The 555,130-nt window shown below is 37.0% G+C and overlaps 19 protein-coding genes, 2 long non-coding RNA genes and 1 other non-coding gene across 29 annotated transcripts; 11 read left to right on the top strand and 11 right to left on the bottom strand.

Annotated features, from left to right (window-relative positions):
• The first annotated feature begins 221 nt into the window (after positions 1–221).
• On the top strand, positions 222–8,327 carry spdef (SAM pointed domain containing ets transcription factor). The gene is made up of 6 exons (XM_014987828.2): positions 222–513; positions 4,486–4,927; positions 5,530–5,727; positions 5,815–5,862; positions 6,138–6,272; positions 7,197–8,327. Exons 2-6 carry the CDS (start codon positions 4,486–4,488, stop codon positions 7,373–7,375), a joined length of 1,002 nt encoding a protein of 333 aa, XP_014843314.1. The 5' UTR covers positions 222–513; the 3' UTR covers positions 7,376–8,327.
• Positions 8,328–11,272: 2,945 nt separating this feature from the next.
• pacsin1b (protein kinase C and casein kinase substrate in neurons 1b) lies at positions 11,273–41,400 on the bottom strand. 2 transcript variants are annotated; one of them, XM_014987823.2, is made up of 10 exons: positions 41,281–41,400; positions 24,308–24,433; positions 20,963–21,119; positions 20,593–20,828; positions 19,926–20,078; positions 19,306–19,481; positions 19,111–19,231; positions 18,597–18,721; positions 18,198–18,391; positions 11,273–14,573 (listed from the first exon to the last, which is right to left on the bottom strand). In XM_014987823.2, the coding sequence occupies exons 2-10, from the start codon at positions 24,365–24,367 to the stop codon at positions 14,464–14,466; spliced, it is 1,332 nt and encodes a 443-aa protein (XP_014843309.2). In that variant the 5' UTR covers positions 24,368–24,433; positions 41,281–41,400; the 3' UTR covers positions 11,273–14,463. The 2 variants fall into 2 exon arrangements, with proteins under 2 accessions (XP_014843309.2, XP_014843313.2); XM_014987827.2 differs by lacking the exon at positions 11,273–14,573 and adding an exon at positions 15,794–16,640 and having other exon boundaries at positions 41,281–41,399.
• Positions 41,401–42,029: 629 nt separating this feature from the next.
• On the top strand, positions 42,030–45,232 carry rps10 (ribosomal protein S10). The gene is made up of 6 exons (XM_014987822.2): positions 42,030–42,142; positions 42,493–42,642; positions 43,513–43,687; positions 44,507–44,584; positions 44,989–45,044; positions 45,153–45,232. The coding sequence occupies exons 2-6, from the start codon at positions 42,493–42,495 to the stop codon at positions 45,192–45,194; spliced, it is 501 nt and encodes a 166-aa protein (XP_014843308.1). The 5' UTR covers positions 42,030–42,142; the 3' UTR covers positions 45,195–45,232.
• Positions 45,233–45,896: 664 nt separating this feature from the next.
• On the bottom strand, positions 45,897–53,719 carry nudt3b (nudix (nucleoside diphosphate linked moiety X)-type motif 3b). Its single transcript, XM_014987821.2, has 5 exons — positions 53,408–53,719; positions 52,200–52,310; positions 49,749–49,793; positions 49,541–49,625; positions 45,897–49,264 (listed from the first exon to the last, which is right to left on the bottom strand). The coding sequence occupies exons 1-5, from the start codon at positions 53,504–53,506 to the stop codon at positions 49,068–49,070; spliced, it is 537 nt and encodes a 178-aa protein (XP_014843307.1). The 5' UTR covers positions 53,507–53,719; the 3' UTR covers positions 45,897–49,067.
• A 52,142-nt stretch (positions 53,720–105,861) lies between these two features.
• Positions 105,862–247,773, top strand: grm4 (glutamate receptor, metabotropic 4). The gene is made up of 10 exons (XM_088005800.1): positions 105,862–106,608; positions 167,122–167,338; positions 196,690–196,825; positions 197,013–197,167; positions 199,561–199,701; positions 215,794–215,994; positions 225,261–225,397; positions 226,631–227,566; positions 242,374–242,620; positions 246,127–247,773. The coding sequence occupies exons 1-10, from the start codon at positions 106,069–106,071 to the stop codon at positions 246,174–246,176; spliced, it is 2,760 nt and encodes a 919-aa protein (XP_087861926.1). The 5' UTR covers positions 105,862–106,068; the 3' UTR covers positions 246,177–247,773.
• Positions 116,647–116,719, top strand: trnav-uac (transfer RNA valine (anticodon UAC)). Its single transcript has one exon. It is a non-coding gene; the product is annotated as a tRNA-Val (tRNA).
• LOC106903979 (uncharacterized) lies at positions 173,170–316,401 on the bottom strand. Its single transcript, XR_015762889.1, has 3 exons — positions 316,297–316,401; positions 176,805–176,949; positions 173,170–173,747 (listed from the first exon to the last, which is right to left on the bottom strand). It is a non-coding gene; the product is annotated as an uncharacterized LOC106903979 (long non-coding RNA).
• Positions 240,666–241,806, bottom strand: LOC148159725 (uncharacterized). The gene is made up of 2 exons (XR_015762888.1): positions 241,437–241,806; positions 240,666–241,199 (listed from the first exon to the last, which is right to left on the bottom strand). It is a non-coding gene; the product is annotated as an uncharacterized LOC148159725 (long non-coding RNA).
• On the top strand, positions 288,056–307,274 carry igfn1.1 (immunoglobulin like and fibronectin type III domain containing 1, tandem duplicate 1). The gene is made up of 23 exons (XM_088005950.1): positions 288,056–288,104; positions 292,677–292,796; positions 293,764–293,906; positions 294,038–294,137; positions 294,247–294,291; positions 294,797–294,830; positions 294,932–295,115; positions 295,245–295,358; positions 295,439–295,607; positions 296,265–296,537; positions 296,675–297,517; positions 300,509–300,633; positions 300,733–300,874; positions 300,964–301,257; positions 301,346–301,642; positions 302,233–302,412; positions 302,511–302,639; positions 302,739–303,047; positions 303,963–304,048; positions 304,127–304,319; positions 304,398–304,694; positions 304,974–305,300; positions 306,146–307,274. Exons 1-23 carry the CDS (start codon positions 288,056–288,058, stop codon positions 306,148–306,150), a joined length of 4,458 nt encoding a protein of 1,485 aa, XP_087862076.1. The 3' UTR covers positions 306,151–307,274.
• LOC106903794 (immunoglobulin-like and fibronectin type III domain-containing protein 1) lies at positions 309,110–318,308 on the top strand. Its single transcript, XM_088005799.1, has 22 exons — positions 309,110–309,293; positions 309,501–309,623; positions 309,702–309,838; positions 309,923–310,022; positions 310,088–310,129; positions 310,195–310,240; positions 310,647–310,830; positions 310,939–311,052; positions 311,165–311,327; positions 311,459–311,731; positions 312,694–313,176; positions 313,265–313,389; positions 313,473–313,614; positions 313,759–314,057; positions 314,148–314,439; positions 314,532–314,711; positions 314,805–314,933; positions 315,028–315,336; positions 315,415–315,500; positions 315,951–316,143; positions 316,307–316,603; positions 317,538–318,308. The coding sequence occupies exons 1-22, from the start codon at positions 309,242–309,244 to the stop codon at positions 317,954–317,956; spliced, it is 4,188 nt and encodes a 1,395-aa protein (XP_087861925.1). The 5' UTR covers positions 309,110–309,241; the 3' UTR covers positions 317,957–318,308.
• Positions 318,309–328,293: 9,985 nt separating this feature from the next.
• LOC106903795 (immunoglobulin-like and fibronectin type III domain-containing protein 1) lies at positions 328,294–343,409 on the top strand. Its single transcript, XM_014967788.2, has 23 exons — positions 328,294–328,333; positions 331,659–331,781; positions 331,880–332,019; positions 333,406–333,505; positions 333,599–333,622; positions 333,773–333,827; positions 333,912–334,107; positions 334,384–334,497; positions 334,590–334,752; positions 334,842–335,114; positions 335,267–335,641; positions 336,300–336,424; positions 336,538–336,679; positions 336,759–337,052; positions 337,130–337,426; positions 339,297–339,473; positions 339,589–339,717; positions 339,851–340,159; positions 340,820–340,905; positions 340,989–341,181; positions 342,242–342,538; positions 342,954–343,280; positions 343,405–343,409. Exons 1-23 carry the CDS (start codon positions 328,294–328,296, stop codon positions 343,407–343,409), a joined length of 3,984 nt encoding a protein of 1,327 aa, XP_014823274.2.
• A 2,500-nt stretch (positions 343,410–345,909) lies between these two features.
• LOC106911033 (protein phosphatase 1 regulatory subunit 12B-like) lies at positions 345,910–352,685 on the top strand. 2 transcript variants are annotated; one of them, XM_014977762.2, is made up of 7 exons: positions 345,910–346,559; positions 349,011–349,027; positions 349,132–349,270; positions 350,068–350,169; positions 350,268–350,318; positions 350,394–350,444; positions 352,080–352,685. In XM_014977762.2, exons 1-7 carry the CDS (start codon positions 346,260–346,262, stop codon positions 352,164–352,166), a joined length of 747 nt encoding a protein of 248 aa, XP_014833248.2. In that variant the 5' UTR covers positions 345,910–346,259; the 3' UTR covers positions 352,167–352,685. The 2 variants fall into 2 exon arrangements, with proteins under 2 accessions (XP_014833248.2, XP_087861927.1); XM_088005801.1 differs by lacking the exon at positions 352,080–352,685 and adding an exon at positions 351,644–352,072.
• Positions 352,686–356,122: 3,437 nt separating this feature from the next.
• Positions 356,123–363,239, bottom strand: syt2b (synaptotagmin IIb). The gene is made up of 8 exons (XM_014977763.2): positions 363,035–363,239; positions 362,795–362,955; positions 360,105–360,239; positions 359,707–359,874; positions 358,902–359,069; positions 357,868–357,985; positions 357,463–357,596; positions 356,123–356,401 (listed from the first exon to the last, which is right to left on the bottom strand). The coding sequence occupies exons 1-8, from the start codon at positions 363,237–363,239 to the stop codon at positions 356,186–356,188; spliced, it is 1,305 nt and encodes a 434-aa protein (XP_014833249.2). The 3' UTR covers positions 356,123–356,185.
• Positions 363,240–381,502: 18,263 nt separating this feature from the next.
• mybphb (myosin binding protein Hb) lies at positions 381,503–395,121 on the bottom strand. Of its 2 annotated transcripts, XR_015762890.1 has the most exons (13): positions 394,799–395,121; positions 393,108–393,173; positions 392,888–393,022; positions 391,440–391,607; positions 388,472–388,560; positions 388,193–388,388; positions 387,971–388,110; positions 387,091–387,250; positions 383,858–383,994; positions 382,690–382,876; positions 382,518–382,571; positions 381,935–381,964; positions 381,503–381,846 (listed from the first exon to the last, which is right to left on the bottom strand). XR_015762890.1 is itself a non-coding variant. In XM_014992420.2 (12 exons), the coding sequence occupies exons 1-11, from the start codon at positions 394,959–394,961 to the stop codon at positions 382,540–382,542; spliced, it is 1,473 nt and encodes a 490-aa protein (XP_014847906.2). In that variant the 5' UTR covers positions 394,962–395,120; the 3' UTR covers positions 381,503–381,846; positions 382,518–382,539. The 2 variants fall into 2 exon arrangements, 1 of the variants encoding a protein (XP_014847906.2); XM_014992420.2 differs by lacking the exon at positions 381,935–381,964 and having other exon boundaries at positions 394,799–395,120.
• Positions 395,122–395,387: 266 nt separating this feature from the next.
• LOC106921010 (neuron navigator 1-like) lies at positions 395,388–436,933 on the bottom strand. Its single transcript, XM_088005802.1, has 28 exons — positions 435,826–436,933; positions 428,902–429,004; positions 427,449–427,805; positions 414,881–415,025; positions 413,707–414,007; positions 411,158–411,905; positions 410,319–410,732; positions 409,563–409,604; positions 409,321–409,481; positions 408,909–409,082; positions 408,345–408,397; positions 407,464–407,541; positions 405,520–405,603; positions 404,905–405,016; positions 404,699–404,820; positions 403,239–403,408; positions 402,965–403,121; positions 402,609–402,807; positions 402,176–402,276; positions 401,992–402,087; positions 401,596–401,764; positions 400,754–400,989; positions 400,509–400,663; positions 400,353–400,424; positions 399,932–400,128; positions 399,713–399,831; positions 398,465–398,668; positions 395,388–398,379 (listed from the first exon to the last, which is right to left on the bottom strand). Exons 1-28 carry the CDS (start codon positions 436,514–436,516, stop codon positions 398,302–398,304), a joined length of 5,538 nt encoding a protein of 1,845 aa, XP_087861928.1. The 5' UTR covers positions 436,517–436,933; the 3' UTR covers positions 395,388–398,301.
• Positions 436,934–461,396: 24,463 nt separating this feature from the next.
• csrp1b (cysteine and glycine-rich protein 1b) lies at positions 461,397–465,128 on the top strand. Its single transcript, XM_014992404.2, has 7 exons — positions 461,397–461,491; positions 462,136–462,181; positions 462,871–462,980; positions 463,387–463,555; positions 463,774–463,903; positions 464,020–464,113; positions 464,767–465,128. Exons 3-7 carry the CDS (start codon positions 462,872–462,874, stop codon positions 464,841–464,843), a joined length of 579 nt encoding a protein of 192 aa, XP_014847890.2. The 5' UTR covers positions 461,397–461,491; positions 462,136–462,181; position 462,871; the 3' UTR covers positions 464,844–465,128.
• Positions 465,129–468,976: 3,848 nt separating this feature from the next.
• On the top strand, positions 468,977–470,431 carry LOC106921009 (troponin I, slow skeletal muscle-like). The gene is made up of 5 exons (XM_088005803.1): positions 468,977–469,027; positions 469,133–469,264; positions 469,344–469,433; positions 469,528–469,704; positions 470,164–470,431. Exons 1-5 carry the CDS (start codon positions 469,019–469,021, stop codon positions 470,266–470,268), a joined length of 513 nt encoding a protein of 170 aa, XP_087861929.1. The 5' UTR covers positions 468,977–469,018; the 3' UTR covers positions 470,269–470,431.
• Positions 470,432–476,441: 6,010 nt separating this feature from the next.
• On the top strand, positions 476,442–481,826 carry tnnt2b (troponin T type 2b (cardiac)). Its single transcript, XM_014992403.2, has 10 exons — positions 476,442–476,466; positions 476,551–476,572; positions 477,567–477,630; positions 477,718–477,834; positions 477,950–478,027; positions 478,168–478,269; positions 478,368–478,477; positions 478,568–478,658; positions 479,785–479,825; positions 481,541–481,826. Exons 4-10 carry the CDS (start codon positions 477,736–477,738, stop codon positions 481,578–481,580), a joined length of 561 nt encoding a protein of 186 aa, XP_014847889.2. The 5' UTR covers positions 476,442–476,466; positions 476,551–476,572; positions 477,567–477,630; positions 477,718–477,735; the 3' UTR covers positions 481,581–481,826.
• A 374-nt stretch (positions 481,827–482,200) lies between these two features.
• LOC106921005 (plakophilin-1-like) lies at positions 482,201–493,110 on the bottom strand. Its single transcript, XM_014992402.2, has 13 exons — positions 492,812–493,110; positions 491,652–491,749; positions 490,560–490,993; positions 490,287–490,428; positions 489,081–489,288; positions 488,663–488,819; positions 485,862–485,979; positions 485,536–485,712; positions 485,137–485,307; positions 483,888–484,041; positions 483,532–483,718; positions 483,327–483,411; positions 482,201–482,914 (listed from the first exon to the last, which is right to left on the bottom strand). Exons 1-13 carry the CDS (start codon positions 493,002–493,004, stop codon positions 482,840–482,842), a joined length of 2,199 nt encoding a protein of 732 aa, XP_014847888.2. The 5' UTR covers positions 493,005–493,110; the 3' UTR covers positions 482,201–482,839.
• A 2,587-nt stretch (positions 493,111–495,697) lies between these two features.
• On the bottom strand, positions 495,698–503,107 carry smpd2b (sphingomyelin phosphodiesterase 2b). The gene is made up of 11 exons (XM_014992401.2): positions 502,165–503,107; positions 500,450–500,585; positions 500,245–500,341; positions 499,999–500,075; positions 499,510–499,603; positions 498,616–498,705; positions 498,452–498,534; positions 498,098–498,230; positions 497,537–497,641; positions 497,244–497,412; positions 495,698–497,084 (listed from the first exon to the last, which is right to left on the bottom strand). The coding sequence occupies exons 2-11, from the start codon at positions 500,497–500,499 to the stop codon at positions 496,660–496,662; spliced, it is 1,323 nt and encodes a 440-aa protein (XP_014847887.2). The 5' UTR covers positions 500,500–500,585; positions 502,165–503,107; the 3' UTR covers positions 495,698–496,659.
• A 382-nt stretch (positions 503,108–503,489) lies between these two features.
• On the bottom strand, positions 503,490–537,871 carry LOC106921002 (transcriptional enhancer factor TEF-5). Of its 5 annotated transcripts, XM_014992394.2 has the most exons (15): positions 537,700–537,870; positions 537,234–537,359; positions 523,799–524,053; positions 513,245–513,309; positions 511,965–512,027; positions 509,162–509,173; positions 508,266–508,391; positions 508,122–508,162; positions 507,897–507,953; positions 507,392–507,456; positions 507,183–507,319; positions 506,648–506,821; positions 505,897–506,040; positions 505,657–505,809; positions 503,490–505,582 (listed from the first exon to the last, which is right to left on the bottom strand). In XM_014992394.2, the coding sequence occupies exons 3-15, from the start codon at positions 523,920–523,922 to the stop codon at positions 505,469–505,471; spliced, it is 1,275 nt and encodes a 424-aa protein (XP_014847880.1). In that variant the 5' UTR covers positions 523,923–524,053; positions 537,234–537,359; positions 537,700–537,870; the 3' UTR covers positions 503,490–505,468. The 5 variants fall into 5 exon arrangements, with proteins under 5 accessions (XP_014847880.1, XP_014847884.1, XP_014847883.1 ...); XM_014992398.2 differs by lacking the exons at positions 509,162–509,173; positions 511,965–512,027 and adding an exon at positions 511,760–511,822 and having other exon boundaries at positions 537,700–537,871; XM_014992397.2 differs by lacking the exon at positions 509,162–509,173.
• Positions 537,872–540,279: 2,408 nt separating this feature from the next.
• On the bottom strand, positions 540,280–550,091 carry tulp1b (TUB like protein 1b). The gene is made up of 13 exons (XM_088005995.1): positions 549,998–550,091; positions 549,012–549,167; positions 548,809–548,919; positions 548,270–548,398; positions 545,315–545,434; positions 544,868–545,002; positions 544,713–544,795; positions 544,412–544,576; positions 543,645–543,757; positions 543,453–543,561; positions 543,246–543,344; positions 542,154–542,325; positions 540,280–541,338 (listed from the first exon to the last, which is right to left on the bottom strand). The coding sequence occupies exons 1-13, from the start codon at positions 550,089–550,091 to the stop codon at positions 541,205–541,207; spliced, it is 1,620 nt and encodes a 539-aa protein (XP_087862121.1). The 3' UTR covers positions 540,280–541,204.
• Between the last annotated feature and the right edge of the window lie 5,039 nt (positions 550,092–555,130).

The following is a 555,130-nucleotide window of genomic DNA, read 5'->3' on the forward strand; positions in this document are numbered from 1 at the left end:
AGCATGACTACAATGAAGCATTTGTCTGTAACACTTAAAGTGGCACTTTCAATTTTCTCACTCAAGCTCTGAAGTCAACTATTAATTTGGAAGGAAACTCTGTGCTTGCCTGGATACACACGAACATGAAGACACACACGCACACACATGCTCTGGGTTGTGTGCGTAAGTAAACACAACGGCCTTATAAATATAAATTGCAGTCAATGGTGCTGGAATTCCTTTGCACTCAGTCACCCAGTCACTTGTCCTCTCTCCCTTTCACTTTGTACACACCCCCAGCAGGTGCTTTCACTTGAGGTTTAGTTTGCTGTTGTGCTTTAGGCTGTGTCTTTTAGGTTCAGTGAAATTGTGCCAGAAAAAAGCTTACGAGGGGGATCCCAGGCCTCAGCCTGGGGCTCAGCATCAGTCATCAAGGAAAAAACAGACTGTGGACTGCCTGCTTCTCCTTCGTTCACAGGCAGAGAACCGCATCTGCAGAGAAGCTTTCTCCATCAGAGCATCTTTGCAGAGGTAAGAAGACACCACTTAAACTTAGATCCTAAATATTTTATGTTTGTCTTTGTGATTCATCTCTTTAATATTGCAATTTAAAAGGGAACAACTGTGCAGCTCTTTGTCTGGAGTTAAAATGATATCATCATTTCATCTTTATTTAGAAACCAGAAGGAGATTGCTGCACAATTGAACAGGCATAGAAACGACAGTCAACCTTTAAATGTGAATTATATTAAACTCTTTCAACAGAAAGTATGTAATCCATGTCATTTTATACAATTATAACGGCATTTAATGATTTAAACTGTATTAGTACAGTTGCATCAATGCTTTACAAAATGAACTTGTTGATTCCTACATTGAAAATTTCACCTCATTCCAATAATTGCTGATAAGTTGCATATTCAATAAATCAGAATATGCATTTCAACAAGGCTCTTTTATCAGTTCAAACATACCTTTTGAAAAATAACCTTTAAGCAGATATTAAGCCTACTGTTCATTAGGCTCACATTTCTGTGTTAATTTTTTTTATTAGTCTGATGTAATCACCAGGTTGGGATTGCAGTGCCATCATCATCAGAAATAAAGATGGCTGGCTGCTCAAGAGCGATTTTGCAGCCAAACAGTTTCAATGTTACAACTATAAAAGTATAATTTAATTTTATCTTGATCAAATGTTTTAAATCTGAGAAGAGAAAACATTAGTTGTATTTTTATGGGGGAAATTTCCCCCATGTAATTTTTATTTGTTTTGAAGTTGCAGATTTTTGCTGTGGTTTGAGAAAGTTGTGTGTTATAAAAAAGACTGGGATGTCTGTGCACTGATAAATTATAAATAACTCATCATTTAAGGGAGTAACTATTATATCTGAAACCTAAAATCATCCACAATCTGCTCTCAGCAGTGCTATTCATTTCTAATAATATTTCTTTCTTGCTGGACAGTGGCAACCCAACTAAGACGCTATTTTTCTCTAAAGAGATTTTATTAAAGTGAAAATACTTCTAGGGGTTTTTTTCAGTTTAAATTCTTGTCCGACATTTGTCTTGATCTTTTCCTTTTAGAAGAACAAAATGGAAAAAGAACCACGACTGCAGGGATAATTTCATTTCACTTGCATGTGAATTTAGCGTAACAGCAAATGATTTACTTGGGGGGAAAAAAAAAACGCTTTGTATTAACCAGGAATGGGAAGTTGTGGCCAAAATCGAATCTACAACACCAGCAGGTATAAATAAGAGATCAGGCCACAGTTACACCACATAAAAAACAAAAGAACAGGTGACAGCATGTATAGCTCTTAAAATCCCATTCTGATGTAGATGCTGATAAAGATAAATATCCTCAGTAACCATGAAAATGAACCATTCGGATCAGGCTTCAGGGGCTTGGGTCATATAACTTCCGCTCCCTCATCCATCTTTCCAGGTGACAGTTTTTTTTTGCTCATCTGCCAATGTAGGTTTGAAGGCTTATCTCAGCCATTTAGAACAAATACAATTCTCTGACAGAATTAATTAGGACTAGCAGAAAAAAATGTCTTTGCAGAAGTTCAGTTTCCAAGGATATTGGCCCGATGCCTGTGCACCTGACTGCAGGAATGATTCATCCTGTGCACCATCATCCCCCAATGCCAGTTAAGACAACACACATAGGGGCTAGTAATGACAATCCTCCTGAAAAGAAAAGAAAAGGAGCTTTGTGATGGTCTGAACATGATATACAGAACAGGCTCTGCAGATAATGGAAAATGGGCTTCTACCTCTGATTCATAAAATAAGCAAATATCCATAAACAGACCCATGTTACGTCTGAATGTAATTTACAGTGTGAGCTGAGCACCTGCTTTTATTAGCATTGCCATAAAAAGGATCTAAATGAGCGAATCTAACCAACAGAGGTTCATCCAGTAAATAATCACATGAAGCCATATGCTGCTCCTTCCTTCAATCCTGTTCTTTGCTGAATAACTTCCTTAGTTAGCCCAAAGATCCCATGAGAAACAATAACAAGGAAAGGAAAACAAAAAAAAAAGAGAGATCTCCCTTTAACACTCACACTGCAAACAGTCACGCCTGGCTGTTCACACTCCTTTAGCTCCAGACTCAAATGACACCAGCAGAGCTCTCTGCAAACATGATTTTAACCATTAGATAAAGAATTTCAGATGACATTTGTGGCCTTTTTTGTTCTTACTCACCTCTGAGTATTAATTTTAAACAAAGCCCATACTTTTTGGGTTGTATAATGTCGACTTATTAACTTTAATTTGAACATTTTGCCACATTTTCTCACATCAGTCATGGGAGATTACTGGTTAATTTTAAGCTCAAATGGTTTCACAGGTCTGCAATTGCATTCAATTCAGGAGGAAGCAGAACTCAAGTATTTACTTCTTGGCCTCAAAAAATATTCCTTCTGGCAATTTTTTGTTTCATTCCAATGAAAACAGAGGGTATTTTTGCAATAAATATCATTCGAGATTGTAGAAAAGAAAATGAAACCAATCATGGTGAAAACACATCAGCTTCTCAGGAAGGAGTTCTTTTCTTTGCGGAGTAAATGGAGCAAGCTCTAAAGCTCCTGAAATGAATATCAGCGTCTTGACCAAACTCATTTAGAGATCAGTCAGAGTCTTAATCCCTCTCTCAACAGGGGGTGTGAGCTTGTATCTTTTTCCTGTGTCCTCTCTTCCTTTTGGAAGAAGGTAATATGGCTAAATTTGCTTCGCTAATGGGTTTAGCGCAAGCTGTTGCACAGCAGAGTTGACACGCAGCAGCAAGCTGGGATACCAGAGGCATTTAATCTCACTCCTGATGGAGAAAAGTGGAGGATGGGCTGGCGTTTACCAAAAGTTTGGAGATAAAAGGAAGAGCAAGGAGGAGGACCTTTTATTTGAGGGAGTAAGGGCTGATAGAGGAGTCTTCACAAAATATGAGAATGATAATATAATTCAACTTTGGAGAGGTTTGGAAAAGAAGATATAAACTTTTGATAGAAAAGAAATCAAATCTAAAATTTGGCTCATAACCTGAATAAATCCTATTGAATTTAGTCAGAGCTTAGCTTTAAAGTTGCATATGGCCTAAAAAGTACAATTTATTGTTATGCAAACTTTATGAGACTTTAATTGTTTACCCTCCACTGAATCAAGCCATTACTCCACTGAACATGTGCTCAGTGGAGACACACTTCCTTTACTGCCACCTCAGACACAATCACTGATAACCTGGTGTGTGGCGGTAGTGTGACTTCCCATATGCCAGATGTGGCAGGTAGAAATTATTGGTGCCATATGCGAGATTACACTTTTGTCGCAGGTTACGTAGGCAAATGTTCACTTTGGATGATGATCTCCTGTTCGGAAGAACCCCACACCCATCAATAAGGGTTTTCACTTGAAAACGATTTTTTTCTTTTTCTTTTTTTTTTGTGGACACATGGTTTTGGGCACATTTTGTTCATGTTCTTCTCTTTATTATCTTTTTGATTAAAATCTCCAGCTGACTCTGGAGACAGAGGGCCGCCAAGACGGTACCTTGAAAGCCTGAAAGTGGCAGCAGGGCTACCTCAGGTCTCAATACAAGTCATCCACCCCCAAGATGAGAACCATTCTGGGCCACTGACCCACAAATAAGAGACTCAGTCAAATCCATTTTGCCTCATGCCTGCCAGGGGTGGGTGTCCTTTTACTCTCCCTTGAGGTTTATCTCCTGAGAATCTCATTTTGACTTTGGGAAAGCTATAAAGGAAGAACTACCCAGTCTCAAATCAACTCCTTGTGTAACACAGGATGGTGTTTCTGGGAGGATAGTTGGTACTTTAGCACTTGGAGGAATAAGAATAAGACATAATTTGACAAGGTAAGCTCCCACAAGGTTCAGATGTTAGTGGTGTATTTACGTTGATCCTTTTCCTGGCATCTTCCAGGTCATTCAGATGCTTGCATGACTTTCAGGTCTTCTCTCTGTCTTTCTCCTCAGATGTCGAATCCAGCGAGCGGCTTACCAGAGAGCTCTGACTTCGTGTCCCGGATTGGGATGACAGAGGATTCACTCGTCTTCCACGAGCGAACCAGATGCTCTGAAGACCCCTGGGACACAGTTGACATCAAACCCAACATAGAAGCTCTGGAGCGTGGAGCGGGCCTCTACCTCTCCTGCTACGACATGCTCCTCACTGAAGATGCCGCCTGGGTGGTGAAAGTTTCGGAGGGGTCCACTGCACTAGCTGTACCCATGAGCCGCATGGATAGCCGAGAGGAGCCAGAGCAATGCCCTGTCATTGATAGCCAGGAGCATGGACTCTCTCCTGGGCTTGAGGGTCAGATGGAGGACCGTTCTCTGGAGCAGGTACAGAGCATGGTCGTAGGAGAGGTGCTGAAGGACATCGAAACAGCCTGCAAACTGCTCAACATCACCTCAGGTAGGCTGTTCACCAGCACCACACCTGTTGCTGCACTTCATCATTTTGAAGAACATTAATGCATCTAACTGGCAAAATGAAATGAGCATTGCTCACTCTTTGCAGATAAAAGAATTGCTAAGTCGGAGAACCAATCTTACTCCCAAAATCAACAAGTTTTTGTGTAAATAGCCCAGCTAAGATGACAGCTGTTCCCAATCATATCCTTACTGACGCAAACTTATGTTTGCCTGCTCCAGGATCTGTTTAATCCTGACCTTTTGAACAAGTTTCCCTGAATTGTGACAGTGATGATTCTCTCCTGGCAGCCGTGTACACAGTCTTAAGGGCGAGGTCTCGGCTGCTTGGAAAGCAAACAAAGAAAGCGTTTTTTTTGCATTGTATTGCTTCTGGCTGTTATATACCTACGTGATCCCCAGTCATCTGTTCACCTGATTAGGACTGCAGCGACATAAAAAAAGATAATAACTTGTATGTACTTTGAGTTATGCCTGACAACATTCAGAGAACATACACTTGAAAATGGCTTTGCGTAAGCCAGTTGTTGCACATGTTGTGATTATTCTGAACAGGTTGCTTGAATTTCTTCTGTTTCATTACAGACCCTACAGAGTGGAACACGGGGAATGTCCAAAAGTGGATGCTGTGGACTGAGCACCTGTACAGGTTGCCCCATGCAGGAAAGGCCTTCCAGGAGCTGACAGGGAAGGACCTGTGTGCCATGAGCGAAGAGGAGTTTCGGCAGCGTTCCCCACTGTGCGGAGACACGCTGTACGCTCACCTGGATATATGGAAGTCAGGTATATGACGTCTTCATTTATTTAACAAACCACAAAAAGAAATGAGCAAATTTCTTCTAACTGATTGTCTGTCACCTTTATCTCCAGCTGCGTGGATGAAAGAGAGGTGCTCAGCTGTAGATACCAAAGCTACAGGTGAGACTGATTTCCTCCTGCTTTTTCTTGTACTTAAGGACATTACCTAACCTTAACGAAAGCTGCATTAACACAAACAAAAGGAGGCTCAATAAATCTAAAGCGCACGTTTTCCCCCTCTCCTCTCTTCACATAACCAATCTACTTCACCATTTATAAGTTCACAATTTTAATTATTACATTATGCGTGCTTCAAATAATAAATGTCTTTGTGAGATTTTAGTTGGTTGATATGAACAGCCTAAAGGAGGACATGCCTGTGTTTTGTTATGCAGGCTGTCAGGAGCTTTGGTCCGAGGCAGATTCATCCTGTTCGGGTCAACCGATTCATCTGTGGCAGTTCCTCCGAGAGCTGCTGCTCAAACCTCACAACTATGGTCGCTGCATACGCTGGCTCAATAAAGAAAAAGGTGCAGCATCTCCTGCCATTTTACTAAATGTATTTTAAGGTAGTATGACAAATAGGAATGCAAAAAGTAGTGAGGTTTCAGGGCTGGCGGATCCACTTGTGGTTCATAAAAATACTGTAATTTAACTCAAAAGAAAGAAGTTTTTTATGAGTGGAACAAAAAGGTGTTTTGCAGAAGACATGTTATAGAGGAGAGAAATAAAATCAACTTGGTTAGAGAGGACTCTTCATCTGTTGTTCCTGCTTTAGTAAAACTAGTGTTAGCCTTGCAGCACAGTCAGCTGCTGCAGGAGGTGAGAAAAGTGACAGTATGACACAAAGTTTAAGATCCATTTACTGATATTTGTCATGTGGTTGCTTAGAACACTTAGAGAGATAGTTATTGTTGTGAATTTATTAATTATTTCCCAAACTCCATGAAACAAACAAACAAAAAAAAAACCTCTTTCAGCAGTGAGTTGCATTCTACCAGAATATGCAGGATAGACAAGTATAAATATTAAACATTTGCTAAGTTTGGCCAGCTAAATTCTCCAACTCTGCACATTTTGTTCATTTTGTTTCATTTTTATTTTATTTACTTCATTTTATTCATTGCAGTTTTTCTGGAACTGCAAATTCTGGATAAGAATTATTCTTTGCTTACATAAGTAAAATTAAATGTACGATTAGTTTCCAATTATATAACTTTTGTATTTTTTCTCCAATTTATTTTATTTAATTATTATTTATTTAATAAAAAAAAAAAGACCACAAACTACAGGTCAGCGGTTGGAAAAACTTGCAGTACTTTTCTTTCTAAGCTCATGTGTTTGACTTGTGACTGAAGTACAAAAATGTATTCACACTCTGTTTTGTACTTGTTGCAATGTGTGTTTTTTGTTTGCTTTGCTTTGTTTTTAAAGATTCCTGTTTCTCCCTGCAGGTATTTTTAAAATCGAAGACTCGGCTCATGTGGCACGACTGTGGGGACTCAGGAAGAACCGGCCTGCTATGAATTATGACAAGCTGAGCCGCTCCATTCGGCAGTACTACAAAAAGGGAATCATCCGCAAGCCTGACGTGTCTCAGAGACTGGTCTACCAGTTTGTTCACCCAGTATGAGGCTTCAGGAGACTGGGAAGATGAGAAGGAGTCTTATGACAATAAAACAGAACTATATCTAACAATGCACTTGAACAATTAAACCCAAGATGAAAAGCGACTTTGGACACATGCACTGATAAACGTGCCTTCCTCTGCAGAAGCAATGAGGATGAGAGAAAATATTGCGTCTGATGCTTTTTTTTTTTTTTTTCCTGCTGCAGAATCAAGCAAACACAGATTACAATAAACAAACTGCCTTGTTGTTTGCATGGTCTGCCTGGTGATGGTTCCATGATTAAATTCAGATATCACAGCGCCACACCTATGCTTTAACAAACAAGCTCCTTGCAGTCGCCCCTCTCCTACACCTACGCTTGTTATGACTTCTGTTTCAGTCATCCACACCACATCTTGTGATGCTGGACCTGTTAAGCCACAGCAGGCTTCTATATCTCCTCTGGGAAGTATAGGGAAGGACACTTCAGCAGTTTTGATGAATTTGGATGCACAAGTGCAATTCTTAAAACTTTATGTGGTGGAGATGATAAGGCCAATTTTGTTTTTGTCTTCCTCCGTGATAAGAGTGACATTTTCTCTAACGGCACTGCTGAGGCGCTTCATGGTTTATCTTGTCAGCTCTGGTTCATGTAGCTTTATATAGATTGCATTTTAGGTTGCTGATGTTTGAGGCACAACGTGCTGAAAACCAATTATTATCAATTCACTGTCTCATTGCTAACATGAAAACATCCTAATGCAACTATTACAAATGTTAAATGAAGTGGGTAGTAACCATGACGTCAAGTGGAGTGCCTTGCATCCTTGAAAATAAGATGTTCACATTTTCCTATATTATTGCCACAAATGTTTGTGTATTTTATAGGATGATTTTATATAACAGGACACAAAGTAAATGTGGAGTGAAAGGAAACATTTTCTAAAATGTTTACAAATAAAATTCTGAAAAGTGCGGTGTGTATTTGTATTCATCCCTGCTGAGTCCATACTTTGATGGATCACCTCTCTGTGCAGTCAGTTGCGATCCTTGGAGCGTACGCCTCTACCAGCTTTGAACATGGAAATCTTGCCCATTTCTTTCCAAAATATGCCAGGTACAGTCAGATTAAATGAAAAGCTTACATACATTTATTTGGATCTGGATCTTCATCAGGCCATTCTTTCATATGAACATGCCTTGATATAAACAATTTTCTTGTAGCCCTGATTGTATGTTTACACTTGTGGTTCATTAGATGGGCATAAAAATGGAAAAGAAAGAGGAAAACACAAAAGGAGATAGGTGGGAAAAATAGTTAAAATGGAAATGAGATATGAAGATAGGAGGGGAAAAGGATAAAGAAAATGCTGGTAGTTAAAACTCTACAACTGCAGAAAGGGAGAAAAAAAATCACAATACTTTTATTTTAAGCAATAACAGTCTTTTTATCACTTCTCTATAAAAGCCAAACTTGACGGTAGTATTGTTGACGGTTGTGACACAGTGAACATCCATGTCTTTTGTAGATTTGCGGAAGAGAGCCACATTGTTCAACCTCTTTTAAATTTCTCTACAGCTTTTCCTCTGACCTGTCTGGTGCATTCCTGTTTTTATTCAGTTATTTACTGAACTTCTAAATTTATATTCCAACATAAACACAGATAGCCTCTGGCTACTAATTAGATGACTCCTGAACATGTTTGGCTGCACTGGACTTTACGGTTATGAGATAACATCTGAATATTTACATATGTAATACTTTTCTAAATCTAATTTGCAAAAATTTTGAATTTATTTCACTTCAGTTATTCATGACTTTGCAATGGAGTAACACTATGGGAACTCCGACACAAAACTGAGATAAAATGAGGCATGTTCAGCATGCCTCGTGAAGTTATAGTTTGGCATCCGTTTTAAAAATAAGGTCATACTTAATATTTTAACACATCACAATCAAATTATTATCATGCGTGTGATTTTAAAACAGTTATGCAAATGTGTACTTCAAATGAACTAATGTCCCAATAATCTACTTCTTGAGTAAAGGCAAATTTCATGATTCAGACAGAACACAAACTAAGACAGAAACTAAATTTGAACTCCACCTGTGGGTAATTTGCACGAGTTTGTGGTACATGAAAAAACAACCACATATTGTTTGAAGAGCTGTTTTAATTTCGCAGTCCTTTCTTTTCTCATGAATGTCCTTACTGACATTTTCTTCTGTAACTGTCTTTCACACAATCCAACAGGTTTTTAAAAAATGTATCATATTTACCATTTTCCTCCAGTGGTGAGTGATTGCAGTGAAGATCTGCCAAGACAAGGTGGTTTTGAGTTAAATGAGGCAGGTAAAAAAAAAAATATTAAAAAAAACACCTCTTGCGCTGAGGTTAGAAAGTAAGAGGTGAACTTGTTTCCTCTTGTGTTGCTCAAGCTTCAAAGGAGCTAAGAGGAAATATGAGTAAAAAAAATAGTATGTGTAGTGTGAAGTCAGTCTTGATGTGATGTCTTGGATGATGGGAGCAGTTTACACCATTGTAAAATGCCAATGTGCTAACATGCATGCAGAGTGCATTCCCAGTTAAAATGTGCCTCTATGGTGAGGGGTAATTATTATCATTTCATACGACTGCTTACATTAAAATTCATTTAAGTGGCACGGGATCAAAGATTTTCTCATAGTGCACAAGATTATGCAGTGATAATTAGAGGGCAAAAATGACTGAGGGAAATAACAGTGTGTGTTTTACCAACCGTCAACAAGAAAAAAAAACAAAAACAGAAGCCAACCGCAAAATTTACTTAGAAAGGCAGATAGCAGTTGTTTTTCTTCTTTTTCCATTGAAGGATTTCTCTGTAATTCAAGTGACACCTTCAATGTAAACAAAGACGAAAAGTAAAAAAAAAATATATATAAAAACTTTGCAACTTTATATAATAGCTCCAGAACTTGAAAAATATTAGTTCACCTTACACAATGCTGCACGTTTGTAAAAAATTAAACTTTTAGCTTTGGAAGTTTGTGAATATAGTCGTATTAAACATATTAATATATCATAAGAAGAGGGAATATCTAAACTGTAATTAGTTTGGAGATAAGCTTATTATTTCGATAGCAAGAGAGTTACTTAAACTACACAAATATTTTTTCTAAAAATAAATCATAAAGTTGTTTGTAAGATATCTTGTGACATCTAGTGGCAACAATAGGTATTGATTTGTATTGAATTGAAAATGTTTTGTAAATCATGATTTAAAAATATTGATCCAGGAAAGGCAATTTTTCTCAGTTTAAATTCATACTTTAAATGTCTGGAAAATCCAGAAAATATTCTCTTCTAACTGTTGATGCATTTCCTGATAAAACTCAACTAACTAGATGAGATAGACAGATAGACAGATAGATAGATAGATAGATAGATAGATAGATAGATAGATAGATAGATAGATAGATAGATAGATAGATAGATAGATAGATAGATAGATAGATAGATAGATAGATAGATAGATAGATAGATAGATAGATAGATAGATAGATAGATAGATAGATAGATAGATAGATAGATAGATAGATAGATAGAGGAGTAACAGTATTTAAGTCCTTCATTATTCAGCAGGGCTGCCACTGTAACAGATGTCTTCATGTGGATGTTTTTTCTTTTCACTTTTCAATCACATTGACATGTTCTTTACTGTTTAAAATGGTTTGGTTTGGATAACTAAGTCTGACAAATTTATAAAGTTAATACTGAATGTTCAAAGTGCAATTTTAAAGTTTGAAGCTGTATTTTGGCTTCCTCCACATTACAAAAACATGTCTGTTACATTAACTGGTGACCCGTTAGTGTCTTAGGACTAGGTCTGTACTTAAATTAGTCTCAACTAATTTAAAGACTTCAATGTATGTCTCAAACTTCAGATGAAATATTTTTTTATTATTTATGCAGAACAGGCACTACAGTTTGGAAATTACAACACTATGCTAAAAGTACAGAGAAAGCCCTCTAGTCATCTAAAAGTTTCCTTTGAAGATTCAGAATAAAGCACAAGAGAAAAAGTTGTCATTTACTGGCTTTCAGGAGCTTCACATTTGACGTAAACAACCCCGTCCTGTTTCAAATACAGACAAAGACACAGGTATGACAGCTGAGATGCGGAAGCTTTTCCATCTACAGGTTCTTCAGTCAGTCCTTGTGTCGATGTAAACTGATCTAGATGAGCTGGAGTCAGATTCAGAAGAGGTAAGCTCTCTGTCACTGATGGCAGAGAGTCTCTGGAGAGGCCTTTCACCTCTCTGAATCTAGCGCTGACACCATACAGAGGCAGGCATGAAAAAGAAGCATACAGAGGCATTAACACAACAGATGTGTCACTTTCGGGGGTTTGTGTGAAAAAATAATTTTTGCTCTCAAAGCAGAAAAGTCTGGCGTCTCATCAATATTTCAGACGGATCCTCTTTCTGCGTCTAACTCTGCAGCTTTTCCTGTCTGCATGAGAAACAGCAGCCTGCCACCCAGACCAAACAGGAATCTGCAACGGCATGTGCAGCTATCAAACCAGCCTCTCATACAGCACTGCTACATATGCTGAATTTCCTGACTGAAGATAAAATATAAGAAAGAAACAAACATTAACACAACATGGGGCTTTAATTAACTTGAGCCTCAGCCAATAAGTAGATGGAAACTAATCAAAACCATGCGCTGGATCAGTTCAGTAAACAGCGTGTGGGCGCATCAACATGCACAAAATCACAGGGGGTAAGAGCTGCGAGTCACCGACGTTCGCTCAAAATAAACAATCCACACTGATTACAGGAACAAATAAATTATAAAACTGGTTAGTAAATGTGGCTAATCTCCATATAAAATAGCTACGAGTTGATGTTTACAAGGCAGCTTGTGATCATGGAGGCTGCATTATCAACACATCTGATTGGGGGAGAAAGAGAAGAGAGTAAATAAAAGGTGACAGAGAAGTTAGGCACATTGTCGCAGAGAATGGGAAAAGTGGAGCGTTGCATTAAAAAAAATGTCTTTGATAGAGAACTCCATTTCAAACGAGAAAATCTCTGTTGAGAGTAACTGTGAGTTTCTGTTATCTTTAATAGAGTAACGCAGCAGCACAAGTCTGCACTCTTCAGTGTTCTTGGTAGAGCACCTTCTCAATGAGGTTACACGGCGGATTATGTTCTTTTATACACTCCAGGTAGTAACTTATCCCAAGCTGATGGAAAGTTAGCATATTCTCACAATGGGCATGATGTCATATGTAATTCACTGAATAAAAAACAAGAACTGGGTGCACAAATTTGTTGAATTCATTTTCAATTATTCTAATGCACAGAAGGTCAGAATTACACATACAAGCTCCAAAACACACACACACACACACACACACACGTTTGTTTTGCTATCTTTGTGGGGACTTTCCATTGACTTCCATTCATTTCTACAGCCTAAACCTTACCTTTACCCTTTTCCTAACCCTAACCAAAACTCAATTCATACCTTAGCCCTAAATCTGACCCCTGACCCAAAAACAGGGTTTCCCCTTGTGGGGACCAGGCTCCGGTCCCCACAAGGGGCAATTGGTCCCCACAACGTAGTATATGTCAGGAAAATTGTCCCCACAAGGTATTACAAACAAACGCACACGCACACACACACACACACACGCACACACACACACACACACACACACACACACACACTACCCACTGATACTAATCTGAGCAAGGAAGGTGAACAGATTGGATGGAGCCCCACAGCATGAATCTGCCTCCACTTTTCTTTACAGTAGTTATAGTGCTCAGAGTTGAAAGCATGACTTTTACTACTCCAAAAATTCCTGCAATTAAGGTTACATTTCTTAATCTTAATCCCGTAATCTTTGGTCAGATTCAAATTTCATTCCATATCAATATTATTATTTGACTCTGAAAAATGGTCAAAATTTATAGACACAATTGGGAATTCAAACAGAATAAATGAAGCCGGCTGGCAGATTGTCATTTCAACCCCAGTAAAATTCTATGAGCTATCATATAAAGCTGGGTCTATAACAAAAAAACAAACAGTTTAAGCAAACTTCAATAATAAGAATAGTCAAACATCCAGTCAGATTACGCCACAAGCTTGTTGATATCTGTAAAGACCAACCTTTTATGGGATATTTAACCAAATGTTACTGGTTGTGTATACACTTGAGCTTATATGTATAATTTTGTCTCAATGCTGAATAAATTCAAACTTGTGCACCACATCCTTGTTCATGCCCATGGTGAGTGCATAAGAACTTTTCAACAGGACAGTTGATCCACGATTAAGTTGAGCTATTTTATGTGTTTCGTTTGTAAGCGTGATTATTCAAAATAACCAAGCAATAGTAACAGTTATTTGACATCGAAAAGGTCTGCTTACTTTATTTCAAGGGTCAAAGGTCAGTTCCACTTTCGACTGATTAAATCACGAGCTTAACACTGGTGCCTTCAGTTTGTATGCAGGACTTCACACATGATTCTGCGACAAACGAAAAAAATGAAGTGTTTAGACAGTTGTGGTATATTTGTCTTGTTCCTGGCCCTCTGCTCGCTGGGAGGCATTTTGTTACATTTGCGTGAGCCTGAATGCTAATTTTAAGCAAAGCTAACATTCTGCAGGCCATGCAGCTTTGAAAGTGGTTTTAAATTCTCCAGTTGAACTTTACAAGATGAAATGCGCATACACTTCCAAAAATGCTAAACGTAGTGTAAATACTAAGGAAGAAAACAGTGTATTTTATAAAGAAACAAACTATACAAGCATCCAGATGGTAAAAAAGAGATTAAAATACATAAATGCACAGCTCATTCTTGATACCCCGGCGCCTTATTCGATTTCTCATGAGAGAAGAGCATCACGGCTGACAGCAAACTCCGAGACAACAACGTGTCGCTTCAGTTGTTGTAACTGGAGGTGATGTGAGTTTGAGCAATCCTCTTTACGATGACGACAGCTTGCTGCTCCTTTTCGGGAAAAGAAAGATTTGCTTTGAAGTCTCTGGCAATATGCGGGCGTGAGTGGACAGTTCAGTCCGGATTTTGAGTGTCCTCGGCTGGGGACGTTTAGATCGGCTCCACATAATTGGCAGGGTAAAGACCGAGCTGGCCGTTATCCAGGCGACCTTTACACCAGCCCTGATCGTCCTCGTCTTCCAGCTTCGTCAGCAAATCACCTTGATTGATAAAAAGGGACAGAAAGTGGGAGGGGGATTTAATGAAACACCTCTTTCTTGTTTTTTGTAGCTGACCACAAGGACATGAAAGGAAGTTGCCACCAATTTTCCAAATCGGGAGGATTTGTAGCATCTTTCGAGTTTTATGTTTGCCTGGCGTATTTTCCTTTCATGTGGATATTTGTGTGAAAGTTATTTCGACTTCTCCAAATATGTTGATGGAATTTAAAGTAATGTTGAGCTCTGCAGACGCTATTGATATGCAAAAGGGACACAACACAACAAATAAATATCTTGTCAAAAAAATAGTTTTTAAAAAAAGAACTACATCTAAAATATGGAAGAGGGTTATGGCCACTGAAAATAAAAGAATTCTGACTTTTTTCTCGGTGTAGTGATTCTTTGTCAATTTATGTCAAAATCCAAAAATATAAAAGAAACATTATCAGGTGTATGTAAATTATGTTGCTGTTATAAAAAATAAGCACATAACGGCTTCTTTTTTGTTGCAGGATTTCTAAATCTTCACTTTATCCACATTAAGAGTGTCAAATTGGTTTGGAAGATCTGAGTTTTATGACTAGATTTGCCTGTTGCTGCATAAATAATTGAAATAATTCTGATTCTGAGAAAAAAAAAAATCTGAGAAAATGTCTTTTTTTTCCAATGGCTGCCATGAAATCATTATATAAAGCCTGAAATACTGATTTAGCAGTAGTACTATGTCACATTACTACATATAAAGTTATCACATATTTTTTAATGTATTGAATTATTGCACTTTCCCCTCAAGACTACAGATCATAAATATATGCTGTTGTGTATGTGTGCATCCAGTCTGGATATGCTTATTAACAATCCCTGCCATGGAAAATATGGTAAGACTGCATGTCTTTGTCACATTTTGTTCTGGAGTCTGAGTTGAGATAATTTGATCCTCTTATTGATAAAAGTCTGTGTGGTTCAGGCTCAAACTGGTTTCTCTGACTTCCAGCTTGTTTCTGTGTTATAACTGCTGTCTGGATGCATAAATATCACTCTATAAATTTATTTCTGGCCTCCTTACTCTAAGAGTTGGACCACTCTTACATGGGTTTCTTTCAAGTTATCCACTGTAACTTACAGCTTTCCAGCTAAACAACAGGGACTGACAGACAGCAGCAGGCATTTTTTACATAAACTGTTTGGTGAATTTAAAACATGAAGGATACATCGGGACAGCAGTGAAATATTATTTTTAATGAAACATGGCTGCAGGATCTGGATCACACAATTAAGCTTTGAGATAATTCAGACAAACAGGGATAAACCCGAGAATGGCACAGAACTAGGTTTGTTGGATCACAGCATCAAATTTAGCCACCGTTCACTACAGTCAAAGAACCATTTTGCAGCCCAGAAATGTTAACACAAGGTATCAACTGCTCCAAATTCACAGTGTTTCCTCATAATATTGCTGATTACATTTCTTTGACTTTTATCCAGGTGAATAAATATGAAGCTACCCACCCTAAACTATCCACCTCAGTGTGTTTTTGGATTTCTGTGCTTTTCTATTGTAAATGTATATTTTTTCTTGTTGCAATTATCATTATGTCGAGCTTTACAGCTCAGCTTTACAGTCCAATACAGTGATCTTCAAACATGGAAACAACCCAGTCATAGCGTGCATGCATCAAACCTAACCAATCAATGAAAATGCATCAAGTAGATAAATCTGGATTTGACTATATGTCACATTACAAAACAAGACTTTAAAATGCTTTTTTCCCCCTAAAATTCAAGAAATTTTAAAAACCGTAAAGATTGCATTTATTTCATTTTAAATGGTTTTGGTAAAATTTCTAACATTGCTAATATTTTGTTAGAGCCATTGCGTGGCATCAGCCACAATGATAAGAAATAAAGTGGAAATAAGCAGTTATGTCTGTGATTTATGGAAGAGAGGTTGATATAATGGATGAGTTTGAAGGTTGAGGCTCATCTGGGGAGTCTTGTTATTGCTGTCTAGGAGACTCAGGATGGGCCAAATGACCTGGTCAACTTAGGACATCCCCTAGATGGTACCTGGAAAAAACAAGGACAGCAAAAACAGAGAAGAATGGATAGAAGGGGGAGATGAGGTAAGCAATGAAGGGTGAAAGCAACAAGGGAGAACGATGGATTGGATTGATTAACATTGGTAGTCAACTGGACAGTTTGTGAGTTGATATGAACCTTCCTGTTGTCCTCGGGTCATTTTGACCTGAGGACAACAGGAGGGTGAATTACTTATGATTTAATTTTAGTTTTTTTTTTTTTTTGGTGCTCTGAAAAGTTGTGAAGTTGTGCTCTGTTAAAAAAAAAGTGAACTACAATTGGATTGAAAGAGTGTGATGACAAGAGTTAGAGTTTTAAATGAGGAGGTTAGGAAGGAACAAATGATCAGGATGCAAAGGGATGAGAACGATGAGTGTTGAGTCCACGCAGCATGACAGATGGTGCTGAAAAGGGAACTGTCTTTAGAGAAGACCTGACAGTTCATAAGAGATGTGACTGGAAAAGTAATTGTGCTACAAAACCTAAGCTGCCATGATATCTCACCTCAATTTATTTCAAACAGATGATTTTCTTTTTCTAATTTGTAATTTGGAGCAAAGCTAAAATCAGCCTCCTCCACAGTTACTGGCATCCATAAAGATGTGTTAAAAATCCTTAAAATAAATTCACCTTTTACTGCAGTAGAATAACTTCAGATTAAAATACAATAAAAAAAAATAAAAAGAATTATCAGCTGATCTTGAATGCATTTATACAGAGAAGAAAAATATCCCACATTTTGAAATATATTGAATAAATTGCATAAAGTAAGCAGGAGACACTTTGAATGACCCCCTTTTTGACTGCACACAGTCTTTTTTTCACAAGACTGTATTCACTTTCACCCAAAGTTCTGGGTTCTGTCATATGATATCGTCTTCTTTCCCACAACTTGTCAAGATGGAAGAAGATTTTTTTTTGGTTTATTGGTCAGTTCTCACACCTGAGCAGTGGAGCTCCTCCAGAGTTTGTCATGAGAGTTTTGGCTGCTTCTCTGATTAATAATGTTTTTTAGTTAGCTTAGGCGGATAACATGGTCCACACTCTTTCCATTTCCTTTGTCAGATGATGGAAAACCAGGCTCTGTTTGATGTTCAAAGCTTGGAATAATTTTTAATAACCTAAAGTGAACAAAACAAACTCCTGCAAAATAGCTTGAGATTTGTGCTTTTAGGGTGAAAACAACAAAAAGGTTAAAGGGGCATGAATACTTTTTCAACTCTGTGTATTCACTGAGTATTTTCTAGATCTTTAATATCTGTTTTTCTGAATAAAATCTTTAACCACAGTTTATGTGTATGTTAAGTTAGAATTGTGCATTTGTAAAAGAAAACAATAAAACAAAACGCCCCACAAAACTACAGCGTAAAAACCACAATAATTCTTTATCCATAGGATGCTAAAGGAAATAAAAATTTCCTTTAGCATCCTAGCATCTGCAGGCCAAATTGCAGATTTGGCCTGCAGATGCTGTGAAGAAAAACGTGCATTCAATCTGACAGAAGAAAATGCAGATACAATGTGTTTCCTGTTCAAAGCACTGACCTGCTTTGAAGCTAAGCTCGTCTTGCTCTTGGCCTTCATAGTCATACAGCGCTTTGACTCTGACGCCTTCGCCCGATTCTTCATAAAAAGGGTTTGACCCTCCGTTGGTGTCGCTGCCCGAGTTCAGGCCCTTCCCTTCATCATCTGACCACTCATTGGACGAGTACGCCTGGTTCTTCTCGTAGCTGCTCACGCTAAAAGGAAGGGGAAATACCTGGATGAGTCCTGGTATTGTTGACACTATATGTGTATTGTTTTCGATTGTGCTGTTATGCTGGGTAATGAATGACTATGTAATAACGAAGGAAAATGCTGACTATTATAGACGAGAACCGTAACTGGTGCCTGGAAGAGCTGAGCGAAATGAACTGGATGAGCTAAAAAGGATAAAGATCAGACCTTCCCCTGTCTTCTGCTTGAACGTTGCTTCCTGGAGTCTTGATATTAGTCAGCATGACTTCATCGTTATGCTTCTTTGACTTTTCTCTCTTAGAGATGGTGTGGATAAGATCTGGATTGTACTCCTGCAAAAAAGTCAATGAACAGAACAGTAAAAAAAAACCTGAATGAATGAAGGTGAAAAATTTATTACTTTTTAGTTGTCGATCTGCATTTAACAAGTGCACATAAATAAACACACTAAGCAAAACTAAACTGCAGTAAAGTAAAATAAAATACAAAATTCACATAGATTTTGTGCATACGTTTTTCATTTCCGATGTGTACTTCAACCTTTTAATGGTTTATGCAAATCATTTTAGTATGGTTGTAGCTACGCAAAGACATTAAAGTTAAATTTAAACAGCACTGAGCTCTGGTTAAAATCACAAAGTACTTCACATTAAACCCAAAAGGCATAAAAATAATTAGAAAAACAACATGTTCGAGAACAGGAAAAAATAAGCAACAGCACCTCAAACTTTGGCCAGTTCATGTGCATGCCAGGGCCGTGGATACTACCGAACCACTTGATATCTTCTTCAGGGCTGGCTGCAGTAATCACCCGCTCAAGATCTCTGTATATTGCGGCATAACTGTGAACAGAAAACGAGGATTTGGTGTGAGCACAGAGTGTGAGCCTTTCTCTTTCTGTCTCAGGCTGACTCACCTTTGGTTCTCCGTCAGGTTGAGGTGACGTTTGACATCCAGCAGCACCTCCCTCAGGAAGCTCAGCCTCTTCTCTTCAAACTCCTGGCACTGGTTAAACACCTGCTCCATGTTCTCAATGTACTGAGGGGTGCACTTATCCAGCTCATCCAGAGCCTTTTCATACTTTTCCCTCGTCTACATCAGACCAAAAAAGAACAAAGAAAACTGTATGATTAAAATTACTGCTATCTAGAACTCTTTCTTTTTTTTATCGTTTTAGTAAAGTCTTTACTAAAAATGATTGGGATTACTGGTGTTTTACTGACATCTTCTTCTTCTGTCTCTCCAATCACACATAAACCACATTAATCTAGAAATAGTTTTAGTTTTTTTTTTTTCTGAGACAGCAAATGAATCAGATGTTTGATGATTCAAGTAATAAAAAGTGACCAGAGTCCACTTCAAGAAAAGACAAGATTCAGAGAAGAGCAGGAGTGGCATTCAGTCACTCATTAACCAAGCCACTCTCAAACCCTGATACTTTGAAATAGCACGGCAGCTCATTTGCGTTTAGGGTTTTTATAGGACATAATATTTACATAATGATGAGCCCAGAGGCGTTGCAGCTGATGAACTCACCTTCTGTGAGTCTTGTTTGCACTTTTCCAGTTTGTCCTGCAGTTTCTTCTGCTCTGCCTGCGTCGTTCCGTCTCCCTTAGTGTTGGCCTCTCTGGTGGAGGCTAGCTTCTCCTCTTTGCAGGCCATGTGGTATGACTTCTTAGCAACCTCGACCTGACAACACAAGATAACATAAACAACCTGAGCAGAGAATCTGCGTTTAGAAGTAAGAAGTACTATTTAAGTGGATTATCGCATATCATAAACATACTTTCCCAACGTGAAACCAGATAAATGACATGCAGCAAATAATGACCTTGGTTTATGGTTGACATATGGTATATGGAAAAATGTAAGAGCAGATTACTGATAAATGGCTGAGTTTAATCAGGAAATCTTTAATAATCAGCTCAAATACTTAAACACTAAGATGATTAAGCGATCTATTAATTGAGTAGCTTTATAAATTATGCAGTAAATCTGTCAGACACTGATGCTGTAAAGTGCTGCTTGTTGAAAAAGTCCAACGTTTAGTCATTTAATCAAAGTCAGGTTTCAACTCAGTTTCACTCAGTACAAATGTCTTCAAAGGCAGACTCTGGTTAGAACAGAAACAAAAGCATAGCATTATGCTTTATGAACATTATGAACAAAACTGATGAATTTTGTTCATCAGTTTCACTCTCACCTCTTTCAGCTTCTTGGCCCAGGGTTTCTGGGCCTTCTTAAAGCCTTCATCTGCCTCTTTGGTCTCCTTGAATCCTCCCATCATCTGCTTGTGGTACGAGTCTTTCTGCCAGTTCTTCACCTTCTCAAAGTCTTCACTCATTAGGTGGTTCTTCATTTCTGTGTGGAGGTCGCTCACCTTTTCCGCCTCTGTCATCATTGCCATCCAGGCTTGCTCCACTGAGCCATACTGAGGACCTGGTGGAGGAATTAAGATCTGAAGTCATATTTTTTTAACATATACTCTAGTACAAATATGTCCGTTCTAAATTCATTTGGCAAAAAAACAAACTAATAGCTTAATAGAAAAACAACTGTTGTTGCTATTATACCTTTATCAATCAGCTGCCTCCATCTCTTGGACCAATCAGTGAGCTGCTGTGCGTAGCCTTTCTCGATTTTGGCACGCTCCTGGATGCAGTTCATTAGGTCATTGCAGAGTCGATTACCATCATCGATGCGCTTCACTGTGCGCTTGTAGTTCCCAACCTTAAATACAAAACAAAGCACCAGTGCAATATGTTTACTGAAGCTCCACAGGCTGTCTGCTGTCTTCAAAATAAAATGTTGCTAAAAGAATTCAGTATTTTACTGTATCATATTTAGGTTCAAATTTGGCTGTGTGGAATGTAAATATGAGTCTTTTCAATGGACTGTATTAGAATAATTTAAAATTAATATAAATGAATTTGTCTAACTGCATCTCTGGACTTTGTAACAGAACCACTGCTTGAAAAAAAAAACAACAACTCAATTATCACTTTAAAGGTCCAGTACGTAAAACTGAATGACATCCAGTTGCACAAATTCCAAACCGCATCCAACTAAAGGCGTTTACATTGTTACTTATTAGCTTGGTTTTAATATGGAGTATCAGAAATTTTGTAACCTCAGAAAATATGTTCTACCTATATGGAAATTGCAAAGCAAGTCTCATTCTTATCTTATTAGCCTTTTTTGAATGTGTTTGTAAATTACATACAAATGTTCATAACACAAATTGTTCCTGGTTTTGTAAATTACAGATTTTGGGTGGTTGCTTAAGAGGCATTTTGATTTCACTCTTCCAAAGTTCACTGTGTGAGATGTCACTTCTTTTCTCCTCGCAGCCTGTGGGAGATGAACTGAATCAGCAGGAGGAGCAGCAGGGAAGACACTGCTGCTGCTGCTCTGTGAGTAGTTACGCAATCAAAAGAAAGGGGTGGTTTAATGTCATATAATTTACAACCCTCCACAGCTACAGGAGCAGCCACCTCCCAGAGAGCTGATAGTTCTCCCCAGAGACACAAAGCTATTTCGATAAAGAGAGGTTGAAGCCTCTGTTTACAACCATTATTTTCCACCTTTATGACCGAGAAAAGTGGAAAACATTTAAACGCAGTGTTTGCTTGCAAGTCACCCTGTAAATGACTTTCAACAGTTAGTGTGGTCTAAAAGGAAGCAGCTGAGGCCGTATAATAGTATTCCACACCAGGCCTTTGCCTCAGCAGCAGCCAGCCGAGTCAGCAATCATCAGGCGGTACTGCAGCATCTTTGCTGTGATGCAGAGACTGTGATGAAGTGACTGAGTGCTGGAGGGAGACATTTTCCCCGCACCTGATGATTTCTGAAGGCACAGAGCAAAGTAACCCGAGGAGAAAATACAGTCTAAGATGAGATTTCATTTTAAGTCTAAAAATGTGAAATAAAGCATCTGCTGTGGATCTTTATTCTCTGTGAAATGTCTGAGAGTGAAGGAACTTGGCAGGCTGTGTTCTTGGAGGAGAGGTAGATCTATTCCAGCTTTGCACACTGTGATCAGTCACCAGCTCTCATGAATAATGGATGTGTTTCAGGGAACTTGTAGCTCAGATAACATGGGGCTCTTTGTGTTGGAGAAACATTGTTGCTGATGTAATGTTGTGAGAGAAACCAAAATTACCATGACACCAATGGCGCAACATAGTAACATTTTTATTTAACAATACTTTCCATGATATTCGAATCAGTTTATTCAGTAATTCTAAATATACCCAACAATTTTTACCTTTAAAAATTGCTTTCTAGACAACATTTCTAATGTTTGTAACTTAGTTTTGCATAATTGCTGAAGTAAAGGGTTATAGAACAATTAATACTTGTGCTATGATCTGTCGTATTATTCCAGATGGGGCAATGCAGGATACAGAACAGTCAGTCTCACCTATTAAACAGTCCTGGCTGTGATAAACTGACTGTAATTTCAACTCAAATGTTCCAAATCTCCTTTACTGACCTTTGTGTTTTAGTTGGAAATGTATATTCTGGTTCTCTGAATTCTTTTTTATTGCAGTTACATACATGTACCCGCTCCTCACTAGAAAAGGACCCCCCTGAAAGTCTGCACAAAATTGACTGGTCAAACATGTCTAGGACTTTTTTCCTTGATAGATATATTTTGCATTAAAACTGCAGCATGAAAATCTCAAAGTTTCATTCATTCTTCGAGCAACCAGCACATCTAAATGTATGTGCAATTTGGACATGTGTGCACTGGTTTCTTAGCTGTTCGATTTTGACTTGCAGTAAACCTATGTTTGGTGAGTTATCTACTGTATTGGTGTGAATAGCTTGTTGAGATCAATTTGGCTGAAGTCAGAATAGCAGCTGTGGTCCAAATAGCGTTACAGAACCTTACTTGGTGACTTGCCAGCTAATTTTGCAGGATTGATAAAGGTCCTATACCTTGTAAAGACCACCCACACTCTGGATAGTTTATGTCTACTGTTGTAAGATTCTTTATTAAGAATCTTTATTCCATATGAAGGGATCCTTAAATGAATCTGTTTTTTTCCACTTCCATCTGTTCTCTATTTTTATTGTTCAGCATTATGATAGTTTATTTCTTTAATCTTTTTTTTCTTTTCTTTGTTCACTGCTAGACAACATTGTGCATTTAGCCCTTATATTTCCTCCTTGCATCATTAATTCAGTTTTATTAACTCTCTGTTTTGCATCAGCTTTTGATGTTTTGTAATCTGCCTGAAAGACTTTATAGCGCATATAAAATCTTTCTTCTAAGAAGAGGAAACCTATCTGAAACTTTTCAGAGCTATAAGAGACTGACAGTTTGAAGCATCTACAACCGCAGACAACTACAAGGACCTTAATCCTTAGAAGTAGATAAAAGTCAGCACAGAGGCAAAGGAGCACACTGAAGTAGTTATAAACAGAGAGAAAATACCTGAAAACTATGACTTCAAAAGTACAAAGGTGCAATAATAATGAAGCTATAAAGGGAAAAATAAAACAAGACTAGCTAAGGCCAAAGATAGTGACACAGGATGAAAACCTCCTGATGTTGCAGTTGAATGAATGTATTTAGTTGCTTACTCATTTCCTTCTTAAATAATGGCCTCAGAATGCGACAGTTTGTCACTTTGTTGACAATCAGTGTGGCTGTACCAGCTCAGTAAGTGTGAGCAATCCTTAGATCCGTGCCGCAACACTCATGATAAATCTGATGCTATGTTTACTGTCGAGCACATGCCTGATTTATGTGCAGTTGTGAGTCTACGCAACGCTGATAAACGAGACAACGCATCGTATTTCTTCTCACCAACCCAGAGGAGGTTGGTCTGCCGGCAGTTCATCACAATGCAGTGTCACTCTGAGCTCAGGTTTAATCTGTCAAACGCTGCTGCCCTATTTTTCCTCACCTCCCAGAAACTGTCCGTGGCCTCCTCCTGGCTGGCGTACTCATCATAGCCTCCAGACATGATCCCAGATTTGGCAGGGCGGCTTCAGGATGTAGGGGTCTGCAGCAGAGTGGTATTCCTCATGCACTGTTGGGTAACATGAGAGAAATGTGAGCCCTAACCCTGGATGAGTGAGATGGAAAGAAAAAATGAGTTTCTTTATAACTTTTGAATCATATCGTAAGCTTTAGTTTCATTCTCATAATTTAACATGTTAAACATCAAATTTCTCTACATACAAAGTGAAATCCTGTCACATCATCTGTTTGTTGGTGTTTAGTAATGTTGAGGTGATATTTAAAAAGAGCTTTCATTTACACAGAATTAATGCAAATGAAATCAATGATAGTCACAGTGATTATATGGCTGATAAGCAAGTTATTTCACACATTATGCCAAAACCTAACCTGAACTAAAAGATTATAGAAAAATTGATACTTGTGTTATGATATGAAAGGGAGTTAATTGTGTTATGTTTTTTCAAACGAAACACAGTTATCATATTATGAATATTGCACCTGTTTGTCAATTTCACAAAAAATATGGAAGAGCTGAGCTAGAAGCTGATGACCACTGAGCTGTTGCAGATGAAACCATCAAAAATAAATGCAACACGCTGTCTATATTTTTTTAAATACTCGTGCATGAATCCCAGTCATTATGTAAGATAAGATGACAAAGGTGCAAATCATAATTACGCTACACAGACACATAATGACCTGCATAAGAGAGATCAGAATAAAATGCAAAGTGAAAATGCAAATGAACTGGATGGCAAATGTGAAACAGAACAACACGAAGACAAGCTTCTTTCATTGCATCTGCGCAGACGGCAGGTTACATGGAGCCTCTGCTGAATACTAAACACCAACAAACAGATGATGTGACAGGAAAAGCATTTCTTTGGAAATTGTGCTGATCGATGCCATTTCTGCTGCAGGCTTTTAACATGTCGAGGAAGGACCACCATGTCCGGAGATACATTGCATATGTTGCGTGATACATATAAAGTTTGGCATTTTGAGAAATGGGCTTATTTACTTTCTTGCTGAGAGCTAAATAAGAGGATCAATGCTGTATTTATGTCTGTGACTCCATGAGTTACTAAGAAGTGAAACAGCTAAGAAGTAGGAGGAATCTTTAAAAGAAAACCAATCTACTTATCAGGACACTATGTTCACTCTTAATAAATCTGAATAAACTTTTACTTTCAACATTTTGACAGTATAGTGAGACAGACATTAGGCGTCTAAGCTAAATAAATACATGAGGGCCTCTTCCTCCCTAAATATATGAATGATAAGTAGTGATTAAAAAAATGAGGCAGTTTATACTTTCAGGCCCAGATTATGAAAAATAGCTTTCATTTTGTGATTATCAAATAATTTCTGCACATTCTGCTTAATTCCTTACATGTCGATTGGTTCACAGATAGCCAACCTTTAGTATTAGTTTGGTATGCATACTCAACAGAACAGAAATACCAATGAACAGCATGAAGCATGGACATGAAAGCAACACTTAATTTCACATGATTAAAAAATTAGGTCTTAAGTTGTGAATATTTTAATACTTTATAACAAACAGATCAATCAGCATTGTCTAAGGTGTCCAGCTCAAAATAAACATCCCCTAAAATAAAATGAAGCAAATTTTTGTTGTTGTTTCTCAGACATTGTGACTTTAAGAGGCAGCCACACATTTATTCTTTAGGTTTCTTTGTCCAAGGAAATCTCCTCTCAGCAGCTTATTAGAAAACTGGTGGATTCCAACTCCTGTTTGTGTCTGATAATAAAAAGGTAGAATTAAAAATATCTGAAATTAAAAACTGCTACTGTAAAAACCAGTTTGATACAGAAGAGGCATATGTGAAACAATAGAAAAGGAAGCAGCGGTGATTTGTTTTGATCTGAGGTCAGGGGGAGGGGAGAGAACTGTGCGAGTATTTGGGTCAACCATGGACCAGAGGATGGAACAACACAGTTCACAATGAAACGCAGAGTTGAAACAAGGAAGTTGTTTCCCAAAACCATCAAATCTTCTTAAATTGGGAGAGGTGTCTCTTCTAAACCAACAGTTTCAGGGAAAGAATAAATGTTGTTTTTGTTTTTTCTGCAGCGAAGCTCTGCAGAGAGTGAGCTTAAGAAGTGGGTGTTTATTATGCTTGGTTGAGCCATTAGCTACATGCTGAGCGGGGGGCTTTTGTTCAGCAATCTGCCTTATTTTAAAGGCAGATTGCAGAATATGAAAATAATCACTGACTTGCTTCTCCAAACACAAAGGCAATAAACTGAATTTAAAAATATAATACAGAATTTAGTGAGAAACCCTAAACATGCAAAAAAACAAACAAAAAAAAAACAGGCAAAAACTCAAATCCAAGCAGCATCCTTTTACATTTGGCTACCATCACACCACTTCCACTTACTCATTCCTTTTCTTCTAAAAGTAGACAGCAGTTACTGCTCAGCATCCATGGCATTCACAAACAAGCAAGAGCATCCATGTAATGCAAGAGCTCAGATGATCCCCATCACTGCAAGCCAGCTGCATCAACACGTCTAAGTGAGGAAAACCTCAACACAAAAGCAGCAAAGACGCCCCGAGAACAGGGGCACACAGCCCCCCACAACAGCAACAAAAGCCTACCTCCAGTCCTCCATGAACAGCAGCTTAGGGTGCAGCGAGAGAGGGGGAAAAGAAGCACGTGGGCTCCTCTAGCAGGCAGTCCTGCTCTTCACTGCCACCCCTCCTGTCTGCTGATCTTAGCTCGGTGCTGCCAGTCGTTTCAGTGGTGCATCCAGAGCAGGGGAAATAGGTCTGTGTCTTCTCGTCTTTCAGCCTGGAGTTCTGTGTAAAGTTCACATGTGTCTGTGTTCCCACCGACTGAGCAAAAATAATCCTTGTGTTTTAATGGCTGAGACCAGAGCAGGGGCAAAGATAAGAGGGGGGTGGGGTAGGTGTGCGGCTGCTATGTGGTGGCACCGCAGAAGGTTTGGTGTGGGTGCACGAGGCGCTCAATCAACAGAGTGCACACGCAGCATTGCAGCTTCACTTTTATAGGAATAATTAACATTTAATATGATTTTTCACCAAAGCTAAAGCAGGTAATCCATCTTTAAAAGTGGGACACATATTATAATCCAGAGAAAAATAAAAGAAAATCAACTATCTTCTGCCAAAACTTTTAAAAAATATGTAGCAAAATGAAAGGCGACTGTGTCTGAACTGATTTACATCACAGGAGATATATGAGCATAACTGATTTAAAAATCTTAGAGCATTTTTTCTGTTCTGTGCCATTTTAAAAACTCCTCCAAAGAATAAAAACTTAAACTGTAGTTTTAAGTTTATATTTCATAACATGCTTTAAACCATTTTACCATTTGCCAATTAATTCTAAAACCGAAACACAAAAACAGAAACTTACAATCTGTTTACGATATCTTAGAATTTGGTAGTAAAATATTTCACAGGAAGCATCTGACAATTTGAACATCTTGAGACAAACTGTGGAACATCAAAGATAACATGATTGTTATTGATAAAGAGAACTGGGTTAACTCTATCAATAAAATGCAGCAACTATCAAACCCAAACAATATTACCACAATTTCAGAATAAATACATGCAATACCTAAGCTCTTTGGAATTTCCTCGTGACCAGTGAGCATGTCGGCGATGTTGACATAAACGCTATAAAATGATAAATAATTAACTTCTATTGCCATTCAGAGCAAAAACATACTATGCTCAAGGAGACTGATCCGCAGCTTTGGTAGCTTTTAAGGAGCGCTGTGCCTCTGTTGGCTGATCGTTCTGCCAACCAGGCTGACATGAATCACAGGCTGACAAGAGGAGCAGAGACGGCCTTCAGTCTCTGCTGACTGTCCAGTTCAGTGGGGGGGACAGGTGGAGCGGAAGATAGACAGGCTGCTTGATTTTCTACTGCATTCAAAGACTTCCTCCGTTGTTCTCCACCTACACAAAACCTCTGCACAGCCCTTTTTTTCTGCACTTTGTCGTAGGAAAGAGGTATAGTGTAAAAATAAAAAACAAAACGCACATGTATGTTTACATTTCTTAACTTATTTTGGCCACTACTTAGGATCATTTCACATCTAATATTCCAGCAGACTCAGTTTAATTGGGGACCAAGATTGCAACATTTGTTAGATTTTCAGCTGATGCGGTTCGCTTTCACACTGCAATCAAACCTGTTCACCCCCTCTCCTGTTTACTTATACCAAACTGAGACATAGGTTTTCAAGCGGACCAGAGTTTGCGGTTTTTGGTCTGCATCAGGGTTCAATTAAGCTTTCACACCTCCCCAAAACGAACTGGACTTTCTAGGCAAACAAACGAAAGTTCGATTAAAGCAGACTAACAGGACTCTGTAATGTCATGACTTAATCTTAATCCTTTGTGTCGTAGATTGAGATGGAATTCAGGACACAAATACAGTTTCCAGCTCTGGAGACAGAAAGAAAATATATGTTTAAAGCAAAAGTGAAGATATAACAAGTTCACAATATAAAAACTCCACCTACCAGGCCAGACCGAGACTCAAAATCTATGAGTTTTTTTTTTTTTTTTAACAACATTTTGCTCAACCGCTTTAAATTAAAGTGTCACAGTCCCTTTTTTGACCCTGTATTACATTTCCCCTGAACACCCATGACTCGGAGTCATCATAGAAGTTTCAATTTTATATTTTACAGTCCTACCAACTCACCCCTCAGGGCCTCAATAGAAATGCAAGCAACATGCAAAGCAACATACTTCTTGCTTTACATTCTGTTTGACCTGCCTGTTAATTGGCCAGAGATCAATCGGTGATTTATACCCCTTAAAACATTCTCTCTCTCACACACAGACACACACGCACACATGTATACACACAACCACCCTCCATAGGCCCCTGAACACACACTTCTTGGCTGTATTATTACAATCGAGCTTTTCCTTTCCCCTTAGGACAAACTTTGTGCTGCTGCCCTCATCGTATTTAAGGCCTATATTTAGAGCCACATTCATCAATAATTTGCAGTGCTGTGTAAACAGATAGACGTGATAGCAAACCGAACTCATGGGCTAAAACTCTTTAAGGTTTAATGCAGTCTAATGTCAAAGACAAGTCACAGAAACAAATGAACTGACCCAATAAAGTAGCACTAAGACAATTTCAATTTTGGTTAAAACCCAGAAGGAGAGATGTATACCTGAGTCATTTCATCTGACTAAACAGTTCTGCTGTTTTATGCAAACACATAGTGAGCGTGACAAACACATAGAGTTTGTCACGCTATTTGTTGGCATGTAAATGTGTAGGACTGTATGAATGGTAGTGACAATAGCAGTGGTGGGAAGTAACTGTACTTAAGTATATTTTTCGTGTATCTGTACTTTACTTAAGTAGATTTAATAATGGGTACTTTCTACTTTTACTCCACTACATTTTACAGTAAGTATCTGTACTTTCTGCTTCACTACATTTCTACAAAACTGTCGCGTTACTCGTTACATCCAAGTCGCATTTCGTTTTTGTCCGTTAAAATGTGAAGTTCAGGGTCTTAAGGTGGTGCCGTAAAATCGAAGCAATAACGTGACTTAGTGTTTGTTGTCACCCATCGCCTCCACCTTTACTCGCACGCGGAGCTCCAGACGGTTTCCTCTGAGCGGGAGAAGATGTCTGTCTAATCGTCAGTAATATAATAGCGCTGCAAAAATCATAGATATGGCGACATGTAAAACCAGCAGCGCTTCGCTTTCACAGACGGTGGGGACTTCGTCCAACTTTTAGCGTCACTTGGAAGGAAAGCTTAAAGAAAGATAAGATCTGTGGACGTGATGCTAGCAAAGCTAGCTTTACAGAGACACATGTTGCATCTGCGATTAAAAAAAGTTGTCACTCATGCCCTGAATTATTGTGTGGAGGTGTTGAGTGAGGTGTCGCATATATGGGACAACGCTGTGACCAAAGTGCAATATAGTGACATGACATTCAGGAACGATCCGATTCTTCTGGACGGATCTTTACTGATTAAATTTATCAGCTCTAAGTATTTAATATCTAGGTGTTTTATGGGAATGTGGATCTTTCAGATCAATTTGAGAAGCAATTTTGATAGGTAAAACTTAATTTCTTTTGTGTCATGTAGCGCGGGGTGCTGGTCTTGATTTGGTCTTGGGTAGGTGGTCTTGACTACAACTCTGCTACTGGCTCCTTGGTTGCATGTCCTCCCTCACCCACCTTCTTTCCATCCCCTTTCTGTTGGATTTCTTTCAAAATAAAAGCCACTAGTGGCAAAAAAAAAAAAATTGAAGTTCATGCGATGTTAGGACAGGAGACAAGATATTTCCATCCCTGAAATTATGATGCATAGAATCACATATCTAAGTACAAACTATGTTACAGAGAGTAAACATAATAAAAACATGCTTTATCTGTGGCATTGTTCAATAAAATGGCACATTACTGATGTATTAAAATTAAATACGATCAGTTCACTTAATGATATTGTATTAGGGATTAGATAATGCATTCAGCAAGTACTTTTACTTTTAATACTTAAGTATTTTTAAAAGCCAGTACTTTTTTACTTTTACTTGAGTACATTTTTATCTGTGTATTTGTACTTTTACTTAAGTAAATTTTTTGAGTACTTTCTCCACCACTGGACAATAGACAAAAAAGAGTTGAAAGACTTTCACATTATATTACAATTCAAACACACTGAAAAACAGCTAATCATAACAAGACAACCTTCCAACTGAACTCTTCGTCCTCTTTAATTCATGTCATCAATAATTGACACACATGATCATGTTTTCTCCTTCTACAGCCCTGAAATGACACATTCAATGTTTAGTCAATCAGCAAAACCAAAAATGTAGACCCCAATTATATATTAAAAATGTAATCTTTGTGCATTTGTGCCTCATCAGTAGATATTTTCCACATGTCTGCAACAAACTGTTGTTTCTGTACATCTGTCCTTGAGTCAAATAATTCAGAAAAAAATTGCTTGTGTGTTTAATTGGAATGTTTGACACAACGGAAAATGATCTAATAATTGTTTGATAAGAGTTTTATTTCTACAAATCAGTGGGCAAAGCTCACTTATCATTTTATCAATGTGCTAAATGATCTCACCATCTCGCATAAAGATACTAAAATTGATAGCAAGATCTGCTTCAATTACACACACAGCAACTTGGTGCGTGGGCTTTTGTATGCAGTCCAATCAGCTTTCAGGGTTTTCTATGAAGTCATGGCTTACAGCCTCATTACCGATGAGGTCTTCACTTAATGATGAATGTAGATTGGGTTACAAAAGTAGACTAGATTACAATTCACTGACGGCAAGCAAACATCCTTTATACATTCTAATAAGGTAGACATATTCTAGCAACAAATGTTTACAATAAAACAATTGATTAAACAAATACTACACAAGGTTTCCCAAAGTTTTTTCCCCCCCACTGAAGCTCTTTATTGTACCCAAAATATAGTTATGTTACTATTTTTTAGAAGGTACTGAAATCTGTGACAAGTATAGCGTCTGAAGTTTACATACCATGATCATGAGCTGAAACGTCAAATTAATTAGAGACTTTCAATGGTTTATTTGAGTCATTTGTTTTCCAGAATGAACTGATCATATAATCAATCAAAATTAAATTTAAAAAATCAAGAACTGCGGAAAAATGTTTGAATTTAGTGTAGCTTTTGTATAATCCCACGAATCTCATAAGTGTATGTACAGGTTGAAGCATACAAATAATTCTCTATATATGCTATATATTTGGCTCTCTCTTAGTCTCTTAATAGGCTGACACAGGCTGACCTGTATGGATATTTACATCAACTTACTGTGAGGAATTATGATCCTTTGGAGAACTCTAGGTAAGAGTTTAAAACCCGCCGCGTTAGCTCTTGTCGCGCAGCTCTATGTGAACCACAGGAATAAGTTGTAGCGTATTCAAAGGCGTATTGTGGAGTGGTGAGAATGATTTATCTTTGTGAACGAACAATTATATGGGGCGTTTACATCTCAACACGCTGCCCAGTGTGTGGCTCTGTGTTTGTCTTCCCTGTAAAGTTTATGTCTGTGGTCCCGGTTGGCCGGAGAGTTTGTGGATAACGAGCAGCGCTAACCTCATCATGCAGGTTCAGCCCAATGAGGAGCTTCGCGCTCTCCTTGGAGTCACGCATCACGCAGATTTTATATTATTTAAGTATTATTTTTCTGGTTACACGATGCATCAAACAATATCAAATGGGTAGTCTACTTAGAGTTAATGCGCACGGAGATCTGAGAAACTCGTCCCATAAACTCGACCAACCAGAATAGTTTCTGTGACGCTTATTAAAAACTCAACAGACACGAAATGGAAGAGCTACTAAAGCCACATTAGCAGCATTGAATTAAATCTCCCGTTTGTTGCACATTTCTGCGTAGTGCAGCAGATTTAACTCATCTTGCAGGGCCGGTCCAAGGCTCTATGAGGCCTTGAGCAGAATCTGACTTAGGGGCCCCTTTTGTTCCTAAAAATATCAGCACCTCTAACAGCTTCTGTGTTAGATTTAGTGAAATATGGGAGAAGGGTTTAATTGGCCAGCCTAAAAAGCAATAAGTTATAATCGCAGTTTACTAAATTGGATTTGTAAATTCAAAGATTAAACTCACAGCATCAGATTGTTGCTATGGTAACAAAGCAATCTAACTATGAATATTGTTCTTTGAAGTTTTACAAGGTAAACTTGCCAGCTCCTTAAAATCTTGTATTTAAATAATTTAATTTATGTATGCCTAAACAATTGAATCAAATTTAACAGCATTGATCATCTCAATAAACAAACGTTACATTTATGTATCTGTGGTCTGTTTTAAAATATTAGCATTTATGGGACCCCTGAAGCTCTTCGGGGCCTGATGGAGCTGCTGACTTAATTTGGATTAAACAGAAGTGCAAATTTGTTGTTTTAGACTAGTTGTGGGTTTAAATAGCATTTCACTCGAGATCTTTTCCCGTAACATATAATTACACAGTAATACTTTTACATTTCCTGTCAACTTAACATCTTTTAATACAAAACACGGTGGACTGCCGGTGGACCGCCTCGACGCCCAGGCCACCAGGCTTAGCAAGTTTTCTGGGGGAAACCCTGCAGCATGACTCTTTATATTTTCAGTGCAGCTTAGGGAAGGCGTTTCCAAAAGCCTAATGCTTTTCTGCTTTATGTATTCTGATCTAGCTTGAATGTGTGTTTGGGATCACTCTTGTGTTTGAACACTCAATGATATTCAACCATCTGACTCAAAATATTTTTCCAAAACAAAAGGACATGGCCTCCAACTTTTTAAATTCTGCATCTGTAGAGTAATTGTCTGCTAAGCCCCTTTATTGAGGTCTATAAAAACCGATTGTGTCTTCGAAGAATGACACCTGGTAATACACAAAGTGTTTACTTTACTCACAATAAGCTAATTCAGGTTTACAGAAAATAATTTTTGTATCTTTTTATCTTATTCTGTCGTCCTTTGTCATTTCAGGACGGACTGAAAACCTGTAAAACCTAAGCTTTTAATTTTCTTTATCACTGTTACAAAAGTGCAGAATTTATTCAAAGAGTGAAGAGCTGCACTATATTGAATTGCATAAGCAGAAATGAAGGTCTGTTAAAAATTATTGATTTTAACCTGAATCATTAAATGATTATTTAAAAATTCCTTGCCTATATTAATATATAAATATATCAAAACAGATCAGAGAAGTTACTGACCCTTGGATGTTGTTTCTGCAAAGTCCTTGATAATGTGACGCCCAAAGAAAACTGACAACTTCACGTCTTTGCTCATGTAGAAACCCGACACATCGAGCAGTCTCACCTGCCTTTTATATACTCCCACTAAGTAAAGAAAGAACTTTGACATTCCCTTTCGAGGGCACATCAGCCCGTCAATAATTAGCTTCCTGTGTAAAGGTGGAGACTTTGGACACATGCAGTCATTCTTAAAAAATAAACCTCAACATCACGCAGAGATGATTCAGAAAGTTGTGTTTATGACAGAGATTAAGATGTACAGGAAGGGCAGATAAAGGAGATATCCACATGGGTGGTCAGATAAAGCCCATTCTGTGGAATACACACAGAGTCAGCATCAGGGTATCAGTTAGACTTGCTTCTTTCAAAAGATCAATACGAATTTGTGATGTGGAAATTTGAAAGTTTGAGGTGAACCTTTCTTTTTTCATTATTTCTTTAGAAATTCATTAAAAATACATGTTTAAATATCTTTCTGCAAAATATTTAGGCAACAACTTAATTTAATAACAGCAAAATAAATTACATCAATTACAATGATGGCTGCACAAAAAGTCAATAACCACATGCTGAGTCATTGATCAAGATGGTTCCCTCAGCCACTTTATGTGATAACAAAACCCACAAAAAATTCTGTGTATACTCACAGACAGACAATCTCCTTCCCAGTATGAGCCATCTGTGTATCATCTAATCATGTTTCTCCCTACAGGGCTCACACCGTTTGACCCCACTGTTATATCCTATTACCTCAGGAAGTAATTTACAGCCAACGACCAACGCTCCAGGTCTCCCCTACTCTGAAAAGCAATCTCAAAATTCAGTTTGTTTTTCTTTCTGCTGTGATTTTCTTTTTATTATAAGATCCCTTTTGTTGTTTTGGTGAAGCAATTTAGTTGTATACAGACTAGAGCTGGTCAAAACATTGTTAAACCTAATTTAAGGAGAGAATTTAGATGTTGCCTGAATAACAGTAACTCCAAGGTGACTACATTGTGCTGGAACTTTGCAGTTGTTTTTCCAAGTGAGGTCGATCTTAGGTCTCATATCTGAATAATCAAATCTAACGTCATTATGTTGCACTAATGTTGGTAACTCACCAATCATAAAAACATAATGCCATAAAGTATAAATTCTGATTTGACGTTTAGTGAATCAAGCTACAAAGTTACATCACTGGTGTAACAAATAAAATAATAAGTAGAGTGAATTCTAAAAAAAAAGAAAAGAAAAAAGACTGTTGCACAAATTCTGTCAATTTCCAGCCTGATCAGAGCTGATCATTAACAAGCCGGTTGGAAATTCAAACATTTGTCATTTTTCCTATCAGTTTTGCACCAATGCGCTATAATACTCTTTGATGTGGACACAGTAACCGTGAGAGTTAAATTTCACTGCGTTCAATGTCAGTGAAGTGTTTTAAATTAAGTCAGTGGAACCACAATAACGTAAGTAGCTTTTCAAAAAGAAAACCTATTTTTCAAGACATTGAGGCTGAGAGTGAGAGTAAATAAAACCTTCAGTAGATTACAAGAATACAACAGCTAAGTTTCTCTCTCTCTCTCGGTTATGAAAAGTTTGCTAAGTTTAGAAATGCTGGACATAAGGTAAGGATGTACACTGTAGCGTATTTTAGCTGGTTTTAGCATGCTAGCCATGCTAAATGCCCTAATTAATAATATCTGCTGCTAAAGACAGTTTTTTTCATTCTTTTTAAAATATTACCAAAACCCTGTTTTACTCTCAGATACATTTGATTAAATCACCTCTACTCCTTATATAAGTAATTACTGATTGATCATAAAAGCAAGGCTAGCAAAAATATTTTGGATACACCTTTTATCTCTTCTTATTGTAACTTTGATTAATTTATACTGTCAATATTTTGCTTGCTTTTAATTTTTGCAGCTGTATTCTTATGCTTAACTACAAGTATTCTCTTTGTGAATTATTTTTTGGGACTTCAAGTATAGTTTAGGTAAGGGTTGTTATTATTAGTGAAACACCTTGTGGTTTTTGGTTCCCACCTCGCACTGTTTCAGGGGGAAGACTTCCGGCATGGGAGAGATTGTAAAGTGAGGATTACATAAGCTGTTTTTTCTGTAAATTCTGTCTGGCTGTTTGGGGGAAAAAGTTATCCAGTGTCTGACAGTCGATGTTTTACCAAAACCTATAATGAACAGAGAGAACCCAAAAATGTTTGATCAGATAAAAGTTTTAGAAGGGTTTTTTTTTTTCTTTTCTTCAGACTGGGACTAGGAAATTGAAATGATATTTGCATTACACTACTATGATATCAACTGGTATTGGATAGTAATTAAATGCACTTAAGGAATGCATTTAAAAAACCCACACTGTACATAAAATGTGGAAACTTGTGGTTGTGAATATAATTCAGTGAGTGCAGCAAAGCCTATTTCTTAAATTATAGTCGGAAGAATTGAATCAATACATACTCATGGCGCTGCTTTGCATCCATGTTTGTTTGTAATCAATGAGTGGTGGCAGAGTGGTGAGGGAATTTATTGAAGCCTGTTATTTAGCTGCTGGAGTCTAAGTGTGCGCACACTCTGGGCCCTGAATGAGCCCAGCATTAGCTGAGCACAACTCTGAGTGGGCCAAAATGGAAGTGACTCATCAGAGACAGTGCAGCTGCTAAAAGCCCTGAGAGGTAAACACTCCCACATTCACACACACACACACACACACACACACACACACATACACACACACACACACACACACACACACACACACACACACACACACACACACACACACACACACACATTAAAGCCTCTGTTGTTGTTCTCATGAATGAAAACTCTTCGGGCTAAAAGATCATCATAGAGAAAAGAGCATCGTGATGTAGTAAAGTGATTGCAAACTACACAGGTTGCTGGCAATCAGAAAAGTGACAAGAATGACTCATAATGTTCCCAAAAGGCTCTAAGCATCATTTCCATCCGTGTTTAATACTGATATACAAAAGCAAGATATACAAACACTTAGACGTCGGACAAAAAAAACATTTTATGCATATTTTTCACCTGACTGTCATCCAAACAGGCTCCTTGTGAAGCCATATTTCACACACATCAAACAGAGGAATAGAGGTGGCTTAGCAGCACATGGATGCGTGCTGCAGAAAAAAGTCATGATTATTAAATCCCATTAGTCTCTGCAGCGTCACTGGTTCAAATCATCGACAATATCCTGCCATACTTCTGTTCTGTAGCTAGATTTTGTTGGCAGATCATAGATGAAAAGTTGGTGAATCTATTTGAAATCCTTGGTATTTTCATATATAACACTGGTGTGCAATAAATAATGTCTAAAAGTGGTTAAGAGTAAAAAGTGTAAAAAGAGTCAGTGTCATTCATAGAATAGAAACCTTACTTCATTTAAGAAGACAACTTAATGCAAATGAATTTGAAAATTAATTTCTTGTTTTACAACATCACTGCAAAGCTTTGATTGTGGTTATTACTGGGATGAAACATTCATCTCAAAGTATTATTTGAAGCAAAAATATGACTAAGATTGTTTTTTTAAGGTCTACTGCAAGAACTAGTAAAGTATTAATACAGAGTGAAAATGTTTGCGACTGTAAACCCCACAAACACATACATTAAAAATTAAAGCCCACTATTTGGCAAACACAGTCACTATAACAACATGGGGTTCTCTTTGATCCAATGTTTGGCTGTGAGCTTTTTCACTGACCCTATAAAACTGATGTACAGGGTCCCCAGGAGAGCAAAGACAATCAGTGGCCAGTAACCTCTAAGAGCCTCTTCCTGTTCCTCTTTAACAGTGAGATGGTCTCTGTAATGTATCATCTCCAACAAACATACACCTGAGACCACTGCTGCTTCTCCTTATTGATGCACTTAGACTGTAGAACTACAGTTGTAATGTGTGAGCTGTATATATTTTTGAGTGACACGACTGGTGATCAATATCATTAATACAATTTATGTTTTCTTAGAGGAGTCCTATGCCAAAATACTGATTGTTGTTGTTTTTTTAAATATAAAAATCTGTTATAAATGCCAGCAATTCACCAACAATCATTATCTTTCTGCTTGACTGTATTCTTCTAGTAAGCATGGGAAAATTGCAGGAGTCTCCAACCAACTGAGCAGCAACAGGTGGGGAAGGGACAGCTGCTGAACTTAATGTTTTGTAGAGCTGTTGAAAACCCAAGCACTTTCTCTGACATCCCATTGAAAAGACTTTGAACAATAGAAACAGTACAATGGAGGACTTTGCCTGTTAAACGGATTTTTTTTTAATTTGGTACCAGTAACATTGATCTGCCACACAGAGTTAAAGAGAAACAAATACAAAGTAGCTGCTTGTGTTAATGGACATTATCATAGGTTGAATTATACAAATATTTTTCATTATAATTATTTATAATTAATTAACATTTCATAATTTATAATTAATTTGTAATTATAAAATAAAATAAACATTTATATTAGAGGTGGTGCTTCTTACTGACAATTTAAGCTAAAACATTAAGCTGAGTTTTAATATATGTTCAGCCTGTGCTGTGCTGGGCTTCTGGCACGGCTCAATATATGCATTGTCACAATACTAAAAATTACAGTCAGCTAAGCTGACAAAAACAACTTTAATATGGATTTGATAAAGAATGCAGACTTTCAAGAAAAAGCAGCCTCTCGGTTTCCCATCATGCCGATCTTATCTCGAGCTCCAATCACGTCACAATTTGAGGCAAAGTCAGGGCCCTGCACACCAAGCCCTAACCTCTCAGTGTGAGCTGCTGGAAAAGTTCAAATTTAAATGTAAATTATCTTGTTAGTCAATAAATAACACAAGGCAGGTTGTAAAACACATACCAAACCCGCTCATCTGTCCTACAGCATTATATGTTAATGTTATGGTGATTCTCAGAATCAGACAGAATGGAAATTATATTGATTCAAAGCCAGGCAGAGATGGAAAAACCTTTAATGTATGAATGTGTGAATAATATGGGTGAAAAAAAGAGTAAGCTATCTGAGCTGAATCCTTTCAGTCGTCTAACAATGGATGGAAACAAAAAGCACCAGATGTGATGTGCCAAGCTTGTAAATACGAATGAAACAGCTTGCAAACTGTTGTCTAAACCCAGTGGGACCAGCGTAGCCACAATTAGTTATACAGCGAGAAGGATGGAGCTGAAAGACAAGTTAAGATTTGTTCTAATGAATCCCATTAGCAGTGACACTTCATCTATCATCCAAAATAAGGAGTGGAACTGAAAGCTGCAAATCAGATGAGTGTCACTAATTTTTCAAGTGGATTAATCCACTTACCGGCACTCATGTAAAATCACTCACAAGTAAAGAGAAAATTAAACCCATTGAGGAATCCACCCTTGAATAAAACACATAAAACCCCAGATATTCCTCTAGAGGCACTCAATAAAAATAGCTCACTTTCTCATCAGTTTAATGAGTTTAGAAATGAGTTTAAACACTTTTTTCACAATAAAAGAACTCTAGAACAGATGGCAGCAAATCCAAATAGAGTAAATTATTTATAATATTTTTAGCATTGTTAGCGAGATTCAGTAAGTCCTTGGATAGACATCGTCACGAGAAAAACCTTCATCTCCAGAACAGATTCATAGTTAAGCTTGACAAATGTTTGAAGAATTATCAGTTATTTTATCATCTGTAACATTTTCTTTAAAGTCAGAACAACCAGTGATGATGAAACAGATTCAAACCCTCATATCTAAAAGCAGGAAGATAATACTGTATCAGTCAAAAAAACACTCAGCTTGACTCAGCACAATGACTCTAAAGGAGCCATTTTGGAATTACACCTGCTCCTCAGGCATGTTTAAGGTAAACAGTTTTTAATTCAATCAGCTCAGAGGGGAAATGTGGCCTGACTGAGCACTGAACCAGGATTATGAGCCAGTACCTTTCCGACCTTTGATCATGAGGTGCTGGAGCCCAACCCAGGTAGCATCATCATAACCGCCCTGTTGCATGTGTTACTATTTATAGAAGTATTTATTTTAACCACTCAGTCCAACCCACTGCTCAGTCCATTCCATGAAAGACAACGGCGCCTACACTTCCTATGTCAGAAGTCAGGAGGTTCTTTTGTGAATTACTTGTAGAATAATTATCCCTTTTTGCTTCATTTTATTTTATTTTTTTTATGAAATCTGTATATGCAAAGACATTTTTCATTAAATCTGTATGCAAAGAGTCACTTACAAAGCATAAACCATGATATTACCCTGAGATAAAACATTGTCACAAGACATAGATCCGGATTGACAAAAACAAAAGTCTGACAAGAAAAATAAAGACAAGCAGATCAAATTCAACTTAATTTTACATCACTTTTTTTTTAATTCAGACTACTTTATTTGCAGCTTTTTTTTTTCATTTTCTGTTTTTTGTTTTATATTTGGAGAAATTCAGCATCTCCTCTTCATTATTTTGCCTTTCTGAACCAGTATGCTTACTGATCAATCTAACAGAAAGAGGCCTGCATTGCTACAGCATCAAGCTGATGTTTGTACTTTCAGTTTGTTAACTGATTTGAGTTCAGAACCGTGGACAGAGCTCGCTTATCAGGGAGGGGAGTCTGCATTGAGACGGAGGTCAGCAGCTCTGACCTGATCCAGCACCAGCTGCTCTCTAGAATAAATCAGAAGAAACACAGCTCTCCCCTGAGACAAGCTTTTTCTTTTTACTTTAAAAGGCCCACTCTACTGCAGCCTGCACTGATAAATCCAGAACCCACTGCGAGTTCTGCACCAAAACTGCTATAAATGTGTGTAACCGATAGATTTTTTTTTTCACCCCCAGACAAACTGGATATGAGTTTTAATGCAACATTTATATAATGAGGCAAGGTGTAGACTGGCAGTGGTTCAGGTTACATTCACATATCACACTGAGTTTAGGGACTTCTGTCATAGAGTAAAGAGGGTATCATATCACCGGAGGCTCCTCTCAACAACAGTAGATGCAATGCAGCTATAAATGACACAAGCCGTAGCCGACTGTTCACACTTCAACCCTGCAAAAATATCCAAAAAATATATATGCATATTTCTTACCTGGATAAGTTTACAGTTTTTTAATATGTCACCATAGCGCTCTGCAGCAGCAGGGACTGCCTCCGTTTTGGAAATGTTCTGCTGATGAGAGAGCTGGAATAAAGCTAGACTAAATGATCAGCAACTACATCCGGGAAGCTCTTTCAAAATAAAGGTTCCACTGGCATATCATGCATATATTTCCACACACCACAATTTATACAGTTATAACTGACATAAATATGTCATCAAACATATATATTTTATACCATTAATTAACAAGTATGTAGAAATTACAAATGAACTTATCAGCTGAAATGTAGATTATTGTTGTCTTATGTTAAAATGTCTGATGATCTGAAACGTGACTTTTACACTGCGTATACGAGTGATTGTTTTATGCATGCATAGTATATCAAAGTAAACAATAACGTTTTTATCTTGTAAAAATCAGTTTTAGAAAAATACTCTGCATTATTTTCTCTTTTGTCTATTGAGAAAAAATGCGAAACAATACTAAACGTGTTTCAAATGTAGCATTTTATTGCTTACTTCAGTTGTAAAACAATTAAACTTGCAAATAATCCGATTTGCTGTTGTTCATTTCGTTTAGCAATAAAAAAACAATTGGCATCTTAAACTGGAACACCACAAACTGGAAACAGTGCTAATTAAACTGTTAAAAAAAATATTAACAGAGAAGATGTTCATATTTACGGACGTATAGTTTCCAATTGAAGGCACAGACTTTTACAATTTCTTGGTGGTACACCACCACACCAGCAGGGGGCAGCATATTCGAGCAGGTTCGCGCTGGGAGCATATACCTTCCTGATCAAGGACAGTCGTTCCTTCCGGCTCCGGTCCCTTCTCTAGTGGAAAGGTAAAGCCAGACATGGTGTCAAAATCTAAATAAATCTTTAACATCTCAGGTTCTAGAGGAAAATATTCTTTGGCGTTTGTTTTCTGTTATTGTTGTAATAAAAATGGCTGACATATTTTAGTCCTAAACACCCAATAATTGTATATATTTAGTATTGGAGTGAGGAAGTATTCCCGGCTTTGGTTATCACGGCCGGCTGCCATGTTTGCCCCTATACGCGGGCGTCTGTTTTAAACTGTAAAGTGTGTTATATATGTCCTGCTATTGATGTGAATATCTGAAGCAAACGATAGCTTATTGTGTTTTTTAAAACATGAGGAAAGTGAAACCTGTCTTCTCACTTTGCACAGATGCTTATGCCCAAGAAGAACCGCATTGCTATCTACGAGCTCCTCTTTAAAGAGGGAGTCATGGTGGCCAAGAAAGACGTCCACCTGGCCAAGCATCCCGAGCTTGCTGACAAGAATGTCCCCAACCTTCATGTTATGAAGGCAATGCAGGTGAGACGGCTGAACACAAGTTTTAACACTTCTCCGGAATACCTGGGTGTGTTTTCGATGCTAATCCATCTTTAGCTACCTCAGATCTCAAGGATGTTGCTTAAAAATCTGTAATAAGTTTGTATACCAGGAGAATACCTGTTTTTGTAGAAATTGATATCTTGTCTCATGGAAGCTGGCATTTCCTGTGTAGTTCAGTGGCTCCAAAAGTCTGGATTAAGAGATAGCAGCAAGTTCATGTCTTAGCTTATGAAATAATATTTAGAAACTATCAGAACAGTGTCCTTTTGTTATGATTATTACAGCATATGAGGAAAAAGCTGCCATGCAATGTTTGAGTATAACTGTTGGTTATAAACGAAAACCACAGCTTTTTCAGATATATTTTTTTGTCCATATAAGTTTTCCTAAATCAAAATTCACAGTAAAATTACAGAATGCAAACTTTATCAGCTGATATGACTTAAAAAGCTTTTACGTATAGTTTATATAAAAGATTTCAAAAAAGTTTCAACAATTACAAAAACCTGTGCAGATGCAATGGAGTCAACATCTGAAAGATTTATAGAAGCAAGAGAAATTAAATCAATGTGCAAAATGTGTTGTAAATGTCCACAGTATTCTACATTATTACAAGCCTGGATGAGTCTAAAATGAAGAGATTTGTAAGGCTGCTAGGTTCATATTAATTGATCCAAGAAGTTTGTTCTGGACGGGAAGAGTTTAGTTCAGTTCCTCTTTAGAACTGAACTCAGCAGCTTTGGTGATGGTGAATCCTGAGATCAGATGTAAAACTTCTTTGTAGTATAAAAGGCAATTTAATATTGCATCAAGTAGATTTAATCTTTTCACTTGTGTTTATTTTCTCAGTCGCTGAAATCCTGTGGCTACGTCAAGGAGCAATTTGCCTGGCGCCATTTTTACTGGTATCTCACCAATGAGGGAATCCAGTACCTGAGAGACTTCCTCCACCTTCCCCCTGAGATTGTCCCCGCCACCCTGCGCCGCCAGACCCGCCCTGAGACCGCCAGGCCCAGGCCCAAGGGTGAGATACTAAAGCCACTGCTAAGTGCAGGCTGGGAAACTGATGATTGAACTTTCACATGTTTTGGTGATGTATATAAAAAAACAAAATCCTTCACAAATTGATAAACCACTGATGAAGTACTGGACTCAAGGAAGAATTGAGTGACATCAGACAGTGATTTTGTTTGACTGTTAATGACGTAACTTTACTTTAAATTGTATTGGTGGTGCTTACCTGCAGAAATGTGAAACAATTGTGATAATATGATTTATGCTTATCAAAATGTTTGAGATTGCTTAACACACTGCAGTATAATGCAGGTGTGTCAAAGTTCAGATACTTAGATTTTGAGGTGATTAAGTATAATTGGGAGTACTTAACTTTTTTATAATTGTTGTAAACAGAAAACTGTCATAGTTTAACATTTGCTAAGCAGGGACTTATCTGTAGAAAGTAACTTCAGGCATCTACATTGTAAATCATGTTTACTAATATTTGATAGATTTTAAATCCAAAATTTGAGGAAATAGAAAATATTTCTTTTCCTCAACAACCATTTCCAACTCTGAACAACTATGTTGTTGGGATGGAACAAACAAACCATTTTCACACAAAAATCATTGATGTGATCTCATTATAAAACACTGTACTTTTTTTTTTTTTTTTTTTTTTTAGCTCTAAAACATCTCAGTAACATATTTAAAAATCTTCAGAAGTCAACTGTAAATGCCAAAGGCCAAATTGTGTCCATGCTGACTTATTAGTGATTGCATCCAAGTCTTTTAGTAGATTTGGATGTAAACATTCTTTTGTGTTTTTTTTTTTTCCTTTGTGCAGGTATGGAGGGAGAGAGACCCGCCCGCCTCAACCGTGGCGAGGCTGACAGAGACACATACAGGCGATCTGCTGCACCCCGTATGTATACCACTGGCTGAACATTTTAGTGTTGATAGCTGGGCGTGATGTGTTTGGTGTGAAATTTAGTCTTTTTAGCCAGTTATTCCGGATGGGATGTTTGTAATTCAACCATTATCTTTAAAAAAAATAAAAAAAATACAGCACTCAGACTTTGTTTTAAAATAAAAATATCCAACATTTATGTTTCAGTTCACTTCCAGTAACTGCAATGACTTGATTTCTGTTATCTATTCAATATATTCAATGGGAGTCATTTTCTCTAAGATTATGAAATAGTGTTGCAATGCACATTTCTCCAGTTTGTCAAATATGCGTTAAAGTAACAAAAGGACAAATGGAATGATGTTAGCTGTGGGAAGCTTTTGAATATATAGATTTAATTTCTACCTGTTTCTCCTCAGCTGGTGCTGACAAGAAGGCAGAGGCTGGCGCTGGAGCTGCTACAGAGTTCCAGTTTGTAAGTACTTTCAGGTTTTATTGTTCAGAACTTTTAACAGTCCCTGCTGAAACATTGTGGGTGCAGTAAATTGATTCTGTTTCGACTGACTGGACTTCTCTGTTACAGAGAGGTGGCTTTGGACGCGGCAGAGGACAGCAGCCTCAGTAAATTTTACTGTTTATTACAAATAAAGAATCAAAATCCAAGTTATGTCTGTTTTCATTAGTACATTATGACCAAGTAAAACTAATTTAATTTCCTGACCTAATGTCTGGTGACATCGCTCAAGCAGAATTGATAAATATTTAAATAAACTGATTAACTGTAACAGATTTTTCTTGATTCACTTACGTCCCAAGCCTCCAGATTGAATGGCACAAGTCAGAGTTTTCAAAATAGAATTACAGGCTTCGGTTAAAAAGTCCAGCAATATCTCAAAATGATCACTTATCCAGAATACAGAAGGCCCAGAGGAGCAAACTTGTTGAATTTATTATTCACCAAAAGTGCTTTTAAAGCCAATATTTTCCCTTTTCCACCAGAACCAGTCTGCCTTTTTAAATGTCAGTGCAGAAAAGTTTTAACTTTAAATCGGAAGATGGATACCTGCGTCTGTAGAAATGTTTATATTTTAGCTGTGTTCAATGACGTGCCTGTTAGACAAATACACAAAAGGGTTCAATAGGGTTGGAAAGTTTTTCACCTTAAACCTGATTTGCTTTTTTTCCTGTTTAAGATGAATATTTTTAACTATTCTACATACTATAAAAGTAGATTTTAATCTTTCAATGTGGGTTCTACAATATTATACTGTATGTTTAAACTGAAGTGTAAATATTTATTGCGATGAACAGAAACACTTCACAGAAGTTGAAATACTGGTGTTTATTTGTTGGCACATTTATATTACAATCTTCAGTCTTGCTCTGGTTTTATTCCACAGTCCCAAATGACAAAAGAGGAAAACAATATTCCAGTGACACAAAAACACAAAATGTTTACAAGTATGTAACTTCCAGGCCAAACTCTGTAGCTAGAAGTGAACACGTTTGTAATTCAGTTGCAAGTATTTTAGGGGTCTTTGTTTTTTGTTTTCCTAATTTAACTAGATAGAACATCTTTTGCAATCATTCAATTGATAAAGGAAACTGAATGCTTACAAGCCTCAGCTGTTGAGATGTGCTTCTAATACTTCTGCCATGGCCACAAGATGGAGCCATTTCACTGGCATAGCAAACAAGCTTCAAACTTTGAAAGGAAGTGATGTTACTTCAAGATTCAGTTGTGTAACAAACATGCTCTTATTTTGCTTCAGCATAAAATAGAGCCCATGAAAAGTTAGTGGAAAATTTATGCCATAATTGCCAATGTTCTGTATTTAAAGACTTAATTAGCTCTGATCAGAACAGTCTGAAATTTTCCAACTAAGGAACAGTAATTCTAATTAACCACAGCCAGAGTGCTTCCTCTGGTTTTAAGGTTGTTCTACCTATATACAAGGCATTAGCTCATCACAGACAACCGAGTTAGGTGATGGTTAGAAACAAGAGGTCATTAATAATTACATTGTTAGCTGTTACTTAGGGAAATCCTCCTCACATTCATTTTGACAGTACCCATCATTAAAACTGAACCAAACAAACAAATTCAATCCCAGCTAATTACTGACTTTTCTTTTAAGATAACAGCACATTTACATAAATGGTCAAATAGACAAATCTATTGCCAGGTACAGAATCATAAAGCAAGACTTTAGCCACCACACCCTGCAAATGCACAACAATAAAACCTGCTCAAAGTCTCAGGCAGGAGGAGCCCGTCGACCCAGTTCACCAAGTAGGAACACATTTCTACCATCAGCGCTGAACATGCTGCTCCATGTTCTGACATTTTTCATGAAGCTTCAGTTCTCAATGCAATTTTCTGTAAGGGGTTTCACATCAGATTTTACTCAATGCTATTATTTCTTAGCCATAATTATAGATGAGATGTAGACTTATCTGTGTCTTTAAGAGTTGAACTGTGGCATTAAACATAGTATTTGATAGAAAAGTAAACATGATTGAAATTAAACTACGCAAAATTACATCAAACGAGCTTAATGATGAGTTTACCACATATGTAAAAACACAAACATTGATTTGGCTCCAATTTGTAATTTTTTTGTTGCAACGAATGAAACCCTCTACAGAAAAATAGACTACAGACTTGCTAATTTTTTTAACCAAGTAGCAGTTTGGAAACTTAAATGGCAATGACTCCGTTTTACATTTGAACCAAAAAAAAAAAAAGAATGGGTAAACCCTAACAGCCAAGAATTGGAAGGGATTTTATATTTTTAAATGATGTTAAAGGCTCATATCTCACAACCACATTCGTTGTTCTTTAGTCTCAGATGTACTGTTTGCCACCTCAACACAGAAAAAAAATCTAAACAGCTCCAAAGCCAACAAAAGAAGTTTTCAATTTTCCAGCCACAGCTGAAATGACACAGCACTCACAGATGTGTAAGAGGTGTTTTGTCATTTGTACTCTTCACTTTTGATCTATACAGAAATAAACAATTTACAATAAAAACCTCTTGCATGCTATCTACTACAGCGCCTCCAGTTTCACAGTATTGAGCCTGCTGCCACACAACTCATCGAGGTCATGTGACACAGCTCGGCTAGAGAGAGTCGCCAGACGAGTTAGAGAAGAGAAACCAAAAGAGAGGGGGAAAAAAAGTATCCAAAAGCATTTTACAAGTAAAAACAAGTTCTCAAACTGTACAAGGCTTGTTTGTTCTGCACCTTTGCCAAAGACAACATTACAGATCCATTACTTTCAATGTCAATCAGGTGTTCTGAGTGTTTCTGTGGATGCAATTTAAATGCAAACAAAAATAAGGGTAACAAAAAAAAAAGCAAAAGAAAAAAAGCCATTTATGTAATGAAAGTGCCCACTAAAGTCATCTGTGCTATGGTACAAACGCAATGTAAACAATTGTTTTTCAACCAAACTGAATGTGAGGAGTAAGATATGGACATGGGTTATAATAACTTAAGTGATATGTGCTGAATTCTGAAAAAATTCTTTAAACCTACTTTCACCCTCTAAGTACGTGGAGGAAGACTTTGTCGTCACAAGAGAATTTTAGAATAGGGAAAAAAAAGTGATTAAAATGAGGTAAAGACATCAAGGAGAAGAAGGGATCCTTTTTACATTATAAGTTGACATTCTTCCACTCTGTACAGTTTACTGTATACGCTCAGCTTGAGGGTGAAACCTGTAGTGCTTGGCTAGCTTCCCAAATAAAAGAGAAACACAGTTGACACTTGAAAGTCTATCTAAACTGAAGAACTACTTAGGGGCTGTGCTAAAAAGCTGAGCTTAAATATATATATATATAAAAAATAATAAAAACCACAGTTAGGAGAACATGGAGAAAAGCCAAAGACCTTGCCACAAATCCGTTGCACAGTCAACATCAGGTCACTCACGCGAGCGAGGCGACATTAATGGTGCTCATGCAAGACGTTTCCCACAAATCTGTTTCAGGTACAGACACTATTTCCTATCCTTACAACGAGGGAGGGAGTACATTTATGGGCACATTCAGTCACAGAAAACAACCAAAATAATGGAGAAGACATTAAAAAGACCACCAGAAAGCCTTCAGCTTAAGCACTACGCATACACTTTTACATTACAACAGTAAAAAGTAGTTCTTGCATTCATTAAACACCACACTAAGGGTGCATAAGGACAGGGAATGAGGGGATACTTCATGCATTTTCTGTAAAAAGGAAAATAAAACAGGGATCAAAAATTACATTTAATTACATTTACAAAGTGTTTCAGTCTATTCACCCAACACTTGTCATCAAGTCTGTGCCACAATTCTGGCACAAAGGAGTTGGCAAGGCAAACCATGTTACTGAAAAAACAAAAGAAAAACAAAAAAAAAACAGTAGAGAGGACAGAAGAGAAAGAAGTGACACAAGTAAGAGCGCAAGTGGTGGCAAAAGCTCCAGGGGGAAATCAGAGTTGTGGTTCTAGTTATCTGATACCCGAGACGGAGCTCTGATTGATGCTGTAGGTTGGTGAGAGGTCCTCGCCTATAGTGGTCACCAGTGGCGTTCCATTACTGGTCAGGCAACTCTCCTGGAGAGCCTCGAAGTAGGTGGCCTGCACGGGCTTGTGACACTGCAACACTTGTATGGCATCGTCTATTTTAAACCATTCCCTTTTCCTCCCTGTAGGCAGGAAAAGAAACATGAGTGGTAGATACAGTTCACCCAGAAAGAACAATTGATACAGAAAACAAAATACAAAATAAATTGGACAAATGATCAGGACTACAGAGAGTTTGTATTTATAAAAAAAAAAATCCCAAGGGCTGGAATTAAACATCCTTGAAATGCAATATGACCGAGACTGAGTTCTAAGAGAAAAAATAACAACAACAAAGCCACAGAGAAGCATGTGACTGCGTGTGATTCTTGTTTTGACCACGGAACAAAATGCTTTACCAATGTTGACCGAGTCTTCCCAGTCCTCCAGTACTTCTGTTACAATTAGAACATACACGTAGGTTCTGTGTTTCCTCTCCTTGTTCTGAGGGAGAAAATTACAAATTTGGATCTTTATTTACAGTCACACACAAGCCACTTGGTTGAGATTTAAAAATGTGAGGAAAAAAAAAAACACACAGTCCATAGGAAACAGAAGGAAACTTGCCTCAAATACTCCGACTAAGCGACCCAAGGTTCCCTTCACACCGGCCTGCGAGATGAAGGAAAAGGTCAGAAAGTAATACCATGGTAATTAAACCACAAAAGAGGATTAAGGCTTGCTCTGATAAAATGAATACAATAAATAAACAAGACAATTCAAAGTAATGCAGCCTGACAAACCAAAAATAAACATTGCTGGATTTAGAGTGCTGATGTAATTTGTATGGTAATTTTGAAACTAGTTTGTGTTTGTGTTGCAGTGGATTATGTTACATAAGACTGTGTGTTTTCACACTGCAGATTCACTCCTTTATTGTGTGTGTTCAGTCCTCCGAATAACAAATGCAGAATAAAAACCATGTTCAGATTATTTATTATTTCTGCAATGCCTCAACGAAGCACACACCAGGTTGGAATGTCAAAATAGGAAATCAGCTGGAAGTTGGATGTCAAACTTAAAATAATGGTTTTGCACAAACTTCTGTAAAAATTTATGAAATGGAAATCGCAACCTTTTGCGGAACGGGTTGGCAGGTTATGTTGTAAAACTCAACAAAGTAGTATTCTGTCTTATTTAAAAAATGGAATGACATGATCTTTTAGTTTTAGTTTAACAAATCACGTAATACTGAATGACCCAACAGATACATTTCTACTGCCTCACAAATCAATTTAGTTCTTCGTTTAAAGAGAAGCAAAAACATAAAACAAGCCTGTTCAGTTGATGCGGTTATGTAAGCAGCTCCTCTGACAGAAATCTTTCTAGAGTAATACAAGACTGTATAAAAAGGTCAGAATATAGACATATTAAATTCTTTGTTGTTAGACATTTCTATTCCCCTCTCAATATTACAACTAAGCAAACCTCTTTTCACCAGACACAAAAACTTAAACATAATATTCAGGCTTACTATAAAATAAAAAATACGTAAAACATCTCAAGTCCCAGGTGAATAGTTAGAGAGGTTCAAATACAGAGCCGGGCCGCTTGCTGACATCTTTGAAGCTTCTTCAGCTTCCAGTTTCACTCTATAAATAAATGTTGGACTCCACAAACTGCGCCACGGCCTCTGTGTTACACTTCTCAAGTCTTCAACTGGTTTTGATGGAAAAGAACAGACCCATCAAAAGAAACTCATAAACCATGCCAGGGATTAAGTAATAGGCCAAAAGTCAGCCTGTGTGTTTTTTTATGAAGTGGAAAATGTCTCCCAGCTCAGGTATTTGTGTAACTGAAAACTACAGGGCATCATCTTGGAAGAGGATGGACAGTACTGAGGCTGCATTACGGTTATCCAATGTGTCCTAATGGTGCAGGATTGGGGCGTATCACTGACAACAGAATAAGGTCAGGCCAGGAGCGGGTAAATAGACAAATGAAGCCAGAGTAACATCTGGACTGCGATTGGGTCCTGAACAGTATCTGGCAACACTCCAGGTCAGAAAGCACAAGCAATCGCTCACTGGGTAATCACAATAAGATCATAAGGATTAGAATTACACCAGCATCCAAAATAAAGCTAAAAAATAGAGTATATGACTATATATTTCTGTGTGATTGTTTTAAGCGCTCAAATAACTCTTAGTGGTGGCTAGACACTTTGAGTCAATGAAAATGTGCTGGCAACAAGCAGTGTCCAGCAGCCACTATGAGAGCCAGGATAAGAGATTATATCAGCATCCATCAGTGTGATGGATCACACACAAAGAACAGGCTTTACATGTCAGGGGCCCGGCATGAGCTAAATGATGAGAGAACTTCTACGTCTTCAGTATCAGTGCTTGTATTCTAATCAAAATGTCCAGGAAAATGAATGGAAGACACACAATTTAAGTGTATAAATTGTATTAGCAGAATTTTAGTTTAGTTATTTCCACTAAATTCTGCAGAGAATTATAAAAACTGCAACATGTTATTTAAGAGGCAGAATTAAAAACTTCTCAAAAATTTTAATCAAATTTTCTTCAATTTTTTTTTTCTATTTTTGGGACAGTACAGTGCTAGTGCAGCTAGCATTTAATCTCAGTGTGACCCTTATGACACCACAACACTGCCTTGAAACATGATGCCATGATACTGCTTACATGTTGCCAGGCTCCCAGTCTCTCTGGTTGTGCAAACAGGATGACTGCATTAACAAAAAAGATTCTGAGAGCAAGGCCGTATTCCTAGTGTTAAATACAGGCATGATTGTAATACAACACTCTTCTGAGCCTACACTCGACTCAGACCAATTTGTCACACTGAAAATGGAAAGCTGTTCTCAGAATAACATTTTTATCTTTAGTTGACGTGAAGAAAGACAGGTTTTGTATTTGTTCATCAGAAAATGTAAGAAGAGACTTGTAACAAATATTCTACTTTTGGGTGACTTATAACACCTGTTAGAATACAAATATGAAAAGGTGAAGACTAAGGCTATAAAACGAGATAAAAACAAACATCTGAACTGACCTCTTCACACACTTCTCGAGCTGCAGCAACATTAGGCTCTTCTTCAGGCTCCATTCCCCCTCCAGGAACAATCCACTTATCAGGATGTCGACTGCTGCTCACTAAGAGCACCTGGAATGAATCCCACACAATTTCTTTTTTGTGTTCTTTTTACTTATCTTTGCAGTACAGAAGATATAGAACTTCCTAAAAACCCTCCAATCAAGATGCTAAATGTAAGCCTCTTATTACTTAGGTGACTCTGTGCCAGGTGCCACAGATGGACCTGTAAGTAGAGGAAATGCAAGGAGTGAAATTAATTATCTATATCTGCGAGCCAATCAGGTAAACTACTGTTCCTGGGAAAAGTTTGTGTGTGATAATGATGCATTTCCTGAAATCAATGAGGCATATGTTGTTCACAGTCTGGCCCTTCCTTTGACCAGGATGAGGAACTGATTTAGTCTTATTTTGTCTGCTCTCCTGGTAATGTTTTTCTTACAAAGACACCTCTGTTCTTGCGTCGAAGGCATACGAGTTTCTTAAATGGTTTAAATAACAGGGTAGCCATTGTTAACTTTCAACAGAATAAAACAATGCAAAAATTGTGGATTTGTGTCTTCTCGTTGTGCGATGCTTTAAACTCAAGGTCCTATAGTTTATCTCACAAAAGTACATAGACATGTGAAACAAATTGACCAACACAACAAGGCGATCCTATAGCTATTCCAACAACATACCATGGGTGGGAAAAACCACCCAAATTGATTTTGCCGTCACAATAATATACTTAACATGGCTTTTTAAATTACATCAATATTTTAGTCAGTCAATGAAATATACATATTTTTCTCGTCATGAGGCTCACAGTAATCAAGCAAATACTCCTTTGATGAGGCTGTGGCTGCTGGCTGACAGCTGGCTCCCCGGAGCAGCAGCAGCGCTAATTAGCATGCTAGAACTAGCATTAGCACTAAGCTAACTCCATGCAAAGGGGTTTCCATTTCCAAAGCTAAAGAGCCTTATATAACACTAGCATAAGTACTGGCTAGAAACTAACTTTTAACATACAGACAGGGTAAAAAGAGAATTTGGAATTAAACTGAGTAATCACTAAAATGGTGACCATGTTAATAAATGTATCGATTTAGAGATACGCAAGATACTGAAGACACCCCCTGCTGCTAGTGTTAGCATGGCCTTTCAAGCAGCAACATCCCCGAGCTCACCTCCTCCTCCGACTCACTCCTGAAGCACAGACAGGCTGCCCGCTTCTTGTAGCCATCCCCGTCGTACGTCCGGGTTTGGTTGGATTTGAGCTTCATCATTTCGGGAGCACAAAAGTATAAAAGTACAGCTTTGTTTACCACGTATGAAGATGACGGTTATCGACGCAAAGTCCTCCTCCGGGGAACCTCGGCGTTTTACTTAAAAGAAATAACTTCTTCTCCGCTTCATTTTCACAAACCTAGGCACATCTACGGCACGGTCGCCATTACAAGGAGCCTTTACGCCCACGACGTAATGTAACATTTAACAGCTCTGCGGGCGTAAGGATATTGCCTAGAGAGAGTTGAAGAATTTGAGTAGCAGTGACTGAAGCGGGGGAAATGCAACACCACGCTCTCTCTGACTGGAGTGAGCCGGTGAGGAAAACTAGTGGTTTGGCCTCAAAGTAACTCGACTAGACCACTTGTGTGAGCCCCATTTACGTTTCCCTCTCATGTTATTTTATTCTAAACATTTTAAAACAGAGTGTTATTAAAGTAAAACTCTGTCAAAAATTACATAATGGAATGATATGCGAAACTAACGGCTTCAGCACTGTAGGTAACGGACAGCGTCATAAGGTTGTTAAATCTGATATTGCATTTATTTTACATGTAAAAAAATTCTATATCTATAATTTCAACAACTTAATGACAATTTTAGGTTAACTCAATTACTTATAAAACACAAATTTGGAATAGATGTAACGACATTATACTTATAGATCAGCACTTCGTGTTTATTCCTCTAAATTATTTCCAGTCCAATGATAGATAGATAGATAGATAGATAGATAGATACCAGAAGTTTACAAATACTTAATAAAAAATACATATACACTAATGTAATTTATTGATTAATATCTTCAAAATCATAAGTTTACATACATTTTCTCAGCATTTAGTAGCATTCTCTTTTAACTGTATTGTGGGTCAACATTTTCGTTTCCCTTCACAATAACCTTCTTCCAATAGTTTGCTGGAATTCTGGCTCAATTCACCTGACAGAACTGCTATAACAAGTCAGGTTTATTGGCTGCTTTGCTCACACATGCCTTTTCAGATCTGCCCCCATAATTTAAGATCAAGGCTTTGTGATGGTCATACCAAAACATTGACTTTGGTGTCCTATAGCCTTTTTATAATCACTTAGTTGCACCTTAGATTCGCTCTATATTCGCTCTGTTACTTCTCTTTATGTGCATGCTTAGAAACAGATTGGGCAAACAAAAGGAAAGAAACGTTTATCTCCGATCTTCTTCCTATCAGTCATGACAGTACTATTTCCAGAGTTGAACCTGAGGTTTTTTCTGCACTTCATTGGACACACTCTAAAGTATGTTGCAGATCTGTACTGTAAGGTTACAAGAGCACAGTCTTCAGCATGCATGAGAGGAACAATCGCATAGTCTCCCACTTTACAAGCAGTCCAACAATCTCTTAGTTTAACAGACTGATAATCCATGTAGAAATTAAATAAATGAATGTTAGCATACCTCCCTACTGAATCTGATTGGTGATATGAAAAAAACTGCCACGATTGATTCAATTGAAGGCTTAAGTTACATATAGAAGGCTCATTATATATTAACATAAACTTGTTATGCTGTCTGTGGTAATTTACAACTTCCAGTGTGTGAATGCACAGATCTGTGCTCTCTTTAAACCCAAATATGCAATCCTGAACAAGATAACTTGTTTAAAGACTTTAGACGGTATATTGGCTAGAGCTTTTACAATCCACTGTCTGCTTTAAAGGCTTAAGATGTTCCTTTTTGATAAAGATTATAATTAGAGTGAGTTTATCGTGAGATATCTATATTTATGTTGCTATTGGCTTGGATTGGGCTCCGGGAGGAAAAATTGACCACTTCTCTCTGGCAATTCTGCAACATTCACATCTTTCTCTCCAGTTTTCAATATTTACTGTCATTTCAACTTTTAACTATGTTTTCTCTCAGTTTGTTTACTTGTTATAGAAGTTGTAAAAGAAACTTTGGTTTCTTTTTTTTCTTTCTGTTTCCACTCAAACCCCAGTCGATCCTGGCAAATGGTCATTCACACTGAGTCGGGTTCTGCTGGAGTTTTCTTCCTGTTAACGGGGAGTTTTCCTTTCCATCGGGGTTTGATTCAAAGTCAATGACACAATGCTAACAATTGTTCATTGTCACTCAATTCAGTCTGTAGGTTTTTTTAGATAAATTTTTTTAAATCAATTTAAATAACAAACTGAACTTGTCTTTATTGTTTAATAACAAGAATGAATTGTAATGTATGTTTCATTGAATTAAATGGACCTTTTTTTATAACGTGTACTGAGATGACATGTTGTGAATTGGCATTATATAAATAAACATAATTCAATTATGGCTTTCTGAACTATTAGTTTTACCACTTCTATCTTTAATAAGAAAGACAAATAGACGAAAGGGAGCATATTACAAGGTGTAAGCCATAGTGTCAATCAGAAATCCAGAAAATAACCAAAGTAGCAGTACTGAAGTCTAGTCTGGGCCACCAGAATTATTTACGATCAATCTCTAAGTGGCAGCGGACACTTCACTGGGAGGGCTAGACATATCTTCAAAAATAGTTCCTTCACATTTATCATTCTTTACACAGTTAAGACGATCAAAATTATGTTTTCTACGTAGTTCAACAATGTTCTTTAAATGTGTTAGCTGTTTGGTTTATTTTTCTTTTTTTCTTTTTATGTTACCTTTATTTCTAGTTTCTCATTCTCTCTTACTAAACCATATTGCCTTCGTTGCAGAAGCAATTTCCTGCCAGGGATCGATACTGTTTCATCTAATCTAATTATTTATATTCCATTCAAGTTTCTCCCCACAGGTGCTGACATTTGAAGTCGCTCCTTACTGCCTCACAGTTTTTTTTAAATGGCTTCCTGTTAAAAGAAATCTGCTTAAAAAAAAAAAAAAAAACCCCACTGAATCTAACCACAAAATAGTTGTGTTAAACTCTGTTTCCTATCACAAATAGAAAGAATGCTTGAGGAGCTCAATCCTTTCAAAGATTAACTGTTTTATATAACTGTCACACAACATGGTGACAGTTTTAACAAATATGTAGAAAAAAAATCTGTAAAAGTTACAAACTCCAACTCTATTTCCATTAACCAGTAAGCAACTTACAAACCTACAGTACTGCATGGGTGGCATTAATATACAGATATTGATAAAGAAAAGCAAGTACAGAAAGTATCTTTTGAAGACTAATACAAAATTCAGTAAATTACTTAACTTGATGTACATTTAAATTCAACAAAACAGCAGTTGAGTGTGAAAAGACAAGTCAAACAAACTGAGTTGTGGGAAGACATCAATAATTATATAAAAATGTATGTTTGTATATAACATGTTGAAAAGGCAAACTTGAAAGATCTTAGGGTTAGCAACAGTTTCACACTGAGGAAAATTAACTTACTTTTCTCTCTCCTTTCCCCCTCTCTTTCTTTCTCTCTGTCTTTCAGGCAAACAAGAGCATGCCTTAGACAATTAAACATAACAGTGCAGGGTCACACTAAAGGCTGCACTTTTACTCTCTGCTGTTTCCACGGCAACCTGTTCTCTTTGCAAATCTCTGGTGTACCATTCTAATGCAAGGATAGAGATTACAGTCCCTTTTCTGTCCAACAGATGGCGCTCTCCGCTATAAGTGAATACACCAAAGTAGGTTTTTATACATCTGACTGCATCATGAAGTATTTTGTCTAAAGAGTCTCAATAATTTTTTTTTACATTCAGGTTCTTAAACACACAAATGTCTTAGGTCATGTTTAATGATTTTAAATACTTGTTTTAGTTAGCTGTGAGCAGAAAATTATTGTATGGAATTTTTCTCATGTCCTACAGACATGACTTACATATTGTTCCTTTGCTGTAGATATTATATTAGGTTCTGATGCTTCTTTCTTCCAGAGTCTTTATTTTTATTTGACACACACTGTACAATATGCACTCATGGCCAGTGCTGGGACCAATCAGAAAATGAGTGAAAAAGCAGTCAAAGTCTTAAAAAAAATGATTAAGGACCCTACGGGAGTCTTAAGCACTGTTTTTTTAAGTCTGGTTCCTTGAACATGAAGTGGTTTAAAAATCTTTGCTCAGTGTTGTCAGAGATACTGTCAGCCAGACATTCTGAGCTGGGAGGAAATGCAGTGTTTACAGACTTGACAGAATCCCAGGGGGAAAAAAGCTCTTATTCTTAGAAACTATCTGAGGACATGATTTCGATTTCTGAGAAGTTGCTTTAACTTGTTGAATGAAATTGGCATTGATGCCAGTAAGACACACGATCAGATAAAACAGCACTGGCAAACAAACCAGCAGAGATTCGGAGAAAGACTGGGAAGTCTATAAGTGTAATCATTTAGATAGATTTTCCACTTAATGCATTGTTTCCCACCAAAGACTGAACCTTTAAGTGACTGTTTTTGAACTCGGAAAGGTAAAAATTCAAAGCTTGTCTAAAGAAATGTTCAGGTATGTTACATGTTGGTAGATTTACAGGATGGAGCAAAATAAAACTTCATCAGTGTTTCCAGATAATGTACTACACAAGAAACATGACACCCATAGACTGGGTTTCTCCTCAAGAGAACAAATGAACAAGAGGTCTGTTTTAGATTTAGTTGGTGCAGTCCCAACTGGACTCCTCCGGTCGGGGAGGTCAACCTTGTGATCTGGTCCTTAGAGAAGATGATGCCAGTACATCCTGAACTGTCCATCTGAAACCTTAGCTGAGGCAGAACAAACAAAAGTATGGGGGGAAAAAGAGTAAGCTGTTTTTCCATTTCATTTGAAAAGTAATTAGAAAATCTAACTATGCAGCTAACACAAGAGTGGGTGTCTTGAGGTCTTAGGTCCGTCTGGATCTCCCTCTTGCACAGCCTGGACACCCTCCAGCTTCTCAGCTTGGTTTAAACTTTCTGATTCTTGTAAATTAATGTGAATCTAATTTCATGCGTGGATGGATTTTAAGGATTTCTGCTACAGTTTTGCTTTCTTAATTGATTGAGTCATCCCGTTCTCTTGCCACTTCGGAATAACCACTCCCGCTTGCCCTTCAAGTTGTTTTTCTCCACACTCTGACCTTCTCCACCCCATAGCTCACCTGTTCTTTCTCTGCTAATGAGCCCTCTAGGTTTATAATCCCCCATCATCCCCTGGCTCATTTGTCAGATTGCCTCCATGTTACAAGCCTTTAGTTTCCATTATTATGTGTCTTAGCCTCTACCTTTCTCTTTCTTTTTCAAACCTCTTCTAATTATTTTGGATTTGGTTTGAATTTGTTGGAGGACTGCCTGCAGGGCTAGAGTGCAGCCTCAATTGTCCTTTTATGTAACTTAGGAAATAACTTTTAACATCTTACCTTCTCTACCATCACTTAACATCTTCAAACTGATCACAAGTATAGCTGACCAAATGACATAATTAAAGTCTTCAGTAGGGAACACATTTTGCTTCAGTGAAGCTATGAAATTACATTAGACTTTTGCACAAAGTAGTTTTACAAAAGCAGGCAATACACTCCATTATTTCACATATAGGAGTGAGTTTATTTAGGTAGTGAAAATGTGTATTAGACTTAGAGTGTCTTATCCTATACTCAAATAAGAAAGTGTGATGTAAAACAGACAGCATATTGCTGGCAGTCATATAAAAGATAAGCAGAACTGTCGCAACTGGAGTGTGGCGAAAAGTAAATGAGCCAGGAAATTCGGCTTTAGTGCTGTATCTCATAATAGGGCAATCCCTAAAGATAAAACGACACCAAGGGCTACGCAGCAGCTGAGGTTTGTTTAACAGACGAGTGTGAGGATATTGGAAACATTAACCTTTAAGCTCCTTTTTTCTCTCCAGGTAAATATGCACATTAATGACTAAATAAGCAGGAGACAGTGCAGTCCTGCCCAAGGCCAGAACAGACTGTGCTTGGCTTCAAAGATAAGAGAAGTTACCATGTTTAATTTGTTCTTTCTTTTTTCGACCTTATGTGGGATTGCTTCCTGTGCACACAGTCTTCATTTGAATCTTTATTATTCAAGATCTTGTGTAAACCTGCCTTTTCTAAATGTTCTGAAAAAAAGAAAGTTAAATCCATTGTTACAATCACTGTCTACAACAAACTGTGTCAAAAGTTAAATTTACTTAGTAAATATGTGTATATAATGCTTCTGCATTATATAAACATAAATATTGTGTCTCATATATAGTGTTTTACAAAAAGTACTTCTTTTCAATAACTCAAACTTGGACAGACTGGATGGAGAGTGAAGAGTGAACATCAGTAGTAATGCATTGCCACACATTTTTCATATGATTAGTTTTAGCTCATTTTAACACATAACCATGATTTGACTTAAACAGCGGATAACCATTGACTCAAAGGTCAAGATACTGACCCAAAAGTCAGAATCTTTCATATTTGATTTTTTTTGACACACCTGAATCAAATCATGGCTGATTAGCAGGCCTCTTAAGACCATTGGTATGGTGAGGAGATGTATACTACCCGGGTGATGCACCGATCCATTGGAGGGCTAGATAGTTGTTTATGGTTGTTAGTTTGGTGGAAAATTTACCACCAAAACTCAAGTCTTTTGGAGTTTTTTTTTTCTCCCTGGACTGTGCCTTGTTTTTCTCCACCTGTCTTTAATTCTAACCAGCTTTCATTTTCTCGCGTAAGAGAAGCGTCCCCACAGCATGATGCTGCCACATCCCCATTCAATACTGGGGATAGGATGTGCAGAGCATGCTTTATGCCATGTACCTTGATTTTGTAGTGTAGTTCAAACATTTTGGTTTTGAATTCAGCTGAGCAGTATTTTATTTTATAAAATGATCCGAAAACAGATGCACACCACACATTTCAGATTTTATTTTTTAAATAAATCCTTCTTCCACTTTATAATAATGCACATAGATATATGTTCATCAATCACATAAAGTCATAATGCAATACAATGAAATTTGTGGTTTGAAATTTTCTCATATCTGTTATTTGCTAAATATTTTGAAAACCACAAATAATTTTCTTTCCACTTCAAAACCCATCAGTTTGTGTTGGTTTGTCACAAATGGTCATAATAAAATGCTTTGAAGTTTGTGCCTATACCATAACAGAATCAGAAAAGTTCAGTGGTATTTTGGATAACACTGTGTTTGAGTGAGAATTTCAGACACTTTTAATGTTTTGGACGTTGATAAATGTGTTAACCACCAGGGGCTGCTCTTATTCTGGTTTCAGAAATCCCACACTGTCACTCACTTCTAATTCCTGAAGACTGGTCTGACAGTGCAAGAGTAAAACAATTACGTGCACCGTAAAACACAACCACAAACTTTAGCAAAAGAAGCTACAATGGTAAATCTGTAATTTCATTGTCTATAGAGTTGTGATGTTTTTTTTATTAGACAAAAATCATTTATATATTCCAAGAACTAGAGATTTATGTTTAATAATTATTGTGAAATATTTATGAGGATAATTAAACTGTCTTTGGTCTCATAAAACCTAAATTTCCTAGCGACAACTTCATCTCCTTTATTAATTTCTTGGTTGATATCTTAATGATGTAACATCACAGAAGGGGCTGGATATATGTGAGTTTGGAGGTTCACATCGAATAGATTGTTTTCTTTCTGTGCCTTTAGAAAAACTCATTGTAAGCTGCAAGGGGTCAAAAGGCTACACCTGCGACAACTGCCAGCGACTATCTGAACAAAATATATCCCTCACACGTGGAGCGCACTTTTTCAGACTGCATGACCCGGCTGCCATGCTCCATTGTTGTAACATATTGCTTCAAATAACAGTGGAAAAGTGACTCATTTGAGCGTCCTCCCACGTTTTGGCTAGACTCTCAGTGTCTTGATGCTGTTGAATCAAACATTTGAAGCTTTTAGATTCTCAATATTAAAGGACTGGAGACTTATTTAAATAATTTACACAAAAATCTGGCAATTAGATTCATTTTTCTTCTGCTAACTGAAAAGGAGACTTCACATGTTTATTTAAATTTTAATTCAGCAGTTTGAAAAGAGTATTCATACCAGAAGCAAAGTTGAAGACAAAAATCCCATAAACAATGTTTTCTCTCAATCATACAAAATGCAGCAGAACTTACATTCTTTCCTGAAAGACATCAATAAAGTAATTTTTTTCAAATCTTAGAATTTACATTTCGATTTGTTCCCTTAATGTTTCCATGGAAAAGGAGACATCTGGGGGCAGGCGATTATGCCTGAGTGGCTGGTCCTTTCGACTTGGATTTTCACTAGTGACTGGAATTAACATGGCTTAAATTCTCTCCGCCCCATAGCTAATTGAAACAAGTAATCTCCAGAGTTTGCCTTGCATAGAAGGATGGGGAGGACTCGGCTGCATTACACGTTATCCTCTCAGCAGACACGTTAAACAAAACAACAGCTCTGCTAGCAGGAAGCAACGTGAAGCAACGATGGGCCTCCTGGAAGAAATAACTTTTACATTTATTCGCCACAGCTGAATAAATCATTTGTGCTAACCATGCTGAACAGAAACAGAACGCTGGTTTGAGGGGCTGACAGATGGAGGTAATCAAATGTTTTGACAAGTAGTAAAATGATCTAGAGCACTCTGTTCAATAATGTACACAAGCTAGCTCTGTCATTCTTTTGCATGGCTTGTATGGCAACACCACAGCTCAGCAGAGTGTATAGTCAGCTCAAACGTTTGGCTGGAATTTGCTCCAGCAGAGGTGCTGATGAATATTCAGAGGCTCAGCTGCCTCGAGGGTCCTCAGAGACAAGGACCCCCACCTCCCTAGTCTTTACTTCTACACACACATGCACTTCCCCCCACTTTTCTTTTGATCTGGTGGAGTGGGTCCAGCACTCCACAGGTGTGACCCACTCAGACCTGTGAAAGGCTACACACAACACTCAGGCCTGTGATCAGGAAGGCAAAAGGAGCAGCTGCACAAATCTGAGAAAGCAACGGCTCAATTATCACCAGGGAGACGAGCCAATCGGGACAGGAGCGGCCACTGTAGCAGAGCTGGCCTGAGGAATAAGCAAACTGTACGGCTGCTTAGGGACCTCCTGCTTGTCGCGAGAGCCAAGGCAGACATTTTAAAGTGACATAATGAGAGGCATGCTTTAATGCCTCAGTTAATGATTAATGGTGATTTTTTTTTTCTTATGTGTAGGTTGTGGGCATAATTTCTCGCAGAGTGACAATGTTTAAGTGGATTAACAAGTCAAACGTATTTGTCACATTATCCTCCTGAATCAGTGGGTTGATCATAATGACTCAGCTCTTGAGTGGTAGATCTCATGTATCCAAAGACAAGACCATTTTGCATATTAAGCCAATATCTGCTCTTCTCTGCTTTGGGGGGACATTTCGTTTGTGCTCTCACTTGAAAACACTGTTGTACCTCTCTCAAAACATCTCTGTTTTGTGTTCAATCTCTCCTCCTCAGCCTTAATGAAACGGCAGAACGGATTGAAAACAGCCTCATTAAACTAAACAGCAACAAAACTGAGGTTTTACATTTTGGCCCACATCATTCTGCTAGCAGCCTGGCCAACAAGTTACCTCATATCTCATTCCATTACTCCAGAGCTCAAGCGTCAAGTGGAAAACTTGAAAGTTATTTTAGATTCAGATCTCTCTTTAGATCAACATTCCACCAAAAATAGCAACCATTAGCTAAGAATAATCACAAAACTTAAATCCTTTTTAGCATCTCACAATCAATAAATAGTCTTTTATGACTTCTGTATGAGCTCATCACTCGTGTCCTCTGCATTGGCTCCCTGTCTACTTTAAAATTCACAACCCTGCAAGGACAAGCAGGGAAATGGGGAACTGAATGGATGGATGTATTTTTGGCCTTTGTATACAGTTACACTCACTAAATTGTAATATTACTGAAAAGTTCATTCACTTCAGTAACTTAATTCATTAAGTGAAACATGTTATAGATTAATTACATACAAACTGATGTTTCCAAGCCTTTATTGCCATTAATTATGTTTTCACACTTACAACTAATGAAAACACATGATTACAATATTACATCAGGCTAGTAGAAGAAAACATTAATGCAGAAATGTTAATCTAATTTAAATGTTGTTTATTGCCTGCTTAAAGATGGTTTTTTATAAAGGTGCTTTTAATCTGCCAAACAAGCTCTTTGGAAAACATCTTGATTGAATAATTTTGTATTACTCTCCTTTTAAACATCTTTAACATTTTATATCAGAGTGTTCAAATCAACAAACTTGACCTCCTTGTGACTAAATCATGTCTCAAGCACAAAAGAAACAAAGTCTTTTCAGTTTTTGCTTCATGTTGGTGAGACTCTTTCCTACCTACTGTGCTCCTTTCGTCCTGATCCTTAAGTCTGTGTGTTAAAATTTTTGTCTTGTTAGTTTGGCCTTCCAAGCCTACACATATTTCTAACTAAATGATTGTGTTTGTTTCATGTGCCTGGTATACATGCTGCTTATGGGTGTATGATTTCAACTTTCGTTTGAATTTTTCTTGTTGCTTATTTGTTTTTCAGTTTTTATTCTTGCTTGTTTGTTTGTTCTAGATATGATGCTCAATACTTTGACCAATGAGAACTGCGTTTATAAGTACTATGTAAAGCTTAGGGATGCACCAATGCAAAGTTTGGCCTGAAATCAATATTCAGTATTAATACTACTGTTATGAGCAATAATCGATATTTACCGATATTATGTATATTTTTCTGTGGTTTTGGCACCTCTGGAGAAAAACCATCAGAAACAGATAAAAATAAATATTGGTTGTTCATATCAGCCCAGTTTTATTTATCAGACCGATACCAATATGTTAAAAAAATTCCTAATATTAGCTGATACCAATGTTGGTGCCAATATATAATGCATCCCTATTAAATCTAACATTACTTAATTTTCCTATAGCCTTCCCCCCCCCCCCATTTTTCTTTGAACAAAACATTAAACTTCCCCCCAAATCAGGATTCTAAAACAATACTTAACGAAGTGGTTCAACACTGAAGAATGGAGCTGGAGCTCACTGGTCTTTTTTGTACTTTATTTGAAGTACTCCAGTGTCTGTGTGAAATATAAGTTCTCTTGAGACAGGGGAGATTTTTATATTTTCCACAAAACTTCAAGTAAGCCTTACAGCCACGATTACCCATGATTACCCTCTACATTTTCTCTAGGTAATCACACATCATGTTTGGTACACAAACAGCAATATTTTCAGATATTAAAATATTTTGTCCCACTTAAAAGACTAAATGTCCTAAGTTTTCTCAAGAACCGTGGTGGAATGCTTTGCAGGAAGTGGGCCCTCAAATAACGTCATGCAAGCTTGGAACAGTCCTGCACAGAAACCAATATTTAAGAAAAAATGCCAAGAACGTCTTTTCTTTTCTTTTTTTTTTTTACACCATACTACAACATAACTACAATCAGGTAATAACATTAAGTAGTTTTTAGCCACGCTTGATTAAAAAGTAATTTTTCTTTTTTTCTTTTTCTTCCAGAATAATATTGGACACACAGAGGCATGCGGTCGGACATAATTTCACAAGCAGGCTGTAGAGTGTGGCATCCCACACGCAGACTTACAAAACACAAACCTATAGTGTCCAGATTGAGTTTTCGCACTCAGTGATTGGACTTGATGTGTTCGTCATGGTTTACGCACAGCATCCCAACCGCTTTGAGACTCGACATACTGCATCGGCTGCGGCAACACCTGTAACGTGCGTGACGAGCCACAACCGACATAGTGGAAACAATAAAACCAGCCCTGTTTCATTAGGAGCTTAAAATGAATCCATTAGAGTTTATCCATGCAGCGTGTTAATTATGAGTTTGATGCATTTTGCTTCAATATGATCACGCAGGATGTCACGTAGCTACACTTTTACAAATTGTTCACATGGTTTCAACTGATCCGTAGACACGGACAGATGCAACCCCTCACAGTGAGGTCCGGCAGTGCTCGAGGAGAAGGCACGAGGTGCTGAAGTCAATGTCAAAATTCATATTTTTGCATGTCAGCTACCGATTAAAACGTCGGCAAAGTGCTGTTGATATGCTGCAGTTTGTCATTCAAACGTTTCTCCCATTCAGCGATGCTGTGTTTCCTCCCCTGATGAAGGCGGTGGGTTGGGGTTGCATTTAACATCAATCACATCCAGTGCACGGAGCGCACGCAGTCTTCTGTCTATCAGTTGGAGAGTGTATGCTCTCGCCTCGGGTGTCGGATATGCGCTCCTCTCCTCTTTTATCCTGTTGAAAAAAATCTGATGCCCTTTTCACTGGAAAAGCGTTGGCGAGTGGCTCCACCGGACCTGCCTTTCCCCCCCTCACTCGAACAAAACCTGAAGTTGGGACTTGAGGAGTTTTCAGCACCACTTTTTCGTGGACAGCGCTCGCAATGAATTCCGGAGATCGACGCAGCCTCGAAATGCGTTTGGATTCCCGCTGGATACTATTGAGTTACAGTGTTTTTTCACTGAAAGCACAACCGTAGTTTTTCAGGAAACCTTCTATTCTCCTAATATTCCAGCAGAAAAAAAAGAACGTTTTTTCCTTGGATATGGGTCACTCCATGTAGATTCCCCGTGGGCAGGAGAGCTGGGTAAGTACAGAAAAAAATACAAACAAACAACAAACATTATTTATTGTAATCAAATGTTTAGAAAGCATCGTGACATCACCTAACTGTCAAAGCAGATGTTTGATGTGCGCATTTCTGGTCGTTTGGGTTACATGGCAATGTGCGAACCACCTAAAACATCTGAATGCGTCTTTAAGTGATTAGCAGCTAACAGATTAGATCAGTTGTGCAAAGTAAACCCGCGCATTGGGTTTGAAAGCAGTGCAACGCCCTGAACTGTAAGTGCATTGATTTTTTTTTCCTGTTTTTTTTCTTTGGCGTGCTAAGGCGCAGCGTTATGCGTGGAGCTCTGTGCCTCGCTGCGCTGCAGAGGCGCCTGAAGTCTCACAAAATATGATAAAAGAATGACTCAACGCAGAAACTGCTGCAGCCGCGGGGTCTTCATATAATTATAGTTACAGTTCTGAACGACCTGATTAACCGTGGATGAATCTTCTCTTTGTGCATGAACCAATCCTGTTTGAATCTGAAAGGGCGCAAACCGCCGCTTTCTCAGCATCACCCCCAAGATCTGATCTGATCTCATCCCCCACCTCTCACCTCGGGTCCCCTGTCAGCCTCAAGAACAAGTTGAATCAAGCCGAGTGCAGGAGAGGGGAGCGGGGTTGTGGGTGGTGGGGCACCCTATAGTGCTTGGGTGGTATTCTCTGAGAGTGCGTTGGAGGTGGTGAAGGGTTGCCAATCACTGGAGATGTGCAGATGTGCAACCTCTTATTAATACACGCCTAACACAAGGCAGTGCTGAAGCTGCAAACCAGAGCTAACTTTAATGGGTTGTTCTGTTGACAGTGGTGTATCTTATACCGAATTTGCACCCGCTATGCTTGGTCTAAAGCAGGGGTGGGCAATCCTGGTCCTTGAGGACCGGTGTCCTGCAACTCTTAGATGTCTCCCTGGTCCAACACACTTGAATCCAATAGCTGAATCACCTCCTCAGTGCAGTCAGGTTCTCCAGAGTCCTGCTAACGACTTCATTATTTGACTCAGATGTGTTGAAGTAGAGACACACCTAAAAGTTGCAGGTGACCAGCCCTTGAGGCCTGGAGTTGCCCACCCCTGGTCTAAAGGCATGTAACCAAGGGCTAGAGTTCATGGTCAGGGTTTATAAAATGAGTAAATGCCTGACACACAAGGAAACCCTGGTTTTAATACTTGTTTCCATTTTGAGGTGCTCCCAGGGGCCTTTTTGCTGTGCCACAGATTAGCTTTGTGCAGTAGCGCTCTCACAGGTTCAATTCATGGCGGGGTGGTGCTATGATTACAGCCAAATATGCCATTGTATGCATTCCCTCAAAACTTACAGGCGAGGAGGGAAATGCTTTTCATATCAATGCATAATTATCTCAAAAGTGAGACTCAGCAGAAAAGGGCTTTTAATTTGGCCTCGTCCAGGCTTTGAGGTCCCGTGAGGTGGATTTTCTGTCTTGCGTTGGGTTTTCCTTGTTGCTGTGTTCTTCATGACTGATAGCCTACCTGGCTTTAGCAACAAAGCGTGCAAAGAAATCTCCCCCAGAGAGAGATTGAGGGGAATATTTTGGGTGTAGATTGTGTAGTTGGGAGGGAGGCTTTTCAACCAGTCTTAGATTTACTTTGCCAAGCTTTGCTTTGCTTATCTTGTCCTCTGAGTTAGTTTAGCAAGTGCAGACTCAGCAAATAAGGCCCCTGCTTTGCCTGATGCGAAGTTATCTTTAATATGTCATGTGCTAGAATGTAAGAAGCTATGAAGAGATACTGTAGCACAGCCTCATTCTCTGTTTAATAATACAGGAGGACTCGGCAGCACACTGTGGATTAGCAAGCCTGCAAAATGCAGACTTCTCTGCATTTCACTCCGCTGGCAAAGAGGTCAAATAATGAACATGTTGCATTCGTTTCACAGAAACTATGATGATCAAAGTGTTTGAAATCTCTTTAGGAGAAATAGGGACGTTTGATCCTGCTTTTCAGACAGACTCCCAAGCAGTCGAAGATTTTACTCTAGCTGCTTCACAGATCTTTCAGACAGGCTACAACAAACAAACATGTGCACTGCTTCCCAAAACAGACCTGTGGTCAAATTCCCCACAGACCTGCGTTGTTCCCCTTTTACGAAAGCTTGTGGGGCAAAATGTGTGCACAGACCGTGGAGCCCAGGTTCCAGCTTCATCCTCCTCCTGGCAGACGCCATCTGCTCACCAAGGGAGGTTTTCCAAGTGGTTCCATACAGTAAAGACAGGCGACGTGGGGGACATGGCTGATGTATACGGTCTGCTGACGTCCTAAAGCCTTAGAAATGGCTAATTATTTTTTAGACTAGTAGATGCCAGTGAATTTGTTTCCCTAAACCTGTCTTATTTGTTTTTATTATTTTGCATGGTTACATTCTTTACAGGGACATGTACTGAAAACCTATTTATTCCTTATGATAATGAGTAGTTTATATTCAGGGAAATTCACTCTATCTTGGGTTAATGGATTTTTTTTCTCCTCGTAACAAGATCTCACATAATCAGACAGTATTTTCTCTTATTGTTTTAGTTTCCCTATTGTATAAGGATCTAAATGTGAAAAAGCAACAGGTACATAATTTTGCAGCTTAATGTCAATTATGAATGCAGTGTTTGTTATTTGGCCTCCACTGATCAGACAGATCCTCCCACACAACCATAGTTTTAGTTCTTATTGTATTTCTATTAAGTCATTTATTCCATATTAACGTCAAAATGATGAAAATTATTAACAATGATGGGAAAACATCAACAAAAAAAGATGCAAATGAGGTATGTTGTGTGTTTCCTGAGTCATCACAAACACTGATTCTTCCTGAAGCGGTATTGTGTGAAATGGAGTGTGAAATGAGTGCACTTAACATCCTTGCAGTGGATTATGCACATTATCTTACACAAGGGTTTCAAACCATTTTACCTTCTGCCGTCCCTTAAAATTCACCTCTCCTGAAGTTCTTACAATGTTCCCGTATGTAGATTCAGTTTTTTTCCCCAGTCAGTTCATTCTCAGACATCCACGCTGAAATAACTGTTGAAGTTTACCTAAAAAAAAAAAGAAAAGCGTTGGTGAATCATTATTGAATCCAAAATTGTTCATTGTTGTAAACACAGAAACCCACTCTCACACTCAACTCTTTTTATTTCTCAATTGTTTTGTTTTCTCCTGCAAAGTGTAAGCTATTGAGGCAGTGCAATACCTACATTAACAAACAAATGGTGATCTTGCATCTCCTCTTTTATAGAACCTCAACACCATTGCAGATTCAAAGTATTTTCTATTTTTAGGCCATATTGTTGAAATACCTGCCAATTACACAGGAATGGTAAATTAGCCAAGTAAGAGTACATAAAACTGTAAGTATTATTTAAAATAATTAACAACCATGCCTTACAGAAGTATTCATGCCCTTTGAATTATTTCCCTTTGTGTCATGCAATAGCTGCATTTTTTAAGGCAAGAGCAACAAAATTTTCAGGAATTTTAGTGTGGTATTTCGTTGCCCTGAGTAAAATTTGGATATTGTTTTATAACCCAACCCTGATTTAAACTTTTCCAAAACCCTTTCTCTTAAATACCTGTTGTATTTATCAGTCTTCATGATACTGTATGCTCACTGATGTTGTTTACCTATAATAGATACAATATCTGCTGTTATACTAAGATGAAACTACACACAAGTGGACTATTTATTCATTAGGTGATTTCTGAATGCAATCGGTGGGTGCTGGATTTTATTTATAGGTGAACTTTAAAATAGCTGAATACAAAAGTACAATGAAATTTCAAGAGTTTTACGGAGTACAAAAATCGATGACTATATCCACAGTTATGCATTACTCTCTGCAGGTCTATCATATTAAATCCAATAATATTCATTCAAGTCTGTGGTTGTAACATGGCAAAATCTGAAATATTTCAAGGAGTATGACTCCTTTTTGGACGGCATGGTATTAACTTGTAATTTCTCATGCTGATTCTGTCCTTATGACTAATAGCCGGTTATTATTTATACAGCTGGAGCTGCTGGAGGTTGAAGTATTGGCATGAACTACTTGATATGCAGTTTTACTCGCAGGGACACTTCTGTTTCTCATTTCCTCTCTTATTAGGAATTCCCTGAATAACTCTCTAACCATCACAGACAGAAAGAAAAAAAAAAGTAGACCTGAGATACATTTCATTTTCATTTTACTTTTTGATTTTTAATCCCATTCAAATCCAATGATGATTAACTGAATATTTACTGAAATCAACAAATATGTGTGATTTAAGTAAAAAGCTGCTCTTTAATGTGAATTAAATTTTGACTGTCAGTTTACAACAAGTCATTTTTCCAATCAAATAGTATCTAGTCTTTGATCTTTGAATACTCTTGAAGAGAAGTTGCACACTTTTGCAAGTCAAGATGCATTATTTAACTAGCAAGTACGATAAATTTAAAATATTTTTTCAAATGTATCTTTCTTTTAATGCCTTCTATTTTAGTGCCATACATAGCTAAATAAACTTTGTTACCTTCTACTACCTGTGATGAAATGAATGGTTCAACTTTGAAATTCCTGCACTGCACCAATAGCCCTGCAAAAAGCAAATAAAAGATAAAGGCATATACTTGTTTTTTTTTTTTACGTCAATATTTTATGAAAATCTGTCTGAGGATTTTTATTTATTTATTTATATTTTTGCCAAAAGAGGTACTACTCTTTGCACCAATGTTATTCACATATACAGGTAGCAGTAGCCCCCATCACAGAGTAGAAACGGATATCACTTTCAATTTTACTTTTTCCGGTCTAAGTGGCCTCAGCGGGCCACAATGGTGCAGGAAAAATACTGCATTTTGAGTAAAAAGGACAGCCAAGATCACTGCTACAACCGCATTTTCAAAAAATGGTGCAATAGGTAGCTGCATTCATCTGCCCACAGGTCTAGATTTGCTGGGAATGAGTGGAACTTGCTCACTTTTCCTTCTGTGAGGGAGCTACAAGGAAACATCAGGCTGGAAACCCTACAAGCTCTGCAGCAGGGGAAGATGAAACGGATGGACAGTAAATGGAAACGTCTCCGTTTCTGGTGGTGTATCATACTGGACTGTATAAGGAAAAATAAAGTTTAACATTTATGTCTGCTCATAAACAAGTAAAAAAGTAATAATTCAAGTTATTTTTTTTATCATGTAATTAAATTGTAAAATCTTATATTGCATAGATTTATAAATATAGAGTGATATATTTCATATGTGTATTTCTGGTAATTTAGATAATTATGGCCTGCAGCTAATCCACAATTCAATTTCATCAAATATTACATAAGGAATGTAAAGAAGTATTTTTAATACAGAATTAAAAGACTGCTAAAAGTGCATCCATGTACTGTAAAGTGGACTTAGTAGTTCTTTTTTTTAGGCTTTTTTTGCACTAATTACTGCATCAGTGCATCGTGGCAGGGAGCCAGACATTTCTGGTGGTCTGGTGAGAGGTGGGGTACGTAGGTCGTAAATCCATCTGAGGACAACTGTACGTGTGATTCTGTTATTTATTTAATACTTCTGAACTATGCATGATGGAACAGTGGCAGCACAGCTCAAATACAGGATTTTTTTAAAGAGACCATTGATACCAGAAGGGAATATATTTTGCAATCTTTTCAGACTGAAATTATCTTTGTTCCCTCTGTTTTTCTTTTTCCGTTCCAAATTTAAACACCTTTTAAAAGTTTTATTCACTCTCTTAGATATAATATTTTGTAAAATAAATAAATAAATAAATAAATAAATAAATAAATAAATAAATAAATAAATAAATAAATAAAAGGACTGCTTGTTTTAGACATGGATTCTAAAAACAATGTGGCAGCTTAGTAGTTAACATGGAGAAAGGGTTCAAATGTCAGACTGGAAGCCGGATTAATTGGCGACTCAAGATTGTTCTGTGGTGTGAATGTGAATGTACATGGAAATTCAGAGATTTTGTTATTGTAGTGTGAACACTTTGGTTTCACTCCGGGATCAAAACATGATGAAAAGCTAGATAAGATGCAGTGTTGGTATTCACAGCAGTAATAACATGCAAGAAACCTCAATTTTTCTTTTATTCTCAGTTTCCCAGATTAATGAATCCTGCCTCAAGCATACCCTGCAAAAAACTACAGGTATCTCACCAATGTGAAGGGATAATGACACACTTTACTCTGTGAAATAATGGCTTTTATACATTCTGATGTTAAACTCTGCTTCAGTTTCCTCATGTAATTAATCCTTACAGGTCTTTTCCCCAGTCCATTTTTCATTGTGTCTTTGTTGGACAAAAAAAAAAGTCTCTCAAATATTTCAAACTACAGTTTCAGGAATTATTCTCCATGTGACATATTTTCACTATCTGAAACACATTAAAACATTACTGGAGGTTTTCATTTGATTGTTGTTTTAATTACAGGGTTCCAACGAGCAATTCTGAAAAGCATCTATGTGTTACTTTTCATTGTTAACCTTAGTCTTGCGTCATTCTCTTTGCTGAACTCTCCAGACCACCCATTCTCTCTGCTTTTTTCTATGTCCGTGTTTAAACAAATAAATCTCATGACATAAACACATGGAGTCATCCACGGAGCTAAAGGCTGTATATTAATGAGCAACAAACAAATTCAGCCTTTTCTTTACACAAAATTATGGCTGCAACAAACAAAGCGGCTGGAGACTTTTGTGCTGAGCCTATTTCAGTCCTCTTCCTTTTCTACCCAAAGAATGACATTCACAATGATGCCAGAGATGAGAGGCTTGGCTGAGAATGAGAGATGTGTCACTGGTGATATTACCTTTAGCTGTTGCATCCTATTTTCCCAAACTATCACCTGTAATTTCTTTTCCTGCTATTCCTGCACGGCTGTGTAGTGTTTGCTGATTTCAGTGTTTCCCCTGTGATGCATTTGCATAATGAAATAATAGAAAAGAAGCCAACACATACTCCGTGTTCAAGAATCATATGGGTAACCATAGATAGAAAGACGGATGGATGGATGGATGGATGGGTGGTGCTTTCCACCTCTGAATGTGGGTGAGAACTGTGTAATCATGAAGTGCACTCTGCATGTTCTGTTCGTGCTCATTTCGAATCAAAAGCTCCTCTGAAATGATCATCTTTAAATGCACCCTATCATTTTTCCTCAGTTCTTTGTAATAATAGTGATACATACTGTTCCCACTTATTTATCATATCTCTTCTTTTACAGTTCAGGTTCCAGTTTGTTCCGCTAGTAACTTAACAGCAGGTCGAAAGGGAGTATTTCACTGCTTTGTTGCTTGGTTGTTTCTCTATTTTCACCCAACGGTGAGAGTAAATGTCGATATTCTTGTAGCTGAGGAGACCTTAACCCACTGAAGGTCAGAAAACACCAGATGTTCTGCTCATAGTAATTTATCCAGGATATGTGCTGTATTTATTTATTTATTTATTTATTTATTTATTTATGTGTTTGGGGGCAGAGCAGTAAATTAAATGCACATCTTTAGAAAAAAAAATACTTAATGACATAAAACATAAAAAAATGATCTGGAAACATTTTTCTAAAGACCAGTAGATATATGCAGTACTTACAAATAAACCGTGACTTTCAGCAAATAGGTTTATAGCTTAATATTTGAACTATCTGTTCTTGAATTATATTTCTTCTCACTGGCGTTTTAATTTAGTTTAGGTAACAGCCCTCATTAGAAAATCCTCCATCTTATACATTGTTTCCTGTGCAGTTGGAAAGAAAAAAATGCTATAAATGTGATTTATTCTCGGCAGACGTAATGTACACGGGTGTAAAAAAGTGTTTGCCCCCTTCCTGATTTTTTTGGTTTGTCAAACTTAAGTGTTTCAAATTTAAATGTTAGTCAAAGACAACACAAGTAACATAAAGTTTTCAAAGAAGGGGCTTACAGTCTCAAATCTACATGGTTTTGCTGCGTGAAAAATTGATTATCCCCAAAATCTTATGCATAGTTCAGACACCCTAAGCAGCAAAAATAGCAGTCTAACATTTGCAATAACAAGAAATAAAAGCTTTAAGTATTTTGTAAGTGTAATGAATCTGTATAATATCTGGGATCACTTTCTAAAATGAGGGGCAACAAATTTTGAACTTTTTTATGATATTCAAATTTTTTTAGATGCGCCTTTAAGAAATGGCAAGGACTGACTGATGTAATGCTGAATAAAAAGTCGCCTTCAGCTTTTTAATTTGTATTACATTCACATTCTGACCTCAGAACTTCCAATTTTCAAGCTAAAGAAAAACCTTCAACACTTTCTGAGCTCTGAATACAAACTGGACATGTTTGAAGGCTTTTTTCACCAACTCTTTATTTTTAATTTTGATGGGATAATACAAAGTAGAACCTGTACTTGTCAACAAAACGCTTTAGTGTTTGAATGCAAATATTTATAAATCTACCTTCATCTTTGCATTGGAAATGGAAGTTTGAGTGAAAAGTACTAAAAGGGAAGAAAATACAGCAAAAATACTTTAAAAAGTTTAGTTTTGTAAGTATAATATTTATTTGTAAACACTTGCCATTATTGTCAGATGAATTTTTTTAAACTGATCTGTTGTGATCATATTTTTTTAAAATGTCTTTGAGACATACAGTTCAGAAAAATGTAAACTCTACAGAAGCCAAGGTTGTCACCAGAGTTGTGTGTGTTTCAGCAATGTCATTAAAACATCCAATATTCTAATGACATTTCTCTTCACCCCTCCAGCACACTTCATCCTAAGCTTGGAAATGACTCAGCCAAAGATCATTAAAGCTATATGGCCCAACATAGCACGAAAAATGCCAGTTTTGACTCTGAATTTTAATTGGCCAACTATTTCACAAAAATCTTATGATATGTGGTTAAAATGCTGTAAGTGCTGCTTTTATTCTAGTTGTTGTTTTCATGAGTAATCTACTTCTCAAGTGGCAGCGTCCCTTGAGGATTTGTGACGAAGGCACCTTCTGCACACAGCGATATCAGGGAGGCTCATGTGTAGTAAAATATGTGCACAATTAGTTTTTTGGTATAATGCAAAAATATCTTCGTTATGTCTTCCACTTTTGAACTTAACTTGAGGCAACCTGCTTATTGAGTGGATTTCAGTTCCGATGCAATTTGCAATGAAGCTGTGCTGATGCACTGCTTTTAGCATCATTTTCCAAAAACACATGAAAAAAAAAGTCACAGGTTTGATGGAGGTAGATTTGGATTTTAGGTTGTTTTCTGGACTCCTGCTGTAGAAATCGAGATCACTTCGCAGCCATCACTTATCAGCATGGGTGTTGATAAAGCGGCTGCAATTATTGGCTCAGACATGTGCATTGCAAATGGAACCCTGGGCTTTTACATGGGGACAGCACAGGTTCTCATACACTCTGCCGGCTGGAAGGAAGGCGTTTGACTCAAAAAAATGACTTGGCTCAGAAATAGATTGCTGGGGTTGCTCTGATGAGATTAGTGTGTTGCAGGTTCAGGAGAATTGACAGCATGTAGACGGGGCTCTATGGCGGCTATAAGGCTGATATACCCTAAAATTAGCATCTCTGGGCACTAAGGCGAAGCCTGAATCCTCTGATGGCCTGTGGTGATTCATTTAACTTTGCAACGGCTGATTAAACTGTCTCTGCCACCTTTTTAACAGAGCATGACGGGATGACACTTTGACATATGGAATCTGCTTCATTTTGAATTTGCACTTCGCCATTTAGAGCTATCAGGGGCACCTGTGTATGAAAGTAAAACTTGTAATCACCGGCGCAGATGTGCAAGCAGCCTCACAAAGGCGAACTGGCGGGATTCAATTTAAGGGATGATCTTACTCAGCTGGAACTTGTAAACTGCAATTCTGTTTTCTGATTGTGTCTGTAAATGAATTTGAACATGTCACCCGCACATGCATTCTTCTTCGAGCTTTCTTTCAGCTTCGATAGTGTGAAAACAAACAACCCTGGAGAGAAGTGAAGGAACAAATGTGTTAAAATAATGTACAGCAGTTGTATTTTTGTCATCCTACCAAATAGGTAGCTTTATCAGACTTATCTCTACATACACATGAGAGTGTTCTCTGAACCGTGGTCTTTTAATCTTCAGCACGTGGCTAACATTAACAAGGCGTTCCAAAAATAAAATGAAAACACTACATCTCCAACTAACTGCGGCATTTGTACACGCTAAAGGTGGAATATTATTTACTGAGTTGTGTGAATCTCTGTCTTAACCCCTTCCACCTACACTTTGCATGTAGAGCTAACAAACCATATGTAGATGCTACTGAGAGGCGTGCACTCACACTTACAGGTCAGTACAGGAAAAATCATACATGCTCAGACTGAAAACAATTATTACAACATGCTACACGTTGAACTCATTTCATGCGACTGCAAATCACAAATGCACGCACTGCTAAAGGGGGTAGATGCATGGAGAGAGAGCCCATGGGCTAGATGAGAGCTCTTCTGAGATCCCTTTAGTCCAATGTGGGTGTTTTGTCTTCCCTGCGAGGGATCCTCGTTGTTTTGCGGAGGCAGGTTCAGTTTTGAGATTAATGAAAAGCTCCATCTTAGTCATGAAAAGAGCATTTTCACAATCTATTTAACATCGTGCATACCAAGGGCTCACATTAGGCGCTGTTGACTTATGCTTGCCTACAGCAGTGTTTTCTGATGCATTCATCGCCACTGCTGAGATCTTCTGTGGGTAAGCCGCCCCCCTCCAGACGTGCCCATTGAGTCTTTTTGCATTCCTCATGTTCACTGTCGGGAAACTCATTCGTCAGAGCAGAGATGAAATATGGCACACAACTGGAAGTCAGAAGGACTTATTGAATATAGTGAGCATAATAAAGCTTCCTGAGGACTGAGTAAATTATTGTCCAGAGAAACAGAGGCTTCACTATCTCTCAGCACGGCTTCAGGATGTTTAGCCAAACTGTTTAAGGTCAAACACAGAATTCTATGAGAGCACTGAGAGTGGTAGCAGGTCAAAAGTTTATAATGCAGGATGTTTCAGTGTCAGCGGTTACACCAAGCTGACAGAAACTGAAATGATGTAATAGGCTGCAGTGGACAAGTCAAAGAAGAAAATACCAAAACAGCTAGATGGTATTTCAGTCGTTGCCTCTGGTGAATTATTCAGAGAAAATGGTTGTAATTACACATAATCTACAGTAAGGGTAATTAGATTGTGGTGTGTCTAAGTCATAGCATGGATCACAGGATGATGTGTTGAATTTAGAAGCATTCCAGGAATTGGTACACATTTTCACTGCTTGTATCCCCCCACTCCCCCCTGCCTTGTTGAAGCTTTGTCAGCATTCCCCCCTGTACCCCACCATGGGCGTCGGGCTGGACATCTCTGAGCTCTTTAGAAGGATTCTTAGGGCCCCTTTGAGCCACAGCCTCTGCCTCTCTGTTGCCACCAACACCCTCTGCCCAGCTTGCCCATGCAGCCCTCCAAGCACTCGCAACTTCTCGGGATGTCAGTTGGCATTACAGTAACCCCCCCCTTATGCCTGTGATCAGGGCTCAACCAGGCAGAGGAACTGGGGCAAAGCAAAAGGCACTTGCTCGTGAAAGCCAAGCAGAAACCAGGCATCTCTTCCACAATGACCTTTTGTGGATTTTTAAGAATTGTGATGTAATGTAGTAGGCGATGAGTGACGGTGAAAGGAACGCTCAGATTTATCTGTTGGTGTAAACACAGAGTGGCTTCCACAGTAAAACGGGGGACAGCTCAGGACTCCAGTTAACGTTTTCAGTTGGAAGACAACTGGAGGGCCCATTCAGAGGCCGTACTCTCTGGTCCTGTCCAGGTTGGTTCGTCTGTCAGGCTAAAATGGCAGAACTGCAAATTCTACTTGACAGCACAAGCTCCCCGTAGGGAGACTAAGTGGCGTCAACCTGCGGTAGTCACACACTGTTGCTGACAAGGTGATGATGAACACCTTTCATTAAAAGGCAAGACCTGTAGGCTTCTTAATGCCAGCAGAGAAAGGACAAGGAAGCCAGAAAGAGAAAGTTATGAAGTCCAATATCTGTATGGTTTCCCCCATCAGGAACTGTTTGCATGTCATCATCCTGCATGTTTAAAAAATTCAAAGGACATACAATCATAAGGAGGGAAAAAGCTTTCATCTTGGATTTGAGTACTCCAGTGAGAATGACTGAATGTCACAAGCTGCCGACAGAGATACAGATGCTGAAGTAAAAATATGGTATGTAGATTTATTTTGCTTAAGGGAATAAAGGACCAAAAAGGAAGTGGCAGGTACCTGTTTATGGTTCACTACGTAGAAATTGTGACTTGAAAAGCTATCAAACTGCCAAAGCATTACTTTCTGATTTGAGATTGCTTTGATGGGATTGAGCTAGATAACAAAAAACTTTACAGACAACAGTTTTGCATTAAGAGAATTGTTTTGCAGTTTGATTGGACCATATTTTCTTTTCTTAATTTTGGTGGATCTAAATTTTGGATGAATTCAGTTTGAACAAACAGTGTTGATCAACGTGTTTTACTACCTTAATGAGAACCTCTGGTGTGCAGACATGTATAACAGGTACAATTTTAAATTGTGTCTACTTGGGCTTCCAAATGTAAGGTGAAGCCCCCATTACACTCAGAATGAATATTTCATGCTGTAGCTCAGATAGTGATGGTTTTTATTATTACAATGTCACGCTATGAATATTTTTTGACAGATGTTTCAGATTCTGTTAGAGGCTTCAGGAGTCACACTGTGTGCCATGAAAGTGCATCACAGCCTGAATTCAAACAAAGACTCATCACAGAAAAAGGAAAATGTTGAACCAGCTATAAAACTTCCATTGTCAATCCAAAATATGCAAAGGAAACAATATTGACTATGGAAACAGTAAAAAACGAAAAAAAAGAAAAAGTGCTACTCATGCAACTGCAAGTCAAAGCTATAACCATTATAAGCAAAGCAGAGCCTGCTGTGTGGTCAGGAAGATTAAAATCTTCATTTCCATTGATTGTTTAAAAAGGGAAGATATGAGGCTTTGGTTCCATTAAGGTGGGATGTAAATTATGGCATTAGGAGCAATAAACCAGCCTGGCTCTTTCAGTAAACATCACTACCTGAAGAATCTCTGCCAGTACAAGGCACAAATTACTATAGGCATAACAAGCAGGTTTTAACCCTCTTACGTTAAAATAGCTCGGAACCATCTCCATAACAACAAGAACCACCAAGAAAGGAAGTTCTACGATTAATCTTTCCTTTTCTTTCTTCAGTCACAGCACCTTTTCATACCCTGAAATTTCATTTCAGTTTTTCAGGCCATCAGGCTGTAGAATTTGTGTTGCTACCTCTGGATCTCCGCAGGCTCGTGTAAATGCAGGATGATGATGATGCTGCATGTTATTCCCGGTTTAACACTAGAGAACGGCTTCTGCTCTCACCGCCTCAGTGACCACACCTTCTAAATCCTGCCTGGTATTTCACAGGCTACAAAGGTGCACTGAAAATAAGAAGGCAAATGGAGGAAACAACTGGTTTATAAGAAAAAAAAAATTGCCGACTTCTAGTTGTAAATACTGCAAAAATAGGCCACTAATGCCACAAAGGCTTTTAAAAAATATATGAATTGTAGAAAATCTAGTCTTTCACTCATGAGTCGTGATTGAATGAAGCTATTTATTCTCAAACAACTGTATTTGCTCTTTTTGAGTAGAAGCTGTCATTGACGTTAAAACACAGTATTAAGAACCAGACTGTGTAAATATTTGATCAGGGTTATTTGGATAGTTTCTGTTGTCATTATGATTCAAAAGACTCACCCAACCAATAACAAGTGAAAGAAATGTTTTCTCTCTTATTATTTATATTCTCGGATAAAAGTAATTAAGTAAAGTGTATTTATAAAGTACCTTTCACAGAAACAAAGTCTCAAAGCTTTGTGCAACATAAATCACACTGACATTATTAATAATGTAAAAACAAGTATGAGAAATTAAAATATATTCAACAACTGCAGGTGAATTTTATTAGATTCGCTAAATTGATGATAGGAGTGTACCCGGTAAGACTAGAAGCTTATTATTATTTTTATTATTAGTAGTAGTATTAGGATTAATTGTACAGAGCACACATCATATTAAAGTTATGAAGTGGTTAATTTTACTTTTATTTATTCATCACAGACACATTGTGTTTTTACAAAGGTTTATACACTTTGTGCAACCACATGTTGTTTAAGTCAGTGTTTCCCAACCCTGGTTCTCAAGGCACACTGACCTGCATGTTTTAGATGTTCCCCTGCTTCAGCACACATGATTTCAATTGATGGCTGATTAACAGGTTTTTGTTGAATTGCAGTCATCTGAATCGGGTGTGTTGAAGCAGGCGAACATCTAAAACATGCAGGTCAGTGTGCCTTGAGGACCAGGGTTGGGAAACACTGGTTTAAGCTAATGACATCTTTAATGATGCCTTTTTGTGACTCAGTTTTCTATTCAGATAATAAATTACTCACTGCACCAGGACTCGTTTTCACTGTTCTAATGAACAAATAGTTTTTAGATATTGGTCTAGCTGATTTGTACTTAGTAAGAAAATGTGTATTTGAAAAAAAAAAAAAAATGCTGTTTCAGCTCCTAGTTGCATTTCCAAAATATATTTTGTTGGCTCATGATTCATTTGTGCAGACCAATGCTTTTTCCATACAGATATAATTAGCACACTGAGTTTTCGACGTGCAATTTTTTAAAATAAAACACACATAATTAAAATATACTGTGATGGGCTGTAGACCTGTCCGAGGTGTACTCCACCTCAGAGATAGCCCCTAGCAAGGACAGATGGGTATAGACAATGAATGGATGGATATAATGTTTATATCATGAGAGAGATACTTATCTCATTTCCTGTCAGAATCCAACTTCTTAATTAAATTAAAATAATGTTTAATCTACATCAACCAGGGATATTAATCATTTTGAGCTTAACTGTATGTGTCTGTTGTTCCCATCGGATCAATACATTTCTGACTCATGAAAAAGCTGTAGCTCTTTTGAAGTCATTGGCATGCGGTCTACTCCAGTCCAGACAAAAGTTAATGCTCGTATGCCTTTGTTCAGGTGTTGCAGTCATTAAAATGTATTTGTAAAGAAGTAAAAGCTTCATCTTTTGCTGAAAATCGTTTACTGCTTTTGAATATCTGTTTTCAAAGCTGTTATTCAGGATACAGAGTGATAATTTTCAAACTCTTTGCTGGCATACTTTTACAAATTAGAAGCAATTCTTTACAGTCTCTCTCACTGAGCTAATAGGTCTTTCAGGTTTCTACTGATTTAATAACACCTGTTCATGAATTTTGTGCACTTTCCCTTATTTATGCATTTTGAATTTGAAGTAGTTTTCTCATTCAGATTCTTTGTTTATTGTTTTGAGCAGGAACAGATTAGTTTTAGTTAAATATTAACTCTCATCACAGTGGAGCAGAACTGTAGGAACTTTGAAAAATCAAACAAATTTCCAGTTTAATTATCGGTAACAAGATATAGCAATTCTCCAAGCAGATTTATGTACATATCTATGACTGTGAAATGAGCAGAAAGCATCACCTTGGTTTTATGGTTTATTCATTGTTAATTTATTTTATTTGCTCCCCGTTTATTGGGCAACAGAGAAAGTCCACATCCTTCTGTGGGAAGATGCTGTAAACATCAAATTAATGCTCACAAACCCATTAAAACTCCATTGCATGAAACAAAAATACTGTTACAAATGAGAAAAATGTGAAAGTTGAAAGAAAATAAAATGTAATGATCTTTCACCTGATTTAGTTTTGCCCAAGAAAATACATTAGATATATTATTTGGTACCAGTGGTGAGCTATGTCTCTTTAGAAATTATTTTTCTGGCAGAAAATGACTTGTTGTATTTGCATCAAGAAGACAGAGAAAAAATCTCATTAGCAATCGAGCTGGATGCGCTACAAAATTGTCAGTGACATCCCTCTCTTCTGCCCCTGAAGACTTGTTACAGTGCTCAGGGCAGCCTGTGAAGGAATGACAGTGTAAACTGATGTTAGGATTGTGACATGAATGCAGACAGGGAGGAACCATTCTCTTCTGGAAGACATCTTTCTCATTTAACAATGTCTCCTCCTTTTTAAATTCAGATTATCCTTCTTGAGATTGCATTGTTGTGTTGTCTTCCTCAGCGTCACATAGCAATTACACTTGTAAAGACCTCAGATCGTCTGTGCAGTTAAGACAGGTGCACATTATTGCCGCTTGTTATGTGTCAGGAAGTTCTGATATGCAGATTTACTTGTTTGAGATGCAGCAGATGTTAAGTGTCTTGCAAAAGGATTCAAGCCATTTTAACTGTTTAATATTGTTACATGTTACAACCACAAACTTGAACTTGGTTGGGAAGCTATGAAACAAACCAACACCTGGCGCACAATGGAAGTTAAAGGAAAATAACAAAAAGTTTTAAAATGTTAGATATAGAATTTCTGAAAAGTGTGGCAAGCATTTGTATTCAATTGTGTGTGCAATTCCTTGCTCATCTGTAGAAACTTTATTTGAAAACACTGGTGTTGAGATGAAGATTGCCAGTTAAAACTGTGGAGTCCTACTTACCTTAAATACATTAAGCAGTATTTAATGGATTTTCAGAAACTACACAACCCATCAAAGCAATCTTTTTGTCAGCTAATTTGTAAAAGATGACCCACACTTTAAGTTTGTTTCTAAAACTTTATAGCACAAGCACTTTCAGTTTTGTACTGCAACCTGCAATATTTACAGACTTTTGTACTAAGCTTGAATCAAAGCCTGATCTAAGTAAAATGATCATAATTCATAAAAATAATTAATAAATACTCTGTCAAGGATTGATATAAATGTATAATGCTAAAGGAAAAGTAGAGATACCACTATCAGTTCTGATTTTGTGGTGTGGAGAGGCAGGTAAAATGAGTGAAGAAAAGAGCTGCCCAGCCCACACATTGACCGCACATTTCACGACGAACGGCCTCCACCACCTGCAGCTTTGGAAGAAGTCTTCACACTGCCAACATCTGCTGTAGATCTCAAAGGAGCTGTGGGCTGCAGACTGCTCCTTTTGACTGTGGAGGTTTGGCTTTGATCTGCTTCGGAGTTTGACAGATAGAAGGAGCTCTGCCTGTGCAAGCCTCGAAAATGAAAATCCACAGCGCATAATTTCAAGAAAATGGCTCAAAAGCTGCATTTTGAGGTAAAGGAGCAGGTGTTTGTGCTCCTGAGAAGCAGCAAAATGTAATTAACCATGTATTAAAAATGATTCCTTACATGCATGATGACATGCAGGTGCTGGATATATGAAGGTTCTGCAGGGGGTCGATATGTGAACTACACCTCAGAGATTTTCACCATATTTAGAACCAGTTTGACGGTGAACACAGTTTAGGAAAAACTACTGCTTCTGCTTAAAGAGTTTTAAATACAATCAGGAGAACAACACCTCTGAGTTACTGAAGAGGGGAACAGAAATCTATTCTACAGGTCATTGCAATGCAAACTGCGTTTAACATGACAAGAAAAATACACTGCAATGCTCAAATGATATAAAACCTCTTAAAGTTGCATGGATGCATATAAACAACACAAGAAAGTAATACATTGAATATACTTATCAATAGGGCTATTACAATATGACTGTAATTTCTGACAAAGTAGTGTTTTACCACCAGGCAAGAAAAGTTTGTATCCTAACCAAGGAAAAAACAAAAAACAAAAAAAAAAAGATTTATGGTCCAACAATGAGCAGCTATTCTATATTTGAACTACATTGTTGTAACAAAATGCTCATAATGGTATGTGTAAGTTAAAGCTAATAAACCCTTGCATCTTATAAATGGCTGAGGTTTCCAAAGAATACTGGTAAGACATAAAGACTTTAGAAGATGAAGCAGAAGTAGAGAAAAGTGAAGAGTATTGCTCTAAAAATAATAAACTGTTATCTGAGAAACGCTGGTGTTCAGTGTGAAAAAAAAGTTAGAATTAAAAACTACTCAGGACAATTCTTCGATTCGACATTGATTGAAGAAAATAACACTTGATGATCCGAATGCATTCTCCATCTTTCTCTTCCCTGTTGTAGAACTGATTGGTACAAGGTATAATCTGGCAGGTTGTTACTCCAGCGAAGGTTTTATTGCTTAAATTGTCCCATTTGGTTGTTTGGGTGGATTTGTAGTGCCCATGTCAGCTGAAGTTAACAACGCCCAGAAAGCCCAGGGATGGAGCTCATTAAGTTGGATGTGCCAGAAGTCCTCTCTCGTATTTATTGGTTGATCTTTGATGGTGTTTTGTCCTTATTGTGCTTGTTATCTACAGTACACTGAATGTGTGAATTAGTTTATTTTCTTGGATAAAGAATTAGCTTGATAAACTGAACAATACAAAGATTTCATATATGCATTTATTTACTGCATTTTTATGTATTTTAATGTTAATATTTATTTTCATGTTGTTAATTCCTCTTCTTATTTGCTAGCTGCTGATTAGGTCTAGAGCTATAACATAATTTTACATAAATTGACTGTTTTTTTAAATGTATTTTTGTTGTTAATGGTTCCATTCGGACATGCATGTTTCTGCTGTCTGAGCAGATTATTTCAGGACTCCGCTGGGCTGAGAAATTATATCAATTTCATGCTGTTGTTATTCGGTTTTTGCATGTGATTAAAATATGAGACTCTGCTATTGGTTCGCAATAGATTTAATTGAACCAAAAATAATTTATCAAGTTAACGAATGGACACAGGTAATCAGAAATTTCATTCCAGTGCAGCAACAGGAATAATAATAATAACACAGAATTAACTTGGTAGATTTTATTTTCTCCCCAGCCAAGTGAGGTAATCTGCAGCCAATGCTGATTATCTCAAAATGCCAACTAATCAGCTGACTGATTAATTGTTCTGTCTCCATTTACACAATGTCAGAAAGCCTATTCCCAAGAGTCAAGTTGACATTTACTCGTTTTTTTTCCCTTTGTCCCAACTTTTCCCCAAAAAATAATTAGATAAATGTCACAGAGGAGAGGCTAAAAGTTTACCTGCATTATTAATCACACTGGATTCGATTTCACAAATCATTTTAATCATTCAAGCTTTAGATCTAGCTATGAAATGCCTGTCTTGTATTTGAAGAGTAATATAAATGTATATTATAGGTTTGCTGACTCAGAATGTTGAAGTGTAAGAGATTAGAAAGACATTTGTGGTGAGAAAAATAGATTCTTCTAAACTCTTCAAAGTGGAAACATACAAAATAAATTTTTTTGTGTTTGTGTGGATTTTATATCGAGAGATGATTAAAAACAATAACATCGAGGACCTCTTCACACATGCCAAGCATCAGCACAACGACGGCAGAGCAGTGTGTTTCTCCACATTTCTCTTGCAGTCACCTGACTCTATTTCCATTGATTTTTAAATGTATGCTAAAGAAGAAAATGAGATAATTACAGAGAACAAAAACAGGTAAACGCCATAAGCATTGCAGCATTTTCTTGAATAGAATCCAAGGAAGCATGAAAATGTTGACATTTTCTTCAAAAAAGCTAAGGAAGTAGAAAGTAGACAAATATATCTACTTTTAAAATTACATTTGGATTAGTGTGTCTGGGGGTCTCACTTGGGCCAGTACATTTTTTTTCTGATATATATAAGAAGAAGAAATCTTCTTTAAGAACACTGGAGTAGCCGGTGTTGTTCTCAGAAAGTAGAACTTTTGTTTGTCATTTCATTGTCTTAAACTGACTTGAAATTTTGGAAATTTTTCCAACAGGGAAACCCAGGGTGTTCCCAGAACAACAGTCAGACCACTAATTTCTGGGTTTGTTCTCAGGCCACCTCCTATTGGGAAAAGTCCAGAAAATCCCCAAGGAGAGTCTGTAGGAAGGCAATATAATCCGGTGGTCAAACTACCACAGCTGACTCATTTTAACGCAGGTCACCAGGAGCTCTGCTCTGAGCCTCCTTTTATGATGGAGCCCTCCGTACAAAAACTTTCATTTCATCTCCTTGGATTTGGGATTTTGTTCATTTGGTCATGATCCATATCTTCGGATCATGACATTGAGAGTCTTAGGTTCCCTTTCGATTTAGCTCTTTCTTCGCGATAAAGGAGCGATACCTGCTTTACCCCAGATAAAACCTCTTGGTATTTACCAAAGTCTTTGTTTTGCTCATTGTTGCAATGGAAGTAGCTTTCCTCTTTAAGTCTCATTTTTTCTCATCATTTGCCAGTTTCTTGGAAGCAGTAGGATTTAACAATAAACACACCTTAGGTCAGACGGCCCCAACTGCAGCTGTCACACAGGCTTTTGATGTTTGTATCGCCACTAATCACATTGTTTTCATTTTCCTGGACCATCCAACAAGCAGGAACTGCAGCTTTGAACACATTGTTCTCTCTGATGTCCCCTGGTTTTCCATGTGATGTGGCTTCAAGGGAATGCTGTTGGAAATAGGTCTGCGAGGGGTGCAGGTTTGATAAAACATAATTCCTTAATCCTGACAGACAGGCAGGACCAGCTCAACAGATACAGTAAATCAATCAATGTGTCTGAGAAGTAGCAGCTCTTCGTATTGATTGTGCTCCCCCCTTTCCTCCTCTCCTGTCACCCAATAACACTTGCAAAGACATGCTAGACAGCGTTGGCCTGTGATATAGACTGTCTTCTCTGTCAGCCCCTGTAAATTCCATACTTCAGCAACTGGTATTCTGAAATACAAGGTTAAAAAAAAGACGGTATTTGACCCGCAAGACAAAGTACGTTAGGCATCATTACCAAGCGACGCTTAGAGTCAACATGAGGCTTGAGATGGTTCATCTCCTTCTTGCCATCTTTTCACTGGGCCATTAAGCAGGCTCACATATTTAGCAAGAGCTGTCTTCAGTGCCAGCGGCTTAGGAGACCTAGGTATGCTTTAACCTGTGGATTCAACATTTAAACTTGCCCTCTGAGTCATATTCAATTCAGGGCCCCAAGGTGTGCATGTAATGATGGGGAGGAATAGAAAGCTTTACAGGAAAGGAAAGCGGTGATGGTGATGAATACCAAGCAGAGAGGTGCGTTTTTTCCTTAAAATTTAATCTTTCGGGAGAGACTCTGCGAATAAAGTATAAGACTTGGTAAAGATCAGGGGTGAAGTGGGACTTGTGGGAGTGTCTATTTCACATTGTTATTGCAAGATGATGGTCATTGAATCAGCCAGTCAGCGAACGGGAAGTCAACAGTTTTTAATATGCTCTTCTGACTCCCCGATGGTTTTCCCTCATATCATCTACATCCTTTCTAAGCAGCATGAGCCTCCTGCCTCTTCTCCTCCAGGGCAGGAGAATCAGAGCTGGTTCTCGCATTTCAGTCCATTTATCTCCTGCTAGATCCAGCTCAGTGATCTTAGCCCTCCATTAGCTTGCTCCGAAAAGCATCCTGTGCAAGTAAACAGAAATTTTAGGGATGGCTCATTTCTTCTCCCCTTTCCCTGTCATCAACCTTGTCTTCCAAATCACTTATACTATCTTCAAAACAACACATTACATCCGCTGTGCCACAAAAGCACAACTCTGGCTTTATGTTATTGAACCCCGCATGCAAGTCTTGAAATTTCTGTACCCAACATAGACAGGAAAAAGCTCTGCAGTGCAGATGTCATAAAGCTGAGATTTCATGAGATAAATTACACCCTTGGTTCCTCAGGGTTTTTGGTGAATTGAAATCAAACGTCCACAGCCAGCAGTTGGAGAATATAATGTCTTGGACAGATTTACCACATACTATCTGAGGGCAGTAAATAAATCACAACTGTCGACGGCTGGTTTTTGTGATTTCTTGTAATTAATACGTTTGAGGTTTTAAACGTTCTGACTTTCATCTCCCTTCTGCCTTAATGTTTAATGGTTACAAAATCCTTTGATTCTAAGGGAAACAAATTAGGATTTTTGTTTTGTTTTCTGCTACACTTTTCCAGTTTAACATCTTGTAATATTTTACCAACTCAATACATCAGTCTGGATGTAATTCCATTAATATAATGAATACAGTTGTTGAGTATTTATTGAATTAGTCGATGCAGATATTTTTTAAAACCCATGTTCCCTTGTTATAGCCTTTCTCAGAAGGAATTTCTGTGGACTGTGAAAGTATCGTGCTGTGGAGATGGCTTCTTACGCGAGATAGAAAGCTGGTTAGAGTTAATGAGATAATGGATGGACCATAATACAGGACGATCCTGGAAGAAAACATGTTAGAGGCTGTAAAAGGTTTGAGAACGGGGGAGAGGTTTACCTTGGAGGAGGATAATGACCCTAAACATACAGAGCTACTATGGTTTGGTTTAGATCGGTGCCATTAGAAAGAGTAACTTTTAAAACTAAATAATAAAATTGATGTTCACAGTGTCACATTACTTTATTTAATCCACCTTAATTAAAGAACACAAAGAAAATCTGACTTGAGGTGAGAGAGGTTGGTGGCAACATTCCCTAAAAGACTTTCAGAAATCAAGGAGCTTAACACATTTGTGCTCCATATTTTTAAGATTTTTATTTAGAGCCCTTTCCTCTCTACACCTCTCCAAGTCTAAATCTCACAAAACATACTGAAGGATAATTATTTTGTTGTTTTCATTGTTTAAATGTTTTTGACTTCAAACACCCCAAACTGTTATGACAGTACTTTGTCTACTTATGTCAAAATTGCTGATTACATTTTGAAACTAGTAGAATTTTGTTTGCCACCAGGTTCACTGTTATTTTATCTGGCTAGTTCACCATGGCAACTGATGCTGCATGCTGCCCACAAAGAATGATTACTTTGAGTTTCTGATCTAAATTGGTTGTAAAAAGTGACACCCTTCCTTTGATGGGTGATTTAGAAAGTGTTGATAAAATGTGTCAGATTTCCACAGAAACACATCTAGATTCTGTATTCAACTGTAAAGGCAGAAATTCGTGGTCCCACACTGCCAAGTCCAATGTACTGCAGGTATCGTAATACTTTGAATACTTGAAAATTAACTAGGCTATTAAAATTGGACTGCCTAGGATATCTATCACACTAAAACCTATTCGAACAATCATTTCTGTATACAATTAACTATGAAACATTGCCAGACAGTTTAAAAGGCATGTATGCTCTGGTAACAAAGATAGCTAGAATTTAAAGTGCATTTAGTACACCTACCATGTTAAAATTTTCTTGTGATGTCTTATTATTCAGAAAAGGCCCCAGTGACCTTATTCTCTGTTTTGAATTAAATTGCATGTGACTGGTCCTTGTAACGTGAAAGAAGTGTCAAATGATGATCAAACACCTTCTTTATTGGAGCATGTCTACAGAAGGAGAAAAAAAACCCGGCTCAACAAAGGAAGCTGATAACAACTGTAGTGATAGCCATTATCTGTGATTGGAATGTAATGTCACGCCAGCCTGGGGATGTCAAAGTTTTTCGCTCTGCTATCTCTTGAGTTTGACACAACACACAGAATTATTTTTTCACTACCAGTGTTTTTTCCAAGACCTCATCCTGACCCTGGCATTTCTGTTTAGCTTTAATGCTCTGACTATGAGCACTCCATACTTGACAATCAGAGATAAAAGACTTAATCTATTAGCTACCAGTCAATATATATATATATATATTTTTCAAAATTTTGGCTTAGGCCTTTTCCTTATGCTATTATTTTACAAAACAGACACACACACACGCACGCACGCACACACACACACACACACACCCACACGCGCACACCCCCCCCCCCACACACACACACACACCCCCACACACACACACACACACACACACACAACAACAAACTAACAAAAACACTCACTATAAAATATGCAGAGCAATTTAGTATGAGACACAAAAAGGTAATTAGCTAATTTGGCTGGCGAGAAATATGCTTTGTCAAGTTTTCTGGATGGCTCCCATCATTCGTGAGTGAAATAGTTTATTTTGGACTATGGATGGAAATCTAAGCTAAATATTGGGATCAGTTGCCATTGTAAATGATAACAGTTGGTGTTACAGCGCCATAAAAATTTGTTTGCGCCCTCGTAAATCTCTCCTGTTTTTGCTTTTTTTCTCACACTTAAATGTTTCAAATCAAGCTATTTGAATGTTGAACCTGAGTAAATATATGTGGTTACATTTATTAAAAGGAAAATCTGACAAAACCAACCTGAATTTTTTTTTTTTCCAGCAGAAAAGAGCCTGTTTAAGGTCACACCTAAGAATCTGAGTCAGGTTTTCTTCTGACTTTTATGAGGCCACTACAAGACATTCAGCTTTTTTTTTTTTTTTTAGATTTAGAGGTGTTCTTGCTGATTCATTTGATCACTGTCCTGCTGAATAACCCAAACGCACTTGAACATAAGGTCACAAACTGATGGCTGAACTTATAGCATCTTCTAGTGGAGAAAATAATTCATAGTTCTATTTATTACAGCATGCTGCTGGTCATAAAAAAGAAAGGCCATCAAGACCATCAAACTACCACTATGTAGAGATAACAGTACACATATAAATGTGCATCAAAGAGTACAGCATTGTTTAAAGCTGAACACATTCAGAATGTTTATGTGCAGAACAGAAGCTACGGTCCAGTGCATAACTTTAAAACATGGACTCACTAAAGTCTGCTATTTAGGGAAAATTAAGGATTCTTATTCAGCTACAGTGATGAAGAAATAGAGAAGAACCAAACCAAAGGTTTGTCAGCATATTTAAATGCTTAAGCTAATTACTTTCCTGAAACAACTTCCATGGGAATGTGGACACAATTGGTACTGGAGAAAATGAGAAAAGGCCCAATGACTACTGTCTGTAGTAGCATTCATCCATCCTAAAACCCCTACACAATTATACCTGATTATTCAGAATTAATTGAAAATAATCAATTCAATTTTCAGGAAGTTCTTCACTAGCTGCTCTCTTCAGTTCTAAAACATAATCAGAGTATTTTTACAAATTTGAAGAAGGTATTTGTTCAAAGCTGAAAGAAGTAGAAAAAAAAAGGTTTGTTTTGAGTGAAGTGGAAACATACTGAACCGTGACTTTGAAATCCCAATTTAGTAAGTTTCTCAGTTTTAGAGTACCTTTAGCTTCCTACGCCACCTTTGTGGTTCATTGCTGGTATAATATTATTTCTCAGAAATGTTTTTTTTTTTTTTTTTTTTGGCAAACATAGCAGGACAAACATAGACCCTGGTCTTATCTGAAACAAGTGTGGACTGTAGTGCTATGAATGTTGTTCTGAGTTCTTCTGTGACCTCTTGGATGAGTTCCTATTAGCTCTGAGAGTACTTTGGGAAGCTGGTGTCTCCTAGGAAAGTCATGAAGTCATGAAGTTCTGAAATATAGCTCCCACTGAAGCAGCAGAGCATTAGGAAAACTTTTAATGCTTTCCAGATTGATAGATGAATGACTTTGACATCTTATATATATATATATATATCATGCCTTGGTCTAGAGAAGTATATATATATACATATATATATATATGTATATATATATATAAAAAAAAAAAAAAAATTCCCTTCTCACCCTCCGCGGGTGGTCTCTTTCATCCTCTGAGCTCGGGTCCTCTACCAGAGGCCTGGGAGCTTGAGGGTTCTGCGCAGTATCTTGGCTGTGCCTAGAACTGCACATTTCTGGACTGAGATGTCTGATGTTGTTCCTGGGATCTGTTTGAGCCACTGCTCCAGTTTGGGGGTGACTGCCCCGAGGGCCCCTATGACCACAGGCACCACTGTGGTCTTCACCTTCCAGGCCTTCTCCAGTTCCTCTCTGAGGCCCTGGTATTTCTCCAGTTTCTCATGCTCCTTTTTCCTGATGTTGTGGTCACTTGGTATTGCTACATCCACCACAACGGCTTTCCTCTGTTCTTTATCCACCACCACAATGTCCGGTTGGTTCGCCATTACCATCTTGTCTGTTTGGATCTGGAAGTCCCACAGGATCTTAGCTCGGTCATTCTCCACCACCTTTGGGGGTGTTCCCCACTTTGACCTCGGGGCTTCCAGTCCATATTCGGCACAGATGTTCCTGTACACTATGCCCGCCACTTGGTTATGTCGTTCCATGTATGCTTTCCCTGCCAGCATCTTGCACCCTGCTGTTATGTGCTGGACTGTCTCAGAGGCCTCCTTGCACAACCTACACCTTGGGTCTTGTCTGGTGTGGTAGATCTGAGCCTCTATTGCTCTGGTGTTTAGTGCCTGTTCCTGGGCGGCCAGGATGAGGGCCTCTGTGCTGTCCTTGAGTCCAGCTTTCTCCAGCCATTGGTAGGATTTCCTGATATCAGCCACATCAGTTATTTGTCGGTGGTACATCCCATGTAGGGGCTTGTCTTCCCATGATGGTTCCTCCAGCACCTCGTCCTCTGTTCCCCATTGTCTGAGACATTCGCTGAGCACATCGTCCATTGAGGCTTTGTCCTTGATGTATTTATGGATCTTGGATGTTTCATCCTGGACAGTGGCTCTCACACTCACTAGTCCTCTGCCTCCTTCCTTACGGCTTGTGTACAGTCTCAGGGTGCTGGATTTGGGGTGGAACCCTCCATGCATGGTTAGTAGCTTCCGAGTCTTAACGTCCGTGGCCTTTATCTCTTCCATTGGCCAGCTAATTATTCCGGCAGGGTATCTGATTACTGGTAAGGCATAGCTGTTTATTGCACGGATCTTGTTCTTGCCATTGAGCTGGCTTCTCAGGACTTGCCTTATTCGTTGGAGGTATTTGGCTGTGGCTCCTTTCCTTGTGACCTCATCGAGGTTGCCATTTGCTTGTGGTATTCCCAGGTACTTGTAGCTGTGCTCTATGTCTGCTATTGTTCCCTCTGGGAGTGAGACCCCTTCTGTGTGGATGACCTTCCCTCTCTTTGTAACCATCCGGCCACACTTCTCTAGTCCGAATGACATCCCAATGTCAGTGCTGTAGATCCTGGTGGTGTGGATCAGTGAGTCGATGTCTCGCTCGTTCTTGGCGTACAGCTTGATGTCATCCATGTAGAGGAGGTGACTGATTGTGGCCCCATTCTTGAGTCGGTATCCGTAGCCAGTCTTGTTGATGATTTGGCTAAGGGGGTTCAGGCCTATGCAGAACAGCAGTGGGGACAGAGCATCTCCTTGGTATATGCCACATTTGATGGACACTTGTGCAAGTGGTTTGCAGTTGGCTTCAAGGGTGGTTTTCCACAGCCCCATCGAGTTTGCAATGAAGGCTCTAAGAGTCCTATTGATGTTGTACATCTCTAAGCATTCAATGATCCAAGTGTGTGGCATCGAGTCATAGGCTTTCTTGTAATCAATCCAAGCGGTGCACAGGTTGGTGTGTCGGGTTTTGCAGTCTCGGGTGACTGTGTGGTCTACAAGGAGTTGGTGTTTGGCTCCTCTGCTATTTATGCCGATGCCCTTCTGTGCCGTGTTCATGTATTTATCCATGTGCCCGCTTATCTTAGCTGCTATGATGCCTGACATGAGCTTCCATGTTGTAGAGAGACAGGTTATTGGCCGATAGTTGGATGGGACTGAACCCTTTGAGGGATCCTTCTGGATCAGGATTGTGCGCCCTTCAGTTAGCCATTCAGGGTGAGTCCCTGAATGGCTGCCAGTCCATGAGCGACTGGCAGTTGAACTGCCAGTCGCTCATGGAGGGCAGTGAGTTTCTTTAGCCAGTAGGCATTGATCATGTCAGGCCCTGGTGCTGTCCAGTTTTTCATACCCGAGACTCTTTCTTGGACATCTGCCACAGTGATGGTTACCGGGGCTTGTTCAGGGAGGTTGCTGTGGTCCTCTCGTAGAGAGGTTAGCCACTGTGCATTGCTGTTGTGGGACCCTTTCCCATATGCCTTTCCAGTATTGTTCAGTCTCCAGCCTTGGTGGGTCTGCTCTGTTGTTATTACCCTGCCATTGAGAGTACACTTTAGCTGGTTGGGTGGAGAAGAGCCGGTTAATCCTCCTGGCTTCATTCTCTCTTGTGTATCTCTTTAGGCGGCTGGCCAAGGCTTGGAGCCTTTGTTTGGCAGTTTCGAGTGCTTCAGGTATGGGCATCTGGCTGTACTTCTTAGGTACTGGTCTTTTCATTGCACCTCTTTGGAGCTCTGACAGTTGGCTCACTTCCCTCCTTGTTATCTTGATCTTAGCCTCTAACCGTCTTTTCCATGATGGATATTGGGTCTCATAGTTGCTCTTATAGCCGAGCATTTCAAGGATCACTGATGCTGAGTTGTATATCAGCTCATTGGTTTCTGTTATGGTGTTGGTAGGGATTGTTCTCAATGCTGCATTCACATCTTGAATGAGACTTTCTGATGGTACTTCACTCAGCCGTTGTAATTGGCGTCGGGGTTGCCTGGTGTTCATTCGGGCCACGATTCTCTTTCTCAGGTCAGTTGCTGTCTCGTTCAGCTTTGATAGTTCGTTCATTACTGGGGCTGCATACCCAGTCTCGGGGTGGGGAGTAGTTAACTCCCCCCTGACCTTACCTTTGGGCTCCTCCCTTTTGCCGTAGCATTTGTGTTGTACCTCGTCAATCTCAAGTTGTGATAGCAGTTGCCGTTTGCGGATGTTGGAACACTGAGCTACTAGTTGTTTGGCAGTCATTGTAGACTGTGGGTGTCGAAGTAACCATTCCACCCTCAGTCTTTGCATGTAACCCCTCTGACTAGGGTTACTTGAGTATATATATATATATATATATATATATATATATATAAGATATATAATATATATATATAATATATATATAAGAAGTATATATATATATATATATATATATATATATATATATATATACTTCTCTAGACCAAGGCATGATATGCTGGTCTATTCATTTTTAGCCTAAGTCATGTTATCAGATGGGTTCTATTAAGTGTTGTTTTATTCTATTGGTCAGCCTATAGAATCACAGCCAGGCCAGAAATCAGGCCTGGTTGTGACTAGTGAAACTGAACAAAGAAGGTTGTTGCTTAATTAAGTTTTAATTAAGTTTAATTCAACAAGGGGGGAAATTACATTTTCAAACAGGTGTAAGGTGGTTTGAATAATTGTTCTTCCCTAAGGAAAGAATGTTTTTTGTATTTGCTCGGCTTACCTTTCAGACATAAAAATATTCCATGAGCTGAAATATTTAAGTGTGTCAAAAAAGCAGAACAATATACCAGGAAAGAGGGTAATATTTATTCACATCGCTGTATAGATGGTATCTCTTTAGTTCTGAATGATATATTTTGTCCAATTTATTTTATAAAGCTCAACCTCCATGTGTTTAATACAATTCCAGCCAAAAGAGAAATGCTTGCTGAGCAACAGGAGGCATTTTTACCGCTAATTAATAAATGAGCAAGGGGAAGGAAAATAATTAACGTGCGTGCTCCATACTGATTTCAAACCAATAAACCAGGGCTTTTAATGTTCAAATCACCTCGCCCCCTCCTGATGTATAAATCCCCTTTAAATAGAGAGCTAATGTTACTTTTGCTCCCGTTGCTTCTATCTCACCACCAGTTGCTGCGTGAGCTGGATATTAATAAAATTCAGTCAAAAGATGTCCAGCATGTCCGTTTGTACATTCGCACCAGAGTAAGAGTTGGTAAAATATCCTAAACATATTACCATATTACCACTGAACATTTCCTGGAAGTGAAGATGTTTAACATGTTTTATTTGTTTCCAGAGAATATTAAGACAGAAATTCAAGTGTACAGAAAAGTGAACTGTGGAAATTTGCTAGAATTGATATTGACATGCTGATTATTAATGCATTAATATGAACACTACCTATTTTCACAGTGATTGAAAAGATACTTGGGTCAGGAAAAGGTTGTTTCTGTTATTACTGCGGAAAAGGATTTTGATTAGTTGTATCCTGACTCAACCACATTTATACCACTGCCAGCTTTGTAAACAGTGCCTCTAATAATTGTTGATGCAGAATAGACTTTTGAATTGAACCAAATTGCAACAAAGGTGAACGTTTCAGGTAAAATAAGCGAATTGAAGCAACCAAAAAAACCGTACATGGTTCAATGATTTGTACCAGCCATAACAGATCCTTTATCAAACACAGCTCATGTACTAAAAACAAACAAAATGTGTGGGGGGGGAAGCCTTCGTCCTTTCATGTTTTTATTTAAGAGGTTTTTAATTATATGTATTTAAAATATGACATGAAACGAGTCTTATTAAAAACAAAGCACAGGATTGTAGAGCATAACATGTAAAACAACTGGTGTAGTCGTAAAACTTAGAAATTCTAATGAATTTAAAATGAAAGTCTTCCTGACTGTGAAGAAAAGTAACGCAGAGAGCTGAAAAAAAATCATGCATGTTGAGGGAGAACAAACAGATGCCAGGCGGAAATGTGCTGGCTGGGATTTGCACTCAGGACCTTCTAACACTGTAGAATACAGTTTTTTTAAAAAAGAAATCTATATATACTTTTTTTAAGATCAAGGTTAGGTTTAAAGAGTAATGTTGCTAAAAAAAAAAAAAAAGTATGTCCATGACAGATTTCAGGCTGTATTTGAAATAACTGCATTGTGGTTTTCTAATTTTGCTGCTTGAAAAAAAGCATTACCCTTCGACCACTTACAAGTTTGATCCAGATTATTGATGGATCTTTTGTAGGATAATTCAGCCATTTTATTCTTTCATTAGAAACAAAGTGGCAGTCTCCTCTAAGCTCTCTAGTCCTTGTGTGCAGCTAAGCCCTGCTCTCTCCATTCATTTTCCTTTGGGCAGCAGCACTTCTACCTTCCTATTGATCCGCTGTGCAGCATCAACATGCTAGAGTGTCAATTAGAGAACCCCTCCTGCCCATGTATGAGAAGAGAGCTCCTGCTAAAAGTTTCTCTGGGTTGTTTGCCACGTAGCAACTCCTCAGGTTTCATCTGCTTACAACACATATCCCCTTATTCCAGCTGGACCCTTGTTTGTTTTTATAATCCTCTTGCAAAACAGACAGGACAGTAAAATGGTTGGTGTGAAGCTGTGAACTCTCTAATGTGATCTGATAAAAAAACATGCAACCTTGTGAATGTGCAGTGTCAGGTCTGCAGAGGAGCTGTGTCTGCTTCAAAGAGCACATCCTGCAGGCTTTTTTGTTTTCAGGTAAAGTGCATTTGTAAGGGCAAGCAGAATGAATAGATCAGAAGGACACGTTTTCTGAGTGAAGAGATCCTTCTTGTTGCATTGTTACTCATGGCAACAAAAGTGTAGAGTATTTCTCTGGATCTTCGCTGACTTGTTTGTGCATGCTGAAATGCAAGAGATATTTTTAAAGTAGATTTAAAAACAAACCATTTCCAGACTGAGTTTTGTTTATGAAGGGTGGAAGTTCATGACTTTTGACCAAACTACAGCTTCGGGATCTGTTTAGAAAAGCGAATCCAAAGGAGTGTAATGTTAAGTTTCATTAGGTTAGTTGTTGTTATTTGTGCAAATCAGATTTGACCTTTCACTTACAAGACCTTGTAAAAATAATTGTCCTAAAATTGTCTTAACCACCATTTTTGTTACATCTCTGAAACAATAAGAAAAACCATCCGTGTATCACTTAGAGTAGCATAGAACATGAAATAGTTTTATTGCAATTGAATTTCTTGTTTACAGACAAATTTTGTGAAGGGGTTGATTCTGAATTTCAGTTTTAAATTCTTGTGTTTTAGCTTGAAACTTGTCACGATTTCATATGCATCATAGAACTGCATTACAATCACATCAAACTCAAGGAATAGAGATATGTCCCAAAGGACACATCCTGGTTCAGATTTCGTATTTAAAAACCACGCCTCTTGTAAGTTTATTAGGAAAGCCTCTCATTGTATCCAACCTGGTGGTGAATCCAAAGTGAGAAACAAACAGGTATGTTAATGGCAGTGCTTGACATTAAGATACCGTTGCAGCTGAAAAACCGATCAGAGCCAGGGTTTGGATCCAATAAGCTGGGTATATGAAAGTAGACGGCCATTTTTGATCCAGCTGGGCACTCTTACCCTGTTCTACGGTGGTGATTCTGGTATCCAAACTTATTCTAAACCAGGACTGTTTCCTCTTTTTAGTGTCTCAAAAATAATAGATTTAAACATTATGGCTGAAAATCAGACTTTAAAAAGACACTGATAAACTCATAATACAATCCAATTCATATTTGATATTTGACTTTCTTTTTAGCTGAGTTTACCAGTAGTGACTAGACAACTTTGGAGGTAACAGTTTTCATTTTTTATTTCATTTATCCGTTATGATTCTCTGATTCATTCTAAATTATATCACACTTTTCTAGTCATACTAATCACTCAAAGCACTTTACATTAGAACCTCTTTTACAATAGTCGCTAAAGTGCTTAGCCCAGGGTCACATCAAGATTTGGGAAGGGGAAGCTGGAATCAGACTCACAACTTTTAGATTGCAAGACAACAACTCTTTCCAAAGAGCCACGGTCATCCCCTGAAAGCTTAAAGACTATGTAGAAATATTTTCATTATTCTTCAAATATGTAATAGAAATCAGTCAGTGGAAAGATAAACAATTCCCCTGAGACGTTTTTGGTGGATTGGTGAACCTTCAGATAAGTACATGCTTTATTCTGCTGTGATGTTCTGTTGTTGAAAAGCTAATTAATTAAAGATGAGTGAAAGTAAGTTTTCAATGTTTTTGCAGCATCTTTAGTGCAGAAGAGAACAGGGACAATGTCTGTCAACCAACACAGGAAGATGATGAACTCAAAAAAACTGTCTGCAAAGTGTGAGCTGTCAGAGAAAATAACTCTGACCGCTTTAAGAAGCTGTCAAGAGAAAGTGTGAGTATGTGACTGATGGGACAAGCTACACAATGATCCATTCAACTATTAGCTTATTTCATGGTTCAGTTTTATTCACGAAAAGCCTTCAGCAACATGGAATGTTTTAGATAAATGTTATCTCAGAAAACTCCTATTTGTCTACAGATCATATCTGTGTCTCAGAAAGTACAGCAGTTCTCCATTTGCTTAACAGGAGGTTGTGTTTTCGTGCTCCTTTAGCCAGTATGCGGAAATCCACCTTTACTCAGTGGAATTTATTGTGATTTCTGCATGCATGTGCATGTCAGAGTTAAATCCAGCACTACAAGGATGTGAGAATCAGTGAACGTGACGTACGCACAATTTTATTTCTTTGCGTGATTGGATAATTGCTCTTGAAGTGCAATCAGGTAATATTTTGGTAAAGATAGTTTAAAGGCTTTCTTGATGTTACATATTTTGTCTATTTTGCAAGAGTAAATCCTAGATTTTATATTCATATATCTAATTAATAATTTAATATTCCAGTTTAAGTATTTTATTTTTTTTTTTGCAAATGTTGCCAAAAGCAGTTGCCTATGTGTTCAGTTTACTGGGGAGATTTAGTTAAATTATACTTGATTTCACTTAAGACAAGAAAAAGTAATCTGTCCAAGTTTTTTTTCTGTAATATGAATCTGCTCCACTTATTTTACTTGTAAAACTAAATATCCTTCAGAGAATTCTTGAAGTTGGAGTAGGTAAGTTATGTATATATAAATATTGCTTTCTTTCTTTTTTTTAAACATATTTATTAAAATAATGATTGACACTGCTAAGACCCTACTCCTGGTTCTGGTAGGACCAGGGAGGAAGCAAAGGAGCTTGAGTTTTTCACAGATTATCCGTCTCATATTATACTGTCACAACATAGTGACAGTTTTCACAAATATGTAAAAAGCATGTATTTTTATAAAAGTTGCCAGCTGCAATGTTAACACTTTTCTCATCTATATTACACAATCTAAACATGCACCATGTAGTAAAGCATAATTTCCCCAGTGAGCTCTCATTTAAAAAAAAAAAAAAAAAAAAAACAGCTAAGGAGATTACCAACCGACATTTGTGAAGACAAAATATCTCTGAGGGAAAAATTGGAAAATAATATTAAACTTTCTGGTGGAGAAATCATAAATTTTATGTAATAAACTCGTTATTGCACAAATGCATAGTTACCGATGAAGGAGGCTTTTTCAGAACTAACACCATTATGGTAGCTTTAAACTGACTAAAAACTGTTTGATCGTTTTGTTACTTTCAAAAGTACTTATACCCCCTAAACTCAGATTGTGTCACATTAATATTATAGCTCCATTATGTTTCACTGTGGATATGCTTATTACTTTTCAGCCAGTTTTCCTTTCCTCTTGAGACTCATCCATATGGATTCCTTTTGTTGCTTTACTTTTTCGTACTTCTGCAGTTCTGGTTGTTTCACACCTGTACATAAAATTAGCAAATTAAACTCATTCTCTATAATCTACTTGTAGTTTATTGAAAAGATATGTATTTATATGACTATAATAAATAGAATTTTTAAGCAAAAGGTCAATTGTAGTTTTTGAGGTTTGATCAGTACTAACACTACTGTGTTAAGTAAAAAAAACTGTCCAAAACAGTTTGGAAAAAGAAAGTCATGAAATAGCAATGGATTAACTCTAAAATGGGTGTGTAAACTGGTGAACTGACCCAAAGCCAAAGGATTCATTTTCAGGATGCAACTATTAAACTGGCACAAACATTGCTCTGATGGAAAGTAGGTACAAATTAATAACCTCAATTACCCAAGAAATTATCTTAAGTCACATAAATAAAAAAATAAAAAAACTGGGCTCCTATGTAAGCAGTGGCTGGTGTTATTTGGCCACAAACCTCAAATCTACCACCAGGTTATTCTGAGCTGACAAACAGCACAAGATCAATCATCTCACTCACTTCGCCTGACATTTGAGAGCATTATAGGTAAGTGCATCACAGTTTCCACCACTCTGAACTCTGTTATTGCAAACATATGAGTATTTGTTGATATTTGGATAACTTGCACACTTGAAAGAGGAACCAAATCCATCTGTCATACTTAGAGTTCTAGGTCATATTTTGTCCTTTTGATGCATCTCTTCCTCAGTATATGATCTTTATTTTTACAGGTTACAGGTGTAATAATAAGTTAGAGTAGCTTTAGTAGCTCTAGTTATTCTGTGCTGTAATGGGTACTTATTTGCCTCAAGGATATTTTATGGCCTTTTGAAATGAATGAATGTTCTGAAATATGCTTTTCCACCTAGGAAAAGGTTGCTTCCCTGATATAAATCTCCAGTTTTCCTGCAGCAGTCTTTGACATTTTCCAGCTGCTTAACATTTTTTGTCGTTTTCAGTGTCACTACGGTGAATGTTTGAGATTTGCCATTAAAGAATCTTCTTTAAATATACAATTATTTTGTCTTTGTATCACTGGAGCGTTTTTGTATTTGTTTTGCCTGTGCTGAAAGCAAGCTAAAACAAAGGCGGACTTAAAAATTCTGACAAACAGATGAGATTTGCCATTCTTCTTCTGTTTTAAAACAATTTATCACACACAAGCTGCGGCAAAAACAACTTACTTGAAGACAAAAATATACGACCAGGTTTCCAACATTATATTCTCATTCAGCTTGTACATCAATGCATGCCACACTGAATAAAAGTCTGAAGGGTGCATTTGTCCCAACTTCAGATATTCATTAAAAAGGAATATCTGAGCGTCAGATAAGTGATGACAGTTTCTGAGATTTGTATTTTTTTTTCCCATGGGTTATGGGAGGACTGCAGATCACGCACTGACATCTCTCAAGGTAATACTGAAAGAGTTATTTTGCATTATCTCCAGTAATGGAACACCATAAGCTATTGATCTGGAATATAGCAAAACAGACTCATCAACAAAGTGTTTTATGTGATCTGTGATTTATGTGACTTCTTTCTGCGGCTGTTGCACAGATGAGGTATTTTCATAGATTGGCAAATGTTTTTCAGTCTGAAGAAGACTTATGGACTGTCATGCTGCCAGCAATTCTTTTCCACAATCATGAATTTTGATGACATTTGTCTTTGATTCTGCAGTCTTGCAGAACACTTTTGTTTTGTTTGAAAAGTTTAGTTCTTACAGCTGGGAGGTTTTTTTATTGTCCTATTCATACCCTGGAGTGTTTGTTCGCAGCAGTACTTGCTCCTTCAATCTCAGTGCTTGCTCTAATGTTAGATGTACAGTTGCATTTGGTTACAGGGCTAAGGTGAGCTGGCTGGCCTCCCAGTTGTCACTTGCTCTGCAAGCAGTTAAACTCGGCCTGCAGAGAATCAAGTCTGAAAAATTACTTCTCACTCAGTAGGAGATAGTTGAGTGTATTCAAAGGACCTTGTCACTTCCAATATGCTCTCAATGAATCTCAGCCATTGCTGATCCAAGGCCTCGGTGTACTCTGCTAGAAAACCAATGTCTACAACCCCATTCTGCCACAGTGTGCAAGGAGATTGTTCCTTCAGAGCTCATTACTATGGTAGGATTTAACAGGTTGCACACATCAACATACAGGATGGCTGGTAGTGGGATACTTTGTGTATCTTTCAGGAATGTCTTTGATTCTGTGATACAAAAAAAAATAGCATTAATAATTGTGTCAATGAGTGTAGATTTAAATTTCAGATAGTGAAATAAATGAGAAAGACACAACTTTTGATCTAAAACAAATACTGTTTTAGAGAAAAAAGATTTTCTTTAGTACTGCTTTATAAGCAAATACATAACACCACTGTATGTATAAATGCATTTTCTAGCTTACACAGAATATTTTTTGTTTAACAGCCTACAAAATCCATCAGGATGTCTTATTGTTTTAACATAATAACAAGGCCTAATCCCATCCTTGCTTATTGTTTGAGGGTTTCCCGTCCTTTAAGTTGGCTTCTTCTTCTGTTCTTTAATTGGATCTAAGGGATGAGCTGCAGCAGGACCAGGTGTTCATTTCAAGGCACTCACATACAACTTTTGAGTGACCTCATGTATTTAAGCTCCTATTGACATTAACTTTATGAATTTGATTCCAAAGCCAAGTTTCACAATCTGTGTTGTCTTGGCTTATTTAGATTTAAATCTCATTTCAAAAGGACAGCCAAATAACTTAGAGGAAACAGTTTATTAGATTTCCTGCAAAAGGGGTCGATAGTCAAAATGTGGCAACAGATCTAAACTCAACTATGAATTTTAATTGTTTCAGAGAAAAAATTCTGCATAATGATATACGACATCCCAGGTATTACTGTGTATGAGAACACAGATGGGCTGGGTAAAACTTAAGTAAACATGAACTTTTTCAGAAAAACTGAAATGAAATAAAAAAACACAACATAAAAACATAAAGATATGTAAAGGTTCTAAGAGTTTGTTACATTAAGACACTGGATTCTTTTATTAGTTTGTGCAAATTATATATCTGTCAATCACTCCAGGAACTGGAGGGTGACAGCTACAGTAACCTATGACTCATGTACACTAAATTAAACTAAATTCCATATTCACGAATGTTAACTAAAATGTTTTGTGCTGTTATGTTATTGATAAGGCTTGGAAATATAACTAACACAGGCCATAAGCCTGCAGTAGCACAGCAACGCAGTTAGCTGCTACAGGAATTTAGAAAAGCAGTTTAAACTTAAGAAATGTTGCTCTATGTGCAAAATTTACACATGCAAACCCAACGCTTACATTTAAGAACCTGTAGGGAAAGAAAAAGAGAAATAAAATCATCATCCTGGTTCTGTACTGGCTAAATAAAGCATATTCCAGAAAGCATTTTCAGCATATACACTTGCTTTGCTCTCATAACAATCTGAAAAGCACAACTTTATGATCTTACAGTGTCAGCAGAATGTGATATAAAAACCATGCTGGGAAAAATGTTGCATTAATTGCTTTTGGTCAGAAGGAGTGGGGGTGTGATGACACACTGCACACATCTGTCCTGCTGAGTCACAGGTTGTGCCCTGTGAGCTCATCTGATCGGCTTGTGGGTGAATTACAGCATAATCTATATTGGGGGGGTTGTGGTTGCATAAGAACTATAATCATCAAAGGCCAAGAGAAATATTAGACAAAAAGAAAAGCCTCTTGTAAAAGTCTTTTGGGGAGTTTCATTGAGTTTCTCAGTTTCTATTTTGTCAGCTACGGCTTGATTGGTCATAAAAACCTTCATAGTAATTTTTTAATGGCAATTTCTGAAAAAGTAGGCAGGTGTCTTTACTAACTGCAGAACATTTGTTCTTTTGTATACGCCAACTGTTCAGGATTGCTCATTTGGGGAGGCGCATGGTGTAGAGGTACAGCGGTTGCTTTAAGTAGAAGAATTTTCTGAAGTATACATTTACTCAGCACAAACTAAGGTCGAAATCAAAGTGTCATATAGAGGTTGAAACTCAGTGATATCAATGGTGTATGGTGTGTTTGAGTGGATGACGTATGTGACAGATTTGTCATGTGCAATCAAAAATAATCTAGAGAGCAAAAGGCAGCAGCATCCCCCTGGAGGAAAGCAGAGGCAAGGCAATAAGGTTTTACCAGGTGTCCCAAGTTAGTAAATATCCGATCTAACCCCAAGTGTTGGGGTTTGATTCCCGACCCTGAGACTTTTGCTGCATGTCTTATCCTCCTCTCCCTCTACCCATTTCCTGTCTGATCTGCTGCAAATAAGGGCCACTAATGTGTGAAAAACCTTAAAAAAAAAGCTCATTTGCCTGGTTCACAGCACCACGACGGCCAGTGTGCATCTTTGTCTAAAAGGTGTGAGGTGTTTGCAGGGAGCAGATCGATGTGTGGAAATAAGTAATTTCAGGGCTTCTTTGAAAATGAAATCTACTTTTTATTTTTTAATAACACTATAAGAGGTTTAGAGCAATTTCTCAAAGCCTTCCGTTGCTCTTCTCTTGTATTTTCCTTGCCTGTGAGCCACAGATTTAGAAATGCCTGAGAGACTTTAAGACCCACATATGAGTCCCATACATTACAATATGTGTAATTTCTTTTTGCCTGCCATGAACAGGTGTCCCTAGGTAAGGTTCATAGCGTTAACTTTATTTATAGATTACTCAGACCTTTTGAGCTTTTCTTTAAACGCGTAATGTGACTAATCATCTGTCAGGCTTTGAGGCGGTAATGTTAACACTTCATGTGATGCTACGATTCATAACACAGGCGTTGTTTCTGGAACAACAGAAAAGTCTTGTTCTTTTTCAGTTTCTCTGATGTGAAAGCAAAGGGAAACAAAAGAGTCACAGATTTTTGCAGCATTTCAGCATCAACTTCAGAACAGGTTGTTATCTAAAAGCAAAGCAAAAGGGATCGGAATTTCAAATGTAGACAGATGCTGCAAAAACAGGAAAGAAAGACATTTTTAAACATAACTGTCTCCTCCTTCTTCATAATGCTGCATTTAAAAGGTTAAGTAAAAAACCACTATTGAAAAGCTTGTACTAATTCAAATTCCTTTGCCCTTTTCTGTTTTCTCTGAGCACTGTCTCACTTCGCTTCTCTTTTTCATCTTTCAGGAATTCGCTCTGAAGCCTGTGGACCTGAGACGGCCCGAGGGCTCTGACATACACCAAATCCCTGCCCAGGGGAATGGTGGAGATTAAAAACTTCTGATTGAGGTAGAGAGGGAAGAGACACAAAGACAGGGAGGCAGAGACAGAAGAGGAAAAAAGCTTATCGTTCACCTTTGTTCTTGTTAATGCCCCGAGTGAATGATCTCCAAAGAATAACACAAGACACAAAAACAGCTGCCCACAACAGTGGTCAAAGGATGGAGTGAGTAAAAGAAAAGAAAGAAGCAGGATTACATCCTGAGAAAGAGCCAAGATCATATTCTACTCTAATTGAATGCCTGAGAGAGGGCATAGACATGAGAGGAATCCTTTTCTGTGAAAACTGCTTCAAGAGGCAGTGCAATTAACCCTCTGGCCATCATAAAATAATACCTGGCTATTGTTGTTTCCTGATTGCTGGTGTGGATTCGTGCTCGGACGGTGATCATGTTTCAGCCTCCAGCCTGTAGACCGAATCAGAATGGCTGTCAGAGAAACATCCACATTCTGCTGCTGCTGCTGCTTCTTTACAGTTCCCTCAAGGCCTCTTTGGCTGCCAAACCCAAAGGGCCAGGACAAACGCATTTGAACTCCATCCGCATTGACGGAGATATCTCCTTAGGTGGGCTGTTCCCTGTGCATGCCAGGGGCCATGATGGCAAACCCTGTGGGGAGCTGAAGAAGGAGAAGGGTATACACAGACTGGAAGCCATGCTCTTTGCCCTTGACCGCATAAATAATGATAATAATCTCCTGCCTAACATCACATTGGGAGCGAGGATCCTGGACACCTGTTCCAGGGACACTCATGCCTTGGAGCAGTCGCTCACCTTCGTCCAGGCTCTGATCGAGAAGGACGGGACAGATGTCAAATGCCTCGGCGGGGGGGCGCCAATCATCACCAAACCTGAGAGGGTGGTGGGCGTCATCGGCGCATCTTCGAGCTCCGTTTCCATCATGGTGGCCAACATACTGCGCCTGTTTAAGGTAAGATACCGCCAGAATGCAATGCAGAGAAAAACACAGCAGAGAAAAGATTTATGATGTGTTTGCTTTATTGATCGTCTCATGCACAGTATTTGTTTGAATAATTAATAACTGAAAAAGAACATCAGTAGCTGAAGTATAAAAGGACACTGGATGTCTGTGCGCCATGTCTGCAGCAACACAATGGACATTCCCATAACTTCAGAGAAGAGATCCCATTGTAAATCTCATCATTCTGACTGTTGCCCCGGAGGACTCGGGTTGCTAGGCAGTGAGAGGTATTACCTGTCACAATACAGGAGTGATTAATAAGATTCCTGATTTCATTTTTCCCCAAAGCCTTTCACACAATCAGTTAGGTGTTTACATTTGCCCACACTACAGAAAAAAATGTTCTGTTCACACGCATTTGGACTTTTGATGAATTATTTAACACATATTTTGTTTTCTTGGCAGTCAGCTGTTGCAAAAGTCCTAGTTCTTTTGTCTTTGCTGAAGGTATGATTGCTTTATACAGGTTGGCTCACCAGAAAACAGCATTTAAAAAAAAAGAGTTACTATCATTTTGTTGCCATGGATTTGTGGGTATTGCACATAATTCATAGTTATTCCAGTGGTGCAGAGGATTACATAATTCAGTCACAATTGACACAAGCAACATTTTTTTTTGTTTCAGTCAAAACTTGGACTTTAAAATTTATGATAATCCTATGCCTTAGTCATAACGGGGTAGGGAGAGCAGAGAGATGTCTTGATATTGCACAAAAATTCATGTCTAACATAAACACACTCCTCTTCACCTTCTCTTTCCGAGTACTGCTGAATGTGAAGCTGTCTCCAACTCTGCAGTGGGTTACAGCTGTAAAAGAAGGACATGGCTGTTCAACAAATAATACATTTTTTATAAAAGGTATATAAACAGAATACAAGAAGTAGATTTTCAAGTAAATTAAGGCAAATTCATTGCTGCCTGATAAGTATTTAGCTTCCGGAGACTGGCAAACGGTCTTTGCTGAACCATAAAATTGTTATAATCTTCACAATATTTGCAGATAAATAAGTCATGAAAAATAATCATTAGCTATATTGTCAGATATTACAGCTGGAAGGCCTGAGATTATAATGCATGGTGTTTCTCTCTGTCTGCCTGGTTTATTTTTTTCCCAGCACTCCTGCCAAACGTTAATGGACTTAATACTTTTATTGCTTGAAGTGCTGTCACAATAAGAAAATTATGACCTCTATATTATCATACCGAACAATTACGATAGCGAAACAATATCATAGCCAACCGCACTGAATAAACGTCAGACGCATTGTGATTCTTTATGTTTTTCAATTAATTTTTTTTGTTAATTTTCAGTATAATTTTAGCTTACTTACTATCGTTATAATTATTTCAAAGTTAGCTTAAGTTATTCACAAAGCGTAGTTCATTTAGTTCATTTAGACTTGAGACAGCTTCACCTTCTCTGAGTTTGCAGGAGGTGTGATGTTGTTAGCTTAATGGTCTTCCAGGGTTTGGTAAGGCAAGATCAGCTGTTTTACCTTCACCACTAGGTGGAACCATGTAAAACAATTTCCTATGTTTGTCCTGGTTAAAATAATTACTTTTACCTTAGAGTTAAGTTGGTGTGGCTCTTTTTAAAGTCATTTTCACTTTGATGCAAACAGTTTGGCATGAAGTCTTTGTGGGCTTATGGGTTAGCCATAAACTGTCCTGGTGCCTCACTGATGCAAATCTGAGTTCTGATTTAGCTTTGCTCAAAACGATAAAATCATAGATCATAAATTAACATTAAGATATTGGAGTTTCAATGTTGTTAGTTAAACCAGAATTATCCATGCATGGATGTATCAAAAAATAGATTGTATCTCCCAACCCTAATGTATATCTATTAGATGAAACACTAAGATAGCAAAAATGCAAGAGTATATATCACTGGTGATGTTTCAGTTTGGAATAAGTTTGAAATATTCATAAGCATCTTTTTAGAGTGCAAGCCAAAAACTGGAAGAAGTTGCTTTTAATTAAATAATGTCTGGTGCTGACTTATTGCCAGTTAAACATGTTTCTTGTTTACAAGTTATTCAATTAAAGTGACATTTAAAGATGAGCCAGAGAGTTAAATTTGGAGCTCATTGTTCTATCTTTTATAGATTTAGTATATGTTGGCTGTTTCTATCTCCTTCAACAACAGCTTGAGGTTTAAGGATTAGGAAGAATGCTGTGCCGTCCTTTGTTTGTCTGACAGACATATAACAGAGGAAATGGCTTCTTTTTGAAAGAAGTTAATCAAAGTAAAGATTGAGATGTCACCAAATTAGAATATTTTGTTCCTGCTACTGATCCAAGTAGGTATTCTGTGCAATACTAAATGATTTATATTTTGCACTCCATTGTGATCATTGCCATCTGGAGAGAGAATCTGCAGTGGGACACAATATTATCACTGAGCTATGATGAGTGGATGTAGTCTTTCATTGATTGTAGGAATCTTTATGTCATAAATGATAATTGCATTTGTGAGAGTAGAGTCAATAAAATGAAATAGTCCAAGTAAAACAATGAGCAAAGCTGATGTGCAACTACAGTATTGTTAAGAACTTTACATACACATATAGACATATTTTTCTTATATTTGGACCTTTTCACTATGCATTTGAGCTGGACAATTCAAAATAGGAAATGATGCTTTATATGCAAGCTCAAACACAAACACATTGGTTTTCTTTATGTCAAAACCATTTCTGATGTGGGTTAGGAGTCATTATGTTAGTAGAAAATTCAAATATGTTCAAGTTCCAAGCATCTAGCTGCTGGGTTTGTTAATTTGGACTTAGCTTTTCTTTCTCATTATTTAATCTACTTTGTGCAAACAATGCATTCCCGCAACATAATGTTTCCACTACCGTGCTTGGAGAGCAGTATTCCTATGCTTGACAGCCTTGTTTTGACTTTTTCTCTGTGGCAATAAAAAGGTAAATCTTTGTCTCGCCTCACCATAAAATGTATCTTAAATGAACAAGTCAACTCAGAAAATTAAAACTTTATTATGTAGCATAAATTCACTGTCTAAACCATTTATTATTTTATTTTACTGGGGGAATAATTTGATTCTGATCAGAAAGAGTGTAATAGAGTAGATTAGATTAGATCGTTATTGGTCATTATCACCCTGCATAATAAACTGTGAGGCGCCGTCCTGTCAAGCAGAAGTCAAAGGCAGGATGATGAATAGTTCAAACTGCAAGTCTTTTAAGGATGATGAAGCTCCTGTTAGCCTCTTCTCTAACACAACTAGCCAGTTTCTGACTTTTCACTCAAGGTTTGCTTTAAACTGCACAACTTCTCGCCCAACACCATAAAGCTACCACTTGTTTCGAGTGTGTTAATGTGTGCTCCATTCATCGGTACTGCATCAATACACACACAAAAAAATCATCTATATTCTCTTAAATTCAGTTAAATTTATTTCTGTTTTGCTTCATTTACAATATGAGATCATTGTTTTTATTATTATTATTATTATTTAGAACTAGAAGTTGATGTTAGGAAATTTACAGGTGAATTATTTTTGACTACAGCAAATTTTAGAAATAGACACAGTTTGGACTCAAGTTTATTGTCGCCAACTTTAAACCAAGTGGCACAATGTACTGGATGTACTGCACACAATGTGTCCAGGACATCCAGAAACTACTCACAGCACTTCACTTTCTCCACATTGTTATTGTACAGACTTATTCCAGACTGTATTAAATGAACATCAACACAGAGTTACACACGACAAATAAACATAACCACAACAAATTCCTAAACTGAAGAAAAACAACCTTAAAAAGCACCAAAAGAATATGACACAAAAACCCATAAACCTGTATTTTTGTCTATCTGTTTATGACTTTATCAAATCCATTCATTCAATTTTACAAGTGTTATTTTGGCTGGGCTCTAAATTTTTATGAGGAGTTAAATGACACATATTTGTTTTTTTATGTTTATTTATGTATAAGTTAATGGAATATCTCAGGAAAAGCCTGCAGTCTATGTATTATTGGATAATCTCCATGATTCAAAAGTATTAAAATCTCATGGGATGTTTCCTGCTTGTGAAAGCCTGCAGCTTTGTCAGTAAACCCAGTGTAAAACACACATTGTAGTTCTCTGTATCGTTTATATATTTTTCAAAATATGTACTATTGGCTTTATTTTCCAATTAGGTGCTGTCCTGTACTAAAGAAGACACAAACAAGTTTACAACGTTGTCGTTTCTGAATGTACTGCTATCTTCCGTGGATGAAGTATTTCAGTAGTATTGCTCACACAGGTAGTACTCAGTGTGGGCTGCAGTAATGAGCATCTCCCGCAGCGTGCTCCTGATCCCACTCTCACATGGAAGCCTCAAATCCTTTGTCATTAACACACTGGCTTGCTCTTTATTCATTAATGTGCCTAAGCATTGTCCTTGCATATTAAATTTACATTTCTCTGATCTTCTTTCACTTCAGCTTCATTGTATACTTTAGAAATTCCTGGTCTTACGTTTAAAAAGCTGAGGATTACCGAAGCAAATCCTGTCTGTCAGCGTGTCGAGTAGATCAACGTGATGGGATTTTACTGTTGACGATCACTTGCGTTTCTGAATCACATTATTGACATCAAACATTTTCTAATTCTCTGGCGAATTATTCAATGTCCAATTAAATTGAGTAACAGACATAATCTAAAAGAAGAACTTTTAGCATGAAATAAAATGATTGATATTTGTTGTTGAGCTCATGTGCCTGTTCAATAATTTAGCAGCAAAATTGGTTTTTGAATTATAAATGTTTATTTTGTCGATATATGGTTTTCGATTAAAACTCAATTAATTTTGACAAATTTATTACAGACCTTACAATATTAAAAAATGTAATTGACTCCCACCACTGATGAATTTATATATGCATATTTAGGTCAACATGATCCCATATGGTTCAGCTGGACCTGCTGAGGTTTTTAACTTTACAGCCTTCTCATAATGTCGTCCGCATCAGCAAGTCTTTTACTGCAGGGCCCAGGTTGCAGAGAGAAGGACAACTGCCTTTACTAGCTCTGCAGCCAGACATAAATGTTTGCTTTGAATAGAGCCGACGCTTGCACATAAACGCCATCTCAGCATACTGATGAAGACAAGTGGATTCTTGGACATATAGGCATGCACATGAGCACGGACTTGCATAGGCACACAGGCGCTGTGCAAAACTGGCAGCATTCAGGGACACACAGTGTGCACATAATTGACTGACACAGAGAAACAAGTGAACACCAAAAGCAATCAGGCACATTTGCAAGCAAACTCCTTTTAACCAAGCAACAGCCACTACCTTAGCGTAGCTGGCGGGTTTACAGTAAAGTGTTTCCTCAGCACACTCAGATGCATACAGATGTGGTCCAAAGCAGCTCAATGAATATTTTACTTTAACCTTATGTAATTCCAACACAGGGACTTGCAGCTGCAACTCAAGAATATTTTAGTGTTGTTCAGAGATGTGGGAGCTGCTGTGACAAGCATTCGGGGAAAAGATAATTCATGATCACACACGAGCTATGTCAGATGATTACATTATTCATTTGCCTTGCAGATTTGCTCATAAAGTTGCCACACATCACCTACAAGGCAGATTACACTACCCGTTTAGCTCAGCAGGAGGCTCTGAAAAAAAGGATTTCCTTTTCAACTCAACCATAACAAAAGCCTCGTTCCTGTTCGCTGGAAAATAAAACTGTTTTTATACATTTACTTTCTTGACTTCTGTGGTGCACATCAGTAGCTCAAAAGCCAGGCAGTGACCCAGGTTTAAGAAGCTCAGAGTGTTCCACCCTTTAATGCTCACTGGAAATCATTTCGCCGGCTCCTCGTTCTGACATTACAGTTTGCTACTACCCTGAACAAAGAATCTGATTCACTGACTGACTGGATTTTAAATGATGCATTTGGAGAAAAATACAAGAAAATTTATGTATATATTTTTTTGCAAGAACAAAAACAAAAACTCTTCTTTGTGTTGATAGATCTTCCTTTTATTTTCTAAAGATCTCAGAAACAAAAAAATCAAAACTCAATATGTGTGAAAAGAGAAAATATCCATCCATCCATCCATCCATCCATCCATCCATCCATCCATCCATCCATCCATCCATCCATCCATCCATCCATCCATCCATCCATCCATCCATCCATCCATCCATCCATCCATCCATCCATCCATCCATCCATCCATCCAAACATCCAAACATCCATCCATCCATCCATCCATCCATTTTCTTTACACTCTTGTCCCTAGTGGGATCGGGAGGGTTGCTGGTGCCTATCTCCAGCTAGAAAGAAAATATATTTTATGTAATTATTTGAATTGAATCTAAACTACAAATTACAACTAGTTGTCAGACATTCCCCCCAGCTGGGATTTTGTGTCTCATTCACTTAGAAATCATCATGAGTTTTCTTTTTTCCAAATAAACATTCCCTGGAAAATCATCCAGGGATGAGCCACAGTGTTGAAAAATAACATGTTTTATGGAACATCAGCAAATACAACTATCTTGTCTGTTTTTGGAGAAAAGTGTTGAATACGGTGAAGCAAGACATGTCAGAACTGAACAATGACTCATTTTTCAAACATCAAGCAGCATTAGTTGAAGCATATTAAAAGCAAATATATTTCAGGTTAAAAGACTACACGAATCCCTTTTTCCAATCTAATTCAGCCTGAAGTGGCACATGTGTGCATTTACTCATGATTTTTTTTTCTCCTTTGGTCATGACTCATCTTGGAGTAAGTTCTTAAAAAGAAAACACTTATAGTAAAGCTGCAATTACATAACAACGTGTGAGATAAGCGCCGTCGGTGTCGATCTGATTCAAAGTATCTATCTGCAGCGGGAGCCTAGCCACACAGAAACCTGTAAAGAGGATGACGAGCCAGCGGTGTCTTTTTTGAGCTCCTTCAGTGAGTAAGCTGATCTGTTCTGCAGCTGTCTTGTGGTCAAAGCTGCAGCGAATCCTCGGTTCCCAGAGGTCTTCACCATCTGTTTTGTTGCATTCTCTTTCAGCAAGTTAATGGTTATTTGCCCCCAGTTGATCTTCTACTCCTCACTGTGCCCATTTTAGCTTCAATTCATTTGCGTAAAATAAGTAAATGTTCAGCTTTTACGATTAACTAATGTGCCACAAAACCTCAGATATTTATTTTTTTATTCCCTGCTGGGAAAATAGCGGATGAGGAATCTTCTCCCTAACTGAAAATGCATAGAAGGGGTAAGAAAAGTTTACAATTTTATTCATTGTGATAATAATAACTATGATTATCATCATTATCAAATCTGTTCCACCAAATATTCTTTTTGGCAATATTTTGTGTTGTGGAATTACTTGGTTAAACCTTTCTAAGTTAACTCAAGAAAATCATGAAGGATCAGATTCTGATAAATGTATGAAAAATGGAATAAGGAGGTTCACATGCTTAAAATAAAATCCATGTAGTTTTAGTTGTAGGGCATGAATTTGTGTTCTGTACACACATTTTACTTACTTCGTGGGTGAAAGTGGGTTACCCTTATAGAGCATTTCACCAGCTCTAAGGATTCTGGATTAAAGTAGATTACATGGCTGTATTTTTTGAAATTGGTTTTTAAATATTCAATACTCCTCTTTTAATTTTCCCTCAGCATGATTCCCCCTGTATGATGAATTTTGAAAACCCCAAAAATGGGTCATGAAATTTCATGCTTTGTCTCACCTTGTTCTGATGGTTTCTATTCCCCCCATAAACCTTCCAGTGACACAGTTTAATGACGGCCTGGTGCCAAAATTGATTTAGCTGCTCATTTGGGGGAGTGACACTTACATCAAGATTAACTAGCCCGAGCCCATCGAGGCGTCTCGCGTCAACCAAGCCCTCTCATTTAGTGAGCGACAACATGATTGTTCACATTGACTACTTCATATTTTTGTGTGGACTTTACCTTAAAAAGGTGTCATGTTTAAACATAAGGGAGAAATATTGGTGAAGGTGAATCGTCGTTTGCATATAATGTGACATCTAATTACAGAGACATGTTTCATGGTATGAATTACTGTCACGTTTACTCATAGGGGATCAGTATGTGTATATTTCATTACATTTTGACAAATGATTTTGTCTGTACCATTTTTTTTCCTTTAAAATGGGAAAACCAACAGACACTGAAAAATTGCATAGAGTGCTGTTACTTTGTAATTTTACAATGAGAGCCATTTTGGCCAGAGTACTGTAAGTCATTGTGGAAGCTGCAGATAATAATCCTGTTTGGTGTAGCGGGGTGGTGTTTTTTCCATTTTCAGTCATTTTCAATGCTATTCTTTCCTCTTCTGTATCCCATCCTTTGTTGTTTCTGTGTTCTTGCAATGCCATTACCAAAATGTTCGCTGATTGACAGGATATCAACTTTATTTTATTACAATTGTCTTTTCTTTGGTATTTAAATCACATAAAGTAACATATTTTGTTTGTCAAAGGTTTATGCTTTGATCAGTCAGATATCATCAGATGTGATCACCTGTTCATTTTTTCAGAGGATTTTTCGGCATTATCCATGTTATTTCATTCTGCTCATGCACCAGCTGCTTGCACCTACAGAGCCAGGCGGATTTGACCTCAACATGAAGGAAATATTCTGCTGATAGTTTTTTCTTTTGTTCTGATCTAGTAAAAACCCCAAAATTCAGCTTCTCACCAAATTATCCCTGTGTACTATAGATCTTCAACACACAGGGCTTCTAGTGATCTTATTAAAATTAAATGCTTCTGTTAGACTCTACATCACATGTGTCAAACTCAAGGCCCGCGAGCCACATGTGGCCCGCCATGTCATTTTATGTGGCCCGCCCAGCATTTTATAGGCTGATGATTGACTTAAAATAGGTTTTGAGCACGAATTGACTACAAGCTACATCTCCCACAATACATTCCGATTGTTACCAGCCAATATTACGGCTTCTCGCCACTAGAGAGCAGCAGAGTCACCTCAAGCTGCTTATTGATTTTCCCAGCGAATAAAACTGAGATATCGGCAGGTCGCGCTAGACATTTTTTGTTATCCGTTATCTTGACCGACATCATAAAAAAAATTGGTCATGTACTATTTTTATCTGTGAAATGACAATCATATTAACATTGGCTATTTAGTTGCATTTTATGCAGTTTAGTTAATATTCACTGTGAATCCAGATCCCATCACACCATTATACATTTTGAACTGTAAATTTTATTTTAGGAACCATTTTTATTTGTAAGTATTGATTTTATTTTTGAACCATTTTTTATTTTATTCTTGAACCCTTATTTATTTTGAAGTGTTGATTTTGTTTCTGAACCATTATTTATTTGGAAGTATTGATTTTATTTTTGAACCATTTTTTATCTTTGAACCCTTATTTATTTTTGAAGTGTTGATTGCGTGAAAGACCTTACACATGAATTGCCCCATACGGGGTTTGAACTGATGACCTCAGCAATACCAGCACCGTGCTCTAACCTGCTGAGCTAACTCACCTACCTTACAAATTGTTGAGTTTTCATGGATTTAAGAAGAACTTACATGATCTTACCACAATGAAGATTTGATAAAAGTGCTTATATTCTAATGATTTTCAAAACAACACATAATATTTTATTTTCCAGAGATTTTGTATTTTGAAGTGTTGATATTATTTTTGAACCATTTTTTATTTGTAAGTATTGATTTTATTTTTTAGCCATTTAGCCAAGTCTCTGTAGAACCATTTGTCTCTGCTAATGACATCTTCAATACAATTTTTTGATCCCAGGCTTAGTTTATGGACTGTAATGTGAAATTAGGCACAATTATAAGTCTGACAGTTTGTTCACGAAGTTACTGTGCTCTCTGAGAGGATCTGTGGTATAAGTATTTGACATTGTTCCATGCCCATCATTGACATTAATCTCTAACAAAATTTGGATCATCTACCAGGAACACTGCAAACAGCATGAGTTTCTGTAGTGTAGTGGTTATCACATTTGCTTTACACGCAAAAGGTCTCTGGTTCAAAACCAGACAGAAACAGATTTAATATGTTCTATTCATCACAGGTGTTTACTAAAGGTCAACAAGGGTTCTGTGGTGTCATACTCTGAATCCAAGCATCTGAGTGCAAGCCTCAGTTGAAATTTTCATGCGTTGCATCTCACATCATCAACTTTGGAACCTCAAACTGAAACAGAGCAGAGAAGTTCAGTTCCTGTAGTGTAGTGGTTATCATGTTTGCTTTACATGCAAAAGGTCTCTGGTTCAAAACCAGACAGAAATGGTTTTTGTAGGTTATGCATCTCTTGGGGTGCAGTGAGAGAACAAGAGTCTTCCTCTTTCGTGATGGTTCATTTGCCAATCGACTTCAATGTAGGCTTCTTTGAAATCAAAGCTACTTTATTTCAGTTACCAATTGGCAGTTCTATGGTGTCAAACTCAAGGCCATCTTTGCGTAAAGTCTATAATGTCTGCCCATGTGACTTGTTTTTATTATTTGTTTGCTTACCTTTAAACACTGGTTTAAATATTGTAATTTTTAAACTGAGCAGTAATTTTACATCCATGGAAACTCAAATGTAATATTTAAAACTTCAATACATAGAATCAATTATTTAACATTATGAAGTGTTGTTTAATGTATTTTTAACATTGTATTTTTATACATTTATGCTAGAGGTGCCCAAGTCTAGTTTTCCAGAGCTACCATCTGCAGCTTTAGATGCATTCCTTCTCTAACACACCTGGACCACTGACTCATAATAAGCCTCTGCAGACCTGAATGAGGGAAGTCAACCTTTTGTCTGGGGTGTGTTTTAGCAGGGATGCCCTCCTGATTTGTACCGTCAATGTGGCCCGTTGAGGGGGGCCAATATGCTGAAGTGACGAAGTTGAAACATTAGAAATGCAATTGAAAACATGCAAAAGGTTAGTTGGCAAACATATTAAGTGTTTAATTGGTGTAATCTCAATGAAGTTTGTTACATTTTAATGTTGAGAAGGGTATTAAAAGTCTTAATATGCTTTTAATGGTATAATAATACATGTCAGTGGTTTGCATGGAAGACCTAAGGCAGGTAAACTGTAGATTTAAAGAAAAACATATTTAATGAAAAACTTACAGAAAACAAATAATTTAATTCAAAAGCTAAAAATACATAACAAAGGGCAGGAGAACAAAGCTTATCCAAAAACAGAGTGAAATATCTTCTAAGATGAGATGAACAGTGGAAGAAGACACGACTGAGGAAGAATAGGTAAACAGAAGCTACCACACAGAGTAAAGACGACTGACCACAGAAAGGACCAGACTAACCAAACTAAAACTGGAACTATAAATGAGGAAATTCGTAAACTAAAGACTACAACTCCAAATCATCAGAAACTTAACTCGATCATAGAATGAACGCAGAGTGCAACGCATCATGACTATACCCCTTGCATCCCTAATCTACTCTTATTTTAGTTTTAGAAATGCCTCTGTCATTTCTAATTACACACAAGCACCTTGTTTTAGCAACTATGACTTTAGAAATAGAAAAAAAAGTGCACCCAAAAAGATAATCAGATTGAAAATCTGCATTTTCATTCAAGCTTTTGTAGCTAATGAAGCTTTTGATCAAAGACAGATGAGACTAATTGGTTGAAATTATCCACCTTAAATCACCTAATGAATCATGTAAACTGAATATGACCGATTGTACCTACAAAGACAAGTCTTCAAAAACGACATGTACGGTCTTGCTTTATCATCCTTGATGTTGTTTGAACACTATATATTTGTGTATTATGCAAACAGTTTTGCAGGCATATGGTGCCCATGCCTTTTTTGTTGCCTTTCCCACAGCATCTTAATTCATAAATAATCTCTGCAGGAGATGTGGTCTTCCAGGGGTTTCATGCTTCACAGTCTTCATTCAATATTTTCTTGTTTAGATTTTTGACTTGAAAATAAAAATAATTAACTCAGCTCTAACATAAGTAATTAAGTGATTAAACATGCTTCAAGTGTAGTCTTTGCGCTCAATAAAATGGTGTGCTATTTTATTATTGCTGATTTTCTTTTTATTTTGCTGTTTGGTGAGTAAGCGTTGATTCATCGTGACTCATTCTTCTGAAAAAAAAAAAAAAGTCCTGACAGCAAACATTACTACAAGGCATGGATTTTAATAGCAATAACAGATTAATATGATTTCATAATTGAAAACAATTTCTCATTTAATTCCTTGTGATCCATTTTCTTAAGAGTGACCTGATTCTCTTTGCTGTTTTAATGCAATAAAAGACACGTTAGTGGAGCCAGGTGCTGGCTTGTAAGCCTTGTCTCAGCCACATGCTGTTTATTCCTACATAATTGTTTTACTTCATAATCATATTTTGTTTAGTTATAATCTCCCCTTGCCAAATATAGCCAAATCATTCTTGAGACAAATTAGACATAACAGCATTTTTGTATTTTGAAGCGCTGACAAACCTCCATTGAGAATCCTGATCCAGACATTCAGCCATCTGTCTGTTTTTCTGAGATGCCAACCACTCACAATTTTTGTATGTGAATCTGGGTTTCTGCTTTTAATATAGAAGTGAATGTTTGGTGAGCAAGAAGTTTCTTTCTGTCCTGCAATTTATATGAATGACATTTAAAAAAAACATTTTAATTTAATTGGAAATCTACATAAAAACAAAAATCATTATAATTACATTTGTTCCATCGGTTTCGGGGTACTCTTGAAATTAAACACATGCTACAAAAAACTATTTTCCTTTCATCCCTAAGAATATCTCATGCCAAACAAGCCAATATGGGAAAAAACATTTCCACAAATTACAACAAAATGTAAAAAGTCTACTAAATGATTGTTCTTTTTCCCCAAAAAATACAAATACCACAACTATTACTATTGTTGCCAATTCAATTAATCAGCGAGATGTACAATATGTTGCCAAAAGTATTGGGTTACCCCTCCAAGTCATTAAATTTATTTGTGTTTTATTTGCTTTTATTTGCTTTTCACTCATGAAAGATTCTCTGAATGTCGGTGAATTCTAGTGTTGTACTGACAGGATGCTGCCTGCGGAAAAACAAACTATTTCATGAAACTTCTTTGCTACAAGACATTCCACAGTTAAATAACAGCGCTATCACCACAACATGGAAGCAAATTAGAATAACAGCAATTCAGCCGTAGAAAACTCATGGAGCTGGGTAGGCATGCCGAGGAACATTGTAGGCAAAAATCCAACTGTTTGCAGAGTCAATAACTACAGATCTCCAAACCTCTAGTGGTTTTAAGATTAGCTTAAGAACAGCCTGTAGAAAGCTTCAAATGATGAGCTTCAGAGCTGAGCAGCTGGATCAAAGCCTCACATCACCAAGAGCAACGCAAAGAGTCAGACACAGTGGGGAAAACACACCACCAGTAGACTGTAGAACAGTTGAGACATGTTCTCCAGAGTGACTAATCACAGTTTACCATTTGGTAATACAGTGGAAATGTCTGAGTTTGGAGGTTTCCAGGAGACTGGCACTTGCCTGACTGCATTGTGTCAACTGTTCAATTTAGATGGAATATGATGCTGTTTGGGTTTGGAGTTGGTCCTTTAGTTCAAGTGAAAAAAGCTCTAAAGGTTTCATGTGTTTTATACATTTTGCTCCATCTGCTCCTGAGTCTGGAGGACCAGTTTGGATCTATTCCCTCAAGTTCAAACACGACGGTGCCCGCAAACACAAGGCAATGTCCATAAAGACATGAAGGACAGAATCTGGGTCTGTGGTGAGTATATTTTAATGAAGAGATACAAACAGAGAGAGTACTAGAGGTGGAGTTAAAGAAGGTGTAACACAAAGGAGGGGAGATATGCTCAAAAACTTACCTAGAGCATTAGAGATAACATTGTCTGCACAAAGCTAAGATCTTTGATGGTTGCTGAATGGAATATGACTAGAGACCTGAGTTGGAAAAGCTGGAGAGAGAAACTAATAATTTGGTTCAATGACAGAGTGAACAAAGTGAAGGTAGTTTCCCAGGAGTAATTCTTTTTTCTGTAACTTTAATAGAAAAAAAAAGTCTGGTCAGTAAAATGTTTCCATTATACAATACTGTTAGATGAAAATCGACAAGATGAGTCCATGTTCAGCTGGGCCATAGGAGAAAATGCTGCATTTTGTCTCAAGCATATGACCCAACATTACTGATTAGTTCGACTCTTAAGGTGGCTTTTATCTCAATCAGCATTTTTGGCCCTCATTTATAAAACATAGTCACCACTCTGGCAAGAATATGTAAGATCACACAGTGTCCAAGGTGAAGTCAGAGGATACTGTAGCAGTAAAATCACTTTAAGATGCCTTCTGTGTTGCTGGGAATCTTTGCCAGGAAAGCCGATGAATCTGAGAGCTCATGTTTCATTTTCTCTGGCAGAATGTTGGCTGCCCCTTCCTTTCAAACAGACTTCTATTGGACTGGGACAGGGCCAGTCATAACTGCTTATCTAATATTGGGTGGGGTTGATTCAATCAGACTGTGCACAGGATCGCTCTTGCAGCATGTCTCTGGATGCTGCATCACCTGTTTAATTGTTTTAGGTTGCATCAAAAGCATTTTGGTATGTACCTGGTAATGATGCTTTTTAATTATTCTAAAATAAACTGAAACATTCTGGACGGATCCACGTTTGTAATGTTATCAGGTGGTGCAAAATAGCATGATTTAGTTTTGGTGATTTATTCTTTGTATTCCTTGTATCCAGTCCAGTAAAAACCATGTCCACACTCTGTGTTTCTATCCAAGATAATTCACCTTCTTATTTAAAAAAGATAAATAAGTGTATCCTGAAAATATTTGGTCATTGATGTTAGGCATTCAATGAGTATTGTAAAAAAAAAAATAGACATACAAAATATTTCCAGTAATAGAATTGAAAAATACTTCACAAAAATTTATTTTAAAGAAAATGTTAAACAAACATATCTTCTAAGGGGAAAATGTACAGTAAATGTCAACTATAATGTAAAACATTAGCAGTCTTGTAGACCTATCACCCTAACTTTGCAGGAGCACAGCCCCCTGAAATACATTGTTTCTGAATCGCTCAGTACATTGCAGGAGAGTGTGCTTTGGTCTGAAATAAACAGCTTTGGGAAGCACCAATCAACAAAAGAACACCATGAGTTCAGTGAAAGACGATGACGACATCATGATCTTTTCTTCAGATGGAACTAGGGTTTTTTATCAAAGCTGATGAAATTATGAGCATTTCCTAATACCAGTCTTTAAACAAAACATTCAAGTGTATTCTAGAAAGTCAAATATACTAAATGGATTTAATTTACAGCATTTATGTGAATTCTAACTTTCACCCAAACATATTTATGAAAGACAGAAGAGTCGAGACCTACATTTGACTAAATCTGTGAACTTGTCAGAAGAGGACAGTGGACAAGAGATGTCCTTACAATCTGATTGGAGAACTTTTGTGAGACAAAGTGGGAAAAAATACTGACTGATTCTCTGCAAGGAATGCTGAATGAAATGTAACCAAAATGTGCTGCAACCAAGGACACTTCTATGAGCAAACAAGGCTTGATAAACTATATAACAATGGTGTGTACATCTTTGAGTGTCATTGTACTGACATTCATTAACTATAATATTCTTCACAGTACATACTTAAGTTGTGCTCCTTATGTGAAGGTAAAATATTTTTTATCTACTAATAGCCAACTCAGTTTGGTTCAAGGTATTTATTGTCATGCCCCTAAAGTACAGCAGTTGAGTAGCACTAATTGTTCTCTAGGTATTCTTCCCAAACAAAGAGAGAAAAAAACTGGTTCCAAATTAGACTAATTTGTCCAAGATAGTTTACAATTACCATTGCAAGCATCGTGCTATTTTATTACCTGAAACTAAACTCATTAATGTGATATTTTAAGACTGAACAAGAACTGGTAAAATACTTATCAATTACATTATTACTGTTATGCTATTAGTTACCAAAAAACGGTAAAAGTTATTTGTGGCCCTGGTCTGGAATTATTCTTCCTAGGTGAAAAGGTTTTTGATGATATTTGTAACCCAATGGAAACATCAAATCCTGGTTAATGTCCTCTGGTTGCTTCTAACTACCAATGATATTTTGAGCTGCCTTAAACTCTCTCTGGAGAGTCTTTCTGTCTGCAGTTGTACATCTGGAACCCTGCACCACCTTAGAAAATGGAAGCATGCTGTCAACAACAGTGCAGTTTTTCTGAACATATGTTTGTGTTTTGAGACAACTACCTCAGATATCACTTTTCAAGTGAGGCAGTCTTTCACATAAGACCCGGTAAGAATTATATTTCCAAGATTTAAAAAAAATGCAGTCTCCACTGTCTCTTAATCTCTTAATAATAATGTAAAACGAAGCTTGAACTGCCGTTTTCAGTAATGCATCATTTATTCAGTCAGTTTGCAGATAACATATCTGTACTTCTTTCTGTATTACTATCTTCCTGACAACTGTTGTGTTCCTGCAGCATTTCAATAAAACTGCAAGGCTCTTGCTCCAATTGAACTTTTACAGATCATATACCATTAGTTCATGTTAGGTACTGCATTCTTAATAGTTTTTGCAACAAGATAGCCTTGCCATTGACTTCCTGTGCAATTCTGTTCCCAAAAAAATTCTTGCTTACAGCACAGTCTGGGCTTTCGTTTGGATTCTCTCCAGTAGTTTTTCTACCAGGGCGATCAGCAAACATAAGGAGAAGTTGTAAAGGATGTTGTTGACTTTCTGTGCCGTTTTAGAATTGTAGTCTGCCTATATCTTTAGCAATGGCAGCAGAGGAAGTGAACAAAGCTGTTCAGTTCACGTTAGCCATGCTTCCAAATATCGAATTAACAGTGACAGGATGGTTGTTTACAACTTCTGGAAGGCTTTCATAGATCCATCTGGCAACTTACATACATTGCAGAAAAATGTTTCAGATTGGGTAAAATGTAAAATTTCAATGTAGTCCACGCCTCCAGGAAGCAATTGTTTCTCAACAGCCGAGAACCCAGACCCTCTGTACAAAACAAATAGAATAGGACAAGGGGCTGATTTTTATCACGCTGGCAACAAGGCATTGCAACAAGACAACTTTCACAAAATAAAAGCATATAATAGTAATTTCAAAACTACAGGAATCATCACATTTGCAGTGTTTTACCTAGAAAAAAAAAATAAGATTTGAATTTCAAATAAAAGCAAAATTTGTTAATTACCTTTTAGTAATGATTTTAACATATCTTCAACAAATAAATCTTCCCTCCCTGGAAACAACTCCTCTATCCTGCCTATATCTGTCTGGGTGTGTTGTTTTCTCTGATCATGACAACATCTCTCACTTTGGGCACAATGCACTACCAAGAAAAAATATATTGTCCAATCACCATTTTTTTTTTAATTCCACAATCTTTGTAAGGTAATTAGAATACTGGAAAAAAATTGGGGGGACGAGGGAAAGTTCTTATTTTTGAAATATGATGTGTCTACTACAGTGGACATCGGAACGCCATACATTTGAAATTGAACCTTGATGGCCACCAGTTTGTCCCAAAGAAAATATCCAAACATCAACATAAGAATGAATTTAACATTGACAAAACTGAGCACTGTTGCCTAGAAAGAAGGTTCTGGGTTCGATTCCCAGCATGGGGTCTTTCTGCATGGAGTTTGCATGTTCTCCCTGTGCATGGTGGGTTCTCTCCAGGTTCTCCGGCTTCCTCCCACAGTCCAAAAACATGACTGTCATGTCATGTTTTTGGACGGATATGACAGTCAGTCAGTTAATTGGCCTCTCTAAATTCTCCCTAGAGTGTGTGTGCATGGTTGTGTGTCCTGTTTGTCTCTGTGTTGCTCTGCAACAGACTGGCGACCTGTCCAGGGTGTACCCCACCTCTCGCCCAGAACAAAGCTGGAGATAGGCACCAGCACCTCCTGATCCCACTAGGGGACAAGGGTGTACAGAAAATGGGTGGATGGATGGATGGATGGATGGATGGATGGATGGATGGATGGATGGATGGATGGATGGATGGATGGATGGATGGATGGATGGATGGATGGATGGATGGATACAGAAAAAAAACAGAAAATAATTACAAATGTCCACTACAGAGGACAATTTTTCAACTTTTAAATACTACAATAAAATACAGCCAAAATAATTCATAGAATGTTTTAATATGCTGCTAAGAGACTTATTTAGAATATTCCAACAACATTTTAAACCAAAATTTGCACAATAAAAAGTTTTATGCACGTACTTTTTCTCTTCCCATAAAATATGCTTGTACTGATGAACGCCATTTTTATGAATGAGAAAAAGGTATGTACAAAAGTCCCACCCCTTCACAAGTGGTATCATTGAAAAGCCCTAAGTGTCCTCTCTAGATACCAAAAGGAATTAATTCAGTAGAATGCCGTGGGTGGGAGATATTCAAGTTTAGAAATGTCCTCTACAGAGGACGAAAATGAACTATTGGTAGTCAGGAGGATAAAGTTGTGTCACATATGTAAACATATTGAAATGTTCCCTTCACCAGCTATTCCAGAAGCTGGTCAAAAGTCTGTGATGGTATCTCCAGTGGGAGAGCAGGGTATCATAGATTTTGTTTGCAAGGAAAGCAAACTTCCACTGACTAGAAAATGAAAGCATGAAAGTGGTTGGGGCTCTGAAGCGTCATTATTGCATGTGAGGGGCCTAGAGTTTAATATGACTTTGACCTCTGTCAGCAGAGTCGTGATGTCCTCAAAGCTCAGTGAAGCCTTCCACAAGTTCTTCAAACATGTTTTCGCAGATCTCACAATCCTCTCCCAAAAGCTTCCACATCACACCCTTCCCTGTAAAAAAAACTTGGACACTTTAAATGACTTCAATAATTCTTTTGGGTCTTGCTCTGTTCTTTTCTCAGGCATTTGTAATGCCTGAGAAAATAACTCTACATTGACTGTGTAAGGGCCAGACGTTAATGTTCACTCAGGTCTTAGACTAACCTTAAATGAACTGCTCTTGAGACAGCACAAGTCAAGAGAGCAATATATGTGTTTTTGACTGACCACCTGCTTTTATATACAAGGGCACTTAAAAAGTCCAACCCCATGATTTGAAACGGTGGTGAGTCAGTCACTCAATCTCAATTTAAATGGACCGTTACCTGCTGTGCTGCTTTAGCTGGGATTTTTCTTTCAGAGGTAACACAGTGACAACATCAGTTTTACTAATTGTCTGCGTTTTAGAAACCAATAATTTTCTCTCAACTGCTTGAGTGTGTCTTGTGCTCCAGAAAACATTATTCTCTTATGTTCTGAACTAGAAGAATATCAGTGATGTGTTGGGAGAGCCTATGGATGATGTTCTCAAAGCCAAAGATTAGAGTGCTGCACCCCTCCTCCGACACACACAAGGTCATGCTCATGTAAGATGGGTTTTAAATCATTCAGTTTTAAATCTTTCTAGACTCCTTGGCAACATCTTAATACACATATTTATTCGTTAAAACTGTGCTCTTGCATTACTTTTACTGAATACGTTTCTGTATCAGTGAGGTTCTCAGATGTGAGGTCTTATGCTCAAAACAAACATTTGAGATAAATGTTCCATACAGTTATTTTCAGAATGGTCCTGATGTTACTGTATTTCTCAAGATCAAATAGTTGCTTGACTTGTTAGGACTAGAAAGCTGTATAACCACCTGACACTTTGACCGCAGCTCAGTGCATACCTCCTCTGAATCATTGTCCATGGCAACATTCTCTGTCTCTGTAGCTGAAGATAATGAAGCTGGTTCATGTCATCACAGCTGGATCCTCTAACCTTTGACCTCTTGTAGACAGATCTGCTGGCTTTGTTCTGCTAGAAAAGAGAGACAAGGATTATGGGTACATGAGGCGTCTCTGTGTTGTGAGACCTCTATGTTGTGCAGCATATCCAATGAAAAACGACCATTTGATCTGTCCATAACTTCAGTTGATTCCTTCCTATGCTCAAGAGTTTGAAACAAAATATTATTTTCTAACATTGCTCTGGTCAGCGGATTTATTAGGTTTAAAATGTGGCAATTTTATCTTCAGTGGTGCAATCTTTGACTTAGAAACGACAAAACATCTCACAGCTTCTTTGTTCTTGTTGTGTCCCTGCAAATATACCACAGCAATATCCACTTTTTCACAGGACACATTCACTTTCATTGTTTGTGAACATGACTGGATTTCAATTTGATGCCGTCTTGCCAAAACCACTAAATCGGCCTGTGGGAGCTCTGACCAACAATGATTCCACTTTTCAGGCCCTGCAGACTAGCAGCAGCAATTAGCAAACACCTGGTGGAACTGAGCTCATCATACAAACTACTTCTTAGTCCAATGCTCCTAAGAATGGTTGTAAACAGCACAGTGGCAATAGAATAGGAAAGAATAAGAGTTTCTTAGAGTGATAGAGGCCAGTTCTAAGGCATCAAATTGCAAAGTCAAATTTCTTGTACTTATGTTTGATATATTCATCATTTATAACAGGTGACATTGTTACTTGATTGTGCTATACAATGTGCCTGAAAAATACATAATGCCCCACTTTAAGTTGTTTCTTAGCAACTCTGAAGTTATTCAGGAGATGTGGTTTGTCAGGTCGCCATAGTAATTCCTCTTGATAGTGGCCACCTTTTTAAGTTGCTGTCTATTCAAAGTTTTTAAGTGCCTCAATTTCCTCTTCTGAAGACTCCACTTCCCAGAAGGCATGAAGCTGTTTGGAGATCTGAGAGTCCTCATATAGGCTTACATGCTTGAAGGTGGCATTGATTTCACCGAATGCTTTAACTGGCCCTTGCAAATCCATCCAAACTAACTGTCTGTAGCTACAAGTGAGTCTGTTATTTTCTTAACTTTGCCAGACACAATCTGCCAGTAACAGTCCGCTCCTATCAACACTGAAAGCTCTGTGTCATGAACCCTTCTACATGAAAATCAGCTAGCTGGAGCCCTGATTTGTAACCTTTTCCTGGATTGGCCCCCAGGAACCTTTATCACAGCTAAGCTTCACTTGGTGCTCCGTACATTTTCCAGCAAATCCCTTAAAATATTGTGCTACATAATGACTGGAGTAGATGATCCAAATTATGTATGAATATTCAGTGTTTGTTTTCTTATCACATGTAATCTCAGGTACTTAACAACCTTTGCAGAAATAACGCTTTTCTGTCTGCCTCCATCTCACCGACAGCATATATATTATTTCCTGCTGGACCCACAAAATATGTTTTAAAAGTCTGCAGCAGTTACAGTTTACTGGATGTGGTATTTTCACTTCACTGTACAGATGATCTGATCACAGAACAGATTCTGTGTTGTTACAGTTTTCCTGTCTTCCTCTGTAGGACCTGTCCAAGTTCAAGTGTGCTCCATTTAGTGGAGTAGTATGATTTTCTAGCGTGGGCCAAAGCTAAGTCCTCTAAAATGAACTGTAATAAGACATCCGTATATATCACCCGAAACACTTCAAGTCTCCAAGCTACGAGTTGATTTCATATTCATCACAGCGCTCTGTGAGAGCCACCACATCAGATGGTTTTCTTATGAGTGCTAAGTTCAATAATTTGGACATGTGCAAACTGATCACAATAATTTTCTTCCAAAACAGTGGTTAAGCAGGTTTATGGTGACATCATAATTAGTATCAGCCATTCAAAGTCCTGATACAGATATTGTTGTTGATCCAGTCAGGACACAGACAAGTAAACTTGTCTGTTTTACACAATGTGTCATTGTTCTGAACTGTTGTTTTATTCTAAAGCCAACATTCTTGCCACAGACCTATTTCGCCATCACATTTTTCTATATGTAGCACTGGCAGTTTAATAGTCTGTCCAGTAGGTCATCTGGCTGAACTTTTACCTGCATTGGTTTGTTGCACAATTACTGATTCTCGTTCCTCCTGAACTAAAACTTTGAAGCACATGGACTCTCTGCATCCAGAACATCTATCGTTGTTTCCTTCTCAATGAATTTATCCAAGTCCAGCTAACATTCTTCCTTAGTAGATAATAATGTAAGTATTTTTTCACAGCTTGTGACATCTTTGGTCACCTGTGTCATGAGCTTAGTGTGGGATATGGATGGTCTTCCATTTTTTTCAGCCATTTTTGCAGCAGGTGCCCCTAACTTTAGCTTTCAGCTTCTTTAGACTTTACAAAGTCACAGATTTACTGTGTTTTAGCACCAAAATGCTGTGTAGCTACAGCTTCTCGGTAACCACAAGGCTTTTGCTCCAACCAATACTCTTAAAATCAGATTATTGCAGAATTTTAAAAAAATCTGCTATATGAAACACTTAATTATATAGTAATTACAGGCGGTTGGCTGTTAAAAACATTGATATCCAGTAGACATCCTTGTTGTGCAGTGCATAATCTAAACTTTTTTTTCAGGGAAACAGGATTTGTTTCATTATTGCTAAATTACTATGGTGAATGTCAGCAGCCTCAAAATATCCAAATACTTTCTGTAATTATGGTAATGTTTGACATGTTCTAATGTTGATGTGAAATCGTGGCACTCTATTGACTCATTATTGACTTTCACATGCTTGACTCCATGATGGTATAACTTTCTTTAATATTTACCTAACAATGTACAATTTAAATGTGATTTTCTTAAACACATTTTTGAAAAACACTTGACTATAAATGATTTATGTGACGTGGAAATCTTCTGTTCTGGCCAAAGACCTGATTGCAAATGTCAGTTTATTATAAAAGCCCCCTATCATTCTGTCCCCTGATGTTATATAATTTTGTTGATCATATTTGATGAGCGCATTTAATTTTTGATATTCATGGCCAGTGTTGGTGATTGTCGTGCTCTGTTTTAAACCCAATCATTCCCACTCCTATCCAAGGGATAACAAATGCTTACAGATGACTGCTGAAATAGACTAATATCACGCAGGGAAAATACCAGGCTTTGCCCACAGAGCATAATAAATAGTCCACAGGAAGTCTGGGTACTTCCTATCGTGAGCGTGACTGAACAGCAGATCGATTGTAAAGATGGTGTATTGTTGAGCTGAAGAGAAGTGAGATCTTGTTATGCCATTTTTACTTTTCGCAGGGATATCATTAAGTTCATTCAGTTGGACAGATTATAAGCTCTAAAACCTAAAAGCCTAGTGTTTCTCCACTCACAGCTGGCGAATGTGGGAATGGAGTGAGTAATTATTTAGGCAAGCTTGTTTTCAAGACACTTTAGACAACAGGCAATTTGGTTTGACCTATAGTGATTGTCAGTCTGACACTAAAGTCGACAAATGCCAAACAGTGCAGAGAAACTGCAAACAAACTCTGCCTCTGTGTTTCCTCTTTGTGCATGTGCTCTGGTGTGGACATGTGTGCATGTTTGTCCTCAAGTGCTTTTAACCTGTGCATGCTGCCTGAGCAACTATTTGTGAAAAGGCCACCGGACCAGTAGGGAATTGGGAAAGAGTGTTTGTCAAGCCTTCTGCCATCCAAATCTTTATGTAGTTTTCTCAGACTGAAGACAGTCTGCAGTGAGGCATGAGAAAGACCATTACACACATGTCTAGCACGCTCCAGATGATGAAGAGATCTGGGAAGCCATCCTCCCATGGAAACCGCCTCTGGCTAAGATGCTGGATGCAGTGCACACAGACCCGAGTCAAGCCTTGGAAGGCTCAGCTGACATAACACCCTCACAGTGGAGGCTTCCTGGAGACAGCCTCCTGTCTCAAATATTAATAATTTATTGAAATGAATAATAGGTCTCAGCTAAGGTGGAACAATAGAATTGAAATAATAGGTTCCCCAAAAGTGACTTTAAAAATTATTTCAGGAGTTCTGCAAATGTGTGTAATGTGTCCATTTGATATTATCTGGATTGAAGTATTAAAGACTTTTATAATGATGATTATTCAATTCTTTTCCAAAGCTAACGTGATAAACTCATGCCTTTCATATGTTGTTTCTGGGAAAGAATTAATTTTAACAGAAGACAATTTTATAAGTCTCCTGGGTTTCCCTTCATCTGTCTGTGGCACAAAATGCCAGGCTCATGTTCTGTTTGAGAAAAACAGCATCAATGAAGCAATTAGAGGACTTTTGACGGCTAAAGAATGTTAAGTAGTCACATGGTGCATCTGATCAATTCGGGCCAATATCTTGTCAGCTGCCTCAGCAGAGACAGTGTTTCTGTGTGTGGGTGGCTACAAGCACGGATCGTGATAAAGTTTCCCATCATCTCACTTTAACTGTGAGATGATGTATCTTTAAGAGATGTATCTTTAAAAAGGTATCATTTTAAAGATACCTTTAAAATGATCAAACAGCATATTTAAATACTTCTTTGTATTTCTTCATACTCTTGATGAACAATGTTAATTAAAATAACATTAATTAAATTAAGAATGAGTCCATAACTTGTAGGGTCATCATATTTTGTTTTCTTCTTTAGTATTGAAAACTAAATCAGTTTTTACCAGTAGAGGCAAAAACCCTTTAGAAGTTGGTATCTGATTTTGTATCGGAGATAAATTAAAGAACTATTTTCAAATAAAGTCCTGACTACATTTCTGGTTCAAAATCTATGCAATTAGACTGCTGAGATTTCAACTAAGTGATTGCATCCTGAACACAGCTGCCAAGAGTCAAAAAATCTTAATCTGATTTGTAAAAACACAAAGAATAGGATTTTAAGGGGGAGGGGGGCTTGCGTTAGAGACAACTCAGCCTGAGCTAAGTGTAAAAAACACAACAATTCAGTGCGTGAAACACATTATACATATTCATTACACCCAGAGGAACGTTTCAAAGCCATTTTGACTGTGATTGTATCACTCGCATAGGAGCCCTCGCAAAACCAAAATGCATTTTAATTTGAAGGTGTTTGTGTTTGTAGAGGGTCGTAAAAAGTTAAAATTATTCAACACAGTGAGAAACGGAAAAGGTGGAGCAAATCTGTCAGCACAAGGACGTCACCTATGTGAACTTATCCATCCAAGATGGATGATAGTATATAATCAAGGCTCACAAGGAGAGCCAAGTGTCATGATGACCTTACGCATTCAACAATAGCACATTGTGAAGGGTGGTGTTGTGTAAATAACATACAGAAATTCATCCATCTCCTTATTTCATTATGAAAAAATAAACCAGTTAATTTGATAATATGGATTATTTATAATGAACAGTGTTCATCCTCAAATTCTCACTGTGTTCACCTCCAGCAAATAGCAGCATTTCTACTGACAAAGACTGGTCAGGTTGGAGGAAAAATAAATAAGCTCATATATCAGATCTGAAAAAAATCTGCTGACAAAAGCAGTTAACGTAAGTACATAAAAAAGAAAGGTCTCATTTTTCAGTATCAATGAAATGTTTGACACCAAATCAAAAGTCTGAACTCTATAAATAGTTTATAAGAATAAAAGGGCAGAACTGCTGCATTACAGGGAAGCCTTGAACAAAAACACTTGCTTTCTTATTTAATTCATGTTACGTGATACAGAGCACTTTGAGAAGTGAGGAAAATAAAAGACTCACTCACAGGCATTGCAAACTGTGTTTTAAAATACATTTAAAACACTTTGGGCATTAAAGTTATTGTTTGGAAACAACAACCAAACAGCAAAGGAAAGTGTGCTGCATGCTGGTGAAATGTAATAATGATGCAACTGCAAATATCCTGGTTTTGAAATTGTAAATAAACCCAGAGTGAAAGCATAGCCCTGACCTCTTTAAGTTTTGAAAAAAATCACCAAAGTGGGCAGACACTGATGGAACGGCCAAGCGTGGGGGTGACTGGTAAGGGTTAAGCAGCATTGTGGTCAAGATGAGAGAAAACACAATTGGTGGCTTTGTTGCTATATTTAGCAACTTTTGAGACGTCACTGGCAACTTCAAAAAACAAAACAAACAACAACAACAAAAAAAAACACTAGCCACAAATGTTGCACCTTTTTTTCTGTTATTGGAGATTTTAGTGACAACCTCTGTAGAGCACTGAAAATGATACACACATGCAAAGCAAAGAAACTCTATTGATCAATACTCACCTTGTTTGCCATTTCAGCTCCTGACTTGGGCCATGTGTCTGAGTGAGATAATCATACCTGAACATGAGGCTGTGACGTAAACATCAACCAAATCCTGAGCTCATGACTAAGTTTGCTGCACACTGAGTCAAATGCTATGGAGCCCCAGACCTTTGGGATCCAAGTAATGCTTCAAAACTATTTACATTCATGCATGAGATTTTCCGTTCTGGCTGCATTTGGTAAACTATCTCAAGTTTTGCACATTTTTCTCTTTCTACTTGGTCTCTGCAGCCTAAAGTTATATGTTACATTGGGTTTGTATATCTATGAATGTCAGCAAGGATGTTTTTTTCTTTTTCTTTTTTTTACTATTTCGAAACTGAGAAGTTATGACGACATGAAATTACCCACATATTAGTAATGGTATAGTTGATGCTCATGCCTGTCAGGTTTTCTCAGGAAAGGAAGTTGACTCATTTTTATTTCTTCAGCTCTCCTAGGTGTTACATCAAAGATGTGAATTCTTGTCAATCATTTTTTTTTTTTTTTTTTTTTTCAGCTTCAGCAAACTGTCAAACCCACACTGTACATTTAGCAAAGTACAGAAAAGCTCGCCAAGCAGAAAAGCTTCTGGCAGAGGGCTATGGAATGATGCAATGAGTTGTGCATCTGTTCGCTCTTCTGAAAAATACAATGTAAGTGAGCCAAATATAGGATATGTTGGAGTAAATGTGGGCATGTGCTTTTAATGCCACTGTTGGGCTAGGAGCTGCACAGATAATACTACACCAGCAGTTTGGATAGTTTAAGGAAAGAGAGGATTACATGACACATGCAGTGTGGGTGTTGTAACTTTGAACAAGGTGTATGTATATGAAGGTGAAATGTTGCATGCAAGTGTACAAAACACATGCAAGTTTTATGTTACAATTCTGCAAAGATTTAAAAGAAATGCACAATTTTGGCACATAAAAAAACAGTGTTCTGACAAATGACACTTTGAAACAGGGCTGATTTTTAAAATAATTTTTCATAATTATTTTTCTTTTTTACATTTGCTCATATAGTTAACATCTTACTTGAATTTGCTTCATGTGGCCAAGAAAATCTGATAAAGGAAATTACATATAAAATGAGCCAGCTACTCAATCTTTAGGACAATGTCTCACAATCTATAATGATAACAACTACCTTCTTGATTAATTATATTTTAAGTAATTACTTTGAATTTATGAATGGTCATTTAAATCAAATTGCTGTAATATTGAAACTGTTTTAATGGTGATCTTCATCACTAATGTAGGTTGCTTTTAACTTTATTTGCATTTGAAACAATAAAAACACAAAGACTTGTTGATTGATAATGTTTCAAATATTTATTTGCTCAGTCACTAATGTAATATTTGTTCATTATAATGATGACTAAGTGATCAATAGTCAGCTTTTTCTTTGAATTTCAGATATTACTTGAGTACCATAAAAATGTGCAAAGTATGTCCAGTTAAACTTGCTGTGAAACCAATGCTTCACATTTTTTGTTGTTTTGTTGACAATTTTACAATTTTTATAGCAATAATATGTCTGATTCTTTGTAGAATGTTGCAGAAATTAAATATAAGTTGTTCTTAGAATATTTATTTGCTGTATTTTACAGACTACAGATGTGCAGTGGTTAGATTAGTGGCTGTTGTTGTAAATGCATCTTATAAATAACACCGATCCCACTTGAACTAATGCAAATTTTGTTTGCCACCAGTATGAGCACTGGGAAACATTAGTGCCTAAATTTAGACATTCAAATTAAGTATTAGCTGTGAGGTAGTCTTGAGACCCATCTTTAACATAGTTTGACTCCAAGCACATTTTCTCTTAACAGGCAATTATGAAGGAACACATTCTTTGTTTCCCTGTAAGAATAGCAGTCAGCCCTTCTACAGATAACATCATAAAACCAGGTTAACTGAATGGGAATAATAAGGAATTGCTAATTAGTCATTATTGCAATTTTACACTTCCTTAGAGGCATGAACGTCTGCAGCAGCACCACATCCAACACCAACTGATACATTCTGGGAAAATGAGGTCAGATAGATCTCCAGATTACCTACGTTCTCGCATAAGCCTCAAATGAAAGACAGATAAATAAAACAAATCATTAGTCTCTCTTATGTCTACAATTTATAGATAATTTATAGATCAAACATATTGCTTTGTAGGTATGCAAACAATACAACCTGGGTTCAGGAAAGAACAAAATGTTTGATTCAGTCAACTTGTGAAAAAGAAAAGCCAAACATGTTTGAGACTTGAATTGCATTTTAAGGCTTTTTTATGTAGGCCTTTAATTATAATGTCTAAATGTGTCATTTTTCATAAACTTGTTAGGTGAAATTGAATCCTGGTGCGACCAACAATATGAACTTGACATGTCTGATCCTGGAATAAAACTAATACAAGCAGCATCTGTAAACTACAATGCCATACAAATGTATTTTTGCACATTGGCCTTTTCAATATTGCTTTTTCATTATATTACCCCCTATTTCTTATAACTGGAAGATTTTTTGGGTATGTTTCTACCACTTTTGCACATCCAAAGATGCCCAGTCTTTGCGAAACTGTTAAAGCGCAGCAAGATTGAATTTAGAGTGGCTGTGAACATCAGTTTCTGATTCTTCCCACCAGTCCTGAACTGAATTTAGGTCAGGACTGTGGCTGGTCCTAACACAACATAAGAGTTAATATTAGAGACACCTGAGGATAAAAATGTTTATGTGTGGGTGGTTTGAAATAAAATAAGGTCCACAAGTCTTTCGACTTAAACTGCTTATTTCTGAGGTTCAAGTAAAAGCGAGTCATATGAAAATAATTTATCTGTTTTACTGTCAACTAAATCTGTTTTTGTGCTTGAATACAAACAACTTTAAAAATCATTAAGACAAATTCCTTGCTTTTGGGGAAAAAACTTGAACACTGCTTGCGACTCTGAAATGCTATAACATTCACTAATCTATGTGTTGAAAAATCTGAGATGCAGAGCTGTCAGAAGAAGTGAGAAAAAGCATTTCTAATTTTTTTAACCAATGCTACAATGACAGATTTTCCTGTGTTATATCTGTTTCATAAATGGTTTTGAAAGTTTTTAAGTTATTTCTATATGTCAAAGCGATGCCAACTTTTCTCATGGATATTCTCCAAATCTACATAAAAATACCAGAACTTTGTGGTCAGCTTTACATACACCATTTTGTCGCTGAGCATTAAAACCCAATCCTGTTTAACATGTTTCCACAGTCCTGAGCTGTTTCTTCGTGTTCTTTCATCTTTCTTCTCCATGTTCTTAATTTCCATCCACAACGACAACAGAGGGAAGCCCCTGAATAGCTTGTAGCAGACATGTTTATCACCTTCTTGCAGATGTATGCGACGCTAAATCAAATCTTTTGTGATGTGATGCAGAGGAAGGAGATTTTCCTGTAGTCACTGCTAACACTGGCTACCTTTGACATTCAAGGAAATGATCTGAGGGGAGGGAATCCTATCTGGCCCCTACAGCCCCAGGAGCTTGTAAGCCATAAGTCAGTCAACTCCAGGTCTAAAAGTCAGAGCAGAACTTTCCCAAATCTTTTGCCTAAGGGGATAACACTCTTCTGAATCGGTGCTTATATATGTATACACCAAAGGGGAGAGAGAGAGAGAGAAAGAAAAAAAGAAAGAGAGAGAAAGCAATTAACAACGGAGCTACTGAAGATGTTCAATGTGGGAAATAAAGACTTTATGAATTTGATGATAATTGAATTGTCTGGAATAAGTGTTGCATATAATTGTATTTTTGACATTTCGACGAGAAGAGCTTATTTCTTAAAAACTGAGCTTAGAGGTGAGCGAGATCAAGTTAATTAAGCGTCTCCGCCTTCTAGCGTTTGTAAGAACAAGTGGGAGTATCAGGATGAGGACTTTACCTTTTTAAGACTAAAATTCCTCCTTTCCCACCTTCTGCATCATTGCCTCCATTTTGCCTCCTCAGTTTTGCAACTTCGATGTCATCAGTTTTGTCTTTATCAGAAAATGTGTTTTGTCAGTTTCAATTTTCACTTAACTCAGGCGCCTCCCCCATGCTCACATTATTTCATGGTGTTTTCCTCTGTGGCATAAAGGCCCACTCCCATTCTGTTTTCCTGATTTTTTTTTTTTTGCTGACTCTGACTTTCAGCTTTGCAGTGGCCGAGCGACGTGGCTGGTGTCTGATGCAGACTCCCATATTGCAGAGATTGATAGCATTTGCTCCTTCTGCTGTGAAATAATAAAAAGTTCATTGTGTCAGCAAGGTTATTATTCGAAAGACCACTAAGAGAGGAGGAGTTATTATATGACTAAAACTTGGAAAATAGAGCCCATGGCCCAGTTCTAAACTCAATACATTGGCTCCCTGAAGAATAAAGTAAAATACGTTTGTTCGTTTATAAATAGCCGAATGGCTTAGCACCAAAATACATTAAAGATCTTTTGTTGTTGTATCAACTTTCCAGACCTCTCAGGTCCTCTTTATCAGGTTCACTCTGAACAAAGAGTCAGAACGAAACATGAAGAAACAGCATTTAATTTGAACGCCTCTCTTTATAATCTGGAACAAACTTCCAGAAAACTGCAAAACTGCTGAAACACTGACTTCTTTTACATTGGATTATTAATAACTGTAATATAGATTAATTCTAGTGTGAATGACAACTTTTCTTTATTTTCTTTTTTTTGTTTTTTCATTGTGTTATGTCTTATAGCACTTTGAACTGCCGTGCTGTTGAAATATGCTTTACAGATAAACTTGACTTGACTTAGAAGGATAAACAAACCCTCGAACAAAGATTTTTACCTGTTTTCTGAAGGAGTTCTGGTCAAAGTTACTCCAATTAAACCGCCCTACTTTAAAAAGGTTCCACTTCTGTCGGGCGTATTCATCTTCGGTGGCCTTTGTCTGGGGCCAATGCAATTTTCTCCCCTCTACTACATATCACAGCGACTGTAACCAAACTCTGATGGTGACTAGAGAATGTAGTCCTTCAAAGGAACTCCAGTGGGTATTCATGAAAAATGCATGAGTGCAGACTGCACATGGATGCTCCCTTAAGCTGAGTCTCTGAAAATATGACAGTGACAAACAAGGGTCTAATATGTCACGATCGCGATAAGGAAGAAGAGTTTCTGAATGAATGTGTGGGCGTAGTGCATGCTTATGTATGTAGATTACATACTCACCGAGGCTGGTCACAGTGCTTTAGGCTGAATCCGTTACCTCTACCAAATTGCAGATGTACTATATTTTGTGATCCCTCTCAGAGCAGTGTTGAAAAGCTCTCATTGTTCCTTTTTTCTTGTTGCATGTTAAATTACCGATCATTAGCTTTCATCTTTCCCACATGTCTTTGAAGTAGAGCAACATAAAATGTAAATTATTATTTTTCACTCTGAATATGGATACTCACATAGTCTGGAACTAATCTCACAGATGTTAAAAAAAAAAAAGGAACAACCTAGGAAAAGCTAAGCATGGTTACTATTGGTTGAAGACAATGGTGATATTTTTCTACAATTTTTTTTTCCAAGCAGCACATGATTTTGCATAGCATCACTAACCCACTGGGAAACACAAGTCTTTAAACCTTTAACAGGCAGCATTCACTTTAAAAATCTTAATCAAAGCAGCAGCTAGAAGAAAAAAAATTATAATATATGCTGTAAATTCTTCTCTTTTCCTCCCATCAAGAGGGAGGAATTTCACGACCAGCTGAAACCAAGTCTAATAAAGTGCTGAAAGACTTGGTGCATCTTCGGCAAATAGTGGGTGATGATTTTGCTTTAGGATTTTGATTGCAATATCGGTATACGCAGCAAACGAAACCTTCAGGGAACATGTGTGTAAGTTTGTTCACCTGACAGAGAAATTAAATAAACTGAAAAGAGTATAGATTATCCTATATGCCACTGCCATAACAATCTTCAGGGACTTCTCAGAATATATTTAGAAGTATTATTGTCTTTAACAGCAACCAAACAGAGAAAAGCAATGTCACATAAATGCCATTGAGGTCAAATAGAGCATTATTAATCACTGTTTGTCAAATGTCACAAATTCATATTTGACCAAAGCGATGGGAAAGATTTGTTGGGTGAATCTTCACTACTTGGCCAAAATAAAGGATTTAACTGGATTTAACTAAGCAAATAGATACAAGCCTCTTATTAAATAAATAATGCATGGGTGATCATCTTACAACATGTCATTTAATCCCAAGTGATATGATGAGAAGCTACTCATATGTCAAAAGATAAATCCTGTGGTTGTGGAAAAGATTTTAGTCTCAATTTTAGGCTCAAATGATTAGCATCAAGCAGAGAAAACATCCCAGGTGATTTGCAGGAACTATTAAAATTGAGTTAACAATTGTCCAACATATTAAAACCAGAACTATAGTCGGAAACCATCATCTTTGAGCAAGAAATGTGGCTGACCAAAAATCCTAAATGACTGTAATCATTAGCCTGAGCTAAGTGTAAAAATAAACACTTGGAGAAATCAAACTGATGAAAAACAACAGTACAACTCAGAGTCATGTTTAATTGTGAAAGTAAGAACATTCAATGTCAAGGGAACCAAAGGGATTGGGACTGAACAGCCAGGAGAAAATCACTAATCAGTGAGGCTAACTGGAGAAAAATCCTTCAGTTTGAAAGGAAACAGAAAGATTGGACCCTGGAGCAAAGGAAGGAGGCCATGTGGTCTGATGAGCCCAGACTGACCCTGTTACAGACGGATGGGTGCATCAGGGTAAGAAAAGAGGCTGTACAAGTCTGTGGGGGCAGCGTTATAATCTTGGGTAGGTTCAGCAACACTATGTGTCCAAAGAATGAGGCCAGCTGACTACCTGGTTATAGTGCATGACCACAACATTCCAACAATGAATTTTGCCTTTTCCCATGCCACGGGTATATTCCAAGATGACAAGGCCAGGATCCATCAGGCTCAAACTGCGAAAGAGTATTTCAGGGAGCCACCACAGAGTCCAGATCTTAACTTGAGTGCAAATTTTTGGGATGTTCCGGTCAAGGCTTTGTACAGGGTCTTGGCAAAAATGATTGCATCACTGGACAGCAACATTGCAGAAGCTTATGGAAACAATGCCGCGGCAAATGCATGCAATAATCAAAGCAGAAGGCAGTCCAGAGTTTGTGACCATTTTTAATGATGACTGGATTTGTCCAGGCAGGGTATTTAATTTCCTGACTTAAATGACATTGAACATTTTACTAAATTGATTTTACCTGTATTTCACACTAAATGTTTGCACAATTGCTAACTCTATATTTATTTATTTGATGTCATATTTTGACTGCTTAGTGCTGTGCTTTCACTAGTACATCCTTGCCAAATCTCCTTGGTATAATGTCATTTAAACTGCTCTTTTCGTGACTCATCCCTGTTTCAGGAAGGAAAAAGGTCACATTAAATTAGGGTTTATATAAAGCTACCTGCACAGCTGTGAATTTCCATGCTCTAATAGCACATTTTAAAAAGGCAAGTGAATAGTTTTGAATATGTATGCAGGGAAAACCACTTTGCCACTTTGATGGCTTGTAATGCCCACCGCCCCATTTCCTCATGTGGGAAAGGAGATGATGTCATTACACATTCCTCACAGACCACTGCTTCTGAAATATCTCCTCTTTGAGAAATGGATCCCTCTGCTTAAAAGACTCAAGTCAAAAAATACAATCCCTAAATAAATCTTTCCACAACTTTAGACCTGGTTACTGTTGTCCCAACTGCCAAAATCTGCAAGGCTGCCCATTAGTCTGGGAATTGCAGAAGGAATCATTGAGATTACAACAGGTGGCACCGCAGCCAAACAGAAAGCTCCCACTTGCTAATATTTATGTTTCTTCTGCCACCTTGGGCCCCGCGTTTGTGGCACAATTCGACATGCAGCCTACAGTGTTGCTAAAGATTTATATCCCAGGTGGGCCTGTTCACAATATTGGACATATCTGTAATATTGGACAGCACATAAAAGATACTGATCTATTTAGTTGTTATAATTCCATATGGGCAGGCCATTGATAAGAGCTGTCTAATTGAAACAGCAAGTTGAGAAAGGGATCGATGGGTACAGAAGAAAAGAGAGCTTTCCTTGTGAGAGTCATATTATTAGATTTCATACAGTCTGATAACCCCTTTGCTTTTGATTGATCTTTTCCATTTCAAACATTTAGGCCTTGGATCAATGGTTCTACCCTGCAGCTATGACTGTTGAAGAAGTACCAGAATATGGTCACTTTCTACGGCCGCAGTTTGAGGGAAACTGTTTTTTCTTACAGTTGCAACGCAGAAAATCTAGCGGAGCGACTTTCCTGCTGCCTGTCTTCAGCATCAAATTATGTCAATTTAAGAAACAGAAATATGTTTCAAGTTTTAAACAGGAATTAAAAAATAGCCCTGCTGTCCAGTGGTTTTCACATTATGTCATCTGATCTCTCCCCAATGCACTCAGAAAAGATGTGGGATTTGGCCATGAAGGGAGGAATATAAGCAGAGCTAAGTGCCTATCTCTAATTCTCCCAGCCCAGTCTCTAGAGAGTCCCGCTGGAGCTGGTGGGTGTAGCTATATGTACAGTACACAGGAGGAGCCATTTTATGGTCTTGCATGATGGGTGTAACATATCTGCCCTGAACTCATTTTTTCTTGCTGAACTCATCTATAGGCAATATGTCAAACTGTAATTATACAGATTGAATTAGTAGTTAGCTGAATTCCTCTGGCCTTTGTTATAAAGAGCTTTAGCTTCTTCAGATTTGGTGCAAGGTCATTTACAATAATCTATGTTCAGTTCGTTAAAGATAACAAAATCAGAGAAGCTTCAGCGACAAAAAATCAACAGCTGGGGTATTTTGTATGAAGAGCTTCTGTGTTTTTCCTCCAGTCAAGCAGATCTCACACAAGGCATTTTAGAAATATGTTATTAATTGCAAACAAAAATACAATTAAAACAATCTATCAATGTATCAGAATAATAATCTAATAAATTGAATCTCTTAAATCAGGATTTAGATCTCAGATTTCAGACATAACTGTGTTCTAGCTCAAGTTGGAAATGCTTTTCGATCTGGTAATTATTGAGCTGTCTATTCAGAGTATTAACTATGAGCAACAAAGTCTAACAATAAAGAACTCAAGTGGCATTTTATGGATACAAATATTGCAACTTTCATCTGTCCAAGTCATTATACCAGTTTCTATCTGCAACTTTGGAGTTGGAAAAGTCTCCATCAACATGCAAATGGACCACAAGTTACTCTGTTTTATTTTTGCATTCATGCTTATCCATCTTTAGATCAAAACACTTTTGTATCTACATCCACCACATGCATTTTCAGAAAATATCATGTGGGTAGAAGACATTTCTTGTGTATTCTCAGAAAAAAATAGACATTTAGGAACAGAATAGATCAAAGTCATGTTTGCTTCATTGCTGGTTCTTATGCATTTCCGTCTCTTATAATTCACTTATTTGTTTGGTGTCTTAGGTGTCAGCCCACTTCCTGTTTTCAATTACACATGCATGTCTTGAATGTGTGACATTTTATGTTGAGCACATGTCAGGTACTTTTATTTAAAATAAACATGAACTAAACTTAAAATCCTGCTAAAATGAAAGCACATACTGATGGACATAGTTTGAGTGCAGGTTTTCTCTCTCATAAGTGTGGTGCTTTTACTTGGCTGCACAAGATGGAAGAGTTTTCAATAGCCAGCTTTTATTTCCCAACAATTAGGCAGCCAATAGGAGACAGCAATCCCATTTTAGGACAGCTGTTCACACAGAACTGAATTATAAACGGGTTGCAATGTGTGAAATGGGCAAATTGGCAATGCAATTTCAGTCCATGTGGAGTAGAGGTCTGACTGACAGATTCAACATGTTGATGATGATCTCATGCACTGCAGTATGATAGCGCAATCAAATACAATCTTGATAACTTCTCAACTTAGTCAAATATCTTTAGGATTTATTTGTTAAAAATAAAATACAGGTGAAAGTAAAATGTGTACATGGTGTCCATATTCAAGTATTTATTCATAAAAGTGTAAATTTAGATTAAGTCTATACCTAAAAATATACTGCTGTAATAATAAGTTGGTATCAGATCCTTGTCTAACTCTTATAATTTAAAACTTTGCTACAATAACAAAAATCTAATTCAAACCATAAACAAGTAATGAAAAAAATCTAACACTAAAAGAAAACTACAAAAATGTTTACTCAGCCTCAGTCTTCTAGGCATTACATATAAAATACTGACTAAATGAGGACAATAGGTTAAGTTTTGTGGTTGTAATACGGCTAAATGTGGAAAAGTTTCAGGCGTGTAAACAATTTAGCAAAACACCACATTTTCTACATGACTTTGGAAGATATGATTAAGTGTCTTACATTAATTCTTTATAATTCGATTGGCCAATGTTGACCTTGTAATGCCTAACAACCTCACAAAATGTGTTAATTTGTGACTTCATATTTATCATATACAAACAAATTTCTTTACACTTCTGTCTTCTGTCAGATTTTTGGGTTATTGAAATAACAATCATAGAAAAAATATTTAGATATTTCTCCTATTTTTGGTCTTAATTCTTTTTTTTTTTCCAAAATGATATTATGGAGTTAAACATAAAGAACAGAAAAGAAATGTTCTTAAAGGCGGAACAAGCAACACATTTTGCCAAATGAAGCGCCATATTCTAACACAAGCCCAAAAAAGGAGGGGGAAAAAAAAACAACCATCCATTTTCTCTTTTTAGCCTAATAAATTGGTACATACAGTAGCTGCAGACATATTAAATTAACAACAAAAATAAAAGTAACAAATGTGGTTCAAAGGTAAGAGCTTAAATAAATGAATGCTGCAAGCAGAAAAAACCATCCTGAGTTTAACTGTTGTTGTCATTATTGACACCACAGAGCAGCTCGCTTATAACAAATGAGACTCTTTACCCTCTAATCAGGGTTTAACTTCCACAAGGACCTTAGCGTTTCCCAGACCACCTACACTAATCATTCAGACAAGCTGATCAGGAGAAGCCCTCTCCTGGTCCGGCTTGTTGATGTGGTGCCTCATTTAAACCCATCTGCAGGTCATGTTATTTAAATGAATGGAAAAACAGTAGAAATACCCTCGCTGGCTGTAATTTGCATTTCATGGCTACTGTGTGCTGCAAAGCTCATTCTGATAATTGCTCCTCTAGTAAAGTTAAATGATAGGTGTTCAAGGTGGGTTTAGCCACATTTGTTTTCCTGTTTTATTCACTGGTTGAAGCGAAAACTCCATAAATCTTCTTGTTTGGGCCATCTTGCTTACAGTCATTACTAATTAACATTTTTTTCAGAACTTGCCTTGTACAATAATAATTATGCATGAACCCAGTGATCTTTGGTAAGCAATAATGAGCTTACCTACTAACTGTTGCAGGAACATTGCTTACAGGCGATTAGTAAACTCTGTGGTGAATAAGGCTAAGATAAAACTCATTTTCTCAGATTTTTGTTGTCTGCACTGGCAAAGCTTAGAGTTTTAACAGGTTTGCTTGAGGAGCTGGGGCAATACAAGTTTTATGGGGTGAATCACTCAGACTAAAACATAAATGGAGTAAAGATTGTATAAATTTTAAGTTAAAACTAAGATTGAAAGTAAGAGTTAATAATGAGTTGGAAAGATGTGGCTGTAACAGTTTTAGATGTTTCTCCTAAGTTTTATTATTTGAGAGAAGGAGCAGTTAAAATGGATTTTGTTTAATAACTGATTAGTAATGTAATACTGTCCAATTAAATATTTAGTTGATTAACAAGAATCTTCTCCCAAATTAAGGCAATTAAAGGAACCACTGAGTTGGAATTGGCATATTTTTTGACATTCATCTCCAGTAGAGAGACACTGTTAATATTCACAAGATAAAAAGAAAACAGAAAGAAAATACTTACTTATTGGTAAACACGTTTGTTTTATTGCCTTCACTTAAAGAGAATAAAAACACCACACAACATGTTAGTTAGAAATTTAATTTTAAAAAGTGTATTTGCTTTTAACTCCATGTATACATCTTACCCTGCATGGAAGTTATCTGCTATATTTAAGTGGAACACTGACATGGAGAATCTCACACAAACGTGTGGGTTAGATTATCATTTTGAATTAAAATTATAGGAAGTTAAAAATACATGTCTTATAATGTCAAAAGACACATACTACTTCTGCAAATGTGTGAAAGAATGGGTCACTTTCAGAAGGTCAGTGAAGTCCATTGTGGTACCATAGTTTGTTCCCTGTGCATATATTACATGGCTGAATTACAGTAGCACCGTAACAATGTGGAAGCAAGTGGGAACAATAATAACTCAGCCACAATAAAGACAAAGTGAACAGCACATGCTGAGATGCCCAGTGTGCAGAAATTGCCAGCTGCCTGTAGATTCAATGGCAAATATCATGCAGTCTTTAGATTAGGTCAAAAACAGTAGATAGAGAGCTTTATCGGAACAGGTTTCAATAGCTGAACTGCTGCAACCAAGCCTAACTAAGTACAATCCAAAGTGTCAGATTCAGTGGTGCAACACACACCACAGTCACTGGAGTCTAGATTAGTGCTGAATGCTGCGACGAATTATTAGTTTCAATAAAAGAAACTCACAATGTTGCTGCATATGAAGACATTTTGGACAGTGCTGTTGTCCTTTGGGATCAGTTTGTAAGTGACTCATTTAGATCCAACATGACTCTGTACCACTGCATTAAGCATGGTCCAAATTAAGACAGGGGACTATGAGCCATGTCTTCTTGTCCAACATCAGTGTCTGACGTGAGAAATGTTCAAGAACATGGATCAAAAATACCCATAAACAGCCTTTCTAAAAGGAATGAAGTAGTTGTAACTGCAAGGGATGAGCCAGTTCCATGTTTCTGGCTTTCAAATAATAATCAGACTCAGTTTAATTAGCCAAGTTTGTGCACACAAATAAATAATATGACTTTGGTTCCACTTTGCTCTCAGTGAAGACATTTGAAATATAGATATATAAAAGTTAACTTTAAAAAAAAAATAAAATAAAAAGTAAAGAGAAACTTTTGGCAATTGTATGCTTTTTATGCAAATATGCATGATATCGACTTGGGCACTGACTGCAAAGTGGTGATCAAAGTGAAAGCCTTGGGTGAGAAACTATCCGTGGCAGTTGTCTTTTCTTTCAAATGGCACTCTGTACCACCAAGTTACAGTTTGTGTCCAGAATGTGTAAGGTCGGCTCAGGCTTTAGGGAAGGTCGTCACGGCTAACTCTCTCTGCAGACCGAGCTGTGATGCACCACACAGTGATGGGTGTGTACAGTACAGACTGAATAATGAAACTGGAAATCACCATCCAGTCCTGTGGAGGAACGAACTCCTTGAGTTGCTGCAGGAAGTACAGGCTCTGCTAGGCCTTCTTCCAACAGCGTCTATGTGTGAGAATCGTCTCAGCTCCCGAGAAAGGGCAGTTTCTAGGAACGGCAAGTAATCTATTAGTCAATAGGCTGGTGATCCAGAATTTCCCAAATTAAGTTTGTCAGAACACAGTGTCTCTTCACAGTCTTTTTGAATCTGTAGACTAATCAAAACTTATTCTGTTAAAAAAAAAGACTAAATTTGAATGAATTTAATGACTAAAATAAATAAACCTCTTATGACTTATTAATTTATTTAGATTCACAATATTAAATTCTATTTTTATCCTAACATCATGATGACAGGATTATATTTTAATAAACTTTTTTTCCATCTGATTAAAAATATCAAGTCATATGAATGTGTTTTTCTTTATCTCCAGAATATGTTACCTTTTGTGCCTGTGTGTGTTATAAAGTAGCCCACTATTCTATTTTGAAACTTTGTACATCTGCTGTGTGTGCGTATAAGGTCTGTGTGTTTTCCCATATGCAGTAGCCACACATTCTCTCTGCCTTTAAGCTGCTGCTGGATCGCTCCAGACAGTGTCTTGTTCTAAATTGTACAATGACAATAAAGATCTCTCCATCAATCTATCTATTTTTTCTGTCCTTCTCTGAAAGCTGTGTGTGAACTGCCAGTCCTTCCCACCATGTGTCTGGTTGCCTGAGCCTGCTGATCAAGGAACACATGCCAGAAACAGAGTGTCCAGGGACTCCATCCCAGGGCTATTTTAGTGTCGCGGTGACACATTTCCTCTGCCACCCTTTTCTAATGTGTCTGTTTTAGCCCTTATCACATATAGGCCTGGTGTGGGTCCGAGTATTTGACATTGACATAAAATATAATTTTCCTTCCAAATGGAAAGACAATTTCTTTTTCAAAAAATGTAAACTTAGGACAGTAAAGCATTTTTAAATGTAAATATTTACTTTATTTCATTTACATAATAACCTTAATTTTTACTTACATATTAAGTGTACAACAATCATCTTGGAACACTGGACAAAATCCACCTTCTCCAAATCAAATCAACTCATATGGCAATGAGAACATATCAACTCAAAGTTTTAATTACATTTCATGATACAAAGCATGACAATGTATAAGAAAATGGAAAACACGTACAAAATATAATAATAATAATAATAATAATAATAATAATAATAATAATAATAATAATAATAATAATAATAATAATAATAATATACATATGCCACTGTGGGGCGCATTGGCTTGACAAGTTTATTTCAGCAGAACAGAGAAAAGCGTGCATCACAATGAACATGTTAATTACTCACTATATCTGACTTGAAGTGTGATAGAGGGATCTTGTTAGAAATATGCTGCACCTTTATGGAGGGGAAAAGCAGGATTTCATGGGAAAAGCTCATAGCTCTGAGACTTCCATTTTCAATGACTGACTGTGACCAATAGCATTTTCTCCAGCTGTTGCAATTCTCCAACTTATTCTTGAGGCTGGGGAGACTATCTTACTGACTTGCCAATAAAATGTGTGTTGCCACTGGGAAAGAGCGGGAACTGTCAATTGGTTTTACCTTATCTACCTTAAACATGCCTCTGCTGACTTCATGCCTCTACCCATTTCTCTTTTATTGCAAGTTTTCATTGTTTTCTTTTTACATATGTGTACCATTTTCTATGTGCACCCAAAAAAATCTATTCAATTCCTTAAAATTAATGATCATCCAAGGGAAATGAAAAACTGCATTCAGTAAATTGAAATATAAAAGATTGTGTTTTTTTTTCTGCACTGAATTTCCGACTGATTTAATTAGTGCCTTAAATATCAACACTTTGATTGTATCTTGTGTGCTAAGTAGATTGCATGATAATCATCTTACATATAATTGAGTGTGCATGCACTTTTTGACAAGGGCCAAAATCTCTTCATCTCTGGAGATGAGAGGAGGTCAGGTGAGGAAGAACTGATCAGCTTGTGAGTGCTCTTCAAAAATCAGGGCTCCAAAACAGTTGTGGAAATATGGATGACAAAGCCTGGCCGGGGAATTACTCTCAAAGGATCTGATTGAAAGCTTGTGTCGGAGAGGCGGTAGCAATCAAAGGACTTGTGTTTTTCAAGTCGAAAGAGACCATGTTGAGAGCATGATAAATCCAACATCCTGATTCTCCATTCAAAGGCTGCTATTTTCAACTGTTGGTAGTCCTCATTGGTGTTCTGCTCCCGCTAACATAGTACCTCCATCTCCCCTGAGCACAACCATTTCTTTAAATGTCACAAAACAGGCAGCGCATTGATGCTTCAGCTGTATACAACCTTGTTACCCCACAAGTTAAGAGAATTTTAACAATTAATTGATAAAGCGTGACTAAAAAAAAAAAATAATAAAAAATAATACGGTCAGCAGCAAAATATTTTTAGGTCAAGGCAAACTGACAAAAAACTTCTCTTCTTGCAGAGTTATTGGGGAAGTTACTGAGTTATTGACAAGCTGCCTGCTGACTTGTAAAGCTGCCAAACTGCCAATTAGCAAAGCACAGAACACCTGCCTGCTTCAGGGAAAAAATATCTCCTGCTAACATTGCTCAAAACGACAGCATTATCCTTTAATAACTGCCACAAAGGGCATTTTTTGGTTTTGACATGCCATACATATGGTCATGCTTATACTGAACTAATTTAGGTTTTAACGTGTAAAATGAAGTGCTTTGTAAGAAAACAATCAAACCTTCTTGATTTTCTCAATTTTGTCATGTTACAGCCACAAAATGAAAGATGTTTTTTTTAAGTAACAATCAGAGAAAAGCTTCAGCCTCCTTTTTGTCAATACTTTGTAAGAAGACGTTTTACTGCAATTACAGTAAAATTGCACATGTCGGGTTTCCAACATGGCATGAGGGAAACTGCAAACATGAGTTCTTGTGGATTTCTCTGGCTTCTCTGTTTAATACTATCCTTGCATGGTTTGTGGTTGTATTGTGACAAAATGTGGAAAAGATCTTGAACTTTTGCACAGTATATGCAGAGGAAAAAATCCTAAGGGCTTTTTGAGCAAACATGCTCATTCACTTTTATTTAGCTCATTGCTCTAGGTTTCTGTTCTTCTCACTTCTTATATTTGGTTTGCTTGCTCTTCTAACAAGCAGCTGCAGAAATTAGATCTTTTCACTCAAAACAATGAAGTGGAAAAACAGTTCAACAAAGACTTTGACTGACATTCAGCAACTAATGATGGTGCCTTTATAGCATCTAATTTCTTTGCAAAGTTTGACAAATCAAGTGTTTGTGGATGAAGGAATGTGACCCTCAGAAATGTTATTTTGTCAGTAAAGAATGCATATCTAGGTAAGCCTGCTGGCTGCAGTGCCTTTCTCCATGGTTTTAATATACTAAACTCAAATTTGCCACGTCAGTTTTTGGCATATTGTTGTTGTGGCTCCAGAGAAAACTATGGAGAAGAGATTAAGAGGCTTAAAGCAAAAACATTTGGGACTTTATGAGGGAACTGCTCCACAGACCCAGCTGGATAGTCCTACTGTCACAAAGCCAAGGCAACAACAAAGGGCTTTTGTTGCTGATGGTCTCACTGTTACTACAACTAATACAGATTGTAAATGTCTGCACAGAAATCCAGTCAGTGCTCTGTGTGAATATTATCTAACACAAAACTAATCTGATTTGCCTGTGGCCTGAATGTAATTTTATTTTAACCCAACTGACTTACAAACTTTTTATTATTATTTTAATGAGGGTTATATATAGCGAAAACAGAGTCACATCGGCTGCAAACTTGCAGTGAAAGAAATACAAATGTGTTTATAATTTCCCTTGCAGGTCACAAATATGTATTAAAGCTTTGTTGTGAAAACTGGCCTTTCACATTGGATGGGTTACGTCTCTGTATGGCAATGTTTAAGTCTTGTACGTAAATTTTAACTGAATGTACATCTGGGCTTTGAGTTTGTCATTGTCAAGCATTAATATACCCATCCATTTTATATACATCCTTGTCCCTGTGTGGGGTCAGGAGGGTTGCTGGTGCCTCTCTAGCTAACGTTCAGGGCGAGAGGCGTCATACACCCTGGACTGGTCGCCAGTTTGTCGCAGGGCAACACAGAGCACACTCACCTAGGGAGAATTTAGAGAGGCCAATTAACCTGACAGTTATGTTTTTGGACTGTGGGAGGAAGCCGGAGTACCTGGAGAGAACTCACGCAAGCACAGGGAGAACATGCAAACTCCATGCAGAAGAAAGAAACCAGGCCAGGAATCAAACCCAGGACCTTCTTGCTGCAAGGCAACAGCTGTGCCACTGTGCAGCCCGCATTAATATACCTTAATGTAAATTATTCCATGAAAGCGTGTTGAAGGGCTGTCGTCCTGCTGGAAGGTGAGACTTCACCTTAATAATTTGCAGCTTCTAACATGTTTTCTTCCTTTATTAAGCTCCTTCCATTTTCCTATCAACTCTAGCCTTCTTCTCTGTTCCTGCCTGCTGAAGAAAAACCTGCTCACATCACAGTGCTGCCACTAACATGTTTCACAGTGAAGGTGGTGTGTTTAGGGGGGATTTGCAGTGTTAGTTTTCAGTGTTCTTCTGTTCGCTGTGTCTCCTGCCTGGCTTGTGCTGGGTATGTGTATTATTTTTGTTGAATTGAATTCAATTGAAATCAGCTGAAAATAGTAAGTCTCAATTTTATAATGTGTTGTATTCTAAATTCAATGGAAGTTGCAGCTCTTTTCAAGTAGCAGCTATCATAACATGGTGTTTAATTTGTTTACTCTTTTGTGAAATATAGAAACTTGGCCACTGGAAAAAAGATGCTAATACAAAGGGTTTGGAAAGAAGAATTCATGTGTTTAAAATAGGCACATTATTATACTGTTAAAATGATATTAGGTTCAAAAGGAAATAGAACACATAGTTGCTAATGATGTATTTTTTTTAAGTTAAAGGTGACACCTCAAACCCAATGAGAAGGCATGCAGAGTTAATCTTCACAGTCAGAGATCACCATGATATCACCCACATTAACCCCAGGTCTGCTTTCAACTTACAGGTTCATTTAAATAATTGAGGAATTCCAAGGTCATCAATAATTGATGTGTTTAATCATTAATCAACAAACGGAAAGCACCAGGGGGCAGGCTCAGGTAAAATACTGCACAGCTCATCCCAAGCCGACAGGAAATCCTGATCTTTTGGCTAGAGACTGGACTAAACACAGTTATGAATTGTAATTTGGGAGGTATTTCTCCTACGGTTCCCAGACAGGTTCTCTGCTTGGGTGACAGATATGTCGCACGGATAATTGGGCTGGTGATAACTGTCATCTGGGCATCTAATGAAGATAATCAGCTTTTAGTTTGACAGCTCAGTTAGGACTAGCCAGCGTCTTCCTCCCTCACTGCACATTTTCTAAATAAAGAATGAAAATGTATTGCCAGTAACTGCTTAACGGAAAAAGTTAAGAATTTAGTCTTATCTTTTTTCTCATATAGAAGTTAATGATTGTTAAATTTTCCAGTGCTCTCTTTTTTTTACTTACTTTTACTGCAAAGCTGACCATAGCATTTACTTTAAAACAGAACAGTAAAGAAAATGAGGCAAGTTTGCCTGGACCACTAGCAGGATATATTTCCTTCTTTTGCCACATTTTCCTTGACTTTGCACATTGCTGAAATCAGCACCTAGCATGCAAATGTATTTTTATTAATGCTCCATCCAAATTTATTCACCATTAACAGTTAACAGTTACTCATCCAATGAATATAATAAAAGGTAAAACATAAAGTAACCAGCATTGTAAAGATAAAAACTTTCCCTGCACCCTCATCCACACTTCAAGGAAATACTGGAAAGCACTGTGGGATTTAACTGTTTAATTTGGGATACACTTGGTAATGTGTTTGTGATGGGCAATTTTTCAAAAGACAATTCTGACAAGAATGAATGGTGTTTCACAAAAAGCATCAGTATGCTCTCAACTGACTGTGAATACAAAACAGCAAATGCTTTTAAGCTCTCCATCTGAAATTCGGAAATTATCTTCCTCACAGTGCTCGGGATGCACGTTTGATTTTGTTCCACAATTCAGTCAAAAAAAAAGCTCTTTTTCTTTAGTTAATAGTGGCTCAAAGTTAACAAAAGAAAAATATTAACTCAGAGAGAAAATCCATTCTTGATAACTAGGCAGGGTTACAAAGCTATGAGAATTATTTTACCACTCATTCTTGTTCTCTAGGAACATCCATTAGTCAAACAGCGTCTTGTCTCCTCAGCAAGTGTGATGAGATGTTTGAATTCAAGCTCGCATGCACCAGTTTTATCCATGCAGACTGAGTAGAGATCTCTGCATCAACAAATATTTTTCACAAGAATCTAACACATGACTGATTTTTGGTGTCCCATTGACTGCAAACAACATTCAACTCCTAAAATGATACGATATGCTGAGGGTTTTTTGTCTCCCCAGGGATCTGAATATGCGCCAGTTTGTCTCTCGGTAACAGCTAACTACTACTGTGAAGTGTTAATAATATTACCACGTTATGAAAAGTGTGAAAGGTTGAATGCATTCACAGCAGTTAATAGAGTCATAAATCTGTCTTTAGTAGTGCCAATATGCACAGAACCCTGTAACTAACTCTGCATGTTCATTTAAAGATGCAATAGGTGGAATTCAGACATCTTTCACTGAAGAGAAGTGGCTTGCTGGGTCCAAACACTCATTTTCTCTTGGTATTTCCTGAGGTTAAGTGATACAGATCAAAAAGGCAGCAGACTGATATTATAAAACACAAGCATCTGATGTCAAACAGATTTTTCATCAAAAAACACCATGCAGCCACAATTTAAAAACTTCTAAAGTCACAAGAAATAGGATTAAAGACCAATGATTTACAAGCAGCCATGCAAAAAGAGTCATTTTATGAGCGGAGTGTAATAGGTTATTGACCAACCTGGAGATGGGAATGATGAAGCTTCAGGATCATTTATAACTTTAGAACCATTCATGTCTTCATCTTCATTTTACAAACACAAACAATAAATCAGTTCAGTATGACTAACCTGCTGTGACACAGTGCGTGTTGTGCACAATTATGATTTTACAAGCTGTAAAACATGTCAAGAGGATATAGTGAGTTCAGTGCATTCACTTCATTTTTTCCAAGCATGTGAAATTTATGAAAACAAAAGAGAAACATGAGCTTGCGTAATATTAAGAGAATATCTCACAGTTTTCCACAAATCCTTAAACCCCTTGTTCCACCATTGTTTGCATTTAGTGCATGGTAATGTCAGGCTGAAAAGAAACTTTAGGATGTTATGGTCTTCTAACATATAAAAGGTAAAATTAAGCTCTAACCTGTCTCACCTGCAAGAGTTGATAAGGGCAGTACTGAAGGTTACTAGCAACAGCTGTTTTTATGGGTCAATGAAAGTGACACACTGATGCTTTGCAGTCTGTTCAGTTTAGGAAAAATCATTTAAACTTAAAACAAACATCTTGCCTCTTCCCTGTCACTCCGTCCTCACGCGTGCAATATATTTGATGGTTGTGTATTGATTGATGATATCACAGGCTCTTTGTGAAGATTTTTCCTCCACAGTTAAGTGAAATTTTATTGGAGTGTGAGGGTTCATCTTGGTGTTTTTTAAGCACACAGCAGGGAGACACGTGCCTTGCAGAGAGATGCTATTCATCTTTTCCCTCTTATTTTGTGCTTGATGATTGATGATAAATATATTTTGCTGACATTTCTGGGGATATGAACTTGTCAGTTTTACTCAAGTCTGGGGTGTGATCAGTCCCCACCCCAAATAAAACATTTTCTTAGATGTCAGTGGACTCTTAAGAGCCACGGGATTGGGTAAAGTTTTGTCTTAAGCACTGAATTACCACTATCTATGATGGATATTTCTTTTAAACAAGTCCAATACACACCTATAACATTTTTTTTTCATGGTATTCATGTTGTCTGAGTGCAGAAAGCTTGTATTTCATTTTATGGCTGTATGGCGAATGCCTGTCTATCTAAACTTCTGCCATCCAAGACTTTTTTGTGCTTGTAGCTATTTTTTTTAACCTCCAATGGCCAAAATGATGTCTTCTTGGTTGCATCATTGTTGGTAAAAGATGATCAGCCATGCAGCGTAGCAGGGAATCCCCACCATGTTTGGTGCATGTTGGGTTAGAAGACACAGAGGTTCCTGCTTGGTGTCAGTTTTGTACCCCGTCAGGTTGGATTTGACTTGACTGAAGAAACATAAAAGAGGCTGAGTTAGCCTTTCGATTTTTACCCTGACAAATAAGATTCAAGTAGAAGCCATTATGGAAGCTGACTTGTTGTTTGGATGAGGAGCCTTCTAATTGGTGCCCATCATTCATCTCGAGTAAATTAGTGTGCCAAATCAAATTTACGGCCTATTTTCACAGCAGAGATTTGACTTGTTACAGCAGGAAAAGTACATTTGTAATTAGGATTGATGATGTTTAATATTTCACTTTTAGTTTGTCTAATTTCAGAGTTCTGGTGCAGCACATGCATAAAAATTATTAATGAGGGTTCTGGCAGCTGAATTTGCTTTTTGGTTTTATTTTTGCTTTGACTGCAAAGAAAATGCATAATTCACTAAGGACATGAAAAAGTGTTTTTCCTCTTCCTGATTTCCCTCTTTTATCCTCTTTGTCAGCTGAGTGTTTCAGAACATCAAACCAATTTAAATATTTCTCAAAGGCAACACATAAAAACAAACAAAAACAAAAAAAATAGTTTTTAAATGTAGTTGTTTTTTATTAAGGGATGAAAATCCAAATTTACATGGCCCTGTGAGAAAAAAGTGACTGATTCTGCAGCAGGAAAATGATACAAAACACATCAGCAAATCCAGCACTAAATGACAGAAGGAAAAGCAAAATGAAGGCTTTGACTGAGTGGCTCAGTCAAAGCATGTAGGTTTGGAATTTTGTGCTCTGTTAATAACTGATAACTTCTTACTTTTTATGTATTTAAATTATTGTTATAATAAATTATACATTATTATAACATGAAAGCCTTTGTAATTTTGATTTTTGTTTAAATTGATTGGGGGAATACAGTTAATTGACATAAACAAACAAACAAACAAACCCTAAAGTACACTTCAAACCACCCAAATCCAGTGCTGTGTTTATCCAGAATTAATTTCTTCTTCCTTTTCTCCTACTTATATAGGTTACAGATCTTCAAACAAATATTAACATCAAACAATGATAACTGGAGTTAATACAAAAAGCAGTTTTCTGAAGATGGTTTAATTTATTTAGGGAAAAAAGACTACCAAAGTCAATCTAGCCTTATACAAAACAGTAATTATTTCCACCGTTATTAAATCAGAATTTATCTGTGATAAACTACATTTCTGGAAAATAGTTAATTTTTACTAGCCACACCAGGGACTGATTGCTGCTTGAACAGTACAATCAAGACATAGTTTAAATAGAATCTGTCTGACAGTAAAAAATAACGTAAAGATATCAGAAAGTAATACACCATGGCCCTCTTGCAAAAAAAATTCAAGGACTGATGAGCAACAGAATCAGTGACATTGCAGAGTCATTTTTAAATTTTTGAGACTTTAGTGAATAAAATGGAAGAGAGACAATTTCACAGCACAGTATATCTCCTTATGTTCACAGAAAACTAATCAAATCTAAGAAGCAACAAGAAAATATTTGACAAAATCAATACCACGACTTTTTTCTGCTGTCTCTGTATTTTGTTACCACACTTTCCAGTGTTCAACCATGTTGCCCAACAAGAACGCATGTAAAAAAAAAAAAAAAAAAAAAAAAACACAACAAAAAAAACATTTCAGGATTTAAAATTTTGGTATGTTGAATTTCTATTGGAAACTCAACTGTTAAATGCACAACCCATTAGGGTAAGCTGTGAATTCAAACAAAAACAACTGAACAATATGACAATATCATTCACATTGTGGGAAAAAAAAATATATATATATATATGGAAATAACACAGACTTAGTCATTTTGATTTCAAGTCAAGTTCTGTTAAAACCTACTTTTCTCCAGACATGCTTAGAGGAATCTGTTTATAACATTTCAAAAAAGTTTGAATATTCACTACCATTTAGATTTTAATTTTCAGTGAGACACAAATATATATGATATATCTTTAACTCATTCAACATGGGTACCATCATTAACCAATGATGAAAATATTGCTTTGTAGGATGTAAAAATAAAAAGGCAATAAATACATTAAAACTGTTCAGGTTTTCTACCAATGTAAAATAAACCATTCTCTTGTAGGATGTTCACTTACTTGTTTTACTACATACCAGAAAAAAAAATCACTATTTCTAGAAGTAGTGATTCCATATTTTTTACCAGGGGTGGCATAAATGTAAAGACAGTGTGAGCTGCTTTAAATCCTCCCGTTAAATTGCTTATAAATGTAGTTTAACCCCCATAGAAACAGCCTGCTGTTTTCTAGTGTTGTGAATTTTTTGCCCATAACAGAAGTCTCATTTTTAGGCCACCTGTTGGGTGACTCTTTAAGTCGTTGGGAGTTGAGAGAAATGTGTACCATTTTCCCGCTCCGTTACTGTGCAGATGTTTGTGTGCGTGTGCATGCGTGATGCAGTGCAGTCAGCTCTTGATAACCCCCTCTGTGGTTTGAATGACACGCTTCCCTTGAAGCAGCAGGAGGCAGAGCCATATCAGCCTGTGATGGATGGTGTGAGGATGCTTTCAATGATGGATCTGTAGGACTGAGCTAAGACTGACTGTGGCTCACTGCGCTGACAGAAGTGCTGCTGGAGTAACAGCCTCTGTGGTCAGATAGCGGATATTCACATCCTGTTGTCTCACTTTGAACACTGATTACAGATCGAGATATAGGTCTGGGTTTTTAGGCAGTAAGTAAGACACCAACTCTCAGCCCTACAATAGGCTGAGTTTTCATTTCCTTTCGGTTCTATAAAAACACCAGTAATCCCTCCATTTCCTCAATGATGGACTCAACTCACCTCATCTTAAATTAAGGGTCGCTGGAGGTGCAATCCTTAGTACACACTGAAAAGAGAGCAGAGACAGAGACCCAGATAACAGGGAGTCGATTCCTCATACAATTTGTCAGAAGGTCTATAACAGATGGAGGTTGCTAAGTTTAGCACCGATGATAAGTAGCTCAAAGAAAGTTGAAGCACTGTAGGTATCCAGCAGGATCTGGAATAACTCCTGTTCACACTTGCAGACAAAGCATTATCGTTTTACGTCTATGGTTACAAATCACTCAGACATTTTCAGTTTGGTTTTTATGAATGGATCATGTCGGCATACAAACAACTCCAATATGGAACGAAAAACAACAACTAATAACAAAAAAGAAATTATTATATGGTTGATGTATTGTTTCAGTTAGAGCAACTAGTGGTTTATGTGTTCAAGGTAAACACTAGATCACTTTGAAATAAAAAAAAAAAACCTTGTTTACATGCAGTACCAGTAAGTGTGGTAATGAAAACATTTGGAAACATTTGAAAACTGTAGGAAGTGAAATTATAAACTAAAATCTTCTGAAAACCAATTAAATATATGGAATCCATGTCATAAAACCGAGCATAATGTAAGCATTTTATATTTTTACTTTAAAAAAATGGAACAAAAAAATCATGTTCATTTTTCATTGCATCATTTTAACTTGGTAGTTTTTTTTTTCCAAACTTTGTTTATTTTGTTTTTGTTCATATAGTCATATGACTCTCATTACATTTTACATATAAAACAGCTGACTTTCTAGTTTTATGGTTAGATCATAAAGTGACATATAAACATCTTTTCTCCATAAATCTATTTTTTCTACAATGATCACAGATCTGTCTGTATTTTAGAATTATGCCACTTTTTGCTGTTCAATGAAATAACAGCAGATGAAAAACAAATTGTATGATAATTTAACTCAATTTACCTTCTATTCACAGTGAAATTTTGACTCATAAAATCCCTTTAACTCTCCAGAGTTCTACTCTTAACCAAAAAAAAAAAATTGAAGAACACAGAGGTGGATCTAAGGAAATAACAGCTTTAAAAAGTCCTTTTAACAATTTGACTGAAAAAGAAAACAAAATGATTTTTAATAGACAAATGCTAGATTTTCTACTCCGGTGTCCTGCAACTTTTAGATGTTTCCCTGGTCCAACACACCTGAATCAAATGGATGGATTATCTCCTCAGTAGGGAGTCAAGTTCTCCAGAGTCCTGCTGATGACTTGATTATTTAACTCAGGTTTGTTGAAGCAGACATATTTAAATATTGAAGGACACCAGCCCTCTTAAAGTTATCCAGCAGACATTGATTAACACTCTCAAATAGAAGAGTAAGCCAAAAACGCCAGGTGCCAAAGAAGCTGACTCTTTCAGAAAGTGCTGGATACAGTTGTGATAATAGATTTTTTGTTTTGTTTTGTTGGTCTGTTGTTTTAAAAATTTTAGTGGAATGAAAAAGTGTGGTAGAAAAGGTCTATAAAGAACAGAAATGTCCACAGCCTTAAAAACAAATCACAAATAATTAATACGACCTGAACAAGTATTGTTGGGCGAGAGGCCTAGACAGGAGCCAGTCCATTACAGAGCATCACAGAGACACAGGACAAAAAAAAACATACACACTCACACTTAAGAGCAATTTAGTTAACTAGTCATGTTTTTGAACTGTGAGAGACAGCAGGGAGTACCCAGAGAGAAACCACACATGAACAGGGAGAACATGCAAACTCCAAGTAGAAAAGACCACAGACCGGGATTCAAACTGATTGACTGACTTTACAGGAAATACATTTGCTCACAAACTTTACGCAGCGAGCAGTTATTATAAATCCTATTGCAATGTTACAACTTTATTAAAGCAGAAAGATTTAACTCAGTCAGTAACCGTGGAGAAAATAAGCATTTACCAAGCATTGCCCTAAAGTCTTTCCAGAAACCCTCACAGGGCGAAACATTTTGAAGAAGAAAAAAGTTTGCTGGATTGTATGAGCAATGTTCTCTCCATTTCCATCAGCGGGTTTAATACAGTCTGAGGTCAAACTAAATACTCTGCTCAGTAAAAAGAAAAGGTCATTTGTCTCATCAATACTGGACAAAATCAAAGTGATGACAGCTTCTGGATCCCATCTGACCATCCAAAGCCGAAGTGCAGCACAGCAATCAATATTTGGAAAGTCTTTAAGAAACTAAGATACGTACTCATCCATGTAAACAAAGACACCCACACACCCTTCAATGTTTAGGTCAGCATTTCTGCTCTCTGGCCTGCCCAAGTGTGATACTTGGGTTCAATTTTTTGCTTTTAAGAACGATTCTAAATTGTAGCAGTATTTTTTTTTCTAATCTTGGCAATGTTTTGTGCCTTTGCTCTAACAAAGATATATTAACATGATTTAGTTTTTTTCATAAATAAACTAAATTTCTTCAACACAGCACACTCTTGTCCTAGAAAAAAAAAAAAGAATAAACCTCGTATCGCATGTGTGTAAAGATTTGGGGAGAAACAGTCATAGTGCCTCCCTCTGTGTTTAATGGCCTATAACCAGCGAGTTTAGCTCAGTTCACAAATCCATTTTTTAAGAGTCACCATCACTTGATTAGCACTAAAGTAGACAGCAAAAAGATTTTGATTCCCAAGCGTGATATGCTGATTGCAAGAGGCTGATGTCAGTCTGTGAGAAGACAAAGCAGGATGAAATTCTCCTCTCAATTTAGTTGAGTGTCAAAATATTAAAGGTCGACCCAGAAAGATTGAAATGTTATGAAAAGGTCTGAAACATGCGCAGAGTTTTTATTGTCAGTCTACAGGGGCTCAGTATGTCTGTGGACAATGTTACCAAATTGCTTGGATACCCACATTCAAAGTATTAAAAAACACAAGCATAAAGGGTCATTAATAACTAACACTGTTCCAAAAAATGCAACTGCTGATGAACGGGGAGTTCAACAATCTTTTCTGTAGTTTTCAGTCAGATTAACAAACTAAAGAACAGAAATACGACTGATAAAATTTCCAAATGCCATTAAATCTTATTAGTGATATGGAGAAGAATCTGTAATGGTATTACTGAATGTCACAGTTGCATTTGACAATGTTGATCATGACATGTTTATTAAATGTCAATGGAAAAGTGACTAAGATTGGTTCACTGTGCTAGAATCGTTCAGATTGTATTTGGCAATCACTTCCTTGTATTACGTAGCAACTATAAGTCTGGACAAACTGTACATGGGTCTCTATAAGGTTTTATTCACAGGTAAATATAATTCAACAGCTACACTGTATGCTCCAGCTGGCTCATATTATGGAGTAGCACAACATCTTCTGATCTAATGAAGCCTCTTGATGATCAACTTTTCCACTGAAAATCCAGGAAAATATTTAACATGATAAAATACTTATGTATGAGACACGTGAATCCTTATTTATTCATCTGTAGATCTGAATCCTGGCCACGGAGCTCTATTGTGTTCAACTGTTGTTCATTTTTGTACCAGAGACTATGTGTTTTGTTATATCATTATGCAGAAATTGCTTTTCTATTCAAGAAGCTCTGCTATTTGCTGCTCCACTTACCCTGACAGCTCCAAAGTGAAACTTTAATCTCTCTTCAGTGGCAGCAGCAGCTGATAGCAATTAAGGACAAAGCCTGGATGCTGAAGTGGTGCTCTGTTTACCCACATCACTCGCTGCAAAACTTCACTGACTTCTTGTTATGTTTGCACCCTCTGTCCGCTCTGCTTGGGCCTGAATTTCTAAACTAAATCAAGGCACTATGTGAAGGGAATAATTATTCCCTTATTTGGGTTTGTGCTGATGTTTGCTTTGCTGAAATGAAAGTACATTAGAGTTTGTACTTTTTGCTGATCGTAGATCCTTATTTTGTGGTATTCATGCAGTTAATCATTAATTGGGTTGTAATCTAAGTAAATTTAATGCATGTTGCTCTAGAACACTGCAGGTTTAACTCTGCCGGAATAAAGCGAGCACACTGCCATTTTACCCACTTGTGCTTGGGTATAATGCAGCCTTTGCTGTGCTGCAGCCAACACACAAAGCTCCTGCTGTGTTAGAGCAAAGAGCTTTTTTGCACTGTGAGCTTTCCTTCCTCTGTCAGAGAAGAACTGTGCTGAAGCCCAGAGCTCACAGCAAGCAAAATGAGACTTCACAAAACCGTGTTTTTAAATTCAAACTTGTCTCAAACAGTAGGAGAAGGATATTTTTTCTCCTTGTTTCTATCAGCGTCTTTCATGTTAATGTGTTAAAGGAGATGTCTGCTTATTAGCTGCAGAAGCTGAGGGGGCTTCTTGTTGTGTAGCCATTTCACACAGCTTTGCATTTTGTGACAATTTAATTTTAAAGAGATGTGTGTTATCTCTTAACCACTGACATGTTGAGAATGATCCATTCTTGTTCGTTGGGCTTCCTTTTTTAATCTAGAAGTGGTTTGGCACATTTCTATGGGAATAAAGAACAGCACAGAGGCTAAAATACTTCCACCAGCATACATAAAAAAAATGCATACTCAAGAGTACTCACATTTGGTAGTTTTTACAGAAAATAAGATTGGTGACAGCAGCTGGTAGACCTTTCCAGGAGAAAATGATAATAATTTTGACTACAAGTTTTTTTTTTTTTTGTCTTGAATTTAAATTGACATTTTTTCTACAAAAAAAAAGGCATGGAAAAAACCTTGTTTGATATTAGCCTAAGGATAATGCAGAAGAGAGTAATGTAATACAGTAAAAATATTATTGCACAAAATTCTTGCTAAAAATAAAGAAATTAAAATAATCATTTGTAATGAAATTGGTGACGGATTTGTTTTTCTTTTTTTTTTACCTACACTTTCAGCAAAGTGTGACGTTTGGGTTTCCCCTCCTTCCTTTAAGAAAATTGAGCTGATTCCAGTAAAATGTTCATTTTAATATTGGTGTCTAAAGATAATTTTAGGTAGATGTTCCTGAAAACACTCCTCAGAATAAGCTGATTATTATAACTTGTACGTTCAACCTGACTAAGAGCTGTTTTCTGTCAAAGTGTTCAACAGAAAAAATGGATTACATACAGTTTTTGTTGATGCTTGATTCTGAGTTTTTTGTCTGTCTTGTTCACTGCTCCTCTTAATACAACCTGAGCAGTGAACTCTCTGCTCCAGATGCTCAAAAAGGAGGAGTTGAAGACACCTGCTGGCAGACAAAGAGAGGCCATCTTTCAGGAGATTTTTTGATAGTAGTTTTAGAATTGTGTATTGCTAACTCACAGTTAGCTATACGAATACTTAGTTATAAAGCTAAGGAATACACAAATTTTTCTACAAATATACTTTTCTTTTACCAGTTTAATAAAAACATGCAAAAAAAAAGAAGTAAATTTTCATTTTTAGTTATGACTTCTTTGAAGTTAGCACTAAGACTAACAATCACTCATCTGGGTATAACGGTTTCTCTTTGACAGACTGGAGGGAACATTGCAGGTCACTTTGTCAACATAGCGGCAGCATCGTTGTGCTGCCCAAAGATATCAAGAGTGTGGTGTCATGACCCGTTGCCAATACTTAAAATAAATCCCAAAATCAACCGATGTGCAGAGAAGGAAGGATAAAGTGTGTGTTTGCTCATCCATGTTTTTCATGTGCTGCTTGATTGAAACAGATGCTTACCATTTGGTTCATGGAGCAGGTCACAAAGAGTTGTCAGATGTCTGAATTACAGATGCAAACAAAGTTAGTTGTTTTTTAGAGCAGTGACATTTGCAATTTGAGACAAATGTTGTGCCTCCGTCTAAAAGAATGTTGTTACCAAGATTCTACAGAGAACAAACATTTATCCATTACTTGTATTACTAGCATGCAAAATAATTTCACTATACAGGAGTTCTTTAAAGAAAAAAACAAATAAATCATGTGCTTTTCTATCACGGACTGATCTGAGAATTTGTCCTGGAATGTATGGTTTTATATTAAATTTTAAAAGATCGAAATGGAACCTGAATCCATGTGCAGGTAGGCGCTGCTTAAATAGTTTCCTTTTTATATTCAAAACACAATCTGTCACTGGGATATGAATTATACTGAGATGCATTAACTGCTGTCACATTTATTTTTTTTTCTCCACTGCTCTCATAAGCTGAAATGCCAATTGGGAACAGCTCAAAATCTTGTGTTAATACCAGGGAATCCTGAAATACTCCTGTCAAGAGGAAAAATTTAGACGTTTTTGTTTGCGAGAAGCTACTTGTCATCTTCACTGCGACTGACAGATTGTCAGGCTGAAGCAGTGTGAGAGAAATCTGCTTTCGTTGCCCCCACACTGTACCTGATAATAGTCACAACAATTAAACAGCTTTGCACTCTGCTGAGTTCTCAGCTGAGCACATGTTGGTTGTCACAGTGAGAAAATCTGACACCAGGCAGGGGGAACACAGACTGTTCTGTTAAAATTCCTTTTTTTGTTGTTGAAAATTATCTTCAATTAAAGTGCATTAGATTTTTTTAAAACCTAAATCTGTCCTCTATTTCAGCCACACCACCACTTCCAGTCTTGTCCTGAATGATTATGTGAGCTTGACAAAACTCTGTTTTTTAAGAAAGTCAGTGCTATGTCCCATTTTCCATATCATTATTTCTTGTTTTTCTGTGGTGTGGCTTTGTGAGGAAATCGTCTTACGCTTCCGGTATCAAGGTGGAGTATCTCTGGAAGCGTGGCCTCTAACCTGTCTTTATGAATACATTTCATAACTTGCTACAGTGGCTTAGATGAGAACGGATAAGCCTGCTGTGGATGAAACCGAAAACACCAAGCAAACTCCAAATACCACAGGAAGAGGGAAAACATTTTTTCCTTTTACATTACTGCTACGTTCTTGGGTTGGCTGTAAAGAAATCAGATTGACATGTTAAAGCATTTCTTTTTTTTCCCCCTTAAACATATACTGGTATTTTCAGCTTCTATGTTTCTTGGGCAACCAGTAGGTCGACTATTTTAAATGAGAGTCAGTCAGGTAACCTGTTTTTAGGACTTTTACACCTCAAGTTTGAAGAAGTAGGCTGGAGATTATCCTTCCTGACCCCCTCACACCAACAAACTCTTACAAATCTCTCCCTTGGACAGGAGCTACAGTAGCTACCAAACGGCCTTTAGACACAGAATTAGCAGGTTTCCCATAACCCACTTTGTCACATGGTCATCATGACTTACAATGCCTGAAGAGTAGCACGTTATGGCCGTGTTTTTAACACAGCATACCACTGTGACATCTAATTTTGTTCAAAATTATTGCCTAAATACTGAAAATACTGAGAGCAACAATGTTAGCAGGTTATATATATATATATATATATATATATATATATATATATATATATATATATATATATATATATATAGTGTACTTATATAGTGAACTATATAAGTACACTTATATATTGTACTTTAGAAAAGTACACTATATAACAGAAGGGGAAACAAATAGAGAGATAGATTAATTCATATTTACTGTATTAACTTATGTTTGATTTACTAGTTAACTGTTATATTTAACAATAAAGTAGGCATCTGTAATGAAATCTGTTGCATAACAAACGGCATCACTGGGATTCCAGTTTTATAACACTTTCATCATTTTATCTTGTCTATTCTTACTGCTGTGCAGTTGTTTAAAACTTATCCAAGTGGTTTAATTTATCTTGTTGAAATGTCGGCCCAGCATCTGTCCAGATTGGGGATTTCTCAGCTGAGTATGATAATACATTCATCATACAGGAGAACGGCTCCAAAATAAGTCAGCAACAGAGACATTTTTAAACTTGTGTGCCTGCTTTTTTTCCCCCAGGAACTCAATAAGAAGATAAAATATTGCACCATTTCTAAAGATCTATTGTTTCTTCCATAGAAAGAAACGGCTAAATGCTCAAATGTAGATGCATTTAAATAAAATACTATGTATAGATGTAACAATGTTACCAATGTGACAATGAAATGATTTTAGCATCAATATTATTTTATATATTTTTTTTCTTTGAAAGCATCACATTTTACAGTACATTGCTTTTGGTTACATTCTGAGCTTCAAAATGAACATGTCTATGTTTCTGAAGTAGCTTTTACATTCAATAATCTATTTACAAGTTTTGTATTCACTGCTTCACATTTAATTTGTGTCCAATGACAAGCTACAATAAAACTTCCAGATCATTTTAACCAGCATACCCTTTTATTTTTGGCCAGGTTGGACTTTTCATCATAGTACGAGAGGCTGGGAGACATTCCCTTTAAGAGAGATGTTTCACATCAAAGCTTATCTGGTTAGGTGTGCCACAGCCTTCAGGTCTGCTGTCTATGTTAGACAGTGCATGTGGTGAAGACACAGCTTAGGAGAATACATGGCTGTTTTCATTAAAATCATGTTTTGTGGACTGCTCCTCCATCTTGTTTTGTTTTGACACACACAAAACGTGGCCAGTTGTCATCAAAAAAAGGCACGCTCTGTATCATTACCAGGAAGCCCTGCTGCCTCCTTTCTGTCTTGTTCTCAGCAATCCATGTGGATGAAAAATTATATTTACACAAACACAGTTTTATCCATTAGAAAAACAGCAAAATCACATGTGTGAGGAATTGAAATGATCACAAAGCTTTGTGATAATTAGCTGACCTACATGTCATGCTACTGAGTGTTGCATGTAGTCTTTCTCTTTCCTTAGTGGATCACAGATATCTTTACAGGAGTCGGGCAAACCTACCAATATACAAACATCTGTAACCAAATCAATCACAGTATGAAAAAAGTTAGTTTAATGAAAATAATCCTTTTTTCTACACGCCTATGCTTTCACTTGATGGCAATGTGAGGCATTTCATTTTCAAAGCAACCCTGGATCCAAAGTAAATATTCATTCTAACTAAAGGTATCATGATCCTGCTTTATTTGCAGTTTGGAAGAAGGAATCTAAATGATGATAGATTCTCCAAACAACACTGTCTAATCTTGCCAACGGACCAGCATTTCCTCCGCCGTCCTGACAGAAAACACAGCTCCACACACAGTGGCTCGGAAGTTCCTTAGTTTTACGTAGTTGAGTTTAGTTGAGTGTTACTAACTTTGTGAGTTTGTTCACCAAACTACTTAACTAAAGGATTGAATTCTTATTAACAAATTTGTCTTATTTTAGAAATAAGTTATGTTTATTCTATACATTTGTAAAGTTAAGCTGTCTGTGAATGTGTTGAGCTTAATCCTTCATCTATTGTTGTTCAAATATCCATACCCTGTCAGGTAGGCGTTCATAAGCAAGGCTGAACTACTTTACTACCACATACCGATACAAATATTTTGGTAATTTTGATAAATAACTAATTTTGGTAATAAATGCCTTTGGCCTTTATTAATAACTATCTATAGCCAAACCAGGCTGTTATTGCACAACAGAGCTCTCAGAACACATCACGGAAACTCACTTCCATTTATGCTCCACATCTGGAACGCTTGAATAGAAACGGTGATTTATTTCAATACAAGGTCCATACTTTAAAAGAAGAAAAACTTTTTTGCCCCAAGATCATTTTTAAGTTCAATATTCGTATCTACAGTTTTTTTAAATCAATGAGCTAGTTGAGTCTGTGTTTTAATTTTACATTTTTAGAATAATTTCTCTCACTACATCCTATGCAAAACATTTTGTCTTGTGTGTGTAACTGCCTCTTCATACGCGGTATAAACCACCATAGCCTTCTGCCAGTATGTTATCCTTCCCCACAGCTGCACTGAAGGCCACTTTATGCTTTTAATGTTATCGGTATATCTGTGTACAGATACCCCAGGTGAGCTACGCCTCTACAGCGCCGGAGCTGAGTGACAACACCCGCTACGACTTCTTCTCCCGTGTGGTGCCTCCAGACACATATCAGGCCCAGGCCATGGTGGACATTGTTAAGGCCATGCGCTGGAACTTTGTCTCCACTGTGGCCTCAGAGGGAAACTACGGCGAGAGCGGAGTTGATGCTTTCATTCAGAAGTCTCGGGAGGACGGTGAGTACACCTGTCCTCGTATGGCATTTTGCACCACTAATTCTCTTGACTCAGCGTAATAAGTTAAATTCATAAATTTCTTCAAGAAAAATAAGAAATGACATCTACTGCTATTGCAAAGTAAATAATGGGGTGAACACCTGTTGGAGAACCATTAGGTAAACAAATAGTTTTAAAGATGACTTCAAGAAAGTAAAGTATATAGTTACATGTTTAATCATTTTTTTAGCAATAGGCTGATTAAAGGTAGAATCACTCACAAAATGGTGAGTGGTTTGGTTCAATGCACTTTTTTTCCAATACAATAGTTTTCTCTAGCATTTGATTTTCAGCTTTGTGTCTGTAGGGAGTAAGGGTGCTATAACTCTAGAGATATTACCTGTAAATTATCCATAAAACTCAAAACTAAATATAACTATTTAACATCATTAGACTTTGAGGATATAATTACTTTACAGTGAAAAGAAAAAAGAAAGAAGATGTGTCTTAATTTCTATTGTTTTAAGCAAACTAAGGAGCAGAGGCAGAAAACTGACAGATTACAAATCATGGTAGATTTCAAGTACTTAAACTTTCTGTGACATGATTCAGCATCAGACAAACAAAAAGATTCAGATTGTCAAAAAACAAACAGATGTGCTTGGGAGTAGATTTCAGATTATTCTCTCAAAGAATCTACTACCATAATATATTACTCCTAAAAAGGATAAAGAAAGATTAAATAAAAAGATAAGTAATGATTTTGCCATTTTGCTAGACAGGACGTGTGTTTGGATGCACCTATTAGTGCATCCATGTATGTGTGTGCTTGCTAGCTTGAAGGCAGCTTTTTTGTCAGTATAAAAATAAGAAACTGCAGAAGAAAAAAGGTTGCAAACTACTAATCAGGCTCACAGCTTCCTTTGTCTTTCTGCTTGCTGACCTACTGGTGCCCTCTCACCCTTCACTAGGCTACTGCTGTGAAGCTTACATTTAGTGCATACTCTGAGCCCAACCATACACACATAACAAACCAAGACAAAGTGAACAAAAACGTCCCTTTTTTTTAGGAACTGCTGAATTTCTAAACTCACATTCTAAAAAAAGACATTGCGACAAAATGAAAGCCCATGTAACATTCTTACTCATAGCTGCCAAACATTTTGAGGAGATGTTGCTTTATGTTGCTTGAATGTACAAGTAAGCACATTCTAGCTGTCATATTAATTCTGAAAGACTGTCAGGTCTAAGTCTTTAAGTTTAACACCTGGAACAGAAGCTTGAAACAACAGTGATTATGTTCTGCTGTATTTTTTGTATTTTAGGCTCATATCTATTTTCTCTGAATCACGCCTGCATGTTGATTTTCCCTAACGCCACAAAGGGCTGTTAAAAGTATTTATCCATCACAGATTTCTTTTATTTTTGCTGTTTTGTCACTTAAATATTCCAGATTATGTAATACATTTTAATAGCAGACAGAGATAATCTCAGTAAACACAAAAGGCAATTTTCAAATTATGATTTCACTCAATAAGGGAAATAGCTATCCAAAGCAAACTGGCTCTATCTGAAACAGTAATTGTCTTTTAACTGGAATTACGCCTTTAACATTTCCGTGGATGATCATCAGAAAGTTTGCTGTGGCTAGCATTAGTTTTGACCTTGAAATTTATATGGATGCCTCTTTTTCCAGTCTAACTTGTCAAATCTAAGACATCAACCCTAGCTGAGGAAAGTGAGGCCTTCAGTGCTTAAATGCTGTTCTGTATTCATTTGTGGCATCCTAGAAGAGTTGTTGGTGCATTCTCTGTTCCATGTTTTCTCCATTTGTGGAATATGAGTCCCAAAGTTACATGGCTTGTAACTTTTTTCCAGGTTGTTAGAAATCAACTATTTTCTCATTTGTTTTGCATTTCTTTAGATCAGTGTGTGATGTCTTGGTTCTTGAGATATGTTAGCCTTCGTCCTGTTGTCAGGATTTAAAAGGGATTTTTTGATTCAACAGTTAAGAAGTCAAACCTGGGTATGGACAGCAAAAATACGGAATTATATATTTCTCATCGAGCTAGGTTAATTTAGATAGCTTTTTTCCCTTAAGAAAGAACACCACAATTTAAAAAAACAGTTTTTTTATACATACTGTGATTGTTCGAAAAAAATATAATAGTCGATCTGACACCTCTAAGTGTGACCAAAAAAAAAAGCATAAATGTAAGAAATCTATGAGAGTCTTCTATAATCAGCAAACTACTCAACAAGAAGAATTATCGAGTAGTGTGATTCCATGTCATAACACCTTCTATTAGAGATAGACAATAATCTGTATATTAAAAACACATAACTCCTACAGATATTACACAAAGTTAACAATAGGTGTTTTTGGACTCTCCATCCAGTTGCTTTAGGTGTGTTTACTCTGTTTTACTGAAAGAGTTCCCGTGATATTTGACTGCTTTGGTTGACTAAGTGTAACTGTAATTAAAAAATGCACTTTAAGATACCCCAGTGATGTCTCTGTCTTACACTGTGCCTACAAAAGAAAAAAACAACTCATTTCCCTACTCAGATAAAGTCCTTGGGATGCTTCATGCAGAAAGAATGTTTTTTCTTAACCCTCAGCAGACTTGTTCCCAAGAGATTAATAGAACAAAGTGACAGACTGAGCCGATGAACAACATCTAAGTTTTTTTTTGCTTAGTTAATGTCTGTCCTCAAAATGAATATTGCAGGCCTAATGTACTCTTGCAATGTCTCCAAATAAAACAATCCACTTCTGTTTCATGTTATCACCTTTGGGGAAGAAATGAAGGCATAAAAACAGGAAGTCTCTTTCTGTCTCAATTCAAGAGAGATGGATGATGGGAATCCCAAAGTTACTCGTACTTTATCAGCCAATCCACTGAAATACTTTTGGAGCTCCTCTAGCATAGTAGTCTGTGGAAAGGAATAGATCTGGGATAAGCTGGAAGTTGCTGTGTCATTTCTAAAGGAGACCAAAATCACCTTACTTGATCCATCTGAAATTCATAAACATATCTACACTATAAGATCCGACCATCACTTAAAACAAATGAGGCGAGCTATGCTCATAAAATAAGGTATGACCTCATTGAAAAATATCTCCTGTGAGGAACGTTACCCAGTAAAAGAGCTGTTGCTCTAAATATATCAAGATGGTTCCATCCTTCCTATTAGCTTTATTATTCCACCCCAGACACCATAAAAAGAGGAGGCAATCATTCCAAACCTTATGCACCACACTCAGAGGCCCTGACCATGGATATTTTTAAACTGATATTTTTCCATTTACTTGGGAAAAAATGTCAGACAATTAGACTTTCTGGAAAAAAAAGATGAAATAGCACTTCAAATCATATACTTAGGAAAGTTAATTTTTTCTAATCATGAAGAAAACTTAGAAAGTCATGTTTTCTAAGAACATGATTTTTATTGGTGACAGCCTATCACACATTAACATGGGTGCAGGTAAAATGGTATAAACAACACATGTTTTGTTGTGATTTCCAGTCAACAAAGATGTGAGCATAGACCCCATAGACGGAGCTCAGTGTTTGTTAGTTTTTAAAATCATTCCTTTATATATCATCACAGATGTACAAAAGCAAGATTTTAATAAGAATCTCAAATTTGGAAAATGTATTTTTTTCTCTACAAATCAGCCAACTGTAAAACCAAGAAATTAAGTTCATTTTGTGAAATGCCATGTTGGTTTAGAAAGATTAAAAAAAGCAAGGTGAGGTGGTACAAAGTCGTGTTGCTACTAAGATATAGCATAGATGTTTATAATATGCATCACTCTAGAATACAAAGGAAAGTGTCATTAGCATTTTCGATGCCTTGTGGCATTCTAACAAATAACACTACACCCCTATTTGGAAGGTGTTGAAAACAACAGCAAAATGGTCCAAAAACCACCTACTGTTAAATGTAACATTTGTAGGTGATATATTGGATCTCGAGTCTTGTTTCTCTGAACTGCAAGGTGCTAAATGTGATACTGGATTACCTGCATACTATCAGATCTTTGTAGCACTGGCTCAAATAACTCAAAGCGGATTGATAGATCTAAGCCTAACATACTTCTTTATCAATGTAGGAACAGTATTTTTCTCTTGTTTGTCTGGAAGATCTGAAAGTTCCTCTAATGTATGAATACACACAATGCAAATACAGTTGTTATTTCCTTGCATTGCTAGTAGTATAGCAGATAGTGTGGACACTCAGAACAACAATCCAATAAAAAATTGGATATTAGGACAGGAATATTATGTGATACAGTGAACAAAAATGCTGATTCAGTGAGGCTGATTCAGCAACCTTATTGTCATTTTTCTGCCTTGATATCCATTTGTTGTGGCACTGACAGAGTTCAGTGGATGCCCACCTATTCACAGTTCAGTATTCATGGATTCACCAAAAAATTGCCATTTTGCAGATTTTTTTTTTTTGTAGAGTTCATCTTAAGCATTCAGAAGAAAATGTAGCTTTTGAAAATGAAATATTGCGCAGTGCTTCATGACACGCCTTTAGCTGGCGTTTGCAGAGGAGCCAATCCAGAAGTGCTTTTCATTGTCCTTGATTAGCTGAACCACCAACAGCGTAGATAAAGAAAGAAAACCATGGCTGTTAACTCCTGAAGAACTGACAAAATGGTTTCCACTGTGTATATAAACGCATACTAACATACATTTGGTGTTTCAACTATTATAATAGGCAATTATTATAATAGTTGCCTCATGTATTTGAAGATTTAAGCTACTTGCAATCTGTTGTGGTTCCTAACCCCCACTAATATGGGTGGCCCACTCTAGTATTCTTTTATCCTGAGTAGTTGTCAGCCTAAACCTTTATAGTTTCTCTTTCTTCAGTGATCATGTGAAATATGTTGATTCTGTAAGCTTTTTTATGTATATGAACAAGAATTTCCTCAGATGTGGAAAAAGCTAGGCTCATAGAACTCATCAGATTTTCTTTGTGAGTGGATAAATTTCTTCAATCAACACTTAACAAATCAAATCAATTTAAAAGGCCCAGAAGAACCTACAGATCATTTTCTACATATGATTAGCTTACAGCTTGAGGTCTTAAGAGAAATTTTAGTCTGCGCTCTGGTTCAACAGCATTAAGTAAGCAAACTAATCAGTCTATTACAAAATTCTACACAATCTGTAAATAGTAACACGACTGCTGCTCTTACCAAATCACACGGGATCAGTATGAGTTAAATACACCAAGGTAATACCTGATGAGGCAAATTATTTGAATCATCTTCCATACCAATGACCCCAGATGCCCTGGAATCATCTGTTTGCTGTTGTACCAGCAGACTTTTCTCTCTAAGGAGAGATAATAACATATCTGGGCACATTGTGAGCAAGAAGCGGATGATGATGAAAGGTAAATATGAATTCCAGGTGGGGTTGTTTTGGTCTTTGCTGGCCTCTCTTCCCGGTGAGAGAAAAAGGAATATAGAGCTGTGAATTGGTAACCTTCAGACTTCCTTTTTTCTTGGAGGTGACCAGCATTTCATCTCTAAGGTGTTGTTGCTGAATGCGAAGCCTTCTACCCCGTTTCACTCTCCTGAGTAATACGTACTGGATAAGATGTAAAATTCAAAGACAAGCACTAAAAGGAAATCACATGGAAAAAGATTTGTGCTTGTCCATTTGTAAATTAAAAGGTATTAAGCGAGATAATTATAGGATTGCAACTTTGCATATAATGTTTGTTAAAAACATGAGATAAATAATTCAAGATGAAAGACGTAAGTATCTCATTGTCCAGACAATGTGGATATTGAAGCAAAATAAAACATTTACCTGCAACCCTTTTTGCTTCTTATTGCCTTATAGTTACCTACCAGCTGGACAATTTTATCATCAGTGTAGCCATCATAATTACAAAGTTTCATAATGAAAATTGTCAATATGTACAGTACAATTTTGTGAAAAACACAGATCAGGATTAGTCATTTTACCAGATCAATACAAGATTGAAATGTAAGGTGACAAATCAAAATTAGTGTGAGTTTAATTTCTTGATAGGTTTGTACTTTTAGCATACTGTATTTCTCCTGTTGTCAGATAACAATATCTTTATCTTTCTCTCAGAGAAAAATAAACATAACGCATTTAATGGATATTTGTGTTGGCAGGGGGCATCCATCCGTTTCTGTTCGGAGCTTTAAGACAAATTCTTACTGGTCTCACAATGGCATCTAACATTTGGAAAGGATCCATACATTCTGTGCAGCAAAAGAAAGCAGCATGCCGTGTTCAGGTCGCATCACTTGTAATCTTGATTGATGATGATGATTATCATCGTCTTCCTGACCTCATTCACTTCAGATTCCAGCATCCTCCTTATTTCTTCTGTTTCCTTATAAGCTCCATTGTGTTCTGGCTCACTGACAAAAAAAAACATTTTGATTAATCCAATACATTTTAATTAAACAGCCATATTTGAGCTGTCAACTATCATTTCCATTTAAAATTAGGTTTTTGTCCTCGAGTTAATAAATCTATAAAAGCAAAAATCTAAATTGATATATTTTGTATTTGTTCGATCATATGACAATGATACTGATGCAGTGCACGATTATTCAAAAAAGGCAAAGAAGCAGTGGTAAAGTCAGCAGCATGGTCATTTTCAAAGGGTCTTTATATATATATATATATATATATATATATATATATATATATATATATATATATATATATATATATATATATATATATATTTAATATTGCTTCTGGGCACAATAATCTGTCCTCAGAAGCAATATTAAAAGTCCTGTGCCACTAAAACAGTTAGCAGGAATATCCTTACATAATGTATGCTCAAGATCTAGGGACACAGGATGTTTATATGTTTAATTTCAAATAAAGCCTTTTGAAAACAACATAGATTCAGAAACCGAAATCTCTTGATGTTTATCCGGGTCCACTTCAGTATTCCTATTCCTACTACTTCAGTATTTATGTTTTTTTTTTTTTTGTTTTTTTTTTGTGCAACCTTTCTGAAAGCAACTGTGTGGCCGGGCAAGAGTTGGCAGGAGAAGCACATCTTTGACTGCAGACAGCCCATCTCTGCAAAGATGTTCATTACTATGGAGCTTGCCCCAATAGACATCATTAATCAAGTTAATGAAACTCAATGTCGATAAGAGCCCTAACAAGATTCCCTCACAAACCAATGACCGTCCTGACATTAACATGAGAATCCTTGCTAATGGAGTAACTGCCACCCCTGTGTGACGCAAAGGATTACAAGCATTAGAAATAGAGTCAGCATGGAAAAGTGCATTCGGGAAATGCAAAACAAAGAAAAATAAATCAGGGAGCATCAACAGTGACGAATTGCTCGAGGCTTGTTATTTGAAGATTCAGAAAACAGACAATAGAGAGAGTTGATGTTATTCCTGGTAACAGAAAAAAAAGAAAGAAGAGCAAAATCATTATTATGTTGTATTTATCAGATCCTAATGAGTTAATTAAAAGTTGATTTTGTTCCATTGATTAGGTGTTGGGATTGTGTATTTATTTGGATAATACAGCTGATGAAAATACCAGAATACTTTTTCTGATGCATGTTTGCATGTTCTTCCCATCCCCTCTGCCTGTCTAATGAGGACAGAAAAAGAAATTTCCCAAAACATCAGACATGCCGTTCACTGATGCAAGGGCGGCGTTAAGGCCCATTTTAAAATTCAGATTAAAACATGCTTGAACCGTTGGTGTTTACATGAGCAAACTTTTGTGTGAGGGTTAGACAGGGCATGTATTCATTATATTGCACTGATGAATATGACACTCATGGGAATGATGTGACAACACTTGAGCAAACCCAGAGTGTGCTTCTGCAGGCGAGGCTTTGGACATGCAGACATATTTTTTTTTATTTGTTCTCAAATTTGATGTCCCAGAGAAACATGAAATATCAGAGTCTTCCTTCACTAAAAGCCAAACAGCCTACAAGGAGATTTAATGGAAAAAAAAACATTGAAAGCTCAAAGTTTGGTTGAGCGATTGGTTGAGAGAAAAACATTGCTCCACCCCGAGCAGCCCGGGAGGTTTTCGAACATCTGTACTCTAAATGACTGCAGTCACCAAGGGAAGAGATCACAGCACACTCAGCAATGTTCCTCTTTCTATCCATATGGCCTTTTTAATCTCGAGTTCTCACCCTGTGCGGTGCGTCGGCCACTTATAGCGTTATTTATTATGTGACACCACAGAAACGACCCCTGAGTGCCTCAGATATGTCCTGTTAGAATTTGTTTAAACAGTTACTTGTCATTGCCTAATTGGGCAACGCTAATAGTTGAATAATCATCCATCATCTGAAGAATTTTCTCTTGGTAGCTGTTCCCGCTCTGTTTCGGGCATGATGGTCATATATTGCTCTTAATGTAAAGTCAATTTCTCAAAGCAAACACTGCTGCTTGAACTCTGATCTTCAGACATGCCCGACAGAAATGTGCTGTTCCCCAGCTCAGATTTTCACATGACATTGTTCTGCACCCGTGAATGCAGTGTGGTAAATTCACATAATGACATTTCCCACATGGGGCTTGTACTTTCTGATGTAAGTGTGAAATAATACATATTCAAACAGGGAAGATAATTGGGCAAATTATGTGCGTGAAGATCAAATCAAAAGTACAAAGAAATCCATGGCAATGGATTAGGTTGTGAGGGATGTTGTGTGGGCTTTTGCATTCAATTGTAGCCTGATGTTCTTATGTAAAATGGCACAAACTCAGATCAAAATAAGGTTTTAAATATTAGTGCACTTTTTTCAGGTAATATTTCAGGTCTTTTTAAGAAAAGATACGCCAAAAGTACAGGCAGTGGTGCAAGAAGAAGATATTAAATGATATTTAGATTGGTCTTTATTTACCTCTATTCTATGGAGGGTTTTTATTAGAAGTCATGAGAGAATATTATAAATGGGAGTGCTCATGCAACTAATCTGGATTACAATTCTCCCACTAATCCATACAATTTTTTTCATTATTACATACCAATGTCACTTTTGTCCAAGGGATGAGATTTTCTCAGCTTCTGACATAGAGTTTCTAAATGGCTTAATTTATAATCGTCATTAGAGCAGATTTACATGTTGTATTATTCAGTATTATAAAGATTTAATCAAATAAAAACATCAGAGTGCTTTCATTTTGAACTACTGTAGTGTGGCTCATGGTGACTTGGAAAGAGTTTGCAGACACACAATAGACAATATAAAAGAAGCACAAACCTTTTAAAAAAAACCTCCTCAAATGAACATATATGAAAGAGTTTGTGTGTGGGATTGGATATATTAAATGATTAGAAGCTCTAGACAAAAATATGCTTAACTGACTTCATTTGAGGAGGATGGCAATTTAATTTTCTATTGATTGACATGAACATTAAATGTTTTCAGAGATTTGTTTAAAATTAAGCAGAGTGATACATACCTCCCGGTTCCCTCTACTATCTGCTTGATATGTTGTGTTTTAAGATATTATCTTTCTCCAACCTCCAGGGTTTGCTAGATGTCTCTCTGTGCAGTCTAGATTTGATAGGAGCATCACCAACCTCAGTCTAATGGCACCAACCAGCCTGCATATAAAGAAAACAACAGATTGAGAAGAAAACAAAACCACAGTCTGTAACCCTGAAAAATAATATATTCACATCTTTATAATTGTCTTTAATTTCATAAAACAATAATTATTATATGTTTAGTGGATACCACGTTGGGATCTTTTATCTTACATTATGTTGTCAGACAGTTTCCATTCTTTCCTAAATTCACAGGTCTAGCAGAAACTGAGCTCAGCGTTTTAAAAATGTGGTTAATCACTGTTAATTCATGATTTAACAAGGGATGCAATTACCTTCCCTCAGCAGGACAGGTTGCTTAGGATAGCTTTCTTGCCTTAATAAACTGCATCAACTGAAAACTGTTTTTTTTTTCTTAGTTACACAGGCTATTTTGGTCTGAAATAAAATTTTGTGTGGTGATCTATAATATTTAAGTGTCACAAACAAACAAAAAAGAGAAGGAATTTGTGTGAACAAATATTCTTTTACTGCACTATCTGTGTCCTCTAATGGAGTATGGAGGCAATTTTACTTCTGGCCAAGGACCCTGAAGTGCTTATGCTAAAGAAATGGCAGAACCTCTCCTGTTTTATTGATGCATGGTGATCACTGCCATGAGGGGGCAAAAATAATGACTTTGGTAGCTAATGAGGCAACATTGGCATAAACCAACCAATGACTGTCAGGGACAGCCAATCTCCATGCACAGTATGCTGGAATAACCTTGATAGTGGAAACTGAATTTGATTTAGCAATGGAAAAAAGAGAAATCAGTGACTGTGTGTTTTGAGCAAAATTTCCATACAGTAATAGGCAACACAAGGACTTACAAACAGGTTTCCAATTGTACAGTTAGCCCTGATGAAATAAGCAGAATATTTGGAGTGAGCTAAACATTGAGAGCTAACTGAAGGGAATGTCAGCAGATCTGTAGCTTTTCCAGGCCAAATGTGTTTGATTTTCTGACACTGGCTTAGAAAGAGACACTTTAGCCATGAATGAATGTGCTTTGGGTTTCACATTGCACATTCCAGCAACAAGGCTGAACAAGTGCTTTACATCATAAAAACACAAAAATACAGTCATAAACACCACTCAGCAGAAATCTTCGTCAAGGAAATTATTAAAATAAAATAATCTGTTCATTGTCGTTTTTTCTTGTTTGTGTAGCTGTTAGGGCAGAGTTACATAGATATAGAAAAAGACCTTTGACAGCTTTATAAAAATGGTAAACTGCCCATCAGTCATCAAAGACAAAGATACTATCATAAAATCTCTTTTGTCCAAATACATTAAGAGGGGACAATTTCAAGGGAGAGAAATGAAAACAGACACACTTTCTTTGTGTTGCCATTTTAAGTTATATCAAAATAATCCCTCTATTTTTTCCTGGCATATTTAAAATTCACTATAGAAGTCTAGATGTTTTCAGGCTTCTCTGCAAAACTGCAAATGAGGAAGGCACTAGGTTGCTCTCAGGATTTGTTATTGAACTGTTATTGAAGACATTACATTGAAACCCTTATGAAGTTATAAGGGCCTAGGAGAGGGTTTTTAATTTAATTCTGTATAAGGAATAAAGCATGAGCGATTTGCCTGGCAGGAATCACAGGATGGGCTCTTGACACAGTGTCACTTTGACTCAGGGTGTGTCATTTCCATTAGAAATGACAACCAGCTTAACAGTCTGTTGAAAAACAGAAAGAGGTGGAGGAGAAAAGAGTGGGAGGGATGATATAGAATCAGATTTTAAGGTTGAAAAAAGTGAAACGTTTGCAGAATGCAAAATGAGAGTTGTTTAATATGCCAGTGGGTAGGAAGACGCCACAAAGCTGAAATTTTGTTTGTCATTTCTTCTATTTTGAGGCAGATTAGAATGAAACTATTCATCCTCTAAATGCAGTTCACTGATGGTAGTAAACAGTTCGGAAGGATTTCCTTGGATTTTGTTCATCCTGTGTGATGAAACCTTACTAGAAAACAGAATCTTACTTCCCATGTTTCCTAGTCAAAACATAAACCTAAACATCCACAACATACACAGCTGATTTCCTGATGCTCGTATGCCTTGTATCTAGTATTTCATTTGAATTATTTTAGTTAAACTTAGGTTATTGAAATAAAAAGCTCAATTGGCTGCTGAAACTTAGCTGTATCTTATTTTTCTCACTTTTTTGTGCATATTCTATCAGGCTGGTTTGGTGCCAGTTGATGCATAACTTAGTTATCAGAACTGCATTGGTGCTGGGCCAGAGTAATATTCTTTTATGGCTCATGACGTGGGTTTTAAGATTTTAAGACAAGGTAAGTATTGCACTATTTTTTTTTTCTTTTTCTTATGCTGATAGTTCTGTGGAGAATAGTTGGAGTCAGTTGTGTTTCACCCAGTTATTTGGGAGCACATATGTTGGATCAGTGGCATTTTTGCATTAAAAACACACGAGGACGTGTTCTTTCTTTTTGTGCCCCCTTTCTGCAAAGAACATGAACAAGAACTTAAAGATGTGTAACTTATTAAAATATCAATGTTGTTCTGTTTGATATTTGTCATGGCAGAAAGCCATACACATCAAGATCCCTAAATTATTTTAACTGATATCTCTCACTGTTTTTATTTTTATAACCTTACAAGTTAAGTTGTGCCACATGATTTTTGGCACATTCTGCACACTTTGTGAATGGATTAAGCTACCAGACAAACACGGAAAATGTGATGTTCCAACATCAGCAGGGGTGATCGATGGCAGAGACAGAGCAGGTCCACAGTTTCAATGGCTGTGTTTACTGAGGCAATGCAATGGATCAAGAGGGGCAACTGGGATAGTGGGGGCAAACTGGAATCAATAAAGCCACTATAATCATTTTCAAAGTTTATTAATGACGTTGCCTGAAGCTGGCAAATAGAGTAACACTTGCATTTAGGCAAAAAAAAAAACAAAAAAAAAAACACTAGCATTTATGGACCTTGCTTTACATCAATCACTACAGTCTATATTGCTTTCAGCAATGGTCTGGCTACCTTCACTCACCACACATAAACACCTCCCTCAATCATGTAATGAATGGCATCAATTATACGGCCAAGCTGCCAAGATATACAAATGATGCAGAATGGCTCAAAGTCTAAGGGCTACCAAAAGTGACGATGCAGGTCTCAGTTTAATTCACTTTCTTTCACACGGCTCCGAGCTGCAGCTCAATAGAGTTTTCATGAATTTTAAAAGGTATTTCTTTCTGTTCATGACTGACAACAGCATCAGTCACACAGGATACAGCCATAAGGCAGCTAGCGTTTTCCACCAACAGGTGCAGCCTATGCTCATGGTATTCAAAAGATTTCCCTTTGGTAAAAAAGCTCTCCAACTCAGAGTCAGAGAACGTGTCATCTGCTCCCCAAGACAGCAGTGAAAAACACACAGTGTCTTTCAAGGCACTTGAATTGTTTCTGCAGGATGTGGCAGCTCTGAAGAATAACATTTCTCTTCAGTCAAATATTGTGGTTGTGCAGCACAAATGAACAAATCCATTTTTTCTGACTGTCAAATAACACTCTTGAGTACTTGAAATGGATGAAGAGAAAGACGCAGTGGTCTGATATGCTATTTGATAGTTGAGAGATTACTATCCAAGTTTGCTATTAACATGGAGAAACAGAGATGAATAAAATGTGTCTGGACTGAGTGCAGTTCTGTTTACAAGCTATTGACCTGAAGACCAATGTGTACTTGTAATTTATTAGCGAAAGAAGATAGCTTAAACCCATAGAAAAGAACATAAAGTAAGATTTAGACTCAAATAATGGGCATTGTGCATAAGTATACACGGACTCTTCTGCAGCATTGCTTCCCACTCTTCAGCCTTTAAAAAGATTAGACCCAAAGGTACAACACCATGGTCATGAGATTAGCATATTGAAACAGATCTTACATACCGACATACAATTTTAGTCCAGTTTGACATCGTCTCCTTCACTGAACAAACTAAACAAGTCAACCTAGGTTATAGTAAAGAAACACTCAAAAATAATACATAATAGTGCTATCTTTTGTTTGTTGTCAATCTATCTGGAAAAAATGATGAAATAAATCTGTTACGAGTATCCAAATCAGCAGTTAACACATCAACATAATAATCTAGAAATCATTTATGTAACCCATCAGACTACATATTAGCGTGAGATTCACAGGTTGGTTTACTAAGCACCGCATAATGACAGTTCCAAAAAAAAAAAAAAAAAACATTACAACCCCCGAATAAAAAAAATCTACAAATCTTTGATTCATGAATATCTCATACTAGCCAGATGTACTTTAGATGAATCAAAGCCATGCTAGTCATTGTTTGTTCTTTTTTTCTTCAAAGGTTCTTTACAAAAGAATCCATAGAAAATGAACAAGTGCACTCCACCAAAAAAGTCTCCATAGATTTCCTCAGAAGACTTGAAATACAGAGAAGAAACAAAACTGTTTCATCTCCATCTGTTTCATACTGGCAGCCTGCATGGTAATGAACGCTAAGTTGTATCTAGAAAAAAACAAAAAACAACAACAAAAAAAACACATGACTTGAATTTGGTTACTGTAAAGTTAAGTAATTTATGTAGTAATCAAACTGATTTAAAGTTTGATAAAATTTGCCAGCACTAAAACAAACACAGAAAATAAAGATTAAAGAACAAACATTTTATTGCAATTATCAAGCAACAGTAAGGTCAATATGCCTCTTTCCTGATGTTTGAACACTTTCTGTTTCTCAAGGCTTCTTTAAACTACAGTATTGCTTATTCAGAAGTTATAATTAAGAAAAGGTGAGCGATGCAAGCCATACTCAGACCTTAATCTAGCAAGGAATGTCTATGGCTCTGCAGTTCTACCCAGACTTCTGAAAATCAAAATTCATGCCCATAAGGAAAGAGAAATAAAGAAGTGGAACAAGCTGGACTACATTAAGAAACTATCTTTCCATTTAGATCAGGCCAGTGCACCCAGCAGCAAAGGGGACACTTCACTGGTACAGAGATTGTCTCAATGAAATAGACTAAGGCAGATGCACACATCTTAGAAAGTTATTCACTGAATAATAATGCAGAGTTCGAACGAGGAAAGTTTCAACAAATGACATGGATAAATGTACAGTATGTACTGAAATAACAAAAATGAAAAAGTGGTAGCTGAAATTTTTGCCATTGCCCTCTGACTTCCTGTATTGCAATATCACTAGAATTCAATAGTAATTGAAGAATAATATAAAACAAAACCTGAATAAAAAAATAAATGTTTATGAATTTACTAGACACCAACATTCTCTGTAGGCATGAGATTCACAGGTTGATTTTCACAGTAATAGGATTGTTCCAGAGGTTCAGTCATCTTGAAGCCTTCATTCAAATATTAAAACCAACACAAGAAGCACAAACTAATTATCCTCACCCAAATAGTTAAACAGAGAGAGGCCATGTTTCCCAGCACAACCACTCTGTTTTCGAGGCTTTCTAAATAACAGTTTCTCAGCATGAAAAATTTAAAATATGCAAAACAGCTTTGGCTGGTAATTAAAAATGAAAAGGACGTCAGTGCATGAATAGTATAAACACTAAACAAATGATTCATTATAATGAACCGAAGGTCAGGCTTTGAAAGAGACAACTACTAAGACATTTGTTTGTGCACAACGTTGAGGTTTGTTGACATTTTGAGACAAAAGAAACGTGCCGAATCAAGTATGTTGTTTTTCCCAAAGAAAAACAAGAGATTTTGTAAAAAAAAAAAAAAAAAATTATATCACTGTCGCTTTTGCATTCTTCTCATCTAGTTTCTTTGATAAGGAAAATTGGTTTGGTGTAGCTGAGCACTTACCAGGCTGTGTGAAAATATTATTCTTTGGTATACACTGAACACAGAATCCCACAATCCAGCTTCAGGGGTTGTTCTGGTGAGCAATAACACACATTTCTGTAATGGTGTCACTCAAACAGAATTAGAATTTATATGGGCAATGGTTTATTTTGTACATGAAAAACACTAAGACTAATTGTAGACTGTCACCAATAAAAAAATAAATAAAAATACTGAGGACATGTTCAGAATGATAATGACAAGGAAATGTTGAGTCATGTGAATTAAGTTGACAAGATGCTTTCAGTTTCACATAAAAGGGCGCAATGATGTCAGAATAGTATTGAAACAGCAGCCATGAAACCTTATGATGAGTTGCTGTTTTTATTTGATTGGTGCTACAACAATTCTCGGAAACCATCATAGCATCTTATATCAGGGGGTGTAATGAAAAAGTAAAAAAAAAACTGCCATTAAAACACAGACAACTGTGTAAAGTTCTTGTCACTGGTACAAAGTTGATGAGAAGTAAGAAGGTTTAAAGCTAAAGTAGGAATAGATTCAACCACATTAAGACAAGTTTGGGTTTTGTCCCTGTTCATATAAATTCTGGTCAAAAGTATGTGTAGCGCTTTCATACAAATGTAGTAAAACAATGTTATCGTTCCACATCTCCATCTCTTCAAGGTCCTTTTCCAAAATGTCAAGGTTTCCTCATCACAATTAAAAATGATTGCTTTTGCTTCACTAAAGGCTCGAGGGCTTATTTTTCTTCAGTGAAAATCTGATAAATCTAATTTCTTTAATACCTGTATTAAAAAGTAGAACAACAGATGTAGAAGAGTCATATAGGATATGTGAGCTTTTAAGGGTGACATAGAAATACATATTCTACCTGTTCAATGTGCCGATGTGTTTAAGAACTGTCCCTGCATTTTTAGCTTGTTGTGTGAATTACCTTTTATTGATTGCCGCCAATAATATGATCATTTTTATTTGCATGTTTTTTCTGCTTTATCTTCTCATATAATATTTACTTTTTTATGTATCTTGTATTATTGTATTATTTATCTGAAAATTTAGAAATAAAGTACTGAAAAAAGAAAGTGGATTTCTGAAAATACAATAATGAAAAAGGTAAAAATGCATTCATTGAACATAATGAGGCAATAAAACTCAAGACAACATACAAGCAGACAAACGGATGAAAGAACTAAAATCTGCATCACGTACAAGAAGCACTAAACCACACGCAAAATGATAACAGCAAAATCATTTTCCACATAATCATCATTATTCCGATTATTTTGCTGGATTATTACCATATATTTCTCATCGGAAAACCCAAACACACATCAAAACAAAATAAACAAAGAACATTTACAGAGTACTGTTTTCTATCAGTAATGCAGTTAAAATTACCCTTTTAATTAAGAATGCCTCGTTTCGCAGCTGAGCATTTGGCAATTTGCTAAGTTCACAGTTGTCTGTGCTCCAGGGCAAAGAAACACTCTACTCGTGTTTCATGTTCTGCTACTCACACCAAATGACAGAGAAACCGACATACACATAGACATGCATGAATATATCAGCTGTGGATCATCTAATGATGAATATAGTCAGCAATACAGTCACATAATCTGTCTAGTGAAGTGTTATATTTTTGCACTTATCTTAAATCAAAATCATTGACTTAACCTAATGGAAGTGATTTTGACCAGTTAATCAGTTTTGAACTCAAAGACTTAACTTAATTACATTGAACATTCCTTTCCGTCCCCAGTCTCCATTTTGTTGCTAGTTTAATCCCTGATTAGTAGGACAAACAGCAGCAATAATTGTTTGTCCTACTGAGTTTCTTCCAGGCACATTCAGTCATCTTACCAAGTGGTGGTTGTGAATGTAAATCCAAAACAAAGTATGAAAGTTGAATGACACTTTTGAACAGAGGTTCACTTTGGAATGCAGTGATATAATCCCAATAAATCTTCTTGTTTGGTTTGCATGAAGTGGGATCTTTGTTTTTTAAAATATGGACAACACGGCTAAAAGCAAGTGTGCTTATTGTTTCTATTGTGGAGTATTGTGTTGTTGATATTGTATTTGAAATACATTTTGTTAAATTTGTACTTGTAGCGTATGTTTCTAAGAGGAATTTTTCTCTGAACTTATATTGCACTTTAATCAACAACGTAACACACATTTTTATTTTATAAAAACAAATAATGAAAACATTAGTCTGTATCACACCTTATGGATAAAATAAACCGAAACCTGAACTTTACATTTTTTGTTGAAAAAGTTGAGTGCAATCAATGATCAAATTGAAAAATCCCAAAGCAAATTTCTGATCACTGGATGCAGTAATCTTACAAAAAACAAGCAGTATTTTTAAAAATAACATTAGAAACAACATGCTTTCTGCAGTCCAGAAATATGGTAGACAAGAACGATTAAAGAAAAAAAAATCATTTGACTAAACATGTTTTATTAAGTTTAGCTAATCCTACAGAGTGAATGAGATCTCTGATGAATGGATCATTCCTCCAAAATAGCTCATCCCCAGGGCTGGACGGCTCTCAATAGATGAACCAGGCAGCATAAACAACAAAATCGTGTAAACAACTCCCACACTTGACAGTTAGTCCTCTGCTCCTCCGTATTTTAAGATTTATGAATATGATGCAAATGTGTTCAATTTCTTTGTGTCGTTTCTGCCCAGACTCATGTTCATTCTTGATGAGCAAAACAGAAACGACAAATTACCAAAACAGTTTCCTTTACTTATTTCGATTTGTGTGCCCAGCAGACAGGGCTTTAGCACAAAATGAATTCGGAAATTATATTTCTGTTAAGTTCTTACTCGACTGTGTCCACTAGAGTCATTTTGTATAAATCAAACAAACCACCCTCAACATGAAATCCTCTCATAAGCTGATGGGGAAAGTGACACATCAATCAGTCAGTGGGAAAATGAAAGCAGCTGTTTCCACTACAGTGTTTCATGGGCTTTTTAATTGGTGGGTAGGTGATAATGGAAAATGGACAGAGGACATTCATCCTCCGGTCAAAACTCTCTTTAGGACAGAAGCAATCTAAGGCCCTGCATCTCAAGGGCAGAAAGCAGACAACTTGAGACTAAGGAGGTTTTAAAAGAAGCGAGTGGGCATGTTAGTCACTTTGAAAACACTTGTATTTCCCACATCAATTCCGAAATTGAATTTGTCTTTTACTGTTATGCAAAGACTTTTTTTCCTTCTGTGCTGGATTCACTTTGCACAAACGAAACTTGAGCTTGATTCCTACCATCCAGTATAATGAACAGGAAAAACAAACTCTCTCTGTGTATTTATTTAAATGTCTAAAATTGTGAATCTGCAGCTCTTGCAACAAGGCCTCGCGCTTTAAGGGTTCGATCCTCCTCTTTGAAAGCCACAGTGCTCCCGAGCAATAAGTCCCTGTATTGATATAATATGATGCTCAGCAACAGTGCAAGAATCCTCAAAAGCTGCTTTGAATTATTTCTCATGAGTGCTTTCCTGTATTGTTTAATCTTCTCTCTCTATGAAGTACACAAATCTATCACATACATTGAAGCACTTTATGCAAGCCAGGTCGAGAAAACATCTAATTGTTCGTCTGTGCTAAAAAAGAAAAACTAACCAGTCTAGCCAGATTTGTGAATTAGCCTTTTGTGATCCAACAGGGCAAATTTATGAAGTCTTGGCAGCCTGTGAAGACCCATTACCTAATCATTGTCAGGCTGTCACTTCCAGATGACCTCCTCTCCACAGAAACACAGAGAGGAGCATTAAAGTGAAATTCCAAAACAGTGTGGGGCTGCCTCCTCCATATGGTGCCTCAACTTTATTTTTCTTTTTAATTAACACCTTTTGAAGGTAAGCAGCAGCCTGCCTTTTGCAGAGGGCAGGACAAAAGTGTGGAAAAACCAGTCTCTGGAGGAGGTTGAGACTGTTCAGATAATCAGGGAGTTTAACAGAAAAAGAAAACGCTGTGGGAATAAAGTAATTGTTCACATTGTGACGATTTTTATGAATATTTTTTTTTTCCTTTATGTTCATGCAAACGGGAGGTCAAACTCAACAATAAGTAAAAGTTAAAACGTATAATCCTTTACATTAGGCACTGACATTTAAACCTTAACTTCTCCTTCTATATACTTAAGCCAAAACATATAGACTTTAAAGGCATAAAAAATGTATAAATGTATTAATGACTGCTCTTTCCCTCTTAAAGAAAATCATTACACTACCAAGTGAGGTTCTTTGAAATTCAAAATGTCGTTAAATATTTAATAAGCCGTTAAATACCCCTGAAATGAAATTAAATCAGAGATTTTGCTTACGCACAGAAAATAATAAAATCTTTGCTTGTAAATCAATTTAATTAAGAGTGCCTTGCAAAAGTTTTTGCGTCCTTGAACCCTTTCACTTAGTCAACAAAAATGTTCTTGCCATAGAGTTTTACTTATATTTAGCTTTGGACTCTGACCAGGACAGATTACCATAATCCAAAAATAGTTCATTGCAAATTTGGAAAATCTGCCCTGTTTCATGTTTTTTTTTTCTTGCAACCTTTAAACTGTTTTTACATTCACGCTTTTGTATTGCTTGGTACATTTTCCCAATAACTTTGACCAACCTTCTTGTTTCTGGAAAAAAAAAAAAAAAGAAGTTGTCAAATCTCGTCGCTCACACAAAGTGATGCTGTCACCATCATGCTTCACAATGGTAATCGATGTGCTCATACTTATATGCAGCATTAGGTTTCTGTTACAAAATCTAATGTTGCACATTGACCAAAGAGGTTCAAATTTGGTCTCATTTAACTGGAGCACCTTATTGGCAAAGTTTAATTTGTCCCCTGCATAACTTTTGGTCTGGCATAGAGAACATCATTTGCAGCAAACTGCCTGACCTTTGAACTTGTTTAAGCAGTAGGTTTTGACCTGCCACCTTTCTACAAAGCTCAGATGTGTGGAGAGCTCTACCAGCCAAGTTGTGGATCTCTGCAGTTCTTCCAGTTAAAGTTATCATGGGCCTCTTCGTTGCTTCTTTTATCAAGGCTTTGCTGGTGAAGTCCATTTACTAATCTGGTGATTTGTGATAGCAATTGGGTGTTCTTGTTTCGTTAGAGGTATCAGGTCAAAAAGGGAGCCATGTATATTTGCACAATAAGAATTCATTTGTTTATTCCATTAAACTATCAGATCATAGCAGTAAGAAAAGCTGCTCCATTTTTTTTAATCAGCATCTCAGAGAAACACTTGAAATCTTTAAATCAGGCATCACAAGACTGTGAATCTCATTTAGCAGCTTCCTGTCACCTGTCTAACCTCTCCTTTAGAGTAGCCATTTGTAATAACCAAGGCCGTTAGGATCAGCTGGTCAGACCCATGAGAAAATAGGCCGTAGGTTTTGCCTCAGAGTTGATGATTATCATCTTTCCTCAAGCTGCGCACAAAGCCTGTCTATTTGAGCTGATTGGGTTAAGCCTGCTGATGTCAGTTCTAAGGGGAAATGGCTAATGGCATTCTGTATTTTATTTTGGGACAGATAGTTTTATTTTTATTTCTTCAACCACATGCAGTTACACAAGAACAGACATTGCTGAGAGAAGTCTGATTAAAACAGGTTGATATCATTTGTTCTAAACAATCAATTCTACAGAAAATCAGACGCTCAACTGTTTGTTACTTCTTGCAGTATTATAATCTCAATGATAAATGTAGAGTTGCCCTGAAAGGCTCTTTTGTAATTTTTCAGAGTATCAGCATTGCCAAACTATGCTTGGAAATTCAGTCAGTTTGGTGGCAGTGAACTATGGCACTATTACAAAGTCAATTAGGTACGCTCCAGTCTGCTGGACTCCTATTCTAAGGGTACAGTGTGTGTGGACTCAGCGGTGCCTAAGGCGCCTGTGGTTTGTAGTTAGAGAAGGGAGGTCAGGCAGAAGTCAATTGTTTTGATTGAAGCTGGAGCTTCTGCTTTAAAGGTGAAAATAACATGGAAGCTATTACGCTGCCATGTAGCATTTTAATGTCATGCACTTTCAGTGAGTGATTACAGTGACATGCCTGTGTCAGTCCATTTTGTAGTGGGATGTCTGGGATGATATAGTATATTTGAAAGGTGTCTTATGGTTGACCTGGAGGAGGGCTCTAATTAAATTCACTTTCTTTTATGTAAATTTGATATGGCATACCCTACCTCCTTCCTGTTTTGCTCACCCTTTAGAAGGAGATGCATTGTGACACTGTGATTTGGTGTTTAAAACCACTACAATGATTAGTTTGATGCAAATTAAAGGTCAGCATTTTAAGCAGACAAGTTTTGACATCTGCAATGTTGTTGTTCACCCGTAACATGAAGCTTTTATGAAGGCTTCTTTTACATTTTGACTGTTATTAGTGCAAACAAAGCATAGGTTTTCTTAGATACATTTCTTGGAACATATTCAGTGTCATAATTGGGATTCTGACCAAATTTCTTTCAAAAAGTAAGATTCATTGAATGATTATTTATTCATCTGTTTTACCGTTTCCCATTGTACCGTTAAACTAAAATGGAAAAGAACCAAAACAAATCAACAGTCCTCTCGCTACACCTCACTGCAGATGACAGCAGAACATAATAGAAATATAGCACTTCCAATATACAGCAGTGCAGTGACCGTTAAAAATGTGCCTCTTTTAAATGAACTGATCAGGGATTGGAGAGTGAGTGATTTAAGCCGGTTGTTCCTGAAGGAATGGAATATGCTGGCAGTGATGGCTGAGCTTTCAACATTTATATTGAATGAATCAACAGAAGCCTTAGAATTGAGTCCACAATTGATATTAAATAATTCAAAGTGAAAATAATGACTTTTATTCACCTATATGTTAGCATAACCACATGGAAAAGAAGAAAAAAAAGATTGACTTAGGGGCAGGGATAATCGTACCTGAACCAGGGATGTTACTGGTTTTGACATAATCAGAACATTGCTATTCACCACAGAGTTTAAAATTAAACATCTTAATTGAGGTTTTCAGAAGAAAGTTAAGTTGTGTAAGACTGTTCTCTTTAAATACATTATTATTAAAAACATACCATTATAAAAACATACATGCACTCAGTGCTGTGCTGTGTGCAGCAGAATGAGTCACTAAATAAAAATACAAACAAAAATCCCAACAAATACACAACCTCAGTTGTTTTCATGCAAACAAAAAGGGATTATTGTGCATTATGACATCTATCTTTTACATCAAATTAAAGCAGAAATGCAATAAAAAGAGCACTGGGTGCAAAGATGGAGGGGATTTCACTGCTTAGGAAATTTTCTCCTGAGTTGCTTGTTGAGTAATATTTTTACTGTTACTGTATTCTATATATATATTCCCGTTTTTTATTAATTGAGTACGGGTCACCAGTAGTAAAATTAAGTGTAAAACATTTTTCTCAAACTATTTTGGTTGAATCCAGAGTCTCACTATAAATTAACTACTTATTGCTTTGCTTTTGGTATATTTTTTATTTCAAATATTTATGGCTGCATGCAGATTACAAGCCACATTTTTATAGATTTTATAAAAAAAATATTTTTTTCTTGTCCTGATGTCGGTTTTGTGTAGATTGCACATTACCCAAAAGTCAGTATTAATTTCAATTCGTGCTGGCTGACTGATACTTGACTCATTCTTTCCCAATGGATTCATGAGAATGTGTTAATGTTAATGAAGATAGGCCCTTCCTTACATACTTCAGAACAGCAAAAAAGAAGCAGCCTTTTGGAATCCAAAGCAAAAAAAGGAAATCAAGATGGCATTTGGCACATGTTAATTATTTACTTGAGTGGTTCCACACAATAAGACATGAGTGGTGAACTAATAACAGAGGAAAAATGTACAATTAGGAAACTGTGTAGCAGGAAAAAAACAACAAATTGTGTTTTCAGGCCTAATACTTTTGTATTCTGTTGGTTTAACTGAACATGAACTGAAAATGGCCAAATCATACCATGTCACTATACAAAACAATGTACAATTTACAATAGATAATGTAATATATACCTGTACAATATAAATATTTTATTTCTTTTCCTGATTCCTGAGACTCAAACAGAACTACAGATATTGAAACATAGATGCAAAGATAAAATTTAAAATAATTTCATTTATATAATAAAAATCTTCACAAACACCAAACAGAAAACTTGACAGTCTCCGTTTTAAACTTCAGCAAAAAAAAAAAGGAAAACAAAAAAAGAAAGAAAGAAAAGCCATAAAAAATATGACTCTGGATCTCTAAGTTCTTTTAATTCTGAACTTAGACCCACCTATGAACTTTGGTGACTTTTCAGCTTTGTAAAAGCAAAGTACAGCTCCTGGGAGCATTATGATAGTGAATAGTTCAAACATTTCCTTTTAAATGTCATACTCAGAACTGCTAGATCATAAGTCTGCACACATCGTGATCCTATCCAGTGCTGACCTCCATTAAATCACTCTGTTATGCTCAATTATCCAGCAATAGCTGATTATTACAGGTAATTTAGGACTATTTATATTCACTCTGAGAACATCCGTGACTTTCTTGTTTTTTTGTGGAATAACTTAACTTGCATACAAAGAGGTCTCTACAGAGCACTGAACAAGAGAGCAGCAGCAAAGGAATTAAAGTTAAGCTGTTTGAGGTTAGCAGGATTGCAGCTGATTTTTATGAATTATGTCTGAAAGACCCTCTCTCAACTATTTTTTTCACAATAAAACAAATTGAAAAGAATGGGAACAATAACATACACAAATATCTAAAAATTGAGGAGTTTGTACAGAGAAAAGTATGTTTATCTACCAGAAAAAAAAAATAGGGCACTTCATACTTACTTCTTCTTTTAACATATTTTATGGGATACTGATTCAATTATTAAAATTTCTCAAGGAAAATGTATCTGCCTCGAAGCTTCGTTAAATTATGTTTTACTATTTAGAGCACCGTGTTCGTCTATTAAATTGACTGAAGATGAGTACATAAACGAAAATCTGGAGCAGACATTTTTTATAAGTGTATATGTGAGCCTGCCTTAACTTGAATATAATTTCAGAATCTTTAATAACTTTTCTTCAGGTTAACTTGGAAAGTGAGCTATTATTATTACAAGTTAATTTTCTAAACTACAGAAAAGTTACTGTTAGGGATGCTCAGATATGAAAAATTGGACAGATGTTGATATCCAATAGTAACACTGGTGTTATGCTAGATTTACCAGTATTTTATATTGTTAAATTTTTTATCTGATTAATCGTAAGAAAAATAGATAGATTACTAAATTACTAAAATATTCATTTAAAACAGCCCTAATTTTCACATTTATTAAAGTGCAGTGTAAGATGTAATGTACTGCTGCAGTACATTACAGTGGATTTGTAGGTCGACTGCTTGACTGCTGAGCTGATATATCTCAAATTGGATGAAACGCACAAGGCATTAAATGTCTAACAAAAAATCTGATCAAATATACCAAACTCTCGAAAAAGATGGTCTGTTACTTTTTTGCTTGTGTTTCCCACATAATTGCCCTAAGTGGTGGCATTTTGTTGTGCCTGAGCAGTGAAAAGGTGTTTTACAACTTTTGTAGAGCAGCTGCAACACAATTGTGACCAAGAGGCCTTGAAAATAGAAAAACAATTTCCAACCAAAGGATTGCTCAGAAGAGATATAAGTAATGAAAATCAGGGAGCAAACTTAACCAAAGCATTTTCAGCTACATTATGTTGGAAAGGCCTAATTATATTATTATACTGCTGGCTTTGATTGTGAAGCTTTATTCAAGTTTATGTGATTGGGGGTATACAAGCTGAGAGGAAAGGCGATAAGAAAAATGTCCCATAATACAGAAAAGTGTTGGCTACATTGCTTAAGGCCAAAATGTGTGATTTCAGTTTTTATAGATTTGGGACATTTTTGAACAGTTGCTCTGTCATTAAATGATGTGAAATGTATGTCTTTTCACATATTTTCTGTTGGATCCGTTTATAGATGAATTGCCTTCTCCTTAGCTGCAAAGACATAATTTCTGTTTCTGTTCACATACTTCAAACGGGCAGAAATGAAACATTTGCTGTTTGCTGGTATTCCGAAATTCAGTTGCCATTTATGCATTTGTCTTGCTCTCATATTCATCTCCCTCTGCATGTTTTATTCTATCCAGAAGGCAGCACGTTGTATAGATATGTGTAAAAACAAAGAGGTTAGAGATAAGATGGCTCGTCCTCTCTCACAAAGACAGACACCCTCACTGTGCTGGGCCTCGCACTGCTGCAGGTATTTGTCTATTGGTTTCCATTAATTCCAAGGAAGAGAAGGACATGGTAGAGATAAAGTCAGGATAGCCATCTATGGTGACATGTGAGGAACTGGAGGCTGACGCTCGCTTTGAATGATTTCCACTTATCGAAACCCACCCATTTAAGTAAACACCAAAAATGGCTGATAGTAGAGACTATTTGAGTCAACAGGACAAGTGGGTCATCACAGGCACATCCCCGAGGATGAAAGGTTCTCATGACTGCAGTCAGGACACACAAACATCACCGAGCAGAAAGCCACATATCCAAATAATGAGCTCAAGCTTAAAGAAAGCGACTTATTATTACAGATTGTGCAACCTTTTGTTGAAACTTAAAAATGAGAATGTGGTTCAAATTTCTTAACAGTTTAGTGATTTTTGACAGTTTGTGTAAAGCTGCAGTATGTATATTTTATAAATAATGTTTTTAGCATATTAGTTAAAACTTTCACCATGTTTCATTCACAGTATACCATGACACAAAGTCTGCAAAAAAATTCTATGTCCTTCGCCTCCTCCCTGTGGTCCTGCTGCCATTTGCAGAAATACGCCACTCCCAGTCAGAAACAACCAATCAGAGCCAGGAGGAGGGTCTTAGTGCTGTCAACCATTGTGCTAAAGGCAGAAAAACAACAGAAAAAAGTGTTTATCCGTTGTCATTGGGGCATATGCTAACTCATCTGAGCATGCAGGCTCTGCTGTGGGGAACTAGCTATGGACAATAAGAGAAAAGTTATGAGCAGGGCCTAGACAAGGATGATTGACAGCACTAAGACCCTCCTTTTGGTTCCAACAGCTTGTTTCTGACTAAGCGGTGTATAAAAGCAGATGGCTTTAGGACCATGGGGAGAAGGCAGAGGAGCCTGATCTTTTTCACACATTATCTGTTTCATACTGTCATGACTTAATGACAGTTTTAACAAATACATAAAAAAATATGTTTATCAAAGTTACATACTGCAGCTTTAAGCATTGCTGTTTCATCAAAGTGTTGTAAATTAAAAAATCTGTTTAATTATCTTAACTCATTTTAAAACACTTGTAAAAGATCCTTGACTTGCAGTATGTACTATCGTACCACAAGATGTTCATACAGTATGTAATTATAGGGCTCAAAGTTTTCGTTTTGTTTTGTTTCATTTTTTTTTTATTTGGTTGGTACAAAGCTAGAATTTACTGCTCAATTTTCAGAATGAAATAAAAGTCCTCTTTTCTTTAAGAAAGTTTTGCCTGTTGTTGCTAATGATCTGATCCAAATAGTGAACTCATCGCTGTCTTCAAGTGTTTTCCCCCAGGCTTTGAAAACAGCTTTTATCAAACTACTGATAAAGAACAATCCAGACAAATCACTACTGCAGAATTACAGGCCGATCTCCAACCTCCCATTCATCAGCAAAATTATTGAAAAAGCAGTTTTTAAACAATTAAATAACTTCCTAACAATAATGAATCGCTTAGACTCCTTCCAGTCTGGTTTTCGTGCTCACCACAGCACGGAGACGGCCTAGTCAAAGTGTTCAATGATATCCATATAAATACAGACTGTGGGAGAACCACAGTGCTGGTTCTGTTGGACCTCAGTGCAGCTTTCGACACTGTTGACCACGACATTTTACTGAATCGACTGGAGAGTTGGGTCGGACTCTCCGGTCCAGTGGAGTCCGGCGACGACAGGCCTTAAATTCTGTAACAAAAGTATGTTTTTATCTTCTTTTTTTAAATCTTTCTGTTTTTCTTTTTCCAAAATCTCTCTTTCTTACTGTTTATTCAATGTCACATGCTGGTTTTATTTTATTTTATTTTTTAATAATGTAAAGCACCTTGAAATGCCTTGCTGCTGAAATGTGCTATACAAATAAAATTTGATTGATTGATTTTATTGGACCTGTGGAGTTTTTCTAAAAATGTAAGCATCCTGAAAAACTTCGAGAACTTTTGCGGATGAAATGAAAACCAGCATCACTAATTAAAAAAAAAAAAAAACTAAGCTTTTTGATTATTGTGAACCATATGACACTGCTCTAGCTTTCCTTGTCTTTACAGCAATTTTGTCCAAATGATTTTTACAGGAAGCAAAATGAACATCTGTGGTTACATGTGCACTAATTTATGCAGCTTAAAAAAGAAGGCCTTCAGGCTACATGATGGAAATGCTTAAACAAACCTCAGATTCAGAAGTTCAACTCTCTGTTCTGTTTTCAGCCTTTAAGAGAACTTCACTGGTTCAACATTATTGATAAAATTATGACACAAAATTGGTTTGTATAAAATTTAACTGAAAACATTACGTTTAACATCACTAAAAAAGGATGGTACATTTTTGACACATCTACATCAAAGAACCTAAGATGGATTTGATTAACCTTTTATCTAAGGATCAATTTTATTGAGACCATCATGATTATAAATTCCCTTGAAAAATTTTAATAAATTATGTAACAGTTACTTCCCTCTTGCTATGACACAACTGCATAAACAGTATGTTGTAATTTAATTTGTATGTAATTTTTTTCTTTTGGGAGATGTAAAGTTTTATTTCTCTACAAATAAAATTTTGAATACCACTTTTATAGCAAAATGTTGTTTTTGGTGTCCATGAAACCTAAACGTAAGTGACTTTTGACCATTTAAAGCCAAACTGAGGCAGGTGGTTTTCAGTTTAATCCATTCTATTTATTTCTGTGTGGGAGACTTGCGTCTAGACGTGTGTAGGTGGTGGATAAACACCAGACAGAGCCAACCGTGAGAAAAGTGTGACTAATTAATTTGTTGTCCATTGATTACGTCCTGTCCTTCTAGTCACACTGGTCAGTTCCTGTGACTGCTGCCATGGCAATAAAGTAGTGCCTGCCTAAAATGATAATAAGCACAAGAATACTGTAATTTCAGGTAGTTGCTTTTGAAGAGTTTTGCTTTTGCAGGGAAATTGGAGTGTCCCATTTTTGTGTGAACATGTAAATTTTTTAACTTTGCATTATAAAGCTGCTCTTTTAGTTATTTTGTGCAAAGTCTCACATTGCACAAAATGTGAGACTTTTGTGTTGGGCAGCAGCATCACTCTCCTGCTGTAGTAAAAAACCAAAGTATTCACAGAAAGAAGATACCTTCTGCATATCTGCATTTCATTCCTAGATTTAAGAAAATGCCAGTGCACATCGCCAAATTTAACATACAAAAGCTGTGCAAAAAAATACTTAAGAAATTTTCAATAAAATAAATATTTTAAAGTTTGCACATACATACATTAACTATTGATTTGTTATTGAAATTAATATTACAATTACAATTGGCTGAAAAGAGTAAACATAAAGTATCATTTCAAACGTGTTTTGCTCTGAGAGTCAGTGCCTTAATATCCATGTTGTTAAAAAATACCTTGACAGAGTCCCTTTTGTTTTCCCGTTTATCTTTTATTTTGTTACACAAGATATATCAAGTGATTGAAGGAAACAAAATCCTAAAGGTAGCAAACTTTATTTTCCCTGAAAACTGAATGTTTTTTTCTGTGATTTTCATTTTTGATATATTTAGTGATATAACATCACTAGATGTACTTTTCTTGTTTCAGGTGGTGTGTGCATCTCACAGTCAGTTAAGATTCCCCGAGAGCCAAAGCAAGGAGAGTTTGACAAGATTATGCGAAGACTTGGAGAAAATACAAATGCAAGAGTCGTCATACTTTTTGCCAACGAAGACGATATCAGGTAAAGCCTGGATTAGCTACATACTGTAATAGTGCTTTGAAGATAAGAAAACCAGGACTACAGCAGACAGAGGAGTTTCTACCTGTCTACCGGCCCACTGTGTAATGGATTGTGAATCAAAATCAAAGCGGAGCAGGTTGGGATGCTGACCTTATCCGTGGCAACATCTGTTTCCTCTCCTTCGCAGGCGACTACTTCATGCAGCAAAAAAGGCCAACCAGACGGGTCATTTTATCTGGGTGGGTTCAGACAGCTGGGGCTCAAAGAGCGCTCCAGTTGAGAACCAGGAGGAGATGGCAGAGGGAGCAGTCACCATCTTGCCGAAGCGCCAGTCCATCAAAGGTAAAATGAGCACTGCGCAGGCATCATATGACCTTGTCTTTTTAAAACTCTGTGCAGATGTTAGTGGAATATTCACCTCATGTGAACCAAGGTTGTTTCTGTTTCTTTTAATGCTTTACATGTGCAGTGTATAACAAAACATTATTTTTTTGACATTTCTTAAAACTGTCACCATATGGTGACAATATGTTATGAGACAGATAACCTGTGACAAGATCAATCTCCTCCACCTCCTCCCTAAGCTACTATTGTTTGAATGCACTAGTCCCAATTTACCCTGGGTAGCAGTCTGGGTAGCAATTCTAGCACAGGACAAGTTGGTACACTGCAGCAGCACCTTACCAGGCAACAAAGGAGGAGCTGAAGGGGGAATGAGCAATGCCACATGAGGAAGTGATTGACAGCGCTAAGGCCCATCTCCTGGCTGGCATTGGTTGTTTCTGGGAGCACTGGGAGAAGGCAGAGGAGCTAAACTTTTTCACAGACCATCTGTCTCATACTATACTGTCACGACATAGTGACAGTTTCAATAAATATAAAATATATATGTATATATACAGGTGCTGGTCATAAAATTAGAATATTGTGATAAAGTTCATTATTTTCCATAATGTCATGATAAAAATTAAATTGTCATATATTTTAGATTCATTGCACACCAACTGAAATATTTCAGGTCTTTTATTGTTTTAATTTTGATGATTTTGGCAAACAGCTCATGAAAACCCAAAATCCCTGTCTCAAAAAATTAGAATATTATGAAAAGGTTCTCTGAACGAGCAATAAAAATAATCATCTGAATCAACAAAGTAACTCTAAACACCTGAAAAAGATTCCTGAGGCCTTTAAAAACTCCCAGCCTGGTTCGTTACTCAAAACCGCAGTCATGGGTCAGATTGCTGACCTGACTGCTGTCCAGAAGGCCATCACTGACATCCTCAAGCAAGAGGGTGAGAAACAGAAAGAAATTTCTGAACGAATCGGCTGTTTGCAGAGTGTTATATCAAGGCACCTCAGTGGGAAGTCAGTAGGAAGGAAAAAGTGTGGCAGAAAACGCTGCACAACGAGAAGAGGTGACCGGACCCTGAGGAAGATTGTGGAGAAGGGCCGATTCCAGACCTTGGGGGAAGCAGTGGACTGAGTCTGGAGTAGAAACATCCAGAGCCACTGTGCACAGGCGTGTGCAGGAAATGGGCTACAGGTGCCGCATTCCCCAGGTCAAAGGTCAAGCCACTTTTGAACCAGAAACAGCGGCAGAAGCGCCTGACCTGGGCTACAGAGAAGCAGCACTTTGGACCACTGTTGTTCAGTGGTCCAAAGTACTTTTTTCGGATGAAAGCAAACTTTGCATGTCATTCGGAAATCAAAGTGCCAGACTCTGGAGGAAGACTGGGGAGAAGGAAATGCCAAAATGCCAGAAGTCCAGTGTCAAGTACCCACAGTCAGTGATGGTCTGGGTGCCATGTCAGCTGCTGGTGTTGGTCCACTGGGTTTTATCAAGGGCAGGATCAATGCAGCAGCTATCAGAAGATTTTGGAGCACTTCATGCTTCCATCTGCTGAAAAGTTTTATGGAGATGAAAATTTAATTTGGTCTGGAATCGGCCCTTCTCCACAATCTTCCTCAGGGTCCGGTCACCTCTTCTCGTTGTGTAGCGTTTTCTGCCACACTTTTTCCTTCCTACTGACTTCCCACTGAGGTGCCTTGATATAACACTCTGCAAACAGCCGATTCGTTCAGAAATTTCTTTCTGTTTCTCACCCTCTTGCTTGAGGATGTCAGTGATGGCCTTCTGGACAGCAGTCAGGTCAGCAATCTGACCCATGACTGCGGTTTTGAGTAACGAACCAGGCTGGGAGTTTTTAAAGGCCTCAGGAATCTTTTTCAGGTGTTTAGAGTTACTTTGTTGATTCAGATGATTATTTTTATTGCTCGTTCAGAGAACCTTTTCATAATATTCTAATTTTTTGAGACAGGGATTTTGGGTTTTCATGAGCTGTTTGCCAAAATCATCAAAATTAAAACAATAAAAGACCTGAAATATTTCAGTTGGTGTGCAATGAATCTAAAATATATGACAATTTAATTTTTATCATGACATTATGGAAAATAATGAACTTTATCACAATATTCTAATTTTATGACCAGCACCTGTATGTGTGTGTGTATTATTTTATAAAAGTTAAATACTGCAGCTTTAATGGAAAAAATGTTTAACAAAAATTGAGTACAAGTAGTTAATAAATTTGAAATATGCACATATTCTGTATAATGGTTTGTAAAACACACTCAGTTATACTACAGGTTATCACTTAGCCTTTGCTCTGAGATTGTATCACCTGTATTGATTACATTGGCTGAACTTATGACAGCGAACCCATTGATGTTTTCAGGGTTTGACAGGTACTTCACTAGCCGCACACTGGAAAACAACAGAAGAAATATCTGGTTTGCCGAGTTCTGGGAGAACAACTTCAAATGCAAACTCAGCCGTCACGCCGTGAAGAAAGGGTCCGGTCTCAAAAAGTGCACAAGTAAGATCTTCTCTTGCTCAGGAAAAAGCTATCTAATGTGTGTTTGTTTAAACGTTTACCTGACTCCAAAATATTCTGTCTACATGTATGACACATTGGGCTCATCGTGAAAGTGTTTTGGAAAGCATTGCCCACCTATAAAAAAGTTGAAGTGCTATAAATTCTCAATTCAAACCCACAGTTCATCTGGCAGCTCGTTTTACTGCTGCTCTGTACTTTTGCTGACTCATGTTTGTTTACCCATATGGCCATAATGAGTGAAAGGCTTAGATGGGCTACATGAAAAAAGCCGGCTCCGTGCCATTCTTTTTACGGCTTTTTAGTACAATCCCACTGCGTGGAAAAGGAAAAGCATTGCATAATTTAGAAGTCTATTTAGTGGGACAATATACAGTGATAGAAAAGCGTAAGTTCCACTCTAAAGTATGCTGTGCAGACATTTACCAAAAGTAAAAGAAAACATATACAACCTCATATAAATAACAACATATTCCTTATTACAGATTTTTTGTTGTTTTTCAGCAGAGTTGACTGGACTGCTGTTTTTCTATACAGCAGTCCAAACAGTTGCTAATCTGAGGCATCTGGCTAATTGCCAGTAATTTAAGCACTAATACAGAAGCAAATAAATGAATACTTCTCTATCGTTATGTATACTTATTTATAATATTCAATTTGCCTCAGTAATTTACAAAACTCCACTGCCACAAGGTTGTCTGCAGGAGGGAACTCTAGAACCACTGAGAAAAAAAGCTACTTTTATTTAGTTCTTTTTCTCTCTGGTAATCTGAAAAGATGTGGGGTTTTCCTAATAAAGCTAAAGAATTGCTGTTAGTAATGTGAGTTGCAAAAATGAAGGATGCTATCCAGACTTTTCTGTCTAATAAGACCAGTCAGTCTGGGCCATAACTTGTCACTGATAGAATGCCATGCCATCGTCAGTTTGTCATTACCTTGTCTATATTTAGTTGGGATAAAATTAACCCTTTAAAAAAAACTTCACTATAAACCAATGACAGTGAATTCAGGTTTTTATCTGAGCTTCCAATTTGGCACTTGAGTAAAGTGCTATTTTAAGACATTGTAGAAAATGAATGGTGGGTAGAGCAGTTTAACTATTTTAGGTTTTGAACAAGAGCTGATCAAAGGTAATCCAGATTCTTTGACCACAGCAAAGTAGCCCTTCACCACCAAATTGCCAAATTGAAAGCTGCAATTCAGATGTTAAATTTAGTGTCAACCCTTCCACCTCACAAACTTTTCAAACCCCCTCAGCCTTTCCACATTTTGCCACATTGAAACCTTTAACTACCAGCAGAACCAACAGAAAGTAGCACAGTTTAGAGAAGTGGGAGGAAATCTATGGATAGTTTTCAGTTTTCCTTACAAATAAAAAAAATGTGATGGGAACATGGAATCAACATTTGATATCACCCCTGAATAAACTCCAGTGCAGCTACATCCCTTTAAAGGCCACCTAAATATAGAGTCCATTTGGTTGTAATTTAATCTCAGCATAAATAAAGCTGCTCTTTTGCAGCTTGTTAGGTTAGGCAATAAGTAATAAGTGAACTGGCTCACCTATAAGCCAACTTCAATGAGGTCATCCAGATAAACTGACAGGACTGGCAAGTACTCTGAAGTAGGCAGCATATATCTATAGCTCAGGTTGGAGAGCGTTGTCAAGACAACTATTAATGTGGCCATTGTACTGTAAGAGAATGGCAAAAACAAAGCTATTGTTGAGACAAAGCCATAGAAAGAACCATTGCCAGTTTGTCTCAAGCCATGTGGGAGAAAGAGACAGGGTGAGACTAAATTTAGATTTTCTGTCTTGCATGCAAAATGTCATCATATCCCCTGAATACACCATCCTCGCAGTACAACATGGTAGTGACAATGGCATACTGTGGGAATTCAGCAGGTACAATCTATGTGATGTTTATTTATTTTAGATACCTTTTTTATACACCAGTAATGGCGGTAGCAAAAAGAAGTTAAATTAGTATTATAGCCGACACATGTAATTTGTTGTGGATCTCGTTATTTTCACTAAAATGGTCCATTTGGCAGGTGTTTCTGCAGTGCAGGTTAGCGTGTATATTAGTGCAGTATTAACTTTGCAATTATGTTGTTACAGTTTCGTTTTGTCTCTATTTTTATAAGCATTTTGTGTTTTACCCTCCTTGAGGACTGCAGGTGGAAATTAGCCTATGGCTAAATCTGATGCAGTGCATATGCTTTATAGTGGGATTAATGTTCCTGTACATACTCCCAAATGAATAAGCTCAAACTCAAAATCATCAGAATAACATCAGAATTGTTCTTTTTTTCTTATGCTATGTACAGTTCAAAGCTTTCTTGCATCATAACTTCCTCTCTACAGATTTTGTTGCACTGTGGGCTTCCACCTTTCCCCCCAGCACTATGTGCTCTGCTCTGCTAATGCTGCAGGCATAATATGAGGAAATAGATGCAACCCCAGGAAAAGAGTGTAATAATGGCATTACTCCAGTTGGAAGCACTAAGGTGTACCTTTACCAGTGTTTGATGCAGACAAAAAAAATCTACGATGTAAGAATTGAAGAAGGTTGGCTGGCTTTTTCTAGAAAAAAAAAAAATTATATATATATATATATATATATATATATATATATATATATCTTCATCCACCACCACCAACAATGACTCAAATGTCTATGGTTAAAATATTTAAAAATAAATAATTAAAGATGTACTTGTACATAAAATAAAAATATTCATAAACCTTGATGTCGATGTATTTTATTATTATTATTATTATTATTAGTGTATGTTTATGTATTCATAATATAACAGCACACAAGGTTTTTCTTTATCTAAGGAATCCATACCACTTATCAATCAAGTGGTATAGATTCCTTCACAAAGCAATACAAACAGTGTTATATTGTGTAGGGGTCCAAATAAATGCCTTTTTTAAACATGAGGGGGGCACGTCCCTGTCACACACAATTATTGCAACTCCCATGCTCCACCCCATCAAGTTTTCTTCTAGGACTGCTCCATCCATTTTTATGTGAAATATGACTGATTAACTGGTACTTGTTAAAAAATAAAATACATTGCTGGGGGATGATGCTGCCAGTACAAAAACATTTAAATTTTGGATTGTGTGCTCAGGGTGATGTACAACTTTATTTACCCCAAAAGTATCATTTCTTTCCCTATGAAAACCTAATTATTAGTTGTCCTGGGAAGTGCAGAACTGAAACTTATGATGACATGTGAAAAAATGGTCAGAAAATCTTTAGAATGTATTGGTAAAACCAAATATCTAAGCATTGTATAGACCTGCTTAGAAAACTAAACTCAATATGTTACTTGGTAGAAAATTATTTTTCCTACTATGTTCTCACTCTCACATTGAATAATTAATAACTACAACATTGGAATTGATACTGGAAATGTTCTGCTAAGAAACATATTTATGAACACAGAGTTCTCCTGAGGAGTGTCACAATATGATGAAGATAACTCCTGCCTGAAGCATACATTAGACGATCATCCTCAGAGTTCTTCATCTCTAAAGTCATACACAGTACAGGAATTTCTGATTTGATCTGCTTGATACAATCCAGATTTCCATTTCATATGGGGACTAAGCTTTAATTCTGTTACTGAATTGTGACAGATGCTTTATTTGTATCAATCATATCTATATGCAACCTGTTTGCTGACATTATTCAATTAAAATCTGCACAGGAATTGAAAACACTAAAGTCTAGCATCGAAAGGTTCAGGACATCTGGCCACTTAAGGGCTGAAATCCTTACAATCAATCATTCATTTAATTAACATGTTAATCTCAAAATATTTTAAACGTGGTGGATTTTAATAGCACTGCAAATGTTTTTGAGGGAGACCACAATATGGAGTGGAAAACACAAAACTAAGGCTGCCAGCTTTTCAGAGCAGCTTGGAATGAGAATTGCTCCCAAAGGAAAAGAAGCTGTGATTGTGGGTAGGAGACTGAGGTCCAAACGTATTTAGTCTCCCACTTAGAAACAACAAGGCTGCTTTGGATGTGTTAGAATAGCAATTCAATCTTAAAAAGATTCAGCTCTGACGAAATAACAGCTGTGAGAAGACGTCAATCAAAAATAAAATTACATCAAAGAACCTGTGCTGGCTTTTTTATTCACCCGGTATTTTCAACTTCTGAATGTAGAAAAAAATCCTCATCACCAGTATTCTAGATCAGCTAAGAGAGTCATGAAAACGAAACGCACCCAGAGAATAGCGGTGCGTGGATGATTTAGCGGAGACAATAACTAAATCTCATTGGGATTCTTTCAATTCATTTTCAACCCCAAACCAGTACTGTGCATTCATGCCTGGTATGAATGTCAGGCGTGAATGTTTCTTTGATTTAAGGGGAGGATGACAGGGTACAGATTTCTACCCCTTAATAATATAGATTTTTTTTTTGGTCCACATTATTAAAGTATGTGGTTTGCATTAAACTGTATTCACAAAAATATTTTCTTACATTACAGTATCATGTACGAGAAAATGTATAAATTCCTGCCTTTAACAAGGATAATGAAATGTCTGCAGGCTTAATAATGGTTACTTGACATGCAGCATATGGCTATACTATATGCAAGAAATCTGGCAATAGCCGATGATGTAAAAGCTTTTCTAAGGAGCAACACATTTCATAGTGGAATGAGCCACTACCTAAGGGCAGAAGGATAGAGACAGAAAGATGCATAGTTGCTGCGGTAAGAAAGACTATGTAATAAATGGAGTACTGTATTTTTAAAATAATACTTGCAGGGTACTAACCTAAATCACAATATAGAAAATAAATTATTATATTACTGGAACTAAACCTACGTAATTAGTGTTAAACATGAATATGTCTATGTTCAATCACTGAAAATGATATTTTATGTGTATTAAAGGGAAAAAGAAAAATGCAAACCATTTTTACAATGATTAATCAAGTGCAGTGTTAAAAAGTTGGTGCCATAGCATATGCTATGGCACCCATACATCTGCACCCATACATACTTGGAGCTAATTTAAAAGGTTAATAAAATCTAAAATCTAATTTTACTTTAAAGTAATGTGCAACACAAAATATATTAAAAGTATAATTTGACAGTGTTGCATAACCACCATTGACCAGGAGAAACAGCACAATAAATCAATATCTTTAATAGACACAAAGTTGAACAATTACTGTCACATTTCTACTGAAGGGGAGTTTTGTGGCTTGGATTATTTGCATATTTAAGCTCTATTTTAGAACAGAATGCACTACTTTCAGAAAAACAAAAGGAACTAAAACCCACCACCTTATTTCTGTAAGTTAAAGGCGCTAACCACTGAGTAATCACACCACCTGGAGCCAGATTTGCAAATACACAATGTATAATCCTCCACACAGTCATGGGTATTTCTAAATAAGACTGAGTCATGACATTATTCATGCAGTGTGTCCTTATAGGAATTATGGCAATGAAACTGAGATCAGTTTATCATCCCATAGAACAGCATGAAAAGGAATAAAACATAGGATAAGTCTTTGATGTAGCTTTCCCAGATGTGTGCATTTGTTTCTCATTTGTAATAATTTTCAAGTAAATATATACAGAAGATCAGGAACTAATTCAATTGTAGATCAAAAATGTCAATCACATACTGTCCTGTCTTGCTTATATGAGTAGGAATAAATTAAACATCCATCTCTTTTGAATCTTTTTTTCAGTGCAAACACAAACCTCCCATCAAGTGACAAAACATCATAATATGTTTGCTTTACAGCAGTTTATTATCAGGGTTTTGCCAAAACACAACAGCCTGTATGAAATTTGTTTCACTAAAATAAAAAACCAGTACTCAGAGCAGCAGAGTGGTGAGTGTTACATGACACTAGCTAATGGAATCTGTGCTGTGAAAATGTACATTACTCTGACTCATGTTAGCTGTTGTAGGGCTGCAGGTAATTTCCCCTTCAACTATTTCCTTTTTACTGTTTATGAACAACAAACTTATACATTTTAAGGACATCCACAAATAGTTTTCCCATTAAAACAATAGATTAGCACTCCCATATTGTGTCTAAAAATATGTTAACTAAAATTTGGATTCTACATTGCAGAACATCTGCAACATTTTCAGTTTTCTGATGGCTTGTTGTATTACAAGTTAAAAATAACCAATGAAAGAGGAACAAGGTATAAAATGTAGCCCCACAGGGATAACTTGTAAGAGACTAAATATTTAGGAGACAAACAATGCCCTGTGGTAAAAGTATGTGAAGGGCCAGAAAATGAATATATATATTAATGCAGCAGAAAACTTCAACTAAAATGTAAGCCAGTCCAGCATTTTATTCAGTGGGTAAAAATTCCCACTTTGGGAAATAATAGCTTTTAATAAAAAAATGACTGTTTCTGCTAACAAATTCTATTACAATAAATATGAATGAAACATATTTTTTACACTCAGTTGTCAACTGAGAAGTGTATCACTCCAGCATAAGAAGGCCTGCAAGGTCTCTGCAGATCTGATTGTCTGCAGAGACAGGCCTCTATGTGTGGGCCTGCCTCTTTTTTAAAGGCTCTGGGAACCTTTTTATTCTCTATGGCATCATGCACTTTTAAAAGTAGCAATATATTTCAAATATAAATGTGGCTTTTGTCAGAAGAATGGACATGGACATTAGGATGTCTTCAGAAAAATTCAAAATATCTGGAAAATCTCAAATTTAATTGTTCAACAGACACAATATCAGCTTCTCTCCATGGCCATTTCAGTTCTTGCACTTCAACCTTAGAGAAAACTTGAGATGAGCTAAAGAGAAATAAATATAAAAGACTAACGCACTGAATATCATAGAAAGCCTTGGAAAACAATGTCCCCTTTACAAAAAAACTGTTCAAAGGAGAGGTGCCAAAAGTTGAGGATATGGCAATTTCGGAAAAAAAAAAAAAAAAAAAAAAAAGTATTAATTGAACTTTGCCTCTACTGGATCATACTTTTGTTTTTCTCAACATTATGTGCTAAATGTGGTAAAATATTATCTTATTTTAAGGCTATTTGCACTTCTTTAAAAGTTCCATTAAGAGTGAAGGGGGCTGTAAATTATGCAAAGCAATAATCTAGGTGTTTTCAGTTTATCAAGATGTTTGGTGAAAAGGTTAAAGACTCTTTAGAAATGCCAAATGCTCACCCCACTCAGTACAGATCTTCTAATGCCAAGTTTCCCTATTTGCTCGGTTTTGGGGCAATGAGAATGAGTCAGATTTCTTTTGGAGCATATGCGTTGTTTCTGCTCAGATGAAGAGCGCTGCAGTGTCCCTGAGGCAGCTGCGCAAGAGCCACATGCGCTGTCCTGCAGAATTATCTGTGTCCAGAGGAGGTAACTCTGCTTCTTAGCATGATCAAAGTATATAGATGTCCATGACTCACTGTGGAAAGAAGGGGAAAGCTGTTCCTTTCCCTATGTGAAGAGGTAAAACTGATATTGATTAATGCAGAGAGAGCATAGATAAGGTAGAACTGAAACCAGTCAAACTGTGGACTCTGCTTTGCCTGCGCATTAATGATGTGGGAGAGCTGCAGAAAACAAAGCAATACAGACAAAGCGAACATGTGCTTTTCCATCCAACCATCTATTTTTTAAACCGCTTATCCTGAAGAGCCTTGCAGGGTGGCTGGAATGTTTCCCAGAATGCACTGGGCAAGAGATAGGAAATATTTTGGAAAGCTTGTCGGATTTGTAACAGGAGGATTTTCTTTTGTATTGTAAAAATGAAATTCAGCACAGAACATGGTTTATCTATTTCACAGAGATACTGAAATTTAAGTTTTTGCACCAAATCAGGGTAGTAAAATGCACTTGGTGTTTTGTGCAAGCATGCCCTAATATTAACTTCTGTAAATCATTAATTAGTATGTTGCACCCTGTGGCATCATGTAGGTGTAATGGAAGCCTAGATTGCTTTCATGCCTGCTTTCAGGTCATGTGCCTCGTTGGATCTGGTATCTCTCATATTCCTCTTGACAACAGCCCATAGATTTTCTATAGGGTTCAGGTCAGGGAAGTTTGCTGGCCGATCAGGAACACCAATGTCACTGAACCAGTTTTTAGTATCTTTGGCAGTGTGGGCAGATGCCAAGTCCTGCTGGAAAATAAAATCAGACTCTCCAAACAGCTTGTCAGCAGAAGGAAGCATGAAGTGCTCTAGAATTTCCTGCCAGATGGCTGTATTGACTGTAGATGTCAGAAAACACAGTGGACCAACACCAGCAGATGATGAGACACCCAAAATCAGACTGTACTAGGGCTGAAACGATTCCTCGAATGATTCGAGTACCTCGATTACTAAAATTCCTCGAGGAAAATTTACCTGCCTCGAAGCTTCGTTAATTGATGTTTTATTAGTTAGCGCACCGTGTTCCGGCCGGGACTTCATTTGCGTTGCGCGGAGCTCTCACTTCCGCTTCTGAGTTGTTGACAAAAGCTAAGTCTCAGCGGCATAAAGTCCAGTCTTCAAGATTGGCCCGTGGGGATTTTATTGATTGATGATAATGCCCGACTTTTTATCGTTTTTGGGGAACCAATAAGCATCCTTAACATGACTGGGGGAATGCCTGGAGTACGGCAGCATTTCTCCTCCGGGGCTGCTGGTTGAAAGCGAACGGCGGGAAGAGCGCTGAGGTGAGCGGATAGACTGAGCAGGGCGGGCGGCTGAGTAGCTGATGCTTACCGTGTAAATGTAGCTTTACCGACGGAACCGCACAATAAATTTCATATCCCGGTCTGAAGAAACGGGTGGCGGAGCGCATCGTACATGGCTGGTAGATGAGTTTCTGAGTGTGACCAGTGAAGGTGTCGTAAATATCCCGTATTGCTTCCCCCCGTGTTCGTCCCCCGGTCTAACGGTTCGTCAGTCCGCTGGTCTATTTCCTCCCCTCCACCCCATCTTACGTTCGTTCATTCGCCCTCTCCTCCCACTCCAGGCGGCATTTCCCGTATTTTCAAACCCAAAGCGTGACAGGTTAGGTGGTTAAGGTGAGTTTAATTAATCTATTAAACTCACTGAAGATGAATACATAAACTAAAAGCTGGATTGTAGACATTTTTTATAAGCATATTTGTGAGCCTGCCTCTTTGTTATTAAATTCAATATAATTTCAGATTTTTCTATAACTTTTCTTCTGGTTAACTTAGAAAGTGAGCTATTATTGTTACAGGTTAGTTTTCTAAACTACAAAAAAGCAACTGTTAGGGATGCTCAAATATGAAAAATTGGACTGATACTGATACCTGATAGTAACACCGGTATTATGCCAGATTTACCAATATTTCATTTTATAATTTTTTTTATCCGATTACTCGATTAATCGTAAGAATAATCGATAGATTACTCGATTACTAAAATATTCGTTTACAACAGCCCTAGACTGTACAAACTTTACACTGGACTTCTAGCTACATGGATTATGTTCTTCACTCTTCCTTCAAATACTGGGATCTTAATTTCCAAATGAAATTCAGAATTTACTTTCATTTGAAAACTGGACTCTGGATCATTGCACAGCGGTTCTGAGACCCACAGAAGAACACAAGATTCATGTATAACATACCAGTAACTTAAGGCATCTGTCAGTTCAAAGTGATGAACAATGCAAGAAGAGCAGAAGAGAGTCCAACGTTTCTTAAAGTAGAAAGTGTGGTCTCTGAGTTCAGTTTGAGTGTATGGGTATTACTGAATGATTCCTGTGAAAGCCTGGGGCTTGTTGAGGAGGAAACAGAAAGATGGGCAAAGGAGTAAGAGCCCAAAGTTCAAATGTGTAGGGCAGTGGGACAAGATGGGAAGGCATAACAGGGAAAGAGCTGAGGTTTCTGACAGACTTATGGATAAAGCTGTCACTAAGAATGCTGGTTTTGGCCCACAGACTCTGGAGTCTTTTTCCAGATAGTAACAGACAGAAGACACCAAGGGAAAGGACAGAAGGAATCCCCAAATTCCCTGTGTAGACAGAAAGGCAGACACTTGATAATAATAAGCTTCACCAGTAATGGGCACAGACCACAACAACATAGCGACAGACATCGTTACATAAACTCAGCCTATCCATGACATTATGTGCTTCATAGTGGGATAGTAGGACAAGGCTGGATAGGATTTAGCTATTGATCTTTTTTCAAAGTTTAGAAAACTTATTTTGTATCGTCCAACTTGTTTCCAAAGACTGCACATTAGCCAGTAGGGATAGCCAGTTTGTGACTTAGCCGAGCCCTGTTGGATCCCTCCATGATCTTTGAGGAGTGGAGTAAGTTATAAGACTATGTCTTCATCATTGCTTTTAAATGAAGAATTAATACAAAGAATACTTTACAGGGTTTTGTCTCATTATATCCATACACATGTACTGGCTTCTGAAAATATTGCTAATTGACTTAAGTGATATCCCGTTTTGAAAAAGAAAATGAAAGTCCAATCAAATGATACTCTCCTCCCAGATTTATATAGTTCAATAGATGCTTTTTTAAAAGAAGATGTATTTGTGTTAACACACACCAATCTATATAATTATTCTAACAAGTTCACACTAATGATCAGTTAATAAGGTGAAACCAATAACTGGCAGGCAGCTTCTTCTACCCCACCTAATTAGAATCAAAGGTGTCTGTTTTCAAACTGTGCTTGTGCATTTGGAATTAGTTTTTTCATCACATTCAAATAAAAATGTGATGAAAAATGAAGACCGTCACTGTCTTCATTTAATTTTAAGAACTGGCATCAGCATAAAAATGCACTAAATATGCTAAATAGTAAAACCTTCAAATTGAAGAGGCTGTAGGTTTTTGTTTTCTTCTGGGTAAAAATCATACCATGAGAATCAGGGGGATATTTGTTGGTAAAAAAAATAAAATAAAAATAATAATAATAATAATCATTTAAATTGAATGGAAATGGAACAAAAATGTGATTATAATCAAGACATGTATGTGATATCTGAAATACTGTTTGACAACCCTGTCCTAAAAAGAGTGTACAAGTCTTTCAGGTGGGAAAACAAAGGCAAAGTTGGTATCGGATTCAAAACTATCACCATGACAGTTAAGTAAGTTAGACCTTTTTACCAGCAGCTAATTCAGAGGGATAAAGCCATATGCTAACTACAGCTCATCAGATAAACAGCAAGCTGTAACTCAGGGACAATTTTAGCTAGCATGAACTCTTAGACATTATGTACTGAGAATGATTTCAGCATCTTAACACCAAAAATGTTGCAGGTTAAAATCTGAAGACATACCATCCAACCAAATTCATTGATTCAACTTACAGAAAATATTTAGCTTATTCTCCAATTTGTTCAAATGTATCTATTCAGAAATACATAAAATAAAGATTTAAATACTATATATCCAATACAAATAAGTGATATTTAGTTCTGGAAGTGCCCAATGTTTACCAGCTGTGAAGTTTGCATCTCAAATAACATCTTTTAACATAAAGTGACCAAACGATGACCAGCAACTCAGCACAGAAAAATTTCTAATATGTTTGAACATTCATGAACATGTTACCCTGCAACCTTGAATGGCTGAGGATAATGTATAAGATGATCTTCCCTCAACATGTGATGCTGTAGTATGAGAAAGATGAGACACACACGTTGAGCTTCCTTCACATTCAACCGGAAGATTTATTCTTCTTGTGTGTTATAAACACACTTCATAAACAACATACTTCAGGTTCTGCATACTTCAGGTAGAGAACCATTAACTTCATTACAACAGAAATGACTAATATCTTTAAACCAAATAATCATTCTTTTAACATGCTCTATTTAGTATTATGAATTCTGTCAAATTACAAAATAAATTGACAAATAGCATTGAACCATATTAATTTTGTAGTTAGTGCTTTAAATTCAATACCTTGTCCTCTTTTCTGAGACCTTTTGTATTTAACTATCAAAATAAAATAAATATATTCCAACATTTAAGAATTTTAGCTTTTAATAATATCCATTGTTTCAGTAGAACAATAATATTTTACATCTTGCATAAACAACTATTCTCTCAATATAAACTGAAAAAGGCGCAATGCTCCTTTAATACTATGCCTCCCTACTCAGTTGCACATGAAGATATAGTTTAACTGTTTTTTTCAACAAACCCATAAAAAACATCACATTTATAAAATAAAGAAACCAGAACAATGTCCTCTGAGTGAGAACTCTCTTAAAAAGTGCAAAATACAAGTTCAAATGAACTCCGCTGTCCTTCAGCTAGCTCCTCAGGGAGCTCACAGACGTGTAGAGCCCCGCTAGCATTAGCTCCCATTAGCCTTCATGAACAAGTCCCATTTTCATACACAATAACAATTACAAAGCGAACTTCGTGACTCATTAGTTGAGATTCGATTCAAGAGCCTTTTCATTTCTTCCAAGAAAACTAATATATGTGTAAAATCATTTTTACTGACCTGTAGTATGAGAAAGACGAGACACACAAGTTGAGGTTCCTTTACATTCAACTGGAAGATTTATTCTTCTTGTGTGTTCAATCTTCTCTATACCGCCAATGCGGCAGCGCCCCTAGCGGTTGTGTGTGGAATTGCATAGGACTAACTAAAATAACACTGAAGAACTTAGTACAGCGAGAAATTAAAGATACAAAAATAAAAATTATGCTGGGGTGCCTATTTTCTTACATATCGTTTTTATTTACTAATAACTTGTTTTTCACCCTTCTACAAATACAAATAATGAACTTATGAAATGCTATTTAGCTAAGGAAAAATACTGAAATCAGACCACTATGGAGGATAGCTTGTAGTTTCATACAACTGTTTTAGCAACTAGAAGCTCTAAAAGAAATGTATTACATACATCTTTTTCTGATTTAGTGTAATCAAATGTATATGCCAATATACCAAAGTATATATATGTGTTTTAGCTTTTCAAATATAAACATCAGTAACTTATGTCTTCCTGAAAACTTACCATTAATGTAATATTTGTATTTTCATTGAGGCTTTTCATTGAAATGAGGCTTAGGCTGCTCAGCAATACAAATGATTTGTATAGATATATCTTATTTTTCACATCAGATATAACTTTCCACATAGAAGATTCAAAAGAAAAAATATAGGATTTTAAAAAGGTGCATTTGGGACATGCAGCAGTGGTGTCAGATTTATTAGAGAGGATACACAACTGTCTTGGCAGGAAAAGACTGGCTTGCCTCTGGCTCATCACAAGCTGAATAAAAAGGTCAAAAGTCTTTAGCCCACACTCTCTGTCACATGAAGTCTCGTGTGACTTCTCAGTGGAGAACACCCACACTTTGCCTGCGCTTTATGTAATCTAAAAGGGTTTCTCTGAAATGCCAGCCGGGGAAATGTGTGTAAGAAAGCCAAAATGCTGATGAGAGGGAGATAAAGAGAGAGACAGTGGGGAAAAAAGGAAAATGGTCTTATGGAAAATACACAACAGAAAGTTAGTGTGGGTGGCCTGCCAAGCCTCCAAGGGAAATATCACTCTCACACCCACTGTGGCTCACAGGATTCCCCATGGCATCAGTGTGACGGCCAAAACTGTGGCAATCTCTGTCCAATCAGGGGCCTGTGGCTCCTAATTACCGAGTCGTAACCTCCAACAATAATTCATGCATTTCAAAAGCTCATGAGATAATAGGGGACATTAAAGCCCCTCTGGTGTGAAGCGAGGAGCTGGAGACACTGGGAATGAAAGACGGCTGACAGAAAGCGACCTCCTCAGATTCAGGGTCCAGGACTCCCTCAGATTGAAGAGGCCAATGAAAATCGCCTGAACCATTGGAAAGGGTCTGTTGAATGATAATAAAAAATTTGCTACGAAATGCTTTGTTACGGAATGATATTATTTATACCATGAGCCAGTCTGTCTTTACGATTATTACTGAATGGAGAAGCATTCTTCAAAATAAACCAAAATGTTGTTTTTTAACATATAAAGTGTAACATTTTTCTGAGATTATCTGAGGGATACATTTGTACATTCACAAAAGTCACTTTCCTCTAACTCTTCCAATCTATGGGCAGCCTCTCTCAGGTCAGAGTGCTGTGCTGTGTTAATGCCTGCTTTGCAAACTTCAGAAACCACTTTTCCTAAAGAGCAAAGCCTGCCTTTCTCAGGTTCAGCACACAGAGCTTGGGTCTTGATGTTGACCATTAGGAGAGAAGCTGCCCGCCAGGCTCCACCTCCCCTCCCTTATTGTTTAAAATAACAAACATATATTAATTTATGTTACACTGTATAATCAAATACAATGCAATAGTTCTTATTTCCTAATTGTTGGATGCAACATTTGTCAAATGAATTTATTTATCAAGCAATTTATGTTTATTGCCAATTACATCAGAAAATAGATGGAAGCTTTTATTAGTTTTCTATATAATATAAGATTCTTCTTTGATATGTTAACATTTACTTTGTTACTTTGTTATTTTAAATTATGTCATATTTACCACATTCAGATAGAAAACAATTTTAATCACTGTTGGTCTCACTTAACAGTTTTTGTAAATATTGCAATGACAATTCAGTTGCACAGCAATAAACAATTGGTCTTTTTTGCCAAACATTACAATCATAATTGCAGAAATTTAGCAGCATATCCCTTGTTAGAGTCTTATTAACTTGCAAAGCCTAATTGGATTCCATTTAGCAGTTTTATGCTGCTCTATCATTAGCTCATCCACAGTAATTAGTCTATTGTTAATCTAAATTGAACACACCTGATTTATTTTTATTTTTGTTGTTTATAATCTCTTATGCACAGCAGAGTTACAATGTGAATGGTTTATGATTTGAGGCTTAGGGAGAGAAAGGGTGAGTTAGGATTGACATATTGTGTCTTCTTCACCGGCATTACCTTCTTACAGCAATTAACAATCACAAAAACTATGGAACAACTTGGCCAAAACATTCATCAACTCCTACCACCAGTTATTACATTGAGACTATAAGGGGATTATCCCTGTCCTAAGAAGGCATGTCTCCATTTCTACTTTTAGCCTGTGCTTAATTGGAACCTGGCAGGTCAGAATTCACTCAAATTTGAACTAACATGAGGTCGTTTAACCTGCTGATGCCACATGACATGATGGTAATGGTAAATGGCAAAAGAATGCCCAATATTCAATGGTTACAGAGAAGCCAAGTGGGATTTGCATCAAGACTCAGTGGAGATACAAGAAAGATTTAGTTTTTTTTTTTTAACTGATGAGATTTCCCAGAAGAGGAAAAACTTCCCCTCCAGATATTAAAATTGATTTGCTCCTCTGCAGCGATCCCAATGTTTACCTTCTAGCTAATTGCAAGAGGCAGAACCCATTCAGTGGTGAAAGAATAGGACTCACAGAGGAGCAATGCATTTTCTTCTACGCCTTTTGGATTACAGCCACATCCTTCATATAGGTGGTTCATTTCAAATAGCTTGTCCAGATTAGTCCAACTTGAGCTGCTCTACAATGAAATAAAATATATTTTTTACCAAATGTTGGCACACTTGAAGATCATCTTTATGTTGCTCAGTAAACAAGTCTCAAGATGAACAGTTTCCTTCCTATTATTGCACAAAATGTGCATCTTGAAACAGAATTAATTTCAGATTTCTTGAGGACTCTGTTTTCTTTTGCAACTGTGTATTTCAATTCCATTTTTAAAATCCCTTACAGTCTCTCATGACTCCTAATGCAGTGCTAGACAACATTTTATGTTTTATGTCATTTTAATTTTGATTGGGTATTTCATATGTATGTGTATATATATATGACAGAGACGTATGCATACATATAAAACTGGATGTATACCTTTGGCTCTAGCGGACAGGAGAAAATCCACAATATGTTTTAAATATGATCAAAATTGTATTTTGTGCTGTCAGTCCTCCCTAGAAAAACAGACCCAAGGTAAAAAAAAATACATCAAATAAGTCATTTAAAACTAATCCAACATGAATCAAACATGACTGTAATTGCAAATATTGTGGAATAAATGGCTTGATTTTGCAAATATCCTTGTGTCTTACAGATCAGGAGCGAATAGGGAAGGACTCTGATTTTGAGCAAGAAGGAAAGGTTCAGTTTGTTATAGATGCTGTATATTCGATGGCTCACGGCTTGCACAACATGCACAAAGAACTCTGCCCTGGGAAGGTGGGTCTCTGCGCAAAAATGGATCCCATCAACGGTACCCATCTCCTCAAGCATATTCGCCGCCTAAACTTCTCAGGTCAGTTCCTTCAAACAAAAATGTCTTCCTCTGCTCAACGAAAACAAAGAAAAAAAAAACTTTTTTTCATTTTGTTCTATGACCAATTCTAACATGTAAACAATATTTGCTGAAACGCTTTTTCATATCTTAATTCTGCACTTTCAAAGCCAAACACATAAATATGTTTATTTTATATATTGGCACATATTGGCAAACAATCGCATACCTATAAATAGTCACCTAAAATAATTTTTTCAATGAACAGGAAAGTGATAAATGAGTGAACCCAATACATATTTCATAAAATTTAGGTAAAACATATTGCAGCATTGCAAGCTGAAACAATAAAACTGCTGAAGGTTTTCAAAATTGCTTGGAGTACAATTTTGCAGTTCTGTACAAATAACTGAAGCAGTAGTGCTATAGAGTCAAATATTTGTGTAATTCCTGTCTGTGATCTCCAACCTATTGATTCACACAAATTATATCCTGCTTGCTCAAAAAATTTCTTGATTTGAAATAAGTAGGTGAAATTATCTCAAGATTATCATGATTGTCTGATAAGAGATGCTTGGGAAAGCAACAAAGCCCAAGAAATGCAAACCCAGAGAAAGCAAGCTGTTATTTACTACTCTGATGGAAACAAGGTTAAGTCACCATGTGCCTTGCAACCTGTTTTTTCTGAACTTTCTCCAGTGAGTAATAACAATTTTAGTGTTTGTTCTGGTTTATTTACAGTTTGTGCTCTCTCTTTTCCAGACTTCCTTTGATAATGCTGTTCCTCTACACACTGCCACTATGGCTGTCAAATATGTGTGTCACGATGTAAAGCAAAATACCACTGTGTCAAGAATTTCAGGGCTGTCTATTAGAGTTTTCATATTAATTAGTCAGAACCCCTTGGTGTAAAAGCTGCCACTTTCTCAAATGTAAAAACATTAAAATGATCTAAAAAAAAACAAGTTAGCGTATTGTCACACTTCTTAGAAAACACAGCCCAGGAGTTAAGCCAGTTTTAGTGTAATGTGAACCAGCTGGTGCATTTATGACCTTACAGGATTTTCTCTTCGAGTCAGTGACTGCTTACATGGAAAAAAAGACAAAAAACCAAACAAAACTCAAAGTCTCTGGTAAGTGTTACTACATTGAGTTAGGTACTGTTTTAAAATTAATGATATATTGTGCCTAAATTCAAGCACTTACATTTAGAACACAACCTCAGTCCAGACTAGACCTAGTTTTTACACATTTTGGTCGATGTTTCCATAAAGATGTTCTAATTTCAGATAATAATAATAATTAAAAAAAAAGATAACCCTGTATCTCACCCTACAAACCCAAATAAAGCTAAGACCCGCTACTGGATAGGAGTTGCAACATACACATATTAAGCCAGGGAGGTTTTATTAGGTTAACCTTGACATGATGAAAGAGTTAGATGAAATCGCTCTGTATAAAGAATTACCAAGAGTTACTCAGTCGGGCACCATGAAAGTCATGGCTGAATTTCATGATTATCCATTTTAAAATGTCACCCTTGATGCATTGTGAAAGAAAAAGTCAACTAATTTGGATTAAGATCCAACCTCTGGCAAACATTTTATGTTTAGCTCCAAAGGCAATTGTTAAGGTGCTTGATGGATCAAAGAACTCCGTTTATAGCTCACTGACCTCATCATCACAAAGTGTATCAAAGTGTCTCATCACACTTTTCTAGGAAGTGTGATAATACACTAACTTGTTTTCTTAGATCATTTAAAATTTTTTACATTTGAGAATACAAATACTAACTTCTAGTATTAGATTCACAAACTGCAAACTTAAACTGAAATTAATGTTTGCAACCAAAGACTATCAAAAACTGGGTAAAATATAAACTTCCTTAGTTGTAAATTCATAAAGCAATGTAGCTTGTGATTATGAAGGATACTGGCGATGAAAAGAAAATCCATGTTCAAAAGCCTTTCAGTTAATGGATAAAAGATGCTAGATGACTGAGCGTTTTGCTCGACAGTATACATAAAAATTCACAAGCAGATTTCCATCTCAGGTTTTAGACTGTCCTGTTCTTGAGAGTAAAGTTTAGAAGTAATATAATTTATCATAGCTTCCTGAAAAACGAGGCCTTGAGTCTGTACGTGGGACGAAACCAGTTGAAAAAAAAAAAACTGTATTATTTCAGCTGTTTAAAGTGCTTCATATTAACTACTTTACCTTGACATTGTTGGAAACAATATCCTTTCACAAGCACACAGTTTGCTAAACTTCTCCTCCAGCAAATGCAAGCACCAATGTACAACTCTACTGACTTCATTCCCTTTATTTTTTGGCCTAATTTCCCTCCCCTCCTGCTGCATTACATTATAGCCACTTATCAGTCAAGTTCACTTTCATGACTGGCATGTTAATAATTGACTGCTTTCACACAAAATGCACTGATCCAGAGTTCCATTATGTAGACACTGTTTTATAATGCTACGGGACTCAAGACAATTAAAATTCCTTACAGAGACTTGAGTATGCAATGTTTATACAGATAAATTATTCATTTGAACCCCTGCTCTTCAAGCTAATTTGTCATTCTAATATCTACTTATTACAGAATGTCAGTTCAATGTTTAATTCACATTTGAGAGGTGAAGAGAAACATTTTCCTTCAAATAACTGAGTGAGTCATTGTGCTGTCTTTCGCATTACAAAAGATCAGGCACACTTTATTATGGTAATAAATGCTTTCATACATCAGAAATTTTCATGTAATTTTTGGTGTTTAAAATAATAATACTTGATGTCACCTGGACTCATCCAGCTGCTGCTGTTCAAGCAGAACACAGGTTACTGCCAATTAGAGACATCTTCCAATGTGATCCTGTTTTCACAAGCAGAAATTAAGTTTGATTTTAAGTCTTATTTTCAAGCCTGTTGAGCAATGGTTTCACCACAGACCTAAATTGAATGAAAGCTATGACAGTTACTTGCATTATCACAATAGAAATATCATTTCTGAATAGAAATTCATTTTCTGAATGGTAAAGCATTTTATATTTGTCAATTTGTATGGTAATTGATGTATTTCTGAAAAAAATACTCAATGTAGGTTGATTTCTTACAGTCAAATGTGACTTAGCTGTATGAACTTGGTGAAAAAAAAATCACACAGAGTAAATAGTGTCCTTCAAGAGAAACTATCAAGATCCCCTTAATGTCCCAGATGCACCGACTGAGCAGCTCAGAGTCCCACAGCACAGAGCAGAAAAAACTGGAGATGGGCTGATGTTCACAACATGCCTCATTGTTGTATTAATGGGCTTCTCGCCCTGCCATAAAACAGCTTCTGTGGTCTCCTGTTAATCCTAGACAAGCATTTGGATAAGTAGGTGTTTAGATTAGTACACTTGATTTTTATTTAAAGTACTCCTGTGAGCCTGCAGGTTCAGATCCAATCACAAGAGTTTTGAAATATTTTGACACAAATAAAACAATAAAAAAAGAAACAGTAACTGAATGGAAAATTATATTTTTTATTTAAGAACACAGGTGTCGCATGGCATGTAGGTTCATTCAAAGCAGTTTGTACAATGTGGAGACCAAGAGGTGTTGTTGTGTTTCCTACAGGTTTTTTATTTTATTTTTTATTTTTTTTAAGATGCCTGCAAGCAGTGACATGAAGCTCCTGTGCAGTAAGCACTTTTTGGTTGATTTTTGTTTCTACCAGACAGACACTATTCACACACACTGTCCAGGAGGGTTGCCTTGAGGTTACACGACACTCCATCTAATTGCATCAGCTCACAGCTGTATATCGATCTGGCGCAAATCCATAAACCAGCAAACTGCTGAGAGTAGATTTGCTACGTGTCACATTTTCAAAGATGATATTTATCTTTGTGTTGTGTAAATTATATGTTACAGTTCAGGAAACAAACTGTTCTGCCTTTTTTTTTCTCTCAAATCAGCAATCGACCAAAATGCTTACAGAAGTAGGTCAGTTTTTTCCTTTTGTTGTGATGAATAATTTACCAGCAAGTAGAGTGATGTATTGTTTTATGTCACAGCTTTTAGCTGACATCTGCAAAAGGATTTGTTTGGACTACGTCTATGGAAACCATATACAGCTGGTTGGATGAAGAAACAAATGGATATTATTTGAATAATATCTGTCAGGATCAAGCTGGCTCATACTGAAACCCTTAAGAAAAAAACCAAAATCATACTTTTTTCAACTGTGATTGTACAGCATTGTCACGTATGTACCTGGAATTGTGGAGACATTTTTCTGTCCTGAGATGCAGCTTTTCTTTGGAGCAACCTAAGCTGTGGCCACAAAAACAGCAGAACAACCACATTTAGACCATCCTTCCCTCAGTGAATGTCTGGTGGTTGTTCAAACTTTATTGGGCCACAGCTGAATGAACCTTTCTGTCAGTGTTTATGTCTCCGGCAATCACATCATAGAAAGGGAGGCGTTTCTGTTCCACCAAAAAGCAGTACCTTATCCACTTTTGTTCCCACTGAGGACATACGTCACAGTGTCTGCAATAAAATAAAGCGTTTAGAGTTTCTTCTTTTACACGTCCCTCACTCTCTAAAAGATTTTGGTGTTAGTTGTTGTGTAGCTAAGGGGATTGTTCCAACTGACATGTTTGTGATAATTCAGCATGGTCTGTATATGAGTGTGTTTGTCAGTCATGAGTTTAACACATGCATTTATTTTGGTTCTAGATATAGACAAAGTCTTGGAATATTCAGATCCTTATTTTCTCTACATTATATTATGATAGACCAACACAGGTTTGCCTTATAATTTTGAAGCATATTATATATATATATATATATATATATATATATATATATATATATATATATATATATATATATATATATATATCTCTTTCATCCTCTGAGCTCGGGTCCTCTACCAGAGGCCTGGGAGCTTGAGGGTTCTGCGCAGTATCTTGGCTGTGCCTAGAACTGCACATTTCTGGACTGAGATGTCTGATGTTGTTCCTGGGATCTGTTTGAGCCACTGCTCCAGTTTGGGGGTGACTGCCCCGAGGGCCCCGATGACCACAGGCACCAATGTGGTCTTCACCTTCCAGGTCTTTTCCAGTTCCTCTCTGAGGCCCTGGTATTTCTCCAGTTTCTCATGCTCCTTTTTCCTGATGTTGTGGTCAATTGGTATTGCTACATCCACCACAACGGCTTTCCTCTGTTCTTTATCCACCACCACAATGTCCGTTGGTTCGCCATTATATATATATATATATATATATATATATATACATACACACACACATGTTCACAAGGTGTTTTTAAGTAAAAATAAAAAAAAATATAGCAAACACTTCTTTCAGATTTTTGGGTGGTATGTTCCTACCAGCTTTGCAAGATGATGCACTCATCCCCACATATAACAGTAGGAATGGTTTACACAGTATTAGTTTTCCTCCACATGTAGTATTTGCATATGAGCCAGAGAGTTCAATCTTGGACTCATCTGACCAGAATATTATGCCTCCCCTGTCAGCTGTGTTGCCTACATTGCTTTTGGCAGACTTCCTTTGTCTTTCTTTCAACAATGGCTTTCTTTTTTGTCACTCTCAAAGGCAACATTTTTGAAGAGGACAACCAATAGTTCCTCCTGTCAACAGATTCTCTCACTGGAGACGTGAAACTAAACAGCTCCTCTTTAGTTCCCATGGGCTTCTTCTTGGCTGCTTTTTAGATCAATGCTTTACTTTCCCAGCCTGTCAGCTTAGTTAGATAGCTATATCTTGTTAGGTTTGCAGTTGTGCCCTGCCTCTGTTTTTCCAGAATAAGATTTTCAAACTTTAGGAGGTCAGCTTTTTTTTAATGACCCTCCCTCCCTCCTCCCTCCCCTCATCCTATCTAATGTTGCCATTTTCATCTAACAAAAAGGTGGCACCCCTCAGGGCTGCAGCCTTAGGCATCTGTCTATCATGTCATGTCCAAAGTTTGTGTTTGTTCTTTGGACAGGTTGTACTAAAATATGAATTTCCCTCTGGGATTAATAGAGTACATTAATCATTCATTTAGGTGTTTTCTTTATGTTTATGTGCAAGTTTGACATTTTGTGTAAATTTGTTTAGTTTTGCAAAACACTGCCCAAAAAACATCTCAGTACAGGCGTCTGTGGGTGAGCAGCAGCTGCTGCAGTTGAAAATTCATATTTGCTTTCAACTGTACATATTCATATCACAAAGTACTGCTTAATACGGTTTGGTCGATGTCAGTGTCACAGCCCCACATTGGAGTACAAGCCATCTCACTCAGAGACGAGGCCCTGTGAAAAGCAGGAGTTAGAATAACAAGCGAGGGGAGCGTTGATTGATGGCGTTTTTCGGTTTTGCACGCGTGTGATTTTTTTTTGCACCATTGGACATGGAGTGGAAGGACTCTCCTCTGCTCTGACTGCTGGCGGTATGCTGCACAACGGACAACTTTGTAACACTGACTAGAGTGAACAGGGAGAGGCCCACGGTAGCACTCTCGCTCAAAACGGAGTGGGGCTGCAGCAGAGTTGGTGCTTCACATGTCACCATAAGAGTCTCCAAAAATACAGAAAAAAACAAACAAAAAAAAAACGTAATACAGTTGTTGCTCGTCGCTGTTTTGAAAAGTTGCTAGAGGGGCCTAAAAATAGATTGATAAAGTGCCAAGCAGGCAGCAGTGTTTCTTTCATCCTGACCACTGCTACACCCCCTCTGCTCATTCCTGCACTTGGCTGTGCCCCACGCTCTCAGTTGGCACCACCTACTTTGTTTGAATTATTCAAAAGTTTCAAAAGAGTTTCCCTTTTTCACACAGGGGATTGTTACACTTTGAACACTAATTATATTGTAACAAAATGTGAAAATGTAATAAGTATGAATGTTTTGCAAGGCCCTCCTATTCTTTTTGGACTGTACAAATTTTTTTATTTTTTAGGAGGTAGGGGAGAAAAAAAAATCTAATTCTTCTCTGAGTGCTTCCCACAAAGCCACATGTACATTTTGTTTACATCAACACAATACTCACAACTTACAACAAAATTGTAGAAGGCGGATGAAGCGAAGAAACATTAAATACTCTTAAAATGTGAAGTGGAGCCTACGCAAATTCTGCATATGGGTCATTAGAGCTTAATGATTAGCTGTCATGTAGTTGTCAGTCACCAAATTGTTTTGGTTGTTTAATGATGCAGAAAAAGCACAGGTTGGATTAATTATTTCCCCCAGTAATAATTAGAGAGTGAATGTATACAGTGGTGAAGACGAGAGAAGGCCACCATCATTAAATATTACATATAATTACATGCACTTCATTAACCCCAGCTGTTTCTTTAAGAGCAGATAAGTGGCCCGTAGTACACATGTGTGACCCCAGGTTATGCACAGGAGAGCGCAGTAGTGGCAGGGGCCTCACTGGAACTCATTATGCCTCTAAGTTTTGAGTGAACTGTTTAGACAAGCACTTCATGGAAAATGACGGCCTTAATTTCTCATCATTAACTCGAACACTGGGCATGCTGACTCAAACAGCGTTTCTCTTTCTTCTGACTTCTCTTACGTGCTTATATGCTACTACAAAAAGAAGAGGAAATAAGACAAATATTTTCCGTTTTTTTTTCTTTTTCTTCTATGCCAATGATGGCAGAATTGTAAAGTTTTTTTTTTACATAAATGGAAATACCTTGTTGCACATAAAAAAAAACAAAAGAAAAAAAAAACATACATTTTCGAAAATATCTGCTTCTTTGTTACTTCAAAGCCTTTACATATTTAATGTTTGTAAATTATGTATATATATTCGGTGGCTTAAAGTTGTAGTTGGAGAAGAAGACAGCTGGATTTCTAAGATCTGTTTTCCTCTTTTGGTGCAGGATTGTGTCCAGGAACACTTGAGGAGATGGGTTAAATCAAAGACTTGAGATCTGAAGATAAACCATAAAATCCCTTTGTAACCACGGAAGTTTGAGAGAAAAAACATATCACTATTAAAATCTTTGATAGAATATGTGCCTGTTTAGAAGTGGAGTAATAGCTTAATGTGTTTATACAGACATGTTTCCCCTCAGCTTGATAAAGTCACTGTAATCCTGCAGTGATCACTCAATGCTTTAGTGTGGGCGGTATTGTCACATAGGCAGAGGCTGAGTAAAACAGTAATGCTTGTAATCCAGTAGGGCTGACTCATCGAGATATGGATTAGGGTAGTATCCTCCAGAGTCGAAACAAAGAGCAGGAAAAACAATGCTCATCAGCAGAAATACTTTGGCTGCAAGTGAACATGTTTATCCGCCTGGTCTTAAACAGGATGTGCATTGTGTTTGGGATACTTAATAATGACACAACAGTGGCCTAAAACAGAAGGAGGGGGTGCTTGAAGTCAGGTAGTTGTTAAAAGCAGAAGTGAGAAGAAGTTTCTGTTTTTCTTTTTTCCTCTGAGAACTATAAAGTTCTCCTCCAGATTCTGGTAGAGAACTTGGTTATTGTTTATTGTGACTCATAATCATGTATTGCCTTAAATGTGGTAAAATATTTGTTATGTATAGCTTTCAGAATGTCAAAGTCATGCATAACACAATTTGACAGTCTTAAAATAAAGTAAGATCACTGTTAAAATAAAGTCAAATTTTTTCCACTGACTAGGCCTTGTTCATATAATCTACTAAATTCTAAAAATGCAGCTTATTATATTTGATCAATATATATATTTTATCTTAAATATTATGACAGTTTTCTCACGTTGTTTCTTCATTTACAGCAGTTTTTATCTCCTTTCACAGTTCTATCTAACCCCAAAGACATTTTCGGAGTGACCTTTCAGTTGACAGAAACAGCTACGTATCAGTTTGCACAATGGAACAGACCTTTCAGTCACTGCACTGATTGGAGATATGGGCTGTGATATAGAAATATAGAGCCAGACTAGATAAATTGAGGCTGCAATAAAGCAAAAGCCAGTAAAAGTTTCTGGTTTCCAACAGTTAATGTGCCATCTCCTGCACACCATCACATTCTGCTTTCCAACATAAATAAGGTAAAAATGAAAGTCAGGATTGTGTTTAAGGTCTTAAAAGGAAAGACTTTTTTGCACCTAGAGTGCTCAATAGTCCATCCACATTTGTTGGAAAACCTTTCCGATTCAGATTATGTTCTAATGTAGTAGAATGACAACTGGTGTGACAAGAGCAATGGCACAGCTTCCTTTCACACATCACTGCTCAGTACGCAGAAACCAACAAATGTTTTGTAAATTATAATTGTCTTTCTCTCATCTAGGCATAGCTGGCAACCCAGTGCTCTTCAACGAAAACGGAGATGCTCCCGGACGCTACGAGATCTACCAATACCAGATCAGAAACCGAACACCTGAATACAAAGTCATTGGTCACTGGACAGACCAGCTACATCTGAATGTAAGCACTTTCCTTTCCCTTTCAATTTATTCTTCACTTGCACTCTGCAGAACGTTTGTGTTCGTGTTTCTAATGAAAATCTATATAAAAAAGTAAATAAATAAATAAATTCTTCAGCATTGAAACAGCTTGTTAGAACTGCTCCCAAATCATTTGATAGTGCTAAGTCCCATCTTCAAAGGTATAAATATCCAGAGGGGGCTTTGAATGATTAACAGGGCAGACAGTGATAAAAAGGAAGCCGTAAGGGCTTAAGGACAGACATATTTAATAAAATCTCACCAGACACATTCTGTGACTTAAAAAAAAAGAAGAACATTGTGGGGCAACACTGTCGTAAAATAACAGTGATTTACAAATAGAAATGGAAATGTTAATGTTTTTTAAAAGCAAAGGAAAAGGACTTTAACAGGCAGGAGGGCAACTGAACAGCAGCTTAAGAAGATTTTTTTTTATTTCTTACTCGCTGACATGTTGTAGAGAAAAGAAATACTTTGAGGTTTGAAGCTGGTACCTGCTGTGCTACTTGGCTGCACTGATTCTTAAGGCAGTATTTAATTAGTGTTCTTTGAGGTCTTAATTAAATGCACATTTAAAGAGAAATTTACCGGCTTTGAACAAACAGCCACAATTGAATAAAACTGATAACAGTAAAGAGGAAAGACCCCTTCTGAAATCAGGGATTTAATTCTTCTTTTTAAGCATGTTTGCAAAAGAGGAAATCCACAAAGGAGAGCAATATCTGGAAATGAAATTTGTGTTTTACTTCTCTGATTGATTTTTTTACACAGTTATTTTCTCTATAGACCTCAAAAAAAGAGAGAAACACTGCTGTCAAATCCCTGTGGAGAAAACAACAGGTTTCCTTTTTCATCTAGCATTTCGTCCTTCAGATAATTTCACCTTCCACGGAAACGGTTTGCTGAATCTAGAGCGAATGCTGATGTGATGCCTAGTCTGACCTTTTCCACTTACCGCTAAAATAAATACTCACTACTAAGTTTACAGCAGCCGAAGGTCAAACACACGAACATTAAGTAACTGCCTTCTAGATTCTCCTTGGTCTGCAAAGTTCTCAGGGTCTTTCTGGATCAATAAAGCCTCACAACCTCCATGTGCCTCTAATTACAGGACAGAGACTATGCACCTTTTCCAATGTAAGAAACTCTTCTCAGCTTTTATCTCGCTCTATGTTTCCAACCATCTCTTTTTGTGTTGCTCTCTTCTCTGCAGGTGCGTTCGATGCAGTGGCCGGGCGGAGTCCGTCAGGTTCCGACCTCAATCTGCAGTCAGCCCTGTCAGCCAGGAGAGCGCAAGAAGATTGTGAAGGGCATTCCTTGCTGCTGGCATTGCGAGCGTTGTGATGGATATCAGTATCAGGCAGACACCTACACGTGTAAAATGTGTCGCTTCGATTTGCGTCCCAATGAGAATCACACAGGTTGTGTTCCAATCCCCATTGTTAAGCTGGAGTGGAGCTCCCCCTGGGCTGTCATCCCTGTGCTCATCGCAGTCCTTGGCATCATGGCCACTTTGTTTGTGGTGGTTACGTTCGTCCGCCACAATGATACTCCAATTGTGAAGGCATCGGGGAGAGAGCTGAGCTATGTGCTGCTAACTGGAATCTTTCTCTGTTATGCCACCACATTCCTGATGATTTCTACCCCTGACGTTGGAATTTGCTCCCTCCGTCGGATCTTCTTGGGCCTGGGGATGAGCATTAGCTACGCCGCTCTGCTCACCAAAACCAATCGTATTTACCGGATCTTTGAGCAGGGCACCATGTCTGTAAGTGCACCCAGGTTCATTTCTCCAGCCTCTCAGCTTGTCATCACGTTCACACTGGCTTCAGTGCAGCTGCTCGGGGTGTGCATCTGGTTTGGTGTGGATCCCTCCAAGGCCATAATCGACTATGAAGACCAGAGGACATCCAACCCTGTGCTGGCTCGTGGTGTGCTCAAGTGTGATATCTCTGACCTATCCCTTATCTGCTTGCTGGGCTACAGTATGTTGCTCATGGTTACCTGTACTGTCTACGCCATCAAAACAAGAGGAGTACCTGAGACATTCAATGAGGCCAAACCCATTGGTTTCACAATGTACACAACCTGCATTATTTGGCTTGCATTCATCCCAATCTTCTTTGGCACTTCACAATCAACAGAAAAGGTAAGCTGGAGTCCAACTTATTTTCTGTCAGGGTTTTTGGTAACAGACAATACTGTGATGAAATTCTTAGACATTCATTAAATAATCTAAAAATAACCTGAAAAGAAAACTGTTAAATATATAAGCTTTGAAGGTTTTGAACCAAATAAAACCAAACCTTGTCAACCTGTGATCACTGTTCACATTAGGCTTGTATCTGGCATTTTAAAACAAATTACACTATGAAAATAGTAAAAAATAAAAATAAAAAAAAAGGTACAGATAACATGGGATACTTATTTTTCTGAGATCTTACCGATCAAATATGTTGGTAAAGTTAGTTTATTTTATGGTAAAAAGAACTTTATAAATGAATCCTTAATTATCTTAAAACAAAACTTTGGGAGATGTCATCTGAAATTTTTAGACTTCAACTGCACAAGCTACTAAATGAAAACAGAGTAATAAACAAAATCATTCTCTAATGACTCTGAAGGCTGCACGAAAGCTTGTGACTCATATATATGTGACGGCTTTATGCCACATTGCATTAGAGGGCCATGAGCTGTTTTCACAAACACAAGCTCACTCTCTTATTCCCATGTCAAATCAATGTGCCCAGCCTCATGAACCATGAGTCTGGATCACATCCAGTGGAAGCTCTGGAAGTCCGCAGGTCAAAAGGGATTCAAAAAGGCCCGGGAAACTCGAGGCCGAGTCTAGACCTCACACTCAGAGGAGACAGTCCGGGTAGAAAGCCAACAGGGTACAACAATGACAAAGAAGAAATGTGTCAATCCAGTTGAAAGGGTTGTTTTGGCAGAGTAACAAAAGGGTCTCGGTGGCTACAACAGAGGACGGTGGTGATGGAAAGACTCATACTGGCATGAACACTATCAGCAGTGCCTGCATGGGTCTGACAGATGCAACAAATTAATCCTTACCTCCTCCCTCTTGGGATTTAACAAAACAATGCCTCAAAAAGCTGGCCTGGAAAACTGGCTCTGACAGTAAGCTCTGGGAAAAAACATTCTTGAGAGACCTAGAGTGTGCAATCTTTTCTCAAAAACCACCAAAAACAAATTCTAAAATGTGAATCATTGAATAAAGTCTGTATGTAATTGCAGCCAGTTAATAAAGCTAAATGTGGCAATCAGAAATTCAATTTTTAGTCAGCATGTAATGACTTGCAAAAGTATCTCTTTTAAACCTTTTCACATTTTCACTTTAAATTTTAATGTATTATGTGATAAGCCATCACAAACCTTTGCATAATTGATAAGTGGAGTGATAATGATTGTAGTTTTTATAACTTCATGTTTAGCTCTATACATCTTCCCATCTACTCTGATCAGTTTCCCTGTCCTCTCTATAAAAGAACGTCACTTTTGTTATTGTTGGCACAGCAAATGTCGGAGACACAAATGTTTACCATGTCTCCAACATGGCTTTTGGCAAACTTAGCAGGGGACTTCTTATGACTTTTTTTTTTTTTCCAATGTTGGCGTTCTAGAGGGCATGAATAATTTACTTGTCAACAAATGTTCCTTTCTGAGTTAAGGATCTTTGCAGCTTTTCATGAGTTATTGTGGACCCAGGCTGCTTGTTTGAATAATGCCCTTCTACCACATCCTGATAGGTAGACAGCCATGTCTTTGTAGGTTTGCAGTTGTTTGCAAGGATTAAACTGTGAAAAGTTTAAAGCTTGGGATACTATTTTATAATCTAACTCTGCTTTAAACTTCTCGACAACTTTATCCCCGTCTTACCTATTGTGTTCTTTAGTTTTAATGATGATGTATTCATGATGAAATCAAATTAAACACATGTGGACCCTGTCCACTAATTAGGTTATTTCTGAAAACAGCTGGTTATACTGCAATTTAACACTTTTCAGATTTTTATTTATATTTACGAAGATGAACACCATTTATTATGATTGCCTTTTATTGTAAAATTATGCCTTACTTTGTGTGAATCTACACCAGATCATAGTATGTATGTGTCATGTGGCTAAATGTGATCAACTTCCTGAGGGATGAATACTTTTGCAGGTAAATCTACATCAAAATATGCTGTCCATATGTTTTTAAAACTTTTTTGAGCAAAATGTTGAAAATAATTTGTGGGAAAAAAAATGGCATTGTTTAAAATCAGCAAGCAAGCTGATTACATTCTGGTTGCATTTTGTTACATGTCCTAAATACATCTTGGATAAATACACTAAAGAGTCAGCATCACTTCTCATTCTTCATGATAACAGAAGTGGCATACACAGCGGAGGGGAAGCAGTCCAAGTGCTAAGCCCCACATTATTTTTTAATGCGAGTGATGCACATCTTAAGTCGCATGTCAACAGGAGCCATGGATATCAGCGAGTTCTTTGTTTAATCATTCCATCTAGTCTCTCTGAAGATGAAAGAGAATTATACAATCACAGAGAGACGGAACAGCTTTTTTTGAGGATGAGGTAATCCATTAGCCAGCATGGCTTTGAATTGATAAACAGAAAATGAAGGGAAAATCTTTGAAGGGTTAAATAAGTCTTATTTTTTTGTTCTATGCACTATCCATCAGATGAAAGTTATTTCCAAACCCTCAAAAACTATTCTAGGTACAGGCTCATTTAAATTGCTCTCCCTTTCTTGTTCCCAATTATATAAGATGCGTGTTACTTATTAGTTTCTGTAGACAACTGTACACAATGACTAGAGGATAGTTTTACTTTTATCATTTTCGAAAAGTTCTGACATTGCCCTGAGCGATCTTAAGGTGAGACCCATAATGGAATGCAAAATGGAAGTTTAGCTTTAGGGAAAAGTTTTTTGTTTCCTTATTCTGTCGTCTTTGGAGAGAAAATAAGCATGAGCAATATAAACGGGTTCCTACAAATTTGAAGTGTCAAGACCAAAAAACTCAATTTAACTTGTTCAGTAATTGGTTGCTGCTCGTCAAACTGTGCTAGAGCCTAGGTCCTAGAAATTTAATGTCAGAAACAATCTTCATAACTTATGTTTAACACCACCAAGGATACCAGTTCAAATGTAACCAAATACATAAATATGGCATGAAAAACAAAAATAAAATCAATTACCGTATTTTCCAGACTATAAGTCGCTACTTATTTTCTGAGCTTTGAACCATGTGACTTATAGTCCGGAGAGGGTTATATTTCAGAAAATATGGTAATACAAATAGATTAGACCACAAAAATGTCTAATATAATATAAATAAATCACTTTAAGCTCACATTTTTTAATATAAAAAATGTATAACCATACTGTATCTATTACAGTGGCTTGCAAAAGTATTCATACCCCCTGAACTTTGATATATTTTGTCACATTACAATGACAAACATAAATATATTTCATTGTAATTTTATGTGAAAGACCAATTTGAAGTTGTAATTGTGAGGTAGAAAGAATATTACACATGATTCAAAATATTTTTGTTACAGTTAACCATTTGTTTTCAGTTAAATATTTAACTGAAAAATGTGGTGTGCAAAAGTTAACATTTTTCTAACATTGTGTTTAGATTGTTTTCTGTTCTGTCGTCTCATTTAGCATCGCCGCTGAATTATATGATTATGTTTTTACTGTTTTGATGTTTACATTGAAAACAATGTCCACTAAATAATGGATAAGTACATTAATTTTAAAATCGTGCTATGCAAACCAGGCTTTGGTACAAAATAATGTGTTTGACTAGTCACAACTGCATTGTGGCTAGTGTCAGGGCTAAGCCCTGGCTGAATGAATATCGGCCAATGATGGCTGGAAAGTTACTGGATTTATCAACCGCGGTACCAATTTCACTCCAGCTCCTCTCTTTATTTCTCTTGATATTCTCTGTACGAAATGTTGAATAAACAGTCATGTTGTTTCTACATATCTCCAATGTCACTGGAATCTCGGTTGGACCATGTCAGCTGTTTGGGATTCCCCTCTGTGCTTACTCACCGCGCTTTGTGATTGGCTACCTGTCGCATTCAAGACGCTGTGTTCTCGCAAGACAACTCGCTGGCAACAATACCCTCTGGGCAGCATACCAATAATTACGCAATAGCTTTATAAAATAGCTGAATGCTCATCAGTTGATGTGACGTACATCAAAATTGATGCAACACAATAACAAAATGAAGCAGTTGAAAAGGAGTGAAAAGTACAAACATTTCTTCTGTTTCCTTATTCTAAACTACACTCATAATTTCAAACACAAACAATAATCAATTTATCTGCTATCCTACAGAAATTATACAAACAGCAATTACAAAATTACATTATTGATGTATTACTTTCTAGAAATCTAAAATTGATACAATCATAAACTATAAATGAATAGTGAATAGATGTAAAACATTTTATTTGGACCATATTGTATCATGAAATTGGACAAAATGTAAGTGTTTTTTTTAGTATTATTTGACTTGCTTATACAAAGCAATCAAATGAATACTGCTTAACTTCAGTGACTAGCCTGTTGACTTGCGCATCTTTATTTGTAAGGACGGAACATGTCAAAGCAAACACACTTTATCTTCATCACATTATAACTGACAGGCTCCATAAAGCCTCACAGCCCACGTCGACATGTCTTTCTGAACAATAAAATGATTCACATCTTCCTAATTTACCTTATCTTACCGCCTCACCGTTCTAATCACCAGTTTATAATGCTTCTCTGCAGCAGCACTACAAGCACTATCATTTCTGTGTCATCTGGTGTAGGGATTGATGTAACGAGTGCCATAGGAGGCTTTCTCTGTCATTCAAATGAGGACATCTGGTCTATCTATGGAGGTTCATCATCGGGCTTTATACTACCTTCAGGAATAGATGTGACACCTGCTTACCTGGAGAAACAGTCTAAATCAGTTGCTGATTTAGACTGAGGCAAGAGGAGGGGCGTCAGACAATGGCCATGCATTGGAATGAGGCTCCAGCACAATGGGCTCAGTTCGAATTCAATCAGCCCACACAAACAGGTCCTGCCATTACAGTGCATGAATGGCCTGATTAATTGAGTGGTGTTATTTATTTCCCTCATGAAGCCTCCACCACACTATTGGCACTGTCAACAAAAATGATGTTAGCACACCAGGCAGACAAAGAGTGGGAGTTACAGTGAGTTCAGCAAGACTAAAAAAGTCAAACAGGAGTGTGTTTGTGCTATGTGTGTGTTACTCAGTGTGGATTTCTGCTACCTGCTACTACTCCCCCAATTCCCAGTGCTTTCAGTGTCTCTGCATGGTAGAGCTCAACTCGACTCTTTTCTTTGTTTGTCCTCTAGAGATAGTACTTTGTACTTGGGTTGAAGTTTCAAGCAAGCTAAGCTGATACTAGACAGCAATTCTGAAACACTGCAGACCACTGAGATTCATCACATGTTGATGTTCCAAAGTCTCTCTAGCAACTTGAACTATTGCACTCAATGGCAGTACAACTTGTTCTCTGGAGAAACGTATTTGCAAATGCATGCCTGGATCAGAAATCTGTTTATATAGATGTAAATGGGTAACAACAGGTTGTGAATTGTCATGAGAGCACAGCAACTTCAGCAGCTTCCATCTGTGCTTATATGGCAAGCTTCGATCGGATACTGCTGCGAGATTTGTTAATTCAATTTCCTCTCAAAACATAAGAGAAAAATCTATGTTCTTCAATCACAGCATTTTAACTTAGTAGAAATTCAGCTGATTTCTCTAAGTTGAAAGCTTCAGCATCTGCATTCAAAGGCAAAACAACTGAAAATCAAGTTTGTGAATCAAGAAGCTTCATGTAGTGAAAAAAAGCCAGTTCTTGCTTCTCATCTCTAACAATAACAACATTATTCACACTAATGTCCCACAGGCCTAATAATGAATAATAAAGAATAATGCAGTGGAGCAGAAGGAGCTGAGTGACATCCTGGACTTCACACAGCAGTTTTTGCATTCATTAGGCCTACAGTGCAACACCCTCTGGGCCTCGACAGCTGACCTCTGGGCAATCCAATAACGTGAACAGGCCGTGAAGCTAATCAAGGCCAAAGAATAGTGATCTTTATAAATGACACTCTCCCGTGAAGCACACATTATTATGTCCCCTTAGGCTTCTATTTGTTTATTGGCTTAATTAGAGCGCAATTATAGTGACTTCTCATGCAGCAAGCCCTTCTGTTGAACATTTCCATAGCATGCTGAGAAAAATCACAGTGGCTAACATGCAGAGTGAGATTACATAGTTTAAATTAATCTTATAATGTAAACTGTGAAGCAAAGGTCCTCCCTGGGTCACTGATTGTAAACACACTCCACTGAGAGTACTTTTTAAAATACCATTGTGTTGCTCTTTCTCTAAACAGTCACCTCCACCACAAGTACTGATGACTTGTGTTGTTTTTCTTGCATGCACTTCAGTGATTAATGATGCTATGAGCTGCTTCGTCTCTGTCGTGTTTTGCTTCGAGCATGATCTGCTGATGGTGGTATGATGACAGAAACGGAAGATATACAGCAGCCCTTGTTTACGATCTCCACTCAGTGAATGCTCAGGTGCACTGCAATCCGGGGAAACAAATTAATGGATTGAGTATAGAATTTAGCCTGACAGTAAAAACAGGACTCCGTGGAAACGCAGCCTCATGAGGCAGACTGGGGATGGACGTTTCTCTTCTAATGGCACATTTACCGCACCTGATGAAATACCAGACAGAAATATACTGACTCAAACACCTTTGCAGTAATTTAACTGATACAAATCATGCAATGACAAAATAAAATTAGGTTTTCTGGGGGGTCATGTTGCATGAAGGTCTGGTGTATTTTACAAAATGGATGGCCTCATAAGCAAAGAACCTCATTTTGTTATAGTGACATCATGCCAAGACATCAGCCACTAAGTCATACTTGGCGCACAAGTGGATCTTCCAAATGGACAGCAACCCTAAACATACTGCCAGATTAATAGCATTGTAGCTTAGGGATCAAAAGGACAATGTTTAGAACGGCCCTGATCTCCGTCTCATTGAGAATCAATGTTCATAAACAGCAGGCTTTAATAATAGTGAGGGTGCGGTCTTCATTTTTGTCCAGTCTGTTTCATTGTTGTCTTGCTTCATGTGCAACCTTTTCAAAGCTAGAATTTTGTTCAGATTTATAACAATGTTCCTATTATTTGGCACACATGGGAACTGAACAGAACAGCTCATACAGATATTTTTTGTTACACATAATCTGACACTCCTGGCTTTGAATGTTAGTGCTAGAGTGAAGAGAAAATAATCTGTACATTATAAAATCTAAATCTCACAAAACAGATTTTTGAGAGATGGTCTCATGATTTTGAGACTTACTTCAGATTTATTTATTGGCTCCTTTTCTAATTTATTCTAACCATACTGCCCATGTTTCGATGTTCACTCTCAATCTACCAGATAACCAGTGAATAAAGTAACATATATTTCAGTGTGTTTCTTGTGTCCTTTATATTTGTTAATGTGAGTAGGAGATTTGTTTGAATGATCAATCCTTAAGAAAACCAAGCCTCGAGCAGTACACTGGTTAATACTCTCTGCAGCTGGGAGGGGACCACTGCAGCTGTTCTTTCTTTCATACTGCCACCATTCTTCCAGTCTGCTCTTCAGCCAACAGACTCACAAAGTACCTTGGTTGGCGTCTGATGAGATGCAGTCAGTCTGGAGGGAGAGTGCCCTGGAGACTTACAAATAATAATAAAAACAAACTAGATATTCAGGCCAAGGTCACATCTGGGAGACTAAATACTACTCTCCATCCAGTTTCTAGAAGGAGCTCTGAATAAATGTAATGTCATAGACAAAAAGACAAAAACAAAAAAAAACAATTAAATCCTGTGCATGAAGGATTTTATGAGCTGATTCTAATTTCAGCCATGTGGAAATTACTGATTCTGACTTGCTGGTGTGTGTGCTCAAGTCATTTATATGACTATTTCAGCCAGCCGTGCTTTAATTAGTTCTAAATCAGTTTTCATGGTAACCTAAGAACAGTATCAGTTGCTCAAGCTGAGATTCACATCACATTTTCCTTCAGGCAGAGTTGCATGAAGCAAACCTGCTCTTGAATTATTTAGAAATAAAATGAATACAAGTGATTTGATTTTATTTTTTTTACTTTTAAATCAACAATCCTGATTAAACAAAAACCAAAAATGCATATCTTAAAGTGAAAAGCCCACTTGTCAGTGCTTGATTAGAAACATACAGTGAATGGAACTTGGATACCCCGTGAATTTGTTAATAAATAAACCGATCTGCATCTGACCTGGAAATAAACCGCTAACACAGGGCGTAAACAAAAACCTACCACATATATAAAACAAATAAAGATGGTGTTAGAGCAAAAAATTTGATTTAGCTAATCTCTTCATTACAAGGTATTGCCTGGTAGGTGGATCAACACAATCCTCCAATTTAGAAATTGACAGCATGAGCAACATTACATTTTATTCCTGATTGTCAGTAACTTTGTCCAAAACTTCCAGCAGCTGTCATTTTTTTTTTTTTTTTTTTTTACTTTCTCTCTCCACTTGTGTAACTGACATCTTTTAAGCACAGGCGTCCAATTATGCATCATGCTGTCCCCAATGAGACTATGCATCGGACACAATGAATGAAACGTAGGTTTGCAAGAAAACCTTTTAACGGCTGTTCTGATAACCATCATCTCTGTGTGGCGCTTTGGCTTTTGAAAAGACAGCCAACATGGAGAATGTCGGACTGTATTCTTTTTGCTTTGTGGTACAGCTCAGTGCTGAGTCAGACCTGCAGAGAAGTATTCTGAGGTGACAGAGCTAACTACTGCTCCATTGATCGGCCTGGTGATGTAGCTCAAGATTGAAAATTGTGTTGTAAACCCAAAATGCCTCGTGTAAACAGAAAGAATCTATAACCTACCACTTCTGAACTTAAACTTGATATATAGGAACAATTTCCAAACTATTTCACACAATTACTAGGACAACATGCAGTGGACATTTACACAGTTAAATGACTTGATCTGATACAGATGTATTTGGATAAATTAGGATATCAATAATAAGGTAATTCATTTCAGTAATTCAAAAAGCAAAGCTTCTTTTTCGCATACATTTTCTTCCACATCTTCTTAACATTGGATACAACCCCCTGTGAAAAAACAGATTCCTTAGCAATTAGACTGTTAATGACTGTCTGCTGGACAACAGTTAAATCAACAGTGTTGTCCATAACAATGTAGGCCATAACATTGCAGTTTTAAAATGTTTGCTTTAAACTGATTTTATCGAACGTTCTCGTCCTCTGAAAATCTGAAGTCTGTTTTTATAATATGGCCTGAAAGCATGAAGAAATAATCTTAAATATAAATGCTTAAAATATAACTTTGTGTAATGAGTCTATAAATGGTAGCATGAGTCAGGTTTTCTTTTTCTGATCAATTTACTGTAATAAATTAACACTTCTGATGATTTGAAATCCACATGTAAAAGAAACAGAAATAAACCTGATAAGACAAAATTTCAAAGATCTTGCAGGTTTTAAATTGGACTCCATCTCATGCACATACACAGTTTAGTTTTGTTGACTTTATAGATTTGAAAAGGAAATAAAAGTGCAACATCATCCGAGTGTGAGACTATTTTTCAGCTGTAAATAATTTTTGGAGGTCTTTCAGATCTCAGTACCACAGTTAAAAAGTCACTATAGTTTTCATAAGTTTAGTTTTAAAGTTCATGCCTGTAATCCTGGGGCTCATTAGCTGCATCAGTGGCTGTACTTCTTGTCTCCTTTCAGGCAGTTGAAACCTTGAAACATACCTTCAACCACTTTAAAAGTCCCAGTTTAGCATTCGCATTAACCTTGCTTATCAAAGCACTAGCCAGAGAGATTCATCAAGTTTTTACTGCAGCATTTGTTAACGTGACTGAACCAAAACCAGATATGAAACAGCAATATTAACTTTAGTTGGAACTGTACTCGTTGTACAGTTTGTTAAACTTTTTTTTAAAACATCTGTAATTCCACCATAACCTAAGAAGGAACATTTACTGTATACAAATAAAAAGTATATATGTAAAAAGCATATATGTAAAGTACATTCAGCTAGTTAAACTAGAATATGTAATTCTGAGTTCACAAAATAATTCTATGGATGAGTAGATCAACAAAAACAGTTACTTGTATCGTACAAAAATGTTGTTTACATGATATTCAGTGGTGCTTAGTGATATTCTAAAACAATCAGCATTAATAACGTGAAAGCTGTGTGATTCTTGTGTACCAATTTTACTTTTCTTTGAATTTGGAAGTTGTAATTTCCAAGTTACACATTTGGAAAATCAAACAAAACCTCTTGAAATGTAAATGACGACTTTGAAAGTCAGACATCTCTAATTATCCCTAGGTTCTGGTTCAATATAGCTGCATATCTGAAGAGTAGCTAAAAGGTGTTGGAATAAATTGTTTATTTGCACTTCTGACAGTTTGTAGCTCATTAAAACAGAGGTGCCCACAGCACAACACATCTCTATCTGTGAGGGTAAATGCTGGAAATAAATAGATGTGTATTTTATTGACTTTCTTTGCTAATAATAGGTAGGCTGGGCACTGAGCACAACACTTCGGAAATCCTAATGGTTTTATTCTCTCAATATTATAACTAAAGATATAATATTTGTATTATAACATCATTTTGAGATTTGAGATCCAACCTTAACTTTTGAACTCAGCTGAGATTCACAGTCACCTTAGGTGTGAGGGTTTATTTTCGTGGCTCTATTTCCAGCTCATTGTATGATGCTTCTTTGATCTTGTTGAGATTATTCAAATATGGCATCTGCAAATTAGCTAGTTTGCAATGTCACTGAATAAATAAACAAGATAAAGTAAACAACCCAAACCGACCATTACCGAATTTTTGCAACATTAGAATATATATCATAACAACTATCACGTAATTAGCATTAACTGTGCAATTTAAATAAATTATTACATTTCCTAAAAGACAAAGCTGTGGAAACTGAGTTGTTTGATTTTTTCTTTCTTTTTCCACACCATACATCAATTTAACACAAAAATGGTCAGACAGTTAAGAGACTACAAACATATCCTAGTTTGTAAAACAATAATGAAAGATGTGTCAAAAACTCCTCTCAGTTCAATCCATAGTCTTAAGTACTAACAGCAGAAAGCATTAGAGAGAAATAACTTAATTTTAACAAAGTGTCCAACAGGACAAGAGTCTAAACCTTTACTTTTCAGTTGACTGAGTTGATGCAGGGTCAGTTATCACATAAAACACATTTACATAAACAAAAAACAGAGTTCAAGGGTTTCTAAAATATTGTTTGAATAAAAAGTTTGACTGGAGTTCATCTGCTTTTTCCAAAGTTGTTTCACCTTATTCAGAAATATATTAAAAAATAAATACCTTTTTTCATAAATGATGTAAGCTATTCCTTTAAGGGTGCCTATCTACCTGACCAGTCGTGAGATTTTTTTATATGAATTTATTATTTATCCATCCATCCATAACGTCCAGGGTTATGTTGCATAAAGTTTTATTTTGTTGTCAGTCCTGATGTCCACAGTCTTACAAGTCTGTAGAGGCTAAAATGCACCTTTCCCGAGGTAAAACATGTGTTTTTAATGGCTCAATGGTGACTTGGGTTTCTGTCATGAACAGTCAATAAACAGTTGGAACTCATAAGTTAAAAAGTGAATTACTCCAAAACTGAATCAATTCCTCATGGTGTAGCTGATGTATAGAGCTTTGGAGTTGACGTCACAGGATATGACGTTTTCGTCGCTCGGCGCCATGTCTGGGGTCCACAGACCAAAACAAACTATTCAGAACACCGGTGTTTTCATTGTATTACCAACCGCAGTAAAGTTGTTTTCAAGTTGGATACTGGATAAACCGAGCTCCACGGAGTAAGAGACGTTCAGCTCAAGGTTGATCCGATTTATGAACGCTAATTTCGGCCAGCTGTTCTTAAGTCTCTCCACAAGCGCTCGGAGTTTCACATTGCTGCTGTCAATTTCCGAACACTCCTGTGCATAAATGCTTTGTCTTGTGACCAACTGATACCAAAAAGTGGACATTCATGCTATTACACGAGGCACACCATCTTCTATTAAAATTTTAAGTCATATTCAATAATTTTAATATTAAATGTTTTCTTCAGTAGCTTCCAAATTGTGTCCCATTAACTCAATCTGCTTGAAATTGTTCTACTAGATTGTATAGATGAGGCACACTCACCTTTATTACATTTGAACACCTTTTATATATTTTTTAGCTATTTCTGCAGTCAAAATTTTTTATTTTTCTTAGCTTGTAGGTCATGTAACCTATTAACTCAAAATCTGTGTACAATTATTCTATTAAACTATAGATTAGGCATATTTTTATTCCATTTTGACCCCTTTTTTAACCAGAATTATATTTAAAAAAAAAATTCATAAAATGTATTACCTCAGATGATCATCACTTGTTACCCGTAATGTTCAATTGCATAAAATTCTAGGCCAGGATCTATGTCATTACATGTTCACTTACCTGAAATATGTTAAATACAACAAATATTTATTAAAGTGTGGTCTATTTCATAAAATTTGTCACCTTTATTGTTTAATTACCCATTAAATGTTTAAAGATGGGCTCTTTCATCTGGTTTGTGTCATGATGTGGCGGTGGACACAAATGCAGCAGGCAGTGGACTTACTTTATGTGGATGTAGAAACAAGGCTGATCTAACAATAAGAACTAAGGAACACAGAGCAAGAGAAACTAGAAGATCTAAACAAAGAAATAACCCAACTAGAATGACACAGAAAGATACAGACTCAGACCTGGAACAATAACTGAACCTATGGTGATCAAATTAAGAAATAAACATTACTAGATACCCTGCAGGGAGGCTGAAATAAGAAATAACTAGAAGGATAAAATAGAATAGTCATTAAAGAAGGCTTGACATGGACTCAGACAAACAAGGAAAAGCAATAATATTATTCTAACTACACTAAATACCATGAACCACTTAAGTGAATTGAAACACAAAGTTAATAAAATGAAAAGCAAAACAAACCCAAAAACCCAGTGTCTTGACAGATGTCTGATTATATAATTGTTTACTTTAATCACATAAAATATTTATTTAAAAATATAATCTCATTACATGTATGTTTATTACCTGAATATTTAAATATCAAATTGTTACTTAAAATGTGATTCTTTTCTTCACGTTTACATGCAACTTGAAGTGCTTGAATCAAACGATTCATGAATGTTTAATACATTAAATTATTAAATGAGAGAACAGCCACTTCCAACTGTATTTCAACACAAATGGTTCCTGTTCCTCTTCAGAGTCTGCAGCCTTGCTGAGCTCCTCTCCTGGGGTTCCTTCCTCCTCAGCCTCTCCAACTTGCTCCTCTTCTGTTGCCTCTGCTACTGTGTTTTCATTATTTACCTCTTCTGGGGTAAATAATGAAATCAGTCTCAGTAACCTGTTGATGGTTTTGCTGTATCGCCTCTTTAATTGACGCCCATGTCGGTCCGATGTTGTGGCGTTTACCTCGCAGTGACCCACATTCAGCACTGGACCCCAGTCAGGATTGAGCTCATCCATTTCATACGTCGGTTTGCCTTTAAGAGGACATATCAGAACACATCGCTATTAAAGCTGTAAATTTGATAACACTAGTAAAATAGTTTACTTCACAATAATGTAATAACCTCGATGTCCACTGACAAAACTCGGACTATGCTACATAAACAATATTAGCCCGAGCTAAACAACAGAAACTGAACGTAAGAACACTCGGACAAAATCATAGAACAACATTATGACACAAAACCAACAAAGCAAATTTAGACACTCACCAGAAAGGAAATGTCTGGAGGAAACTTGTAGGTATCTGGGGATTTTGGAGAACGTGATATCAAGACGTGTCACCGCTGATACCAGGACATTCGTCTTCTTTTCGTTAGCACCGATAGCTTAGCCTCCTCACGTTGTTTCCAAGCAGGATAATAGTGAAACCAAAGTCCGTCTTATATCCTTTTACCGTTTCAGTCGTGTGATCGGACATTACAGACAATAACGTAGCAAGTTCGTACCATAGCTAAATTATTTTAAGTAACTTGGATTGAAAAACTCTGTGAGACTGTTTTTTTTTATACTGCGAGACTGTTGTCTATGGACCCCTAAGATGGCGCTGATACCCCTCCGACTAGAGCAGTGACGTCACGCTCCAAAGCTCTATAGAAATGACAATCTTTTCCTCTTCCTCGAATCTTCCATTAACATGACTCATTAATTTGCTGCAGCTTTGCAGACGATTAAAATGGAATGAGCGAGGCTGATATTCAGAGTTACCCTCCCTCCTGGTTCGCAGGATTTGACCATGCGTAAAATTTTCATGAGCTTGTTTCTTTTTATGAGTCTGCTTGTTATGAATAATAGCAGTGTCCAATTCACTTGAAGTTATGAAATCTGTTTCCAGCTTTACGTGACGGTCATATTAAAACTATCATTGCAGGAAATTTAGCAAATATGCTGGCCTTGACTTGCTCAGCACAGACTTCATAAAAGAACAGATGCTGATTTAAAGCAGGTTTCATCACGTTGGTTGTATTAAAGAATTTTCAACTGGACAAAGAAGAAAACAAGAACTACTCAAATAGCAGCCTGGCTTACCCGTGGCTCATTGGATGCTTCCACTCTAATAACTTAAAGCAGATGTCACTTGTTCTTTATGGTGGTTATTTAGAAAGACCTGTTTCTTTCAGCTGTTTTTCTGGTGTTTGTCTTCTGCAGATGTACATCCAAACAACCACACTAACCATCTCTGTGAGCCTGAGTGCTTCGGTGTCCCTCGGGTTGCTCTACATGCCCAAGGTCTATGTGATTCTTTTACACCCAGAGCAGAATGTGCCAAAGCGCACTCGCAGCCTGAAGGCTGTGGTTACCGCCGCCACCATGTCCAACAAGTTCAACCCCAAGGCTGGACTCAGACCCAACGGAGAGGCCAAGACTGAACTATGCGAAAGCCTGGAAACACAATGTAAGAACACGTATGCAAATCAGATACCCTTTCACTGAAGACCCACAATGGTTTGTTTTCCAGAATTGTTCTTTCCTTTTGTATGCAAATCAAACTCAATTTATGCTATGATATAAATCAGAAAGAAAAAAAAAATACTTTTAACAAACTGAGTAGCAAGATACTTGAAACCTCACTGAATCCAGTAAATGTGTCACTCTTGCTGTTTTGATGCAGAGGCCAAGAGGGTATTGGTGTTAAGAAATAACTTTGGGAGTTTAAGGTGTGTTTTGCTATTGCTATACTATCAATAAGAAATCTGATGTTTTCTGATGTCTGTACATCTCACATCCTTTACCGTCTTACTAAACTACATCTTATCCCATTTAACGTTTCACTTCCAAAATGCAACTTTTCATACATCTTGTTTATACTGTTTATGTTCATGCCTGAACAATGAATTATTCCCTTTATTAACATGATGCTGATTGATTACCAGTTAAATACAACAGTCCTGTTTGCACCCCTACCCAGTCTCATCTTTCAGTTGCTTTCTGCCACCTACCTCATGAGTGATGGGAAACAATTGTTTTTCCCATTTTGTAACAATTAATTTGTTTCGCCTCCACACGAGTAATTTTTTTTTCCAAAATATTTAATTTTGTTGTTGCATCCATTTAGTGTCTAATTGTAAATGTTCAGTGTGTACAGAGCACATTGCTAAACTACACATTTAGATGTTTAGAGAAACAAGTCTATCATTAAATCTACTATTTTTGTACATGTTAGTAACTGAATAATGTTAGTAACTGAATAATGTTTTCAGTTAGTAAAATGAGGGATGGCTTTAATAAGCCTTTTTAAATCACAAACATCTTCCAAAAAGCTAACCCGGCCCATTCATAAATCATGATATATGGCCTCACCCTGCACCTTATAATTTAAAAAAAGCAATGAGGCAGTTTAGGATGATGGCGGGTATTGCGTGGCATCACCGTCAGCACTATGCATTAAATTTGAAAGGAGTCCCTGCATGTAACTCTTTTCAAAACAAAATTCCAGGCTAACTTAGTGCAGTTACTTCATTTATATTTCTCACCTTCTTATTATTCTTCTAAATAATTATTTTTGAGTCTTGTCTGTGCTTGTAAATCCTGCTGTTGACTGGTTGCAAAAGAAAAAAAAAACACTTAATCTTTTTTGGATGAGATTTCCTGAAATATTTAGTGCTTAATTCAGTTTCTTTACCATTTTTATCAAACTAATGGCTGCTCTTGCTTTACAATCAATTGCTGTCTTTGAGTGCTGCTGCCGGTTCCTCTTGTCCACTTTCCAAGTGGGACACAGTTTATCTTGTACAAGCCTCGTTTTTTTTAATGAAGTCGTCAATGGTTGCATTACAAATGCTGCCACACTAAAATAGTTAGGCATATACAGCATAGTAACAACCAAAAACTACATTTTTATTTTTTTCTTCAAAAATTAAAACAAGACTGAATGTAAAATCTAAAAATCTATTAGCTTATTCCCATTAAATTGTCATTAAACTTAGTTTTTGAAGACCAAACAAAACCATTAATCAGCAATGTAATTATTGTTCTTTGGTAACAAATTTTAGTAATTTTCCTACATGCACAGCTTCCTTCCAAGTTTCCAAGCATGTCTCAAAGGAGTTGAGACAAGCACAAATTCAGAATATCTGTGAACACAGCAGCAAGGTCGCCTTGGTTTACACTGTGTCAAATGGCAAAAAGGAGAAGCTTCTCTATATGTTAATTTAGATAAAAAGTTTAGTGCTTAATTTAGTTTCTTTACCATTTTTATCAAGTATGCATTTTTATCAGTAATCCAAAACAAATAAGCTAACATTCTCGACCATGTTAAGAACTGACAGGGAGATGAGCTCAAAATTTTTTATTTTATTTTTTTTTAATCAGAGGTATTGCACCTATTTGTGATTTTTTAATAGCACCTGGTAATTTAAACATTTTTTTTTCCTTGTAACACATTATGTTCTTTGGTTTACTCTTATTTGGGTCTCATGAGACAGAAGAGTTCAAGACTGACCTGCTTCAAATATACATACAAAACAGAAATTAACTGCCATTTGTAATTCTCCTGCTACCGATCAGAGATTAGTGCAAAGCACTCCCAAATCCAGCCTGTTTAAAACATCCTGAAAAAAATTAAGCTTATTATTAAAAAATGGAAATGTGAGGTAAATGTAGTTGGTGTATTAAAATGGTATTTTCTTACAGAAAGTTAGACAACAATAGACCATATCAAACATTTATTGAAAAAGATATTTCAGTGATGGAGAGCAGTCCTTCTGTGGAAAACCAACTGAGGAAAGAACTGGCTCTACCACAAGCTCTGGTTAGCCCTGGATCTGCAGTTGTGGAAAAATCTCTTTTAAGAAGCAGTCAAAGACTTTAACAAGTAGCAAGATGTCCTCTGACTATTCCTAATACCAATGAAAGTGTACTACGGTATCAATGACACAACCAGGATTTATTCAAGATAGGTACATAATGAAAACTGAAGGAGCAAAAATACTTATGTTGCGTTCAAAGCACTCTTCTTCTGCTTGCCTTGGGCAGGAAGCAATTTTAATCAGTTTTCTCTGTCAACAGAAATCAATTCACTCAGTCTGGTCTGAACCTGGCCTGAAGATGGAATCAAAGCTTTTGTTGCACATTTTAAAGCTTCAGTCCCCCGTCTATTATATTAACACCAAGAATGGAAGTGTTTTCTTGTGCATACAGAAAAAGAGCTGACGCTGTTTGATTTTTTTACCTGAAAAAACTTAAATGTATAAAAAATGTATGACAATGCAGCACGGTAACAAAAGCACAATGCTCAGTTTACAATAGAAAGTGTACATATAAACAGACACACCACCATTATTTCTGTTCAAGATTCAAGGTTCTGCTAGGGTTTAATTGGGCCTTTTGTTCCAATAAGTGGTGCGAAGGCAAAAGACATAGAATTGATAGCTGGATACAATTTATCCAGATGGGATTTCAGTTTCCAGAGGCTGTACAGTGCTTGGCTATTTCAATAAGAACCATTTGTCATTGTCAACGCTGGTGTGGATGAAATTGAAAAATTCCTGTCTAGGGCAGTTCCCACAACAGCCGGGATCTGGTTGCAATATGTCAGGATTTATCTGCTCCACCTCAGTGAATCAGCTAACACGGTATGGGCACACAACTGGATATCTGACTTTTGACAGTTGCAAGAAAAGACGGTGGCGAGGTTGCTGTAGGCAACGCAAGTGTACAGTACCGCAAAAAATAAAAAGACAACAAACAGAAGAGAAATATTAGGAATTACTAATATTATTTCATTACCGTCGTGTGGTGGCTGAAAACTATTTAGCTTTTATTTTTATCCATTTTTTTTTGACATTTCATGTAATAGTTGTTACATCAGAAAAACAGCAGAAAGAAAAACCTTCACATGGTAGATATTCCTCTTTCCCTGAATTTGAGTCTCAGTTCCCTCTTTTATTTCTTCTCTTTCAGCCTTCTCCACAAAGCAAACCTACATCAGCTACAGCAACCATGCAATCTAAGGGACAAAGGTTCTTATCTCAATTCAAGATTTCCACCCCGGCGGAGAAAAAAAATACACGCAGTGGAATTTCACAGCTGAAAAAAAAAGAAGTGTCATTGTGTAGTGGGAGATCACACAAGCATTGCCCAAAGACATGACACGCTGAGGAGAATCCACAAAGAGGGGCGGAGATGGACAAAAGAGACGAAGGGGACAGATAACTGTACAATTTTAAGGTTCCATCTTCTGTCAACCAAGAGTACACACACGCCGTGAAAAGAAGAAAAATACTAACAGGACAGAGGCCTGGAGACTGAAAGATGGAGTTTTTCTTTAGTGTTTACATTTCAGTTATGCCATCTTTTAGAGACTCCTGTCATCTTACGCACTGCTGACTGGAACTGAATCCAAATGTACTTAGTGTTATCTTCAAGTACTTTAAAGGCATCACAAGGGATTAATCAACACCAAAAAGGCATGAAGACATGATCCATGGACTTCTAAAACGGGCTTCTGTTTGTTTTTATTCATAATACATTCCAGTCTTATGACTCAGATGACTGGGAACGGGGATCATCTCAACAATGCAGCAGATCTGTACCAGACTACATGTGTTTTTCTGTCCTCTTTCAGGGTCCAACTGAGTTAAGAAGGACCACACTTATATAAGAGGATATTTGCCGTTTTTGAGCATGCCAGTTTCAACATCCTGTATTGTGTTGTTTACCAAATAAACTAAGGAAAAAATGAAGGAGAAGAAAAAAATACAATATCTTTGGAATGCTTTTAAACTTTGTTGCAGCGTTGTTAAAATTGTTTAGGCACGAGCCTACTGTGCGTTCAAAAATCTGTTCTCAATTGGTGAAAAGGTCTAGTGAGTGATTGTTTATCTGTGCTTAAGTGAGATCATGATTTGTATTAACAGCTAGCCTAAAAGGCTGCCACTGCCCTCCTCATACCTGTATGTACTTTGAAACGGTGGACCGTGGTCGGTGTTTTAGCCGTGGGGATCTCACTGTGAGCCGTCATCCAGGATGACCCTTCCATCACTGCCATCAGTTACCCTCCCGGTCACATGAGAAAACGTAAGGCTGAAGTGTAGCTGTACAGATCCATTAGCAAGGGAATTAAGATGAAGTGCGCCCTTGAGGAGATCGTACAGCTTGCCCTGAGGATGATATCCGTAATGGGCCGGCTAGAGAGAAAATTCATTATTGTACATGTCCTCTTCTGGCACTCATGATAAGAGGGAGGGGTAAGGAAGTTGTAAAGCTTTTCAACAAATGAAAATCAAATTGCAAAAGATATGCTATATCTCTATCAATCCACCCCCAGCTCGCTGAATACATTAATATTTGGCTTTGTGCAGTATAAAAGCCCTCTGATGTCTTGGGGAAAATGTTGTGGGGTCATTTGTGTTGTGAGTTCAGTGCTGCTTCTCATGCCTCCCTCTTTATTACTTTCAACACCATTTGTGTTGCAGAATAAAATGTGAGTGCTGACCAAATTAAATGGCAAGTTAATGTATGTTATTAAATAGATTGATGATGTCTGCTTTATGTCCTGACATATCCTAAAATTGAGGAAAATTTACAAAAAGATGCAGTGCCTGGCTATATGACTATGTATTTGTAAAACCTCAAGAAAACTTAAGAAGTGTGTGAAGCATGTTTAGTTTTTTTTATACAAAATTTATTATTTCTATTAAAAATGTTTTAAAACATCTGCGTCCAATTTTAGGATTTTGTCTATGAAAAACTGGTTTGTGTTTCTGTTTATTTGATCAGTTGGATGAAATAAATCTCTTCATTTTGCAAGGAGAAAAAAAGGAAAACAATGTCAGCAATTGCCTGAAAAATATATATTTTATAGCAGGAGCTCTGATAATGGCACTAGAAAATGGTGACTCAGAGGAAGGAAACATGAAATTATTTTAAATCAAGGCTTAGCCGTGCTTAAATCTGAGGTCTTTGAAGGCAGCATGCTTGCCGGCGTCATCATCTTCCTGCCTTTCCTTACAAAAGGATTGAAAATAACAGTTGTTACATAGCAAGTGTGTTAAATGCATGTCCAAAGTGCACAATTACAACAATATACATGGGGGAGTGTACATTATCCTCCCACAACACAATGGAGAGACAGTGGAGGGTAACCTCATGAGATTACAGGGTTTTGCATAATACACCATCACGACTCCTGTATTCTGCATGTTTTGAACAATGTGTTTTAACAAATTTAACACCAATCTATTCTGCATAAAACATATAGATCTAGATCATCTGTCCTGATAAAGTCAAAACATTAGTCAGTTTAAAATAAAACTAATATTTTAGTGTCAGAAAACACACAAGGAAAGTCTGAAACATGAATAAATCACACTTGACCTTTTACAGAAAGAGCCCTTTAAGACAATGTCAAAACCAGGTGCGTACATTTCTAAGTGAATGATGACTTAACATGCGTGACTGATCTGTCCGGATTTCAATATCTATAGTTATGTTCACACAATAGCTTTTTCTTGGCATAAAAAGTAATTTTCAAACAGGAATGTGTCCATTGGCAACCCAAAAAAGAGATGCAGGAAATGTAAGTGAGCTCTGTGGAAGCTACAGTAACTGGTAAAGAAGTTGGATCTCTTCCAACTTCCAAATAATATCTTGATTCAGAAAAAAAAAAATTTTTGCTCTCGGATTATGAAATAATATGAATCTTGGATTTAAGGGGGGGGGGGGACAACCCACATCTCAAGGGTGCGAACACAACACAGTTCTTGCGACGACTACATCAGATAATTCAAACAGGAAGCGAACACCAGAACCACCAAGGATAAAGTAAAAAACTCAGCAGATAGGAAAATATTTTAGGATTTTCCGTATCCTTAAATGCATGTCCAAAGTACATTTTACATGGCCTCTGTCAAACACAAAATGTTGATGTCCAAACATTGCATTGTTAAATAAATCAGTGTCTGTTCTCTCAAAATATTCCTTCCACATGTCTTCTTTGGATAGGAAGCTGCACCAGCAAATCAACTGCTTTCCACTGTGGCTGAGCCAAATGAAAGATAAAGCCTTTTTCTACACCAGCCATCTTATTGTACATCAGTATTTAACTTCAGTTTCAATCACAATGTCTGCAGCACCAACTCAAAGGAAGTTTTTGGTGCCAAATAAGAAGTAGTGACGAGGAAACTGCAGACAGACTTCTAAAGCTTGAGTGGTGTGGCAGACGAAGTCCTGAGCTACGTTACTGTAGTGCAAATAATCCTCCCAGTCAAGCACAGGCTGATCATGTGAAAAAAGTAAGACACACAAAGGCTGAATGACTGTAATATAAACTAGGATGTCCTAGTGACACAACTGGTTAGAGGAATGTGATTGTACAAGGCCATGAACATCAGAGTAGACATATTGGTCAAAACTGAAGAAATTGAAACACCCAACCTTACTCCTGTTCTTTGTTTTAAGTAGATTTCCAATTCTGTGATCAGATAAAAGCAGGTTGGAGTCTGACTCCATTAGGCTTTACACCTGAATAATTAGTTATATCTCTGCATTTAAGTTCAAAGTACATTTTAAAGAGAAATTAGAAACATCAAATAAAATTTCTTCTTGTTTGTTCTTTATTATATATTTGTATTACTTATTCTATGCAAAGAACTAAACATATAACACAGATCATTTCTGAGCTCTGTGATTTCCGGCTCGAAATGCAAGGAGTTTTCTTGTAAATGTGGAATTGACAGCTGAGTATCTAACAGCTGGTGCTTCTGTGCTTCGATGAGCCTGTTTGAGTCTGGAAGGCAACTAATTTAAATTTTAGAACATGTGTAATGTTTTTTTGTTTGTTTTTTTTAAGCAAATGTTCTGTGTTGAAAAAACTCAAGACATCCATAATGACATGTCAACTGAAGAGGTCAGTGCAAGCTGCCCAGCTGTTTTTTTTGTGCAGATTAATGGATACAAATTATTCTTCTGAGGGAGAATAGTTTATCTGAGGAACTGAATAAAGTATTACAGCAAACTAGAATAAAAAAGGTTTTCTCACACCTACTTGTTTCACTATAAAGGTAGAAAAAAAATCTGTTTTCAGGAAGTACATACAAACACAAAAGTGGTTTGAGGTGCAACTTCTAACATTTCTATAAATTTGTGAATGTCATCCCTCGTGTTGAATAAAAACCCACAAATGGCCATTTCATTTGGCTTGAGTCATGAAAGCCAATTGATTCTATTGATCATTTAAGCGGTATCTGACTGCTCTGGAAGTAAGCTGGAGTACCGATGCTGAGGCAGTCCTTGTGCAAATATAAGTGGTTGAGCAGATGAAATGTTTATCCACTAGGCACAGACCTTTTCTCATAAGCACCTGAACACAGAACAATACAAGTACCCTCAGGTGACAGAATGAACGCAGGAGTGCATTTGTCTGGAATCGAGCATCAATTTACAGCGGGATTGAGAGAAGCGTGGCGGTGGTGTTTTCTCTCTGGGCTCCTGTGAGTGGGCTCTCTCAGCTGTGTTCTGATGCCATTGTATACTACGACAAACAGGGGCTGCTTTGCTGTAAAAAGCAGAGATCTGGAGGCTGCGTCAGAGACACAGTTGGCCAATGTAATGCTGAAAGGAGAAGCTGAAAAATGTATGTGTCCACAGTTTTTTTGTGATGTTAAACAAAAAAAGAACATTTTTTTGGAAGCTTTGAAAGTCCTCATCCCACTTAAAAACAGTCGGCCGACGTTTCATTCATCTTTTGTCTTAGTGGTGACTGATCCCAGAAGACATGCTACTGTAGCTTATACACAGTGCATACACTATGTTGCTAGGAAACAGTGTCTCATGAATATCCTGCTGTTATTGCACAATCAAAGGGGTAGGGCTCTGACAGCTAAGTAAGTGTGTGAAAGCAAAATTCTGCACAGATGCACTTTTCAGCAGTGCTAACTTAATGCTAACTTATGACTAGCAATTTTTTTTTGTATATTTCCCCATTAATCTAAACCCCTCACTTACTCAGACTTTTACATTATTCCATTCTGCTTGTACAAGCTCATAAGGCATGTTTGATGCATATAGACATATCAAACCAGTTAATCTGATACCTACATCACCATAAAAGGATATAGTTTTTTTTTTGTTTTGTTGTGGGTTTTTTTTTTTTTTCCTAAACACAAATGTTTTTAACGGTTGCTGTGCAAATCAACAAATAATTCTGATTCTGAAAATGTGTTTTACCATTTCTATTCCACTCACACTTTGGCACAAAACCCTAATTTGGTTGCTGGAAAAAAAAGGACATTTAATCTAAGGAGCCCACTGCAAACATTTACAGCTGTTAAGATTGCAGCTATATGACTGCTTTACATGTTACAATGTGAAAATCATCTGGAAATGGTTTGCATTCTGGAAATGCCTTCAAAAGTTTGCAACATGACCTCTGAAAAGTTCACCTCAAGTTTCAGAACAGTTAAAGTGAATTTGGCACATAACCTCAACATTTTAATCACCATCTTGGCCGTCCTGGAACTGCAACCTACGTGCTAAGAAAGCTAATTTTACGTAGTCAATAAGTGATTGCCCATGTTATATGCTGATTAAAGCCCTAACCAACTGTACATCGTTTTAACAAAAGTTACCAGCCTTTAAAAAGCTTCATAATAAAGTACATCTATTGTTTTTCTTCTTGTATCATATGCCCAGAATAAGAAAACAGTCAAAATAAATAACGATGAATGCCCATTTATCCATTTCCCTTTAAGTCTGCAAAAAGTTTAAATAAATAACAAAGTTAATCAGTAACTCTTCTGGATATTTTAATCCTTCCACTTGTTTTGTTATTGTTGATCTTTTCACAACTTTCAGTGTTTATCACACATGATCACATATGGGAGGACATTAAATTGATTTTAATAATTAATGCAATTTTCTGTTTATAAAGATGGGATATTTTGAAAATCTGATTTTTGTTTCAATGCACTCCTTTTGTTTCCAAGGTTCAAACTGATGGCATCCGGCCCAGGAACTTCCATCTCATTTTACAAGCACGTTTTCCAGATGGTATTTATTTGGACTTTCAATTCAGATCTACAGCCAAAAGGAATGGCTGAAATAAAAGCATGTTTTTGAAAATATTTTCTGTCATTTGTGATTTTTTCTTTTCTTTCTTTTTTTTTTAAAGGGAGAAACTCAGAAATCAGATTTGGTATGAAAATGGATTTTATTTTTTGAGAAATATTGGCCAGCTCAATGATTACAGCCATAGAGGATTCTGTGTTTACAATTGTTTCTCATTTATGTAGAAAAACTCAGAAGGGGCTGATTATTAGAAATACAGTTACATTTTCTGTGCATCATGTGTATGTTCAAAGTCAAAAACTTCTTTTCTTGTGCCATTTTTATTTTGCACTGATAGTATTGATACTTACTATTGCAAAGTTTCAGTTCCAAAACTTCCATCTAAAATGCTGATTGATTCTTTGACTATTTTAGTCAGCAACAACATAGACAAATGTGTACAAACAGTTTTACATTTACAATTAAAAGCGACAACATAAATTAGAAATAGAAAAGAATAGGCAAAAGGGTTAGCTTATTTGCAAATATGTTTTTAACAATTAGGTATAAATGAAATAATTCTGCTTTTCACTAGAACATCACATTTAGTGGATTTATACTGTCCTCTTAACATTATCTTGACTTACATTCATATCATTGAACTACAGAAGAAGAGAAGAAGCTTTATGTGTATTTTGTTATAAATGTATGTAATCACTATGCACAGTAGATAAAGATGTCCTTAGGAAGTTTAGCTCTAAAATTAAGACTTTAGAGATTACAGTTGTCTGCAACGCACAGAAAGTGATCATCTCAAATGCAGAAAAATGTTTCTAATTGAGCCCAGGGGAAGATGAGAAGCCAGACAAATGCTTTATGTAGAGATCCTGAGGTCTAAGAGAGACACTTATTTTCCTCTGGGAGGGAAAGACGAAGAAGAAAAAAAGAAGTGTGAGGAGGTGGGCAAAGCCTCTGCGATGAAACTAGGCCATCCTAACAAGGACAGGGAACGGCAGTGACAGAAGAATCTAGTCTTGTAAACGACAGCCAGCTCTTATATTTACCATCGACGTTTCCTTCATTTGCTATGCACCATTTCACCCTCTGTTTTACGCTCTGTTGACCTTCAGTGAATTATGTTGTATAGTAAACACAATTCATTACTTTCAGTGCTCTTTCCGTAGCTGCTTGACTATACACAAGATGCAAGGCACATAGTATGACAAGAAGGTCAACTTGTTTCTTCTGAATAAAAGAGTGTCACGTGTAAGGGCTAACATAATATTCTTTCAATATTTAATGTACTAATAAATCTTGAGAGGAACATTCTTTAACAGTAGATTTACTCTTCCGAGACTCAAAATCTTTTGGTACATAAAATATACTTACAAATTTGATATAATTCCTCCAATTTGTCATGAAATGTACATGTATATAAAAATCAGTTCCTCAAGGTCTTAGGCCAATGTATTCAACCGAAAAAAATGTGAACTGCTACCTCCAGGTTTTGGGTCAGTCTTTGCCTCAAGCGAAAAAGTTCAAGTATCTGAGTATCTTGGTAGGATGGAGCTGAATGATAGGTTAATTGGGGCTGTGTTAGCATACAGGCACTGCTTCAGTCATGCTGAGAATTAGTTAAGTCATTATTTTGTAGAATTGATTTTTCACTTTGAAATTAAAAGGAGATTTTTATATATATTAATTATAGCTGATTTGTAAAAGCAATCAATTTTAGTTTTTTTATATATATTCAAAACAGTCACTGTCATGAGAGTACATACAATCACACTGTCAATCACACTTGTGTACACTCTGCTCACACCCTCCCCCTTGCTCTCGACTACGCTACAGCTGGTTCACCACACCTGTGTGTTGTGACAGGTCCGGGTAGTCAGCATAGACAACAATGACAACACATAAACAGTTCTCCTGTAATGGTAAGCTGTTTCTCCGCCATTAAGATATTTAGCAGCGTGCACACAAACTTGATTGGCAACACTAACACTCTCCTTCTGGCTCTGATTGGTTTACATGACCAGGAGTGGTGCATTTCTGCAGATTGCAGTAAGACCACAGGGAGAAAATGGAGAAGCTTGATTTTAAATGTTTTTTTTTTTGTTTTTTTTTTTTTTTTTACAGATTATCTGTCTCATGTTTTATTAGTTTAAACTGTCACAGTATAGTGACAGTTTAAACAAATATGTAAAAGAAAAATGTTTAATAGAAACCCAAATACTGCATCTTTAAGTGTTTCACATATATTATTCTTTCTACATTTATTTTTATTCTGTAACCTTCTGTTTTATCAAATATCATATCCGCTTTTCAATTAATTGTTAGTAAATTGGTAGACCAATCAACATTAGATTAACTTGATAACTTGGATTCCTTGTGCCTATGCATTTTGTTGCAAATAGGCAGGAGCAAAAACAATATGCTCAACAATTAATTATGAGAATTTTTGTGAATTTGTCCCAAACTTCCTCAGTGTCTTCTCTTAAATTGAGTAATTAACCTAATTTCTGAGAAAATAGTAAAGTTCACATAGCATAGCATACATGATGTAAAATTAACTTTCATCTGTTTGATATGTTATATCTTTGCAGTTTGACCATTGTTAAATCCGAGGTGAATTACAAATACAGAATTTTATTTTTTCATTTTAAGAGGGTACTTCACTATTTTAAAGTCATTTTTGACTTCTTTAGAACACTGAAAGAAATTGTGCACTTAAGTCATCCTGGTCTGAAGATCTATTAAGATTTTATGTATTTGCATCAACATGTTTTACTTAAGTCAGCATAAATATTCTATTCCAGCACACGTTTGTCTTATGTAAATTAGGACTACCACTTATCAAGTAGAACAGCTATGTTGTTGCATAAGCAGAGCTGCCTTAGCAAACACACTAATTTGTTGCACAGAAAAATAATGAAGTAGAATGCAAGATAAAACAGTACACAAGTCATGTGACCAGGACTGGAGCGACATAATCTGTGTATAACTAATGAAGTGACAAAGTGGACAATGAGCACAGAGAGAAGATCCACATTTATCCTTTATTCCACAAGGGAACTCAACAAGAAGGTTGTTAGGACTTTGCTAAGAAGTAGGTCATGTCTAGATAGAGGTGAGCTCCCTGAAGCTGTTGGAAATCATGATTTATTGCGAGTCAGTCAAAGCCCCTCTCTGCAGTGACACAGTAGATGACACTGTAGGTAAATCTGATATATAGGCTAAAAAAGCATTGTGGTTTTATAAGCAGGGAGTGTCTGGTCACAGAGAGGATAGAAGTTCATACTGTAAAACAAATAAGAGAGGATGAAGAAGGAAATAGCTCCTTATTTTTAATATTCTGGAGTTCCTCCTTCCGGCTAGAGACTTGGGCCTTTTGATATAACCACTCACAGTCAAAAACATGAGCCACTCTCTGAGCAACACTTGCTTTGATTATGTTTAAAAGTTTTTGTTCTTCCCAACAACTAGAATTAATGGCCCTTCTCCACAATCTTCCTCAGGGTCCGGTCACCTCTTCTCGTTGTGCAGCGTTTTCTGCCACACTTTTTCCTTCCTACTGACTTCCCACTGAGGTGCCTTGATATAACACTCTGCAAACAGCCGATTCGTTCAGAAATTTCTTTCCGTTTCTCACCCTCTTGCTTGAGGATGTCAGTGATGGCCTTCTGGACAGCAGTCAGGTCAGCAGTCTGACCCATGATTGCGGTTTTGAGTAACGAACCAGGCTGGGAGTTTTTAAAGGCCTCAGGAATCTTTTTCAGGTGTTTAGAGTTACTTTGTTGATTCAGATGATTATTTTTATTGCTCGTTCAGAGAACCTTTTCATAATATTCTAATTTTTTGAGACAGGGATTTTGGGTTTTCATGAGCTGTTTGCCAAAATCATCAAAATTAAAACAATAAAAGACCTGAAATATTTCAGTTGGTGTGCAATGAATCTAAAATATATGACAATTTAATTTTTATCATGACATTATGGAAAATAATGAACTTTATCACAATATTCTAATTTTATGACCAGCACCTGTATAAAAAATAACTGACTGGGGAAAATAATCATACTTGGCAGATCTTTGCAATAACCTCTTTTATTCACTCTACAACAAAACACGCTGTCAATTCAAAAAATGGTGACGGGTTGTGTTTTAGGAACACACACTGCCTGTGCAGGGAGTGGAAAGAAGTAATCACAAATTCACATATCAAACCAGAATTGATTGTAATTATTGTCCAGGACTCGAATTCTCTCTTACACCAACAACACCTCACAATATGCAGGAATAAATCAAAAGTCCTTTCAGATGCAGTTACGCATGTTTCAATTTAATTCTTAGTTTAGACATTAGACATTAGTTTAGTATGTGATCCTAACTAAATGTAAAATTTGTAAGTCATGTGATAACGTCTTAAATGTATCACTTCCCTAATATTCCTCCTGTATTCAGCAGCTTTGGCTGCATGGTGTTTACAACCTGTCTTCAGATATGTGGAATGTATGATGCTTTTTCTCTGAAAATCCTACTGACAGAGAAATTGGTACAGTATTTCATCCAGTTTTAACAACCAAATTGGTTGCAGATTCAAACACACTAAGTGGCTTTGTCTATGCTATACATGTTGCTTTAAGGCTACAGTTCATGCAATCACAAAAACAAAAAAAAACATAAAAAAGAGAAACTACAGTGTTTTCATTTCAAGATAGAAAAGATATTCTAAAAACAAAAGCATTGGCATATGAAGGATAATGGTTTGTGTTACTGTCTATATAGCACAAATAAAAAGGCAATACAAACTGCTTATTAAGCTATAAGCTGAGGTGCCAAGATAAAAAATCAGAAATCTGCTGCAAAGAAAATTGGCACATTTATGGAAACCACATAGCATCTTTTGTCAACAACTTAAGCACACCAGTCCTCACTGATGGTCAATTAGGCATGAGGAATAACAGGGGGCAGTCTGCTTTCTGTGGTAAGCTTGGCCAGAAACTACGCTCATAAAACTGAAATATTTCAGCCTCTAATTACCCACCACCATCTGCATCACAGGAATCCTAAAAATTGAGCTGTGAAGCAAACTGTGCCAAACAAAAAACCAGGAGCATATATTATTTTTTTTTGGCAAGTTACATAAATATCTTTAATTAGAGCAGTCTATTAATAGAGACAAGTTCACCTCAAATACTGCCATACCTTTGCATTTAAATATGGTACTATTTACTAATAACCATGAAATGTGTGTTTCATAATTTAAATATAAACTGTATGGAATACAGAAAAATGCAAAAAATATGACTGAGTAGGAAGTCAGAGAATCAGTGAAATGTATACTGTTCATCTTGAGGGCAACTGAACTAAGCTTTACAGAAATTTATTCACAGATTTCTAGAGAAAGAATATCATGCAAGTCTGCTTGAACATGTACTGTACACATTAAAGGATCAAATACAATATTTTCCTCTGGAAAACAGACCTAAAATTATTAATAATTTTAGGTTTCAGTTTAGCCTACAGACTTCACATTCAAGTAAATATACAGATGGGTAGAATAGATAGAACAGACATATGTAAGTAGTTTCATACTGTTCACAAATGAAACCTTTATTAGTTAAATTAATTGAATAAATGAATGTATAGTATATAAAATGATCAACTTATAGGATGCGTTGTAATACCCAGGCCTACAACAACACACAGAATGTACCATTAAATATATTTCCACAGATGACAAAATTATCAAAGAAATTAACATGGCACATGTGGCTTCAGAACTACGATAGAAAGGCAACAGTAATGCACTTTTTTTTAATAACATTTAAACTTATACAAACAATAGTGGACTAAGGCTAAAAAAAGGACCGATGTGTGTTTTAATATCAGAATAATTGCAGATTCTAACTCAAACATAAGCCAAACAATGATGACAGACAGGCTTCATAAACATATGGACAAACGTACCATTTGTTAATCTTGAAATAGTAAAGTTACATGGTAACATAAGCAATACATAAATTGAATAATGTCCTCAAAAGACAGGAACTAACTCAAGACCAGTGTGGAAAGACATGGGATCCCACCGCATAAAGCTTCACATACAAAACTAAGTGTGCATATTTAAGATTTGAAAGAAAAAAAAAAAGTTTTAACAAAAATGTCCAATTGTGTGAGCTAGAGCTAAATGAAGCCAAGCATATGTCCACATTGCCAGTCATCATCCTTTCAAAGCATTCCCTAAGCAATACCAAGGAGTCTAGGAAGTGGAGCATTTCAAAGCAAGCATTCCAAAAGCCAAATGAGTCTCACAAAATTGTTGAAAACACTCCAAGAAATGAGTACAGGGAGCTGCTCTGCATGTGTGTGAAAAAGTTCAGACAGCATAAAACCTAATGAGTCTCAGTCACATAAGCTGTGAGTGCCAACATGTTTTCCTGGCTTTTTATCTGGAAATGTTTGCGCTGATGGATATTACCTCCCATGGAGTCAATTCAGAGAATACTGTCAAGAAGGCTTATAAGTATCTGAGAAGGCCTACAAGTATCTGAGAAGACCTACAAGTACATGAGAAAGCCTACAAGAGGCTCTTTTTCTCCAATGTGACTTGCTGGGATCTGACACCTCAGACACACTAACATGGTGATAACCTGCTACAACATACTTAGCTAATGATGTTGGGAGTAAAGAATAATCCAACATTTAAAATGTTAATCTATTTTTTTCTGTGAATGGGTCATCACATATGTAAATGTTTTGTACAAGAATGTTTTTGTAAGTTATCCTATCTTGTAGTGTAGAACTCAGAATCGTTGTTTGAGTACACATGAGAAGCCCAACTGATTTACTTCCACAAGTCGAGCATTATAGCTTTCTCTATAATGCTCCGGAAAAGAAAGGGAAAAAGAGAGATAAGAAAACAAAGACGGGGCAAAATGGAACATTAGGCACTAAGTTTGAGCTTGCTCCAACTTAGAAAGCATCAGCAATGAGATAACTTCCCTGCTGGCTCCTAACCCCTACCAATGCATCAAATTTGACTAGGGGTTCCCCAGACCTAAAACAACCACGATATACCAGCCATGACTCAAGCCTGACATACCTTAAAATCCCAGTCCCACAGCTACCAGATCAGTATGTCTGCTGGCAGACTCTCTAAAGACATTGCATGCAGCTCATAAGTCACCTCTTAAAACCCCAATACAGCAATAATACCCCATGGAACGAAACCAAAAGCCCCCATCCCACTAGGTGATGGAACCGATCAAAGGAACCCAGAGAGATTGCTCTAATGTGGAGGCAGAGGCTGTCTCAAGACTAATATGGTCTAACAAAAGGCCTCTATATTGGTTAACACTAAAATAATTTTTTCCCCAGTTCTGGAGGACAGTTTTCTTAGCAACACATAAGTCAATGGGAACCATGTGAACTGAATTTCAACTGAATTACTAAAGTTGTCCAATAAGTAAACAAGGGGGTAAGGTGGAATACTACATTTCAGACACTTTGATAGGTTTTCACATATCCAGCCCCAGAACATCTGAACAGGTGGGCAGAACCAGAGTATATGGATGTGACTGTCAGGTATAATACCTATGCACCATAAGCAGGTTGCCCTGTCATTTCCCACTCCAAAAAATATATATTTTTGTGACAAGAAACATGCATTGTCTTATTTGGGTACAGAAAACGGCAGATGGAAATTTGCATTGGAATAGAAAACTCACTGAAGGGATGGATATTATGTGAACATACTTGATTACTAAGTAAGAAGGTGAGCATTTGGTAATAACTGCATTATGGGCCATTCAGACCCATAATACAGGGTCTGAATGGCTGGAAAAAGAAGATATTCCTGTGTTTGTGTGTAAGTGAACTGTATGACACAACTTTGTGATGATCCCTTCTGTCACAACAAGATCATTATCTAAGAGCGCTGCAGTGTACTGCTGTGACTCACAATTCAGGCTGGCACAATTGGGTCTTCGTCTAAACTTCAACACAATGAGTAGTGCCACCATGATTTTATTTTATTACAAAAGTAGATGAGCCGGTTTTAAGGTTTAAAGAAAATCTATGTTTCTGCTATTCACAATACTTTGCAGTATTATTTTTATTAATGACATGGTACAGCAATCGTCACAACACAAACAAATGCTGCTCTTGGGCCTCTTCAGGACACCAGTGACATAAAAGTGTGATGCACACAATAAGCACATTTATTAATAGCTTTTGAATGTACTGATTTTTATTGTTGTGCTCATGGAATAAATGATGGCAAAAAATCATGAAAATAATAATTCAAGCAAAACAGTTGTTTTTGTAGTATCCAAAGATCATAAATTGGAATATATTATTGTCATGTCACGATAAATCAAAATTCTTACAATAAATGTGAATAGACTGACTGCAGCAAGTGGTCAGTGTACTACTCACTGCAGTAGTAGACTGCAGTATATATGCATTCTGTGTACAAGTAGTACGCAGAATGTGTTAAGTTGATATCTCAACTTTATTGCTCCATTTGTCAATGTTGCAGTCATTTAAAGTATTAATCAGTTTACTTTTAAGGCAATAAATTCCAAAAGTATCTTTACTGACAAAACTGTGGAAAATTGCCTGAGCTAAAGTTAACAAAACGAGAATATGCTACTGAATTTAAAACACTTGAAAACTTAGAACAGTGACCACTGGAGAATAAAGAATGAGGAGAAGCAGTGCAAATAAAACATCAGCATGACGAAGTTTCCTAACAAAACACTTAGGCGCAAGATGCAGAAGGAGTAATAAGAAGCAGAAGTGCTACCTCGATATCCATGAAAGCAGAGCTACAGCATTACACAACATTTCCTTCTGTACACAGTTCGTAGCAGGCCTTTATTGGGAAAATTTGCTGCTTCCTCTAAAGAAGAGGAATGTTGTGCATAATAAATCCAGGCAGAAAATAAGTTTCAAAAAGACAGATTTCTATGATGAAAGAAACCCTGGTGATACAAGTCAACTTTACCTGCTGAGGCAAAAACACTTGTGGCCTGAGTTCTAACAAAAACCAACCTTTAATTCTGTAATTCTACAGTAATGTTATGAACTTAATTTTTTAGACACTTACCTATTGGTACAACTTTTTTGCTCCAAGCCAGAAAGTCTGTGAGAAACAGTTGTTTGTTGCGCCTTTAGCCTAAGAAAGTAATGTGAAAAATCTCCAGCCTGCCTAATTTGTAAACCCCAGTCTACATTTTTGAAAGGCTTGCAACAGTGCAAAATGAATTTTGCGCAATCCTAAGGCAAAGTCAGAGTGAGAAAAAAATCTGATGGTCTTTTTTTTTTCCCCAAAAGAAACAGACAAAATATAAAATGAAATAAAGCCTCTTGAATATAAAAAGACACAATCCACACAGTCTAAAAAACTGCTTTACAAGAGACAAATGTGCATAATTGGATGTATGGCGTTTCCTACCTTTAAGTTATTTTAACAAGCTTTTTTTCACATATGCACAGTTAAATCCTAATAACTAAAAATCTTGAATGATGGAAAGAACATAGACTTTGAAAGAACTGGATCTGTTCTATAGCTCGCAGGTGCTCAGATGAATCAGTGCAGTCTGTGAGTCTGTCAGCTGTTTCGAGAGCCTCCCTGCTGCTTGTGTTTTAGTGCAATCACAAGTCCTTGAAGCTGACTAACTGCTTTCATCTTGCTGTAATGACTGAAGGCACTGACAAGGAGCAAACACAAGAAGAAGGCACACGCTCTTTGTATGTGACCCATAAAAGAAATTAATGTCAGCAGATGGACTTTTGAATCAAAATGAGTTGACATGGGCAGATAAACAAAAAGAAAGAAAAAATACTGAATCAATGAAGACTGAGAAGCTTGGTTTGTGCAGCAGTGGCTCTGTACACAAACAGTCAGAGGTGAGATTCCTGGAAAGGTTGTATTTGCTGAATGAAGTTAACAGTTGAGAATCCATAGTAAAAAAAAAAAAAAAAAGTTTTTCCGTATCCTTGTGGTAATAATTAGTTGTGCTGAGCATAACAAGTTTAGTGTTAAAAAAACAGGGCCGTGGCATAAACAGTTATTACACAGCTAATAATGATGAGGAGAAACAAGAAACATCTAATTTAATGAATACATTCCAAATGTAATTATAAGAATATTTGACTTCATTTAGCAGGATCGCACTATAAGTATATTCATGAATAACTATTGAAGGGCCACTATACAGAAAAACACTGAAAAGTAATTCATGTGATTATACAGAGGAATTCATGTGATTATACAGAGGTTTAGGTCACAAACCCAGTCTATTTTCCTATTCCTATTTGATTTACATTTTTATTTATTTACTTTACAGCAGCAGGTTTCCTGAGGATCAGAGTGAAGGTGGAGCATTTGAAGCAGGAGCACCACACATAGTTCCAGAGACCGAGTGATATGAGTGAAAGCAGGAGGACACTGGTCAGCACAAACTCTTAGGAAGAAGGGAGACACTTTACTGTTGTTTTGCTAAGTGGTTCCGCTAGTTTAAAAAGTCATATCACATATCATCTTCAATGGCATACTTGACTCAAGTCCAGAGACACTCTGTGTGTCATGAAGCTTAATTTTATTCATTGTCGACAGGCCAGGTAAAAAGGACTGCAGCCCTTTGACGTGATATGTAAAACTGTCAGTATTTTAACATAACCTTGAATATCTTTAACAAAATGCATACTTCCCCTATTGTTAGACTTAAAAGCATGCAAAGCTACAATTTTCTCAGTTTGCTTGTAAGCGACAAAGAAACAGTCCCCCTTTATTTGAGTCCACCACTGACTGTGTTTAAATACATCATTCACAGTCGGAGCTGCATGACTCAAGTCACAACAAACATAGCCGTAAATGACAGAAATAAAACCTTATTTAGTAATTTTATTCATGGCGATTACACTCTAAACACTAGCACACCTCCACACAAGCTGATAAGAGGATAATATGTATAAGAAGGACAGAAGAGAGAAAAGATGGACTACAACTCATCACCCTTTGGTTTGGTGGTATATAGAAATTGGACCAGAGCTGAGTCAAAATATGAATTAATGTGTAATAAGATTTTTTTTTCTCATATAGGAACAAGGCCACATCTGAAGTATATTCATACTCTGTCATTCTTTCACTGTTAAATCAGATAAAAACTACATAGATATAACTGATGCAAAGCAAAGGGCAATTAAAACATTTTTTTTTTTTTAACTATTGAACAGACACTTAAGTTCTGGACAGGCTAGGCTTGTCATAATAGGCTGCTTGAATTTTGACACTTTTATCCACACAGAACCAGTGGGAATGAGTCACATTTGTGAAACCACTTTGGTGTGTGCAGACCAGCATTTCAGGTCTGCACACACATTTTACAAGGGACTGAAAGTAAGACTTTTAAATGGTGTCTCTAAAACATTGCCTTTAAGCCGCTTTGCTACCCTTTCGGAAGTATGTCATCATTGTCAATTTGAAAGGCTTTATCTTTTCCAGCCAATGTTTAAGATGATGTTTCTCTATTTTCAGACAATGTTTTTTCCACCTAACTCATCTATTTTGTAAATTACAACAATCCCTAATCCATCAAAACACACAGAGCATGATGTTGCCACGCTCATACTTCACAGTTGGGATTGTGTTTTCAGATTTTGAGACATTCACCTTTTCCCCCCCAGAATTAAAATCTTCATCAGTCTGTGCATTTTCAAACAAAAATTTGGTTTATGGGGAAATAACTTATTTCCTTTAGAGCTGCCGACGACTCATTTCACAGTAGTTAATGACACTCTCTTGCCAAAGTTTTTACAAGAGGGATCACACATTTCACACCAAAACATGTTTATCTCTGGGACACAGAACCCATCTCCTTCCTAAACAGTAGGATAACCAGACTTTTCCATGATGCTTAGACTTGCACATGATTGAAAAGAAGACTGAGTTATGAAATAAATTATATCTTTTCTAAAAGAAAGCCACATCTCCATTGACTAAAGAATTGAAAGCCTTGCCTTTAAAATATATACATGAAAAAAAAATAAATAAAAAATAAAAAATAAAAAAAAAACAAAGCCAGACAGTGGTAAGTACATGTGGACAAACAATAAGAATGCTGGGTCTAAATGGCAACTCAAGTTTAAGAATAACTCTTACAGAGTTATTCTTAAAAGGGAAAGAAGAATGTAAACGATCTGCCCTTTTATGGCCCAAGCTGGGGATGTTTTGGTTTTCTTTATTAAATTCAAGATTTTAAAAATCAACTATTCAATAAAAAAATAAATCTAAGTTCAAGAAAGAGTACTTTGCAATTACATTTTTAAATCTTTACATAATGTGTTGAATTTGACTTAACTAGACATTGACAATTTGAGAACTCTTCATGTTTCAAAAAGGTTTTCAGATTTATGAGGAAAATTAACTTGACAATATTTAGGACTCAGGAAATATGGGAAAACAAAATCACTTTAGGATTAAGTTAAGAGGCATAAAAATGGTTACTGTTTAATATAGCCATTAAACCTATTCTGTCAATGAATTACATAAACAATATGCCTGTGATGCAAACACTCAATATTATTAACTTTCAGTAAATGTTCTCTGTCTGCTTTTTACTGTCTGCGGTATCTAGAATGACTGACTGGTGCACATAAACGAAAGATATGTCACTATGTTTTATTTACAGTTTGTTCGATAATGTCAGTCAGATTTTATAGTCCATGCACAAAAACACACTACAAATCTGAAATAGAGTCCCTACTCATAGCGAGTCCCACTTTAACCTCTTAAATCTGTGACCTCTTTGCATGAGGTCCAGCATAGTTATTATAAGTATTATAATAGGCCTAAGTATTATAGTTATATAATACTTAGGCCTGTCGCGATAAACGATAAATCAATTAATCGCACGATAAATTAAACCTATCGACCTCATTTTAATTATCGGCTTTATCGTCTCTTCCTGTCTTTTTTTCTTCCTGTTGATGACACTGAATGACAAAAGGCTCAACTCCGGTGCTCTTCCTTAGTGTAAAGTCCAGCGCACACACTGTCGGCCCATTTTCAAAACCTGACAGAAATCCTAGGTATAACGGTTCAATCGGGTTTGTCGTGCCGTGTGGTGTCCAGCCACATGGGCACAAAATAATGGCTACAAGTCCAGTTAACTAATTTTAAAACCAGGCATTAATCAATGCTTTACTAGAATCTACATGTGATGCATGTGGCTAGATTCAGCTTAAAGTCCTGACTGAATGAAAATCATTATAACCTATTTATGTCAAGTTAACGAAGAACAGCTGAAAAATTTGTTATCGTGACAGGCCTAATAATACTTATCAGGCAGGTCATCACAAAAAACCAACATATTGATGAGATTAGCTCATATTATAAAGGATGAAATTGTCCAGTTGAGAAAATTATATACAATCCAAAATTTCAGTGCAATGTTTATTTGGGCTTTGTACTGCAAACATACATTTTATGCATGCTTATGTTTTTAAAAAAGAATGCTCCATAAAACTTCATATGTTGATGTTAAAATTCTGGTTTTCATATGTAGTTTTTTTCATTAATTATGGCAAAAAGCATGAGTAAAAATGACTCAAAAAGTCATGATAGCTGCAAACAAAATAATCATAATCCTCCTCTAATTTATTGCAGAGGAATAGTCTTGGTGAGTCATCAACACAAAGGTGATTTAACCTTTTGCTAGTTCATCTAAACTTTGCAGCGAATCTCACAGCCATGCAATGAACCATGGTTATGTTTTAATAGTATATCGGCTACTGAAATTTTAGTTTTAGGGGATTTTCTTTATTAAAATGATTTTTTCTTGTCTTTTGTAGCTGCAGGAGGTAAGAATAAGTGAAGCACAGCTCTTTGCACAATATGACAAGTGTGGAGTCTGGAGGGATTACATTGAAAATCTACAATAATATACCTATTTCTTACCCTTCGACCTCGAGGCTAAACCTGTCATTCACATACACTCTCCCTGAAAATATGTGGATTAAATCTGAAAAGTACATAAAAGTTCAGTTACTTTCTGCAAAGACCTTTTACATAGCTTCTGTATTCTTGCAATAGTTTTGTGGTTAGTAAATTTCTTGCAATTTTGACAAAGTGGAAGACGTTTTGGGGTTAGACAAACAAAAGTTCATCAGAAAAGGTTATGATAATAGAGAAATACTGTAAATATAACAGTATTTTCTACTTTCTGTTGGGGTTGTTTTAACACTAGAAACATCTCTGGTAGTAGAAAGAATAAAATCAACAGTTCTGCTCCATATATATCTCAACTACTGTATGAGTTTTTCTTCCTGTCTAATTCTACCTCGGTCTTTATTCTGTTCCCTGGTGATTCATCACATGAAAGAAAAATGGTTTCTGTGAAGAAGTCTAAGCTGGTAGAGATTGAGTGGGGTAGGAAGTAAGCATAAAATCTTTTTTTTTCTTCCCAAGACAAAGCATACTGTTTGGTTAGCTGAGCTCTATCTACTTATTAAATATTACAGCAGCATACTGTTTGACAAAACTACTAAAATGGCTTTCATCTTTGATATTTTCAAAGAGACTAAGACAAAAGTAACAAAAGATCATTTGAGTTCTCATTTAGATTCATATTGCTGTTTCACCTCATGTACTGCAGACAGATGCAGAAAAGTCCCTATAACAGAAACTAATTCATGACCTATCAGGCTCCTCAGCTAAAGAATGGATGTGTAGCATTCAGTGTAAGCAGGGCCTGACATATAAAGTTTACAGTTTTTTGTCTCTCAATTTAAATGGAAACAGACAACGCTACTAAGAAAAAATAAGGTCCAATGGAATAATAAATAACATTATGTACAACAGCAGCAACTTTTTACAAGTAGATGACTTCTTTCAGCTGTGAACTCCACCAGTACTTAAAAAAATGTGTTATGCTATATACCAGAACTGCATCTTCTAGAGCAGTGGTTCCCAAACTTTTTCTTCTGCGCCCCCTAGTGTTTCCAAACATTTTCTGCACACCCCTATGGATTACAAATGGCTGTCTGGTTGAAACAACGCGTGTGAGGGGGGGGCATCGACTTTTTTGGGGGCAAGATGAATATACGTAGCTGAAAATAGACACCAACATTGGTAGCCTACAAGGTACTTGTTAAGCTTAAGGTTCTGTATTGATATTAGCTAGTCATCTTTTAGCTAACATTACCTGCATCCAACAGCTTTACTCGGTTAGTTTGGAGGGAAAAACTGTGAAAAGTTCTTTGCGTTTTGCTGGTTTGCTGCCGTGATTCTAACACAAACCTACGTAGCTCCGCACAGCAGCAGCAGGTCTCCTTCACAGGCGTAAACCCAGCGCGAGCGTCGTAGCGCTCATGTTGCATTTAAAGGCGGCTCGGAAAAAACAGGTCACAACATGTTAACAACGGATTAAACAGTTTTAACTGCTGATAAAAGTGACAGAGGACACAAATATGGGAAGTGTGGAAGCCTCTACTGTATCAAATTGACATAGGAATAACAGAGAGTTGGCCATTCTAAGGTAAAAACCCAGCGCATACAGTGTTCATGTTTTGTTTTGTTTTTTTCATCCAGACGGCTTCCCCCTGCAATGACAATGCGCCCCCCTAGGGGGCGCGCCCCACAGTTTGGAAACCTCTGTTCTAGAGTAAGTTTAAATATTTTCATTTTCACTAAAACATTGATTTATTTGAAATCTTGTCCTAAAACATGTAACTGTATCTTTAGTTACAAAACAGATATTTGCTCTTTGTGCAAAAATGGTTCACTCTTTTTTTTTTTTTAAATAAGAATCTTCTTAGTTTTACTTAAGAGCTTGTTTTTGGACAGGGGATTCTCAATGTCATCTTTTTATGCACCAGCAACTGATTTGCATTTGCATGGAGGTGCCCTTTTCCAATAGTCAACCTACTATAACATATGTATTATGTATTCATGAAATAACAAAGCAGGCATAACATTGTGATAAACCCAATGACAATTTTGTAAAGTAAGCAAAATACAAATAAAAAGAATGACACTGAATTATTAAGCTGAACCGGATTTGGTACAGTATGATTTGGGGTTGTGAATAATTTGCATCTGAGGGATGGAGTGAGTCCATTTGAAGTGGCCTTTGGGATCAGTATCTTTGATGACTTCTCACTGGTACTAAGACTAAAATTTTAGGTCTACAATTCATAATGCAGACACACCCTACGCCAGAATCCAAGAAAACTCCAAGAAAGCTGGAGTGATGTTAGTCCTTTTGTTTGTTCCACTTAAGAGTCCTGCTGCACAGTTTTGGGTTAACCGAAGGCAATCAAAGGATTTTTTGTTCATCCATGTGAAAAGTTCATCACAACAGGGTAGACTGTAGGAAGTACAAGCATGAATAACATTTCAAAAAGCTGTTTTTATGCAACCTTCTTAGTTGGGAAATATTTTTCAAATACTAAAAAGGGTCAGCACAAGCTGTTTGGCATGACTCTTAAGAAATGTTAATTGGTTGAAAATAACACCTAATTCCTTTAAATTTGGCTTAAATTGTCAAGTAGAAATGTCTAATCTGTTGCCCTGTTGCCCTATCAGAAGAATTTTTCTGGGGCAATAATCAGGCACTTGGAGGCACTCTCAGAGTTTACCTAACCAATTTGTCATTTTCTTTACGTAGTCAAGTGGATCAATGATTTGAGGACTACAGAATCTTTGAAGGAGGAGTATAGCTGCATGTCATCTGCATAAAAACGTCTCCATTAAAACCCAATTTCCATTAATGCAGGGTTTATTGATACATTAATTTGTTTGAACTTAAATGGTTCGCCAACAGTATCACACCTGGACTTTGTCTTACTGGTGAAACAGTAGCACATATTCATAAAGTTGGCCCATGCTACAGTTGGACTTAGACGTGTGTATTTCTGGTGAATGAAATTCATCCACATTTTACACTGGCTTCTACACTGGTATTCACAGGAGTGTGGAGCATTCGCTCCCCTGAGTTCCTTTTCACCTGGGACTTCCAAGAGAAAGGTCCTTTACTGGAGAAATATTTTTATATTAGAAATATATTCCTACAACAAAGGCTAGTCTGCCATCATGGCTGTGCAGGGGTCCATTATTGTACAAGAGTTATTGTTCCTGTCCCTGCTAACACTGCAGTACTCAACAGCTCCTATAAGGATGAGTTATGGTGACCAAGACGGAGAGATATATTACAACGAGGCATCACATGATGGATCACCTCTTTGCCTGGGCTTATTTTGTTGGTACTTAGGGCGGGCTGTGATATATACCAAAAGCTGTGGCCCAGTACAAAGGTGGATTGACCAGTACCTAAGAAGTACAGCCAGATACCCATACCTGAAGCACTCGAAACTGCCAAACAAAGGCTCCAAGCCTTGGCCAGCCGCCTAAAGAGATACACAAGAGAGAATGAAGCCAGGAGGATTAACCGGCTCTTCTCCACCCAACCAGCTAAAGTGTACTCTCAATGGCAGGGTAATAACAACAGAGCAGACCCACCAAGGCTGGAGACTGAACAATACTGGAAAGGCATATGGGAGAGGGAGGCGTCCCACAACAGCAATGCACAGTGGCTAACCTCTCTACGAGAGGACCACAGCAACCTCCCTGAACAAGCCCCGGTAACCATCACTGTGGCAGATGTCCAAGAAAGAGTCTCGGGTATGAAAAACTGGACAGCACCAGGGCCTGACATGATCCATGCCTACTGGCTAAAGAAACTCACTGCCCTCCATGAGCGACTGGCAGTTCAACTGAACCAGCTGCTACAGAATGGGACTCACCCTGAATGGCTAACTGAAGGGCGCACAATCCTGATCCAGAAGGATCCCTCAAAGGGTTCAGTCCCATCCAACTATCGGCCGATAACCTGTCTCTCTACAACATGGAAGCTCATGTCAGGCATCATAGCAGCTAAGATAAGCGGGCACATGGATAAATACATGAACACGGCACAGAAGGGCATCGGCATAAATAGCAGAGGAGCCAAACACCAACTCCTTGTAGACCACACAATCACCCGAGACTGCAAAACCCGACACACCAACCTGTGCACCGCTTGGATTGATTACAAGAAAGCCTATGACTCGATGCCACACACTTGGATCATTGAATGCTTAGAGATGTACAACATCAATAGGACTCTAAGAGCCTTCATTGCAAACTCGATGGGGCTGTGGAAAACCACCCTTGAAGCCAACTGCAAACCACTTGCACAAGTGTCCATCAAATGTGGCATATACCAAGGAGATGCTGTCCCCACTGCTGTTCTGCATAGGCCTGAACCCCCTCAGCCAAATCATCAACAAGACTGGCTACGGATACCGACTCAAGAATGGGGCCACAATCAGTCACCTCCTCTACATGGATGACATCAAGCTGTACGCCAAGAACGAGCGAGACATCGACTCACTGATCCACACCACCAGGATCTACAGCACTGACATTGGGATGTCATTCGGACTAGAGAAGTGTGGCCGGATGGTTACAAAGAGAGGGAAGGTCATCCACACAGAAGGGGTCTCACTCCCAGAGGGAACAATAGCAGACATAGAGCACAGCTACAAGTACCTGGGAATACCACAAGCAAATGGCAACCTCGATGAGGTCACAAGGAAAGGAGCCACAGCCAAATACCTCCAACGAATAAGGCAAGTCCTGAGAAGCCAGCTCAATGGCAAGAACAAGATCCGTGCAATAAACAGCTATGCCTTACCAGTAATCAGATACCCTGCCGGAATAATTAGCTGGCCAATGGAAGAGATAAAGGCCACGGACGTTAAGACTCGGAAGCTGCTAACCATGCATGGAGGGTTCCACCCCAAATCCAGCACCCTGAGACTGTACACAAGCCGTAAGGAAGGAGGCAGAGGACTAGTGAGTGTGAGAGCCACTGTCCAGGATGAAACATCCAAGATCCATAAATACATCAAGGACAAAGCCTCAATGGACGATGTGCTCAGCGAATGTCTCAGACAATGGGGAACAGAGGACGAGGTGCTGGAGGAACCATCATGGGAAGACAAGCCCCTACATGGGATGTACCACCGACAAATAACTGAAGTGGCTGATATCAGGAAATCCTACCAATGGCTGGAGAAAGCTGGACTCAAGGACAGCACAGAGGCCCTCATCCTGGCCGCCCAGGAACAGGCACTAAACACCAGAGCAATAGAGGCTCAGATCTACCACACCAGACAAGACCCAAGGTGTAGGTTGTGCAAGGAGGCCTCTGAGACAGTCCAGCACATAACAGCAGGGTGCAAGATGCTGGCAGGGAAAGCATACATGGAACGACATAACCAAGTGGCGGGCATAGTGTACAGGAACATCTGTGCCGAATATGGACTGGAAGCCCCGAGGTCAAAGTGGGGAACACCCCCAAAGGTGGTGGAGAATGACCGAGCTAAGATCCTGTGGGACTTCCAGATCCAGACAGACAAGATGGTAATGGCGAACCAACCGGACATTGTGGTGGTGGATAAAGAACAGAGGAAAGCCGTTGTGGTGGATGTAGCAATACCAAGTGACCACAACATCAGGAAAAAGGAGCATGAGAAACTGGAGAAATACCAGGGCCTCAGAGAGGAACTGGAGAAGGCCTGGAAGGTGAAGACCACAGTGGTGCCTGTGGTCATAGGGGCCCTCGGGGCAGTCACCCCCAAACTGGAGCAGTGGCTCAAACAGATCCCAGGAACAACATCAGACATCTCAGTCCAGAAATGTGCAGTTCTAGGCACAGCCAAGATACTGCGCAGAACCCTCAAGCTCCCAGGCCTCTGGTAGAGGACCCGAGCTCAGAGGATGAAAGAGACCACCCGCGGAGGGTGAGAAGGGAATTTTTTTTTTTTTTTTATATATATATATAATTTCTCTCTTTTCATCAACTTATTCTATTGTCATTTTTGTACAGCACTTTGGTCTAGTTTTAAACCTGCTTGGTGCTATATAAATAAATTTGACACTGGCATTGATACCATCTTAAAATCCCTATCATACGCCACTGACTTGTTTTTTTCAAGGTGTAGGAGAAAAACAGACCGCCTCTTAGTGATACAGAAAAAAGGATAAAAGTGTAGTTATTGGCTATGTATGTATAAATGATGTACAATTAATCAAATTTGTATTTCAATCTATTAGGCATCATATATTCACAATAGCAAAGTACCATGTTAAAAAAATTATAAAACAAAATATTGGCCATATTTGCAGCAGAATGTGTCAAGCTAATTTAAAATGTATTGTTTGGTTAAATTTTTGATATGTATTTATTAAGAGATTTGTTACCACTCAGCCACACAACCTTTACTTGTGCTAGTGAGTTGGAATGTTGTAAATAGACAGACCAAAGGCAAGAATTTTTTGGGGGGATTTTAAAATACACATGAAAAAAAAAACATTCTAAAGTGAGGAAAGGTATTTTATGAATAAGCCTATTCAGTCACTGGTGTTGAAAAGAAGCCATTTCTCACTCAGGTGCTTGAAATTATTTTTTCTCAAAAATAATAGTATGCAAATTATCTTAAAAGTGCAATGCGGGGTAATTCACGATGCAGCCTTTTGTTAGATTACACATTAAGGTGAAGGCATGAATTCAGCAGGGCCATTTTAAAAATCATCTTTACAAAGTTGCCTTATAATGTCCTTGACACTCTTCTCTTTGAAGCTTCTTGCTTTGAAATGATGCTTCAAGAATAAAAAAAAAAAGCCAAATATGCTGTAATTTTTAAAAATAATGTCTAAACAATATTGGGGTCAAACAGACAAGAAAAAAAAAACAAAAAAAAACAGAAAATATAAAAGAAAAAATAAAATGTCCTACAGCAATCTACTGACCTTTTGAAAAATGAATTCTTGCATTTTCACAATGAACATTTCAGACATGTTCTTTTTTCACTATTCTCATTTCACAAATCCATCCATTCATTCATTCAATTGTTCATTCACGGTAACCATTGTTGGATTTCCAGCCATCAAGCACTGAATACAGGAGGCTGGTTTAACTATTGATGCATTGATAAATGAACTGCCATGACCTCCTGTGGTTCTGGCTCGAGTACGAGGAGGAGTTTCAGGAAGGAGACCCTGCGACACAATGGGAACCCTATAACCCTGGACAAAAATGTAGGACTAAGACAACAATCGTGGACAAAACATGTTAAAAGTGATCAATCAATTTGTATATTTGAGATATGTTGTCTCAAAAACAGAGACTAAACGATTTGAGTACTTTCTTGATAACTAAGTGGTGTTCTGATTTAGTAATTCTGATTACTAAATTACTAATTTTATTAGTAATTTAATACTAAATTACTAATAAATTTAGTTAGTAAAATTTAGTTAGTAAAATAATTGCACTAAGCAATTATTTAAAGCTATTTATAGCCAAGGAAGACTCCTTGTTGCACAACGCCACGTAGGTTCTTAATGCTACAAAAATCTCCAAGTCCAGGTGAGCTCTTTCTGCCCAAGTCCAATAACTAAATGATACAAAGTGTTCCAGTGTAGCAAAGACCTGAAATAGTTTAACACAGTATGTATACAACATACTGTTGTATATATACAATAATACAGTATGTATACAACATACAATTCAAAAGATCCAACACCTCATTATAGCATTTCTGAACTAAAAATTGTCCCCAGAGAGTGTGAGTTGGTGTTTTTTTGGCACCTTTTTTCCATTTCCTCTCAGTCACTCACTTCACCTACTTGTATTTGATGTTAAGCCAAGACAAAGCAGGTGGTGTCAATGGTGGTCCTCTATGATAACATTTCCAGATATAAAATTCACTTGCATATAATCTTTCTAAATCTTTTTTTTTTTTGTTACTGAAAACTTACGTTTTCTTGTAGCTTTTTTTCTGTTTAGCAAAGTAATATGTTACTAAACAGGGAAAATCTCTATTTAACAAAATACCCGGGTTAATGTGGTAAGGCCTTTGTCTCTCTCTTCACTACCTCATAAGAAATAGATGATCAATAAGATATGAAAGTTTAAGGCATTTTCATTTTCAAAGATGCATCTCATTTAAAACTATTTTGTATTCTACTCTACTTTCTTTACTCTATAAAATCCCTTTAATGCACTAGTCACCTTTCCAGTTGCACCCTGTTGACTGCTGAAGATGGACAGAAGCCCACCCTGCCACCCTAGCAACCCTGAACAGGATCCAGTTGGAATAGAAATGGGTATATATAATATACCTCATTTTAACAACTGCAGCTGCACAGTAATATGACAAAGGTGGTTGAGACAGTTGTAAAAAATGCAGGCACAATAAATTCTGGGCTATGTTTTTCAGAAAACCTTTCAACCCAAGATTTCTTCTAAGTATAGAAGTAATTTCTTGCTTAGTAGGAGTCCTGTCACTGGAGGGTAATATAATACACTAAAGTGTAACAATGCCATCTAGTGGCAATACCCACAGCAAAAGAAGCCTACCCGAATAAAACAAAATTGTGTTCCTCTCACCACTAAAACATATTTAAAATTAACAAAAATGTATCAGTTCAAACTAGTCTTTCAATCACTGATCCTCAGTGTGATACCATGATGTAGACAAGGACCTGTATGACTTATCCTCATTTATGCACTCTGAAGAAATTGGATCCGTGTTTTTGTGGCTGCTCAGCACTGACTATCAGTTTTCGAAGAACTATTTTAAACCTTGCTGGCCAGCCACAGACTACTTATATGAGAACCCACCTTCATCTCACTGTTATAGATTGCTACCTTAAAGGTTCAAGACACAAGGCATGTTTAATTTAAGTAAATCAATAATTCTCTGAAAGTTTAGAACAAGATCCATCTTGACTATGTGATGTCTCTTGTGCCGTTTTTACCCGAACATATATGTTATGGGTGTGTATGCGTCTCTGGATGTGTAAACAAAATAATATTTTCTTTAAAGATATATCAGTAATCCGATTATGCTGACATCTCTTTTTGACTTATTTTTAGTCCAGCTAGGATTATATATGTGTGCTATTGAATGGTTGTTTAATCGTCTACTTTACATATATATTCATTTCAGAAATTCATATACACACCACATTACATGTATTATTGCTGTTTAATTTAATTCAAAAGTATATAATCAGTATTTGATCTTTAACCATAAAAATACATTGGAAACTCTCAAAAAAATTGTTACAAAAACAGTGGAACTATGGAAACTGGAAAAAACTGTCTATGCAAGTGTGTGTGCAAGCAGCTCAAATGTCAAAGGCGCCTCTGTTTACTGTTACACAGGAATTAAGCTGAAATGGGTCAGAAGCTCTGGAGCAGAGTATCATCCATCATCTTCAGGGCAGAGTAGGACAAGGGGAAACTAGTGACACTAAGGTCATTTAAGCTAATGATAAAAAATTAACAAGATGCTGAAAGATTAATCACTCTATAACATGTTTAGAAATTGCAGGAAAGTAATATGCAAAAAAAAACAAAAAAAAAACACAAAGATATAGATATTTAGGTAAACGCAATTAAAAACTTTAAAAACTTATTTAAAATTGGTTGGAATTATAACACACATGCTCTGATGTAAGCTTATTTTTACTTATAGTAACTCACTGAAATGTCTGATGTTACTGTACACACAACACTAATTTAATGCATCAATAATTGGCTTTTTCTCTGGTTTCTTTAAATTCCATACACATGACTAGGTGAGCTGTGAATACACGCGTTACATATTGAAAACCAACATTATTTACTCACTTGGGGTAAGTCGTAGCAGCAAGGGGCAGGAAGCCATTGCTTCAGCTTTTACAAGAATTAAAATTCAATCACTAGCAATGTCTGATTGCTAGAAAAAATATTTGTTACAGTTGTAATTAATGAACAATGTTAAAGCTGCATCTTCAGAAACAAATATTGAAGTGCTGAAAAATAGATTATCAAAATAGTTATCAAGCTGGCAAACATACATAAAGGGGTCACAAACAATCTTTCTGCTTTTGAAACAATGACTCATGGCTGCTTTAAAAAGCTACTTCCTATAATAATTACATTTCCTGCAATGCTCAGACAACTTGTTTCCTTGAACATGAACAGAACGAATTAAGATTTGGTTTCAGCTATATTTAATTCCGATCAATGCTACAGCTTCCAACATTTTTATGATGTTGAAGCGGTTGCTGGGACTACTGACCATATTTCCCAGGGTGCTTAGCAGCATGGATGGAGGTGTATTACATTGACCTCCCTAATTATTGATTCCAATACACAGATGGTTACACGAGTGTCAGAAGTGAAGCTTGAAAATGACATCATTAAGAGAAATTGAGCAGCTTTTGGTAAATAGAGAGAGAGGGAGCAAACACCTTGAGGTCAGCTCCCTGATGAACACTGGCTTCACTGTCTCCATAGAATAGCCACCACTGACTAGATAGGGGAAGCAAGCTCCCTGTGTCAAGCCAGGCTGAAGAACAGAGCGTGAGAGGGAAACAAGCCAGCAGCAGTTGACGTGATGGAGTCAGTGCCATCTGCAGGCACCATTTGTGAACGCTAGTAGGTGCCCAAATTCTAGCTTCCCAGCCCACCATGGTGATGCAACAGCCTGAAGAAAGGATCTCTGCAGTGGAGCTGCATTTCAGAGTTACATCATCCAGGTTGACTTGGCTGCTAAACTGTGTAACTGGTCCCTTGAGGAGACACCACTGCAGGTTGCCCTGGACTTAGAGATGGGTGCCTTCCACGTATTGTCTAATATAAAACCAGGGCAATGCCACAATTCACCATTGGTCCACGAGGGTCTTTCAGAGATGCTTTAGGAGAAGGAGCTATCCTGAACATGTAAGGGAGAAGTCAATCAGCTGCTGGCGCCTGAGGGGCTATTCTGCTACAGACATGACAAGGTTATTCTCATTTGGTGATAGAACAGAAAGAAGAAAAAAAAACTTGCCCTGCAAACTTTTATTAGGTTCTCTCTGGTCAGGGAGTTCTGACCAGCAAGACTCCATGAACATATTTGTGTACAGTCCCCAGTTAGCTGATTTGTGGTCCTTTTGGCAGCAGAAAGAATGGAGTCCATGCTGAATGTCGGAAATGACAGCTCTATTGCAAGTTTTAATTCAGCCCAAGCTAGTAGTGAGAGTGATGAGAAAAAGAACTGCCCCTCTGCAAATACCTCAGCAGCAACAAAGAGGAGTGGATTGCTTCCGATCTGGATAGCTGGGTCACCTGACTCGTGGTTGTCCAGCTCCAGCCCCATATAAGATAAACTTACTCCCCCCTTTCAGCTGAATGGGGGTAGTGCTGAGGAGGGCCTACCACCACTAGAAGACACTCCAGCTACTGAAACTGCATTGTGGTTGGACTGGCATGGCAGATTGCATGGATTATAAAACAACATCAGGCTCATTGGCATTCCCCTCAGTTCCCTGATGAACAGTGGCTCCACTGTCTCCATGGTCCAAGCAGGCATACTCCCTAGCACTAAAAGACCAAGTCCCAACCAAGAAATGCACTACCACAGCCACTGGTGAGCAACTAGTGGGTGCTCAACATAGAGGACAACAGTCAGAATAGCTGATATGTTCTTGGTAGCCTACATCCAAGACCCATACATTGTTGGACTGGACCTACTTGGCAGCATATGGGAACATAATAGATGTTGCCACACTTTTAGTGGGCCAAAAGCCATGGCCAGGAGGTGGAGCAATGAGTCAACAAAACAACACAATTGAGAGGCCGCAATTGGGTCCCACCGTCACCACCTGGTGACTCAGTATTGATGGGCAAGGCACATGCTGTGCTACTATTCACAGAACAATACAAACTCTGCTTGAGTTGTCACAAATAGTACAAGGCCGAGCCAGGTGCAGGGTGAGAAGTTACAAGACTTCCTGGAGATCAATGATAATATTTTTCATTCCAAAGAAGTGTTCCCGCATCAATCTGGTCCAGCACAAGATCAACACTAGTGAGAGACCTATGCGTCTACTAGTGAGACAATACCTATGCCTCTACAGCGTCATTGAATACCTTCTGGAAGGCGGGTTACTGTGGAACATAAGATTGAAGAGGAGGCTGACATTGTACACTCTTCAAACAGCCTTCAAACAGTGGGAAAGAAAGACAAAGACTGGCAGGTCTGCATTGACTTCTGGCAGCTGAATGAAAACACAAATGTATACCTCCTCGCAGGCATTGATGACACCCTTGACTATATTGCTGGGTACAGTTGGTTCAGTACCACTGACCTCTGCAGTTGCTAATGGGATGGGTACTGGCCCATGTCCTGTGAAGCTGCTGTGTTGTCTACTTGGATGACCTTCTTGTGGACTTTGTTCTGGGGACAAGGTTTGAGTGCCTAGTGTAGAATAACTGACTGTCCTAAAGCTCACCAGCCAGCAGGCTTGACCCTCTGTGTGTGGTTCTTCACTGTGACTGCCTACTCCCATCCCACACAAGTGTGCCTTCAGATTAAGACACTTCTCGCTTCTCCAATGGAGGCATCTCCCTCCCCACGGGTTGACCTAGATGAGTCTCTGCACACCAGTCATAGAAAATGGCAGGTCTTAAAGATTTAGTAGTTGATCTGCAAAGCGAGATTGTTGTGTTCTGGTTATGTTCTTGTTACAAGATTGTGGTTAATTTTACATTACTGTGGTTAAGGTCATCTTTACTGCTAGAATATGCCAGAGGGGCATATTTTAGTGGTTGATGGGGGTGATCGGGGTGGACTACCTACTATATTTCACAGAGTAGTTTGCAGCATTTTATGTATCCTGTGTTGGATCCTGTCACAAGTGTGTTATATTGAGCTGTCTCTAGTCTCTAGTGTTATTAAAAGACTGCTCTGCTGTTCAACTGTGGTGTCATTATTAATAACAACCCACAGAAGGTTACAATATATAATATATACATACAGTTTTCATTAGAAGAAATAAGTTGTGACAGCCTTCCATCCCTTCAAGGATAGCAGCCTTCCTCTAACCACAGATTAACACTAGATTATCACAAAATCTAACACTTCTACAGTTTTCAGAAGGAGGTCAAACAAACACATAGCAGTGTTCATCACTGCCAGGTTTTTGGATAAAGGATCTTATTGTATTAATAAACATGTTACATCATAAAATGTTCATAAAACATTTCAAAAGTACATGAAGGAAAAAAAAACAGATGAGACATAAAAGAGACATTTTGAGGCAATTATCCCATATGTTTCAGTTTCTTCAGGTTAAGTCTTCCTTATGTTTGCAGTGGATCTAGTAGAAGTAATTGGACTCATGTCACCAGTAAAAAGATACTGTTGTGGGAGGAGTACATTACTAGTGCCAAGTTTGCAGTATCCTAAGTTAAGTGTTGCGGCATGCACCAGAAACAGGTGGCACCGTTATGAGTGCTGCATGACATAAACAGCACTGGGTTTACTGCTATGATAGGAAAGTAGGAGGGAAGAGAAGGCTAAAGCAGGTGAAAGATAAGCAAATAGCACAAACAAGAAGGGTTTCCTACTCTGGCTGTGCAGTGTATAGAAAACATAATGTTAAAAAAGTATTTGTGTCTAGTGTTTATTTCTAATTAATTTGTGGAATAACAACCACATTGCTTCTTCGTTGGAAAGAGTCATTCCAAACGACTCCTACTCTTTCCTGCACTGTAATTGAATTCCAGGCAAACCTATGCTTGACCTCATGGGGCCTTGGAAATAAAACAACTTCTAATTTTGAATTGAGAAATACATTTCACACAAAACTTATTTTTTCTGTTTCAAAAAGTTATTAAATCTGTCAGTTATATACACGTCTTTAACAAAAAGCATTAATCAGAAAACCCAAGTATATAACTTCAGGTTAGTGCAGAAGCAGCGAGAAAACAGTCATCCAAGCTGTTTACTCAGCTTTGTGATCTTGGGTTCTTGTCTCATTTACAAGATGTTAATAACTACACTTGTCTAACTTTAATACCAGAATTAGAATGTGTAAAGTCTACTGCAGCAACCAGCAGGGAGCCCTGTTTTTTTTTTTTTTTTTTTTTTTTTTTTTTGTTTACAGCTTTTTGGTGCACAGTCAAAACAAGTGGGGATTTTTAAATTAACAACCAGATAATGGGTATCTTCCATGTGCACAAAATATATCAAGTATAGCACATCCCATTCCTTGTGTTATCATTGAAGATGCCACTGTTTGCTAAAACTACCAAAAGAACTTCATCATGTAAATGGAACCGATAGAAGGAGAAACAACAAACGAAAATTGAGAGGTGTAATCCACTAATCAGTGGGGGGCTTGTAAAGATTCTCCATTTTCACATTGACTGCGAAATCAATTTGACAGACATTGTGTGTTAACTTGCTGCTGACTATGCATCACAGTGCACCACTTTCAAAGTGAAATACATTTTAACCACAGACGGCACACAGCGTGCTAAACATCACACTGTGCTTGATGCTAGGCAAGACTGTAATTGAAGGGTTTGTAATACAAACTTCACTGGTGCTGCTTCCGTTGTGAGAATAGTTTTAGAATGACTTTGTAAGCATGTGTTTATTTAACTTTAAGCCAAGTTAACACCACATACTTCACACAAATCTAATCAAAGTTTCTTTGAGCTAGCTGCTTAGTCAAAGTTGTCTTTGATCAATGTCTTCTGGTGATGTAGTAAAGCAATATTTTAAAAGTGCGATTCATCTCAATTTGAGTTTTCCATGCTCTTGAGTCTGTGACAGGAACATGATGGGTACCACTTTAAGATCAGAGAACTGTGAAGAGCAAGCATTACATTATTGTGGATAAAGTAAGAAGTTTAGCAGCTTTTCATTGCTCAATGTATGAATATGCGAGTGCTTGAAATATAAGTTCAGGGGTCAGACGGAGGCCAACTACAGCCAGACATGAAATAATTTTGCCTTTCTGCCATTGAACTTTAAAAAAAAGCACAGGAACCTATTTTACACCAACACATTTCCATCTTATATATGTAGCATACTTGCAATGAGAACTGATCTGTAAATAAACTGTATTAACTCGGGTACATTTTTTTTTTTTTTTTTACATTCTAAGGAATAGAAAATGCTTCCAGATTTAGAAATCTGCTACTGTGGCCTGAGTCCCAAGCTGTGTGTGTTAGCATTGTAAAGCTAGCAGAGCAGTAAATCAAGCTCATGTTGGGACCTCATCAGCCCCTCGCCTCTTACAAGGACTGGAGGCATCAATTTCCCTGATCGCATGGTGCATTTCCCGAAGCTTTAAAACATTACGAGAAGCTGATAAAAGTGTCTCTCTGATTATGAGACTATTAAAATTATCTAGACAAAAAATATGGGGCAGCCACCCAGAAGAGGAAATCTAGTGACCTGCACCACTGGCTGGAGGAAAACTGTTTTCATGTCAGACTGATTTTAACTATGAATCGTCTCAATGTTCTCTAAATTTCAAACATTGCTCAACCAAAAGATGCACAATACACAAATAAGGGATACTGCAATGGATATACACTTAATTTGTAGTAGTAAAGCTCTGACATACCATTGTGACTCAAATGGATGAATGGCAAGAGCAGAAGAGATACTGATGGAGGAAGCAGACTTAAATTAAGGAATGAGATGTGCTATAATTAATATAGTTTTATAACTGGATGGTGGGTTGGAGGTGAGAATTCTGAGAAAGAACATTAGCTAAGATTTGGTGAGTTATAAATCATAACTAATTTATGTTTATATTGAAATTGCTAAATCTTTACATTTCTATGTGAATATTTACAATACATTTCAGATCAGTTACTACTTCCTGGTGATCAATGATGAAGTTTATTTGTACAGCATATTTCAGCAACAAGGCAGTACAAAGAGCTTTAAGTTATAAAAACATCACACAGTCTACAGTTGAAAAAACCAGTAAACATTACATTACACAACACAACAAATCATATATCCTTAAACATAACCAGAGAAACTTGACCGAGTCAATGTATTCCAATACATAATGCAATAATAAAGCAAGTCAAAATTTGCAGAAACTAAAACCTCCTGAGATACTGACATGAAGTTTGTATGTGGTAATGCACTATCAGCTACAAATTTACTCTATTTCTGAGCCTAAACAGACAGATCTAAGATCCCCTGGAAGATGACACTTGGAAGTAGAATTCTTTGCATACAGTGTTTCAGATTTATAGTTGTTGTTGTGTGCTGAAGTCAAACTTTACTGCTAAAGCCATAAAGATTTGGGGAATGCTGTAAGACTGGCATGTGGCTAAAGAAACACATTTAAAAGAGGAATGCTAGACTGTGTCTGTTTAAAAATATTTGGTAACATTGGTAACATTTGTGGGTGGTTTTACCAATTTCTATATGAAGAATAAAACAGAACACTCTGATATGGACGATATGGACATGCTGATGCGACTGGGGATGTAAATTTTAAATACTGAGTAAATAAGAACAGATACTGTAGGAAGAGTACAAATAGAATTGGATATCACTTGGTCACTGGATGTTGGATGCTAAGGATCAAATTGCAATGTTTGTCTAAAGGCGCTTTTAATAGTCTCCCACTGCATGTGAATTTGTGAAGGTGAATGTTTATTTGTCTGAGTAAATTATGATTGTGGATGCTTTAGATCAAATTTCAGTTGGAAATAGAAACAACATAGCCTTCCTGGCTCCAGTAAAGGCTGAACATGCGATGGGATGGAATAATGTGCCTCTTTATTTAAGTGTTTCTGGACAGTGACTGGCAACTTCTCCCTTCTCTTTAAATAATACATCTACTCACAATGACCAAATGTAGTATCAGAGGCTTTAATAGACAAACATGTTTCCAGCTAACTCTAAGTACGCTTTCTTCAAGTGATATGATATTTTGAATACTATTGTTGTCTGACCACTTCTAATTATAAGACTATATGGATTATGGCTTCAGTTCTAAAGTGTCTGCAGCAAAAATTGTCAAAGATGACAGTTTCTCTAAGTATCAACCTTCATCCAATAGACATTATTGTCATTATTTCCACCCCAGTTTTTCAAATCAATATCAGCCATTTCAAGACAGCTTATTTTGTTAATTAAAGTTGTCGGGAAAGTAATTGCTATGTTCAAGTCATCAAGAATCAATTACTGGAGGTGAATGACTAAATCAGACTGTGAAATTATAAATGCATGACAGCACACAGAAGAGTGCACAAATGTTTATGTTTGTGCACTTAGAGACTTATCCAAAAGAAAACTTCTGCAGTTGAGCATCGCACCTCTAATAAGAATAAAAATTTAAGGATGCCACGCCTTAAACATTCATGGTTTCTAAGCTGCAGGGCATTTTTTCACCTCAAATTTAGAGCCAAACTTGCATATCCAGACCGAAGTACAAAAAAATCTTTACGAAGTATTTAACCCACCCTGCTTCACCGCCCACTTGACCTCTAATGCCTCTGGAGTCATCACTGACATGAAAAAAGCCTAAATGGATTTTGGCAGTCACTGGGTCCAAGCTGAAGTAAAGCATCAAGCACTGCTTTGCAAGCTGCAGGAAGGATCTATTACGGTTAAAAAAAATAGGGGAAGGCACAGTGTGACCAGAGTGCTGTCTGAAAGAGAAGGGAACAGGTAGGTGGTCCACAAAATGAAAGCTTGATCAGAAATTTTACAGAGCAGGGGAGTAAAAAAGATATATATTTTTTGCATGTTTCCACATGCTAACATCCAGATTAATGCTTCGTGTTGAATGATGGGATAGAAAAGATAATTGTACTAGTTTAGGCAGTTGCAGTGGAACTGTAAAAAAGAAACCATGAGTGTTATCCTTGTCCAAGAATAAAGCTTGCCGTTTTAAACTCAAAACCTTGCACACCTAGCATTACATTGCAAAGTATTTTAAAACATTATTCATTAGGCTGTAGATTAAATGTTGCATATTTGCTTCTGATGCTTGAAATCACCTTATGCTGGTTACAGAGCTTAAATTTCACACTTTTAAAGAGGTTGGATCAGTGAAATATGGACAGAGATGTGAAGCTGTTGGATGAAAACTAAGTTTAGATGAAGGTATCAATTCAATAGTAACATGAGCTTTAGGGGCTGGGAAGCAAGAAGTGGACTGTAGTTTGGCAAGTGATCAATTTCTTTTGACGTTGAAGAATCTGCAGAGCTGAGTTTCATGTTGTCTTCTCCATGCATATTTAGGTGGTACACCTTAAAATGTACGCATTTCAAGATCATCGTTAGAAACATAAATGTCTTCAATGCAATTAAATAAAGCAAATAAAAAAATTCTAAAACGGAGAAAATATTTTTTTTTCCAATTTGACATCATGCTATTTTTGAACACGAGCAAATCCAAAGGGAGGTTCATGTAGCACCATTAGAGCTCATTTGTCACCATAGGTCTTACCATTAAGCTGAGTTTTGTGAGTTACATTGCTCAAGCCACTTTCTGTCTTGTTCACCCTGCTGTGATCACCGACATGTTGGAGGAAAAAAAGCAAGGAGCGACATTTGAGAAGCTACTAGATGCCATTTTCAGAGTATGTAGTCAGTGGTGCAGTCAGCTGAAGTGGGTGGAAGCTGGATTTCACGTACTGCTATTATATTAAGTATGTGTTTTGTGTTGTGCGATGACTTCAGAGACTTTTCAGAAAACTCTTCTTTTAAGATGTTATTTGTTCTTTTTGCAGGAATTGGTAAAGTATAGCCCAAGGCAAGTTATATAGACAGTAAAAGATTAAGAACATTACCCAATGATATTTGTGTACATATTAATGTTTTCAAATGTGTGTCTACTTTATAATTTTGTATGCTACTAAAGTGTATACAAAATTATAAAGTTTTGAATATGTCCACAGTAAATCAAATGCACGTCCAATATTGTTTGGTGTCCGTTTTACAGTCAAAACCGATTTAGATTTCAGTTCAATTAATTTCAATTTATTAATATATACAATGCCAATTGATAACAAATGCCAGGAGCCAAACAGATACATCAATATACAGACATGTTCAACAATTTCCATCAAAATATAGAGACACATTCAAAGTCAATTACATACACACCAATTCAATCCTAGTAATAAAACAGTGTCCTCAAGTTCAGTTTATCATGCTAATTGGTTATAAGTTTCCAAGGAAACCCACCCAACTGAACTGAGCTACTGACTTTTAAAGCATTCAGTTATTAACTTTGCAGAAATTGCTCATAATGTGCATGGATGTTGTGAACATGGAAAAGAAGACTTCCTTTTAATAGAAAGAAAACTACTGCAGAACCTGGTTCAGTGTGAACAGTTATAAGTCACAATCGACTAGAGATTTAAGAAGACAGAGGGAAACTCAAGAAAAGAGCAACACTTCCTTTGTTTAAGAGAGGAACAATTCAAAAAAGCTCTGAGTTAGGGGTAAAATCTATGGGATGCAATACAAATAGAATTAGATGAAGCAACATCTTTAATGCCTTCGCTTAGGAGAGAGATAAAGGATTGAACACAGAAAGAAAGGGTTCACATTTGTCATCTACAGAGAAAAAAATGTTATACGTGTGTGTGTGTGTGTGTGTGTGTGTGTGTGTTCTTATGGTGTGATGAATTATTCCTGTATATTATACCTGAGCAATTATAGCTGGTTGTTACATCGAATGGTTCGATGTAACATCCTGCTCCGAGTTTCTTTTTTTTCTTTTCAGAGGTTGAAAGTCTATCTCTTACCTTAATCCGAACAACTTTTCAGGTTACCATCACTGACAACCTGCCTCTCTGTATGCTGGATATACATAATGGCATTATTAGGCATGCATTTTTTTCACTGTCAAAGCCAAAGAAGTGTAGCCTGCTGAAATGTAGCCTTTAGCACAAATCACAGTGTTGTTCAGGGTGGATTCAGAACTATTTTGTCTTCAGTACCCCTCCTCCAGAAGTCAGAATTCATTAAAACAGAGTGCAAAAGCCAAACATTGCACCCTATGTGTAATGAGCTAAAACAAACAAAGAAAAAAAAACAAAAAAAACTGGAGAATATGAGGGTAGAATATCTTTCATTACACAGAACCTCATGCCAGCAAATCGTCACCAACAGACTCCTTTGGTTTTATCTATGTGGTTTTTTATCAATGTTGCTGCAAGAACTCCTCACTTTATAGTACAAATCCAAACGCATGTATATTAAAAACATATGCTGCATATGTGCTAAAACAAATTAAATAAAATTGCAAAAAGGCTGACTTTGCAATTAAAATAAAAAAAAAATTCACATTGTTTTCTTTTTCTTTCAAAGATGTTTCTCTCATTTCTTATCAGAAACAGACTTTTCAGTTGAAAGTAATTTTCGATTAAAAAATATACTTAAATCTGTCATGGGTGAAAATTATTTTGGGCTAAGTAAGTAATATTATGATTAGATTCAACATTTAGTCTTGAGTGGGTAATCTGCTGATGTGATTAACCGGAAAGAAGTTGACACAGCAACAGAGAGAAACTAAAACAGAGTTCCTAAAAATTTAAATTCAACACCAGCACTCACATATCTACCATTTGTTCATCTATGCATCAAAAGGACTGTCACTGAAAAAAATCAATGTACAGCATATGCAGTTTGTCAGTCAATCTGTGACCATAGAGATGCTAGAAGAGATACAGCAAGGCCCTGTATCTCTTGCTTATATGTAATTTTGGATATTATGAGTTTCCCCGTATTTTTATTTATCAACATGGATACAGCAAAAAAAAAAAAAAAAACATGAAGAGACTAAAAAATATACTTCAATCTGGACAGATGAGACTAAAATGGATAGAGTGTAATTTCCAAACCAACTAACCAAACGGTGTCGTTCCAAACATATAAAGAATAGGAGTTTAGAGAGTCATTTCTATTGTAATACTGCCAGCTTGGCTTTTCTTCTTCTAAAATTTGTTGCAACATTGGATTAGTATCCCATGGTAATGGAAGACAACTGTTCCTCGTGAAAACCTTGCATTCTAATAAAATTGCTGCTATGTTAGCATTTCCACGGACCTAGCATAACCATTATATAGCTTTTTAGTTTTGAATAAAATGCGAAAGTCTGCTGAAAGTAGTCAGTGGACTTTCGGCAGACATTCAACTGAAAGTCCGCTGACAGTCTAATGGTGGTCAATTTTGAGTCCAGAAACGTCTCCCAGGTTAAAAAGAACCACACTGATGGCTTTTGTCAAAATTCATGTGATAAGAAGTGTGACCCTTTTAGTCAGTTCATGTCTGCATGAAGCTACAGATTACTTTGTTGCTTCAGTACGCAGAGCTTTGCCAAGTTGTGCACATTCCCCAGGGTATTGTACCAGCAAATGTTGTCTTTTATACCTGAAAGTAGCTTCTCTTGCAGATTTTTTGTTCTAAAAATATGTAAATTCTTTTCAAATGCCCAAACACTGCCACTTTATGTAGTTTTAAATATTCAATTCTTCTTCATGCATCGTTAAGGCTTCACTAAAATCTGTGCTTAATTTACAGCTGCCTGTGAAGACCTCATGAGACAGGAACTCGGATCATGTTATGATCAAGTTACTGTAAATAACACCAGCTGCTGCCTCTTACTGTCAGGTTTTGGAAACTGCAATCAGTGGGCAGGAGTGGTATAACTAAAAAGCCTTTTGAACTTGAAGTTAAAAAAATGTTCTGAAAATGGCAGATATTTCTGTAAGAATCTTTGAGTGGTCTGTGCTTATATTTTCAAAGAGAATTCGTTAATAATAAGATATAAGCCATCTCTAAGTTAAGTCTGTCTCCTCAAAATCTGGGGAAAATATGAGATATGTATGTATGAGGTGTTAAGGGTTTTTGTTTTATCTCTCCGTCTTTTGTTCAGAGTCCTCTGAATCTGCTGATCTGAAGAGGAAATAAAGATGTTGAAGAAGACAAAGGTGGACGATGAAACTGCCACTGGGCAGGCAGGTAAGTGCAGAAGTCAGCCAAAGGTTGGTATTCCAGCTGCCTCTCCTTACATTTTCTTTTACTCCAGAGATCATCAACATAGTACAACTTAACTACACTTTATAAGTAAACTTCATCGTCATTTAAGATTGCCACCAAGAACCAAATATGTACAAGACGTGGACATACTCAAAACAGCAACGACAAAGAAGACAGTACCAATGTCATCGAGTCTTGAAAGATTTTTGAAGATGTGGAACCCAACAATTTTTGGTCAATGCCGGGAACAGCTAATAATTGCAGAGGAAATAAAATTAAGTGGAGGAACTCAAACTGTCAGTGACAATTTAGTTGCTCTTTAACCTTTAATGCCAAGATATCTCACCAAAGAAGATACAGACAGAAATGGTGAGATCACCCAATTCATGCATCACAAAGACAAGAAACAACTATCAAGTTACACCAGTCAGAATTGCATTCTGGTTATGGTGCTTTTCTCTTTCCCAAGAACAGAATCAAAAAATGTAGTCAAAGAAGATTGAATTAAACCAAGCTGTAACCAGGAAACAGGAAACCTCTCTGTTCCTGATGAAATGTGGTAACAAAAAAATTACTGAACGTCCAACACATGACCTGATGGCGACATGGGAGTCAATGCACCACATTAGGGATGCTTTCAAATAGTCATGGAATTGAAACAATATTTTTCTAAAATGGATGTTCTTACAACCTGCTTTTCTCCAAGTATTACCTGAATTAATCTCAAGCACCAAGCAGAAATCATCCTGAGAAGTCTGCAATGTGGAACTATGTAAGAAAGCTTCGTGTTGAGTCTTAACAGTTGCACGGCACAACTCTTCCAAGCCATATGCTAACATGCTGCATTATCTTTTGTCTATCACTAATAGTTTTTGTTGTGTTGTCAGTCTCTGCATATTTGATCTGCAGATATTCTGTGTTGTATTTGTCCACCCAACCTTGGGTTACAAACTGTTTATATTATGTGGTCCCTTGTGTTTCTTCTGTGTTCTTAATCCTGTCAAAGTTCCAACCTGCCATGGTTCTTCTGTCAGGATTTATATTTACCTGTCCTGTGCCTTTTCCTTCTGTCATGTTGCGTGTTAAATCGACGGTTCTGAGGGAGTACACCAGGACGACAAAGGTATGCAAGAAAAAAAGATAATGAAAATACAAATGAATAATTTTCTGCACGCATGATGCCATGGTGGGTTTCGTTGCATGAAAAAATTACATCTTCATTATCCTCATCTCTGTCCTCAACCTTGAAAGGTGCTTTCCAAAAATGGATGACAAACCTTTCTGTGGCACAATGGATGCATTTCATTGTGACAACCTTCATACCATGTGAAAACTTGTGACAAGCTGTTACAAGAAGGCGTTCTGAATGATTGTGATGTCTCTACTTCAGCTTGAGAGTTGATGGGAAAATGCCACTTTTTACTGACAACCTTGAATCCAGATCTGTCCTATACAAATGTGACCTTCAAGCTCAACTCAGGAATCTATTCTGCAGGAAACATCACACAACATGACAATCCAGAGAAAGTGACTAAAAAAATATGCTGTTGTTATTCTCATTAAGCTCAAAATAAGTCAAATTTTGGACTGTTTACCCACAAGGAAGGTTAATTATAAATTTTTGTTGTTTCTCAGAGAAACTATATAAAAAAGCAAACTTAAAAAAATAATAATAATAAATACTTCTGAAACATTTGACCTTTCTATGCTTTCTGACATGTAGCTGACATGGAGTCGCTTGGATACAAAAACCACAAAATGTGTAGTCATTTTTTTACCCCTACATTGAAGGCTTATGATAAGCAGCTTAACGGACACCCCCGACATGTACAAGCCTTGTAAAATAACTGATACTCTTTGAATGTTTCCACAGTTTCCAACCTTCAACGTATTTTATATGGATGAGCACATGGTTTTCACAAATGATTTCTAATAAAAATCTGAAAAGTGGAAAATACCATTTGAAAATCAATTTTACTCTTATATCGCTATACAACATCCAGTCCAACGAATTGCTTTAAAAAGTCACATAATAAAAGAACATACAGCCATTTGCAATTTAGCCACAGCTTTATTACAGCTTTCAGGGCTTTGTGAGAGATTTACTAAAAAAAAAAAAAAAAACATTTTGAGTTTAGATCAGGCCTAAAAATACAACCCAACCCAGCTGGACCCCATAAACATTGTGTCTGAGCCTGATCAAATCCAACTAATTAACTCTAATTAGAGGCCAGTACCCAAAGTACCCCAACATATTTTAAAATGCTACCAGTTAATCCAGATATCTGAATTTGCTCTTTACTTGCTTAGAGCAACTTTTCCCACTTTTAGCTTTTATTATCTTCCTGCTCCATCTGTCGCTTTTTGTAACTGCAGGGTGAGTCAAGTGCAAATGTTCCATAAACCTGCAGTTTGAAAGCAAAGTACCCCATTACTAACATATGGAACAATCAAATCATTGATGTACAAAAAGATGTTTAAATTATATTCTGAATTTAACAGGGAGCTAATAGAGAGACGCTAAAGTAGAATAAATGTGATCTCTCCTTTTACGTAGTTTTCATCTTGGTTTTAAAACCAGATGTGTTTTGGAAGCCCATTTTCTTTGTAAACAGATTACAGATAAACTTTGAAATATTGGTAGCAAAATAGGATTATCCTTAATTTATATATGATGTATGTATCTGGAAACAATAAAACAAAAAAACAACAACAAAAATCACACTTTCCTCCAGACAAAACTTCGGCACAAAAATGCACTTTGTTTTGCATCTTGACATCCACTGTTTGGATGAAGAAATGAAAAGACAATAGGAGGTGAGGTACAGCAAAAACCCAAGGTTTATTAAGTTTGTCCTGAACTTGGGGTTAGGGTTCTAAACATTTTTAATAAGTTATGTTTCCTGAAGCAGGACCTTAGTGGCAGACAGACTACACAGAGACTAACTCTGCTTAGTGCTACATGTGTTGGTGAGAGGTCAGGGTAAAGTGAATGCAAAAAGAAGCAAAGTAGGTGGGAATGTACATTGAACAAGTTATATTTTATCCCAGTGAGAATAGTGTGGGATTGGTAAAAACCAGGAGAGCGAGAAAAAAAATATTGGCTGGGTCAAACAATACCAAATATCCATTCCCTTCACACTTTAGCTGGCTAAAATAAAACTCAGTTAGGTTAGTAAAATGGAACAAAATGTAGTGAAAATCTTTTGTGGGTTTGTATAACAGCATGTTTGGGTCACAGTTTGTTCCGCTTTAGTGGCATTTTCCCAACAGGATCACACTCCTTTTGGGTAAACATACATGCCTGATATCTAGGCCCCTCTCATACCAGATTAAAACTGCACAATGGAATAAAAACCTTGTGGGGTCTAGGAGAGTTTATCTGTTAAATATTAAAAGCGCACTGAGCTTCTCATTATTCACATGAGTTCCCTGACTGTTTTGAACTTTGACAGAACTTATGTATGGAAATAAGTTGTTGTGGTTTCTATTTGTAATGCCAGCATAGAAGTCCTTGAAGAGGCATAGGGGAGAGTAAAGGCGCCAGTAGCAGCTGGACTGGCCATGCTGAGCTCATCCTAAGGCTACTATAATTCTCTTGGCAGTATGGCTGTTATGTGCAGTGCATCAAGTCACTTCTCTGGCTTCAGTCAAAAGGACATAAGCAGTCAGCTGTAGTGAACAATTCATGTTTTCTTTGTCAATGCTATAGGAGTGTGCTCAGGCCCCTTTTGACAAATAAATTAGTAAGTGTTTGGTTCATTGCTGGAGAAGGACACCTAGTTAGGGAGAGGATTACACACCTCTAAATTCTCCCTAGGCTGTGATTATTGAACGACTGAAGAAAGACCTGAGTTTTTCAGGCTGCACTTTAAATGCATCATTTTGCAGTTTTACAGTCTAATTTTACAACACTCACAGTGGGACTCAAATCACAACCTAAGGCTTTAGCGGCTTGGCTTGACTGATTCACAAGTATCCTAATGGAGTCTTGTAGCAGATTACAATATGTGCTCCAGATGGCACGCTTATTAGTGCACAGCAGTCTTTTAACATGCTGAAAACACTAAATGTGTTTCATTATTTACAGTAAGGTTGAAACTGGCAGTGGAGATCCAGAAACCTCCAATCAATGTGATTCTCATGCACTGTGGTAGAATGACCAGGATAGCAGAAGACAAAAATAAATCGGATCAGGACAGATAACATAGCCGCGGAAGGTTTTCCAAATTTTCTGCAATCCATCGATGTCTGGACTCTCGGGCAGCTCTTTCAGACCACACAGCAGTCATAGCCTGGTGTGAGTGGGCCTTAAAAGACAATCATACATCCTGTTAATTTTTGTTTTGTTTTCATTATGAAATCAATTTCAGCGCTGTTCAACTGTCTTTTTTTATGTTATGTTGTGTACCTGATGGAGCAAAAAAAATATATATATATATATTTCAATGATTAAAATACACATTTAAAGGAATTGCTGCTTATTTGTGCACTTATACTTGGTTTTGCATCATTCTGTTTGTAAGCTAATTAATTGGTTCTTGATTCATTTAGGCATCAAGAAGAAATCAAAAGTGCCTGGTGTCATGATTACTCAGTTTATGGAGGAACTTCCTGAAGGAAAAACGACTCCAGATTTCACACGGAAACCCATAGCCCTTACTATACAAGAGGGTAAGATTTTCCTGTCTGCAAATATGAACTGTGTTTTTAAGATTACCTGGAAAGGAGCAGAATGGTTGGGGACAGATAATCTGAGCTCAAAGGCTTGAAGGTGAAGGTTTTAGAAACAATACACCCCTTTAAAAAAACTCAAAACACTTGCACATGTCTGTTCTCTGCAAGAAGTAGGAATTTTAGACAGTTTTTTTCTGTGAAACTGCAATCTTACCACAATTAACAGTTGAAAAATCAATGCAGTAGGACAATATAAACAACCACAAGGTAATGTATTGCAAATATATAGCCCCACTTCTAAAAGAGAAAATGATATTCATGATGATAAATGGTTACATGTAAAGAGTTAAGGAAGAACTATAAAGACAGAAAAATGTGAGATATTTGTAATACGCAACAAGAATTCCATCACTGATTTTCATTAACCAATATTTTAAACAATGTCATAATCAATATTTCAGAAGGCAATTAGAATTTTAACAAAGCTGTGATTTCTTATTTTCCTTTTGGCAATATTTTGATCTCTCCAATTACATTTTAAGAGATCATTATGGTTACCCTCACTCAGGTGTCTGAGAGCTTCATCATCTCAGTCACCAGTGTCCTAAACATTACAGAAAGCATTCCATGTCCTATTAAACAAGAACCTAGAGCTGAAATATGATCACGTTCCAGGAACAATGTATGTCAATTATATTAAATATTTACTTAACTAGCACTATATCCATAAATACACATATTTTTGTTCGAGGCAGAATCTGATGCCAGCCAGACTAAACAAACTATTATCTAATTGTTTTTTTGTAAATAAATACATTAAAAAAATCCTAAATTGTTCAATTAAAACATTATCTATATTTACTCATTTGAATAATATGTCTTACTTTTGGTTCATGGCCAATTTATTTTGAAGTTTTTTTTGTTTGTTTCTTTTTAAGTTGACTGTAAGAGTGCTATGTTGCAGGCAAATTTGCATACTTTAAAGCCATTGTGGTGGGAGATCCAACACCTACTGTAACATGGAGCAGAGCAAATGGAGAAATCATTTTTCACCCTGATGTGTGTCAGCAAAAATATGATCCGGCATCAAATGAACATACCCTCGAGGTAAGTTTTAATAAAGCAAAAAATACAAATTGCTGTCATCGACAATAAATATAAAACTTTAATACATAATGAAACAATGACATTATGACTAAAAAATAAACTGACATTTCCTCTATTTACCCTTGTACTAGTTCCCTAAGGTAGCTCCAGAAGATGCTGACACCTACAAGTGTTATGCAACCAATGAATATGGGAGAGCTGTTTGTACCGTTATTCTGAATGTTATTGAGGGTATGATTAACTGTGTAAAACTAAAGCTGTTTTGTTCTGCTAAAGGTATCTCTAGATCATGCGGACACATTGTGAAGCAGAATCAAAGTTTTGTATCGTTTGTTCACAGTGGGATTCTCTAAGACCAAGGAACTTCAAAAGATTCAAGGAGAAGGTAAACCTTACACAACTAATCTTTACACATATAAAATCATAACTGTCCTTTCATTTGCTTTTGTTAGTATGCTGATTTACTACACAACACATTCCAGACTTTGAAAAAGCCTTAGGCTAAAATAAGATTTCATTGCAGCAGTACATTACCACAATTTTTGACAAAATAATACTTTTATTACTGTAATTACTTGTGTAATTTTATTCAGTGAAATTCTGCTTTTAAAATATTAGATACATTTTTCTTTTTATAATTAGTGCCACATTTAGTGGCATCTCTTACAAATCATGTAAAATAAATGTGACAAAACATTTTTTTCTACTTTTTATTTTTGTCTAGACACTTTAATTTAGTCATCTATAACTATGTTTAACATGTTCAGGAAAACAGTTACATTTCAACAAAGATAGAAAGATATCCCATGCTTGCACACAGATGTGTTTTGAGTCAGTGAATTGTGAAAAGAAAATGTCTGTTTATATAAACTGTCCCATATCTTCCCTAGATGCGACAGAGTTCAGAAAAAGACTCAAAACACGGTCAGTAAAATGTATTATCTTTTATTGTAGCCTAGTACCTTTTCAACCACAAGAACTAATGTTTTAGTCAAGCTCCACACAACAAATGTTTCACTTTTCAGTAATCCCGATGGAACTCGTGAGGAAAAGACAATGGATGCAAACGAAAAGGTCTGGGAAATCCTGCTTAGTGCAGAAAAAAAAGATTACGAGCGAATCTGTGCAGAGTATGGCATCACTGACTTCCGTGGCATGTTGAAGAAACTTACTGAAATGAAAAAAGAACGAGAAGAGGAGATTGCACAGGTACAGTTCCTGCTGCTTCTTGTTCTGGATGAGTTATGATGTTCCCCCAAAGCAAAAAAGTACCCTTGCATGATTTATTTTTTCTAATTATTTTCATGATTTACGTTCACCTGCTTATTTTTGCTATAGTTCATCTCACATATCAGGACGCTCAAACCAGTTGAGGTCAAAGATGACGACTGTGCAACAATTGAGTTGGATATGGACCTCTTAGATTCCGGCAGCAAAATATTTCTGTACAAGGTGAGACACACGGACAATCCTTGTTTATTTTGAAGAATTTTGATAAAAATAAACCATCATATAATTGAAAATCTCTGCAGGATGGTGTCATGGTGCCATTCTCAAAGGAAGAGAGAGAAGGAATGAAGCATAACTTAAAACAAGTTGGCAAAAAATATGTGTTCACAATCAAAAACCTAAGTAAGGATGATGCTGGGCTCTACTCTGTGGATGTGGAAGGAGTCAATGTATTTTCCACAGATTTTAAAGGTAAGAACCAATTAGGTGTAAGGCAACTTGAAATATTTGTGTTTGTTTTTTTGTTTTTTTTTTTACAATTCATAACATAATTCAAACTTTAAGATGTACCAGCAAAACAAGGTAAAATTTGTGCCACTTTTTTCTGTGGTTTTACAGTGAATTTAGAAGAAATGTCATCTGACTCCAAAAACAGAACTGGCTCAAGAATACCTGCTTTGTGAAAGAAAAACACATAAAAAGTTATTGGCAGGAGTAAATCTTCTAGTGACTACATATAGGACAGGAACACTGTCAAATATATCAACTCTTAGCCAGTGGTAAAATATCCAAGATGAAAGCCAAAGTAAAATTTGGTGGCAGCAATGTCTCCTTTATTGCAGAGGAACTGGGATAAACATACAAAGATATGGTCATTAACAGACGCAGAACGTAGTCATTGACTGCTTATCACAGAAACAGATATTTAACTTATATGAAATAAAAATCAAACATCTGCTGGGAAATTTTTTGCTTTTAAAATGTAAAATATCTCACTCAATGTCAAACTGATGTTTGTTTGAATCAAACATGCACAAAGTGTCCATCAATGAGACTTAGATAAGTTGGCATTGAATTACATTAATAGAAGTAATGAAAGGCATTTGTCTCACTCTTCAAACTCCGCAGTGCCTGAAGTTGACTTTGCTGTCAAAATTCAAGAGGTCAAGGCGGAAGAACGAGAGGATGCTCTCTTTCAGTGTGTACTCACTGCACCAATGAATGAGATCAATTGGTATGGCAAAAGCGCTTTGCTGACAAATAATGAGAAGCATGAGATCATTGTATCTGAAGATAAGCTCATTCATAAGTTGATTGTGCGAGACTGCCTGCCTCTGGATGGTGGCATTTATGCTGCTGTGGCAGGAATCAAGTCTTGCAATGCCTGGCTTGTGGTTGAAGGTGAGAAAACTTTTATTGCTCATTTTCGATGTTTGGAAATAAGCTTCTGACCGATCGAAGATACCTCAAATATGAAAACACAGTTACAAGACCACAATTTTGTTTATTTACATCTTTATTTTATTTTTATTTTACAGTGGAGAAAGATCCAGCCAAAAAGGGCAAAAAGGCAGCACGGAAAACCACCATTGCTGGAGCCGGCAATGATGAAGAACTGCTGAGAATAGCAAAGGAACAGCAAGAAAGATATCAGAAAGAAATGGAAGAAAAAGCACAACTTGCCAAAAAAGCTCAAGAAGAGAAGGAATTGGCGGCTGCAGCTGTCCGAGCAAAGCAAAAGGCAGAGGCTGAGGCCAAAGCTGCAGCAAAGGCAAAGAGAGCGGCCGCTGGCAAAGATGGAGCTGTTAGGAAAACTAAGAAAAAAGTAGCTGGGGCTGGGGCAGACGGGGCCAGTGGGGCCACAGGGGGGGTTGTAGGTGTTGGTGCAGGTAGTGCTGCAGGTGGAGCTGCTGGTGCTACAGGTGGAGCTGCTGGTGCTACAGGTGGAGGCAGTGCAGCAGGTAGTCTAGCTGGTGCTGCAGGTGGAGGTGCAGGAGGTGCTGGTGCAGGAGGTGCTGCAGGAGTTGCTGGTGGTGCTGCAGGAGTTGCTGGTGGTGCTGCAGGAGTTGCTGGTGGTGCTGCAGGAGTTGGAGGGAGAGATGGGAGTGGAGCTGCAGGTGGGGCTGGAGGCAATGAGGGTGGAGATGTGGAAGGAGATTCTGAGGTCGAAAGTGATGAGGATTCATTTGAAGATTCAGATGAGGACATTGAGGGAGAAGGAGGGGGAGCAAAAGGAAGGGAAGGAGCAAAGGAAGGAGGAGAGAAGGGGGGTGTGGGAGGCGAAGGAGAAGAGGGAGGAGAGAAAGGAGAAGGAGGAGAAAAGGGAGGGGAGAGGAGAAAACGAGCAAGAGCTGCCCCACTGGTTCCTGATACAGTTATAGGTAAGAAACTAAATCATAAAATTAATATTTTCATTACCATCAAATTCAATTTTCCTTTAGGTTTATTTTGACCCGGAAAAAAATGTGTAAATGTAGAAAATGTGTTGTTGTATTTTTTTCTTTTTAATGGTGGGTTTTGGAAATACTTTACGAAAGTTTTCCAACAAAGATTGCTGACTTCATAGTCTAAAATCAACACCTGACATTATTATCTACTTTATTTATAAGTATTGTAAAATTTTAAAAGTTTTGTATATCAAGCAATGTTTGATATATAACATAAATTGTGATACTTTTGTATAAAATTGACTATCATTACTGATAGAACATAAAGGATGGGGGGAAAAAATGACCCAGAACAGAAGAGGAAATTCACAAATTGGCTTGTGAAAATCAAGCAGTATCTTTTACTCTTTTGGCCAGGCAGTGTATTTGATATATTTGGGTTTTCTGTGTAATAAGTGTACTTATATGTGTGTAAACATGTTTGTTTTCATTGTGTTATAAACCTCTTGTTTGATTTATAAAAACTGAGAACAAATTGGCAGGATTTAAATAGAAATGGTAGAAATCAACCTAGATATGGACATTTATGCATACTTGCTTTTATGAGTACATAAGAGCAAACTTTACACAAAGCATACAAAATGCATCCCATGGTTGATCTTCTCCATGACCCTGTTCCCCATTTTTTTAATCTTTAACGTTTTTGTTTTTTTATTAATGTTATTTGTCAGGCTAATTCTACAGCAAATGAAAAAAAAATATTGACTTGATCCTATTTAAAATGAAATCAACTAAAATGAAAAGCCAATAACGTTGGAAGAAGATATGCCCGAGGTGAGAGTTGCATGGGCGAGCAGCAAGCTGTGATGATGAGGGTGCAGATGAAGGTGAGCCAGCAACAGCTGGGATATGTTCAGACAGTGCACGGCACATCCCGTTGATCGAGCAGAGAGTTAGCAGTAAGATTGCCAAGTACTGCATTATTTGCTGCATGGGAGGTATCATCATTGCATTAAATTATTCAATGCATTGATAAAATTTACAGAGATATGGTATGTGGGTTAACAGAATACATTCGTAACCACTGGGCAAAAAGCTGTTTATTACCATAAATTTGCTGTTAAACTTAAAATATAAAAGAATGAATTAAAATCACGATTGTGCCTTAAAGGAATGCTAAATATATCTGATTCCAATTTATGTTTTGTTATGTTTGTGGAGTATTGGCTATATGTCAGTCTGTGAATATCAGTGACAGATTAGTCATTAACTGTGTTTCTTTGACCTGCAGGTTGGACATCAGCAGAAAATCCTTTTGTTTGTCTCAATGTTTGTCTTTTGTGGACAATTTGAAAGCTTTTGTGCTTTGAATGCCTCTGTGTTAACATTCCTGCTTGGTGTTTCAAATATTAATTCAGGATGAGATGGTGCACTCAGGCAAATGATTTTAGCACAGAGTAATATACACACTGCTTAAGACAATGCAACTGAAATAGTCACTGTGTACATGAGGTTTTAACAAAACGGAAAAATCAAGAAAGAGATGAGCTGACCATGGAGGATGGTAATGCCCAGAAATATGTTTTTTTTCTTCTACTTTTTGTACATTTACTAAAGACTGACTTTCCATCAGAGAAATAAGAAGTTCTTCAAATGAAGAAAGAACTTTCAGTACTGAAAGGGTGATTTTCTTTCTCAACAGCTTGTTTTTCTGTCAACATAAAGTGAATAGAGGAAAATAAATGGCACAGAAAACTCTTTTAAGCTTTAAGAACTCAACTTGTCAAACTGAAGAAAGCCTCTAGAAAATAAGCCATTTAAGTTCCATGTTCATGAAGACGTCTTCAATTCAAATGAAGGAAAAACACACTTTGAGATGTTATTTTTTCCTGACTTCATACATGAATTCTATTAAATTTAAAACATTACTTGAGATTTAATATTTCGCAGGTAAGTCTGTATGCAGAGAAGAAAGACTGTTCATTTATTCATATAAAGTTCAATCCAGATATTCACAAACACTACTTTAAAACAACTTGTTCCCCCATTAATGTCTGGCATGAAGTCATACTTTTCCTGATTAAGATCATGTAGGTTGACCAAAATTATTTCCACTTGCAAAATGTGAAAATAGTTTTTGTACTTTCTTCAAATTCAGAAGTTGACACAACATCTTAGCATTTGATTTGATTTAATTTTAATGTGAATGACTGGGGTTAAATATTTTCTAACAGATGTGGTGAAACTTATTAAGGGTTGTAGGCCACCTCGCTCCCACACATTTTCTCCTCTGCCAACTATATGGTTCTCGAATGGCCACTCCAAAACATTGACTCTGTTGTACTGAAACCACTCTGTAGATTATTTTGACAACGCAGAGCATTAATTTACATTTGGTAGGCCTGTTTGTGTCTAAGCTTTAACCCTCTATTTTTCTGAATAATGTTCTCTGTGATGCTGGGATCTGTTTTGTGAAATCCATCAGCCCCTCCTGCAGGAAAACAACCACACAACATGATGCTGGGATGGTCTAGATATAACTAAGGAAATTATGGTCAAACATAGGTTCATAACTCTCTTCCTGATTTTTTAGCAAAACATTTTTTTTCAACACGTCACACATGGAAGCAGTGCTTTTAAGGGATTGAGTTAAAATAAATCAACAGATGTGCATTAAATTAGCTGAAATATTGTAAACTTTTTTATTGTCGTGATTTGGTCAAAATTATATACATGCGTAGTGATGGTAGGATATACGAGTAGGAATTCTTGGATTTGAAGAAAGCAGCAACCAAAAACTAAATCATAACTCTCCTAAAATGGAGAATAAGTAGACTGATTTTATGCCAGACAGTGAGGAAAAAAAAGGTCAGATATTTTTTCTGGTTTTAATTGTATTCGTGTTTAGAAAGAAGATAAAAATTAAGAAAACATGATTGCAAAAGGAGGATAATGCGTGCATTTATTAACTTACTTGCTTCTCAGACCCAGGTGTTCACTTTCACGCTGGACTTTCTGACTGCAAAGCCATTATTGGGGAAGCAGCAGAGTTAGAGTGTAAAGTAAGCAGTGAAGAATGTGTAGGAATCTGGTACAAAGATGGAGCTGAGGTGAGTTCAGACCCCTAAAGCAGTCATTATCAGCAAAGTATACCTGGATGACACTGAAGCAATAAAGCAATGTTGTAATGTTTGTATTTTTTCCTCCAGATTCAGGCTTCTGAGAGTTTAACAATTTCAAAAGAAGGATGTTTCCACAGGCTTAAAATCCACAAAGTCACAGAGGAAAATGCTGGAAAATATAAATTTGAAGCCGATGGCCGAAAAACCGAGGCTGAAATTGCTGTTGAAGGTAAAAACATTTCCATAATTTACCAGAGTGTGAATGCAAGTCTTTAAACTGAATTTTAAAAAAGGTTTTGTGCATTTTCTTGGTTTCAGATCCCCCTCGATTTGATAAAGAGGAGCTAGAAGCATTTAAAGCTCCTGTGACTATAAAGAAGGGACACAAAGCTACTTATAAATTGTCTTACATTGGCCGGGAGCCAATAAAAGTCCAATGGTACCTTGAGGGTGAAGAACTTTCAAGTGAAGGCAATATAAATATTGAGACTTCAGATGGAACCAGTCGTTTGCTGATGATGAAGCTGCAGCACAAAGACAGCGGCGAAATCAAGATAAAACTGAAAAATGTGTTTGGGACAATTGAGGCTGTAAGCCAGCTAAATGTACTTGGTATGTATTTGACAAAAGTAACATGTAAGCATAATACATTCTGATCAACTAAAATACTATATTACCATACCATGCTGTATTCCGACAGATAAACCTACACCTCCAATGGGACCTCTGGAGATTGTTGAAGCCTCCTCCTCTGTAATTGATTTCAAGTGGAGACCCCCAAAGGACAGTGGTGGATGCAAGATACAAAACTACATCCTTGAACGACAACAAGTTGGACGGAACACCTGGAAGAAGGTTGGACCAATTGGCCCTGAGGCCAAGTATAGAGACTCCGACGTGGATCATGGTAGGAGATACTGCTACCGTATCAGAGTGGAGACTGAAATGGGAATCAGTGAAATGATGGAAACTGAAGATATTCAGGCTGGAACAAAAGGTAAGTTCAAGTTAAATGTATCAGGGGGTTTTTAACAACTGAAATAACCAATCTGTAGTGAAGAGAAATATAACTGAAACAATTAGTGTTGTTCACAGCAGATGTGTTCTGTGTCTTAGAAGCAGGCTCATTACACATAACCATCCTGACTTTGATGTAAGTCCTCACCAGGTTTTACATACTCAACAAGAAAATAGTGGTAAAATGAATATTTCCCCTGTGTCAAAATTATTGTTTTAAATTGTAAATGATCTGTGCTTTACCAAATTCCAAAATGTTTTAAATCTTACCCAAATAGTCAAAACCACACAAAGATTCACCCATGTAGTTATTTATGAAACAAAAAAACAAAAAACAAAATGGAAAACTTGAAACTTGAACTTGATAATTGAAACAAATTTAAATTTAGTTAGCATGCGAATATATTCAAATTGTGTAGATTTTCCTCTTCACATGTCTTCAGTTTAACTCAATGATAACAGAATGTTAAATTTGACACCTGACATTTACGTAAATCAAGGAATTAAAACAAATATAACAAATGCATTTAAAAACAACTTGAAACAAATGTATGTTTCTTGTGCATACAGCATATCCTGCACCTCCATCAGCACCAAAGGTTGCCAGTGCCTTTAAGGACTGCATCAACCTCACATGGTCCCCTCCTGCTGACACTGGAGGAACCAGCATTCTGGGATACAACCTGGAAAAACGCAAGAAGGGCAGCAACCTCTGGGGCCAAGTTAACCCCCCAAATGAGATTATTAGAGGTTACTTTATAATTTATCTATGATTTCTGCTAATTCTTAGCATATTGTTATTTTTGAGGATAAACTAATCAAGAGTAGTTATTAATGTTCCTATTCAGGAAAAGGATTTGCTGTAAAAGATGTGGTTGAGGGCATGGAGTACGAGTTCCGTGTGTCTGCAATCAATGACTCAGGAGCTGGCGAATTCAGCACTCCATCTGAGTTTGTTTTTGCCAGAGACCCTAAAAGTAGGTGGATGTTTATAAATGTTGTGACAGAGCTGTCATTGTTAATCTACATAAAATATTTGTGTGACATTAAAAGTGGCGCCAAATCATGTGTTTCAGAGCCTCCTGGTAAAGTGCTTGATTTGAAAGTGACAGATTCCACCTACACAACCCTGTCCCTGTCTTGGAACAAGCCCAAAGACATTAAGGGAGAGGAGGATGAAGCAAAGGGATATTTTGTGGAAATCAGGCCTGCAGAAAACACAGACTGGGATCGATGTAATTCTAATGCAATAACCATGACTACATATACGGTAAAGGGCATGAAGTCAATGGCCATGTACTGGGTGAGAGTTATTGCTACTAATGATGGAGGTGAGGGAGTGCCTCAGGAGCTGGACAATTACATTCTCGCTATGCCCCCTCCTGGTAAGTACATTTGCACTTAAATCAGTCTCTAAAAATAAATTTAAAGAAACAGCATGCAAAACCATGCACTGCCAGTTTATCCTCTATTCCTTGGGGTGACATTAAAGTTACAATAATTATTAGAAATTGAATTAAATTTCAACCAAAAGCCTAATCATGAAGGCTTATCTTCCAAATAAGCTAAAAGGACAGAGACAGCTAAAACTGCACTGTGCATTGGTCAGTTATTTCCACATGGGTAATAAAGTGGTTGAAAGCCTATAAACCTTTTCCAAAATAAAGATTTGAAAAACTTTACTTCATCCATTGTAAATGGATGAATTTATAATTTCACCTAGTATGGATAGCTTTGTTTTGATCATATTAATATGAAACTTGGTAGTGTTGAAAGTGATAAACATAGAAAGTGATGTACCACCTAGAACAAAAATACTACATTGCAGATTGCCTGCATGTAACTCAGCAGAACTTTTTTTCATTTTAGTTAATCTTTTAATAGCTACTTTAACATAACTTATATTGAATAGCTTATTTGGTTATGTTAGGCCATGTCTGACCATTTGGTACTTCAACAAGATTTCCTGATAATTTGAGCAATATGGGGGCATAGAGAGACATTTGGTTCATTTTAGCTTCAAGTGTAGTTTATCTCTAAACAGTATGATATATTTTTCTTTTCAATGTATTTCCAGGATATCTCAAAAAAAAGATGGGATGGATCATGATATGATTTTACAGATGTGCTTTACTGTATAATCAGCGCTATTATAGGTTATACAGAATCATCGTCTATATCAGTGTAGTGCGTAGGACAATACCAAGTTTTGTAGTTGAAATTTATTTTGTCTTTTTGCAGTGAAATGTGTCTTTTTTCAGTTTTCATAAAAACAAAATTGCTTTCTATTCTTTAAATAGTGAGACCACGATTCACAGATGCCAAAATCAAGAGTTTCATGATTGTAAGAGCAGGAAATTCTGCAAGATTCACCATTAACTTTGAGGTACTTTATCAGATGATTTACAGAAGTTAAGTCATACCTATAAACTCCTGGAAGTAATGTTTTCATATTGTGTTGTAGGCTTCACCATGGCCAGAGGTAACCTGGCTAAAGGATGGCGTACCAGTGTCCAAAAAGGTCACCATCAGCAATGCTGAGGGTACATCCCAGCTTTTGATCCCTTCTGCAGAACGTTCAGATACCGGCATCTATACCATCATAGTCAAAAACATTGTAGGACAGGAAACAATTAGCATTGAAATTAGAGTCACAGGTAAGTTTAAAACAGTGGTCTTCTTGCTCCATTGCTGTACAATTCAGTAGAGTGAGTAACAAAAATGTTGAACTCTAGATGAGCCAAAGCCACCAGGTCCTGTGGATCTGGATGAAAACGTGCCTGGCACAGTAACCATCTCATGGACCGCGTCTCCAGATGAGAAGCGGGATGACAGGCTGCACTACATGGTGACAAAGAGAGATTCAGTCAAGAGATCTTGGAACACCATTGCAGATCGAATCTTCAACAACAAATTTACGGCCTGCAACATCATGCCGGGTCGAGAATACCAATTTAGAGTCTATGCCAAGAATGACATGGGCTCCTCTAAACCATCCGAATCTGCAAAGTGGCTCATTCCTGCCAAAAAAGGTGAACGGATCTGCTTTTCAGGTTTAGAAACATATGTTACTTTAGCATCACAAATCCTAAAGTAAATGCAATATTTTAACAAGTTTAAGTTTTATTTTGTTGCTCGGATACTCATAAAGCTGACCAAATATAGTTCACTTAAAGACAGATTTTAGCCCTTTTTCATGTAACAAGCTTGTCAAAAGAGGCATTTTTTATACTAGAGTGTGAAGAATTGCTTCTTCATTTTTTAAGTCAATAGTTATATTCTAATTAATTTTTTATATTGATTCTCTGCAGAAAAATTCACTGTGAAGATGCCAGAGTCCAAAGCCTGTGACCTGCAATGTCCTCCTAAATTCCTTGTCCCACTGAAAATGCACACTGCTCCACAAGGCTATGAATGCTACATGAGCTGCGCCGTAAAAGGAGATCCAACACCTCATGTGACATGGCTGCGCAACAACATCAGTCTGAATACCAACACCAACTACTTCATCTCCAACACCTGTGGGGTCTGCTCTATGCTAATATTAAGGGTGGGAACCAAGGATACAGGGGAATACAAAATTGTTGCAGAAAATGCTTTAGGAAGAGCAGAGAGTTCAACTAAACTCACAGTCAGAGGTAAGTCCTTAACAGAACGCTTTGCACAAGTGGAAAGATTACACGTACATCTCAATAAATTAGCATACAATCCAAAATTTTATTTATTTTAGTAATTTAAGTTTAAAAGTGACAGAAACAAACTGAAGGAAAACATTTTAAACGTGTATTTTTATCCCTCAAAGATTATTCCTCACAGCTATAAAATACAAAGCATGTAAACATAAAAATGTTTACTTATGGCTTACCAAATCTAGGAGGGACTGTTAACTTGATAGAATATAGCAAACAGTGTCTGCATTTCAAGCACATTCATATGAAGTTAAGTAAAAGGAAAATGTGTGGTAAAAAATAGCTGCACTTAACAACAAGGATAACGACAATCTCCAAGATGCATTCTTTTTCTGAAGCCAGTTAAGAAAATGAGAGAACATCAGATGCTTTTAAACCAGTGCCTAGATGATAACCTGAAAAAATGTGAAGAAAATAACTTGTTGGTTTCTTTAGTCATCCCAAGTTATATTATAAATGCAGTAATTCATGGAAAATAACCCCTCTACCAAGAATCGAAAGCACATGCTGTACAGTTCATGGGCAGGCTTTTTGAAAGGCCAGTTTCTGTATTAGACATATTTTATTTATTAGTCCTATGCAATATTAACATTTTCAGAAAAAAAGAATTTTAAGTTTTTAATAGCTGTAAGGAAAATTCATCAGAATTAACAGCAAGAAAAATACAAAATATACACAGTGCGTATCAAATGTGAGTGAGTTATGAGTTGAATTACTCAAATTACCTTTGATATTCTAATTTACCAGTCAGTTAAATAAAAATGACTAATGATCTCTATTTGCTTTCTTTGCAGAGTAAAGGGATCTACAGACAATGCCACATAAGCCACGTAGTTGGAAACTGACATGTGTTTTACAATCAAGCAAATCCCAGACGTGTGTAAAATGTACATTCAGTGTCACAGATGAAGCCTTATCTCGAAAAGTTGATTGTCAAAACTTTAATGTGCAAATAAAAAATAAACCTAGGATGCCACATGTTCTTTATAGATCTAGTATTTAACCTGTTTCATTTTGTTAAGCTAGAAGGTTGAATATACAAAATACAAATTATATATTTAGTTTAACTATTTGCCATTTGAGTACCTGAAAAGATTTATTGATTTGATTCTACTGTGAATGCCTGATTTAATGATTTTAACATGAAGGTGATATAATTTTCTGCTGTTTCCCATTAGGCTGTTCTGCAACATAGATGGTTGCCGTCATTTTATTCTCACAAACTTTGTTTTGGTTGCCTGTATTCTGTTGTGAGTTTACCCGAGTATTATGTCAACTGTTATGAAATATGATGCAAAGGCAAAGCAACAGGAAAACTAAAAAAGAAAAAAAAAAGGATTAATACGCAAAAAGTTGTTTGTTTTGCGGGGTTTTGCTTTTGCTGTAATCTAGTCATATGAGATAGGTTCTGAGCAGACGTCAGGCTCCTTGGAGCTTTAAGGGGCTTCCATATGCTGACAAGTTTTGAATCCCTTACTCCTAAACATTAACCTTTCACAGTGGGAACTCAGTAGGAGAAAATGAGCCCTCCTGGGAGGAGTGAAAACAGGAACTGTTTTAGAATTTGAAAGTATGTTGAACTTCAATTAAACTTTACTATTAGATAACACTAGATGTTAGTAGGTCATTGTGAAAATGTTCATGTTTGTGCATGCAAGGTTGCAGTTTTAAGCAATTACTATGCTATTCATATGCCAATTTGTGTGAAAAGTTTTAATAAATATTGAATGTTGCATTTTGATGCAACTTTTTAAAACTGAACAATGAGTTAGTCAAGAACTTTAGATATAAAAAATACATTATGCAGAAGTATTAAAACTGATTCACTAAAACGTACATCCATGACGCATGTAACAAGTCTTTATATAAAGTGCCTCAAAATTCATCCCACATGTCAAGCTTCATTAAAGTTTGTCTGAATAATGTATGTCTACCATTCTCATGTTGTGACTGTTCATGTTTTTGAATTGTTCAATATCCCTTCGTAAGTGTCATGGAAGAAGGAAAGGTAAACATCCCAAACAACTAAAAACATGAATAATTTCTGGATGCAAGTCCTGAATGCAAGTTGAAGCTACAAAAATATGCTCTGGTTTATTTGCATAGTTTGCTTTTCATAAAAAAATAAATAAAATAAAAATTATAGCTCATCTTTTATGATAGTCTTTCAGCAACTTCACTATATTTCAATACTGACATTTCTTATCAAATTCCAATCAGGTGTTGGAGCAAAATAAATAAAAACTCTTACCTCTTAAGTAATGTGGGGAAAGCATGATAGAGGCTTCATGTGTATTCTACCCATGATAATGAAAAACTACCTAGGAGAACTACCTTTCTACACTATCCGATAGCATCCTGCAGCTGTCCTAAAGCTATGATTCCCAGTTTTGAGACATAAGGATTGGAGATATTTTCTGCTGTTGTTTCTCAGACGTTACCCTTTCTGAACCTGTAGCCTATAGCACTTTATGGTAAGGTGGCATATGCAAGTAAACCTATCTCTATGTACCACTGTAAAAAGGCAGTGGGTTGGGTTGCTCTCAGGATCTCTGAGTGCCTTTATGGCCTCTTAAAAGGCAGAACTCACACTCAGGAATCCACTGGACCTTGGCTGGCACCAGACTGCAGAGAAAAGCAGCAAACGTAAAAAATAAAAAAGTAAGTACATCTACAGTAAGATCTATTATTTGTAGTAGGTGACTGGATTTCTACATCAAACCAGATGTGATCTGTGTATTTCTAAAGCTTTTGTTGTGCATGTTTTCATAAATTAACTTGGTTAAAAAATGGTTAAAGTAAAAAAAACAAAAAAAAACACCAGTGGTAAAAGTTTTTTTTTTCTTTATATGCAATAGCCCTGTATTTGGACTCCTACAATTTTAACATATGTATCTACTTTAGTGACATGAGAACTCTGCTTGGCTCTTTCAATCTAACTTTCTCTCTTTAAATTGTTATTGTGCATACATAGTTAGTAAGATGTTCTTTTTGGGCTGGAGAAGAAAATGAAAAAATAAATAAGGCCATAGCACAGCTGTTTGAATAGGAAAAACATATAATCCACATCAAACTAATATCCATAAAGTTACATGATTAAAAACGTTATACCTTTTCCAGTTATGAATTTGTCAGTGTGATGCTATGATTTAAAGATTTTTCAAATTGATCTAAGTATTCTAATAAATGTGATCAATGTGATAGTTACAGAAATCTGACAATATAGTTTAACATATATTTCAGTGACTTATTCTGATGCCTAATGGTCAATATAAAAAATTGGAAATGCAAAAATAGAAATATCTATAATAAAAAAGAACTTTTAAAGTATGTAAAATAATAGTTTTTTTTTTTCAATTCAAAAACTAACTTAAAAAAAAACAAGACTTTCTTCTTACTAAGTAAGTCTGTTGATAGTTTCTTGAATAGTAAAATAAAGACTGCCTAAGTGAACTACAGGCCATCATGGCACAAGTCTAAACACACAATTTATTTTCACATAATAATGTACATCTTATATTTTATATATTTTTAGCCTATTGCCTATTTAATCTATACTATAGAGTATTGATACCAACACTCCCACCAACACTGCGTTTTCTAAAAACACATCCAACCATAAACCTCCAGTTTCCACAATGACAAGCGATACCCAGAATATATTTAGACCATCTGGAGCACATAAATTATTTTAAAGACAGTGACCAGTTTCAGAACTCACTGAAATTGAGTAATATGGTATGTACAGAGCAAATAACCCAGGCATTCACTCAAGAAAATTGAGACAAATTGCTATACAAATAGCACTCGGGGAAACCACAAAACATCATATTAAGTGATTTAAGAGTGCATTGTGATTATTCTGCATTAACAGAGAAGTTGGTGTGAAGATGTTTAAGATTCGTAAAGCAAAGGAAGAGCAACCAACTGCTCCGGGGCAGGGTAAGTCAAAACTCAAGTGGATTTAAAAAAAAAAAAGGTATCCAACTAAATTACATGTTAAGAACCTTGATTAAACCTATAAAAGGACAGTTCAGACTATGGTACTTTAACAGTATGGAAATTATCAATGCTATCCTGAATTTCCTTTCTTTATCAAATTGTACAGATTATTTATTTTATTTATTTATTTTTTTTATTGAATGGCAGTGAAAATTAAAAAGAAGTCACGGGTGCCTGGAGTTATGATCACTCAGTATGTGGAAGTATTACCAGATGGCATGAGCACCCCTGATTTCACTCGAAAACCTATCGCGCTCACAATTCAAGAAGGTAAAATTTGCTTAGTTTCCTTGTCTTTGTGACATAATCTACTATGGAAGTTTTTAATTCTTTCTACCATGTTTGTAGGAAAAATGGCCTTTTTCAGAGCAATAGTTACTGGTAATCCAACACCAGTTGTGACTTGGATGAGAAACAATGGGGAAATCAATGAGGAAAGATACAAGTTTACATTTGATTCAATTTCTGGTGAACATCAGCTTCAGGTATTTCCCATTTTCATTGTTTAAAGGATGACAAACTGTACAATTTTCTTTTTCAAAAAAGAGAAACTTTGGATTTCTTGATAGATGCCTGATGTATGTGCAGATCAAGCGGATACCTACAAATGTTATGCCAGAAATGAGTTTGGAAAAGCAGTTGTAACCGTTACTCTCAATGTCATTGAAGGTAAGATGCTATGTCTTTTCTCAAAGACCGAAAATTATAATATGACTCAAATTTTCTTAATTTAGTTGGCTACAAGAAGAGTAAAGCGATGAAAGAATCCAGAACAGGTATACAGACCACTTTTCTGACCCTTTAACAAAAATAAGCATAACTCAGCTGCTTGTTGTTTTAGCAATTCGAGAGTTACCAGAAGACTTCAAAAGGAACTTGAGGAGCACGTAAGTGGAAAACAAATTTCCAAATATATATTTTGTCCTTTAGTCCGTGTTTTGTTTTTCACAACTAACCAGTATTTCATGTATTTACTATTTTTTTTTAACAAAGATAGCAATTGTTCAGTCGCAAAGTGTTCATCCAGGAGGAATGAATGCTGCAAGTCCCTGACTTGATGCAATCTGCTGGATTTCCTTAGAAAACTTTAACCAATTTCAATAGTCAACTGAACTTAAGAGCACTATTTCGTAACCATGTTCAATTTGAAATGTAGGTACTTCAACGGGTGTCTGTCTGAAAGACGACTGAATTGACTTTTTTTGTAAAGTGCTTTGGGATAATGTGTTGTGACTTGGTGCTATATAAACAAACTGAATTGAATTGAAATGTTTGTTTGTTCCCCTTTTTGAGGGTGGACTTTGAGTCGAGAGAAGAGAAAAAGCTAGAAATCGATGAACAATTTTGGGAACTGTTGTTGAGTGCAGACAAGAGAGAATATGAGAGCATCTGTGCACAATATGGGGTCACCGATTTTCGCTGGTTGCTCAAGAAGCTAAATGAGAAGAAGTTAGAGAGAGAGCAGGAGCAGGAAAAGGTTGGTTTTCACACATACGTGGTTGTCTGCAGAAACCACATATGCAACTCAAGAAAAATATTTTTGTATAAATGTCAATATGTTTTTCCTTGATTTAAATGAGTTTAGGTTGTTGAAAAACTCTGTAACCTCAAGCCCATTGAACTGAAACCTAGTGGTGCAGCAGAGTTTGAACTTGAGATGTCACTGAAAGACCCCAAAAGCAAAATTTTCCTATTCAAGGTGAATGTTCTTTTAATACAACATTTTAGTAGAAAGCAGAAAAATGAAAATTTCTGAAAGTAATTGTGTTTTTTATATTGATTCAACTTTATTATCCGTCTTGTTACAACAGGATGGAGTTATGATTCCTTTTGATGCTGAAGCAGAGGTAAAACATGGACTTAAAAGAGTAGGAAAGAAGTTTGTGTTCAGCATAAATGGAGTTAATCCTGAGGATGCAGGATTATATCAAGTGGAAATCGATGGAGTCAAGATATTCTCAACTGAATTAAAAAGTAAGAGGATAAACAACTGAATATTATTTCTTAAGGCTTTTGTTCAATTATTAAATTATTTCTACAAATATTGGATTTTTCCCATGTTAAATATATACATGTATACTTTTTTTTTTTTTTGCTTTGTCTAGTTCCAGATGTGGACTTTTTGGTTAAAATTCAAGATGTGAAAGCAGAGGAAAGAGAGGATGCTGTGTTCCAGTGTGTGCTTTCACATCCAACGAAAAAAATCTGTTGGATGGGGAAAAACAACCCAGTGGAGCACAGAGATAAATATGATGTTACCGTATCGGACGACATGCTAATTCACACGTTAGTGGTGAAAGATTGCCTGCTACTGGACAAAGGAATCTATTCAGCTGTGGCTGGACTTAAATCCTGCAGTGCCTGGCTCATAGTAGAAAGTATGGAAAAAATATGTTCAATGGTGCATTGGAAGTTTATCTTGTTCAAGTTTATAACATTAAAATCTACACTTTCCATCATATAATAGTCAGTAATATGTTATTGCAAATGAACTAATGTTTTGTGATAAGAGAAGGGTTGTCAAAAAAGTTTTTCAAAATTATAATAGTATCGGATTAAGCAATAAATATATATTTACTTCATAGTCAGCTTCTCCGAGTCTGAAGCCATGAGTCTCAACAAGAAACCAGTGGATTATTCCTTCTGGACCAGGGGTCAGTCTTTTTGGCTTAACTGTGGAGAATGAAAGATTGAAGATTGAACTGTGCCTATTTTTATATGATTTAGTCAGTGCTTTGGTCCGTCAGGGTAGAGAAAATCAAAAACTTCAAGATTACTTTCAATTTATTCTGTCTGTGTTCCAATTCTCACCAATGGTCATGAGATATTGTTTATAATTGGAGAACAAAATCCCAAACACATATGCCTGAAATGAGCCTGCTCTATACAATGACTGGTTTTAACCTAGGAGATACAATAAAAAGTTCCATCATCTGGTTGAGATATCCTAAAATAAGCTGGAGTCTGCTGTTGGAGAGAGGGAGGTCAGGGTTTTTCATGTTACTCCCCACCAACTTCATCGTAGAAAAGCAGAAGACGATGGAGGATGTCTTCTTCTAGTTGATTGACAGTATTTATTTCTGTTAGAACAGGTCTCCACATGATTATCATAGATCATGTTTACTCCTATCTGCACAACTTGAACAGGCCACTTTATAAACATCCATAGCTGGAGTAGAGTGTCTCCTCGACAGTTATTCATCACTTCATTTTTGGTTTGATTGTCAGAACAGTTAATACATTAGTAACTATCCATGTTTAGCAGTATACTAAGTTTCCTAAAAATATTACAAGAGTTGATAAAGCAAACATTTTCTTTCCACTTTTTATTCTTAAATAGATAACAAGGATCCAAGTATGGTTGGAAAAAAGAAAGCTCGCAAGACAACTTGTGCAGGAGGTGGTGGAGACGATGTTCTCAAAGTTGCTCGGGAGCAGCAGGCGAAGTTACAAAAAGAACGAGATGAGCTGATTGCAAAAGCAAAGGAAAAGGCAGAGGAAGAGGCAGCAGAGGAAGAAGCAGCAGAGGCGGCAGCGGCAGCAGCTGAAGAACCAGAACCTGTAGAAATCCCAGAGGTAGATGCCACACCTAAAACTGAACCTCAACCAAAGAAACAAGCAGAAATAAAGCCAGAGACAAAAGCAGAAGTGGTAGCAGATTCTAAACAAATAGTTTTAGAAGAAAAAGTGAAGGAAGGAAAACCAGAAGAACCTGCACCAGATCCTGCAAAAGAGAAGGAGGTTGTTGTTGAAGAGAAAGAATATGTTCAAGAGAAAAGACAAAGAGTGAGAACAGGCCCACGTGTCCCTGAAACTGTAACTGGTGAGGTGCATTAAGGAGTAATATTTATTCTGAGTATTGCTGGCCATATTGTATACCATGTCCAAAGGTTATGATGCATTTATTTCAGACCCAGGAGTTTATTTTACTGGTGGACTCTCAGACGTAACTGCAGTTATAGGAAATGATGCAGAACTGCTATGTAAGCTAAGCAGCAAAGACTGTGACGCAACCTGGTACAAAGATGGAAAAGAGGTAAAGATTATTTAAACTCATTAAGGAATAACTTCACCTTCATCATCTGTGATGGTAAAAGATTTACATTACATCAATTTCAGATAACAGCAACAGAGGACATTGATATTATTAAAGAGGGGTCTTATCGGAAACTAGTTATTAAAAACTGTAAAGAAGAGGATACTGGAAAATATAAATGTGAAGCTGACGGGCGTAAGACAGAAGCTATGTTGAATGTTGAAGGTAATATAATCTCTCTGAAGTCATCCACACTACTTAAGCTATGTTGAAGGGTTGTTCAACTAAAATGGCACAGTTAAAAATTAAAGCATAGCTCAGTGAATTTTGTTAGGACATAAGTATAAACACTGTTTTTCCCTGACATAGATCCTCCAAGAATCAATCCTGATGACCTTGCTGAGTTTATAAAACCTGTAATAATCAAAGCTGGAAAAGATGCATCCTTTAAGCTAACATTTGTTGGACGTGAACCAATGAAAATCCAGTGGTACAATGATGGGGAAGAGCTAATGGAGGAGAGCAATATTAAGATTGAGAAGTCTTCCTCCCATAGCCGCCTAATGCTAACCAAGTGCCAATGCAGAACAACTGGAGAAATTAAGATCAAACTTAAAAATGAATGTGGGACGATTGAAGCCATCACAAAACTCATTGTCCTAGGTAAGGTTTTCCACCACATTCTAAAAAAATTATGTTGTAAACACTTCACAGTACAAATATCAGATCCATATGGTAAATTTCTTAATACAGCTAAGCCAACACCACCACAAAGCCCTGTGGATGTCATTGAAAGCTCTTCATCTTGCATCGAGTTCAAATGGAGACCTCCCAAAGATAGTGGCGGTTGCCCTGTAACCAACTACGTTATGGAGCGCCAGCAAATTGGACGCAACAGCTGGCAAAAGTTGGGTAAGATTGGTCCGGAGCCCAAGTACAGGGACACAGATGTAGATCATGGCAGAAAATACTGCTACCACATCAGGGCTGAAACTGAACAAGGCATTAGTGGCATGATAGAGACTGATGACATCCAGGCTGGAACAAAGGGTGAGTTTTCACAAGACTAGAAATACAGTGTGGTTGGGCGAAAACCTTTACATTTGTGGCACGCTTTGTTGCACACTTTATGATTTCTTTAGCATACCCTGGACCTCCCTCAACACCAAGAATTGTCAGTGCTTTCAAGGACTGTATAAATCTCGCTTGGACTGCACCGGCAAATACAGGAGGAGCAAACATTTTGGGTTACAATGTGGAGAAACGCAAGAATGGGAGTAATCTGTGGGGCACAGTCAACCCACCAGATGAGCCCATCAAAGGTCAGGCTGTTCCAATATTGCTAATTTTGTTTTTCCAAGTCCTAAAAAAGAAACAAATTCCATTTAACACATTAAAGTGTTTCATCTCAACAGCAAAACAATATGCAGTAAAGGACGTTGTTGAAGGTATAGAGTACGAGTTCAGAGTATCAGCTATCAATATGTCTGGAGTTGGAGACACAAGTCAACCCTCAGAATTTGTGATTGCCAGAGATCCAAAAAGTAAGTAATAACTTTGGAGGGAAAAAAATAGTTTTAAGATTTCTGAGATCACAAACCTCTCAATGTGTAACTGTGGAACTGATTACACATACAGAACCTCCTGGTAAAGTTACTGACCTGAAGGTGATGGACTCGACCTACTCCACCTTATCGCTGAGCTGGACCAAACCAGTAGAAGAAGAAGGTGTCCAAGATGAGGCTAAGGGATACTTTGTGGAATTACGACCAGCTGAAAGCCCTGAATGGGGCCGATGTAACACCAGCCCCATTGTTGTGACCACATTTACTATTGTGGGTCTTAAGTCAATGGCAATGTACTGGGTAAGAGTTGTGGCCACCAATGAAGGTGGAGACAGTGAGCCTCAAGAGTTAGACAACTACATTATTGCAATGCCGCCACCAGGTGAGTCACTGAAAATTACAAAACTGCTTTAAAATTTTACAGACAATCAGTATCTAAAATATTTTCTCATCTTGACAGTTAGACCTCATTTCACTGACAAAAAAATGAAGAATTTTATGATTGTGAGGGCAGGGAACTCAGTTCGAATCAACTTCAACTTTAAGGTACTGTTTTCTTGATTAAATGAACATCAGTCTAGCATGTTGTTAAAATCAAAAACCTATTTATGATTCAGTGACTTGTGTGATTCTCCTAATACCAGTGCTGAGAGAAAACAAAACATCTTCACTATTTATACTGAACTTTCCAACAACTTTTCTAACCCATAAAAACAATAGCTAATGACATGGATGCATTCTCTGTCTTTTGCACCTTGTTTGAAGCTCAGGCATTCAAACTGAACCATAAGGAATCACTAAAATGTGAACCTCTACTCATTTACATACTTATGCTTGAGTGAACGAGTTCTTTCAACACTGGAAGATGATCGATGATAATCAATCTTTTTTACTTTACAAAAAAGCTTTGCTACTTTTTTTTTTTTTTTTTACAAAACTTTACATTACAGAAACATGAATTACCATCCTTAGCTGCATCTCCTGCTTTTTTGACAGGCTTCTCCAATGCCAGTGATCACATGGCTCAAGGATGGCTTGCCTCTACCCAAATATGTAACAGTGAGCAACACAGACACATCATCACAGCTAATGATACCCTCATCGGAGCGCCATGACACTGGAATCTATACAATTGTTGTCAAGAACCTTGTTGGTCAGGAGACTTCCAGTGTTGAAATAAGAGTCACAGGTACAGAGAAAAGCTGAGATATCAATCAAGTCAGTTAATTTTTTTCCTTTGTCTTTTTATGAAATGATCATTTCTGTGATCAGAAATAATGCCTAGTATTTGCCATTTTTCATGTTGCTCTACTTTAGAGTAAATATCAGATTGATTTCTTACCTTTCTGTAGATGATCCTAAGCCTCCAGGCCCTATAGAACTTGAGGAAAATGTGCCGGGAACAGTGACCATTTCATGGACTGCATCTCCAGATGAGAAGAAAGATGACAGACTGCACTACGTGGTTGACAAGCACGATTCTGTTAAACACACTTGGCATACTGTGGCTGACCATCTCTTCAACAACAGGTTCACTGCTGTCAATATTATGCCCGGAAGGCAGTACAAGTTCAGGATCTATGCCAAGAATGACATGGGGCTTTCTGCAGCGTCTGAGTCACCAATCTGGGAAGTAAACAAAAAGAAAGGCAAGTTTTAACAACTTTGAAGCAAATCTGTGATTTAAGAACCGATTTGTTAAAAGTACATTCTTTTTAATGAACTATGCAGAACTAAGTCAAAAATAAAAAAGAAATTATAAGGCATTTTAAAATCTTTGACATATTGTCAGATACATACAGTTTTCAATAATAAACCATTTTTTTAATGTTAGTATAAAATATTTGGATTGACCTCTGCAGAAATCTGCCACATCTTAGTGCCAAAGCTTATTCTTCCATCCCATGCACGTTAACATTAATGTTAATTACATTATTTGATGCATGTATGAAAACTTTATGAATGACCACATTAGGTACTCAAGGTAAAAATAAATATGGGTACAGTATTGTTTGTGAACTGCAGATCTCCACATTACAATACATAAAATGTCACATAAAAATCCAAATGAAAAGAAAATCTAAATCTTTGTTACAATGTGGCACCTAAGAGGTATTTTATTAATATTAAGAGGCATTTATTTAATTTATATCCTTCTTGCACAGCTTTAGATCCAATAAAAGACTGGATGAATTAGTGTTTACTCATCAAGTAAAGTTGTGTCCTCTTAATAGTCACATGCACATTGGTTCATTTTGAATTTACATCTTGAAATTCACAAGGAATCATTTCATAGTAAAATCATATCTGAAGGACAACATCTGGATATTTTCTGGTTAAGTAACATGCTGCAATAACTGTGCTTTGCCACATAAGTGACCTTTCATCAGCAATACAGATAAATTTGGCACTGCAAATTAGCATAACCTTTCCCTTACAAAATAATACATTTAAAAATGTAAAAAATTATTTATTTTAGTATGGATTCTTAATGTTATTTTCACAACCAGATAACTAAAAATAATTAAGTCATTAAATAGACAGTCATTATGGGCTATAACAATTTTTCTTGTGTTTTTTCAGAGAAATTCTCTTTGAAACTTCAAGATTCCAAGAGCTGCACCCTTGAGACATCTCCATCATTTTCTGTTCCTCTAAAAATGCACCAAAGTCCTCAAAGATACGAGTGCTACATGAGTTGTGCTGTGACAGGAAACCCCAGACCCCATGTTACCTGGTACAAAAATAGCATCAGCCTCAACACCAACACTAACTACTACATCACCAACACCTGTGGAGTCTGCTCCATGCTAATACTCAATGTTGGGCCTAAAGACAGTGGGGATTACACTGTTGTTGCAGAAAATTATCTGGGGAGAGTAGAGTGCTCAACAAAACTTGACGTGAAAGGTAAAAAAAAAAAAAAAACTAAATATAAAATGTTACAAAATTTAACACCAATGAAAAACATAACTCATTGTTCTCTTCTTTTGCTCCATTAGATTAACATGCTGGAGCAGTTCTGACCTTCTATAGAGCCCCGCTGCATCAAAATCAATGGAGAAAATTCATCAGTTTGAAGTCTGTCAACATTGTTGATTCTATTTCAAGTGTGAAACAATGTAATGTAATTAAATCAAGTCTGATAAAATAAAACTGTAGCACTGAAAAATAAAAATTAAAATCACATAAAACTAGTAGCGTTGAATTCAAGAAATTCTACTTGGAGTGGACCTGAAGACAAAGACAACAGAATATTTGACAATCACCCTCACCAATATGTAATGCTATGAAGAACAAAAGCTGCCATCTGGCAACAGTCTAAGCCACAGGTGTCAAACTCCAGTCCTGGAAGGCCACTGCTCTGCAACTTTTAGATGTGCCTCTGCTGCACCACACCTGAATAGAATAACTAGGTTATCAGCACGGCTCTGGAGAACGTATCTACACAAGGAGGAGGTAATTAAGCCATTTCATTCCAGTGTTTTGTGCCTGTGGCACATCTAAACACTGCAGTACAGTGACCCTTGAGGACTGGAGTTTGACACCCCTGGCTAAGCTTTCCAGCAAGCCAAACATAGCTTAGTGTCTTTGTTGTTGATGATGTGTTTTAGCATTCTGTGAAATCAGTTAAAATTCATTTAATTTTTGTGAAATAAGTAAAATTTTAAGTATATGATCCTTTATTACCAGCACTTTTACTCATGTTAGCTTGTTTTCTCCATGTTTTCATCAGCCATTATATAGGACATTTGAGCGCAATGACCTGTTGAAATAAAAATTATAAAAGGTGAAAATATGAAGTCACACACATCGTCTTCTGATGCGTCAGAGCAGCTGTTCTTCCTTTTGTCACATAGCTTGAAATATTCCCTACCAACTGAGCATCGTTCAGTTACTAAGACAAGAATGGTGGTTCAAAGTTCAGACAGACCCATCTCCTGAAGACTTTTGAAATAGAAAAACATCTCTAGGTGACCAGGGTGGAAAAAAAAAGTATATTTCTCCAAAATCAATTTTCAGATTTTCTTCAAATATTCCAAGCTTTTTAGACTATACTTTATTTTAATGAAAAATATGAGCTTATAAGAGGTCATCTTTACAAGTTGACAAAGAAACTATGAGGATTTATGAACAATATACAAGTCAAAAATATTTTGAAAATTATATACACCTCTTTGAATAATTAAAGTTTAAACCTCCATTTGATTCACAGTAATCAAAAGCTCCTTTGAATGATTACTCTGGTATTTGACAAATTTATTTTTCATCTTAAACTCAAAATCTTTGAGGTTGTAAAGCCTCATTTATCTTTATATCTCTCTCCTGATTCTCTATGGGGTTTAATTTAGTTTAATTAAATAAAATTTGCAAAGTGTGTTATCTCAAGGTGCTACACTTACAGCAGATCCAATTTATGTACATCATCAACTTAATCCAATTGTATAGACAATTTTAATTCAAAGCAGACTAATTAAATCATAGTTTTACTATATTTCAGTTAAATTCATTTGGTACAAGGTTTTTAATCTATGGAAACCCAGTTGGTTGCATTGAGATATGGACTGTGCAACAATCTCTTCTTTTCAGCAAAGATGTTCCAAGACGGAATGTTTACTTTCCAAATGTTTTAAAACTTCATCAACTCTTCAAACTGAGAATGGATGGAGTTGAAAGGAAAGTCTCCCGTTTTTCAGCAGAACCAAGCAGCGCAAACCACTTTTCTCTGATACAAACCAGAGGTTTGAAAAGACAGACAAAAAAACAAAGACTCACTGGTTTGAAAATACTTCTCTATATAAAATGAATCCAGAACTAAAAGATTACTTCTAATCCAAATCCTGCTAGAATCTCCATGACTAATCTGGCCTAGTTGTATTAACATTGACATTTGACAAAATAAACCATGCAATTAAATGTGTATGTACTCCCAGAGATTTTCCTACAAACATAATTTCAACAACGAGACTCATACTTGCCTTTTATGAGAAAGCGCTCTGCTAATTAAAAAAATAATTGGAAAAGTTTAATTAAAATTTGTACATGCTTTATTGTACTGTTGCTTCATGCCTCAAAGTTTGAAAAATTAAAAATTAGGTCCCTACTGTCTCTTGACTCTCCCCCACAGCTCTGTGAGTGTCATTCAATATTTAAAAACAAAAAAAATGAAATAAATAAATAAATAAAAAGAGTTAGAAAGTTAAATATAAAGTTTAATGGTATTTAATACCTTCAAGATTTAAGATAAATTTAAATCCCAGTGCAAAGCGTTATGTTTGAGCAACACTAATCATACTTTAATTTGTACTGTGCGTTACAGTTATCAAATAATATAATGTATGATAAAGAATATTTAGACTAATTCCTACTTCTTTTTGCATAACCAAAATCTTAATATAGATGCTTCTATTGGAGCAATTATTCAGTGTCTGCATTTTTCAGTCCCCAATGATCTACACAATATTTGAATCTAATATTACAAATTATGCAGAACTCACAACTTTAACTTTTCCCGCTCTAATCAGCCTCTTTAAAGATACCCATAAGCTTTTGTAAATTGCCTTCAGCTGTGCCTTGCATTAAATAATTTCAGCTTGGTCTGAGTATCTGTGAGGATATGGACTCCTGCTGGGAGCAGCATTGGTCACAGAAGCAGCTGGTTGCCTTAAGATCAGCAGCCAGCAACAACCACATAAAGCTATTTAGGATTAAAAAATAAACATTACACAACCCTCTCACAGCAATAGCAATGTAGACTTTCAACAAAATCAAATCCAAGTAGTCAAAACAAATGTTAAATGATGAAATTATCTTAAAGGTCAGGTTTCAAAATGCTACTGAATTTAATACATTTAGCTTTTCACTACCAGTATTACATATGAAGTAAGTCAGGAAAATGTATATTTAAACATATATATTCACACGTAAAGCTATTAGGAATGTAGTACATATGAGCTTCATCGAACAAAATAAAATGAGAACATAAGTTGTAGTATTGGGAAAAAATAAACACTGAGAATTGAAGCTGAAGTATCAATTATGCCTCAAAATATCAGAAGATGTGAACAGAAAGGTTAAAATGTGTTGCACACCATGTTTCATGTCATGTTGTCAACTAGGATTTACAAGCATATTAAGATGCTTAGGGTGAGAGGTTCAGAGTTTTACTCAGCATGTGACCTATCATGTGAATGGCTAACTTATCTTCTCGTGACCCCATACTGTTGAAACCCTAGAATATCACATGTCTTTGCAGGATGGTGGTAACACTGAGCAACGACAGGAGGAAGTACAAGCTGTAGAGGAAAACAAATTGTGACACAAATTACTATTAATCTCCCACCTGTCATCATAATAGCAAAAATTTAATTTTACTTAAAGATGTTATTAAAATGTACATTTATAAGTTGTGTATCATTTTGAACTAAAGTAACAGTTTAATCCATATTAGTTTCATCAACTTCACAAGCATTGTCTATGTCTGTAAAGCTGGTTAGAAACTAGGGATTGGATTCTGAAGACTCCCACCTCAGATTATCTCAAAGTGCCAAGTACTGGGAAACTTTGTTGTCAAGCAAAAATGAAGATGTATTTACTGGAGGCCATGGCCCCCAGTTGAACAAGGGTAGATTATGAAGCATGCATTCTCTCCAGCCCTGGTTAGTCTGCTCTGTCTAAAACAGTGGTTCTTAACCAGGGTTCGGTCAAACCCCAGTGGTTCGGTGAGTCGGTCTCAGGGGTTCGGCGGAGCCTCTGCCGCGGAGGTAAAGACACACTTGTGTAAAGTCGTGATGACTCTCCCTGCTTTGCAATTACTTGCTGCAGAGGATCACGTTACATTACTGAGCCAATCAGAGCTACGGAGGAGCACTGATTGAAGGAGTTCCACTCTCAGCATGGATTTGAACTTGTGTCTTTAATTTCTTCAGCAAAGCTCATCGTAGCTTTCTGTGTACTTCTAAATCTGCTCCTTAGTCGCATCTTTTAGGGGTTGCTACTGCCTCTAGTGGTGTGGGGGTGGTAACACAACTAATATAATTACATTACTAAATCAGAATACTGCAAAGTCTTTATTATTTATTAATTTTTCATTCTCTTAAGAATGTAGAACTAATTAAATTATTTAAACAAGACCTTAAAGTGGTTCCAGTTTCTCTCGATGGCCAACCGGTTGAAACTGTGGCAAATTTGGATTGTTCCTGGACAGTCAGCTCAACTTTGCTGAAAACACTGACTATATTTTGAAGAACTGTTCTCAGACACTCTACCTTTTAAGAAGACTTAGTGATCATGGGGTGACCCAACTAGGCTCTTGTTGGGTCACTCCCATGTCTTGAATTTGGGGGGGAGAATCATATTTTATTTATCACTACAGAAGGGTTCAGTGAATGCGTATATGAAACTGGTGGGTTCGGTACCTCAAGAAAGGTTAAGAACCACTGGTCTAAAATTATCCCTCATCTTTTCTCCTCGTTTTAAAATAGGAAAACTGATTTCTTCAAAGTCCACATTGGAGTTAAAAAGTTAATGATAACATTATTATCATAATGTTATGATTATAACATTATGATAATGGAGTAAAAATTATAGATATTTCTTTAGCATCAAGATTCCAGGCCAAATATGATCCCAAAACCAATAAGAATAATTGTGAGGCAAGTGATAGGGACTATCAAATCACAGCAATTTTATACAGTAATGTTCTGATCCACAAAGGTTAAAAATACTTCAACCACAAAGACTGAGAAAGAAAAAAATAGCAGAAGAAGGTGTTTGATTACAAGGTCATTTGGTCAATCATCAGTCAGTGGGTCTTCTGCTTAATTTGGTCAATTATCAATCAGTTTGCTTTGGTAGTTATTCCCAAATGTGTAATTCCTAAATTTAATTAAACATGCACAAAAAAATGTTCTTCTTAAACCATGAAAATCCGTTAGATTTCATTTGATGCTCCAAGTGAAAAATTAAGACGCAACATTAACCATAAAAAAATAAAAATAAAAAAAATATGGCAGCCCATGAAGGACTATCTGCCCAGTGACCTACGTGTTGACATTTCTAAAGTCGGATTGAAATGTCACAACTCATTTGGAGTACAAGAAACTTTTAACTACAAATACTGACAACACGAGCATTGTTCTCAGTATTAGGTGTAAATCTGCTGTTTTTATTTTTTTTTTAAATATTTTTTCCCCCATACACTCTCACCTATTGTATTTTTCAATGCATCTTAAATCCTTAAAGAACCTGCTTTAGATTCCTAGTTTAATATGTTTTGTATAATTTCAAACCTTCCTTTTACTTTAGCAATGTTGAAAAAATAGTAACCTCCCCGCCCACCATTCACCTGAGTAATCATAATCTGCATGAAAAAACTCAGCCTGGTATCCTCCTCCTCCACATTATAGAAACAGTGATGTTAAATCACTAATGACCACCTGCAGTAGCACTTGTGGTATGATTTAATGATGCTGTTAGAAAACTCATTTATCAGCCATCTTGAAATTTAAATTAATGATAATAAAACTATTAGAGACATATTTCTCAGATATATCCAAGTCCAGAACAAGTAGGATATACAAACTCTAAAATAAGTTTGATGATAACTTGGGGATTCCACAGTAAGGATGACCCTTAGTGCAGAAAAGTCAAAGACTTTGACCACAGGATGGTGGAAGTAATAAAAACAATGGGAACATGGGTAAAAGAAATATTGAAAGCGTAAAGTTCTCTGGAGCAGAATTAATAAATTCTCACGTTTAAAGTACACACGGCTTTGGATTTCTATATCCACATGTCAACATGTCTGTAAACCTTAAAATGATATCTACTTCGTTCTACGTCAACGGTTCTAAGGTTTTATAATTATACTGTAGGTATTGTATAGGCAAACACTCCATTCATTCTACAAACTAAGATGAGTATTCTGTTGATATTCCAACATCCAGGACAAGCAGACTTGCAATGTATGACCTGTTTCACCAACAGCTAAGCCATGAGAAGAAAGTTTATATGTAATAAGTTCAGACTTTTTGACAAGCAACAGTCTGCTGGCACTATATCTGAGAGATTACCTCATTTTCTCCACCAAACATTTCTGTTAATCTGCACAAATGTCATCAGGCTTCCTTCTCAGCTGTGTCACCTTCTTTAACAAGCTTAAGGTTACTTCTCAAACTGTCTGAAAATTTCATGCGTATTTAACCTATGACAATATAAACTGAAAAAAAATCTCTGCACACAGTGTCCAGAGCATCCTAAACTCAGCGATTAGCTGTCTTTTTATAATGCAACAGCAGGTTCAGCGTGACCAATAAAATACCACAGGCCTGCTGTGAGATTCCAGCTGATGCATATGGATAATTATTGGGACAGAGGATCCATTAATACCAAAAAATTTTGATCATTTTACTAAGTAAAATGTATCATGTTGATCTTAATAGACCAATAAAGTCCATACTTGAGTGGTCATATTACTAAAAGGGTATGATGCTGCCAATGAAAAGCTTGTGGATGGTGTTGTATGTTGCAGGAGGACAACTAAAACACACATGTAATGGAGATTTATATGTCAGATTATGTGTGGTGCTATGATGTCTGTTACAAATGTAGTGCTAATAGTGATGCATAGCAATTTATCATAGTTTTATATTCCTGATAATATATATTGCTGACATTTTCTTTTATGATCTTAATATAAATGATAGAAAGATGTTGACTTGATATGTTAGTATCAGTTTGAGTGAACAGTTATAAAGATTGTTCAGTGCCAACTGGAGAGTGATCGCTTTCCTAGAGATATCATTTCACGCTGTGGTAAAATGGGATTTACAAAGTGTCCATGTAAGGAGTTATTAAGCATTCCAAACTTTAATCACCAAACAAAAAGGGGAGCCACATCTGTAATATCGCCTAGTGAGAGGAGCAGAAGCTACAACATGTTTATCTGAGAAAAACTGACTGAGAGCTAAACGTAAGTATGATTTATTATTAATTCAGAAAAAAAGTTCTATGATCAGTAATTAAGTATAAACTTTTTTATAATTAGAAAACTGAAACAATGTTTTAATTAGTCCTTAAATTAATTACTCAGATTGTCAGAAAACTGGCAGAATTATTAAAACAAGAAAAGAAGGTTAACCATTCAGATTTGACAGTTCCAACTTGTTTTTGTCAAAGTAAATACTGTGTTTGTCGTTCAGTAGACTTATACAGGTAGATTTAATTGACATTACTGAAGAACATACTTATATGTTGCATGCTATGCTAAAGGAATTGTGTTCATGGCAAACTGAAGAAGTCATAATGTCAAATGGTAACATAACTGGCAGAGACATGATGTACTCTCAAACATTTAAGACATTCGATCATTTAAAGAGCAAAAATCCAAAGAAATAAAGCCTGACATGCTATAAGCAGGTCTATGACATAGTTTGAACTTCTTGAAAACACCCTTACTTATGATCAAAGATTACAAAAACTAAAGTGACAGAGGAATGTGACCTTTACGAATGAGCAGGAGTCTGTGATCATTTTGTCAAACAGAATGTGTGACACATCAAAGGCTTAATATACTTTTTCCAAAGCCATAGATGTTGAAGGACATTTGCACCTTTTGAAAAATTACAGTCTTTTTAAATCTAAAAAAAATCAGAACAAAAACATCACTGAGATAAATTTATTTCCCAACTCTTTCTCTTTTGTCTTTTAATTAAAAAGTCTTCATCAGCTTATCAGAATCATTGAACTAAGAAAATATTGACCCTTACACTTCTATTCGTCTGATTTACTGGAATTTGTGGAATGGTATTTTATAGTTTTATCATAAAACTTAATAAAATAAAGATTTATTTATTTTATGCTTCAAAAGCGCACAGTGTTTATAGCTGTAGTATCACAAAAATCTACTAAAATATTTAGTGGGCTTCAACATCAATATTTTAATCATTAAAATATGGCTTAAATGTCTATTTTTATTTTTTTTTATAAAGACACAAAACATAACCTAAGGCATGAAAAGGCTTAATGTTACTACTTAACTTAAAATATGCCTCTTACTTGTCTGGTTGCTATGACATGCCTTGCTATGTTTGGTCCAAAAGCAGTTAAAATTGCTGGCAAGCAAGGCACTAGGTGGGGATTTCACATTCCTCATTTACAGTTTCCCAGTTTGTCTCCAACTGTCTCCACAAGACACGCAGCACTCAAGGCATCCCGATTGACAGACTGATGTCATATGGCAACATTTGCCATATGAGAAGCTTCAAGACAGTGTTTTTAACCTTTCCTGTGCCATGGCTCTGTTTTCAGACACTGGCGTTATTTGAAGCCGTGAGGGAAGAGTTGCTCAAGAATGATAAAAACTGTAATGACTAAATAAATTATGACTTAAAACTAATTATTTTTCTTCCTTTTTCTCATTTTAAGGTTTAACAAACATACATACAGTAAGTACTATCTTAGCAAACTTGAAATCAAAGATCACGATAAAAAATATATATACAGGTGCTGGTCATAAAATTAGAATATTGTGAGAAAGTTCATTATTTTCCATAATGTCATGATAAAAATTAAATTGTCATATTTTAGATTCATTGCACACCAACTGAAATATTTCAGGTCTTTTATTGTTTTAATTTTGATGATTTTGGCAAACAGCTCATGAAAACCCAAAATCCCTGTCTCAAAAAATTAGAATATTATGAAAAGGTTCTCTGAACGAGCAATAAAAATAATCATCTGAATCAACAAAGTAACTCTAAACACCTGAAAAAGATTCCTGAGGCCTTTAAAAACTCCCAGCCTGGTTCATTACTCAAAACCGCAATCATGGGTCAGACTGCTGACCTGACTGCTGTCCAGAAGGCCATCACTGACATCCTCAAGCAAGAGGGTGAGAAACAGAAAGAAATTTCTGAACGAATCGGCTGTTTGCAGAGTGTTATATCAAGGCACCTCAGTGGGAAGTCAGTAGGAAGGAAAAAGTGTGGCAGAAAACGCTACACAACGAGAAGAGGTGACCGGACCCTGAGGAAGATTGTGGAGAAGGGCCGATTCCAGACCTTGGGGGAAGCAGTGGACTGAGTCTGGAGTAGAAACATCCAGAGCCACTGTGCACAGGCGTGTGCAGGAAATGGGCTACAGGTGCCGCATTCCCCAGGTCAAAGGTCAAGCCACTTTTGAACCAGAAACAGCGGCAGAAGCGCCTGACCTGGGCTACAGAGAAGCAGCACTTTGGACCACTGTTGTTCACTGAACAACTGGACAGTTGTTCAGTGGTCCAAAGCACTTTTTTCGGATGAAAGCAAACTTTGCATGTCATTCGGAAATCAAAGTGCCAGACTCTGGAGGAAGACTGGGGAGAAGGAAATGCCAAAATGCCAGAAGTCCAGTGTCAAGTACCCACAGTCAGTGATGGTCTGGGTGCCATGTCAGCTGCTGGTGTTGGTCCACTGGGTTTTATCAAGGGCAGGATCAATGCAGCAGCTATCAGAAGATTTTGGAGCACTTCATGCTTCCATCTGCTGAAAAGTTTTATGGAGATGAAAATTTAATTTGGTCTGGAATCGGCCCTTCTCCACAATCTTCCTCAGGGTCCGGTCACCTCTTCTCGTTGTGCAGCGTTTTCTGCCACACTTTTTCCTTCCTACTGACTTCCCACTGAGGTGCCTTGATATAACACTCTGCAAACAGCCGATTCGTTCAGAAATTTCTTTCTGTTTCTCACCCTCTTGCTTGAGGATGTCAGTGATGGCCTTCTGGACAGCAGTCAGGTCAGCAGTCTGACCCATGATTGCGGTTTTGAGTAATGAACCAGGCTGGGAGTTTTTAAAGGCCTCAGGAATCTTTTTCAGGTGTTTAGAGTTACTTTGTTGATTCAGATGATTATTTTTATTGCTCGTTCAGAGAACCTTTTCATAATATTCTAATTTTTTGAGACAGGGATTTTGGGTTTTCATGAGCTGTTTGCCAAAATCATCAAAATTAAAACAATAAAAGACCTGAAATATTTCAGTTGGTGTGCAATGAATCTAAAATATATGACAATTTAATTTTTATCATGACATTATGGAAAATAATTAACTTTATCACAATATTCTAATTTTATGACCAGCACCTGTATAAACCAATTCAGAAGAAAATGACTCAATATATGCAATAGATAATAAATTAAGAAAAGGAAACAAATAATGTAAAGAAAAAGCCATATGAATAAATACGGACCACAATAAACATAATATCATGTCACAACTGAAGTTCAGTTTTTATAATCTTTTTTTTTTCTACGTTAGCCAAAAGACGTCCAGAATTGAGTCACAATCCACAAACAAAAGCTACGATGAGTTCTAAAATTCCCCAAGAGCAACCAAAATGCTCAGGTAAGTTTAATTACTTGTCTTTGTAGCTGTTGTATGTGTGTTTTGTTTTCTGGACGGACTATTTGTTGGAGCAATTAGCATTGGTGCCTTGCAGCAAAAAGGCCTTGGGGTTCTAATAAGGTGTTTCTACATGGAATTTCCATGTTTTCCCAAATGCATGTGTGGGTTCCTTTTTGGTACTCCAGCTGCTTCATCCAGTCCTAATAAGTTAAAGTGCTTTGATAAATTGTTCTTATAGGTATCAGTGTGTGTGTGTGTGTGTGTGTGTGTGTGTGTGTGTGTGTGTGTGTGGATGATTGTTAGCAAAACATCTGGAACAATTATGAGACAATCAAAGGATTTCAAAATTGTGGAGATTCACTGGTTTATATGAATTTTGTGTACAAAAAAGTATGAGAATTTATTCAGCATATTTATTAGATAACTGTGCTAAATATCACTAAATTATAGACATAAGAACAAATGCTCATAAATGCAACACACCAGCCCCACTACTTCGCTCTGAAGAATTACACCTGTGCCCTGCCCTAACCATGGAGGAAGTCACAAATCTGAACTGGCATGCATGAGCAGAATAGGTGAGCAGTGAAAGTAATTCTCCTCTCGACACAATATTGTTATTTTCTGCCTTATCCCACATGTAATTTTATGAGCGCAATGAGCTGCATCACTGACTGTGTGTAAATATGAAAGTGGAACATCAGCTGCTTCACAAGGACATGTTTTTATTAGCTGATATGAAGGAACTGTTGTGTGGAAAGAGCTAATGATATACATGGCCTTCCCTCCCATTTTGGCAGATGTTACTGCCACAAAATTAAACGGGCAAATATGCTTAGAATATTATCTGAAATTACACACAATTTTTATGTACATGATAAACAGTATGCTCACACTTCAGGAATTAAAGCAATTAAGCTTAAAACAAACACTGTTGAAACAACTTTATCATTCACAACATTGTAAACAAGTATGCAACAGAAGCTAATCCATCAATTCTAATATAATTCTAGAAAGCTGAACCTAAATTATATATTGTATTGTTTTACACATCTGAACTTAAGATGTCTAAAACAAGACTATATAAAGAGTACAGACTTATCATTCCTTAACAGCTACTAGCAAAAATTACAAAATTAGTAATTTTTTTCCAGAAAAACAGGAATATAACCAGAAATTAATGCTTTATGTAGTAAAGATAAAAGATAAAGATGCGACGGGATACATTTTATGTAGGAAATGAAATGTACATTTTGTCTTTTCAAGAAAGACTACTTCAAAGTGTCTTAAAGCAACTCACAGTAATTCTCAAGGCAAAAAGTGATGGCTCGGAATGGTTTAGGACAGGAATATCTGCAAGAACAGCCAACACATTTTCTTACGGAAGATATCCTCAAGTTTGCTACCGCCTAAATCCAACAGTTCTTCTGGGAGCAATTGGTATGCAGAAGAAAACGAAAGACTGCTATCAGAACAGACGTGGATTTTGAGAGAATCAATGCTTAAGGAACAAGGTTACAAGAATCCTCCCTGCATTCAGATGATATAAGAACATAAACCATCCCCCCTGGAGAGATGACGCACAATTTGATGAATATTCAATGCATGTCCTAAAGCTGCAGTACGCCAGCTGGGGAAATAATTATGCCAAATGCATAGTCTAAAAATGACTCATAGAGGACAAAGTGCAATAATAAATAAGCTGGACTTGACTGTATATTTATAAAACATAATCATTTGCTTATACTAATTTGACTGATTTCCCATAAAATCATGTTCACAATATGTTTTTTTCTAAACTAGCTCCTAGCAAGTTCGTATGATTTTTAAACAAAAGTGTGAAAACTTTTAGAGTCAAATAAGTCATAGTCAGCAGAAGTTTGTTGGCAAGTTTGACACTTCACACAGCAGTGCTATATGGTAAGTAGATCATTGATCTATTCATGTAAAGCAGCAGTAAAGATACACTTAATGTATTAGCTAGAGGGTAACAGGAGCAGTTCAGAGGTGATGCACTGAAACAGATGGTTTGCTGGAGTTTGTGTTTGCAGTAGCTTTTGGTTAAATCTTATGTTGTCTACTAAATCATCGCACACATTTAAATTAAGAAAATATACTTTATTTGGGCAAAAATGTATACATTTGTACATTTTCGGCTGATTTAGAGGTAAAAAAATAATTTTAAGAACTAACAAATAAAATGGTATCTTAATACATAAAATAAATGAACATGATTTGTCATTATGTAGACAAGTATAGGTATTGGCATAAAGGAAAGTCAACAGTGACCCCTGGTGTTATTCTGATGTTAAACTCCAGCCAGCACATATGAACAAGTATTGGTGTCTGTTGAATATCTTTACATTTTATTTAGTGACAACAGCAAATGTCAGTGTGTTTTATTGGACTTTCATTTGATAGAAAAGCACACAATACTTACTTAACTGGGCCAGGGAAAAATTGTGAATGAAATTTGTAAAATTATTTATAAAATGTATAGCCTAGATACGAATTCGCTTTTGCACAATTGAAAACTTCTGCGACAGACTGGCGACCTGTCCAGGGTGTACCCCGCCTCTCGCTCAAAATGTTCGCTGGACATAGGCACCAGCAACCCTCCTGACCCCGCTAGGGATAAGGAAGTACAGAAAATGGATGGATGGATGGATGGATGGATGGATGGATGGATGGATGGATGGATGGATGGATGGATGGATGGATGGATGGATGGATGGATGGATGGACAATTGTAAACTTAACTACACATAGTCATCCACCTAAAATTAGAGTCATGCAGAGAGAGCATTAATTGGTATGTAGAGGAAGGTGCACTGGTCATATGATGGTTGTGGAAGTATCCCTTTTCTTTAAAAACAACTTCAACAACAGTTTTCCTAATATTTTAAAATGATGTGCAACTTGTTTAGATCCATTACTTAAAATATTAAACTTTGTTAAAGTTTGAGGATATATGACAAAAGGTGAAAGCATTTTAGGGGTAATAAATTAGAAACAAATGTTCTCAATAAATGTGGAGTTTACGCCAGATTATATAGAGATAAATGTTGCTGCTTAAATAGATGAAAATGAGGTTTCCATTTAGGATTAACATTAGAAATTTTAAGTTAATCTTATGTTCAACCTTCTAATTCACATATTGTAATAAAATAAAGTAAATTGTTTACCTCACTCTGGGATGTTTTGGAAATATCTGCATGCTGCTTTCAGTTGTTTTACCAGCATATTATTTCACTTGGTTGTATAATATTCAAATATACAACCATGATTATTCCATATTAAATATATTTTCTTTAAATCCCAACAGTGCCAATCAAGAAAAGGTCCCGAGTCCCTGGGGTTACGATCACTCAGTTTGTAGAGCGACTTCCTGCAGGAAAATCTACACCAGATTTTGCCAGGAAACCAATGACTACAACTGTTCAAGAGGGTAAAGTAAAATACAGCACAATATACAAAAAATAAAAATAAAATAGTCAAATGCTAATTTTGCACTGTCCCATCTGTCATTGTTTTAAATTTCTTCAGGTAAAAAAGCCTTTTTTAAAGCTATGGTTAGTGGCGAGCCACCACCAACTGTTACATGGGCTCGCAACAAGGGTGAAATGGATGATCAAGAAAAGTACAGTACCAGATATGACGAACGAGCTCGAGAACATGTTCTTGAGGTAAATACTATATATATATATATATATATATATATATAATTTGATTGATTGGTGTATATATAATATAACTAATCAATCAATCAAATTTTATTTGTATAGCATATTTCAGCAGCAAGGCATTTCAAGGTGCTTTACATAAAGAAAAAATAAGAACAGCATGTGGCATTGAATAAACAGTAAGAAAGAGAAAGAAATTTTGAAAAAAAAAAAAAAAAAGATAAAAACATACTTTTATTACGGAATTTCAGCACCTGTCGTCGCCGGACTCCGCCGTCCATTTAACATGGGTATTGTCCAGACCCCGTCGCCTGACAGGACGGAATTTACAGATTTTTAGTCAAAACGCCATTTGACAAGGTTTCTCACACCTCAGAGTTTTAGTTAAAACGCCATTTAAAAGAAATTAATAAATAGATAAAAAGTAAAGATAAAAATATTAAAAACATTGAAGACATCAAAACCCACACTCTAATCCTAATTTAGCCATAAGCAACTCTAAACAGGTGGGTTTTAAGTTGAGATTTAAAGGCACCCAGTGTTTCAGCTGTTTTACAGTTTTCTGGAAGTTTGTTCCAAATCTGTGGTGCATAGAAGCTGAAGGCTGATTCTCCTCATTTGGTTCTGGTTCTGGGAATGCAGAGCAGACCAGAACCAGAAGATCTGAGGGGTCTAGATGGTTGGTACAGCAATAACAGATCTTTAATATATTGTGGTGCTAAACCATTCAGTGATTTATAAACTAACAGTATTTTAAAGTCTATTCTTTAAGCTACAGGGAGCCAGGGACTTTAAAACTGGTGTTATGTGCTCTATCTTCCTGGTTTTAGTGATATAAAACCATATATCACTTGTTTGTAATATATATATATATATATATATATATATATATATATATATATATATATATATATTCCTGACAAAAGCAGAAATATATCATATTTCTGCTTTTGTCAACACATCAAGTCCAAAATGTGTGGTAGTCTGAGATTTTAGCAAAACAAACAAAAGGCAATATTTAAAAAGTCTGAACATTAATTTCTAAAACATGGCTTGAAGTAAAAGTTGAGGAAAAAAGAAATACGGCTATATGTTTTCCCTGTAGAAGAAATTCCCTTGTAAATCTGAAATGCTTGTATTTTTAAAACCTAGGGGAACATGTAGTACCTGAGAGGCTCAAATATATAATCACATTATCAACAGGAAAAGGAAAATTAAATATTTCCTTAAAAATGCAGATTTACTTTGAAATCCATTGCTTAGGGAAAAAACAGTTAAGACTTTGCCTAAGAACATGTAATACAGCTATAAAGTGTGATTGTTCTGGGGGCAAAAAGGGTATTTTCTTGCACCTCTACTGAAATGTTATCTTTATTGTCACTTTGTCAGATAGTAAATGTTAAACCTGAACAAGCGGACAATTATAGGTGCTTCGCAACAAATGAGTATGGACAAGCAGTCTGTGCAGTCACCCTGAATGTTGTTGAAGGTATGAGTTCATATTTTCATAAGACAAAATAATTTTACTACACCACAGCTAGTTATTTGTCCCATTTGTTTGTTGCTTGTGTTTCTACAACAGGCTTCAAGAAGAAACCACAGAATGGTAGGAAATGCAAATACTAATAAAGAAAATGCATCTTTTTTGTCTGTCAAGCAATAATTACTGAATTACATATCTTTTACTTACTGACTTTAATCAACTTCCCCCCCCCCAATTTTTATTTTTATTTTATTTATTTTTTTGCTTTTTTAGCAAATGGGTCAAATGGGCAGGCCACACAAGATTTCAGATCTATGCTTAAGAAAACGTAAGTTCACCTTGAGTTTAAGAATTATCAGTCATTTAAAACTATAAAACCTAAATGAAGGTATTTACTTTTATCTCTTTTCAGAACTGTGGCCACCAGGAAAAAACAACTCCCTCAACAAAAGGAGGGAGAAATTGATCCTAAACTCTTGGAACTGCTTCTGAGTGCACCAAAGAAAGACTATGAAAGAATCTGTTTGGAGTTTGGTGTTACTGACTTCCGCTGGTTACTGAAGAAACTCAAACAGATTAAAAAGGAGAGGGAAGATGAGCAATCAAAGGTGCTGACTGATATTAATGACTGTACAAATAGTGAGAATACATTATCAACCAGTAAAACACATTTTTCTGACAGAAATCAATTTGTATAATGAGTCGCACCTTTAGTCAGAAAACTAAGACAACTTTGCTTGATTTTAGTTATTTCTTTTTTTGCATGAGGCTTTTGTGCTCTGCAGCTAAAACAGGCCATAATTATATATTAAAATACTATGAGTTGCCAATAGTAAGCAACTCTGCAGTCGTATTAATGTATAGTTTTTATCTTTACATTATAGGTTGTAGAAAATCTGGACAATATTAAACAAATTGAAGTGAAACCGTCTGGAAGAGCTGAATTTAGCTTCAATATGAAACTACGAGATTCCAACAGTGAAGTTAATTTATACAAGGTGAATTAAAATGTCATATTTAAGCATAAAAATCACATCTGAATTGTCAAAAAATCTTCAATAAACAAAATAAAAATCTTATTTTTGACAAGGATGGGACCTTGATTCCATATGATGATGACAAAAACTCGAAGCATAGTCTTCAGAAAACTGGAATAAACTATCTTTTCAGCATCAAAGACCCTCAGCGAGAGGATGCTGGATTTTATCAAGTTGATGTTGAAGAGACCAATGTTCTTACAACAGACTTTCAAGGTAAGCCCTAATTATTACACTTAAAATCAATACAGCTATATTGGGAATTCATTAGAAACAAAGCATTATGCTTTTTTCACCTCTCCTAGTACCTGATGTGGAGTTTGTAGCAAAAATCAAGGACAGTAAAGTCACTGAGAACGAAGATGCAATCTTTCAGTGCGTTTTGTCAACACCTCTCAACAAAATAACTTGGTCAAAAGAGGATGTGCCACTGGAACATGGTGGCAAATATGAGATCACCATCTCAGAGGACAAACTTACTCACACCCTGAGAATAAAAGATTGCCAAATGGCAGATAAGGGAGAATATTATGCCATTGCTGGCATAACCTCCAGTAGCGCCTCACTCACAATCCAAGGTACATTGTCCTTTTTTACTAAAAAATATTGCTGTTTGTCTATTATCAAATATAAGTTAAATCTAATCTTTATCCAGGGTCTGCAAAAATTGCTTGATGTTGACCTTTCTAATTTTTTTTCTTATCTTGCATGTGTGTTAACTATTATTCAGCTGATTCAAGTGGGCGTAAGGGCATCAAAGCCAGTGATAAGTCTAAACTGATCTCAGAAGAGCAGGACAAGTTTCCAAAAGAAAACACTGAAATGGACACAGCAAAGCAAACAATGGCTGAAAATGATGGTGCAGACAAAGATGCACAAGAAAAAGTAGAAGATGGCAAAGAAGGAAGAGTAGGAGGGGAAGGTGGAGATGGTAACGGTGAAGGTATACGTGATGGAACAGGAAAAGGAAACGATGGAGACGAGAATGATGAAGATGGCAAAAATAAAAACCTACGAGGAGATGATAAAAGCACAACAGATGATGGCAATGACAAGACAAAGAAGCAATCCAGAGCTGCTCTATTGGTTTCTGACTCTGCCATAGGTAAAACTTTGATCAAATAATGAAAATTAGTTCACATGTTGTGAACATGTGTTCATACATATATCACCGACAGTGATATATGTACAATTATCACAGCTATTGACTAAAAGAAACCAGTTAGATAGAAAAAATGGTAAACTGTTCTAACTGTAATAAAAACTGTTAGGATAAATGTCACCATCTTCCTAAAATGATGGGCCAAGTCTTTTTTTTTTTTTTGTCCAAAAATGATTTTTTTTTTTTTTTTTTTTTCAAAATTAATCTTTTGGCCAAAAAAATTCCTTACACATTATTTTACGAAAGTTACAATACTTTAATAGGTTCAGGGTGTACACTATTTCAGTTCTAGAATCCATCTATTCATCCATAATAATACACATTTGTAAGATTAAATGTTTGTCTTAGTCAGAAATCTATTTATCAAATTAGCCAATCATTTTCTTATGAATCACTTATGAAAAAGTGATTCATAAGAAAATGTTCTGTCTTAAAACAGTAAGAAAAGTGAGTCTATCTGCAAAGATGCCTGAAAAATGGGCCTAAATATTAAGGTCTGAAAATGTTAAGATGGTGAATAATCAGATTTCATATGATGTTAAAGAGAGCAGAAGTTGTCTAAACACTTTTTTCCTGTCATTGTCCCATTGTCAAAATGCAGACCGAGGAGCTCAGTTTGTCAGAGGTCTGTCAGATGTAAATGCCAAAGTTGGTGAACGAGCAGAGCTGTCCTGCAAACTAAACAGTGAAACCTCTGAAGGACGCTGGTATAAAAATGGAAAGCTGGTAAATCAATAAAAGAATTGTACAGTACAGCTACAATGAAACCTTTTAATCACTTACACAAAAATGTCTAAAGATTTTTTAAATTTTTGGTATGTTTTTTATTATCTGATAAGCTGACAGAGGAAGATGGCGTAAAGATAATCAAAGATGGCGCCTGTCACATATTAATGATTGAATGCTGCAAAAAAGATGACACTGCTGTGTATCGCTTTGAAGCTGAAGGACGCAAATCAGAGGCAACACTGAATATCCATGGTCAGAATAATAATTTTGAAATAAGATTTTAATGGCAACTTTGTCAAACAAAATGCTTGTTTTTCCTTTCACACTACAGACCCACCAAGACTCGACCCTGATGCTCTAGGTGAATTTGCAAATCCAGTGATTGTTAGGGTAGGTGACAATGCCGAGTGGAAGCTGCCTTTCTCAGGTGGAGCACCAATGAACATACAATGGTACAAGAATGACGATGAGCTTCTGCCTGCGGTCAATGTGAAAATTGACACTTCAGATACTGAGAGTCAACTGCGCCTTACCAAATGTCAAAGAAAAGATACTGGAGAAGTCAAAATCAAAATAAAAAATGAGTTTGGCGTCATAGAAGCTGTGTCAAGGCTTATAGTACTTGGTAGGTTTACACTGACAAAAGAATAGATCAACTCTTTATCCTTAGCAAACCATAAACTCCACCCATTTTGCCAACAGACAAACCAACACCCCCACAAGGCCCTGTCGAGATAATAGAAAGTGCGGTTACTTCTGTTGAATTCAAATGGAAACCACCAAAAGACAGCGGTGGCTGTCCAGTTACCAATTATATCATAGAACGGCAACAAGTGGGACGAAATAAATGGACAAATCTGGGAGAGATCCCTTGTACCCCTAACTACAAGGACACTGATGTGGACCCTGGCAGAAGATACTGTTACAGGATTAGAGCCAAGAATGCTGAAGGCATCAGTGATTACCTGCAGACAGGGGACATACCAGCTGGTGTATTACGTAAGTCTTCCAACAGAGACAAATTTATACCTGTGATGTATTGTGGCTAAAAGTGCAGGGTGCGCAACCTTTGACAAACTGATAAGACTTTAGACATATTAACAAGACAAGTGTGAAATGATCAAAGATTGCAAATGGTCATGGGCGGAAATCCCAGGGTGTTCGGACTCCCCCCAATCTTGGACAAGTCTAAAAAAAATTATAAAAAAAACTTTTGTATTTAAACATCAATATAAAAAGGCAATAATAAATCTGCCATTCATCTAAGAAAGACATAAGAATTAATTTTTAAGTCCACCCCGTCACTGTCAGAACAATGGTTCAGTCCAAAGTATGGGAGGAGCAACAACAGTCCTGCAAAGGACACCGGCTCCGTTAGAGCCGCTGAGGAGGTGAACTAGCTGTGGCTCTCCAGCACAAACAAAAAACCCTCCAGTAAGTAAACACTTACAGCAAAAGACATGCAACACCTTTTATTAGGTTCACTGCTTAATAGAAATAAACACATTAACAATAAAAATCAGACTGCAATTTGTTATTTCATTACTTTGGCTGAATCATGATAAACAGCCTTGTTATGCCTTGAAAATCAAAACTAGGAAACTGGCTACATTTCTTTGATATACTTAAGCTTTTTTGTCAAAGGTAGCAAATATTTAAATTATATTTAGCTCTCCAACTCTTATGTTAATGAGAAGAGTTTGAAACGGGAGGGAGCGCCTGAGCATTACCACTAGCCGAGAGCTCAGTGTGGGAGCCGAGAGCAGACAAGAAATAGAGCAGATAGAAAAACGGAAAGGTATGCCTTTATTTCTTACCATCTTCAACGTAAAACCACAAAAGGAAAAAAATAAGTAAATAAATTGAAAATAAAATTTTCCATAAAAATCCTGATTCTTTAACATTAAGTTATGATAATTCCCAGATATTCATTAATTCTTGGTTGTCAGTCATCCAGGACATGGCAAAACCAAAAAAGGTTTAAAAAGAAAGCAACTTAGCAAGTTATAATTTAAATAACACGTAACTTGTATTGAGAGCCACTACAAAAAAATCAATATTTATTTTCATTTAGAGCCTTAGGTTTTTGTAAAATTGTCGCACAAATTAGATCAGTGATGCTGAACCACTCATCTAAACTTCCATGAGTCTCAACAATTTGTTTCCTGAAAAAGACATGTGCATTGCCACTTACTAGTCAGTTTTGGTCTTGCAGCATGAACACATTAAAAACTTTTTAAACCACATTTTACATTATATTTCACTGTAACTTTGCTGACCCCCTCCCCAAAATTGCTCTTAAGAAATTTCCCTGTTTATTGTCCTCCCCAATAATGAAATTGGATAATTATGCATTAGTCTAACGTTCTAATGCATAATCTGTCAAGAATGATGTGGTTGGTGGTGAGGAGAGACGCCGAGACCCAGGTTATAGTGATGATGAGGATGGTTTAATGATGAGAAAAGCTCAAATCAGTCCAAGACAGGCAGCACAGCGAGAGGCAAGCACACAGCTAGATGCCAGTAGCAACTGACTACAGAGACCAACACTAGAGCTGATGCCAACACAGGACTTAGCAGTTCCACTGCGACGACGGACAGCCTGATGCCGACCAAGACATACGTAGAGAACAATTGACAAGGACCCGACGAGGAACACAGACAACAGGTGGGTTTAAATACAGACGGGGTAATCAAGGGAATGAGACACCTGGGAAACAATCAACAGGGAAGACACAGAGACAGACTCAGGGAACAGGACTACACAGAAACACGGAACATGACATAATCAGGGAAATCACTTGCTATGCTCATACCAATCTTCCACAAAAAATAAACTAAATATAAAAATCTATTCTTTATGCAACAGGTTACCCTGGACCACCAACAGCACCCAAAGTGGCGAGTGCCTTCAAAGACTGTATCAACCTGTCATGGTGTCCACCCTGTGACACAGGGGGAACCAAAATTATGGGGTACAACTTGGAGAAGAACAAGACAGGCACAAATTACTGGAGCCTTGTAAATCAAAATGGGCCAATTACAGGTATGATGCAAGCTACAACAGTTTAAAGAGAGATGGTTTTTAGCAGAATGCACCATATGCCGAATTGAATAAAGACAGTGAGTGTCATAATAGCAGCTTTTTCCTTCCTTCTCAGATACAAAGCATGCAGTGAAAGATGTTTTTGAGGGTGCAGAATATCGATTTAGAGTGTCTGCCATCAACCTATCTGGTGCTGGAGAACCCAGTATTCCATGTGAGGCAGTTATTGCAAGAAATCCCAAGAGTAAGTCAGCCACAAATTACTCCTGAATTGTATTAAAGTTCTTTTTACACACAGAAAATAAAATCTTAAAAGGGAATATAGTTATACTTTGTTTTGTTTTTTTTTTTGTTTTTTTTTGCTTGTGTGCTTTCAGAACCTCCAGGCAAAGTGATAGACCTTAAAATAACATCTTCCAGCTACACTACATTTTCACTGGCTTGGACTAAACCAAAGGAAGTGAAAGGGGTAGAAGATGAAGCCCAGGGTTACTATGTGGAAATCAGACCAATAGAGAGCCTTGAATGGACCTGCTGCAATGCCACTCCAATTAACTTAACTTCCTACACTGTGCTGGGCCTCAAGGCAATGGCTTCATACTGGGTGAGAGTAATTGCCACAAATTATGGTGGAAATGGGGAACCTCAAGGCTTTGATAATTACATCATTGCCATGCCACCTCCTGGTAAGAAATTTAGTTCAAGTCTATCAACACTACAAGATTTTTTTTTTTCCATTTTTCAGGCATTATGTCATATCTTCACCAAAATATTCTTGTTAGTGTTTTCCTAATTAGCTTATAATGATGTAACATATAGTCACCAAATCAGTTTTTTCTGGCCTTTGTGTAGTGCAATTTTGCAGTTTCAAAGTTGGAATAGTGAATATTGGCAATTAATGATGGAATATGTTGACAACAATAAAATTATGATTGTCCAAAGTAAACAAACAAAAACTACAAAGACATAACTAAAAACCAACATAGCATTTTGCAACTATTAAAGTAATTTGTTTTGGTTGATTTCCAGCAAAAAAAAAAAAATTCTAGCTTTGTGTTGCATAGCTTCTTACTGCATGAGAAGCTGAAGAAAAAGCCTCAGCTTTTTCTGAATTCAGTCGTATTACACTATGGATGAGTCACCAGGAAGCACTAGACCAATAAAATGTGTACAGTAAATTTTACCACAGTACAGGATATGAATCTGATTTATGAACACGTTTTGCACACATCATTTTTCCCCATCATACTGCCCTGGCAGTAGAAAATAAATGTAGCAATATTAACCTGCTATCTTGTACAAAAAAAATTAAATTAAACTTAGATTTTTTAAAATCTAACACACAGTGAGGCCAAGATTCAAGGACCGCAACATGAAGACCTTGATGGTGGTGAAATCTGGAAACACTATCCGAGTCAACATCAACTTTGAGGTATAAAACCTTCTATCTCGGATTGTGCTAAAATGCGCCTCATCCAATATTTTTGGTGATTATTTTGTTTGTATCATCTACAGGCTTCTCCGATGCCTGACATTTCTTGGGTAAAGGATGGAATTCCTTTGCTCAAACATGTGACTATAACCAATTCAGATAGAGGATCTCAGTTGTTAATTCCCACATCTGAAAGATCAGATAGTGGCATCTACACGATCACTGTCAAGAACATTGTTGGCCAGGAAAGTTTCAGTGTTGAAATCAGAGTTACAGGTAAAATTCCAGCATTTAGATTTGGCTGTACATCTCAATAAACAGAACAAAGCTTACAAAGACATCAACAATAAGAGTAAATGTTCTCTGTTGAAGTGAGAAAACTTTGATTTAAAATGTCTTATCAATATACGGATCTGTTCAAAAATATTGGTCCTACATAGGGATAAAAATGCAGATGAAGTCTGTAAATCCAATTAAATGCATAAAAAAAGGTTTACAGAAGCCACAAGACACTTCTAACAATTTTGTCTACACATTAGAATGTAAAGTTTGGAGTTTTTGTTGCCAAATCAGTTGTATATAGTTATAAGTAGGATTTTACTTATAACCCTAACCCTACACTCATGTAGTGTTTTAGAATGATCAAACTATTCAAATTACATAACTAAAGGAATATAGTAAGCATCGGTTTCAGATGCATTATACCTGCAAAAATTACCGTCATTCAGTAATAAGGTCAAAACCATAAGTTCAGGGCATCATAACATGATGTGATTTCTTTAATTTAAAACAGAAGAACAATTAATCCTTCTGATGCTAAGGTAATATTGCATGCATTATTACATTTAGACTATGTTATTTCTAACATGTTTAATTGTCTTTTTGATTTTGACCTATAGATTTTGGTAAAACATCCACAAAATTTAGTGATAGATTTTCTGCTTTTTCTGTCAAATATTACACCATTTATTTTCTATGCTTTTTATAGATCAGCACAAGCATGATGTACTAGTTTAACCATCTTGGGTAACAGACATGCCATATTTAACTTGCTAACTGTAGTTTTAAAAACAGTGTAAGCTTAAAACATACTCTCTCTACATTCAAGGGTATATATATAAATAAAATTAGTCACTGCAGCATTTTTCTGGCATATTAACCAAACTTTAAACCACAAGACATTTTTGACAAGGAAAAAAAATCTGATCAGGGAATAAACTTTTCAAAAATATTTTATACTGGTATAAAATGCTGATTTGAAGCTGATTTTTTCTTCAAATCAGTTTTGAAGGAAAAAAAAAAGTCCAACATTGAATGTGTCCTAATTTTCTTTCAGATGACCCTAAGCCTCCAGGCCCTGTAGAGCTGGAAGAGAACATACCAGGAACAGTGACTCTATGCTGGGCTCCTTCTCCAGATGAGAAAAGAGATGACAGACTACATTACATGGTGTCCAAGAGGGACTCCTTCAAGCACACTTGGAGGACAGCAGCTGACAACCTTTTTAACAACAAGTTCACAGTTGTCAACATTATGCCTGGGCGGGAGTACTACTTCAGAGTGTTTGCGAAAAACGACATGGGCCTGTCACCACCATCTGAGTCCCCTGTGTTTGCTTTAAAAAAGGAAAAAGGTTTGTGTGAATTTTGAGACAATTTAAAAGGGACAACAAAGGAACACAAAAATACTTTCACAAAAAGAAATACATATACATTTGCAATTCTAGTAATAGAAGTTATCTTTTAGTAAGGTGTGTTGGTTACATTTAATTTGCAAAATGTATTTGCTTTTGAAGCAAAGCATGATTTTTACAACTGGCTCACTAAATTTGGTGCAAACAAAGAAAGTAACAGGAAGGACTCAACATCATACATGGCCTTAAATGAAACAGATTACTGTTACAGCAATGATGACAAATATTTATGTAGGCATATGGTAAATAACTTAAGCAAAAGCAGCATCTACTGAAATCATCTAAACGTTGACCATATCTCATCATTTTACAGTTCATGTTGACTTGGGGTAACATTAATGAATTTATGTTTCAGGAAAGTTCAAAGTTGACATGCCACAGATGAAAGCCCTGGATTTTGAGTCACCTCCATCATTCATTATCCCCTTAAAGAGACACACAGCTCCTGAAGGATATGAATGCTACATGAGCTGTGCAGTAAAAGGTGACCCAGCGCCACGTGTAACTTGGTACCACAACAACATCAGCCTCAACACAAACACAAACTACCACATAACAAATGTATGTGGAGTTTGCTCATTGCTAATACTACGAGTGGGACCCAAAGACAATGGGGAATACAAAGTTATCATTGAGAACAAACTAGGGAACGCGGAGTCCTCCATGACACTAAATGTTAGAGGTAAGCTATAAAAAATTGTTTAAGATCCATGAAATGGAGAAATGTACCAAGATGTCACAAAGAAACATTTGAGTGTGTGCTGCAAATGAAGCATGATGAAGATTAAAAATGTGTTTCTTTGTAGAATGAAGTGGACTAGTAACATCAAGAATCAGCCAGAACCATGAGATTCCTCACTGCATTTCAAATCAATGATGGAAACTTATATATGGATTTTAAACTGCCACCCTTTTCAATAAAGTGATCCATCAAACTCATATGAATCTTTCCGTTTATCAAAGATTTGAAAATTGTAATAAAAAAGTTGTGTTTGGTCTTTGTTTTGTCAAACATATTAATGTCACCATGGTATATTTGCAACCTGCCTATCCATGCATATACAATATGAAATGTTGGCAAACTATGGCAAAATAATAATTTGAGTAAATATGTTATGATTAAGATTGCCATTATTATTTGGCTTTCAGCTAACTTTTATAGTTACAAGACCATGTAAGGACAAACTTAAAACTCATAAATTCTGGAAATATTAATTCAAAGACATTATACCTTGGGAAGTACATTGCACAAGCAGGCTAACAAAAGTCGGCTACATGCTAAAAAAATAGGCTACATGTTACCATGTACACAAAATAGTCTACATAAACAAGAATGCAAGCATGTTATTTGCATAACAATATGTTAGCCGCTTAATTAATGTGTGTTTAATACACTTCACTTTTTCCATGTGTACTGCTGAACATTCCAATGGTCTTAATGACAAGAAAAGAACTACAAACACAAGGGAAGCCTACCTTTTCGCCACCGCTGGTTGCTAAAGGTAGCCCCGCTGCCTGCTCCAGTCATTACTTCCACCAGCTACAAGCCAAAGACGTTAATTAAAAAAAAAGTTTCTAACTTTTCAGAAACACAAGAGCTGCTTAAGTTCTCGTAACTTTTCCAACCACGTATTTTATACATCTGTTTTAAAACAAGTTAATCTTGTGTAAAGCATCGACTTCCTGATTGCAGTAAAGAGCATTAGCTTACAAACTTCCAGCAGGTGGCGGTGATTAAAGGTGAGCAGATTAACTTCCTGTTCCTCTGTTGGTCACGTTTATTCTAACGAAGAATGTCGAATATGAAGGCTATAGGTAACATATTTTTGTTAGATAAAAGTTACATAAATTTAGGGTCGTCGTGTGGCTAAGTGGTAAAAGTCCTCAACACAGTTGTCCCAGGTTCGTTTCCCGGGTCATTTACAGCATGTCTTTCCCTTCTCTGTGTCTTTCTCCCTGTCCAGACACTGAACATAACCGCAAAACCCATTGGAAGTTGTAAATTTTAAGCAGTTTATTAAGAGTTCTGTTCAAGTTGATGAACGGAACTCGCCATGATCTACGTTTTGAACAATACAAACTCTACCGTTTGTGAAATTCTTCCATACATTATGTGAAAAGAAAGTAAAGTCTGAAAGTTTATTAGCTCAACAATGTTGTAATTGCTATTTTAATAGGAAATAGCAATTTTCTACTAAAGTTCTATTTGCATGTCAAATAGAAGGTATTTCAAGACATGTACCATCTGATCACAGGAGGAAATTTGCTCCCGCCATCTGATAAAGTGTTGCAACTATTTTTGCTTTTAATAAACATGTAATCAAGTCATTGTGTGTGTGTGTGTGTGTGTGTGTGGGGGGGGGTGTGTGTGTGTGTGTGTGTGTGTGTGTGTGTGTGTGTGTAGCGGGGCAGGGGGAGGTGTTCACCCCACAAAACGTGTAGGCATACTTTTAAACTGCCTTTTTTGTTTTTGCTGTAAGTACTTTTGAAACCAGCAGATGGTGCTTGCTTGCTGAGCTGTAAAAATGAAGAACACTATACAAATATGAAAGACAACTTGATAATTTGAGAAGGGAAAGACAGAGAGGCAGTTTTATCTCTCAGTCTGTTGGCAAATAAGATAATGTTAACTTTGGGTTAAATGCAATGTTGCCCTTGCTTTTATGTGTACCTAAACTGCCAGAAAAAAATGTTCAGGGCTAATGCCAAAGCAAGACTCTTTTTCTTTCTACTTTTATACTTTTGTCTTGCTAAAGTATTCAAACTCCTTGAAGAAACTCCTTTCACATTACAATTCCAAAGTTTAATGCATTATACAGATGTTAGGTAAAAAAAAAAAAACTGAGAATAATGATACAGCAGTGAAATAGAGGTTATGTGAGACATGGCTTACAGATAAATATCTGGAAATGGTTCTATGGATTTTTAATTAACATTCCCCTTCTGATACATGTAAACAAATTCATTGCAGCTAGCTGCCTTCAGAAGTCACCTAATTAGAGTCTATCTGTGTATAATTTAATCTCAGCATAAATCCACTTGATCATTGAAGGTCTCAGAGGTTTTTAGAGAGCATTAGTAAACAAATAGCATAATTAAGATCAAAGAACACAGCAAGAGAGGTCAGTGAAGAAACTGTGGACATGCTTAAAATAGGGTTGGATTATAAAACAATATCTCAACAAGCATTTAACATCTCACAGAGAACTCAATCCATAATATGGAAATCAAACTAAGACACTGTAGATCAAATTAGGATATTACAGATCTACAAAGACATGCCAGCAGGACTGAACAATGTGGCTGAAAAACATGTCACATTTCAAGTGTTTTAGATCTGTTGATATTGTTTAGGTTTTTTTTTTTTGTTTTGTTTGTTTGTTTTAAATATTTGAAATACTGGAGATATGACCTTTCCTGTTTTATCCATTCCTTTCAAGCTGTTGAACACTCAACAGATTTTTGTTTTGTTTTGTTTTGTTTTCATAAACATTTGAATCACTTACTTCAGTAAAATATGTCACTTCACATCAGAAATGCTACAAACAACTTAATTTAAATCCATGTGTACACACATATAAACACACCCTACGTCTACAGCCCGCCTACTCCTACCACTCCCCCACATTCTCAAACTTGTGTTCTTTCACTCACGTCTGATATGTGTTTCCATCTCATGAAGATCACACTGGCATTCTTCAAACTGAGACAATCTCACCTGAATCCTGTCTCGGGCAGGGTGCTTTTTATAACTTGTAATATATATATATATATATATATATATATATATATTTTTTTTCTTTGCTTTAGTATTTTGTGTCAGAGTACAACTGCATGCAGTGGTCCCAGCGCAAGAACAATGTCATCTCTACTTTCTCAAAACAAAGACGAGCTGTTCATCAGAAAATCGCTGTCTGACTCTTGTCCAGCTTCGTCTGCTGCCAACACCAGAAGCCTGAGGGTAAGGCCTGATTCTCTTTTATCTTTTCTTTGTGTTGTTAGAGAATATGCCTAAAAAGATTTCATGCCAAAAGAGACACCGTAATGAAATGTTATGATAGTTCCTGAGCAACCTTGAACAAAATAATATTTTTACTACTTTAAAAGTAAAAAATGAGCCCTGTATTTTGGAAAATAATTGTTGAAATGTTATATTTGAGCATACATAGAGATGACTGTTCTAGTGCTTTTTGCTTCAAATAAGACAATTCCAGTGAAGGTATAAAAATATAAAAGTTCCAAAAATGTGAGCTATGCTCATTCAGTTGAAGTATAATACACTAATGCTGTATTTCATGTTATTTTGCTATTGAACAAAATATGTTTATGTTTTATGGTGCAGTACTTACTAAGTGAAAATTTACATTTTCCTATGAGAATCAAACATTTCTGTTTCTGAATTAGATCATAGTGTATTATGTAAGACCGGCACTATGTTCTTGATTGTATATGGAACTGACAAATACATTTAGCATGCCTATAAAACCTTTAAATAAAGAACTTTAAAGTATGGTCTTTATTTATATATATTTTTTACAAACTTTAAACATCACAATGATTGACCTACAATGTTATATAATTCTTTATGTTGATGTCCATGAGAAAATTTAGAAGAAAGCTTTGGTCAGACTATACGTACATGTACCATATTTGATCTTATATATTTGTGTAAAACTTATTTATGGCATAAGGCAGACATCCAGAAAATACCAGCATGTGAGGAAAAGCTTGAGAGGAGAAATGTAGACTATAAAGAACATTGTAAAAACAAATATGACTTGTTCAAAGACCACAGTCATAAGAAAAATAACAACAGTTTGGTTTAGAAGATTGTGATGGTGGGAACTCAAAGTATTTATAGATGTTTATGTCTCAGCTAATCCTAAGGGAAGCTAATATTTTCCACTCGTCAGCAGGAATAAAAAAGTCTCTCAAGGGATGTGGGAGTACTGGAGGAAGACAGGAAAAACCTTTTTAAGCATGAATAATCGAATAATTAATTGGGCAAATTTGATAGTATCTGTTTACATGATGTCACATTGTTTAAACCAACGTGCTTGAATCTATGATTAATAACTTTTTACCAAGTATAGTCAGTCACATGTTGTGAGACATCCTTTAAGGGGTTGATTTCAGGGTCTGGTGAAGATCCAGAGGTTCTTCAAATGTCTGAACAAAAGGCACTGCAGTGTTTACACAGAGTGTCTGTAACAGAAAGTCTTGGCTCTTCGTTCTATTTTAGACTTCCAATTAATTGTGTTTGACATAAATTCTTTGAGCGCAAATATATGGTCTGCTTTTATGTTGAGGTATTTGGTGTGCTTTAAAATAGAAGAGTGCACAAGTAAAGTGTCAGAAGTTATCTCTTTTTTTTGATATTACACGTCTTCACATGAAAACATAACTTAAATGTTAGCTTTTGTAATTCAAATGACGTCTGTATGTGTCTGTAAAAAGCCATGTAGAGTATATTAGATTATGTTTGTGATACAATAACTAGCATGACAGGGCATTCAAGGATAAAGAGTTTTTCATGCTTGTAAAGTACCATATCTACAATAGTTGAGTCCTTACGTCATCAGCCTAACAGTGAATTCTGATGCTGAAGGCCATGCAATTATTACTTTAAGCTGTGCATTTGAGCAAAAGGTTATCTTAACCATGGGCTGGCAGTGTAGCACTTATGACTTATGGTAGCTGTTATTCACTAGTATGACAATAATGTACAAACAATGAAAATTACTGAACACACAACAAAAATGATCAGGTAAATGGTAAAAAACATTGTCAGTCTTCTATCTAAACTCACCCTTACAGGAAAAAAATGTGTTCCACTACAACATGAGAAATAAGAAGGAGATTACTCATTTATGAGCTGGATATAGTTGTCAGCTTACTGACACATTTATTAGGTTTTTTGTATAGCAACCCATTGTATTTATGTAATAAATACTGTGTGCACTACATTTTTTAACGTGTCCCATGCATTTAAGTCTCTGGATTACAATAAACTTAACACAATGGACTTTTTTTCCTTTTGTTTTTCTTCTTTTTCTTCTTTAGGATGTTTGTATGAAACCCACTACCACTTTAATTATTGGCATTTAATTTAAATGTTGTCACTGCTTTGACCAATATTTTTGCTTGAAATTTTCTGAGGACATAGGCCACACAACCTTCCCTTACTAAGCAGCCAAAAGTTAGCAAAATGTGAGCGTCCCTGCCAGAGTTATTACCTTTTTTGGATATGTTTAGCTATCTCTGCTTGTGAGCTTATTTAAGGGATCATTTCCTCTCTCCTCCTTTAACTTGCTTTGGTATGTCTGACTGCCATAAACTGAACAACAAGAATACATGTAATTTGTTTCAGTAAAAGCTACGTATATTCTAAAGTCTACTTTCTCTCTTCCAGCATGAAAGGCTGTCTAGGTAAGTTTTCTATGACTTTGGATACTAAAGCACAAATAAAATCTATATGTTTTAATGGTCGCTAAAGTTTGAGAGTAACTGATAATGAGAAGCTATGTCTTTAGATTGGGCTCATCGAGCTCATCTGACGTCTCCAACGACACGTCAACAAACCATGCAGAGTCCTACTTTTTACGAAGGGAGAACAGACTGTCTGCAAAGAAGAAGGCAGAAGAAGAGAAGATGAACAGTGACTATAAAAAGGCAAATGATGCGATTTGATTGTTGAACTTTTGACTTGGAGCTGTTGTAAATGGTGAACAAAAGTAAACCCTGTATCAATTCTCTTGTATTAATACAAGTAATCTATACTATAATTACATGATATATTAAGCTTATGTAAAGATTTGACACTTTGCCAGCTCAAAACCTCACATCACAGATACCACCAGTTTATTGTTCTTTTAAAAAGAAGAAGCAAAAAAGAACCCATAATCCTTACCTGTAGGTGAGATTTAGTATATGACAGGGTGCCTACTCAGCAAAACAAAATTGGCTTTCGTCCTGGTTTACCCATACTCACAGTGCAAATATTCTTTCCCTTCAGGTTAATGTTGAAAGGAAAAATTACAAACTAAAAATGCAGTAATGCCAGCAGTGAATCATTTCTAAGTAATTTTTCATTAAATCCTAACACGTTGCATACTTTTAAATAAGTCAATCTAAACTGAACACACAGTTGTGCTTCAATACAAAAATGTTTTGAAGTACAGTACATAATTGCACTGAAGTACAATTGTACTTGTACTTCAATAATAGAACAATTATAATCATTAAATGTATTATTTACACATGAAGAAATTAAGCTACCACAGACTCCACATTTAAGTTTGTTGTTTTCTGATATCAGTTATACCCGTGATCTATATGTGTTTAATTGTTGTTTATATAATCTTGTCCTTGTATGGATTTATTTAACCTTGCTCCATTTTGTTTTATTTGTTTCAATTTTGAGCTGTGAAATGAACCTGTGGCGATCCAAACATATGTGAATTTTACAGATGTATGAAAAGGCATTGGCAACAAATCAAAGGCTCAAGTCCCGACTAGAGACCAGCAAACAAGACCTGGCTTCAGTTCAGGACCAGCTGCAGACTGTACAGGTGTGCAAATTAATTTCATTTTGGGCAATTTAACAACAACAACAATAATAATAATAATAATAATAATAATAATAATAATGGTTATTTTACTGGAACAGAAGGGAAAACCAGATGATTGTACTTCAAAAATGCTTGAAGCAGAGAAAAAGGTACACACTCATCAATCTGATTTTGTATGTTTTAATGAAACTACCCTATTCATGTTTAATAGATTATCTTTACAGGAAAGTTGGAGCCTTAAAAAGAGGATATCAGATATGGAAGAACAATTAAAGGTAATTTTTATTCATTTCATAAGCGTATTAATATTCCTACCCCGAGTGTTATTAAGCACACACAAACTGTGTAAATGTTTGTGAGACATTGTGTTGACGATGGTTTTAGCTGGTATCACTTGTCACCATTCTGTTGTTGGCTTTGGAAGCTGTGAGTACATCAACACCACAGCCACAGTGAACAACAATTGTTCACTGTCAAATGACAATAGTCTGCTCTGTGCTGCCCAAGAAAATTCCAACAAGAGCTTTTTGTTTTCTGTCAATGAATTGTCTTAACAAATATGGGATTCTAGTCTGAAAATAAACCCTGACACAAAAGACACCATGAATGTGGATTGGTGTGTGTCTCTGTGTGTAGATGGATGATTGTTTGACTGAGTAGATTTGACCAGCTCTGACAGAACAGAGACAGAAACAAAACTACATTTCAAAAATTAAGTTTGCAGCACTGTGATACTTACTGATCCATTTGGTGTTGAGTTATAGATATTGGTATGTTAACTATAGTGACTATTAACTATTTGATGTATGATTTCACTTAACATGCATTTAGTTTTAAATTCATTTAAGCAGTAAAAACTATTGATTATGTGGATGTGGGGTTTAACTAAACCAAGAATACTAAATTGGAGGACCAACTTTTTTAGTCATGGTTAAAGCCACCAAACGTTAGTTTTGATCAAACAGCTTAAAAAAGTAATTTAGTGTTTATTCACGCACATCCTTTGGTCCACTTGTTTGGCGCTGACCAAAAATTTACCTTTTTTGTTTTGTGCTGTGCATTTCACATTGTGCTTTTTCTGGGTGATGATCACTACTTCCATTGGACAGAAAGGATGGGGGCAGGACAAAGCACAGACCTGGAAAAAATCAACTTTTGAAGTCCTGTGTGCTGCGTTTGTTGTCCATATTTGTGATGTTGTTGAAAATGTAGTACTACTTTGAATGTCAAGAGCAGCTCATACAACGCAGGTTCCACAACCTGATTTTGTAATTTTGGAACGGCATCAGCAAACACTGCTGAAAGCTGAATGAGACCAGATGCTCTGCGCCTCCTGACTCACAACATGCTTAGCAAATTAGTTACAATTTCAGTACATCCAGAAGTAGCGTTAGCAATACTGAAGGCATCATTTTTATTATAATGCAAAGGAATTGTGACTCATGAGGTTCAAACAAATGTTTATTTCCTGTAGTTGGTTCAGATCAAGACCAGTCTGTATTCACACCAGAAGCAAACCGTATCAGAGTTTGTTTGGAAGCGGACAGAGACCGCCTCAAAAAGTGAGTCTTAGGTTGTTTGCTCCACACCAGGGTTCGCTTGAGTGTATTCATACCTTCATGATAGGTCCGGACCAATAGAGGAAACAAACTCTGGTCCATTTAAAGAAGCTCAAGTATGTTATGTGTGAAGACCCCTGTACAAAGTTATCTTTACATAACCCTCATCATAGCTACTGCAAATATTCATCCATCTATTAGACCCACGTAACCTGGCAGGGTCATGGAGAGAGCTGGTTCCAGTCTTCAGGAGTTATAAGACAAGACACTCTGGAAAATTAACCAGTCTTCTGATTAGCTTACATCTGAACTTTATGCTTGTTTAGGCTTTTCTGTGCTTTTTGTCTTCAGGTGAAAGCTGAGCTGAAGCTGGAGAACCAGAGGTTGAAGGATGAGAATGGGGCTTTAATCCGTGTCATTACTAAACTCTCCAAGTAAAACAGGAAGCAGGCGGGGGAGAGGAAGGGGGGAAACATAAAAAGCTATTTTTAAATCCAGTAAAGGAATAAACTGACCTCTGAAATAACGTCTGAAAGGACTGTGGTTCTGCTGATGTTCTCTAAACGTAAGGTTTCTTGTACTTTTTTGTTGTGTAAAATATTAATAAAAGGTGTATGTCTAGAAAAGGCTGTTGTTCTGGTTTTACACAATTTCTGCAGTGACTTAAAATCAAATTGTAGATCTTCATACTGCTTCTTATTTAGAATAGCAACTGTTTTGGACACTCAAAGTGTATTCAGTATTTTCTTTACAGCTAAAAAAGTAAATACAAAGCAATGGAAATTTTGGTCACTTCAGATAAATACATCAGCTAGAGAGATAAAACTTATGGATAGACAATAAATGTAAAGCACATGTTTTTGTGTCTGAGCAATTTGTGCAAATTAAAATATCATGGTTAGTATTTTATATTAAATTCCAATTCTTTAAAATAAAGGACTGCTGGAAATGGACAAATCATATTGTTTTGTATCATCTTTGATTTGGGTGCTTTATTCTGGATTTAATTGCAGCTGACATAATTTGCATCAGCATTTCTGTTTTTGATATCTATTCTATGATATATATTCATACATATGAATATATATATAATATGTATGTATTTATAATACATATAATTCCTCATCATAGTAAGAATGTAAGATCTACTGGCTGTTTTGTCGGTAGGTTCTGCTTGCCTGCTTTGAGTTCATGAAAGATAAACTATTCAACAGTGTCACCTATTGACCATGAGTTGAAATGCACCCTTGATTTGTCTCTCCACACCACACAAGACGCTGATACACAAAACGTTTTTATTTGCTGTGATTACAGTTTGACAACACACAGGTATGCCTTTTCTTCCTTGAGTTTTATTATCTACTTGAGTTGATTCATTTTTATGTGTTTCTCTTAGTTTTTCTGTTGCTGCAAAAATGACTTTTCAATTAAACAAAATCATGCATGTCACAAAAAGGCACATCTATTAATATTCCTCTACAGTAGACCAAAACGAGAGTGAAAAGAGACAAGGGATCCCCTTGTCTATGCTTGATGAGTCTGTTGGATGTTATGTTGACAGAAGATGGTCGAATCTGAAAACAATGTTGGCAGTATTGCATTGTGAATGTTGATTTTGCACAGTTTGGGTCTGCTCTGTGCTTCAGAGGCCCAGGAAGACATGGGATTTTGTTGTCTGCATTTCAGTTGTCTGCATTTTGAGCAATGGGACCTAATTACACAATTTTGGTCATAAGAAATGCAAGATAAAATGAATGAAAAGGGGTTGACACATATTAGAGATGCTTCTAATGAGGTGTCTCTTCACAAAGAAGCAACTCGCAAATTAATATTTTATCATTCTCTTTGTTCCTCAGATGAATAGAGATAGTGTAATTGTTATTAAAAATATATCTCAATGAGTAAGACTGGATTTTGACAAAAAAAAAACAGAACAGAAAATAATTGGAGAGACACAAATCAAAGCATGCAAAAGTGGAACAGCACCATCTCATCTCATTGCAAACCATTAGAAAACAGACTTGCCGTTCAGAGAGTGGTATTTGAGATGAAAAGTCTCATGCTGAGCAAGAGAACAGCCAGACCAATATGATGTGACAATCTTTAACAGAACCAAACATTGTATTAGGAATACAAAATGAATAATGTTATGTAATATTCAAACACAAAAACAGAAGGTTAGGTAGATTAATGTGGGATAAGGAGCTACAAGACATTTTTTTTCTGTCTGACTTTCATTTGCCAGGAATGAACAATGGAAACACTTAGGGGTACACTGAGGCAAAGGGCTTTAAAACATATACAGTCTACTGCTTAGTGACAAACACACAGTGCTATTAGAAATGAACATTAACTGATTTTCAGTCAGATTATATCGTAACACACATGAAACAATGGAAATAAAACACATTCATGCACTACTTATTTTTAAACTTTGGGAATTTGAACAATTATTACACAAAACAAACACACTGTTAACCTATTAAATCAGATTATTCAATCATACACTCAGTCCCAGTGAGGAAAAAATACATACACTTTTCAGTCAGTGCATACGTTTGTTTTTACTCCATTTTATTATCAAAAAGTACACTGAACACAAACACACACATACACATCATAGTTATAGATTCTCTTTAAAACATGCTAATATTTACATAATCTTGTAATTACATGCTGTAGACTATTAACAGCTGGGCGTAATGCATAATTTCTGCAGCAGATGGAAGCACTGTGGATGAACTCAATTGCACTCTGCAGGTCAACATTATTTAAATAATTCAAATATAAGAACAAAATTCTTCTAAAGGAACTGTTCAAATCAACTGAACTCTCCTATTGTGTTTTTGGAATTTAATATTAAAATCATTAAACTACAAAGTCTAAGCATATACTATTTTGCTGATCCATTAATCAATTTCTCTAAATGTTTATATCAGACAGTTGTTTGAAGGAGAACACTTTCAATACTGCACAACTTCAACTTTTCTGCTGGGAAGGAAACGAGGATACTGGACCTAATTCATCAAATTTCATAATGTGAAATAGTTTATTATTTAAAATTCACTGGTTTTAAAATTTCAAAATTAGTTTTTGTAATGATTAATACACACATTGTAGTATAAGAAATACTTTGGCAGGGGATCAGTCCTCTGTAGAGTAACACAAACTTTAGCTTCTCTGTGATTAGCCGTTAATGAAGATTCTGACTGAGCATCTCCATTAACAGAATTAGCTGTGAAACATGATGAATGCTAAAATCTGCACCTCTTTTTGGTTTAGGACAAGGACTTGTGCACCGTATGATGCAGCAGTTACCATGTTAATAGTCTACAAAGTTGAATTTTACACACGAATTCACATTCATTTAAAAAAGAGGCTACATTTTATGTTTCTAATCTCCCTCTCTATGAAAAAGTTTTGCTTTTGACAGGGTGTAGGTTAAAGTACAACACATCAACCAAAGACAAAAAAAAGGACAACTAAATAAAACAAGTTTGCAAAAGCAGCATTTGAAAATAAGTCAAATGTATTTGAGCATAAGTGGTAATCTCTCTGGTGTCTGGACCTCTTCTAGGAATATTTTATACCCATGTGGTCAGCACAGCTCAAGCCTTAATTCAGATGGCGCCTTCGAAACTTTTCAATAAGGCTCAGCCTCTAGGACATAAACAATGCATGTCTCAACATTTATTCATCAGGAAGGCACACTCATGTTCCCATGCTGCATCTGATCTGCCATCTGTGTGTTTATCCTAAATGCATAGATGTGTCTTCATGGCAAAACAAACGAGCAAAAAATGTCAATTCTCTTGTCATTCTTGCTAAGAATGGTGGGATTCCTTGCGTATTAAATGTTGACATAAAAACCTTAAAAAGAAACTGCAGCACTGTTTGCTGTACTCAGTGACCTCAACCGGATTAATTCTAAATAAATCTACTAATGCTAATGGATGCAAACCAGCCCTTTGCTCCACACTATCACACTTTCTATTGCAGGGCATAGCACACTTATAAGCAACATACAATACTACGTATGCTGTGCGCAGAGCAGAGGGGAGGTAAGTAAAGCATGCTCCACAACCTAAACTAAAGCTTTTTATCCAGCATTGTCTTTAACATAATTTTTCACCAACTTTCAGCACCCTGTAAATCAGCTTCTTTAGAGCAAAAAAGACCAAAAACTGATCATTCATGAAATACTGACCCAATAACTCATCACTATTTTCTTGCCACAAACTGAGATTGGATGCTTGAAAAGAGTTTCCATCAACTTAACTGTGTATACGACGTTATCCTAAGATGTTTCTTTTTTCTGAGCAAGGTTTATGCTCAGGATAGCATAAACCTTGGATAGGATTCAAAGTCATGAATCCTATGACTTTGATAAGTCATAGGATTCATGCAAAGAAGGGATGATTTTCCGAGTAAGAGCAATAGCTGGTTGATGAGGCTTGTTACTTCTTTGCTGCCAGCGCTGCAAGCTGACCATCAATATCCTCCTCTGGCTGCAATGGGTGCCACTGGGCGATGGGGCGGCGCGGATTAGCCAGCATGTCTGACCAGTGCTTAAGACCCAAGCCTGTAGCCTTGCTACCAACAAAGATCTTCCCAATGGCATCGTTCTTACCGATCTTGTCGTAATCAAACACTGTGATAACCACCAAGATTTTCTGAGAATGAAGGGAAGGGAGAAATGAGAAATGTGTTTAACAGTAGTTTTACTTCAATATATATGTTTTACCTTTAACATTGAGGCTCAGCGGGTCTTAGCAATATATTTTGTAGCTCTAACTAGTACTCCAGATCAGCTAAAGAGGAACTATTATGCAAAATTGACTCTTTTTTAAGCTTTATATCACATTAAAATGTTATTACATCATTTGAGAAATGCTTGGACCTCCTATGGCATCCATTTGGGGTTTTTCTAAGAGCCTATTTAACCAAAGCTCTGCCTTGGTGCTTCAGCCCCCAGCCAAGCTTCTTCCCCACAGAGCTCCCCTCTCCTGCGCCTGCCTCACACTGATCCACCAGACAAACTGCAGCAGCAATTAGCAAACACCTGGTGGAACTGCACACCTACTGAGCTTATCAAGCTACAACGCCGCCAAGATTGTAAACGGCATCACGGGAGGACATGAAGAAGCTTTGTTGTGACAATGTGCTGAAGGGGGAGAGATGGAAAGGGCAGGAAGTTCTTGAGGAGACAGAGGCCAATTTCAAGGTGACTGATATGACTATGATGTGAAGTCAAATATCTTCTAAGTTGTTTTTAACATATACAGCATTTTCATAACAACTAAAGATAACATAATTTCTTGATCGTCCTATAAAATGGCACTATGTACTTGGAAAATACATAATAACCCCCTTCATAAATGTTTATATCCATTTAGATTGTCACTGGGACAGACATTGCCTGCTCTTGTTGAATGCCAATTTTCTTTAGTAACCAGCTTATGACTTTTGGATGTGATATTGCTTGTGTATCAAAAGTAATTGCTTGGCACTTTGGACACTACAATCTAAACGCTATTTACCTCTTTAGTTAAGAAAAATATACTTTAAAAACAAACTCCAAAACTCTGTTGTGAATAACACAACCGTTAAACTAGATTAAAAGAACTGAATGCAAACATTTCACTTTAAGCCAACACAAAAGTGAAACTGAAATGTGTATTTTAAAACATGAGTCTCAATGGAATTCAGAATATATATTTGAGTTGAACTGTACCTGCATCTGTTCCAGTGGGATTTCAAAGCTGAATGATTCATTGTAATATGGATTTAGGGTGTTCTTCTTCACAGTTGTCTTCTTTTTCTTAAGACGCTTTCCTCCCTGCAGTAGCTGGATTTTCACATAGGGATCTGGACAGCAGATCAGGTAATGAAGGAGATAATTATTTCCAAATTACTGAAAAGAAAGACTGTTTTAATATCATTAAAATATACTAATATACTTTTAAAGTTATGTTTAAACTACTAAAAAAGTTAAGGATTTCTCTAAATCACAGGTCAAGATTCCTGTGCTCTCTTACAGTATGACTCATCCGTGTCCTATTTAAAGAAGGAAAACATCTGGAAAAACATCAATCTGTATCATTCCCGGTAATTTGCAGTAATCCAAAAATAGGTTTACCAGACAAGCCACAGGCATCCATCTTCTTCAGATTCTTTGCCTCCAGGATGCAGACGGTGAGTTTTCCAGCAGTGGGGACGTAACGGAGGGAGATGCAGATGTCTCCAAGTTTCTCAGGCTGAACAGCCACCAACAAGAACAGAATAATGACAAGCAGACACACGCATCAGAAAACTACAAACTGCAAGTGTATAACAAACTCATTTAAATATAACTGTCTCCCCCATCTTGTCTGGATTTTCTTTTGACTTTTGTTGTTTGAACTGATTCTGTCCTGCTCAAACTTCTCTCTTTACTTATGTAGTTACATTTTTGCATTCAATCTAGTTTCCCCCATAGTTTTTCCATAGTTTATCTGGTGAAATTTACTTCCTGTATTATTTTAAAGCACAACGTCTTCTAGTTGTACTCTGTCGCCCATCCAAACTTTTAAGGTATATTTATTGTTCTTTAATTTCATTCCTTCTACTCTAGCTTAAGTTTAATCTCTTTAGGTTTTTGTTTAATTTGAATGTTCAGACTATTATTAAGATGTGAGTGTTCTAAAACTGTAGGTTGCCTGGCTAAGACTTAATACAAAATACAACATGTTAGCATGCTATTAAATAAAAAAAAACATTTCCCATGGTTGGGTTAATCTGTAAGACGAATCATTTTCTAAAATAAACACACTCTTTAACAAATCAATTCAAATAAGCTGCTAAAGTGCATCATAAATTTTCTGCTGCGTGAAGCTTTCACCACCGACTGTACATCTGTTTTTGTAACACCAGTGGGTTTTTGCAGCACATTTGCATATAGAAGACAGAAAACAGACAGACTCAAATGGGACCTAATTTAAACAATTTATGGTGTCATGGAGAAGATTATTTTATGTGCATCAACATTTTGTGAGTTGTTCCTAATACTTGCATTAACAGAAGCATTCTGTTTCATATATTGACATTTTAGATAATTATTGAAAACAGAATATATTACGATCATGGCCACGGTTTTAAAAAAGTCTTATAAAAGTTCAATATCCAGAAACCTACCTCCTCTTGGTCGGCGCTCTCCAGGTCCCGCCATTCTTCAATGGGACGTCCGAGGTCAATGGTATTCATGGGCAACTTCACTTCCCCAATGACGTCATGCTTGGAAAATCTGTCATAGTCGTACACTGACATCATCAGCGTCTTACCTCCCAGTTCCTCATAGGGCACCTGAGTGAAAGAAACAGTGTAGGTTTCAAAGCAGTTATCTCACCATTGTTTTCTGTAGAGTTCAAGAAATAAATGTTAATGTGGTCAAAATTCATACTATGTGTGTTTTACCAAATGTCATGTCACTAAATCAATAAATTAAGAAAACTGAAAATACACATGAAAATATAACAAAATGATTTAGTACAGAATGAGTAATGGCATTCTCAAATGTTCTTAGCAAAATAGTTAAAAATTAAAATGAGGAATAAAAAACTGTGTCCATGTGCATACTGAAGCAGTTTTATGTCCAAAAAGTGAATTACTTTGGCTCTCTGAAGTTGTCACAGAAAAATAAAAATTGTGCCACTGGTCATTTTGTTTTTTACCCCTGAAAGAGCAAGCATTTTGATTCTAGCTGTGCTTTTATTCGTTTTGGATTTGCAAATTGGTTCAGCTGCCAGCATGACTTAATGCTGCACTGCGGGGGTCGTTAGTAAATACAGCAGAGAAAGCCGAAACGGGCTCAGGGATCTAAGGACATTTCTGATAATGAGGGGACAGTTTGGTGAGACAGCTTCTGTATAAAAATACTAAGTGACTAAACTCAGCCACTGTCTTCTTGCTGTTGCATCTTATCAAACCATAGAAAACTTACCTTGAAAACAAATGTCTCGTTGAAGACAGGATTCAGAGTTTTCTTGTGCACCTTTGTGTCAAACTTCTTCTTCTTGTCAGGGAAGAGAAGGACCCTGACGTAAGGGTCGGAGGTTCCACCGGAGTCCATTGACATGAGATCTGCAGCTTGAAGGATGCCAACTGTCAGCTGTTTATGACACGAAGAAGAGAAATGATGAACACAGAGCAGTTGTTTCTCTTGTTTTTTTTAGTAACTCAACTGTTTTTGTATGTCCTTGACCCTGTCTAAATCTATAACATGATATAGTCATTCACCTAATGTGGATCTTCATTAAATGTGAACACCTAGAAATGACTGAAAGAACGATTAGTCCGTTCTTAGATTACATAGTGAATTCAGAAGTGACAACCACATACCTTTGTGTTTTCAAAGTCATAATCTATGGAGTACTGGAGTTTCCCCAGTTTTTCTTCCTCTTTCTCCTCCTCCTCTTTTTCCTCCTCTGTCATTCCGGTCTCACCTTCTTCTTCATCATCGTCGTCCTGTTGTTTCTGTTGTGTGAAGGTGACAAGATGAAACACTGAATGAAATACTATTAAACTCTGACTTGCAACACAGGGATTCCCCATAACCATCAGCATGCCACAGACACTGGAGCTCCAGGAGGTTTTACATGGGAGATACATGTTTTGGTTAGGACTTACCTGCACAAGTCCTCATGATCAAAACAAAGGACTTATAGTTTCAAAGTGAAAAAAAAGTTTGTTGATTACAAATGAGTGTCTACTTTTTTTAGTCCTTCACTCCTCATCCTCTGTGTTTTTGGTCCAGTGGGTAACTCTTTTGACATGCTTGAGCAGGACAGTGACAGCCAGAGTTAGTGGAGGTTTTGCATGCTAGTTCCACTAAGGGGGGTAGAAAAAATGCCAGAACCTTTCACTCAACTCAGAAAAAATAGAGTTCTCCAGTTTGTAAAATTTTAGATATTACCAGATGAACAGGCTGAAGCAATTTTAAATGAACCCCAAAGGAACTAGCTTACAACAGCATCACCAGTGCATTTAATAAAGACAAACAGGATATTCTGAGCTTTATATTACATATGCTAAACTTTTAAAAAAGATATATAGCAGCCAAGGTAAACATAGCCAGTTTCTAGAAACCATGCACACATGTTGTCTTAATCACAAACATTTATATAGATTGTGACTGGATTAGTGCTACCTGACAGTTAAGCCTGCTTTTGGAGACTTAGATATGCACTGAAGATGTCTTTAGAAACCTGGATATGCTATTCCAGTTCATTTTGAAGCACACAAGTTCCAGAAAATATCCTCATGGTAATGATTAAATGGTTTGAGTAATTAATGGATTTTTCAGGTTTTATCAGTAAAATGTAATAGATCCCCTGACTTAATCCTATCTAGGATGGATGAAATCACACAGATGGACAGATTACAACAGGAGTGAGAAATATTGTTAAATGTTTTGAATAAAATCTTTTTTATTTTAACATCAGCCATTTAGTTAACTGTTGTAGTGAAAGTGGGTGATACAATCAGATTAACAAAAAAGATTAGAGCATCTTCTAAATGTGGTAAATCAGTCATTTTATAATTCCAGATACACAAAATAGTCAACTAGAAAACATCCAAAACAACTGCCAACTTAATGCTCCATGTTTAACTTCCATAAAGAGATGGTTGTAAGTGACACTCTGGAACAGACTATATTATTGAAGATATTAACTTAAGTGAAAGACTGTAAACAAGGAAAATAAGGACTCTATACATGTTTATGGTTTCTAGAAATGTAAAAGTGAAAAACATCCTCTCAGACAAATTGAAGATTATTAGTCCCTGAAATAAGGCAGGATTATACTCTTCTCACTCATTCAAGATTTAGAATACATACCAAGTTTGAAGCACCTTCAGTTCTTGTTTAACTCATTACTTATGTGGCTAAAAATGCCTCATCTCTATCACAATAAACTTCTGAAGAAAATATTTTGCTGCAAAGTTATTTTTGTGACCGAGTAAACGCATTCTTGTCAAAGTGACCGTTAGATGTCTTCACATCCTTCTGTCTCTATAAGAATCAGCATCAAAGGTTTTTTTAATAGCTTGTCATGCAGTTTCATCATCACCATTTCCATGTCTCCCAAACAACCAACCATGCCCTTCATCACATGCACAGATTAATAGTGTTAACGGTGTCTTGCACGTCATTTTGTGAGTTACAGTTACATTGTCCAACGAACAATGTGTTAGATGGTTAGACTCTCCTCTCCTGGGTTTATGGAGGACATCATAGCTTTCCCATCATTACATTCTCAGGCTATTACGACAGAATTAACACAATAAAAAGAGGGAGACAACGGCAGCAAAGGAAGCTACGACTTTCATTCCATGAAACCCACCTCCGCCCTTGAGGCAGAAGGTATCAACACGAGCTATCCACCTACCGTAGAGCAGGGGTCCACCACAGTCAAGAAACACGAGGCACACATAAGACAGACACAAAGCGGAAAAAAGGAGGAGAGCAGAGAGAGGAAGAGATTCAACTCACAAGACACCAAACACACAACAAAGAAAGAGGCAATCAAGACCACCACAACCACAGTTAGAAGGAGAAATGACACACTTGATATGAGGACTGTAGACAAATCTGACTGCTAAATCAAAGTAAATGTATCACACAGAACTGGTGATATAAGCTCATTTGTCCTCTTTTTCAGTTAAGGAATTTTTTTTTTTATGGCTAACCAAACAAAATTTCCCGATATGGTGTCTCCTATTCTTTGCCATCTATAAATAACGTGTGTCATTTTTCACCATGAGGTCACAATGGAGTACGTCACATTTTAAAACAACAACACAACATCAATTAAACGGAGGGGACGAGAGCTCTCCTTGTGTCGTCTACTGCCTGGCCTAATAGAGCTGCTGGTGAAAAATCAAACGGAGTTAGCCAGACTTATTCCGTGCCATAAAATTCAGAATTTACAAGAGAAAACGTAACAAAGTGAAATGGATAAGAAAAGAGGAAGATTCCAACTTAATGCTACCCTGACTTTTAGGGGTGCAGGAAGCTCGATCCGTCATACCTCACCACCCTGCATGTTCTTCATGTTAAAGCCATCCTTGCCCTTCTTTCCTTTCTTGTTCTTCTTCTTCTTGCAGCAGCATTTTTTGATTATGCAGAAGCAACAAGTGAGGACGAGCAATGCTGCCACCACAGCGATAGCAATCAAAGCCCATGGAGGAACTGGTTCAAGAAGCAAAGGTGCAAAATTAGAATTCGATTGAAGACTTTTATACTTGTATGCCATTGTAGTGTGACTTACGTGGGATTTTATCGATTTCATTTAAGAATTTGCTTTTAATCTCTTCAAACATGTCATTCTTGCTGATCTCTGTGTTGTTGGAGCCTGAAGTGTCCGGTGCAGAGGTGGAGGCTGAGACTGGGGAGGGAGCCATTGTCACAGTGGTGGCACTTGTTGGCTCTGCAGCGGCAACAGCCTGGGGCTGTCTGAACAAGTTGAACTTCATTGTGAAAGACTAGGGGCTTTGTCCCTGAAACACATACAATAAGCAAAGAAATCATTTATGTGCATAGTGGCAAAAGGATTAAAGGTGCATTTTGCAAACTTTTGGGAAAATAAATGCGTTTGTCTGTGTTGAACAGGTTCCAACTTTTCAGCTTCAAAGTCTTTTATCATAACATTTGCATTGGAAAGGAAGGCTTTGGTGAGTCTAAACATAGGGAATAAGTCATTTATAAAGAATTGTAGCACACATTGTTTTTTTATCAATCCTGATAACTGTCACAGAAATATTTACTGATTTTATTTTGTCTTCTCAATTTATTGAGTCCATTTAACACCCCTCCTTGCATTAGTCTTTCATGTTCCACAGGGTGAGTCCTATCCGCAGCTGAACCAGTAATGTTAATCTTAGCTCCAGCATGTAAAACAATGCTTCTGATGTTATTTTTTTTTTAAATCACAATGCCATAAATGCTTAAATTTTAAAAGATTATCAACTGCAAAAAAACCCAGTTCCATCTATACTTATTAGAAAATGCATCACAATGCATGCATGCACAGTCACATAACTATAATGTATAACAGAGAGGGCTTGAAATGCAAGCTTTGAGATCTGATGTCCAACAACTTTTATATCCGTTTCTGCTTCAACACACCTGATTCAAATAATGAGGTCATTAACAGAACTCTGGATAGCTTGGCAGAGAAAGTGATTCAACCATTGATTCAGGTGTATTCAACCAGGAAGACATGTAAAAGTTACAGGATGCCTGGATTTGAAAACCCCATGGATATACTATTCACAAAAATGGAAATTTGTAAATAAATTAGCTTTAAATCTCATATAGTAAGTCAAACAGCGTTTTCTCCATCCCACCGGATGGCAGACTGAAACTCAGCTGTTTTATTTTTCTGTTTTTCTTGGGTTACTTTATCTTATCTTGCTTTTAGTTGTTATTCAAACTTAATTTTAGAAACAATTTGATGTTTTCTTTAAAGCCACATAATTTAGAGACGTTTTGACTTTACCATGTTCTTGATCTGAAAACTAAATATTTGATTTTCTGAGGAGGAGCAAAGGGAAGATGTTCCTGTTATGCTAAACCTAAGGACCTGCCAGACTGAAGGTCTCTAATGGTGTCAACAATTTCTAATATCTATGTAGTGAAATATTCAACACAACTGTCTTTGAGTTAAACGTATAGGTTTTATTTTTTTTTACTAAAGTATAATTCAGTTTTGTGTTTAGTTTTAATAAGAAACCTTTTTTCACATTAAAATATCTGTATCAGTTTTATTGCGTGCAAGCTGTTCAGTTCTGATTAGTTTTATGTCAAACAACATATCATAATATTTTGACCCTAAATCCAGAAACATCTTTAAAACTGTAAAGACTCAACAATCAATTAACAGCTGGCGATGGATGGGTGGCAGACTCATGAAGCACACACTAAAGTGGGGCTACTCTTAAAAGAAGTCTTTGACAAATTAATATAAAAATGTACATGATTATGTTGCAAAATAACAAGATCTGATTGGACTTACTGGGACAAGTAAGTCCCTTACTGGAGGATTTCCTCCCAGCCTCCAGTAAGCCTTCATTATTATTAATTCTCTGTGGGCATGCCAGTTTGTGACAGTGATACTTTATTAAAACGTGCTGCTGAGTCTGAATGTGCCAGGGTTCTGCTGTCTAATTGAGAATCGTTGTTTAGTTGCACTGCAAAAAATACAGCTTCAGATAACAGAGTATCTTGCTGCATCATGGTTCTTTAATTGAAAGCAGAGGTAATGAAGATAATCAAGAGGAAGTACATGGTGCAAACTAAGGAGTTGTTTCTCTTTTTGGTGGTCATTCACAAATACTATTGACAAATGCCCTTATTTCACTGCAGGATGATACATACTGCAGATTGTCTGAACAATATGATGTGGATGCCACTTTTCAGCTGCCGAGCTCACCACAAGCCCAACCAAGCAGTGAAGAATAGCTGACAATTTATTCTTGAGCTATACTGCCTAGAGGTAAATTGCAACAATTTTAAAATAATTCATATTCAAGCAAGCACAAAGAAAATACATTCTTTGTTTTGCTTTCTAATAATGATCCTAAAGAAGTTGTTGAAATTTATATGATTGTAAAAGTAACTGCATTTGATAGCGCTAAGAAAATCTGTTAAAAAACAACAAAAAAAAACAAAACAACAACAACAAAACAGCCGAGACAGAAATCACAAGAGTTAGAGAGTTTCTTTTAGATTTTTTACTTGCTTGGCAGCAAGGAGAAAATGCAATGAGCTACACAGTTCATAGGTCAGAACATTCTCTGATCTTGCTTAAATACATTGTCTATGCCTGTGCAATGATGGAAAGTGGGTGTGTTGCAGAATTGCAAAAAACACCTGGCAGAGGCAGTTCTTCATCTCAGTTTCACTTTATCCAGCAAATGTCATGCTGCCAAGACTGACTGTGTGGAAACATAAGGTTAAATGATCATGAGGGAAAATAAACAACACATGTGTAAATGACAAATCAAAAACAATGTAAACATTAAATTGAATTGACAATTAGAAGATAACATAAAATGATGATCATGAACAGACATTTCTTGACAGATAGGTGTAATCAAATGGGAAAAAAGACACAATTGAAAAAAAAAAGAATACTGTTAGAATTTGACCACATGGGGTTGAATGTGTGAATGAGTGTATATAATTTAAGCTCTAAGAATATTTTCATCCTTAGGAATCTACCAGAAATAGTTTTCATTACATTAAAGGAAAGTTTTCTGCTCATTTAATGACATAAAGACGTTGAGTACTTTAACTTGCTTGTGATTCAAATTGCCTAAACACTTTTCTGAATTTCCCCACTGAGGGACAGTAAAGGTTATTTATATTATGCATTTATTTCTGTTCTATTCTCAGAGTTCATAATTTAAGTTAGTGAGTGTTGACAGAAGCAGTGTGGTGTCGGAGGACATCAGATCAACAAAATAAAGTGAACCATCTGTATGCTAAAAACAATCATAACATTGCTTCCGCTTTATCGCTTTACTGGCCATGAATCAATAGGTATTGCATTCCCAAAATGTGTATTTCTGTGTAAAGTATCTCTCACAACAATGGATGATCCAAAGTCTAATTCATATTTGTCTTCTGTACAGCGTGGACATGTGATCTGGGCTCACAGATCATTGTTGCTAAGCAATCCTGACAGTTTCCATCAGCAACCCAGAATTGCTCACAACCTGCCCATAGCTGAGGTGACCAGCCTGTCAAATAACCACCTGGATTAAGGCCAGAACACAAATCAGTGCTCAAACAGTGGGCATGGAGATGATATGAATGCAGAGTTCTGTCACTAAGCGGTTGTGAATGGAGCTCCAGATTCAAACCAACTTCTTTCTAAACATATTTTGTATCTTCAGTGTACATCCACCATGAAAACATCACCTTTGACATTTTGTAAACAAGCAAGGAAAACCGATATTATGGATCTAGTGCGGGGATGCTCCGTTTTCATCTATCACTTAAATCACAAGCTTTTTAAAATGTTATTACAAAAAAAGCAGACACCAAAAGAAGTTATAACCTTTTTCATTTGTGTAATAGTCTTTTATCTCTGTTTCATTACCACTCGCTCCATACCTTCCTATGTTTTCACTGTCTGTGACCACAAGTCAGCGTCACTCAGTGCAGGAAAGAAAAACACTCTGCCACATCGTCATTGATAAAAATGCTCAGGTACGGCGGATGCAGTCATACATGAATACTTTTGAATCACATAAACTATTTTCTATATTCTGATTACATTCATGTCATGCGTTGCTACCGTATTAAATCAAATCGAGTGAACAGTGCTGATCAAAAGACAACTCACCAGTTAGATGAGGTATTGCTCCTGTGAAGTGGCCCATTCAATGAGTGTTTGGGATCCAGTTCCTCAGAGCTGTGGTAACATAGTCTGATCTCTCCCATTAACAGAGACTGCAGTCTCCTCTCACTTCTCTCCACTGCAGCAATACACCTCCTCCTCCTCCTCCTCTGTCCAATGCTCACAATCTCCCCCATATTCCTCCCTCCCGTCACACACCTCCCCACTTCTACTCTTCTTTAGCCTCAATGTACTTATGCACGCAACCTCTTTACCTCTTTCTCCCCAACCATCTCTGCTTTCCCCAAACCTCGTTTGTGATGCTGCTCACACAGCTGATTGCAGCATACCACTTTTGTCTGGGATTGGAGGGCAGTTGTAAGAGATCAATAAGCACAAGCCCTGGGGTGAGGGGCATCTGAGCACGGCTACAGTTTACAGAAATGAGCAAAGAAAACAAGCAAAATATACATCAGGAACGCTGACGAACTCCGAAGGCCTACAGACTGTGCAACACCAGCCCTACTAATGGCATTACATTAAGCTGACGTAATTAATTGTATTGTAACAATTGGTCTTAGGAATGTGATTTAACTCTCCACAGAGACATATCTGTGTCATGATGCAAAACAGCTGAAAAGGAAGAAATGGAAAGTTTCCAGTCAGTCAATCAGAGGAATTACAATTTATGCTAAACTGAGCAGCCAATATTCAGATAAAACAATTAATTTGTGAAGCACTGTATCTGTGATCCACAATCTTATAAACTAACTGTACAAATGTTAAAAAACTGAAATTAAGTTTGACTGTGGCAAATTATTGACTATCTTCATTTGTTTTCAGCCTCAAAAATAAAAGTTTAACATCCATCATGCCCAGTGATGCACATGTCTATTTTTCCCTGGCCTGGAATACTGGCTTGATGTTTCCTTTTAAGTCTCCAAATTTGATTTTGAATGATTATCTTGGATTAGATTGAGAATTGGATTAGATAGATTAGATGACGATTAGATGGAGGTACTACCTTTAAATAAATAAATAAAATCCAAATTAATTCTGATGCATTTCTTAATTATTAATAAAAAAAAATATTTCTCAGCCCCTCACCTGTGGGTCAGAGCCAATCAAAGAAAACTGGCTCTGTTTTGGTTATGTGCATCTATAGTCATTTCTTAACAGAGGTTATTTTGAACATTACAAAGTCCTTTTCTGTTCTAGCGTTCATCCTTTTATGCTGTTTGTCTGAAAACCTCCCTATCTCTGCTCTCTTTGGGGAAATACCACGGTGTGTGCACAAGCTGAGCTGAGAGCTGGTGGACGGCTGCATAAGGCAGCATGTTCCATCTCAGGTAATGATGTAATATTCCCTTTCTGCCAGAAGAGGGCATTAATCTCAAGTAAAACTGCTGCATCACAGAGCAGGATTTATTTTTTAATTTTTCTGGAGGGAAGAGCAAAGTTGAAGACATTTATCATCTATGTTTTCTCCACGGTTTGTTTTTGAATTACAAACGCACTTAGCATTGTCTAAAGTGACTAGAGAACACTTAAAATATTCACTTTTTTACTTCAGGGAGCATCAAACACGTAGTACCAGATTCAGTTATGAATCAACAAGAAATGCAACGGATGATTCCAAATGAAAAGATATTTAGCCATTTTATTCAGGAAACACAGCCCGACTTCACAAAGTTACATAATTCAGTTGCAAGTTCCATTTATGCCTCTACCCAATTTGCGCTAACAGGGCAGGAGTTGTCATCATAGCAGAATCAGATGCTGTTCACAGTTACCACATAGCCACTCTCCAAGCTCTGCATGACAAATCCGCAGACATAACTACATGCATAAAAATTACAGCCACCAAGCACCTGTGCTGAGTGGTGCAGGGACATTTGGGTTGAGAAGACTTGTCTCCTCTGAGGCAGCAGAAAGGCATGTGGAAAATACTGCACCTCTCACAGCTCCTGCAGGGAGTGCTGCAATGCAGGGGAGTATCGGAGAAATGGAAAGCTGCAAGGGAGGTTTTCCAAAAGTCAGTCCCTCAAACTCCTAAATTCAAGTCTAATATATTTGTGTTCTTTTGTCATTTTGCTTATTTCTGTCTAGATTTTACCGTCAGATAGTCTTATTTTCATCACATAGCCCACACACACTTTCACACATGATTAAGTCAGCATCATTCACTGGCCAGTCATCACTGCAGTAGTAAATAGGAAGCATCACATGGTTATAGTTGGCTTTATATAAATCACTTTCAGAATTTAACTCTGTCATTTTGTGTACACTTGAGGGGTTGTTATGAAACGTACTATAAGTGTGATTTTTTGTTGCTGTTTGCTTTTTGACTTTTTTTCAATGGGATTCATAGCTATGTTGACAAAACTTGATTTTTTAAAAATTGCTACTCCAGCAAGCTACATAATCACTACTGGATGTATTCATGAAACTTTCAGAAGCAGAGTTTTTATGCATAATGTGTTTCATAAACCATTAAAAACTATTAATAAAATGCCTTGGATAATAAAATATTCTTTTAAAAACAAAACAAAAAATAGAAGAAAATGAGCAGAAAGGAAGATAAATGTAATTACCATTAAATATTTACATGCTGCTGCCCCAATAAATTAAATGTATCAATAATGGAAATAAATTGACTTTTTAACTTTTTATTTATTTTTTTTAATTTGTGTGTTTTTCTTACTGTGAACTTAGATATTTTAACTTCTTGGTGAAATGGAAAAAACCCTTTTGTCCTGACCACTGTTACTGTGACGATGTGGTGCACTGGCTATATACTATAGGTCAACACACACAAGACTTAAACATGCACACACTTCAGCAGCAATTAAAACCAAGCAGCAGCTACGGACAATGTAGTTCTTATGAGCTGAGATCTAACATGTTGCTAGTTGTAGCTCTTATTCAGAATTCAAACAAGCTCAAACTAAATAGAACAGTTATTCCTGATTATATCTTGGCACAGCAACAAACCTAACCAGCTAAAAATTAGAAAAAATAACGCCTCCTTTAGTCATTGATTCAGAATTTGACATATGCTTCTGAGATGTTTTATACAATTATATATAAAAAAAAAAACCCTGCAAAAATGAACATTCACAACCCAACTAAGCCGCTGATTGGTAAGATTCAATCTAGTACTCAAGGATATTAATTTGTCCCTGAAGCACTCTGAATTGATCTGTTAACAAATATTGATATTTTCCCTTAAAGTATTGTTGAGGTTAAACAGTCCCCATTCAAACACAGTGAGGTTGAAAAATATCTTAAATATATGAAGTTGAAATTCAAGCAGAAATGTATTTACAGTCGTCAGGGTATGAGGTTGAAAAGTAACCTCTGTTTCCAGCTCATCCATTTGTCAACAACAGTTTTTTGTTGTTGTTTTTTTTTTTACATATGTACAACTTTCTATTTAGTTGTTGCTTTTGAAAACACGTAGATAGTTGCAGCATCTATAAACATTTTGTCTGTTGTGGAAAGACTCAACAAGCATCCTAACATCAGAAAATTGCATCCTTGCATTATTGATATTGGTAATTTTACTACTTTGAGATCCATATGTTTTAAATTCCAGATCCAAGAAAAACTTATTCTGCATCATGACTACTTGGTGTTTTTCATTGTTGTATACTCCTGTCCCTGTTCTATTGTATCTTTTCCATGTTGTAGACTTTCCTGCTGCATTTTAATTATCTGTCCTCCTGGCATGTTTACCTTCCCCCAGATGACCACAAAAAGCTCAGACTTGATCAAAATTTTATGACTCTTTGATTGTGTTGCACACATAGTGAATTAAGTTCTGAGAGGCTTCATCACCAGAGCCACAGCTATTGACAATTCTTCTCTAGCACCAGTCATAAACAGAAATCTCCTCCACTCGAAGCCCTCAGAGTAACGAGCTCTACTGATTTCACTTGAACAAGAACACAAAGACCAACTCCATCAATTCTGCAGGCATCCATCAGCATTTGTAAAACATTTACTGACTTCTTAGTTTCTTAGGTAGTCAATGTATAGGTTCAAAACCATCTGACCTTTGTACATAATGTGCAAGGATGCATAATGAGATAAATGTCGATAAATTGATGTCCATATTTATTTCAGCTGTTTGTGTTTGAGGACAGTTTTATGGACCATCAAGGAGCACAAGTCATCTTCAAATACAAAACGTTCTTTAGAATAGAATGAAGAGTCCTTTACAGATGATAGTATTGACTTTCTCCTTTTTTTTCTTGACAGAGGTCAATAATGTCATAAGACGCATTTGTCCATCAATCTGTCATAACTTTGTTTCTGGCTCTCCACCCTCTCAGTCTCTGAAGATGTTTGAATCAGTGACTCAGTCTAACATCTCATCTTTACTTCCTGCAAAATAAAATAATCTACCCGTCGTCAAAGCTTCCTTAAAAAGTATCGGAAGAATAACTAATTTCTTTTCTGGAAAAGCATGACATCATGACAACATAGAAACATAACTGAATGACATTCAGCTGTTCTTTTAAGGCAACTAAACTAAACATTTTTTAGTAAGATCAGAGACTCTGTGACAACTTCTTGTAGATGAGCCTTAGTTGTGCTCCTCAAAACTGAATAGCTTAGATCAAGTAACTCTTTGGTGTATTTGATCTTGTCAGTCAAACCAAACCTCCAAAAATGTGATATTTTTGATTGTGTCATGTCAGTGTGGTCCCATTCATGAGAATGAATCATAAGCTGTTGTTTTCAGTTCAGGAATAGTTTGAAGCTTCAAGCGCTGGTGTCAAAAACAGGATTAGAGATGAATGTTTAAGATTTGATCTTTTCTTGTCTTAAGTATAAAAACCTTTTATCATTTTGAATAAGAACAATCTTAATCAATTAGTCCAGAATGCTGCTGCAAGGCTTTTAGCTAACACACAAGACAGACATTCACACTACTTTTACAGTTTTTCCTGTACAGATCCATTCAATAAGTTAGAATATTATTTTAAGAACTTTATCTCTGAGTGAAGCACATTATATAGATTAGTTCCACACAGATGGATGTATTAAAGCCTTTTCTTCTGATAATTAGGGTAATTTTCACTTAATGAAAACATGACGTGACCCTCCCTCCTGAGCTGTGGATCTCTGCAGCTCCTCCAGAGAACCAATGGTTCCTTTCTGATATATGCTCACCTTGACCCACCTGTCATTTTAGTTTGATAAACCTCAAGTGTGTATACAGTGGCAAAATATATAAAAAACTTTTGCAGCTCAAACATCCATTTAGATTGGATATGTGTGAACTCTGTAAGACAGATCACCTGTAAAGCATCATGCAGGTGAAGCTGGTAGCATGAACAAACCTACAGCCATCATTCCACTCATAAACTACACAAAACAACAATATCATAACATCAGTGATCTCTTGGAAGAATGTCTGGAATGTAAGATTTTTTGTTTTATTTGTTTATTTTTATTCCATTTTCATTGAACAAATAAGTTTAACAACTTCAGTAGGCGTGCCTGTGTTGGAGGAATTGTAGTGTGATGAGGGAGAGCACACAGGTTTGCTGGGATTGTCCAGCAGTCTACTATTGCACTACAGGGAGGATATAAAAGTAGATATTTAAAAATTAATGAGCACAGCTATTCCAACTAACCCTTTGGCGTTTTTATTGAAAGTACCAACTCAGAATGTTACTGGAGAAACAGATATACTCCTTACATTGTTTGTTGCAAGAAGAACATGACCATTACCAGGAATGCATTCTTTTACAATGCAAACCCCATATACCGACCTGGTAATACAGTGGAGTACATAAAAGAAAAAAAATGTAATATGTTCTTGCTGCTTGCAAGAATATACTGCAGTAATATTTGATTATCCAATCTCTTAAATAATAATAACAGGTTCTGCAATTGAGGTAATGCTTTGCTTGAGGAAATGTTCAGCAGCTTTTGTTAGATCACTGATGTAAATAAACAAACTTTGGGAAAAAATGCAGGGTTGACCAGAAAGCAAATGCTCCCTGCCAAACTGCATGACTAATCTCCGCCCAGTGTGTTGACAAATGCTAGCTCAGCAACACAACATGATCTTAAATGTGATTTAGTATTTTACGTTTAGTCTGGTACAAGGTTTATTTTGAAAACAATCAATTACCACCTTTACCCAATGTTTTAAGGGCATCTTTGAGAAGACGCTTAAAGTAGTTGTGTCTTATAAATATTACCATTATTAAACACTATCGTGCTAACGATAACACATGCATTATCGTGTTAAACATTATATGCTCCCACTGGCTCAGGTTATAACAGGAAATAGGATCAGCTACCATAACTACGTGGATGATACACAGCTTTACATCACAATGTCACCAGGTGACTCTGAACCCATCCAATCACTGAACAGATGCTTAGAACAGATAAATGTGTGGATGTGCCAAAACTTTCTCCAGCTGAACAGAAACAAAACTGAAGTTATTATCTTTGGACCTAAAGAGGAGCGATCTAGTGTCAATGCACAGCTTCAGTTATTACAACTGAAAACCAATGATCAGGCCGGAAACCTGGGAGTAGTGATGACCTCTGACCTGAACCTTCAGAGCCACATTAAGACAGTCACAAAGTCGGCCTTCTATCATCTGAAGAACATCTCCAGGATTAGAGGACTAATGTCTCAGCGCGATCTAGAGAAACTCATCCATATGTTTATCTTTAGCCATATTGATTACTGCAACAGCGTCTTCACTGAACGGTTTAGCACCACAATACCTTAAAGATCTGTTATTGCTGTACCAACCGTCTAGACCCCTCAGATCTTCTGGTTCTGGTCTGCTCTGCATCCCCAGAACCAGAACCAAACGAGGAGAATCAGCCTTCAGCTTCTATGCACCACAGATTTGGAACAAACTTCCAGAAAACTGTAAAACAGCTGAAACACTGGGTGCCTTTAAATCTCAACTTAAAACCCATCTGTTTAGAGTTGCGTATGGCTAAATTAGGGTTAGAGTGCGGGTTTTGATGTCTTCAATGTTTTTATCTTTACTTTTTATCTATTTATTAATTTCTTTTTATTTTCCTTTCTCACTGTTTACATTTTAATGATATAAAGCCCCCCGGAAAACGTCCCAGTTAAACGACATTTAACTAAAGTCCTACGGGCTTTAGGGTCCCAGTTGACGGCGTTTCAACTAACACAATAACGACAGAAACGTAAGTGAATTCTACGTGACCAAAGTCCCAGAGGGTTAGAGTCCCAGCTAAACGACGTTTAACTGAAGTCCTAAAAGGGGGGGCGGGTTTTAATGTTTTTATCTTTTTTAATCTTTTTTTTTTTCAAAATTTATTTCTCTTTCTCACTGTTTATTCAATGTCACATGCTGTTTTTATTTTAATTATGTAAAGCACTTTGAAATGCCTTGCTGCTTAAATGTGCTACACAAATAAAATTAGATTGATTGATTGATTGATTGATTGATTGATTGATTGATCTTGAAAACTGAAGCTATGACTTGTTTAATTTTACCATTGTTTTATAAATCTAGTTTCTTATTAATGTATGTATATTGCAATTGTTTCCAACAAATATATGTAAACAACAACAACAAAACATATTTGTTCAATGGTAAAAAGAAATATATATTGTAAAGCTCTGCAGTTTCTGATCTTATTGATTATAAACTGTGTATGTAAGTAAATATATGACAAAGGAAATGATCAGAATAATGTGGATTTAAAAGCTCCAAAACTCCCACAATCCTGGCAGAAGAATCTATTGACAGGTTCTCCAACTGAACTGTTTTGCCAACAAGCAATTTGCAAAGTGTGGCCAAGAACCACGCATTGCACGAAGCTCTGAAAACAGAACCTCTTTACTGAATCATTGTGTTGGCAGCATTATGCTGTGGGGATACAACACACCTTATTCTCTACCAAAGCTGATAAAGATTTTTTGTACCGTCTGAAATTTGTTTTTATACCGTAGAAATGAATGCCCAATACACTTTAAAACACTTTTAACAAAATATTCATTCATTCATGCATTCTTTTTCACATTATAATTGCATGCTACTTTGTGCTGGTTTTGTCACAGAAAGTCCCCATAAAATACATTGAGGTTTATTGGTGTAATTGGTTAAATCTGGAGTGACTTTTGACACCCATTGTGTTAGTAAGTACATCGAGGTTAAGTTATCAAATTTAGTCTATAATGATTTGCTGCCTTCATTTACCATCAGCAACTTGAAATACTTTAATCTGAAGATAATGTGTTTTGACCTTGTCGGGCATCTGCCAAAGCCCTTAAATTCATCAACTGGTCTATTTGTGTGAACAAAGACACTTTGGAGTTTCCTCGACTTCCTTAACCTGAGCTGAAACCAAGAAGGAGTTCTTATTAGGAACACCCATTATGGATTGTCCCAGTATGGAGAAAACACTGCGTCACCTGATTACTGCTGAAAATAATGCTCAACCATGGATCTTTTCTAAAGAATTTCTAATTCATTTGTTTTAATAAATGAATTAGAAATTAAAGAAACAAAAGATGCTGTATCCATTTGAGATTATGACATGTATAGGTGAGGAGACAAAATAATATCTTTGTCTGCATTGCTACAGAATGACTCTCTGTTAGGGGGTGTATCATTGAATAATCAAGTACAAACTAATACTAACACTGTTTTCTTGCTGGTATAGTTATGGAATAAAATATTTTTTTCTAATTTTGTTTAAATAAAGGGCTGCAGAGAAACAGCTTAACAGAACCACTGAGATTTATTTGAGCTTTAAGAAAGCTCAGCAGACTGACGACATTTGCTACCTCAGCAAATTTGCCTTCGCCTCCCCTCTTCCTGCTTGTAATAGTGAGATTACTTAAATCATCCATCTGAAAACTTGATACACAGCAAATATATCCAAAGGAAAATGAATTTTAAACAGTTTTTATCAACTTTCAATTAGGTTAATGTTTAAATGTCTCATTTGTTTTGCCCATCTTTGACATATTCAACCACTAAGAAGTATTTTATATTTTGTTTTCGTTCAAGTTCCCTCCCATGTTGCCCCCTTACTCATCCACAGTTGTTTTTATTATGTAACAATATACTGCAGTACTACGAGGCTACGCACCAGTCAGCAGGACTCACCGGCAGGCTTTAAAAGTTGGCAGATTACTGCAGGACCGTCTGCAGTAAAATTAAAGGGGACCGGCACAATGTTAACACCATCTGCTCTAATTACCTCTGGACCATTTATTCTCTGTGTTTCTCTCTGCAGAGCTTTTTTTTTTTTTCCCATTCAGGCAGGATGTGTGTAATGAGGCTAGGTGCCTCTGTGACAACCTGCCATGCAGGAAAGCTGCAGTAATAGATGTTGCAGCCCTGTACAGAGAAAGACGCTGCTTACCTTAAGGAGAGAGTAGTGGAAGCAGAAAACAGGATCGGATACGTGCTTGACAGAAGATAAACAAAAAACCCCAACAGTCAGCTTTTAGGATCCTCCCACCCTGGAAACGCAGTGTAAATCATCAAAAAAAAAAAAAAAAGTGATAATAAACCCCGGTACTGACAAATCCCACAATCACCTGCGGTCTAGTGGTCCAAAGAGACACTCACAAACAAGATCTCTTGGCTCGGAGTGCTGCTGATGTTAGCTCAAATGAGGAAGACAGGATGGGAAACACTCACGTAGATTAACATAGTTACCCTGAAATCATCCCCAGCATCAGGACCAGTGGAGTTCCACTGCTGTATTTCCCGGCACTGCTCTCTGATTGGCTAAGGAGCTACTCAATAAAAAGACTCTGTGTCATCAACCGGGCAGGGAGGGAGGCAGGTTTTCTTTGGCGCACTAACAACCGTGCTCCTCCTCTTTTCCTTCAATACACTATCACTTTTTTTCCCTTCTTTCCAGCACATACAGAAGAGGAGTGCTGAGCGTTGAGAATTAGATGCAGGAGGAAAAAGAGGGAGGAGCAAAGACAGGAGAATCGATGGGTGATGAAAAGAGAGGTGGAGATGGTAACCAGCAGCCTGCAGTGGTTCTCCGGGAGCTTGGTTTAGGTCTCCTAAGCTGCTGGGTGCCATGAATCTGCAAGAACCTTAGAGTCAGTGAGGCGTGATGAGCTGCATGCCAGACTGGTTTTACTGCAGCAGAGGGGAAAGTTGTTTTCTTTTTTCATCCTTTTTATTCAGCTGCCCCACTAGGACACATGGCTACTGTAGTTTTGCCTTTACTTGTTCATAAGCAATACACGTGCATCTCATAAATAATTTAGAAGAAGAGAAAGTAGAAAAAATAGAAGGCAGTTGACCAAATCAGAATAATTAGAAACAATTTTTTTAAATATATATATATATATATATATATATATATATATATATATATATATATATATATATATATATATATATATATATATATATATATATATATATTTTTTGACAAAGTCTGAACGTCCCTGAGGTATTCTGTGTTTGGTTGCAGTGACATGTTTCTGTCCGTTACATCACTTTTTTAAAGGGTCAGAGAATCTGTTCTGCTTTGTTTTCTTTTTGTTCAAAGCATTTAATTTTCTCAGTTTGAAACCATATTTAATTCACTTAAGCAAGCCTTATTCAATTTGAAATCAATAAAGCTGACTTCCTGCTCAGGGAAGATGCAGAGAACTGCACCACCCTGGTACTTTATATTTCAGAGGAACAAAAAAAAAAAAAAAAAAAAAAAAGGATTGCAAGTTACTTGTGTTGCATTAATTGCACTATTTTAATACAACTAAATATAAAGCAAATTATGGATCACACACATTGGATCACCATATCTCTTGAACTATTCAAATGAAAAGAAAATGAAAACTGGGTTGTGTCAGCCTGTCTAGCTGATTTAAAGGTGAAACATTTGTTAATGGAAAGCAACAATTGGACACTGACGTGAGTGCCAGCTTCCCACTTACACTTATTAGAGGTTTTGGGAATGATGCCAGATCTCTGCAACAAAAGCAAACCAGGCTCCCTTCAAAAGGGGCACTCAGATTCATTGCCTTTGGAGTTCCCCTTGATGAAGCAGTGACCAGACGCTGTTTGATGCATCACCAGTAATCACAGGAGCGAGCCTGGATGAGTCAGGAAGGCGGCGTCACTTAAAGATGTAGCTCTTATATGAACTTCACACCCTCAGGAGTTGCTTCTCATTGCTGGTAGAACTGAGAGTAACTAAAATCTCGAGGCTGCATCTAATTATTCAGGGAAATAAATTTTATTGTTGAACTTTATTGGCATTAATGAAAATGTAAATGATAGGAAGGCAGATATGTAACTTAAGTGAGAGAAATGTGCCTTTAGTCTTCCCTGTTGACAGTGAAGTGATCGCCTTCCCAGTATGTATACATATTGATTTAATCAGTTCTTAATCAGGGGCTTTATAATTTCACTTAATAGCTACTTAATATTGTAGGCAAAATTAAATTGTTTGTTTTTCCTTGACGTCTGCTTTTGTTTTTTCTTAATATAGAGATACTGTGCTCTGACTGCTGCCAAAAACGTTGTATACTGTAAAGATGTTTTACCTTTTTATTGTACAGGATCTAAATTAGCAAAAAAAGTCTTCTTCTATGACCTTGTTGGAGCATGTCAGCATCCAGGGACATCAGAAATAGGCCTGAGACCTAATATGGATGGTAGCCTACAGGTTAGAGCTACACTGCTCAAATTATGCACACAATTCAAAAGGGAACAGCTATACTATTGGATGGTACTCAGAATAATATAATTGTTTAGGCTGCATGCTATTTAGTGACCTCTGATACCTGATTTATTTATTTACAAAGCGTAAGGTAGACATTTAGATGTTAGATCAAGTTTATTGACTTATGTTTACTAGTGTAGTTACTCGATTAGACCACTAGAGGACAATAAGTCCAAAGAAACTCTGCCTAATTTCATTTTCATTCTTATTACCTTAACAGGATTTCTAAGAGTGAATTTTGTAACACAGTTCTGAATAAAATAAATCTTAGGAGAAGAGCGCTTTGTGTTTTAATGTGCTCTGACCTCTACCACAAAAAAAAATTGTATCAAAAGTGAAAAATAACAAGGCAATGAGATAAGATCATCTTTCTGTTACATTGATTTTTATTCTTTATTTGTACTTTTCCAACTCAGTTAATGTAACTAACACCACAGAAGCAGCTGAGCCACTTGGTCCTAAAATAACCTCAACAAGATGGAGCAGCAAGGCTAAATTTGTCAAGCCTCTGGGTCAACTCTTGTGTTTCTGTAACCTCAATATCGCTGGCATCCAAACCCTGTCACTATGCTAGAAACTCCAAGATGAAATAGTTACAAGATCAGTTCTTTAGATTTGTATTATCATTATTGTATTCCTGGCATACTAAGGTGCAGCCTGTCTGAGCTAAATGAATTGGGCTGCTGTCTCCAGGTGAAGAATAATCATCTGCCATAAGGATTTTTAAAGGATGGCAGCTGAACCAGTCTGTAGTTAAGTTACCCTCACGGTTCCACTGCAGGAAAAATATCTCACTAAATGTTAACTTTTAAACATTCTAGGTCAAATTTGTCTAAATACTTAAATATATAAACCACTGATCAGTATGAATTGTTTTCAGCAATTCCTTTTTTATGAATTTAGCATTTGATGCATATTGAACTTCGACATATTTTTTTACTCAGTTCTTGCATCATGTTAATATCGTCTTTGCATATTTTGAGCGATGACGGAAAAACTGCTATTTTGCATTCGTCTGTAGTAAAAACTCAACAAATACAAGTACAGCTCAAATCATTTGAACATTGTGAAAAAATAACTTTTCAATCATTTCAGGAAGCGAAACTTATACAGATTTTTTGTAGTTTTGATGCTATGGCATATAGATACTAAAGGACCAGATTTCAGTGTTTTGGAAAATGTGAGTATTAAATAAGAGCAATTAAAAAGGATGTTTTTAACAGATATGTCAAGTTTCTGAAAAGTATGTTAATTTCAGTACTTGGTTGGTTTTACTTTTGCATAAAACTCTGCAAGCCTTCAGGTCATCTTCATTTACTGGGTCTGGTGTCTCTTGTCTTCCTCTTGACAACACTCCATAAACTCTCAGTGGCGTTGAGCTCAGCTGAGTTTACAGGTCATTGGCGCAGTAACAGCGTGTTGACTGAACTACCTTTGACACTGTGATCCCGGAAAAAGAAATCAACATCGCCATTTAAACTTGTCAGTGGAAGCATGAAACCTCCTGGTAGGCTGTGCCTCTCTACACTTCATCCAGACTCTGGAACATTGATTTTCACATGCAATTCAAACTTTTCTTTGCTATCAGGAATGCAACACTTGTAGCCCATGTGTAGGACTCTTCCGAATGTGATAGCTCCTTATGCACTGGCTTCAGACTCAGTCCGCTCCTTGGGAAGTCCCCTCTAAATTTTATTTTGACTGTCATTTAAAATAAATAAGTTTCGCTTTCTGAAATGAGTGACAGAATGTTTGAAACCTTGTTGTTAAAGACAGACATCTTACTAGTGACACTTTAGTTAACAGATTTAGCATTTGACACAACTAGTTGCAATGGACAGCTAAAAATCTCAAAATTAGTTTCCTAGTATTGTGCTAAATTGGTTCAAATTCCAAAGCACAAGTCAGGATTTAGTTTGAGTTAATGGCAATTTTCAATCTAAGTTAGCAACAATTACATGTCAGGTTTCCTTAACATGCAGGTCAAGGAAACCTTCTAGCCTTAAGGCACCTCTCTAAGACTGATTTTATTCAATATCTGCATGATCCTATGACAGGAATCTAGGTTAAAAACCTTGACTTATATTTTCACAACCACATAAAGACGACTTCTAATTCAAGCTGATACAACTTTAAAAATATTGCAAGAATTATGTTACTTGATTCAGAACAAGACACAGCAAAATGTGTGCATGCCTTGTAGTAGGTTCTATTTTTAATTATGTCCTTAAGGGCATAAAAAAGTAGGCAGCAGCAGTTCATCCCAAATTCTGCTGCTAGAGTCTTAACACAAAGAGACAAACACGTTCTGCAGTAGCACTGGGTCCCTGCTTTGAAAAAGAGTGATTTATCACTTTATTCTATCTAGTAACCTTTTACCTAAACTTTTAATGGTAAGGTACGTGCATTTAATTTTCTTTGTTATAATGCATTTCTTAGCCACAGTAACAAACTTCAAATTGTTTTGTTAACAAATCATGAAGTACGTGTCAGTTTGCCTTGCCTTTCCAATGAAAAACTAGTTCTACATGCATGACTATCACCAAATGAGTATATTTAACTGATTTGCCAGCATTATTAAGTATATATATATAAATTAACAGTTGAGTAAGATGTATGTTTTAAATCATATAATGCAAAAAAATAATTTCACAGTAATAAAAGCAAAACCAGAAATTAAATTATTTATTGATATAAACACATAGATGTTACATGTAGTTCTCCTATGAGGAACAGTAAATTCGTTTGAGTAAGACTGGGAAGTCGCTTAAGTAGTTCAATGTTTGAAGAGGTCATAAGATAACAGTTATTAATGAGAGTATTCCTGTGGAAAACAAATTGTGGACATGGATGTGGACTTAATATTTTTGTTCTAGGCATGAAGCGATGACAAAAATTGTTCATCTTAGTGGGTGTTACTCGGTAAGACGTCAGAGGCTAAAACCCGTTGGCAAAGGAATCGCCAGCCACAGACAGAAGTTCTTCCAGGAATCCAACCGATCCTGTGATGACAGAGAGACAACCTGAACTTAAACATTTGCTTTAATTGTTGTGGACACCGGCTTTAGAAACACCTAAAGTGACACACACCTTATACTGCAAAGACCTTACCCTCTGCTCCTAATTTTAGGATTGCAACAGAACAACAGCAAAAAACAGATGTTTAGTGATCTGAGGATATTTCCTGCAATTTAGAAGTATATGCAGAACATTTATAGACAACATCAGCTCCTTAAGACACTTTATATTAACATAAGCCACCAAATTGTCCTTGTACCAGTATGAAGAAAAGATCTTACATGTTAAATTACTGTGTGCTCTGAAATACGTTCTTGTCACTGCTGCTGAGTCTTGGAAATGTGATTAAGTCACCTGACTGAGTGCAGCGGGAGACATTACAGATTTAATTTATGGGTGCTCCCACTTAGACCATGTCAGTGGGAGAGGCCAACTATTCCAAGTTTAGTGATCTCCATGTATGGACAGCCTTCTCCAGTTAAGTCATAGAGGAAGCTGGAGCTCCCTCAGCCCTTATATATGTGTCACTTGAACTAGATGGAGTTTTACAGTTTTGTTTGCATGGCATGTGGGTGATAGACCTATTTTGAACTCACTTCCATACATAGTGAGTATAAAAATTGTAGCAAAAACAGAATTCAGATCATTTTGTCACCTGTGTTAGTGAAGATGTTCATCTATTTCTTGTCCGCGTCTGGAATTGCTGGCTCTGTTAAGCAGAAAGTTCAAGTTATTTACAGTTGAAACTTAAACACTGGCGCAAACACAAAACACATGTTGAATGAATAAACTCAAAGCGATGGGAAAACCTCAAATTCTGGCCTTACGTTTGACGTCCAGCTTGCAGCTGATGATTGCTTCTCCGTGATCGTTCTTGGCTCTGCAGGAGTAAACACCGCCGTCAAAGTTTCCAGGTTTCCTGATCTCCAGAGAACAGATGCCCTGGACGCAGATCTGCCTGAACTTGGGATCGTCTCCGATAATCATCTGGTTCTTCATCCACTCAATCTTGGGCTTTTGCAAATCAAATTAGCACGATGTCACATCACAAAGCCAGCAAACAATTAGTGTGCTCTTTCAAGACTTGAGCCAAATGGCAAGACAAAACACACTTTGATTGAAGAAGACACACAGTACCCTCTTGGTATGGGACTTTTAATGACAACGATATGGTGAGAACCTCCCAGGGCTCCACACAGAATGTTAAACATCCAACCAAGCTTCCCCATCCCCCTGCTTCTCCTCTTCCCATGCCTCAAAAAAGAATTCTGTCGACATTTCGCCCTGTTGGTGACCCAGCTGATTATTAGCCAAAAGAGAGGGTGAGAGGTTCAGGCGGCAAGCTAATGAACGCAGGTGAATATCTTCCACATTGTCAAGTCAAAGCCTGTGTACTGTAAGTAATGCTAGAGCAATGAAGGGAATGCTGACAAGTAGCCAAAGTAAGTATTTGATGACAAAATAATATGACTTAAGATCGTCTAAGACTCTTTTGGACAGTCAATCCCATCTGCTTTCATTTGACAGGTGACATTAAAGTGTCAGAATTTAATATCACAGATAAGCAACAGACAACAGATGAGGCATTACTCTGATATCTGTGATAGTGGAAAAATCATTAAACAAATTATTTGCCTTATTGCTTCTGTGTGCCTGTTGCTAGTGGACAACAAATAGAGTCAACAAATTTCCTTTGGGACAAAAAACCAAAACAGAAAAGTTTTAAAATGAGCGCTACAATATGAAGTACATAATCTCAAATGGAATCAGCTCTAAACCTTTTGCAGTCTATGGTCACGGCAGCATCAACAGGCTACAAAATGTCTAAAGCACGGTAGAAAACTTCACTTCAAAAAACAGATTTCACTCTTTCTCTTTCTCGGTTTCTCTCAATTTAACTCCTTCGCCCTCCCCCCAAAAAATTCTTCATATCCTATTTGCATTATTTTTGAACTTATCAACTGCAGGATGAACCATAAAGAATTACAAGGGTACCTTGGGGGATCCCCTGACGGAGCATAGCAGCTTGGTGCTGTAGCCAACAGTGGTGGCTCTGTCGCTCAGAGACGTGGTGAACTTTGGTGCTTCATTGAAGTCGTGTTCCTTATATTCAGGAGGCTTGTAGTCGATACCTGAAGGATCAAGAACAATCTGGAGTTTACTTTGTGTTGATGTTGCCAACCTCAAAAAATATGCTCAGTATCTGAGTTAAGAAGTAATACAAGGAAAAAAATATATAATTCTGCTTGAATAACACCAACAGAATGATTTATTTAATAGCATTTCTCAATTGTCTCCAAACACTTAATTCTTATCAAGACAAAATGTGTTCCCCATTTTAAAGGTCTGCACCTTTATACATTTGAAATGACTTATGTAAAAGTCCATAAATTTGTGAAATTAGGCCATTAACACAATATACTTAATAAGAACCAAATAACCAATAATTAGGGGTTAATATACCAGCATCCAAGTTATTGAAAAGCTAATGAAAAGATACATGTTTTGTATCCTAGTAGACAAAAAATAACATATTATCTCATTATTATACACCCTTTTCAATAGTTTGTGAATTTATGACCCAAGATTAAGATTTTGAGACTGATTAACAATTTGTGCACTGGTTAAAAAATCTAAGAGACGATAGTAGAAAAAATAACAGACTACAGCCATTTTATTTTTTTTGGACGCCTGAACATAGAAGGGGGTGTTAATACCACAACAATGGGAGGATAGAGCCGACTTTGCAGCCAATGTCTGGGTGACCCAGATTGGTATCTTGTGCTTTTGTGAAAGCTAATGGAAAAATAAATCAAAACTCCAACACATTGTGCCAGTGAAGCAGGCTTTGTCCTCCTCCAACATCATTTTCATATATAATGGGGAGGAGCATTTTCACCTTTTTTAAAACAAACTATGAAAAATATTGTTTGTCAAAACTCCTGTACATTTACAGGTGCTGGTCATAAAATTAGAATATTGTGATAAAGTTCATTATTTTCCATAATGTCATGATAAAAATTAAATTGTCATATATTTTAGATTCATTGCACACCAACTGAAATATTTCAGGTCTTTTATTGTTTTAATTTTGATGATTTTGGCAAACAGCTCATGAAAACCCAAAATCCCTGTCTCAAAAAATTAGAATATTATGAAAAGGTTCTCTGAACGAGCAATAAAAATAATCATCTGAATCAACAAAGTAACTCTAAACACCTGAAAAAGATTCCTGAGGCCTTTAAAAACTCCCAGCCTGGTTCGTTACTCAAAACCGCAATCATGGGTCAGACTGCTGACCTGACTGCTGTCCAGAAGGCCATCACTGACATCCTCAAGCAAGAGGGTGAGAAACAGAAAGAAATTTCTGAACGAATCGGCTGTTTGCAGAGTGTTATATCAAGGCACCTCAGTGGGAAGTCAGTAGGAAGGAAAAAGTGTGGCAGAAAACGCTGCACAACGAGAAGAGGTGACCGGACCCTGAGGAAGATTGTGGAGAAGGGCCGATTCCAGACCAAATTAAATCTTCATCTCCATAAAGCTTTTCAGCAGATGGAAGCATGAAGTGCTCCAAAATCTTCTGATAGCTGCTGCATTGATCCTGCCCTTGATAAAACCCAGTGGACCAACACCAGCAGCTGACATGGCACCCAGACCATCACTGACTGTGGGTACTTGACACTGGACTTCTGGCATTTTGGCATTTCCTTCTCCCCAGTCTTCCTCCAGAGTCTGGCACTTTGATTTCCGAATGACATGCAAAGTTTGCTTTCATCCGAAAAAAGTACTTTGGACCACTGAACAACAGTGGTCCAAAGTGCTGCTTCTCTGTAGCCCAGGTCAGGCGCTTCTGCCGCTGTTTCTGGTTCAAAAGTGGCTTGACCTTTGACCTGGGGAATGCGGCACCTGTAGCCCATTTCCTGCACACGCCTGTGCACAGTGGCTCTGGATGTTTCTACTCCAGACTCAGTCCACTGCTTCCCCCAAGGTCTGGAATCGGCCCTTCTCCACAATCTTCCTCAGGGTCCGGTCACCTCTTCTCGTTGTGCAGCGTTTTCTGCCACACTTTTTCCTTCCTACTGACTTCCCACTGAGGTGCCTTGATATAACACTCTGCAAACAGCCGATTCGTTCAGAAATTTCTTTCTGTTTCTCACCCTCTTGCTTGAGGATGTCAGTGATGGCCTTCTGGACAGCAGTCAGGTCAGCAGTCTGACCCATGATTGCGGTTTTGAGTAACGAACCAGGCTGGGAGTTTTTAAAGGCCTCAGGAATCTTTTTCAGGTGTTTAGAGTTACTTTGTTGATTCAGATGATTATTTTTATTGCTCGTTCAGAGAACCTTTTCATAATATTCTAATTTTTTGAGACAGGGATTTTGGGTTTTCATGAGCTGTTTGCCAAAATCATCAAAATTAAAACAATAAAAGACCTGAAATATTTCAGTTGGTGTGCAATGAATCTAAAATATATGACAATTTAATTTTTATCATGACATTATGGAAAATAATGAACTTTATCACAATATTCTAATTTTATGACCAGCACCTGTATATTTTATTTTGGGGAAAAACAGTTAGGGGAGGTCCTAAGGTGACTTTAAGAAAATATTTACAATAAAAAATATACCTAATAATAGTAAAAGAAAAACATAGAATACAGTAGAGGGTTGAAATAAGTTGTTTTCTTAAATAATCTGAAACTGACACAAAAACCTAATTAATTTCCAAACAGCTGTGTCTCTTCACAAGTAGTAAAACAAATTTACTACTAGTTTGGGGTAGATAGAGTAATTGCTGGTAAACTGTTAGCCTGTGGTTTACTGATAATTATTGGAAAACTTGTTACAGTTTGAAAGGAAGAATTTGTTACAGCTGTCAGTGCTTGAAAACTTATTGAACAAAGATTTAAAAGTAACAGTGAAAAGAACTTACTGCTAATGATTATCACTAACTGGTTTCTGTGCTGCATCCATTTCTGTTTCTGTACTCCCTCTTACTATATTTCATCATTTTACTGCTATTGTTCAGAAATAATTTATTTTTTCAATATTTTGGTAATAAAAAATAACTTGAACAAGAATCTCATTTGAGGTAGCAAAGACTTTTAAACTGAGCAAAGTGAGAGACATTTGTGCCGTCAACACGTTCTTACCTTCAACACACTCTTACCAATTGGCTCCTTTTATTTATTAATGGAAGTAGCTAATATCAGCAGACAAACTGTTACCTGTCTTCAGGATCTTGGCCTCTTCCTTTGTAACAGCAGCTGACTCGCTCATTCCAACCTTGTTCTCAGAAAATACTCTGAACTTGTAAGTGTTGCCCATGATGAGGTCAGAGATGGTGGCATTCAGCCTGTGGTAATGCTCCAACACAGTGAACCAGTCCTGGAAAACAAAACAAAACAAAATGACAGCAAACAGTGCCTTGCCAACCTCCAAACAAATACTGAAGGAAGCAAGCTTCCAATACTGCCAATACTGTTCACATGTTTAGGGCTTATTAGTATAAATGTCGGTGTTCTCAGAAGGTTTCGAGGGTTTGTCATGACATGACAAAGTTATGGAGAAGTTTAAATCAGGGTTAGGTTATTAAATGATGTTGAAAGCTTCGAAAAGCTCATGGAGAAACTGGAAAATAAAAAAGAGTTTGTACAGCTGCAAGTAAAATTCTGAACTGTGAGCCAGAAGAACATTAATCAGAGAAGTAGCTAAGAGAACCACTGCTAAGGTGGAAGAATTAGAAAGCTGTTACTCATGCAATCCATAAAGTTCTTGAAACAAAGCAATAAGAAGTTTGCAGTTTACCACAAGTCGTGTAGGGAACATCACAGACAGGAGAAAGTTATTTACTACAAGGTGGGGTAGCGAATAACTGACACCACCCTGATGGAAAGATGTAAGGAACTAACAACTTTGCAATCCTGAGATGAAATATGCTTGTGAAAAAAAGCTACAGAAATATCCCAAAATATGTGCACCTGTACTTAAAACAAAAGTTGTGGTTCTGAGAGGAAACTGAACGCAAATGTTTTTGGATTTTTACTTGTAAATGATTTTAACCTTTTTGTAGACTATTGACACAACTCATTAATGTTGAGAACTTACTCCAGTCTTTTTGTCAGCCTTCTGGATTGTATATCCTGTGATCTCAGTGTTTCCACTGTCTTTGGGTGCAGTCCATTCAAGAGCAACATTGAAGCCCCAGGTATCAACAATCTTCACACTGGCAGGAGGCCCTGGCAGCTCTGTGGGCCATGATTAATAAAAATCGATAGCAGATCGTTCCATTTTAATTCTCACCTGTGCGTCTGTGCTAATTTTACTCACCAACAATCTGAAGGGTCAGTGAGACCTTGTCTTCAAAGCCCTCCACTTTCAAGCACATCTCATACACTCCGGAGTCATCTCTCTCGGCTGAACGGATGAACAGGATGCTGTCTCTTTCGGTGCTGCGGATGTTCACTCTCTTTGGGTCCAGTGCTGCGCCTTTCTTTGTCCAGGACACCTCAGGTTTGGGTTTACCCTGTGAAAAAAAAAAATATAGATTGAGCTTTGATTCTTTTTATAATGTTTATATTGTGTTTCATGAAGATATTGTGTGCTTACTGTGAAGGGGATGGTCAGGTTGACCTTTTCCCCAACTTGTGCGACGTATCTCTGCCTAAGGAAACGAGGCAAACGGATCTTGGGACGATCTAAGGAAATAAACATGACAAATAAGTCAATAAATTATGTAAAAAACATAACTTCATGCAGAATTTTGTTTTGTCTTTATCTTTAAAAAACAGGTTAATTCCAAGGTTAAAATGCTGCCTTCCCTTACATCAGGGGTTGGACCAGAAAAAAACAGAACATGAAACCAACTGGATTTTGTACAAATGAAAACAATGACAGTTTATGCATGGATGTGATATAAATTGGTGTGCAGTTAATAGACACATTTTGTAGATGCATTTGTTTTTACTTTACTGTGTGGCTAAAACCACTACAGATATTTACATCAACTTTACAATTACTTCTCCTTGTCCTCGTTAGACATGAAATGAGGCAAAATGTTCTCTGTTCTACTTTAGTTACTGCTGAAAAAGGTTATATTGTCTGCATGCCAGAATAAACAGAGATGATCTTTATAAAGAAAATGTCATTATCCAAATCTATACAATTAAATATATTCTCATAGTGTAAAACAATTACCTTTTAAAACACTTTGGTCTGCCATCATGACCATCACGCAATCGTTTGTAATAATTTACTGAAATAATAGTTTGCATAGTCAAATTCTTTTTCAATGATCAATAAAGGTTAATGGCGCAGCTTCGTAACCATAGTAACGTGACCTTGACTTGTGCCTGGATGAATGAGAGTGGGTCATGTCTTGTTGCATAAACAGCTTTTCACTTCATGTTTGTTTTAATCAATTCAGTGGATTTCTACATATTCAAGTTATTTTTTGAAAGCATAAAATGTAAACACTGGAAACAGACTGTACTGTAATGACTAAATTAAGTTTGACTCATTTTGCATCGACTGTACGGTTGATTTATTCATTTATTCCTTATTTGGTCATGCACAAAAACATATATGTCCAATTCAAACAAAGTGATATGAATTCTGCACAAGAGTTCTAAATTGCCATCTACTTCAAATTCAATAAATGTTCCCTTGTTTGTCTTGTATGTGTTCAACGATTTTCGCCAATAGAAAAAAAAGAAAATCTGCTTTAGACAACAGAGTCAAACATGATGAAAGGCTTAAACTGTAAAAGTTTACCTCCTTCCTTTACCCTCTGTATAAAGTCCTATCTCATTGAAAGTTGAAGGTAGCTGATAATCTCTTTAACATATATATATAATTACTATCATGGGTAGTTAGTCATTGTGACTTCTGACGTGATACAGAAGTCATACTGTTGGAGACTTGGAAGTATCTTGCTGGAGCTCACCACCTGCTGAGTGCAGCATAACTACATTTGTCAGGACTCTAAATAAAGAAGGGATACTATAGCACTCACTATGTCAGCTCTACCCTTCACATCAAATTTACAGATGAAGTTACATAAAAAAAGAATAAAATCCTTCAATAAATTCTGTAAAAAAATATAAACTATTAGCTACAGCTCAACAGCAGCCAATTTATAGACATACAATCAATTGCATAGAGTAAAATTTGGTGAATAAAATATAAAAAAGAAAAATTCAGAATCCTAGCTGTAAAGTTAAAATATAGTTAACAGTTAGTGCCTTTTGACATAGTAGAGATAAGGATCAGGCTTAATGAGCCTTCCCCTGTAAAGTCTATAGCATGTTGCAAAATAAACATTGAATTGCAAGAGCTGCTATGAGGTTTGGGTGCCATCTGAGAAGTCAGAGTCACCACCCTGTTTCTTGGAGACAGGCCCTGCTGGAATTCACCACCCCCGCTTCTCTTCACAGCCCCCACCTGCTTTAGGTCCAATCACTTGACACCATCAATCTTGCAGAAATTAGCCTGACCCTTTCCTCAGCATGAATCCTGGCAAAGCTCTTTATGCACTACATACTCTCAGTAAAAAACTATTTGCTACCAGCAGGTATATCGCAGCTATTTTCCAAAGATGTTCAGCAATTCTGCCAGAAACCATTAACAAAATTGTTTCTAATTGTGGACCATCTGGTATGGTGAACACTGTCTGCTGCCAGCTGAGTCGGGATCATGTTGCCATTCCACCCACTTTGCCTCCACTTTTCTTAAGGGCTAATGACAATCAGAGAGATAACGAAAGGTACACAGCTCATCACTTTCAAATCCTCAGAGTCCAACCGTCATCTTACCAGAAACTGACACAGATTAACACTGTTAGGTGTAGAGGATCCTGAAAACTGTCAGTTTAATCTCACAATCCCGCAGGTTAGAACAGCGTTTCAACTAATCATGGGAGGAAGTCAATGGGACATGGTTTTATCGCATTAATGCTGCAGGTATATGCCAACAGGAGAGGGAAGTCGAGAGTAAAACATTGCTGAGCTTTTTCTGCACTTTACAACGCCATCCATCCATCCATCCATCCATCCATCCATCCATCCATCCATCCATCCATCCATCCATCCATCCATCCATCCATCCATCCATCCATCCATCCATCAATCAATCAATCAATCAATCAATCAATCAATCAATCAATCAATCAATCAGCTGGTCCCCACCTCCAGTGGTCATTAGGTCAAAGGTGGAGCCAACCCATTACAAGGGAACAGAGATACTGGCAGGACTTTGCAACCCATCCTACTAAATTAATAAACGTGAAATATTTAGGCCAAACCCAAATTTAATGTGTTCCAAAATGGTTGCACCTCTGAAAAAACCTTAACATAATATACATTTTGTGTTTTCTCTTCTGTAATAATGGTTCCTTTACATCCTTATATTATGTATTTGTCCACTGGTTTGCCTTGTTGTCCTTACTCCTGCGCTGACATGTTTTACTGACACAGCTTACACTTTGTTAAATAAGGATAGCATGTAAATAAGATTTTGACAAAAGCTTTTTGCTCTTAGTCCTCTGCCCCCAAAAAATCAAAGAAAAAGCTTTTCTTACCAGCAACTTCCTTCACCATTACGGGCTCTGGGAGAGTGACAGGGGGGCTGCGGCCTCCTTCGTTCACAGCCACCACACGGATCTTCAGGCGGTCACCGGTGGTCTGGTTCTTGATGACGTAGCGACTGGACTTCTGCAGGTCCTCATTGACCGCTTTCCAGTCCTCAGCTGGATGGAATATTGACATATAATGAAGTTTACTGAATGTTCTATGAATGCAGGAGCTATTTCACAGACATTACATTAAGATACGGTTCTTTTTCTGGACCCCCAAAAATCACATTTGCTCTAATTGGATCTTTTTTTTTCTAGCCATCAAAATGTTTTCCAGACAAGCAGACAAACTGATTTAAAGTAATACAGTTTTGTTTAGATTTGTTTTTCATTTGCTGGCATTATTAAGATAACAATGCTCACAATGAATGCTTTCATACAAACATTTTTGTTAGCTTCTTGGTTTTCTACTGCTTTAACATCACTTTTCCAGAGAAGTACACGTTAATTGACATTGTTGTCCCTACTTTAGACCCTCATGAATGTCTGAACTAGAAATAGTATCGTGTTTATTTTGCAAGAAAATAACACCCAGCAGCTATGGACAGTGTCTACAGTTGACAAAACACATTTTGCATGAACTGCTAGAGATACAAAGTCAAAAGGAGTCCCAAGTTTAAGTAATTATTGTTGTTATGTTTTTTCAGCTACTGACGTTTACAATGTGTTTAATTGAAAAAATAAATAAATAAAAAAAGCAACTTCTTTATTTGTTTGATTATAGCATTCTGTACATTGTGATCTTAGTCTACCATCTTGTTTTTTTTTTTTTTAATGTAACACTCTTTTCTCTTAACTTTCTGCCCAGCAGTGAATGTTTTTGCCCCTTCACTACAAAGGCAGAAGGTTTTCTGCCTTTGCACGTCATAACCAAAAAGCTATCTTAGCATAGCTTTTTGGGACAGTTTAGGTAAATAGTGCCTAGTACAGATGGCATACTACAAAGTTTTGTAATTGAAATAATAGTACATAGTACATACAAACTGTGTATTTAACAACTAATCACTTTGTGTGTGTTTGCTAAATGAAGCCTTCACTCAGCCACTGCTGAGATTAGCCTACTACTGTAAGTCTAAAAGCAGGACCTCCAGCAGGACCACACCAACCCTGAAATGCCTCTTCCCTTCTAGGGAGAGGTTAGGTAGCTCATGATATAACTGAGAGGCTGACACTTCAGGGACAGCTGCAACTGATCTGGCTGACCCAAATTAAAACACCAATTTCACGTTTTCCTCAATGGATCTAAAATACTATCAGAGATTGTGTTGAAAACTGAGACCTTAATATACTTGCGCATGCCAAAACCAAAATCAGCCGTCTACTGTACATCTTTCACAAGATGATTCACAGGTCAGCCTTATATTGCACACGGTTCAAGGCACATAGGGACTTACTTCCATCCTTGCAAACTTCAATGACATATCCATCCAGACCAGAGTCCCCAATGGTCTCAGGCTGGCTCCAAATGATGGTCACTGAATTGTCATTTTTGTCTTCAACAAACAGATCCACAGGGGCGCTTGTGGGCTCTAGGAATAATGGTTGAAACATTGGTTAATTAGCTGAAGATGATTTTACTCTCATTGATCTTTTTCTTTTGGAGCAGAGTCTCACCTTTGGGTGGAGGAGGTGGAGTGGGTGGCTTAGGCTCTGGTGCAGGTGCCTCAGCAGGAGCTTCCCCTAGTGGTGAAAAGAGAAAAGTTTTATTGTTTGCAAAAATAATGAGCAGTTTTACTTTACAGCAAGTTTTGTGTACATTTGTGCTCATATTTTTTCATAAAAAATATGAGAGTATATAAACACTTTTCCAGGGTGGTTTACCATCAGCAGGAGCTTCTGACTCTGCAGCTGGAGCAGCGCCCTCTGTGGCTGAAGCAGAAGCAGCTATTATTAAATGTTAGATATTGTTAATTAGTGCCTTAAGCAGATGGGACATGTTTTGGCAAATGCTTATGGATGTCTTGCGACTGTAAGCGTGAGAAATGATAATAAAGAAGCCAAACAGTGAGCTGAGCTTTAGTGAGAATAGGATGACGGCTTATAACTTTTCTATTTCGGTTTTTGCATTTTACCATCAGCAGGGGCATCAGCAGCATTAGCGGGTGTTTCCTATGCAGCAGGAACAACTGGTGAGGTTAGTAAAAGACACTACAGTTTAGAGAAGCCAGCTTTCCTGTAATAGGAGGTTGGTTTAAGATTAGATGCTCCACTTGCTGCTGTTATACTTTTAGCTGGGACCACAGTTGCTGCAAAAGCAGCTGATGATTCCTCAGTAACAGGTGCAGCAGCTGACTTGTATGTGGAACCAGAAGTTCCACTATTAAAATATGTATATACATTAATTATTAAAATTTGTCAAGATTTAAATTGGGACAAATTCATGTATTTTGTTTTAACAATTTAACAAATAAGCATATGCATATGCAGAACACTATATATTTCACTGTGTATTCTAGAATTTCATGGGGTGTGTTGCAGCACATCTTGAATTTATCTCAACTCTAAACCCCAACTCTGAAAGTTAGTGAATGGATCTAACACTGTCCCAGTCAAGATGATTGGATATGATTAAGGTTGACCAATCAATCTTATTTGACAAATCATAATTTCTGCCACGTTGGGGCACTTTTGGAACTCCATAGAACTCTACGGCGCTAGCGGATATAGCTAATTGGCTTGGCCATCCACATGGCGAATTTGCCATAAGAACAATAAGTGATAGGCTGTAACAAGTAAATATAAATTTCAAGTCGCCTATAATGCAGTAAAGCTTAGCAATCAAAGAAATAAAATAAAAAAACAAACAAACAAATAACAAAAGGTTGCAACATAAGCTGCAACTCAGCTCTATTAGTGAAAGCAGTATAGCTGGAGCAGATTTTAGTGATTCGATAATCGTAGATGTAAATAATATCTTACTTTTTTTCTTTTTCTTTTTTACAGGAGCAACAAACTAAGTTTTAATGAGTTCTTCACATGAATGCTTATTAAATAATGTGCCATTAACAGCTAATTTCCATCAATGCGTGGAAGCCAATGAAAGAATGCACTTTAGACGTAATTATTACAATGCTCTCGGTTGATTTTAAAAGCCTGGGAATTCTCACTAGAAAATATAGGCACCTTCACGCGTGCGTAAAGGTAACGGAGATCTTACCAAGACCCGCACAAACATATTACGATTAATTTAACTTGTTATAAACATATACAAGGTCCTCCACGGAGAGGGAAAAAAAACAAAAAACATTTAAACTATTGTTTGTCCTGAATAAGTCAGAGTGGTGTTCAGCCGCTGCCGACATTACCCTCGGCAGGTGCCTCTCCCTCAGCTGGAGCGGCCTCCGCGGGGGCTTCCTCGACGGGAGCAGGCTCCGGGGCGGGTTCGGGAGCCGGCTCTGGGGCTTTTTCCTCTTTTTTCTCTGGTTCTTTCTTGGCCGCCTTCTTGATCGGGGCAGGCTTGGACGGCATGTTGGAGGTCGCAGCGAATTCCCAACTCAGTTAAGTCCTTTAGACTGTGTCCAATGCCATCATTCCTCTGGGGGATACAAGGCTTATATACCGCTCTGCACGATAAGTCGCCGCCCCTTTAATGAGCTGCATGTAATAGATACTAAACATGACGGATGACTCAGAACTTCATGTCAAAAGAGAATCAGCATCTTTAAATCTTTCTTGACATCATCTTTTGCAATTAGTATGCCTGATAAAGTTCACATTCATTACTAGTTGCTGTATTTTATCAAAACAGGTCTGTCTTCTAAATGAGATTTTAGATCTCAGAGACAAAGTATATAGCCTAAATAAATTTTATCTGCATATAAAATTTAGCAGATCTGTCCAAGTACTTTTCCTATAATGTTTTTGGAGTCAAAATGCACACATTAGGACAAGAAATAAATATGACATGTATTTTATTAAATGCCAACAAACAGTGATGAGTGGATGAAAGCCTTCAGGAGCACCATTTATCCATCTATTGGACCCAGCTCTGATGAAATATATTTTTCTATAGGATGCTTTCTTTTTCCACCTCAACGATTGTTGCTGCATCCAGAATGTTGACCAACTGTATTTACAGTCTTTACATTGATGTCCTGTACAAAGTAGATAAATCAAGTTTTACAAAGGATTATTTAAAAAAAGAAATATCAAATATTTGAGTATTTAAAAAAAAGAAAATGTCTAATATGATTTTTTTCCTAAAGTATATGGTAAGGTGAACTTTTTTGTCTCATCACACTGCAAGTTTACATGCATTTACAACACCTATGAACCCTTAACATATGCACATCCGTGACATTACAAACAGCATAACTTTTTTAAAATCTTAGTTTAGTCCACAACAAGCTTTGCAAAAATATGACTATTCAGCAACCTGTATTGGCCTAAGAAATCAGATTTAGAGCTGATTTAGGCTCGGTTTGAGGTTAAATTGTCTTTGACAATTCATAGCTTAAGTTACATTTCTTCTCTTGTCATTCATAAACATAAAATGTATCAAACAGCTTACAATTCTTACCTATCTTTTGAACCCTGTCTTTAAATTCCAACTACTTTAAGGCTATGTCTGACTGGCTGAAACAAACGTGTATCACTTGTTTTCTTGTGATGCATTTTGATCCAAATCAGGAACGTAGGAAAGACCAGATGAGAGCACAAAGCAACTGCATGTGAAGCTAAGACCTCTGCCAATTGCCGACACCAGTAGAAGTTGCTGCATAGTCCCGATACACCAGTAAGCAAACACAAATCACAGTTTATACAGAGCAACAGGCACAACAACCAGGAAATGAGATGAAAAGCTGGACCTGATGGCTTTAGTCAACCTGCAGAAACGGGTTGGAGTGTGGCCACTGGCCTTTTGATACCTGGAATATTTACAGCAATGAAGCTAACTTGTATTGTTTTCTCTTCAATCAAATAATTTGTACCAGCCAAAGCAGCAGAAACACAATCTAAATGGTTGCACTTCCTTATCCTGCTGTCATTAAAGTGGTCCAACATTCAATCAGCTAAAATAATGGTCAGTTTGGGATGATGGATATTGTACAACCATATATCCTACATTTCATGTACTTCAAAAGGACCTCTTTACACAATTCTACATCGAGCACCTAATAAAGTTTTTATCTGTGTCTATATAACACTATTTTGCTGTGTCGCGTACCCAGATTATTCTCAGAGGAATACTGTACGACATTGAAGAGGGTACACACGACACAATGTCTCACGTTACTTCAGAATGTCTTCAACACTATTTAACATGTAAGGTCATATTTCCGGTTTGACAGAAATGACACCAAACGTTTTGCTAACCTACTCTGCAATACAATCCTAAAACATTTTGGGGCCTCTTTTTTTTTAAGCATCATACGAATCTAACCAATACTAATATGCATGACTGGTGAGAGACTGTTCAGTTTGTAAAGTGTAACAACTGTGGTGGATGAATTCACCATGTGCAGCTTTAGAGTTGCTCTGCTCAGCCATTGTTAAACGTGTTTTGAAGTACTTTGATAAGGCTTCTTTGAAGAGCACCTACTACATGATACTATTGTACACTTAAGTGTTTCATAAACATTCATAGCTGAAATTAAACTAAGTTGACAGTCAATATGCAAAGTCAAAGTAAAATATTTGGTTCAGTATATTAGATTTTTTGCACCAACTAATGCAGATAAATAAACTGCAACACAGCCTGATTGTATGTACACATTATATACACAATATCATGGGGAACATTTGAAACAAATGTGCTCTTTTGAAGATAAATTACAATCTGAATTGGATTCAGTAAGCATTCACTCATTTGTTTTGATCAAACAGTGTTTCTTATCTTATGTTATCCCTGTGTAGTAAGTATCTCATACCTGATATTTATGGCAGCCTTAGTGGCACTGCTTGTGTTCTATGAAATAAAACTCTAAGTGCTTCATAAAAGTGGTGTGTACAGCCACAGAGCAATTAAATCACATCACTGATATTTAAGCTCAGTTTTATATAAAAGAGTATGACAGCAACATTTCCTATGAAATCAAAACAAAAAAATGAAAGTTTAATCATTTTCATTATAAAATTATAATGATGAACTGAAATAACAATATAAAGGAACCTGGGGAAATAAAGAATTCCTGACTGAATAGTTGTAATAATGTTGATGAAAGCACCAGTAAACTCTGCTTAGGTTGAGGTGGCATGAACATCTCTGCTGTTAAGGCATTTTTCACCTGCTGGAGTTGTAAAGTTCAGGATTGCATATGTATTAAGAATTGGCCTCCAAAGGCTTTCTGTATACAGTAGATATGTACCAAAGACTTTTGCGTTTAACAGTAGTGTCTGTCATGCTGTCATACTCTTTTCCAAAACAAGGTCAATGCTATTAAGGTAAGAGTCATTTGATGAGAACTCACTATCTCAGGACGCACTTAAGGAGAAAACAGGATGGATGGTGCATGTTTTTGTAGGAATCCCCTGATTTGGTGCAAACACCAATGGATTTCAGCGTAAACAGTTAGCACCAATCTAATAGTACTGAGGGCAAATGTGGTGGTAAATTGTTATACATAGTCTTGTTATAGAATATAGCTTTCTATTTATTAGAGCTTCAGTATTCATATTTGCATGTGTTTTAATAATCTGAATCTACATTGAAAAGTTTCATCCTCTCTCTAAGGTAATGATAGCTAAATTCTCTCCAAAATCATTTCAAAAGTCTATTTCTTCCAGATCATACACTGCTCCGACACAGTGAAACACATAAAATTAAGTAAAATCTTTAGTGCTGGGTCATTAAGTCTGAGTTGTCTGTTCAGAGCTTAGGCAGATCTTCTTTATCTGGAGATTCGATGTAGTTAGCAGCCTCTTGAAGTTTCAGAAGCATTGCCATCTGCAAAAAAAGGCAATAATTCAGAAACAAGAACCCATATCAAAAAAGTGACACAAAGTTCATGACATGGCACACTCTTTCCTACCAGAGGATCAGATTCCATGGAGCTGGGCGGAGTTTCTTTGTGAGGCCTCTCCTCACTGGACTGACATGGGCTGCTAGAGCTGATGCTGGGAGGAGGTAGATGGAACAGCTTCGCCTGGTCCTGCTGGGCGGACGGCCATGGCAAGGTGCCCCTCACCCACTCCACCGGGTCCTCCCATACTGATACTGCCTTCTGGCCATGAACCTGAAGAGGTGCAAAAACCCAGAAATGCGATGTAGAGTATGAAGTCATCACTGAAAGACAAACTGTACTGACATGAAAGAGGTCAAATACTTTAAAAATAGCAGTTAATTTGTAGGATCTGTTGTTTTTTTTCTGTGCAGCCTAATGAACATCACTTACGTCATTGTTCAGCAGTTTCTTTGCATCTTTGTCTAGTTTACTGCTGTTCTCTGCTGTGCTGCAGTTTCATAAAGAGGAGCACTGGGCAGCACAATAAAAAGCGAAACACTGAATACTCGGCTTGGGGATAGTTGTTATCTGTCCTGGCTGACTGAAGGAAATTATGCTCCAAGACAACCCACACATACACACCAGATTTCAACTTTTATCTATAAACACTACAGGTCTCTCTCTCTTCAAAATGTTCTTGCAGAAGCTTTTAGGTCGAACTACGCCAGTGATGATCACAACCTTCACAATGAAGTCGTTTTATGTTTTTTTTTTTTATGTTCAAAAAATGGTTTTGTCTCAACGTCTGTCAATGTACATAGTTAATGTAGAAATTCATTGTATGATAAATTCATGATTATCTTTAAATCAAAATACTGATTTGCGCGGTATTTTTACTGTGCAAGTGAAGTGGGCTTCACTTGCTTTTTCAGTGTAATGCATATTTATTTCTGCCTGCTTTACTTCTAGTCAGTGGAAAATAGATAGTATGTCTTAATCAGATTACTAACATATCCATTGACTTCAGCATCTACTAGCTCTTTCTTTTTTACATTCTTTCCATTTTAATTAATGTGTTGTCAAAAAGCTAACCCTGGGGAAATTACAGGAACCTATTATTCTACTTTAAATATGCGATGATGATCACCCAGTGCAAAAGTCAATAATTAATACTTCAGCCTCATTTTAATAGATTGAAAGATTAGTGGTCTTATAACCTTAAAATAATTTAATTTAGCATGCTCTTCGTTGATATGCCTGCTGTGCAAGTGCTGTGATTCCACCAGTGCTAAATATCCTACTTCAGAAAAAGCCCCATTTGTGAAGATATCTTACCTTGACACCATCTTTTGCTCCTTCTTGCAGATATGGGATAATTGAGTGGTTCCACAGATCAATGAACCAAGACCGAAATTCATCAACGGAAACTGGGCAAGACAGGAAAAAGCAAGGGCCTGAAGAGAAGTCAAAAAAAGAAGAGAAGACATATAAATCACACACAATTGCCAAAGAAAAAATATATAATAGGGGTTTTCTCTTTTGTGTTTTCTATACCAATGAGAAAGTCTGATGTGCTGTGCTTCTCAAGGAAGGTGTGCAAATGATACCACAGTTTGGGAACCCAGTCTAAAACCCTGATGAGGTCTTCGTTGGTTAAGCTCCTTTCATCTTCTGACTCCATGAGCTTCCGGTGCAAATACCGTGTGAGGAAGCCATTAGCTGGTTCCACGTTGTTGGAAAAGGTCACCATTCTGAAACAAAAACAACAACAAAAATGTGCACAAATATTTCACACAATGAAAACTACAGTAGTAGAATATTTTTGCACAAATAGAAAACCAAAAAATTACATGGATGCAAGTAAAAGTAGAGACCAAGATGTTATAATGTCAGACTTGATATATGTGGTAATGACGTCTATAACATTATGAAAAGGACATTCTTTATCTTTTTCAATCTTTCATCTAAAACCAACCTGAAGCTTAGATGCAGGCTGTGGTTTGCCGTCATCTTCACTGGCTGATTGCTGGTTCCAATAATGTAGGGACTAAATGCACAGATAAAGTTACAGATGTAAGGCCATTTCAACATAATCTCTAAATATGATTTCAGTCTGTGTGTGTAATTTTACCATTTGTGATATTTGCAGGTTAGAGCACCATTGACAAGTTCACTGATGGAAACTGGATCGTGAATGTCATCTAAAATAACCACCAATGGGATTTCTGATGAACTGGTTTCCCGATCTATTTGATTGGCCAAGTTGGAAAGATAAAGCTGTAGATCCTGGGTAAGAACAATGGTGAAAATGACACCCTGTCAGACCAAATAACCTTAATAACGTATTGATCATAATAAAACATCAGTCTCTGTTACCTTGCATGACTGCCGGTGCATGTTGAAAGTGATCACAATCCCGTCTGTGATTTCACGAGCACTGCGGTCCACCAGGTACTCGGCCAACCGGGAAGCTAGGTAAGACTTTCCCGTCCCGCTCGGTCCAGACAGGATGAGACGGCGATGTTTGAGTAGAAGACTGATGTAATGTTGCATCATGGGTTTAGGGATGAGAGTTTCAAACACAAGGCTGTCCACACACTTCTCCTTCAAACCTGCATTTTAACGAGAGTAAGCGAGAATGACCTGATGAAGAACTGCTGCGATAAACAATACAGCTGATTACTGCCTATTAATCGTGTGAAAAACATAAAAGAGGGATGATAAAGTGTAGCTTTAAACTTCGGCTGAAATTTTTAACACATGGAATATGTATTTCAACAGGTCGTGCTTTGGCAGAGTGATGTTTTGAAGACAGATTTTTATCACCTCGCATGTCCTTCATAAGCCTCACTAAGCTCAAGCACTTCACTCTGAAAATAACTCTGGTACAAGTGTGGGAAGTCTGCACGCCCAACCCCCCGGCTGCAGGGGAGGGGTCCGCTTTACACTTCTTTGGGGCCCATGTGTCTGACAGCACTAAGATCATGTTGCTCAAAGCTCTGCTTGCACTGCTGCTAACAGCACAGCTCACCTACCAAACCTGCAAACATGGAAGAGGAAGGACTACAAACCCATGTTTTTTTGGAGGGGCAAATCTAAAGGAGAATTTGCACTTTGAGTTTAAACACTGCACGATAATCCTAATTCAAGTACAGACCTGTTGAAAAATAATTAATGGTTTCTATATTGGAAATCATGAGTTAATCAACTCTGCAGACCTTTTAGTGCCACAGTGATGCTGCTGGGGCCTCGTGACATGCAACGAGACGGCTGTGTCTCGGGAGCTTCGCCTCCCAGCACCCGTTTAATGTGGCCCATGCTGTAACTGTAGATTGAGTCTGTAGAAAGACCCAGGCTGGAGGTGGGGTCCACTTTGGCTATATAGACCTGGAATCAAATCCATAAAAAACACACCAAAAAGATATTTAAGTTTAAATAAAAATAAAAAAAACACTTCCTTGTAATTAGGTTGACTGTCACTGACAAAAATTGGATTTATTCCATGACAAGAGGTCCTATGAACTCAACCATGTTTGGACATCCTTGTCCAGACAAATGCCTTTGTTTTTAAATAGTAAAAACCTAAAATGCAATTCCTGAACACAGCATCTCACCTTGAAAGCCTGGCTGACAGCAGAATCCAACATGACCCAGTCCATCCTGCCATTCACCCTGACAGTACCGATGAAGAAATCCTGCGGTTTAGCCTCCTGTTGAGTCAAAGTGCAAGTATTAGGTGACACACAATACATAATTATTCATAAAAAATGGCTAAAAGTGAAAGAACAATGTGCTCACATCTTTAAAAACCCGTAAATCCGCCACACAAACAACCACTTTGACACGGTGGTCATCTCTCTGCGAGGAAAGGCTGAGCGAATCAGCAGAGTGGACATCTGCTAAGGTGTAAAAATAACAGAAAAAAGAAGCAGAACTCAAACTCAACAGCTAAGAAAAATCAGAAAACATTTTTTAAATTAAAAATAATGAACAAATTGGTGAGTCACTGTTGCTCTTCACATTGTTTGTGTTTTAATAAGGACCTTCAACTTTGAAAGAAAATCATTTTCCATAAACGTTCAGCTTATATTAGCTACACTTAGATTCTATAGGATTTTTTTCAGAGGTATTTTTTAAAGTTGTCCAGTCTATCACTATTCCTTACATGCTATGCCTAGTTATCCATCACCCTGCTCTATTTTTACTCTTCCTGTCAGAGACTGGACTGTACCTGAGCTGCTCCCCTCACTCAGCCCTCTGCTGTAGCTTTTGGGCATGTGCATGGCAACTGACTGACGGGGGGATGAACTCCCCAGAGCTGTGAGACCTGAGGACTGGGACACAGAGCTGGAGGGTCCAGGAGACGGACAGGGAGACAGACTACCTGTCTTCAGCTTATCGTTCTCAGTCTTCAGGTTCTCCACTGTCATCTGCAAAAACAAAATCACAACAGTTTCAAGACAGTTATTAAAAAAAACAAAAGTGCTGTGAATACTTGCAAAGATACTCTGAAGCTTTCTGTTTGTAGTGAATACTTACATATTTATGCATTCAGCATAAAAAATTCATAAATATACAAGCACATACCTGCATGTTGGTCATGGCCTCCTGCAGCTGCTCCAGCTGATGTGCAGAGCTTAAAGCCTCCAGGCGGATGTCGGTCAGCTTCCGCTCCTTCTCCCACAGCTCTGAGCGCAGCTCTGTTACAACTTTATCATCTGCCACATCATCTCCTTCACAGAGTCTGAAAAACAAAAGATCACATCACTGAAGACACTAGAAAAGCCAAGCAGATTGGACAATACTAAAAAAAAAAAAAAAAAAAAAAAAAATCAGGAATTAATAGTTTTTGATGGCTTACCCTGCCGATGAGGCAGAGGCAGAGGATTTCATTTGAGGGTTATCTCCAGGAATGTTGACTTTTGGGGAAGAAGGTGCAGAAGACTCTGGAGTGGCGATCTCTTCGATGTCAGCGTACGGCCCTGACTTTGAGCCTTTCTTACTGAAAGCTTTGTTGAAGGAGCTACGCAGCTGGTTAGACGAGGTAGGAACTCAGATCAGCATGTGCAATGGTTTTGAAAACTCTTAAAACAGCCAAAAATGTGAAAGCTTGTAGTATTACATGAAAAATGGCTCCCAGGTTAACTTTTGAAAGCAATTTAATGAAAGCTCTCTTTTAACGTGTGAGTTCTGAGAAAATGGTGGGTAAATTGAAATGAATGATTCACAGCTGATGTACTGCAGACGTTGATAATGTCTGCAATAAAATGGCTATCTATGAAAAATGTATGTCTAAAATCCTTTAAAACAAGTTGAAATACATGCAGACTGATATGTCAGATGATGTGATGAGATGATATTATGAGGAGCTTAATGAGTAAATAAAATGCAAACTCAAGAGTACAAACATTTTTAAGTATGACTCATTAAAAACATGCAGGTTTAGATGTTGCTTAAGGTTTCACCATCACTCACCTCAAAGACCTAAAATAAAAAAGGGAGCATGAGGGAGAGAATAGAGTCATACTTAATACCATGTGGATAAAAATAGGAGGAGAATCAAAAGCATGCATGATAATGCAGGATCATTGTCTGGTGTCTTTTGTCATCTTCGAGATGCTTTTGTGCCTGATTGTTTTCTTGTTCTGGTTTCTATGATTTATATTTTTTTAAGAGTCAGTCAGCTTTTTTCAAATGTGTTCACATTTACCAGGTTTTGCCTTTCAATCCAACCTAGTTTTATGGTTCTCTGCTTTTGTTGGCAGATTTGGTCATTATTGTTTTTGCAGAAGTATCTGTTCTTTCAAGTATAATTTTTCCTGCAGGCTTTGCTTAGGTTATACATTTAAGATAATTTGTTATTTCTGTTTCTCCCTCATTGTGTCTTGTTAGCATAGTTGTCATTGAATTATCTTCCTGAAACTCTTTTATGTAAAGTCTGAGCCAATCAGTCTGTTGGATTGTTTTACAAGCTAGAAAGGTTATGCTTCAGTTCAAAATATTTTTATGGTTTTACCTTTATTCCAGACTGGTTTTCTTGGAATGACTATAATTGCAAGTATTTCACTGGACATATGGTAGAAATAATGCAGAATTGATAGAAAAACATACATAATTGTTTGAATGTTATTTTATATTGCTGATACACTTGGCTATGAATCATTCAAGACAGCTTCTTTTGAAGAAAAGTTTATCGCATCACCTGAATAAAATTGTGTTTTATGCAAAAGTGACAAAACAAACACATAATTTATGTAACATCAGACTTCTTGAGATCTTATAGCTTAATACTGATTTACGTTTGTGCTGTTAGTTCCTCACCCAGCTCTTCTTTTTCTTCTTCTTGGCCTCCTGCTCCTTGAGACTCCCCATGCTCGAATGGCTTGTAGTGCTTGTAAGACTGGAAATGCTCTCTGATGAGTTCTGTCGATTTATCAGCAGCTCTGGATAACAGCAGGTAAAACAATCTGTTAATAGTCCAAAAAAATGCATGTGGAGGGGTTTATATAAGGAATGACATTCTGTACCTTTAGGTGTGATTTCTGGGTTGCTGAGAGCAGTTTGAATGATTTCTTGGGCTTCTGTATTTTTGGCTTTTAAAACCTCAATGGTCTGTTTCAATTCAGTGAGCTCAGAGTCCTGGAGAAAGAAAACAATGTCAGGTTACAGTAGCTGACTGGCTGAACAGAGTCTGTTTTGAGCTGAAGAGTTTTTAGGTTTTTAGGTTGTGCTAAGTAGTTCACGACGACATGGATTATTCTGCCATGTAAACTTTGACCCTCACCTATTTTCCTGGATAAACTTTACAGTTACATCTCAGATTTTACACAAGACACAAGGTTATAGATCCTGATGGTACAAACTATAAAAGACTGAACACATGCAGTTTTACAAGGTTGTATGCATCATGTTTAGATAAAAGCAAACTCAGGATTTCACCATACTAGCTGTCAAAACTGGCAGTGGAGGGGTGATGATTAAGGGTTCTTACATGTCTACAGGACCATTTAAAACAATGTCGTAAAAACCCCCCAATTGATTTCTTATCACTCCAATGAAATCCTGTGCATCAATTCACTACTTGTACAGACTTGTTATGAGGCAAAACATAGCTCATTTGTGGCATAATACCAACAAGATACCTTTTGTTCTGAGGAGACTGACAGTGTCTGCAGGCGTGCTGTCATCAGTGCCAGACTCTGCTCAAACGCTGCAACCAGATTAGCCTGTAAGACGGAGAAAGAGAGGTGAACGGCCACAGAGGGAAACAGTGTGTGCAGATGGGTATGAGATAGGTATGAGTCATGAGCTGAATAAAATCGGTCCGCAACCTCACTCAGCACATCAAGCAAACGTCTCTCTGTGGTTAAGTTGGGGAGAAAGGAAGGGATGTAGCAGTCAAACAGCTGTGGATGATGTCAGAGTTGAAAGCAAACATTAGGATAAGGATGGTGAAGCAGAGCAGCAATGTGAGGTCAACTCTAATGTAGCAAATGTGACTCATTTAGGAATTGACAAATGACAATAAGAGGGCAAAGAGTAAGTTTGTGTTACTTCGTAACGAAATAAGGACACTGTTTCTGGACTCATGCCGATAATATCATGCAGAATTAGTAAGAAATTCAAAACTCACTTAGAATGAGAGGCTTATAGTTTTTGTGCAGATTCAAAACTAGCAGACCAGCACTCTGCTTCCATTAATATATTTTTTTTTACAAAATTTGTCACATTTTACTGCTGCTTATTTTCGAATTTTTTTCTAAAATCAAAGTTTTTATCTTCATTTACAAAACCTAAAATTTTAGCTGGTCTCTGCCTAAACATTGCTACTATCCTAGAAACACAAAATAATATTGATCTGAATTAATATTTCATTTATAATTTGATGGATGAGTGCTTAGAACATTTTGTCACTTACAAATGTAAGATGAAAATATGTTTAGACTCTGGCAAATCATACATCCAATGTGCTCTGATTGCATCATGATTTTTATGCCTTATTCTCATAAAAAAAACAAAAACCAAAACATAGGTAGGACATTGGGACGTAGGAAACAAAAAACGGGGAATGACATGCAACAAGACTCCAATTGAGAATTGAGGTGAGTAGCAAACCCTGAGGGATTTTTCCTCTACCTATGTGGTATGCATCATAACCATAATTTCTCCAGTCTGAATGACTGCTAAAAGATTTAGAGAACAATAAAATATAGATTTGTTGCAATCAGATGGAAATACTGCTTTGTACTGTTTGGAAACAGGGACAAGAAACAGCCACAAAGGTTGCAAAAAATTGTGCAAACAGCACAAATGAGGCTGTTAAAGTTTAGAAAGCAGATGCATCACTGAAATGGTGGTCCAGAGACAAAAGACAACTGCATTATGGAAATTATTTATTGCTGTTGCTCCAGCCAATGGGATGCACCATGCCAACCACAACCCCAACAGAAAGTTACAGTTCAACACAGTACTGTATTCTGCTCTAACAAACCTGGCCTAGCTGTAACACCCAGCATCCAGAGGTGAGAGTCATTGGGAAGCAGGCAGGGGGCAGCAGAGAGTCCAGCAGTCAATACAGCCAAGGTAAAAAGAAAGGGACAGATGCATTAGATCTGGGGGGAAAAAATCCTATGCAAGTCATATAAAAACACACACAAACACAAAAGTGGGCATCACCCCTTTAACAAATATACCAAAACAAAAACACTGCTTCTTTCATAGATTTGTTATTGAAATTCTGAGTTTGTTTCTGTTAAACCAGTCAGATTCATGCATTAAAAGCTGAATACAATGAAGAAGCAGGGTGCAGAGGTTTTCAGGTAAAATTCTTAAAACTACAAACAGGCTTACGGTTAAAGGCTGGTGAAAATGTGTTTTTAATTATTTGAGTAACAGACGTTAAAATGTGTTTTTAATTAGATGAGTAACAGAGTTAGAAATGGAAATATGTTATGCCACTGTGAAATTCACTTAAAGAGAAATAGATCTTTAGAATTATCAAAATCTCATATGGGAAGTAAAAACAAATCAAGTCAACTAGCTCCTAACTAAAAGTGAATAGAAAATGAGGTAATGACTGCACATACATTAGCAGAAAGCTGCATCGTCAGGTCAGCCACCTTTTCCTGGGACGACTCCAGCTCTCGTCTCAACTTCCGGATTTGCTGCAGAAAAAAATCTAATCAGGTTTAAGATGTAAGGCAACTTGATCTTCAGTCAAAACTGCAAAAGTATTGAAGACTTTAATTTGGATAATGAACTCAATGATGCAACGGTGGATTGTGATAAACACACTACTTTACAACCACAATATGCAAACAACATAATATTGAGGCTACTGCACCACAAAAAGGAACTACAAAGTGAGTATGGAGAGCATGCACTGAGAACTGTACTAGGTCTGGACTGTGTTTATTAGATTTTGGGGAAGGGTACTGGAGTTCAAAGAATATTAGAGATAAAACAAAATGAGTTATGAGCTGCTGAGATAAAGATCCGTGGCCTTCCTGGAACACTGTGAACACAGGCGGATGACTGGACACATTCCAACAAGTCTCACAGATGAGATATAACGTGATCCTTACCTCTCCTTGTATTCTTTCCTCACTCTTATGAAGCATCAACACAAGAAAAGGGGATTGAGTCGAGGATTAAGTCTAATGACATTTGCAATATAAAATAACTATTTATCTAAGGTTTCAAATATGAAACCTTAAAGAGTAAAACAAAACATGGCTATATCTTTACCGTTTTTATGTCTATTTAATGAAAAGATTCTATAATGAAGCAGTTTTTGAAAAATCTTAACCTTGTGAGAAGTTGCCAATTTAATTAAGAAGAAACTTGTCAATACTACTTTCTATGAAATATATTATTTAGATAGATTAAAACATGAGAATGGAACTACAGCAAACATAAGATAGATAAAAATGTTCTTTATTCATGTAAAACAGCTGTGTTGACTCACCGCAGAATAGTTAGATGACGCATTGGATGCCAAAGAGAGCACAGAGCCATGCACTGAAGAAGACCAAGGAAAGACATTACTCCATGCAAAAACTCAGTTTCTTTCACAGGGATACTAATTTAATCAGTAAGAAAACAAAACAATTGTTTTCTTAAAAACTCTGTCTGAGACAACTAGACGTCAAGCTTTTTGGAAAATACAATTAAGAACAGATGACTGCAGAGAAATAATTTAAGAATATGACTGTCTTTATGAACATTAAAATCATAAATAAACCTGAGTTGATTTATTTTTTTACTGTGTGTAGCAAAGCTTAAGAAAATAAACAATGTAAAAGTAAATTAAATATGTAAATTACAAACTATAATCAATCACTTAATTAGAATGTGTTGCAAAACTTGTCATTTACCTACAACTTTAAAAAGTATTAGTTCAAATCTTGACTTAATTCACTATAAGTCTAAAATGACCATATAACACTTCTCTCCATCTTGCTTGGCCATGAAAGGAAACTGTTTATGTTGAAATATTCGAACACAAGAGAAGAAAAGCAAGAACATTCACCATCCTCTCCTGGTTCGCGGAAGGATCCGGATCGCATCATACTTTTTGGCCGGTCAGCCAGAGACATACTGCTGCCCAGAGGGGAGGATCCATACAGATCGCAGGCTGGGTCACTGGAGGGGCCTGTGCTGTTGGAGCGTGATATCCTTGGGGTGCCACATGAAATTGGGGCAACTATTGTGCAAAAATGGCAAGCAAAAGGATAAAACTAAATCCCACAAACACAGGAAGCATGACTTTACCTGAATATAAGACAATTATTCCAATGACTGAATGAAAGGCAGAACCATGTTTCAATAAAAGTTTCAAAAACTGGTCTAAAAGACTTCAGTCAGGAGATTATCATCTTCTTTGCATCATAATCTTACTGTTTTAGGAAATCTTTTTTCAAAACTGGAACAGACACACTCACCAATGTTGGTTAGAGTAGTTTTGCTGGAGGAAGGGTGGAGAAGGTGGGTGGGTGAAGGTAGCTGAGGGGGGGTGTTGCTCTCCGTCATGCTCACTATAGTGTGAGAGTGGCGTCTTCCCGGCTTGCTTCCATCGCTGTCTGAGAGGCTTGACCCGTAGCGCCTAAAAAAAGGTTGTTTTAAGTGAAAACAGTGATGTCATATTAAACTGAATGCAAAAACAAGCAATGCTACTTGGACTCACTCTAAGCCTTTCTTTGGCAAAGTATTCCGGTCCGTTTGCACACTGCAAAAAAGCAGAGTAAAAAAAATTGCTCTGGATTACTTCCAGCATAAAACTGTTATTGTGTTACAGAATCACAATTACCAACAGATATTTCTTGGATTTTATTAGAAACCCTGCCAAGAAATACCAATGGTTTGTATCACTATTTCTACATTTGAGCCATTTAATAAACTATACACTTTAAAAAGCCACGTGTCTGATTGTCTAAATATGCAGTTGCTTGCCAGAAAATAGATTGGATGATCTTCACCTTGAAAGACCAGCAATTCTGTGATAGATCCAAACTTTTACCTCTTACTCAAAATGACAGCTCACACTTTCTGCCGTCATAAAAGTCCCACAAAATAAAAATGGATTGGTTTGGTGGCTGCCAAGGACCCTGTATTTATGCTTACTTTACAAAACAAGCGTGCAGCAAATTATCAGTGGCAAGGACAAATGCAGTTCTTCCTGCCAATATTGTTTTAGTGCCTGAGGTATAGTCAGTGGTCCTCAGATGTGAACTCTGAGCCAGTAAATACAACATTTATTCAGATCACTCTGAAAAGCCTGGGAGAGCTTTTTGGCTTTCACATTAAATTCAGTGAATTAATTTGAAAATAAAAGTAACAACACCTGCAATCTGCATCCTTATGTAAGGAAATACAAACACACAATAAGCTGATGCAAGCATCTTTTACCACAACCTATTTTAAATAAAAATCGCAAACTTGCCTATCCGAGAGATTGAGTGACGTCCTACTCCCTCCCCTCCAGGTTCCTGAAGCCCTCTCTTCTTTATTGCTCATATCTTGCGGTACAAGTCTTACGCTGGAGGGCACACTCATCTGTAGGGGTAGAGACTCCAAGCTGCGATGCATGCCAGAAAGTTTGGGGTAGAGCATGGGGGATCCACTCAAGCTCAGGCTTTCGCTGGTATAGGTGGGGGAATCAATGTGGAGGACAGGAGCCGGGCTTGGAGTAAGACGGGTGGATGTGTGGGAAGCAGCCAGGTCTTGAAGCTTAGAGTATGGTGGTATTTTAGGTGGAAGGTCCTGGATGGTCACACAGGAGTCAAGACTGTTTGAATTCATCTTGTCCAGATGAGCCAAGCTGGGAGGGCGACCAAGAGATTTGGTATTCAGCATCCTAGGAATCAAGGAAGGCAAAATATGTCAAAACAAAAAAGGAGAAAATAATCTGCTATTTGATGCTGATTATCAATTTTCTCAAATTAGTTATTGTTTTTATTCAAACATATTAAAACAATGCATCATGTGTTTAAGGGAGCTCATTATAGTTTCACTGTACAAAGTCTTGGTAGAACTGTTTTGAAGGCTTGTCGTTATCTGCAGCATAAATCCACAAAAACCTAACTCCCCCTCCTCAGCTTTCCTTAAATACATTCTTTAGTGAGGGCTGTTAGGTATTGCTGTTGACATTAAGATAACTAGAGCACTTATTCTGTAAACCAACACTGCTTCGTTGTGCTAATACAAGTCGGAAAATTCCAAGCCAAACTTCCATGGCTTGAAAAAAAGGAAAAGTAAGAAAAACGTAGCTTAATGAGAGACCTTGGTGTTGTGGGAGAGGACAGTTCAGGGTATTTGCTGCTGCTTGTGCGTCTCAGGCCGTGTAGTTTCACAGTTGGCTCCCCTGCACACTCTGACTGGCTGTCGTCTCCCTTCAGAGAGCCACAGTCCACAGCCTTGGCCTTGGCCCGTTCCTTTTCTTTTTCTCTGTCTGTCTGGTTCACAGGGCCTGTACTCGTTCTGCTCATCATTTTACCACTGCAGCCGCTTGACTCTTTAATTCTGGGCCCTGTGGAAGCCATGGGTACAGGTTTCAAACTCAACAGAGTGGGGTCAATAGTTCCACTGGCAGGACGTGCCGCTGGGCGTCCGATCACACTCAGAGCGCTCGATTTGGCTGGTCGGGGCAGGCTGCGGTACTGAATGCTGTTTCGGGCATTTGGCCCCAGGAAGCCGTGCTCACTGCTAGCGTCGAAACTGTTCTTTCTGCCCAAGCTTGTTCCTCCACCTACAGGCTTGACAGGGATGCCAGATGACTTGGGTGTTTTCCCCACTGTAGCAGAGCTTCCGGGGATATGGGCGCCCCCTGCTGTCATAACAGTAGCGGTACCGGTGGCTGTTGACGGTTTCTTGTAGCCAAAGGAACCTCCAGCAGATGGCTTCACCAAACCTGAAGGGGGCTTGCGGTGTTCTCCGTGAAAATCTCTGCCAGCATCTGAACGGGACCGTTGTAGGCCAGCAGTTTTGATGGAAATTTTAGATTTGTCCAGAGGCTTCTCACTTTTTGGTGCTACAGAAACAAAAAAATTGAATACATTATTTTAGAGCTACCGAGACATGTAGCTAAATTTCTAATACAGTCTTTGCAAGCAAATACTTGGAGAATAAGTTAATTTTCAATAAATATTTAGATGGCACGTATTCTGACTCACCATTTGTTGGTATAAACCTGCCATTGGTAGATTTTATGAATATTTTAAAACAGGATTGACAACAAGTTCAGATGTCAAAAATTAAAGTTATTGTTTTAAAAATAACTTTTTCAAACAAGAACATAAATGAGGTGAAAGTGGACATTAATAAATTTAATGTACACTTATTTATGGTAAAACAGATCAATGTTGCCACTGATCTGTCATCCACAAGTACCTGGAATGTCTAAAAAAATTATTAAGCAGGTAATTTCCTACCTTTAATAAAAGAGAAAACATGCAAATCATGTCAAGTAAGTATAAAAGAGCAAGACTTTTTTTTTTTAACTTAAGGAATAACAAAAAGAAAATATTAATTAAATTCAGCTCAGTCCAGTTCAGATCAATTCACATACTGGCAGAACCCATTTGGTTAACCTTACCTGAAATGATTGTCATTTTGCTTTAACAGACTCTTTTCCTCATTCTGATTATTATATGCAAATGCAAAGATGGCTAAAAGACTGACTGAAATAATAATTAAATACTTGTCCCTCTAACTATGGCATCTTCCTCTCTTGTGAACTGTTTTGCTTTGCATTCAGATTATTTTGGATCAGAATTATGTTTTAGTTTTGCCAATCATCTGTCAGACATGCTTGATTTTATATGTTATTTTCTTTACTCATTGGTACATTTGTCCTCAGTCATTAGTTCAGGTCCTCACCCAAATGCATTACATTCATTTGATGGCCCTTTTCTGGTTCCCATGTAATGAATCGCCTCTCCTACAGTTATAATTAGTTTCCATCACTCATTGTCAGATCCTTCTGTTAACTGCCCTACTTATTTAGCTGTCCTCCTCTTTCCTCACCTCCTTGTTGATTGGCCTAATTGTTATCACATAACAGTATATATTTGGTATAGATAACATTATGTTAATCATAATATTCAATACAATATGGTTTTTGCAGTAGTGAGAAATTTAGACAAATACAGTCACTATTTTTGTTTAAATAGTGTAAAAATCAAGAGTATATAGTGTTTTAAGTAAGGGTAATACATTGTGAGAATCACATAAGAACCCATAGCTGTTCCTATTGAAAATAAACATTCATATGAGTAAGCCCAAAATACTCTGGATTCTTTTTGTTAGTACTGTTGTTAGTACTAGCTATAACTGATTCACTTATGTCAAAACATGGAATTAGCTCAGGAAAAAAAAAAAAAAGTAAAAGCAAAACACTGTAGCTAAAAACCCCCAAAAGAGTGATTATTTTAAAATACTATGTTTTTTGATGATGAAAAATAATTAAGTAAATTCATCAAAAATATTTCTGCAGACATAGATGGTAAAAGATAATAATAATAGCGTGGGTGCATAACTTTAAAATGATATTGTTCTTTTTGCAAGTAGTGTGCAGAATGGATCAGAGCCAGACTTGCATTAGCAATATATCTCTTCAATGTTCCAGATAACAAGCAGGCATTTGGCTTGACTGTTACATAAACACACTGTTTCACGTTTGCCTTCAGAAGTTGGGGAGATAATTGATGATATGGATTTTCATCTTAAAACAAACTAAAAGTAGTAGCTGTGGGCAGAATTCCTTAAAGAAGATAAACAGATAAAACCTTTTGATGAAATCTAGATGAGACCAATATGCAACAGAGTCTCACCTGCAACCTTGAGCATACTCTGGGAGGTATGGGTAATAGGGGAGGTCACGCCCACCGGAGGATTTCTGCCCTTCTTGAAACTTCCTGGTTGACCCAAACTCTGAGGCTTCTTCAAATCGGCTTTAACCCCAAAATCTTCGCTGAGGCTCGGCGGCTTCTTTCTCCACTTGCTTGGGGCTTCAGATTTGAGGCTTCCTGAGTTGAAGCTGCAGCTGTCAAGCTTGTGGCTGGCTTTGCCATCCTCGCTGTACCAAGAAAGGCCACTTTCCACCAGAGATCGCTTCTCTGCATCAGTGCGGAGCTGAAAAGAGAAAAATGGAGAAGACACAATCAGATGTATCTTTTGTTCTCTTTACAATCAACTGGTGTCAGTAATTTTACTTTGTATCCTATTTGTATTCCAGAAAAAAAAAAAAAAGATAAACTCCTGCACCAAAAGAGAACTGAAGACAACCGCAGATGAAAAGAAATTAAGTTTAAAATAATTATGGATTTAAAACTTTTTAAGACAAATATAAAATATCTTGAGTTGAAAATGTAAATGTGCTATTTTTAGAAAAAATGACAGTTACACATTAATAGATATCATGTGGTGCAAGTGGAGGTGGCACTAAGGACAAAATCATGCATGCTGTTTCTTGGCATGTTATTAAAGTGATATAAAACGGCAGATGGCTCATAGAGTGGCAGTAATGGCCATGTCGTCCAACCAAGCATTCTCCAGTTTAACAAAAGCAAACCCATTGTTTGTCTACAAAAAGGTAGAGACATTGACAAGACATTTCAGCATCAAAATTTGTGATTTCTTGAAGAGATGATGCAATGTTGTGTCCTGTGTAATTTTTGTGTTACAGTGTTTGTGTTCCAAAAAACACTCAAATTGAATTACTTTCATGATTGATTAATACATGGACATGCAAATATAATCAAACCATTTCAAAATTGTGCCCGACACAATTTGGGCCATAATTTTCTTCTAAACAATTAATGCCACACACCATCTCATACAATATGTGTGTCACCCTAAGATTTAAGACACTGTTAAACTCAGAATGCACACTATTCACAGAGGGCGCTTACATCCAAGGGAAAATAAAGACAAGCAGAGCTTATCTTATTAGAAGGGACATTAATCCACACTGGAATGGAGAGAAGATGCATTTTTACAGCTCACCATAACAGAGGAGCTCCGTCTTGATCCCAAAGGTGTGCTGGGCAGGGAGTTCAAAGATGAGCTGGCATTAAATTCCTCTGAGCTGAGGTTCTCTGAGCCGTCACCATCACTGAGTCCGCTGCTGATGGAGCTGCTCTCATCCCACCTGAAACGAAACAGGATAATCGCTTAGAAAAGTGTTTAGTCTGCCTTTAAAGAGCAGAAAAGGACAAATAAATGGTTGCACAGCATGGAAAATGTCTGTTTGTAGATGTGAGATTGGCTCTGGAGTCAAAGAAACCACTGCAAGAACCACACCAAGAACTAACATATCAGTTGATACATAAATATTAAATCATTATTTTCTTTCATGTCATAAATTTCTCACTTCATTCGCGCACACAAACCAAAACACATGTAACGCTACAGTTTCATTATATGTGTAAGGTCAAATATAACATGAGAAAACCAAAATTAACAACATAAGTTTCTTTAAGAAAAACTCAAATGCATGATTAGCCAAAATAAGGTTATAAATCAACCTAAAGCTGTGACATCAGAAAGAATTCAAGTGTACTCTGCCATGTTTTACAGAGGCAATTTGTGCAAAAAGGGGTGATTAGCTTTGAAAAGTCTTCATGAGCTTTTCCTTCATGTCTCAGTGGACCTCTAAGTCACCTTGAAACAGACAATGCCTGACTGGCAAAAATTACAGGGGTGGACAGTCTCTGCACAACCTAAATCATGCCCTGGAAGGCAGGCTGCTCATATTTGAACACAATGAAAAGCTAGTCATTGTGCAACATTCAACAAACTGTGCACCCTTTTAGTCAACATCATCATCAGCGCACGAGACCATTCAAGTCTAATAGGAGGCTATAGTTTTCTACTCTGAAGAAAGTGATATCTGCTGAGACCATAAAAACAAGTCCAGCTCAGTTCCTGCATAATTATGATCTCGATTATTACCACTGGTAACCACAGATGGTAATAAAATTTGTGTTGGCACACAAAAATGTGGCCTAGTGGAAAAGGTAAATTAATATGATCATTTCAAGCTGAGTCATTGCTTGAGTTGAATCAGTTCTTCTCTTCTTCTGACTTCTCCACTGAGCTGAAAATGCCCTTTGTGGGTATGAAGTCTGCAATTAGCAAAGGCAGGGAACATGGGATTGCACAGAAAAGCACAGGGAGACAAAAATGGCTTGTACACGTTCAGAATTGAATATAATCACATGGCAGGAAATGAGTGGCATGGCTGAAGTTGTAAAACAGAGCAGTGGCTGTGAGTTACACTTCTTTAAGGTGCTGATTTGGACCATTTATGTAAGTGATGGCTTAGAAGATGATTTGTGGTTATGGGTGGATAGCTTCAAAGTTTGAGTTCAAAAACAAGAGAATAAAGGTTTGATTTAATATTTTCAAAAATATTTTCAACACCGTCGACTCTTGGATTAGTTTAACGATTCCCACTCAGTGCAAATTTCTGTGGTATTCTCAGACAATAGCTCCTCTGTGAGGGGCGACACAGAGGGGCCGTGAATAACCCCACAGGGATGTCAACTTTTAGAGGAAGGCCTGTGGGTTGTTGATATTACAAGCCAAGTTGTCTGCTCTGTGAGGTAAAACCCAGACAGGGAGAGTGTGGGAGTACAACAACGGAGTGCATGTTTGGTGGGGCAATTAACTGGTGTTTCTTGCTTTCTATGGCTGCCCTCCAGAGTCTTTATGATGCTAGTCTGATATGTGATTCACTAAAAATGTTTAAGATGATTGATTGGCTGGAGAGTGTAAGAAAGTGAGGACATTCCAACAACTTTTACATAGTTGGTAGGACATAAAACAGTAATCTAAAGGCTAACGGTATTGGTAAACATTCTGGATATAAACAATGTAAGGTTGTAAACCACTTTATCTTGGTTTCAAATAAAAAAAACAAGAAAATATATCTGGTACAGTTGCTACCAAAAGTGTAAGCACCTCTGTTAAGTTTTCAGGTTTTTATGAGGTTAAGATTTTTGTTTTATCTTTATAGATTAGTCCACATATAAGGTACTATAGACTATATCATACCATTCAACTGAAAAAAAAACTAAAAGAAGATGCAGTAATTCAGGTAAATTATTAGTCTCTTGAAGCTCTTCTGATTCAATTTCAGCTTTCTGTGGTCTCTGATATGGGATGGGTCTATTCATCATCTCAACTTGACGATATTTTCCCACTCTGCTTTGCAAATATTCTCCATATGCATTGAAGACATTTCTTGTTCACAGCCCTCTTTAGGTGACTGTCACAATTGGCAAGATTTTTAATTGGACTCGGCTTGGCCATTCCAAAACTTTTGTTTTCTTTTGATCATGTTATCTTGATGTTGACTGGAATTACTTCTTGGGCTCACTGTGATGCTTAAAATATAAAATAATCTTCAGATTTCCAACAAAACTCTTAAGGTATTAAAAACTGTCTGTCAATTGGAACTGTTCATAATTTCATCCATCTCACAAAAAAAAACACAAAAAAAACAGTTGCATCTGAAGATGTCTCATAGTGCGACATCTTTTGGTAATGGTTGTCTTTGATTTTGAGTCGGATCTATAGTTTACCAATAAATATATTGTTTACCAATTAGTGACCAAAGTTCATATTTAGTTCCATGCAGACTGTATCACATTATTCTTTAATAGTTTGGAAAATCTTAACCAATTATTTCAGTATTTCTTTATTTTATGGTTCATGCAATGCAACATTTCATTTGTCACCTGCATAGCAGACTTTATTGAAACTGGCAGTAGGTAGACCTGACTATCTACTGATGTGTAAGGCTGACGGAATAAACAAATTGCTTATGTGTATTTCGTGACTCATGCTGAACCACGAAATAAGTTTTTTGCAAACAAGAACATGCCTGTACTTTTTAACAATTATCTACATAATTGCTTATAGCTGTAATATGTGCACATTTAAGTTAAAAAAAATAAATAAATATTTTTAAAATGGTGGCTCGTTTGAACCTCCATACAGGAGGTACATTTCAGTGAAGGAGATAATTAACAGCCACATTACAGTGTCCATTCAAAATCTCGTTTCACTGGCCTTAATAATTTTACAACCAAATACATTCAGTATTTTAAAACAATCACACGTGTTTTTAGATGTGTTTTTTTCCCTGTGAAAATACTCAGTATTTTTGCGCTATTTCAATTATTACTTCATAATCCAACAGGCTATAGAGATCAACGTCTATTTAAAAAAGCGTTTAAAGTGAACGAAATCGGCGGATTTAAATGTACCTAAAAGTGCACGTAGAGTCGGAGAGTTACCTTGGTGTAAGAAGTAAAGTCCTCCTTGATCCTGCCGCTGACCGCAACGGAGGCACTTTCAAAATACGACCGCTCATTTGTGTCTTTTTCTAGCTTTTCACTTTAAGTGACAGTAAATCCTCTTAATTGTCCGTAAGCGAGTACTATTCACATCCTGTGAAAGCAAAGACCCACTCTCACCACTCATTCAGCCAGCAGAAAGGAGTCAGGCTACACCCATCCCCAAATGAAAAACGAGAGAGGGAGACGGGAAGCGAGACAGAGCGAGAGAGAGAACTGACTCCGATGTTTAATGAAAGGATGATCACCAATGACGACGCTAACCCTTTAACTTTAGCTTGCTTTTTTAGGAAATTAACACACATTAATTTAACACTTGGCAAAAACTCTCGCTCTATAACAGTTATAATTAACTTAAAAACGTCCTTGAACTTAGATCTTTACGGAGGCTGAAAATTTTAAAGGGCGCATATTATGTATTTTCCAGGCACATAGTATCATTTTATAGCGCAATTAAGTAACTATGTTACATTTGTTGTTATAAAAATGATGTGTATACAGTATACCAAACATAATTTAAAATAAATTTGACTTTGCAATTTGATGGCTTGAAATGGGCATCTGTCTCTTTAAGAAGTTCCTACTTTGTCCAATACTCCACCTTCTGCATATCGTCACAATAATGCTCCTCCATGATGCTGTTTACAACCGTTCTTAAGCTCATTGAACTGAGAAGTAGTTCGTATGATAAGTGCAGAGGATGCGCAGTTCCACCAAGTGTTTTCTCCCGAATGGCTACCAGGGGAGATTAAAGGATTTCTCAAACATGCATGAAATAACTGAAGCAACACTACACATCTGTTTGTTATGACGCAATTACATGATAACATAATATAAAGCTAGAAAAAGTTGATTTTACATAATAACCTTGCACTTTAATAAACAATCTAAAAAAAGTCAAAAGCCAGCCTATAGAGAATTTTGCAAATAGTTTGACTTTTATGTTCTTTACAAAATTATTTATCATACATGAAGACATTTTTAAATGCAGTATGGAAAAAAAATGCAGTTCAAGGTAGAAATCTAAATCTCTCCAAGTGAAACCACAAGCCCACAGATGACACAAGGATCTCCAGTGATGCATGAGCAGCTTTGGAAAACCCAACCTCCCCCTCTCATTAGTAGTGGAACAGTTATATTCATTGCAATTTCTGGTGATCTCATGTCAGTAAAACACTCCAGGAGGTCAAAGCTTTGGGACAAGATGGATTTGCACCCCATCCACATCATCAGTCTTGATTTGTAAACCCTCCATTTATTCAGACTGAAAATGAGGGTTCAACGTGACCAAACAACATACTTACCAGGTAAGTAATTTCAAAACATAAGAGCACAACTGTGTTTTTCATTATCAGTGATATTTTAAATGATTGTTAATAAATGCACAGAAGCTATTTCTATGACACAGTGAAACATATCTACGATTTATTCAGGAAAGATGAACAAAGATGCTACTTTTTATTATGTTGTGCTTTCTACAATGATTGTATCTGCAGGTCAAAGCTTCACAATAAATGGAGACAAAAAAAAGTTTACAAATGCTCAAAGACAATTTATTTCAGGACTTTTGTACACACTTTTACCTTAAGTATAAATAATGATAATATTAATGGAGAACACTATTTCTTCTGATGCCTGTTGATTTTCTTTGCTTTGCTCACAAGGATCATAAATCAGTGGTTTACATAGCTGTTGATCACATATGGCATTTATTCCTTAATACAACTTAAAAGAATGAATATTTGTCTTCCAAGAATGATATTTGATCTGAAATGTTTACAGGGCAAAAAAAAGTGTGTCGGTGCTCACATATCCTGTTTATCTCAGCCAGACCACACTGTTACAAAAAAAGCTGTCATCCAAACAGCCTTCCAGCAATGTTTGCACTTTATAGTAACAACTGTACTACACTGATAAGCAAATGGGTTGTGTAAGAAAACATCCTCTGTAAATTTGCTTTGTATGTTTTGTAAAGCTGCCAACATGAGGTTTTTGGGACATTTACACTTGGCAAATGCAGAGAGATATCAAAGCATCTGTCTGACTGAGACATAAAACATTCTTACATTATGACCTTTAATTGTAGTTGCCTTTGATCTCTTATTTTTGCTGTTTCCTTCACTTTTGATAAACTGGTCTTAAAAACATTTGATTGGCTGGACCAGTGGCATTGTTAAAACATCATAAGACATAATAAAAGACAGAAATTACTAATTTAATTTAAAGATTAGCTTGGCACTTATGAGCTTAATTTGAACAGCAGTTTGACAGGAAAGAGGGTGAAAAGAAAATAGGAAGATGTGGCAAAATAGCCCAGCACAGCCACTTTGAGGACTACAGTCTCTGTATGTCGTTCACCTGCTCTACCAACTCAGCCACTCTTAATAAAGACACTCCTTATCATTTATTTTTAATCAAATATGATCTGTTTAGTAGTACATAAAACCATAGCTAATCTATGCTATGATTTTTCTATGCTATAATCTATGCATAGCTAATCAGTCGTGCAACTGTTGGTTTAACATTTGCATAAAAGGTTGAAAAATAAGTCAACAAATTTGTGTTTTGCTCTAAAGCAATGTGTTGGACAACAATTAATCCCAGTAGGAGACAGCTGCACCAGACTGTGCTGTTCCTACTCATTCAAAAAGTCAACCTCTCTATTATAAGTCTCAAAATGTACAATCTGCACTGCATCTAATACTTAATACTTATACTTTGAATACTTTGAATTTCTGCAGTCTCTATGTCAGGTAATGATTTTAAGACACCAGCAGGGGGCAGAAATAATTCAAACTCACCCCGAGATAAAAATGTAGTGTTCATCCTCTTTCACAGTGTATCAAAATGAAGCACCACTTAGCATTCAGAAAACTAAATGGCTTTTGAATCATAGGAGGAGTAGACATTTGTCTGCTGCATCCAATTCTGATGCACAGTGTGGGAAATTACTACAGAAAGAAAGCATCAAAGCATAGTACCGTGAGCGGGGGATTTATGTCAGCATAAGTTTATTTCATTTCAAGTGAATAAAGATGGAAAAAGAAGCACAACCTCGGATCCTCCTGGTGCATGATTTTGATTCGTATCAAGGTTGACCACAGCCAAACAAATAGGATTGGGCAGCTTTCATTGCAGAACAGTGAAATAAATGGTTCTGAGCTGCATCAGTGACTGTGTCACAAAGTGTATTCACCATATATCTAAGGGGCCTAGAAACATGAACATGGCAGTTGATTACTGGCCTAGAAAATTAATGTAGAGTCAAAATCAGTGTGATCGGTCACTGAAGTCTGAAATCTCACTGAAGCAGCCAACAGAGAAAGTCTCATGTGGCACCAAATCTAGAGACAACAATTCAACCATTTTAATACTATCTGGTTTAATAGGTTTCTTCTAATCTGTGTTTATGTTTAACATGCTTTTTTTTTTTTTTTTGCTGAGTAGCTGCTTGCTGTGAAGAGATTATGCTGAAAAAAAAAGCACAGCTAACCATTAAAAAATCATTTCTGTACCAACTTTGGAAAACTTTCCACCTGGGGCTGAACGGCAAGTACCACAAACATATCCAGACGACCACACGCAGACATGATACGGGGATGATTCACAGTCCCGGGGGTGCTGCTGTAATGGTTTATTATTCACAGCGCTGAGGACTCTAGTGAATGTAAAGGCACATTTGGTTTTAGGGGAGTCTTTGTAAGTCATTGTTTCAATGACCCTTGTTGAGAGCTCCATATTGACCCCAGATGTGTTTTAGAGAGACTGTGGGAGATTGTGTGCTCTGTTGGTTTAACAGTAACCAATTTATACCATAACAGACAGAATTATGTCCCTTAAACAAATGCAAACTACACATTTGCATTCTTTAAAATGATGTAGTGACAGTGAGAAAGACTCAGAAATTAGAAATACTTTTCACTGGACTTCATAAAATTGTATTCTCCAAAATGTTTGTCACAGACCAAAGCACCAACTTTTGTACTGATAGATTTAAATGGGTCAGAAAAATATGGGAGGTTTTAACAGTCAGGGAGGTACAAAGTGACTAAGACCAGAACTTAGACAGGAAAGGGAAATTAAACACAGACTGCTGAGGGAACCGATCCAGGATCGGATGACTGCAGCAAACCTTTGGTGCATAATGGAATGCATTTGTCAATAGACAGTTTCCAGGGAGTGAGCAAGGCTGTTAGTATTCCAGCATTTCAAAAACTGACCTAAATATGGCACATTCAAAACATTGTAGATGTTTTGAAACTACAGACTGCACAGCTTGGCTTCGGGTAGCATACCTTTGCTGATGTTGCAAAATTAGTCAAATTCTTTTCTATAGATCACAGAAGCAATGGAAGAATTCATCACACAAAACATGACATGTCCTAAACCTAAGTTAGCAAATACAGCTACATTTCTCCACAATTAGTGTCACTGCTAATCTAGGGAATCCCATCTTGTAAATATCAGAAATAAACAAATAACATGCACACTGTTTTGCCCCTCAAAGAATAAAAAAACAATGACTCATAATAGCTTCTCTACAGTCATTTACTTGCAGAGCTGCTTTTTTTCCAGTTTTTTTCAGCCCTTTTATTTCACACAAACCATCAGCTGAATCTCACACATGCATCCTGCACACATTCATTTGCTCAGCAGCTACTACACTGACACACAAGGAAGCCCATCACTGGGTCAGTGGAGGACGGTTGCCATGGCAGCCCATCCCGAGCTGTGTTGGTGCTCGATTGTGATCAGTGGTGATGCTGCTGCTGAACCAGCCTACATCCTTTACTCTGCACTGCTGCCTCTGTGCTGCTGTATGGACAAAGCCCCATAAATATCTACATATCTACTATGGTCCCGTTGTGTAAAGATATATAAAGAAATATGTGTAATATGTGACACTATGAACATCCTCTTGTCAGTAAATTTTATCTGAAAACCAAACCCTACAAATTATCATAAAAGAAATATCAAATATATTTTTGCCACAATTTTAGCAGTAGAGATAGTAGTTTTGGACAAAATAAAAAGAAGAAACTAGTGGCTGCGATCGACTAGCAACCTATCCCGTTTCTTATCCAGTGGTCACTAAAATACACACCAGAACCCCAAAAAGGACAAGTGGGTTGGACAATGGATGGATGGAATTGTACTGTGTTTGAAAATGCAATTGTTCATTGTGTTTTGAGTTTAATCTCAAATGCGCTTTCTTTACAATGAGAAACAGAAATTATCCATACATTCCCTGCAGAGATGGCCACAGAATAAGATTTGTGTTAAGATTATGTTGAGAAATTCATCAATTTGTCTTTAGATAAACCAATCCCATCCACACAGACAAATGTAATTTCAGTGCTACACACCAAATTTACTTATAAGCTAATGAAAAGGGCTTTTGAAAATATACTTTTTTGTGATAATCAGGTCAGGGAGAAAGCAAAAATTAAAAACAAAACAAAGCGAGATTATTGTTGGTTCATTGCTTACATTTTGGATCACCCACTACTTCCAATAAAAGAGAATATGGTTATAATAGTTTCCTAGTCTTTCTAACAAATGTGTGGTGTCTTAAGATGTCTAAAATTATTATTTGTAATTATTGTACACTTTTTAAGAGTCGGAGAACAGACCATGAATTGTGTATGGATAATTCAAGTAATTTCTGACTGACAGACTGAGCAGAGGACAAGTCTAAGCAAATACATTGTATGTTGTTGTATCAGAATACTAATGCTGAAACCAAAGTGATTAGAGTCACATAGCACACAGTTATACAGACAGACAGTATTGTCTGGACTGACTGAATAAATCAATCCTTATTACACAACAATGTTTGAGACTTCAAAATTGAGAAACGGTATGATCATTTTTCTCCACAAATCTATACGCAGAATCATTGTCATATTAAAAATTTAGTGAAAAGATGGCATGTGTAAAAATAAAATAGACATTTTGTTAAGTCTAATTTCAGATCACTTAACTATGTAAAGATGAGAAAAAGCTGGGCCTTTACTGAAAGGCAACAGAAATTGCACCTCTACTTTACAGTCGATTTTCAGCTGGTTTCCATGGTTACCATGCAGGAGCCTGGTCTATTTTCAAAACCAGGGAGCTAATGGTTCTCAATGAGGCGAACTGTAAGTGTGTGTAGGGGGATGTAGTAAGAATGCAAATGGTTCACACATTTTGTAGAGGAAAACGGGGAGCTTGGGCTTCTGCACTCGCTTCAGAAAGTGGATTAGCTTTTTATCTGCTCCAAAGGTTGTTGGGAAATTTATGAGAAGAATTAATATTTGTGACGTAGCACCACCACAGAGGTTTTTCTGCTGCAGAAATAAGTACATTTTCCACTTATCCCATGTAAAGGGTAACGAGAAAAGCATAAGAACTTACGATTTCAACACATTCAAAGTTTCAGAATATAAATCATCAAGAAATTGAGCTATCTGTCTAATGGATTTATCCATTTAATGTATACATCTTTTGTGCCTTGGCACACAGCATGATGAGCTGTTCTTAAGAAAAAAATATTCTTTGTATTATAACTTACGCAATATCTGGGCTGCATATGTGATATAAAAAGCAAGGCAAATGGGTCGTAGTCACACTCTCGCATAAATGTATCTGGATTGGTGTATAATACATGTAAATTTAAGTAGATTGTAAGAAAAATATTCTGCACTTCATTTTCTTTTTATCCATCTTTTTCATCCCATTCCAACAAACCCAATTCCAACGTGTTCCAATTTAATTGTTCTATTTTTTTTTTTTTTTGCTCTAATTCCAAATAACTTTAAATGTGTGTCATCTCTTCTCTTCTTCTTACCACACACAGTAAGAATGTGACCTGGCACACAGGGCCTCGAGAGTGCTCCAGAGGCTGAGCTTAAATCCCTCCACATGTGCAACAAAGATAAAGCTGCTACTCCACTCTAGAGAACTGTCCTTGATTCTTTTTATGCCGAGTCTCACCGTCTTCTGAAAGTTGTGGGAGGAAATTAAACGACACACAAAGGACGGTAAATGACAAGTGCCATGGTGACAGTTGAGTGTGCACAAAAGAAAAGCAAGAAAAAAAAGAGGAAAAAGACATTAAAATTTCCATCTGTGAGATGTAAACTATTTAATGCATTCGGCACGTGCTGCATCCTTACACCAAGTGTGGGGCTATATACTTTGTAACCTTATGAGATTCTCAATCGGGACAAATAAGATGTTATAGTCAGCAAATAATCCTTCTAAGAAAGCTGTAAATGGTAGAAAATATGTTTTTTTTTTATGAAATCTGTTTAATAAGCCAGGACAGTATCATACCATCTTGAGCCATTGGTTGGGTACCAGTATCAAGCTACAGCCAGGTTTTCAGAGTCACCATTTCAAACCAGACAAAAAATCATCAGTGCTCTGATTATTTAAAGTAATTTTAATGAGACACAAGAGAAAAAGTTCCTGAATTTCCTCAGTCTCTATCAAGCATAAAGTAATGTGGTGCTGCCACATGATGCTGTGCACTGTTGACCAGCTGGCTAAAAAATGTTATTACTTTTCCCTCACTTTAAAGAAAGACTATTTCAATTAAAACATGGACATGATGTAGAAGCTGAAATAGGTACATCTTATGAATGTAGTTAAAAAAAAACATTTGGGAGTCTAAGAAAGTCTCTTAAACTATGGATGCTGGCTGGCTACCAAATCAGATTTCCTGACTAACTAACCAACTAACTTTATCTTTTTGTACTTGAGTTAGATCCCATTTTCCCAAAGCAGACTGATTGGACTGCATCTACCAGCATTCATACTACTGTAAGCCATCTTGTTGAGGTCAGAAAACCTTTTATAATCTCAAGCGGACCAAACAAACTGTCTTTGGAGTGAGAATCTCCTATGACGACGCCCATGCATTAACTGTTCAAACTTCAAAGTGTAACTTGAAGAGCGTCCTGTAGTCCCTCCATTTCCAGTGTACAACAGATGGTTGCTGGAAGCTGCTTTTCATAGTTGACTTGGGCGGTAATCCATAACGCAACCAACGACTCCCCCAAACAACCCATCCAGCTGTTTGAGCCAGATGCCCTATTTTTTTTTGACCAGTCCCTGGACATCGCTTTGACTATGACACTGATCACCTCAAAGTACGACAGAACTTTCTTAAAGTGCCTGGGTAGGGAGAAGTTAAAGTTAAAAATATAATGATAGAGACATTGTTTCATAATGTTGGTTTAATGTGTTTTTGAGTGGCTGAACCCACTGTTTCTCTGAGGAGTTGCTGATTGCATGCTGTGTAATTCTTTCTTTGCGCTGCTGAAAAAAAATGTGGCAAATAGTGTTTTGAATAACCAGGCCAAGACTGTGCAATGGTTCTGCTTCCTTTTCTCCTCTTTTGCTCTCCCTCACAAAGGTGCAACATAGACGTTTGTCCAAGTTTTTCATGCAGCAAAGGAATCTGAAGAAACATTTCCTTTGTCTCTCTAAAGACTAAAGGGGAGGCCTCGTGTGTAGTGTTTTATTGCCCTTTAATTTGTTCCAAATTGGTGCCGTTTTATCCAGATGTGGACATTATCAAGGCTCCCTTCTCCAATCTTCATCTCTACCTCTGACACACACACCAGCTTTCGACACAGATGTACATACACACACACACACCTTCCCCCCCTTTTTTTCCCTCCTACCCGCTCCACCTCATATGTCATTGCTGTGCTGATGTAATCTTATAACTGCTGTTTTGCTGACATTTATATTATTAGTTAGTCTTGAAGCTGTTTTTCAGTGTTCTATTCTCTTGATCATAATTTTGATTAGCTGATTTAAATGTCTGATTATTCATTAACTTTCAACCACTAAACAGCTTGCATGATTAGTAGTACTGGTACAGACAGAGGTGCTAAAATACCATTTCTTTCTTTATCAAATGTTCCAGACATCTACATCAGATGAGCAGCTGCTTGACATAAAGAGTGATGTTGATCAAATATATTGCCTGTCTTTTTCTTTTGCTTTCAAAACGCTGCTCGTCTGTGTGAATATGACATCCCGGTGAGGTCGTCAGTGATTTTTACTCTGACCTGATTTATTAAATGCCATGCTTTTTCATTACTACTTTAACAGGCAGGTGGAAATGTTCCATTTTTTGAACTTATTGCTTGTTATACTGCAATCCTCATTTGTTTCTGCTATGGCGATAAAAGTTTAAAAGCCTCCTTTCTCACCCATTGGCCAAGTTGTCGTCATCATCATCTGGCAGGCTCTTTCCTTGAAGGTCAGTATCACTCAGGTAACCAGACTTGAGATCAGGATCGTCGTCGAGACCTTCGATGAGTTCAATGCGAGACGTGCTACTAAGGCGACTGGAGCAGCGAGCAGGCATGGTGTGGGCTGCGTACTGGGAGGAGCTCTTGCTGCACGGGTATCCGCCACCTGTGGAAGATGGGGCATCGCCAGCCTGAAGACGAGGACTGGACTGACCATGGCGCCAGGACAGAGGTGAGGAGCGGTTCGACATGCTGGAAATGCTGCGGGCATTGGTCTCATCACTGTCATAGCCCACGTTGCTACTATCCATACAGCTACAAAGATACAGAGAAGGTTCAGAGGGTTCCACAGTTGTATTTGACTCAAACAGCTTAATATGTGCAAAATGTCACACATGTGTTTAAATGAGCACATTTTGCTTTCTCTTAAAAGAGTCCTTTAAAGAAACTCATATTAAGTTGCTCTTGAACTAGATGAAATGTCAAACATTCTTCAGGGAATAAATTATGACAAGTTACCGCATGAAACATAAAGACACAAATAAGGACGACCTGATATTTTTAAATGCAGCAATATGTGTGTGAATCCCAAAGTTTACTTGTTTTATAAGTAGGTCAGGGTTAAAAACGCCAAGCCTCGAGCATCTGCTATGTCTGTGGATTGCACAACTCGATGAACCGAGTCAACCAAATAAATAATGCAAAGTCTGTAGATATTTTTATCTCTTCTTTGTGGATAATTTATAATTATTGAGAACAATATTTTTCTTTTTCTCAGTTAACTGTTGATTATCTTGTATTCAAATGGCATCTGCAAGAGACAGAGGATTTAATACAAGATTTTAGACAAAATTACTTGGTAGAAGAAATGAGCTCAGCAAATGAAAAGCCAGTTATTTTTCTGTCGCTGATGATTGACCAAGCACTCACACAACACAAGAATATTATGTAAAGGCATGTTTTAATTTCAGTCAGAAAAAAAAAAATCAACACAACTTATTTTGATTTCTTTTAATTCTAAAAATACATAGCAAGTCCTAGTTTACAGTAAGGATTGCAAAAATGTCACATTCTTTCTGCTATAATTGTTGTACACTCCTCTTGTGACAAATCCATGTTTAGATCTACTGTTGTTCCATCAAAAACAAAGATTTCTGAAGTGAGTCGGCCATTTGAAAAGAGATGGAAACCAGATGTGCACCAGGTGGAAATCCCCCTAGCAGCTTTGGCACAACTGTTTACTCTTGATTATGTTATATATTGATTCATTCTGTGAGTTAATCTTCTTCAATTCAGGCTTTTTCTTTAAATATCAATCGTGTCTGATTAAACAAAACAAAACTTCATCTTGTGCTGGTATAGAACACAACCGCTTACACTAAAAAGCAAATGCAGATCCAGATGTGTTTACCTGTGGGTCAGCTGGGAGCCACGCAGACTCGACATCGTGTCTTCCAGATTCTGGCGGAGGTCAAGAACATTCTGCACAGTCCGCTTCCTCTGGGAATCTGGATCTGTGTGAAAACAAAGAACATCTTAGAGGTGTCTTCTGTTTCATTTATGCTTGAGTGTGTATTGTTTTAGCGTGTTTTTACACACAAACACTGATGAACTGCATGCGTAAAAGCTGGTTTGCGTTATTTGCATCTGCATTAGTGTGCCAGCTGTTTTCCATGCAGAAACTCATCCAGTGTATGTTCAGGTCATTAGGCAGAGTAATGGGCTGTTTCACTTTTTCAGACTACACCCCTCTGAACTGATGTGGTACTTCCTCAAGTTGTCTGCAACTTAGATTGCCCAGCAGGGGGATTCCCACCACACCCAAGATCTCTTTCAGATGTTTTCCTTCTCAACTGTATTTTTCCGATCCACTGATCATTAGCTAAGACTCGCATGCCTGAACTGTACCACCAAGCTGAATTACACCCACAGCAGAGTTACTCTACGGTTACTCTATGTCAGCTTATTTTCTCCCAGCTGCATGCATTATAAAGTCACTGGGTTATGACCATGTCAAATCAATATTACAGTACAATTAGGGGTCTTGTTGTGTTTGCTGTAAAATATGTCTCTATAAAAAAACAGGAATCTGGGGGTTTCCACTGCACAGCTGAGGCAAATAACCCAAGGGAAAGACAAATGACCAATAAATGCATTTACTAGGAAAGCTGGGTGAGTGGCAAAGACGTCAGGGGACCCCACACGTAACAGTAACGTGCTGAGCTTATACAAGGATGCTTAACTAATTTAGTAAAGGATCAAAAGAAAATAAATCAGACAAATCAACTAAGCAGAAACAGACTTTGTATATTTAAAACTTGTTGCGTCACCTACTTGTAAGCAAAAAACAGAAAAAGAACATCTGTTATTAAAGGTTTGCCCTTACATGTTTGGTGACCAATTTGGTTGCTGCGGGTTACATAGCTTAATGATAAACATAATCATCAAGCTATGTAATTTCCAAAGCTGTGAAAGCGTTGAGATATTTAAGTCAAATTTTAATTTAAGTGCATTTGACTGATGACCCAATACAGCCAGCCTTTTGCCAGAAGAAAACTGGCAAAAGAAACAAAAGATGAAACCCAAATAGAAATAACAGGATTTAAAAAAGGAGAAAGGAACCAGTGGTTCTACAGCTTGTGAAACCGCCAATATCAGCAAAAACTTTAAATCTTTGTTCGGCAAATTGATGTGTAGCAACATCACTGATGTCTTTCCTTCCTGGTAATGTGTTACCTAGGAAACCTGAATGTCCCTGAGAAACAAACTGCCAAGACCTCTACTTTTAGAGAGGCGCTCACATCTGCTAATGATTAAAATACAGTTCTATGCAACTTTAAACTTTTGTATACATTTTCTTTTTTTAATGACAGCCTTGAATCTGTTGCATGTTTTTGAACCAGATCATTCATTTACTCATACATCAAACTCAAAAATCAAAAAGGGGTGTACTTCCTCCATCTAAATCATGTGCCAACTAACAAATACCATTTTTTTTTTTTTACAGTTAGATATTTCTTATGTACAAAATGTGGCTATAAATTCATTAACAAAAGCCAATTGTTACTTCAGTGCTATTGCTCTACTTTTCTTCACTACGTTTTTGTAGACAGGATATGATAACATTTCTATTTTCTCATAAAATGACTTTGTCTCTACTCAGTAAATAAGCACTTCTTTTTCAAAGCAGAAATTGTTTCAAATAAAATTACTGTGAGAAAAACAGGAAATGTTATCCATCCTTTTTAAGAGATTAAACATAAGTGGTTGGAAATATCTAGTTCTCCTTTAATTTACTGCTCAATGTCTCATTTAGACATTTAATACGCTTTAATTCTGCACGTTTTAGTTGTGCCCTGCAGGACTGATTTTGTCCTTCACATTTAGTTGCTGTTATAATTTGCAAAGGTAATTTTAAACATTTGAGATAAAAATACTGAATAAGAGGCAAAATAAACCCATGAATCTTGGTCAGGTTTCCATAAATATGAGAAAAGCTAAATTGTTTTAGTGGGATATAGCAGCATATTATTAGGGCACTATGGTGATTTATTTTTCTTTTAACATACCACATGTCACCCAAAAAAAGTTCAAGGGAAACCAATTTTATTAGAATGAAGAGGGATGAACATCCTACAAAATCAAATTAATCCCATGGAATGCACTGAAGCAGGAATGCTCAATATAAGACACGTGTGAATCCCATCTGTTTTGAATACATCCTGTATGAAAAATGCACTGGACCCCTGTGTAACAGCTGGTGGTCCTTTAGCATCCTGCACTGCAGCAATGCCAACACCAGAGAAGGAAAACTTGGAATGTTGCTAAGGCAGATGTAACACCTGCGAATAATTGCCCACTGTCAGATGGTCTTGTTCATAAATGTTATGATTTTTTTTTTAAATGTGCCATAGTCTGGTTGATATAAAGCAGACCTAAATGAGGAACATTTTGTGAATTTAAAATAACTTCAGATAAGTTTCCAACTGATAAAGAAATAAACCAGCACATGTCAAACTTCACAAAATAATAATCATTTAAAAAAATTCTGACCCTTCAAATATGGCCAAGTCAGACAGAAGGTCTTGCACATGGCTTGAATTCATTAAGACAGTGTAATAAATAATCAAAGATAGTAAGGAGAAGATTTTGCAGCTTTATTCAGGTGCCATGATTACTTTTTATTCTGCTTTGTTCTATCTTCCCAGAAAGATTTTTTTTTACTTTATTACACAAGCTTTGACATTGCTTAGTGAAGTGGCAGTACTCTGAAAACAATGAGGAAAAGTAAACATTGCCAAATACATAATTGTAACACATTTAATGTTGAATGTGGTATCTTTACCTGAAAATATGCAAGTAAAAACTTTTGACTCCAGAATGTCTTTAATGTTTGAAACAATGTCGACTATTTTCCTGTCCCATTTTCCTTTCCACTGTAACGAATAAAGGTTATTATAACAGAGATCTGAGATGACAGATCCCAGACAATTATTATGAAATGAGGTTGTTCCTTTTCTTTTTTACTTTGCATTCAACAATTGGTCTGTTCTAATAATACACGTTGTTCAAGGATTCAATGCTGCAAAAACAGTCACTTTGAAAAATGTTTTCAAATGTCTTATCTGAAGTGGACCTGATGTTTTGGTCCACTTATGTACAAATTCAGCATGAAGAACACATTTTTATGTTCACATTGCAAAGGCAGCATTTGGATTTTTTTTATCCCTGTGATTGCAGCATAAATTTACATGGACAGCTTAATAAATGAGACCATTAACTAACTACATAATTCTTGATGTTTTGCTGGAAAACAAAGAGACCTTCTATGTTGAGAAGTAAAACCATTCTTTCAGGAAGCTCATTATAAGGTATGCAGCTGAAGCAGCTCAATATAAGGCCTTGAATGTACAGTAGGCCATAAATATAAAGCTACTTACAGTAGCATGCATGCTGACTGGATGTTAAGTTATAACTTAAATTTAACTCAAGCTAATAGAGTAAGTCAAAGGTGTCTTTCAGAATTGAATTATTGCTCTGCTTCAAGAAAGCAAAATACAGACACTAACGACTGCTAAATTTTAAAAAGTACGTTTAAGAATAGTGATCAAATTAGACATTTCATAAAATGATGTGAAAAACAGAAACTATTGTAATTTGGTTTTACTCATGTGACGTCACGAGCTGCGACGCAGTCCTACAGTAAAGTCCGTGCCGACATGCAAGCGTACAAACATATGCACACCCGTTAACTTACTGTTTGGTTTCGGCACAAACTGACGCGATTCATCGAGAAGTGTACACACAGTGTTCTTGCCTCAGCTGCTATATCCATCCTAGCTTATTTTCAGTGTCAAACATTTTCCCGATTCAGATATTCAAACTAAGCTATTTCCGGATTAAAACGCACCGGGAGGGAGTCACGTGACGACGTAATGACGTCATCAGGACACGGTATTAATTGTTTTCTATTAAATTGAGTATTGCATTTTGGCTACAGGCTTCTGTTTCTTCAATGTTATGCTTATTTCATTTTGTATATTTTGATGATAGTTATCTGAGTTATTAGTAATTGTTTTTGTTGTGTTTTCTTGTGGGCAGAGCCTGTGACTATAAAACAGGTCTCACCAACCCTGAAACTGAGTTTAATTTCCAAACAGGTCACACTGATGGTGATGGACTTTTGAGCTGCTGTGAAGGAACTGCAGTTTTTATTTATTTTTTTATTTTTTTATCCTATCTGGACATATATGGTCAATATGCTGCACAGGTTCTCCAACTTTTTTTCACCTGATGATGAGCACAATACCATCTAAAGTGAACTATGGTATTGGCCTATTGTTTTTGTCCTTCATAATAGAGTCCCGCTCTAATCCACAAGGAAATTTTTGGAATGAAAAGCGCAAAGCAAGTTTCTAAGGCAAAAGATAAAGGTTATGCAGGTAAAAGCATCCAGATGTACTTTAAGATGGTTGGCACTACAGGGTCACCCAAGATTAGGGTCAGATATGTTTGTGCATAGTAAATAAGGTCAAGTAGCCACATCAGCATTCTGAACAGTCAGGTTTTCATCTTTGAAAGGTCTTGATTTGCCAAGACGACATTGCATTAACAAGTCTGTAACAGTGAGTCACATTTGCATGCGCTAGTAACAACAGACTCTTGTTTGAATCACTTTAAAAAGTAAAATAAAATGACATGTTTCCAGTTTTTTTTTATTTCAAATGTAGACCTTTATAAACATTTTTTTTAATAAACACTTTTAAAAACATTATGATTTAGATCAAAGCCTTTAGGGATCCTTCTACATACCCCAGCATAGGATTGATGTGAATAAGTCAAGTTTATGGGTCACCTTGTTTGCACATGACTTTTTAGTTCAGTCAAACGTTCTTTGGGTCTGAACTCTGCTTTGTGAAGGCCACTTCAAAACTGTCCTTCAGTCAGCTTGGTGGCATGTTGAGGGACTTCCAGGTTACAGACTCACTTTTGACTGAGCTTTAACTTTCATGGCTAGCATCTTAAAGTCACAGCTGACCTTAACACCCATACAACCCAGTATTGCCAGTCCTTAGTTTTCCCCACAAATGTACTTATAATCATGACCATTAAGCCATTGGTTTCATCAGACCACAGAGCCTGTTTTCACATAGTCTCCATAAGTTATAGACTTTTGCTCTGAATGTATTTGCAAAATGTATTGTGCCTTGTTATGTTGCATTTATAGCAATGGCTTCTACTATACTGAGGGACATTTCAGAGCAAGTTAAAATAGAACGTCTTTCACTGTGGATAATGACACTCACCTGCCAGCTTCAGTAAGCATTTTCTTCAACATTTTTTTGTTGCTTTGGGGTTGATATGCACATTTCACACCACAACATGTTCATCTTTACTACAAATAATCAGTTCCCTACTTGAACTCAATAATGAAGGACCCTTGATGTACTTGCAAATAATCTTTAAAACTTTCAGGCGTCTGGAAATAGGGAAAGACTCTTCTTGTGCTACAATTCCTTGCAGTCCCACAAAGGACATGGAAGTGTGGATGATGCCATCTGCCCTGTGTTGTTTACAGTTCTCACTGGCTGGTATATAATTTGTGACAAACTTGAATGATTGATTTCTATACTGGTTAATGAGGCACGGGTAACATGTCGAATCGCAACAGATGTGTTCGTTAAAAGGCCTGAGGAGTCATGTTGATGATACAAAGTAAATCACATGTGAGCAAAAGCATGCTTGTCTGTATGAGATTTAATGTTGCTCTACTGTAGCGGTGCGTGAAATTGTGTAGATGAATCAATCGAGTAATCCAGGTTCATCAGTGGTATTGCAATGTAAAATTTCTCTCTCTGGTTATATTTATAGGGGATCACATTCCTTTCATGCAGTTTTAAATGTAGCATCAAGTATTTAAGTAAAATAAGAGCTGAAACATCGTTTTCCTCTTTTTTTATTTTAGGAAAGACTGAGTGCATGTGAAGCAGGCTTTGTGTTAAACAACATCTGGCAGATTTCCAAAGATAATGCTTTGTTCTCTGATGTGACTACAGGTGATAATGTTCCACTTGCCAGTGAATACAAAAGACTCTACATGTGTGAAGAGAAAGAAAACACAAAATAATCATCCATTAGAATCCTAATCACCATCTTGGATTATAAATCCTATTTTCATGTATGAAGTCTATCCAAAAACCTGACATACACCTACATCATCACAGTAGTAGAGAAGGTGTAAACCTAACTCTGGAGATGATTGAAGCTGAGAAGAGGTTTATATGTGTCTGAAAAAGGAATTCAATATGGCAAAATGTCGTTCTCAGCATTTTTTGTCAACATCTTTGGTTTTTTTGGAAGTGAGCATGGATATCTAGATGGAGCCTTGAGCCTCCAACACATGTTCCAGTAAATGAGAGCTTTAGAAAGATAATCAATCTGCTGGTAATAATTTCACAACCCCCCAGGCTTCATGAAGTCATCCTGTAATGTTTAATTTAGCAAGTGAGCACATTTCAGATAATTTAAGCCTTTGGCCATCAGACATCTGAGCCACATGTTGGAAGAGTATGAACAATGGCGTGCTATGATGTCCGACTATCTGCTCATCTTTCTGTGAAACAGTTCAGCTAAAATAGCATTCAGTAAAACAAAAGGAATACCAGCATGCTGTGCTCCCTCCCCCTGGTGAACTGCAAAAAAAACTCGCTCAGGAGAAATGTCGACCTGCAGCAGAAGCAGGTGCCGTGTTGCTGTATCAAAGGGGGCGTGGTGCAGAGAAGGGATAGCATGATGAGTGCTTCTAGCTCATAGTACGACACCCAAACCTACTTACCTAACATCTGACTGAAAAGAAGCTGCTCCAGGTCTCCTAGTACTGTCACCACCAGCTCTGGGTCCACCTTCAGGAAAGGCTTATCTCCTCCTTCCTCTCCCTGGGCTTTGGAGCCAGATTCTCCTCCAGCTCCGGCTCCAGCTTTCTTTGGGATGGCCTTTGCTTTGCTGGAGAGGATTTCATCGTCTGACTTTCCGTCGTCAGGTGCCTTGCTTAAAGGTTTCACCTCAGCAAATGGACCACGAGGTATCCGGCTCTGCTTGCTCAGGGCAGAGGGAGCAGCTAGGGCGCTGAAGGGCTTGGGTTTTCCCTGGAACAGTGAATGTTCAGATTTGGATAGGTTTCGAGAAAGGGGGGCACCCCCGCCGGCACTACTGCCACCCCCTGTGGTCTTTGGCTTGTTGGTCTTGGTCTGCCCTGTTCCAGGCTTGGCCATGTCATCACACCACTTTGGCTCATATAGGTGCAGCTTCTTCTCAGCATCAGTGAGGACAGCCAGGTTTGTCATCGACCTCTGCTTGCGAAGATTGGAGGGCACTGGTATCCTGCCCTCAGAACTGCCAGCCCGATAAACCTTCAGCTCCCCACGCTGTGTGCTCTGGGGCACTCCAGACTTGGCCCTCTTAGCTGCCATGCCTACTCCTTTGCCATCTGCTTGGCCGTATGCCTTGGTGCTATCCGTCCGTTCCATCTTCAAACCTCCTTCTTTGCCTTTCACACTATTCCCAAACACGCCTCCTCCATGAGACCATTATCAAAATGCATCAGGAGGGGGAACACAGTCTTCCTTAGTCAAACTCCTCTCCTTGTGTCTCCTTGTGTGGAATCATACATGTAAATTTCCCCCTCCAAGACAATCCTGCTGCTTTCTTTTCCTTCCCTCTGTATCCTTCTATCTCCCTCTTTCTTCCTGACGAGCTGCTGCAGCTGCTGCAGTTGCAGTGCAGCCCAGGCGCTCCCTTTCTCTCTTTCCTTTCTGTCCTCCTCTCCACTGTTTTTTCCACTCTCCTCCCTTCTGCACGCCCTCCTGCCGCCGAACCGCGCAGCAGCAGAATGACAGCGGAGGCACACGCAACAGCACTGCCTCCTCCCCTCTGCTGTCTCTCCTTCGCCTCTGCCTTCCCTCCCATCCTCCTTCCGCCCGTTCCTTTTCTTTGGTTTAAAGATGCTTTACCTTCTCTCACCAGAATAAGTCAAACACAAGTGAGCAACGAAAGGATGGATTTTAACGCCGGCATGCAATTATTCTCTAACATATCTTGATTTCCCACCATTTTCTGTGAGTCCTTTGTTCTTCCCCTCCCCCTCTTCACCTCTAGGGTTCACTGTTCAATACTTTTGATGAATAAATCAGATCGATCCTGTTATTAATAATCAAAGCAATAGATATTCAGAAGCATAGCTGCAAAATATAGCACATATTATAATCACTGTCATAATTCAACACAGTGTAACAACTGGAGCAACCAGATTATCTCTTGATCCTGTCTGAGCTTCCTTATGATATCTATTCCAAAATTCCTACCCTATAAATCATTTGCTGACCAGTTCTACACTGCCTTCCAGCTGTTTTCTATATAAACACAGGCAATGAAAGATTATGTATGCAAAAAAAGAAAAAAAAACCCTGCAGCTTGACAAATAAGAGAGTGAATGATAAGATGTGCCAGCATAAGCAAGTGAAGTGCCCAAAACCGCACTTTGGAAAAATCTTCTAAGTCACTTTTAAATGCATTTACATTTGCACAATAAAATAGCATGGGTAAATTAAAAATACAGTTAAAATATTAAGGCATGGAATTGTTTTCTGCCAAAGATATTCCACACAGTGTCCCGAAGGGCACAGGAAGATTCCGGGGGCTCTGCGGCATTCGAATGCAAGACTGCTCCATGGAAACCGCCCTCTCTTGCAGCCTGCATCTCATCTGCGCCAGACTTCAGTGCTCAAAGACAGATGACAAAGACACATTTACCTTTTCCACAGGCTACTATGACACAACCCACATTTATAGCCTTTGATCATGCTAGGACATGTTCAGTAACCATTTTTATGCTGGGAGGAGACCATGCTACATGTCACAAATCTATGTGATTTCATTACTGCTAGCTGCCATGTCCAGAGGAGACGTCCCAACTCTCACAAAAGGTTTCACCACACTCCACTGCTCTCTTTATTTGGGTTTTAAGGCACCTGGTGTGATTTAAGCTCCACTAATTTTGTAATCTGGGAATTAGTCAGTGGAAACAATGACAAGACTTGTTCCTCGACATCACGAGTTTGCTCTTCAGCTGACTGAAGAACACCAGTGATGACCTTATATTCATTCCTGTGATGAATAGCTGATTTGTTTCAAGGTAGGAATTAGCAAATACATTGCAGCAGAACTAATTCCTGCATGTTTTGCACATAAAGTTTACAACAGACTGAAAAAAAAGATATGCTGCCTTTTTATTAATGATAGAAGTCAAATAGTTGTTTCTTTAAATATATTTATATTTAATATTTGTATACTTTGTGCATACAAAACCAAATAAAATCATTTAGTTTAATTTGATAAGTCCAGTTTTTGTTGTTTACTATCATGTACCAGCACACTGCCATAAATGAAATAAAAAAATGTTGTTATGAAGACCACAATTAAACCATTAAATATTTAAGCATCAGTTGTAACAATTGCAATCAAAATATGCTCACACAACTAATTTTATGACAGGTAAGACACACTCTAATGTCCATAAGTGAAAACAGGTCATGCGAAAGCAAAATGCAAGTGCAAAAACAAAATTTAAAAAATTCCAATAACATTATTCCATCACCCTCACTCAGTGAGGTGGCTACACACTCTTGGTTAGTAATTTTAATTTTGAGGGTTTAGCATGAATCATGTGTAAAAACGCTTTGCTCATTCAGTCAAAGTGAGAACACTCAGCCAAGCCTCAGGAGGGAAGGGTGGAGTAGAATCTTTCATTTCTTCCAAAATTGGGTTTGATTTACGTTCTCCAGCTGGCCGTCCATGTGACTCTGGAACATCAGTGCGTGTCCACACACACAGTCACACAGCTGTCTCCTGAGCATTTCCCTGGTCAGCAGATGTGATCAGTTTTGTGCTTCTCAGCTGCTATGATGTAATGAAATGAGTAACATTAGGGAGACCTTCACGTGTGCTCTAAGGGGGAAAACCAAAAAAAAAAAAAAAAAAAAAATGGAAATGTACTTGTTCTTAGTTATAGCAGTGTAGAAGTCTAAGGCAGAAGACCATTCTAAAGAAAAAAAGCTTCAGGTTCATCAGTTGACTTATTGCAGTCACAATTCGGGCTTAATCAAATTGTAACTTTCACTGACAAAATTCTTTGGCAGTTTTTATATACTTTTCCAGAGGAAACTTTAACATTTTTGAAAATTGTCCAAATAAGTCTAGCTCATTACAAAATTTTCAGTTTCTTTGGTTCCTTTCCATCTAAGAAGTAATGCACAGGTTTTAATTGGAAAGACAGGTTGTATTTTGAAATATTTTTCTTGACATCTTTGAGGGAGTTCTTTAACTGTGTCTTAGGTATCAGATTTTTTAGAGCAAATTCAGATTTCTTGTTTTCAGTAACATTATGGCAACTCCAGCTGCTATGAATAAATAATTGTTAAATCAATAAGTTAAACTTAAAAATTTAGGAGAATGTAAGATTTTAAGAAAAATTAAATTATAAATATCATTAGCATTACTCTTCAAACCCATTAACAAATGTATTCAGATTTTTTTTCATGTATAAGATATGTAACTATAACCAAACAATGCGAATTTATTTATTTAGAAGCAATATATACACTTTTCTTTCCTGACAAGTTGCATTTTTGAAGAATCAAGTTTTCTAACAGTTGGGTGATAACTTCTCACTGTCTACTTTTTAAGCATTTATCTATAATCCCCCCCCCTCCAAACTATTAAATCTTCTCATGAAAAGCTAATTGCTAAAGGCACATGAAGAGTTTTTAAAGGTCACATGATAGTTCATGTGGTGCAGTAACCTCAACAACAATCTCCAGTGAAAGTCGTGAACTGACTGGAATGCAACCAGCCTGAGGGATTAGGAGTTCCTCATTTATTTATTTTGCTTCGATCACTTTCACTATGTAAAAGAAAATTCACAGGAAATAACAGAAAAATTAATTCAAACAGGTTAAAGAGTGATTAATTTGACTGGAACAACTGAGCCTTCCTACCATCAATAATTCATTTCAAAGAGATCATGCCTGAGTGGTTTGTTCTTTCCTTTCAGAACAACAGATAAAAAGTCCATATTTTACCTTTGGCACCAGATTGATGGTTAACCAAGAAACATCTCACCACTCAACTGTGAAAAAAAGGCTCTTAGTCCCAGACATGAAACCCGATCTGCCCATCAAAATAGCCAGTCTCAGCCCTAAAGCTGTCCATTCTCTTTGAAGGACAGCTCATTTGTTTGTCTGGTCTCTCCCAGAGGAGACTGGCTGGAGGCTCTTGGCCTTCAGTCACTAAGATAATTAGGATGTCTGTTAGAGGCTTTCATGCTCCTCAGTGCAAAGAGGTGAAGTCATCAGGCACAAATATTATACCAGACATGTCGTTAAAATATTCTGATTTCAATGTATTCCCAATTACCTCAGACGTGGTGTTAATTGTGACATTAATTTAAAACATAATTTGCACAGTTAATTATGTAATTACATAATATAACTAAAAAACACTGTCTGTTGTGATAATACATGTCATTCACAGTTCTAATGGGGCAATCTTGAGTATTTTTTTCCAGCAACATTGTATAATTTTATAGCACAACAAAGTAATTATGTCACCTTCACTTGTTACAAAAATGCTGTACAAATCAGACATGACTTAAAGGAAATTTGATTTTGCAACTTAATGCTTTGAAATTGAGCCTCTGTCTCTTTAAAGAGTTCTTGTGCTTTCCAACACTCCGCCTTCAGCACGTCATCAAGTTAACATTCCTCTATTAACCATCTATAAACGTTTATGGGAAAATTGGACTGAGTAATAGTTTACATAATGAGCTCAGCAGATGTTCAGTTCCACCAGGTGTTTTCTAATTAATGCTGGCTAGTCTGAAGGAGCTTAGTGGAGGACTAGAAGGGGAGGAGTGCTCTCTGATGCTTGGAAACTCTGAGGAGGAGCTATGTCCTCAAAGGCAGGACTTTGTCCCACCAAGAGTTTTACAAACCCAAATGACTATACCAAAAATTTCTCAAACATGCATGATTATACAGATATGTTCTTGATGAGAAAATACATGATAACGTGATGCAAACCTAAAAGAAAAAAAATGCTATTATGCTTTATGTAGTTCTAATGACAAAGGAGAAAGCATCGATAAGTAGACAAACTCCACCAGAGCAACGGTGTTGCACACACACATTCACCAATTTTGTGTCACCTGAGAGGCCATATAGTACAGGTTGGCATGTTATTTGTGGACATTAACCCAATACCCAATCAACAGAAAAACAAATTGCTGGTTGAACATATAAATTAGCACATGATCCATAGCTTTTAAACACTGTTGCTCTTATAGAGTGCTTTTTGGTACATTAAAACCATTTTACAACCACAAGAGAGATCACCTGAATCTGCAGAAGATATATTTTAGAGCATTTTTTATGGTGGAATTACATGGGGGGAGAGCAAGAGAACCCAGGGTGGGAGGAAATTACTGCAGGGAGTCATCAAAACGGCAGAGAGGATCATCATTTCTAACCTCTCCTCCATGGATTACACACACTAAAAACCATCACACAAGCGATAGCCTGAAACACTGCAGTCTTGTCTGCAATTCTGGAATTCATTAAAATAATTTTTTATGTTTCATTTAATTAGACTGTGAATAAGGGCAATAACAACTTTTTAGAGCTTGTTACGATCAAGTTTTAAGTTTTATTGATGTTTATAAAATATTTTATTGTTGCAATAAGACCTTTGCATATCTCACAGCTTTAATACTGCAACATTTAATTTTAAACTGGGCAAGAACTACAGTACCCCAGTATACACTTGAATTATCTATCTATCTATCTATCTATCTATCTATCTATCTATCTATCTATCTATCTATCTATCTATCTATCTATCTATCTATCTATCTATCTATCTATCTATCTATCTATCTATCTATCTATCTATCTGTCTGTCTGTCTGTCTGTCTGTCTGTCTGTCTGTCTGTCTGTCTGTCTGTCTGTCTGTCTGTCTGTCTGTCTGTCTGTCTGTATATATATATATATATATATATATATATATATATATATATATATATATATATATATATATATATATATATATATATATATATATATAAACCAACTATAACTGGATCAAGCCACTATGAAACCATTTTGAAAACTCTAAGTAAACCAGTGCATTTAGTTTTCAAAATGTTATTATAGTTGCTTGATCCAATTACAGTTGGTTTGCAACAATGTATAATGCTAAATCTATCCTTTGGCTAATTCTTTTATGGGAGGTCTCAAACATTAAATCAATTTCCTTTATTTACAGTAGGCTTGTAATCTCCTTTTATAATTAAACTTAATTGATTGGATTGTCTCAGGTCCTTTGGCTAATTGTGATTTGAATTCATTTAATTACATTAGCAAGTATTGACCAAGACAAATACAAACTGAATTTGTAATTGGATTTGTAAATTGTGTGGATTGCAGAGTTGCAACATGGTTCATATTTAGCTTTTAATGTTTTCTCAGCCCTGCCAAAAACAAACAAACAATATAAAAGACAAAAAGAAAATATTGCATTAAGAGTGCCTTGTGGTTCTGAGAAATCTGCCATTTACCAGTACTCTCTTTTTTTTCTTTTTCCTTTTTATTTCTAAGTGCAGAAAGACGTGGAGTATTTTAGGAAACTCTGATGCACAAAACAGACAGCACATCCAGCGTGAAGCTTTGGCTGTGCGTCGAGAGAAAAACAGCCATGCTGAACAGTCAGCAGTGAGCCTTGTAAAAGTTTGGGTGTTACAGGATGCAATAAAACACAAATGGAAAAACTGTGTTCTGCATAACCAACTGGCTGACCTCAGTGAAGTGTGTAAAATTTGTTTTCTTCTAATAAACTTATTTGGGATGAGTAGAGGAATGGGGAAAGTACCTTGAACATCTAAGAAGAATTTTCAAGTGTTCGTACTTGGGTATAAATAGCCCTTGAAAATTTTCATATTGTATCACACAACCTCAATGCTAATAGAACCACATTTCACTGCAATTACAACTATATATCCTCGCCTTGCAGGTATATAGAATGGGATTGTCTTCTTCACAGTAGAATTCGAAGAATATCAGTGAATAGCAACTTTTAAGACCTGCCATATATATTTTATTGACTAGGCAATTCTGACTTAAATGGGCTTTGATCTAAACCACTCAATTGAAACTCTGGCTAATTTTCCCTTTGGGAGGTGAATTTAACCACCAATGAAGGTTTTTGTTGTCTCTTTTGTTTTATTCCAGGGTCATCCTACTTTATTTCTCCTCCTTTATCTCTATTTAAGAAAAGCTGCCCCAATGAAGTTCCAGAAGTGACTACTTTATTCTAAAAACACAGATGCTTCACATTTGCAGATTTACAACACTTACTCTTCATTGCATATATTCAAATTTCCCCTTGCTATTTTTGAATTGAGTGAAAAATTGCAATAGCAGAACAATATGTAATAATAGTACTGGAGGGCCTTAAAGACACATCACTTTAATTTGTTGGAAGAAGTATTCATTTTTCAAGGGGTTCATTTTACCTTTCAATAGAAGAAAAAACTTAGAGAAAACCTGTGAAATTTCTGAAACCACACAGATTCTTGTAAAAGACTGCCTCTGCCTCATAACCTTGAGTGAGCCAAATATTCCCAAATATGAATTGCCAAAGGCATCAGACTCACCTAACTCATCACAGCAGACCTCCATGGAATCAGAGGAGCAGTCACTCAGATCATCAAGTGTAGCATCTGTATCCTCACTGACCTGAAACCTGTAGTCGATCAAAAAGAACAGCTCAAACAACATATCATAAAATAAGTCTATATTTAGCTTTCTTTATTTAAAGGCTTAGGAGGCGCTAAAATCAAATTTCAATCCAAAATTTAATATATGAGCTCATCATTCTAATTTAAAAAAAGGTGAAATACTGCCCTCACCTGAACCTAAATGGAGCAACAGCAGCCATGTTGATTTTTCCTGGCTCGCTCCCTCTTCGTTTCATGTTAAACTTCTGGTAAGAATCTTTTGGTTTATTACCAAGAAAATCTCCCACAAAACCTCCCAAGTCCTGGTTTGAGATGTTCCTCACTTCTCTTTGGAAGTGCTCCTGTCCAGCAGCAGAAGGACGTGATCGTTCATTCCCGTTTGTCCCTTTGGTATAAAGGAAACGTTCTCGTTCTCGGTCTGGATAAAAGTTAGCTGAGTGCTTCAGTAAGGTGTCCCCCTCTTGTGCGTTGTCTAGACTTCTTAGACGACTCTTTCCAAAAGTCCAGTTCTTATTGGTGTTTCTCCTTAGCTGTAGGTCTCTCAAAGCCTTGTGTGTCAATACACTGTTTCGCAGGTCCAATGTGTCTTTGGAACGTGGAACGTCTCTTTTTGCAACCTGAGGGCTGCTGTATGCCGAACATGTTCCATCGCTTCGTTCTGTACCGACTGGGCCTCTGTTAGAATGCATACTGATCTTTTGCTGCATTAGGTTAGCTTTTAAAACTTTGCCTCTCACCACGTCTGCAGGATCTGAGGAAACAGATGATGAAGAATATGCAAGTTGTCGTCTGGAGGAGAGCTGATACTGCACTGTGGGAACGGGGAGGCTGCTGTACTGTTTGGAATCCATCTTTGGCAGAGGCATCATGGTCTGAGGTAAAGGGAGACTTGAACTGACGCTTGCGTCACTCTGCCTTTGGGATAAAACTTTGATGTTGGCTCCATTGTTCATGGTTAGTGGGAGTCACTGTATCACAGAAGAGAAATCTAAAAAAAGAAGAATTGAAATTGAATATGGACAGGAACAACACAAAGTGCATCAGGAAACTGTAAAGGTCAATCTGATAACTACTGTGATTACTTAAGAAAAAACAACAATCATTTTTTATACCATTAAAACAAGCAAGTGAAATTTGCTGCCTAAAATGTTTTGGAATATCTCACCATGCTTCATTCTCCATGGTGTTGTCATTCATTACAAATAAAGAGGAAAGCTATGGTTGTAGTCCCATCTTAAGGCAGTCAAAGGAGATAACAGCTTTAAAAATTATAAACTTTGTGATTAAGCAAATCTACAGTAAAACAAATATTGTATTTTATAGATATATTTTTGTAATATCCTTCTCACAGATAACATAATTTGGAGCGAAGTAGGAAAGGAGAAGAAAAACGAAAACAGCTGAGGCTGAATCTCCACATAATTATACTAACCACATTTGAGGTAGCATTAGCATCATAGCACAGTGAGGCCTTGCACAAAGTTAGAAAGAATTACTTTAAAGCAGCAGTTTTAAACCACTACTTTGAAAGTAACTAACTAATGAAGGCTTGTTGATTAGTTTTTGTCATGTGTCAACCATCTAAACAGTTGTTTTATTATTGCTCAGATTTTTGAACTAGGTTAAAGACTTTGTTTTTTTTTTTTTGCAAAGTCTGCAGTCAGCATCTGCAGTCAGCTCCAGTCCAAAACACATATATCTTACCCTGCTTACAATATATCTTTAAAATGTCATGCTGCATTCACTTTTTTGGTAGATTTGGTAGACTCTTGATGAAAAAAAAAATATTTTCTACAGAAGCAATCTTACTACTAATATTTTTTAATCAACTGTACAACTGTAAAATTAATCAATCAATCTGCTTGCAGTTTCCTAAATAGGTATTGGTACTTGGTTTGTATGTGTTTAATATAAAATCCTGTTAAAGACAAAGCCAACTGTTGAATATTGATTAGGGTGCATTCACACCAGTGCCGCTCAGTCTGCTTTAATTGAAGTCTAGTTCCTTGGTCTGGAAATCCTTTTTGTTTTGGGATGTATAATGTGCAACCTAACTCTGATATGGAACAAAAAAATGAATTCTGCCCCTCCTAAAAACCTGAGTTGGTTCAGTTCAAGTGAACTCAAGAGCATTCAAATGCATATGTGGCTGCAACTGAAACAAACGATCGAGTCTAGTAAGAGAAATGTCTCATGGTCTTTCTTCAACAACAACAAAAAAATCAAATAAATCCTACAACTGCTGAAATCTCCTGCCACTCCATTTTTATTTACATTTTGGTAAAGTGATGAACAGATTTCTTCAGAGTTTGGTTTGACACAGTGCAGTATGAAAGTGAACTGCACCAGCTGAAAATGTAACAATTTGTACAATGTTGGTCTCCTCTTGGGTGTGAAAACATGCTATCTATAACCTGAACTCTTTATAATAATTTGCTCTTAAGGACTTTTCAGATTTTGCATTTAATGACTGAATGATAAAGGGGCTGCGACAGTCTGGCACCAGTCCAGGGTGTACCCCGCCTCTCACCCAAAACATTCGCTGGATTTAGGCACTGGCACCCCTCCCGACCCCGATAGGGACAACGGTGTAAGAAAATGGATGGATGGATGATAAAGGGGTATGGAGCTCTGCAACCGCTAACGCCCTCACCATTATCTCTGTATTGGAGAGGCGCTGCCTCCTGGTCCAAACAGAGCTGGCATGGCCTGGAAGGAGCATTTCCCCCCTGCAGAACATGCCAAGTGGTGTCAGTCTGCTACCGGTCTTCACAGCATGTTTCCCACTGGAGACGTGGACGTTGGACCAAGAATACATTAGGTGAAGCTGTTAAAACATATGGTGTCTTTTTAGATAAATAACTGAGCTTTGATTGATTTATGTTTGGGTTTTTGCTGACAACCTTTTATTTTAAAACAAAACTAAATGAAACTAGTTGTCCTCAGAAGGGGTTTATTTAACCCTCGTTTGAATGACATAATAGTTTGTTTCCTTAGAACAACTCCAAGGATAGGCAAGTGAAGATTATATAAACATCATATGACTGAGTTTTCTGAGTTGAGGAACTTAAACTGGTGGCTAGTTTGGAATCCAGACATTTAAGCCTCTTGTACATGATATGATATTCGTTTTACTTTTGTCTGCTCTCTGTTCTTTTACTCACTTATGCTTGCATTCACTCACTTGGTCATGTGATTCAACAATGTCTCTGTGAAGCAGACTTCCTGGAATGTGCAGCTGTTTCACTGCATTTAGTGCAGCATAAATCCTAAGTGAAAGCTTGCTGTCTTTGACAAACTGTAAAGCATAAATGGATGTCTGACTCCCAGTCATAATTACTGCACTACAGTCATTACAGCAAACCCACACAGATTTGTGTAAATATTTGAGTTTGTCTTTGGGACAAGCAAATACTTTAGTGTTTAATCATTTTTCTTTTTCATTTAAATCTGAAATAAATTATTTGAATTACTATACAGTGATTTCCCCTGGGTCGACTTAACTTATAAATAAGACATAGTTGTCAAAATCTGAGTTAGTGAATTTTCAAGTTATTTTTCCCTGAAAAATATTTTTTGCAGATTTTAGTTCATGTGGAAAAATTGCAGCTGATGGTAATAACATCCCACCACAGGAGACTACCAAGTAGTTCCAAATGGGTGCAGTGTGTTTTGCTAACTGTTGCCGTGCTAACTACAATTAGTTACACAATATAATAACAATGTATTTCCCTCCAAATGGACAAAAGCATTCTGTGCTTTAAATTGCTGCCAGGAGGCAAGACTTTAATATTTTCTCCTTTTCTCATTTTATCCACGAAATGAATATTGTCTAGATTTGCTATTACAACCTTTTGAAAAAATTCAACTTTCAACTCAACCCAATTTAATAGCTACAAGCAAAAATGATCAGTAGCCTCACTTTAGACACTTAAAAATAGTTAAAAACTGACAGCTAATTTGCTAACGTTGCAGAATAATTTGAATTTGGATGTTTTAATTTTCCTACCTGATTCAATAATGGTCCAACATCGGTCAGTATTCCATGCAGAGACAAAAAAGAGGCAGCAGTATGTTGCAGTGGAGCCAACTTTCCTATACCAGCCAACTCACACTTAACAGTGGGCTACAGCTTACAATAACACAATTTAGACCCACATGGAGCTTTAGAAAGGGTGGGGGTGGATCGATGCTAGGAGACAACAAGAGAGTGATGCTTCTAATGTTTCATCCAGTTTTTCCCCTTTTCTTCCAGCAGTCATTCACACATTTCATCCATTATGACCAGACAGATTATCATGACTCATATTTCAGTCTGTCTGGTGACATCATGCATAGTTTTCCCCATGGTGCTCATGTTTCTGTCACAGCTTGAGTGTCACTTTGATCTCCTTTTTTTCTTTTACATACAGTGAGAGCATGGAGTCAATGCAAAGAGGAGCCCGAACTGCTCTGCTTTCACCAACCACATAATCCCAGACCTGGGGGCTTCCACTGAAGATACTTCTAAGAACTAGTAGCGTGTTGCCACAAAAATATTCGTACCCGGGCAAAATCTCAGAGAACTCTGGGCAACAGGAAATCCAACAATGTAATCAAAACACTACAAATTCACTTTCTGATATAAACTGATCATTCAGTAGGCTTTTGCTTCACCAAATGTTGCTTTGTTTGGTGAAGATTGCTTCAGAAAGGACATTCAAGGTCCGGAACTGACATTTGTGTTTGACAACTTCCCTTCAAAGTGAAACATGAAAGACGGCCAATAAGAGTGAATTTAGGTTCTGCTGTGCTGTTCTGCTGAGAGACCCAGTGATCACCACAAGGAATGCAATATCTGAAACATCTTCACAGGCTCACAGGTTTCAAGCCCCTGCGCAATTGCAAGCTCAATTGTTCCAGAGCAAAAAACTTTCCAGATCATAACGTTTCCTTCTCCTCTGTAATAAATATTACAGAGGAGAAGTGGAACTCATTATCATGCCAGTAGTGATGGAAGCCATGAGAAATATCCAGAGTATTTTCTTCCACCTTTCTGTGTCTCATAGATTTGGTGCTCTTCCAATGGTCGAGTTGAGGCATAGCTGTTGAAGGTCTTTTGTTCCTTAACCCTTTCTTCTCTTCTGGATGTTGGACTGCAGACAGCATCAGTAATATTGCAATATTATTGCAATATTGCAGCACCAATTTCTTCTCTGCTCATATGATTTTAATTAGGAGTGTAGCATCCACGGTAATCAACTATTTTAAAGCATAAAATAAAATCCTTAGTTCTAACCAGGGTCCCAATACTATGAGGTTTCACCTTTTGCAGACTGTCGGCTTACTGTGAGATATACTACAGGTTATTGGCTGGCAAAGTCTAATTTTTGCAGGCATAAAAATGTAGCCCATAACCAAAAAATGACTTAACTGAATATGCTGCTATCTAGTCTTAGAAGAGTTTTTATCTTTTATAAATATAGCACTAAGTCCCAGATTCTTCCTTTTCCCAATTACCTTATGCCCCAGCTTTGTCACAGAGAAATTCTGTAGGGAAAGCCATGGACTGATGGGACATGAGACTGATTAACAGCATGAATATTTAGGAGGACATAGGAACAATGAAGGAATGGCTCTTCTTATTTTACAAAGAAATAAAAAAAAAAATCCAACTGGGTGACATCTCTTAAATTGTTCTCTGTTTTGCTTTGAAACATGCATGTTTCTCAACGTCTTTGTGTTTATTATGAATTGTTTTAAATAAGAACAATTTAGACATTTCATAAAGCTGTTACATTTCAGTGGTAAAAATAAGCCTTCTACGTTTCTAACGTGTCCTCGGTGATTTGCAGCTTGTTTGTAGCCGGACAAGCATAGATTTTAGTCAGATTTTCCCAGTCACATTGTAGCTCTGATGTCAATAATAGTCCTTCTCCTTCTCTTTTAGTCCATCATACATGCTAACAAAATTACAGCACTCTGCTGCGGCACTTATCCGCAGTGTGTATCTGTTTACAGTTGAAGAGCTATGCACTGTTAAACAATGTCTTGTTCCTTTATAGCTAAAGATTAAAATAACAACATGAATAATTAACATTGCAGCTTTTTTATTTTGGTATTTTTCTGGCATTCAAGATTAGAGTGGATTATTCTAATGACTGATTAAAGGGATTTACTATAAGTCACTTTAATAGATTGATTAATACCATTAAGCAATGCCAGAAAATTATCAAAATTGTGAGTCATGTTAGCACTTTGCAAACTCCTAAGAGGAAACTAGGCTAAAATAAGTTTTTTTCTAATTGGAGCAAAATTCACAATAAATCTGATATTTATCACCAAAGTGTTCATTGGTTTTCTACATGCAGCCAATAATTTGCATCAATAAGGACACATTAATTGCTCTTATAATCAACATAGAAAAATGTACTTTGAAGTTATTTGTGTTTGTCTTTATTTGACAAATAAAGTGTTGCTCAAGTCAACAGCTCCAAACACTTCTGGCTGGAGGTAACTGAGTTCTGAACCCCCTGGCTTATATTGGTATATTTTATACTTTTCATTTAAAATATTTACATAGAAATTCAATTGGTGCACCACTTCAGTCTTTTCTGTTAGACTTCTTGGATAAAGGTGATGTTGCTTATGCATGAAGGGAATCACTTATTCTGTTTTAGGTGTTGCAGAAATTAGGTCTGTGCAACTCCACTTTAGATGCAATGCACATCATGTCTCTGGTTTTAAAATACTAAATTCCAAAGATCCAGCAAGAAAAACTGTCCCAACTTTTAGACATCGCTCTGCTGGAGTATGTAAATGCTGGTTATTTCTGGACAGGCTCGATTTCACCTCAGAAAACTGTGTCAGTTGCATAAGAGCAGCATAACCGCAGCAGCAGGCTGTAGTTTGCTTTAGGGATTTTAGATCCAACTTCATGAACCACTTAAGATTGCATGCTTATCTTTAAGGGTCCGTCTTTTCTTTTGTTTTCAGGCTAGGTTAAATAATTTATGAGAGCACAACAAAGTTTCTAGCGTCAGTATAAGATGGACTTACTGACCTTGGTTAAAATAACTTTTACAACGACGTGCTCTAAAAGGCATGCTGGAGCATGAACTTGTGAAATCCTAACATTTAGGTGTTCCATAAAAAATGTGTCACTGTAGGTAAGGGGAACATTTTAAAATTTAATTCACCCATTGCGATTAAGTGTTAATGCCAATTGTAACGGTAAGGTGTTAATTTGCTTATTTATTATGTCATAACAAAAATGCAAAGTAACATCATTGCAGAAAAAAAAAATATTCTGAATTTTTTTATCTATCATACAAGTTGGTAGCCTACATCTATTCTCAAGAACTTACAGTGTTGCATAGATGAAAAGGTGTTGCTCTGCTTCAAGATAGACAAACTTTACGTTCAGATGTCGAGCTAAATGTTCCCAAGTTAAGCATGGGGTTTGTCTTGTCATCCTTTGTCTGATTTGTGTTTTCAAAAGGTCAATATATTTTATGAGTTTCATCAATGTCTGGTTTAGCTTTGTTTCAGCTCTCCATTAAAATGTCAGCACTACAACATGTAGAAATTACAACATGTGCCTTGATATGCACCAACATGTTCACATTTTTGTCAGACATTGTCAGTTTGGCACTTTTATTACATTTAATGAAGACCAGTTTAGTTTTATTTTATTCTTTTCCTCTGATTGTCTTTCTTCTTACCATTTTTGTTCTTAGTTGATAGTTTCTGTTTACTCATACCAGATTCTAGTTTTCTAATTACCACATATGCAACAAATCGGTTGTTTCCTTGCCTAGTACATTCTGTACCAGGTCTTTCACTCCCTTCTGGTAAATCTCTCAATTAGCATCAGGAAAACATAAACTCTAACTCCAGAAACACAACTATGTAACAAAGGATTTTTCTGTGGAAGACTCAAAAGTCACAATATTAGGTATGCCTGTTGTTGACATCAGTACAGAACAAACCAATCAAATGGCATCCAGAAGTATGACAGCTAATTTACTGGTGTTCAGAGGTAGCCACCAAATGAAAAAAAAGGATGGTTGTGGGTAACAGACAGGCTTGTGTGAGTACTTCATAAACAACTGATCTAATGTGATTTTCTTTACAGAAAAAATATCTAGGGAGTGACATTTGGGAGGATGAAAATGTCTTGATGTCAAGGCTAGGAGGAGATAGGACAGACAGGATCAAAATGAAACAAAGGTAACAGTAGCTCAAATAGCGACTTGCCATAACTAAGTTATCTGGAATACCATCTCTAAATGCATCCCAACTGTTGCCCATTTTGAAGCAGATGGTTTACAGCTCCAGATGTTTACTCTGACTGCAACTCCTGCCAGCTACGAATGGAAAATAAAGGCTACAAAATTCCTGGGCTCATCAAACTTGGACAAAAACAAGGGAAATAGTTGCTGTTTATAAGACTCTTCAGCTGCAACACTTAGATGGTTGTCAGAATTTGGCATAAACAACATAAAGGCACAGAATCATCCTCCCTTGTTAAGAATTAGGGGACACAGTCTTGTTACCTGTTCAAGCAATTAGTACCAAATGAGGATTTTTAAAATGCCATGACCTGCTTAAAATGTTTTGCTATCAAGTATATGACGGCCTTCTAAGTTCCAAAACCAAACATTTCCAATAAAGGCTGTAGATGGCAACCTGTGGTTTGGTTCTTCACGCACTTCCAGCATGATTGTTTGAAAAAGTATATATACTTTATGTCTTGTAAAAATATAGACAAAACAATTACCATATTTTCTGCACTATAAGGTGCACCTTCAATGAATGGCCTATTTTAAAACTTTTTTCATATATAAGGCGCATAGAATAGATGCTTCAGAAGAGGCTGGAGTTACATTATGCATCCACTAGATGGAGCTGCATTAAAGGGAATGTCAACAAAACAGTACGACTCCGGTCGGTGAGGAGAGCCTTCTGTGACTGGGCCGGGGGTTGGCCGGGCGATGGTCACCCTTCTCCGTTCGCACACACCATGTTTGTGGAGAACGTGGTGCTAAATGACCTGCAGACTACCTGATTCTAGACGGTCGGTAGGTAGATAGGTTAGTCAAACTTTATTAATAGATTACAAACCAGCATTCTGACAACTACTTACAACTTAGTTGAAAATGAAAGTTTACTTAATCTGATGTTTCGAGTTCAAAAAGTGGTCAAAAAAGTCATTTTATAAAAAACTCTAGTCATCACACCAGATATTTTCCAAACAAGAAGCCTCCACCACACACCTAACGTTTGGTCTAAAAGTTACCAAAGTAATGTTAACTATTCCAAATATAAAAATTAAAAAGAAAAACTAAATTGATAGAGCTTATGATTTACAAAACTTCAACATAAATGGCTACAATACATATCCATCCCTTGATGACCTCAGTGTCACAAAGCTCTGAAGATAGAACACCAGACCATGTTCAATAGTTGTGGAATGGTGTGGAATGGGAGATATGGGTCATGGATCTACACCTGTCAAATCTTCAGTAAAACTATAATGCCATTATGTCAAGATGGACTAATATTTCTGACTGCTTAACCTCCAATAATAATAATTTTGCGTTTTCAATAAGGTATTACTTTCAAAAACCCAGAAGTGAAGCAGAAAGGTTTACCCCTGACATTTAGCCACAGCAGATCTTATATGACAGATTTGCCTCTAGCAACCTTTAGATTTGAAGATGAATCCATGTCCTTTACAATAAGTCACCCACTCCCTTCTACTTCTGTTGTCTGCCATCCTAAACTTCATCTTTTTTTGTTATGTAATACTTTCATATAAAATATGTATCAGCCTTTCTGTGGTCGGAAGGCGTGTCATTTTCGGTTCGTCAAGGGGGAACATGTCCACCAGTGGAGCGTGTCTGTGGACTAGATTTTCCAAACAAGACAAGCCACATACACACAGTTGGATTCAGGACACAGACAGACGTGGCATTTACAAGAAGCAAAATTTGCCCTTTGACTATGAGAACCTAAGGCATTTAAAAGGCAGCTTCGTAACATCCCTGCACTTTCTAGTCGTTTTATGATTATGGAAATTACCGTCAGAAGAAATCTGAAATCAGACGTGGATTTTCTCCAAGTCTATATTGCTGTGTCTGTGAGTGAATGATGTAAGAGGATGCAAAGTGTCTATAAAGTTTCTGCAAATCCTGCGGGTCTAAATTTGTCTGGAACAGGACAGACAAGACAGAATTGTGCCTCAAGCAGCACATTTTGCTTTAACCACCAACTCTTTCACTGTACATGCTGATAGACCACAGAGAACTATTCATGTGTTCTCATACCTATAATTCAGAATGGCAATTGAAAGTTAAGTTCCAAAATGGAGCAAGTTGCACACATGATGGATCTATTTTATTGGCAATGACATCACCCAACATTAGTGGTATTTCCTCTTGGTTGTGGATGGAATGCCAGCATTAAATCAAATTACTTTATGGTTCGTATTATGTGCATTAGCGGCTGCTTTGGCCATTTCTGGTTCTTCAATATGTTTTTTGTGCATTGTAAGAAATTATAAAGATCAGATTGACATGAGAGTAGCTGCTAAAGATTCTGTTTACTTAGCCTTCTAAAATGTCAGAGATTGTTTGTTTTAACAAATGTGCACATATTGATGGCATACATGTTAAAAAAAGACTGCCAAGCAAATAACATTCACATCAGCCTTAGTAACATAACCTATTAGAAAATTAAGATGGTGAATGTGGCAAATGGTCCATCTAAATGTTAGCATATTGTTAGGTAAATTGTATTATTATCAACTATTTGGTATATCTTTATTATGTTCTTAGTTTATGTATTCTTACTTATTTAGTTTAGTCATATGTTTTAAGGAATGTTTCTGTATTGTTAATCACTCTGCTTCCTTCCTCAGAGGAGGCCTCTCTGAAGAAGAGCAGTGACAGCAGCTCTTCTCAGAACGGCCTGCTTTGACCTCTTAGATAGCTATAAAACCATCGCCGTGAAGATGTACAACTTGTCCTGCTTGATCCTGGGTCAGGAACTGGATAAGCTAGTGCGAGATAGATTGTGTTGTTAGTTAGCTATAATCTTGGCGCTGTGACTGTGTGATGAAGTGTCTTTTCCCCTCCCCTTAGAGTTACAGCGCTCTCTGTGATTAGGGATCCTAAAGACAATAAAAAGAGAGGGGCAGGCAAATGTGCTTCAGAGCAGTTGGAGATTTGTAACTGAAAGCACATCTCTGTCTGTTCTCCTCGCGAGTATTCAGAATCTAACTTTCTCTTGTCTTTCCTGTGTTATGTGCTGTGTTTAATAGGTGTCAACCCTGACACATATCATCTAGGGAATTGTATCAACTTGCAAAATGATCAGACAGGAAATTACTCAGAATTAACGAAAACAAAAGTTAAAACTGCCTCTTATTAGCTCCAACATTTCATCTTTACATCTTGTCCATGTTTTGTCCCCAGCAGGTTGAATCACACTCTGAGCCTGGTCCTGCCTGAGGTTTCTTCCAGGAGTTTTTCCTTTCCACTGTTTCCTTGTCATTGTTCAGGATTAAGGAATCTACCAAAGCAAAGATTTGATGCAATCTGCTGATTTCCCTTTTTACATTTTCCTACAAAGGATTTTTTTTTTGTTAACTGAATCTGAAAGTATTGTAATTAGATCAAATAAACAATAAATATAAATTAAATTGAATCTGGAAAAGCTCAGATAGAAATGAGAAAAAAGGATGAAAATGGATTCCATAAAATTGGATATTAACTAAACCTTTTTTTGTCTTATAAAGTACATCGATACATTTGTTATATATTGGTTATGTGTGACTAACCTAAATTGAGTTGTATTTTTGTCAGGTTTGTATCTATCTGAGTCAACCAAAGCATTGACATACCTCCATTATTTAGATTGCATCTGCTACGATGCACCTGCTTGAATCATTTTTAATGAGATAAACTAACAGGTTCATCAATCCGTTAAAGGAACATCAGATGTTATATTGCTTACTCTTTGTCTCCCAAACTTCATTCAGGCCTGTCTGTGGAAATGACAAGAAGAGCTGCAGTGCACATGTGGTATTTACCACTAATAAATACCACATGTATTTATTAGTGGTAAATACACGTGGTATTTATTAGTTACCACGTGTAACTAATAAATACAACAAAACCTGCTTTATTATAAAATAAAGCAGGCTACATAACAGTTTGACTTTATTTCTTTCAGTGCACCTTGTTCAAAAATTCATGTTAAGTAAGCTAAGACGATAACATTTTGCAGCTCACTACTGTGGACAAGAAAAAAATGTTGAACAAGGCAATTTGTGTAATTATGCAATCCGTTTTATTCTAAAAAAAAAAAAAAGGTCATGTGTTAACTTTAATCCTCCTGCTTGACCACATCTGTCCCTTGGTGTTTGCAGTAGCTTAGACATTTGAATTGTTAGAAGTGATACATGGTTCAGTCTTTTGACACCTTTGTAAGAAAGTGTCCTGGAAAAACCCTCGTGGGGGTAATTCACACATTAAAGCCAAAGTGTTTCCTTGTCATCAGTTATAAAAAAGGTGTGCATGTGTGAAACAAGCTTCAGACTCATTTAGCTGTTTTTCATCACAGGAATCCACTCAATTAAAATTCATATTGACCTGCAATGCATTTACAGTAGCCAGATCTAATCATTAACTAATAAGCTGATATTTCTTCTCAGAATTCACTTAAACATTCACACTCACCTGCAATGGCGCTGACAAAACTTGGTGTGATGGAGTCAAGTGTGAATGCAGGTCAAATCATTTGAGTAATGAGCAGTGCAGTTAAGTCTCCACCTCTCTGTCCTTCTGAAAAAAAAAAAAAAAAAAAAAAAAAACGTCTCTCTGATGATGACACACCAAACAGCAGCTTCCAACTCCAGAGCATCTCAGCTTCTGTCCGATGTCTGGATCAAAGTGAGGCTGCTCTCCTCCTGCTTGCATAACAATACTCTAGACAGATCCCATGCTGCAGTTGCTGCATGTGCATCAGACCACTTTAGCCACAAGGCGCGCTCTCTTGCCTTTTAAATGGACCTGGCATCGTTCCAGTCTACTTCCTTCGGAACAGAAGTGCTGAGCTAAAATTGGGCTGTATACCTGATGGAATACTCAAACTGTCTTCTGCTTCTTCTTTTTTTTTTTTTTTTTTTAATCCCTGCCTCTTTAAAACTGTCACCGAAGCATTGCAGGCTGCGTATGCATCTTTTCCATCCTGAGTCACTGCCAGAGCCAGTGAACTGGACTAATTTGAATTGTCACTGCATGTTTGTAGCCGACTGCCTACAGGGTACAGGCTGCCTCACCGCGAACCTCAGTGAGAATCTGGGCCAAATGGGAACAGATTCAGAGGTGTCAGTTCAGGAATAAAAGACTGACAGGAACTATGATGTGTTGAATTCACACTCTTTTTCGTTAGATCTTCAAAGTAAGATCTAACGTACCCACAGCACTATGTGAGTGCTGTGGGCAAATATTATAAAATGACTCAACTTAGGAGAGTTTAAAGGAAGGACATGTGCTGGAACAAATTTATTGTGTGCCAGGAGCAACAAAATGACACACACGGTGGTGTGAAGACAAGCCAACGGGTGGTTTGTTAGTGTGACATATAGTTAAAGCTCAATCAAGAAATTTGTGCTTTTGGCTAAATCTCTTTAAGGATGACGAGAGTCTGTGGAGTCTGTAGCAATTTGAAAATAATCACTCTACTTCTGAGAGGATATGAGAGGATTACAGAAAAAAAAACGTGCAAAGGATATTCAGAAACATTAAATTTATTTGCACACACTTAACATTGTTTCTACCTGACCTTGGAATTCAAATTCCTTCCCTTATCATTAGATCTAATGCACATGCCTCAGCTAAATCACTGCATAATTAAAGGGGCTCAGATAAGTAATCAGCAGGTCTGAAGGGAGGTGCGGCCTGAACAAGTGGAGTGATAAGAAATCTCTGATATCTCACTGTTCTCTCTGCATACTAACTGTGTTTTTCATGCTTCGACGCTTGGTGTTTTGCTTTGGTTAATAACCCCTGTCGTCTTTTGCATCAACAGCATAAGTGACACACACCAAAATAGAGAGAGCTGGAGGAATCTGTATACAGGGTGTGTCTCAGCACCAACACAATCTAATCTTAGTCCACATCTGACCTCTACTGACTAATTTATGCAACTGCATTCTTGGTCCACTCTATGGTCAGCAGAGGAGGAGGAGTCAAACAGAGCAGTAAACATTAAACCATCTGAAGCAGATGGACAGAAAGGGTCATTCTCTGAAAACATCAACACCATGACAACAGCCATGTTGGTTCCTTAATTATGTTCAATCCAAATATCATCTATGACTAAATGAGTCATAAATTGTTAGAAATAAAGATATAACACCTTTTTCTGTAGAAATTTGAATATGGTAGCTGACTTTTCTGAGGAAAGTCTTAAAATGCCAAGGAACAGAAGCAGAATGTGAGCTGAACTGCTATTCAAGTTTGGAAAACAAGTTATATGTTAGATGAGTATGTCTGTCTATTCTGTATCATTCCAACAGAAAAAGTGAAGAATAAATTTGAGGAAACTGATTTTGACTTTAACAAGCCACATTTTCCACTTAATGCTAACTTAAAAAAATCCCCAAAACATTCTGCTAAATCTGATACAACATCTCCATTTTGAAAAAAAATGTCAATTTGATTTCTTTTACAAAGAAAGCACAATAGCTGCAGCAGAACATTAAGCATGCGTTGATCACACTACAACCCATTTGCGTTCCCTACATGTGAAATCATCTCACCTCTTCCAGCTCCTCCTCCTCACCTGGTGACTTGGCAATGTTTTGGTAAAAAGTGCTTCCAAGAGCAGACTCATTCATAGAGAACTTCTGGCTTAAATTGCAAAAAAAAGAGAGCTAAGTTACTCCATAAAACTCCACTGATCATCCGGCATTCTTCATTGATTGATGGACCAAAGCCCACATTCGTTCTTGCCTCTTTTCTTGTTTTGCCTCCAGTCTTATCCTTTTCCAGGGGATTATTCAGCTCAGTTTCTCTGAGTCCACCTCTCTCTCCCACTCGTGTCGTTCTTTGTCATGAGGGTAATCACATGCACGCATACTCTACAACCAAGCAAGGCGGATGTCCACACAGCAGAGACAGAGGACTAGTGTTGGCCATCGCAGGCTATAAATAGGCGTCTTGAGTTCATCATTGTCTCTTCCTATGATGGTGAAGAGCCTGGAGGGCTTGGAGAGGGAGGAAGACAGACCAAAGAGCATCCTTCTCTGCCAGCTATCCCTCCTTTGGCTTCACCTCTCCTCATCGTCATTTTTGTTAGAGGATAACTCATCATACGCTTTGATTTTACTGAATGACAAAGCAAAACGAGAAAAAATAATCAATAATCCAAGAGACAGATTCTATTCCTTTGTTTTTGTTTGGAAAAAAAGGGGGGGCAATGAAAAGATGAAAGGTCACATGTGCAACGCTTTCAATAAGAAGAGAATGACAGTGAAAGCCTCTGTATACTGTTGTTGAATGTCACAGTGCAGAAGATCACCAGCAAAATGCCTGAAATGCTTTTCATACTGAAGAAGTTCATTTTCTTCCTCATCTGCTGCATTTGCATGTAAATTCTGATCGCTCACTTGGCAGAATTGGTTTTGTACTTCTTACACTAGAAAAGAAAAACACATTCATTTCAACATTCCTTAATTTATTGTTAGAAGAATATTATAACAAGCATATTATTATTTCAGGAATGGACTTCAGACATTGCTTTTGAGGGTTATAATCCTAAATATTTTAGCTATTGTTTGAAGTCAGCTTTGATAGACAAAAGAATAAATGTGCCATGTAAAGACTGATTCATTACCTTTATGTAGCTTACCCTGTTCCCATAATCTTTCTTTAGATTAAGTTGACATTTTATTATCATTTATTAAAAGAAGGTAGAAGTGTTCTTTGACTCATCTTGCTTGCAGAGAATCATTATTTCTGGCATTGATGTTTTCCTTAATGTAATTAAATTATGAATAATTATAATAATAATGAATAAATAATAATTATTGAGAGAAAAACATGTTTTAGGAGCTCTGAAAATCCAAGTAAAAAAAAAAAAGACACTGTTGTTGTGGACAGACAGGATATTCTATCACAATCCAACATCAAAAGGATCCAACAAAACTCATCTATCAAAAACTCTCACGAAGGCGATACTCAGCTTATTATGTTCTTCCTTTTAAAAAGCACTATTTGAACTATCAAGGCTCCAGCAGAGTTTCCAGACTGACGCTGCTTCTCCAACTAATTACTGCAGAATAAGTGGAAACTACTAACCACTAATAAAACATGAACAGGAAAGAAAAACACAACAAAAAGCCAAATAGAGTTTCTTCTTACAAATCCACAACAATCCTTTGTTGTGTTCACATTCTCAATGAGATAACTGCTTCCACACCATGACACAAAGCGGTCCACCACTAATATGTATTCAGGTCTTTGTCTCTCTCAGACACACAAGACAACCGCAGTCTCATTGTAGTGTTTTGGCAGATGACAGGACTCTGACTTGTACAGGAAGTTTGGGGCAGACAGAGTCAAAAGAAATGAAGGAAAACTCATCGTAAGCCCTTTCTCCTGTGGTGCTCATCTGCTGCTGTTCACCTTAAAACACACAGTAAGCCTGGCTAAACTCACTGGATAAATTACTGGACACATTTCCCTGCAGACAGACGACTAAGTGTATGAAACATCAAATTACATATGTGTGAAAGAGCAGTCACGGATGTGACTGTAGTAGTTGAGATATTATATATTCTGGCTTAACATTCAGTTTCTTAATTTCAAACCTTAGGTGCACATGATTATATAGCATTAACCAGAGGATTGTTCTTTACTTGTGTTTGGTTTCATCCTGAAGCATAAAAAGTTTTCTGAACTTTGAGACTTTTGGTCAAATAAAACCACAATCTTAATCAAAGTGGTCTAATAAATTTTACTCTGAAGTTATTAAATGTTTAAATAAAGGTGGGGACTAATTGTGTTTTTCCTGTTGACACATGGATCATGAAGGTTTTAAAAGGGCATTTCCACATCCCAAGTTGGTTGTGGTTTCTGACTGTTGAAAATACAAATAATGTGAAAACCATAGGGTGTGTGTGAACATCACTCTGTAAGATGTAACACAGTTTTGAAGATACTTGTCAAAAATAGTTCCTGACGAAGCAGGAACGAGATGAGAGAAAGAACAGGGTTTATGAAACACAGAATCCAGCTGTCAGAATCCTGGGTTAAGTGGATCCTTACAGTTTTCTGTTTCTTCCTCCCTCGCTTTATTTTAGATGTCTTCTTTAGCTGTTTATCTACTTACGTTTATATCTGTTGGTTAACCATTCTTTAGTTTATTCTTTATCACTGTTAGAGAATGTGTTTGGTTTACTTTCTTTCCTTCTCCTCTCATGCCGTCTCTCCTCACAGCTGCACCCTGTTTCCAATCAGCCACCTGTTCTTTCTCCAGTAATCAAGTTTCTTTGTATGAAGCTCCTCGTTTTCTGTCACTCACTGCTAGATTCTGTTGTCTCCCTCGTGGTTCTCTATATATTCTCACACCTCAAGCCTTGTTGCTTTTTTTCTGACACATTGTAAGTCAATTTTACTTTTGCTTTTCTTATTAACACTTCCAACTCATCTCCATTGACTCTCTGCACTTGGGTCCTCCACTAAGCATGACGACAACAAATGAAAAATGAGTAGTAACTACCAACCTCATCAGTTCACCAACTACAGGACTGAAGAACAGTGTAGACCTCTGACTTTTAAAACAGCTTGTGGCTTTGCTGATTTTCTTTGAAGAATATTGACCCAACATGTCTCTCAGGAGCAGACAAGGCTGTAGTTGCTTAGTAAATTTAGGCTGAACAGTTAAAATTCTCCTGTGTCCTTCATTCATTTATCCATTGGATTGTTATTGTATTACATCAGCTTATGGTAATTAATTTCTGCTTTTTATACCCATGATGCCAAATACATGTTCTATCTGCTGCTGTAGCATTTTCTGGGGTTTTCAGCCTGGAATTTCAATGAGAAAAAGGTTCATACAAGGAGTGAAACTTCTTCTCCTACCCATCCTCCTCAAACCTCACCCAAACCTCTTCCTCCTCTTTTTTCCCTCCCTCCAGCTCTCCCTCTGTGCCTCTCTGTCCTGACTCCTCCCTTATTTTAGGCTGGTGTCCTCACAGTGTCCTCTTCTTACCAAATGTTTGTTCTCAACTCTGTTGTCTGTTAGTTCCTGCAAAAAGCTCAGACAGTGGGAGCCTTTTACTTCAGGACAGGTAAGTTTGGACATGAGCAACTATTATGGCTTTTATTTTGATCTTCATTGTTTTCTACATATGTTGGTACAGCTGCCTAAAAGTGTTTAATATGCCATGTATGTTATTTAAATTTGAGCTTAAAGCAATTAGGGGAGTTTTTGTTGCTGAAGTTAGAATGGATGTTAAAACATTTGCTCTTCATATCCATTGCCGTACATTAGTTTGTTTCGAAATTACACGGTAATTATCAGGCAACAAGAAATTAACTAAAATTTAAAATGTCTTGTTTATTTATAGAAATATAGGGGGGCATTGTCTATTTGACAATTCACACTCTGGGTATTTTCCAATATTTTATTATGTAATCCTCAATAAAATGACTGAAATAAACCCTAACCTAGAATATAGGTAGTCTGACAGCCTATCCAGGTTGCTTCCATCCTATCTGTGTCATGCTGACAGCTTCTTTGCATTTTACAATATTCTCCTGAATAGCTCTTGAGATATCCACTGCTGCCGGCAGGCTCAAGCAAAAGGGATGGAAAAGAATGCAATATATCAAAGCAAACCGACACTTTTCCTTTTATAGTTATGACTGTATCAAACCCAGAGTGTTGCAGATGTTTTCTGTCTGCTGAATGACAAATCTGAGCGTCAGATATACAATGAGTGAGGAATGTACACAAGCCAGTGTTGCATGTTTGCAGAATGCCTTTTGGAGGAGGAAACAAGTGTGGCTGCTGCCAGAAAACTGTCTACTTTGCTGAGGAAGTGCAGTGTGAAGGGAAGAGCTGGCATAAATCCTGTTTTCTGTGCAGTAAGTACTTACAATTCACAAGTAATCTGTGTGTGACTTCTTTTGACTGCTTTCACACATACCAAATAACATGCAGGAATGCAAAGTATTTGGCATTAGCATCCTCAGGTTTCCACTCGGGCATCTCCGGCCTTATTTGGATCTAGAGTAAACATGACGAACGTTTGGTCTTCCTTATACGGAGAAAAGGTTACACATCACAGATCTCATCTGAATAGGCTGACACCAGTGATATTATACAAGTCTTTTCTTTTTTTTTCTGTCACAAAAAATTGGTTCAGAAGGTTTTGACTACATTGATTGTTTTTGAATAACCTTTTAGAAGATACTTTATAATTGTCTGCCAACAACTGGACGATTTAAAAAATAAAAAATAAAGACATTTTTCTTCCCCTATTGATGTAAGTGGTCTGTAAAAAGAACTTGGACAGCACGACTGTGGCGGTGCATGGAGATGAAATCTACTGCAAATCGTGCTATGGCAAGAAGTATGGGCCAAAAGGCTACGGATTCGGAGGAGGAGCAGGAACGCTGAGTATGGACACAGGAGAAGGACTCGGAATCAAACCTGAAGTGTGAGCAAAATATTATTTTCTCCCACCATTTAACCTCTGAGTGTACCATAAAGTTCCACAACCAGAACAGATGACTCTAACGTCAAAAACTGAGAAGGAAAGAGGTTTACAATAATTGTTGTCAGTTATGAAATCTATTAAATTAACAGTTAAAGTCATCCTCCTTGAATGGATTTTTTACATGTCTGCAAGATAAACAAATGAGTTTCTCCTCGTAGACAAGCTCCTCACCGACCTACAAATAATCCCAACGCCTCCAAATTCGCCCAGAAATCAGCAGGGTCAGAAGTGTGTCCACGATGTGGGAAAACAGTGTATGCAGCAGAGAAGGTTATTGGTGGAGGCAATGTAAGAAAAATCTTAAATATTACCTCAATGTTAAATTTTGAATCTAAGCAAATATGAAAGTTTGCTGCTGACTGTTCCAATTTATTTGAAACAATTTATATGTTCTTCTCCAACAGTCGTGGCATAAGGGCTGCTTTCGCTGTGCTAAGTGTGGTAAAGGCCTGGAGTCCACAACCCTTGCTGACAGGGACGGAGAGATTTACTGTAAAGGTCTGTTCACCTCTGCTGGAAGTAAAATGGTGATTTAATTAGCCGTCAAGTGGAAAATTGCATCATCTATCATGTCCTTTTAAGTCAAGTAAAAAGAATTTTCACATTATTTTGGCAAAAACTGTTTTTATCCCAGGAAGGTGTCAACAATAGATGTGTTTTCAGACCTTCAATAAATTAATTAACCCATAAATAAGGAAAACAAATCCGAGAAAGGTCAGATATTTACAAACCAAACTGCCACTTTAAGCTTTTGCAGTCCTAAAATAGTAACTGAAGAGATTTCTGGATCCCTTATAAAACCACATTGAACACATAAATAACATTTTCTATTTTCATAGAGGATGTGTAACATTTTGATAGCAAGATGGTGTAGTTGGTAACACTGTTGCCTTGCAGCAAGAAGTACCTGGGTCTTTCTGCATGCTCTCGCTTCTTCCATTGCAGGAATAATGACCTGGTCAAGCTCCTCTTTCTGCCATATCACCAACCAAATAAAATGCCAGCAATTCTAAGGATTTTCTTTTTCCAGAAGAATGTCTAGTAACCCAGTCTCCCACTACTGAGCAGGAAGGAAGGAAACTTACTCCACATAATACAAATATTAATCATCATCCTCCTAATTTTTTGATTGCATGTTATTTCATCCCCAGGGTGCTACGCAAAGAACTTTGGCCCAAAAGGCTTCGGTTTTGGGCAGGGTGCAGGAGCGCTGGCTCATTCACAGTGAAGCCGGAGGCCGCAGCCAACGAGGGACTGACAGCTGCTGTGCTCCGATATTGCAGCTTCCTGGGTCTTTGCATCGATATCTAACCTTTCACTTTTCGCTGCAGGCAGTAGGCAATGATTCACAAAACAAATGGCTTTTTTTTACACGCTTACCAGGAAGGGAGGTGCACATGAGCTAAAAAGCTTAAAAAGCTGGAATGCGTCTGTTTTTTTATAAGGATAATGTGTTTCACTTTAGTGTTTAATGATGTGGTGTGAAAATTAAAGATTACTGCTGCAATGTGAACATGAGCTGTTTTTAATTAATACTGAAAATATTAAAGTGAGTATGAATAAATAGAAATCAATGTTTATTGATTCAAGCCAATCGGTTATGACTGAGGTGATCAAAATAAAGTCTTATACATATTGCTTTACCTTTCAGTTAGTGTAAGTATTCAAAATTATCTGCACATGTTTTGACAAAAACTTATGTTTTGCAAAACAAACATATAATTCTTTCTTCTCTGACACCATTTTCTTGTGACTCATAAGAAAATGAGTCACAGAGATCTGTGTTTGAGTTGTTGGGCATGCTTGTGGCCCTTCTGAATTTTGACCCGCGTTGCGACTGAAAGCAAGTTGTTGTAGTGAACAACAAAGTCTTAGTGTTCTGCTCCAACTCTGGTTGTGATGGAGAGTTGGCACACTGGCCGGAGTGCCAGGCAGCTGTGGTGGTGGAGGTGGGTGTCTGGGTGGAGGCAGCTGTTTGTTCTGGCACCGAGAGCCACATCAGGTTCAAACCTACACCAGAAACCCTTTCAAGATGAACATTTTGCCTTCAGGTCGTTTTTCATATTGCTGAATGTAAAACAATTGATCAAGAAGTCTTCCATCCTTGCTGCCATCTTTGAATTGATAAAGTTTTTAAAATAAGTATAAAATTAGCTCTTCACACAACTTCTCATTCAAGGGCCACAGGAGGTGTAAACCTCCAAATCATTGCCTTTTACTTGTTTTTGTCTTTGTGACTAAAGCTGAACCAAAATGCAACAATGGCTTAGATCTGTGCAAATGCACAGAAATTAAAGCAGCACAGCTTTGCTTGAGTCAAACCGAAGGAATGTCTTTAATTCTTTGAAATTTCCTAATCTGTTAGCAGCTTTTAACCTGGATAGATGAATTATATGCAGCAGCAGCAACAGTAAAGAAGTTTGAGCTCTTTTAGTTTAAATCTCAGAACATCAAAGAGCATGTTGCTGTTTGGTCTGAGCTGATGAAGGGTGAAAAATCATGTTAAAGATTCTGTCAGTCAGAATAAGGTCAGAACTAACCCCCCCCAAAACATCAACAAATTTTCAAAGCAGCCTCAGAACACAGTGTCAGCAGAGTGAGGTAAATACTGGCGTTTTAAAAATTTCATAAGCAGAAATTATGACTACATTTACCTCATTGCTGTAAAGCAGTGGGTTTACTACTACCAAATAATACAAATCTCTGGATTCCAATTACTGGTAGCTAAAAGTACAACAACAAAATCTCATCTTTAAGAGCCTACCTCCATCTGATCATGCCACAAAGTAATGCTGCCCAAACAGCAGCTGCCCCACTAGGGGGCTCTCCAACAGCTTCCAAATGTGCGACACTAGTATTTTTCCAAGCTCTTGTAAACTACTCTTCACTTAAACATGATTTCCTTGTTTAGCCTAATGGTCCCAAGAGGTGGCGCTTTTAGACCAGCTGACGTCTTTTAGAATCAAACAAAAGACTTTGGGTGTGTTTCTGTGTGGATTTCTTTCAGACTGTCCATATTGAATACCTTATTAAAATACAAAAGGCAAGTTTATTTGTACAGCAGCAGCCATACAAAAGTAACTCAAAGTGTTTCACAGGAAAATAAACAGACAAAAAAAATAAAAAAGACTTACATAAACACAAGCAATGCTTCGAAACGATTAAATTTAAGGATGACATGATCTTTACCATTTCATTTACTTAAATTGTGACTCACCAGCAGCTCATAAACAAATTCAGACCAAAGACCATTCAGCCAAGTCAGTCAAATATAACTTTTAGATTCCTGTCACTTCTTATGACTTATCGAAGTTATTAGATGTGTTCTCACAGTCAATAAATTATGCTACTGTTTTCCCCAAACAAATCCAAAGAAGACAAGGACGTTTTGTCATTTGTCATGTATTGCTATAATTTTTTTCTTGTCACATCTTCTAAAGATATAGTGTTTTGTTAATATGTCTGAAATCTAAAAGAGTTTTATAATCAAGTGCCAACATTATGTGGGACTGCATGTTACAGACCACAAAAGAGTTTCCATCTCAGAGATAACAGGAGCAAATGATTAAATTATTTTCTGTTAAAAAAAAATCTCTGAATTTGTGAAAGAATTGATTTGTTCTGTTTTAGCTAAAGAGTCATTCACTGACATTGTTGTGAAAGTAGAACAGTGGTGTCAACACAACACAAGCCGCACAGACACTGTTATCCTGAGACCACCCACTCTATAGTCGGTGCACTTGCGTGTGTGTGTGTGTGTGTGTGTGGGGGGGTGTGTGGGGGTGTGTTTTCTATTTAAATACCCCTGTGATAAACAGGACGGGCCGGACAGAGAAATGCAGGAGTTGAATGTTCTAGTTCATTCTTCTCTACATCACTTTTTCCTTCTGCTCCTGTAGCATCAACACATTAAGGTAAGGAGAAAATTAACTCTTATTTTTTTCTTTATTATAATCTTATTTCAGATGAAGGTAAGAATGTGTGTCTACAGTTTGCCTTGTGCAAAAAAAAAAAATATATATATATATATATATATTTATTTATCTAGTTAGAAAACAAATTATGCAAAAAAACTATTTCAACCATTACCAATCCACCAAAAGTTATTTACTATAAATTTATCTGTATGAAATGTAACTATTGGCAACAGAATAATACAAACTTTGTTTTAGAAAGACTTGAGATCCTTAATGTTGTATTTTCTCATATCAACCATCTAAATATCAAAATAGGTGAAGTTGAAAATCAATGTATATATTCAGTTTTGCAACTACATCACAAAATATAACACAGGTCACAATAAAAAGGGAAAGTAAAAACTGGATTTATATGCATCTGTATAGTTAATATACTTTAACCTTTTTGAATAAGGCGGATCTGTTTCTAAAAATATCTATTCCCTGTTGAGCTCATCATGTTTCTACCCATCAGTGATAAAGGAATCACAAAATTTTAAATGCTTCATACAATTAAAATATTCTTTTGAGTTATGCTTATGAATCCATTCCTAATTTATACTTAAATTCCTGTTGCCAATCTACCAACATCTCTTTGTGAAGTCAACGTGGCATTCCTAAACTCAAAATGGCGTTCCGGGAATGAGGGGCCTGGTCTATATTTGTGTCTTTTTTTATCCAGCAGAAAAGTGGGGCTGAAAGCAGGAAGTCTAATCTATGTGGAAACATTCCCACGTTGGGGGCTTTGCATGCTTCTCCCTGCCTGCCATCACCTTGCCAAAAGGAGGGGGGGGTTGTGTTATCAGCACTGGAAGGCGATTGGGTGATTTTGTCCAGTCGGCCCATGAGGACCATAGAACGATGACTGAGAAAATTGAACCATTTAAATTCTATTATTTAACAAATAAGTGACTGTTCTTTCGAAAGTTAAATATCTGAAAGTAAGAAAATCGGTCTTGGTCAACAGCGCTTGATACTGTGTATTATGTTGTTCCCCATCCTGGCTGTGGTGTGGTGCATACGAGGTCTTAACCAGAACCAGACTTCATAATTAACAACAACTGGGGCTCTAGAACCAGACTGTCTCCACTTTTAAGCTCTGTTAAATAAAACAAATGTATTTTTGTCTTGTAGGTTCATTAAAATAGCCATGATGCCTGAGAAAATGTAAGTATTGCTTTCTTCTTGTATTTTAGTCACTGAATGATGGTTTTATACAGTCATAAACATAAACCTTCATATTAATAGAAATTGATTGTAAAAACTAACTTAAAATATTTTTCTGTTTTGTTCACAGGCCAGAGGTAAGGTTAAGAAAAATATTATCAATTAGAAAACAAATACAAACACTGATTTTTATAGTTAAACCAGACTAGTAAAATATTAAACTATGACATGAATCTGATATTTGCAGAGAAAATCTAAAATCTCCGCCTCTAGAAAACTCATGCTAAAGGTAAGGAGGATTTGCATAGACAGCAACTTCACTCTCTGACTCAAACAAGATTCTGAACTTTTAGTTCCTTCTTTTAATAAATAAAACATCACTGCTCTTCATAAGAGCTTGATGGTTGCAAAAGCAAAGGAGGAGCTGGAGCAGGAGATGGAAGAAAAGGAGGAGCAAAAGGCAAAATACCTGGAAGAGAAAGTTCCTCCAGCACCAGTCACCGGTTTGTCACTGGAGGAGCTAAAGGTAGATATTTCTGTTCTCGTTTTTGTTTACACAAATAGCAAGTATTGTAAGAATAAATACACATTTTTTATCTGTGTAGGCATTATGTGAAGACCTGCATTCCAAAATAGATGTAGTGGATGAAGAACGGTATGATATTGAAGCCAAGGTCTTGCACAACAACAGAGAGGTACGGCTGATGCACCATACAGTAAACATTATACATACCTAAGCAAAGTTACTTTAAAGGCTTGTTCAAAATGCCATAATATTTATCCATACAGATTAAAGATCTGAACATCAAAGTGCTGGACTTGCGAGGGAAGTTCAAAAGGCCCAATCTGAGACGGGTCCGGGTCTCCGCTGATGCCATTCTGCGCTCCCTACTGGGCTCCAAGCACAAGGTGTCCATGGATCTGAGAGCCAACCTCAAATCTGTGAAGAAGGAGGATACAGAAAAGGTACATTTTTACTGAAATATAAGAGAGTTTACACAGAAAGCAGTGCAAAGAAACAATATTTTCCGTATTTTCATATCAATTTTCCAAGTCACAATCAGAAGGAAATTTATTGCCATTTATGGTTTCACAAAGAAGAATTTCTCTTGGCATTTGGTGAAGGCTTAAAAATACAGAAGACAAAATATACATAAAGTTTAATGTACTTATACAATATTATAAGTGTAAGGCACAAAGCACTAGCAATAAAGTAATTGCTAGTCCCTTGGACCCATGTACGTTGGTGTACGTGTTTTGACATTTTACTACAAAGGAGACATAAATTCGAAGAAGCATCAATGAAACATCAACAAATTACAAATTACTGTTGTAATTTTACCATGCAAAGATGCTGAACCCTCCAAAACTTTCCCAAATGTTGTGATTAGTGCATAATTTCAAACTGTGATGTTTAACCTGCAGGAAAAGACAGTGGAAGTGAGTGACTGGAGGAAGAACGTGGAAGCCATGTCAGGAATGGAGGGGCGCAAGAAGATGTTTGACGCAGCCAAAGGCCAGATCCAGTAAAACAGTGGCAACAGAAGAAAAAGTCAGCTGTCATCTTCTGAAGCAACATCACTGTCAGTTCACAGAGTGTTGAATGTAGCAAAACAAAAAAAAAGATGTTTTACACTTAGTATCTTCCCACAATTGTTTTTGTATGTTAATGAAATAAACAAATCCTAACATAGTCTGTCTTGTCTATTTAGGAGAATGTTGCTGACAAACTTAAAACCAAGTCAGCATTACAGTCAGTGGCATAAGATCCAGTTCAAATGAAATAATCATATCTAGACAAAATAATTGAATGACACTGATCTAACTTGTCCTGAGGAGTCAGACTCAAATTGATCTGACTCCTGTGTGCACACACAGTTGTTTGTCTTATTTCTCTCTTGCCCTGTGATGGATTGGCAACCTACCAGGAGACAGACACCACACTCCTGCAAGCAAAATCAGTATAGACAACGGATGTCTGGATGGATGTAGGTTAAATGAATGTCTCTACATTGAATAAGAACCCACTGGCATTTACATGATGTCAGATGTGCAATACACAGTTTTTTTTTTCAAAGGCTATGAGATTAAATGTCTCGTAGCCAAGAAGGAGAGCAAACTTTTTCTAATCAAAAACTCATCATCTTAGTTTAACATTACATTTTTTAAGTTCTGACTGGGAATATTGACATTATGCAGGTGGCATAAACTGAATCACTAAACAATATCTAGAATTTCCAAATTAACTAAATTTTAAACATTCACAAAAAATGCAATTCACTCAATAGGATAACAACAAAAAGACAACATTTATACAAATCAGACTTGTTTAAATTAGTGTAGATTATGTTTCGCATTATTTGATAATTATAATGGATTACTTTAGTAGGTTGTCTGTTATTTGTAAGTTACAAATGTAAAGGAACTTATGATCATATTTCTCAACATTTTTGATAATTATAATCAAAAATGATAATAAAACATTATCTTAAGTTTTCAAGTCTGATGGGGAATGTTTGTATTTTTATTCATGTTTTGTGTAAACAAATCTGAATCACATTATTGTTAAAACTCAGGAGAGTTTTAACAATAAGAAGCTGCTGATAAGAAAGCAGCTTCTTATCAGCTGGTTTCCTCAGGACCTTTATTGTGCTAGATAATTATGGTAGATAATGCTGAGGACTAACATCTATATAATGTTTTTGTTGAATTTCAATCAAGACACATTTATTTTATACAAACTTTATAATGAAGTATTTTAAGCATGTGTAGCTGAATTTGTGTGCTTCAGGAGAAGATTTCTTACAGATATTGCATCTGACCTGAATTGCGTCTTGCTTGAGCTCGTTTTGCCACATGGGGGCAGCGTCTAGTAAAAAAGCAATTTATGGAGTCGATCCACCTTCCTACCAAATGTTTTCATTGCTGAGTATACTTCTGTTTGTTTTGCAAAACCAGACACAATGGTGGCTGAATAACTGGAGGTTTCTGTTAAAAACTTGGATAAGCTACAGATCCCAGCATAGTGAAATAAACTTAGCTTAATGACTTTCTCTTGTTTGTCTTGTGTGACTCAGGGACCAGACAGGTGTGGTTTGTAGACAATAAAATCCGAAGGAGAAAGGGTGTTCCTTTTCTGTCAGAGGAAAATGGCTTGAAAACTTACTATGTCACTGGCCTTCTAATAATTTTAACTGTCATTTTATGAGATAAAATGATCGAAAGGTTTAACTTTTTTTTTTCTAACCTGGTCTCCTCAACCAATCTAAGTAGTGTTTCAGTTTTAATATGTTTATATGTGGCTTTATCTGAAAAAATGTTTTAAAGAATTTACATATTAGACACAACGGCCAGCCAGCCAGCCAAAGACCAAATTTTTCACAAACCAGGCTGCTTGCCTATTTTTTAAAATTATTATTATTTATAATCCAAGTTTTTCTTTTTTCCAAAATGTAAAAATCAAACAAGAGAATTGGATTTCTAACTTTCAACTTTCTGTGGCAATGCTTTATATTCCTGGCATGGCTGGATAGCTACTTCAGACAAGAGAAGACAATTAAGTGTTTTAAGAAAAAAATACTTAATGCAAACTTATTTGGCAGAGTCTCAATTTGGAAGACACATTTATACTCCAGCTTCGACTTCCTGGCTGATGTATGGAAATATTACTTCAGTTTTCCCACATGATGCCCTTTCCTCATATTTCCCACGTATGAAGTGTATCAGTCTCTCCCTGATTCAAAACAGCTACATAACACAATGCTTGGAGCCATGAAGTTCACAGTCAAGGTGATATTCCAAAGCTCGCAAGCACCCACCATTTTCCCCCAAATACATTGAGGTTATTTTGGCCAAACTCTTCAGTGTTTTCATTTAATCAAAAAACAAAAAAAAACAAAAACAAAAAAAAAACAGAACATTTCTCTGGAAGTTTGAGTCTTTGCATCTGTGAAAACTGTATCTTGTCATTTTGGAGCAATGACTTCTTCCTCTCTGAGTGGCCTTTCCTTTTTTAAGAGTACAATGCATGTTTCATGGTGGATCCCAGCAGTTTCTTCCCAGCTTCATTCAGCTTCACAGGGTTTTTTTACTTAAGTGAGTTGATGTGCACATTTCACATCAAAATAAATTCCTCTTTAGGGAAAAGAACGTGTTCAGTTTCTAGATGGTAGGATGGCTGGACATTCCCAGGGTGGTCATATTTATGCAACATAAATGCTTATGAATGCAAAGTGTTGTGGTAAAATAGATGCAAAGAAAAACAAAAACAACAATTTATTTTTAGGTACTTATTTTTAAATGACTTGGAAGGTCAAGTATGTTTATTTATTGCCCTTTGACAATTACAAGCATTAAATTTTCCTTACAATTAGTCCCCTCAACAAAACCCACCCCCAGCAAAAAATGCAATGCTGTTTAATTTTTTGAAACAAAGCCTTGTTTATTTTTTTATAACAGTTTGATTTGCCAAAAAAAAGTCCTCAAACCAGCAACACATTTTGCAAACATATTAAAAATATCTTGGGCAGAAGGTGAAACTCCCAGCCTGACAACGCCACAAACAGAGCTGCAGTTTGGCTTCAGCTCAGATGAGACATCTGAGTCATAATCCCCACTGCGGTGTCCAATGCAGCATTAAAGCAAACAGAGGGACTATCAAAGGGCTTGGCATGGTCATAACTGCTGTTGTTGATAACATGTTATTGCTTGCGGAGGCAAAGATGAGATTAAAGGCAAAGTGCAGAAGATTGAGCTTGTGAAGGGTGTGATAGGTAATTCATTTTAACCCTTACAGTAATAGCACTCACTGACACATTTTTACAAACTGTCACTTTTTGAAAAGGCAACTGAGGGAAAAGTTTGAAAAGTTAACACCCAAGTCCCTGTATTCACTGTTAATGTTTGGCAAGTTTGGAGTCAGAGGAGCGACAGCCATGCTTCTTTACTTGCATGTTCATGTAGGAGCAGGTTTATAAGGATTAAATGCAACATGCCCGAGTCGGGAAGACCTGTAATCATGAAACCTTTTTCAGAGCAATAATCCTGTGATCTACTGCTGAAGCTTGGAAAGGTAAAAATAGACAATGCAGATCCATGGACAACGCATGTTTTCCTATTCTAGTTAAGGCCATGTACCATCTGTTTGTAGGTATGTGCCCATCAGTTGTAGTCATGGGCTGTTTGCTGCCATGTGATCCTCTGCTGGGTTTAAAAGCTTAGGATCCAAAGAGAAGGACACAGTACACATTTCCCTACTTGCTCCTGTCTGAAGCACACACTAGATCTGGGTAAGGTCCTTCAATGTAGGCATGTAGGTTTGGTTTGTGGTTTTGACTCTATTTTGCTGTTTTAAATGCAGTTTAACCTAAACCTTTTGCAGTGAGTAGGTGCTGCATCCTAAAACATGTCGGACACCGAAGAGGACACATATGAGTGAGTGTTCAGTTTGTTTCTGCAGAGAGAAAAACCAAGCTATGCTTGCTCTGATAGAATCAGTTTAGACCAAATCTTTTTCTTGTCTGTCTTCTTTTCCCAGGGGTAAGCAGAAAGAGTTGTCAGTTCACTGAACTCATGCATGAGATGGATAATTCTTCACATTTTGACACTGAAGTGAGTTTTACAAGATGCAGATTCAGGCAGCTGCATGGCACTCCTTCCAGCTGCTTCTGAAGCAATAAAAAAGGAGCCGGGATTATAGCGAATGAATTTATAATTTAAATACTTTGTTTCAGTTGTAATTGCCGTTAATTACAGTTTTAAAGCTTAGTTGTGCAGAGAGGAACATTTCTTGTTTTAACATTACAGTCCATCCATGTACAACTTATCTTCTGGATGCAGAGTTAGGTGACTGCTGTTTCTGTCACGTTGTCTTGTATTTTATACTTTGACACTTTGTATTCAAAGATTCAAAGTCATAGAATTACATCACCAATCCTGCTGTTTCTGCTGCTCAGTTTTCAGTTTTTTCATCCACTTGGCGCCAACACACAGGCAGCTGCTGTCTAAGGGCTTTTCTACTGGTTGACCTTTGCCCTTACAGTCAGCCTACTTTGTCTGCAGTTAGCTATGATCCCACAAGATCTTCTCTTTCATGTCTAAGGGTGCAAAAGGTCACCATGAAGCAGAATGGCCATCACTCTTTATCTGTCCATATGAGACACTGCCTGTGCGGTCTGACCGCTCTTGAAACTAAACGGCACCCGCCTCTCCTCCTGTGTATAGTACAGTCCCTGTTACAGAGCAATGTAGGTCACTCACTGTTCTGCATAGAGGTCCTTGGGGAAGTAGGAGCTGAAACACAATACCCACTTGCAATTTTTTGGCTTTTAGAGGTCTGCCTAAATGGAGGTTGGCTTACCGTCTTTGCGATGAAAAGAGATTTGGTTTCTGTCACTGGAGGGGCTTACTGTCGGAGGTAAATTTGCTCAAACAGAGGCTAAATGAGGATACCTGAAAAAATGTAGTACTTAACCTATTTTGGAAGCATTATCTGACAAAGCTGCAGGCAAAAACAAGAAAATTGCTTTGCAAAATTGGATTGCTTTGCAAAACTATCAATACCCTTTGATCCTTTTCATATTTTGTCAACTCAGCACAACGTAGCATAAAATTGCGTAGTGGAAGCAAAAGAAAGTTATTTATTTTTTCACAAACACAAAACTGCTGACATGATTTGAATTTAGTAATGCTCTGTACATCAACACAAGTACTTTAAAACAAATTCTAAAATCAACTGGAAGCCAGTGTAGTGAATATAGACCAGGAGTGATATGACAGAATTCACTGGATTTGGTGAGAAGTCTGGCTGTTGCGTTCTCCCATATGAGATGTCCCATAATTATTAAGCAGAGTCCTATTGTGCGGACTTTAATTTTAAATCCAGCTGCTCTGTGAAAGTCTGAGAGATTTGCTAGAAAAGCATTATGAGCAAACAGCAGCATGAAAAACAAGAAATGCAACATGCAAGCTTAGAGTGGGGTTAGGATGGAAAACAGCATCAGTCTCACAGGGCATTGTTCATACGTCATTCATCTTATATTTGAAAGAATACAAAAGGAAACTTGCAGTGAGATTTATGGGAAAAATTTGATGAATAAATATGAAAACAAAAAGCAGGCTAAAGTTAAACTTCTCAACCCTTTCACATAGTCGTTACGGTTAGGTCTATTTTCTGCTTAATCTGTAGTGTTACTGAGGTCATGGTGTAACCTTTTTATATTGTGTTTTTGATGACAAAACTATTATTAATAAAAAGATGAGGCAGATATAGACAAAAGTGAAATCTTAGTTGTAGGTTTTATCATCCATTTAAAGTCAAATATGTATAACAGACAACAATGTTTGTGTAGGTCAGGACATTTTTTTGGTATGTTCCTTTTCTTTTTCATTTGGCTTCACAGACTTGGGTGGAGAAAACTCATAAGTCATCAGTGACTGTAATCTAAAGATGCATTTGTAGGGTTTTAACAGAGAAATACATGCATACCTTGCATGTTTCCTGTCAATCAGCAGTGACAGGTGAAGTTCAGTGTCAGGGAATTTACTGACTCACTTTCTGTAACAGCTCCTACCTGAGGTCTCTCCAACTCTGTTGTTATTGACAACCAGCTCCTATCATAAGCTACAGCAGGCAAGGATTACCTGTATGCAAAAACCGTATTGAGATCAAGTCTTGACTTACTGTCAATCTTTCAACAGACAACACAGAGGAAAATGGGGGAGGTACAGGTGAGCTGTCCCTTTCTGTGCTTAAACTATGCATTTTTACCTTTATGGGTCTGATTTTTTTTTAATCAAATTTCTGACACACAGAGGATTCAAAGCCCAAGATAAAGTAAGTCCTGAGTTCAGACTGTCTTGCATCAATCACTAACAGTGTCTTGAAAATTTATTTATACCCCTAAACCTTTCCACATTTGTTTGTACCGCAACACAAGTCTTTTCATTTATTTGTGGATTTGATGTGATGGGTAAGCACAAACGAACACATTTTACTTTGTACCGTGCAAAGTAAAATGTTACCTTGCTTTCATTTTTTATAACAAAATTAAAATCGAAAAGTGTGGTATCCATTTGTAGGGTCAAAATACAACCACTCAGCTGCAGGTTTACTGTTTTGATGTCTTCGCCAGCTTTGTGGATGGAGACACTGCAAGTTTGGTCATTTTAGCAGGTCAAATTCAGTCAAACTAGATGAATTTTCAAATCTGGCCACACTGATCTTAAAATTGTATTTTGCATGATGCTGCAATCTCTATGTCTCTGGTGTGTTGGAGATGACATGCTGAGTTAGCATTTAGCATCCATGTAAACAGTTCTATTATGGTCTTATTTAATGGGAACACCTTCTTGCACGTGTTTGCTTTGTCACCTACCACCTGTTGAATGTAGGTGATGTTACTGAAGCCTGACAGTGTTATATAATCTAATCCCGCTTCACACGTCTTCATTACTTTATAGTTTGCCTCCAGTTGGCTGTGTTCCTTGGTTTGAACTAAGGCTCTCTTACAAACCAGGCTGGTCTTCACAAAGCAGCTGTATTTATACTGAGATTAGGTAACACAATTTATTTAGTTATTTAGTAAGATGTTTGAGATTGTCAGCTGAGTGTGCAACTCAGTTTAAATTTATATTTCTAAGAAAATTGAAAAGCATCCATTTCCTTTCACTCCACATATACATAATACCTCGTACTGATCTATCACATAAAATCCCAATAAAATACATTGACATTCAAAGGGGTTAAATAGTTGTTCAAGGCATTATACAATATGGTTTCCAATGAGAAACATAAGAAGATTGAATGCATTTCCCCATTTCCCTTTCAGATCTACATTTGTGCCTGGCTTGGCTCCTCCTAAGATCCCAGATGGTGAAAAAGTGGACTTTGATGTAAGAGAGTATTTGATCAAATCCACACTTACTGACTGTCTTGGATGTGGAAAAGTTTGCCCCTAATATTTTATCCCTTGATTCCAGGACATCCATAGGAAGCGTATGGAAAAGGACCTGACTGAGCTGCACACGCTGATTGAAGCTCACTTTGAGAAGCGTAAGAAGGAAGAGGAAGAGCTGATTGTGCTCACAGATCGCATTGTATGTTTACCTCAACGTTCCTGGTGCAAATTAAAGTTCCCATGCTGTTTCTTAAAGTTTTCAATTTAAAGGATTTCTCCTGATGCTTAGGGTTTACCTCGTTGTCTTTTCCCAGGAGAAACGCAGGTCTGAGAGAGCTGAGCAGATGAAGATCAGAGCCGAGAGAGAGCGAGAACGACAGGCCAAACTAGCTGTGAGTGGAAACCGAAAACATACCCAGGCCTCAAAAGCTGTCAGCTGCTGATGCAGTTTAGCAAGTAACTATAGCTTATTTGAAATCCTTACAGGTGAAATGCAATTTGTAGATCAAATCTGTTTATTTCTAACAATAAGGAAGAGAAAGCCAGGAAAGAGGAAGAGGAAGCTAAGAAGAAGGCAGACGACGATGCAAGGAAGAAGATGATTTTGTCCAACCTGAGTTTCACCGGATACAAGGTAATGAATCTGCAAGCTGTACAGAAAACAATTTTCACTGACATCCAACATGATGTCTAGGTGGAATGATTTACCACTGATGATCTCTGGATTTCTAGCAAACACAGCCTGGAACTAAAAGACAAACAGAAAGAGAAAAGAAGAGGAAGATCCTAAATGATCGCCGTAAGGAGCTGAACATTGATCACTTGAAGGAGGACAAACTGAGGTTGGGAGTACCCATTGCCACACAAAGATGTAATTATTTTTTATCTTAAATTAAATTAACCTATTCAAAGATTTTCTTTTCTGTCTATAGAGAGAAAGCAAAGGAAATGTGGGACTTGATGCGGCAGCTTGAGGCAGAGAAATTTGACCTTCAATTTAAGTACATGAAGCAGAAGTATGAGGTAAAGCTGCTGACACTGTTGTTGTCATTGTTGGCTGTGCACAAACAAAGATTGTGTTTGGAACGGGAACATTCCAGCACGAAGAGCTACAAGAAAGTTTTTAAAGGACTCTTGCAGAAATGATGTACAATACAGCTAAACAGCTTTCTCTGTTGTTACAAATGGAATTAAGCAGATAAAGAAGCTTTGTTAGAATTTGCAGATACCATAGAGACATAGCTGACACTTTTCAACACGTTAAAAAAAAAAAAACATTTTTGAACAATAGTTCATTACAAAGGCATGCATGTACTGAAAGACTCTTCTAAGGCTTCTGCTTCTCAGGGCTGCAAGACATTGAAGGCTGCTTCATATATCTGGGTTTCTATGTATTCAGACTTACATAACATGATCAAAATGTCACAGTTCTCCTTCAGAGAGAATACTTGTTCAATTTGCTGAGCTGAATATCATCAATCACACTCTTAGAAAGTCATTTTCTGAGAAATGAAGCTGTTTATCAACATGATCTCATGTTTACTTCCAGCAAGCTTTCATCCAGTTTAGTGCTTATGGTGAAATAACTAAAGCTAATTTGCTGTGTCAAAAACTTTACATCATTAAAATACATTCATACATTCCGCTAATTCCAAACAAACATTTTCCTTTTGGGAGGCTCTTTACGGAATGGGTTCTTGCAGAAAATGCTATATTTAATTTGAAAGGTTTTGCATGTTTTTCAGATTCTTTGCCTTTCACAAGATGTTTTGCAGAGCATTTCAGACTGATAAATTCCACTTGTCATTCCTCTGGTGGGGGTTGTTTTCACCATTGAACAAAAACTCATTCTCCCCCTTTTTACTTCAAATTAGAAGATTTAAGGACATGGCAAGATGAAAAACACTCTTTTTTCACATGTCTGAAGTCTAAGTTTTTATGTTTATTCAAATTCATCCAATTGTGCATCTGATATCTGGACCTATTTATCCTTAAAAAAGGTCCTAAAGGGGACCAGGTGAATATGTTCAGCAGTTATTGAGCAAAAGGCTGGCTGGGTTTAGTCAGACAATAGCAAAAAACTATCTGACAAAGAGCAGATTTATGTTAGAAATTTAAATTAATTGACTATTTGTACTTCATTGTGCAGATTACAGTGCTCAGGAATCGGGTGAGCGATCATCAGAAAATGTAAGTCTTTTCTGTTGCTCTGTCTTTGTGGAAACAAAGTAGGGAAATGATGGCAAATTGGCTCATGAACACTGCAATAAGTACACACAATATTTTTATTGAGCAAGTCCAATTGCAGATTCAATGTCCTGAATCCTCCATCCCAGTTTCACGTGTTAAGGTTTTTATTTGTGCAAAAACTTAAAAAAAAAAACGTTCTTATCTTTTCTTCCCTTTTACATTAGTCACTTAAAATCCAAATATAATAGAATTAAGTCTGGGCTCGAGGGTTTGAAAACTTTTTAAAGTTACTGGAAGCAACATAGCTAGGCCTTAATCTTCCTGTTCACACTCCGCCAAACACATTGGCTATACAAAAACAGAGAAAGCAAACGTTTTTGACCAATCAGCAGCAGGATTTTTCCAAACCATGCATGTGAATTTAGACTCAGGGGATAAATGAGATGAAAATGGAAGCACAACAGCTGAGAGGACTTATTATCTCAGCTGTTTGGTGATATTATCTCTGCTTGTGTAGCTGAGAATTAAACAGTGGCTAGTATTACATGCTGTCATTGAAATCATGTGTACTACTCATGCAGGGCTACTTAAAGTCATAATTCAAACAGGTCAGTTGGGATTTATTTGTTAGAATATTTTGTCCTCCCAAGTTTTTTTGTTTTTTTTTTTTGTCTGCAGTTTGACTGATTAACTATTTACTAAATTAAGTTGAAAAACCATTTGTTGGAGAAATATTTATACATAAACTGAATACATTTAATTAAAAAAAATGCAGCCACATAATTAATAATAAAAAACTGTTATCCTAAAATTCAAAACATTTTGAACATACAGTAAAAAATAAAAGAATAGCATTTGTACAATGTAAAAGATCAAGTAAGGTAACAAGACAATCACTGGGATGATTGTTCAGTCATTCATTTCACAGAAGTCAGGGGAGTGAAACTCAGTAACTCCTGAAGTTAAATTCTCATCATGCAATGGTTTTGTGAAGTCACTCCTCTTCTGTCAATGTTGTCGCTTCAGTAGTGATCATGAACATTCCCCATAATAAATGTTTCTTCAGAAGTGATTCATTAGTTGCCACAGCTACGCACAGTGACAGTACTCTGTAAACAATGTGTGCACAGGAAATATTTCACATCTGAATGAACTGTGTTTAAATTTAGAATGGCCTTTGGTCACATCCCACTTGTTTGCAATTATATACAAACATATGTTTTGAGTCTATGTGTGTATATAGCACAAATATTTGGTATGGTTGCTGTGGCAACCAACGAGTCACATGAATTCACCTTTACTATGGTGTCTATTCATCAATACTGCAGCAACAACACTGACATGTAATGCTGAACAAACGACATTACACAAAAGGAGTCACTGCATAAAAAATGTTGCATGATGAGTATTTGACTTGTGCATTTAATGAGTTTCACTCCCCAGTGTTCCAGGAAATAAAACACAGAACACAGGCTGGGGTTATTCCTACATTAACCCCAGTCAAACCTTAAAGTTTTACTTAAAGCTTTTACCTTATTTGATCTTTTTCTTTAGACAAAGCAACACATTGTTTACTTGATTCACTGACTTTGGTAAAAATCTCAAAAGTCAGAGTAAAAAGATAGGTCATTTCAAGATTCTATATTTGGAGAAATGTTGTAGTTTGTGTCCCGTCTGCATTGTCAACTCTCTGCTGACTTTATCTTCATTCTCAGCTCAAAAGGCACCCGGAGCAAGCGAGGCCTGAGGAAGTAACACCTGCTGCAAAATCTGCCAACCTGCCAACCTCGGTTATTCTTACAGGAAGTCACATTGAACTGATAATTGCGTTTAAGATTCGAACAAGTCAGATCCAATTCAGATTTGTATAATGTGCTTACTTGGAAATAGTGAACTGAAAATGTTTAAACCAAGCAGCTGCTTAGTGACAAGTGATTACTGAAGTCTGTAAACAAATTTGTGGGATGAATAAAAGCACTGATATTAAACAAATAAATTACACGATTTGTTTTTTGTTTGTTTTTAACTTAACATAAGCTTTAAAAATTTACATTTCTGAAGTGGTTATTACAAGCATCAGGTTTTGACTTCTTGACTGGTTACAATCCAACTTTGTTTCTGTAATCTGGCACCACCAACCCAAGGCTTGATTTCGATTTTCCACAAATTATTTCATGCAGTCATATAAATCTTTCAGTTTTTGATTGGTGGAAACTGGGTCAGACTGTGGCAAAATGCAGTAAAAGAGAGTCTTTATTTATGTATTTGTTTTCCTGGAGGGAAAGCTAGGCAAATCACCAGGGTGAGGCAAGACTGGTTATCTGCCAGAGGCTTTTCAAACTCTGGTGCCAAAATTAAGATGCAATGACAGGGTGTGAAAAGGTTTGCAAAGATATTTATTCTGCAGAAACCATTACAAAACAATGGTAATCATTTCTCCCCTTTCTCATTCATGTTCATCTCCTTTGCCAAACATGCCATAAACATCTGCTAGTGATACTGCATCAACTCTGACAGCAAAATAGCAAATTTTTGAATTGCACATGTGGAAATACAGCTAAAACTGAAAAAAAAAGATTAATACAATATCATTTATAAAACACATGTTTTATACTGCTGCTTATTTTGCACAATCAATATAAATTTTACAGCATTGCTACATTACATTAATATGTTGCAGTGTTATGTAAAAAAAGAAAGCTGAATTTCTAAATACAATTTACCATAAAAGACGTGTAACTGACAAAACAATACAAGCAATTCTGTTGTAAGGAACTTTATTGCTGCCAAACCTCTCCTTCACCTTTTATTCCTACATTAAACACATATCTTGCAGCACATACACAGGGCAAAAATGCTTTATACAAAACTTATGGAACGTTTTTTTTTTTTTTTTTTCTCTAACGTTTGAAACGACAATGCTCTGTCTCATTGGCTCTGGGTCCTGATGTCGTCCAGACGCAGGTGAGTTTCTTCAGGGCATAAAAAGTCATCAGCTGATCTGTAAAGTTGTGCTAATCCACAACTTGGAGAGATTTTTGTGCTGCCGTGGTGGTGCCATTGACAAACATAGATTTGCTCAACCCCAGCTGCAGGGAAAATAAATCACACTAAAATCAGTTTTTTATCTCTCTCTCTCTTAGTAATTACTGTGTTAACAAAATAGACGCATTGGGAAACTTGCAAACATGCTAATAAAACATTCTTGACAATGTGCTTTGAAGTGAAAATGTAAAACTTTGGCACCAGAGTTGTACTTGTATAAAAATCAAGTCGAATGTGTGATTCATCAAACCTGACCTACTGGATTCCATAGCATTATCGGTAGCAGTATATTTTCTCGCTTAAACTTTCATGGGAACCGTGACTAATCCAGCAGCCTTTCCTCCTACTTCTCACAAATTCCCAAGTGAGGCGTGGACTTTTGTGTCTGATGGAAGTTACTCATAGGAAACATAGAGGACACACCCAAAGACATACACGTTTTGGCCTTCAGCTCACCTTTTTCAAAGAGCTCTGAAGTTCTTTATTAGACCACATTTTGATTAGAAGAACGGAAGCAGCTTTGCTAGATTTGGGGAAATAACTAAAAAAGGAAAAGAAAAGTAGAAACATATTAGTTGAATTTATGTGACAGACAAGACAAATCTATATCTATTTTTGGCACACGTGGGAAAATGTTCCATCTGTATTTATGTCAGCTTACAAGTTTTGGCTGATGCTGTTCAGGGATTTAATCAGTTTCCCGCTTAAATGTCTTTTGGTCCACTCAACGTTGTTCAGAACCAGGCTACTGGCAGCCTGACAGGCCAAAGCAAGAGTGTCATCGGACTCGTTGGCTCCAGCCGTATCTTTTGAGAGGACACTTAGTAGGTCTGGGATGGCTTTCTCAGCTGAAGTAACAAGTCCAATAAGACACAGTTAGCAGAGAACACAAGTAAACACTTGTGAGGTTGCACATGCATATTCAAGATATCAGATTTCAAGGCCACAAATATTTGCAGGATTTCACCAAGGAAACATGACATACACAACATGATTGTGTTGTGACCTGCCTCTTACCAACGACACTGCACAGATTTGGGTTCTTGATCAAATTTACCACCAAACCCATTGCGTTCTTCTGAATGTTGACTTTATCTGACTTTAAGGAGGGTCTGATATACTGCATGCCATTCAGTTTCTTCACAATGATCTGACTCATTACATAAGAGACCTGCAGAGACACAAAAGCATACTGGTTCATAAACCTAGGACATGTTAAAGTCAATCTGCAATATAACCATGATTTTATTCTGCAGTGTTAAACGTGTAAAAACATGTCATTAAATTAAAGTCTAAATGCTACTGGAAATTATATCAACGCCACATAAAACTGTTCAACGTCAAACAGAGAAATGTGATGACAGCTGAAGATTTTTTTGGCAGTGACATCGTTGGAGACTGGCTCCTGTCATGCCTACTTTTCTATAGAGTGACAGTATTGGTATAGCCTATGTACAATGTAGAGATACAGACTTAAAATTTCACAATGATATTTTGTGGCACTTATTGTTAAAATGACACATGTGCCCCAAAAGTGTTTAAAAAAAATCATCACGGCATTTTTGACATCTGTCGTGGCAAGAAAAGTAGGAACGTATTACACATATTTCTTTTTGTTCCGATTCAAAATACTTTTGAATTCAGAAACATTCTTCACATTCCCTATCGGTTGTTGTGAATTTGTCTATTTACCAATTTGATCCCCATTTAACAGCCGTACATTATCCTTTTGACGCTCTTACTTCTGTTTTACATCTGTAAACAAATCATTTCACACCCACATACTTAACTAATACGCATTAGTTTGTTTGTTTAGTAAGTTCATTGTTTCAATGGATTATGAAGACAAACAACCATAGAAATGCTCAAATTCAATGTATAAATAAACAAAATGTTATATTATTTTTGCCTTGATTAAAGAAAAATAATTATTACCAAACTCATCTAGGTGGACAATAATTGTTAAAGTCACATCTTTACTATAGACTATGAGACTATTACAGATATTTACTTCAAATGAACAGATTTTAAAACAGGTTAAAAAAAACATCCCCGTGGTACGTAAAACTGATACATGTCTGACATGAAAAAGTTCAAACTGCAAAACAAAAAAGCACAGAGGTGGAATCTCCAACACATTTTCTTATTTATAATAGAGACATTTTTGTACTTTTGTATTTTTTTAACATGGAAGCTACTTACAAAAGAATTCTCAGCACTAGACAAGGTTAGGATTTAAATTGCATATAGAGTGAATGTAACTTACAGCGCTTTCACGCATGGTGAGATTTAGCAGTATGCCCCAGCAGGCATCGTGCAGCGATTGGTGTTCGGTCAAGCTAAGCAGAGACAAGTAATCCTTCAGCGTTTTGGAGTGGATCAAAAGGCCTGCTCCATTAGGCTGCGGATCCTCGATGACTGCATAGTCAAAGGGACGCTACATGAAAAAAAAAAAAAAAAAAGGTTTTTAAAAAAGTCATTTTTTTGGGAAGCACTATGATGGAGATACAGCAACATGACACTAAACTCCATGTATTAAACTAAGCTGCATATTTTATCTTAATTTACTTCAGGTCCGTTCACTATGCCTAGACAAATTAACGGATAATTGTCGGTCTGGGTTAGGAGTCATCAAGGATCTACTGAGTGAAATTGTCTGACTCACATCAGTTTGTAGGGGTTTGCTTTGTGCACTGAAGCAGCCAACAGAGTTGGCGTTATTTTGACTGACGTTACTCATCATATTCTTCGCCAAAGAATTAATGTTGATGAACAGACTTGAAAATTCTTCTTCCAGGTGAAATGTCAGATTGTGCAGAATGCTCACACAGTGTTGTAAAGCCTATGGACATACACAAACACACACATCAGGAGACATGACACACACATGCACACGCAGAGACACAAACTTCACATAGAAGTTTTGACTGAGCTGTTTTTTTAAATTATGCTTCTTTAGCTTGAGAAATACAAATCTTTTTCTGTTTTTACCTCATCTTCTGTTTTATTGTTTTCCACACATTCTTTTAAGTAAGCGGCTAAGCCGTCGATAAAACCTCGATATTTCCTCATCGTCTGTCTGCTGGCCTCCTTTGGACTGCTGAGGTTTCTGATGAAATCAAAGCCCAAGATATGAGTACATGTCTGAGTAATTTGTTGTTATTTCATTTGCACAATGCAAACAACAAAAACAAAAAGTCAGCAAACAACAACCAATGAAGAAAAAGCTTAGAAGATCCCAAGTCTTAAAAGACAACCTACTCTTGACATAAAATAAAAATATCAAATACAATACAATACATACAGTATGTATAAAATCAATCCAAATCACATATCATTTGAAATTAAAATATAATCTAGAAAGCTTTTAAAAGGATGCATATCACTACAAGATCAAGGAGCTTGTGGCAGATTACTCTAAAGTGAACTTTGAAGTAATATTCTGCATAAGTTGAACGTTAACACATTTCAATAATGTGTTAAAAGGGGTTGAGAAAAATGAGCATTCAGAAGGGGCGCACAGAGGTATATGAATACTTTCCAAAGTACCAGTTTGTATATCAGTAGCTGTAAATCAGTGGTTTAGATGAATACAATCAACTGAGTGGACTTCAGCAAATAACTGGCTGGCTTATCTGTCCCTACACTCACGCACAAACGCAAGCCAGCGCACAGAGAAGATGGTACTTTCAGGGCAAATTGTTCAGACGATTTAACTCAATAATGACATGTGTCGCTGGCGTACCTATTTAGAACACCCACCAATCACAGGTTCATGTCAAAATATTTGAATATTGTGCAGAAGTGCAATATTTCTTGCCAGTCATCTCAGTCGTCATACATAGAGTGACATATTCAAAGCCTTTGTTTCTTGTAATTTTGTGTCTCAGAAAATGGGAATACTTTGGAAAACATAATTATTGGAAACTCATGGTGTCACTCCCTAATGAGCTAATGGACTCAACACACCTGCGAAGGCTTCATAAGCCTTTAAAGATCCTCTCAGACTGAGTCTGTAGGCTGCACAATCATGTGGGAGCTTCACAACGAGCAGAGTAACACTGAGTCAACACACATAAATCCTGGACATGCGCTATAAGAAACTTCTTTTTTTCTGAATCTATAATAATGATTGTACAAAATATAAATATTTTACAATTCGTGTATGAACACATTTTTCAAGTATGTGGGACAGAGCACAGGTAACAGAAATTACCAATAGAGATTGAATAAACTAGCATCCTCAGATTTGAACAAACGTGCTACTTTAACTACTTAATCCTCTGGTATTATGCCTGTTTTAAGAAACAGAGAGAGAACATCTGTAAGGGACTCAGCAATTTATGGGGCCATTTTCTTTCATAACTGGGATTATATGCCTGACATGACAATGACGAATAAAGAGACAGTGCCATCAAGCAGATGGATTTCAAATTCAGTCTGATGTAACGATGGAAGCATAAATATGTCAGCATAGACCTAAAAATATCCTATAGTTTTCAACAAGTTTGTGTCGTTGGAAAAATGTCAGCCATCTGCCACCGAGGGTTGAGAAACGTTTAACACCGTTTACGCTGATGTTTTGATAAAGCAGACTACGATTTTAGTTCTTGCGCAATGTCCCTGGATGTCAGTCAAGCGTTCAACACTGTAGTCATGCATATCTTTATGCAGTAGATAAGGTGGTTGTCATCATGTTGCTATAGATTTCTAACAGTGGTTTGTGTTGTTCAACATTTGTTACACGGTTAGAGGTGAAAAGCCGTCAGACTCGAGAATAAACTCAGCAGAGGCGTTAATACTACAGCACAGATTCTAGACATCGTAAAGATAAAAACAAAAAAGAAATAGTTAGGAAATAGTAAGGAAAAACAACAATAGGGAATTAGCAATGAACACAAGAGGATTTTTTCCCAGACACCTAAAACATTGGTGTTTACAGAGAGACTGACGGCTCCAGATGTGCGAAAAACACCTTAAGCAAAAGGCGCCTTATTCTTCAGTGTCGATATTCAATTTTACCTTTCCAACAAAAACATATAAATTAGAAAAAAGAAATGTCTTAATGAACAGAATCATTAAGATTCCATTCATCACATTCATCATGCAACTGTTGCCGTCACCATGGTGTTGTTTCTGGGTTTGTAGTTGCAGTTACCCAAACCCTCATTCACTTTAAACCTTTTAAGCATGTTCAGACACATCCTGTCATCCAATTTCTCCAGGTATTATTATTTTCAAAGAGAGAGAGGCCTTTTATTTGACTAGTTTCCTTGTTCAGTTCTAATTTGTATCAGCAGGTATTATGCTAAAACATAATAGATAAAAAACATACACATTTTAAAAACAATTGTTAAAAAGAATCCACTTTCATGAATACTTTTTGAATTTACTGAAAATAAAAAAAATCATGCTTTGATGAATAAATGGAGATAATCTTGTAATTCCTTCTCTTTTTGTTGACTTTTTGAAACGGTTACTTTCACAGTACAGCCTGAAGCACATTTCTCTCTTTCATGTTTTAGAGGACTAAATCGGCAGTTGTGATTGAAAAAAAAAAAAAGAAAATTGGTGCTAGCTTAATTTCTGTAGCTCAAATCTTCAATCTAAACAAATTAGCCTGATTTGGGGGAAAAAGTGATGCACAAAACCAAGTTCCACTAACTGCTTTGAACAAGTTTAAATGTTAGCATCGTGGTGGGAATCCACAAAAAAATGTAAAAAGATAATCTGAGGATTGTCTAAAATGCAGAAGAGTCGCATCAAGCACAAAGCTGGACTATGTATCTCACCGAAGGCATCCTGTGGCGTAGCAGAAGGCATCAGCACTGACAGTATCTCTAGAGCCTTTTGTGTAAGGCAGAATCACACGATCCATTAGAACAGGCAGAGCATTCTTCATCAGGTCTGACTTCAGGTTGTCTGCAGAAGACAAATTCCACAAAAGACCTAGAGAAAAACGAAAAGTCAAAATGTAAGCCAAGTCCATTCAAATATAGGAATAACTGCTGAATTTATCATTTTCAGCATGAAGCAGAATGGGTTGAGCAGGATAATTGAAGCATCAGCCTCTTTTCACAGAACACCAGAACTCAACAGTATTGTGTAACACCAAAACAAGCCGCTCTCTGTCTGACTTGTTCATTTGGCCTTTTGGTGTGCATGTACTCGTACATATACAGGTTTACATTTCTGATCGCTACTGTGTACCTGTCAGCTGTTTATCCAGTTCTGCAGATTCTGAGTCTCTGAGCTGAGCTACCACCTGGGGTATGCCGTCGCAGCGTTGGATCTCTTCTTTGTTTTTGTTGTTCTGAAAGGTCAGATTTCGCAGGGCGGCACAGGCCGTGCTTTGGACCTGTGAGTTGGGGCTTTGTAGCAGATGCACGAGGGACGGGATACCACTCAAAGTATAAACCTGCAAGGCAATAAGATTTAATTGATTAACAAAGACACAGAAATAATTGGTTTTAATCATTAAACAATGCTTATGTTTGAAATAAAGTGTTGACAAGGGTAAATTGTACTTTTAATAAAAAATAAAAAAAAACTTTGATTCTGTTCATTTTCCCTTGAGGATTCCATCAGTTTTTTTCACTTTTCTCTCCCTGAGTCAGGACTCAGTATATCTTGTGCTGGATTCAAATTACCCAACAAAGCACAGGGGATTTTCAGGAACGCTCACATTCATTTTCATTCTCATGAGTCTAACATTTTGCATTTTGTTCCCTCTCTTCGACTTGAAGTAATAATTTTGTCTACTTCAAATTCTACTCCTTTCTCATTAAACGATGAGTAGATTGGTTTGTCTCCTACCTAAAAATGTATTTCGCTCCAGTTGCATTTCTGTAGATTCAAATTCTGAAGCTAGTTTCATGGTTTTGTTACCGCAGTGCCTTTAAATGGATCAGATTTAAAATTACAACAGATAAAAGCTAATAATGTCCTGGTAAATAATCAAATGCAGGTTGAAAATGAAATAAAAGCAAATTATAATAAAGGAGCACATAACTAAGGGTAGATGGTTTGTAGGTCTATTAGCGCACACAGTTTAAAATAATATCACATATTAAATCCTGTTTAGGATTAAAGGAAGTTTGTTCCAATCCCCAGCAGGTCACCAATCTGAAAACAGGGCCAACGTAGAGCTAAGCTTCAATTCAAACACACAAACTCACATCTAAGTGTAAAAAAAGATTCTCCAAAATAACTTTCAAAAGAATGGAACATCTACATGGGGGCAAATTACAAACTGCCAACTGAGATTTGCACCCAGGTTTGACATCCTTCTTCTACAGTTCTACTACTTTTGATCAATTTATGCTGAGCACATTGTATCAAATTTGATTTAGCAGGATGATTTAAGAAATACAAACAGAACAGAAAGAGTGTTACAATCAGAATAAGTTAAGGTACCTCTTCTTTTGCTTTGTCGTTACTGAAAGTGTTGTGCTGAATGTAGGAAGCGCCACAGTTTTGGAGATTCTCATCTTTGCTGGAAAGAAACAGCACAGCTTCCTTCATAGTGATGTTAGAAATCACACTGTTTCCATTTACTCTGAAAAAGAAAAAAATGAATTTCAGTGTATCTCATAAACAACCTCTAAACACAATTTGGTAAGTTGATCCAGTTTGTTAATATCAGAAATTAGGAGACGATGTGAGTTTTTGGGTGATTTTCGGACTCACTCTGAGTTTATTTGAGTCTTGGATGAAGAATCGGTGACGGTGTATTGCGACCGCGTCTTGTTCATTTCAGGTTGACTGACTCTGTACTGGCTGATCTTGTGCATAGGACCCGATCCATTTAAAGGATACATAGGGTGGGTTTGGGAGACGGTCCTCTTCATATAGTGATTGCTGATGCTGTGGTTTTTCATGTAGGTGTTCCTGTTGCCCCGCTGTTCTACGGTTGGTTGTGTCTGCATTAGGACAGACGGCCGTGGGACGCTGTTCAAGACCAGCCCGGGCTCGCTGCGACTGGTGTTAGCAAGACCCAGACGGGCTACACCGCCAACAGCGCCGTGCCTGCTCTCATAGTGATTCATAGTCTGCTTCCTCACGTTGGCTCTTTTCATGTTACTGATCATGTGTTGGTTATTCATATTTCTGTTTGTGGTAAACTGGAGAAATGAAGAGAGAGACAAAATAGGATTAGCAAGAGATGCATAATGTCTTAAAGGACAGCAGTGAAGCAGTGAGACAATAAATCAAACTGTGACAGATTGTTGACTTGTGAGACCCAGTGGTGCATGCCTTCCACTCTGTGTAAAATGAGAGCTTTAAAAATGTTTCATTTCTGTCAAAGAAAATAAAAATGTTGTGGAGTATCTAAGACAGGTTTTTCTAATTTATAGGGAGGAGCAGTACAGTTTCTTGCACTGCTCCTCCCTTTTCCTGGAGAAAAATCTCCAGAAAATCTCTAAAAACCTAACGTTTTGCACTTGCTATGAAATGAAATAAAATCTGGTGTCAAAGTTCAACAATATCCTACTTATGGTTGGAAAAGTCCAAAAACCTAATTTTAAATAATTTCAAAAAGAAAATTATATTTAAAAAGAGAAAAAAAAAATAACATAAGCATCTCTGGAGTACCAAAGTTTGGACTGAAGCAAAGATTCAACAAGGAGGAAACTAAACCCACACAGAGAGAAAAAAAACAACTTTCTTTTTGGAAGATAAACTCATTAAAATTCTCCGATCTACTAGAACTATCACTGAGAAGAAAAAAAACACTCGAATGGGAAAATGTCAGCAATAAAGAAGGAAAGAAAAACTTACAACTTTTGAGGAGCCATTGCTCAAAAATACGCTTCCATTAGATGATTTCAACTGAGATGATTTTGGGCCATCTAGAAACACAGAGTCGTACTCGGGGCCTGGGCAGAGAAGTGAAAGGTTACTAGCTACTTTCCAGCGCTCTGAACACACACCTCTTTTGCAGCCAGTGATTTAAATCCTTTGCCTGTGGGAAAACAATAAACTGCTTTGAATCTGTGACGGCACGTCTGATCTTCGGTCTATCCCTTGAAGTATGAATTGCTATGGAAATGTAGAACCAGTAACGATTGGTGACGAAAGCAAAAAAAAAAAAAAAAAAAAATCACTGAAGTTTGAAGTTATAGCCAAAAAAAATTATTGGACTCTTATTTTCTTTAGAACAAGCAGGTAACAATAAAACTGACATTTTAATGACAACCACAAACCGCTGTTAATAATGTTTACAAGAAATTGGAAGCTGCAGTTTTCAAGAGGCTGCAGCTGTAAAATGGCATTTGCAGCAAAAAAAAAAATAAATAAATTAAAAAAAAAAAAAAAAAGGTTATTGGTTATTGAATGAGCAAACTGTTCTATATTTCTTTTTATAACCAAGACATATCAGAAATATTTTGTCAGTTTTGGCATGGATGTGATTCACATGAGATTATGACAGTAAGTTGAACATTAACTGACTGTATCCAATCAAAAAAAAAACCGCGTCACCATTGAATAAGTCTCCATTCTGGGAATGTTTGGGTTTTTTGAAACCAATAATTTATTAATATACATGTAAATGATTTGTTCTCTTCTTTGGGTGTTAGAATTAAACTTTCTTAAAATACCTTTTAAACAGCAAACTCAAAAGTTTTTATACTAAAACTAGTTCCTGGTAAATCATTGCAGATGTTTTAAGCTGAAGGTAAGCTGCAATCTATCGTATTCTTATCTTTTCTAACTAGAAGGACAGTAAAGCCTGTGAGCACTTCATATAACCAGCAACGTTTATGAGGGTGTAATAAATTAAACGGATAATTTATCGACCTCTCTCTTTTTTCTGCACCATAAAATGCCTTAAGATGTGAAACTTTAACACGTTTTTACTTTAAAACTTCTCCAGCTTAAATTCAAATCTGCCATATCCTGCTGAACTGTGTGTACAGTAAAACAAAGGCCCGTCTTACTTGATGGGGAAAGACAAGAAGATTCGCTCCTGCCGCTGCTGGAGTGCCTCGATTTCGTCCTCCTGAGAGATTGCACTTGCGCCCTGACGCGCTGCTCCCGGGAATGATACTCATTCGCCGACGGCAGAGCCAGCGACGTGTCGTCCGCGCCCCTGATGGAAATCGCCGATTTCAGAGGATCCGCACTCGACATTTTTGCTCAGCCTTTGGAAGAACGAACAAAACATCCGAAGGATCCGGCAGCCGAAGGAAAGTCGGCGTCGGCAGAGTGTGAACAGCTCACCTTCCTCTGCGCTGCCCTGCCCTGAGCGATGAGACCGCGCCCACATGAAACCACAATAGACCTGCAAGACTGGACTTTTACTTGCAGGATAGATGAGCTGCACATAGCAGCCAACTCCCTTTCTTTCCCACAACGTGAGCAGTAATTGGGGGAAGTTGAGGCAGTAAATATTTACGTAGGTATGTGGCTTTACTTATTCTGGGTAGTTATTCTTCTGACCTAATTACAGATGAGGTAGAGACAGTGAAACTGACATCTATCTTTGATGTGGGGAATAAAACCTTTGTATTAGTGATTAAACTAACTTTATTTGATCCGGTTATCAACAGGTGCAGGCCAAAAGGAAGAATATTATCGAGCAGCTATTTCGATAATTTCATTCAAAAAGTAAACATCGTGACAAATATCGTAATTCACACATCGTGAATTACACAGAAAATATATTTCAATATTTTATTTCTATTCATTTGAATGGTAATTACACTGAATCATAATTCAACTTATCTCGAAATTTGCAAATTATGAAACTAACACATTATTTTATAAAAATATTATGTTATGATTCTATTAGGACCAATTCATGTGTCAGCAGTTAGTTAGGTAATTTATAAGGTAAGTCACAAAATATTTGTTGTTGAAGCTGGCTCTTAACTTAATGCTGTTAATATAAAGTTCAGTGGAAGGAAAAAATGTAACTGAAAATGTCCAAAAACAAGAGGGATAACCATGGCATTCGAGAGACTTTCTTAACACTGCAGGTGGAGTCACTTAAAGAAAAAATTCATTTAATTTCCAAGTCAAGATCTTGAGAAAAAGTACAGAGGCACACAGAATACAAGTAGTTTAAGCTCCACTGTGAAGGTTTCACAGTCAGAAATGACTTGGAGAAGCCAAATCCTCTGTTATAGAGGTTGTACATTATGGTTCCTTAACTTGAGAATTACAGATATGAAATATCCTTTCCTGGCCTAAACCTCATAGAAAATCTGTGGAATATTGAGAAGAGGAAGACACCAGACCGAAGAGCACAGGCTGACATGAAGGCTGCTGTTAAAGCAACCTATGCTTCCTTAACACCTCAGCTCCACTGTAGGCTGACTAATCTTCATGATATACCGAGTCAGTGTAGTAGTTTATGCAAAAGAAGCCCTAACCAAGTATTAAGCTCACTTTCTATATCTTGTATCACTATGTTTTTTTAGTAGGCTGATATTTCTACATAAATATCCATTTTATAATTCTTATAACTCAAATTTGCAGAAGAACTGACTTTTTTTTTTATCAGATGTGAGCTACAATTATCAAAATTAACAGAAATAAATGGATTAAGTCTGTGTGTGATATGTTTAAAAGATGATTTTTACTTTTTTCAGTCTAAATGTTAAAGGACATTATTATTACTTTAGATGTACCTGTATGTAATGAAATAAAAAAGAAAATACTCAATTTTACAAGAAAGAACAGTATGATCATTATATTACTATACCTTTATCTAAAAAGATACTTTAGCAGATGTCATTGTATTGGTAGAGAATTTTAAAGTAAATGAAGCTGAATGAGTAAGAGTAGTGCTTATAATTATGTTTAGTCAGTTTACAGTCAATGGGTGTGGACAAAGAAACCTGATAGATATTAATCCGATCACCATTCTGCATTTTGCTGAGTAAATGTATTAGGCAAATATATGCAGAGGACACATTTGCAATAGGTCAGCATCAGGTAGTAATTTTTGACCTTTTGACATACTGAACACATTATAAATGCATTCTATCATTGCATGACTGTTCTTGAATTTGACTCAAATGCTTTTTTAAAAAAAAAATTAATACATCCGAGTTGGAAACTCAAAACAGACGATCACTTACAAGGTTCTGTTGTAATGAAACACACAACTAGCTAGTCCTTTCAGTCGGTACAACTAATTATATCAAAACAGCCTTATTTTCTCATCACAAAGAAACTTGTAAAATAAAAGGGGTTTGAATCATGCTCCAAGTTGGCTCTAATTTAGAAAAATATAAATTAATTATTCTGAGTCAATATGATACCAACTGGATTTGAAATCAGGTTTGACTCCATGAAAATTGGCAGCACAGTATCTGCCTTCTTCACATGGACAAGTATACAGAATGGCCTCCAAAAATAATGTATTACTCATTTGAGCGTTTGGGGGAAAAAACTGTTTAAAGGAACACACCCAAGGGTAGTGCTGCCCTCTGGGTGTTCATGTGGCAGCTGGCAACTTTGCCTTAAGTATAATCCTACTGTGTCACCTGTCTTGAAATCTGCAGTGATGTTTGTTGTACAAACCATTTAAAACTCCATCTGTTAAATACAGAAAGACCGCCCTCTGGTGGTGAATGTATGAATCATTTTGCCAAACTGTGCTGTGTTTGTGCTCCTTTTTTGTATCTACTTAAAACTTGAATATATTTAGAATTTTATGACAGACCAACAAAGAACACGTTGTCAAAGTATAAGAGGAAAAGTTCCAATAAAGACATTTGCATCTGAATTGTAACATGGCAAAAATATTAAGAGCATGAATACTTTTGCAAAAAAATAAAAAAATAAATAAAAAATACAAATTTGAAACAGTATGGTGGCATTTATAAAGTATTTATTATTGCTTCCATGATTCATCTTCATCACAATCTTTACAGGGGAATGGACAAAATGTTTGATTTAAGAACTACCAAGTGCTTCACATCATGGTTTTGGAGCAACACATTCAGTCATGTGGCAGCACAAAATAAGCAAATGTAATGTAAATCAACATCACTAATAATATATTATTCATCTTAAAAATTTCAGTCATCTAGAAAACTTTGTGAAAAACAATAGTTTTGATGATCAAAAAGGTCAAATTCAAACTATTTCCATAGCTTAATAATACATGAAACAGGAGTGCAGATTGTCTCTAAAACATAGACATTAAGTAATTATGGTTAGCAAGAAAGAAAAAAGACATGCAGATAAATTTACCTCTCCACTTAGAATAAAAAACTGAAATGTTTTAACAGCATCATAGTTATCCTTACAGTAACTAGAGAAAAAAAAACAAACTGAAATGTAAACCGTTCGAAGTGTCTGCTACTTCTAGGTCGGAGAACTTTCTCTTAGCTTCAAAGCACATTGTAACAATCACAACCTGGCCCACAGCTGCTGCGTGATGGTTTGTAGGAGTCAGTAATGCCACACATGAAATTCAACGCAGAAACAACTGGTCCCAGTCAAACTATGGGTGGGTGGAATGGACGTCAGACCCGAGGCTTAATTATACAAAAAAATATATATTTAAGACTTTTAAGCACCACAGCAACATTTAATGGAATTGCTGTGTACTAGGAAGCATATTTGTATACTGCAGCTGCATAGAGGGAAACCTAAGAGCTATAAAGGTCTGCAGACGACTATAAAAGTATAAAAATGTCAAAGCATGTGTCCTGCACTACTTTCAGAAATGTTTCATACTTCTAGTTCATTCTGAGGCATTTAATCTCAAAAGCATATTTGGAAGAAAAGACTAAAGCTGACTTCAAAACCTTAATACAAGCTTCTAAAGTTACTCCTCTGGATCTAAGGCACTGGGCTGTTGCCCCTCTGGAGACCTTTGTGGTGCATCGTTAGGCTGAGCCACAGGGAAACCTCGGAGCTTTTCCTGGAGACTACCTACAGCCAGCCTCATCTGATCTTCAGCTCCCTGGAGAGACTTCAGCTCCATGGTGTAAAAGATGTACAGCAGGAAGGTGGTCAGCAGGATGGCGAAGCACAGAGCGGCCAGCAGGTAGAAGGAGATACGAGGAAAAGGCTGTTCCGCTCCCAGAGCGAAGCAGGGAACTGCTGCGATGGCCAGCTCCAGGACCAGGAGCGCTAAGCCCATCACTCCAGTACGTGCAGCAGTGTAGCGCATCCTCTCAGCGCAGTGCAAGCCCACTTTGACCTCTGTGCGTGCCTCGGTTAAAGTGTCAACCAGCTCAGCTAGCTTTTCTGAACAAGGAGAGAGAAAATGGACAAAGACGTTGTCAAAAAACACTCAAATACCTTATTTGATACATCTTGCAAGAGAAGCATTGACAAGAGAGGCCCTTCAAGGGGAATCTATGAAGCGACACTACTTAAGTTATCTTGCGTTTATGGTAGCGATACCTGCGGGAGTGTCGTGAGTCTTATCACTTCCAGCCTGAGCTGGAATGTGGGACTCTAGCCATAACTCTGCAGTGAGAGCCTCATGGTCGGAATACGGGAGGGGATGGCCAGGAACGGAGCCTTTGGTGGTGGACATGAAATCGCAATAAATCTTGGCTGTGGAGGAACCCTGAAAAGACAAAGTGAGTTGAATAAAAAAAAAAAAACATTTACAGTTTGTAAAATATTCATGTGAAGAAGTAGGATTTCAAAAACAAAAACTCTGCATTTATCAGCTTTAAGCTTTCACAAACCTTGAACAAGATGTAGTCAATCCGAATCCCCTTCTCAAAGGGAATGAGTTCGTTTTTACTGATAAACAGGTTGTCTGCTATTAAAGTCATACCATTTTCACATCCCTAAAAAAAGAAACATGTTTGTAAAATCTTAATAACCACGAAGAAACAAATAGTTTTTACATGCAAGTGAAGTGCCCCTTAATTTAGTTTCCTGAACTTAATTTCATGCAAGTCACTTTGCATGACTCAGATCTTAAAACATAAAACCACAATGATGATGTGAAACTTAGACCATCTGTTTCATAACAGCTATGAGCAGCATGCAAAAGAAGCTCATGTCAAACAATAAATAAAGCTTTTTGACCTACAACTCTGAAGTGGGGACTTGCTTAAAGTCTGTTTGATTAATTTGAGATTCTATGATAGCAGATTTATCTATAGTGTAAAATATCTCAAACTCTATATCAGCTAAAAACTGCTAAATTGTTTCTAAAAGAAAATTTTAATGCAGTTTTCTCTATTTTCTACATATGAACAGACTGATGTTTTCAGTGCAGCTGTCGTTTTGCTACCTACATCAAATTTAGCAGTTTCTATATAAGAATCTTTCAGTCCAGTGTAAGACATCAGCAGCCTGCAGCCCAGGTCTTGAGGGTGCATGTTGAGGTCACCTCCCACAATGACTACGTCGGCTCCAGTGGACGTATGACTTAACAAAAAAATAAAATAAAATACAAAAAAAATTATTTAATGATGCAATGATGGAAGTTGCTTTGGTTCTTGTGTCGGTGATTGAAATTAAACTCATGGAATACTATGTTACTACTAAAAGCTAGCTGGTGGAGATAGCAATGCAAATGGCATGTAAATACGTTGCAGTGTAAACACACAGCAGATCACAGAGGCTGCATTGAAGCAAAGACACACTACCGGATGAACTGCTGCAGCTCCCAGGCCTGAACCACTCTGTGGGACAGATAAGAGTCCTTCTCTCTGCTGTACTCTGCATGCAGCTATCAATACACAGACACAAATGACTTTTTAAGATTTAAATAAAATCTAGAAAAAAAAAGAAGGGTTTTATAAAAGCTTACGTGTGTGACATAGACGTTTGCGGTCAGGCCAGCAATGTTCAATATGGCCATCCCCACAGCTTTACCTCCAAACCAGTCCCCATGGTGAGCCTGCAAATAAGAGAGAATATATGAAATTTATTAAATAACAGATAGAAGAAGAAAATAACTGAAAAATGTGGCAGTATTACTAAACGTTATAGTTCTTTTACCTCAACCAACTTCAAAAAGTATGTTTAACACAATGATTTTCATATTCAAGCAGCATCAGAGGCACAGTGAATGAGCTAGGCAAATTTAAAAGGCTAAGCATTCCTGGGCTTTATGGAGATTTTATAATTTAACCTTAGTGGACTCAACTACAAAGATAAAAAGAAAAATCTAGTCTATTCAACTTTTGCCCGTTGTTCTGTGTCTAAAGGTCGCTACAAACTGAGACAAAAATCTCCAACTGACAGTAATTAGTGTAAAGGATGATGATGGTTCTTGACCCAAAGCCATAGCAAATACCATTGGCAATTAAATTTATATAGCACATTTATTTATGAGTAAATTCAATTACTTTATTCAAAAATAGAATTCAGACATCCAGAAATGGCAGGAAATATTACTAATTGCGGTTTACATAAACACTTTGCAAGACACTTTAATTTACTACCAACATGCTACTCACACTTCAAGGATTAAAATCCCTTATAATAAATTTAAGTGATTGCTCTAAACACATGCTATTACTGTAGCTAGAAGTCATCATTTTTATTTGTTGTATCACATACACATTAATAAAAAAAAAAGATATGGTTGGATGAAAGTATGGGCGCATATATGCATTTTTATCTCTTGTATCAACGGAAATTCAGTTAATGTGCAAGAAAAGGTAAACTTTCACAAATCTCTATAATGGGAAGGACTTACCATGTAAGGGTAACCGTTCAGAGAGTAGCGATAAAGAAACGTGTCATGGATTCTGTGTTTGGCAAAAATGGCCAGTCCACTTCCTATGACTCCGCTGCAAAGAAAAAAAAAAGGCAGGACATAATCAGTTTTACATTTACTTTTTATTTTTAGCTATAACACAAATACGACATAAAAAGTTAAATTCTGTTATACTAGGCACAAGTGATTATCCATTTAAGCTTGTGCTTTCATATGCTATAATAGGACTAAAACAGCCTTGGGGTGAGGTGCAGAGGGCAAAAAACAAAAGATTAAGTAGCAAAGATTAGTCCTTCATGAGGGTTTTCAGCTCCATTTTCAAACAACTCACTGCCACGCATGTCTATTTTTCTGACACTCCACTTGCAATGGTCTTTTGAAGATATAAGCTAGCACCACCCAGTTACAAAGGAAACACATCCAGCGTTCACGAGGATTCCTTTGGTAGCAGGAGATCACAGATATTACCTTTTGAAGTAATGTGAGTGAGGATGAGTAGAGGCAAGCTTCACTTTCAAATACAGAAAGTCCTTCTCACTCCACACCTCAAAACAAAAAAGCAAAAAAACATGTAAACTTTCAAAATCAAGTTTCTAATAAATAATTTATATCTGTGTCAGTTTAAATGAATGCTTTTAGCATACCCAATCTTACAAAATGATGGGCTGATAAAGTCAATCAACTTTAAGTCATTGTGCAACAGCTTTCACTTACCTCTTGCAGTAAGACAATATCATGTTGCTCCTTGCACAACATTTCTCCAATCATCTGATAGCGCTGAGAACAGTGTTTGCTTAGATAGTGGATCCCCCTTTTGCACAGAGAGTTTGAACAGACATTGTTTTTATTGTGCAAAGCTGTACATGCACACATATGTAAAACATTGTATTTGGAAGATCTCCAAACCACAGCCACTAACCAGCAGTTCAGAGAAAAGACTCGCACACTGACACAGTCTGCGTTGGCCATGCTGAAGAGTCAGTGGAACAGTGGAGGTGATGATGGTGTTTCTGATCGGGAGTAGCTAAGATCAGATGCAATGGCTGACGTAGATCCTGATGGGTCACATGAAAGATTACTGATGAGTTTAATTATACCAAGCTCCTTTGTTGTTTTTATTGTCGGCATTTCATTGCACAAAAACATCCAATGAACATGTATAAATGGCATCAATAGGGTAGTTAAACTGGAGTCACTAGAAGAGTAAATACAACCTGGGTATTAAAGAAATTGCAGGATAACCAAAGAGTTATGTGTGTACAAAAATAAAAACCTATGAATTTGACTGAAAAAAAAAAATAGACAACAGATACCAAAAGGAGAAACTGAAAAATTGTGACTTGTGACCTGCACTGTAAGCACGAAAAGTGCAAGTCAAGCAAACTGCAACCTGACTTATAATTCCATGCTTCTGTTATTTTTAAGTGTTTTACGTCCACCAGATTTGTTTTTTTTTTACAACAAAAAATATATACAGTTAATTAAAAGACACATTTTAATTCTATGTATTGTGACCTATACATTTTAAGTGATAAAATGCTGAGATAACCTTTCTGCAATGTCAGTAGTACAGCTGATGAATGATCAATGTGTTAAAGTTCAGCTGACCCAGTCAGACAGCAATATATCACGCACATTTCTGCTGAGTTTTCTTTCCACATTTAAAAAAAAATACCCTTTTGCATTCAACTCTTTTGGAACAACACACTGCCCTGACCAGAGTGCTGACATGGCTCAGTTTAGAAAGAAAAGGGAGAAACTATGGTAATGTGAAAACAATCATGAGGCCAAAGGTAACGGCGTTTAGAAAGAGTTTATCACCTGCTGTTAGATTCCCCAGATTCACTACAAACAAGTTGGAAGTAAATTTCCAATTGTTTGTTATAAATTCCAAATTATTTAACAGTATCCTGTTATTACGAGATGCTTGAATAAATTAGGATATTACTTAATTATGAATAACTGTCACACAAAAAACAAAACAAAAACAAAAGCAGTCTCCAGTTATAGGTTGTAGTATTATCAATTGATTTTTACAGCAAATTATAATTGGTTAACTGATAAGATGTAATTTGCAAAAGCAGGTAGATGCATGACAAACATCCAAGAACATCTTGGTTACAATATCTGTTTAGGTTTTAGTGTAGGTGACTGATAAATTGACTGGAAATAAGTAAATCACAAACATCAACCTCTGTGATTCATTATTACAAATTATATTATACACCTGGAACAAATTTAAAAAGTAGGATTATAGGAAATCTATCTCCAGTTACTCGGATATGTTGTATTCAGATGTCATACTGTAATCTAACATGTCACCAAATAAAGTGTTACACCTGTAGGTGTTAGTGTTGGGACAGGACAGGTGACGCTTTGCCGAAAATAACTTTATTAACATGTTGATTTATATAACTCTTTAGTCGCATTTAGCAGCCTACTGGGTCATTTGTAAAAACATTATTGAAACAAGTAAAACACTCTGTTATAAGTGGATCCGCTTGTTTATAAATGTTATCTTGCAGGTAACGCCAACCGTTAGCTTACAGCCACTAAATCCCTTAGCTGCTCTCTTTAGCTGTGGAACTTGCTCCGGTTTCTTCTGGCCTGGTACCAGTTTGTCCAATAACTTACCGTCAGTCTACTTCCCGTCGGCTGAATTGGAGTGTTGATTTGTCGTCGGAGTTATGAGATTATTTAGTTTTTTTGCTTTTGTCTTAGAATACTTCCTGCTAGCCTGTTAGCCGTCAGGTTAATGATCCACTAGGAGACACATAGCAGTAAGACCTGTGTATTTCAGGCCACTACTAACTCTTACATAGCGGTACTCAAACGTTGCCATTGATACGTGCCTTTCGCTCAAGCCGACGTCAAGTCAGCTGGTATATAAAAAAAAATAATGAGCTGACCTCCGATTGCAGTTGTTCTTTCCTAACTAAAGCTCGACATCAGTTCAAATTTAGTGGTACACCACGGACTAACTTTCAAATCATACATAGACCATGCAATATTACACCTCAAAGCTGATAGTATTAAAGCAACCCTTACAACGTTTACGCAGTTTTATTTTGAGAGTATTACTTCCGGTTTGAGCTAATTTGTCGAAATGAGTTCTGGGAGTTGAAGTTCAGCACTACCTTGATGTACTTTATAATGGTAAGTTAAAGTGTTTTCTGATCTGTTACATTTCAAGTGGAATTTTATTTTATTTTTTATGACAATTATTTTTTTCTCAGCAACAAGCTTAGATATTTTCTGTACACTGATGTTAATGTCAGAATTTTGTGTGGGTAACTAGAAAGCATGGATCTATGAACTAATGGTTCAGACTGGCGATATTAATGTACTGGTGGATATTTTTTTAGCACATTCTGAGTCCTTTAGTTCCAAAGAAGTATTGAATAGCCCCCAATACCTGTATGTCCTTCTTCTGATGACTACTTCCAGTGGGACAGCAGACTGTGTAACAAAGCTCAAATCACCTTAAGCTACTTGCTTCAACATGACCAGTGGATTATTGCACTCTAGTGTCATCCACAATCACTAAGTCAATCAGTATTGTTAAGAGTATGATGGAAATGAGCAAAGTGGATGTACAGCTGACAAATGTGCAGTAACTCTGATATGCTATCATGTCATTAAGGACCAACAACGTTTCCAAAAAAATAGTATTTAAATAAACAAAGAAAAATGTTCTGGGGTCAAAAAGGATATCCAACACAAGCTTTACCTAAAAAAAAGTGGCCATTGAGTGTACATGTATTCACAATAGTACAGGCAGTAGTTTTTTTGTTTAATTTAATTGTTGGTTTCTGTTTAACCTTAATTTAAACTAGTATCTACTATTATATTTTCTTTCCTAAAAATGTACGGTTTTCTGGCTTTCATTGCAGACTTCATAACCACATATTTTGTTGCTAATATTTTTGTTAAATTAAGAAGAACCACCATAGACAAAACAAATTAACATAAATTTAATGAGTTTTCTGGGGGAAAATGGCCCCAAAGGCACCATGCGTCTTGTGTTGTTAGATACATTTGTTGATTACATAGTCCAACCTCTACTTTTAAGTATAAAATTGCAATGCACAATTGTAACAAAGACAATAGTAAACCACCTTAAACCAAAGACAAAAAAAAGAAAAAACTTCCCACACCATTCCGAATATGATACATTAGGTAACTCAGTATTATCAATACCAGAACAATCACACATTATTTTCAGTGTAACATACGGCAAACACTGAAAGTCAAAAGACAACAGGATCAAAACAAAAATTAATCTTGATGCAGGCAGAAAATGTCTGTATAAAAGATAAACCGTGAGACCTGCAAAAGGAGAAGTGTTATCTGTATTCATGCTGTGAAGTTTGACAACCAAAGTCACAGATATATTTTCAATTTTACTCTCTTGTAGCAATGTTTTCCAGTGGACCTCACAAAACTGATGCTTGCCTAGCAGGAATTGTGGAGTCAAGAGTTAATTCTGTCTCAAATAAAACTTATGCCAGAGTTTTAACACATTGGAAAATTATCAACATGTCTTGAGAAACCCCACCCTGCCTTTTCGGTATTTCTCCTCCAACCCCATAAATAACAATCAATAGTCATACTCCACAGAGACAATAGTTCTGTTTCAAAATCATCATTTGAATTGATTTCATAATTATTTTGTATGTAAAAAAAAAACAAAAGAAAACTGAATTAAATATAAAACTGAACTTTTTATCAGTGAATACAGCCTCTCCACACACTACATGGAGAAGAGTGAAGCAAATAAACCAACTTCACAGCGTACAATCTCTTTTTTAAACAAAAGAAACAGTGATTAACTTCTCCCCCTTTAACCATGGTCTCTGTGTTGAGTTACATGATCACAAATATCAACAAAAAGCCCCCCGAAAAATACTCCTATGTAACACATATTCCTTTAATATCCATTGACTCACAGTACAGAAAGAAACATTTCAATTATGCTACATAACTCAAGTCAGAAAATAAGCACTGTTGTTGCTGCAACCCCCCATCATGGTGTTTTTTTTTTTTTTTTTTAATTAAGTGCATCTGAGCACACGTTTTTAAACAGCAAGAAATACCTGGATTTCTGTCACAATTGCAATAATACAAGACCCTTGTGTCAAATGTCTGTAACAGATAGATTCTGGTAAGACCTGATTTTTTACTGTTAAGATGTAAAAACATACAAGCAGAACTACGATAACACAGCAACAATATCAGCATTCCCCAATTACACTTGGACTGTTAAACATTTTGCTTAGAATTTCTTTTTCATGTCATATTTTGTAGATAAGGCAGAATGAAAGTTATCCCATTCCTCTGTGTGCCCAAAGACAAAAACTGCCCTCACAGATGTTGATCAGACTCCAATATTTTTTGTAACAAAACACACCTGTATGAACATATTTTGTTCATTCAAAAACAAGAGGTAGTAAAAAAAGGCAATCCAAAGTGGCAGGCAATGGTAAAACCTTTGGTTAAAAAAAGGCACTTGCTGTACTAACAAACCTAAACCAATTTCCCTCTGGTTTTACCCCCATTCTGTGGTCCAAATCTCTCCACTTTTCAGGCCAATAAGCACTTCTCTGACTGATACCACCAGAGTCTTTACAACCCCATAATCACATTCTCCATCCCTCAATTAAACATTTCAATCTTCATCAAACACAAAGTGACCCACTTCATCTTGTTTAATCACATAAAAACAGCTGGTTATCCACAGTTCTTCACAATTTTGTTTCATGTTGGCGAGTCTGTCTTTTGTCCTTGCACTCTTTCCTTAAAGCATAAAGTGTGTCCATGTTAATCCGGTCTAGCATTGTCAAAAGTTTCTGTTGTAGATTTCCTGGATGTTTGAGGTGGTCGTAGAGAGATTGCGTCACGCTTAGTCTGGCTTCTCCAGAACTATCTTGACGAGCTGTTAGTCTTTTATAAGTCTGTAGACGTGATACTGAGCTCCATGTTCACTATTGGAAACCTCAAAAACAAACGCTATACAGAGAAGGGTTTCCTGGGTATCACGGTTCGTCACCACCTGAACATAAACACACATTGGATTAGAATAATAGCAGCTTTTTTAAGGACTAATTTGAATTAAGTATTTTTTACCTGTAGGATCGTGAAGTTTTCAAGAACACTATTCATCATGTACTTTTCAGGTAAGTGTTTGAGTTTGTGGATAAAGTTGATCATGTATTCGCACATAGGAGAGCGGTGGATCCTGTAAACATACTTTCCTCCCTCCAGGTGGGCGTATTCTGTCTGGAGCATACAACAAAAACAGGAGAAAATAAGTGAGCGGTATCAAACACACGTTTGTGAAAATAGCTATGTAATTCACATCCGTACCTCGACTTTCTCTACAACCTGCTTCCCGAATGAGCAGACTTTAGTTGAAACTGTGATGGTCATGCTCTCCATGCTGCTGTACTGGCTGCTTACGCCATAGAATGAGCCGGGCCCATCCAGCATCCCGCTGCTGTTCAGGTCAGCCTTTAGAGAGCATAAACTTTAGTTATAACAAAAACTTTCATAAAACTAAAAATTAAGTCTAAAAGGAAACTAATTGAGAAACACCAGAATCTCACAAAGAGCCTGAAGATAAATTATATATCAGACTGATTTCAAGCAGAAAATAAATATGGCAAATATTGCAAAACTCACTGCAGCTAATAAAATATCATCTGAGTTATTATAATCGCCATGGTGTCATCAAAAGGTAATATGCTAAAGAACAACTCTAACACTGTTTCAACTACATCACCTCCCACAATCATTGGCTCTCCTGGTAAGGATGTTTAAAAAGCTTAAATATACTAAAAAAAATATATATATTTTTTTCAGTACCATCATCTCCAACTAAAACACAAAACACACTTTTTAAATATTTAGGATTGCTATTACCTCTGGGCCTCAAGTTGTCTTATTACAGAATTCCACCAAAATAAAATAACATGTTAAATGTTTTGTTTTTCAGTTTTCTTGAACTTTAACACTGTGCAATGAATTCACATTTTTTAAGACATTTAACACATGTATACCAGGAGGGATATTTAGAGTGGAAAATAATGTAATTAGCAGTTCATGAACAAAATCCCACCCAGAATTTGACGAGGAAGAAAGCATTCTGAGGCCCTTTCTCGTAAAGTTCTTTCAGGCCTCCTTTTTTTTCGGGGAACTTGTCGTAGATCTGCCGGATTTCCACCGCCTCCAGGAGCGGGTCGCTGTAGGAAGGGTTGGTCTGTCCAATGTGGACAAACAGGTGTTTGCTGTACTGCAGTGGAAAAAGACCAGAGGTTCAAAGTTGTCAGTTTAAAATCTTTATCACATCATCAGGAAAAAAAATTCTATGGGAACAATAAACAACTGACATAGGAAGCAAATAAGCTTCAATGTGCCCTTCCTTACTTATCTGAGTTAAAATAAACTCAATTTTTATATCCACCTCCAACTAAACAAAAAGTGGATAACGACTGTGTACTCAAACACAGGTGAAGTTTGAGTACCTCTTATCATTTTAAGTATCTCACAAAGAGGGTACAATTTGAACAAACAAAATAATAAAACTGCTCCTCTGTGATCACCACAGAGGAGCATGTTTGGTAGAGACAATTCCCTTCCAAAGTTCAGCTTACGTTGTCTGGGTCTCTCTGGACCTCCATGAAGGCTGAGTACTCCAGCATCCGTAGCTTAGATGAAGCAATCGTCCGATCTTGCCATACTGGAACTGCGGTCGCTGTTGGTGGAGGAGGGGGCGCCAAGGGCTCATAGGCTGGGCACAGACACACAGGCATGAATAAACTGTCTGCTTTTATTTTTTAAAACACTCACAGGTCATACCTACCTGGTATGGGTTGCTGTACAGGGCCTGGCAGGGTTGAGTATGGAGGCTGTACAAAAGGTTTGATGCTGAAAAACAACAAATGACCAAGTAAATTATAAGTATTTAGGTATAAGTATTTAGGTGCAAGACGTACTGCTAATGTCTCCAACTTTGTGTTTCTTATTGTGATAATCTGTTAACTTGTAAGAATAATTATGCTTTGCTGCACCAGCTAGGCGTTAAGTTCACCTTCTTCAGTGCTACGTAATAGAACAAAACAGCACCAGTTAATATGATTTCCAGACAAATCACAGAAAACCAATTAAGGCTTTTGGTACTTTTAAAAGATCATCAACATTATGAGGAATTAAATGTTTTTTCCCCTTTTTTCGATCAAATCTGAAGTAATTCATTTGCCTTGTGGTGGTTAATTCAACAACAGTGTAGGAAACAAACAATGCAGGTGTTCAGGAAGAGTTAGTGCTGTTTTGTGCTTAAACTCAGGTCTTGGCTAAGGAGAACTTACACATGGCTGGTGCAGATGGGCCCAGGAGTCCTTCCCGGGTTGACATCTAGAACCATCCTAGTGTTGAAAAATGTTATTCAGTAAAAAAAAAAAAAAAAACCCTGCAATACCCACCTGACATAAAGCCTAACCTGCTTACTGATTTACTTATTTTTTGCAGCTTTTTATTTCTTGTACCAAGTACAAGTCAAAGTACAAGTCAGGATGTTTCTTGTGTTTACTTACTCCTGAGATGGTCCCGGCTGTACGGGGATTGGAGGCCAGAACTGGAAGGCAAGAAAAAGAGATAAGTGTTTCATTTTTTTTTTCAAATCCCTTCTTTTCACTGTGATAAGATGTTTATGTAAAGTCATTTTTAATTATTCTCACTCGAGATGGTTGGTATGGGGCGGGAGACAGAGGAGGAAGGTGATTCTTTATCATGCTCGGTGAGACAATCTGTGCGGATGACAGGGCGGCCATGTTCTGCAGGGCTTTGTCTTTGGATGCTTGATCCTGAAAATTAAGAGAAAAATATGCAAGAAATAATCAGCATATACATTTTTTTCTCCCAAAAACATCTATGTTTGATAAATAAAACAACTCATTTAGCTGTCAAAGAAAGCTTGGGAAATTGTTAGCTTAGCAGTAAATCTGTGTTGTTCTGAATGAAAAGCAGCTTTCAGAATAAAGCAGAGAAGGACATGGAGATGAAGCAGCATTGATCAAATATAAACAGTAGATGGTCAGTGGGTTATCAAGAACATTTGCAAGAAAAATAGGATAAAGTGATTAAAGCTAGATCCAAAAGACCACAAGACCCAAGAATATACAGGTAGCTCAAGATGTCTAAACCCATTCAATTTCAATCCAAACCTTTTGGAGGTTAAATCATCGCCTGAATTTAAGAAAGCACATCAAAAGACAAAAAAATGTATATATGTATATATTTAAATTTTTTTGTTTTAGATTGCAAAATAGTTTCATTTTGTACTGTAATCTCTTACTTTGCGACTGAAAGACAGATACCTCAGAAGTAGGACTCAGTGTCGAGAACGACACCTAATGCAAAGCAAGCAAGAGTTTGATTTCTGGCAGAGGCTGAGGGGCGAGAATGCGGGATCATAGAAGGGCTGTGCTATCTCTCCTTTAGCATTGGTTTATTAACCGGATAGCGATGGGGTGGGATGCCATGCCTGCAGACGGCCATAGCAAAAGGATAGTGCGCTAGTGCTGCCAAACAAAGGGGAGCAGGGAAGCATATTACACAAGGCAGATTCACTTACCAAATTCATCGCCTGAATCAAAAAAGAGAAAAACCATTAGTATTATGCACTTCTAATGTTTTGATGCTTACTTCTAAGGCATTTAAATTTGATAGTGATTTTAAATCTAAGGTCAGCATGAAAATGGGGTGAAATAAGTAAAACTTTTCGATTCAGCTAAAAAAATATTAGGTACAGTTTACCCATAGCTAATAAAGCACAGCTTGTTGCATCATGGGAAAACAAAATTTTCCATTTGAGGTTGATAGTCAACGTTAATTAAGATTTCAAGAATTTTTATCTTTAATTTAAAAAGCTAGTGGTAAGATATGCATATTATTAACAACTAAATGCAATTTGTCCTGTCTGATTTCTAATTGTTCCCAAAGTAAATCTTCAGTGTAGTACATTAACTTTGCAGGAAGTGCATCAACTTAACTGTCAGTCCCAAATACTGATATGAAAGTCAATGTATTCTCGAAGAAGTTAAGGAGGCAGTACCTCTTTCAGTTTTATACTTGCAACTTATGTTTGGATTATGTAGAGGCTTAGGACACGGTGACATAGTTGATAAAGTCTTAAAACAGGTGTTGTACAATGTAAAACTTAGTTTACACCTCATTGTTACTCGGCAACAAATCAGACTGTTAGGGGCTTAAAGTGAGGCTTCTAACATCTCATTAGGATAAACTAGGAAAAAGTGGCACCACACTTTTGACTTAAATTAATGAAACATGACTGCAATGGATACTGACCTACTTTTCAGTACTTCACAATCTTGTCATCTTTTAACTTACAAAACAACATAAGCCTAAACGTATAATATTAGCTATTGCTTATGACACAATGCAAACATAACAAGCATCCATATTAAGATGTCATTATTAAATTGGAATATTACTAGCTATAATAAGGTGGGGTGCTATACAGTATTGAAGTATACCGAGGTATATACAATAGCAAAGGTATTTCTTTAATTACTGTCATTTAAAAAAAATCTTCAAATTTGGTAAGTTCTTCACAGAAAAGTTTAAATGTGCTCCATTTTTTCTTTATGAGTAAAGAGTGTACTTTCTGCAAAACATTTTTCTTGTGATGCCATTCCTGCTTTGCAGTGGCATTACGTACTCAACAGTCATGTGTGGTATTTAAGAGTAACTGCAGTGAATCTATGGCAGTGACTTTACCATGATGATACTACAATTATCCTATTCTTTTAATAAATGCACTTCTACATTTTGCTATGTTAACCTAACAGTTATTTTATTTTTAAAACTGATTTAAATTCAGAACTAACATCAACATGAATTGATTAATTAGTTTCCCCAACAAGGATCGTTTGTGTCCAAATCTGCTAATGAATTTGGAACCATTTTGCTTAGTGGCTCTCTAATGAGAAGTGGCTCTCTAGTGAGATTGGAAATGTTCCAAATTTCCAATCTAATTGGCCTATCTCTCATGACAACTTCTTCCCCTGAAATCTGCAGGTTCTAGAAAAAACTATAATGAAACAAGCAAGACGTCTTGCATGGCCAGGTTTAATTTCCCGTTTTAGATTTAGCTGAGGTACATTTAGGTGGCACTGTATGTCTTACATATGACTATTTTGTTAGATTCCTACAAGATTTTTGTCTTGTTTTTCATTCATATCACTCAGTTCTTAATCTGAGATTGACTGCCTGGACAACCAAAGAACCAGTATAGCACCAGTATAGTCTGATGGATCTTTTGGTTAGAATTACAACCAGTAACAGAGCACACCCCAGTATTTCAGGAAAGTTAATGATTTTAAAACAGTAGACATAACTAAACCCCAATCTGATTTTATCTCTTAAATAATGACAAAAATATCACCTCAATATGCCCCGTTTTTATTAACCACAGCTTCCCAACCCCTGTTTGGGAGCCACTACTCTAGAAGGTTAGTCAGTCTTAGAGGTTTGATTTAATCTAATTTTTGCCCCACAGAATATAGTATTTTTAATTTATAGAAGTATTAGAAGTAGATGAATTATATCAGTGTGGATATGCAAAAATTACTTAAAAAGTATAAAGAGTCCAGAGAATTTGAATAAGACACGCTAAAAGGAGTTGTACAAAACTTTATATTGAGTTTTACAGAAGATTTTACAAACAAAGGAATAGATAAGAAACTGTAGATATTCAAGAGGGAGGAGCAGAAATCAGAAAGAAAAAAGATATAAAGAAGGAAAGAAAGAGAAGAGCAAAAAGTACAGTAAGCTGTAGAGGACAGAGACAGAGCTGGAGCAACATGCAACTAAATAAACTTTCTTTAGACTGGCTTAGCAATGCACGTTCAATGAAAGCAGAGACTACAGTAACAACCATTACAGCTTAATTTTTAGAATTCTGTGTACTGCTGTACAAATACAGGACTAAAAAAACATGCATGTCGATGTACTGGATGCAAAGAAGCAAATCTAATTTGTACTTTAAACTTTTGATTACAAACAATTCTTTTGTTCACAGCAAGCATGCATCTGCTTGGGTTGCCAAAAAGGGTTTTTCATGTAAGCAAAGATTGATAATCAGATTCTCAAATTAGCTGGTTAGTGCAAAGCCAAGCGTGTACCAGCCCTGCTGAGGTGAAGCGCATACCTTTAGCTTTGACTGGATCTCGCGAGATTTTCTCCGGGCGAGAACCTGCAAATGGCTAGAAACCTGCACAGAAGAATAGCCAAGAGAAGGGAAGAGGAAAGAAGACATGGAGGGAAAGGACACGGGGAAGAAAGGGAGAAGCCGTAACCAAAGAGGAAAGAGACGCCCAGTCAGTGTTGCCGGGAGGCGGGCCGGCGGGACCTACCTTAATACCCGCCTGGTATTCACGAACTTTCTTCCGTGCTAACACCTGTATGTGACTAGACACCTACAGGGGTGTGAAACAGTTTTCAACAAATAAATAACATGCAATCAAATTCATGCATGCACAACCATGCAGGTGCATACTTGTAGAGCGTATGCTAACTCTTTACTGAAACAACGGAAATGTTCAGAGGTCAGAACAGTTGCTAAAAAACATTGACAGGTGAATTTAAAGGATAAGGTTGGCAACTATACACTTTAGTGAATAGGTTTCTTGTAACGTGGCAGTTAGCTGTAGAATAATGTTGGAGATAAGTGATGATAACACAGAATCCAAAGAAACAGCCAGAAAAAGTTATGAGACTGACTGCCATCAACAGCAAAAGCTGGTGCTTTTAACACAGTTTCTTTTTGCTTCACCTAAATACTTCAGCTCCTTCTTGAAACAACAATACATCTAATAGGTCAACACTACACAAAATCAGGTGAAAACATGTACCTTTTAGAAATTAGAACTTAGAAACTTTAGAATCCACAACAAAAGTAAAGCCACTTTTAGAGGGCTTTGTTGTATTTTATTGTTAAAGTCAACAGGCCATGCAAATGCAGATTTTTCTCTTTTTTATTAAAAAATGTCGGAGAAGTATTCATTAAGACACATGCGTAGCTCGGAGATCCTCTGTTTCAATATGATGGCAAATAAGATCTGAACCTATTGTGTGATGAATACAATTTATTTCACCACTAATGTGTGCATAATGCAGCACAAATATACTTCTTACGCTTTTAGACTATTAGTTTAATGCTTTGGCAACACTTTATTTGAAGGGGGTTGAATAAGACTGTCATGACACTGTCATAAACATGAATAAGCGTTCATGAATATTTATGACTGTTGTCATAAAGCGTCATTCGGTAAATTATGACACTTTTAATACAAAGTTGACATTATTCAAAATGTCTTTGTTATGACAACTTGACATTAACCAGGAAATCATTACTGTTTAAACTTTACTTTTATAACAAATTTATATCAGTAATGATTTCTTGGTTAATGTCAAATTGTCAAAACAAAGACATTTTGAATAATGTCAACTTTGTAGGTCAAAGGAATTACTATTTGTTTTACACAATTTGTTGGAATAAACATAAAATAAAACCAGAATTTTCTTTTAAAATCTCAGACTGGTTTCTGTCTTTTTATTTAGTGGATTATAGTTACCAAAAGTGACCCAGCATAATCATGCATGTTTTTCTTTTTCATTGTTAGCACAAGTTTACCTGTTTTCGCGTGCGGGTTTTGCCTGTCCTCAGCTTGATGTATCTTGCTATCAGTTCGTTTCGACCTGTAACAAAAAAGCAGAAAGAAAAGTTATGAAAGGCAGTTACACAAACATTATATTGTACATCCCCAATTGGACACTTGGTGGCAGTGTGCTCTTTTGAGTCATCTCATTGCCTCAGAGTTCATCAACACAAAGATTCACAATACTTCCATTGTTTCCTGTTACATGTTTCTGACAGTAGAAATAGGAAGGCTAAATTGTTTTGTCTTTACGTTTTGATTTGCTTGTTTAACAATCCATAATATGTCTTCCCATTGCTATGGAGTACAATTACAAACATAACCATGTTTTTCAAGACATAACATCTCCACTCAACAGCTTGTGCAGATCATAGCAGCTTATGCTAGGTTGTACTTTTGCTAATGTGCAATGCCTTTACATTAAACTTTTGTTTTTATCAGGTAAAAATTTCCCCTGGTGCATGAGACGCCCAAACAAGCTGCATGACTTTGCCTTATGGGAAACCGGGTGCATAGGAGGTTTTGAGTTTTCTTCTCTGCCAAGTCACGCTTATTGGGTTTCTGTGGAAATGGGGCTGAAATGAGAGGTAGAACCACCATATCATTAAAATAATGCTTCCAAATTTGCTGACAGAAAATTATGCTGACAAAACTGGTCAAGACGTGCCTTTTTAAACCCAAGGAGTTTAACAGCTCTCCAGATGCATAATGACAGGAGAAACAAGTCTTGTAGTTGGCCTCCAGAAGGCACTGGTTATTGCAATTACCATAAAAGTACCACAGGCCATCTTCAACAGGCTTACAGCACTCATCGTACTAACCAACCAGTCAGTCCGGCAGTCAGCCAGCAAAGCAGAGCTGCGCTGTCTGCCGATACTGAGGGAGCCCCTCCCCTTTTGCCCCAGGCCAAGGATGGACACACCCGCTCCAGCGCCTCCACATTCCTAACATTCCTGTAAGCCTGTCACATCTGTGCTGGCCAGTCTGATTGGGCCTACAAACACAGAGCTTGGCTGAGTGCACACATGCTCAAATGAACTTCCAGCTTTGGGAGAAACAGGGGTTAGAACTGGGGTGAAGGCCATCAGGCTTGGGTATGGGGATGGGGGATGATCGCTTATAAAGGGGCAAAAAGGGCAGCTGAAAAGGGCAGGGGCTCTTGGAGAAAACACAAGGCCATAACTGTCTCTGCCAACAACTGCCACCTGGCAGCGAGGCAGCCGCTTTTCCCAAAACAACACCACCGTGTGACCCCGCAGCTAACGGACAACAGCACCTGCTGCAGACCATCCTGGTGGAGGATGGCAGGGAAAGAATAACGCCGCCTCAACCCCCACCCAACTGTCACTCTTAGTCTCTTCAGCTGGAGGGGGAAGGAGAGTGAACGTTGCATCACTGAGGTGGAAAGAATTTCACTAAACTGTCACAGTGAATTACTCAATGATGTACAAATGAAATAATTAAAGGTAAGAATTTTTCTCCAAAACGTGAGCCAGATTTAAAACAACTGAAGTAAAGTTTTCGGTTCAACACTTAGCCAAATTGGCTTCTTTGCAATTACAGTCATTCTAGAAAAATTTTTTTTTAAAGATCCGGCGCAGATTTAGAAAACATTGGGCCCCTAGGCTAAAGTCAGCATAGTGCCATACCCAGATATTACTAAGGACTGATAGTTAGGTACACAGTAGTACTTATTGACCCTTTGCAAGTGACATCACACTCTTCAAAATCAGCTCACACCCTCTTGACATATGTCAAAACAACCTATATGCACACATTAACTTCTGTGATAGACAGTTGGTAGCTTTTGTTGGCTGCAGAGACAAGAATGCAAACAAAGCTCATCATTTTATTATAAACCTTTTGATGAGGAAGATGACTCCGGTGGATAGCAGCAGCAAGTCATGAATAAGTATTGTCAGCCCTTGGTGTGTTCACGGATTTGGAGCAATTCGGTTTTACAAGGTAAGAAGATAAATGTTCATGTAGTTCATTAATAATCTAAATGAGCATGATACAATAAATTAAAAAGGTACCAGTGTAATTATTAGTAAGCATGAAGAGAATGCTCCACCATTGTATAGTCTGCCATGTTCAAAATAACTGGTAAGCAACTTTTGAACACTTTTAACTCTGCTCTGGTCTAAGAGGTGTCCTTCTTTCGCAGACAAATTAACTTGACTTCAAGAAGAAGCCCTGGTAACATTGCCAAAAACAACTTGGGAAAACAATCACTCTGTCCAATACTCTAGACCATCTGTTATGGCGCCTCAACTTGATTATGTGACATAGATGAAAAGGGTCAACAGGGCTTCACCACAAGAAAACAGAATATTTCCAGAATGTATTAGAGTTTATGAAAAGGAAACAATTCTAGAAATGTCTTCATCTATGCAAAATAATGCTGCTAGTAACTACAACAGGTCTGTGTGTAAGTCATGATGCCCTTATTGCAGTACAAAAAACCCCCAAAACAGGCGTGAAGCACATAACTAAGTTCTACTATTGTTACTTTAGGTTGGCAGTGGAAGTGTAATTAATCATTTATTCAAATAGTTGGATGCTAGTAGTTAATTTGAAAATCCATGAACTTTAAACTCATCATCGGATATAAATGGACAGAACTTATAAAGCATGTTTCCAGTCAGTTTGACTGATCAAAGCCACATTCACCCTCTTACTCTCACCAGTACACCAATTATCAGACAAACTGTGGTTCAGTGTCTTGCCCATAGGAACGCTGACATGTGAGAAAGCTGGAATCAAACCTACAACCTTCCAATTGGAAGACAATGCAATGCTACCCACTGAGTCACAGTCACCCCAGACTTCCACATTTTCTATGGAACCATTCAAAATAATAATTACTGGGACATTCATTAATTTACTTATAAGACCATGCTTGGGTTGTTGCCCTCCTAAATCTGCGATTTAATCACACAGAGAAGCATTAATTTTTACTCTTTGTTGTCAAATGTTAATTTCTTGCTCTCTGTTCCATTTCCCTGCACAGAATTGGGAAAATGGAGATTTTGTTTACTCTTCTCTGTCTACATAAAACATGTTGCAAGACACAGGAAATTAACTGAGCTTATTTCATTGAGCACGTTTAGGTCCAGACTGAGACTACTAGAAATGACTTCCTTAAATTGTGACTGTTTTTAATTATTTGTATGGCATTATGTAGCTAACTTTTCTATCTCTTCGCCGACTCCCTTTAAGCCTGGTGTGTAGAAAAGGGGTCCAACCGACTCAGTACAACTGGGGCCCAAAATTGCATTATTTGTTATATTTTCAGCTGGTGGGGTTCGCTTTCACATTCTACTGTGTCAAACAAGCCAAACCCTTTGAAAAAAACTGTTACCTCCCTCTCCTGTGATAGCGCTGCACTAAGAACCACTGAAGAAAGTCACATGAAAATCTCTTAAGAAAACAGAGATACAACTTCCTTGGCATCAGATTTTAGCAGCTCTACAAACATAAGACCACAAGCCATTTCTCCTGCTAGCATTAGACTTATGTAGGGCTGTTGTAAACGAATATTTTAGTAATCGAGTAATCTATCGATTATTCTTACGATTAATCGAGTAATCGGATAAAAAAAATTACAAAATGAAATATTGGTAAATCTGGCATAATACCGGTGTTACTATCAGATATCAATATCAGTCCAATTTTTCATATTTGAGCATCCCTAACAGTTGCTTTTTTGTAGTTTAGAAAACTAACCTGTAACAATAATAGCTCACTTTCTAAGTTAACCAGAAGAAAAGTTATAGAAAAATCTGAAATTATATTGAATTTAATAACAAAGAGGCAGGCTAACAAATATGCTTATAAAAAATGTCTACAATCCAGCTTTTAGTTTAATCTTCAGTGAGTTTAATAGATTAATTAAACTCACCTTGCCACCTAACCTGTCACGCTTTGGGCTTGAAAATACGGGAAATGCCGCCTGGAGTGGGAGGAGAGGGCGAATGAACGAACGTAAGATGGGGTGGAGGGGAGGAAATAGACCAGCGGACTGACGAACCGTTAGACCGGGGGACGAACACGGGGGGAAGCAATACGGGATGTTTACGACACCTTCACTGGTCACACTCAGAAACTCATCTACCAGCCATGTACAATGCGCTCCGCCACCCGTTTCTTCAGACCGGGATATGAAATTTATTGTGCGGTTCGTCGGTAAAGCTACATTTACACGGTAAGCATCAGCTACTCAGCCGCCCGCCCTGTTCAGGCTATCCGCTCACCTCAGCGCTCTTCCCGCCGTTCGCTTTCAACCAGCAGCCCCGGAGGAGAAATGCTGCCGTACTCCAGGCATTCCCCCAGTCATTTTAAGGATGCTTATTGGTTCCCCAAAAACGATAAAAAGTCGGGCATTATCATCAATCAATTAAATCCCCACGGGCCAATCTTGAAGATTGGACTTTATGCCGCTGAGACTTAGCTTTTGTCAACAACTCAGAGGCGGAAGTGAGAGCTCCGCGCAACGCAAATGAAGTCCCGGCCGGAACACGGTGCGCCAACTAATAAAACATAAATTAACGAAGCTTCGAGGCAGGTAAATTTTCCTCGAGGAATTTTAGTAATCGAGGTACTCGAATCATTCGAGGAATCGTTTCAGCCCTAGACTTATGTCTTTGCTTTGGTTGCATTTACCCAGAATGCCCTTCTCTATTGTAGCGGTCTATGGTCCGCTTGTGATTCACATACTGTATAGATTTGAACCTGCCACAGTTCAACTTCAACCAAGCCAAGACCTATGTTTTATTGGCATACCAGAGTTAGCTTTTTTGGTCTGCGTCAGAGCTTGATTGTGCTTTCCTACCTCCCCAAACGAACCGGACTTTCCAGGCAAACGAACTAGAGTTTGACTAAAATAGACTAAACACGGCTGGTGTGAATGCACTCTAAGATAATAAGCTACATTTTTAAAGAACTATGATCTAATAACACTGTATCTTAGCAGACTTATGTTTTGAACAACCGCCTTCTGAAACACACACAAAGAGAAACTCTACTTTCAAAGACAACCAAAAATTAAAGAGACAGCTGTATTTAGAAACTCATCTTCCTGCTAATTATGACCTTTGTCTGTTCTTTCTTCATAACGAAGACCCAGCAGAACTGGTTGTGTTGGGTGGCAGTTATCTTTTTTTTTTTTAGACTGATTGCTTCCTTAAACCTTTTACCAGAAATGATTTACAGCACTGTGGGTCTACAGCTGCAGCAGCTGACATCTGTTCAGACTTGACATTGTGGTCTGAAATGGGGGTGGAAAGGGAGGCGGATGGCGTTGGGAGGGTCAGATAGCCAAAAGTCCACACTTCAGGGAACTATAACAGGTGAATAAAAACAGACTCACACTCATTCATTTGAGTGCATAGCCTCATTGTCCTCAGCTTCCCCAGTATTGCACTTTTGTCTGCAGCAGCACTTTCAAACCTATCATGATTCTCTTGGTGATTGCTCAACAGTCAGTCAGATAGCTGCAGGCCGCCATTCTTAACTCCCCTGACAAGACACACCCATCTTTCTCTTTTTTATATGACCACTGGAATTTTCCACTTCCATGCTAAGATAGCGAGCAAAAAGGTAATTTCTATTCAGTCATCACAACCTTACCTCTCTACAGCTCCATCTCTCCCCCGAACCCTTTCAACTCCCTTATTTTACTCCCTCCTCCCTTCACATAACATTGAGGTAATCCTAAATTGTTAACATACTGCTCAGCCATGACTGAAAACATTCCTAGCATCTCAGCGAGGGAGCTGACAGGAAACACCAGGCCTGCGTAGTCATCAAACAGCGTGCTCAGGCCCTGCTCCCATATCTGTACCCATATGTTCTCCCACACCCGTGCATGCACTGGACCTGTTCTAATTCGGACCTCGAAGGTCAGAACAGACACCGACCATGCTTTGGAACTTTTCTCCATGTTCATACCCAGAGTGCTTTGCAATAGTGACAGCTGCAGGGGTGTGGAAGCAAAGAGGTGCGTGATACACCTGTTGAGACCAGAAAACGCAGGTGAACGGTATGTCAGCACAGCCCCGAAGCAAAACAAGAAGGGCTACCTTTTCTTTTCCAGATGCTTCCTTTGAATTCAGCATATAAAAATTGTCAGCTATTCGTTTTACAAATAATCTTAAAGGCTCAATCATCCTTTGATTGTTTTGTTTTTAATACTTTGCTCAACAAAACATTGCTGATGGAAACTGGGTTAATGGTTATGTTCCATTTCGTGAATGAATCCTTGCTAAGCTGGGAGCATACAATATTATCTAACTAGGTACAAGTATAATTTTTTTTGTATCCACAGTTCCATGTTATTTGTTTTCTACTGGTTTTGTTGCTTTGCATTCCAGTTCTAAATACGTCAAAGGTATTCTATTGGATTCAGGCCTGGAGTCATACTAGTTTCACTCTTATTTACTTGTTTGGGGCTGTCGTCATGTTATAAAACTCCTCTCAAGCCAAACCTCTTGAGGTGATGTGTCATATTTTGTTTCCTATTTAGGTAAACAAACCGTGTGTTTTACCTTCCATTTTATATTTGGAGAGTCTCATTATGTTATGTTGTTAACAGATCTTCAGTTATATTATAGCTCGCTGATTCAAAGTTGTGGGCTGTTAAAGTTCTCATTCAATTAAGTAAAAGCATGATTGTTTTTTCTACCTGGCAGAGAAAGGTAAAAACAACATGCGTGATAAAAATCTAATAACTGCTTAATAATAACACGGTTGTAGACGACCTACACAGGAGCTTACGTTTACAGTAACAGGTCTGTTTGAGCGGTGATTCACATTCCAGGCCTTGATGGTAAGAGAATGTCATTCAATCTTTTGGAAAGATCTCCCACTCCCGTTTTAAAGTTATCTCCACCTACACCTTTCACACACTCTTGCATCTCAACATCACAAACATCCCACTCACATGTGACATCAACAGAATGCTCTAAACAGTGTAATTATTTCCGTTTCTGTTTAATTCTGCAATGAATTTTTTATTGTTTAAGCAACTAAACCAAAGTGCTCTTCCGGTGGTTTGGACACAGAAGCACATATGTGCCGAAACCATTATAAGAAAAACTTTTTTATTCATGTCCTAAAACAGCTTAAATATTTCCTTATGTGAGAGGTTACAGCAGAACATAACTTTTCCTTGAACTCTCCGTAACCCTAAAGTTATCTGAATGAAAATAAATGCCACTGGTCTAGACAGCCTTGTGGAGCACAGATTACACTTGTATAAAACTGTATACTAGCAAATGGAAATTTGCAAAGGTTTCCCACAAAATAATAATAATAGAAAAAATCCTGGCAGAAAAAAAGTGGAATTCCCAATGGGAGGGATGACTTGTCTGCTTTTGGAGGCCACTGTGAGTCTGAGACTGCAAGGTAGACAGTATTACATGCTGTGCAATCGTTAACATTCCCCTAACCTAACGTCAGGGCAGCTTTTAGAAATCTGAGGTAATCACCTTGTGAGGGGGCTTCTTCTGGGGCATGCTTTGGCTCTGCCAGTAAAGCCTCAGATGACTTATTGTAAATGGAGAGCGCGTTTAGTGCCCCAGGGAAAAAACAGCCTTTAAAAGGGGTTCTGACAGTTTGTTGCTATGGCAGAAAGTTTGTGCTTAACCTTCTTTCTTGATGATTTTCTAGTACCAAACCTTTTGAGACAGCACCGTTTTAACAAACAGGACTGGAATATTATTAAGTTAAAATAAAACATTCTATTTATTTATACTTGTTTCCACGGAAAGGATAAAACATACTTATTGTAAACTGTCATACGGAAAATTATGCCTCCTCAACGTACAGTAATCTTGTTTTATTTTGTTCCAATTTTCTTGAGAACTGAGTTCAGTTTCTCTTGACAAGATCAAATCAAATTTACAAACATGTACATCACATGCAACAATCACATCTTCTGTGACCTCTAATGTAAAGCAAAGTTTGGGATTTCCAGCATAATGACGCTGGTTCACTTTACATGGTTGTCACCATGCTAACTTATGTTGTTCCTGATTTAAGATCAATACACTGGAAGCAACAGCTCTCATGTAATCACTCCCATGAGAAAACAACAAACCAAAGCGATAAAACATTTCCTCCACATGGAGAGGCCCGTATGCCTTTCATTTAAATGACATAGGAAGACATTAGGCCACAGGACAAAAACACTACAACAAATTTAGCACTGTGGCATACACACTCTGATCACTCGATAAGCCAGGCTGCCACAGACTTTTCCTAGATGTCAAAAATTACCCCACACTGGTTCTGCAATAATGATGGGTTATCTCAACAGAATTATGTAACAGAATGCAGCTAAAGCAAACTGAATACTCTAAAATTTGTTCCAGTAAGAAGCTGAAGATTCAAAATGAATGTTAATTTTATTTCTTAATTAAAATGCATACTTCTGAAAAGAACTCTAAGGGTGTGTGTTCCTCTCCAAGCTGTCACAACTGTACTCTTACATACTTCCATAAAATGTTAAGTACCAAACATTTTATAAAGCAAAAGGGTGTGGATGGCAAAACAAAATCAATTCAGGCATTTATAGTTTACAATTTAAGCCTTCTGGACTGAGTTGGTTTAATCTTTGTAGATCATTTCTTAAAAGCAATATATATTCAACTCATTCAGGAGCATACAATCATGAACAAAACTTAGCAGTTTATGTGTTTGCCATGGATATTTTCTTTTTTATTTAACATGAATGTATTTGTTCCAATTTAAATGCATCATGCTCATTTCAGTGCTACCTACAAGTTTTTATCCCATTTGGCTCCAAATAAATATGGTAAATGGCATCAATCTGTCTCTGAAGTAAATTGGGCTCAATATTAGCAAATTCTGTATTTCTACAATCCACAAAATATATGGCACACTAATATAAGTGAAATAAAATAAGATTGTGGGAAATTATTATCAGATAATGAATCTATTAATCAAAGCAATTCTCTTTGATTCTTTTTGACTGATTCTGCTGTTCACTTTGACTCGCCTTTGCACCTTAAGTTGAAAAGCTCAACAGACGACAAACAAAAGCAGCTACACTAGTTGAATAAACTTAGGTATGTCCTTGTCCTTCAGTTTCCAAATCTGTCTGACAAATGAGCGGATGGGATTCCATGTTGGGTGAATCACACCAAAAGAATCTAATCTGACGTCAATTGCCAAAAAGCCTCCCACAAACAAACAATTATCTGCAAACCAAAACACAAACTATCTAAAAGCTTATTGCCTGAGATTGATTGTTGCAAAAAATAAATAATCTCACAAAACCTAGACTTTTGGGCTATCAGGGGCAAGAGAAACAGAAAAGGAGGCAGAAGAAAATCACTCCAGTCAACATTTATTGCTGTTCTTTCTTCCAAGTTAAGATGCAAATCTAATCAAAGATGTATTTTAAAGCTGTCGTTTACGAAATATTTTTAAATACTTATTAAAATTCTCACTATGTCATGAGAGTATAATATGAGACTGATAATCTGTGAAAAATCAATCTCCTCTGCCTTCTTCCAGCGCTCCGACTGTCATCTACACAAATGCACCGCTCATTCAGAAACGACCTATCAGAACCAGGAGGAGGCCCTTAGCACTGTCAATCAAACATGTGTACACGCCTCTCAACCCCCCAAATAATTAAATAATTAAAGAGAAGTGTGATTAAAGTGCTGCACCTGGATGCTATTGATTCTGCTAGAACACTTGCCAGTATGGCCATCTGGAGGTTTTAAGCTCATCAAGGACTCAACACCTGCAATTTTATGAACATATGGCAGGAAACAACACAACCACATGGATATTTAAATACTTCAACAGCAGAGGATGCCAATGCAATGTTTTTGTTCTTAAGTCTTGGTTCATGCTGTGCTAATTGTCTTTAATATAACCAAGTGATTCAGCATCAAACAGAAGATTTTAACCAGTCACCCACAGGCAATGTTTGCTAGTACTGCAAGTTTAGAGAGAGAAAAAAAACTGATTGTAGCTGAGTGATAAAAGACAAGTTTGGAGAGAAGGCAGAGAAGGAAGAGCCTGAGTGTGAAAACCAAGTCATAAATAAGAACCTTCTGCAAAAACAGACTAGTATAAATCAGGCGGTAAGAGGAGCTGAGTCTCTTTCAGGACATCAATAACCACCTCTGAAAGTGCTAGTGTGACTGGAAGAACCTGCCCGTGGGTCACAGCTCAACAGGTACAGACCTGTTAAACAGAATTACCTGTGGAAAGAAAACGCTCACCTCTGGGTTTAAGTTGTGACATGAAAACCGAAAGAGGAAGAAAAATCATTTTCTTATTTGCTTTTAAAGCAGCAGAGTATAAATCTGCCTGTTTTAATCCCCAAATCACTGCAACATATACGGTTTCTCCACTAATTAATGGAGAAACCATATATGTTGCAGTGATTTATAAGCACTTATTAATAAGTGCTTATTAATAAGCACTTCTTCTGGGTTTATATCCCTGTAATTGTTGTTCTTGTGCTGCTCTGGCCATGTACTCACCATACATTTTTCCCTCATCTGACAGGATAATTTTCCTTCTGCCACAGGGAGGGTAGATGGCGAGGGCCTCCTGAAAACTCTGCTCAATATCTGGGCTCCAAACGCCCTCTGCATCTCCGTCCATGGTCTTGTCCTCATTTTCCCCGTCCAGCCCATCTTCTGGGCTACCGTTGGCACTCCACTCGTTGGACGCAATGGTGGCGGCTCCCCCTGGGCCCGACCCTGAGCCCCAAGATCAAAGGATCAGTGGGAAATCTGTGGAACAAAACAGTGCAGAAGTTTTTATCAATCAGCAGTGAAGCTTCAGTCACAATTAAGGTTATTTATAATTTCACAATGCCTAACTCTTATGGACAGTGAGGTAACCTTTCTTTTTTGAATATGAGACAAAAAAGGTTCACACACATTTTGGTTTCCCCAAATTTTTGGATGCATAGGCAGATCCAACTTGTATTAAGGTTCAAATTTGTAAATCCCAGACATTAAAAACATATCTGTTGTCTGGATAATCTATAGAATTCAACAGAAAATATTTATTGCAAGAGCTTTTAGGAGTAGAAATGCACAATATGTCGTCAAAAACATTGAGATCGGCTGATAATAATTTTTTAACATATCAGCATCGGTCCGATAAATAACGCTGCCAATATTAACAACATATATTTATTTCTATCTTGTTGGTCATGTGGTACTTTTTTGGTCATGTGAAAGTAACAGTGATGCAGCACAGGATTGTAGGAAATTAAATTAAAGCAGAGAAACAATGGTGAAGTCAGCAACATAAATATCGGACATTTATATAGGGCCAGAATTTCATATTGACTTATCCCTAGGACAGCAACTGACCTTAAGCTACTCCGCCCACTTTTTGTCTTCTGCTTTAACCGTTTTTCTCTAATATTATAGAGTGCCCTACTGACAGATGTAACGAAAATGCAGAAAAAGTAATCAAATGTTGAAAAATCCATCACATCCATTACATAGGCTCCACTAAACTAATGCTCCAATTTCTCTCCCACCAAATGCTGCTGGATATAATCAGAGCATGTGGAACTATTTCTGGTTAACATTTTAGAAACATTGCATACGAACCATGTGTTTGGAAAATTATGAGTGACAAATTTAACAACTCCATAAAACAATAATGGGATTTAGGCAACACTGGAAGGAGTCTTGATTAAAGGAAGAATGAGGTCAACAAGAATAACTCATCACAATGAGAAGGGCAAAGCTTTTAAAGTTTGGCTGAGCACTGGCAGAACATCCAAGTCTCTTTGCTGCTCTTTATGTATGATATCATGTCAGATTACAGCAAAAAGTTACATGAAAAGATTGCTTCAGCTTTTCAACAGCCAATTTAGCAAAATTCTCATGTTATTTTTGCCAAAATACTTTGCAATGTGTGACCTACATCACTTTAGCAAACTGGTAGAACATCTAAACAGTTAAGCTTTAAACAAACTCCTCAGTAAGAGAACAGTTTTAGAGCTCACTGTTAAAGACGGTGCAAAATGATAATCATTTTGTAAAACGATTATCCGCAAAATCCATATAACTTTGTTTTAAGCGACGCTAAATCATTATTAGATTTACTTACTTTTGTATGAGTAATGACAGCACCAAAGCCGCGTAGAGAATTAATTCAAACAACACATGACTAAAACTTTCTTGAGAATTGTGTGTCAGATAATTACAAGCCATAGTTTCTTTCTTTGAGACACTCAACCAGTTAGGCAACTAAATAGAAGCCTGGAAACTCTTTTGCTGTTTGAGCTGGACGAGCAAGTTTCATGACTACATGAACACACTGATCTGAGATAACCAACAAGCAAACAAGTTAGAAGTTTCTATGGATACTTCTTTGGTTATTATTCTAGCAAACTGATCTCCAAAGCGAATACTTCTTAGATACTCTGTAAATACATTAGTCACTGGAATTTGTCGGCTCGTTTGATGCTCCTTTTCCCTCAATAATGTTTTCACTATAACAATACAAAGGAGAGAGGGCTGTGAGAATTCATGTAAAGCACAAGGATAACACTCTATTTTCCACAGCCATGTCACTATCACTATACTTTAATTCGATTTCTCTCGAATGCTTAGATGAATTCAAGATATTTCATAAAACAAAGTTTAAAGACCCCAATAATCAGCATTGGTCTCTGAGAATGCTTGTGGTTTGGGAACTGTTTCCCAATGTGGTCGGATTATAGCTGACTGCAGGAAAAGATCTTAAATATTTTTCAAGCTGTCTTTTTGACATTGTATTGTTTCAGTAATAAAAGTCAATGAGGTAATGATCCTCCCAGGATGGTTCTCTTTCTGTTTTAACATTTCACCAGACACTGACTAATGTGAAGTAAAATGGATAAATACAGGGGAATGAAACATTTTAACCAAATATATGACCGTTTTGAGTTTACAAGACAAGACTAAGGCAGCTATAATGATTTCAAAGAATTTAGCATGATTGCCATATTTTATTATTTATATTAAAGACTGTGAGGCGATGTGACAGTAAGGGAGGTTTGGAAAACCATTTTCTACCCCTTTTTTACTTTATTGAAACAATAACAAATCACAGATACCACCGTTTTGCTCCAAATTTTGTTTAAATTGAACTTGGCAGCAACACAAATAAAAAACACATCTATACATATATTTTCTTCAAAAAGAAATTAAAATAGATTTTTTTAAAAATAGAGATTAATATACTAAAATATTACTAACTAAGTCCAGCACATTTCACTCCCACATTAAAATCCCACATTAAAATGACAAGACTTCTTTAAACTGAAGTCTTGTCGTCATCTCTAAAAACCTAAAAACAAGATTAAGAAGCTCATTTTGTGAAACATAAATGTATATTCATTCCTGCACATACATTGTATTTCTGTGAACAGTACTGCAGTGTTGTGCTGCAGTTGGAAAAGATGGAGTCAGTCACTCTTCAGTGTCGCCATCTAAATGTTTTTCATAATGGCCCCTGCCTGTCAATGATTAAATACTTATTATCTTAACTGAATCAGAAAATAAACCATGTTGCTGTCTTTAAGCATTCGGCATGCTGAGGTAAGTGGATCTTCATCAATGTGGACAGACAGCATGGCATGAGGAAAAGTAACTTTATAAACGGATCATTGTTACGACACTTAGCAGTTACGGAATTGTTGTTGCAGATACACATATGTGGAGTACATGTGGTATCTGTGTTGCAATGCTCATGCCATGGTATTTTTTTTTACAAATCCATAAAATGTGCCAGCCACGTTTTCCTGGACAAGACATTATGCAAGTCTTAGTTCAATATAGAAATGCAATGCAATTACAAAGTCAATAACATATGGCATTGTTCGATGGCTCATTGTTTTAACAGACATCTACTCTTAATGCCAAACAGGAGCATCTGGAAATAGATGTTATTTTTACACTTATTTCAAACATAACTACAAACAGATCAAATAAATTATTCAAACTTTAATTACATTCTAAGCTGATTTAGCAAGACTAGTTTTAATATTAGGATTGATTGTTATTGTACAATAAAAAATACCTAAACTAAACTGATTGTTTACCTAATAATGCTTATGCAACAACTTTTGTTTTTACAGAGGGCACAGAAGTCTATTTTAATTGTACAAGAATTTTGCGTTGACATGTCTCATCAATGCATCTACAGTGAAAAAATGTGCAAGAGATTGCTAATCATTGATATGAAACTCATTATTGCCTAGAAACTGATGTCTCTCCTTTTTAAAAATATTGTACAATGTAGTTTATAATCCCAATTCACTTGCTGTCAACGTAGCTCATGGTCCAATTAAAGCCACTGCATGCAACATGAAATCAGCTGCAGTGACTGAACCCAAATGACAGTTTGATGAATATCCAGAAGTCAGTCTGTTAATTTTAGCTGAGACGGTACCCTCATGACGAAGCCTTGCAACACGATCACTCAACACTAAAACTGAGCTCCCATCAGCAGATCAAATAATCTCCTCAGACCACACAGATCACAAGGTTGGGTCCCTCAGGATTACACAATCTACACACAACAATAGTCCATTAGATTAATCAGAAGCATTGCATCCTACTCCAACCACTGCATTAATCCAGGGAAGTAAATGCCAAGACTGTACATGTCTAGTTTAGTGTGATGATTTTGCTTTTTGCTTGTTTTTGAACTGTTTGTACAAACTGAGTTTGTGATTTGGTAGCATTTTGTTATTAACGTGTAGAAAATAAAGGAACCAGTACTAAAAAAGAATACTTTATGAATAGAAGAACATGTTAAGAAAATTGTGTACTAAATAATCGTTAGCTGATGTTTTAAGGAAATGTACTCACAGTCCTATGTATGTTTCCTATCAGAAGAGTAACTAGAAGTTAACAAAATTCTAATCATCTTTAATCCAAGAGATAAAAAAAATTAAACAAAATCCACTAATTTCATTATAAAAGTGATTCTTACATTGAGATTTTAGCATCTCTTACGTTCAGCAGCAGTTTAGCAGTCTAATGTGAAGTTTTTTTTTTAGTAGACAGCATGTATCAATAATGAAACTGCAGGTGTTGTGCGGTAACCGGTTTAGTAATTAAAGGCTGGTGGCAGTGTGAGGGAGGGAGAAGTGGCTGCACTATTGTTTATGTCCAATTATAGCAGAGAAAACACCACAAACCTCTTCTGCACTGCGAGCTGTGAAGAGCAGCAAACAGTGCTCGACACAATGACCGATCTGACGACCTCAGCGGAGCTCAGAGTGCTCACACTAGTGTGTTCGAGAGAGGTGCTGCAAAAGAGAGGCTCTTCGCCGCGAGAGGGGCCTGAATTCCAGACATGTCCTTATTAAGAAAGGCCTGCGAGAGCTCACTGTTTCTCCTCCTGCCTCCCTTGTGTCAACTCAACGCCCTCCTTCCCTCCCTTCACTGCCTCTCTACCCTCCACCCTCCACCCCTCTAACTCAGAATGTCTCTACCCAAATAAGGGCAGGAGACCAGGGGATGCATGTATGGGAGGAGTGGGTTGGTTGACTGGCTGGAGAGCAGAGGGAGAAAAAAAAGGGGTGTCCATGGGGGAAGAGAGGTGAGCGGTATTGGAAAGGGGAGGGAATGTGGTGAGGGGGGCCAGATTGTTGTCCAATTTAGGCGTCCACTTTGGGGTCTGGAAAACAGTGGGATTGTTCCAGCTGGAATGCAACATCAGCACTGAATCGCTCCAGCATTATGACGCTCAGAGCTCAGACCAAAGGGAGGGCAACGTCTGTTCAGCCATCTTTCAATATGTCCTCTGTGGTTGTTACAAAAGTTAGCTCAGGGTCATTTCTATGATAAAACTTTGAGTCAGTTTTATGAACAGAAATTTAAAAATTTTACTATTTTGAGCTTTACATGATCTAATATTAGTCCCTCGTCAAAAATGTAACTGGGGTGTTGCTTTGATTCTTTCATGCATGTCTGAGGAATCCTTGATTCTCCCATGGCAGCCAGCATTTAGGGATTCGGGGGTGCCTAAATGCTTGCTCTCACAAATCACCACCTATTTCCACAAAACTCCTCAGAGCACCAGTCTCCAGATGAGCTTCCGCCTCACAGAGCACCCCTACCTCCCACCTTCTCCACACAGCTCCTCCAGACTAGTGGTAGCAGCAATGAGCAAACAGCTGGTGGAACTGCGCATTTGCTGAGTTTATCATACAAACTACTTTTCAGTCCAACGCTCCTAAGAATGGTTGTAAATGACAGTAGCAACGTTATGATGACAAGCTGAAGTTAGTGTTGAAAAGAGCAGGAACTTCTTGAAGAGAAAGAGGCCAATTTCAAGGCAAATTGCGAAGTTAAGTATTTTAAATTAGGTTGTATATAGACAGAATTTTTATAACAAATAAAGGTAACATAGCTACTTAATTGTGCTATAAAGTGGCACTCTGTGTCTGGAAAAGACATAATAAAGCCACTTTAAGAATTTCTGATTTTGTTGCTATATAAAGTTTAATGATGTAGATTAAATTAATCAAGATTTTACTAAAATTTTGTTGGATCCATTTTGGTGTGAAACAAAATACTCACAAACTGCAAACATTCTAAGGGGGAAAAAAAAAGCTTTAAGTCCTTACAATATGTTCTTTATGATTAACACTTACTAAAACAAAACATAAATACTAATGAAATCAATTTACTTTAACTTCTAACTTCAATTTAGAAGTCCTCTGTAACTTCACAATCCCATGTGTCAGACATTTGATGGGAGAGTTTCATAAATATCCAGACTGAATCACACTATCCTCTCACACATTACAAAAAAGGAGGAAAAAAAAATCAATAACACACCTCCCCTCCTACTTTCTGGGAGTCACGCCATGAGACTCTGAGACCAACACGCTTCAGAATTCCAATGTGCAGCAGGAATGTAAATAATGCTGTAAAGCTATGCTCCTTGTACATTCACTGAAACAGCACCATTCATGCACCGAAATCCCTCTTCCTATTTTCCCAGCGCACACCAGAGTGATCATATTGCCATCTGTTTTCAGCAATCGGCTTATCTCTGCTTCAGATTTAACTACGAACTGGCTGGAGTTGTGCAGAGTTTCCTTTCTCCCTCCTAGACTGGATTGTGTACTAATGAATTCCAGTAATTCATATGAGTCACTCTGAGGCTGCCGGGTCACATGGAGCAAAGCTGTCAATGCGGCCTAAATAAGGTAAGGGATCCCATTGCACATAAAGTAAAAGAGCCTTAAAACCTTACAAATCATAAGCAGTGTGTTCAGGTAGTAGGGATCCCTTCAAGTTCCTATTCATTAAAATTGACGAGATTCCAAATTTGTCAATTTTTTGACTACTACTCTACTTCCTCGTCTTCCTCGTAACACAAACATCATGTTCTCAGACTGAATAGATCCATGTCATTTAGATCCATGTCAAAAACTACTATTGAGAATTACTCCACTGTGTCTGAATACACTTTAAAACAAAATTTAACAAATAACAGGACAGGACATAGAAACACGTGCTAACATCTCACCATAAGAACCAGGAGAGCCGACAGAGCCAAACAAGCATCATTACTCACTTGGGCATATACTGCATGCAATATGTTACTTTTAAGCTGAGGAGATTCATGTGTTTGCTTCACAACCATAAGAGACTTTCAATATTAATGATGCATTAAAACATGAGCTCATGGAAACTGCAATAAATACCAGAAAGAATTACAACAAACAAATCTGTCCATTTATTACTGTGGCTATGTGCAGTCATGGTTTTCTCCAATGCGATGCTTCTTTGTTGCTATCATCTTGTCTCTGTCAACCTTTAATAGTGGTTCAGTTAAATCAATCCAAGTAAAACTGACAAAATATTCATCTGACCTCAGTCTGTTGTCAGATACATCAGAAATATATAAAAAACTATAGATGCACTCATAAGCAGTTTAATAAATATTTAAGTTTTTTTTTTCTTTTTTTTTTATCTGATCTGCCAGTTCCAATATTTATATTTACATATTACATTATGCTTGATGACATTTCAGGTGAATTTGTAAAAGCAGTGAGACCTTCACAACAACAGCTTCATAACTGCTACAAAAATAATAATTTCAACAGTTACAGCTGCATCTCAAAAATTCCAATGAGCACAATACTCAGATGATATAAAAGATGTCAGGTACGATATATTCCTATTTGCTTCTTCTTTCCACTCTTTCTAATCTTTTATTCTTACTTTATGAGATCAGTAGCATTTTTTGGTAATGCCATATGTGTCTAACGTGAGCTTTTGTTGCCGTGATACTCTGTCCTACTGGCTGAATATTACATTAGAATGAAAAATGCAACTTTAGAACTCATAAAGTATGCTGTATTGTCCAACAAGTACTGCACTCCAGACAGTTCTTTGTGATATGAATATTGCACACACTGACAGTGTGACAATGGTATATTTGTGACATATTGTGCTGCTCCACACATTATAGAAATAACCTGAAAGGGGAAAAACATGATTTCTTCATAAACCGGCCTGAGTCAAAGCAATAATCAACAGTTGTCCAAGGCCCACTCACAAAGAGCTTCAAAAATCCTGAAAATGGCATGCACAATTTTTTTTTTCTCCCACAAGAAACAATAAGAAAAGTAATGAACTGCAATCCCTCTATGCACACTGACTGCATAACAATCCACTGCTGAAAAACAGAATTACAGCTTGTTTAAAGTTTGTTGCAGAGCATTTGGACAAGCCATTGAAATACAAGATGAAACGTGGTACGTCACTGCACACACAATGTTTGGAAGAAGATTGGTCCTGCACAACCCCCAAAAACGCCATGCCAAAGGTAACATTTTCATGTGGAAACAACATGGTGTGATCTGTCATAAAGCATATCTTAATGCCAGACTAAAGAATAATTGAATAGTAAACTTACTGAGACATTCTTGAGAATAATCTAAAAATGAAACAAGTTTGATTACTGGCCTGATGAACTGAAACGAGCTTACGCATCTTTACAGCAATTATGAAGATGCTAACTGCAGAAACCCTGTACAGTTAGGTACAAATTTGCTTTGCTTAATGATACCGTGTTTGTCAAAACTGTTTTATACTTGCTTTACATTGTATGAAGAGGTGTATGTTCTTATTTAAGAGAAATGTAAAAAAAACAATCTAGAACCTTTTCAATCCCCCTCAAAAACTAAGAGAAACCAAGTTCCTATTCACAGCCATGTATACCTCCACTATCATGACTCCAAGTCGAGATGCAGATTGCAAGCAGATTTCCTTCAAATCTGCCTCTTTCAGTGCTGATCCTTCAAAGTTGTCCTCCTTTCATGTTTCTCCTGTCAGATTGTATATTCCTCCTTCTAGTTCCAAACTGCTGCACAGCACGATTTGTTCCTGTCTTTAGAAATTCAGCTTTTGTTTAGTTGCTGTAGGGCTTGTGACAGTTCTTGGCAAAAAAAACCAGACCGCTGCTGGCGGCCAAAAGCCCCCCTGCTTAGCTGGGACCTAAATACACCTCTGACAAACTTTCGAGTTTACACACAGTAACAAATCCCTGCCTGAAAACTTCTCCACATGAAAACCGCACGTTGTGTCAAGGTTGAGGGGGTCTCACAGATGTAGTCAGCGCTTTTCGTCACAGCGAGACCCCGCAACTCGCAGCCGCGTCACACAAACACACATTTTGAAGGGGAGAAACAACAGGTCTTGGCGGCAGAAGGCGCAGCTGCTCTCTAAGGTCAGATTACAGATAAAGAAAACATTTTAGGTTGCAGGCCAGGAAAGCTCCACTGACAAGAGTTTTATTCCGACCGACACAGAGACTGCAGAGTAAAGGATTTTCTGCAAAACACATACATTTGACTGTAACACAACTGTTCATTTAGGACATGTGCTCAGCCAGACTCATGAAATCACAAGCGCCCTCTCAAAATACAGGGAGTCATCACCCTTTCCTTTGCCTCCTGTGTCTGTGTATGGCCCTAATAAATTCTCTCCAGCTCCTCCAATAACTTCCTCCTACTTCCTATCTGGCACGGCACTCAGGAAACAATCAGAGCTGAGAGTAAGAGGAGTGCTGGACAGCCAGCAGCTCACACGGCAAGAGGCAGAGGGAAAATCTGAGACATGCACATCAACACACGCACATACACACAACATATGTGCCGCTTGTCAAGTCAAACATTTGCAGTCTGATACCAGCTGCGGGCCCAAAGAAAACAATGACCCTCACAGTAATGTGTTGCATGCAAAAATTATAATCCACAGCTTTGGTGCAAAACTGTTGAGATTGAAGAAAAACACATGACTTAAAATGATCTAAAATGAGTCCTTTTTCTTTTTTTTCTTTAGAAAGTATCACATACTGTGAAAAACAGACAAATTTGAGTGTGGTAAGAACAAAGGGCAGGTAAACACAAGTCAAGTCAGAGCAAAAACATAAGTTTCACTCCCTGATTGCTCTATTTTAATAGCTGATGCTCCTGGCTATGTGGTCTACAGTCCAATGTCACACTTTTAAACAGTTGGGCTTGATTCTAACTGCAAAGGGAAAGACTGAGACAAAGTAAGCCACAGGGCCTTTTTCCCCCCACCAACAGCCTGAATCAGCATTCTAATCGGAAATTTTCCAAGGAACGTAGCGGAGAAGCCATTCTAGCCTGAATTGGTCATTTTGTGGTAAAGGGAGCGGTCACAGGCCATAATCTGTGAAACCTTTAAGACATGAGGCAGAATGCACCCAGCCAATAATTCATCTCACTATATAATTCAAGGCATTAAGAGCAGCCACGTTTTTGATCAGTGTAATATGCACGACAATTTCGCAAGAAAAAAACTGCAACCAAACACAAAAAGCAGAGCCAAATTCTGCGACTTTTGGCACCGTTTCACAATTGATGCATGTATGATTGTTCAGAATATGAGTGAAATGAATGAGCATTGTGCTTTAGAAGGAGATCATCACCCCCAACCTAAAACACTCAGCACAGAGGGATTAAAGTAGTTTCACATGAGTGCCCTTGGGTCACTGGAGCTCCACAAAGACACACCAGCCCCACACAAAAGCCAACACACACTTATAAAATGCAAGACAGACTTAAGATAGGAGTAAGTCTCCTGTTATCTGTAACAGAGATTGGGATTGCCCTGGATATTCTCTTCTGTGCTCGTCTTCTTTTGACCACATTTTTTTTATTTTATTTTATTTTTTTTAGGTATCTTCAGTCCTACCAGTTGGTCTCCAGAGAAAAGAACAACTAAAACATTTAACAAGTTGTGGACAGCTGACACAAAGAGAACACTGTTCTAGGCCACTCCCCGGCTCCTCCCCTGAGTGGTCCGAACAAGAGGCCAAAAGGCTTATCTGTGAAAACCTGATGGTTTGGAGAGTATGTAAACATGTGCAGTGCATGAATGTGAATACAGTGCTGATAAATTGTGTTCGAGGGGAATTTGAGAGTGAAGAAGCTTGTTTATGTTACAAGATTTGGTCTAATTTGCTTTGAAACTTTTCACTTTCTTTTTTGCTGAGTGAGTGCAACAAACAGCTCATGTCGTGTTGTCCTCTTCAGAAGAACTCCTCTGCAACTATTATATTCTAAATTGCCACTAAAGACGCTCCGCTAAGAGCTGCAGGCTTTTCTCCTGTGTCCTCACCATACAGACATAAGTGAGGCTGTATTTGTTCACTTCTGGCCCTACAGAGGGGTAAGTGTCCGCCATTTGGACAAGCACTTCTGGGGATGGTGCTAAAAGGCAGCCAATGCCTGCACAAATGGGCACGAGCTCATTAGCTGGTCTTCTGTGGGTTTAGCACAAATGAGTGAAGCAGCTACTGTCGGTCAACAGAGCAACGCATTGCAGGGCATGAAGATGTGCCCCAGCGTGGGAATAACTCAAAGACCATGGATTATTTGCAAAATAATTTATTCACAGTTTGTAATCATGTATGTAATCCAGATTTTCCTTTTTTTGTTGTTGCCTAGTGAGGAGCACACATGGCAATTAACTGGCTTCGGCAAACAACCTGGAGGAACACAGCTGGGGCATTAAAAACAGACACTAACCCAAAATAATTTAATTGACCCCTACACCCACTGAGTTGTTAAACTTTCTCCTCTGCATTTCACTCTCTCACACAACAACAGAGCAGCTACAAAAAAATCTGCAAAAGCGGAGAAACATAAACTACAAGGAAGAAAAGATCACATTGTACCACAGAGGCCCGGCATATTCACACTGCCTAAAAACAAACAGAGGGACTCTGTCACTGTTGCAAAAAATACTTAAGACTTTACAGATTTTATTATTAAGTGACTTGATGAGTCTCAATTATTTACAGATATGCTGTTTTGTTCTGAGGAAGACTTTCATTTTAGAACATTTCATTCACAGTAATCAAATTACATGAAACTCTTGAGTGTGCTTTAAAATACTAAGTTTTTAATTTGACCTATAACTTATCTTCAAGTAGTCATGAAAAAATTCATGGCATGAGATATCTGTGTCAAACAAGACTTGTGCAAAAACTTTTTGCCCCTTAAAAGAAAGACTGAGGTTCATAATCACACAATCTTGTTGAAATGATTTAAACATGTAAAAAGTAATAATTGATAGAGTTTAATAATATGTCAGACCAAGAACTAAAAAGATTGATCTTTTCAGTGTGACCAACTAGATGGACTGCATTCTGCTATCAAGTTAAACCTGTTGATTGTCAGTGATTCAAATGAGCAGCTCTTATGACTGCACAAATTAGGAATGTTGTTTTGTTTCTATTCCACTCAAAACGTAAAACTCTGTCAAAATGTGAAGCTAGGCTGAGCCAAGGGCACACACACAGAGAGGACAGGTGTAGCCCGAGGTTGTATCTAATTATACAATTAGCCTGTTGCATATCCATGCATCTCACATCCTCACCTATGAATTATGTACTTAGTAGGACTTTGCAGAGTATCGTGGCATGCTTTGGCAGTTGAGAAGAGAAAACTCAGAAAGACAGGAGGAACTGAGCATCTTATTGAATAACTTGTTAAAGAAGATTTGAAGTTTGAAAGAGACACATCAAGTTGAAAATGGTGTAATAAAATTATTTTAAGTTTTTAAAATCATTCATAGTAAAGTTAAAAGTAAAGCTAAGATCATAGAAATAAATAAATATATAAATAAATTCATACACTGGGCAGTTATTCAGTTTAATTATTTACACAAACTTCTAATCATGCTGAAAATTAAAAACATAATTTGATTAAAATAATAGTTTTCATTCTTAAAACCTTGTGATGTTACAAAAAATATTTTATTAAACAGAAGCAAAGATCCCACATGGTAAAATTCAATCAATCATAGTAATCATATACTTTGTATATATACTTGTAAAACTGGTAATGTAAATTTCTATTGTTTCTTATCTTATTGTGTCCTAAATGTAACTCTACAAAAAATAAATAAATAAATAAATAAATAAATAAATAAATAAATAAATAAATAATAAAATAAAATAAAATAAAATAAAAAACTAACTGGTCCAAACTTGGTTAAAATTGTTATTTACCAGAGCTTTGATTAACATTGTTTTATGTATGTCTTAAAGTGTACAGACTTGAAAGCAAACAGTGTGTTTTTGTTCCCATTCTTTTTTATTTAAATAGCAGCGCTACTGGATAAACTGAAGGGAAAGTTACTGAAGCTGCTGATAAAAATCTCCCCTGAAATTCTTTTTATTTTATTTTTTTTACAACAAATTTGTTTGACAATCTTAAAGTCATCTTGAGCAAAACTAATTTGTAACATTTTATCATTATTATTATTATTATTATTATTATTATTATTATTATTATTATTATTACTACTACTACTACTATTTATTTATTTACTTTTAGTTCTGCGTTGAAACGTCGCCTTGACTGAACTGCGCTGACCGATGAGGACCTTGTCTTACCTTCAGGATGCAGAGCTCCAAACCAGTCCGAAGTTATTCCTCCAAATCGTGTCGGTGTCTCTTTGGACCACTTGATATAACTGCTGGAATCCTCAAGGCTGGAAGTGTTGGATCCAGCTGGGAACTCTGCGCGACAGAAAACATAAAACATGTTGGCTCGGTTCTTCTGCGTAAAAACGAGAAACTTTTTTTTTCTTTTTTTTGTAATATAATGTGTGCCAATAAGCGGACATCTGGTGTAAATATGAATATACAGAGGCTGTCAAAGATGCCCCTGCTCTCTGGGAAAGTCAAACACAATCGTGTATCAATCTCCACATATTTTTCTTCCCTCCCAACGCAGGCAGCTCCGCGGAAAAATGTGAAAAATGACAATGATCTGAAAACTTCACCGAGGCAAGCGGCATGAAAAATCTCCCCGCTAAAGGCTGAGAACAGAAAGAGGGAACTTTTGTGGAGAACTTACCTTATATTTTTTAAATTCTGGCAGTCCCCCTATTCTTCCCAGTGAGGCCAGGTGCGCTTTTTAGTAACTTTGTTATAATTTGGCGCCTTGTTGTTTTCCGTAATATTTGTCAGAGGTTTGACAGTATAAGTGGAATGTTAAGTATGACTTTGGTATGAAATCAACGCACTACACTGGAAAACGAAGGGGGAGGGGAAAGAAAGACTTTTCAAGGAGGAGCCATCGGTGCGCGTCAATCAACAGGCTCATGGGGCCGAGACTCGGTTCCAGGCCGCGCCTACAATCACTGAACACTGGGGCTTCCGGTCCCGAAACCTGTCTGACAGAGCACACGCAGTTCTGTTCCAGTCAATAAAAATATAGAGAACTTCCTCGAGAGAACATGAATTAAACTTAAAGTTATCTTTATCCCAGAGGAACAATAAAATAAAGCAAAATTGAAAAAGAGTCCTTCCTGTAAGGAATTGAAATGGAACAGATGTCTGGTGCATAAATGCAAAATTCAGAGCACTGATTTTAAAGTATGTGGTTAAACTAATCAATTAGGTTTCACATTTAAAGTGACAGCTTACAAATAAAGCTGAACTTGTTTCCACCAGTCAACTAGGGCATATTTCAGGTTCTGACAGTTAACTTTTAAGATAAATAAAAGTTAACTGTCAGCATTAGAGTGAACGTCATAATGCTCCACTGGAGAAAGTACATCTGCTGGGCTTCCCAAACAAACATTCTGATTGTTACACTGCTGGACAGTTAAAATAAAAACAAAACAAAAAAAAAAAAACTATTGAGCAGAAGTGATGTCAACTAATTAATACGCCAGGCTTGTTAATACCAAATAGTGAACTAATGTAACACAGGCTTTGACTAGTTTAGGCTAGTCATTGACTAAGAAAGTCACTAGAGTGACTAGTGTGGTACTGTAGCTTCCTGGATGAATTTTTCTTCTGGTACTTGAACAAAAGTGCCACTTGTTGGCAGAAAGTATTAATTTTACTGGTATTTTTAATCTATTGAAGCAAAATGTTAAATTAGTTTGCCCATGTATTGTATATAAGTAGTACAGCAAAGGACAAACCTATGTAAAAATGAAAACGAATATCAAGGAGAGCAAATATTTACACTACTGGGGTGTCATGTAAAGACCATCATCAGTCCAGGACTACAAAGCATCCTATTTTGTAGGTTTATGTAAGGGAATACTTTCTTATTTTACTCACAGATACTACACATATATAGAAAAAATGTATATCTGTGCAGATTTCACTGAATTGATCAAAGATGTTTGTGATATTCAAAATGTTCTAAATAAATAGAAACAACAAAGTCAAAGTGTTTTTGTGTCAAAATGACTAATTTGGTGCAGATAGAGAAAATATATAGAAATAAATCTAATCTTAGATTTTAAAGAAATGACGTAAAACAAACTCAATGTATCTCACTGCATCTGCACATGACAAATGCAATATTCTAAAGCTAAATTAAAAAAGGAAGATTTTTTCCCCTATATTAAAGTTATTTATCATATTTTGTTATTTAGTCTATTACAGATTAAAAAAAAACTGATTCACAAAATATTTTGGCAGAGCTGGTGTTTATTAAGTTTTAACCTTATATAAAATGCTCCAAAATAAATATTACTGCTCCTTATTTGTTATTAGCAAACACACTAGATTGACGTTAGGTAATTGAAACTTCTATTTGAATTTTTTGCTTTTCTATTGATCTCCATTTTTGTCCATCAAGTCTACCTGGATTTGTAATATCTAACTATTATGCTACGTCTTCATCATAAGTCATTATACAGCTTGTCATAATATTTTTGAGCTTCATTCAGTAAGCATTCGACATCTGCTTTTAAACCTTTAATTTTAATTTTTTCACATAACATATAATGTCTGAAGAATAAAGTAGACTAATTCTAAGACTGATTCTGTTAGAAAGTTATGAGTGTTCAACATCTGACAAATGTTTCTCAGGTGAAACCAGATGAATCTCAGTTTCCATCCAGCAACAGCTCCTTCTGTTGGTCATCAATGTGGCTGCAACATCCAACAGTAATGCATGTTTATACATGGAGAATTTATATACACACAATGCGATCTTTCAAAATGAGACAATTTCAGACACTTATGTTGGGAGTTGTTTTGTTGAAAGTCCCGTATCAAAAACAGACAATAGGGAGGGTGGGAGGCGGGGGTGGGAGGTGGAAGACTAACTCACCTTACAGCATCTGTTCAAGAAGAGCCGCCTGCTTCAGGGTTCATTTAATTTTGCGAGTTTGGACAACTGCCTGAGCAGGTTCAGGCAGAATACACACCTCTCACTTCTGCTCCAGGCCCTCCGTGCAAACAGGTTTTTCATCCTGAGTGAGGCTTTCGACATGTCAGACGGCAGGAGGAGAAAAGCGTGGGTGTCTCTAAAAATCTTGCAACTGGAATCTGTTTTATTATGTGCCAGCTGCCTGCTCTCTGCTCGCAGCAGATGATACAATCATAAAACATGTTTTATAACTGTTCTGGCAGATCCCATAAGGTCTTCTGTAAAGGATTTTACTCAGAGGACAATATGTGTCTGCAATCAGGAAGGTTTAATTCACACACATTATTCCAATAAGCACATAAAACAAAGGCAAGGTGAAGGAAAAATACAAGGTTTTTCACAAATTCTGACAAAAAATGGTGTAAATAGAAAAAAAATCTACAACATCTTACATTAGACCAGATTGTGTTAAATATACAAAGATTGAATCATCACACATGAATAGAAACCTACAAAAATAAACACAAAGATGCTACAGATCTTTTACGAATATCACTTTAACCATGACACCTTTTGTTTCATAGTCATTACATTTAGGAAAAATTGAAGGATACAGGAAGCCTAAATATCATAATTATTAATGGTATAATCAAAGTAAAATAGAGCCAAATGTCACAAATTTTTCATCTACATTATTTGTGAGATATTTGTCTTTGAGAAAACATTGTGTCATTTGGAAAATGAAGTTTTTGGTTTATTTGTTTTCACAGTTTTTGGTTTATTTCTTTTCACAGTGACACAAGAAACAAGAAACTCTTCTACTGCTGGGCCTAGATAGGAACAGGATACAAAACAACATGAAATAAAAAACAAACAACAACAACAAAAAAAAGAAACACATAAAGTTGAACATCTTTAAAGACTAATTTTATTACCTGCTTCTTTAAATTTTAATTGTGACATTTTGTGATAAACACTAATTCTGAAAATTCATGTTAAATCAGACTAAGCTACAAAGGTTGAACTTGCTTCTGACACCTGCAGGAGGAAATCTGAATAGCAAAGAGGTGGCACCGCTGCAACAGGTATCCACTGTTGGTTACCACTACTCACCTCTGACAGTGTAGGAAAGTAAGAGTCACAGATTGGCATGAACTTGCAGCATTCAGGTTACAGTAGTTGTTAACTTACCGTTGGTAGTAGTGCTTGTGCTAACACTGTAGTGCTTGTGAATATCTTTGGATTATTCACAAGCAATTTTGCCATCAAAGCTGGAGAGTGCGATGGCAAAGGCCTGGACGGCACACATGGGGTAGTTATAGTCCAGAGTAAATATGTCGTCAGCTATCCTTCCAAACTGCATCACAATGTAGTCCACTGGAAAAAAAATCAAAAATATATTAGGAACTCAGAGCTGATCAGAAGAAAGTGGGATACAAATCACTTATAGTGCCGCCAAAATGTATTTGCCACCTTAAAGATTTCTTGTTTTTGCCTTTTTTCGTCGACAAAATTATCACTTCCAATACAATCCTTGGTATGCATAGATTACAGTTTAACAGGCGTCTGAGCTGCATTAAACCCGAAAGCCTTTAGAGGTGATTTTCCACCAACAGTCATGTAGGGTTATGCTGAAGAGCACAGGGGTTATGCAGTAGGACAATGACATGAAGTTGACCTCTGAATGGCTGGAAAAAGTAGGTTGTGGAGCACTCTAGTCAAAGTACTAAGATAAATCTGATTTAGATGTGCTGGAATTACTAAACAGGAAACTCATGCTATAAAATCTTAAAAATGCACTTGAACTAAAACAATTCTGCAAAGAAGAGTGGGTTAAAAAATTCCTCCAAAAAGATGTAGAAAATTGATTTCCGAACTACAAGAGGGTGTCACAACCATTCGATAGTTTTTTCTTTAATAAATGAAACTGAATTATTTTTTGTCTGATACTAAAGCAACATATATCTACAGTAGTAGGAGGCCAATACTTTTTCACTTGTAAATGTGCTTGGCAACCAATTTTTGAGGGATTGCTAAAGTAAACCATATACACTCATCTGATCTTTTGTGTTTTCCTTGAACTTGTTTTGACAGTAAACCACTTTGTATTTCATTGTCCCACACATCCACATCTGGTTCCAAACAAACCAGACTGTTTGTGGGAAAAAGACAGATGGATATGGAGTACTCACAGTCCTTGTTGTGAACTATCTGGAAGTTCTTGACGGAGGCTTGTGTGACTCGGCCGTTGAAATTCAGCACATGAGAGGCAGTTTCTTCGTTCCACACGGGTGTCTTGTTGTGAAGCTCAATCAGATTTTCCATCCTTCTATTCTGGTACCTTACCAACAAGCCGTCACATTCCTGTGGTCAATTGGCAAAACATAAGTCAGTGAGCATCAAGAAAGAGCAATAAGATTTTACCCACTTGCCTTGTTCTTTTCTCATAATAAACAGAACCTAAATCAAGCTGTTAAACATCTGGTTCTTCTGCTGGCAGCCAGCTTTTGTAAAAAAGGGTGTTTTTGTTCATTTGCATATTTAGTTTTTAATTTGGTGGTTCTGTTTTTGTGTGGTTGTTTTCTTAAAAAAACAAACAAACACAAAAAAAAATGCTGGAAATGCTTTCAAGCCAAAGTTTAGAAAAATCTTTTGCTGAGTACGGAAGTGAAAAAGTTTGTTCAAGCAAACAGATATAATTGGAAAAAGAAATGAGCCATGATCACAATGTAATGGGGTGTAAATTTTCATAGAGTCCCCTTAAAATACAGTATAACTGTAACTAATGCAGAAGAAGTGGTGCTGGGAATGTTTTAAATTTCAGCTCAGTTGCATGAGTCAGCCTCTTTTCAATTACGCTATCCCAACATGCATAGCATTCAAAGAACATGGAGTGCATCCAACAGTTTGATGCTTGTAATGCCTACTTTAAGTTTTGTGTGGTTTTTCAATGTTTGTCTTGACTTCAGTTTTAGCTTACATTTTTTAAACATTTTGGACCATCTTTTACAAGTTTTACTTAATATTTTTTGTATTTCTATTTTTTCTGTTATTGCTTAGGCCTTGGCATACATTTCAGGTACAATTTTGTTGTTAACGAGTCAAAAACATTTATTAAACGCTCAGACAAGAGCAGGAGTGCTCCGAGACCTAACTAATAATATTAGTTGTTTAACCTGTGCTTATGCCAGAAAATGAGCTGTAGGTATAAAAGTCAGTTCAGCTGAAAGAAAATGAAATTGTTATGTCATTTTGTGTAGGGTGAAGTTTCTGATGAAGCTTACATTTCTGGGCCTGAGTGGGACTCTCTCATTATCCTTGCTCATTCCTGGAATGATGACCGTCATCCGTCTGGGCCCTTTCATTCCAAGGACATTTGTTTCCTGAGGTGAGAAACAACCAGATTCAAAGTATTTACATTTCTTCTCTTCAGTATTCAGATCAGAATAAATCCCCATAAAGTAGCAACCAATAAACTGTAAGGAACTCACATAGATGATGCCAGCTAACTCTTGCCGTGCATTAGACATGTCCGGAAGAGCTCTTTCTGGATTTAGAGCGTTATCAAACACTGTGAATTTAGTTCCCATTAAATTGGACCTGGTTAAGAAAAGACATATTGACTTCTACAAATAGATTTTAAAAACATCATTATTCAGTTTGTCTGACTTCTTCTGACATACCTTAGCTTTCCCACAAAATTCTCACCACCTCTTGATAAGTCTGTGGCATCAATGGAGATGAGGTAATTTGAAGTTGTGCTTTTCTTTCTTTTCCTTCCAGCCAACAGGAATGTCTAAGAAAGGTAATCACAATGAGCCACATTAGATCCTAACAAAGAAGGCTGTCCATGTTAAAAAGTGTTTCATCTTGCTGAATGATTGTTTTGTTGTAATTTTGTAGTGCATTACAGAATCTCTGAAATGTCAGATTAAGTGGACAGATTGGCCTACCTGAAAGTGACTTTAAATCACTTTCTAAACAGCTTTGACTGGTCAAACACTTCCACTCCTATTCTCAGTTTTTATTTTGAGTCTGGTATTTTTAGTTGGTTCAGAAACTACTTCTCAAAACAGAAGACAATTCATGAAAAGGTGTGGATGCTTCTCAGAGTCATTGTGTGCAACAAGAGGTTCATCATTCACAGGTAAGTGTCGACTCATACTCACCTGATCTCCAAAACTTAAAAAAATCAGACCGATTTATCAGTGCACCTCTCATGATTCTTCTAAGCACCTGAATGTCAGTTATTATCCTTTTTTGGTAGTCAACATTTTAGACATTATAAAATATTTTATTTATTTTATTTTACTTTGTATTCACTCAGTAATTCATCCTCAACTTTTGGACAAAAAAAAATAATTTATTTTTTTTATCCAAAAATAAATTATTTCTAATTTATGGACCAATCAACACATTTCCCCCAATTTATCAATGGGTGTTTCCTGACCTTTTTCTCATTGTCTAGATGAAGATAATACAGAGGATAGAGGCTCTTATCCACTCCTCTCTGGTCCCGCGTCACTCTGCATTTCACCGTCACACCCTGTGGAGCTGGCTCCATCACAAACGTCTCCAAGTCGTCAAACTCAATCTCAGGTGAGGGAGCTCTCTCCTGATTATGGGACAAAGAAATAGTACATTTTACTGCATTACTAACTCTAAATGTTTGTCCTGCTGTTTTACTACTATAACATAATTAAAATAAGCGTTTCTTTTTTTTGGAAAAGCGTTTTTAGAATTTAAGCTACCTTCTTCTTCTTTCCTTTAGCCTTTTTCTTCTTTGACTTTTCTTCTTTCTCTGATTCAGATTCATCACTCTCTTCTACCTTTGCTGTAAGAGAAGACACATTTATTAGGCAGGTTGACAAACCCAAACAGTGGAAGAAATGTCAAGCTAAATTGCCTTTTTTCTTAGTCTTTTTGTCTTTTTCCTTATCTGCTGTTGTCTGAAACATAGATGCCGAACCAGCAGTTGATTTCTTTTTTGATTTGCTTGACTTTGTCTCTTCTTCACTGTCATCACTCTCTGATTTGGCAGCTGTTTGGTAAACACAGATCTCAGTTGAATTTCATGCACTTATCAAAACAAATGTCTTTGCTAAGATTGTGCTCTTTACTCAAAAGAACAAGTAGTTAGTATAATATACAACTAATACCAGTTATTTACATAAAGTTTATTCTGATTTTATGCCAGACAGTGTGTAAAAGAAATCTGAAGGTCTTTCCAGTAAACATTTGGTTTTATCTGTGTATGCAGCTACACAAAATATTAAACATTAGAAAAAAATATGTTATGGTTTTAGAATTAGTACAGTAAGGAAAATCTATAAAATATTAAGTATTGAATTACCTTTCTTTTTGCTTTTAGATGATTTGTCCCCGTTTATCATAAACATTGATGCAGGTTCTTTCTTCTTCTCCTTGTCCTTTGATTTTGACTTTTTATCTTTGGCATCAGAATCTTTGTCCTCTGAGAATAAGAAAACAGTAGAGAAAAAAAAAAAAACTAACTATTTACCCATGAAATCGATAGGAAATAATCCTTGGAATAAAAACCAGTAATAAGAACACATTTTGAAATAACCAAACATTAAAAGACAGAGGGATAGGAAAATGTTGTTGGGTTGTGCCAAACCATCCAAAGTCAAATTAGTAACATATTGAGGGTGGGACAGATGTGGAACAACAACAGTAATTTTGAGCATAAAGACTCGATTTTGCATGCATTTAGTTTGACATCTGCTTTTCCTGCTGCTGCAAGCTGTTTTGTCATATTCAAGAATTTAAGGAATGCGGAAAGAATTAAGGCTTAACAGCTATTTGACCATATTTAGATGTCAAATGCATTTTTTTTGCCTTTTTTTGTGGGGAAATTGTTTAGAAAGCAGATTTAATGGCCTCTTGTTACATGAGGAAGTCGTTTTTCTTCTGTGTAGATTCCAAAAACACAAGCGACTGACTGAGTCTCAGAATGCAAGGCTTGTGTGAAGAATTCAAAACTCCCCGCTCAAATTGGTGCCATAAGACCTGCGTCTTCAAAACCTCGATTACACCCACAGTCCTGTTAACACTTGCTCCCAAAACCAGTTCCATGGTAGTGAATCTGATAGAACATGCCCCAACACTTAGCTCTGCTAACAAACGACTTCTTAAAGACGTGTTTTGTCTGTGTGATGTTGATAGTAACAAACTTTAGGGCACTTCAGGACTGAAAGCCCTTAGATTGATAGTAAATAAATTAGAGATTTTAGCCAAATGAAATCTTTTCAAACACTTTCTTTCAAAATTCATGTGTCATATCTCTATGGGTTGTACTGGAGCAGCGGATACTAACCGAGCCAAAGCTGCATAATGATGAGGGTGATATTTGAATTTTCTCCCTTTTTGTGAAAGAGGAGAGGTTGTATTGTCCCTGATTATATTATTATAACTTGCCCTATAAACAGGATGCACAAAACACAAGTATAAAATCAGGTGTTGTTTTCTCTTAAGAACATTATGACAGTGCTTCTTTATGAGACAGTATTCTGTTCAGAATGATCCAACATGTTTTGTGCTGAAACTTTAAAGATTGATAGGAGAAAGTTTTAACATACAAAATGAAAAAGGGGATTCATTAAAATAATTTCTAGAAGAAGAACAAACATTTAAAAACATTTTTTTTAAATCTATAGTTTTATTTTGTACTTCAAAAATCTTCTTTGGAATACTTTAAGATGTAGAGAAAAGCATCTATGGAAGCTTTTGCTACATATTCAATTATTTGTTAACACAAATCCCAAATCAGTTTCTCAAATAGCAGCAACTGGGCATTTTGGCATCTACATATAGTGAAGAAGAATTGTTGAAGCTCAAATTGAGAGTCATAATGGGAAAGAAACAAGGGCTAAGTGGCTTTGAACATGTTGCTGTTATTGGTGTCAGATGGGCTAATCTGAGTGCTTCATAAAACTGCTGGTCTCCTGGGATTTTTGCATTCCATCTTCTCAAAGTTAGAGAGAATGGCAAAAAACAGAGAAAATATCCAGTGAGCAACTGTTGTGTTGACAAAAAGGCTTCAGAATGACAGAAAGGCAACAGCAGTTCAAAAACCACTTCATTGCAACAAAGGTATGCAGATTAGCATCTCCAAACACACAAACCTTGAAGCAAGCTGCCGCAGCAAAAGACCACACTAGTCCTACTCTTGGCACTAAGAACAGCTACAAATCACACAAATGCCAAAATTTGGACAGACTCAGGAAAAATAAAAGTTATCTCTGATAGAGACCTGATATTACGAGCAACATTCAGAAAGTTTGAACCAAAATCCGAGGAATGTTTCTGACACCTTGTTGAATCTAAAACGCAAAGAAATAAAGCTGTTTGGAGGGTAAAAGAGTTCAACTGAGTTCTAGAAAGATATCTCCATAAAGTTACAGTGAGTGCACAATTATATATTTTTTTTACTTATCAAGTATGTTTATTTAACTGTTTTGTTTTTTTTTGTTTTTGTTTTGTTTTGTTTGTTTTTGGCTAACAAATACCACTTTTGGTTGATCAAAGCCTTCTTAAAAAAAAGATGAGGGTATTATTTCAACCTTTAAAAATAAGTATTACAATTTTAAAATCTTCCTGATTTTATTTAGAATTTCAATTTCTTATCTCTGGTTTAATCTGCACCTTTACACTCTGTTGCTCCTGCTGTCAAGGTATTTCCACTTACTCACCATTACACAATAAAATAATCCGATCCGCTTACCTACAGTCTGGTCACATAACTGTTGTTTTAAGCACTTTAATGACTTGGACTGCTCTGAGTTGTAAAATTTAGCAGTGTTGACTAACAGCTAGAAGATTCTGGGTTTTCTCCAGTTTTCTCTCTGGAACCTGTGATTAGAAGTGGAAATAGATGTGTGTCTGACATAGGGAGTCTTATAAGAGTGTGTTTGCTTATTATTAGAGAACAGTGCACTCATATTCCCACCTCAGGTAAGTAAGTAACTTGAAAAAATGTCTAATGCCAACCTCACAATGGACAAACCACTGAGGCTCTAACCCTAACCCATATTATTTTTTATAGGTTAGAATAAAAGAATAATGGCATATATTAGATTATTGCCATCATTTAAGAACATATCAAGGCTACCATTTTAAATATCCTATAAACATCATATATATGATAATGGATGTTATGTTTTTGTCATACTACATTACTACTAGTAGTTTTTGTGCTTCTAATGAATTACGATGACCTAATATTGCTAAGTAACTGACACAGCTAAAATATATGTGAACATTTTGATGTCTTTGCATTTTATTGTACCTTTAGTTTTAGATTTTTTCTCCTTGGTATTACTTGCAGATGGAGAACTCGCCTTTGTTGTTTTTTTCTTTGTTTTCTTTTTTGGGGTATCCTCCTCCTCCTCATCATCATCCTCTTCAGTGTCTGAGGCTGGAAAAAAAGCAATTAATTATTATTTAACTCTTTGATTGATACACATATTTTCAAAATGTATTGATAGTAACATAAACATAAAGTGTGTGGTTTAAATACTTTTCACACTACCTTAAACATTATTAGCTTCATAACATAATTACCTTATAGACCCATTTTAATGTTCTCAGAAAACAAGAAAGAACATGAATAAAACATGGAGAAAATAATTTTTAAAATATGGACTTTTCTAATAAGTGTTCTGATAGGCAATTAGGCAGGGTGATGTAGCAGTGTAAGAAAATCAATATTATCTTAATTTGGCCAAAATATTACTTAGACAGTTATTCTACAAGGCTAATGAAATATCTCCCTCTGTCCTGTTTCCACCATTCTAACTAACTGTAGTGTCCAGTGTGTTGACTCACATTTCTTCTTTTTTGGAGCACTTTTGGCTTTCTTTTTTGGCTCTTTCTCTTTATCCTTCTCAGGTTCCTCTTTATCTTTTTCTGGTTTCTTTTTCTTTACTTTTTTTCCACCTATAAAGTTTATGAGTTGTCAGATCTGCCTCAGAAAACATATTTTCCTTTTTTTTTATCACTTTCGTAGAAATAGTTGAAATAATTCTCACTTTGAGTGGTGGAGGCATCATCTTCTGCTGCATCTTCACTCTTCTTTGTCTTAGTTTTCTTAGGTTTGCCTTCACTTCCGTTGAGTTTGGCTTCAGAGCTACCGTTGGGCTGTTCTTTCTTCTTTTTTGGCTTCTTTGCGTTTTCTGCTGATAAATCTTAGTTAGATGTGTGGGTTTGTAGGTAATGACATTAGAGCTGAGATGCAATGACATCTTAGGTCTCAAAAACATAAATATTTAAAAACTCACCATTAAAAAGTCAGACGTATGGAGAGAGCAAGGGGAGGAGAATACAAGCAAAATTAAGACAAATTGCATAATTTATCTGAGTAACATTTGTTGAGTTTAGGTGAATAAGCATCTCATTATTGGTTTATTTAATATCAGCAAGGATATCCAGCAGTAGATGCTGAAACTTATTTCTAGCATTGAGTAATTTATTACTATTTCTAATAATACAGTGTTGTTGTATTCAAACTTGCAAAAACCTATTTTCCTGCCTTATTTCCCACTTATACTTAGAAAAATATAAAGTAGACACATTGAGGTGATTCACTAATACATATGTACTGTTTTATTGTTATGTCTGATTTAATATACAAACCCAGGTTTGCAGTAAGACATGCACCTGCTGTATTGCCTACATTTTAAGATGTAGAAGTGTCTGGAGACAACATGTTATCTAAACATATTTTAATTTCATTTATTCAAACATTCTCATTTGTTGCAGAATATCATAGTGCATTTACAACAATATCATTATTTATGTGGGGAGGTGCATATTTTCTTTAGAATAACCCAAATTCTTGTATTTTCATGGTTTCCAAAATGAGCTACTGTCATGACCCAAGGCTCAAATGACGCTTTGACATTTTTTATGAAATTTTTCTTCCTATGCAATCATTTGTACAAGGGATAATGTTCCCCAGAGGTTGATGAATATATAACCCAGTTTTTCCTTTAGCTTTGCACCAAATGACTCGTACAAGACGTCACAGTGTTACAAGTTGTAAGGTCAGTGTGATTGCAGTTGGCGGAAACACAGGGGGTAATCCTATTAGGTTCAGATCCTGCATCCATGGAGACTATTTGTGTCTGCAGTAAATACAAACTCAGATTGATGTGAAGTGTGCTCCAATGTGACAACCACATTGTAATGAGTTGTTGTTTCCCAGAAGTTGAAAACTCACATAGCAAAATCAAGGCAATCTGCCCATTTTAAATTAAACAAACAACTTAAAATCTAATAGTTAAATCTTTGATCAAATATTATATATTTAACAAAAATGTACTTGAAACACCTATAAAAGTGCTCAAAAGGCTTGCATAAATATCAGACAATTGAGATATCAACATTTATTAAGTTCTAATTTAATAATTCTGCAGTACTGGGTGAGTGAAATGACTTTAGCTGGATTTTGCTTTGCTTGTTCAGTAGTACTCACATATAATGTCAAAATGACGCTTGATTCACATGACTTTTTTCCTATTCATGATGAAATCATTGAAATGATCCAGTAGAATGAGCCATTACCTTTAGCACAATGTATTAATTCACTGGTTTAACTCATATGTTAGCATATAAGTAGAAGATGCAACAATTCTGTTTCCAAAATGACTTTGAAGTCTAATCAACATAAAAATCTAAACAAAGGCCAATTTCTTTTGTCTTTTGTGTGACCATCTTTTCTAGTTGCAAATTAAAGTTGGCACTTTGAAAATATATATGCAAAAAAAAATCAGACATTCTAGCCTATTTCTTACCTTTTCTGCAGACATGGCTTGCTCTCCAAATTAGGATGCACTGTTGACTCTTTTTCAATTAATAGAAAGTAGTAAAAACCAGCTTCTCACATAGATAACAAAAGAATGAGAAAGCCCTGAACTCAGTGTGATGTCTCCATCAGCAGAAAGTTGCTAATAGGATTTATGTGTAAAGCCATCTGCTCTGCAAGAAACACGTCAACAGGAGAAACCAAGGCAGCCTCAGGAGGAGGGACCTGAGTTGTTTGTCATGTAGGTCAACATTTAGTAGAAGAAATGCACTTTTTTCCCAAAATAAAGCTGCAGCTTCTCTGCAAATCCTAAATCTCAAGAAAGCAATAAGTGACAATGAAGGACCCAGTCTATTGTGCAGAAATTCTTCCTTTTAGAAATCTTCCTCTGACCAAACTACCAAATATTTGAAAATAACTCTGAAAATGTGTAAAACTTAAAAACTTTTACTAACTTTGTAGAAATTAAGAGATGAGCAGAGAACTTTTAACACATCATCTCAATTGGATCAAGAAAACTTTAGAAATTCTCTGCCCTGGAGTGACTCTGCGCATGTATGGATGGCAAGAACATAAAGAAGGATTACGAGAGGCAGAAAGTGTGACATCATCCTTTGGTAAGGAGGTCATTGTCCTGCAAATGTCTTCAGTGTGTGCCAGAAGATTATTTTTCATTATTTATTCATGTGAACTTTTAGAATTTACAAATAGACAAATTTTATAACTCTGCAACTCCTCCAGAAGATTAATCCACTTGTAGACAGCAATCGCCATTCTTCAAAGAACAGGTCAGGTTGAGTATGGTCAGTGTAAAGTAGGTCTGCCTGACAGCAGCATCTTATTGGTTAAGCAACACTTGGCCGGGAACTTTGGAAAAAGGGTGTGGTGAGGCATTTACACTCATTCAGAAAACCACAAAGCTTCACAAGTGATGGAAGACACAAAGAAAATAATATAACCAGTAAACTAAATACTTCCAGAGAAATACTTGAGCCAAGTTTTATAAGCCATAGACAAACTCTAAGCTGGTAATTACCTAAATCTCTTTTCGCAAGGTGAAGCTGGAGGAGCAGAGCTGATGCTAAAAGAGGTCAAACCCAGGTTTTACCTCTTTATGCAAATAAATATGTCACTACAAGCGAATCCTTTCTCCTCACATAGCTGGGTGGAAAGGTGTCACATGATCCCCCACACCACCACCATCAATAACAATGCACACACACACACACATGCACACCTGCACGCACATGCACACGCACACGCACACACACACTCCTCACACACCATCACATCAGGATGTTCTGAACCTTAAAGCGGAAATACTTAGCCAATCATTTTTACCATTTTTGGTAGCGTTCAGACGTGATAATTTTGATTTTGAAAATTTCCATTTAGAAATAGATTGGTAAAGAGGGAAAATGATAATCTTTCTATAGCAGCGAGGAAAAGCCTCTCTGGTGTTTCTTGTAACAGCTTAAAACACATTAATTTGTTCTTGCTTTTAATTATTTGAAATGTTTTTACATTTCAAGTAATTGATAATTCTTGTTCTTTTATTATTAAAGGACTTGTGTAATACAATTAATAATTGAAATACAAATCACGAATTATAGCATATAAGTGAACAGATATTAGACCAAAAAGAAAAGAAAACACTGAACATATTAGATGTTTTTGTACTACAAAATTGCTAAATTATGTTCTGCAATAACATTTATAAGTGTCATAGCATTGGGATTGATAATTACTTTAAGAGCTTTTATGTAACATATAAACATATTGAAAAAACCCACAAAACTTATGAGATATTTTCTTACATTTGGATTTATGTACATATGATTTTCCAAGAATCATAAATACAGTCAGAGGAGACTTTCTACAGCCCTGGATAAGACCAACAATAATGTCTTTCTGACAGTCTTCTTTTGTAAACATGTTTCAAAACTAAGTGTAATTCCCTCTTCCAGCCACCAGAGGCTGCTGTACACAAAGACACAAACATTCTGAACACATGGGGAGATGCTGATGTAATGTAGATGTTATGCTTCACAGATGGGCAGACTCAACCTCAACAGTACTGAAAGATGTACATGTCAGCTGAAATTTGTTTGTAAAATGACGTGGTGTATCCACATGTTATCCAAGTTCAGACTGACCTGCAGGCAGAGAGCTAACAGAGGAGCGGACAGATCACAGCTGCAGTGACCAACAACACATGGTGGGACATAAAGAAGGAGGAGTAGTTTGTAGCTTTATAAGGCCAGACTCTTTGTGGCTCTGCATTGATGTTCTGGTCACGCAGTCCAGTTTGTTGACTGTGAAAAGGCTTCAGACTAATGGCTTTGCTGGCATTTCTGCAAATGGTTGACAGTAACATGGCAGTTGGCAGGGAGCCTAAGGAAGGCCACTGACCTCCAGGGAGCGACAGTGAAGCCATTGTAATCTTAAAGAGACAGAAACTTTCCCTTCCATATGAATTGTGAATTATGTTTCAGCATAGGAAGATGGTAAACAATCTTGAAGTAAAGCGAAGGAGTAGTGCAGGTTTTATTAGTGAGATTCCGATTTAATCAGTTGTATCAAGTACTCAAGGACCGTACGTATCTTGGAGAGAGTCGGCAGAGAACAGTGTGTCAAATGAATCCTCAGAAATACAAAACTGTAGCGTCTAAAACATTTTTCTCCTTTTTTTTTACCGGCCTGACCTATCCAATATGACAGTATTATAAGGAACCACAAGTAATAGTCTCAAGAAGAAATGTTTTAATTTCTGTTGTAGTTTAGAAATATATACTCTTTTTGTATTATTGGGAACATTTACGTTGTATTCAAAACCATACATTGTATATGAAATAAAGTACTCCAAGTAAATATCTACCAAGTAATGAAAATGGGATGAAGCAGAAATTCCATGATTATTCTTGGGGCTTTGCTTGTTTCAAGGTGGTAGAACGGAGCCGAAACGTCATGATGGCTCTATGCTCTACAGGCCTTTGAATTTAACAGACTGAACTAAGTTGGATCAAACTAGAGTGTGTTTAATTGTTTTAAACTTGTGATAGTCTTGGAGAAAACAGTGCCTTCAGTATTCCCTCAGAAAATAACATCGGAAGATGTTTTTTTTTTTTTTTTTTTTATGTATTCCTGTCAGAAAATAAACGCAAATCCCTCTGGAGTATAAATTCCTTCTTGGAAAGTTTTAGGTGACCAAGAATCCCTGACTTCAAATGCAACATTACTGCTACAACAGTTGACAAATCTCACTCATTTTGCAACCAGAAGGCACTCAACTTAGGTGAGTCATCATTCCCAGATTAGAGCACTAATCTTTGAGGCAAATCAGATGCAGTACAATGCCCTGAAGGGACTTGTTATGTACATGTTTCATGTGCAGCAAATATCTGAAATGCAGTGTAAAAGTTAGTCTGATCAGTCAAGTTCAACAATTTGCTAAATATAAAAAGAATGTAGTCTCTCATATTTAGTTTACAGTGCCTAGGAAAAGTCTACGTATCTACCCCTTTAAACTTTTTCTAAAACACTTCAATAGATTTTAATGGGATCTTACCGAGAGAACAACATTATTAACTGTAGTTCTAAATATACAGAAAATGGAAATTGATACAGGACTTAAAATTCTTTATGTAAATAAAATCTGAAAAGTTTGACATGGATCTGTATTCAGTTCCCCTGATTCAGCACTTTGTAGATCCACCTCTCACTCTATTTACAGCTGCAAGTCTTATGGGGAATCTCACTACCAGCTGCACATCTACAGAGATTTTGGCCAATCCTTACTGCAAAATAGTTCAAGCACAGACTGGATACAGCATCTGTTTTCAAGTCCTTCAGATTCTTCAGCCAGGTCATTCTAGCAGAGGAATATGCTTTGATATAAACTCCAGTCCTCATGCAGGCCGGCGTCCTGCATCTTTTAGATGTGCACTTGTTCTAACAAAACTGAATTAATTTGCCATGTCATCAGTGTTCTGCTTGTGGACCGTTCATTTTATTTAGCTCAGTCAGACTGGATGAAAATAGTTTTTGAACATCAACATTCAAGTCTTGTCACGGATTTACAATTGGTTTTAGGTCTGTATTTTGAAAAGGCCAGTATAGCATGTAAAAGCATTCAGCTTCTATATGCACCACAAATCTGGAGCAAACGTCCATAAAATTGTAGAACAGGCAAAACAGTGAGTTCCTTTAAATCTAGACCAAAACCTCACCTGTCCAGAGTTGCTTTTGAACCATAATAAATGAAACACTAACCAACATTTTGATGTGTAATTATGGCATTTGGCAAAATGTAATGTTTCAGTTGTTGATGTTTGTGTTTTTATG

Source organism: Poecilia mexicana, unplaced genomic scaffold (assembly GCF_051168715.1).
Source record: "Poecilia mexicana isolate PSO_F unplaced genomic scaffold, ASM5116871v1 scaffold_5, whole genome shotgun sequence".
Classification (NCBI taxonomy): domain Eukaryota; kingdom Metazoa; phylum Chordata; class Actinopteri; order Cyprinodontiformes; family Poeciliidae; genus Poecilia; species Poecilia mexicana.

Coding starts and splice junctions, on each gene's coding strand:
- spdef (XM_014987828.2), top strand. CDS start 4,486: ATGTCGAATCCAGCGAGCGGCTTACCAGAGAGCTCTGACTTCGTGTCC. Junction 5,728..5,814: donor CCTGGATATATGGAAGTCAG/GTATATGACGTC, acceptor CTTTATCTCCAG/CTGCGTGGATGAAAGAGAGG. Junction 5,863..6,137: donor TGTAGATACCAAAGCTACAG/GTGAGACTGATT, acceptor TTTGTTATGCAG/GCTGTCAGGAGCTTTGGTCC.
- pacsin1b (XM_014987823.2), bottom strand. CDS start 24,367: ATGTCTGGAGGCTATGATGAGTACGCCAGCCAGGAGGAGGCCACGGAC. Junction 20,079..20,592: donor GGGCCAAGAAGCTGAAAGAG/GTGAGAGTGAAA, acceptor TTGTGTTGTCAG/GTCGAGGTTGCTAAGAAGTC. Junction 19,232..19,305: donor AACCTGACGGAGAACCAAAG/GTGAGTCAGCCT, acceptor TTCTGTTCACAG/TTATGCCGCAATATACAGAG.
- rps10 (XM_014987822.2), top strand. CDS start 42,493: ATGCTTATGCCCAAGAAGAACCGCATTGCTATCTACGAGCTCCTCTTT. Junction 42,643..43,512: donor ATGTTATGAAGGCAATGCAG/GTGAGACGGCTG, acceptor TTATTTTCTCAG/TCGCTGAAATCCTGTGGCTA. Junction 43,688..44,506: donor CGCCAGGCCCAGGCCCAAGG/GTGAGATACTAA, acceptor TCCTTTGTGCAG/GTATGGAGGGAGAGAGACCC.
- nudt3b (XM_014987821.2), bottom strand. CDS start 53,506: ATGATGAAGCTCAAATCCAACCAAACCCGGACGTACGACGGGGATGGC. Junction 49,626..49,748: donor GCTTAGTCGGAGTATTTGAG/GCAAGTTTCCTT, acceptor TTTCTCCCTCAG/AACAAGGAGAGGAAACACAG. Junction 49,265..49,540: donor GGAAGACTCGGTCAACATTG/GTAAAGCATTTT, acceptor TCCTGCCTACAG/GGAGGAAAAGGGAATGGTTT.
- grm4 (XM_088005800.1), top strand. CDS start 106,069: ATGTTTCAGCCTCCAGCCTGTAGACCGAATCAGAATGGCTGTCAGAGA. Junction 106,609..167,121: donor ACATACTGCGCCTGTTTAAG/GTAAGATACCGC, acceptor ATCTGTGTACAG/ATACCCCAGGTGAGCTACGC. Junction 197,168..199,560: donor GAAGCGCCAGTCCATCAAAG/GTAAAATGAGCA, acceptor TGATGTTTTCAG/GGTTTGACAGGTACTTCACT.
- igfn1.1 (XM_088005950.1), top strand. CDS start 288,056: ATGTTGAAGAAGACAAAGGTGGACGATGAAACTGCCACTGGGCAGGCA. Junction 292,797..293,763: donor AGCCCTTACTATACAAGAGG/GTAAGATTTTCC, acceptor GCTATGTTGCAG/GCAAATTTGCATACTTTAAA. Junction 300,634..300,732: donor GGTACAAAGATGGAGCTGAG/GTGAGTTCAGAC, acceptor TTTTTCCTCCAG/ATTCAGGCTTCTGAGAGTTT.
- LOC106903794 (XM_088005799.1), top strand. CDS start 309,242: ATGTTTAAGATTCGTAAAGCAAAGGAAGAGCAACCAACTGCTCCGGGG. Junction 310,023..310,087: donor TACTCTCAATGTCATTGAAG/GTAAGATGCTAT, acceptor TTCTTAATTTAG/TTGGCTACAAGAAGAGTAAA. Junction 310,831..310,938: donor GAGAGCAGGAGCAGGAAAAG/GTTGGTTTTCAC, acceptor AAATGAGTTTAG/GTTGTTGAAAAACTCTGTAA.
- LOC106903795 (XM_014967788.2), top strand. CDS start 328,294: ATGAGTTCTAAAATTCCCCAAGAGCAACCAAAATGCTCAG. Junction 336,680..336,758: donor GGCAACACTGAATATCCATG/GTCAGAATAATA, acceptor TTCACACTACAG/ACCCACCAAGACTCGACCCT. Junction 341,182..342,241: donor TGTTGAAATCAGAGTTACAG/GTAAAATTCCAG, acceptor ATTTTCTTTCAG/ATGACCCTAAGCCTCCAGGC.
- LOC106911033 (XM_088005801.1), top strand. CDS start 346,260: ATGTGTTTCCATCTCATGAAGATCACACTGGCATTCTTCAAACTGAGA. Junction 349,271..350,067: donor TGAACAGTGACTATAAAAAG/GCAAATGATGCG, acceptor TGAATTTTACAG/ATGTATGAAAAGGCATTGGC. Junction 350,319..350,393: donor TGCTTGAAGCAGAGAAAAAG/GTACACACTCAT, acceptor TTATCTTTACAG/GAAAGTTGGAGCCTTAAAAA.
- syt2b (XM_014977763.2), bottom strand. CDS start 363,239: ATGAAGTTCAACTTGTTCAGACAGCCCCAGGCTGTTGCCGCTGCAGAG. Junction 362,956..363,034: donor TGAAATCGATAAAATCCCAC/GTAAGTCACACT, acceptor TTCTTGAACCAG/TTCCTCCATGGGCTTTGATT. Junction 356,402..357,462: donor TCCCACTGGAACAGATGCAG/GTACAGTTCAAC, acceptor CTTCATTCTCAG/AAAATCTTGGTGGTTATCAC.
- mybphb (XM_014992420.2), bottom strand. CDS start 394,961: ATGCCGTCCAAGCCTGCCCCGATCAAGAAGGCGGCCAAGAAAGAACCA. Junction 388,389..388,471: donor ACCTGACCATCCCCTTCACA/GTAAGCACACAA, acceptor TTTTTTTCACAG/GGTAAACCCAAACCTGAGGT. Junction 382,572..382,689: donor CTGCAAGCTGGACGTCAAAC/GTAAGGCCAGAA, acceptor TCTGCTTAACAG/AGCCAGCAATTCCAGACGCG.
- LOC106921010 (XM_088005802.1), bottom strand. CDS start 436,516: ATGGAACGGACGGATAGCACCAAGGCATACGGCCAAGCAGATGGCAAA. Junction 415,026..427,448: donor GACGACAACTTGGCCAATGG/GTGAGAAAGGAG, acceptor GTTTCGTTTCAG/GTGGGATGAGAGCAGCTCCA. Junction 410,733..411,157: donor TCCTCTCCCACAACACCAAG/GTCTCTCATTAA, acceptor CTTGATTCCTAG/GATGCTGAATACCAAATCTC.
- csrp1b (XM_014992404.2), top strand. CDS start 462,872: ATGCCTTTTGGAGGAGGAAACAAGTGTGGCTGCTGCCAGAAAACTGTC. Junction 462,981..463,386: donor TAAATCCTGTTTTCTGTGCA/GTAAGTACTTAC, acceptor TATTGATGTAAG/TGGTCTGTAAAAAGAACTTG. Junction 463,904..464,019: donor AGGTTATTGGTGGAGGCAAT/GTAAGAAAAATC, acceptor CTTCTCCAACAG/TCGTGGCATAAGGGCTGCTT.
- LOC106921009 (XM_088005803.1), top strand. Junction 469,265..469,343: donor TGTCACTGGAGGAGCTAAAG/GTAGATATTTCT, acceptor TTATCTGTGTAG/GCATTATGTGAAGACCTGCA. Junction 469,434..469,527: donor TCTTGCACAACAACAGAGAG/GTACGGCTGATG, acceptor TTATCCATACAG/ATTAAAGATCTGAACATCAA.
- tnnt2b (XM_014992403.2), top strand. CDS start 477,736: ATGGAAAAGGACCTGACTGAGCTGCACACGCTGATTGAAGCTCACTTT. Junction 478,270..478,367: donor TGAGTTTCACCGGATACAAG/GTAATGAATCTG, acceptor CTGGATTTCTAG/CAAACACAGCCTGGAACTAA. Junction 478,478..478,567: donor TTGAAGGAGGACAAACTGAG/GTTGGGAGTACC, acceptor TTCTGTCTATAG/AGAGAAAGCAAAGGAAATGT.
- LOC106921005 (XM_014992402.2), bottom strand. CDS start 493,004: ATGTCGAGTGCGGATCCTCTGAAATCGGCGATTTCCATCAGGGGCGCG. Junction 485,713..485,861: donor ACAATAAAACAGAAGATGAG/GTAAAAACAGAA, acceptor GTATGTCCATAG/GCTTTACAACACTGTGTGAG. Junction 483,412..483,531: donor AACAGCATCAGCCAAAACTT/GTAAGCTGACAT, acceptor TTCCTTTTTTAG/TTATTTCCCCAAATCTAGCA.
- smpd2b (XM_014992401.2), bottom strand. CDS start 500,499: ATGGCCAACGCAGACTGTGTCAGTGTGCGAGTCTTTTCTCTGAACTGC. Junction 500,076..500,244: donor ATATTGTCTTACTGCAAGAG/GTAAGTGAAAGC, acceptor TTTTGTTTTGAG/GTGTGGAGTGAGAAGGACTT. Junction 497,413..497,536: donor TTGACTACATCTTGTTCAAG/GTTTGTGAAAGC, acceptor TTGTCTTTTCAG/GGTTCCTCCACAGCCAAGAT.
- LOC106921002 (XM_014992394.2), bottom strand. CDS start 523,922: ATGGACGGAGATGCAGAGGGCGTTTGGAGCCCAGATATTGAGCAGAGT. Junction 507,457..507,896: donor CCCATCTGCACCAGCCATGT/GTAAGTTCTCCT, acceptor GTTGTTTTTCAG/CATCAAACCTTTTGTACAGC. Junction 506,041..506,647: donor TCTTCCTCGTCAAATTCTGG/GTGGGATTTTGT, acceptor TGCTCTCTAAAG/GCTGACCTGAACAGCAGCGG.
- tulp1b (XM_088005995.1), bottom strand. CDS start 550,091: ATGGATGCAGGATCTGAACCTAATAGGATTACCCCCTGTGTTTCCGCC. Junction 544,796..544,867: donor CAAAAAGACTAAGAAAAAAG/GCAATTTAGCTT, acceptor CTTCTCTTACAG/CAAAGGTAGAAGAGAGTGAT. Junction 542,326..543,245: donor TCCCACTCAGGCCCAGAAAT/GTAAGCTTCATC, acceptor AATTGACCACAG/GAATGTGACGGCTTGTTGGT.